The sequence below is a fragment of the Arabidopsis thaliana genome, chromosome 4 (genome assembly GCF_000001735.4).
Source record: "Arabidopsis thaliana chromosome 4, partial sequence".
In the NCBI taxonomy this organism is placed as follows: domain Eukaryota; kingdom Viridiplantae; phylum Streptophyta; class Magnoliopsida; order Brassicales; family Brassicaceae; genus Arabidopsis; species Arabidopsis thaliana.
The window spans coordinates 11,634,550-12,099,643 of record NC_003075.7 but is presented as its reverse complement, the minus strand read 5'-3'; the positions used below and the strand labels follow the sequence as shown (position 1 = coordinate 12,099,643).

The following is a 465,094-nucleotide window of genomic DNA, read 5'->3' as shown; positions in this document are numbered from 1 at the left end:
GGCAAATTGTCATTTGTGAAACCGAAGTTCACAGCCCACCCAACTTACCAAGAAGACACTTCCTCTTCAACGTGATAAGTTATTTCTTTCTAAATGAATATGAAATTTTATTCAATTAAAACAAAAAAAAAAACGTTTTTACAACCAAGTGTTACTGTTGGTTTGAAGTTTCATAATTACATGTTTGGACCCGCATGCTTAAGGCCTAGTTTAACATCACTAGTGACAACAAAATCACATAAACTTATATTACTCAGACAATATCAAAATCACACAATTTCATCGAACACAAAACTTAATATTTCATTGGTTTTATTAGTTAGTTTTCTTACAAATCGATCCCATTAAATGAGCATTATTACAACCACACACATGCTAAAGTGCATGTAGACTATTGAGCATATTCGTGTAAGATATGACCTCAAATAATGGGGTAGTGAAATGAAACTTGACTTTGGACTATAAGCTCAACCAGAAACAAAATTAAGTCTAAGTTCTAAAAAAATTCTAAAGTACTTAACAGTGTTATATCTAAATAAAAAAAAGTTTAGATTTTTGTAAGATAAAAAAATTAGGTAATGTGTAGTGGAATTTCCTAAAGATGATGATATAAGAAATACAATATTTTCTAAACTTGGAACATATAAAGAGTTCTTCTTTCTTCCTCTTTCTAACCAAGTCAAACAAGTTAAATAAAAATATATGAGGATGTTCTTTAAATTTCTCTTAAATTTCTTTTTCTATTATTTTTTTTTCATACTAAGAAATTTATTCTCTTGCTTTCTTCTGATCATGTTCAGACATTACAATTTTATAATAATGGTAAGCACTATGGAAGTTTAATTACACTTGGGGCCTCCATAAACAATAAGATGTCCTACATTTCTCCAAGAATCTTGCATATATATTGTATCTCCCACTTTATAACAACCGTCTGAATATCTCTCTGTGTTTTTCACAAAATTGTCGGCATTATAATTTTCGTCCCAAGTCGTGATCAAACGGACATATGAGTCTAGTCTGGGGGTCCCCTTCGGATAATGGCTATTACCCATCGGAGGACTTGGGGACGAAGGGCTATGGACTTCACCACCCCATTCGATCTCTGTACCAAAACTTTCTTTGAACCTCTTTGCTGGCCAGACACCAATTTTTTCCCATAATATGCCAGTACCCATCAACAACCACCAATTTCCGTTGTCTTTGTCCTGTACTCAACAAAATCCACATTAAATAAAAAAGACTAAAATTATAGACAAAAGCTTGGCATGCCTACGTTTACCGATTCACATAATTAAAACATGCAATTACTGTTTCTAACAATTCTTATCAATGTTTGGATACTCAAATTTTAAATATCAGCAAAAACAACTTGGGAATACCAATACCTGATCTCATTTTTAAAACTATAATTGACAAAAATCTTTATTGAATTCAATTTTTGAACTATCTTTATACAAACTAAGAGAAATTTAAAGAAAAAATCAAAAATATTTTTAAAATCTAATATGAAAAAAAATCCTAACACTAATTTTCAGTACCCATATCGATATTTCATCTCCATGCATCTACATATTACTACTTGTTCCATACTCAAACGTTCTTGAATACCTAAAACATGAAGAGTTATGTCTATAATAGTTGGAAAGGAACTTACCTTGATTATGGCAAAGTTTAAATCTCTGTGCTCGGTAAGTCGTCCAGGAATAAGATCTTGACCTACTAGTATCATTCCGAATCCATCCGGACATAAGGTATTATAACACGCACGTCCTCCTGCCTAAATAAAACCATATAACATGTGACAATAAATCATATGGTATAAAAACGTAAAACAAGATCTATCCCGCTCACATTTGTATATACGAATAGCCGAGAGTTAAAGTCGTGGTATAATGCCGGGTGTACCTAAAATGAATAGAAAATATGATTCAGATATATTAATCAAAGAAAATGATACACCATAATACATCGAGTATATAAAAAAATAGCGGATCTAATTAATTGACTTACAGTCCAACCAACTTGGATGAATTCATTTCCAATTTGAAAATGCATCCGAGTAGAGCTGAACTGCGTAGGTCCAACCAAAGGATTGAATGCATTAGTATTCATATACGCTCCATTGTAACGCCTTGTTTTTTCTTTAAGAGTCCGCAACACAGCAAACTGAATACAATGGTTGAGAAAACTAACATTAGTAGCCCACTAATCTCATTATTGTGACATTTTATTATATGTAATAAATCTCTATAAATTAATAATATCGAGACAACAAAATAAAATTTATAAATATATTAATGTATCATCAGTTCATAATTTATAGAGAGGTTTGGCTAATTTTATAAACTTTTAAAACTTTTATGTCAAAAAAAAGCTTTTTCTTTATAACCAATATATTTGTAGAACTAATTACAATTTAAAAAAAAAACAATTACTATGTCTAGAAAACAACACAACACGTTTTTGATGGAGTAAAAATATTAGAAATAAACTTTACTAAGAATAAATGCAAGTTTTATTTTAAAAACAATAGTAGAGTCATATTTCACCAAATTTTCTTACATAATATATATATTAAGAATTTCATACAATTATTAATAATATTAATGAGATAATATATTTAAATATGATTTCAAAAAAAAAACTCGAGGCTATAAAAATTATTTAATATATAGTTATTATTATTTTATCAAATATTAATTTAGAAAGGTTTTTTGTATGTTTGACATTTCTTACTTAAAAATAAAATGATAAAAGAAAACACTTACATGATGACGTCCATTAGAAGACGTAGATTTATATGTTTTGCTCCACGAACTTTGCGGATTATAATTATCGCCATTTAAAGATTTCATTTTCAAAAGAGTGTCTTTGGTGACTTGAAGTATAGGAACTGTACCAATAGGACAACCTACACTATTCTTCCAAAAGTGGCTAAATGTTTTGTTACTATGTGTCTGTCTCTTAATTTGTAATCCTTCCGGATATGACATCAAGCGCATCTACACATAATTAGAATCCATATAAATTAATAAATTAGTCAAAACAACATTGAATTTTCTTGATTTTAATAAATTAAACGTACTTTTCTTAAAGTAACCTACTAGAAAAAATAAATAAAAAATTGAACTCACATGTAAGTGTTTGATATATCACCGTCATTCTAATCAAAATACCATTTAGGATTTAGTTAAACATCATATTAAGAATAAAAAGAAAAAATTGCCATTATATGTGTATCTAACATCAATTTTTGTTAAAATTAAGGTATTAAGTTATTAGAGTAAAATTTACCGAATGGCACAATGGAATATTGTAGTCAAGAAAGTGGCAACCATTGGATATATTATCATATTAAAACTTACGAGAAACTTGATTTCTTAATGTAACATGTTATTTTGTTATATAGAGGTCTAATTTTTCACATGGTATGTGATATTATTCAATAAAATGTTATTTGATCATGTAGATGCCTAACTGATCATATTACTATTTAGCAAAACTAAATCCGCAACTTATCTCATTACAATTGATGAAACAATAAAATAATGGAAACAAAAATTTCAGTTGTCAGTTTCTCAATTACCATCTTTTTTTATATACATAGAGTATAAATACTCGTAACTCTCAAGAAAATTTATATTATTACTGCAATACCTTAGGGTGAAATGTGTGGTTCTTCATGGATGAGTGGTCAAGTCCTGGTTGTTTGTAGAAATCCACGCAACGATACCTTTCACCACTAATAGACTATAGATTCATAAATAAAAAAATCTATTATTATGTTTTCATGATCTTTAGGAAATGTATCACACATGATTTTCATAACTTTTATCGTGTTTATATTTATAGAGATCCAAGAATACTTAGGATATGGATTCTAATGTTAGAAATATTTAGTAAACACATTCAATTATTCTATAACATGGTGAGAGGGTAAACCTTTATGATTTTAACCGCAGATTTGTTGATAAGCTTAAATTTTTGCTCTATTTTAAGATCTTCTTTACTTTTTAATGTCTTTGCTTCCTCTACAACGCCATAGCAATGTCCCACCAGAAGGCTATAACATATAATATAGCATGTCAAAATCATGCACATCAGTGGAAGGACACACCCTAATTTCATTTTCATCAACCTGCAAACTAGAGATATAAGATCATTAGTTTTTCTTATATGTATACAATTATTATTGAGATAAAGTATTTGGAGAAAGATCTGAAAAAAATCATTTGGGATAATCATGATAATCACCTTCTCCCTATAAATGTAATATTTTTGAATCATTAGAGTAGAATATATATACACCTAGCTAGGGATTAGACAAAAAAAAAAAATAGATACTTTGGTATAATAGTAAATATATCTTTGAACCATACACAAGTCAAACAAAATTTCTTCTTAAATTAAGTTTTCTTAAATCACTTCTAACATAAATACTTTGGTATAATAGTATGTATATCTTTGAACCATGCACAAGTCAAACAAATTTTCTTCTTAAATTAACTAATTTGCATTATTAGATTTAAGAGATTTGTTGTTATCTTTAACGCTAATTAACTTTAACCGGTAAAGGATGGCATAGTTATTTGTGGACCATACACAAGTCAAACATAATTTCTTCTTAAATGAAGTAATTTCATCGATACATTTATTCATATCTTCGACGCTAACTTTTTTACACGAGCGTGACATATTATTTCTACATTTTCTGAAAAGGAAATCTGAAGATGATAATTTTAGTGAAGAATCTACATATATATTGTTTGAGGAAGATTTTGGGTCAAAAATCTTTAAAGTAAATAATATTTAGTTTTTAATTCCTACAAAATTTATTTCAAAAAAATATTATTTTAGATTTATATTATTAATTTAATTTTATCTTTATTGAATTACATTCAATTAATTGCTAATTTTTTAAAATCTCTCTGTCTACATTAAATATAAATATATAATTTTTTCTTTCACTTTTATTTGTTTTTATATCTAATTTGTTTTGCTAATAAAATATTAGTTTTTTTCTACATATGATATAGTTCAGTTTTTAAACTGAGATCTGCCAATTTCCATTTGGAAAAGCCAGAAAGCTATTTGATCGAAGTACTTGGTGATGGTAAGTATATCTTGTTAGTGTTCCTTATTGATATGTTATTTGATGATTGTACTTAAATGTTTTAATTTCTTATGTCATTTGATGATGATTCTTAATGTTTTAATTTCTAGAGGGCGAAGTATCTTTGTGTTCACTTTTCAAAGAGAAAGGATGGGCAACCTCTCTAACTGCCAAACTTGGTGATACTGGATCATTAGGTTGTCTATTTGTCATATTTTTAGATTTCACAAACTCTGGACTAAAAATGGTACAAAATAAAAAATATCTGGTTTTTTTTCCTCAAATGTTAACTAATTCTTTAGTTTAAATATGAATTAGAATTTTAATGGTGTAAGTGAAAATGAGAAAATTGTACAAAATATATTATTTGAATCATTTCATTGGATTGCTTTTCATCTCGATTAGATTGATTATTTGCTACGGCATTACTCTTGATCGCATATATTTCTTATCATCCTAATATACTTAATCATTGTAAGGAAAGAAAAGTCTGCAACGCAACAACAAGTGATGCCTTTCTGATAGGGATATCATAAGATACACTCCAGAGATAAGCCAATATTATCTTTAAGACCAATGCATTGCTGCTGTAACAACAACTCTGATGAGCCAATCAGAAATGAACCCTCCAGCTAGAATAGGAACCACTCCTCCAACTATTACCCATGGGAGTGAATTGAGCCCTTTGAGTAAGGTTGGTTTGACTTCTACACCTTTGTCCAGTACAGTTAAAACAAAATAAAATTCAGAGTTAACATTAGCAACACTAACTATTACTAGTAAATTCTATAAAACCATTTATAGAGAAACTCTTTACCGTTGATAACCGGGAAACTATGTTGACATTCTCGTTCGTGCAAGTTACCACAAAGGCCGTGATAGAGACGAGAGTCCCCATAAACACTCCAAGTTCGTCTCCAGAGATGTGTCCTTTGGGAGCCACTAATGGCCTCATCCAAAGGGGGAAGGCTCTCTGCAAACTTGTGTAGAGGTGGCCCTATTGTGAGTTTGTCATGTGAACAGTCAAGGAGGAGATTCTGAAAAATATAAGAGAAATTATGAGATACTGAATTTCTCTGCCAAACGCAAATAGTGTTTAACATTGTGCATATCTACCTTCTTAAGGAGTGTATGGTATTCTTTTTAATTTTGTTATTTTTAATTTATTGCATGTTTTTAATTAAATGAATATTGTTATTTGTTAGTATATATATATATATATATATATATATATATGCGTTCTTACAAATATATTAAAGTGTTATTATACCTCAGCGGTAGAGAGTCCCTAAATTTGGCATCAAGTCTTTAGTTCAAAACCTAATCAATGCATTTTTCCCTCATTTTTTCTAACAAAACGACGTCGTTTTAGAGCTCATAAATACGACGTTGTTTACGAAAATTTCACGGCATGCCCGAAATAGTCTAGTCAACAAAATTTGACCATTTTATCAAAAAAATTTTAAAAAAAAAAATGATTTAAATGACATTTCGAAAGTTCATATTTTTTTCGTACAAAATTTGAAAATTTGCGTTTTTATTCACATTTTTCTTTTAAAATAATACTAGACTCTCTCTCTCTTTCTCTTTTTGTGGGACCGTCAGATTTTGTGGGTCTCATTTTGCTTCTTTTGTCTTTCAAACATTATAATGGCTTTGGATAGAGATATTTTTTTTTATTTTTTGGTTGTTTTATTTCAGTTTTGCTTATTCTTACTATCGTAGCACAGTTTCTCCTAATCTAGTTGGATTGACATATCTTGGATCATCTCCGATATATGCGTGTCTTCATCCATCATATATATTTCCAAATTCCCTATAAATTCTTGAGATATAACATGTGAGAAATCATTCAGCCTATATACAATAAATTTAATCAGTACCTTGGTTCATATAATCATTAAGCATATATATAACTAACTATTCACCTAGAATTCAACACTACATCTACATGGACTGATTGTACAATCTTCTTAAATCATTTACTAGGGAACATAACAATGCTTCTTAAATCAATTTTAACTTTTAGCTAAAATTAACCATAAACCAAAAAAAAAACTTGATTCACAAAACCATTCTATAGTACTAATTTACTCTTATACAATTATTTAAGTATTAACTTTCGAATTTCTTCGGGTTTTTGTTTTACATATTAAAGACAAGAAAAATAAAACAAAACCAAAAAAACAAAAAATTGCCGTTGACTCGTTTCAATTATAAAAAAAAACTCTTGACAGCAAATATCTCTCTGTTCACAGTTACGTTACCTGTCTCATCTGGTTTGCAAGTTATTATTTGAAGTCTTCTATTCAAAAACTGTATAGCACAATTCAACATGTTTCCAAATTCTGATACCAAACAAGAAGAAGAGAAAAAACAATCAAAATTCTTGAGATAATTCACAGAGATTTCGATTGCATATTAAAGCTCTATAATAGCTAGACTGTGAAATGCTTTCCACAGCAGCAGAGGAAGATCCTGAAGGAGGAAGCAGAGAAACTAATAATGGCGGCGAGACGACACCGGACATGCAATGGAGATCGTGGATTATCCCAATAGTAGTGATTGCTAACGTCGTCGTTTTCGTTGTTGTAATGTACTATAATGATTGTCCTCACAAAAGCCATCGATGTCTTGCAAAGTTCCTCGGACGATTCTCTTTTGAGTCTTTCAAGTCTAATCCTCTTCTTGGTCCTTCTTCCTCTACGTGAGTCATTATCTCTCGATCACAACATTGTAGCAATTTGATTTCCTTTTAAAAGTTTTAATTTTTATGATCTGGGTTTGAGATTTTAGGACTGTAAAATTCAGATTTTAGTCAAAGTCCCAATTTTTGTCAAAACAAAGATTGTAATTTCAGAGACAAAATTTCTGAGTTTGCATTAGGTTTGGTTTTGAATTGATCTATGAATTGAGTAGGTTGGAGAAAATGGGAGCTTTGGCGTGGGGGAAAATAGTTCACAAGCGTCAAGTTTGGAGACTATTAACATGTATGTGGTTGCACGCTGGCGTTATTCATTTGTTAGCAAACATGTGTTGTGTTGCCTACATTGGAGTTCGTCTCGAGCAGCAGTTTGGTTTTGTTCGAGTCGGGACGATCTACCTTGTATCGGGTTTCTGTGGGAGCATATTATCTTGTTTGTTTCTTGAGGATGCTATATCTGTTGGTGCCTCTAGTGCTTTGTTTGGACTCTTAGGAGCAATGTTATCTGAATTGTTAATCAACTGGACAACCTATGACAACAAGGTATGAGCTGAAAACCCGCAATGAATCAATCTATATTTAGCAACTTGACTATTGTTTTGGTTCGTTGATTCTGTTTTTTTTTTATCTCTTGTTTTGTAGGGTGTGGCTATAGTAATGCTTTTGGTGATTGTTGGTGTTAACTTAGGATTAGGAACACTTCCTCCTGTTGATAATTTTGCTCATATTGGAGGTTTCTTTGGTGGTTTTCTACTCGGTTTTCTTCTCTTGATTCATCCGCAGTTCGAATGGGAAGAAAACCAAGTTTCTCTTATGCCTGGTACCATTGTTAAACCCAAGTACAACACTTGCCAACTCGTGCTTTGCATAGTTGCATCGATCGTCTTTGTCGCAGGGTAAGCTTCAGAACTTTCTTGATCCTTCATGATACTAACTACCATTTCTTCTTCTCATGTTGGTTAAGCTTCAGAACATTTGATTGTGTTACTAAACCGGACTTCGGTTTTGATGGATGTTATACCAATGTGCAGGTTTACTTCTGGATTGGTGATACTATTCAGAGGAGATAGCTTGAACAGATATTGTAAGTGGTGCCATAAACTAAGCTACTCCTCTAAATCCCAATGGACATGACATTTTCTTGTCAATTTTTTTAGTGTTAGACGTTTTTGTTATTACACCAAATATATCTGTTATAGCTCTTGGTTTCCTTCATATTCATAAAATTTTTGATAACAACTAAAGTCTAGGCAAATGACAATGCTTTATAGAGATGCAAACATTTTGATTAAGCAAGTTCTATTTGCATTTTAGATTAAATCCACTTAGCTCCAAACTACAAACAAAGAAAATTAGAAGCAAAGCTCAATCCACTGATCTACAACAAAACCAGGTTAAAGGGTCCAACAACGTTCTCAGTACCTATACCCAATTGGCATCCCGAGACGGTCCAACCGACCTGAACCGGGATAAGCCTTGTTCATAAAACTAGTATGCAGAGCAGAGCCTTTCTGGGGACCGGACTTTGTATCACCACAGTACGGCAAATCAACAAATCCAAACCGTTTTGATGAAGGCCGCTCGTAAAATAACTGTGGTCGAGACTTCGGGGCACTAGCGGACCTAGCCTTAGCCCTAGAGGACTCTGTACAAGCCATGTAGCTTGGATGGTCACCATCACAGCAGCTTTTTGTGCAATCGCTCGGTGCTATAGAACTAGCGGTGAAAGCACTGCGTTTGCTTCTAGAAGTAGCTGAGTATAACTGAGGACTGTTCTCTGCAGTGCAAAACTGGCTTGTAATCTCTTCATGCGACGAGGACGGGCTAAAAGGCGTGGCGAAAACTGGTTCAGACAGGCCAGCATTGTCTAGGATGAGGTGGGATGAGTAGAACATGTCTGGTCTGTTGCGTCTTGTGTAAGAACTGATGTGTTTCCTGTCGATTTGAAGAATCTTTTCTTCTTCGTCTGTGGCTGAGAATGTCTCCCTGTGAGCAGGGTACAGTCTGTTGTTGTCGCTTGCCTTCGAACCATTCCTCTGAAAATTTAATCCAATCTCTTAGTTTAAATGGAATGTGAAATGGATAAGTCTAACAAAGGAACAATGAGAAGCCTATAAACCAATTCTTGAGATTGGATTTGTTTTGAACATAAAGCAATGTCAGTAACTTGTATAGTCTCTGAAATTTTGAACTAATGGGACCACAAGCAACAAAAACAGAAGAAACAAACAGCAACTGAAAATGTAATACCTTGAAAAGATGAGAATGAGCGAGTTTGGAGCTGCGAGAAGAGATCGAATGCTCGAGTTTTTCCGGAGTTGGTGGACCCTTAAAGAAAAACAGAGGAGTTGTTAAAAAGGGACCTTGAACGAAAAGACATGTTTTAGGTTAAAAGGAACAATCATAGGGAATTTTACAAGGCTTACAGGGTTTTGGAAGTGAGAAGATTTGGTATTGTTGGATTGAGAAGAAGAAGATTCAGGCGTGACAATAACCCGAGTGGCACGCACACGAGCCTGAGCTCGAACCAAAGCGTGCATCCTGCGCAGATGGACTGACATTCTCTTTCTTTCGATATGGCCTCTAACTATCGCTTGAAGCCTAACCAAACCCTTGAGTGCCCTTAACGCTCTCTTTGCCTACAATTAAAATAATCAAACAATAACAAATTGCCTTAGAAATGGAGATAAGCCAGCCAATAATCACAAGATCATATTCTAAGTATCAACTCTTAAAAAAACATTAAGAGTCTTGACTAGCTCAAGCTCTCATTATGGACAGGACCACAAAAGCATATTGAAATTTGAAAAAGCATTACTTTTGATATAAGTTGGCGCCAAAAGAAAGGGAAAAAGAAAGAAAACATATTGACCTTTTAAAGAAATTGAACTTTTGAAATATTCACGAGGAATTCAACAAAATTAAATAGAGGGACATATATAAAAAAAACATTTACATGTATAGTCACTCTCTACGAGAGAAAAGATGAATCGACTATTAATGAACAATGCGACTTATGTCGATGAGTACACATTTGGGTGTGAATTGTCTTACACACTATTATCTTAAAACCCCTCCAAAATTTTTTTTTTGTAAGATTCGCCATAAGCTATAAAGTATAAAGTTTCAATAGGCATGCATCGAAACATTAATAGACATAGTATATTCACTACATAGAGACTATAACATATAGAGAATGAACTGAAATATAGACTAATTATAGCAGCCAGCATTCACCATGTTATTTATACAGTGGTCCAGTGAATAACATTCACTAACCAATAGAACAAGAGTACGACCACTTCTTCGTATTGGTTGATGTTAACTGATTTTCCACTAAGTATTTTTATACAAATCTTTCATTTACTCGTAACCAAATGGGGAAACTAAAAGAAAAAAAAAAAAGAAAACAACTTAGCATTAAACTTGTTGAGGATCGAATTAATTGGAAGAATGGATATAATATTAAACTTAGCATTAAACTTGTTGAGAATCATCTATACTGTTCGGACCGGAATCAATTTTTGAGTCGGTTAAATTGAAAAACAAATTTCTAACCAGTGAATATAAAATTAAGGAAAAAGCAAATACAATTTGATTTGGTATTCACAAAGCAAATTACTTTACAAAGAATATTCAAGTGCTCTGCTAAGATATTAAAATAATTAAATGAGAATATGGAAGGTTAATTGTCCTATCACTCGTCTAGGGAAGTGGTAGCAGCAGAAGGTTTACGACATCGAAAAATGTTATCTGGACGATAATCCCCGTGAATGTTTAACAAATCTATAACCATTTTATACTTTTCTAATCCTAATTAAAAATATAATTATGCAAAATCGTGTAAATGATGAACACAAATGTATTCATTCAGCTTTCGTTTAATCAAAAATTATAAACTTTTGACTAAAAAAATGCAATTCATGTATATTTCTATTTTTGGCTTCATAAAGTAATTTATAAAACGAGTGAAATAAATTTTAGAGAAAGAAAATTACCAAGTATCCGCGAAATATAGATTGTATCTTAATCACCGCAAGTTCACAACTGTCACGGCCGTGTCCATAAAACTTGCTACCATGCGCCACCACGTCGTCGAATCCGTCGCTAAACCGTGCCTTAACAGGACTTCGAGTCGACCTCCCACTTGTGCTCGTCAGCCTGACGACCGCAGCAGCAGCATTAGCGGCGGCGACTGCAGCTTCAGCAACCGCAGCAGTCGCGGCAGCCACCGCAATAGCATGCTTGTCCGAATCTTCACTTCCCTCATCCTCCCACATCGGCTTTTGTTTTCTCCGTCGTCTCGGCGACGATTGGTGGTGAGACGGCGGTGGAGGCGTCGAATTCGGTAGCGATGGAGTATGAGGAACTTGATTAATCGGTGTACTTTCTTTTTCTCGTTTGGATTTGACGAAACTCCATCGGCGTTTGAGATTAGAGGAAGTTGACCGAGAAGGCGTCTCGACGGATAGATCCGGATAACCCGGGTCGGGTTTCTTAACTCCGAATAGACTCCTAAACCACCGTGACGCTTTTCCCATTGCTGATGAAGACTTTGATACGAATGAAACGACAACGTTCTCTTCTCGCCGGAGTTTTGCAGAGAGAGCAAGAGAGAGACAACAAAAAGAGAGCTTTGTAATAAGAGTTAAGTAGTCGCAGCAGTATCATCAAACAGTGTTCTATTTACTACCACACGCATCACTCGCGCGTGTGTCTCACTCTCTATCTCTCTTTTCCCGGGAAATTTCGTTATTCTTCACATTGTTTATTTTCGTCGTGTAATTTCCGTGTCACTAGTGTAGTATGTAGTATCATACATTATGATGAGGCTAATTCAATTCCTCTGAATCTAAATCTAAATGTAAAGATTTTATTTGGAAAATGGTTACATGATTTGGTCATGTGAATCTGAGGAAGTAAAATTTGTGACGAGTCCTAAAGAACAGAGAGATGACAAAAAGCGTCAATACTTTTTAGAGGACCACACTACGGACCCCATAACGGATGACGTCAGTTTTATGGGTCCATCGCCGTAATCCAATGTCTATCGTTAATAATCCATCCATGATCACGTTTTTTTGTTGGTCCCTACTCCGTTTTTCGTCTCTTAACGTAATAGCTAGCGCCGTCCGTTGCTACGTCGTTTTGTGTAATGGGAAATCGAAGTCGGAATCCAATTCTTTCACTATTTTGACATTTGTGGGTTCTTGTTTTTGTTCTTCTCTTGTCTTTCAAACATAAATGTATTATGTATGTTATAGGACAAAGAGAAAAAATTGTTTGTTGTTACTATCAGATTTATATGGAGGTTAATATTTTGGACTGTATAGTGAGATATTATTGCATAACAAATAGAATATTTTCTGACTATTTATTTCGTCGAATACGATTGGTTATATAGTTGTACGAATGAAAACTACGTAGTTTATCTACTTATATACTAATTCACAAAACAACATGACCACAAAAATATCAAAACAATACACGAGAAATTTGTCCAAAATACAAGAATATTTTCCGAGGAGAGAGATGCGACTCAACTTATCGAAGATATACTTTATAGCATAAGTCAGAATCAGAAATCTTGAGAAGTATATAAGCTAATTAACCAAAAAGAACTTAGTTACGAACTTAGGATTAATAAGTCGAGTGATAAATTTGCATATGTTTCAAATGTATAACCAGAATTAAGAAATGAACAAACACTACTAACAAAGGTTTTATGTAATCATAAACGAATCCTATGGTTCACGTGTACTACTTTAGAGAATCTAACTCGAAGTCAGTAGTAAAAAGGAAAAAAGAAATGGACCGACAATTAATCCACTGGAATCTTCGGTATGTCTCATGCAATGAGAAAAAGACAGGACAAAGACTCGGAGAGACGAAGAGACATCAGTCTAAACGGCCGTTACGATCTAGCCACGTGTCATACAAGTACAAAAACTTGAGCCTGCATGAATCTTAGTTAGTCGTATATAGTAGACTGCGAGTGGACGGTGGTTCTTTAGCTTTTTACAGGTTTGTTGACTCTGGTCAACTGCTTCTCGTGTATGAACTCGTTCGTACGTGTCTCCTTGCATTCTATCTCTAATTTTTTAATTCAGTCAAAATTACCAGCGGAATTGTTGTTTCCCCCACAACTAACATTCGTTGGCAAAGTATTTATGGTACAGTAATAATGCAAGTTGATCAATCATAGAGTTGAAGCATGAAATCTGGATAGGAGCATAACTAATCAAAGAAGATTATAATTTATTAACAAGATTAGGTGCACCTAATAAAAAATCTTATGGTTAATTAGAAGCATCCAAATTTTGGTTTCACTTTTTGAAATGAGATTGCAAAAAAAAATATGAAACTCATTTGTACGATTAATATCGTTAGTTGTTGGCTCAAACTTTCACGCCATGGAAATAAAAAATTGTTTAGATTACTATAGATCCACCAACACAAGCGATTATGGTGTACGTAGATAGGACAATGCAATAGATTATGGTTATTAAACCCTTTCATACAATTCGTAGATATGAGGACAAGATAAAATCTTGAGATAATAGAAATTAAGAATATATGAGTAGGAACTAGGAATGAACTGAAAAACTCTATCTTGGAATAATTTGATATAATATATATATATATATATATATATATTCTATTTGTTATTAAAAATATTGTTCGATTTATTATTTCTTGTTTTCGTTTGGTTTTGGGATTAGATTTTTTAGTCGTAAGGAAAATTTAGAAACCAACTAACTAAACTAAACCAGAATAAATATGCCTAAAAATAAAATAAAAAAACCTACTGACCTATAAAAAAGCATTTCAAGCATAACAAATTAGTAGTTCAACACTGACATTATTTCGTATCATGAGCCTCAATCATACCTAATCAATATCTTACAAGAAAAAAGTGAAAGTATCCATCTTCGAAACTTTAATCTGCTCTACTTCTGACAAAATAAATTTTATAATGTTCGGAAGAAAATATCATAGAAATTACTTTTCCATCCTACAATGACTTTATATTATTTTAAATTAAATATGCTGTCACTGTATTACGGTGACGGAGTATCCCTTTACAAGATTCCGCTTGGGTAATCGACACGGTCAATCAATCAATCACACATAAATAACACAAGAGCAAACACATGGTAAAGAAATTGGCATCAAAAAAGAAAATAATATGGTAAAGATGTTTCAATTGAAATATAGTTACATATAAATTGAAATACTACGAAATACATGCAAGGCAAAACAGCGAAAACTGTTAAAAAGTTTATTTGTCTAGAGGTCACAACCATGTGTTGTAAACGAAATATTACTATGCAGCTCGATGTGATTTGTTCTGACCTAACCAGACAAACAGACAAATATTTTCAATCCCCCAAAATTTCTCCTTTTTCAATACTTCTATAAGAGAAGTTCCCTTCACCCACGTCACATGCATGCACAATACATACTCGGTATAATAGACCCATCTTTGTATCCTTTTTTTTTTAATTATGCTTTTGTGACTGCGTCAATTTCAAGATGCTGTAATGTGGAATTACGAATAAGGATTGAAAAAAAAGTTTTATTTAGGGTTCTGACTCTCTCTTATAATTAGGTGCTGAGAAGCTACAGACGACGCAGTGATGGGAAGCTGTAATAAGAGAATATTAAAGCAAAAGAAGCAATGCCTACGAATTGTCACTCCTCCTTCTCTTACCCCATCAAACCAAAACCAACTACATTACAATTCACTACAAGACACCATCAATCTCACAGTTTTTCTCGTATTTCTCTTTTTCACCCTTTTACTTCTTAAATTACATCTGAGTCCTCCTCTGGCCTCTGCGCCTCTGCCTTTTTAGATCCCATTTTACAACTTAGCTCATAAACCGACAACAGTTTATATAATGCATAGTTTAACTAAACTAACCTAAGATTCTACTGTATATTACTTTGATTTAGCTATTTTTGCTTTCTTTCTTTCAATGAAAACATAAATAGTAGTTTGGTATAACACAATGAAACATTTGTATAGTAAGTGATCAGGACGATGCTTTCGTTTTCTTTTCACGTCCTTTGCTTTGTGAACTATCCTTTAACCATGTACTGTTTACCTTCTCAATCGTCTTCTTCTTGCGCACCTGACCCTGGTTTGCGGAACAGGCTCATCATCTGACTAATTAATTCCTCGAACGACGGTCGTTTTGCTGGATCACTGTTTCAACAATTTAGAACAAAGAATATAAGAAAAATCGCCCCTAAGTTTGTAGGGTGTATTTGATGAAACAATTTACAGATGCGTCTTCTTACGTTTGCCAACAATCCTGTATTATGGATGCGATCCGGGGATTTAATCCTTCAGGTAAGTCTAATCGTCGATCCATGAAACCAACAACTCCAACAACCTAATTTAAAGTTGCTAAGATTACTACAATCTTATGATCAAGCTATAATCTCATAAGAACAGAATTTGAGAGGTACCTGAATAGAGTTCAAACGGTCCCATGGTACTAACGTAGTCATTAGCTCCCATAAGATGACTCCAAAGCTGAACACATCACACCTATTACAACGAAAGCATTGAGCTTTTAGTCCAAAAAAATGTTCAAGTTATTGAATAATGTCTTCGAAAAGAGAACAAAAAAGGGTTAATATTATATCCAACGTACTTCTCATTCGAAGGTTCACTTCTGAGAACTTCAGGAGCCATCCACTGCGGCTGCACATAGAAAAAAGTTGAACAATGTTTAGTAACAGAAATCCAAGACTGTTTTGTGGATTAAAAGAATCAGAAATGGCTTTTGTTAAACATTACAGTTCCTTTCCCGGATTTAGTACTCAAGAAGGTTGCGTTCTTCCACTTTGATAACCCAAAGTCTCCAACCTAGGGAAGAAAGAGTTGAAAGTCCATGCAATAGTAAACTCATTTTACAAGTCTTCATAAATGTAACTTGAGAAAACTGTTTGTACCTTGACATTCCAGTTCTTGTCCACGAGTAGATTGGAAGATTTCAAGTCTCTATGTACAATTGGCGGATTTCTGCGGTGTAAGTAATTCATTCCCCTAGCCTGCAACAACAACAGAGAACCCGAATATAATCAGCCTTTCATATTTTTTTCTTTCATTGTGAGGGAGGTTTTTGGAAGATCAGAGTCTTACAACATCAAGGGCCATTCTTAAACGGCGTTTCTTGTCCAATGGCTGATTCGTATTATGAAGTATTTTGAAGAGACTCCCTCTAATCATCAAAACCGTATAGAAATAACTTAGCACAGAGTATTCATCTGCAATTTCTTGCAGCATAATATAACACACTCGATAAGGAGTAACACTACTTCCAGATCCATACGTCAATAATCTCACCTTGGCATATATTCCATGATTATGGCAGATTTTTCTTCTGTACATACTGCTCCCATAAATAGTAGCACATTCGGATGTCTCAGTTTCTTCATAATGTTGATCTGAAGATATTATTGATCAAAACTGATTTATTTTGTCTGGTACGAGTAACTTCTAGAAACAATTCATAACAGAGAGAACTAATTATACATACCTCCTTTTTGCACTCCGTCAAAGTCATCGCATTGTAATCACCATCGAAGTAAACCTTAATAGCAACATCCTGGTCCAAATAGATTGGACTAGTTAGTTATCCATGTGCAACTAATACTAGAATCATCCTTATTTTATCTTAAATTACAGAAAACTCACCGATCCATTCCAAACTCCACGATGAACCGCAGCAAATGAACCTGTGAGAAAATGTAACGCATCAGAAATACTTGTAATCTGATTTAAACAGCAATGACACAGATCTGAATTGAATTTGCATATCTAAAACGTGAAAACGAGTGTAAGACTTTGGTAAATGAAATACACCTCTTCCGACCTCCTCCCCAAGTTGTAGATCTTCCCATCGTATCTCACATGACGAATCAGTAACTAATCTATTATTCCTTTGGTTGACAGGACTTTGTTGCCTACCGCTGTTGACTCCTAGAATTGGCAAGGGATCAACACTAAGACGAGTATTCCAAGCATCTTCTATCTCACCATTTAGGTCCGACATTTTTGTTCCCCGCATGCCAGACACCAAACCACTCTCTAGTCCTCTGGGAGGTTTACTTTGTCCCAGGTTCCCAATATACTGAAAGCGATCTCCATTATGTATCAAACCCTCAGCTCCATTTCCATAGACATCTGAAATTCTAACTTCAGCCCTTTTTGGTTTTCCATTGCCATTGTCTCTGAAAGCCGTGCAGGTAACTGCATTAGAAGCCTTAGAACTACCTCCACTGCCACATGCTGACTTATTGATACCGTTTCTTAAGATAGGCTCATTATCTTCGGTTCCTTGGCTGCCAGTAATCTTCCTTTGCAGCTTCCCCAAAAACTTATCCGCCTACACTAGTGTATATGCAGATTTAGCTTATAACATGAGACAATAATCGTTCTAAGAAATGTCAATGAGAAGTGTCTTGTTTAAGGAGCCAACGAAGACTTACCAGTGAGCCATACTTCTCGAAAGTTGTGGAGGCAACAACCGGAACATTTTCATCTCGGCTCCTCGAATTATGATTTCCATTGAAGGAATCATCTCCATTTCTCTGTGGTAGAAGCTTCGACGCCTTCTTGGTTTGTGCAGAAAACAGCAAAACAAACAATCATTCATGTTGCACACGAATTATTATATAAAAAAAAGTACTGAGAAACTTCGAACATTCATGATGTGAGATCTACCAGGTTTGAAGCAACAGCTGATGAATATTGTGGGACAACTGGAACCTGTGATGCTGCAGCGATCTGAGGCCTCGGGAGGTGCCACTGATGTTTTCTCAAGTTTGATTCATGTCTATTATTACTACGAGCTTGTTGTTGATGCTCATTACTTAGTGGATGCATCCTATTGAAAAGGGTTGCATCGCTCGAGACAGTAACAACACCAACCAGCTCACCGTTTTCATACACAGGGCTTTTAGTCACCAAAGCCATAAATAGTTCACCAGTTTTCTTCTGAAACGGAAACTGACCAGTCCAAGTCTCTCCACGGCACACCCTATTCCTGATACCAGTAAGGGAATTACGGTATTCTTCGGTTACAAGCACATCAATAGTTCTGTAGCCAACAACTTCCTCAGCATACCAATGGTACAGATTCTCAGCAGAACGACTCCTGAATAATAATAAAAGAATCTCTCCACTCAGAAACAAATAGTAAATGTCCACTTGCATATACAATGAATCGCTATATATAACTTTGTTTAACTACTTAAACACACAATTCAATGAAACAGTACTTAGAAGAACTATAAGCTCCTGATCTACAAACACCATAGATGAAGAAGAAGAACTTATCAAGCTCACCAGAATGTAATTTCTCCAGACGCAGCTGATGTTACATGAATCGCGTGTCCCATTGAATCCATCAAAGTCCGATACGCACTATCAGCGAAATAGAATCCTGAAACAGCTCTCTCCCAAGTCGCCGTCGGATTATCCCAGGAATCCGCCGCCTCCGCTTCCACCTCTACCTCAGCCTCTTTCTCCGTGTCCGTCTCCAATCCCGTCGCCGATTCCTTACCGGTTCGACTCTCCTCCTGAAGCAATAAGTCATCAACATCCTCCCTTAGTCTCGCTTGACTCGTCTCCATCCTCTGACACCACTCCACCAAAACCTGGTAGAGACTCGATTCCGAGTTGTTTCCGGCCATCGTAATCGCCGGTGACTCTGTTTGAGCAGTCGCATCAAGATCCGACTCTGATGAAAATTCACAAATTAAAAATATAATTTAAAACGTTGGCATTCCCTCATTGTTTATTATTTTTCAGCTGCTTCTTAAATCACTCGTGACGCCATAATTAACAAACCCCAGCTATTATAAACACTACGACGCATTAGCTTACGCCACGTGTGTTTGTTACTAATAGGATGCTGCCACTTGTAGAATTGCCGATGTAATTGAAGGTTGAAGAAGATTGAGAGATAATAGACGAATTTGTCACGATTTAAAAGTGGTGATTGACGAAATTAACCTCAATATAATACCCATTCTTGTTGCCGCCATTGCCAAATGGGCCTGAGTTTGATGGTGTTTTTATACCTCCAACGGTATTTGTCAAGAAGAAAATAAAATACACGTCTCTTCAATGTTCACATTCACATTCCTCTAAAAGTAATGTGCCCAATAAACTCAAAGTTCAAGTTGATTGAAGAACAATAACAATAAATTATAGTTGAATTTAAATGTAATCAATTATTAGTAGTATACTTCAAATCATTGTAGAATAATACTCTCCATAAGGTTTCTTAGAGGAAGCAAAGTTTAATTGGAGTCACAAAGCTAGTTTTGTTTCAATTTATCTAAAGATTTACTTTGTTTCTGGGACACAAACTGAAAGCCAACCCTTTTTTTTGGACAAAAACGACAATTCTTATATTACAAACGGCCGAAAGAGAACATGACAGCTCCTTTAAAGGCACTATATAGAGGGAAGATTGGGATGATCATAAAGTGAGGATATCTTTGGATATTTTAGTTTTGGGTTTGGTTTTGGTTTTTCGTTGTTGGACCGAAAAGCCTTTACATTTTAAGGCTTATTTCCATATTTACTGTCAAATTGACAAATAAAATATGTAATTGGTGTGAAAAAAAATAAATTATGTAACTTTTTTTTTGTACATTAAAAATTATCTAACTTTTAATGTATATACACTATAACAATTAATATCATGTTAAAAAAAAAGGTCAAAAAGTTCTTGGCTAGTAAAAACTAAAAAGATAAGTTTAATCCACTCTGAATTTGACTCGAATTCCAGTTTATAAAATATAAAGACTCTGAAAAAAAAAATCCAATTTCAACTGAATAATTATTTATTTAGTTATTCAGATTAGGACACTCCATATATTATCTCAAGTTCTCTGAAAATAATATCTTGAATATCACCGAAAATATACAAAAAGAATAAAGAAAATAAAGTTTAAGAAAATCCACACCAAATAAAAAAGGAGAATTAAAAAAAATGGAAAAGAAGAAAGACCCTAAAAAAGGCTTTAAAAATCTTAAGAGTCACCGATCCAATTCCTTTCTTCACTGCAATTTTTGTGATTTACAACATATATTAATTCTTGCCTCCTCCTTCACTCCAGCTCCAAACACAAATCTCCGACGAAAAACTTCTCTCAAGCTTTCTCTTTTCTAATGGCGACACCTACTCAGGAAGCTATTGACACCTTCATGACCATCACCGGCTCTTCCAATGCCGTCGCCGTTCGTAAGCTCGAGGTGATTCAATTACACTTCCCTGGGTTTTTTCCGTCTTCCTTCTATTGTTTAGATGTTATTTTGTTTTTGATTGAAGTATTTTTGGAAGTTTCTCGAATCGCTCAAGTGGTTGTTCGTTGGATCATCGAATTATATCTCCTCTACGCTTTTGTTATATCGTTGTTAAGCTCATCTTGATGCGTTTAGGTCGCAATTGGAGTTAATTGTGTTGAATTTTAGTTTATCCGATTATCTGATTGAGTTTTTATGTGGACTTCTTACAGAATTCTCATGCTTATTGGTTTTGTTAATTGTTCATTGATATCTAAACGAGTTTATACCTGCTCATTGTGAAATTAGTTGTGAAAAGTTTTGTTCTTTTTTGGATTTTGGTCTGGATTTTTGGTATTTTAGAGATATTCATGTGGGGTTTAAGTTAGTTATTGAAGTCAATGAATTTTTTTTCAGAACTCATCTTGTGTACAATTTTAGTTTGGGTTTAGAGAACTTTTTATTGTGTCCTTTGTGCATTCTTATCTTTTAGTCATTATTCTATTGTCTCAGCATCATTATAACTTGTAAGTTTTTTTTTTGTGTGTGGCTGGTGTTCCTCGTGTTTGCCAAAACTTACATGCTATCATTATTGCAGGAGTATCGTGGGAACCTCAATAGAGCTGTGAATGCATACTTTACTCATGGAGATCAAAATTCATATGATGCAATGGATATAGATGATGGTGTGACTCCAGTCCTCTCTGAAGCTAGAACAACGGACCCGTTCCCGCTTCGTGATCCAAACTTTGGGAGAAGTCTATTTGATAATGATCCTGTTATGTCGCGTCCCCCATTTGTTAGTCATCCAAGGGAGGCCAGGGAGATACCTATAGAGGTTAAAGACAGCAATGGGCCATCAGGTCAATCTAATGATGCTCCTACTATTGAGGATGTGACCGAGACAGCTCAAGCTCACGGTCCAGCTGCCCAAGAGGCGGTCATTATAGATGAAGTAAGTGATGATGATAATCAGTCTGCTCCAACCGGACAAAGTAGGCATGCTGTACCTGTTGGTTCTGCAGAAAATAATATGCAACATTACAATGATATAGAAGAACAAATTATTCGAGCTGCTATTGAGGCCTCCAAAATGGAGACTGGTGATGACGTAACAAAATCTGTCACAGTGCAGTCAGCTGAGCGAGAAGTGTTGCGCAGTGAAGGTTGGAAGGCTTCATCCTCAGAAAGAGAAGCTTCTGAAATGGTTTCTATTCCAGTACAGCAGGGTTCCCGAGCCTCAAATGGAAGGTTAGTTTGTTCTGTTTTGTAGTCTATCAGTTTGTCTTCTGTGTTTCCTAGACAATGTCCCAAGAAATTGTTTTTATATGTGTAGATTCGCAGCACCTAGCTCACTGTCTGAGGATGATGATGATGATGATGACGATGACCCTGATTATGTTGAGGAGGAAGAGGAACCCCTTGTTAGCCACAGACCAAGACGTGCGGTTTCTGGATCTCGGAGCTCACTTAATGATGATCTTCCCCGGAGCCCTGAAGCAGAAGATGCAACTATTCATTCACCGGGTGCTGGCAATGGTTTTCCTTCTGAGGTAGCAAAAGATATATGTTTGTTTCCTATATGAGAACGATCAGATTACCTGTATAATTGTATTACTTTTAAGTAGGTATCCTAGAGTAGTTATTCCATTCCTGAGCTAATACTCTTATTACATTCTGGTATAAGTGGGGAGGCATTTCTTCTGAGGAACATGATGAAGCTATCATGCTAGAGGCTGCCATGTTTGGTGGCATTTCTGAGAGTGAATATGGTGTTCCTTATGCACATTATCCGCAAAGGACACAGCGTCCACCCTCACCGTCATTGACAGCTCAGAGGTTGATTCGAGAACAGCAGGTTAGGAACATTTTTTGTTTCTTTCCTCCCCAAGTTGATTGGAGAATACTCTTTACTGATCTATCCTTGTGACAAGAATAGAAGTAATGGGTAGAGAGTTTCACCCCCTTTAGGTCATCGAAGGATACTGATGATGATGAGTTTTTATTCTTGTTGAAATGTAAACTCGTGCAGGATGATGAGTATCTTGCATCGCTGGAAGCTGACAGGGTAAAAGCTGAGGCTCGTCGATTGGAGGAAGAAGCTGCTAGAGTGGAAGCTATTGAAGAAGCAAAGAGAAAGGAGGAAGAAGCTCGCAGGAAGGTCGAAGAGGAACAGGTGTGCTTCTGGTTATACATGAGTCACTCTAATCCCGTGTGTGAACTAGTTAGGACTAGCATCGCTACTAGGTTTAAAGTATCATAGATACTAAGCTGTATGCAGTACTTGGATGAGTTTCCTCAAATTCTTGAAAGTTATCTCGCGTGTAAGCCAATTTATTTTTCTTACTAGGAGCTGGAGAGGCAATTAGTTTCAAAGGAAGCATCTCTGCCTCAAGAGCCACCAGCCGGGGAAGAGAACGCCATTACACTTCAAGTCAGGCTGCCAGATGGCACCCGTCATGGCCGCCGGTTCTTTAAATCCGACAAACTCCAAGTAAATATCCCAAAACCAGCTTCAATTATCCTCAAATATATGAAAAACCTTAATAACCACTAATCATGTCTTCTTCTTATTTGCAGTCACTTTTCGACTTTATAGACATCTGTAGAGTTGTGAAGCCCAACACTTATAGGCTGGTAAGTGGTTTATGCCATAAAATGCTAAATAAAAATTTTCATTTGAGACATCTTTTAGTTGATTTGATAAACTCTTGTGTGATCAAAAACAGGTAAGGCCATATCCTCGGCGTGCTTTTGGAGATGGAGAATGCTCATCGACTCTAAACGATATCGGTTTAACGAGCAAACAAGAAGCATTGTTCTTGGAGCTGATCTAGAATTGGTATTATTCTATTGGGGTTACATAATTTATTCTTTTATATGTCTTCTTCTTTTTCTTCGTAGAATTTGTTACTCCCTAAACATTTATTGGTCTATTTAATCCAAGGCTGGCTTTTGAAAGTAATTTTTTTTTCTCCACCGATATACATCTTGGTTTGTTGGATGTGCTATTCCTTCTTCACGCATCTCATATGATAGTACTGTGATCGTGGATATCAAATTTACCAGATTTGCAAAATGATATGATATTCTCATCATATTCAAAGTTAAAAGTTTGGGTATAGAAGTTCAAATTTGGTTTCTAAATCATTATAGTGTCATTCAGTTGTGTTAAAAATCTAAATGTAGACAATAATTGAAGGGAGAGTATAAAGAGGAAGTGAGGTGATGGAGAATGAAGGACATTAGAAGCTAATGTTATATAAAAGCAAGTTGGGACAGTTGAGGAAAATAGCTTTGATTTTAGTGGCAAATTCATAACTAATTCTCCTTTCTTCATGTTTCACCTTATGGGCCTTTTTTGTTCCTTGCCACCACACCATGAAGTTTGTTACATTTTTAATAGTCTATAATGCAAAATATCATATTCTTATAATAAGTTATAACCAAGTGGACACAATTTTGTTATTCAGATTTGAACTCTAATTTGGTATTTTGTCACCTCATGTGAATTTAACACCCCAAAGAAAAACATACACTGAAACGGGTCGGGTTAGTGGAAGAAAAGAGAGTAAACGAAGAAGACGACAAAGAGACCGGGTCATTCACGGCGTCGGCTGTCACAAACGACGACCTTGACGGAGACATTAGTATTTTCTCGCCGTCGTCAAAGTTTCACAACTCTTTCCGTTACGTTACTTACACGCGCCTTAAACGTCACGCGCCTATGGAGGACCACTAAACATGGTGTTTAATAATTATTTTTATTTTCTTGTTGCATAAGAATTTCCCGGCAACGAAACCAACTTCTATCTTGTCCTTTAATTGCTTAACCAGATTCATATATATTACACTCGAACCACTTGAAAAGGATAGTTTTATGTTTACACATTCAATTTCTAAAGTCATTCTCATGACAACAAATCACTCCCATGATATTTTTTTTGAAATGACATGAGGTTTAATACTAATAAAGTATATTTTTACAATCAAATCAAATCAACAACATTACATTTTAAAAAAAATCCAATATATATCTCACAACATAAATTTGAAAATCCAACAATCAAATGTTTCCTCCTAGAATAATGAATTAGAAGAGTGTACAATGAAACGAATCTCGTTAGTGCCAATAAATCAAAACTAGAAGACAAGATTTTCTTCTATATCCAAAGAATCCAATAAAAACGGTGTATTACCATCATCTTCATCACCATCACATGATCTAGTCATGAGTTCTTTTGCTCTATGAACCTCAACTTCCCAATCAGTCCTAGCCAACACGACCAGCATCGAAATCAGGCACGAGCCTTGTGCTGCAAATAGACCGAGCCATAGTCCTTTGAAGTCAAACCCGCTAAAGAAACTTAACCATACAGCCACTGGCATTCCCACAAAGTAGAAACAACACAAGTTTATGTTTGCTCCTAACTTAGGTCTCGCACTTCCTCTCAACACTCCACACAATGTGGTCTGAGGACAGTTTCCTAGCTCGCAAAGCCCGATGATCGGTAAAACCATTGAAGTCAACTTCACAATCTCTTCCTCATCTGTGAACAATCTTGCCCAGCAATTCCTCACCATCAAAGCGAAAAACATTGCCAATAAACCTAAACCAAGGCTTAAACTAAGTCCGGTTCTCGCAGCTATCCTCGCTTTATCAGGCTGATTCGCACCTAATTCATTCCCGACACGTGTCGATACGCTGATACTCAGAGAGGAAGGGAAAATGTAGATCAAAGCGGTGGTTTGGATCAAGATTCCCATAGATGCCACGGTTGCTTGCGGGTTAAGTAACAATCCACATAGAAGAATCATGATTTCATACCACCACCACTCTAAACAAACCGAGACGCAGCTAGGGATGGCTAGTTTCATTAGAGATCTCCATCCTTTAAAGCAATCCATTGAGAATCCTCCCCAAGTCTTCTGGTAAACACCGGAAAACACTATGTAGATGATTAGAAACCCTAGGAGATTGACATTAGTCCAGATTGCTCCCAAGGCGACTCCTTTAAGGCCGAGACCGAGAGAAGAAACGAGAAGGTAGTTAATCGGAATGTGGAGTAATACTGCGAAGAAAGCAGAGTAGGTTAGAGGAAGAGTGATCGATTGAGATCGGAGGTAGATACGGATAGGATGTAAAAAAGATTGGAGGATCAGATCAGGGAGAGAGAAGAGGATAAAGATCTCAGCTTGGTTTGAGATTTCTTCGTCTTGTCCGAAGAAGAGAAGGATCTTCTTGATGTTGAGCCAGAGGATAGATATGGGAAGAGAACAGAGGAGAAGCAAAAGTGTGGTTCTTTGCAAAGCAAGGCCTAAAAGTTTGAATCTTTTGGCGCCAAAGGCTTGAACGCAGATGGGTTCCATGCCGATAGAGAGACCGGAGAGGAGAGAGTAACCCGTGATGTTAGCGAAGCCGAGGGCGAGTGAGCCACCGGAAAGAGCAGAGAGATCGTTGAGACGGCCGAGGAAGAGCATTGAGATCATTGAGCGAGAGTAGAGAAGTAAACCGGTTAAGATCAGTGGGAGAGATATTTTGGCGATTGATTTGGCTTCTTGGATCGAAGAGGAAAGGTGGGTCGGGTTCGGATTCGGATCTTGTCGGTGATCTGTTTGGTTCTTGATGATCATCAACAAAGGAGCTGCCATGATTACAGGTTTGAGAGAGAAGAGAGAGACAGAGACAGAGAAAGGAGATGATGAAGAAGGTGTTGTTGATGTGTGAAAGGTGTGTTATAAGTTTGAGATTAAGTCACTAGTTAAGGTTAATAGTGATTAAGGCCCTTAAGGGAACAAGAGAAGTTTTTTGACTCAGAAATTAGTCTTAATTATAACAGAACAATTTTGGCGGTTTATTTGACCGGCCATTATGTCATTTGTTACGACTCCGTCTTAATTCAGAGACACTATTTTATTCTATTTTCATTTGTGGAAAACCAATAAAAAAAGTTTAAAGAAAATATGATTTTTGGATGTCTATTTGGAATCATTTTACTTTCTTCATGTTGATTTGGATTTTTTATATATATAATAGTATTGTTTTTCTTTGGATGTTTATGCAACTCTTTTCTTTTAATCATGGTTACGTTTATTAGGATTTTTGTTTCCATTTGGAGATAAGTTTCCAAGAAAATATTGATATTTGGATGTTTATTAAGAATTTTTTTTATTCACGATTAATTTATTGTCTGTATTTCGTTTAATTTATAGTTAGATACTTAGATACATACATACAATACAACTCAGCATAGAAAGAGTTGAAACTTGAGACGTTTTTGGGATTTCTATTCTTTAAATAATAAACCAGTGTAACAAATTGACTCATGTCGTTTCTTCCTCACTTTTAATAGTATTGAATTTGACCATTATGGGTAATTTTCATGTGCCAAAAAAAAAAAACGAAATGGATTCTTTACAAAATCAAATAAGTAACTGCTCGAAGTAGTAGTAAAGTAGTAAGCTAGTAGGGATGGACACAGATCATATACCAGAAAATTAAGCAGCTATACAGAGAGGTTGGTATCAAGTTGTTACGAAATACTAAGATTTAAAATTTTATGGACCATTTTATATAAAACTTGGGACGATGTTGATGCTTGCAATAAAGTGAGAAGAATTATATAGAATATTATACCTACTTAATGCTTATTTCTAAACTTCAAAACAATTTATTGGACCACTCTATTGATCATATAATCGAGGGGAAAATTATAGTTTGGCAAAAAAAAAGGCTTGCTTTCATAATTAGTTTCAAGAGAACTTAACAGAAAATAATAATTAGTTTAAAGAGAATATTTTTTATTAGTGTTTATTAATTTTGGGATAAGAATTTATTGTTTGTGCATAGATATAATACGATGTCACATGCTTCACCTCTATAGAATGTGGACCATTAATATAGCTTAAGGATGATGGGGAACAAAAATAACATTATCTTATCACGAGCTATGTCGATCGTTTATTATATTATAACAAAAAAAAAAATTAACAACTGTAAATAGAAAAAAATATATATATATAAACTATATGAAATAAAAATAAATACAAATGTAAATATAGAAGTAACAAACAAATATAAATAACATGATAAAAAAATTATAATTTACGTATTTCAGAGATTTTATATTTATATTTTTAGAAATGATTAGGGTTTCCAAGTCAAATTTTCGATCAATTTTCTAAGTTACAACTTACTGTTACTTTGTATATGAACGAAAGAGAATTGATTTCCTTTTGGACTAAAATTGTTGTCAAGTGTTTATTATGTTTTGATTATGTTTTATTTATGTGAAATTTCAGAGTATTTTTTCATTGTATCTTGAATATCAAATATCATTAACAAATTATGTGAAAATTAATTTACGTCGACTTAAAATTAGGTTAAGGTAATCTTGACAAGGAAAAAGGGCAAGGTTATCGAGGAATCTAATAGTGTTTTGGTTAAAATTAACAAATTTTTTTCATTAACACAATTGTGTTCCTAATTCTCATCACACTGTCTATAACGTATTTTCCTATAATCAGTATTACCGCATATACTTAATGGTTGTTCATCCATATGCATTCTAGAAACAATATCTTCATATGATCAAAGTAATTAAACAACAATATCTTGTGAGACAAAAGATGTCATATAGTCAAAAATGTTCAAAAATCTATAATATCCTTGGCATAGAATGAATCAACCCCATAAAGATCCTAAGTAATAGGAGGAATCCTAATAGTCTAATTTATTCATTCTCATGCATGTAACTTTAACTAAACAAACCTTTGTGTCCTGTCGCTTGATAACTTCTGTTTATATGAGATTAACCATTATCCGATAAGCTAAGAGTAAATAAAGTACTCTATACTATTCAATAGCTTAATTTAATACACTTAACGTCTATATATGTATATAGAACCTGTCGTGGGATCTAAGACAGTAAGACATCAATCATCGTATTATCTTATAAAAAAATTACTTAAATGCTCGTGCTTCATTTGGTATATCTTTTAAGTCTTAAGTTTGCAAACATTGAAACAATCATCTGTGTGGATGCTATTTGGTTTGGAATATATTTAACATAAACCCAAAAAAGGCTTACATGCCTTTTGAATCATTTGATAGGATTCTAATGACTTTCTTTAGTCTTAAGCCGAGTTCTTAAGGGCAAAAATTCGTTTATAGATTATTGTCTTGAGAACAAAAAAAATCCATAACCAACTTTTTGTACTTCATATCAATGATTTTGAAAGAACTCTGTAATATTCATATCAAATGATATGCATAGGAACATGAAGGAATTGTCAGACTTGTTAGTCTTATGGAAAGCGGCATGGTGGAAATTGGAAGACATTTTATCGTTTAAATACAATTGGTTTTTCAATAAGTAATAAATATCAGATACTGGTGACAAAAAAGGTCAAAACATTTTTACCATATTTTATTTCGTTGTATTAAATTGTGTTGGTAGTAATTGGGAAAAGATAAGATAAAATGACAAAAAGAAAGCTCCAAAACACTCAAAACAAACCATTAATCAATAATCATGCAGAAAAATAAAGCACAACATAAGATGGGCTTGGTCAATGGATGAGTCTTGCCAATAAAAGAGATAACGTTCTTTTGCCTAGCAAGGCTAATAATATAGAGCCCAATTTTGATAGCTAGCCCAACAGATATCTTCCACTAATTTCAGCGTTATAATCAATCATTTTTTGTAGTGATCGAACCTGTTAAAGATCTAGAACTGAAAGTAGTATTACTTAAATAATAAAAATTACATTATTCGATTTCAAATAGCAAATTTATTTCTTTTGAAAAGTACAATTAAATCTGAAAGACGTGCACACGTGGTGGTAGTGTTAATGATGATTAGGCAAAATCTGCATGGAAGCCGCAAGAATCTCTCGTCCACTTTCTTATTTACAAGGTCAACTCGAGGTCTTTATTCCCCCCGTTTTGAACCCATAAACAAAGCTAACTGTTTCTTATTTGTAAACTTTTAGTTTTTCATTTTGCAGTTTATCTTAAATTTATGACACCATTATTGACATTTTATGTGGAGACCAAAACTGTGTTTTTTAAATAAAAAAAAAAATCTTTTCAAACACAGCATTCAATGATGCACATTCAAATCCAACATGATTTACTCGGCTTCTTCTCTGTCGGTTTAATTTTTGAAATTCCATATTGATGATTTAAAAAGAATATCTATGACCTAAAAAAAAAAAAACTAGAACTAGAAGGCATAAAAAGGTGAAAGCCGTGAGTTATTATTATGAAGTAACTATTAGGCAATCATACCTTTAGTCCCTTGGTACTAACTCGGGTTTGAAAAAGCATCTACTAGTTAAGAAAGCATATTGAAAATTTTGAAATGCATGTGATTCTTAATTAATATTTGTCTTGTTAATACCTTTATGTTGCATGTATTTCAATAATTTTGTAATTATTAGACTTGTGAAAACATTTTCCCCATACGGAACACCTCATACCAAATCGATAATGTGTGTTATCTCAAGGATAGTAATCAATCATTTGGATTCTATTTAATCTTTATGAAACTCATAATAACTGATCCTCTTGTCACGTCGCTACCACACCTTCTTCTTCTTTTTTGTCTATATTTTGTATTTTACTTATAAACATTGATACAATTATAACTTTAATTTCCTATAGCTTGTATATAGTATATATCAATTTAACTTTCTCATTACTTCATTTTTGTTGTTGTTGTGTATATTTATTATTTAGTAATAGTCTATCCTCGCAAATTTTAAAAATTCAATAGGAGTATATGACCTCTGTCACCTATTCAAAATCCATCGAACCTCCGAATAAAATAATAATTAACAAACGTAATTCAAATCCAAAAGATTAAGGAACTAAATATAATATGATCACTAATTATTACAGCCATATAGAACCTTCTTCTTCCTAACTCTTCTTATATACGTACTAAACGTAACACTCTCTCTATATCTCTATCTCTCAATATATCTCACACATCAGACATCACTCATATCTTTAGATTCACATTAATGCTTTTCAACTAAATCCTCTTCGTTTGATTCTCCGATGACGTCCATCAGTTCCTCCGATCACCCCCTTCCGGTGAGCAAGAAACGATTAAAGCCATTGATATTACGAGATTTCCTTCTCGATGATCTCAGCTCTTGCTCATCCAACGGCTTCAAATCTTTCCCTCGTCTCCTCAACGCTGAGATCCAACGGTCAGGAATGTTCCACCACAATCGCCGTATTACCTGCGGATTAGCGTTTAGTCACGCCGTTCATAAAGCTTCGACGGCGTTACTCACCGCCGTTAAACTCTTGCCCTTCCCTTCCTCCGTTAAATCTCAGTCTCGTGATAGAGATAACAAGAAAGGACTTTTCTCAAGAAGCTTCTGGAAGAAACTTTCCCGACGTGAACTTAACGTCGACGTCGGAGAGAAGGAACGGAGAACGGATGATCGTGAAGAGGAGATCCAACGGTGTAGATCATTCGCGGAGTTTCTTCAAGAGAGTCAAGATCAACTGTCTGATCAGATTTATTATATTTCTCCGACGGATTTATTTTCCGGTGAAGCAACATTGTCAAAGGACGCCGTCGGTGACTCGTCGAGTTTTAGTAGCGAGGACTCGGAAGTGACTCAGTCATCAAGCGGAGTAATAGTAGTTATGATGAGTGGGGATTGTGTAGGGTCACATGTTAGTGACGGATCGTCTCTCAACGACAACACAGAGGTTAGTAAATTACTTAACAAACTTTCAATGTTTCGATATCTTTCGTGCTCGTCCAAATCCAGTGATCATCCGACACGTCAATTTCTCAATGCACCACCAACCATTAATATCACAAGTTATTACAACAGCGAACCATTAGGTGAACTAATACTAGAAATTAACGTGTAAATTGATATGATGTTGGTTTAAGACTTAAGTTGAGTGGAGTTGGAATTTTTTTGAAAGTTGTCGGTTCGTGCGTGCGAGTCACGTGTGTGTGTGGTAGGGAATTAGATTTTAGAATGTGAATAAAATACTTAATGAGTGATGAAATCGAGGGCTCAGATTTTTCTTCGTGGCTTCGAAAGCGGATTCTACGGACAATATCACTCACTTCCCAACGTCAATTTGGTCCATTTAAAATTCGTAATCTATTTAATCTCTCACACATATTATACAAGTTTTGGAACTAATATAAATATGTAAAGGTGTGGAGAGATGTATAATGTTATTGTCATAAAGTAGGTTGACTTGGCCAACTCACTCTATTTCCTCACTCTAGAGATAATCTCTCGTTTTACGTATAAAATTTTCCCATTTACTATTGTTTTATTTGAAGCACTGTAAATTGTAGGAATGCGAGAACGAAGAAAAAGAACAACTCAGTCCAATATCGATATTAGATTGCCCATTCCAAGATGATGCAATTAGTCCTCCATCGCATCACAAGGGTAAAGTCACTGATTATATATCCTTATGTTCTTGAATATTCGCTAATCGATGGTCATTACTTGTTATCACATAGGTTTTACGTTTACAAGTTTCATTGTTGTGAGAAAACCCTTTGACAAAGATTTTATCTATTCAACGCAAATTCAAGCATAGATATAGTTGCATTAACAATTAGGTTTATAAACATATGAACTAATCTTTTATAAATTGACATTTACAGAAACATATGAGAAGAAACAGATGAGAAAAAGAAGAAGATTAGAGAGTTTGGTACGGCTTGAGCCAGTGGATTTAGAGAAACGCATAGAGAAATATGAGGAAAGACAAGATTACAAATCTCACATTATAGAAATTGAAGAAGATCAATCCGAAATCCGAGCAAACCGTTTGTTTGCTCTAGTGAAGTCTAGAATAATCGAGGAACAAAACCAATTACTGGCATCTCATGTAGTAGACAATGTGTTGCTAGATTTTTTCAAAGAAAACAATAATAATGAGACAAGAGACGAGGATAAGTTGGTGGAGATAGTTGAAGAATGGGTGATGAGGAGACAAGACGATGAATATAATATGTTCATGAGTTGGAAAGTGAGCGAGAAAAGAGAGATTTATGTGAAGGAAATGAAATGGGGTTGTATCAATGGGGATGAGAAAGAGTATGTGGTCGAAGAGTTGGGGAATGGTTTCCTCACTTCCTTGGTTGACGAACTTATCCATGATATATCCTTGTGAAACTGTTTTCTTTGCCACATATGTATGTATTATACTATATGCATTACTAAATTTATGATATATAGTGCTATTATCTTTGTAAATGGTATGACATATATTGTCTGAATGTTTAATGAGTAATGAGAGATTGATGAAACAAACAAAAACTTCTAAACTTTGAACTTGATTACGGTAAAATCTCAGCGACAGAAGGTTGATAGAATCTCACATTAAAAGTAAACTAGTACAAATCTAATGACAACATCTACTGTATCATCTAAATTCATGAAAAATAAGTCTAAAAAGGATAATAATAAATTACCACGTTAATGTTGAGCGGTTTCAAGCATAATGAACGGCCGTTAAGTGAAATGGGCCCTAAACTATAGTTTTTTTTGGGCTTCAACTAATCTGAGCTGGATTAACTTTAACGTAGGAGTGGTAAAGTTAATACATATAGAACTAATCAGTTTAAAGTTAACCATGACTTGAGTCACTAGAGATCTCATGCATCCTCCTAATTTTATATTTAATGAAAATTGTAACAAATTTCTCTTACAATTTTTTTTAAAAGCAAAACCTAATTTCTGTGCATAAATATATCTAACCTCGAATCCCAAAAATTGAATTATTGTTTCAGTAAGAAAAGAAACCCATAATTTAGGAAATAAACCGAATTCCCCTATGTAATAGAATTACGTACCAAATCATTGTTGCTGAGAGAGAGACGCTTGAACGCATGGAGACAATTTCGATATTTGAAAACTTGTTTACTAATATATTGTTAGATTTTAATAATTTGCATTTGTTGCACTAACCAAAAATTGCGACATATTACCTATAGTTTGTTTTTTTTGGGGGCAAATTACCTATAGGCTATATCACTGCATTTTGTAATCACACGTAGTCACATAGGACATATATATTGTATAGTTCTGTTTATTGTATACAAGAAAGTCATACTCGTGCTATGTTCAGTTATATGCCTTAATATTAATAAGCCAAATTTAACGATATAAATATAATTTACTAAGTTTTAGGACTTGTATATAAGTTGTACAGTAGTACTACTTGTTTAAAATTATACGTATAAGTGTATAATTTTTTTTTCTTTTCTTTTAAAAATTTAGTTTTATAATATTTTAAAAATATTCCTAGCAAAGAAAGAATAATTCATATATGCTGACTATCACGTCTAGTTGTAGTAGTAGCTACACAAATACTTGAATTTGAATTAATAAGTATATAGATAAATTGTACAAGTATCACCTATTATAAGTTTGCCAACCCTGTTTTGCGCATGATAATACGGCAGTAACAGTGTCCATAATCAATAATAACACAAAATCTTATTAAAAATTCGTATTTTATTTAGAAGAAAAAAACTAATTCATCTATGAAAATTAGAAGGAGACGTAACCGCTAACTAGTGTAACTGGACCTGCCTTCGGTGTTTGGTAAGATTCCGGTACTCTGTACAAAATGGCTGAAGCTAAGGCCCACACTATTTGACCGTACGTCACTGGATTGTTTCTCTAACGACTTTGATTCTTTTACTCGCTTGAGTTTGAATGTAAATGTCTGATTTTTTTTTAACAAAAAAGAATAAAATATATATCTACATAAATCTATAGTTTTCTAGCAATAATATTGTTGTCAATTTGTGAAATGTGATGGGTTGCTTGCATATGCAAAAGTCTCTCGATCGAAGTCTTCCGTTTATTATGAACCACACAAATGGTTTTAAGCAAGAAAAATATCTACGAGTAAGATCAATTTTGTTATGTGTAGAGATTATCATTTGTAACTTTATGTATTAATACAATTGCACGTAAAGCTTGACCTTCTAATAGAAATAAATTTGATAGGAAAAAATCTCTAATACCAATTGCAATTTTTTTGTTGTTGTAATATTGCAGTAAGCTCTCTCATTTAAGCCTTTGAACAAAAAATAAAATAAATATCAGATTTATTGTTGAGTTTCGCGTTGGTATTTCAAGAAAAGAATATGGTCTTTGGCTTTTGACCAAAAAAAAAAAAAGAATATGGTCTTTGGCTCTTTGCGACGCCTATATGCATATATGATATTTGTATGACTATAGACTCATAGTTAATTTATTTTCTATTCCATTTTAACTTATCAGTGTCACTAATCAAAGCTATTATTAAACGGTCTATTTTAAAACAAACCATTTTGTCTATATGCTATTTCATATACGACGATTATAATCGCTTCTTTAGAACTAATAGCCAATAATAATGTATATTTCGACTGTTCACCATACACCGCCACCTAATTCTTCTAAAACATTTCAATTCATTGACTAAATATCGTCATTATTTTGCTTACACATTTTGTATATGTTCCTCCAAATTTGTTCACTAGAGTTTTCAACTAGAACAAAACAACTACTCTGTTGGTGAAAGAATGAATATGCATGTGTGAAGTTTATTGCTCAATATGGATATAGAAGATGAAAAGAAAAAGAGTAAATTGATTTCTTTACCAAAACGTGTCCAGATGTTATGTCAATATGTAATTCTGACATGACCAGAACTTCTGTAACGCATTTAACAATCACTTCCGAAAATAACAAAAACAAAATTCAGGAAAGATGATGAAATTGTAAAAGACAGACTGTAATGGCGTCTATTGAGACAATGACTCAATCTGTCTTAAACCGGAAAGTTGACTCGTAAGCCATATTGATTATCTTTATTAAATTTTCCTTTTTATTCTCTTATTCTCTCGAAGTAGTAACTTTCTTTTGCATCAAATAAAGAAAATATGAAAACGCACCCCTAAAGTTTATCTTATTTTTTTTATTAGTGCCTCTAGTTTTCTAATGTGTAGAGTCAGTGACACACTTTCTTTTTACTTTATATCAAGATTTGATGATATCATATGATTTTAGACTTCTAATTAAGGTTTTTGTAAAAATTGTCACACTACTTTTTTGAATTCTTTCACTTTTTTTAACAAATGTTATTTAGAAAACATAGTCAATATACAGATCCTAAATGTAGATAAAAATTTACAATTTTGACTAGCAAGATCTGATTTGATATGTTTCTTATATATCAATTTTTACCCTTATTTGTTCCATTTTACTTTGATACTTTTTTTTATAGACAAATTTAGATAATTTTATTTGATAAGTCATAGCATTTATTTTTCTTATTTTTATACCAAAATTTATTATAAATACATTTTTCAAACAACACATATACAACACAAACTGTCATTAAAACCCAAATTTTATATATATATATATACCAAGCTGGTAATAATATGATATGATCGTAATTAGCAAACATGAGATCATGCAATAAAAGACTTAAGACAAAAAAATGTGCCACGCTGGTAATGCAAATTTTGTCGTGGTGTGTAGATAAACAAAAGTTTCAGACTTAAATCAAACATACATAAACGTTAAGGGTCTTACTTGCAAATTTGAGTTTTACCGGTAAAAAAAAGAGTAACAGGAAACGTAAAAAGAAGAAGAAGAACGCTCAATGGAGAAAAAACGTGTCCCGAAGTGGCAAATCACGCGACGAGTCTCTTCTTCTTCTTCTTCTTCATGCGTTTTCTCCTTCCTTCTTAAAAGCTCTCTTCTTCCTCCTCCTCTTTTACCAATACATCTATTAACTCTCTCTTCCCTCTTCATCAAGTTTCTCGAGGAGAGTGAAGAATTTGGTTTTAATTATTCTTTGATTACCCTTTTTGTGGTGTGGTTTTCGTTATTTCGAGGAGTGATAATAATACCGTTATGAGTCATCACTTTACATGTGTTTGATCAATTACTCTTAATTCACTTTCTGGGTTTCTTCCTTTGAATCTCTCCTCAAAGAAAAGAAAAGAAAAATGAAGGAGGAACAAACAAGATCTCTGTTTGGAATCTCTTTGTCTGATAAACCAACTTGGCAACAGTTTCTCATTTGCACTTCTGGTTTCTTTTTTGGTTATCTCGTTAACGGTGTTTGCGAGGTTCGTTTCTCTCTTTTTTGCAATTTGATTCGAGAATTTTGATACATAATCAATCAACGTTAATGTTTTTGTTTGTTCTTTGTCATAATTCCACATACCCAGCTCCTGAATCTCGTAAATTTATAATTTTTTTGCATTTTCAATCTCTTGCATGCTAAGTGTTTGATGTTTTGTTTCTGAGAGAAAAAAAAACAGAGGAAGAAGAAAAAATTGCATGACGAACTAAACTCTCTCCAAACTTGTGAGAGATCACAAAAAATCTGTGATCTTTGTAAAGAAAACAGATTTTAGAGAATGTGATTGGATCTACAAGTACTCATATATGATCATTGACTTGATTTATTTTTCTTTGGTTTTGCAGGAATATGTTTATAATCGTCTTCAATTTAGGTAAAAGTCAACTTTTGATTACTCTTTTAAGTTTTAGATTTGAACAAAAGTTAACAATGGGATTTTGCTCTGTCTTTGTAGCTTTGGGTGGTATTTCACGTTTATACAAGGATTTGTCTACTTGTTTCTAATCTACCTTCAAGGCTTTACCACAAAGCATATAGTTAATCCGATGAGAACTTATGTCAAACTCTCTGCTGTTCTCATGGGTTCACATGGTTTAACCAAAGGATCTTTGGCTTATCTCAATTATCCAGCTCAAATCATGTTCAAATCCACCAAGGTAATAGATCCACATTTCCCAATTACAGTCTCAATGAGTTTAAATTGAGTTTAAAGAATGATCGGAATGACCATCTTTCGGATGTTTTAGGTGTTACCGGTGATGATAATGGGAGCGTTTATACCCGGTCTTAGAAGAAAATACCCAGTCCATGAATACATTTCAGCGTTCTTGCTTGTTCTTGGTTTGATCCTATTCACATTAGCCGATGCGCAAATGTCTCCAAATTTCAGTATGATTGGGATTATGATGATAACCGGTGCATTGATCATGGATGCTTTCTTGGGTAATCTGCAAGAAGCTATCTTCACAATGAATCCTGAGACAACTCAGGCAAGGAAACTAAAGAAAACACGGTTCTTTCGGTTTTCCTTTACCGGTCTGTTTTGTTTCGTTTCTGAGATTAACTCTTGTTATGTGTGTTGTGCAGATGGAGATGCTTTTCTGCTCAACAGTTGTTGGATTACCGTTCTTGTTCGTTCCCATGGTTTTAACCGGAGAGGTTTTTCGTGCGTGGACTGCGTGTGCACAAGTAAGTAAACAACCTCTGTTCTCTTTTTTCTGGTTTGACTTTTGGTCAACCTTTAACCAAACCAAGTTAACCTTATGAGATAGTCGTCCATTTTAAGTGAAAGTGACAAAGAGTGGAACCTTTTATTTGGCTTTGAAAGTACTTCTATAGATTTGACTCGGTTTATGATTCAAACCGGAGTTGGACTCAGTTTAGAGAAAAAGTCAAAATTTGTAGGATTCTTGGTACCACGAAATGAGAGAGATCATTGACCGACGACGTGCCTCTGAATCTGCCAAACTTTTTAAAAGCCAAATTGTCTCTTTTAAATTCATTGATTCCATAACTTAAGTACCAACGTGGAATATTTTATAGTCAAACGGTTTAATGATTCATTGGTTGACATATTTAAAACCAATTGTGCTTTGTTTATATTTGCAGCATCCGTATGTGTATGGAGTGCTTGTATTTGAAGCCATGGCCACATTTATCGGTCAAGTCTCCGTTCTCTCGCTTATTGCTCTCTTTGGAGCCGCCACAACTGCCTTGGTAAATATCTAATCTTATCTTTGAATACTCATTTGTATTTTAATTGACTCAATGGTCTAAAATCACATTTCGTTGTGTGTAGATAACAACGGCTAGGAAAGGGGTTACATTGTTGCTGTCGTATTTGATATTCACAAAGCCGTTAACGGAACAGCACGGATCAGGCTTGCTGTTGATAGCAATGGGGATTGTATTGAAGATGGTTCCAATGGATAGTAAAGCTCCGGCCAAGATTCCGGCGAGACCAGCGGTTAGGATCGCAGGAGGCGATGGTGATAGAGAAGAGGACGAAGAAAGGAAGTCATTGGTTTGAGAATGTGCCATGTATTTATATATATTTTATCTCACAAATTCAAAGGGTTTATAGAATAATGTTGGATGAAGGAGACACAAAATAGAGTTAAAGTTGTGTCAGAGACTTGTTATTAGATTCTAAAGTGAAATTGCAAAAGATTGAGCTGTTAAATTGTTAACTATGATATGAATTATTTTTGTCATCACTCTCAGAAGAAAGCATTATTCGTCTCAAAGCCTATTCATAAAGCGGGAAACGCTAATGACTACATTCTAAACGACAGGATCAGTGAAGAACCTGATTCTATCTAAGATCCTCCAGTTTCTTTCTCTGATCTATGAATAACAAACTTATCGACAATCTTTACGGTGTTGACAGGATCCTGCTGCAATGTTGTTGCACACCATTTGCTTGGAAACCTTCTGTGATGACTCATTTTCACAGTCGATCTCGGCTCTGCATCCCAGTCCTTGTCCAGCTTCCATTCCTTTGGCACCTGTACTCATTCATCACATACACTCCTCTGTTTAATTCTATAATCACAAACTTTTTCTTTTGTCATTTCGAGAGTTGTTTTTCTCACCTTGTCTACTCCGAGAGTGAAGACTTCAAGGTCTCCATCAGGTTTGATGTTGGAAACGGGTGAATGATTTGTTAATTGGCGATCCGAAGTGAAGAAAATGCTTCATCAAAGTGTATGTGAAGCCAGTTGATGGATATATATAAGTAACTTCCAAAAACCAAAGATACAACAGGGGTTGAGAAGAACCCAAAAGTAGAGGAACACAGAAGCATAATAGATGGCTTGCTCCGCTTCGAGAAAGTGACTCCCATTCCTTTCTCGACAGATGTTAGTCCGTGTAACCGCCATCACCTATGTCAAATACTTTACTTTCGGCTGAAAAATAGTTTTCTATTTCAGCTAAAACGAAGGCTAAGTTGACGATTTTACCTCGGGAATATCAAATGCTGACATAAGATACTTGATGCAGGCAGGATATAATCCGAACGTCCACTGCTCAATACGGTCTCGGAGGCCAGTAGGGTCCGGAAAATGTTCATTTTCTACTGATTTGTACCACTGATACAATGTATGATACCCTGTGTAGCAAAAAGTTTGAAAATCTCAAAATCCATTAAGGTTTGATCACAGATACAAAAAAATATCAATTAAAGTAGGATCACATATTTTTTGTCCACTTGTGTCAATGACATTGTAATGAGGAAAGCCACAACATTCTATGGAAAGGAAACTGACCGGAGTTTGCAAGGAGCTTATGCTGAATACAGATTTCTATGCCGAGTTCCAACAGCAACATAAGAATCAAAGCAGCCATCAGGTGTGCAGAAACATGAAGAATTCCAATTAACAGTCGTTTCCTCCGAGATATTTTTGAGGGAACAAACATAATTGCAGTTATTAGCAACATAAGAACCCCGGTGAAAGACACATATGACTGCTCTGTTACATACACAAAGGAGCTCCAAACTGTGCCAAAGAAACTCCCCAAGTGGCCAGAAAATGAATCGCCTCGTAAGATATGGCCTAGCTCACACTGAAACCAACAAGGAATGAAGATAAAAACTTTCTCGTGAGTGCAAGTGAGCATAAAAATTTCTTCGCACAGGAAAAACACTACTACAGATATGCAAGGCCTGTCTCAGTTTGACCATTTAATAGTGGATGCTGACAATGTGTACCATTTTAACAAAAAAGTCTTAATGACCAAGTCAGGCTGCATTGCTGAGAAAATAAATATAAAATGGAGAAACAAGAAACAGTTCATATGAAAAAGAGTTTGATAAAGTCAAAGATGTGTAAAACCGCACCTGAGGGAACAAGGAAAAGACCAAGAGAAAGTATATGATGCCACCAATGAAATCAAATTGCCAGTTCTTTTTCCTGAACTTTAAAATATTTCCCAGAGCAATCTGCAAATAACAGCAAACAACATAAAATATCAGAATGCAAAGAAAAGAAGGCGAATCAGTAACCGTGGATAAGAGGTTCAAGAAACAAGAAAAAGTTTACCCTGCTTGAATCTTCAAATGAAGGATAGGCAGATTTACTTTCATAAGAAGCACCATAAAACTTTGAAAAGCAGCGGAACACATGGGTGGGATGCAAAAAAGCCCCTCCACAGCCATTAACAAGGAGATGTGGGACATGAACAGGTCCATCTGATTGAGTACATGAATGACGCATATAATGATGCAAATCTCCTGCCATTCTAAGTTTACACCTTCCTTTCAAAAATTCGAATATCAGGTGTCGCATGTTCTTTCCAGTATCGTCTTTCCAATACCAATCAAGAAGCCAGTTCGGCTCATGTGTGATAATGATCACTGCATCATTCTCCCCAACCTAAATGAAAAGATAAAAACATTGATCAAAGCAACAAAATTAGAATTCAATAGTATCAAACAGAAGACACCAACTCTAATATTGTCGTTTCACAAACCAAAGAAAAACCCAAAACCAATATCACAGAACATCATAAGTTGTGAACAAAAGAAGAAAAGAGCTCGAGTTGATGGGAATATATTTTGTATAGCATCCGCAAAGTCTATTTAGCCTGAGAAAGAAAGATGATGTTGAATCTACCTTCTCCTTCACTAATTTAGAAAAGAAATTGAACTGGTACACATCAATATCACCATGAAGCGCTAGATCCAAACCAAACACCCACCATCCTTTAGGTAGCTGCAGGGCAAAATAGCTTTTCTTTTGGGGCATAAACCAGCCACCCAACCAGCTTTTATGGCATACATACCTCATGAAAGTATTTAGTCCATCGAACCAGTCTAAAAAGTTCAGTAATAACATTACAATTAGAAGCAATACCAAGACACACCAAGTATGCATGTAATTATGTGAAACATATCACTAGAAAGAGAAATGAAGTTTAAAGCTGAAACCCACCATGGTTTCCTGGGATAAGAAAACATTGAGGACCGTCATAATGCTTTAGATCAGACACCCCATCAGGTAATTCAGGCTTGTTAACAGAAATTGAGTCCGTTTTATACCAATGGGGAGGTTGGAGCGCATATTCAAAAGGACAAAATAGACGTTTTTCATATGTAAACGCTGATGGATTGGGGTATCTGCAATATCAGAGAAAGACATCTATTCTGTTACATTCAGACCTGACAAAAAAACAGAGAATATGGAAATCACAGGTAATAAAATCTTACGCAAGATCTCCCCCAATAAGCAGTATGTTACCCCTTTCTAGAGATATAGAATCATTATCTAGCGGAACATTGATAAAAGGCTGAGCTAGAAGTTTCGCGACAGAATATGATGAATTCCCACCATCACCCGTATCCGCCATGAAGTCAAACCAGAAGTCAGTCTTATCAGCAAAATGATCATATAAAAGTTCCTTGCTCTTGTTTCCATCACAATCTTTGTTCATTGCAGCCTACACATTTAAAAATGGGGAAAGTTACAAAAAAGCAATATAATAAGCAAATCAGGAAAGATAAAAGGATCAGATCCTATCACATCAGTATAAGAAATAGTATACCTGCATCATTCGCATGTCAAAGCGGCCAAGAAAGACAGTCACTGATACGAGGAGGTCAAACACAGTTTTAAACAAATCAGCTGAAGTTCTGAAATAGAAAATCAGACAGATCAGCCCAAGTATCCTACTTTAAAGAAGACATTGGTAGATGCTAAAATATGTAAAAAGAAAAAAGATCAGTTGGCATAGACGTACCCTGAATACCAAGGAACCATATCTAAGAAATTAGGTTTCATTTGTTGTCTCTTCAACTTCTCATAATTTTCGACAGACAGAGGGTGTGCCAGTGCCCACCTAACCGTACAACGAAAACGTACATTATCATTGTAAAAACAGTAATCATTTTATTTACAACATTCATTTAACAAAAAACTATGCCCAAGCTGACAGCTTGACACTTACCCTGTTGATCTCTCCACTACATAATTAGCAATGTAAAGGCCAATAAACGTTGCCCACAACGAGTATATAGGAGAAATTTCATCAGATGAATCAGGACAAGACCCATTGCATGCCAACTGTAGATTAAAAGGTAGGAATACAACAGAGAGTGGTCAAATAAGAACGTACACAACAAATTAGAATGTTATAACAGAAGCCAGACCCTGACCTCCCCATAGATGACCCATTTGGACAATAATGGATAATCACGTGCAGATCCAACAGGAGCAAACCATGATGAGCAGACTTGGTCTCTTAGCTCATCAATGTGAGTAAATTTCGCAAGCCAAGTACTGTTGCCATCTTCTCCTTTCCATAATGAAAAACGGCTAGAATGCCTTTTCTCGAGGGGTGTTTGTCTCTGAAAAGCACGATTACCACAATGGCTGTAGAAAATACAGCACGATATGCTAAGAACCTACACAAGATAAAGGACACTGAAATTTGATTTTTCTTTAAGAATAATGTTTTTGAGCAAGTAACCTTGATCTACAAGATTGGGGATAGCATACTTACAGCACAACTTTGAAGAATGGTTAAGATCTCTGGGCGTCTTCCAGCCACACGAGAAACAAGACCAATATACCAAAGCCCAAGAAAAATAATGTGGAAGACAAGTAGGAAAACTATGGATGATATGTAAATTGTTAGAAACAAGGACAAATTCATCCTCAAATCCAAACCCATTGACTGAAAACTTGGGAGATGGTACAAAGCTGCAACTAAAATCCAAGCAATGTACCTACACAACAAAACCTTTTAAGTGTTAAATCTTTTTTGATATAGACCCCATGGAAGACAGAATAAAAGATATTCACTTACCACCGACTGAAGGTTGAGTAGCTTGGTCGGATAGTCTTTTTGATGAAAGGAGATGAAAAGAAATAGAAAAACCCAAGCAAGCAGGCATACATGGACCACCACTTGAAATTATTGTCCAACTTCTCTACGAGGCTGTGCATGTTCTCCGACGAAATAAAGAACATGCAACCCAAAACCACAGCAATCATAGCATGACGTGAATGCTCATGCGGGTACGGGTAAGTATGGGTTAAAATCGTTCTGACCCTCTCCATCTTGAGGTTATGTAGAAAACGAGCAGAATTTTTATCAGAGCCCATAGCTCGAGGTTCCTGTAGTCCTTAGAACTCTTGAAGACAGTCCAAAGCTTGACAGCACTAAGAATGGTTAGCAGAATAACTTCAACATCCCAGTTTCAGCAGACAAAACCTTGTGCCTAGAGAAAGAACAAAGCAAGAAAGGAATACATTCAGCACAGTGTGGTCTAATAGTGGAACAACATTTATAATCATGATTCCTCTACTATCTGCCATTCCAACTATTTGATTCACCAGTAATATGAAAGTTCACCACTTTTGAAAAAAATCATCAACAACACACACTAACATATATAAGTGCTATTGATATTTCCTCACAATTCTTAAATGCCAACAAAAATCTTCTTGCATCTTCACACTCACACAGGCCCTACCTAAACTTTGTCAACTGTCAAAATATCTCTGAACTGCTCAATAAACCAAAAAACAAATCTTATAGCGATCAAACAATAGTTATTTTCATATCATATATAAATAAGAACTGATTCAATCACTAATCATATCATTAATCATACTAATGTCAATCAATTACGTTGAGGATATATAAGAAATAGTACGAAACTTCGAAATCGCACCTTCGAAAACCGCAAAAGCTCGGTATATATAGGATTGGAATTCTCCGATCGATTCAGTCGGAAAAAATGGTAAATGATCATTCCCAGAAATCGCCGTAACACTAGAAGAAATACATTTTGAAAGATTGGATTCGAAAAATGGTAATCGTTGGTTGATTTGGTGGTGAGTCAAAGCGGATAATGTGGTTTTGAAATGAGAAGCACCAATTTTTTCGGAGATGGATATGAGCAGATAGCTAATCACCATTTTTCTAAAATCAAAAGTGGGAGAGAAAGGAATCAATCTCCTGATTCCAGAATCTTTTTTATTCTCCTCGACTCCATTTCAGATTTTTTGTGTTACAATATAGCAACTTTCAAACTTAAAAATTAAATTAATTTAATACTGTTCATTAATTACATTAGTTTACAAAAAGTCATCGACTAAAAGTTACCAACAGTAATTAAAAACGATTTTGTTTATTTTTCTTCTTTTAATTTAATACCGTTAATTTCTTTGCGTAAACAAATGTAATAAAAAGTCTAGTTCAGTTTGGTTCGAAATTGTTTTGGTCTCTGCAAAAATATCATTACAACTAGTTTTTACACACTGACTATTGTATACTTCCAAACATATCACATATGCTTAATTATAGTTCTACATAACACAAATGGTTTCCGACAGTCTTATTAGGTCCCCTAAATTTATTGGAAAGCCGAAAGCGAACGTATAGAGTGATGATATGTTTTACTCATTGGATGGTCACGTTAGCAAATTGTCCACGTGATGATATAATAGGGGCTACTGTGTGAGATACTTTACTAAAACTGTTGTATTATTGTATTATTTTCTCGCCTAATTTAGAAATAAGAGATTTTCAACTAAACTTTATAATTGAGGACCCACTAAAATCTTTCAAAGGTGGTTTATGAAACCAAATAGTTTACATATATGAATTTATTTAATTATGTACCTCGGCACCACTGGCCAGTAACTACATTAATTGGAGTAGGACCGTTGTTATACGAGCCAGAGAAGTTAATTGTATCACATTTTATTCTGTCAGACGCGTTTGATCACATCATTTTTCGAATTCAAATCCAATATTATACGTGTGAATTCTTGAGAAAATGTAAATCAACTCAAACACACATATGCATATATGTCTTCAGGGTTGTGAAATTAATGCCATACATGTATGTTTTGCTCTATAATTAGTTTTGCTCTTGTATTTCGTACTACTTTATATGGACAGGAAAGTTCGTGTGAAAATCACATAAAGTATTTGACACTTGTTGCATGCACAAGAGAACTTGATTTTTGAGGTTTATAGATCATCATCCTTAGTTTTACATAATGCCATAATGGAGGCACGGCCCGTGCCGCACGGGACCACGTTTCCCATTCATGCACCCTGGTGCATACAAGACCGACCACGTGAAAACCAATGGCACATATAATTCTTATAAATTGTAAAAAAAAAAAAAAAAGAGTAGTAACCAGAGATGTTCTTCTTTCTTTTCTGCCACTTATAATAAAATAAAAGAGATGTCTAAGAATGACGACATGACAACAAGAAAGTAAGAAACTCATGGACCATATGGTCATGAATTGATGTCTATATTTGTTGGGATTAGAAAGGTATATATGCTTGAAACGATTATTTTTCAAAAATGAATGGACCAAAAACAAAATGAAAATACTTTTTAGAGAATAAAACATTTATTATAGAATTCATTTTGATATATAAATCAATATTGGTCTTCTTAAGAACTTGAGAAAAACTCAAGCATAAGTTATGAGCTTCCACACCATAGAGCGTTGGGCTCGCTATAAAGATCGTTTATTAAAACCGCAAATCTTTCATGAGACACGGTTCACTAAATCTTTCTATTTGTTTTGACCAAAATTAATAAAATTAGTCGTATGGTCTAAATCATATTTGAACGTCTGGAAAATCTTCAAAGTGACACACCCTAATTGTCTTGAAGATGCTCTGATTCGTTTACTCATGTCATAACACATGCTCAATCCGACAAATAATGTGAAGAAAGAAGAATACGTCTCCCGTGAAATCCCATGCCATAACCTCGGTTTCATCTATATTCCCATCAGACAATTAGTAAATGGACGAGCTAGCAACACACGATTATGTAGATTAGATTCTTTTTTTTTCTCATAAGTATTACCCTTTTAATTAAAAACAGCAGTTGTAAACGATACAACAGTGGAAGAACATCCACTTTCAAAGTTTGACACACACTTTTACCACTTACAAGATTAGATTATCTAACTAGAGAGTCATCTAAGTTGTAAAACAAAAGAGTAGAGTAAGGGTAATTAGAGTAAAGCATTACACCACATGACATTACGCTTCAGGTATGCCAAAACCAAAAAGGGATACTAGGCCATACCATCTTCTTCAGATTGTAGATTAGATTCTATACTAGGAAAGGAGACAAATCATGTAAAAACATTTACTTATGTTTTACATTTAGAAAAGAAAGATTGAAAAATATTGAAAAAGAAACAAAATTATTTAATAACTTTGCATAATACTTATATCTATCTTTTTTCTTTTCTTTTTCGTGAAGCTAATATTCAAACTTGTCTATCTTCTTCAATATGTGATACTACACCTCTTGATGCCAAATTCAGTTTTATTATTCTGTAATATATAGAGAATGAGATTTTCTGAATTTATTTTGCCGTCATGAAAATCATATTTAACAGAATGTACACTATTACCAAGATAATTCATTATCTCAATAACCAGAAGAAAGGGTCCGACAAATGAAGATAGACCCCACAATGCACAGTGATGCAGCAAACTCTTATCTTCCACCTCCTTCCTTTATAAACCGTATATAAAAATCTTCGAACGTGATTACACAGAGCCACTCTCTGATTCTTCTTCTTTCCTTTTTTGGTTTCTTCTCCAATTTTGTTTCCTTTCTCACCGTATCCCAATTCAACTCTCATTAAAATAATATTTCTAATGTATCTGCTGAGCTTAGAGAAAGCGGCCCCAAAAATTTACAATTTTGCGACATAGAAATATCTGGGCTACCTCTCTTTCTCTCTGAGAACTTTAGAGGTAATATTCTCTAGATTTTTCTCGTCTCTTGTTCACAGAGGTTGTTAAAGTTTCAATCTTTAATTCATTTGTGGGGTTTTCTTCAAATTAAGAAGATTTTTCTCTGTTCTCTTTGATGTTTACGATTGCGATTTCGCTCATTTCGATTTTGTCGTGTTTTTGCTTTTTACTTAGCTGGATTGAACAGAATCTGAATTCATCAAGAACTAGGAGAAGAACGCAACGACGAAGATAAGAGGTTCATACATTTATCAGAATGTTCTAACTTTTCAATTAAGTAAATGTTTTGTGTAGTTTTGACTTCTCCTTTCTCTCATTGTGTGAATTATTTTGACTCTTTAGCTGAAACCGAGAATCTGGTTGACCAAATCAACACATAACACTCTTGAATCATGAATATTGATATATCTCGAAACACATCAATCAATCTCGAATCTTTTTTTTCTTGTAGCAACATGTCTCAGTGTAAACTTTAGTGTCACTGCATAGTTCATTGATATAGAAAGGTGGAAGACTTTTTCTGGTAGTCCTTTCTACAAAAAGTTTTGTGTATGTGATCATTCTTTTATCTCTGATTCTTCTCTGTGACTTTCTTTCAGTGTAGAAGATGGTAGCCTTCGGGAAAAAACTCAAGGAACGGAGCATTCAAGAATGGCAAGGGTAATTTCTCGATAAACTTTTCGAAAAACTCGTAAAAATGTTTGTCCTAATGTTAATCATGATCGCTTGTAGATATTATATCAATTACAAATTGATGAAGAAGAAAGTGAAGCAATATAGTCGCCAATTAGAAGGAGGCAATCTTGAGCGCCGTCATGTTCTTAAAGATTTCTCAAGGATGCTTGATAATCAGGTAACAACAACCTTTAGTGTCTGTGAAGATAAAAGTGTGGAGCTTTATAAAAAGCTAATTTTGAAAATGAATGCATACTAGATCGAGAAAATCGCTCTTTTCATGTTGGAGCAACAAGGGTTGCTTGCAAGCAGGCTACAGACACTAAGGGGATCACACGATGCTCTCCAGGAGCAGCCAGACATATCCCACATGTCTTATCTAAAGGAAGAGTATAGAGCTGTTGGGCAAGATCTTCTCAAGCTTTTGTTTTTCGTTGAGATGAATGCTATTGGTATCCGTAAGATACTGAAGAAATTTGACAAACGGTTTGGTTATCGATTCACAAACTATTATGTCAAGACTAGAGCTAACCATCCTTACTCTGAACTCCAGCAAGTCTTTAGACATGTGGTAAGTTAAGTCTTAAGATGAAACAAATGACTATGTATCCTTCTTTTTCCAAGCCTAACGTTGAGTTATAGGGCCTTGGAGCTGTTGTTGGAGCCGTATCTCGCAACCTTCATGAGCTTCAAAACAATCAAGGAAGCTACTTATCGATTTATGATCAACCAGTTCTTCCTCTTCAAGATCCTGTAGTGGACTCAATTAGAGCGGCAGTGGATAGGCTAACGCGGTCAACAAACTTTCTACACTTCATGGCTCAGCACGCGCTTATAATGCAAGAAGAGTTACCAAGTCCACAAGATGAGGAAGGGGAAGAAGAAGATGGGAGATATCACTTCATGTCTCTCTTGTTGAATTTGGTCAACACGTTTCTCTATATGGTCAATACCTATATCATTGTCCCTACAGCAGATGACTATTCAATGAGCCTCGGTGCAGCAGCAACGGTGTGTGGTGTTGTGATTGGTGCTATGGCTGTAGCTCAGCTCTTCTCTTCGGTTTACTTCAGTGCCTGGTCCAATAGATCCTACTTCAAACCACTCATATTCAGTAGCATTGTTCTCTTCATTGGGAACTTGTTATATGCATTAGCTTTTGACTTCAATTCAATAGCGGTTCTCTTGATCGGGCGGCTTTTCTGTGGGTAAGTCTCTTTAGACTTCAAAATGCTCATAGTATCACTTCTTGATGGATTACTTATATTCTTATCATACTGTTTTTTTCAGATTGGGATCGGCGAGAGCAGTGAACCGGAGATATATAAGCGACTGTGTACCGTTAAAGATCAGGATGCAAGCTTCTGCGGGTTTTGTTAGTGCAAGTGCTCTAGGAATGGCGTGTGGTCCTGCGCTTGCTGGTCTATTGCAAATTAGATTCAAGATCTATAAACTTACATTTAACCAAGATACATTGCCTGGTTGGGTTATGGCTGTAGCTTGGCTTATATACTTGGTCTGGTTAGCTATATCGTTTCGTGAGCCTGCACGTGAGCCTGAGGAGATTCCTAAGACTTCAGAAGAGTCTAATCACTCTGGTATGTCTATGTCCTGAATCCTTCTCTTTGGTAGATCGGTAGAAGTTATCGATATCTAATTGTAGCGGTGTGTGTTTGGTTTGAGTGATAGAAGCTGTTCAAGATGTGAATCTGGAGAAAGGTATGAAACAACCACTTCTGCTTACATCAGAAGAGATAGAAGAACAGGGTGAAGATGAATGTGATGGAAGCGAAGAAGCTTCCGAGGATTCTCGTACACCTGCAAACTCCATTTTAGCTGCTTATAGATTACTGACACCTTCAGTAAAAGTAAATAGAGACTCAAAATTTACTTCTGAGAAACTGAAAACGTAAGTTTGCAATTTTGATGATTGATTTGATTGTTTTTTTCAGGTTCAACTATTGATATACTTCATGCTCAAGTATGCAATGGAGATTCTTCTCTCTGAATCTAGTGTCATCACCACTTACTACTTTGGTTGGTCAACGAGCTCTGTTGCGATCTTCTTGTTTTGTCTCGGTCTCACGGTTCTTCCAGTTAACCTCGTCGTTGGAAGCTATATAAGCAACATGTTCGAAGACCGGTAAGTTTCTCTGTTTTTTTTACTGATCTCTTCTCCTCAAAGTTTCCCTAAAGTCATAAACTTTATTGTGTCACAGGCAAATCCTGTTGGTCTCGGAGATTATGGTCTGTGTAGGAATACTTCTGAGCTTCCATGTCGTTGTTCCCTACACTGTGCCACAATACGTTTGCTCAGGACTCATCATGTTTGTTTCTGCAGAAGTTCTTGAAGGTTAACAAAAGATTCACATTACATAAATTGACCAAAACTTCTATTTCTTTTAATTTAACCACAAGATCGGAATGTTTTTTTGTAGGTGTCAATCTATCGTTACTCTCGAGAGTCATGTCGTCGAGGCTATCGAGAGGAACTTATAACGGAGGTTTGCTTTCGACGGAGGCTGGCACGATCGCACGTGTGATTGCTGACGCGACGATTACCGTCGCCGGTTTCTTTGGACGGAATATGCTTTTGAATGTTACACTGCTTCCGTCTCTAGTCATTTGTGTTTTGTCCATCGTAGCTACTTGTTTTACTTATAACTCCTTGTATTAGTACTCTTGTTACAAATTTTACCCCATAATAAATCAAATCTATGCAATTACCCTAACGATTTTGACCGTTAATCTCCCGCGTTAATAGTTTTGTTTATGTCCTGATATAAATTCATAAAGCTCTTTTATGTCATGTAAATGTTTATTATGTGGTAATCATAGTCAACGAGGTTGATATAAAACCCAAATTGAATATATATTCTAAAAATCATCAACATAACTTTTTTTATTTTTTACTTGTTTTCTTTTCAACTACTTACTTATTTTCTATTGTAGTGTTTTTTTTTTTGTCAGAGGAAATTTCAGACTTTAGTTTTTGCGAGTTCATTAAATAAGTTAACAAAATCAACACAATTGATTCAGAATTGAGCCAAACGAAACGGTGTAGCTAATATTCATGCACTAAGCACTACAAAAGAAAATTAGAACCAAAAGGTAGATGTCAATTATAAAATAAATAGGGTAGCTTGACTAAAAACTTTAGTGTCACACATCAAAAAGGACAATTTGCCTGCTCTTTAGGCAAACTTAATACAAAATCGATCACGTGAGAGGACAATATTGCGTAATGGACCTCAGCTCTTACTTTTCCTCGCACTCTAAATCGGTCAAAATTAGTTTATTTTGTCTTTGATATTTCATCACATCAGCTGATTTTAGTATTTTGATGGTTTTTTCTAAGAAATATCATATTTCGAAATGTAACAAAACTGTATTTTTTTTTCCTGAAATTTCTTCGCTTTCTACTTTTTTTCTTGGTTTTTCTGTTTATTTTGTTGTGATCATAGTGGATACCACACGGATAATAATAACGCCAAAAAAACATAAAAATCATAATAAACTTGTGATTTGGTTCGTTGAAAATGAAACTCTCCACTAGCAAATGTTCCATGTGTTTCTTTATCACTTTTTCTTATTTTCTTATAAAGATATACTACTTTATAGTATCCACACGAATTTGTCTCATGATTCATAATTTTAAGTCTCCATGTACTCCATACATATATGCATACATAGTTGACCAAAAATATACATATATATGTCTACGTAACAATTATTAAGGATATAGCTAGCGTGTGTTGTTTCAGATTGATTGTTCAAACCTGATTAAGATAACGATCACATCCTCAGAATGGCTGGTGATCTCCTCCTTCGTAAACTGTTAATAAATGTCTCTGGGAATTATGTAACCAGGAGTTTCAAATTAAAGTTTTGTTATTCGAACGAACAAGTTGGTTTAATTAGTTAAGAAACATATATATCAATTGTACAATCTTTTAGTAGATTCAGAATTTCATAAACTTGATTTATTATTATGCAACCATAAATCTTGATATATTGATGATGTGATATATTTTGCTTTAAAGATGTGACATATTTGTTCATTATCGTAAAATATTTGTTTCCCTAAGTCACTTTTTGATTCTTATCAATAATATGCAATTTATAATGAAAACTAAATTATGTTATACCAAATGAAAATACGAAACACTTACACAAACCACTAGTATACAGTTTGATCTTTTCAATAATTAATCAAACACTATATCTATTCTATTAAAAAAAAAGCAATTTGTACCACCCAACATCGACACACCCATGGTAGTGGAGTCAGGAGTGGATGATATATATGTGGACACGTAAAATATGCATAAACGCACACACATACATTAGATGTGTGATTGTGATAAGTGTAAAGAACATTAATGATTAAAGTGTAATGTAAACACAAGAATGAGAAAGATATTGACCAAGTCCAAGGCGCGTCGCCCTCGAGGTTCTACGTCTACGTGCATGAAAAATGCCATCCACTTTCATCAACATATATAGCCCCATTTGACATAAACAAATAGAACTTTCTGTTATTAGAGATTGTATCTCAATCATCGTTTCCTGGTTATTCATATTTAAATGTATTATTAATACGGTAAACGAGCATAAATTTGACTGCGTGTTGTAACTAAATTTGAATCACTCAGATATCATAAACAAATGGGACAAGAAAGAGAGAAAAATTAGGGCAAGCACTTTTATCTTCTTCTCCGGTGGACCCTTTTAGTGGCCATTGGTCAATAAACATCTGGCCGTTTAAAATTCATAAACCAATATTGATTTTTTTTTATAACAACACTTAATAGCAACATATTTTACAATTCTCATTACGACTACTACTCAAATCGAAATAATATATGTAAGACCCATAAAATAGAGAAGTCAACTCTGTTTAATCATCAACGTAAGTGAGCCTATAATATTCTTTTCATACATTATTGTTATTTATTTATTTTGATTGATTGACTAATGACTACTATTCAATATTCACAACGAAATTGAAGTCTAAAACAAAATTGATTCAACTATTGAAGAGAAGCAAAATTTGGTATGAGTTCCCTTTCCTCCTAAAAACAACAACTTTTCTTTTGATTGACCATTCATTTATATTACAACAACAATACTTTTTTTAAGGACCCAAATATTCACTTTTTTAATCTCATTGACTTCATATGTCCACACAACTCACAAGTCTTACCTTTTCTCCAGACAAAACACAGAGGAATAGGAGAGAGAGAGAGAGGTAGAGAAAAAGATGAATTCACACTTCATACAAGAAGCTTCAGAAGCTTGCTTCAATGGCTGCTGTTCATCACCATTCTCATCCCATTCCATGTCTGAGAAACCAGAAGAGCTCGAGTTCTCAGTAACCACAACAGGAACTTCTTTCCTGACCAGAAACACCAAATTCACCAGCCAAGAATCTCTCCCTCGTCTCCGTACATCTTTCTACGATCTCATCACAGCTTTTCCAGATTACTTGCAGACGAATCAAGCCGATCATCTCCGTTCTACAGAGTACCAAAACCTCTCATCATCCTCTCACGTCTTTGGTCAACAACAACCCTTGTTCTCTTACTCTCAGTTTCGAGAAATATCCGAATCAGAATCCGATTTGAATCATTCTCTCTTAACCTTGTCTTGCAAGCAAGTAAGCTCTGGTAAAGAACTGTTATCATTCGAAGAAGAATCTCGGTTTCAGTCAAGGATAAGGAAAAGAATCACGAGTTTTATGAATCTCGAAGAATCTGAATATCACATGATTCTAACTCAAGACCGTTCCTCTGCTTTCAAGATTGTAGCAGAACTTTACTCTTTCAAAACAAATCCCAATCTTCTCACAGTGTACAACTACGAAGACGAAGCAGTTGAAGAAATGATCAGAATCTCAGAGAAAAAGGGTATAAAACCCCAATCAGCCGAGTTTTCATGGCCGAGCACTGAGATTCTATCGGAGAAACTGAAGAGGAGAATCACTAGAAGTAAGAGAAGAGGTAAAAGAGGACTCTTTGTGTTTCCACTTCAATCTCTGGTCACAGGAGCTTCGTATTCTTACTCATGGATGAGTTTAGCTCGCGAAAGCGAATGGCACGTGTTGCTTGATACCTCTGCTTTAGGTTCTAAAGACATGGAAACTTTAGGGCTTTCTCTGTTCCAACCAGATTTCCTCATCTGTTCTTTTACAGAGGTTTTAGGTCAAGATGATCCTTCTGGTTTCGGTTGCTTGTTCGTTAAGAAATCTAGCTCTACAGCTTTGTCAGAGGAACCAACGAATCCGGAGAATCTCACGGCAGTAAAAGCAGAGCCATCTTGGAAATGGAAAACAGAGTATCAAGCAGGATATAACGAGATTACCCCTGTGGACCACGAGGACCACAAGGCAGCTTCTACTTCTAGCTCTGAGATAGTTGAAATCGAATCATCGGTTAAACAAGATAAAGCAATGATTGAGTTTCAAGGATTAGATCACGCAGATTCTCTAGGACTAATACTAATCAGTAGAAGGTCAAAGTCGTTGACTTTATGGTTACTACGAGCCTTGAGGACTCTGCAACATCCAGGCTATCATCAAACAGAGATGCCTCTGGTCAAACTCTACGGACCAAAGACAAAACCAAGCCGAGGACCGTCGATTTCTTTCAACATTTTCGATTGGCAAGGCGAAAAAGTCGATCCTTTGATGGTGGAGAGGCTTGCAGAGAGGGAAAAGATTGGTTTACGATGCGCTTATTTGCATAAGTTTAGGATTGGAAACAAGAGAAGAAGTGATGAAGCTGTGAGCTTGAGATTGTCAGTGGTGACTGTTAGGTTAGGAGGGTTTATGACGAATTTTGAGGATGTTTTTAAGGTTTGGGAGTTTGTGTCGAGGTTTTTGGATGCTGATTTTGTTGAGAAAGAGAAGTGGAGAATGAAAGCTCTTGACAAAAACAAATGATTGGTGTTAATTTGTGAACCATATAATCTCAATCCGCATTGGTTCAGTTTTTTTTACCATTTTCGGATTTTGATTCGGTTTAGTTCGGTTAGTTTTACATTGTGGTTCGATTTTAGGCAGTAGCTAAATTATTCTTTGCTGTAAACCTGCTTAAACAAAAACGGGCCTTTTTCAAAAACATAATGGGCTTTTAAAATCATACACGAGCCCAGTGGATACCGCGAAAGAACATCTCTAGAGGGTTTAGGATTCTTCACTACGATTCTGCAAATGGTAACTACAGTCTACAAGTAAAGTGTGAATCAACGAATGAGATTTTGAAATTAGAAGTGACTGAAACTGTGTAAGACCTAGAAAATGTGCATCTTCAATTAGCGGGAACTCTCAAAATTTCGAAATCAATGGCGTCCTCTGGCGACGACCTCCGTCTTCTCTCTCTCATCGACGTCGGCGATAATGTCTTCTCTTCCTTCTCCGATTACCTTAAACCTTTCTCTACTCTATCCACTTCCCGGAAAAAACAAGACCGAGCAACCACGATTCGAGCCCTAGCTAAGCAATTCCTTCCTTTCCTCAACAAATCGATCTCTCTCCTACCGAAACGTCTCTCCGTCGCGAATTCTGATAAGGAAGCTCGTGAATCAGCATTAGATCTGTTCCGTGCTTATGAACTTTGTTTGGACTGTTTAGAATTGGTCTCTGCTCAATTAGCTTGTAAGCCTCACACTGTTCAATCTCAGAGGCTAAGGATGATTCATTGTCTCGATGTTTGGGGTTTGTATGAGAATGTGTATACTGAAGCGTTTAAGGTTCTGGAGAAGCTAAGAGGCTCTGATAGCAAATCCCGGAAGTCCCGGTTGTTGCCGGAGGTTCAGGATGGAGATGCGGAGATGGCTTTAGTTGTTGTTGATGCTGTGGCGGCCATCTTTAGGGCTGTGGCAATGAGTCAGCAGTTAGATGATAAGCGGTATCGGAAAGTTCTTCTTTTGCTTGAGGAAGTCGGAGGCTGGTTAAGGTCAGTGTAGTGTAGGGTTTATTAACTTTCTTCTATGATTTATAGTAGTAGACCAATGCTGCTTCAATTTTGGTACTGTGCAGGGTCTTAGATGCTAAGGTGTATGAAAAGTTGCACAGAGCGATGGTGACAAGTATGGGTAAATGTGCTGTTTCTCTCGTTAGAGAAGCTGAGCGTTTCAATGGGGATTTAGTGATTTCTTTCTGCGACTTAACTGTGAAGGAACATTATAAATCTGCATTATCAAAAGATCGAGTTTATAAGGTGACCCTTGTCCTTTGATGTCTTCCCTTCTTGCGGCTGCTTTTCTTTTACATGCTGTCATCTAATAGATAATAAAATCTAATGCCCAATTTCCAGTTTGCTCGCGAGGTGCTTTCTGTTCTGTTTGGATTTAAGGATAGAAAAATGTCAGTGACCATTGACATTTCAATGTCTGTGTTGCGCAGCTTATCTTGCCAATTTGAGGTTTGCACAAATCTCTTGCATCTTAATTATCTATCGTCTTGTGTACATCGAGTAACAATTTCCACAGACTGCTCCTTTATCTTTTGCTAGATTGGATGACTTTAGGTTTCTGCTAGCCTCTCAGTTGATGTTTTACTGCAAACTTCCAATGCCTTATAACAGTGTTCCTTTTTCAGGATGAAAGTAATGAGAATTTAATGGAGTTTTTTGACCTAGTCGATTATTGCGCTCACAAGTTTCGAGCAGCAGGAGACATGTACTGTGCAAAAGTTTCAAAAAAATTGAATGAGATGGCAGCTATTTTCGTAGAGGTAGTTTTACTCTCCTTGGCATGTAAACTTGCCTCAACTTAGTCATGAATTATCTTGGTGTATGAGTTAATTTATAATTGACTGGTTGGCAGGCAATACCCCAACTTAATTTGGTTCTTAGACTGTATTCGACCGGGCTGTCCATCACGGTTTGCAATTCCAAGCTCGGAGAAATTAAGCTAGAAGATTCAACAGATGATTGGAAGATTCAAGCTATGTTTGATGATGATGCTAGATGGCAAAGCTTAGTTTCTTTACTCGGCATGGTTGATAGTTACTCAGGTGATGAGGGCAATCAGACTGGTTCATCATCGATTGGTGGGCATAGGAACTACAACAATAAAACACATGATAGCTGTAAAGACAGGAACAAGATTACTTGTTGGCCACAATACGTAGATGCCTTGAAATTCTTGTGCCAACCGCTTGCAGACTTTATATATTCTGTGAAAAGAAAGATTGTGCTGGAGACAGAAATGTCATGCGCCTCTGCTCATCTAATTACTATTCACGATGCCTTTCTCCAGTTTTGTGATGGCTGTCTCTTCCTTCAGAGGTAAGGTGATCATTATCTGTCCCTTATGCTATAATCTGTAGCTTCTAGTTCTACGTCGTGCTCTTCATCGGACGATTGTTTTGCTTGTCGCATAGTGAAAATAACTTAAATATATTTGGGAGGATTTCAGAAGATAGTTCTTTTAAGTTGTTGGTTTTATGCAGCTTTAAATACATCATTTTGCTACCAGTTTTTTCCAATCTATATATATATTTATATATCATGGTAATACGCAAATCATTGGCAGGTGGGATGATGTCTAAATTTTCAGTGCACTTAGAGAGAGGAAACAATATAAATTCTGTTGTGAAAATCTTGTTTTGTGGGTTGAATGCATTTCTCACATCTCTTGTGCCCTCTTCTTAGGTGCACGTCTGACAAGGGAGATAGAGAAATTGCCAATAACAAAGCTTTCTTAAACGCGGCTATGGGTGCTTTCATTGTCTCATTGAGAACCCAACTTAAATTGGAGGTATGGTATTTATATGCAATGCATACAAATCAATGGCAAATTTACTGTTCAAGTTCCTGAACATGTGATCGATCATAAATGTAACTTAGTAATCAAACATCTTCCTTTTCAGATAAGTGCCCATCTAGTTGAGGATGTAATTGGAAGCCCATGGATCCAATCTCAAGAACTCAAGTATCTAATTGCGACGCTGTACAATATTGGTATCGTTTTGTACAGAAATAAGGAGCTAAACAAGGTAGAGTACATGCTTTTTGGCGTCTTATAGATTTTCTGTGCAAATAAGATTTTAAAAAATCTGCTTCTGCTTTACTTGTGTGGACCATGCATCTAAATGATATATTCTTCTTCTTCTTTTCCTCATAGTACATTTTATAGAGTAAGTGTTCTACTTTGCAGGCTTGTGAGGCGCTTAAGCTGTGCTCCAAGGTATCATGGAGATGTGTTGAACTACATTGTCATATGTTTGTAAATCAGTCTAGTTCATCTGATAATGACTTGTCAGAAGATGCCATTATGGATTTTGTGGGCGAAGCATGTAATAGGTGTGCATTCTACCTGGATATACTCCAGAAATGTAGCAGACGTAAGATTAGACAGAATATTGTTCATATTCTAGAAAATTGGTTGTCAGCTGAACATCTGATTAGACGGTTACCAGGCCCTGAGGCAATTGTAAAGCAATGGGTTAAGGTAATTTTTTTGATAAAGTACCTTTAGGAAAAAATTGAACTACAAGTATCTGAGTGTGGGCTATCAACAGATAGAGCGGGAATGTCACACGGATCTGGATGCGGCAGGTTCTTGTACAACTTTGTACTCATTGTTATCATCTTCTCAAAAAAAGTCAAAGCGGGGTATCGGAAAAATCCTTGAGCAGGTTGGGATCTGAACAACCTTTCAGTTAATGTTTGAATAAAAGTTTACGCAGGTCCTAAATTGCAGGGCCACACTACTAGAAATTCCCTTTTTTTTATCGGTGGATGTACTTTCCTATATGTAAAATTGGTGATACTGTTTGTTTTTTCATTTCTCTTTTCTGTAAATGTTTGCAGGAGCTTCTTGCCTATGACAGAGTGTTACCTTTAAGGTCAAATCTAGGTCAACAAACGCGAATCAAGATAGCAGATATCCTCTTGAAGGATGTTTATGTCACTGAGGATATGCATATAGAGAGAGCAAGAATTTTGATATGGAAAGCACGAATGACAAGGACATCTGGAACTGAACATATAACCGAGTGCATTTGTTTTCTGTCTGAAGCAATCTCTATATTGGTATATGTCTTAGTACCTTCAGAATTAATAGCCCATTAATTGCTTGTATATTTTCTGACCAAATTTCGTATGTATGAAAGCAGGGTGAGTTACATCATGGGCCAAATGAAGAGGGTTCTCCATCTTCTCACATGTTACCTATTGCGTATTGCTTGAGAGCTTTTTGTACCCAGGAAGCTGACCCAAACTCGAAGGTACAAATGCGTATTACATAGCTGGTGAACTGTGGTTCACTGTTTAATTTATCTTTCTTGAAACATTTTGCCTCGTCTCTTTTGTGCAGAAAGTCTTTCAAGATATTAGCACTTCACTAAATCTCTGGCTAAGGATTCTTAGCCTAGATGATAGTGGAGACAGTCTACCAACAGAGAATATAATTCCGTTACTGTATAATATGATTGATTTGATGTCAGTGAAGGTATCTCTTTTCCTTTTATCTACCTGGACTATGTTTTTTGAGTGGCACACTTTGTAGTGCGTGCTTCATATCTATCTGGCCCTTGATACTTTTTTTCCATCTCCAGGGATGTACAGAGCTCCATCATCATATATACCAACTGATTTTCAGATTGTTTAAATGGAAGAATGTCAAATTGGAGGTCTGCCTTGCAATGCTGTGGGAATGTAGAAGGCTTAGTCATGCCTTATGCCCTTCCCCCATAAGTGATGCCTTTATCCAGACCTTATCAGAGAATTGTGCTGACAAATCCACATGCATTGATTTCTGGATGGATTGCCTGAAAGATTCAAAAGCAAAGTTAATTGGGTTCCAGCAGAACTTCCATGATTTACATAATAAGGATGAAGGTCCCTTTCAATCAGACATCACAATTGACGATATTAAAGATGCAGCATCAGAACTCATCTCCAGTGTAAGAAATTTAAGTTATATAGAGGTTTTTCCTCGCAAAAGAATATCTACGGTGATTATCCAATTTTGCTAATGAATGTCATTGCAGGCATCACTCTCTGGTAATTCATCTTTTGCAGCTGCATATCTCTATTATGATCTCTGTGAAAGGCTCATATCATTTGGAAAACTTTCTGAGGTAAAATAGTTATACATATCATCTATTTCCACAAAAGTTTTGTTGTGAATTACTTCCAGTTTCATTGTTATAATCTCTTGGGTTGATTGTTCAAGCCTTTTCTTTTGCAGGCTCTTTCATATGCAAAAGAAGCCTATAGGATAAGGACTCTTATATTTCAAGATAAATTTAAGTATACAGCTGAGAAGCATATCGAAAAACACAATGAAGATGGGAAAATATCAGAAATACGGACTTTTAGCATAAAAAATTTCCAAGTCTACAGATTGTTAGCAACTGATTTTTGGCCATGTGGAAATTTTCTCTGGGACATCAATCGCTGCTACCTAAGTCCTTGGAGTGTACTCCAATGTTATTTGGAAAGCACCCTTCAGGTTCTGTTTCTGTTCAGAATTTCTAGTCTAGTGGGGTTCCATCACTTTTCTGTTTCTCAATTTGGTGTCAAATTTGCAGGTTGGAATTCTGAATGAGCTCATAGGGAATGGACTGGAGGCAGAAACCATTCTATCATGGGGGAAAGCCTTTTCATGCTCGCAAAGTCTATTCCCTTTTGTAGTTGCATTTTCTTCTGCCTTAGGTATGAACCTACTCCTTAATTCAACAGTACAGTCTCTTCTTGTAGGTTTTCTTATTCCTTTTGTTAATAAGCTGCTTGATCTTTGTTCTTCTTCTTTAATCTCACAAGGAAATCTATACCACAAAAAGCAGTGTCTGGATCTGGCAGAAAAGGAACTCCAAAATGCAAAAGAGATATTAATTGCTAATCAGCGAGATTTTTCTTGCGTAAAGTGCAAACTGAAGTTGGAAGTTACATTGGATAAACAACTTGGAGACATATCTCGGAAACAAATTGATAGAGTTTCACAGACAGATGGATTCTTGCATGCTGAAAGCTTGTTTAGTGCTGCCCTGGGAAAATTCTGTTGCTCAGCATGGAAAAGCTGCATTAGATCACATGGGGAAGAAATTGCTGAGGAGATAGTGATTGATAGAAATGGAGGGGAAGGTTTAGGACATAATTCAAGTAAAACAAAGCTCAGTATAAAGGAGCCACCAGGAAACAGAGGCTCCAGGAGGGGTGGAAGAGCTAACAAAACTTGTTTGTCAAAGGATCAGGATTTGATATCTGAGCCAACATCAAGGTTGACTCGATCTATGCGTCACTCACTTAGAGAGCAATGCCAAAACCGTTCTAATGTGCCTGAAGTTGTTTCAAAGAAGCCTAATTTATGTGATAGATCTGTTGGTTCTAGGGGTGAAAGGGTTTTGTTGGACACGAGTAATGCACTCCCTGGCTTTTGTATTTGCTACAAAGAAAAACGTCAGCAGTGCCTCTCGGAAGAAGTAACAGAATCTGGGTCTCTCAACAATTTAGTAAGTTTGAAATGGGAACTCTGCCATAGGAAGCTTGCGTCCTCAATACTTGTTAGCCTTGGTATGATCTAATTCCTTATGCATTTTCTCACTCAAATGCGCATGCATGCATATGAAGTTGGCTTTTTGACATTTTCCTGTTGGAACAATCTAATAGCTTAATAGTTTAGATGAGAGCTGAGACCCAGTAACCATTAAAGTCGTCCATTGTTGATAAAACAAAAGTAATGGGTATGAAAGACCTGGAGTGAGTTTTGAGGCCAATGAGTTTGTTCTTATTCTCCATTTCCATGCTTTTCTTTTGTATTCTGACCATTTATTCTCGTAAAAACACACACATGGTATATATTCACGTCTCACTTACGATTACGAAGCATTGCTAGAAGATGAGTATCTCTGCTTACAGTTTAGCTTTCCAATTCAGGAAAATGTTTGGGAGACTCTGGTAGAATTCATCTAGCTCATGAGGCTTTACTGCATAGTATCTCTGTTTTATTCAAAAGCACCTGGTCCAGCCACAACCAGCCTTCTGTCAGTCAGTTGCTGGAATTTATCGGGAAAGAAGTTACAAGAGATGTATTTGCCGTTGATCGTGCAATAATATTATACAACTTGTGCTGGTTGAATTTGCGGAATTACCACTGCAGGAAGAGTAGGTATGTGAGACATATTGTTTGTATAACACTTGCCATTAGCTTTTGTCCTCCCTGATGCAAAACATCATATGCTAAATTGATCAAGTATGCTCTTTAGAAATGTGTACCTATCATCCTTCTTAACCTCTTGATTGTTACCTTCAACAGGTCTATCTGCTGTGATCTGTTTCATATCCCTTTCACAAAACTAGTGTCATGGTTAATGTTAGCATTTGTACTCAGCGGAGAGGTTCCAATATTATTTCAAAAGGTAAAAGCTTGGGATGTTCGACGGTAACCTGTCGTTGCCTGTTTTGTTTTTATTTTAACTATTGTTGGGTATAAGACTGTTTTTTGTTCCCGACAGGTTTCAAGATTGCTTGCCTCTTTATATCTGCTTTCTTCCTCAAATTCTGAATTCACATTCGAATCTGATGGAAATGAGCTGTCAGCAAGTCATTGGGTCTCATTTTTCCATCAAGCCTCGCTTGGTACCCATCTCAGTTACCATTTCATTTCAAATTTGAGCCAAAAACACAAATCACAGTGCCTCTCAGATAAAGAGGTAAGATAGGTTTTTCCAGCTTTCTATCTGATGATATTTTGACGTATTTATTGATTGCTTTTACAAAGTATGTGTTTCATCTTCTATCTGACGGCTTTTATTTTCAGTGCACAGAGGCTACTTGCTCGAGTTGCATGGTTCCTGAGGATTTGGACTTACCCAGGTATGAGATAATTTAACTTAAGCAACCAGACATGCTTTTGTAATTTTCTGTTGGCTGACTCTGTTTTCTCTTACTCGCCATTGCAGGCTTGCTCCTGACCGTACTCAAGATCTTGTACAATTCGCTAAAGAATTTTTCATCAATCTTCCAAGCTCAACAATCATCTGCATTAGTTTGCTTGGAGGTGCTTTAAACCAATTGTTACAGGAGCTAATGCATATTCGTTCACCTGTTTGTGCCTGGGTGCTCATATCACGCCTAAACCCAGAAAGTCAACCGGTTGCCACACTTTTACCTGTAGATTCGATTGTAGAAGGTAAATATGAACTGCATACTGGTTGATCAATGGTGTTTCCTCTTTGTACTCATGATCTCACTGATTCACTAGACATGTCAGATGACAGTGCAAATCTTAGCTCTACCGAAGCGACTCAAGTCAAGAGTTTAAAGGGGCCCTGGCTTTGTCCATGGGGTACCACCGTGGTTGATGAGGTAGCTCCAGCATTTAAATCAATATTGGAGGAAAGCCACTCATCTTCTTCTACTACTGAAGAAGACACAATAGAGAGTAGGGGCCTGTGGTGGAAAAAGAGAAAGAAACTTAATCATCGTCTGGGAATATTCCTAAGGTATGCTGGCTCTCTTTCTATAACACGTGCACATGTCTGTCTATATTACATTTACAGGACTGTGTTTTGATCCATCTTCTGAATTGACAACTGCGTACGAGCCTGCATGTTTGTAAACAACATTGGATAACCATTCTTTTATTCTAGGAATCTAGAAGCTTCCTGGCTGGGTCCCTGGAGGTGTCTGCTTCTCGGAGAATGGTCGAACTACAAATTGCCTGACTCAGCGCAGAAAAAGCTGGTAAATGATCTCAAGTCCAAGTGCAAAATGGAAGTAAATGAGATGCTTTTGAAGGTTATTCTTGGAGGTGGGACGGATAACTTTAAAGGAGAAGCATGCGTTGCTCAGCTTTCTTTAAGAAATGGTTGCTATGTAGGTAGAGGGGGATATCTTTATGAAGAAGATAGCTGTAAAACTCCTACTGCTGCGTCTAATATATCTGAAAGTAGGCATGAATTGGCCTTAAAACTGATACATGACGCAGCAAGCAAACTAGGGCAACAAGATGGACATGAAAATAGAGAACCTATCATTCTTGTGTTAGATCCCGAGGTTCAGGTTCGTCAATTATATCCTTATCACTTTCCTGCACATGTATTAGAAAGTTCGACTGTCATCGAGAAGTTCTGCTTAGTTTATCTGTTGCTATTCTTAGCTTACTAACTTGCTGATTTTGATTAGATGCTTCCTTGGGAGAATATTCCAATACTAAGGAAACAGGAGGTGTACCGCATGCCTTCCGTAGGTTGCATATCTGCCGTGCTAAAGAAGCGCAGTCTTCAAGGAGAGCCAGCAAAATCTCATGTTGCTTCCTTCCCTCTTATTGATCCGCTAGATTCATTTTACTTGTTGAATCCTGGTGGTGATCTCACCGATACACAAGTCACGTTTGAGAGTTGGTTCAGAGATCAAAACTTTGAGGTAACATATAGCAAAAGCATACTTATATTAAACCTTATTGTGATCCTTTATCTCCAAACTTCCATTATTGCGTATACTTCAGGGTAAAGCTGGGTCAGAACCAAGTGCTATAGAGTTGACAGAAGCATTAGAAACTCATGATCTCTTTCTATACTTTGGTCATGGAAGCGGTATGATTCCTCTAACACTTGAATTCTGAACCGTTTAATCGTTAATCTGTCTCTGGTTGTTTACATGAGATTGATTTAAAAAAAAATCCTTTACTGTTTATGATACGACAGGAGCACAGTATATACCTAGGCGTGAAATAGAGAAGCTAGATAACTGTTCTGCAACTTTCTTAATGGGATGCAGTAGTGGTTCACTATGGCTAAAAGGCTGCTACATCCCACAAGGTGTACCACTTTCTTATCTCCTAGGTGGATCTCCAGCCATTGTGGCGACTCTATGGGACGTAACAGACCGAGACATTGATCGGTTTGGGAAAGCGTTGTTGGAAGCATGGTTGCAAGAGAGGTCAGATTCTTCTTCAGAGGGTGGCTGCAGCCAATGTGAGTCATTAGCTAATGACCTTGCAGCAATGACTCTAAAAGGCACCAAGAGGTCAAGGAAACCATCATCGCGTAACAAGCCAGCTCAATCAGATGTGGATGGGTCAGGGAAGATTGAGTGCAACCACAAGCATAGACGTAAAATCGGTTCATTCATAGCCGCGGCTCGAGATGCGTGCAACTTGCAATACTTGATTGGGGCTGCGCCTGTCTGTTATGGTGTGCCAACTGGTATCACTAGGAAAAAAGGAATTGATGCTCTTCTTCCTTCTTCATCTCGTTAGTAGGTTAGAGCATCTCTTAAAATCCTCATTGTTTGGTCGTATAACAATTTTGAGGGAGCAAATAAATTTAGGAGTTAGGACTTCAGATCAGAGATTTTATGACAACAACGCAAGAGAAGAGAAAAAAGGAGACTCTAGTCTAGAGATATATATTCATCCCTGTTTTTTTATATAACAAAATTGTAAAAAAAAATATCACATGATGTATTGTCCTCGAATTCTATGTTATAAAAGTGTTAGTAATATATGATCCATTTTTGTGTATTTCAGACTTGACTTGTTCATGTTTTCAATCCTTTTACGTAAGGGAAAGAGGGCATTTCAAACTGTTAACAGAACTGATTCAACCTCACTTGTGATTTCACAGTAAAAAGTATTCTCAAACATGTACAATTAAATTGTACACAGTGATAATGTTTCTATTTCAATTGAAATGATTTATATCTGGAACATATGACCAAAACAGTATGGCAAAAGCCAATAAGCTCTGTTTGCTGGTTGCTCTAAAACTTTTTGTAAAGCCAAAAAAAAAAAAACTAACTTTATTAAGAAGATGAAAGAAGAAAGACAAACACATCAGTGGTAAGGGACATGCTTTCATGATGATTGTTCATTTTGCCATATTAGGAATTCTTTCAGTTCTTGTAATGAAGAAGATATGTGCTTGTAGCTTATTATTGGTACCTGAAAAGATGTAACACACAGTTTTAACACATCCCATGAATGGTATTCATTGTTCAAACTTTCACTTAATTCGATACAGTTTCAATTGTAAGAAAAAAATGCACAGTCATTTTGTGAAATACACAGTTTCAATTCGATACAGTTTCATGAATGGAAATACATGAAAGTGTGCATGTACTAAAGGACTAACAGAGTATATATGAAAATGAGTTATGTTTCTATGTTTACTCTACACCATTTTTACGACGGTTTTAAATTCTGAGAGGATGGTATCAGTACTTAAAATCACCAGTATACCTCTGATCCAGTTTCTCCAGCCCAGTCATTTTGCTCCAACTCCAACGCCAATAGACGATCGAACCTGCCATAAAAACCAAAAAAAAAGAGAACGAATCTTAAAAATGTTATAGATTTAGAAACAAAGGGGGGGAAAAATAGCCTAAACAGATGGAAATATTAAGTTCTCATAGATCCAGATATTTACTCAGTAGTATCCATGTTTTCACTCTTGATTCTGGAGATAGAATTCTGAGAAAGACAAAAAGAGATTTTAGTTTAGTAACAGCCAGGTAAGTTTCTACATGAATAATAAAAGCAGGAGGAGTTCTTACCTCAGTTTTACTAATTGCGTGCTGTTGATCCTTGAAGATGAATTTCGTGAAGTAACCAGTAAAGAAGGCAGAATCGCCATCAATCTGAAAGTATTAAAACCAAACCATAGCAATCAAAGAGACTTTGAAATATAGCAAAATTCATCTTCTCTTTACAAGGACAACTAATACATAATTCGTAAATACCTTGTTGAATCTTTCCCAAACCAAGTCTTGCTGCATCTGATAGCCTTCATAGGTAACCAAAGTATAGAGTCTTTCTTCATGCTGCAAAAGAAAACAGAATTAACCTTCTAGAATGTTATGTATAAACTGTTGAAATCGCTTCAAAAACACTTCCTGATTATCGATTTAAGTGACTGGGAACCAAAAAAAGAAACACAACAGCTTTACATAATATAAGTAAATAACCTGCAGCATGGTAGCGAAGTGATTGTTGCGGAACAGGACACAAAGTTCCCATTCTTTAAGGTCATCTTCCAAGGTAAAGAGCCTGGAGGAAATGATAATCAGTAACTAGAAAAGATAAAACCAATGTAGCCAATCACAGAAATCTTCCTTAGCAAACAATAAGATCACGCACCCATGCCAAGTTAGTTGAGTGACACTTTCTTCAAAGAATCCTTTGATCAATTCACCTGAAACTCAGAAGAAAAAAAAGAATGGAGTTATCTTTATCCACAACAGATATAATGCGTAGATATGTAAGAATGGATGTGTAAGAATTTACCCTCTTCTTGCGTGAGCCCTTTTGTACCCTTCCCTTCCGGAGAGCTTTGTCCAAGAAGAGACTGGACTTCATAAACTGACTGGGAGACATCATCATCCTGGGATTTTTCACTAAGATCTGGAGATGCAATGAGGTGATTTTAGTAAGAAAATTTAACATATCTCCAGATGCAAGTTCATGCAGAGATACCCATGAGTCTACCTGCATTAACCAAAGTTATAGCTTCAGAAATGATATCATTTTTGGTCGACTCCAGATTAGTCTTCTCCACAGAGATCAGCACATCAGTCATTTTGCTGCTATTCTCAGTCTCAACATTACCAAAAGTCTCATCTCCCAATTCCGTTGAAGATACCTCTTCACCTACATTGGTCTTATTCCCAACATCACAATCTTCTGATTCCGTAGAAGAAAACTGATCATCAAATTTGGACAGCTGACAGATATTACTGCCAAGGGTGGTAGCACAACCAGCTTCAATGTCCACAGAAGTTACCAATGTGTCATCCTCAGAGATCTGATTTACATCTAACGACCCAGACACAACTCTCTGAGTATCAAAACTTCCCTTTAACGATGCTTCCATTTCAGATAATGCCAAGGCCTTTGACACCATTTCATCTTCTTCAATATCTCCCTTTCCCAATCCAAGATGCTCTGCAGACGCAGCAAAATCAACAGAACTAACAGTCTGTGTGTCTAAAGTAGTAAGCGCAATCTCTAACTCATCACGAGATCTGCCTCCGATTGCAGCAACAATTTCCACATCCTGGAGGAAAAACAATAAATATTGAAACTTTTCTATTACTACAAATTGAAGCAAGAAAGAAACACAATCAAAATGATGTACCGTGGGATCAACTAGCCATCCATGATACAAAGGAATCTTAAGTGAACGAAATATATCTAGCTCAGGTGTTAACTCAAAATCCGTAATCCTGCAAGCAAGTAAAACATTTCCGGTCATTACGATAAGATATTTTCTATGTAACATATCAAAAGGTTTAACATATTGATAACAAAAAGATTGACCTCTCGAATTTCAAATCGACATTTATCCCACAAGCAAGTTTTCTGATGAGCCCAATATCAATGTACTCGTCTGTATCATCCAGTACATCGATCACAAGATTCACCAAATCCTCTTCAGATACTTGAGAATTGTAAGTGTCTAGATTAATTCCGTGTTTCAAGATAAGAACATTACCTGTAACAAACACATTTCAATAGTCTTGATACATCTGAATCGATGAAAACGAACGAACGAATCTAATCCCCAATTTCACAATGTATCATCATCATCAACACCAAAAGAGCTAAAAGATCTCAAGATACTAACACATACATTTCCCTAATTTCGTTCGCTAATCGAAGTTCACAAACCATAGCGAGAGTAAAATCGGGAGGAGAATAGAAGATGTACGTACAAATGGCGATGAGAGGACATGGTCCATTCTTATCCTGGAGAATGATATTGCACCTTTGTCCACGATACAAAATCTTCTTCGTCTTGTAAAAGATTTCGTCCGGAGGAGGACGAGAGTTATCGATCGCCATTAAAGAAGAAGGTTCACGACGATGAGAATCGCTTGTTGAGATCTAACCGTCTGCGAAATCGGAGAAGACACACTTTGCTGAAATTTCTCAAGAAGTGTGTCAAGGAAGCAAGAAAAGTGAGCATGGGACTGGCTTTTATAAGCAGCATTGAGTGACGAGAAACAAAATTGATTTTGACGAAACCGTAATTAGTATGGTTTTAGTAAACCGGGTTTGTTATGACGGTCAAAGCTGGTCCCGTATTGGTGGCTCTATTCAAGCGTGTAAATAAAATTCAACATTTGACCCTTATGTTACGCCTACCCTTATGTAGGCGAATCTTTCAACTGTTAGTGAATAAAAACTCTAATCATGGATTTTAGAGACCAATCAAATATTTATCAGCGGAGCTCATGTACCATAATATTATAATAGAATAAAACTTTTATGACATATATAAACGGTAATAGTAAATTAGTTAAAACGTTATGCTAAAGATCATATAACATCGAAAAAGCAGTATAGCAAGATCGTTTGAAGTTTTATCTATAAGAAAAGATCGATGGAATTATTTTAAGATTTTAGTTCAGATGTTTCACGCAGAATTTATTTGTATTGGGTAGTGACTTCACAAATAGCATAAAGGAACCAGCTTACGTAAGAGAATATTTTGGTTTGAATTTTCAAATTACATATAGGTAGAAATATTCAAATATATGAAGACGACCATTGATAGATTTTGGATATTAGATAATTGGATGTAAATAACTACTCCTTTTAGGCTAACCTACACTTGCTTTTTCGTCAACTATGGGAAGATGTTATAGTATATCATTACATTGATTCTCACGTAGGTTTTTTTTTCTATATTTTTGTAGGGAAATGCAAATTAACAAAGCATTTTAGTACGTTCATTTAGTGAAAGGGATGTGGTCCTCTCCTAGCGTGCGACACCTGTTCCAAGATATGTAAGAATAAACAAATGTTATTGTAACGTATTATTGTGAAAAGCATCCAATAGTGGATAACCACTTGCTTATGCCAAAGATTATAAGATATTTAAATCGAGGAAACGAATAAAGTAAAAAAGCTAGAAGGTGGTGGTTATAAATTACAAGAAACGTATCAAACAAGAGGCGAAGATGACATATATTGACATGTGAAATTGAAAACATATACAAGTACGTGTTACTGTTTTATTTGTGCGAAGGTCGTTGTTATAATAAATTTTTATTGTACGGACGGGTTATTTATCACACGATTAAAGTTCTCTTCTTTTATTTATCGCATAAAGTTCTGCTTCTTCTGTGGAAAATATAAAACGAGTTTTGTTTCAACTTCTTCTCTAAATCAAGAGACTATTATAAGAAGTAAAACAGCAATTGTTAATATTGTATCTCCTGATCAGATATATATAGACTTAAATATGCACATAAGTGACTGAAATAAATTTGTATCCATTTTTGTGTCGAAGTCTTTTAATTTCTTAAAATAGATAACAAGATCGGATGGTGCACGTTTGAAGAGAAGCGAAGATCGGACGGTGTGTCCTAACTACTTATTTTGTCCGATATGAGCTGGCAACGGACAAGGATGCTTGATGTCCTCAGGTGGCACTAGTGAAACCCACTTTGACGGACACCGGATCTGTAGGTTGTCGGTTAATATGGACACGTGCCAAGATCTCCCCCATTACCTACATAATATATATCTCCTTCACTTAATTATGTTTAAGATGTAAGTTTGCATTTACTCCAACAATATAAATTAATTAACCCATACCTAGACTAGATATACCAAAAATATCATGTAAAATTAAGAAAAATATGATACGAATATATATATATATATATATATTTTTTCTTACGATTGTACAAAGTTAGATAAATTATGGGTTTATTGGTTATAGGCTTTTAGAGTAACATATAATATTTTAAAAAAAAACTGATTATGCAATTAAATTCGAAAACGAAATAATATATAGCATGATTCTTTTCCTTGTCACACTTCATTATAGATTATTCTTCCCCCGTCAACAATTATTGCACTTACATATTTTATTACTATTATAGATTGGCCTTGAATTTGCATTAGAATTTTTACCAAAAGAAGAAAGAAATTACGTAATGCAATTTCTAAAAATAAAAGTGATGTACTACTAGGCAGGTCTAGGTTTATATAGACTATCCGTAGCCATAAGAGAAAATGGCAAATTTAATATATAATGCAAAAAAGAATAAGGCTATGATGTCAAATTATCAATCAAAAACACTTAGTTTTTTTCTTTCTTTCTTTCTCTCCCCTCCTTCATCATAAATCTAGGGCTTTCCAAGAATCTCTATCACACCCTCTTCCCAAAATCTCGCCTATTTTTCCTCTCTCCACTCACTTATAGAAGATAGATTATACACATAGAGAGACACATCAATCCAAAGCTCATACTTACAAATAGGGTAAATCTCGAATTCCATCTTCTGTTTGTGGTTGATCCATATTCTATTTACAGAGAAAAATAAATTCAAATCCATATCTTCTTTTATGTTCTTGGTCACTTTTGTAGTTGGAGTATGTCTCTTCTTTTATGTTCTTGATCTGAACCATTATCCATATATATAGTTCTAATTTCTGGTTACTATTCGTTTTATTTGGTTGAATAAATACTTGTCTCTTGTGTGATTTTACACAGAATATTTATATAAAGAATAAACTAGAAGTAAAGGATGGTGAGGGGCAAAACGGAGATGAAGAGGATAGAGAACGCAACAAGCAGGCAAGTGACGTTTTCGAAGAGAAGAAATGGACTCTTGAAGAAAGCCTTCGAATTATCGGTCCTTTGTGATGCTGAAGTTGCTTTGGTTATCTTCTCTCCAAGATCCAAACTCTATGAGTTCTCTAGCTCTAGGTATGTCCCTTTTTTGTTTATTTACTTGTGAAAAAACGATTTGCACTGATCAATTTTTGGATCCGATTCGACTAGAGGGGCTAATCGGGTCCAATTTTCACCGTAATAAGTAGATTCATTGGATTTTTTGGTTATATGATTATCAAGATCTGATAAGAGAGTTATATAATGGTGATTTTGTTTTCATATAAAAGTAGATCGGAGTAAGAAATTAGACTACTTTTATAGGACTGACACTAATGATACTTTTTGTAGTTGTAGTCATCAGATTTTTATGGCACTACAACCTATGAAACGTGTGTGTATATCAAGTATATGTATACTTGTTATGAGCCATCCATTTTTCGCTGTAGATGAGTTGATCTTTCTGACTTTCTCTATTTACTGAGATATTTTGAAATGCAAACAACTTTTATTTTGAGATACTTGATGTTTATCCGTTTGTAAGAAAGATGAGTTTGACACCAGTGCTACTGCTAGGCTATGTGTATGTAACAATATCTATGACTTAATTTTGAGTATATAAAGTGTCCTTATATTGTTCAAATTAGGACTGTACATACTATCAACATGTTTATAAATTTAGAAAATAGTCATTTTCAGGATTAACAATAAATTTCCTTATTTGGATATATATGTCCACATGTATCTCGCCCTGCTGTAATACAAATGCATATACAGTGTGTGTGTCAGTAGAAATATATCATATATGATGATGACAGATATATCTACATAATGCTAGGGATGAGACGAAGCATTGTAGTAAATAATGCTAGTTTTGATCATGGTTTGCATTATACATATCAATAAATATATTTGCACATGTTTAAATCAGACATGATGAGTTCATGATATAACACATTCTCATTCATGCGAGTTTACAAAATTACAGATGCTTCTTTTGTATATGTGTATGTGGATGTATATATATGGGAAACTTTATATGTATGCATGAATATGTAAAATTTAGCAACAAATTAAGAGGTACTATTTTGCTTAATTTTAACACACACCGTGATTTAATTGAGCATTAACTGTAGAGAAGTCATCGCATGTGTGTAGATCAGAATTATTTTAATTCTTTCTACGTTTTCTCTTATTTTATTCTTTGGGATATAATTTATGCTGAATAAATATAGATTTGATTATAAAGGATTAAGCACTTAACAATTAACTATGAAATGTCTTTTGAGCAAACTCAAGAGAGGTTAATCACAATTAACTAGGTATTCTTAACCACATAATCCTTGTTGTTATCGCACTGCTTAATGATACTCTAAAGGTTTAGCTTATTAATTTCAATATTTCGATTTGAGCGTGTCCATGTGCATCTATATATACTTGTCTCTTTATATGTATATTGGCGTAGCCATGTAAAATATTGATGCATGATTTGAATCATAAATCTTAAATACAATATATTTGATATTTTCTGCATTTTGAAGTAAAGAGGAACACTCTTTTGTTTTCATATAACCTATTATTTTGTTTAGAAAATAAACATGTATATATTATATATGGTCCTCGAAACATGAGATCATATCCTAACTTTTGGGAACAATGCAACTAAGCCATATCTGCATGATTCTCTGTGATTCTCTTCGTTCACAGTTCAGTTTCAATATTTAACGGTCATAAATCATGATGATATATATTCTAAATGTCAATAAATAAATGGAATTTATTTATTTAGTCACATAAGTATATACTTTTCACACATATATGCATATATAGCTTCAATTGGTTTTGACTCCACATTTTCGTTTCTTTTATTTTCATTTGATTCATTTCAGTATAGCAGCAACAATTGAACGCTATCAGAGACGAATAAAAGAAATTGGGAATAATCATAAGAGAAATGATAATTCTCAGGTAAATTCTCATTCATATTTCGGGTTTTACATATTGTAAACGTACGATATTTTTTATAAATATTTTTTTTGTGTGTTCCAAATATTTAACCGACTATACTACTTTTACTTGACAGCAAGCGAGAGACGAAACATCTGGATTGACAAAAAAGATTGAACAGCTAGAGATATCTAAACGGTTTTGAAACTCAAAATTTCTTATGAGAAACGTTTATATAAAATTATAAACGAACTATAAGATACTTTGATTGTTGAATAATTGCAGAAAATTGCTTGGAGAAGGCATTGATGCATGTTCCATCGAGGAGCTGCAACAGTTAGAGAATCAGTTGGACCGAAGCTTGAGCAGGATAAGAGCCAAGAAGGTATTATTTATACTCATTTCCAGTGATAATGGAAATTAGGATTAAGATACTATAATCGTTTTTCCGCAATTTTAGAATATTAAGATTTGATGAGAAAATTTTATGTTTACTTAATATGATGGAAGTTATTATACATGTGTTTGGCTCTTTGCGTTTACAAAAATAATTTTACCATACTAATCTAGTGATCTACACAAGTAATTAAAAGATATAGTTAAAACCTAGATTCAATTCATTTAGCAAAAAAAAATTCATCATTTTTAGTTATTATTATATATGCAATACCGTTAACAATTGAATGGTTTGCATGGTCTCGCTAATCATGCATGCATGCGTTCTTTATTTAATGTCTATGTGAAATTGTGAATGGTTTGCATGGCCTCACTAATCATATCATCAGCCTCATTGAGGCCATGCAACATTGAGTAATTTTATTGATGATTCCTCAATATAACATTGAAACAATGAGTATCAACAACGCACTTAGTGTTAGGATACTTAGTTGAAAGATTCCTTGGAATATACATGCAAATGTCTTCATAATCTATTAATAATGTGGAAATTTGCTTATAGATTGTTCGTATATTCAATTATTTTCAGTACCAATTACTCCGTGAAGAAATTGAGAAGTTGAAGGCAGAGGTAAAACACAATTCATACTTAAACTTTTTTTTGCTTTCTCTAAATGTAATTACATATATATAGAGTCATCCTGTATCTCGTTATTAATACTTCATATAACTGTTCCTTGTCAAAATCTTACTAGGAGAGGAATCTCGTTAAGGAAAATAAAGATCTGAAGGAGAAGGTACAGTTTTAGCATCTTATAAAAGGTATTATTTTTATGATATGTTAATATGTTGCTGAGTAGAAGAGTTTTTTCGGTGAAATTGTGAAAATAAAAGTGGCTTGGAATGGGAACAGCAACAATAGCATCATCACAATCAACGTTATCATCATCAGAAGTGAACATAGATGACAATATGGAAGTGGAGACTGGTTTGTTCATTGGACCTCCTGAGACAAGACAATCCAAAAAATTCCCTCCTCAAAATTAATCTTACAACTTCTTCAAAAAGAATGTTTTAACTATATGATGTAAGAACTTTTTATCTTTATATATTTTCGTCCAAAAAAATTGAGATGTAATAATTAATATGTTCTTAATCAAAGAGTTAAACTTAAAAATTTACCTGTAACTTACAGTTCCATTACTTGTATCTATTAGGACTTGAACAAACCGAACTAAACTGAATCGGTTTAAGTATTTAGTTACGTAACATACAGAGAGAATAAAAATGATTAGGGACATAAGCCTTTAGGAGTGGGGTCTCTGTAACGAATAAGTTGGATTGCGTACTGTCGCTTTCCGGCGAATTCAATTCTGTTCAGACATTTCTTTTTCACTTTTATTGTATAGTTTGCGTTTGTGTATTGCACTTTCGATATTCTCTCTCTAATTTCATCATCATATTCATTCACAATGTATCTCTTTGTAATACATTCAGTGCCGTGGCTTTCAAGCTTTTGGTCAATATGGGTTGTATCATTTCTTATCGGAGGAATAAACCGGCGGCACCAACAGGATTGCCGGAAAACCGTCCTCGTTTCCATACTCTTCCATCAGAAAGAAGAATAGCAAATGATCAAGCCCAAAAGGTGACAGAATTGTTGAAGATGAGTGATAAATTAGGTCCAAAGGAGCTGAAGAGAGAAGAAAGTATTCTCGTTGTTAATGTTCATCCTCGCTCATCGGAATTAGCTGCCTCTGGTTGGCCACCGTGGCTTATTTCTGTAGCTGGTGAAGCCCTTGTTGGTTGGACCCCTGGTCGTGAATCTCACTTTGAGAAGCAAGAACAAGTCTCTCGCTCTTTCTCTTCCTTTCTTTATTGATTCTCATATGATAAAGAGACTTATTCTCTGTATTTGCAACAGATTGGGGGAGGAACATTCAGTAAGGTGTTCAAAGCTAGAGATCTTCTTCGTAACAAGACCGTGGCTTTGAAGAGAATCCGGTTCGATATCAACAACTCAGAAAGCATCAAATGTATAGCCAGAGAGATCATAATCCTGCGCAAGTTGGATCATCCCAATGTCATCAAATTAGAAGGGTTAATGCTTGTAGACCACGATTCCTCTACCCTTTACCTGATCTTTGAGTACATGGAACATGACCTCTTGGGACTCTCTTCATTACTCGGTGTACATTTCTCAGAACCTCAGGTATTCTTTATCGCTTCTATTCACACTCTCTTCATTACTTGGTGTCAAATTCTCAGGTACTCTCTTCTTCTTCTTCTTCTCTGTTCAGGTTAAATGCTACATGAGGCAGCTCTTAAGAGGGCTTGATCATTGTCACACTAATCATGTACTCCATCGGGATATGAAAAGCTCGAACCTTCTGATCAACGGTGATGGAGTCCTCAAGATTGCAGATTTTGGGTTAGCTACGTTCTTCGATCCTCATAACAGTGTTCCTTTGACAACCCATGTTGCAACTCTATGGTATCGACCTCCTGAGCTTTTGCTTGGAGCTTCTCATTACGGTATTGGAGTTGACTTGTGGAGCACAGGCTGCGTAATAGGTGAATTATATGCCGGAAAGCCTATTCTTCCAGGAAAAAATGAGGTAAGCAATTAGATTCCTATCACTCTTGTTCTTACCAGATAAGCAAAGCTTCAGATTTTTGTTCTCTGTATTCTCATGTTAAGACAGACCAACTGCACAAGATATTCAAGTTGTGTGGATCGCCTTCAGATGATTATTGGACAAAACTAAAGCTACAGCTTTCAACTCCACTGAGACCCATCTATCCATATGGATCACATATAGCAGAGACATTTAAACAGTTTCCAGCTTCAGTTATTTCGCTCTTAGAAACTTTGCTCTCAATAGATCCAGATTTCCGAGGCACTGCAGCTAGTGCTCTCAAGAGTAAAGTAAGTTTGGACTTTACGTATTCCTCTGACAAAAATGTTGTTCTTGTGACTTCAACTGATTATACTCTTCACTGTGAAACAGTACTTCAAAACTGAGCCATTGGCTTGTGATCCATCTTGTCTACCAAAATACCCTTCAAGTAAGGAAATCAACATCAAGATGCGCGATAACACTAGAAAACAAGCTTCACAAATAAGAAGAACAGACGAAGCTCAAGCTGTTCAGCCAATTCTAGCAGATTCGTCTCCCACAAAGCCGATGCAGGTATCTCTCTACTCTTACGGTTTCTTGGTTTCTTGAGTGTTTTGGCAGAAATATCCGAAATAAAAGTTTATGCATATGCAGAGAAAGTCCTCAAATTCCAAGAGCAGAGACAGTTCACTTACAAAGTCTTACGAGGAAGACAAGACTTCCAGTTTACCGGACCATTCTGCTGGGAAAATGCAAACATCTACAGACATGATAACTGAAGATGAAACTAACGCGAAAGTCTCTTACATGGACCCATCTACAGAAGAACCGAATCTAGGCGGATCAGTGAATATGGAGGAACGCATACCTTGGCCAATGAGTCCATCTACACTTCACCCAACAGCATTTCTGCCTAGCCTTTACGAGAATGGAACATCTTCGTCGGGAGGACTAGGAATCAGACCCACACTGATTGAGAATTATACTGTCATTTAGATTCAATATAGAGAAAATAGACAGATTCAAACACAAAATAAACATTATTGGTCAGTATCTTGCTTTTATTCCTCAAAAAATGCAGGGCATAACTCAGCCGTAAGAAAATTCAATCCAAAAGGTACACGAGTTCACTTATTTGGGAGAAAAAATTTGACAACTTCAAATCACCACATTATTTCAACGGTTGCCATTGAAGGGTTTCTCCAGCAAACATAGGGACGATCTCTCCGAATGGGAAGTTGAAAACGTCTGGAACCTTCCAAGGAGATTTCTTCAGTGTGATCTTTGACGAGTTTCTCGGAAGGCCATAGAAATCAGGTCCATTGAAACTGGTGAAAGCTTCCAACTTGTCCAGCGCACCCGCCTGAATGTTAAAGAAGTTAAAGTTATGAACATAAGGAATCACAAACCGGGAAAGTAAACTGTTTGAAGTTACACAGTTTACCTCATCAAAGACCTTGGCGTATAGGGACAAGGCAATGGGAGCGCTGTAAATACCAGCACATCCGCAGGATGATTCTTTTCTACTCCGTTCATGTGGAGCACTATCTGTGCCGAGGAAGAACTTCTTGCTTCCACTAGTTACAGCTTTGACAATGGCTTCTCCTGTACAATGAAGTAAAAGCAATGATCTTCCGAAAGCTGCTGAAAAAATGAAATATTAATGTTCAAAAGGAAAGTGAAGAACATACTATGTATTTCTCTTTTGAGAACGGGAAGACAGTAGTTGTGAGGTTGTAATCCACCTTGGAAAAGGGCGTTCCTGTTGAGAAGGAGATGTTGTGGTGTGACTGTTGCACCCACAGACCCTATAATCAACAAAATGTTATGAGCTATGCAGATTAACAAAAACCAAAAGACAAGAAATGAAAATAAGATAGTAACAAAACCTTCTTTGCAAGATTCAACAAAATTCACAGCATCCATGGTTGTGATGTGTTCCATCACTACTTTCAGCTGCGGAAGGCGTTGGATTAGAGGCTGCAGAACTGTCTCAATGAAGATTTTCTCGCGGTCAAAGACATCGATACTCGGATCTGTGACCTCCCCATGAACCTAATCAAAACATTCCTCAGACAAGACAAAGACAAAAATACAAGTCTATGTGGTGTATGATTTATTTACCAGCAAAGGCATGTTTTGTTTGACCATCTCTTCTAGTACCGGTAAGCATTTTCCAAAGAGATCCGTGACACCATCTTGAGAGTTGGTTGTTGCTCCGGCAGGGTACAGCTTCACCGCATAAACCACACCACTTTCCCCTAATAACAAGATCATATATGCATAAACTGAACATTAGCAAGTAGAATCTCAATCAGAAAGATGAAAATGTATCTGATTAGTTTGCAACAAGATGGAGAAAGCACAGGTACTTACTTGCAAGCCTGATCTCTTCAGGTAGAGTTTTGTCAGTCAAATAAAGTGTCATAAGTGGATCAAAGCTACTCTCAGATGGCAAAGCTTTCATGATAAATTTCCGGTAAATAATGGCAGCTGCAGTGGAGGTGACAGGAGGCTTCAGATTCGGCATCACAATCGCTCTCTTAAAATTACTCGCACTGCACATAATTACATACACCATTAACCATCATGTACAGCACAAGCATCAACGCCAGCACAAGATTGTGATTGAGGAATTCATACATAACAAACAATGGTTCCACAAGAAACACCAATAGCAAACAAAAAAGTGGCTGCAAAACAAAGTAAAGCAAGGAAAGAAAAGAAAGATTGCAGGATGTTTATAAGACCTGTGGGGAACAACAGCATGAAGAAGATCACCGTCACGGAGATGAAGATGCCAATCATCAGGTTGAGTGATTGTGAGCTCCATTCTTACTGCTCTCGTCTTCACTTTCTCAGAAGATCTGTCAAACTTCAACTTCTGAGATCCAAATCCCTACATAAAGAATAAAATAGTTGACTTTAACAGACGCATAGGAGGAATTAAATAAAATTAAAACTGGATCACGTGGATTGAACTAAACAAGAATAAGACTCAAAGAGTGGTGGAGGTAGAGTACATACACTATAAGGAGAGACCAAAGTCTTTATCATCTGAAAGCTGCTCAAGGCTTTGCAAGAATTCACCTGTTCCAAAGCAAATGACAAGTAGACTCAGATTCTATAACATGACCTTAAAAAATTGACTCTGTTCTAAAGTATTAGCAGGCACTAAAACTATTCAATCATCATCAAAAGATTTCGCATTCCTTTGGTTCAATGTTTCTCCAAACGAAATTTAGTATCCAGATTAATCAAATTTCTATACACACAAATGGGTATCAGCAAAATCCAAAGAAATCAAATTATCCAAACAATAAACCACAAAATGGCGAAACTGGTAAACACCTAGAAACCAAAATCGAAAACTTGAACTTGTTTAGGTAAGCAATACGAACCTGGATAAACGAAATGCACAACAGGGATGCTTACAACACAAACAAAACGAACCCCAAAAAGAGTGATTTGAGGAAGAGATTGAAGGAGAAAGAAGAAGAAAAAACAGTACTCGTGTTTTGTTGTTTACAAGATACGACGTCGCTTAACGTAAAAGAAGAAGAAAAAAATAAAAGCTCTGTAACAGGCCAGCCCAATTTTAGCCCGATATTTTTAATGGACCTGGACCTGATCACAAATTTCAGCCCTTTTTAACATCCTTATGGATCAACATGGGACTCTCTGACTCCTCCGGTTCCATCAATACCTGCGTTTGTTGTCCTTGTTCACGACGATTCAAGCGAAGAAGCCTCTCGAGTTTCACAGGTCTAATAACTAAACCGAGTAATCGAGTCGAATGACATTAAATTGAACCGAAACTAAACCGTATTGCTTTAGGTTCGACTGACAACTACAGTACGTGAGTTAGGTTCGGTTAGAGCCGAATCTGTGTCTCTTTGTCGCAACGAGATGGCTAAAGTTATCCAAAAAGACGGTTAGAGCCAGTTGTTAGCCCCACCATGACGACACATGGGGAAGCTCATGCAAAGATTAGAGAACACGTGGCACTCTCTCGTGTTCAGAAAAATTCCAAAAGAGTGTTCAGATTTGGGCACGGAAGTGTGAAACGTGAAGCAACAATCCCTTTTAAACACAAGAACCAACTCAATACGCATCACAAAGAACCCTAAATTCCTGGAAGATCTCAAAAGGAAAATTCAAAACCAAAGCTTCAAGCAATCATCAAGCAAAGGAAAAGCTCAAATTTTGGGTCTTTTATATATTTATTTCTTAAAGTTACAATCTTTTTGATTGTGGTTTCAGTGTACGAACACGCAAGAACTCGCGTGAAAAAATTGTATCCAAGCTTCGTGAAAGGAGTCTCTCTGTATTTAGTGGCGTTTTGTTCTGTTGTTATTTCTGAAATATTGAAGCTTTTGATTTGGGTTTCAAGAGAGCAGAGATGTGTAGTTTGTCGGCGATTATGTTGTTACCAACGAAGCTGAAACCAGCTTATTCAGACAAACGGAGTAACAGTAGCAGCAGCAGCTCACTCTTCTTCAACAATAGAAGATCCAAGAAGAAGAACCAATCGATTGTTCCCGTAAGGATTTGTTCTCTTAATCATTTTGACATATCTTTGTTTTATGTGTCTCAGTTATGGATATATCTATGCCTCTGTCTTTATTGATGGAACTTGAAACTTTTGGGATCGGTGCAGGTTGCAAGGTTGTTTGGACCGGCGATTTTCGAATCATCCAAATTGAAAGTACTCTTCTTAGGGGTTGATGAGAAGAAGCATCCTTCAACGCTCCCTAGGACTTACACACTCACTCACAGTGACATTACAGCTAAACTAACCTTAGCTATTTCTCAATCCATAAACAACTCTCAGGTAAAAACACCTCTCTCTCTGGTCTTAACATATCTACATGGCTCTGTTTATAGGAGTAGAATGTTTATGTATTTGATTATTTGGAGCAAATATTAGAGGCTTATGTATGATTGTTTTAACCTATGTATGTGTCTATATTCACCAGAATCTCTTAACACTTTAGAGGCTGATATGTATAGAAATGTTTTTTATAGTTGCAAGGATGGGCAAATAGGCTATACCGGGATGAAGTTGTGGCAGAATGGAAGAAAGTGAAAGGGAAAATGTCGCTTCACGTTCATTGTCACATAAGCGGTGGCCATTTCCTTTTAGATCTCTTTGCAAAGTTTCGATATTTCATCTTTTGCAAAGAACTACCTGTGGTAAGTTCCCAAATTCATAAGAAACTTTTTATTGGTTTCATGTAAAACAAAATGTTTATTGTTTTGATATATACAGGTGTTGAAGGCTTTTGTGCATGGAGATGGGAACTTGTTGAACAACTATCCTGAGCTACAAGAAGCTCTTGTTTGGGTCTATTTCCATTCTAATGTCAATGAGTTCAACAAAGTCGAGTGTTGGGGTCCGCTTTGGGAAGCTGTTTCGCCTGATGGTCACAAGACTGAGACTCTTCCCGAGGCTCGGTGTGCGGACGAGTGTAGTTGTTGTTTTCCAACCGTTAGCTCGATTCCATGGTCTCATAGTCTTAGTAATGAAGGTGTAAATGGTTACTCTGGGACTCAGACTGAGGGAATTGCTACTCCAAATCCGGAGAAACTCTAGTGACTAAATATCAAATTACAAGTTTTTCTTTTGGTAGTTTGTACAAAGTGAAAAGGAAATGGCAGGACTTTCCTTTTGGTGGATCTAAATATTGGTTTGGTTTGGTGTACATAATGTGGTATAGGAAAATAATGATTATTTGTAGGTTAAATACAGATTTTAAAGTTTCAAATGGTATTTTGTGTCTACTCTGAAGTCTTTATCATAGTTGTATACTTGTATTGTATCTCATCCACAAGATCAAAATGTAAATTTCTTACAGATTAGCTAATATTAAAGGTGACAGACTGGTATAGTACTACTGCAATGCAAACATAAAGATGAATAAATTGTTGTTTAATGAACATATATATTTTAATATATCAAAACATTCATGAGAATCATCACCAATTTAAAGTTATACTAATATCCCAAATAAGAATAGTTTAGAAATATGAAGATATTCATGAGAATCATCACCAAAGTAACAATAGACGTATATTAAGGACCGAATTCGTCGGTGTAACGGTGAGAAACTAAGGAGAAACGTGAAGGTAAAGAGATGGCAAAAGACTTTGTCTCTCTGGTGGTTTTGCAAAGCGTATCAGCCACTTCTTGCTCCTAATGATTCCAAATTATTTTCTTGGATTTATTTGGTCTCTTTCTTCAATATCTTTTTCATTTTATAACCAAATCAAGATGACTTTTTTTCTCTGACCCCATTCGTCTATCTAATTTACGACCAAATACACCAAATACAGAAAGAGAAGAAGAACAAGTAATATAAGAGAATGGTAACGAATTATTGCATTATTATCATGGGCTTATTTTATAAAATGTTGTGTTCGTAAGTAAATAAATACAAAAGAAACTATATTTTGATATATGAAGAAAAATTGAATAAAGATATACACTTTGGAAAATTTTGGGGGAAAATGTTGTGCATCTTGATGGAAACCCAAAGATCGTGATTAAATCAAAAGGGTTAGATCTTGTTGCATCCGTGTGTAAAAGAATTTAATGACTCTCTGCTCCCGTGTGAAAAAAGTTGGTTGAGACGACCAACTCAAGCTGGCTGCTGCTGAAGAAATCAAGAATTTATGACTTTTTCTGTGTGTTTTGAAAGTAACTTCTCACCGAATTGTTGTTCTACCAAAGAAAGACGACCCGATTTCACTATCCGTGTTCTGAAACACAGCCAAAAACATCGAATCAGCTCTTCTGAGAAATAGCATTTTTGTGATCATTAAGTAATTACACAAGTAGAGTTAGTTGGTTTTTACCTGAGATTTTGGGGAAGGGAAAACATTCCAGAACCTTAAGGTTTCATCTCCTGCTCCTGTTACAATCGTCTGTCCATCGGGTGAAACCGCAAGGTATAAGACTCGGTATGTGTGACCGGTTAGAGTAGCAATCTGAACAAACGAAAAAACACAGATTAAATAACTGATGATGCTCAATGATGGAAAGTAATATAAGGTCAGAGAGATTCATACTTTGGACATGGTTGGGTATTTCCAGACAATGATTTGGTTCTGAGAGTATCCGTGTGTGCTAACAAGCTCGTTTACGTTCTTAGACCAAGCTAGATTGCATACCTGTAATATATAAGAACAAAGATGAATATTAACCATGAAATGTTGGTTATCTTTTGTGAGTCATGCATGTCAAGTTAAGAAATTTACCTGACTGCAAGTATCTATGGAACTTAAATGAGTATTCGTGGTTGTATTCCAAAAACGTATGCATCTATCAGCAGTACCACCACCAGAAGCAAGAAGCCCATGAACATGAGGAGACCAAGCAATGGCTTTAACAGCTGCAGTGTGTTCACTATATTTCAAAACCGGTTGTGTTGAATGTTGGTTCCATACAAAAAGCTGCAAATATTTATAACCATTTTAGCTATGTTGGGGGTTTAACAAGAAGACTAATGTAACCGCAAATCAATTGATCGTACATACCCTATTGTCGTTTCCACCAGATGCTAGCTCTCTGTTGTCATAAGACCACTTGAGTCCGCATACCTCAGATTTATGACCTGCCAATTTACTGACATGATCTTCTTGACACCTTATGTCTCTCTGAAGAATACTCTTGTCTCTGCTACCAGATGACAGAACCGATGAACCCCATGCCAGGGCTCCAACTCTTAGACGATGACCTTCCATTGTTCTTGTTCTCTTGCAGCGTGACGCATCCCATATCTACAAAAACACAACTAAAGTGAATATGCCATAGAAAGAACATCATAAATTCTTCAGATATATGAAAATCTTATCCGCCAAGGTTTTATATGCAGATACTTTCCATCTTAACCACAAAGGATTTAGCTTCATTCAGGGCACTTTCCAAATACTTACAAGCCCTTGATAATGCTTTAATCGAGCATATCTTCTCGATAAAGAAAAACTCTTTGTAATAATCATACCACTAATGATCAAGATCATACCAGTAAAAGATATGGCAAGAATCCTACAGTCCACGATAAGGTCTAAATCTAATCATGTTGTAACTATAAATAGTTTACTTTAAAATATGTTTTCTAAATTCAGAAAGTTGCAAAGTAACGTAAATTCTTAGTAACAGGACAAAAACAAAGAGTAAATGAGATCTAACCTGAACTTTCCCGGTACTAGTTCCAACAGCCAGATGAGTTCCACGTAACGCCCAACCCACTGAGCAAACACTATCCTCAGCTCCGAGATCACATAACTTAGTAACCTGTTGGATTTTGAAGGAAGAAATCAAACACCAAAACAAAATTTGAAACTACTGTGATTTATTAGAAATTTGCAAGTGACAAAAAAAACTCACCTTGCTGCTACAAGCATTCCATAAATACACACAGTTCCCTAGTCCCACTGCTAGAACATTTTGTGCAGACCAATCCACAAGATTCAGATAAAAATCATCTTGCAAGGCCGGTGCATCCAATACCTAAACAACAGAAAGAAGCCTCTGTTATCATCTGTAGCAACATTGCCTATAAACAAAATATCCAAAATCCAATAACAACATCAGGCTTTGCACATTTACAACCACACTAAAAACTATCGAAAAACAGTAAACAACAAACATTCTTCATCATCTAGATCACTCTACACTAGTAAAGACTACTCAAAACCTCTGTTATCAGATGTAGCAACATTGCCCACAAACAAATTACCCAAACCCAGTAACAAGATTTAACCTTTTCTAAATATACAACAACACTAAGAACAGTAAAACAACAAGCATTCTTCAATAATAGTTTCATCTAAGATCACATAACCTCAGACTCAAATTCTAGACCCTCAGAGACCAAAACATCACAAAGATCACAAATTGTTTCATGCATTATCGAAACCAAAGATCTAAAGTCAACGAGATCAAGAATCTAAGCTCCCCAACCCCCAAATCTACAGACATTACACAAAAACCCATCGAAGAAAAAAACAATCAATTCCACACAATGCACACAACCCACTTAAAAAACACAAGACATGATCCAGATTCAATGATCAAAACACCAAAATCTAAACAATGTATCAACCCCAGAATCAAAAATCGTCACCTTATACGGCGATCGCGGCACTTTCCTGGGAGCTTTAACAGGACCACTATGAGAAACACCAGGAGAATCATCATCAACACCAAAAGGAGAAAACGAATTCAAAGACCGATGAGTCTCCGTCTTAAACCTAAAAATATTCCTGGAAGAAGAAAACCCAGTAATATCTCTCTTCTCCGGCGTCTCAGGACCAAACATCGCCGCACGCAACAGAGTAGCGTAAGAGCCAGCTCCATCTTCCTTACCATCTTTACTAGGAGAAGGAGATAGATCGAAAAGAGCGAAATTGGATCCGGATCTACTGGGGATAAATCTATCAGAGTATATAGACCTTGATAGTGATGATGGTGATGGTGATTGAGATTGATTAGCATTGATTAATCGATTGATTCGTGACTCAAGTGAAACCACCGGAGTATTCATCGCCGGCGATAGGTTTCTCATAGATGAAGAATTCGAATTCGTTATCACATTGCTTGCTGTAGGATCTTCTTCTTCCATTGGTTTTTTTTTTTTGTTGACTCTTTTTTTTTCTTCAGATTGAACAAAAGGCTTTTTTGTTGAAGTGTTGTTGAAACATCTCTTTGTCCTTTTTATTGTAGTTTGGTTTTTTTAACTTAACTTTTTTACCTTTTTGCCAATTTTTTTTAATTATTTCCTTTTTCCCGGGAAATCTAAGGAAAAACAGAAAACGACATGTGAAGTTAAGCGGTGTGATTCAGGTGAGGACCGTGAGGTTTAAGCTTCTGATTCAATCTTAATCGTTGGATTAAGAGGAAAAGGTTTAATGGGCTTGAAGATGGGCCTAAATAGTTATGGATTAATGTCTGTTTTTGGCATTTTTTACTAAAAGCAGTTAAAACACTCTAGTGATCTTGTAGAAGAATCTTAGATGGCAGGCGTTGACAATATATAAAAATAGTTGATAAATGTTATAGATCTATGGACAAATCAAGCCAAAACATGCTGATTTTATATATTAAAAATTAGATCTGATTTGTATTTAATTGGTTTTTTAATTTCATATCTAAGAGAATTGTGAGACACAAAAGTACAGACCTAAAAACTTAAATAATAAAGATGTTCTAGAAATTTTTCCAAAAAGATATATACTAGTCAAAAATGGTTCAATGAAATTTTAGAAAAATACACTTATACAGTTATAAGAAATTAATTTTAATTTTCTTAATAAGCTAAAGTCTAAAATCTTAGAAAAAAAAAAATCTTAGTTTCATATCTTACAGAATTGAGATACAAAGTATAAACCAAAACTTAAATATCAAAGATATAAAAGAAAATTTACCAAAAAAATATTCAAAAAATAATCCAATCAAATATAACAAAAGACAATAGTTATAAGATTTTTTTTCTGTCAACTATAAGAAATTGATCAAATTATATCTATATTTTATTTTATTTTTTCTTAAACTAAATCACAAAAAACTGAAAGAAAAAGAAAAACAAAACCTTACTAAAATGAGTAAAAATTGATTGCAAGTTGCAATGAAGGTGGTGATTTGTTTATATTTCCGTACTTCGCATTAACAATAGCTTACTGGAGAAGATGCTTGTTGATGTGTAGGTGGAAAATTCTGTTAACTAGTCACAATACTGATAAAAGTATATTTTCTTCACTAAATCAGAAATATACATTTAATTAAAAAGTTGGAAAAAGAGATTAATAAATCAAAATGAAAAGAAAAAAATAAAGCTTACAGTATGAAAGTTGGGGGGACTCTCTGATTTTTTTAAATTTTTTTGCATAATTTCACTGACCATTTTATAGAAAATAAAAAAGAGAAAATTCTCCATTCTGTAAAAGTCTTTACTTTTAGTAAAAAGAAAACTAACGATTATAGCCGTTTAACCAAAAACTAAAAAAAAATGGATGAAATTTCATTTTGAAGCCATTGAAACTATTTCTACAAAACTATTTATCTTAAGATACTCAATTAACACAAAAAGAAGAAAAATCAGAAAACAAATGATAATTATGGATAATTACTATTCAAATGAGTGTTTTTATTATACCTATCATCGGAAATTCTAGGAAGAGTTCTAGTTCCAGGAGCAGTAGGAGCTCTAACATGACCCACCATTGACACCTGAAGAGCTTCTTCTTCATAAGCTCTTCTCTCCATTTCTTCTCTCATTGCTTTCTTCTTCCCCTTCACCAACATCGCCACCACTAACATTCCCAGCAGAATTGCTCCAATCCCTGACCCTATCACACTCCCCACCGCCACTTTCCAACGGCTCAACTTTCCTCCTCCGTTGCCACCATTCACCTCCGTCGATGATGCCACCACTCCACCACTACTACCACCACCTTCATGATCATCTTTTTGAGCTTCTGTCTTCATCACGAGAGCGTAATGCCCTTGTCTTGTACCTTTACACACATACGGCGAGACTTGCTCGCTAAACGTTGTGTTACTGTTGCTTGTAAAACACGCACACAAGACTGACGAGTTCTTCTTCGTAGGGTTAGGGCTAGTGTTATTAGTTGCCTTGTTGATCAAGAAATCGATTAAGATTGGGTTTTGATCGGTACCTACAACATTAACCTCGTAAGGGTTCCTGGCCACACCGTCAGGGTTAGCATTATAAGCCAACAAACCAAGAACCGGTGACACGAGCTTGTAATTGTAACCGGATAAGTTATAACCAGTAGAGTAGATTGAAGACCAATTCGAACCAAAGTTTTGTCTAATTAGCATGACTCTCTCCGGACATGGCTCCACCGTAAGGCCTGAACCGATGTGAAACTCTCCAATTTTTGCGCCATATCTTCTCAAACTCCCACACCTTAACTTGACCGTGTCAATATCGATACCAGAGAAATTAGAAGGGAGATAGATTTTCTGAGTGACGCCTGTGTTGAAATTGAGCTTAAAGTTTCTAATGGTGTAATCTCTGATCATGAGATCAAGAAGATGTGTAGATTGAATCAATTGAGACTTAGATTGGTGGAATGATAAGAGAAGTATCATGATGATGATACAAAAAGAGAATGAATCCATAAGAGGAACAAGAGAATCTAGGGTTTACAAGAGGAAGTGAAGATAAGAGGAAAGAAAGAAAGTTTTGATGGTGTTTTTACTTTTGTGGGGGATGTGTGTTTTGGGACACAAACATTATAAACACTTACACTTCATTTGTCAGATTTCTCTTTTACCTTTATAGAAGACATGATCTAATTGTTAAATAAGCATATGACCGTTCTAACGTAGAGGTTTTAAAATTTTTAAATCAACGTAAAAGCAATTAATAGGTTCAGTAGTGGAGGAGAAAATTGGATCAATGATGATAGAGGCATGGGAAGATGATGATCATGATTACACTTTCTGTGTTAATTAAAATTCATAAAAAAAAATTGTAATCAATTTTTAGACTAAAAAAGAGAGAGACATTGGCGTGCTAATGTTTGTGTGACTTTATCCTCTTTTGTGCAATGTTGTTACCTTTGTCTGTCCTTTCATTATATATGTTCTTGACTTTAGTTCTCTTCTCAATCAATCTCTTTATGTTCCACACCATTTCATAAAATTTACATCCAAATTAACACCATGCATTTCTCATAGTTTCTTGCCTCGGTAAGCAAATGTATATAATCGTGTATGCTTTTCGTTTTCTTGACTTAAAATCATTTTTTAAGGTCGTTTTAGATACAAATCATAATAGTATTAGAAATGTACCAAAGTTAATTTGAAATTGTAAAGTTATCGAAATAAACATTTTAAATTCGAATTTGGTCTTTCATGTATACAATTTGATTTAACTATAGTAATGATTATATTTTTATCTACAAAGGTAGATGAAGAAGTGCTCATATTATATATCTCTTATTGCTTACACACAATACTTACAAATCAGAAAACATGTGAAGGAGAGAGAGCTAACATGGAAGATCTTACATATACATTTAACTTCGAATCTATTTTGCTTCTGACAAAACCCATTCTTCTTTTCCCATCTTCATCTAGCTGGAAAAAGCAAATTTTACTATCTCTGACTTCCATGTGATCTAAAGAATTTACTATAAATGAGATGTGTACCTCACAGGGTTTAAGCTTGGCTTCCTTCTGGCAATGTGATCAACCTAGAACCCGAGTCATACACCATCGCGGTTCCGCAGCTAAAAACAGAGATAATCAAAGAATCAGATAGTAATATGTTACACTTTTGAAACCATATTCGAAGGTAAAATCTTACTTGGTGCATTTGACAGTGTTGGTTTTGCCGCCGCTGGAGATTGACAGAATTGTTCCAAAGAAGGAGGTGTTTTCCGTTCCACAATTCGGACAAGGACCCTGTGAAACAAGAAACATTCATAAAAAGGCTCTTTGATGTTTTTCTTTTGCAATCTTGAGTAATGGTAATGGTTCTTACCTTCAAGATCAAGAAGTCCTTGATGATCAATTTGGTGATTGATAAAGCCAGATATACAATCACAGGCACAGCAGCGAACCAAGTGAATATGAAACTGTATGGTTCTGGAAGCTCCATGATGTATGTGATCTCAAAACCTGTAATGTCGTCCAGGAAGAAAAAGCTGCAAGTACAGAATTGAATGAATAAACAAAGACGAAATATGGGTTTCATATGATTTGGATGTTTGAATAGAAAACTCGGTATAGAGACTCACAGTCCGAGAGCAACAACGGTTGCTGGAACATTCAACAATAACATTTTGAAATAATCTACAGCGAGATCACTATACACCTACATTTGAGGAAGTTCATAAAGACTGAAAATTAGTATCTATCTATAATCTAATATTAACAATGAATCTTATGTTCTATTTACCTTTTTACTACGGAGACTGCATCTTGGACCCTCGCTCACAATGTCGCTACCATCAATCTACATGGATACAGAAAGAATCATAAACTTGAAGCTTAAACCAATCTTATAAGGGTATGTCTATTTTCACTGAAGCATAAAAAGTGAATGGAAACCTTTAGTTTGAGTTTGAGCTTATCATATTCTTCATCATTCAAGATTGGATTTCCAGAAACATAAGCCATGGAAGCTTCCAAGAATCTTTGTTCATCGGAACCTGTGTTTCATATTACCAATAAAAGATTTAGGACTTTGCACCAAAGAAACCAAAACAAAGAAATGAAATTTAGTCCCATAGTTGATGATTACTTAGCATCACAACACTGCTTCCTTCCCACATTAACTCTTCTTTAAGGTTATCAAACTCTTCATTAGACATGATCGCTTTGCCATCATAATAGAAAGACTGTAATCAAAAGACAAAAGCAATTCTCAGGCTCTTGAAGATTAGATATATATCATGTTTTGGCAACTATAAAAAAAATGGTTTATTGTAGCGTTTACTTGCAACGCTTGGAGAAACTCTTGTTCCATTTCACCAATTGTTTTCTTCTCAGCCTTGTTGATGCTACAATAGGGCAAAACATTGCTATCGACGTTGTCTCCTCCTACTGGACCTTAAGGAAGACAAAAAGACTGTAATTGAGAACTTCATAGCAAATCTAAAGTTGATACCTTACTTATGCAACCTAATAGTTACACAACTTCTGACATTGCAAAACTTTAGTACAGAGTTAACCACTAAATAGTCAACAAAGTCCAATACAAACAAATATACTATACCAAAGTTATAGCCATTGAATCAATCAAACCCTTCAAAGAATTGAACTTTAACAGGATTCGAGTCTGGATACTACAAGTTAGTGACTTAAAAACATAAATTTTCAGAGCTAGAGACGTTGAATTAAAATAATATATCCTAAATTTCAAAAGGCTCAAACTTTGGAAACCCAATTGTGAACAAATTCGAATCCAAATGGCTTTGTAAACAGAAAACTAAGGCGGAGTGTTCGAAATCGAGACTAAAGTGGCCAAATCAAGACCTGATTGCTCTGTTGTGGCTTTAGCAGGCAACAAGAAGACTCTTCTTCTCAAAGAAATCGATTTTCCAGGGCTGAGCTGAGTCCATTGAGTCCTCGAAGACGGCGACGGAGGAGAAGGAGAGAAAGAAGAGGAAGGTTTGCGAGAAACGGCGGAGAAAAGTCGAGGACTTGTCAAACTAAACAACATCTTGCTACCCATTTTCCCTTAGAGATAGAAAAGGGAGCTCCTTTTTTTCCTCTGTTTTTTTCAGTAAGTATGAACCTGTGGTTGAAGATGTGTTTACTGTGAGCTTCTCAGGTTTCTTCTGATTTTTTTTTTTTTTTTTTTTTTTGGTTTTATTATAAATTTGGAGGGAAGAAATTAGGAGATAAGAGAAGTGTGGAGATAAATTCCTAGGCAGATTTCTCTTATTTTTTCCTTCCTCTCATCCTCATAATCAGAATATCCACGTCAGCATTAAATATCCGGTTTTCTTAAACAAAACAAAAACTTAAAATAGAGAAAAGACATAATTTTAGGCTTTGATTATACAATAAAAAAAATACTGTGAGATGAGTAAGAAGATTTTTTTTTCGAAACATGGTGATTTTTTAAAAAAATTTGACATGTAGTATGTGTAGTTGAATTCAGCTGATAATATACTTTAGTACAAACCATTAAAATAAAAATGAGTTCCAAATTTTAAAAAACAAACAAGATAAATAATTTAGTTTTCCAAAAGAATTATTGATCCACATACAATTGTCTATTTGAAATTGAAAACCAGTCAAATTGTTTTTTTAGTAATTGATTTCCAAACTACAAAAAGAAAATGTGGTTAGTAGAAGAACTAGTAGAGGTGAACACGTGGAGACACGCTTAAAGCACGCGACGAAGAACACGTTGATAGCGATTATGGGTTTAATTCTATTGGGCCTTTTCTGGGAGTCTAGACCCAAGCCCATATAGTAGTAATCTTTTTGACCAATCAGTCAACCCAACCATCCTCTCCCGTTGACCGTGAAGTGAGTCACGCACTTACCTCACAACAATAGCACTAACCACCGGTAGCTCTACAATGTCTCTTAGTTCGGTAACAAACTCTTCTAACTAAAAGTATAGTAAAAACTTTGCTATATAAGAAAGAGTCTTTGCACATTTCATTTACTTGCAACCAATTACAAAAAAGAGTGTAAGAAGAAAAACAAAACAAATCCATTTTTTTTATTACTCTGTTTTTTCCCCTGTTTTTAAGTTTATTTACTTCTTACTCTGTTTTCTGCTCTGTTTTAGCTTTAAACAGAAGACTAAAGAAGATGGTTGCGGTTGAAAGAGTTGAGAGTCTAGCAAAAAGCGGAATCATATCGATTCCAAAAGAATATATTCGTCCAAAAGAAGAGCTCGAGAGCATCAACGATGTTTTCCTAGAAGAGAAGAAAGAAGACGGTCCTCAAGTTCCCACAATCGATCTAAAGAACATCGAGTCAGACGATGAAAAGATCCGTGAGAATTGTATTGAGGAGCTGAAAAAGGCATCTTTGGATTGGGGAGTGATGCATTTGATCAACCATGGAATACCAGCTGATCTAATGGAGCGTGTCAAGAAAGCCGGAGAAGAGTTTTTCAGTTTGTCTGTGGAAGAGAAGGAGAAGTATGCAAACGATCAAGCCACTGGAAAGATTCAAGGCTATGGAAGTAAATTGGCTAACAACGCGAGTGGACAATTGGAATGGGAAGATTACTTCTTTCATCTTGCGTATCCTGAAGAGAAGAGAGATCTATCAATTTGGCCTAAGACACCAAGTGATTACATGTAAGCTTTGAATTGTTTTACTAAAGAAAACAAAATCTTGTTTTGGTTTTAGAATCTTTTATTAACGTTTTTCGATGATTGTAGAGAAGCAACGAGTGAGTACGCGAAGTGTCTTCGTTTGCTAGCGACTAAAGTCTTCAAGGCTCTCTCTGTCGGTCTAGGTTTAGAGCCTGACCGTCTAGAGAAAGAAGTTGGTGGTTTAGAAGAGCTTCTTCTACAAATGAAGATAAATTACTATCCAAAATGTCCTCAGCCTGAGCTAGCACTCGGTGTGGAAGCTCACACCGATGTAAGCGCTTTAACTTTCATTCTACACAACATGGTTCCGGGTTTGCAGCTTTTCTACGAGGGCAAATGGGTCACTGCAAAATGTGTTCCTGATTCGATTGTGATGCACATTGGGGATACTTTGGAGATTCTTAGTAATGGGAAGTATAAGAGTATACTTCATCGTGGGTTGGTGAATAAGGAGAAGGTTAGGATTTCTTGGGCTGTGTTTTGTGAACCCCCAAAGGATAAGATTGTTCTTAAGCCGTTGCCGGAGATGGTGAGTGTTGAGTCTCCGGCTAAGTTTCCTCCACGGACTTTTGCTCAACATATTGAGCATAAGTTGTTTGGGAAGGAACAAGAGGAATTGGTATCCGAGAAAAATGATTAAGTTTCTGTGTTTACTCTTATTTTTGAAACTCTATGTGCGAGTTTCTTTTATAATGTGTTTGTGTCTTTCTCATGAATTTGATGTGTTTGTGCCTTTTATAGTGAATATTGCGGAGCTTAACAAGCAAACTTTAATTTAAAGAAACAAAGTTCTAAAATAAAATATAAAAATAAAACCCAAACAAACTACATGCAAACCAAACTTTGATTCCCCTGAATTAGTTAACTTTTGTATCTACGAAAGCATTAGTGTGCCTTCTTTCAAAGCAGTCACTGAACTCAACAAATGGTATGGCCAAATTGATTGTGTGCTATTGGTATGGATCAACTTCGGAATCGATTGTTTACTAATGGTATGGCCTTTTTAACCCAATTATATATTTGGGCTTAACTCCACTACTTAATGGTATGGCTCAATCTCCTTCTTCTCTCCTGTCTAAACAAGTAAACAACCATCTACCACATCCAACATGATAAATTATATTTTTAGTATAATTATCCAAATAATAATCTACAGAAAAAACGCAAGTATCAAAATGGTTGAAAATTTGTTAGTAATTTGGTACTGTACATTGTTCATGTTCTTGAAAATTTGGTTTAATTTGGTATGATTAATTGGCTGTATACCTTTCACGTTCAAAGCAATATAAATAGATATGCGAACTAAACTTATCACAAATTTTATTTCCTCGGAAAAGGTACATATGCAATTCTTTTTTTTGTTTGGAATTTTTTAAATAACTTGTATGTATATGTATCTTTATCTGATTTTATTTGTTTTGTTTTATTGGGTTAATTGGTGGGACACATACATAATATATATATAGTAAAACCTCTATAAATTAATACTCGATAAATTAATTATTTTTATAAATTAATAAGTTTTTCCGGTCCCGAGTTGGGATCAATATAAAAATTAATACAAATTGATAAATTAATAAATAAATAAAAATAATTGAAAATCTTATATAAATATGTGGTTCCATCAATAGCATAAAATAATAATTTTATAAATTTACTAATATATATTATAAATATCATATGTAAAATATGACTGTAGTATTTTTTTCTTCAATTTTTATTAATTCTTTGTAATGTTCAATTCTAATATTTTACAACATAAAAAAAATTGTATTGTTTTTTAAACTTAATAATTGCTTGCTACTTATAATTACTATTGATTATAAAGAAAAAACTACATTCTATATCAAAAAAATTCAAGAATTTATAAAAGATGTACAATTTTATTAATTTATCTATAAATTAATATCTCTCTAAATTAATTAATTTTCTTGATCCAATGTACATATTTATCTCTATAAGAATATTACACGTGAAATTAATTTTAGTAATTAGTTTTCATCAATAAATATCAACACATAATGACGACTTTATGCTTATATTTATCCTTTTAATTAGTTTTTACCATAAATTCAATTTTAGTTTCTACCATATCAAAATCATATTGACGAGAAGTAAATGTAGAAAATGACTAAGCCAAATATTGTATATATTTGAAAAACATATAATGTTTACATTTCTAGTTGTAATTCTATACTCTTTAAGTACATTGCAATTTTATTTTTTCTAATGAAACTAATATATAAAATATCTATGTTTTGTCAAACAAATATCTATGCTTAGCATTCGTTTTCTCACGTGTAATTTTATATTGACCGTAAGCTATGAGAATTAGAATAATATGCTTTCTCTTGTTGTGGATGCTAATGCTCTCATGGCATGGACAAGATACAAATGATGTCGTCACGATTAGCCTGATCAGAAGAATCAAAATAAACAGGGGGAGTGTTCAGTTGAACTCGACCATATTTGAAACATCAAACAATCGAATCAGGTTTGATAGACAATTTTCTACGCTTTATTATGGTGCTATCTCCATCGGTCAACCATCCAAAAACTTTGTAGTAGCCTTTGATACAGGAAGTGCGGAGTTTGTAGGTATCCAATAAAAATTGGGCTTATGAGGGTCTGTCCAAATATGATTCTAGCCAATCCCTATCCTATATAAAGAACGGTATGACTCATTTGATATGCTTATTTCTTCTCTCATTAATAATTAGTTTTAACCTAATTTCGATATTACATGTCAATATCCACACAAATCAATTATGATACATCTATTATTAGAGGTTTCCTTAGCCAAGATGATGTGATAGTAGGTGACATGACGGTAGAGAAACATGTAAGCGTAACTATATAAACAATTAATCTTACTTTAATAATAAATATAATATTTCATATACCATAACTAGTTAATGCTTTTCTTTTTGTAGACTTTCGTAGAGGATACCAAGGAAATACATAAGAGGAATGAATTTGAAAGATGTAAATTTAGATGGTTTGTTCGGGTTAGCATTCCAAGAGTATTCTATGAGGAATTTAGAACCCATTTGGTAAATATTCATTTTCCCAAACATTCTTTATATGTTAACTAAGTAAATACTAAAAACTAACATTAAATCTTCTATTTTAATATTCAAATTGTAATATCAATTTAACAAACGAAAAATACTTGAAAAACATGTTATTGTTTTAAAAAAAAATATAAAATTCTAAATATTACAATTTGAATTGATTCATTTTTCATGACAGTAAAATCTATTTTTTAGTTTGTTGTAAAACATAACATATTGATCCTTAAGAGACTCTGGTGCTTCACAACATGGTTCCGGGTTTGCAGCTATTCTACGAGGGCAAATGGGTCACTGCAAAATGTGTTCCTAATTCGATTGTGATGCACATTGGAGATACTTTGGAGATTCTTAGTAATGGGAAGTATAAGAGTATACTTCATCGTGGGTTGGTGAATAAGGAGAAGGTTAGGATTTCTTGGGCTGTGTTTTGTGAGCCACCAAAGGATAAGATTGTTCTTAAGCCGTTGCCTGATATGGTGAGTGTTGAGTCTCCGGCTAAGTTTCCTCCAAGGACATTTGCTCAACATATTGAGCATAAGTTGTTTGGAAAGGAACAAGAGGAATTGGTGTCTGAGAAAAAGGATTAAGTTTCTGTGTTTACTCTTATATTTGTTCGTGTCTTTACTATGATTTTGATGTGTGTATCTTATTGAAGATGTGAAGACATCATTATACAATGGTGTCACTAACGTGATACGTAAGAATAATAAAAAAACAAATTTCATCTTCGTTTGCATTTTCTAAACTGTTTTCAGTCTCTTGGAAGGAATCTAGTCACTATAGACCGAGATTTGTAACCGAGATCAGCAAGAGACAAACAAGTAACCAAGAGAGAGATATGTAGATCTATGAACCACATGTTGTATTGAGAACTTGAAAGTATTTCTGATTTACATTTTCTGTTTATCCGTTTTATGATACTAAATGTAAGAAAACAGATACCGAAGAAAGCAAAAGAGAGAGGGAGATGCAATACATGGCTAATATAATGAGAAACTGAAGAATGTGGTTTGCTTTTGCTTTCTCCTTTCTTCCCTTGTCCTCAAGATGAATTGTTCTGCTTCTTTTGGATTTCAAAATGTTAGCTTTGCGTTGGAGGAGTTATACCACATGATCAGACTGAGAAGAGAACCAAATCTGAATGTACATAAGGACATGAATCCAGATACTACAAATGCGTTTTGATCCATCAGCGAATGCCTAAGTTCCTGCAAAATTAGAAACAACATTGACACCAAAAGATATAAGTACACATGTTGTTCCTGATTTGATCAGATGCATATTTCATAAGTTCGTGGTTGCAGACTTGACTTTATTATATTAGCTTACCTCCTAGCTGTCCATTGCTGGTTTGTTTCAGGAGTTATTCCACTATTACCAAATTGCATTTGTTGTCCAGCTGAAGAGACTGGTTTTGCCGCTGCCATTCTTGTTACCTGTAATGGATCGGGGTATCGGATTAAGGAATTAAGAAACCTCCGGTATAAGGGGTTGCAAACTCCTTTATATTCAAGTTTAGAGTTTTACCTCATTCCTTGCTTGGAAAGAGTTTATTCTATTTTCCTTTGAGACCTGATACCAAAAAAAAGATTGCAACTCAATGATTAGACTTGGGAATGGAAGAAAACAAGTCAAGTGAAATTGAGTTTTACAAGCTGCACCTTTGGTTGAAATAATCTTGTGCGAGATCCATCGTTTGGCTGTATCTCGGATTTTATGGAGAGCTGTAAGTTAATAAAACCAGGTCAAAAACTAGGAGAATATTTCAGTAACTAGAGTGCGTTTTAGAAAGATCATACGTCAACTCATGAGCTGTACCTTGCTGAAAAGGTCTGTCGGTAAATCTGGTTGAACTCTCTTTTCCGAATGAAAACTAAACTCCTGTGTTGCATTTCAGAAAACAGTTTATGTACTCATTAGGAAACTCCATTCATGAACATACCAGAAGATCAAGTGCAAAGAATAATTGGTAAGACTGCCATACCAAAGGTACTGTTGTTTCTCGCTTGCTATTTTTGAAAATGCCCATGTCTCCTCTGCTTGAAAGTATCTGTTTAGCAGGAGCGGAAACCTATATTAGGTGTGAAATACTATAATGCAAGCAAATGAGACTCGAGAATGGATAGTACCTTCTTGTTCAGAGGACGAGCTTTAAAAACGTGACTTCCTTCTGAGACATCATGCTTAGATATATCCATACCGCTTGGTCTGCAAGAAAAATTCAACTTTTAACTTTACATTCACATCAAAGGCAAGTTGAAGTCAGAAATCAAGCAATCCTTCATATTTTTCTCTGTGATTAGTGACTTTATAATAAGTCATACCTCCTACTTTCTCTGTTATCACCGTCAAGCATATCAGTTATAATAGATTTGTCTGACTCCTGTCACAAAGAATTTTTTATTACTTTAGAGGCAGCGCTTTGGCAAGGATCAAGTTATTTAGATGGGAGACCTTGGTAAGATCACAGGACACAGGATAAACTAATATAAAGAAATATCGATGCTACCTTATACGCATGAGACCGTGTTGTTACTGCTGATGAATGTTGCATAGCCCTTTCTGAAGTCTTCAAATGAAATTCCTGATAAGAAATGGAAATAATTTAATCTAAAGCCTTAAACCAGGATATGATGGAATCACTATAGCAGCTGAGAAGAATTCATTTGTGAGGCTTACTTGGAATTCTGGTAGTTTCGGAGTGCTCTTTTTCCGGATGGGCAATGAAGGAGCATCAAATATCTACAGATCACAAACACGAGATTGAGCTTTTGGCTATGTAAATGAATATCATTTCTATCACACATTTCTAAGTAGCAGATGCAAAGTTACAAACCTTTCGGTTAAATGGACGTGCTTTGAATCTATATACAGCTGGTTGCTCTTGTTCTAACTTCGCATCATTCTTGTGCCTGAAATAATCATTAGCAAAACAGCCGGTGAGATGTGACCTTTCCTGTAACTATTCACTTTCAGCAAACATTTAGCTGCTAACCGTATCCTGTGAGCCCTCTGTGATGTAGCAAAATCAGGCTCCTGTGGGATAGTAATCTTTGTCCTGGCATGTTGAGCGTTTTTATCAAGAGTTGTATCCTGCAAAACCATTTAGGAATAATTAAATGATTTACATTTCATTGTAAAACTCTATAAACAAGATCAAGAGTATTCAAGCAATAGAAAGCAAACCTTCTTGGGGATCTTGTGGACAAAACTCATTTCCTGCTTTGTATCAGCAACCTGAAACAGAGAACAAATGTCTTTTATTGCCACTACTTTCAGCACCTAAATTCAGATTATCAGATATATATACCTAGTACATAGTTAAAAAGAAGTATACACTACTCAACTCAGTGTACCATGACAGTCACCCTATTTGAAAAGTCTGCAAAATACTCTACCTTACGAAGAAGACCTCCATCAAGCTTCTGTCTTTTAGACGCTTGAACTTCAGTCCCAGATGTCCCACAACTTCCTTTATCATGACTTTGATCCACTTGCATATGGAATTTACTATAAACCAGCAAAAGAAGCCACGTATTAGGTGAATAAAATCAAGTTGACAAGAAGATAAAGCACCTAGATTTACATGCTCCAAAAGTCACCTGGCATTATTTTGTTTTGCTAATTGGCTAGCAGTAGGTCTCATTAATGTTGAGCTCCTTGGAGTTGGTCTGATGCTTGACTTAGCTCGGAATTTTGGTTTATCAGTGTGTTTGTGATTGCTAACCGTCGGCCCTAATAGAAGTAGAGAAAGTGACACCATTAGCAATGATGAAGACAGTAGTACATATGTATTTTTAAGGGGGCAACAAGTTTGATCAATAAAGTATATACCAAAGATGGTCAGAAGTAAGATGGACCACATTTGAAGGCAAAAGAAAAATGTAATTGATGATACAAAAATATAAAGAGCCAAAATGTAATTGAACTACATGCATGGTCATGTTGCTATTATAGCAAAATAATCACCTTTCCATATGGGCTGATTTGGAACTTTCTTCAAATTACAACCTTGTTGTTGTTGGGAGGAAAAAATCCCAGAACGCATTCTACTTCCTGAAAAGGCAAAGATCATTTGAAGAATCTAAAACATATCTTGTAGTCTTCTTCAACATTATGCTTTTATTTCTACCTCAGTTATCCAATCTCACAACCATAATCAAACTGGTAAACTACTTAAGAGATTATAAATTCACCTGTCTTATTAAAATCTGTGGCTAAATGATTTGGTTGCTGAAAGGTTCCTTTATACTTATCACAAACATCTGCAACGACTTCCTCATCCTCTGATCTCGTAGATGCCTCCGTCTTGTCATCATAAACCTCCTCTCTTAGTAACAGTTTTGTTACAAAAGCTGAAACACACAAAGAATCATCAACAAATACACCTTTATCCTAAAAAGTTCACACAATGCTGACAAAAAGGAGCTAAGATTTAGAGACATCAATTACAAAATTGAAAATGTAGGATTCAAAATATAATTGTGAATTGTAATCAAAGCAGAACCATGAGTCAACGAAAATGAAAACTTGAGGCCGAGAGAGTGTGATTAAAACTCACGAGAAGGAGCGTACGACGGAGCAGAGTGAAACCAGAACTCAGCGGCTTGAGACTCCTCCGGTAACTCTTCCCGAGTAAAATCGTACCACCTCGCCGCATCAAATTCGTACTCCAGATCGATCTCTTTAACCTCAAACACCATTGGCTCGATTTCCATATCTTCATCCATCTCCATTTTCGCTCGCTCTCTCTAAAACCTCCACAATCTCTTTCTCTCTTTTCTTTCTTGGGGAAATGCAACTAACCGAAGAAAATCACTGATCGGTTTTGCAAAATACCTGAAGTTTACCAAATGAAATTGAGGAGACAAAACCCTAATTTTCTCAGAAGAATCTCTGATTCATTGGGTCTGATGAAGAGGAAGCAGAAGCAGAAACAGAAGCACAAGGCAGGAAAGGAAAAAAACGGCACAAATTTCGCTGTTTCAGAGATTTTTTTGTTTATGCGACAAAATGGAATATATATTATTATTTAATATCATCCGCTCTCAAACGACACCGTATTCAAAACGTACTCGAAGCACAAAAGCATGGGACGCTCCGGTTTTTGTAACGACTCGAAATTTTGAATTCTAATTAGACTTTGAAAAAGACGATATTAACCTTAGCTGTGAGAGAGCGTGAGGATGGTTTCGTCAATTTACATGGAGAGCTTCGAGGCGCGTCTGGGACTGCGAGCTTTATTGGCTTTCGACGACACTGAAATTCCGGCGGGTTCAATTTTTACCCTTTGGATACGTATTTATTTACAAATCTGCCACTAACGGTTGTATTGCTTTGAGCCTTTGACTTGTATGACCTGACAATTTATACTTTCTCAGTATAAAAATTGAATTTTTTTATATGTGAACAATCTTATTGTAAGGTGTATGTATGTGTATTGCAATAAGATTATTATCTTGTAACGTAACGTAATAGTTTATTGCATTGCTATGGAGACGACGATAGAAGCTTTCTCCACCACAAATGAAAGTTTTCTTATTGAAGTAACATTTTCAAAATGACATTATAAGTAATATTTATATCTTTTGAAATCAGTTCTTATGAAAATGAGAAGTGGACACACCAGCATGACGTTGACTGTGAATTTAATAATTTTATCCATCATTTTTTAAGCAAAACTTGACATTTAATACGTTCAATGTGGGTACACAAAGACCCAAATTTGTGTTAAAGAAAAGGACAAATTATAAATTTTGTGGGTTCTTGGGGTAAGACAAAATTTCAAAATCTTTATGTATGTTTTTTAGGCATAAGTTTTGTTCAAAGGGTTTTTGGGTTTTGTACCAAAGCTACTTTTGGAGGTACAAAGATACATTTATTTGGGGTGGTGTTGGTTGAACCATTTTAGAGGTAGTAAAGGAAATTTTAACTAAAAATAGTAAAAGTAATTTTAATAAACCATACATATGCAACATTTTCATACAATTGTATTATTTGGTGTATGTTTTTCATTTAATTGGACTCACATGATCCACATGACAATTCTTTCCATAATCATAGCTAAAGTTTTCTGCTTCTTCTTTTCTTCTATCCATCATTTAATATGTTCAGAAGAATCTAAGTTACATTCAAAATATTAAACGTTACTCTCTGACAAGCTTTAAATAACATTGTTTTGATTGGACAGACACGAAAAAGTAAACATTAGTATCACCACAGAGTAAAAACACAAAGATATACGAATATTCTTCTCAGTTCTCTCATTCATGCCAAACATAAAACTTGACTACAATAATTACAAAAAAAAAGTAATGTGTTAGATTTTTCCTTGTTAACCATTTTTCTCTTCTCAAATTTTAAGGCTGTTAATAAATGAGATTAAAAGAAGCAAGGACAAAAAAACCAGAGCTCTTTCACATCTAGGAACAGACCTGAGACCTGTACTGTGTAAGAAGACAAGGGGTGTTTCAGATAAAGTAGCAGAGAGACAAAAGCAGCTCAGAGTTTGTCACGTGGTTTTACAGTTTTACTGCAACAATGCTTCGTCCTCTTTCTTCATCGTCTCCAGCTGTCTTTTCGCATACTTTGTGATGAGAATCGTTGTAGCCACTGTTGCTAAAAAGCCGAGAATGTTGAGAATCACCTGTGTTACCGAGAGACCCTGTTCTTCTGCAGAAGATGCTTCTGCTAATGTCCTTACAAGTATCCCTCTGCAACACAGAAACGAGACATTTGACTCATCCGTGAAAAGGGCTTTTTACTTAGGCTTCTAGAAGCTAAAATAAAAGCTAGACACAAGCTAAAACTGTTCTACAGTAGTGGAATAGTGTAATGTGAGGATTTACTAAGTATTCTTATTATGGGATGTTTTCTGCTGAGTAGGTGCAATGAGCATTGATGTAAACAGTATTGGACCTAACAAAATGTTTTGGAATTGAAAAGAAGAGATAGAAAGCTGACTTACGTGTAGATTGCGACAAAAACCTCAGGCACCATGCCTAAGAGAGAGCCCGTGATGTAAGGACCATACTTAACACGAGTTGCTACAGAACAGTAGTTATAAAGAATGTAAGGGAATGGAGAAATCCGGATTAAGGTTACTAATAGAAATTGGTGAAGCCAATTCCCTTCACCAGCAGCTCTTAATACGGCTGCTTGATCAGGATATCTTTCTAGCCATCCCTATAGAATAACAAGAAAAAAGAGACAAACACAATTCAGTAAAATGACATTTCACACAGTTACATTCACAAATGCAACTACATTATAACATCATTTGAGGAAACCAAAACAATGTTAATCCTAGTTCAAACCAAGATAACCAAGCTTTAGAGTCATGTATTGAGCAGCTTCGTATTTTCTAAACCTACCTCAGAACTTTCAATCATGATTAAAACTTGGATACTCTGACAAATTCAAGCGAAAAGGAAGCAGCTTTAGGGAGCTAACACATACTTGAATTTTGTGGCAGAAGAGTTGTCCAATAAAGTAAGGTAGCGAAACACCAACAGCTGCAGCTGAGATAATAAGTAGAAAGCCATAGCCATAACCAAAAGTCATCCCAGCAATCCACATTGATGGTGTAGATGGAAGAAGTATAGTTGGAAATATCGCCACTGATGCAAAAACAAGAAGACCACACACAGGATGTGTAAAAGTTCGTATCTCCCATTGTATAAGCGGTATAAGCTCCTGCAGAACCAGGCAAGTAGATAATTCCCCTTGTTAGTGAAGATTGTAAAAGACATTACACATACAACAAGCTCAAATGCAAGAACTCTTTGATCATACATGAATACTAATAGATACATTAAGCATCAACATCAAATCTAGTCAGACTACAAGCATGCAGACTATACGCAACTAGATCAGCCTCATTCCTCAAGACTACTTAGAATCTTCCACAAGAGTGAATAATCATGAGTTAAAGAATTCAATCAGACAAAGAATTAAACTTTTTGAGACACATGCAAGAGCAAATAAAGCTAAAACTGAATCTGATGATGGAAGTTAAAATCAAACCTTATCCATGATCAATGGACCGATCCAAATGTAACCCACAACAGCCAATGCAGCAAGAAAGGCGAATAAAAGAGAAAGCTTGACCCAAAACCAAAACCGCGACGAATCAGTCTTTTCTTCTTCCTTCTCCTGCTCTGATTCTTGACCTTTCTCTAAAACCTCACTCAATTTCACATAAGGCCCTTTCTCATCGTCGTCTTCAACTCTCACCAGCAGCTCAAGAACCGGTTTTTCGTCCTCCGTAACAGTCATCGAATCCAATCCAAAAAGATAACACTGGGTAAAATCTAATCCACTGGATTTTCCGGTTAAACGGGAAAATCCAGTGATCGGGAATTCGAAAAAGAAGAATGCAATCGAAAGAATCACAAAACAAATTGGTGTGTAGGAAAGAAAGAGAGACAATTTGTGGAAGTTTTCTCCTTGATTTGTGTCTTTGCTTTGTAGTCTTGTACCGATTTTTTTATTACCCTAACTTAAGTATATTAATTGCGTCTTTCTCACTACACAACACATTATATTCCAAATATCAGTTTTAAAATAAGAAAATCATAATTTGAAATATACATTATCTTAAAGCCCAGTGGGCCATTTCCAGAAACTTAAACTCTAACTGGGTCGGGTCGGGTTTTGTTAGGTTGATGATGCGACAGATTCTCGGGTCCCAGATTCTCTGAATCTCTCCCTCTTTCTTCCATTTCCCAGAACTCTCAGAGTTTCGCCACTTCTTCTGAAGAATCTGAAAGATCACAAAGTCCAAAGAAAAAAAATGAGCGTGATCACAACTCCAATAGAGACCCTGCACCTAAAGTCAACACTTCGTCTTCTACCACGAGCTGTTTATCGCAGTCAACGGATTCAAGTTTTCCCGCCCAACATCTTCTCGAACACTTCTCTGAGTTCTCCACTTCGCATCGACCCAATCTCTCAAGGTTTGTTCATCTTACTCTCATCGATCCTCAGGCGTTTATGCTTGTTGGGTACCTGCAAAATTTACACTTTCTTCTCTCATGGTTTTCTTCAACCTACTATATACACAGTTGGCGGATCGAGGAATTTGTGGCGTAGATATGCATCTGATAATTTCTCGGAGATGGGTTTGGATCCTGGAGCTGATCCATTCAAGGTGTGCGCTATGGGATCTTTCCTTTTCCATTCTATGTTATGTTGGGTTTGAATAGTCTTCTCAAAATGTGTCATCTTTAATGTCAAAATGTGATTTTGCACTATTGAAGACTTGTTAATTATCCTACTTTTGAATCTGATTAGCTAAAAATCATCCCTGGATCACAGTTTTGCTACTTTGTTCTTCGTTTGCTGATGATTTCAGTTGTTAAGAATTTTATGTTACTTCCGAGAACCAACATGAATCTAGTAAGTGGCTTGCAGGTTATTGAGAAGCCTTCTATAGTGGATAGAATGAAGAAAGCAAACTCAATTCTTCCTCATGTAGTGTTGGCGAGTACAATATTAGCTCTTATCTATCCTCCTTCTTTCACTTGGTTTACGTCGAGGTTCTTCCCATTGGAACAAGGTCAAATTGATCTAAGACTTTGAATTGTAGACATGAGGTTTGCTAAAAAGCTCTTCTTTACTCTCCTGTTATTTTAGGTACTTTGTGCCCGCTTTAGGTTTTTTGATGTTTGCGGTTGGTATCAATTCAAACGAGAAAGACTTTCTTGAAGCTTTCAAAAGACCAAAAGCTATCCTCCTCGGTTATGTTGGACAATATCTCGTAAAGCCTGTCCTAGGTTTCATCTTTGGCCTAGCTGCTGTTTCTCTTTTCCAACTCCCAACTCCAATTGGTAAAAGCTCCCTGTCTCTCATCATTCAAGACTCTTAACCTATCTCTCACATTAACCAATCTTTCTCAATCTCTCAGGTGCTGGAATCATGTTGGTATCATGTGTTAGTGGAGCTCAGTTGTCAAACTATGCGACATTCCTAACTGATCCAGCATTGGCACCTCTTAGCATCGTCATGACATCTCTATCAACCGCTACTGCGGTTCTTGTCACACCGATGCTATCACTCCTGCTCATTGGGAAGAAACTACCCGTTGATGTAAAAGGAATGATATCCAGCATTCTTCAGGTTGTAATCGCACCAATCGCTGCAGGATTGCTACTAAACAAGTGAGAGATATAGCTACAAGCCTACAACTAGAAATAACCACAAGTTGTTTCTCTAAGTATAACCATTTTTATCTCCTTTTTGTTTCTTCTTTTACAGGTTGTTCCCAAAAGTATCAAATGCAATCCGACCATTTCTCCCGATTCTATCGGTTCTCGACACAGCTTGCTGCGTTGGAGCACCACTCGCATTGAACATAAACTCGGTCATGTCTCCATTTGGAGCCACCATATTGTTACTAGTAACAATGTTTCATCTCTCAGCTTTCCTCGCTGGATACTTCCTTACCGGTTCTGTCTTTAGAAACGCTCCAGACGCTAAAGCCATGCAAAGAACATTGTCCTATGAAACTGGTACTAACTCTTTATGGTATTGGAAAATCTTATCAAGAAAGTACAATTTGGTTTAAAGATTTGAGAAGAGAAATGTGTTTGTGAATATATCAGGAATGCAGAGTAGCCTTTTGGCTCTAGCGCTTGCTACTAAGTTCTTTCAAGATCCTCTTGTGGGGATTCCTCCTGCTATATCTGTAAGTCTCATATCCTTTTGACATAGCATAATCTTTTATTGATGATGATTATAGAGATTTTTGTTTTGTTTTGCAGACGGTGGTAATGTCATTGATGGGGTTCACTCTCGTTTTGATCTGGTCTAAGGAAAAGAGTAACACATTTTAACATTTTGATTTTGTTTCACTCCACATTTTGATTATACATATATATATGTACTACAAATAATTGGAAAATTCTTCTTGTAATATAAATAATTCAATACAGAATTTGAGATTTTTAATGTACTAATCTCCATTTTGTCTTTATATTTTTCTCTTCAACTTCAAAGATGGGAAGTAATTAGAAAAACCAGAATTTGTTAATAAACCGATTAGTTTAATTTTGTTTGTGAAAATGATAAAAGACGGTTCAACAGCAAACCGGTTTAAAATTAAACCAGAACTTGGGAATTGGAAATTGGAGAAAAATCTCAGCCATGGCGATTGCTTCAACAGCCACCGTTCTTTTCTGCTGCGCCAAACCCAATTTCCGGCGAATTCATTCTGAGAGCCGTCCAGCTTCTTCTCTCACCACCTCTAACGAACCTGTAATTCGGATCCGAAGCCGCAGTTTAATTCATGACCCGGTTGCGCTGTCGGGTCTTATCGGAACCAGTTTGGTTGCGGCTGCTTTCATCACGGCGGGACCAGATGCTACTGCTTTGGCGGCGGTGGTGGATTCTCTTCAGCTAAGCGAACCGTCCAATGCGTTGTCTTTACCCACTTGGGCCGTTCATGTTTCCAGCGTTGTCGAATGGTTCTCTTCTTCTTCCTTTGCTTTATTGATTGAAATTCTCACTTAGAAAACATTTGACATTTGATCTATAGTGACACAAGAGAGTATTTGATGTTGTGGGTTTTTCGAGTTTTTGATATCATTATGAGAGAAGCTTCATCTACATATAAAGTCTCGATCTTTCACTCACAATGTAGATTAAGCTTCTCTCATTATGGTTTGAAATGCAGTTGGAGCTAACAAACAAGAAAAATGTAATGTCTTTCTAATTCTGGTGTTGTTTTTACTAAAGGATTACGGCGATGGCATTGGTATGGAAGTATGGAGAAAGAAAGGGTTATGAGTCTTGGAAAGGTCTCTCATGGGGAATGGTGAGAAAGCTCTAAGCCGTTTTCCTAGATTACATGATTTCATTTTTCTGAGCTTTTTGGTTGTTCTTAATCAGGTACCTTTGCTTGGTGGAGCTCTCTGTGCATGCACATGGCATTTCTTCTACAACGATGAATCTCTTGAGGTCAAGAAACTCTTGACTCCAACTTTTAGCTATAAGTCTGTGATATGTTTCGTTTGCTTCTTCACTCCTACTTAATGGTGTAATTGTTGGACTGCATTATCAGGTGTTGGTCGCTCTTCAGGCAGCACTAACGGTGTTTGGTAATATCACTCTCTGCATTGCTGCCTTTCGGATCAACAAGTTGTCATCCAAAATTGAAGTCTCTGAAAAGCCATGATGGCTAAACCGATCAATATGAGCAAAGTATAATTGAATTATTAATTGGAGGATCACTAAGATTCTTTTCCCCTTTGAAAAGTTCTATGAGATTCTATGTCAACGATTTAAGTATATTATATAGTCTTTATATGAGGAAGATCCATGTGCATTCAACCTATATCAGTAACCCAAGTTACACAGATTTAGTCTTATCCAGAATCTAGAGTTTGAATTAAATTATAAATTTTGGTTACGTGATCATAAGAACTTCTCCATTTTTGTATAAATGAGATCAAGAAAACAGAAGAAAGAAAGTGCCAAAACTGATAACGTTTTTCCCAGTGTGGCAAGTTTGGCTAAAATTATAAATAAAAGTAGACATCAAAATGCAGATATTGAGATTATCTTAACTCAAAATGCAGATATTGAACGTTTAACATTATCTGAACTAATTATCTTGTTTTGTTATATCATCTTAAATCGAGACCATATATAGTAAAACATGCCAACAAACTCAATCTAGTTAGTTGAAGAAAATCATTGTGTATAACTTACATCTGTCACACACAAAATTGAATCTTTACGTGGGACAGTACGACAATTTTTTTTTTTTTTAAATCCGAATCTCTTGAAGTTAAAAACTATAAGCAAAAATGTGGGGTGGTTGAGCTATTTCTGGTTAGGATCTTAATAAGAAGAAAAAAAATGAACGTAAGTACATAAGTTTAAAATAATAAAATTTTCGAATTATTAAAATAAGATACCAAGTTCCACTTAAATCTTGACAACGCGTTAATCGTGTTTAGACCAAGCCAGGGCGTGATGAAGAAGGCATATCTTATCTTTATCTTCCCCAAAAGTCCACCAATAATACCATCTTAATCATTACTTAAACAACCCCAAAGGCCATTTATACATTTAAATTTGTTAATTTTACCTATTAGTTTGTACTCCTATTATGGGAAAAAAAAACCTACATCATTTTTTTTTGGATCAAACTGGATAAAAAATGTCAATTAATAAAAAAATGGAAAGTCAGAATTCAAAAATAAAGGAAATATACACGTCAGCTACGAAAGTACAGTTCTGACTTCATAACTTTGGAAATTTTACAAAACAGTGCCATTATTATTCCGTTTAGCTGCTCGATGATAAATTATAACCGTCAGATTAGGTCAGCCAAAAGAATCGCACGGTTAAGATTACGAAAGTGTACAATAAGGAGGTGTAGAAGAACACAACTTAAAAAAAGTGAAAACCGTAGCGTGACTCATACCATATAAATATATACACATGTATGTTCCTCCATAGTTACGTGTTTCTGTTTTTCTCTAATTTTTCTCTTGTTGTTCTCGATTAACGAAAAAGACTTGTCGTTCTCAATTCTTATCGATTTAAGAACAAATCATCTAACGAAGATTACTTCCGAAGATCAGAAACAAACACAAACTGTGAATCGTTGTTTGTTAATTCTCTTTAAAATCGCCAGAAGAAAGAGATCTCCGTTTTCTACAGGTAAAAATTCCCAATCTCCTTTGTCTTGTGTATTTTTGATTGATTGATTGATTTAGTTGATTCTGTGTCTTGTCCGATCTGAATTAGATTCTTGTGTTATCTTAGTATTTGTGTTTCGGAAACTCAGATCTACTTTTTTAATTGCATAATTTGATGACGAAATTGTTGTTATCGTAGCTAAAACAAAATCGATCTGTGTCAATAATATAGTTGTACTTTTGTTATGGATCTAATCCTCAAAAACCCGACAACCTTAAAAGATCCTCTGACATTGAGGAATCTTTGGTCTGACTAATCTCATCTATTGTCTTCTTGTCGTGTATATTGTCAATAATCGCAGTGGTAAAATTTTAATTTGAATTTATGTGGTGTAACAGAAGAAAAGCAAGAGAGTAAGAATGGGATCGGAACAAAACGATAGCACAAGCTTCACGCAATCGCAAGCTTCAGAGCCAAAGCTATGTGTTAAAGGATGTGGTTTCTTTGGATCACCATCAAACATGGATCTCTGTTCTAAATGTTACAGAGGCATTTGTGCTGAGGAAGCTCAAACAGCAGTTGCTAAAGCTGCTGTTGAAAAATCTTTCAAGCCTTCTCCTCCTCGTAGTCTCTTCATAGCAGAACCTCCTGCTGTTGTTGTGGAACCCAAACCCGAAAAGGCGGCAGTTGTTGTTGTCTCGGCCGAGCCATCTTCCTCGGCGGTTCCTGAGGCGAACGAGCCATCGAGACCTGCACGAACCAACCGGTGTTTGTGTTGTAACAAGAAGGTTGGGATCATGGGGTTTAAGTGCAAATGCGGGAGCACTTTCTGCGGCGAACATCGGTACCCGGAGACTCATGATTGCAGCTTTGATTTCAAAGAAGTTGGACGTGGAGAGATTGCCAAAGCTAATCCTGTGGTTAAGGCTGATAAAATTCAAAGGTTCTGAAATATGGAAGTTTTTTCTAAGTATTTTGGTGGTAATTACTCATTTGTATTTGAACCGATTTGGGGGTTGTCTTGGATGGTTTTAATGGATTGTTTCCAAAGGGATAGAGGATGATGAATTTGGTTCCGTAATAAAGTGAATCGATGAAGTTTGTTCTTAAACTAAATTGCCAATGAGTTTGACTCATCTCACTTTTACAAAAAAAATTTGGTCATGTTTACAATTTCAATATAGACATCATAAACAAAATAAGTAATCTTACCAATAGACCTTTGACGAAAGAAGGGATAGTGTTAAGTGTTAACCATGGCAAGGCAACCATCGACCCACTATTCAGTTCGCTTTCCCCCTAAGTGTCTTTCCCATTTTAAACTCTCAGTAACAAATCCGCGTAATATACACGCAAAACCTACCACTGGGAGTTTAAAATGAGAGAGATACTCATCGTCCTCCCTATTTTGAAGATGGGAGCATTGTGAAATTTTATAACACTTCAAAATTATACAGACATTCATAACAATAAAGATATACATGAACCAACGATAACACTCGGCCTTTTATCTTCGAAAAAAAGTCATGTTTCCTAAGTGAGCTAACTAATTTATGTCTTGGTATAACATACCAATGTTACATGAATATATAAATTTGAACTTGGCATATATATTAGAGTTTTATCTTATTTGATCAACATGATAGCATATTGGGCCCCATATCGGCCTAAATATATAAATATATTTTTGGGCCTGGAATTTGGTCTGTACATGTAAAGCCCACATGTAAGATTGAGGATATATAAAACTCGATTCTATTAAATAATACTATACAGTATTTGCTAGATGCTGAAGTAGTATACAAATTACAAAGGATAATATATTAACTTTATACATTTATAAAAATGTTGGCAACACCTTGAAAATTCATGAATTTAATTCAAAAGTCAAAACAATTAACATTGATGGAATGATGTTTGTCTCTCTTGAAACTCTGTGAGATCCTAACAAATGAATTCGAGGTAATCACTCTATTGATTATCATTGATCGATTAAATGATTTGAATCTCATCTTTTTTGGATTAACCTTATTGAACTCTGATGCCATACAAAAAAAAAAGTTATTAGTTTTCATTCAAAACATAAATCGATAATGAATGAGTGATCATGTCTTTTATATACTATTGGTGATTTTTACATTTTCCAAATGAGATTGTATAAGTCGCGCGTAGTCACGAAAAGAACATGGTACTCACGAGCAAGCTCACGTGTAAGGCAGCAGTTGAACAAGTGTATTGTCTCCTTATCCACATATCCATACGAATTTGAACATTTATGAAGACATACACACACAAGACTTGCGTATGTAAAGAAAACATGCACATAAAGCCCCCATACCTCTTTCTTTATTTATTTTCTCGTAAATTGTTAGCCTCTCCCGTTTAAGCCGCCGATATTGCAGCTTTTCTTTTATGCTTACTCACACAATTAAAATAAATATGTGAAGAGCGTTACGTATATAATTTCCGATTACTGTTTGATGTATATCGTCTTTATTTACATATGTGCGATTTTAAATCACCATCAGCCATATGTATATACTATATACACTCCGAGCAAACGACATGTTCTATTATTATCATGTAATAGCCAATTATTAGGGTAATCATTATCCACATTGACCTATTGATTGAACTTTGGGTCTCTGTATTAAGGACGAGATAAAATGATTTTACTTATAAGAAAAAATAATGTTTTCATGTTCCCCGTTAATGTAGCTACCAACACAAGTTCCTTTCTAATTTTGGAAAGTAACTTTTTAGTCACTTCAATAGAAGTACATACATAACATATGATGAAAGTTGATATAGATAACAGTAATTAATCATCATCAGAAGTTATCTAAAGTAATGTGCGATATAGTCATATATAACTATAGTGTAAAGATACTTATGGGTAGAAAATTCTGAATCTACTTAAACTTTATGACTAGTAATATATGTGAAAGTCTTGTCGAAACCTCAAAGTGGGAAAAATGACTTAAGCATGTCACATAAATTAGTTGTTGTATATCCAAGTAGTTTCATATTTAGTGTGCTACGACATATATGAATTGTCGAAAAAAACACCTTGAAATGTTGATAAGAAAAACCATACTTAGAGCCAACCACACACAAAAATCAAATGCAAACTAGCAATGAGAATTCATCAAAGAAAAACCAAGACAAACAGAAAAATGTTACTAAAATCAACATAAAAAGATCTACGAGCTAAAAACGAACCAAAATAAAAATTTGAGAAAAAAGAACCTGGTTCATCTTATGAACGTTGACCCAAACATAATGAAGCTCGATAGAATCCAAACTCTTATTAATGTTCATAAGCTAACCTCTTTTAATCATATATATATCCACTAAACTCATGATTCATCGTTAGCTAGCTAGCAACGATTATGAGTGTGTGTGTATATTTGATCAATACGGTGGTCGTCCCGTTGACCAATAAGACTGATCATGTTGCTGCTGCAACTGAACCGAACCAAGAAGATTAGGTGGTAACCCTTGATGACCTGACATAGCTTGTTGCTGATGTTGCAGTTGTTGTCCCATCATTGGCGGCGACTCCAATGATCCTCCTCCTCCTCCGCCATGAACCGGCGTCTGCATCTCATCTTCCTCTAAAGGCAACCTTTCGTACGCCGCATTGCTAAAAGACGCAGCCATGACAACGACAGGACCAGCACATAACAACGGACCAACTACGCTTCCTCCAACCACCTGTCCTTGTCCTCCAGCGAGGTAAACACTCAATCCGGTGGCTGTAGGAGGAGCCGGAGGAGGGAGAAAAGATCCTGAGAGAGATAGAATCTCGAACCTTCCGTGAAGACTAACTACCGAGCCAGGAGAAGGATGAGATCCAGGCTGACGTATAGTGACGTTAGTAACATTTCCAGTACCGCTCATAACGCAAACGCCGCGTTGGCGTCTTCGTGCAAAAGTGGCAACGCTTTCGACTAAGTCGCAGCCATCTCCGATCTCCATCACGTGGGTTCTAAGCGCGTTTGCGCTGTCCCGTGTGATGATAATCGGTGGTTTTGGTTTGTTCTTGGATCCCGCTGGTCTTCCTCTTGGTCTTCTTGTCATCTGATGATCTCCTCCGGAGCCACCACCTCCTTCTCCTGAACCACCGTGTATATCTATGTCTTTACCTTCACTACCGCTGTTGTTAGCTATGTTGTCTATGTTGTCGCTTGTCTCTTCACGATCCATCTTGATTTGTCGGTTTCCTCCTGATCCTCCTTGTTGGTCACCATCGGTTTGGTTTCTTTGTTGCTGGTGATGGTGGAGGAAGAACTCTTGTTGCTGTTGTTGAAGATGTAATTGAAAGTCTCTTGCGTGGAAAGGAGGAGGTAGAGAGCTTTGTGATCCATGAGATTGTACTGGATCCATGATCTATGATTCAATGGTGGAATTGGATCAAAAAAAGAAGAAGAGAGTGATCTAAGAACAGATCTTTTTTAGTTGACCTTTTTTTTGCTTCTTATTTTGCTGTCAAAACTAGCTAGCTAGAAGAAGAAAGAGAGTAGTAATGATGAACAACGAAATCCAAGCTGGATCTTCTTCATCTTCGTCTCTTCTTCCTTTTGATTTTGTAGGGTTTCTCTCTCTATACCTAGTTTTGGTGTATAGCTATAGCTTCTGATCTCTTTCTTTGAGTTGGAGGAAGTGAAATTTGGAAAGTGAAAAAGGAGGTTTTGGTGGGGTTTTATTTAAACTAATATTGAGATGTGTATGTGGGTCTAACTTTGGTTTGTGATTGGTAAACTAGGGTTAAGTAAAGAAAGGGACAAGATAAGAAGCCAAGTTATGGGATTATTTGTTATTGTGCTTATGAATTTTTGACTGTGACTTTCCTCCTATGTATGGGCGGTGTTTCTGGTCCCCCTCTTACTCTTCGCCCTTAAACCTTATAATTTCGTCACACGTTAGTAAGTCACTATCCAACCATCAAAATTTGATAAGACAAAAGAAACCAAACATGTATTGTGTTGGAACTTGAATTTCCCTTGTAAATAACCTTGTGAGCCCTCGAGTTATATAATGAATCATTAGATCAACAGAAAAACTAGTAGCTAGTAATTGTAATTCTTCAACACATATGAATTCGAGTCTCATCGGCTATTAATACATGAGTCATTACAGGTGTTATATGGAAATGGTTACATGGATTCAAACTTTTTAATCATCAGAAAAAGACGCAAAGTTGATATCAATATTTCATCTATAAGATACATTTTTCTATTAAATAATAAATTATTCCATGTTTGACAAAAGAAAAAATGATTGCATGTACGTAGTATTAGCTATAGAATTATTACGAAGATCTGATTAGTATATATACCAACATAACAAACCTACAACTCATCCAATGATAAGTACAAGAAATATCAATCACCTATGGTTATATGTAGAATAAATCTTTTACATACGATGGCTTTGTATTGTTGATGATGAATTTTATTTTATTGCTTTAAATCTTTGAATAAAACAACCACATCATTAATGTTATTTTGTACTTGTCATCACGGTTATAGTAAGATATAGTGTTGTGCGTTGAATAGACACTGGTTGGTCTATATTTATATTAATGTAGCCTTTACTTAATTAGTTGATAGTCAAACGATCCATTTGTCAAAATCATCTAGATCTAAAGGTGTTTCTTTGTAAAATAGTATGTTCATACACACATATGTGTATATAGGGAGAGACTAGGCATTGGAGAGAGTACTGTTAACAAGAAAGCGCGAAGATGTCGCTGACAATTCCAAAACCACGAGTGAGAGAGAAAGAGAGGGTAAAAGAAATGAACAAGAAGATAAGAGAGGCAGAGGCATCGCATGAACTGTTGGGAGAGATAAACACAAACTCCGATGAGTTAAAGAGATGCTCTTTGTCGGCTCTCTCATGATCTTCACCCCCTCTCTCCACGTGCCCTTCTCCTCCCACTCCTTTTTTCTTCTTACATCGATAAATTTTTCCGATCTATTCCAACCAATAAAATTAAGCAAGAGGTTATATCGAATCTACGTATAGTGGCATGGTGGTGATAGATCTAGGGCTAATAAGGGTGTAAAGTTATTCTAGGTTCATGTTTGATTCTAGTTGTATACATGTATGTATGTTCTTTTTTTCATCTGATGTTTTGTTTTTCTTAATTAAACGAATTTCAAATTATATTTGTAATGTTAGAGTGTGCTACTAAATACTAATGCTGCAGTAACCAATGTTGACATTAATAAGCGTTTGCGCCAATATATTGTTCTTCTAAACTGTTGACGTCACACACACGAAAAGGTATTCCTCATCGTTGACTTACATTTGATTCATTTAAAACGGAAAACATGAAACCTTATGTACGTCCTATTGCAGATTATGCTTAAAAAGAATGTGAACGTGTTACATGTACCAAAAAAAAAAAAAAGAATACATATGTACGTTCAATTGAAGATAATGATGCTTCTTTCTAACTTTAATAGTCTTACAATAATTGCTATGCAATTTTGTGCTTGATTATTCATTTTCAACCTACTATAATATTTTCTTTTTTTCAAAGAAGTGTTTATAGATTATTGCTTTGCATTTTCCAATAATTAGTTGGTTAGTTAATGATTCTTGATCCCATTACCAAAATCAATAAAATTATTGGGAAATGAGGTCACCCGAATTATTTTATCTTAAATACGAAAGGCATGAAACTTATCGAACAAAAGTATGTGAGTTCACGAGCTCTTAAAAAGAGAAAAGGACAGCTTGCTTTCAATCCCGAATTCTACGGATAATTAGTTGATTGGCGGATTTAATTATTTTGGCTTTCATTACTTTATAATGTAAGTAATCGAGGCATGGATATTGTTAAACACATTTTGATGTCATACTTCTATATAGATGATTTGGTAGTACTGTAGTTTGTTTTGCTAAAATTATTCGCATTTAACATTTAACCACTTTTTATTTCTTGGTTTTGAAAACCACCGATAAAAAAAAGGTACCATAAACGTTTATTCTATGAAATACTAAATGAAAGTTATGGTATAAAGAAATTGTTTCAATTAGTGTACCAAACTAGCAACCAAATCTTATGGAATTCATATCTATAACAAAAGTTTATGATATGTTTCGAAAATTTTGGAAAAAAAACACTATTTTTCTTTCAATATGATTTTGTTGTAGTAATTACAAATTAAGTTAAAGTTGGTAAATTAAGCTAATTAACAAAATCTAAATGTAAGACCCACGTGGAAGACACCTAATTTGCGTCAAACCTTGTCGTGCTTCTGCTTTTCTCACGAACCCAATTAATGGTCCCCTCCCCACCATATGTAATAAATAATTATGTATATAAATGTTGAGATGAATTTCTTAACTCTATATCAAGTGAATGTTAAATAATTTCTAACTTAATCTAATCTATAAGCGGTGTAAATATATCAGCTACCTTGTATTGTCAAAAGTAGGAATATGGTTCTTTTCATTTAAAAAAAAAAAAAAACTGTGTATCGAGATAGAAAGAGAGTTGAAGACTAATGTCAAACTTGGAGGGAGAGGCATGTGGGTTAATTAAATGATTTAAGTGGGTGCTTTAAAGGCCATTAAGACGGCATAATTGGAGACAAATTAAGCTAACGACAAACTAAAGCTTAAAGAAACCTCACATGATTTAAGGGTTCTTTTGATTATGAATCTCATTGTCATTATTACACATTGATATAATCACACTCAGTTTAGAAACATGGTTTCACCACTAACAAAGAAAAATCTGTCACTGTGATCTTAGATATGGTTGGATATGACTCCAAACATGGGCAATTTTGAATGTATTAAAGTAATTGTATTCTAAAAAAAGTGATCAAATATATTTATCCACAAAAGGGAGACTACTTATACTGTTTTAAAGAATCTGTTTGTTTTGAGGTGATAAGTTTAAGACTGTTATGTTGTATATATACAAAAATGTTTGTGTTGAGGAAAGTATTTCTAGACATGTTTCATATAGATTTTTGTTTGGATCAGTTTTTGACTTTTTGGTTTTGGAATTACAGTGATCGAAGTGAAACTGAATCTAAACTATAGTTTCTGTAGTGTATTTTCGTTTGGGTTCAGTTTCTAATATCATTAATCTCTAAATAGTTTTCCCTTTTTGGTTCAGCTTGGATTTTAATCTTGCTTTTATGATATAAAACAAAAAAACACTCATTATATAACTAAATGTTGAACATTGTCTGAAATGGAATCTTGCATGATAAACAATAATGGGCTTCTGAAATTAAAACAATAAAAACTTATTGGTATATGCAATAATTATAAGTTAATCGTCCAACTTTTCAGGAGCTCGTCAAGGGTCAAATTTCAATTAAAAAATATACTGAACGCTAATCTCTCTTTTGTCTATTGGCTCACCAGTATGTTTCCGAACAGCACTTGTCTTAGTTCTGCCAAACAGCAATTTTTTAGTTAATTATCTCTTCTTAAGAATAATTACTATAATACTTAAACCACAAGATAAACTAAAATATACGAACTCATGAGTTTTTCTAATCAGGTTTTGCTTTCCCAGCCAGATATGGCAGTTGTCCGAAGATATATGGAATATAAGATTCGCTCGCTATGGCTGGAAAAAAATTAAACCTAATATTAGGGTATTTCAACAAAAGATTCCTTTAAAGTTTGGAAAAAAAAAAAAAAAAAAGTGTCGTTCTCTCAGCAGAAATGACTAACAAATATTGTAGCAAAAACGTGTATTTCATGATGACCTAATTATTGAAGAGTTCATCATTAGTTTAATGATCATTTAGCAATAAATATCGAGAAGAATTTTTACCAAATATAAATCGAGAAGAATAGCTATTTTTTCACAGAAGTTTTTGTGGATTACTCTGGATTGTGACGTTAGATTTGGTTATATATTGCCAATATCGTAGAAAGGTGCAAACCTCCCGCTTTTGTAAAATTTATCGCAAACAACAGTTTACATTACTTGCTGCAGAAAAAAGTTTGCATTAATAAATGTTTTAGTCATACTTTAACTTTCTCGTGTTTATAATTTTCAGATGATAGGCATTGACAAAGAAAAACATTGACATGGATTATCTAATTTTTTTCTGGTCAAGGTTATATAATTGTTTAGAAGCTTTTTAGATTTTATTGGAGAAGGATTTTTGTTTTTTTGGAAGTTTAACGTCCATTAGAGAAATTAGGCAACAAAACATGTAAATCAATAATTTTATTATATAAAGTATGGTTTTTAAAGTTGCTAACTCATAAGATTGTGCCACGTGTCAGGTCAAACGATCAGATGTTTACATGTGTCATTCAAAATTTAACTTTTTTATTCTCTAAAAAAATAGAGAATCTTAAAAAGTAAACAAATTTACATATAGTAATTTATATGTCTATATATTTATAAACAATTAACATTTATTCAACAAAAGGAAAATTAACAAATTTGTCTTTAACTCATGTAATCATAAGTGAAAAATAGAACATTTTGAGAAAAATAGCTTAGCTTATAGGATTTAACTTTTCAATTATTTTTATTTGTTAATTTTAACTCATTTAATATTAATTTGCATGATGTAAAATTAACTCATTTACGGTATATGTAGAAAATATATTTTCAACAATGTTTGGTTTCTAAATATTTTTGTGGATTTCTTTTTTTATATTAATTATTAGCTCTAGGCGTTTGGGTATTCGGGTCGGGTATTTCGGGTTCGGGTTTTCAGGTTTAGAAGTTTAGAACCCGTTCGGGTAATTTAAGATTTTGGGTCGGGTTCGGTTTGGGTTCGGGTTCGGGTTCGAGTTTATTTATATATTGAAATATCAAATTTTGTGTGCAAATCTATTAAATTACTTGAAAATTTCAAAAAAATTCAAAACAACACGAGTAGTTTTGCTTGAATATATCTAAAAATACACAAAAATAACTAAAATATCCAAAAAAATTCTAATATTTTCTATATATAAGTATAAATATAACTAATATATACTTATATTTGAGATATGTTTGGATACCTATTCGGGTTCGGGTTTTGAAGTTTAGACCCGTTCGAGTATTTACAAATTTCGAGTACACCCGCCTAAATAGGCGGGCTTTATCTAGTGTAGTAGTAAATCAATACTACTAGTTAGTTAGTAATTTACATGTTTTGTTTCTTAATCTGTAATGGACCGGGATAGAAATGGGCCATGTATTTGGACCCGAATAAGTTTCTCAAAATATTGAATTAACTAGTTAAAGACTTACGGTATGGGCTATATATAAAGTATAAACGAATAATAAACTTTTCCGATCCGAAATCATACTTATTTCTTATCATCCTTCTGAATAAATGTTTCAGTAAAGTTGCAACTGATTATATGTAAAGAACAAAATGATTCGACGTAAGAATATATGTTGAATGCTAAATTCCTAATACCATATTCCATTTCACATTCTTTTCATTCTTTAATGTAGTCTCATTAACTATTTCAAGAATATGATCATTTCTGTTAAATAAAAAATTATAGCTAAAGTGATTCGCATAAAAAGGGAAGTAGCACTTTACAAGGTAAAATTAGCCGTATGGGTCGAATATGGTTCGGGTATAGGATGGAGTACCAAATTATTCATTTGAGTAATATTTAATTATCCAACTTATTCGAATCTTCAATCTTGTAGGTGATACTAAGTCGAATTGATGAGAAGTTAGATAGTGAATTAGATGTTCGGACCGACCCATTATCCGAATTTTTTCTTATCTCATATTTTATTGGATTATCGATTCCAATTCTCAAAGTGGACAAACCTAAATTTTGTTATCTGCTTTTTTCTTCTTAAGGTTCTGTCCAACTACCACTTTTTATCCCTAATTCCGGAATAGTGAAAATCCCCAAATCTTTATCATCTCATGAAAATTTACCAATCGTGCCTTTTATTTTTGTTCTGGGGTCCTCTTCCTTTTTAAGAAGCAACAAAAATAAAAGTTGAAATATCTCCAATCATCCTATAAAAAGTTGGTATTTTATATTCATAATATTTTCATTAGAAAATGATGCATTATGCAATTATTTGTTGCTTTTTGGAAAGAAAAATAGAAAGCCAAGGTCACGTATCTTTTTCAAACACATTTTTTCTTTTGTCTATGCTATTTGTGTGTTCAACTATCTCTTAGTTTTTTAGGATACTTAATTCTAATTTTATTATATTCTATTTCTGTCAGTATTAGCTAGTGAGAAGAAAATTCTGATTATATTATGATTTACCAACTGCCTATTTACTATTATAAGCAAGCTTTGTTTTCCACCATTGTTTTATTTTTCTTACAGAAAGACTATATAACTTCGTTTACAAAAAAATTACTTAAGTGAAATCCTAAATATGATGAGGGTGGAAGTTATTTATGTTAAATGCAATAACACACTTCCCCTTTAGACAAAAGGAAAAAAAGAAGAAGAGATTAAGGTCCCATTGAGGTGTTTGAAAACCCTTTAGACTTGTTATCGAAAAATGGCAACCACACACAAATTTGGTATATTGAATGATGTCAAACTTTTCTTGCATGAAAGTTTATCGTTTGCTTTCCCCTATTTCGCTCCTCAACCAAATATCCGATGTTTTACACGAAAGCTTATGTGCATACTCTGGTTCTCTGTAACGAAAGTCCATTTTATATTTAAATAGTTTTTTACAAGCATTTTTTTCCAATGTTAAATTTTGTAATATCAACTTTTTTTAATTTAATATTAGCTTAGTTTCAGAAAAAAAAATATGTAAGAATTTTAGCCAAAAAAGATAAGAAAATAATATTAATGTAAAAATATATATTCGTTAATTGCACATTTTCAAAAATAAAATAAAATTACTGTATTAAAAGTGGGAAATGGGAATGATATGGATTCATCATCACTAATGCACTTAAGGGTATAGAAACCCACCAACTTGTTAATCCTCTGCTTTTATTGGCCGTTACAAAAGCTTCCTCGAGAAAATTGATTCAACATTTATATTATTTAGCTCATCACTCTCTCACGGAACTCATGCTTTTAATCTACCTACTTATAAAATCCTCCACGCAAACAACAAAACCATTTTCCACTTACAATTTTTTTTGTCATCTTTATCAACAAACAAACAACTATCTCTGCAAATTTGGCTGAAACCTCTTAAAAGTTCTTTGCTCTGTTCCAAATTATCCATATTTTCTACTAACAATAATGTCAGAAACATCAAAGTCAGAGTCTTTAGATCCAGAAGTCTCTGAAGGGCTTTGTTCAAAGACCTTGATGCAGAGCATTGTTCATGAGCTGAAGCTGCAGATGAGAATTGGTTTGCCATTGGTGGTTATGAATTTGTTGTGGTTCGGTAAGATGACCACCACATCTGTGTTTCTTGGCCGTCAAGGTGAGCTTAACCTAGCCGGAGGTTCATTAGGGTTTTCCTTTGCAAACGTTACTGGCTTTTCTGTTTTGTATGGTATTTCTGCTGCAATGGAGCCTATTTGTGGCCAAGCTTTCGGAGCCAAGAACTTTAAGCTTCTTCATAAAACCCTTTTTATGGCAGTGCTCTTGCTACTCTTGATTTCGGTACCAATTTCTTTCTTGTGGCTCAATGTTCACAAGATCCTTACTGGTTTTGGTCAAAGAGAAGATATTTCCTTCATAGCCAAGAAATATCTTCTCTACCTTCTTCCAGAGTTGCCAATCCTCTCTTTTCTTTGTCCACTTAAGGCTTATTTAAGCTCACAAGGTGTTACTCTTCCCATCATGTTCACAACAGCTGCAGCCACTTCTCTTCATATCCCCATCAACATAGTCCTCTCTAAAGCAAGAGGAATTGAAGGAGTTGCAATGGCGGTTTGGATAACTGATTTTATTGTTGTGATTCTTCTAACTGGATATGTGATAGTCGTAGAGCGAATGAAAGAGAACAAATGGAAACAAGGTGGCTGGTTAAACCAAAGTGCTCAAGACTGGCTCACACTGATCAAGCTTAGTGGACCATGTTGTCTCACCGTGTGCCTTGAATGGTGGTGCTACGAGATCTTGGTCCTTTTAACCGGGAGGTTACCAAACCCGGTGCAAGCTGTATCAATCTTGATTATAGTTTTCAACTTCGACTACTTGCTTTACGCGGTGATGCTCTCTTTAGGCACGTGTGTGGCAACAAGAGTGTCCAATGAGCTCGGCGCAAATAATCCTAAGGGAGCTTATAGAGCAGCTTACACTACACTCATTGTGGGTATTATTTCAGGCTGCATTGGAGCATTAGTGATGATAGCATTTAGAGGTTTTTGGGGGTCTTTGTATACTCACCATGACCAACTCATCTTAAACGGTGTGAAGAAGATGATGCTGATAATGGCGGTTATCGAAGTTGTAAACTTCCCATTAATGGTTTGTGGAGAGATAGTCCGCGGAACAGCGAAACCGTCTCTTGGAATGTATGCAAATCTTAGTGGATTCTATCTATTGGCTTTGCCTTTAGGGGCAACTTTGGCGTTCAAGGCTAAACAAGGGCTTCAAGGGTTCTTGATCGGGTTATTTGTTGGTATATCTCTCTGTCTCTCGATATTGCTCATCTTTATTGCGAGGATAGATTGGGAGAAAGAAGCTGGGAAAGCACAGATTCTGACATGTAACACAGAGGACGAACAAACTTCACAAGGTTCAGGACAAGATAGCCACTCATAGAAAGTACTCACTGAGGTATCTTCTAGCTAGAGATGTAGTCAAATTTACCTTGTGAGAGTATTTATCTTCTTGATGTAACTGTAACTATGAATTGAGGATCCAAACTTTGTATTATTGTGTATAAAAGAAAACGCCCACCATGTAACTCGAACCAATGACCACAAGTCCACAAAGTTAAGAGCCTTGCGCTCTACCAACTGAGCTAGACGATGTCGTTGCGTAGGTAATTGAGATTTGAAGAGGCCCATTATTTTACATGTGTAAGTTACACAAAACCTTACCGGGCCTTAACGAATTAACTTTTGATATTTGAAATTATTGGCAAAGTATTTCAAAAAATGTTTTAGTTGATTGTTCTATATACCAAACGAAAATAAATATCTTAACCAATACAGCAAAATTATTGGAGTACAACCATTTTGTTCTTGGTGTTTTGGTAGACAAAGAACCTAAAAACATTGATTGTGTCTTGTGAGTGCCATGTGAATCGGAAACACATATCCGAGGAGAAGTGTGGGGCACTCAAATCTCCACTTAGGGTTAAAGCTTGACATTAATTAAGGTTGATTTGTATTTAATTTTCTTTGATAAATTTTGTGTTTTTTTTTTTCCGGGAATTTAATTGGTGAAATTACTTAGTCTTAAACGTACGACCACGTTTATCGTTTTTTAGATACGCACTCGGTTTGGAATTATTTTATGTTTTGTCAACGTTTATTAATTATTTATAGCGTTGAGTTTTTTTGTTAAGACTGTCATGCACTATTATTATGCGATATGTCAAAAGCCGGTTTTTGAATTAGACTCTTTCTTGTGATGAACATTCGTCGCATATATTATCAATCGGATAATTAGCTTTCTTTGGAGGCCGATTCTCTTAATTCTGATTGTTTCAAGTTTCATGGTTAAGTTGATCAGGATTCAGGAGAATTTGTATAATCCGTGTGTAGACTTGTATTTTGTTTCCTATAATGGATTTAAACTTTTGCTTGTATATACAAACATTCTAGTTTTCTGTTTTTTTGGAGTCAAACTTACAACATTCTAGTTATTCATGAGAAAATGAGATAGACTCATAAATTTTGGTATATGCGGAGAGGAGCATGAAGTCGTTCAACATCCCATGTGATGCATCATGCATGACCTTGTGATGATGTTCCTTCTATGCATAACACTATTTATATCTCTTCCATTATTATTTAATAAACATATTGTAATTTAATTAGGAAAAGGTGAAAAGTTGCATGATTAAATGACTTTATTATTAAACTGATTTTCTTAAACATAACTAGAAAACTAGAAAGTAGAAATCGAAGAATACATTTTCTTTAATTTTAATTAAAATAGCTGAAAATTCACTAACTCATGATTTCTTTGATGTTTTTTTAATAGCTCACGATCTTTTTCTATAAATGAATAGTCGAGAAAAAATCACATCATACTTTACTAATATGTTGATCATCAATCAAACGTGAATAAGAGAATCTCGTTAATTATCTGGAGCTTCCCTACAAGATTGGGAAATCTTAAGAATAAGTAATAACTTCTCATAATGAAACTATTTACAAAATTGAAAACTAGAGAAAATCTATAAATTGACAATTAAAGGTAGTTGTTGCACCTATTTTTTTTTTTTTTTTGAACAATTTAACTCAAATTTTTTGAATAAAAACACAACAACTATACTCCTAATTTTGGTATATGATCGTGATCAGGCAGTTAGTTGTCGCTGTAATCATCGAATTGTAAGGTTTATTTAAATCATAAAAATTCATCTTCTACATATCCTAAAAATATTGGCTACAGCTGTAATGTAAGAACGATATAAACGTATTATATTGATAAAAGTGATTAGAAGATGTCACTATCTTATAAATGTGTGAGTCAAATATTAAGAAAAGTGAATTATAAGAAATTGGCCGGTTCAAATGTCTGAACTTACAAGCCAAATAATAGTCCCACGCCACACTCTTCTCTTTGAAATGTCTTTGACAATTACTAATTTTTTAATTCATACTCTTCTTAATTGCGACTTTCACTTTAAATAAATTATCTCACTCATTAGTATCAGATGTGAATGGGAATTATATAAAGATAATGGAAGCATATTATTTTAATTTTTATTACTGTAATTCTGACAAGTGAGAAGTGAGAACTGTTGCATGCAGTGACTACATGTTCTGTCTTTGACCAAATCCTAATCCTCTCTATCTGTTCTCTAATATCCTCAAGATTTTTTAAAAGAATCTAACTCGACCTATATCGACGGCTCAGATCTGACACTATAAATAAAAAGATCCATACAACTAAGTGCGTTCCCACTTTCGTGGTTTCACCACTTACTGCGACGATTGCGGATATTTTTATCCTATAAGAAACCATATATTAAAGTTAAAAGTGAGTTTGACATCGAAGGAAAATATAGTTGATTACCTTCCAAACAAATGGATCCAATAAGAAGTATGAGTACTTATTAGAAAAAAAAAAAACTATGAAGTATCCGTATTAATTCTTCTAATTGTACATCCACTTATACAATAATTTAAACCTAAAGCTATGCTTTCGTCACGTACATATCATATTTTCTTGTGACAACAATAATCATACGCTAAAATCCATGTTCGATCCCGGATTCAAGTATAGATAAACGCATTATTATGTATAAGAAAATATTAAAACAGGCGTGACTCCATAAAAAGACGAAAACGCATCGGTGCTACAAGCACTCAAGAAGACACGAATCATGTCTTTCCATTTAAATAAGTCTCGAACCTTCACTATATTTTCACACATGACACTCTAAGAAATTTCAAGTTTATTTCTGAGAGTTTTTTTTGCTTTATTGCCGTTACTTAATCATTATAGAAATAATGATAAGAATTTAATGTTATAACAGAACGACGGTTACGAATTATCATCATTTAAGAGTAACATTGACGGTGAATATTTATGAAATATGTTTGTGTATCTTATGTAAAATTTTAAATAAATAAACGAGCTACACCGACCAAAGTCGCTCACATGTCGAATGGTACACGTAGGACCAACTTCTTCGACGCGCCTTCAACTACTTTTAAAGGTCGTTTCTTCTTGAACACATGATTTTTTTCCAGAAGTTTTCTTCATTTGTTCAACGCGTTTTAAAAATTTCATATCACCGAAGACTTTTATTTTCTCTTCTCGATTTCACCATTAACAAAATATTGTGAGAGTAAACTAATAAACACAATATGTTATGCTAAGAATTCAAAATCCTGTGTACATATGACATAAATTTTATATCTACCCTTTAGGTTTCATATCTTTGATTATTATCACAAGTGAAGTTGAAAATTGAATTGCTATTGAAATGTTTTTATCAAAACAACAAGCATGTACATGTGAGTGAAGGTCAAAAAAACATTCTTACATGTGAAATCAAATGTTTGTAACCAAAAATATCTGAGTGAGAACGTGAAATTTGGCGGGAAGACAACCGACATTCCGCGGGAACCGAAGTTATCAACGGCTGTTTGTTTGTTACTACGCAAATCCCGTATAGATCCTAACGGCGTTAATTCTTTTAACTCTTAACGGCGTTAAATTTACGGTTGACAAATCGCGCGTAAAAATCTTACAACTCTCACATGTGATCTGCCACGTAGGATCCTCCGACCAAAGTGTTGTTCCCTTTGCTTTGTTGTATTGTACGGCCAAACTCAATTGTTTTTTTTTTTTTTTGTGTAAAAAAAAAGGGAAGGTGGGTAAGAATCCAGGAGACAAGAACGGAAAGTCTATGAAGAAAGATTTGTTTTTGAAAATTCTAATGGTTTAGATTTTTCTTTCTATGGGAGGAGCCCAGAGTTTTCCAAAGCAGGAACAGGTCAGCGTCTGTTTATTTTTATTTTATTCTTTTCCCCTAACGCCTACTTGATATTTTAATTAGGAATACTATTTATATATATTACCATTTATTTCTTATCCTATTAAATTCTCTTATAGACAGACTTGGAAGTAACTCTGCCCCTGGAGAAAAATAAAGAGAGAGAAATAGAGAGAGAGACTCTGTAGAAGAAGCACATGAATTGTTCTGGTTTTATGATAGCTTTCTCTTAAGAAGAAGAAGAAGAAAGATAAATTAAAAGGGTGGTTCTGAGTTTTAAGGATTATTGTTTGAAACAAGAAGCAAGAAGAAGAAGAATTGAAGAATAAAAAAGATGGAGTTATCTGATTGCTCTAATGAATATGAGAAGCTCGTTGTTCGGATGAACATGCCCAGGTATTTTTCCTTAAAATATTTTTATTTCTTTTTATCTTATAATTTTTTGTATGTAAACGATTATCATCTTCTATGAACAACAAACAAAATCTTGATCCGAATCATCAGATTTTTGTTTTTCTTGTAATAATCGTCAAAACATGATTTTTGATAATATTTTCAAAACATGGGTTCTCTTCAAAGAAAATTTTATGCCTTTTTTCTTTGTTTGTTTTATGTTTAACCAAATTAATTTTTCACGAAATTGAAATTTAATCATCATAAGATGGGTTTGCTATAACAGTTAAGGTTTTAAAGAATTTTCTTGAATAAAAATAAAATCTCCAATTTTTATGGAAGGAATCGTCATATGATATCCTGGCTTTACCGTCATCTAATAGTATAATAAACAGTAAAAATCACAAGTCAATTTTATTGACAATTTCAATCGATTTATTTTTAAATTTATTTGATTTGGTTGTTTGATTCATACACACACAACACAAGAGTGAGTTTTAAAAGGATCACTGTCTGTTTGGTCACTTGCAGGGTCGTAATTGACAATGGAGTTTGCCCTAATTCAACTGTCGTCAAGGTTTTTACCCTCACGCAACCTTCCTCTGTTTTTCTTCGTCTTTTCTCTCTTTCCTTTTTATTTGAAAATGATTTTTATCATCTTTTTTCTTGTTTTTTTGTCCTTTTTTCAAAAAGATTGATAGTGCAAGAAGCCCAGGAATATTGCTTGAATCTGTACAACTTCTCACTGATATGAATCTCTGGATCAAAAAAGCTTACATTTCCTCTGATGGAAAATGGAATATGGATGGTAATTAATTATCCCTAATCTTACGCTAATTATGGTACTACTAATTAAGGAATTAGTAATATTTACTTGTTTGATTTTTTTCCTTTGCAGTTTTTCATGTGAGCGATCTTAACGGAGACAAATTAACCGACGAGAACCTAATCCGTTACATTGAAAAGGTAAATTAGTTAATCCTTAATTATGCAATTAAATTTGTGAATCTTATCGGAAAATTAAAGACTAGTTTTTTGAAAATTTTACAGTCTATTGAAACGTCTCATTACTGTAAAACGGAAGGGTATACGGGTTTAACCGCTCTAGAGTTAACCGGAACAGACAGAGTCGGTTTACTCTCAGAGGTTTTCGCGGTTCTAGCTGATCTTGAATGTGATGTTGTTGAGGCTAAGGCATGGACGCATAACGGCAGGATTGCGTCGATGATTTATGTTAAAGACGGTAACTCCGGGACACCGATCGACGGAGATTCCGACCGTGTCCAACGTGTAGAAGGACAACTACGAAATCTACTAAAGGCCGACGATGGTTACCAAAACGACACGAGGACATGTGTGTCTTATGGTGGCAATACACATATGGAGAGAAGGTTGCACCAAAGGATGTTTATGGACCGTGACTATGAGAAGAAGTTTGATATCGAGAAATCTCCTATCGTTTCGGTACAAAATCTTCCGAAACGTGGTTACTCTGTTGTGAACTTGCAGTGTAAAGATCGAATGAAGCTTTTGTTTGACGTTGTTTGCACGTTGACGGATATGGCTTACATTGTGTTCCACGCCGCGATTCGAACGGTTGGAGAAACGGCGTTTTTGGAATTCTATGTTAGACATAGTGATGGACATCCGGTTAGTTCAGAACCGGAGAGACAACGTTTGATCCAATGTTTACAAGCTGCAATTGAAAGAAGAACGGTTAAGGTATAAAACTATGATGAACAACTCTCATTTGGTTAACAGAACTTAAAACCGGTTGGTTTAGTAGCTTACTTACTAGTTATTACTCTTATGCAGGGTGTGAGATTGGAGTTATGCACAGCGGATAGACCGGGATTGTTAGCGGAAGTAACACGAATATTGAGGGAGAACGGTTTAAACATTGCTAGAGCCGAGATATCGACTAAAGATAGTATAGCGAGGAATGTGTTCTATGTGACGGATGCAAATGGTAACCTTATAGATCCCGAGATAATCAAATCGATTAGGGAGAAGATCGGTATCGATGATCTCAGTGTTAAAGAACCGTTCCCGATTAGTTGCCGAGAAGCGGTTGAGAAGGAACAACATATAGAACCGCAAGATCACCAAGGACGGTATGGAGGAGGGACAGTGTTGGTGTCACTTGGGAGTCTAGTGATGAGGAATCTATACCATTTGGGTTTGATCAAATCATATTTTTAACCGGGGTAACTAACCGGTCCATGTAGACCAATTCAATCGTGTTTGTCAACAACCCACGCGGTTGAATTGGTGTATCTGGAGCAGATAGTGAACCGGTTATGGATTTGGTTTGTGGGCAAATTTAATTTTATGTATATAAAATGTGGGAAGTTAGTTAAGAATTTGGTGGTCGGTCTTTCATGTTGGACCAATAGGTAGTAGAAGGATGTTAGGTAGAATCTTGGTAACATTTATTTTTTTCTCTGTACATATTTATGATATAACCTATCGTTGTTAGAAGATTAGTTTTGTCAATAGTAAATCAGTGTGTTGTATGTAAAATTAAATTAAATTATGGGGTTAGTGTAACGCAAAGGAGACAAGTGGGTCCTACATGTGTGAATCTTATTGATTCGTTTTTTTATTATATAATCTTTATCTAAGCATGCTTATAAAAAGACAACTACATTTCTTCAAGATGAAGATAACATGTGACCGATAGACAAAAGATTAAGAATTATGGTTAAGGATAATATAATATATTTAAAGTTTACACAAAACTATTGGCCATGGACATGTCGTCTCTATGACGTAAAAGCTACGTATTATTATGACAACTATGCTCATGACTCATGAGTCATTAACTTATGGACAAAATTGAAGTGGTTTAGTCATGTATGAAACTGAATTTTAATTGTTTGTATATCAATAATATTAATTTTTAGAAATGAAGGCAGCATTATTGTTCAAAATTGAATGAAGTCAAACAAACATTTGAAATTGGAAAAAATCGTACCTGTACTTGTATGCTGTGTACAGTTCTTTGTGAACTAATTTAGAAGAACAATCCAATTAGAAGTTAAGAGAATCTAACTTTACTGTTGGCTTTAAAAGGCAGAGTTGCAAACAGCTAAGGCATTATTGACCAATAAAAACCAAACACGAGACTTCTGACTTTGAATTTTGCACCAAACCGGTTCTTCTGACATGTTGCCATATACCGCCGGTTAAAGTTGGGTTCGCATCATATAGGGGTTATAGTATAGTTGACAAAAAAAAGTTAAGTAAATTAATAGTGTAAGTGGACTTTTATATAGGGCTTATGAGACCCAAATTTATAATATTGGGCCGTTTGCATTAGCTCATGGATGTTTAAAACTATATCGATTCTTGCATGTTGCACAGCTAATCATATTTTATCTATCGATGTTTAAGTTGTTACTCTTTGACATAATTTTATGACTCTGAAATAAGACACATTATATAACATGTAATTCAGATTTTGAGATGAGTTTTATCGTTTGTAACTATGTATTTAGTTTTATGTTTTGAGTTTAAGATTAAATTTTGAAATTATGAAATATATCTAAAGACACAATTCAAAGTAGAGTTTTAAATAGACATGATTTGCTGATGTAGATTTTAAAAAGGTGTACTGTGAATTTCTAACCAACATAAAACTTTGGAGGAAATGCACTTCGAGTTATAATTTTTGTTTAAAAAGCAAACGTATTCTTTATAAGCCCAAACAAATAGATTACTACTACTAAAATGCTTTTTCTTATCTAATCTTTATTTTCTTAATTAATTTTCTTTGTTTTCTTGGAAAGTTATAGTATGTATTAATCGCTACGAGTCAATGCTTTGTGGTCCCGATTTATATTATTTTTAAAAATTATGATTCATGATTACTTACCCTTTGTAAATTATTCAAACAAATTAAAAGGTAGACCAAACCTTGGAAAATACATTTCTTTGTATTATTAAATTGTAGTTTATGTGTAGATTAGCATATAATGTGATAAAATATTATTGTTGACAGAGGAAATGATACGATATCTTTTTCTTTTCTTTTTTTTTGTTCTCAAAATAAGACAAGTTGCTCTATAATTCAAAATGACATTAACTAGTTTGGTAGATATCATATCCTCGTGAGCTAAACTTGAGAAACAAAATGAAAAAAGGATATAACAGGAGATTACTCCTTCCCTTTCGCAAAGATTATATATCGTTTTAAGATCAATTCCATGACATAGCTTCAACAAATATCGTCTATTGTTAAACAAGCCTACTTGAATTTATTTTCATTTTAAATATACATCTTCATTCATACATAACACTGGAAAACAAACATTGAGAAGATTAACATCCCAAAATACTGATGAAATATCGACATCTCCTTGCGTTGTGGACCGTGGTCACATTATTAAACTATCATCTGGTTGTATGCTTCGACAATATATCAAAGTGTAGTCACTTATTCTGCTGAAACAAATCGCATTAGTAATAGTAGGAATAGGATCTGTCTTAGCTTGAGGATGGTTTAAGATATATATATATATATATATATATATATATATATATTATTTTTTTCTTTTAGTTAGCTTAGAAGTGAAATTACTTGCTTAGAAGCCGATATTTACATAAGTTGTATCGTCGAGATTTACGTTACTTTTTTGCAAAAATCATTTTCTATATATTTCCAAAACAACAATGATATAAAAACACCTTAAAAGAATGACAGAAAAAAAAAACAAGTCTTATCTGCAGGCCACATTTGTCTTTTAAAAAACAGAAAAAACTAAAAGTAATAATAATTTAAAACAAAAAAATTAGTATCACCCACTTTCCGTTTTTTTTTTTACTTTCTATTTATTATTTATTCTTCTCTTTTAAATTATTAATTTTCCCCATCGGATTCCAGCAAAAACACGAATTCCCATTTCTATAATATGACAAAAAGATATTATTTTCTCCAAATTAAAATATAAAATTGTGAGTTGTATTATAACGCCCCATTAAATACATTTCCTTTTCACGAAAACAATACATTTTCTTTTTCGTATTAATTTATTCAATATTAAATTTAAACGGACAGACAAGGAAAAAGTTAGGAAGGAAATGAACTAAAAGCCTGAAATAAATATTAAAATAATATATAGAAAACGCTTTATTTTCCAAATTTCAAAATCAAAAATATTCATTGCCGTCAAAAAAATATTTATTTTCTTATTTCATCTAAAACTACACAGCATAAATAAATCTAATTTTCCTCACTTTCCTCTCAAACATTTCCTAATTCCATCCTAATAATTTTCAAAGCTTTAATTCTAAGAAATAATATCTACAAGAAAATATTATCTCATGTATTTCTTCTTCCTCCTTGATTTTTAATCTGATTTTTAACCTTTGGATTTGGAAAATTATATCTTCTTCTGTCCCAAATCTATTTTTAGGTTTGTCAAAACGATTATTTTGTTTAATAATCGTAATAGGTATGGAGACTACCGGAGAAGTTGTTAAAACAACCACCGGGAGCGACGGAGGCGTTACGGTGGTGAGATCCAACGCGCCGTCAGACTTCCACATGGCTCCGAGGTCAGAAACTTCAAACACACCTCCCAACTCCGTCGCTCCTCCTCCTCCTCCACCGCCGCAAAACTCCTTTACTCCGTCGGCGGCTATGGATGGTTTCTCAAGCGGACCGATAAAGAAGAGACGTGGGCGCCCTAGGAAGTACGGACACGACGGAGCAGCGGTGACGCTATCTCCGAATCCGATATCATCAGCCGCACCAACGACTTCTCACGTCATCGATTTCTCGACGACATCGGAGAAACGTGGCAAAATGAAACCAGCAACTCCAACTCCAAGCTCATTCATCAGGCCAAAGTACCAGGTCGAGAATTTAGGTAACTATAGATTTTTAAATTTTTTGCTAATCTTGTGTCTAAATCTATGTTTTGTTTAGAACTGAATCTTGAGTTCTCGTGACTTCAAAAGTGTTTAAAAGAGATTTTTTGGGATCTTTCTGGGTCTTAAGTTGAAACATGCAAAGAAAGAAAGCTTCTACTTCAAGTGGTGGGACCTCTTATTACAACTTTTTGTCCGTACATATACGGTCATATATACATGTATATATACGGTATAATAATAATTGCATGTTTATTGAAGAGATTTTTGGTGATGTTGTTTTGTGCTTGTGAAGGTGAATGGTCTCCTTCCTCTGCCGCCGCTAATTTCACGCCGCATATTATTACGGTGAATGCAGGCGAGGTAATTATGACAAAATAAATATAGATTAAGAATGTGTTTATTTTTAGAGTAGTTGATGATTTAGTGGGTAATTTGGTTTTATAGGACGTTACGAAGAGGATAATATCATTTTCTCAACAAGGGTCTCTAGCTATTTGCGTTTTATGCGCAAACGGTGTCGTTTCGAGCGTTACACTTCGTCAGCCTGATTCATCTGGTGGTACATTGACCTATGAGGTACGGTTTCCATCTTAATCACTATTTGCATAGATGAAAAACACTGTTACCAAACTGTATTAATAAACCATCAATGTAAACAACCGAACCGGAATATAAAACCGAGTTGCCTATCCCTTGCTTTTGGTTTTCATGTAATTCTTGTTGATCATGACGAGTGCTTATGCTTTTTAAAGGGTCGGTTTGAGATATTGTCACTATCTGGAACATTCATGCCTAGTGACTCAGACGGGACACGAAGCAGAACAGGCGGGATGAGCGTGTCGCTTGCTAGCCCTGATGGACGTGTAGTAGGTGGTGGTGTTGCTGGCTTGCTGGTTGCAGCCACTCCTATTCAAGTGGTTGTAGGAACTTTCTTAGGTGGAACAAACCAGCAAGAACAGACACCGAAGCCGCATAACCACAACTTCATGTCTTCTCCATTAATGCCAACTTCTTCGAATGTAGCTGATCATCGAACCATCCGTCCCATGACATCTAGTCTCCCGATCAGTACATGGACACCGTCTTTTCCTTCTGATTCACGACACAAGCATTCTCATGACTTTAATATCACTTTGACGTGATTTCTTCCTTGAAGAACTCGTAGATCCTCTGTATTTTGGTTTCCAGTTTAGGGCTCTACATGTTAGACTCTCAAAGTCTAGGTGTTATGTTGGTCTGTCACTTAGGATTGTCACTTAGGATTGTTAGACCATCTCCATCAATGGTTTCTCATTGAGAAACTGTTCAATATAAAAATAAAATATAATCAAAAAGTATGAGAGAGAGTATAATTAGTCTCTCAAGTGAGAAACTCTAAGACACCTACAAAAACACTTGTATATCATCTATTGGTCATATATTATTTTATTGTTAAAATTTAATTATATAACTAATATTTATTAAAATACTAATATCTTTTTTTTTTGAGAAACCAAGAAGATATCTCACTGATGGAAATGCCTTTATTCCAACTTTCTATTCGGTTTATTCCGCTCTTGGATGTAGAAATTGAAACTTGCTCCCAATCTCTTAACCGGCTACACATTCTGATTTATCCAAACCAGGAAGGATTTTTTCAAACCAATGGTGATTGATTAGCAAGATGCGAAAGATAACACATAAAACCACATTTATCACCGCCCATGCTTTGCGTGGGCGTAACACTAAAATTGTATATTTTGCATGTTCTTGAAAATTTGGTATGAATTAGCTAAGCCATTAAGTAAACTCTGAAAGCAATATAAATAGATGAAAGCAAACGAAACTGATAACAAATAATTATTTTTATCTCCAAAAAGGGTCCATTTGATATATATTTTAAAATGTATACATAAAGTTTACCTTTGTTGATGAAAAATATAAAATTCTTTTTGATCAATTTGGTTTGCTTAACACGGCCTTAAAACTAATATAGTACTTTTTATCTTCTTGAAAATTTGTTACTAATTTGGAATGAATTAGCTAAATGGCTAAGCTAATTTATACCAAATTAATAGCAAAGTTTGAAGAACATGAACAATGTACAATACTAGTGTTAAAGCCTATGCAAAGCATGAGCCGTGATAAATGCATTTTTGTATGTTCAGTTATTATTTTAATTTGTACACAATCGAACCACCATTTTGTCTTTCTTTTTCAACATAAGGTACTGTTTTCCAGTTTACATGCTGCAATGTGGTTGCCGGTTGGCATTGGAGACACCTTTTGATTCTGCTGCTTCGGTCTATGATCTTGCTGCCGGCTAAAAAACTACCTACAGCTGCAACCAGCAGGCCAGCGACACCACTGCTTACTACACGTCCATCAGGGCTAGCCAATGACACGCTAATCATGTCTTCTCCAAGGCCAACCTCTTCGAATGTTGTTGATCATCCAACCATCCGTCCCACACCGTCTTCTCTCCCAATCAGTACATGCCACATGGACACCGTCTTTACCTTCTGATCCACGACACAAGCCCTCTCATGACATCAACCTGATTTCTTCCTCATAAAATCCTCTGTTTAATCACTCTCTCAAAGTTTAGGTCTGATGTAGGTTGGTAACTTAGGGTTGTTTTTCCAACTTCTTCTTCAGTTTCTTCCACTCTTGGATGTAGAAGTTGATCCCTAATCTCTCACATTCGGTTTGATGATCCTAACCGAAACCGAAATCTGTATTCCCCGACATCTCAATGATATGAACCCTCAACCCAGCTACACCCAAGTGTCTTACACAGTTTCTTCTCTTTTATACTGTCTCTAACAGTCCTGGCATCGTCCCATCTACCAACAGACGAATATATCATAGCAAGATGCGAAAGATAACCTGTAGGATCTGTCTCGAGTTTAACGCAGTGACTGCACGCAATCTCTCCAAATTCAACGTTGTTGTGTAACCCACTGGCTAAAAGCAAAGCTCCCCAAACTCCAGCATTTGGCTGCATCGGCATACTCTTGATCAGCTCATATGCTTCTTCTAGCCTCCCGGCTCGTCCCAACATATCCACCATTATCCCATAATGATCAGCGGAGGGTTCCAAGTTGTGGTCTTTCATGGAGTTAAAGCATTTGTAGCCTTCTTGAACAAGACCTGAATGGCTATACGCTGATAATAGTCCTGTGAATGTTACTACATTTGGAGGGATCTTCTTTTCAATCATAGCTGTAAACAAACTGTTTGCTTCTGTGGCCATGCCGTTTATCCCGCAGCCCATGATCATAGCAGAGTAAGAAACTGTGTCCTTTTTGTTTAGATTGCTGAACATTTTGAATGCCTTGGCAAAGTCTCCGCCTTTCATGTAAAGATCAATTAGAGAGGTACTTAAGAGATCATCGATCTTGATTCCATGTTCGGTTATATATGACTCAACCCATGTACCAAAACTGGTATTACCCAACTGTGAATTAGCTGATACAACACTTGAGAGTGTGATCTCATCCGGCTGAATATATGAATTCCTTTCAAGCATCTGAGCGAATAGCTTCAGAGCATCCTTTGGCTTGCCGTTTTGAGTATAACAAGCTATCATGGCATCATAGACGAGTTTGTCTTTCTTAGACATCAGTCTAAAGAGCTCCTCAGCAGACTGAACATCTCCCAATTTTGTGTACCCTGAAATCATTGTAATCCAAGAGACACCATTCTTCTGGGGCATTGCATCGAAGTAGGTTCTTGCTAGTTTCATTTCCCTGCAATTCACATACCCGCCTATCAATATATTCCAAGAAGCCGGACTTTTCAAAGGCATTGCTGAAAACAAAGAGCATGCATTGCCCATGTCACCTTTTTTTGCATAGCTCGAGATAATCAGATTCCATGACACAGCATCTTTCTCAGGGATCTTGTCAAAGACTCTGCGAGCCTCATCTAGTTCCCCGCTTTCCAGATACCCGTGTAATAGCGAGTTCCACGAAACTGTGTTCTTCTCAGCAATATCATCAAACGCCTTCTTTGCCAGCTCAATGTAACCAAGTCTAGAATACAAACCCACCAGACCTGTCTGAACATAAACACAACCACACAATCCATTTTTCAGAGCCTGAGCATGAATCGGTTTACCATCAACCATATTCTCCATTTTACCACAGGCTCTTAACACTGAGGTTACAGCATGTGAACTTGGAGGAATCCCAGAGTTATGCATATCAATATACACGTCAACCGTTTCTTTAAACTTCCTATGCTGGCTTAAGAACCGAACTAAACACCCCCAGGAGAAAGAATCATGACCATTAAACCCCTTGAGGATTCTTTTAACATAGGTTACAATATTCCTAGAGAACTCTTTAGTGAAGTGAAGAGTTTGGTGAACCAAGATGGGTTCAAGATGGTTATAGCGGTTCACTACTAACTGTGCATGAACTTGCTTCGCCTGTTCAAGCACTACACATCTTTGAAGGAAGAATCTCAGCTTAGAATCCAACATTTGTGAAACAAACTCTAAAACCAACACAAGAACCAATCTACCAAAGACCTTCCACTATCAAAACAATCGTCATACATTACATTGATGCCTCAGTTCCTAATTTCAGCTCTTTTCTAGAGAAAGTCCAATAAGTTTGTGCTTGATGCACCGAGTCAAAATTTTAATTTCGAATCTAAAACTTTACGGTTTATATCCTGAATAATATAAGAAAGGCTTCCTAAAATAGAATGAGAGCAATTTTACCCGAAAGAGAGAGTATGAGGACTACAGTGATCGCCGAGTAGTGGTGGAGGCGTCGGCGATAGCGACGGCAACTTCTCTCTGTTATAAACCTGTTTGGGTTTTGCAATTCGCAGAAGAAGAAGATACTTCCTAAAGACTCTGACTCAAACAGAAGGTTTGATCTCTCATTTTTCTCACAATTATAATTCAAAAGTCAATTTTCTGTTATTTTCTCGAAGTGTGTATGAATTTTTTCCTCATAAATCAATAATTTCGTAGAACCATATCCATCTATCGTCACAAATATATACACACTTATAATACAATTTCATAAAGTACAAGGTTCCCTTATTTGATGAGAGTGGAGCAAAACACAAACTAAAAAATATTATGTGCCACGCTCAAAAGTGTATACTTTGGTCTATCTCATTGCACACATACCAATATGTTCCATATCCTTCTTGTTCTCCTCATGATTTTCCCAATCAACTGAGCGATGCACGATCCGATCAAATTCGACGACGGAATTAGGCTCGTTCTCGCTGGAGAAATCCCGGCGAACGAACCTCCGGTTTCAGGAGCTTTCTTTCTCATGTAGAAGCTTCTACTGCCTAATTCTCCAATTATTTCTCTTTTCTCCAAACCTGAAAATTACATTACATCAAACTTAAGTATATTTTGATTGTCTTAACCATTCAATTATGTGACAAAAAAGAGAGGTAAATCGTTAGGTTTAGTCACCATTTTCTTTATTATAGGTTATATAACTCAAGAATTATGTGATGTTTCTATGTTCACATGAGCCATGAGTAGTTTTGATATTTTCCATAACCGTTGGTGATTAAAGCAAAACTAGATATCATGGAGTATAGATATTTAATCCAATCAATCTACGTCAAACTGAAAACAACTGATTCAAAATTTCAACCAAAACATCATTTGTGCTTTTATTTTATTAATTCTATATGTAAAAACAATTATTATTTTTGGATAATTAATATATCTTACACTGGATGCTGAAATGTGACTGATGCAATTCAAAGGCAGAATCTCGATCGAGTTTTGGAGTTCTTCCTTCTTTACAGTACTTGTCAACGACAATTTTGATCGTTTCTTCGACGTTGCAACTCAGTTTAACCATTGCTCTTACCGGTCCAGGACTTCCTTCTACTGCTACACTGATTATTACTTTTGGTGCTTCTTTTGTATTACCCTGTTTCGAAAAATAATAACAAAATGAGGTTCTCTGATTTTAGAAATTTAATAGAAATGTCAATTTTTGGTATATTTATCACGATCTGATAACATGAACTGGAGAACTGACTCTAGAATTTGCAGCTGAACTTAAAACTCTTTGTTCAGCCTATATAATGGTTATATTGAAATATTTTATAATATTAGGCTTAAACTGTAAACTTTTAAATCTTTGTGGACTAAATGATGAATTCTCTTACAGAGTTGAAATCATGAATTTGTTGATTTGAAAAAATAGAAGCAAACGACTCTGACCTCTTGATTGATCGGAGATGAAGACGAGGGCGAATATAAGTTCAACAACGACGGAGACGAAGCGAAAACCTCAGAGCGAATCCTAGGCAAGTAAACGATCGGTTTTGTTTCTTCTTCCATCGGTAAACCTCTCATCGGCGATGGTCGCCGCAAGTGATTACTCTGTCCGTCGCGGTGGCGATTAAGACTCGGCTCTGAGAAGCTTCTCTCGAAAACCTTATTACTCGATTTAGAGCGATTATTCTTGTCGGAAACATATCTGAAAGCTGTTCGTCTTGTTCTGGAGCTCCGACCTCCATTTCCTACAGGATTCGAAACTTTTCTCCGGTGAATCGAATCAGACATTTCGTGAATGATGATCTTTGCTTAAGGAGGAGGAAGAAGAAAAAACAATTGAGAGGTTTTGGTGGTTTGCTTGGCAAAGAAGCGAATTAAGAGTTATTCTCTGCTTTTGCTTTGCTTTACTCTTTTATTATCTTCTTTTCTTTCATTTGTATTTTTCAAATGTTTTTCCAAATCAAATTGTTTTTTTTTTTCTTTTTAACATAAGTGTGGATTTTAACATTTAAATTCAAACCGACCAAAAAAAATACACGATTAAAGGTAGTAATATAGACGTGGTTCTTGTAATATAGTATTTATATTTCCTGTCGACGATCGATTCTTTTATAGTATGATATCTTGTGCTGATTCTTACGTACTTGTGTTTATTATAGTAAAATAGAAATGCGTTGAATTGTAGCACTGTATTAGATTAAAACTTCTATGTAATTATGGAGCTAAAATGTTTTCTGGTTAGCATACGGAGTATTTTTTAAAAAATCTATCCTTATTATGGATAAAATGTGTTGGAAAAAGGCAATAATATACTTGTACAAATGAATATAAATTTCTTGATGCATTGTTTTAGAAGATTACTTGGGAGACTCACAATCCTATAAAGTGTAAAGGAAACAAAACTATTGGATTTGTAGAAAAGTTGACACGTTAAACAAGAAAACGAGAAACCCAAACAAGTTTCGTAAAACACAAAAAATCTAAGGTGATAGTGAGAAGCACATAAACAAATGAAAAAAAACACATAAACAATTAGAGAGGAGGGAGACTCAACTAGTATCATCAATTCATTAAATTTTACGAAAGTGCTGAGTAATGGAAGTAATATAAAAAATTTATAACCAAAAACAAGAATTCATCAACGTCAAGAAAAAACAACATAAAATAAAAAGGAGAATTTGTGTGGCTGAGATTGGTCCGAGGTTTGTTTCCACTGTTAAAAGAAAGAACTTTTGGGCTTGATTTAAAGTCATTAATGGTGTGGTCGACTTCTCTTATGCCATACGCACTCATGTTCACGCGTAACGCACTTGTTTTCCACCAAGTATTTAACAACGATCGTTTGTGACCCTTTTTTATGTATACTTGAAACTTAAAAAATATGTATTATTACATTTAAATATCATTTATTGTCATGACGAAAAAATTGTAAGACTTTATAATTTCAAATGTAACGTCACTTTTCGTGATGATGTAATACCATTCTATTACTTAAATACAATTGGCCAACAGCCTCAATTTATTTCAACCTTTTGCTATCTCTATAGTATAATGGTGTCATAAAAATTCATAGACACATTCCACAAAACTCGTGTATGTATATCCGTGTCTTTATATATATGTGTATATCCAAGTGTATAATAAAGTTTTTTTTCTTAAAAAAAAAAACAGAAATTTGTATGCACCATTTAAACAATTAAAGAAAGAAAATTGGGCCTACTCCAAACACAACGCTACTGTGGAGTACATTTTATCCATTTTAATGGCCCAATAATTTATAATGGGCTTTTAGTATGGGCCATTTTGTCCCTCTTTTTTATGTTGTAAGCGAGATCTTGAGACAATGTTAGTAATTTTGGTTTAATCCGGTTCAACAAGTAAACATCACACTTGTAAACTAAACCGATAATGCCACGTCACTACTCCAAATATTCGCCAAATCATAACAGACAAAATCCAACAACAACGACGACACTCTCCTCTCTCACTCTCTCTCTCAATCTCAATCTCAATCTCACGTCAACGACCGTCGCCGTCACCGGAAGGAAACGATTTCATCATCTTCTACAATGATCCCATACGCAACAATCGAAGAAGCGTCGATCGCATTATCTCGAAACCTCACATGGCTAGAGACTCTCTGGTTCGATTACTCCGCCACCAAATCCGATTACTACCTCTACTGCCACAACATTCTCTTCCTCTTCCTCATCTTCTCTCTCGTTCCTCTCCCTCTCGTTTTCATCGAATCATCTCAATCCACCTCAGATTTGTTCAATCGCTACAAAATCCAACCAAAAGTGAAAAACTCATTCTCATCGATGTTCAAATGTTACAAAGACGTCATGAAGATGTTCATCCTCGTCGTTGGTCCATTACAACTCGTTTCTTATCCTTCGATTCAGGTTAATTTCTGGAATTTGGCTTCTAATTTCGGAATTGATGCGATTTAGGTTGATTTTGTTTTTCGTGTGTTGAAACAGATGATTGAGATACGAAGTGGATTACCATTACCATCATGTATGGAGATTGTAGCACAGTTAGTGGTTTACTTCTTGGTAGAGGATTATACTAATTACTGGGTTCATAGATTCTTTCATTGTAAATGGGGTTATGAGAAGTTTCATCATATTCATCATGAGTATACAGCTCCTATTGGTTATGCTGCTCCTTATGCTCATTGGGCTGAGGTTTTGCTTCTTGGCATTCCCACGTTTCTTGGACCTGCTATTGCTCCTGGTCATATGATTACCTTTTGGTTGTGGATTGCTTTACGACAGATTGAGGCTATCGAAACTCATAGCGGGTAAGGAAAAGGAATGGTTTTGAATTGTTTATCTTAGTTTATAATGCGTTGGGGCTATGTGGGAAGTTTCAATAGTGCGTTTACCTTTTGTTGGTGGGGCTAAGGTTAGGCACTAGCCTTTTCTGATGCTTTATTGACTGTAATTAGCTCTAGGTGATTGTTTAGAGACTGCTTAGTTAATCTTTTGTGGTCAACATGAGCAAGAAATCATTCTTGAGATGATAAGCATCTTGTCTTGTTCAAATAAGTATTTGGACAATATGATGATTGCTTGGTGCATGAAACTTGTTTCTCTGGAGATAAATTGACTTGTTTTTTTTATTTTTCGTTTTCTTTTGAAGATATGATTTCCCATGGTCTCTGACAAAGTACATTCCATTTTATGGTGGAGCTGAGTATCATGATTACCATCACTACGTTGGAGGACAAAGCCAGAGTAACTTTGCTTCAGTTTTTACTTACTGCGATTACATCTATGGAACTGATAAAGTGAGTAATGAAACTTCAGTTCTTTTCCGGTTAGCGTCTACTAATTCTGGATAAAAATTTGACAATGTGGGTATATGTTCTTATTTTCATCAGGGTTACCGATTCCAGAAGAAGCTTCTTCAGCAGGTAAATAAATACTCCATAAACTGAGACTAGCTTATCTCTCGGCATACCGCATACCCATAAACGCAGCCATCAAATTGCAAGCTCACATAACAGTATATGTGGTATCTAGTATCATCATATTGATGATATGTTTCTTGATGCTATATCTTATGAGTTGCAGATGAAGGAGAAGTCCAAGAAGAGCAACAAGCTGGTTAATGGAGGAGAGAAATTCGATTAGTAAATCTAAAACCCCTCGCGAGGTTGACTTACCGTAAGTTTCAAGCATTCTACAAATGTAGTCAATACTTAAAAATGAAAGGGTAGTTAGTTTTCTCTGTTCTGGTCTTCCCTGTGTCACATGAAAATGCTCGTGACGAGTTCCTATCTGAAGTTTTTTTTAAAACTCTTTTGGAATTGGTGTGTGTCAATAAATCCTTTTTGTATATTTTAAATGTTACATAGTGCATTCATTGGCTTGTAACAAGTTCCTACTCTGATAGTATTAAGTTAAGTTAAGTATAACTTAAGTATCTAACGTTAACAACAAGGCCCGTCTAGCTCAGTTGGTAGAGCGCAAGGCTCTTAACCTTGTGGTCGTGGGTTCGAGCCCCACGGTGGGCGTTTCTTTTCCTTTTTGTTGCATTTGAGTGGCATGATTTAAAAGGAAAATCCTTACCATAACGATAGTTGCATTGATGATGGGGGTCGATTTCACTCTCGGAAAACAAATCTAATCAAAGAAGGCTAAAACAAGCGAAACACATGCATTTACTAAAGCTGTCTCACCAAACTTGAAAACAACAGTTTTAAGTACAGTAGTAGGTACAATAACTTATTTAGTTGTTACCAACTAATTTATGACTTTAAAATCGAAACACTCTCTTCCTTCCTGTGTTTTTTCAACTAAACCTAACAACACACAGTTTTTCTTTAACACACATTTCCTTGTTCTCGTTGTCTTAGAATTACCATGGACACAGTGAATATGATAATAACTTCAAGAATGGGGTTGTAGCTGTGTGAGGCTATATTTTTTTTTTTGGTTTAATGAGGCTATATTGTAAACTACTTCAATAAGTTTTTACTCTTAAACCAATTCACGAAAGAGTTTTAATGAACTTGATATTAAGTTTTTGTCCACACATATTTTGTGTATCAACGAGTTTTTCTTTTCTAGACGTATGGATCATCACTCTTCGTTTCGTAGATTGTTAAACAATGAAGAAAGGCTTTAGCTATTCAAAATCATTTGGTGAAAAGAAATTACTCCTGATGATAGGTCTATAAATGAATTTGCAACAAATATTTCCGAACATACAATTTTAGATATCTTCTAACCTAAATAACTACTAAAAAATAACAACCTTAGTAACTTTGAATTTTCGTTTTATATTTTTAAAAAACGAAAATGTGACCCGTTCGTATCAAATATAGACGTAAAGAGATAAGATATGTTTTGTTGTGTTCTACTAAAAAGTCAAAAAACAAATACATTGAGGACCCAATTTGGCGGACTTCTCAAAGGGTAAATAATATACCAAAAATTGGAAAAATCAAAAAAAAAGAAAAATCACCGAAATTAATTAAGTAGGTACCATGTTTCGACATTTGTGCATCTTTATATAGTTTTTCAAGCATCCTCATCATACATTTTCCAAAACACATTCAAGACACGTTTTATGAGTCTATAACTCCAAAACAATGCTATAACATAAACCACACAAATTAATCCAGACACAACACTCTCACAATATGATCCCTTATCCAACCGTAGAAGATGCGTCCGTGGCGTTAGGACGAAACCTTACTTGGTTCGAGACGGTTTGGTTCGATTACTCAGCCACCAAATCCAATTTCCATGTATATTGCCACACCATTCTGGTTCTCTTCCTTGTCTTTTCACTAGCTCCTTTTCCTCTTGTGATTGTCGAATGGACCGGTTGGTTCGATCAGTTTAAGATTCAGAAGAAGGTTAAGTATTCGTTGTCTGATATGTTCCAATGTTATAAAGAAGTCATGAAGTTGTTCCTTCTCGTCGTCGGCACATTGCAAATCGTTTCTTATCCTTCCATCCAGGTTACTATTCATTTTAAATTTTCATTTATTCTTTAAAACAAACAACCAAATATTTTATGATATATGTATATTCCTTTTTTTAAGTGTTGTTTTTGCAACGTTTTTTGTGTGAGTGGGTTGTTATACAATTTTGTGCTTTTTTTTTTGGTTATTTAGAGAAAAATCCCATTAAAATATTAAATTGAAACGTTATATTATTGCATATATGTATATACCCTTCTTACAACACTTTTTTTTGTTAATTTGTGATGTTCTTGAGATATACTATATGTGTTAATTGACAGATGGTTGGGATTCGAAGTGGTTTGCCATTACCATCGTTAATGGAGATAGTAGCACAATTAGTGGTTTACTTCTTGATAGAAGATTACACTAACTACTGGATCCATAGATGGATGCATTGCAAATGGGGTTACGAGAAGATTCATCGAATCCATCATGAGTACACATCACCTATCGGATACGCATCGCCGTATGCGCATTGGGCCGAGATTTTGATTCTTGGGATTCCGACGTTTCTTGGACCGGCAATTGCTCCTGGCCATATAATGACGTTTTGGTTATGGATATCTTTACGACAATTCGAGGCGATTGAGACCCACAGCGGGTAAAACTACACTAAACAAACTTAAAATCATTATCCTGTTTAGCGTTTGTAAAAGAAAGATTGAGTGTTTAGTGATATCATTCGAAAATTCAAACGCTAAACACAAAAAAAGAATTTAGTAATATGCAAACATAGACATAAATAGTTACATATTGTTTGTAGATGCACTTGTTTACTTATTTTGTTTGCAGATATGATTTTCCATGGAGTGTGACAAAATTAATTCCATTTTACGGTGGACCTGAGTATCATGACTACCATCACTACGTTGGAGGACAAAGCCAGAGCAACTTTGCTTCGGTTTTCACTTACTGCGATTACATTTATGGAACTGATAAAGTGAGTTTTGATCAAACTTCAATCATATTACTTTGTCCGTTAGCGTTTTAAACTAATTACGTATTATAGAATATTGACCAGTGTTGACGTTGTTGTTATATTGTTTTCTGTCATTAGGGCTATCGAATCCATAAGAAGCTTCTTCATCATCAGGTTAATATTTTAAACTTCACATTATCAATGTTAGCTTAATAACTTCATATATATATATATCTGTCATGTGTGACATTATCTACATCTTACTTTTGTTTTTGTGGTTTATCTTATATGTTGTAGATTAAAGAGGAAGCTGAAGAGAAGAGAGTAAGGAAACACGATTAGCCTGTTAAAATTTTCAATTCATTGATAAGATAAGGGTTTGATTGGAGAAGTGGGAGTAAGTAACAATATGGAAAAAACGTTTTTTTTTGTTCATGTAAAAAAAACTGTCTGGAAAAATAATGGTAAGAGGAATAAATTGCTACTAATCCACTATTATGCTTCTACTATAATGATCCATATTTTAGTTAAGGGGGTTGTGTTGTGAAAATAATTAAATTAATGCGTGATCATATTTTTTTTTTTCGACACTTAATGCGTGATCATATATGCTACGTTGTTTGTGACTAAACTATAAGTAGTTCTGTAAATCTGTAATAATGTGACGTAAAATCATTCAAAGAAAAATTCTTCACTTGAATTATTTAATTTACCATGCGTGTAATTAGTAGTTATCGTATGGGGTAAATTTCATTTTGTAATTCTCCTGAAAAAATTATAATTCTTAAAATTATCACAAAGAAAAGTTATAATTCTTAAAATTTAACAGAGTATAATAAAAAGCCTCAGAAATAAATATATTAATTTTTGAACAAAGAAAAAAGGATAATTATCCATGAAAACAAAAAAATTGTCAGCTCGATTTCATCGAAATTTATAAACTTTATTCCTCAATTCAATTTGGGGTTTGCTTCATTTTTTTCTCCGACCAAACAAGTTCCGGGTGTTTTGAAAGAACCCCGACAATGGCGTGGAACGTGTTCAAGTTCTGCACAGCACTTCGCGCCTTGGGTTCGATCATGATCTTAATTGTTATCGGGATCATCGGATTCACATACTACGCCGTTGTCGTCGTTAATTACGGACCTGCTCTACTGATCGGTGGTGTCGATTCATTACTATCTGTTCTCGTCTTAGCGTTCTTCCACTTTCTGGTAAACTCAATTCTTCCTTCTAGGTCAATCTGAAATTTTTAATCTTTTTGTGACCCTTTTGAAATTTTTGCATTTGGTACCCTCTAGATCTCTGCTAATTACATGATACGCTGGTTTGGACTATGCTTTAGTTACTTACGAATTGTAATCTTTTGGGTTCTGTCAGATGCACCAACTTGATTTTGCTTTGATAATATTGAGTCAAAGCTTGTTGCTTTGTTGTGGTAGTGGGCTCAATCTAGCTTGGCGTGTGGATTTACATTTGTGTCTGTTGGATTTTAAGTAACAGCAAGATGAGATAGTGAATTAGGATAGTATAAGCTAAGTAAGCAATCAAGTATTCATCTTTTTTTTTTTGGTTTGATTTGGTTGTAGTGTAGAGTGTCTTTGTTTCTTTTAGTTTTAAAGCTGTTGGTTTCTTGTGTGTTTTAATAGATTATCAACATTTGAACTCCCTCGCATTGTAGAACTCACAGAGGAAAGAGTAAGGAAGCAAAGGACTCATTTTTTTTATGATTGTTGTTTTGTTTGCAGCTTATAATGCTACTGTGGAGTTATTTCTCTGTTGTTGTGACGGACCCTGGTGGTGTTCCAACGGGTTGGAGGCCAGAATTAGACATAGAGAAAAGCGAGGGAAACCAAGCTTTGATTGGAGAAGCTTCGGTTGGAGATTCCTCGTCTCATGGTGTAAGATATTGTAGAAAGTGCAATCAATATAAACCGCCTCGTTCTCACCATTGTTCAGTCTGTAAGTCTCTTCAATGAGTGATTCTTTTCTTTGAATCCGGTATATGTGTTTTTTAGTAGTGAAAAAGTTGTCATATTGGGTTTTCAGGTGGAAGATGCATACTAAAGATGGACCATCACTGTGTTTGGGTGGTGAATTGTGTTGGTGCAAATAACTACAAATCATTTCTCCTATTCTTGGTATGTCAACTTATCATAGCATCGCTGAACGAAGTTGTTTTTGATATGTTCTGTTCATTAATGTTGCCATGATCATAATCCATTCCCAATATCTCAAAAATGCAGTTTTACACATTTCTTGAGACAACGGTGGTTGCAGTATCACTATTGCCAATTTTCCTCGTATTCTTCAGCGATGGAGATGGTGATATAACCGTATCACCAGGAAGCCTAGCAGCCAGCTTTGTTGCATTTGGTGAGTTCAAAGATATAGAAATCTCAGTTTCCGTTTTTGTTTCAGAACACCTTAACGTTACCATCTGATTCAAAAACTTCACTCTCTTGCTTTCCAGTATTGAACATAGCATTTGCCCTAAGTGTCCTAGGCTTCCTAATAATGCACATAATGTTGGTCGCTCGTAACACCACAACTATTGAGGTAAAGCAACAACTCTCACTTGGTTTTGCTCTTAACTTGGGTTCTCTCAGGAATCTCCATGTCAATAAACTCACTGACCAAACTAATGGTTTCTTTAATCTCAGGCGTATGAGAAGCATACAGTGAACTGGCCATACAACGTTGGTCGTAAGACAAACTTTGAACAGGTTCGCTCTCCATCTTCTTTGTTTCACTCGTTCTTCAGTGACTGATTCGTTTCCCCGCTACTTAGATAATATCTTTGACATCGAACACAATGAAAGCTTTAAAAAGTTTGGTCTCTATTCCTTTGTTGAATCAGGTTTTTGGAAGTGATAAAATGTATTGGTTCGTGCCATTGTACACGGAAGACGATAAGAAGAAGTTGCCAGCACTTGGAGGGTTAGACTTTACGAGCAGGTCGGAGTCCGAGACAGAGCCGCTTCAGTCTCTATGACCTTACAAACTTGAAATTTTTGGAAGTGTGTCTTCTGCTTTGTGTATGTATCAATCAAATATTATATCAAACATTGTCTTGTGTATTATAAAGATTAGTGCCTATTGTGGAATTTGTATCTTTTTATTTCGTGAAAAGAAATTTCTCAAACTTCTTAAATATACCATTTTCACATTTGCTTAAATATACCATTTTCATTTTTTCACTATTGATAATAATAACATGTTATTTATCATAAAAAATAAAAAAATCACGACACGTGAATGATGTACTGTAACTATCAAAGATTTGACGTACCACATACTTTCTGTATGTTTTTGATCGAATCAAAAATAATTATTTTTGTCCTTTTTTGTTTTATTGTTATTTTATAATGTAATACTTTTACTAAAATAATTTTTTTTAAAAACTAAATTTCTGGTCTATATAATTTTGGCCAAATATGTACATATTTAAAATCCAGAGTCAACCATTTAACAAACACTTGGAAATTTAATTAATTATTATGCCCTGTTTAGTAGAAAATCCATTAAAAATTACAGAAATGGTCTGCGTGTCGCATTGAACCAATCATATCTCGACATCTGTAAATACAGTTGGAGAAGATTTTTTCTTCTTCTGCTGGCCAAAAAAAAACATTGCATTAAAAAGGGTTCAAAGAAAAATTCTCAAATTCTCTAACAAAGAGCTCTGAGATTTTTGGAAATCTGAATCGTTGTTCGAGGTATGAACTTTTGGATCACTCTCCTTGAATCTGCTCTTTGATTCGATTTCGTACTTGAATTTCGCAATTTTGGAGTTTTCTCTCGCTTCGTTATACTGATCGTTTAGGGCTTGAAATTGAAGGTTTAATGTTACCATTTCCGGCAATGAACTTGAAGAAGTCTCGATCGGAAAACTCATCAGTTGCTTCATCTGGAAGTAAGATTGAGGAGCAGACTGAGAAATCAGCTGAACCAACAACCATTAAGGTAAACCTCACTAAACCTAAACCCGGTTTCAATTTTGCTTTGTGGTCTCTCTTTACCACACAGATCTTATCATTGAATTCTATCTCTTAATTAGGGTTTTAGTTGAGAATCTTAAGGTTTTTTTTCAACCAGTTTCGAAGACTTAGTTACTAGTGTTATTTGACGAACTGATGCAGACATAAAGGTTATAACTTTATTTCTCGTTGTGTCTTTGGCTGATCAGTTATGTATAAAATTTAATCAATATTTATGCTATTTAAGGTTTCGCAGTGACCCTTTTCTTCAAATTTGGTTTTTGATTCTGCATGTTCTCAGTATCACTCTTTTGGTGGTGTCCCTGTTTTGACTTTTGTGTTTCTCTACGCATGTTTTCTCATCTTGCTATATATTAAACGATTTGTAGTATGATTCTGTTGATCCAAGTAGCTTGTGAGTGACTGTTCTTCTTTTCACCGAGATTCCATATTTGTATTGTGCAGGTGCAGAAAAAAGCCGGTACTCCAGGGAGGTCGATAGATGTCTTTGCTGTGCAGTGTGAGAAGTGCATGAAGTGGAGGAAGATTGATACTCAAGATGAGTATGAAGATATCAGAAGTAGAGTACAAGAGGACCCGTTTTTTTGCAAGACGAAAGAAGGTGTGTCCTGTGAAGATGTTGGAGATCTAAACTATGATTCCTCCAGAACATGGGTCATCGACAAGCCTGGCTTGCCGAGGACACCAAGAGGGTTCAAAAGGAGCTTAATTCTGAGAAAGGATTACTCGAAAATGGATGCGTACTACATAACTCCTACTGGGAAGAAGCTCAAGTCTCGTAATGAAATCGCAGCCTTCATCGATGCCAATCAGGATTACAAGTATGCACTGCTTGGAGATTTCAATTTCACAGTCCCAAAGGTGATGGAAGAGACGGTTCCTAGTGGGATATTATCTGACAGGACCCCCAAGCCATCAAGGAAAGTTACAATTGATTGAGCTACATAGCGCTTCCCAGCTTCTTATGGTGTTGAAGTTGTTATTGGAGTCAGTTTTAGGTTTCTATCTGGTTTAGTCTTTTAAGGGTGTCGGACTTCTTACTGTAGAATGTTTCTTAAACTCATCTCTTTGACTCTGATTGGATCTTTATTTTCTAATGAAGGATTATCTTTTCTTCTCTTTTTGTTATGTCACAAGTCACAACTACATGAATCGCTCTGGTTTTCACTCAGTGTGTACAAACAAACACGACAAAGTATATTCAAGCAGCATGTGTACAACTTCTTCTACTCCAAGCGCACCCTCTGCTATAGCGTGCGGTGTGCAAGTCCTCGCTTATGGGCTATTTATCCCATTCAACATTGAGTATTGGTCATAACCTCTTGGGACTGAGAGCTTTATGAAAAGAAGCCTTAAACAATGATTGCATATTTGGGATTTTCAAAAAGAAGACTCACAACATAACTTTATGTATGTTTCCGCTCTTGGGTTTTCTGACCAGCCCTTGAAGCTAGTCCTTTCTCAAGGTTTTGTGTATGTTTCATTAGTTTTTGTTTGTATCTGGAGTCTACCGTTTATTAGAAGTTTAGGTTGCTCCTTCCACCGTCCTTACTCCTTGGTTTAGTTGAATAAGCAGTTTTCTCATGTGGTCTTACTTGGTATGTAAAGGCTAACCTTTTGTGGGCATGCAAAGTTCTAAATTTAGACTCTTTAGGATGAAGATTACATGGCTACAATTTTTGATTCTTATATGTGATTTTTTCTTCTTGTTATTCGTCGTATTTGGGGTCCTTTTTCGCGATTTACATTTGCCTCGAAGACTGCTTGTGAGCTTTTGTAGTTCTGCATCTACTGTTCTTTCCGCGCTTTCTGTTGACTGCGAGTGTGGTTTTCACATTATTTTGTTTGGTGGTAGCATTTTTTCTTAAACTTCGGTGGTTATTTTAAGTTATGTTCAAAGTTTTGTTTGTAATTTCGTGGTTCCGAATGAGTAGCGGCTTGATTATCCGTATTACTTTTGGGTTTGATTTTTCGAATCACTCTCGAGCTTTGTTCCTAATTTATGCAGTTTGTGTTCAACTTGTAACTTTTTTTGTATATGCAATCTAAGATTAATGTTTATAGAATTCATCTTAGATTGCCTAACGATATTTTGAATATGGCTTAAATCTAAGATTTAAAACGTACAAAATCATGCGGAAACTCATTTTGAACGGAAAAAACTCGATTCAACTAATGAACATATAAATTATAGAATAGATAAAATAAAATGGATTTAGAAAAACAGTAGAAAATATTTATAATTTTGCCATGTTTAGAAGAAAATCCATGAGTTTAAGACAATGAGCAAGAGAAAATTACAGAAACGGTGTCGAAGTTAACCCATCAGCCAATCAAACTGCGACTCCTGTAGAAACACAGTTCGAGAAGATTCTTAAATTCTCTTGCTGCATAAAATGGCTTAAGAGAAAATTTCTCAATTCCAACAAATATCTCTCAGATTGTTGGGAGTCCGAATCGTTGTTCGAGGTATGAACTTCAAATTCGATTACGGTGAATTTTAATGTTTGATTTTGATTTCTGATTGAATTTCAATTTCGGGTTCTTCGTTAGGTCTAGTTCGCTTCAGGTCTCTGGTTTTTTCTTCATGATATTTACGTTCCTGAGTTGTTTGTGACTTGATTGTGATCGATTCATGTAATCTTCCTGATTTACTGTTGAAATTGCTTTGCAGTTAGAGAATTGTTATCTTGCTAGAGATTGTGTTGAATTGCAAATTTCAGATTTGTGTTTGATGATAGCGTTTTATGAATTCTGTTTTTGTTTTTGTATACTTTAGTTTTTATCAGGGAAGATGCAAGGAGGTGGTGGTAGAGATCCTTTTGGTGGTGGTTTTGGGGGTCCTTTTGGTGGTTTTGGAGGTGGCTCTTTTGGTGGTTTTGGAAGAGGTTCCTTTGGTGGATTTGGTGGCCCTAATGGTCCTCCGAGTCTCATGTCTAATTTTTTCGGAGGAAGAGATCCATTTGACGACCCTTTCTTCACTCAGCCTTTTGGTGGTGGCATGTTTCAATCCAACTTCTTTGGTCCCAGCATGAATCCTTTTGCAGAAATGCATCGTCTGCCACAGGGTTTTATTGAGAATAATCAGCCTCCAGGACCGAGTAGATCACGCGGACCGGTTATTGAAGAGATTGATTCAGATGATGAGAAAGAAGGAGAAGGTGATAAAGAGAAGAAAGGAAGTCTAGGGAAACATGGCAGGTCAAGCAGTGAGGCTGAAACTGAAGATGCTAGAGTGCGAGGTGATACCTTTTTTCTATTTCTACCTTGGTTTTAAAGTGGAATGAAATCGTTCTTTTCTATGGAACTGATTGTGTTTTATGTTCGCTGCAGAGAGAAGAAACCGGCAAATGCAAAGCATGAATGTAAATGCAGAGAGAAGGAACCGAGAAATGCAGAACATGAATGTGAATGCAGAGAGAAGGAACCCACAAATGCAGAACATGAATGTGAATGCTATGGTGAACAATGGACAGTGGCAACCTCAAACCGGTAGTTATAGTTTTCAGAGCTCGACTGTTACATACGGTGGTCAGAACGGCAACTACTATACTTCCTCAAAGACCAGAAGGACAGGAAGTGATGGGGTGAGTTACATTAGTAATGTAATTGCGTGTGTGTGAAAGTAAGAATGTTAGCTGATACTTTTTACTAAAACCGGTCTTACTGTGAAACAGTTAACTCTTGAAGAAAGCAGAGAAGCCAACACTGCAACGCGGGAAGCAGCGCATATGATTTCAAGAGGCCTTCATAACAAGGTACATATATACATACCTTGAGGATAATAAAATCTGTATCTTTTGTTGTTGGATCAGTTATAAGTTATGTTCTTATGCTTGCAGGGCCACACAGTTGCGCGTAAACTTAACTCAGATGGCCGTGTTGATACAACTCAGACCTTGCACAATTTGAATGAAGGTAACTAATACAATTCTCGTTAAGCTTCATAAATGTTCTATTGTGGATGAAATATCCTTATATACCGTTTGCTTTCAATTGCAAAATTCTGCAGATGAATTGGCTGGTTTTGAACAGTCTTGGAGTGGAAATGCTAGAAGGCAAATGCAGTTACCCAGTCGCTCTGGTTCATTTGGAAGTAAGCAGTCCTATTACACGGTCAAGTTTTCGTGTTGTACGTTTCTTTGTGAACAAAGATAAATCATCTCTTTGATGTTCTTGCAGGTGGTCTTGTGAACAGAGAGCAACCAATGTTACTTCCCTCGACTGATCCAAGTCCTTCTCATGCACGAGCAGAATCATCCCGAAGACCGAAAGCTGCAATGAATGTAAGAGGACATGGTACAAACTAATCTCCGCCTATATGTATGGTTTCGAAAATCTTTAGTGAATGTAACCAAAGACTAATTACTTTACTTAGGTTGCATCATCATTACTGTAACTGTATGATGACATGATTTGAGGGTTTTAAACACTGCTCCTTGATGATTATTATATATGTATCTTTTGTTACATTAATCAGTTCTTCGTTGCTTATAATCATATAGCTAACTGATTAAAGCTTCAATTCTCAGCTACAAATCTAAATAAAATATAAACCGGACCCGGTTCTTACTGGAGAGAACTAAAACAAACAAAACCAATTGGTGGGACACAGCTAACCGGAGAATCATACTTGCACAAAGATACTAATTAAAAAGCAGAGTCATTCACTCTTCATACAGTTTATATTCTCAAGCAATGTCTCTATATTAGGCCTATTGTTTGGTATCTCCTGTGTACAGCTTATCCCAATCCTCGCCATTGCAGTCGCCTCTGGTTTATCAAACTCTTCACGAAGATCTTCATCGATGAACCCGTTATGTTCTCCATTTTCAGCTGCATTTCTCAGTGAACTTGTAAGCATGAGCTTACCAGAGAGTATCTGGAGAATGATGACTCCAAAGGCGAAAATATCGGTTTTCTCGGTGAATTTTCCGGTTGTGACGTATTCCGGAGCTAAATATCCCATTGCTGCACTTGTTTTGAGTGCTGAGAAGACCATATCGTCTGCTAGAAGGTTGTGAAGACCCGAATCAGCGATTAACGGGTTAAATTGTTCATCAAGTAGGATTTTTTCGACAGAGATGTTTCGATGAACTATTGTAGGCTTCTTCTGTTGATCACTTCCATGTAAGTAAGCAATACCTGCAAGAAATTTGTGTATTAAATACATTTTGTTCCTTGAACTCAAAGAAGTGATATTTCAAATACTTAACCTTTTGCAATCCCTTTGATGATGGAGATTCTTGCAGACCAAGCAAGGACCAGATTAGTTTCGCGTTCTTGTAAGTCAAGAAAATTTGAAAGCTTTCCTTTTGAAGCAAAATCATAGATGAGGAAACACTCTCCTCTGCCTCTAGAACAGCAGAATCCACGTAGCTTCACTAAGTTTTCGTGTGACAACGAAGATAAAAGCTTTAAACCGTTCATGAATTCGACTTCTTCGTTCTTGCAACTGCTTATGTTGATGCTTCTGATAGCTACCGGAGAACCATCTCTGAGGACTCCTTTGAACACTGAGGTGAAGCTGTTTCTGCTCAATAGATTAGCTTCTGAGAAGCATTGGGTTGCTGATTCAATGTCTTCTAAGTTAAACCTGAAGCTACTATTTACAACAAAGAGATGAGGCTCTTGTGAAAACTCAGCTCCGTTTCTGCTATCACCTAGCGGATCCCATTCTTTAGTGTAGGCAAGACTCACTAAAGGCGATGCACGGAACTCTTTTTGTTGATCTGTGCTTAGTCTTCCCTCGGAAAACTCAGGTGTGTTACTGATCTTTTGCTTCCTTCTTCTGTAGCGAAAGAAGGTCAATATACCAGCACCAATCAATGTTATAGTGACGGTAATCACGCTTGAAATCAAAGCAACTTGTGGGAGTTTCGATGAGGATTTCTTGCAATGTGTTTGGTTGCAATGCTTTTGGAGATATACAGACTCGGGAATGTTGTGAAGAGCTGATTTATCAGTGTCTATTTCACCAGGAGGCTGCTTAAATTGTTCGATATTATTCGCATTATCGAAAGCAGAACAAGCTCTCAAAGAAGGAAAATCGATACCACATAACCCGGTGTTGTTCTCAAACTGGAAGCTCCCATTCAACTTCTTAAGACCTTTGAAGAAACATAACGAAGAAAAAACCGAGTCAAGAAACAGAGAGATAAGCTCTTACAAAGACGTTTCAAGAATCATTAACTCACCAGGAGGAACAAAGCCAGAGAGAGTATTGTTGCGCAAGTCAAGAGTGTCCAACTGAGGAATGTTGGCTAGGGTTTTTGGGATTAAACCTAACAGATTGTTGAAGCTTAAATCAAGCCTGCTTAACATACTCAAGTTTCCTAAAGTCCAAGGAACCTCTCCGGTTAGTTTGTTGTGTTGCAGAGACAACACATTAAGTTTCTTCAAGGATCCAATGTTCTTTGGTATCTTCCCTGTTAAACTGTTGCAACAAAGATCCATAACTGCAACAAAAGACACCACAAAACATTCAAATGGAAGATCGAGTAAACATTCAAGTGAAAGATCTGTGAAACATTATAAGATGCTAACCTTGCAAGCCAGCCATGGAGCCGATATCTGCCGGAATCTCACCAGAGAAGTTATTAACATTGAGATAAAGATCTGATAATTCAGTAAGATTTGTGATCTCTTGAGGTATCTCTCCAGAGAGACTATTGTAATGTAAGTAAAGACCTGACAAACATTTGAGCTCTGCAACCGCCGGAGACAATTTTCCGACCAAACGTTTCCCTTGTAATGATATGTTTGCGACTTTTAGATGCTGGTTACATGCAATTCCTTCGAAAGATCCGTCGCATGGATCGCCGTTAAACGTCCATGAACGGAGAAGCTTGTTTTCAGGGTCAAGCGACGATTTCAGCTCCATTAAAGCCTTCAGCTCTGCATTTCCTCGAACATTCGACGGAGTTGCAAGAAAGATTGAGAGAAGGATCAGTAACGTGGCACATAAGGTAACCATTCTTGAATTTTCTTGTCTCTCTGTTTAGAAATTACTGAGCTTTAGCTCATTTATCTATCTCTCTTATAGAGCAGAATAATCTGTTTTATAGAGCAGAGTAATAAAGGAACGAAATTTATAGAGCAGAGTACTCTGTTTTGTACTGGATTGGGAGCTATCTCTTTGTTAAACGAAGATAGTAACTTTTAGAGAGGGACCAATTTTGTGTCTGTTTCTCGGATTTGGAAAACTGTAACCTTCCACTCTCGTGAATGAAAAGTTATTCTGCAGAATTTTCTTGTTTTGGAGAGAAGAAGAGAAAGAAGCAGAACCTCAGCTGGTGAAAAGTGGGAAGACAACACAACGCATTGAATACACTGTCTGTGTGAGACAGAGACGTATACTGCTTTTGAAAAGGAAAGCCAAATCTTGATGACTTTTTTGGTGATTTTTAACAGTTAATGTTCACATTTGTTAGTGGGGATGTGATGTTATTAGGTGTTTGTTTATTTATTATGTCTATTGCTCGAGATCTTGGTTTATTTCACTTTCTTTGCATTGGTTTATGATTTAGACAGACTTTAAAACATTTTTAGTATATTTCTTCTATATCACAAATTCTATATAAAACAAAAATATGCTTTTTGGATAACCATTTTAGAAACAAACAGAACTCGGGCAAATCGCAAAATCATTTAGCTATTTGATCATAACTTAAGTTTACGAATAAAATCCATAGAACTTAATATCTATGTGTGGTGGTTATTATAAATGGTAAAATGGGTAAAAGTGTAGAGCGGCTTTAATGTGAGAAAACGATCTAACGAGTGAAGTTTATTTAAGTTCATGTTTGGCGATTGAGCACTTTGGCTTATAGTTCATAACTTTTGGAATCATTTCGAAACTTGGATCATCCTCTTCTTCTTTGTCAACACTCCACCTTCCCATTCCCTGCATGTGCCACGTGCACGTGTCTACTCCTGCATACACATACACATACACATATTCATATTTAGTCTCTTAAAACAAGTCTTTGGATGAGAATAGTACTGATTAAAGAATGTTTTTTTTAGATCCATATTTCTAATAGTGGTCTAATATGATTAGTTGATTATATATACTATAAAATATAGTATACTATAAAATATAGTATATATGGTCTAAATATAGTATTTAGTTAATGATGATATCGAGATTTAGAGGACAATTATTCCACTAACTCTCTTTTCTTTTCCTCTAATTATTTGTAGGCTATAAAGTAAATTGATAAAAGATTAGTTATAGAAATGCTATTTGTTGGTACATGTATTCTAACCTAATTGGGTTTAAGAACAAGACAGTTTGACTATAAGCAGAATCCAATGTGGACTGAAACATTCATCTTAATTAGATATTCTTAGATATACTCTTTGATTATATACAAACTTTTATCATATGTCCTATTATACTGATGAATCTTACTATGTGGACAAAACTTAATTCACACAATGAATAAAATTGGTGAAAATGATAACAAAAAACAAATTAGTGAAGTAATTAAGCACGTTAAAACTAAAAAACGAGACTAGTAGATTTGACGACGACGATCGAGTTCAATGTGAAAGCATAAAACCTTATCAACGGCTATAATTCAGATCTTGATTACTTCAAGGTTTTTTAGATGTATACAATAGTTTTAACAAAAAAAAAGATGTATACAATAGCAATCAGACAACTTTGATTTATCTTCAATCATTCGTCTTTTATTTTTTGGCATTTCAAGATGGAAGGAAGACTTTTGAAATACTTTTATCTTTTCGTTAACTACTTTGACCTTTTACTTGATTGTTTTACTAATAACTTTTGTCATTTTCTCCTTTTTCCCACGTCTTTTTGAATCTATATGATGTCTTTTAAAACTTTTGAAAATTTTATATTTAGTATGCATGCTTACTTACATAGTTACATGTATGAATGTTTTATCTAGAACTCTAGTCTCTAGAAGGATATCCACATTATGCTACAAAAGTAATATAAATATCGACCAAAATTTGTGTAGCCTATGTGTCAAGGTTCTGATTTACACTTGAAAATACGCAAATGAGTTCTAGATGATGGAAAAATGATACACTATATCTCGAATGTTTTTACAAAATTATTAGATAGAATTTATCTCTACGTCAAATTGAAATTTTTGACAACTTGTTGTTGCCTTTACAATTTTTATTAGCAAGATCAAGATTAGATCATTATGTATAAATTCTATTTACTCACTTTTCGTTTAATACGCAATGCCATAGAAGTGTCTTGTGATTAATTGAACCATCTCATACGTTCTACATTAAAAAGTTCTTACTTTTTACTTTTTAGTAGTGCTGTATTTTCACAGTTGTTTTTGTATGATTAAGGAAGACTAATGCACTAATCTCTCCACCATTCTCGGTAGAAATGTCGACTTTGAGATATCATATTTTTATTAAAGCAATAAAACAAATAGCGAAATGCAACACAAGAAACATTTGAACTTTTTACAAAGCTCACTTTGAAATTTGAAAGTGTTATTACATTCAAACCAAAAGATATCAATCATATAATTTGGCTAATAAAACACATTTAAAAGTCTTAACTACTTAGCAAAAACCAATTTATCGAGTAGAGAGAGATTCAATCTCAAATTTGATGAAAAATGAACAAAAATGGGGACAGACTCAATTCGCTGCAACTTTCTTATCCCCAAGTAGTACAGCTTCTTTCTCTCGCCACACCGCATGAACCTCGTCTGTGCGAAATCGTTGTGTAAAGGTAGAGTCTTCGATCGGTGTTTCAATACCATTAACAAACGCGAGTAGACCTGTGTAAGCGATCATAGCTCCATTATCGATGCAGTAACGGTCATCTGTTGCAAACAGCTTACCATCACGTTCTGAGCACATAGTCCTCATCATTTCCTGCAAACGCTCGTTACACCCAACACCGCCAACTATCAAAACGTCTTTCTTGTCACAATGCGCCATCGCTCTTTCTGTGATCTCAACCAACATCGCAAACACCGTCTCCTGCAAGATCAACAAACATGAATTCATGATATTACTCTTAAACAGTCCAAAATTTGCATTCATGTGACAAAATTCATCAGTTAAGAACCAAGTGATAGCCTTACTTGAAGGGAATAACACAAGTCTGCTGGTGTACACTCGTTATTCTTGAGCTTCTCCTCTGCAGTAGTTTCGATATAACTCAAGATTCCGCTGAACGATACATCCATACCTTTAACAGCATACGGAAGATCAATAAAGTTTTCTCCTTTCTTAGCAAGCTAGTAACAACACCAAAAACCGTGTTAACATTGTTCTTGAATCTTTCAAGAATTCAAATTTACTTTACTTTCAAATGAAATCTACCTGTTCAATGTTATAACCAGGGCTTGGATCATTAGAAAGCTTCAAGACTCTAGCAAACCGATCCAAACAATTACCAACAGCAATATCAATAGTCTCACCAAAAATCCGGTACCTACCTTCACTATAAGCAATCACCTGAGTGTTACCACCACTCACATACAACACAACAGGATCATCAGCTCCAGTAACTACTCTCCCCATCTCAATGTGAGCCACACAATGATTCACAGCAACAATTGGCTTTTTCCAAAGCTGTGACAATACTCTAACAACAATGGCTGAAACCTGCAACGGCGCTCCCATCCCGGGACCTTTCGTATAACAAATACAGTCGATTTCTTCAGGAGTAACTTGAGAAGTCTCTAAAGCTGATTTGACTAAAGGAAGAACATGGTCAAGATGGTGATGTGCAGTCTCTCTAGGAAGAAAACCATGACCAGGTGGTGTTATATACGTATGCCGAGGATTTGCTAAGATAGTACCGTCTAAAGTCACAATTCCAACTCCAATCTTGTTAGCTGATCCTTCGAAACCAATGGCTATCATCTTCTTCTTCATTTCTTTGATTTAAAAACAGAAACTTTCTACACAGAGAACAACAAATTCAGGACTAGGTGAAGTAAAAATCCAAACTTTATTCTGAATCAATTTGAACTAACACAAATTATAGCCTTAGACGTTGAAGATGATGAACAAAATTAATCCTTTCGTTGATTGGTATTGGTATTGAGAGAGACCCAACAAAGAGATTCGTATAACCTAGGTTTCGTTTCCTTAGATGAAAGAGCCCTAAACCCTAATCTAAACACAGAAACCAATTCCATTCGAGACACAACACACTGAACCCATGTACTGTTGTTTGATTTAAATCAAAAACTAACCTGAAGCTGCGTGATGGCCGGAATCAGAAGTAGCTCACAAGCTCAAAGCAAAACGAAATTAGCCAGAGAGTTTAAAGAAGAAAAAGACGGCGATAAAGTCGCCGGGAGAGAAACGACGATGTTGAGTTTCTAGACTGTGTAAACGGCGTCGTTTATAAATGGGCCTAGCCCAATAACGCATATTTTGCCGCTAAGAAGGACTCATTTAGTGTGACGTGAAGTATTTGTGATATAATTATACATTAATTAATTTAAATAATTACAATTTTAATTTGTAACCTTCATACTAATTTGTAATTTGTTGACCCAAGAATTTTAATCGACTTGCCAAAAATATAACTACAATATAGTTTTATAGCTTTGGCATCGACTATTAGGCGTTATTATTGTAAGTAAAACTTTGTTATATTAAATGTTATCAAAAATGTAACTTGACACATCTTTTATACAAAGCATCAAAACTCCAGACACAGATAAAGAAAAGTAAACTTTAAACAAGAAAACTCAATTCAACATCCTTCTTACTTAAGCTGTGTAGAGTTTTGGATCGGACAACCTTGGAACAGGAATAGCCACAAGTGGAGACTTCAACTTAAGAACAAGACCAAACTTCTCTTCAACCTCAAACTTCTGTCCTTGAGGAGCTTTCCAATCAAAAGAGTGAAGAAGTGAAGCAATGTTGAACAGAACAAGTCTCTCAGCCATGTTTATCGCCGCACAAATCCTCCTTCCTGACCCAAAAGGCAAATACTTAAAATCACCTCCATTGAAATCAAGCGAATTCTCCAAAAACCTCTCAGGTTTGAACTCGTTTGGTTCATCCCAATTCTTAGGATCTCTATGAATCGCCCAAACGTTGATGAAAATCTTGGAGTCTTTAGGCACAGTGTATCCCGCAACCACCGAGGTTTCGCTGTTTCTGTGAGGAACAAGAAGAGGAAGCGTAGGGTGAAGCCTAAGAGTCTCTTTCATAACCGCTTGTAGGTAAGGAAGCTTAGGTAAATGTGATTCCTCAACGATGTTGTCTTTGCCAACAACTTGGTCAAGTTCTAGTCGGATCTTGTTTAACACTTCCGGTCTGCTCACAATCTCTGCCATGGCGAATTCGGATGCGTTAACCGATGTGTCGACACCACCAAGAACCATATCCATGAGGAGAGACTTGACATGAGTCATGGACAGAGGAGCTTTCTCATCATCATCTTTAACTCTAAGTAAGTATTGCAAGAAATCTTCTTCTTCTTCGCTCTTCTTTCCCACCATTTTGACGTGACTCTCCATAACTCTATCGAACAAGAGATCAAGCTTCTTCACATGGCCTTTCATCTGCTTAACCAATCCTTGGAAATCGAATCTTGAGAACAACGGAAAGAAATCTGAGTAGTTTTGAATCCCTTCTATGTCGGAGATATCAGATATTAGGGTTTTGAGCTCGTTTCCTAAGCTCGTTCTCTCGTCTCCTTCAACAGTGGCGCCCCACATCATTCTTGTCACGACGTTGAAAATGGAAAGAAATATTTGCTCTCCGAGGTTGACTGGTGATCCTTCACGAGCCATTTCCGACATGTGGACAATGGTTTGTCGGGTTTCTTCCCGGCGAGTGGAGTAGGAAGCTTCGAGACTTGGGGTAGTGAACATCTTCATGACGCAGAGCTTACGAAGTCTCCTCCAATGGGTACCGTAAGGAGACCAGAGGATGTCTTCACCACCGTAAGTGTTGATCTTTCCGACTTCAGGGAGATCGTGGTTGGCGAAAGTGATGTCGTGGGTTTTGAGAACCTCGCGAGCCATGTCAGGGGAAGAGACGACGATCGCAAGTTTGGAACCGAGGTGGATCTTCATGAGAGGGCCATATTTTAGGGTTAGGGCTTGGAATTGCGTGTGGAGGACGTCAGAGTTTAGGAACGGGAGGTTTCCGACGATAGGAAGTGGCCAAGGTCCCGGAGGCAGTGGAGGTTCCTTTTTGGACTTGGACTTCCCCTGAATCCATAAGTAGCATACAACGGCCAAGAGAGCAGCGACGGCCAGCATCACGGAGCTGTACGGCTCCTCAGTGTTGAGGACCTGCGAGAGGTTGATGTTAGACTTAGACGACGCTGTTCCCATTTTTGTCTTCTGAGAAAGATCTCACTGTGGTTCTTGGGTTGGATTTTTTGTGTTGTGTTGTGTTGTGTTGGAGATAGAACAAGGGAGTGTGAACATTTATATTGTAGGCTTAAGGAATGACTGCATTAATTTATTCTTTTTTCTTGCTTAATTTTTAAGATCAACTTGTATGAAATTTCCTAAGTTCCTTCATAATCTGTTTTTTTGGGTCAACAGGTTCCTCTATATTCAAAATCAAAAGTGAAAAATTTGACGGCTTTGAAAATGATTACTATATATATCAAAGACCACGCGGACAATAAAAAAAATATATATATGTTTTAGTGCAGACAAAAGAAGTTAACATGAAAGAGATATGAAACTAAAACCAAATGAAATTATAACTTTGAATGACGATAACTCTCAAAGTTCATAAGTGAAATATATATATAAAAAATATAATTATTGACAAATTCTACTGGGTCGTAATTCGTAAAGAAGGAGTTGTTGAATATAATAAATACTCTTAATTTTCATTGTACTAATAAGTAATAGTATAATTTATATGATAATCTCTGATAGAATTATTGGAGAAAACGAATGATAATAACATATATAATTTGATAGGAAATACAACGCCAATATTGACCAAGTCGCCCCCAGTGTTGAAGTCCCATTCAAATATTGTCTAAAGAGAAAAGAAAAAATAAAAATAAAAAATGAGCCAAAAGCTTTTTGTGTATGGACGACAGAGCACTCCTCGTCGGACTGTCGGAGAATTGTATTTCTTCTCATATCCAATTTTTAAACAGTAGAAAAACATGATGTTTTTAAGTGTTACAAACTTTAGAATTATTTCGGAGTTACCAATCAAGAATATACAAACATCTTCAAATCCTATAATATAGATTACTATTTGCAAAAAACTATGGAAATTAAATATGGAAATGCTGTTAATAAATCTTTATAAACTGGTCAAATTATGTTTTTTTTTTCTTAAAAACTTTGTGATATATTAAACTTAAGACATTACAAACTGTAGAATTATAAAAAGGAAAAACAGAGAAGAGAAACACAGAATTATTATGGAGACTCGAGTTTAAAAGAAATTCACGGAAAAGACATAATTAAAATTATTTTTGGTTTTGATTTTCAGAAAATGGAAGTATCTCTTCAATATCACTTACCAGCAGATGTTGATGCACCATCAGCTCTATGCCCATCTTTCAGGTTTTTATCTTCCATCTTCCCAAATATGCTATTCATTATCATTGGTGCATTATCAGCAGCAGTTGGGAGTTGCATAAGTTGATTCTTTTGAACTTCGTTTAAACTCTTAATTTTTGCAATAAAAGAATCTAAAGAGACTGGTGTCATGAGGAAATCATCTGGCATTGGAAGATCATAAAATTTTGGTACTTGATCGTGTCCCACATAGGTTCCAAGCTCATTCACCGCGGATTCAATATCTTGTTCAACATTATTGAGAATATTCTTGTATTGTAGAATCATGTCATGACAACCAGAAATAGGATTACGTATACGAGCCTCAGCAGCATAACGTAAACAGTTGGCAGCAATCTCTCGTTGTTCTGGAAATTCAAGATTATCAAGGATATTGCAAACATTCACGGCTCCAAAAATCTGAATAATAACTTTGAAACTTGCATCGTTTGATGGAAAATGTGGTGCATAAATGCACATTGGAGCACAAGTTTCATTCAAAATTTTGCAGACAGCACAACGGTTGGAAGCCATTCTTCTTTGTTTTATTTTCTCTCTTAACCCCTAAATAAAAAAATTGTATGAGAAAAAAAAATTATCAATACACTTTTAAATATATGCATATTTGATTTATATTAACAAAATTAAGAAAAATATCTTCAAGATATATAAAAATTTCTACATATTTAAATTATATATCATAAATAATACCACTAAAATTTATATTTTCACCATTGCTTGTGATGAGTAAAAAATCTACGTAAAACTACATAGATATATATATAATTTAAATATTCAATAAATCTTCCTAACTTAAGCGATTAGAAGTTCTTATAGAAATCGTACAAACATAACAATATCATATCAATGTAACATAAGAGAACAAATTCTCACGAAAGATCTCATAGTCGAATATTTATAAAATCATTTTTTGTTTTTTATGTAGCAATGAAAAGTGTATAAAATGGATGTAATAAAACATGAGTGGTATATATGAAAAACTATTATAAGTTAATGACAAATAAAAAAAACTTCATTTTAAACGTTAGATCAAGATGGTGAGATCATGCAATACCTTGCTCCAATGTAAGAAAATGTAGTAAATATAAATGATGCATAGAATAACAAAATGAGTCATAGTTTTATAGGCATGTCTCAAAACATATTTAAATTGCCATATCAATAATTTTAGGTAAGATAGCAATGTTCAATAAATATCGAAAATTTGACTTATTTATTTATGATGAAGAGTTATTGTTTGACTGCGCAATACTTGTTTAGGAAAGATAATAACATTATTTACTATAATTATTATTTTCCCAAATTATCATGACTAATGTCTAATAAAGGGGTGTTATTCGTTTATGATTTCAAAAGAATTTAAGTGATTTAAACTGTTATGTAAAATTTGTTGTTATTTAATCAAGACTTTTTAAAAGTATGTTAAAATTTTGTGTTATTCATTTAAGATTTGTAAAAAATAATTTAAAATCTTCATAAATTTTGGGTTATTAGATTTATACACTTATAAAGTCATTAAAAGTTTTGTGTTATTCAATTAAAACAAAAGAATCTTTGATTGTTAATAATTTAAATTATTATGTTATTGGTTCATGACTTTCTACATTTTTCTTCTTAAAATGAAGTCATGAAAAATCATTGAAAAGTATTATCAAAATAGAGAGATTGTTTGAAAAACTTTACAAAATTATGAAAAACTAATCAACAAGATTATAAAAAAGTCTCTAACAATCGTTTAAAATCTTTCATTTTTTTACTTTCTAGTATTTGATTGAAGTCATCAAAATTCCTTATAAATTAGGAACCAATTACACCCCCTAAATATCAAAAATTTGACTTATTTATTTACAGATAGATGAAAGTAAATAACTGTTTAAGTGTACACAGTATTTATATTTTTTGTAATGTATAATAGCGTCTTTTACGGTATTTTTTTTTTTCCAATTACCATGCATTAGATATGTCAAATTCTGAAGTTTTGAGTACCAGTTGATCGTTAATGTTTACATATCCAAAACTTCTGTGGTTCTTAAGCCCATACACTGTATGTGTAATTTTGTTGCCAAGAATTTTATAGCTTATGGTATCGACTTTGGACACCAAAATAATGCGTTATTATATATTGTGACTAAAACTTTATTTTATTATATATAAGAAAATTAAATTTAACTTGACACATCTTTTTTTACAAAGCATCAAACTCCAAACACGAATAAAGAAAAATAAACTTTAAACAAGAAAACTCAATTCAACTTCCTCTCATAAGCTCAAACCAAATTTCCTTCTTACTTACTTAAGCTGTATAGAGTTTTGGATCGGACAACCTTGGAACAGGAATAGCCACAAGTGGAGACTTCAACTTAAGAACAAGACCAAACTTCTCTTCAACCTCAAACTTCTGTCCTTGAGGTGCTTTCCAATCAAAAGAGTGAAGAAGTGAAGCAATGTTGAACAGAACAAGTCTCTCAGCCATGTTAATCGCCGCACAAATCCTCCTTCCTGACCCAAAAGGCAAGTACTTAAAATCACCTCCATTGAAATCAAGCGAATTCTCCAAAAACCTCTCAGGTTTGAACTCGTTTGGTTCATCCCAATTCTTAGGATCTCTATGAATCGCCCAAACGTTGATGAAAATCTTGGAGTCTTTAGGCACAGTGTATCCCGCAACCACCGAGGTTTCGCTGTTTCTGTGAGGAACAAGAAGAGGAAGCGTAGGGTGAAGCCTAAGAGTCTCTTTCATAACCGCTTGTAGGTAAGGAAGCTTAGGTAAATGTGATTCCTCAACGATGTTGTCTTTGCCAACAACTTGGTCAAGTTCTAGTCGGATCTTGTTTAACACTTCCGGTCTGCTCACAATCTCTGCCATGGCGAATTCGGATGCGTTAACCGATGTGTCGACACCACCAAGAACCATATCCATGAGGAGAGACTTGACATGAGTCATGGACAGAGGAGCTTTCTCATCATCATCTTTAACTCTAAGTAAGTATTGCAAGAAATCTTCTTCTTCTTCGCTCTTCTTTCCCACCATTTTGACGTGACTCTCCATAACTCTATCGAACAAGAGATCAAGCTTCTTCACATGGCCTTTCATCTGCTTAACCAATCCTTGGAAATCGAATCTTGAGAACAACGGAAAGAAATCTGAGTAGTTTTGAATCCCTTCTATGTCGGAGATATCAGATATTAGGGTTTTGAGCTCGTTTCCTAAGCTCGTTCTCTCGTCTCCTTCAACAGTGGCGCCCCACATCATTCTTGTCACGACGTTGAAAATGGAAAGAAATATTTGCTCTCCGAGGTTGACTGGTGATCCTTCACGAGCCATTTCCGACATGTGGACAATGGTTTGTCGGGTTTCTTCCCGGCGAGTGGAGTAGGAAGCTTCGAGAGTTGGGGTAGTGAACATCTTCATGACGCAGAGCTTACGAAGTCTCCTCCAATGGGTACCGTAAGGAGACCAGAGGATGTCTTCACCACCGTAAGTGTTGATCTTTCCGACTTCAGGGAGATCGTGGTTGGCGAAAGTGATGTCGTGGGTTTTGAGAACCTCGCGAGCCATGTCAGGGGAAGAGACGACGATCGCAAGTTTGGAACCGAGGTGGATCTTCATGAGAGGGCCATGTTTTAGGGTTAGGGCTTGGAATTGCGTGTGGAGGACGTCAGAGTTTAGGAACGGGAGGTTGCCGACGATCGGAAGTGGCCAAGGTCCCGGAGGCAACGGTGGTCCGTTCTTGGATTTGGACTTCCCCTGTATCCAGAAATAGCAAACAACGGCCAAGAGAGCGGCGACACCGAGCATTACGGAGCTGTAGGGTTCCTCAATATTGAGGATCTGCGAGAGAGAGAAATTAGAAGACGCCGTTTCCATCTTTGGCTTCAGAGAGAAATATCTCACTGTGTTCTGATTATTGGTTTGGAGGTTTTGTGTTGTGTGGTGGTGAAGAGAGAACAAAGGGAGTGTGGACATTTATATTGTAGGCTCAGAGAGAATCATTACACTATTTTATTTTTGTTATATTTTAGATCACCTTATATGAAATTTCTTAGGTACTTCATATTGCAATCCAAAAAAAAAGAGTGAAAGATTTGAGACGGCGTTGAAAGTGGTAGTAGTTACAAACTTATACAAAAGACATGCAGAAAAAATAGTATTTACTTTATCTTCTAATCACAAAAAAAAATAAAGTTCATAAGGTAAAGAAAAATGATTGTATTGCGTTATAAGAATAATTTATTTAAGATTCTCTCTTTCTAAATAATAGATTTTGTAAAAAAATACGGACCTTTAAAAAAAAAATCTATAATTCTAAACTAAAAATATTCAAAAAAAAGTTTATAATATATGAATAATAATTAATAAATATTGCATAAAAAACCTTAAAAACTCAATTTTAAAAATAATTTTTTTTCTAAAAAATCTAATTTTAAAACAGAAAGAGTAATAGATAATCACTTTTTTGTACAGTACTATATACTATCATAAATATGTAATAACATTATTGGACAAAAAATTATGATGATACAACGCCAATCTTGACCAAGTCGCCACCAGTGTTGAAGTCTAATTCAATCAATTATCTATACGCAGCCGCGAAAACAGTGTACTATCGCATCACTCCACTTGTCGATATTCAAAACCTTATTATCCATTAATCATTGTTCAATAGTAATTTACTACAAAAAAACAAAAAAAATACTTCAATATAGTAGTAGTAGTAAAAGGTTGAATTTGACTTATTTTATTGCATGCGCGCTGATTTTATACGTTTACCTTAAACATTTTTAAAATAAAGAAAATAACAACAACACTTTACAATATTTTCAACTATTTTGTCCAAATTTTTTATTTTATTTATGTGTCGGTTGTTGACTTGTTGTTACCTGTGAAGACTGGCGGCTAGACAATCGGATCTAGCTCAATTTCATTCCAACGTAAAAACTATCTTAAATTACAAGCTCTACAAAACACCATTAGACCATCCTCGTTACACAATTTTTGAAAAATGTCTTTAGCATAAATTAGTAATGAAATTAAAATCATCTCTTTTTTTTTATGTTTCAAATGTTTTCTTAAAACCACAAATTTAAAACTAAAAACACCTACCATTTTTTATTGATTATTCTTATATTTACAGACACCGACAAATAAATAACCGATGTGGGTACTCTTATGCAACTAACTTTAGCAGATGATGTAATATGAATTAGGGGTCGACATTTCAATTAAGTTTCTAGTATGATACGGATTTGGTTTTGGTTAGATTCGAGTTTTCGTAAAATTTGTGTCATTATAAAATTTAATTCAATTTTGTTAGAGATCGGTTTGGTTGTGTCTTACTTAAAATAGTATGGTTAGATAGATGAATGTTTAAGATTGAATGCATAAAGTTAACACAAATGCTAAAAAGCCTATCTACGAGCTCTCATCATGCCAGGGCATTTTGGTTAGTTTAAGCCAAATTGTGAAATCTCTACATAATTACGAAAATGCACTTCTGAACGTAGTGTAGTTAACTCTTGCGACAATTACGTGTGAGCGACCATAAACATGATTATGAAAGTGAGACCAAGAACATGAAACTTTCACGGACACATTTCTGATCATTCATTACTTCTCCTCCTATTTCAATTATTTCTTTTGTTATAACTTATATCTATTATTAACTTAGTGTATGACGGTCATGGGCTTGATTGCACTTAGTGAGACTATTCTGGGCCTAAATATTGTTTCATAACAATTTGGCCCTCACATATTTGATCACAACAAGACCCAACCCATTGGATAACATTTTCTTTTGTAGTCCCGGTTAGATATTTAAATCATTTTGATTCAAATGGTATTCTTTTTTTTTGGACAATTTTTTTTTCAAATGGTATAAGTAATAGAATAGTTTGGTTTGATATTATTCATTCAGTAAAAATATAACCAACAAAACTTTCTCATCAATGTGTTTTGATTCAATTCTCTAAAACTTAGGTACTTGCTAAAATATAGGAAATCTAATTGTTTCAACATTTAGAAAGCCAATTAATTAAGAAAAAAATAAAATACTCTTATAACAAACCTCTTTATGTCTTGATTTTCTTTATAACCGGTCCGGTGTTTTATTTACACAAAACTAGACTAATAGTTTGACCATGCAACATCTCTCATGTAACCTATGCAGTAAGAAAGGATATTATTTGTTCAACATAAGTCAATAGTACCATATATTAGATATCTATCAGTACCATGTAACATAGGTAAAATTTAATATAGTTTTTATGTGAATATGAACCATTGATAATCATATCAAACAGACAAACAGTATAACATTTTTTCAGAATAATACTCTGAATATATTATGGTCTTAGTTACTTAGAAATTGAATAAATAAATATATAGTCTACAATAAAGGGGACAAAAAATAATAAAAATAAATAAATAAAGGGGACAAAAGTGACTTGACTAACAATAGTGCCACATCTTTATATTTACAGTTCCATACATACACAGTTACACACCCACATGAATTTACTATATATATGCATGCATAATATAATGACGATGGCATTACTCCTAAGTTACGTAAGTGGTGACTTGAAAATGGGATTAAAGCAAGAAGTCGATTTTAAACTTTTGATTAAGGGAACAAGCGATGATTAAGAGTCTTGAATCTTAATTAATTAATTATTAGCAAATGAGAGTTGTAGAGAAATACAAGAAAGTGGTGGGGTGTTGAAATGTCACTTTTATAATTGTGTTTATTGAGTTTTAGAGACTTAATCATATATACACACAATATATTCGCATTTTCGAGACTTTTTACTTGTGCTAATGAGGGATCTCCAACTCCCATAGTCCCTTTTTACATATAACATAAAAATTCTTGAGAAAAAAACTTATTCAAAAAAAAATGGTTTTACATTAAACACTGATATGTACTTTACATAGACATATATTCTTGATCAAATAGTGAAAATATTTTTCTCCTATTTAATTTGCTCTTTCTTTCTGCCTTAATCACACGGAAACAGACACTTCCGACAATTGTGTATATAACATTTTGTCTGGGGGCCATGATTATCAAAGAAGACAAGAGACACAACTCACAAGTTGTTCGAAGAAATTGTAACTTCAAAAATAGATTCCATGAAACAAAGATTCACATATTTTCACACATATATAGTAAATTAAACGACCACATTCTAAGAATTTTTAATATATATTACTTAGTGAATAATGATTCAGCCAGCAAAAGAAGATAGCAGTGACTCATTGGAAAAATTTCGTGGGCAAGAACAAGAAGTGGGAACATCTATATTTGGTGTGGACAAATCGTAACTAGAAAAAAAAAATATTTGTTTATATTAGTTTGAGCAGTAGAGTAGTAGTAGTACTAAACACAAGTCAAAGAAATCGGAATCAAGAAAAAGAATGCTAAAGCATTAATTACCCGTTGAAGCGAAATTCATCATTGAGCAGAAAAACAAAACACTTCTGACTTAATACCATATGAACATAGGTTTTAAAAGAAATAATAGTGTAAATAATTATCGAATTGGATTATCAGAATCCATTCGAAAATTATAGTCAACAAACCTAGCTTCTTTTATAATAAAAAATGGCATTGCTCTTATGTGCCCCAAATTAAGTTATAAATGCAACATATAAACTCCCAAAACCTATAAATGTGTACTCATTTAGAAATTAGAATCAGGTTACATCCCTTATTTCGGTACGCCAAAGACTTTCTCGCTTATATATCCGCCTACTTCATCATTTAGGATATATCAACACTTCCAATAACATTTACCAGGATTACTATCATATCTTAGCATACAATCTTTAATTTTTCATGGAAGATTTTTAAAACATTTCCGATCCGATTAAACAAAGAAGCGAGCGAGCCACATTCTGACAATAATTAAGTAGACACTATGATACGACGAAGAATATTAATTTAATATTGAAAGATAGATCAATTTGTAGCAAAACCATGAAGCCAAAATTGCAAGTCACCCACAAGTCGCAAAGATTAGAAACATATATTGATACAGTGATCTATACGTGTACACCATGTGTCAAATGGATATTCGTCTATACTTATTTTTCGTATCGGCGACAAAGTATTTTGTGCGGCAATTCATTATTGAAGCTTTTAAGTTTCTTCTATGTTATGTAAAAAACAAATCTTACCAAAATTAGAGACTCGTATATAATATACTTAATAGGTTTGTTAGGGTTGCCAAAAAAAATGGTTTATCGCAATGGACTAAAGATCTCAATTCTCAAAACTTATCGGATTTTGCCATAGTTGAACCGGACCAAGCCAATTATTTGAGATTCTGAAAAGAGTATTATTATGGGCAAATTCTGAATATTTTATGTAAAATCGGTTTTGTAAAGACTGGATCATATTTTTATTCGTGTTTATTTCACAGCTGATAGCGACAACAATGAAAAATTCATTTTTTTTGTGTGTGTCATCAACTATTAGAGTCGGTGATTTATATACAGTTTTGGTGACAGAATAAGTGCCTACAACTTAAAACTACACTAGTTTTAGTTATCAAGATCCTTAGTACTTAATGTTGAAATTAATACATTTTTTAATAAATAAATACAAAGTATATATTTATTTGAAACTTGAGCAAGTATTTGAGTAAAAAAGGTATGAATCGCACGTGTGATTGCGTACATTCGCACGCATCCTATCCTTTCACATTAGTTCCAAAGTCATTTTCACCAACCAAATGCGACATCTCCAATACTCCTTTCTATGATCCTACTAGCAACAGATTTGACAAAGTAAGACAAATTATATTTCTTAACCTTAATCATTTCTGACCAAAAAAAACCTGAATCATTATTTATTAGAATAATCTTATTTTATCAGAATTCGTAATTCTTTAGCTGACTAACTCCTAATTAAAATGAACCATTCAATATAAAAATATAAACGAACGTATTATGTATAAAGTCAGATACAGAAGATCTTCTTTGAAACTGTTGTAATTTCCCCATCATGACACCTGTATATACATACGTACCTTAAAAAAATTCTGATCTATATGTACTTTTGTATGAACGAGTAATGCATAATTCTTATTTAGATTAGACATTCTTTAATGATAAAATAGTGAAGACGGGTATTATACATATATTAAGTCACTATTAGGGTGATTAATTGTATTTATATACCAAGAAATCTCTAAGTGACAACATTATGAGGGTGATTAGTAGTCCGTACTGTTTTTCATTCTAACCAATCACATAAAAGAATACTAAAAGCGACAAAAAAAACTATTATCAGCTTTTTATACCATTTTATATGTTCGTTATTTATACCGTTTTTAATTATTTATATGTTATCAATTACTTTTTTCATATCGACAAAAGATTTTATAATTTTTTGTGTTACCAATCGAACCATGTATATATATATAACCGTTACTAGTTAAAATGCTTTGCCATAATGCCACTAGAATTTTTAATAAAAGTTACTAAAACAATTTCGAAAATATTAAGATGTAAAGTTATTTTTTCCTGAAACCAATTGTGGGGGAAAGGTGTGAGAAGGTTATATATAGGTGGGTGAGCTTTGGTAAGCTTTTGACATAACTTGCAAGCTGTTGAGATTTTCCATCCTCGATAACTTTATTCTTCCATATCTCTTCCATTTCGCTCTCTATTTCACATCCCCATATAACATAATATACAATCACACATATCATTTCTATATAGTATTTAATGGGGAGACAGCCATGCTGTGACAAGCTAGGGGTGAAGAAAGGGCCGTGGACGGTGGAGGAAGATAAGAAGCTTATAAACTTCATACTAACCAATGGCCATTGTTGCTGGCGTGCTTTGCCGAAGCTGGCCGGTCTCCGTCGCTGTGGAAAGAGCTGCCGCCTCCGGTGGACTAACTATCTCCGGCCTGACTTAAAACGAGGCCTTCTCTCGCATGATGAAGAACAACTTGTCATAGATCTTCATGCTAATCTCGGCAATAAGTAAGCCTAATAATCATATATTAATTCCACATTTTTTTTGAATTCTTACTTAATGATTTGTGTCATATAATATCAACGGAGGCTTAAAATTTTCAAATTTATATTAAAAATTCAAATTTTACGTTGTAACAAAAACTAGAGACTTAAGATAAACATTGGTTTGATCATCATAAAATATAAAGTCAATTGCATGTGATCCAACATGTTTAGTGTATTAATGTGTGTTGTGTAAATTATGCCAAATGGTTCCAAATAAGTTGGTCAAATAAGTAGAATAAGTTTTGATTTGCATTGATTTTTCGTTGAAATCAACTTCAAGCTACTTCAAGACAAAGTAACGTCCTTCTCTTCCAGAGATAATGTTAACTTATTTTGTCAATCTTCTTGTTTTTCTATACCAAGATTGTAACATATATATCCACCAACACTTTATAAAATATTATTTATTCTTGTAATTAATTTGTTATTTAAAACCATTGGTTGTATTATAGGTGGTCTAAGATAGCTTCAAGATTACCTGGAAGAACAGATAACGAAATAAAAAACCATTGGAATACTCATATCAAGAAGAAACTTCTTAAGATGGGAATCGATCCTATGACCCATCAACCCCTAAATCAAGAACCTTCTAATATCGATAATTCCAAAACCATTCCGTCCAATCCAGACGATGTCTCAGTGGAACCAAAGACAACTAACACGAAATACGTGGAGATAAGTGTCACGACAACAGAAGAAGAAAGTAGTAGCACGGTTACTGATCAAAACAGTTCGATGGATAATGAAAATCATCTAATTGACAACATTTATGATGATGATGAATTGTTTAGTTACTTATGGTCCGACGAAACTACTAAAGATGAGGCCTCTTGGAGTGATAGTAACTTTGGTGTTGGTGGAACATTATATGACCACAATATCTCCGGCGCCGATGCAGATTTTCCGATATGGTCACCGGAAAGAATCAATGACGAGAAGATGTTTTTGGATTATTGTCAAGACTTTGGTGTTCATGATTTTGGGTTTTGACTGTTCACCATTGACATATTGGCAACTCTATGGAGATGAACACAAGCATTGAGTTGTCATGTTTATACATACGTGGCATATACATATATATATATATGTACATTATATGTAAACATATACACGCATACAAATCATAAACATGTAAGGATAATAAATCCATGTAAAGCAGTAAGGGTGCACCATGGTTTTCAAGTATTATTAATTAGGGTTTGGTAGGATTTCGTCAAAGTCAAGAATACAGATTGAAGTTTACTTTCTTTGTTTTGTATAAATTATTCACATATTCACAAACCGAGGAATATATATTATGAAAATAAGATGAATGTATGTTTCAGTATTAGGGTCCAACTTTACGTTTAAACAAAACTTAAAAAATTGAGACACTAGTTCTCTCCTGCATATCTTTGTATCCTTATCTTTATGTTATAAAATATTTGTATAATTGTGCTAAACAAATATTAAGAAAATTATTAGTATAAAACTAATAAACATCACATTATTTTGAGTTTTTTGTTAACAAGATTAATTACTCCAAAATATTTAGTTATTGTTATCTTTAGACTTTAATCATGAATTTATATTTAATACTCCTTAATAAATTATTAACACACTTTTTACATAATACCTTGAAATTTCATCATAAGTTACATAATTAATTCTGTAAATTTTAAAAACTCGTTACAGTAATAACTAATAACATTTGACTTTATTCCACAAACAAGACCAGGATACAAAAAAACTGTCGTAGGTTTAGTTCTGTCTTCAACACCGAACCATGTCACTTCTGAATTTGGACGATTCGGAAATCTAAGATTTGCTATCAACGTTTGAATCTTCTAACTTAGAGATGTGTGGCTCCTTTTAATTTTGGTTTTTTTTCATCATTGACCATGTATGATGTATCTATTATTTTCATCTTTATAGAATTGTATATATTGGTTTTCAAAGACACTATGATTTTGATCAATTAAACTTCGTATGAGAATAGTATGTGGTTTGCCAAAAAAGAAGAAATAGTATGTGGAGAGTTTCCAATGTACATCCACATCACAATCCTTTCCTCTGTGGAATTAGTTGTCGCACCACTAACATTAATTTTTGGTAACGAGAACCAATAAAGTTTGTTTAATTTAAACTAAAAGTGAAACCATTTCTCATTGTGGAGATCACACACATAACTTCGAAATCTTTGGCATGGTCTCAAACATTCTAGTGAGTGGTTAATTAGTTCTTTTCAAAATTTTGTGAGTGTTATTTTTGTTGATAATTTAAATGTGCTATATGTATGAGGGAAGTCCGGATGAGATAGTCACAACCTAATTTATTTTTGTGAGTGTTATTTTTGTTAATAATTAGTTTGAAATTGCATTTTTCACATCGTTTTCACAATATATATTTTCACACTCACGAAATTTCAAAAAGAACTAATAAACAACTGGCTAGAATACAGGAGATAAAATTTACTTACTAACCACATAATTCCTTAAAATTAAAATCTATGTATTTTCTACCCTGATGATATCAAACCAGTCAAATAGTATATTAATTATTTGTAGAATCCACTTCAAAGTTTTATCAAATACTTAGGTCAAAACATTTGAAACGAGATGATACGACAAAGTTAAATGTGAATGTAACAAACCCGTCAACACTGGACTTGAATATTATTTGGTCTCCTACATGTTTTGTCAACGAACTAAACGAAGAGATCCTTTGCTTCTTCTTCTTCACACTAAAAATGGCCCTTTAAGTCCACCCATAGATATTTTTCTGTGATTGCTGTGTCTGTCAGATTCACAAATAAATTACATATTCTTCTCTTATATGGTATGGATTGATGTGTCTGACAGACACAATTCGTCTGCATGAGGACAATGTACGCATAAAAACAATGTTGGAAGTGTTATACTTATACGAATCTTTCAATATAAATCTTCTAACTCAGGAAGTGAAAAACGAGAAGAGGGTAGATTACTAACGAAGAGAAAAGAGTTTTGTTCCTGTTAAAGTTCCTCTGCAACGACAACATAAAAGAAAACAAAAGTTCTCCAACATATCTCTTATCTCACGCAATTAAACACAGAAATTGGCAAAGAAAAGCAAGCTTCTTGTTTTGTTTACTGAGGTCCTGCAAATTTGCCCATCATCTTTGCAATCACGGGAGCCACCTTCGGATTCGCCTGATGCTTCGCTAGATTCGCAGGGTTCTTCATCACTGTTATAGCATTCAAACAACATTCAAGACTCGAAAAATATTCAAAAAACATTAATAAACTGCAACTTTAAACTGAGTCATCATACCATCTTGAAGAGCAGCCATGACTTCAGGGTCGCTAAATGCCGTCATTAGCTCAGGATCCTGCTCACAAATATCAAACCAATCTCACAATGTCAATTTAACTTCAAAAACTCTGGATATTGGTAATTCACAAATAGTCGCTCTTACATTCAATATTTTGCTGAAGTCCATACCACCAGGCATACCGCCACCACCAGGCATACCACCGCCTGCACCTGGCATACCGCCACCACCCATTCCAGCAGGCATACCACCGCCCATTCCGGGCATACCACCGCCCATTCCTGCAGGCATACCACCGCCCATTCCTCCTGGGAATCCACCGGGCATACCGCCCATACCACCCATTCCTCCCGGGAATCCGCCGGGCATGCCTCCCATTCCTCCTGGGAATCCACCGGGCATACCTCCTGGGAAACCACCGGGCATACCTCCTGGGAAACCGCCTCCTGATGGTCTGCTAGATGATGACTGTTCTTCTTTCTTAGCTTTATCATAGGCAGCCTACAGAAAAAGAGATATGGATAAGCCCAACATTATATAAACAAAACCCATGTCTATAGCTAAGTGATAAGGTCAATACAAAACTGACTAATGTTATCAAAATATTATTCTGATTGATTTCATGGTCTATGAAGCTACCTGTGCTTCAGCACGGCGACGTAATCTATCCCGTTCAGCCTTTTTGTCCTCTCTTTCCTTACGTAATCTGTCATACTTTCTACGGTGCTCCTCAAGCTTATGTGCATTAGGTTCAACCTACAAATTTCAAAAAAATGTTTGTATAAGAATCACGCTTATGCATTGTTAATGAATCAAAAGTGATTAAACATATAGACAAACACATGCATACCTTTTTGAGAACAGCACTAATTTCCTCATCATAGTCTATCGTAGATGCAAGGTGAAGGTCTTTTGCAGCCTCTGCCCATTCTCCAAGCATGGCACGAGCCATACCTCGTGACTTGTATCCCTTGGCAGAATCAGGGTTAATCTGTGATCATAAACACAAAACGATTGAATATCATCACCATAAAACAAAATTCTCAAGGAAAATTGTAGACCACTGTACCTCCAATGCTGCGTTTGCATCTCGAATAGCAGCGTTTGGCTTCTTCAACTTAATGTAGACACTAGCTGAAACACAAATGTAGACACTTAGGCAAAGAAACCCATCTGATGGAAGTTAAAATAAACAAAATCAACTTGTACTGACCTCTGTTTCCATACATAATAGCTGAAGTCGGGTTCAACGTTATTGCCCGAGTTAAATGCTCAATTGCTTCATCAAAGTTTCCTTCAGAAAGGGCCTCCATGGCTTTGCCCTTAGCTTCTTGAGCAGCTTCACGATTCTCATCAGTCACCTCCACTGATGAATCCCCCATCTGTATCGAAACCAAGAGAGTCAGAAACACACAATCAGACAGAAATTAGTAAAATCAAAAGCTAAGGTTTTGCTTAGTCATCATGGTACCTTCTGAGGAGGATCATTATCAGGCTCAACAGTGTCTCCTTCAAGCTCTACATCAGATTCAACAATCTCATCCTCTTCTTCTTCTTCCTCCACTTTCGGTTTTACTTCTTCAGTTTCATCCATATCATCATCACTCTCTTCCACTACGAAACTCCTCTGTTAAACAGAAACAATCAAATCAAAAACAAACTCTTCTGCAAAACACACAAACGAATTCAATTGAACCAAACAAAAAAATATATACCGGCTTAGTGTCTTTGTCTTCTTCATGGACACCAGTAGGTATCTTAGCACCAAGACTGAAATCATAAAAAATCCCAAAACTCATCAGAAACCACAGAATAGCCTCACAGAGATCAAAGGTACAAGGGTTTATCAATTCCATAATAGATTTCAGCTAGAGATCAGAGCAATACACTTTACACAAACAGAGACTCAAAGATCAATACTTTACTAAACTAAAACATCACAGACACAAATTCTAAGAACCCAAAACCAAAGACAGGAACTTTCATCCACAAGAGAGTAAAGGGTTTATCAATTCCACAACAGATTTTCGCTAGAGATCAGGGCAATACACTTTACACAAACATAGACTCAAAGATCAATACTTTACTAACTCTTAACCACCACAGACACAAACTAAGCATAGAGATTAGATCGAAAGTACCTCTCGAGATAGTCACGGAAGAAGGAGAGTGAAGGAGTAGTGAGAAGGGAAGGGTCAGACTTGCATTGATCGATGAAGACCTTTAGCTCACTAAGCTTCGTTGAATCCATCCTTTTGAGAAAAATCTGCTTCCGATCGGCGAGAGAGAGATAGAAAGAGGAAGAGTGTTGGTTTAGGTCTGAGTGTTAAAAGTCTCGTCTTTTTCGTTTTAAGTCGTGTTTCGATTTCGAGAATTTGGGGAACAAAAGGAAGTGAATAAGGCTTTTGTTCTAGTACCTTCTCATTTCTAAACGGATAAGCATCGCCGGTTTTGGACCGGCTTCGTGCTTTTTTATTTGCGGAAAATCGAATTGAACAAAAACCAAAATGTTGAAATTGGAATAAAATTAGTTTACAAACCGGCTTATTTTGTTGGCGAGTTTTTCCGTGGGCCACTATAAGCCCGTTAATAAGGCCCAATAAAGTTAAAACACCCTAAAATAATGCAGATAAAATGTTATAGACTCAAAAACGTACGTAATTGTTTTGGGTTCACGGATTTTCTTTCAAGGAAAAAGGAAGAAGAAGAAGAAAAAAATTACATAAAATTTGGTATGAATACAAATAACTAAATTAAAACATTACGAAGACGAGACTTGCAAGCAAACCAAACATAGCCATTGATGCAGCAACCGAGTTCGCTCTTCCTCCATTTCCCTCACTCTTGCCATTGTCTTTACCATTGCTACTGCTGCTTCCTCCTTTCTTTTCTTCTCCTCCTTCACCACACAAAACCAAAATCCATTAATTACCATGAACGCACCATTCTTGTTTGAAATTACTATAACATGAAAGAGTTGGTAACGTACCTTTACTAGTACCGTCACAAGAGTATTTGTCGAAAACGCCACATTTAGTTGTGATTGCTTTGGAGTAAGGTCCGGTGATGTTTGAAACGGCGGGGTTTGCTATGTAGTTATCACAAAGACAAGTCACTTGCGTTGAGGTTGCGGATTTTAGATCGGTGCAGCAATCTTCTGTTGGCGTCACACTACCGGTTGCAAAACACTTTTCGAGCAGGTCAGGCATAACCGTGGCACATTCAGGAGTCATCTCTGGAAACATCGTTGACTGTGGCTCAGCTAATAGCGGAGCAATCGCAACCGCTAGAAACACAACCGCTGAAATTTGGTTAGTGTAAGCCATTTGATCGTCTAAAAACGTTGGCAAAAATATGGATTTTTTTTTTGGATTATTATCTCACTTTCTTTTTCGTATGTGACTTCTTAAACACTGCATTAACTTATATAGGAGTCTTGGCATGTAGATTGTTGATTACTATTTATTAAATATGTTTTACATAGTTGACCTAAAAACTTACAGCTTTCTTCCGCCAGTACCCATGTTCTTCGCATTTTGAGAATGAATATTTTATGTGGCATGTTCATGTATATATATGGAAGCCAATTTAAAATAAAACCATTAATACATAAAATGGAATGTTTTGCGAAGAAGTTGTTAAGGACAGAATGTCGAAAATCAATATAAGCTGGACGGCCCTGACAATTCAAAGATATGTGTCATTAATATAATCCAGATCATATCTTTATTAGGATTATAACAAAACTAAATATTCATTGATATGGATTCGACAGTTCATTCATTCTAATCATATATGAAGAAAGGCGAATACTAATACAATTTCAATGCCGTTGACGTGTATATGTATAACTAATGGTCTGTTTCATTAAATGATTAAATCAGTTGTAATTCAAATGTATTTTACTGGACATTTCAGACCTAAGAAGAAAATAGGTATATTTATTCCAAACTCTTTTCGGTGTCAAAATAGGTATATAATGAAATGAAATTTATGGTGGAGCATTTGTGTATAAGACGTGAGAATCACATTGTTGAATTGAACCTTTATTTAGGGAACAAAATCGTTCACCTATGTTACCTTTCTCTCTTCATGTCTTGCACCTTATTGGATCCAAGTGAACAAAATATATACTGATTAATTAATGGGGCCAATATTTCGGAATTTCACAAAAGCCCATATTTTAACAAAGCAAACCATGAAATTCCGAGATCTATTCGGTTTATAAAATCTTTTGTTAGAGATATCTCCTCACTCAAATAATTATTTGTTGATAAGAGAACTCTCTCTATATATCTCAAATATTGTCGTTTTCATGGAGAAGAACCAAAACCCTAATACCTGGTCGGATCTTCCTCTAGATCTCTTGAACTTAGTTTTCAAACGCCTCAGCTTTGCTAATTTTCGACAAGCCAAATCGGTGTGTTCGTCTTGGTACTCTGCTTCGAAACAATCCGTGCCCAAAAATCAGATCCCTTGGCTGATGCTCTTCCCCAAAGACAAAAACAACAACAAAAACAGTTCATGCACGATTTTTTTCAATCCCGAGGACAAAGACCAACTTTACCAAACGCAAGATCTTGGTGTTGAATTTGCAAAGAGTGTTTGTCTAGCAACCTATGGAAGTTGGCTCCTGATGCAAGATTCAAAGTATAATCTATACATTTTGAATCCATTCACCTACGAGAAGATCGGTCTTCCCGCTATTGAATCACAACAAGTTGGCATGGTAAAGGTTGACCAAACCATAGATGATGATTTTCTAACTTTCGACGATCACAACCACGTTAAGTTATTCAAAGGTAATAATACCGTACGTACCCCTGTGTTTTGGATTGACGAGAAAACCAAAGAGTACATAGCTCTGTGGGGGCTTGGATATTGGTGTGTGGTTTATGCCAAGAACGGAGATAAGTTGTGGAATCAAATTCCAGAAATTATTTTAGATTCTCTTGACATGGTTTACAAGGATCACAAGCTTTACTCATTTAGCTACAGAAATCTTTTCACAATCCTAGATTTTTCTGGAGAGATTCCTCGAAAAGCCTTTCAATGTTTTATGCATGTCTATAGATCTGAGTGGTTAAGTCCTCGTAGTCGTCAATTAAGTAATTCATGGTGCGTTGCTGAGACAAAACTTGTAGTCACAGTAACCGGAGATGTCCTCTTGGTTGAAAGAATGTTAAGACATTGGTCTAGAATCCAGTCATTCAACGTCTACAAGTTTTATTCGTCAGGGACATTTCTTGATAAATATGAACTTGCTGATTCTTTGGGCGACGAGGCAATGCTTTTGGATCTAGGCATCACCGTGCTCGCCAATGAAGTTGAGGGACTCCATAGAAATACTATATATTTCAGTGATAGCCATGACACGACCACAAAAGATCTCTTTCTGTTCAATTACGAGACACGGGAGATGGAGCCACTGCACAAATTTGATTTCGATTGTTCGTTACTTGAACTCTCTGCTCGATGGTTCTTACCAAGCTTTTCGCATACATGATGATTTCAACTTGCTTCTTCAATTTCTTGCTGTTAGCTAATGAATAATGATGATGCGTTTTTTTTTTTTCCTTGTTTATGAAACAATTCTTGTTTTTTCTTAAGAACATTTGTGAATGGTCAAATTACAACTTCATCGCAAACCAAAATATATTTCAGCTTGCTTCTTCAGTATGTTGTTTTTGCTAGTATAGTTATCTACTAATAAAATATCTCACTGCCTTTGACCTGAATGTATGTACTTTGGTATGTTTCATTAAATCCACTGTAATTCAAATTAAATGTATATAACTGGACATCTTAATTAGACCTACTAAAAATTGATAAGAATATTGAAACCCTTGTAGTAACAAATATGTTTAAATGATCTGCATCTGCGTACGGCTTACCATAATATATATTGAAATGAAATTTCGGGTGGGGCATTTGTATGAAGACGTGATAATCACATTAACCAATGCAAACCTAAAAAATAATCTATACACATCTGTCAAATTACGCAGACCAGGTTTTAATACCAACATTGACGAAGCGGAATTATTAAAGTTAAGGTTTGTTGATTCGATAAATGTTCGAGTAGTCAGATTTGAAAACAAACAAAAATGATGAGAAGAACAATTACACAGAATTTTGTAGAGTTGAATTAAAAGAACAGACTTGCAACCACACCAAAAAGGCCCATTGATGCAACAATCTTTTTCGTTGCTCCTCCATTAGAGTTGCCTGCTTTGCCACACAAAACCGAAATCAATTAGATACCATAAATAAGTCTTGTTTAAAACTGCACTAGTTAGCTAATTATCTTTGACAAAAGATTGCACTAATTAATATGGTACGGTAAGATACTGTACTATTTTTTAAGATATTTGCAAAACCGCGGAATATATTAATGGATTTTTAATTTAATTTACTTTTTATGGATCTTGTATAACAGCGATGATGATCATGTCATAATTAGTGTAAACAATAGTAAAAGTAGGTGCAACTACATAACAACATGCAAAAATCAATCACAAGATTAAAACTATAACTTCTGATAAACCACAAAAGATCCAAAAGGAAAACCAAAGAAAAAGTACCGTCGCATGCGTATTTGTCAAGAACGCCACATGCCTTGTTGACTTGGTTGGTGTTGGTGTAAAGAGGATCTGGATGTGCAATGACATTGTTGCAGAGACAAGTCACCTCTCTCTTGCTTGCCGTTTTGAGATCCTTGCAGCATTCTTTTGATGGAAACGCATTTAACGTTGCGTAGCAATTTTGGACGATTCCAGGGATTGATAACGGGCACATTGTACGTCTGTCTCTACCCGATGTACCCGATGTATCCGATGTATCCGACGGTCGTGGTGGTTTTTTTGTCTCTGTCCACTGAGGAGCGATCACAACCGCTAGAAACAGCACCGCTGTAACCGCAACCGCCATTATGTTGTAAGCCATATATGATTAGTATCTGACTCCGACAAACCCAAAAATAGTAGGGTTTTAGTTTGAATGACTATTAGCCCACTTATTTTTTTTTCTTCCCTATGTGACTTATCAAAAATCAAAAGTACATTATCATATATATTGAAGTACTTGGACGTACATTATTGATACTATTAATAAAAAAAAAAAGCAAATAATTTTTGTCACAAGTGAATGGTCTGTGTCCATTACCTCACCATTCATTTTGACGCATTCAGAATAAAATTCCAGCCAGCAAAAATACTGAGTCAAGCATGGTTTGACCTTGAACCCACTAGTACATATTCAACCTTATGTACGGCTAGTGGAAGCATTTTGCCCTGTAGGTCTTCGCTAGCTAGTAGTAGAAGGGGTCTCTCATACGATTGACAAATGATACAAAACTGCTAAATTACTAATGTATTTTGAATTGATCAAGTACTCTTATTTATTTTTCTCTTTATTTAATTTGAGTTGATCAAGTAGTTTCTAAGAGATATATAAATCTATGTTTAATAACATATATTACTTTGTGAGGGTGCACAAAATATTAACACTAAAAAATTATATCTAATTTTTTTTTTTTAATTTGTATATTTGTTATATGATAAATTCATGACTGGTATGTCACCTATTTTTATTTTTTTTGTATATTTGTTAAAAACATTCCTGACCGGTATGTTAGCTAATTAACAAAATAATCGAATTAAAGAATAGTTGTTAGTGGAACGAACTAAACTAGATTTTTTTAAGAAAAATAATTGTAAAACGCCGGAAAGCCAGCTAGTTTGATTAGATTATCACCATTTTCTTTTCTTTAATTTATATTTTTAACACACTAGTGGTAAATAGCAAAATCACATTCCAAAACATGAAAACATGATGAATATTTTGAATGGTACAAAACAGCGGAATCATGTTATCAAAACATGAAAACTGAAAACGTAAACAAGTGGTATATACTATGTATATCATTCATATATGATTACATTGTCTGAACAATTCCTTTTATACCATAATTCTTATATATATATCGGGGATATCTTAGAATTACATAGAATTTGGAAGGCCAAATTGAAATAAATTAAAAGAACAGACTTGCAACCAAACCAAGTAGAACCATTGATGCAGCAATCTTGTTCGTTGATCCTCCGCTGGCGTCTCCTCCTTTACCACACACAAAACCAAAATCAATTAATCACCATAATAATACAACAACTTTTGTTTCATGTTGCATTAAGAATCTACAAAACCTATGGATTTACAATCTCATCTTACTTTTATCCCCTATTCTAATATATTTTTTAATTAACATTCAACATATTTCGTCTATACATTTTTCAAATTTGGCACATTCAACATATTTATGAATTAAATGCATTATTTAATACACTAACATGCATTTTTATGAAACTTTTTTAAAAAATTATGTCGGAATCAGTAACGGTACTATATCTCTAATTTTTTGTTCTATTGAAAACATAATGTAGTTTGAACAAAATACTAAGGGACAAGCCATGAAAATGTTTAAAAGATACCTTTACATGCGAATTTGTCGGCAACACCACAGGCGCTGTTGACCAGGTCGTAGCGAGCTTGCGAGATATTGCCATTGGAAGGATGTGCAATGAAATTGTCACAGAGACAATTCACTTGTATCGTGCTCGACGATTTGAGATCATTGCAGCACTCTTCAGATGGCGTCAAATCCAAGTTAAAGTAGCAAAGTTGGACGATGTTTGGGAGATCCGCCAACGCGCACACAGGATTAAACTTTGGCATTGGTGGCATTGACTGTGCATCCACGATCGTAACCGCCAGAAACAGCATCATTGTCGCAACCGCGGCTGATATCGTAACTTTGTTTGTGTAAGCCATGATCGCCAGCAAAAACAGAGGTTTAATATTTTCTTATATATTTTTGAACGACCAGTGGTTCGCTCTTATTTAATTTTGTATGTGACTTCTCCAAAATACATTATCATTTATATAGAGTCTTGGTATGTACCGTGTTGGTATAACTAATCAAAATAATAACCTAGTCGCATTGACTTTGCTTCACAATGTTGACCAAATGTGTACGACTTTCTATATGGCATTTGATTTGTTCTGAGAATATATATCTACAAGAAAACAAACTTAATTTCGGGGGAGGCATTTGTGTATATGACGTGAGGACCTCTTTTTGTAACACCGATGCAAAACAAGCATCAAATGGCCATTTTATTTTATTGTAACAATAGAAATTCTGAATTCTTTTTTGCCTATATTTTAGTCCATTCGAATTTAACATATGTTCGTTAGTTCGTTAGCATCCACATTGATAACAATGACGTGCATAGTGATTCAGACGTTGTTTAATTATGAGAGGCGCAATGCTAGTGGGTTTTAAATTTTGGAAGATTTATAAGCAAGAGAGGTGGAAATCATGGTTTTGCCTAAACTTTTGAGTGCTCGAGACGTTTTAGAACATATTGCACATTTTTATAATTCATATCATAAATTTTAAATTATATAATAATACATAACTGCGAAATGGCGAAGAAAATGAATACAAGAAAAAGGAAGAAAAAAAAATCATGTCGTACTCATTAAATTTTGGTCTCTGAAACTAAAAGAAGAAAACTCTAAAATGCAACATGATCATTTTTAATGAAAAAAGCCCTAAGTCTAAATATTTAATTTAGTCATAACTTGACATTAATTCACACAATTAATAGAGTTGTGTCACATCTTTCTTGACTTTCTCAGAATCATTCAGTTTTTCAAAGTTGTTTGGGTTCCTTAATGCTCTGTAAAAGCTTTCAGGAAAGTTTCAATGACAAGGTACAATTTTGTATTAGTTTGATTACAAATTGAATTTAGTCACGGCTTTGATAAGTTATCACCATTAAGAAATATAGTTATATCAGCTTCGTTCTTGACTTTCGTAGAATCATCCAATGTCGTCAAAATTGCATACTAGGTATCATTGCTTTGTAAAAGCTTTGCTGAAAGTTTCAATGGAAAAAAAAAAAAAGTTTCAATGGCAAGGTACAAAGTTTTGTATTAAAATGATTAAGAACCAAAGAAAGAAAGAAGTCAGATGCAAGGAAAAAAAAAGATTCATGCGTAAGAGCAAATTGCGTTTTATCATTTTTTTTTTTTTAAAACAAAATTTAAAAATAACAAATCGCTAGAGAGAGGGGTCGAACCTCTGACCTTGTGGTTAACAGCCACACGCTCTAACCAACTGAGCTACTCCAGCTAATTGTTAATATTACCGATAAACTAACCAAGAAATGACCCGAAATTAGATCTTGGTCTATTTGAGTAACTGTTTTATATTATAACTGTTTTGTATTTATTTGTTCTGACTCCGATTAATCCCACATGATAAATAAATCATAACTAACCCCATAACCCATGTCACAAACAAATAAAACAAATCCTTGGATTCGATTTCTCATGTTGTTGCTTGACAACTATTAACTTAAGATATGATTATTCAAATACAAACGGATAACACAGTAAAAGAAACGTGTTTGTTTTAGCGTTTACAAGGGGATAAAATGAAAGTTCACATAGAATAGGTCGGTCCAAAATTGAAATTAAAACATAACAAAAAGCAGAATCGCAACCAAACCAAAAGCACTCATAGATGTAGCAACCTTGTTCTTTCCTCCTACACTGGTATTGGTAATGCTGTTGTCGCAGGTAGTAGTACTGTTTCTCCCTCCCTTTGCTTCTCCTTCATTACAAAACAAAAACCAAAATATATTATAAGTTACCATATATGCATGATTAAATCACAAGACAGAAAAGAAAAGGTTGCGTTACCTCTATTCTTAGCAGCCTGGCACATGTATTTGTGAGAAACGTCACACTTCTTCAAAACTCCAGCGGAGAAAGTTCTCGAAAGGTCAGAGAAACTGAGACTTTCGAGGAAGTTGTCACAAAGACAATCAACCTGCGTCATAGTCGCATTTTTGAGATCGTTGCAGCAGTCTTCCGTAGGTTTTAGTCTATCGTGGGTGAAACATTCTTCCAGAATGTCAGGGATCATCATCACACATAAACGATCCAATTTTGGATACGTTTGTGCCTCTGTCCACCGCGGATTCATCACAACCGCGAGAAACACCACCGCTGCTCCAACCGCAACCGCTACTTTGTTTGTGTAAGCCATGATCTCAACTTCTGCATATAGGATTCTTCGGGATGTACGGTATTAATAGAGAGTACAGAAACTTAAAAATCTCCCACTATGATTTAAGAAAAAATTCCTATGATTTATATTTTAGAATTTTAGTATCCTAATTATTTCTTTAATGAATATTTAGCATTAGGATGATAGGGTATCAGAAACTATGTTTAAAACATCATAGTATTTAATAATCATATGTCACTTATGTCATAATAATGCCATAACTATGTCATGAGAAGAATACGTCAGTAACAACGTGATGCAGCGTAAAAAGTTTATGAACAAGTACAACGTGCGGCCTGCGGAGCATTTGTGTCTAAAACGTGAGGCCACACCTACAGAACCTGTTTATAACCGATCTATCCACACAAATACAAAGCCGGTACTAGCTCAAATAAACTAATAAACCAATCGAACCAAAACAAATTAGATCGGTTTAATCTGATTTCACGTTGACCATTCCAAAGAACTCATATCATTCTTTATAGAATATTTCCATTTTCATATGAATAAAACAACTTGCTTAGATTTTAAAACAATTTCGGTTTACCTGAATAAATTGACCGTACAGATGTTTCCTCCGTACGGCTGTTTTGTTGCTTTGTTGAAGAGGTCGACACTCTTGTTGGGTAGCTGGGCTTCGAATTTGCATTTCTGTTGGGCTTAAAATATCTTTGTATGAACCCAACCATGATTCGTTTGTTGCTTACTCAAAAGTAAAAACCAGCAGCATCCGAGAATACGATATGGAGCACCATTTTATTCTGAACTTCGATCAATTTCACATGTTAATAACTTTAAAATGATTCCGAGATAAGTTTATAACTAAACCCCCCCATGTTGCAAAGAAAATCTTGACCTACTTATGTTGGTATGCAATATTTGATACGTGATAGATATTAGACATCAAACCATTTATACCAAAATCACTTTTTGTGTCTAATAATAAAACAAAGAAGACATAAAAAATAAAAATTATCTCAAATATGTAAGGTCTTTGCATCATTGCATGATGATATATAAAATAAATAAATTGATGAAATAAATGTTCTCTCATTACAAATCTGTGTTTGAATAACATAGAAAATGTATGGGTAATGTGTATAACTTATAAAACTGATATTCACACAAACTATAGGAAATTTCTCATTTTTCTAATTTGACATTTGCTCTCTTTTTTTTATGGAAAAAAAAAGCTAAAACTTAAATTATATATATTTAAAAATGAGAGTGAAATTAGAGAATCTTAAAAGTGCTCTTTCGTCGGCAGTGGTCCCATGCAGCGATCCTCATCTGAACCTTCTCAAAATCCGAAACCCGACAAGGTATCATAATCCGACCCGGTTGTTCAAACCCGTAAACCCGCTCTGCCTGTTCCAACAACTCTCCGAACAGAGGATGGTTAAAATAAATCACCGGGACCACCACACGTCGCGTATCCTCACCGGATTCACCGACATGAACCACTAAATGCCCTCTTGGAACTGTCGGCGTCTTCGGTTCGTTACCAAGCCGGGTCTGACCCGGTTTCATTCCTCCGCACAGTCTATTAGCTCCACGACGGAGACACCGCCGTGCTAAAGAGTAGATTTTTGTAACCGGGTTGAGAATTCCGGTCAGGCATTGGCGTTTCCCGGTTTGGTTTCTTCTACTTCGGATTATCCATTTGAAGATCTTGACGAATCTGTGTCCGATCTTAAAACCTCGGAGCCTCTTCATAGTTGTTTAGGTTCCAAGAAAACAGAGACCCAGAAAACAAAATGAAACCTTTTGGAGAAATTATGAAACGGGTTTGTCTGAAATTACGTTTTCAAAAATATGTCTCTCTCTCTGTGTTTTGTGTTACAGTTCAAGATGAAGAAGAAGAGTACTGATTTGAATTTGATGCTGAGAATAGAACAAAGCAACCTCTTTTTATAGCCTCTGAGGTGTGACCGTTGAATGTGTGTGTTCGTGCGTGTATACATGTGCATGATGTATAGTTCTCCAAATTTAACATGTCACTAATACAAAAATATTTTTTGTTTTTTTACTCTCTCTTTCTTTTAAGTTCATTTTCGTTTTTAGAAATATTTTATTGATTATCCAGCATTAGGCTTTTACCTTTTAAAAAAAAAGAAAACGTTTTTACTTCTTCGTATGATCACGAGATATTTGTGTTTCGATTCTTCGATTGATGTTTTATGCCACGAGGCTACGTTGTGTCAAGACCAAACTCTTTATTCAAGAATATTTGTCAAATCGTTGAAAACAAATATAACATGTTATTCCCGATTTTATCACAGTTTGAGAACAAAAATTTGACATTCCGATGTTGAAAAAACATAAGGGAGATGTTCTGAATCGAGAGTCTATAGACCGGTGCTGGTTAGTACTCAACCAAGCTTAATAAATTAACTTTAAGTTTTTAGTGACCGGACCTTTTCGTGTGGGTTCTTTCATTGTTGAATAGTCAAACTCAATTAATGAGCAAAACGTTTGAACAAAATCAATCTCAACTATGTACATTCGTACGGTAATATGCAATTTAAGAGTTGACCTACAAGTTTCGTTGTAGTATTTTCTTTTCTTTTTCTCTGTCACAAGTTCGTTGTAATTTAAAATGCAAACTTGAGATAGGTCGACGAAAACTCTTTGGTTTTCCGATCGAAAGTACTTGACATGTCATATATATGTGTGTTCATTATTCCTTAACATGACAAAATAAAAACAGTAGCTACACTCAAACTTTTCTGATCGTTATGAGTAAAAAATATGCTTCTTGTTGTAGTTGCATCTAAAAGATCCGATTGTCGTGTATTGTTATTAACAAATACTCATTTCATCATTTTTATGTGCAATATGTCGTTTAGTGTACATGCACATATGGGTGTGTCTATCAGTCTATGTATATGGACTAATTAAGTCTTAGTCCAAATTTAAAAATATGTGTTTTGATAAGAGATGTCGATCTATAATATATAGAAGATAAAAGATAACACAAAGGGCCATGTTTAAAGATATAGCTTAGATATGGAGATCAAATGAAAACTTTTCACAATATTATGAGAATTTATTTTTAAAAATAATCGGATAATGAGGATGACAAAAGCCAAGCATGTGTGTTGGAGAGACATGGAGTGAGGATTTGGTCGGCAGTCGGCACGGCGCCTGCGATCTGCGTAACATGTTTCGGTTCACAGAAAGTGCCTTCTTCTTTCTTTTTTCCTTTTCTTGTTTTCTCTTCATATATTATAATATTTATTTCATTCATATGAATAAGACATATTTTTATTACGTGTCTGAGATTTTTTTGGCCGGAATTCCACTAGTTACAGAATTTTTAAGTGATTTAATATTGTTCAGGAATTATGTTTTAAAATTGTAAATTATAATTTATAAATTTAACAGAAAGTCATAAACATATTTACCACCTTTTTTAGAAGAAACAATTAATTACAAAATTATTTAGAAGAAAACTGTATCTGTTTGGCAAAAAGAAAAAATGGAAAGAAAGAAATTGGGAGGCTTTATCGATGGGAAGAATTGAAAGTAACAAATTTATGTACTTTTGTGTACCTAATTTTGAAGAATTTGGTACAATACATCCGTCATGGATGTCTCTTATACTTTTGTAAAATATTTATGACAATGTCATATAGCTAACGTGCACAATCTAGTTTTTATTTGGATAAATCATAGTTGAGTTGTTGCATACTTGATACTTACAGTTGAAAAACCTCTTAAATTATGAACTAATGCCTGCGAGTAGTTTTGAAAGAAAAAAATCTAAACTCAATGATTATTGTAAGAAATTTACATGAATAAGTGTATTGGTTTTGACTATCTTTCTAACGTAACTTACTCAGTAGTCTTAAATTCTTAATCCAAGAAACTGATACATTATGGATCATATATATGAATAATGGACAACAGCAAAAATCCAACCCAAATTAGCATTCTATCCACCAACAAAGGAATAAAGATCTTGGGATATAACCAAATAATCCAGGAGGAATATTTAGATAACTAGTTCGAAAAAGCTTCACATGATAGTTAATAATTATATGTCTTCACTAGCTATGATAACTCAATAATAAAGATGTTACTTTTGATGATAAGATGGACTTCTTAACTAAAACATGACTTTATTATTTGTAATTCATATATATATAGCGTCAGCTAATTATTCCTCTTAATAACTAATACTCCTACTAATTAGACCACATGAATCCTCCGGACCCGACCGAAAAAGGAATCGAATATCTAGAGGGGACATTGCAAGGAAAAACTAATAACAGCAGTTCTATAAAAAAACATTGAGGTTGTTTTGTAAAAACTTATCTTATTTTAATGATGGAAAAAGATTTTCAAAATATCTAGTGATGTTAATTAACTTTCAAATGTAAAACCAATACATGCAATCGTTTCAATATTTAGCTAAACATTTGTGTATGCAACGAATTTTCAAAGACTATATCTGATATCGCCTTCGAAATCCAATATTAGATACTGCATTTAAAAAAATTCGAGATGTGACAATATCAAAGAAACGCTTGTGAAAATGCATCATCTAGACGAGAAGTCACTATTTTGTGTCCAAACATATATTCATCAAGCCGTTACAGATTCAACCAAAGAGTGTACTTAAGAGGATATAAATAGTTGCGATGGTGTTGTGCCGTGTGGTTTGATCGGAATCTTCGTTTCTATGTCTAGGGATTGAGCCAAGGTCAAACGACCCGAATAAGAATGACAATGTGGCAGTCAACACTGTAACAGTTGAACTAAATGCACAAACAAAATACAAACAGCGAGAGACTAAGGTAAGTAAAACGTCAGATATGTTTGGGGACAAGAAGACAATCTGATCAATTAAAAATAAAAAATGAGATGCGATTTTTATGAAATTTTATTAACTTTGTTGGTAATCCACCAATCACGGATCGGATCTCAATATTTTGCTGCTAAATCTATAACCATGTTCTTATCCTTTTGATCTTTTGTGAAAAGAATTTTATAACCAATAGAATCCAACACCAAAGTAGTTAAGAATTCTTCATCAAATAGTATTCGTATAGTAAGATTCACTTACGAAAGAAAAAAAAGATTAACTTATGTAATCATATATTTATTTTAGTGATCTTGCTTTGTCCAAAATAAAAAAATAAAAAAAAATATTGATCTTGGCATCTTGCAATATATGTATGGTCGAACTATTCACTTACTTGATTTCAGGAAATGAACAAATGAAAATATTTCTTTGCCAACTAAATGCGAATAATGATTATTAGAATAAACTTTTATCATGGCTACATAAATACAGTAGGTTAGTTCTAGTCTAGCATATCGGTTTCTCAATATGCACCACTATTTTTTCATAAATTATTATAAGTGAAGTTTATGTGTTGGAATTATTAGAAAATACGAATCTCAAGATCTTCTTGTAGATTTGGGTGCCTCTGCCTGGTTATGTTACGGATTAAACTTCTTTAAGTCTCTTCTTATTACTTTGGTTTGATGCTAATAAAGTGTGGTTAGGAGTATCTTTGATAATGTTTTTGGTGATGGTTCTGTTTTCTTATAGCTTTTGAGGGAGAGTAAACAAATTCTAATGGCACTAAGTACAAAAATACTTGGGAAATGGTCCTTTTGTTTTTGTCAAATTCTCAATCACCTGGACTTGATGAGATTGTTCTGCATTTGAATTAACATTGCAATAAGGGTACTCCGTTTTCAGTTCAAAATTTTCAGTTTTTATGAACTTCTAAGTGGATAAACTATAGAAACAGAATAAAAAACCAAGTACCGTTTGATTCCTATTCGAATTTGTGTTTTTGTGAATCTTGCATTCTTGTTATTGAATATGTTAAATCAGAATGGGTATTTAATCACGTACCCTAAGTTCGACCCGTATATGCATTATGTGGCCCAAGAAGAACCCAATTAGACCTGTAAATAGCCTCTTTTTGTCAAAGAGCTAGGATCAAGAGTCTAAATATAAAATAGAAAAGGGTAACCATCATAGTTTGAAGTCATCTTAAACGTGTCGTACAATACAATATAGCTTACAAGAGAAACTCATTGAAACAATTTGATTAATCCTTTTGAAACGCTTAAATGGCTTCGGCTAACCATACGGGCAACTTAAAATCTTCAACAAATATTTTAAAAACAAATAAAGATTTGACAATAACGTCGGCGTCGACCAACTAATTAAGTATAGTACTAAAAATAAACGTGGGAGTTAAATTAAATTAATTGGGTGTTATGTGTACAACTGATAGAGACATATATCAACCATTTTGAAATCACCAGATATTCATTCGATTTATAATATTAAATATGGCCTGGCCAACTGCTCATATATTATAACTTGTTATATACACGAAATAGTTTCGAGGATTTGTTTAATCTATATAGTGCTTACGTCTTTCCATTTCTTTAACGAGCAATATGTTTCATTAACTTATTGTTAGAAATTATGTTCACATGAAATAATACTATCTTATAATCGGTAAGTTATAAGAGCAATTTAAGTAGTCCGAAATTTCATGGTGACTTTTCACATTGTTTTGAGAAGATATAACGCGTGCTCGCTACATGTAGGACCAAAACTTACTTTAGTTTATTAACTATATGTATAATTATTGTAGTGGACTTTTAATTAGACGTTAGATAATTGTTAATCATATTCTATAATCTATAGTAAGCAACTAAACTTTCTAAAAGACTATAAATCCAAGCCCTCACCTCCAAAACTAATTACTCAACATTTCTCTCCAAACACAAAATAAAAAAAAATTGATTCAAAAGCTTAATTAGCAGTTTTAAAACATGGCTTCAAAGAACACTACAGCTTTCTTCCTCACCATCAACCTCATCTTATTTGGCTTCACCGTGGCCCAACCTCCGACATGTCCAAGGGACATCGAAGCTTGTAGCAACGTGTTTGGCCTGGGCAGGATTCTCAACTATCAAACAGTGAGGCCATGTTGCACTCTCGTGGATGGGCTTGACGCCTATGTGGCATCTGTCTGCATCTGCGATTCCATTAAAATATATGGCATCAGTTATCCATTCACTGTGGGACTTGTTCAAGTTCTTAGCCTTTGCGGAGCGGACTATCCCCCACCTGGTTTCAGATGCAGAGAGAACGAAATTTCCGTATTATCATATAATAATGGTGCAAGTATGGCTCTCTAATATATGTGTAGCATGATCGTAGTTGTTGCTGAAATATAATAAAGTGAAAACATTCGTACTATTACAACAATTGCTACAACAACTGCTCCAACTCATAATCTGGTTTCATGCTTATCGCTTTGGTTTGGAAATTTCCAATAGTTGGGCCTATTTCTAAAAAGCAGTGCTCCCTATAAGGAAAGTAATGTGTCTCTATGTAACACTCTTAGTTTCAGATGACATAGTAAAATACTCTTTACCTTGTGTTTGTTCTATTTTTGTTATTTCAAGAGGTTTTCAATGCTATTAGGTCAGCTTGAAACCGAATGGACTATATAGTTCTGTCTTTTCTATTGTGCTAGGTTATGAGGCCCTTAGCCCATTTACATATTGTTAATGTTGTATAGATCAATTAGGTCTAAGCTATCTTGTATATAAAGGTATTGTCTTCTACCGTAATCAATAAGAGTCTTCTTTCACAACTTCTATAGATTCTTGACATGGTATCAAGAGCCTAAACCTAACTACTAAAGGGTTTTGTGTTCGATCTTACAATCTCTGCTTCAGCTATAGGAGATTGTCTTCTCTGTTCTTAATCTAAAAAGAAAAAAAGAAAAACCTTCACCAAAACTTCTTTTCACCATGAGTACCGAACTAGCACTGCTGCACAAGCTCGTGTTGAAACAAGACGTACTATTTCTCCAAATAAACATTCCTAATGTTTTCACATGTTTGTAGTTGTGTTCTTCAAGTTAACCTTTCGTATGTTGTGATTAAAAAAAAAAAAAAAAAAACTCTTTACCAATTTTATGTTTTCACTTTATTTCAACAAAAAAACAAAAACAAATTATGTTAGTTCTATTTTTGTTAATTCCAATATTTATTTCAATTATCTGTAAGAATTAAGATCCATCTTCATCCAATGGTAGAGAGAGCCTATAAAATACCACGGTTCAAGAAAAAGCCCATTTAGACAAGGGCTTGTTAATTGGTATATTTATGGTCATTAAACCAACTAAATTGAATTTAGGAGATTCGGTTTGGTTTCACTTAAACCGATAACAATGATCGTAAAATGTGAAAAACAGATTAAAACCTCACGAAAAGCTTTCAGAAATCCTCGATCCTCGTGTCTTCTTCACTCTCCAAGAAAATGCCTTTCTCTTTCTTCTCCCGCAAGAAACCATCTCGTCGATTCAATGATTTCTACGAAGACTGGTCAAAAACCCTAACCGAAAACTGCCTCCCTCTCCTCCGTCAATCACTTTCCTCCGCCGCTTCCGCTTCCGTCCTCTCCTCCAACGTAGACCTCGTCCTCCGTCACCTAGTCTTATACTACGAAACCCTAGATCTTGCTGCCGATCACAACACCATTCCTTACCTTCTCTTCCCTTCATGGCGTAACTCTCTCGAGACTCCGTTTCTTTTCCTCGGCGATATCCATCCTTACCTCCTCACCAATCTCCTCCGTTCTTTCATCGACCGTGAGAATCAAGATTCCGACGACGAAGACGAGGAAACTTCTCTTGATCTTGTGAATCAACCGTTAAAGATGACGATGGCGTGGAAAGATCCTTCTGATGAGTTGGTTAAAAGAATCGATCAGATTGAGTGTACAATGAGACTTATGGTTCCTGGTTTAATGGATCGTATGAGGAAAACACAGAGAAGTTTCGTGGCTCGAGTTTCTGAGAGTTGGGTCTCGTCGTATCAAGTTGGGAAGAAGAAGAAGCTTACTGCGACGGTTGCGACGGCTTCAACGTCGGTGGATGAAGCAGCAAAGATTGAGATGGAAGAGCTTGTGAGTATTTTCGTTGATGCGAATCGTTTGAGGAAGAGTGTGATTATGGACATTGTTGGAGCTACAAGTGAGCATCAAGCGGCTCTGTTTCTTGAGGGTTTATGTCAGTTTCTTGCTGGGTTTAAAGATCAGATTCTTCTTCAAGATTTTGAGATTCTTTCTTTGCCCAATTAAAATCTCTCTTTTGTCAGATTAGGGTTTTGTTGGAGGTTGTAGAAAATAAGAATTTGTGTGTATTTTGACAGATTATGTTACGGATTAAACTTCTTTACGTTCAGTTACTTCTTGTTGTTACTTTGGTTTGATGCTTATAAAGTGTGGTGAAGAGTGTCTTTGATAATGTTTTTGGGTTTGGGGCCTTTTGGCGATTTTTCTATTGCTCTTGTCTTGAGTGAGAGGAAAACAAATTCTAATGTTCCTTTTAAAATAGGCAATAAGAACAAAAATACTTCAAAAATGATCATTGTGTTTATGTCAAATTCTTTTTTTTTTTTTTTTTTTTTTTGTCAAAGGTTTATGTCAAATTCTTAATCACCTGAAGTAATGAAGTTGAGATTGTTGCATTTGAGTTAACTTTACTATTAGGGTAAATCCGTTTTCAGTTCAAACTTTTCATTACATTTTTTTATGAATTTCTAAGTTCATAAACTACAAAAACCAAATAATAACCAATTTAATACCATTTCGAAATTAAAGTTTATAATTAGTTGTGAATCTTGCATTCTTGTGATTAAATATGCTAAACCAAAATGGATATTTAATTACAGTTTCACCCATCGATAGGCCCAAAAATGCCATATCTAAGAAGCATTATGCGGCCCAAGAAAAATCCCAGATAGTCTTTGTATTGAAGTCTCTCCTTTTGTCAAAGACGATCTTAAGAGTCAAAATAATGGGATTGTTTCGAATTTTTTAAATGGCTTAGCTAAATCATACGGTAAAACAACTAATAATCTTCAACAACTATTTTAAAAACAAATAAAGATTTGAAAATAACGTCCGCGTCGACCAACTAAGTATAGTAACACCTAAAAATAAACGAGGGAGCTAATTAATTGGGTAAATAGAGACATACCAACCATTTTGGAAATCATCGAAAATACTCATGCAATTTATAATATTATACATGGCCTGACCAACTGGTCACATATTATATAACAAGATACACGACTTATTCTCAATGCTTTGTTGGTATCTATTATTTATTCAGTAGACTTAGTGCTTATCACTTCTTCCCATTTCGTTAACGAGAGTAATATGCTTCCTCAATTCAATCGTTGTTGGCTGCCATGTTGTACATGTGTATATAAATAGAAATGGTTACATTCAATATGATATTAGAATAGAAATGTTATTCACATGAAATAATATTATTTATTCGGTAGATTAATAACTAATCGTTTTTTGGTGACCAAGAAAAAACAAAACTAATCATTTTTATAGGGTTACTAACCATTTGCAAAATATAAAATTAAAAACTCAATAATAGTCACGTTACATGTGGTATACTATGAGTTATATATATATATATATATATCTATTTTGGATCTTTAATATTGGATCTTGTAATCAGAGTCCATGGTCATACAATCAAATTACATTTGTTATAATGAAGTGGTTTTTGTGTACTGCTTTCATCTTATGTCGCATGATTTCTATTTGGTAGACACTTCAATATCTTATATGGTGGTTACAAGCTTTATCACTATTCAAAATTAATTTCCGAGAGACGACCATATATATGCTGTAATATACTAATATACATACATATTCTTATGGTAGATTTATGCATGATTTGTCACTAGTTATAAATCGCAGTTAGTTGTTTGCATAACTAAATTAGCAACAATAATTTTCACTCACAAAATTTGTTGCATTATTCATGTTGACAAGTTTTTTTTTATTATTTTACAAAACTTGTCGCGTAGTTTAGTAGCCGGATCATGTAATTTGAGACACATATGATATAATAATACGATGTATGCTTGACTGAAGATACGTGGAGACACATATGCAGATGACTTATAACATTATACATATAATGATGTCTTATCATTATCACTCTGATAACATGTGGACATTGACAAAATGAGCTTAGAGTTAGTGGTCGGCACACATGTTTTTTTTCCATTATTGAATCAATGTTTTCTTCACATCAAGCTGTCTTCACAGCAAAACAGTTTTTTTTTTCTATAAAACAAAAATGGTTAACTAGTACAGGCTGTTTTTCTGCGTTATCATAATATTGCAAGGACTATAAAGAGAGGAGAAAAATGACTGTGGTTGTCTTTTTAACCGTAGAATTACATTAGTATGTGGTAGGTTTATTAAATTTGAACTTTGGAATGAGTAACTAGTAAGGAGGCCAAGTATCTGAAACTGTCACCACTGAATCCATGTTTGTCCTGTTTCATAATTCATATATTCACATATGTTTAACAGTTGTCAGAAAAAATGAGTTAACAAAAAAAAAAATTGTAATCAAATGGAGACTCGAGAAGGTATGAGATTGAACTAGCTGTCAAAATACTCAAATGTTCTTTTTCCTTGGAACCTTGTCAAAAATCTGAAATCATGAATTCGTCCTTTATTGTAAAGTAAAGCTGTGTCATCATTGCGTCAGCTTATTGTTGCGACTCGTCAATCGTCAGCGTAGGATACACGTGGTGAACCTTCCAAAGCCGGTGCACAGACAAAACCAAAATCTACTTATATGCGATTTTCTCCCTTTGGGGAAAAAGAATTATATTTAGCTACATTGAAAATATGGTTAAAATTGATTAATTATATTATGCTTTTTTGTTAACTCCACCACGAAAAAGGCAACAAGCATGCACTGCTAAACAAAAGTGATCACGGAGAGCTAATCACAACCGTTTATTCAGCATTGAGGTCCACTTGCAAGTTACAACTTAAAACTTTGGTTGGTCACTAAATTATTATGGGTCCTGTGATTATGACTCTTCATCATCTAAACTCCGTTAATAAACGTTACCTTTAAACCCAATTAGCGTCAGGACCACGTCATTCTGTCATCTTATTTGTCCTTTGATATTTTGCAGTAGAATAAATATCTTAATTTGGTTGAATGTCAAGCCAACATTGTAATTGTAACCAAAGGCAATGAGAATCAAACGATGATGTGAGTATGTGACATGGGAACTAGAAAAGCAAGTTCCTCCTTTATGGGCCCATTAAGGCCCAACTAACACGTGGTTACGTCACCATTATTAGTTGAACACGTGGATCCTACGATTTTTACACTTCTCTTGACTCGTAGCCACGTGTACGTTAATGAATCAGCTAACAACTAACGTCCGCCTCACGGTTTTGTTTTGTTTCTTTTTATTAAGGTTTTGGTTTTTGTGAACACGGTTTCTAAATTTGTCGTTAATTTTTTTTTTTCTTTCTATATAATTATTCTAGAAAAAGTGGGAATGTAGAGCCGTTATGACGGCTGCTTCACGCCGTTTAAGACACATTAGTTAACGACCCATTCGTTTGGTCAAGCAAGAAATTATTTTTCTACAAATTAAGTATATAACACCAAAGATTTGAAACGTAAATAATACTACTTGTTCAAAGATTCCACAAAACAAAAAAAAAACAAGTAAGAAAACAACCGAATATTATGACTAATGACGAACTCGCTAAATACAATAATAAGAAAGTTTATAATGTGGTCTTGGTCGTCTGATGGCAAAGTTGGTAAATAAATCAAACATGAGAGGTATTTTCGGGATTCAATAAAAACAGCCTGATATCCTTGTTAACCACGTCTCTCTCTGTGTCTCCTTGAGAAACGGACAATTTAATTTTAATTGTGCTTTATTTTGTAATGTATTTTTGAGAGAATCGGACTCTATAAATACGAAAGCCCATCTCCTTCATTTTCTCTCTTCTCCTCCTCTTTCCAAATTCCGGATTTTTAGTGAGCTCTTTGCAATTTTTAGGGTTTTCTTCGAATAAAGAAAAAAAAAATCCCTGATCTTCCTCTTAGTGATTTCTCCTTTCGAGATCCCTGAGATTCCGAGAAAATCTGCATTTTTTTCTCGTGATTCTCTAGCTCTGTTTTGTGTTTTACACAGCTCTTTTGAATCAGGTACGTTTTCTCTCAAATCATTTAGTGTTCTGTTTCACATTTTTAAGTTTCTGATCTGTTTTTAGGTTTTATCATTGAGATTTCTAGATCTCTCTGTCGTTTTATTTTGTTTGCCTCATCAAAATGATGTTTTTGTTTTATTTATTGAATCCTGCTCTGTTCTTTCGTACCTTTGAGCATTGGTTTAGGCAAAACTCATTGTATAAGAAGTTAAACAGACTTGAATTGAAAATAGGAACTAATTGGACATGTTTAGAATTGGTTGATTTGTTAAAACGCGTGATGTGGTCAAATATTGAGTGAGTATGCTACAAGTTTTTTTGTCGGTAGGCACTTTAATAAATAAATAGTTAGATGTCCTATAGACGAAGGCAGTTTGAAAATTTCGGTACTTGTCAAAATCAGTGGCTCCCTCCTTTTTCTTTATATCATTAAACTACAAGATGGGTAACACATGACTTTCTTTTTGACTTTTTATGTTCTGTTCTGCTTTAAAGACATGTCAAGTTTCTTAAAAAAGCCTTTGTTATGAAACCCCAAAAGTTACTAAATCTTGTATTTTGTGTGGTCATTTTGGTCGTATATACAGGTTTGTGTGTGATAGCGTTGTTGTGGTAAAAGCTTTGTACATTTGAAGATTTAGAGATGATAAGGTAATGTAAACAGCTTTTTGGTTTTGCGGTCACTTTTAAGTTCTCATGAAAAAAGCTTTTCAAATTTGCTGAATGTTCTGTTTTGTGGTCATCTTTCAGTTTTCAGGTAACCTACTTTTAATGGACAGTTCAACAACAAGCAGTGATAAGAAAACACTAAAGAGGTGGTTTTTCATTGACAAAAGAGTTGGATAAAGTGTGTTTAGAAGAAGCCGTCGAATTTCTTAGTTTGAAGCATTTTATTGTTTGGAGAGTTCGATGGATTTGAATATAAACAAGACGACCCCTGTTCTTAGTGACCCTACTACACCAGTAAGTAAAACAAGACTTGGATCATCCTTCCCTTCAGGGAGATTCATGATGAATTCTAGAAAGAAGATTCCTAAACTCGATGATGTTCGATCTAACGGTTGGTTGGACGCGATGATATCTTCGTCTCCACCGCGTAAAAGGCTTGTCAAGGATTTCAATATTGAGATTGCTCCTGAAGATGATTTTTCTCAACGGGCCTGGATGGTATGTTAATAATATCTAATGGTTTCATTCACAAATGTTTTGATCTCTCTTTTGTTTTCTTAGTCCTACTCATTTCATTCTTTAATCTTGACAGCTCAAGTATCCTTCAGCGATTACCTCGTTTGCGCATATTGCAGCTCAAGCAAAGAACAAGAAGATAGCTGTGTTTCTAGATTATGATGGAACACTTTCTCCAATAGTCGATGACCCTGATCGCGCCATCATGTCTGATGCGGTAAAGAACTAAAATCTCTGTTTTGTTAGTTTTGCTCTCTGATCTCAAAACGTAAATGGCTAAGTTTGTTTTCTATATCTCTCTTAGATGCGTGCTGCTGTGAAAGATGTCGCCAAGTACTTCCCAACAGCAATAATTAGTGGTAGAAGCCGTGACAAGGTAAGACTTCTGAACAATTAACCATAACATTGTATCAGTACAAGCCAACCAATAGTCAAAACACTAATACATTTTGAGTTTGTTAATGCAGGTTTACCAATTGGTAGGGCTAACCGAACTCTATTACGCGGGTAGTCACGGGATGGACATTATGACTCCTGTAAATCCAAATGGATCCCCTGAAGACCCTAATTGTATAAAAACCACTGACCAACAGGTGAGAGATCATGACCTCATTTTGTCTTAAAAACAGTATATGAATCAACTTTTGTAAATGCTAATCTTTTCTTTATGAATAGGGTGAGGAGGTAAACCTCTTTCAGCCTGCTAAAGAGTTCATACCCGTCATTGAAGAGGTTTATAATAACCTCGTTGAGATAACTAAATGTATCAAAGGTGCAAAAGTAGAGAACCATAAGTTTTGTACTTCTGTACATTACCGTAATGTTGACGAGAAGGACTGGCCACTTGTTGCTCAACGCGTTCATGACCACCTGAAACGATACCCTCGTTTGCGTATAACTCACGGTAGAAAGGTACTTGTGGAATAAACATCACTCTGGTTTCTCATATTAGATCCAAATACCTTAACATAGTTTTGTTGATATGATCAGGTTTTAGAGGTGCGTCCTGTGATTGAGTGGAACAAAGGAAAAGCAGTAGAGTTTCTGTTAGAGTCTCTCGGATTAAGCAACAACGATGAGTTCCTCCCAATCTTCATCGGAGATGACAAGACCGATGAAGATGCATTCAAGGTACTGAGGGAAGGGAACAGAGGATTTGGAATATTGGTATCGTCTGTACCAAAAGAAAGCAATGCATTTTACTCTCTTAGAGACCCTTCCGAGGTACAAATTTTATATTATCTAAGTCATCATCTATGCTATGTTATATATGTAAATTTGTAATGTATGAGTTTGGTCGGTAACACCGTAATGGTGTTTCAGGTGAAGAAGTTTCTCAAGACTTTGGTGAAATGGGGGAAGATGGAAAGTTCAAAAACAAGTTTTTGATGATTGTGTAGGAGAATCAGAAGCTTCATTCTGCACTGCTTTTTAATTTCTTATTTTTTTTCCTTTTTTAAAGTTTGTACTTCTATATATTATCATTTTTCCATATTATCCATTAAGCAAACGGGAAAAACAAGAATATAACGATTGTCTTGACATTTTACACATCGATGTTCACAATTGTAGACAAACGAATCAGATAGTTTTCGTTAACAATATCATACATTCGAAAAAGTGGATACAAACACAAAGCCATGTGGCTTACGGCATCAAACTAGAGATACTACATTATATGAATTATTTTTTGGCCTTTTACGTTTAAAATGTAGGTATATTTTATAAATTTATTTTTGTTTGGCTTTTTTTCACCATATTTCGCGAGTTTTATAAAACGTTAATTAAGTTGTTCATGAATTTTGGGGTTTAAAAAAAAAGAAAGTAAACAAAATCAAAAACTTGATTACGAGATCAAAAGTTGAAGAACGTTCTAATGTATGGTGTTTAGATTTGATTACAAAATCAAAAACTTTGCTTTGATTAATCAGGTAAACGGGTTAGCTTTGCTATCCAATAAGACAATTATGGTTGAAACACTCGATTACATGAGAAAGAGGGAGAGTGATTGAAATGATGCTTAAATAGTTTGTGTATAGAAGACATGAAGCTTAAATGGAGAAGACAATGAGACAATTTTGGTTAGTAATATAGACTCTAGTTGTTACATTAGTAATAATGAATGTATTATGGGTTTGGAAATTTCTGTAATCTATATGGTTTATTATTTGGATAATTTTAAGTCTTCGTAATGATTAGTGATTAGTGTAGTAAGAATATCTTCTAGTTTGTGTTTTATCACTAGAGAACTTTGTATACTGTTTTCTTGGTCTTGCTTGAATCTATTTTGGTTTGTGATAAAGCTGTAATTAATTTGATCATTCACATATGTTCTTTAGAAATTGTTAGATAGATAAAAAAAAAATAGAAATATGTGTAAAGAATGATTAAAGAGAGTTATAAAATAAGACAGAAATAATATATCAGGAGATAACAACAGTATATAGTGTGTAGTTATTAGTAAAATCTTTGTTTACATTATACTTAGATTGTACATCTCAATTAGCTAGCTATCAACTTCGTTCTACTTTGTGTTCAGGGTTCAGTTTGTTGGTTTTGATTAAAAACTTCTATTTGGTTTTGAGGTTGAATTTAAATTTTTGAAAATGTATTTTATGAAAGAATAAATATATGCATAAAGAAAAGGTAGGATATATCAAAATTTAAATAGGTCGCTCATCAACTTGGTTCTACTTTGTGCTCACAATTTGTTGTTCCGATTAAAAACTACTGTGTTTATTTATTTTTGACGGGATTGAATTTTGATTTCTAAAATCTAGGTTTGATATATAGAACTTATGAAGGAATAAATAGTATATGCATATATATATATATATATAAATAAGAGTACGTACGATATATCAAAATTTAAAAGTCATGTGCAAACGGAAAAAACAAATGTAATGATTGTGTTTAACGTTTTACATATCCATGTTCACTAGCTCCATCATACCTTCTTGTGCTGCTTCATCCATTGCCACCGAAGCTGTTGTATCCGTCACCATCTTCTGGTTTCCTCCGTCCTAAGCATAGTTGGACTTTATCCACTCACCGACGACCCCACTCACTAAAACCATATGTGCTTGACCTAATCGATAATGTAGAGAGAGGACCGACTACTGCATCTCCTGCTCGATCTCTTCCAATGTGTTAAGCAACGCCTCGTATGGATCTTTCCACGACCTAGTTTTAGTCCACGAATGATCAAGATCTGTAAAACCCAACTTAGAGGGATTGACATCGACATCAAGATTTTCTTGAACAATAAGGGATCAGACGAGATTGGTGAGTATATAAGGATGGTTATCGCCCAAGAAAAGAAATGGCTTCTCGAACGAGTTCCGCCAGGAAGAGAAAAGGAGGTGCGAGATCGTTTTGATATCAGCGGTATTGTTTAGTACGAAGTAGCGGAGAACAAGGCTATGGAAGTAACTTGGGAAGTAAGACAACGGACCAAGCCCGTGAAACCAATATCAAAAAATATTTTAGATATCCATTACGATAATGATTAAAAGATTTAGAATATTTACTTATTCATATTTATCTATTTCCATTTCTAATTAGATTAAATCTAAATTAGGTTCTATATATATTGTATTAATACTATTGAAATCAAGAACACAATAATAAAGAGTTTTCCCCGACCCTTTTTTTAGTTTCTACAAAAGCTAACATCGGTGGTCTAGAAGAAGCTCCGACCATGTATTAGGGTTTATGTTCTTCTCCATGACGGCAGTAAATAAATATTTGATAAATCTCTAACAAAAGTTTTATGTATAATGGACCGAAGCTTGGGATTTTCCATTTTTTTGCTTTGCTAAATATGAGCTTTTTCTACCCAGTCCGTCTTCATAAATCAGTGTTTTATCTTTTCTCTGTCTTTTGGAGAGAAGGCCTTATAATGAAATCGGTTTAGTTAGTGGAAACCAAAACCATATCTTTCGTAAATTCAATTCGGTTAAGTGAAATAAAAGAGCCATACCAGTTTAAACCCAATGTCCTTTTATAATTTGTTTTCTTATTTTAGAATTGGAAAACTAATTATTGAACACACAAATGGAAAATGGGATTGATCTTCCCCGCGTCCACGAGTACACTCACACGATCACCGACTTTATTGTGTTCAAAATTGCACAAGCACCGTTAGATTCTCCTCTCTAGTCACTAGATATCAAAATCAACTTTTATGTTTTTAGCCAAGAAGAGATCCAACGTTCAGTTATTGCCTCAAATTCACCAATTTTGACTCTTTAACAGGGTTTGTATTCCTGTTAATAAATAATAAAGGCAACATTAAAATATACATATACATTTAAGGATCTATATGCAATTACCAAAAACTTTCCTACCATTAATAAACAGAGAGAAAAAAAACTACCACTCTCACTCCGACAACATCCATAACAATGGCTTCCAAATCCACCGTCACAACATTGACCATCTTCTTCTTCTTCTTCTTCTTCTTCATCGAGCCTAAGGTTCAGTCTCAGCAAATCTCAGCCGTTGATTCAGAATGCACCAACCGTTGGATTCACATCCGAACACTCCCATCACGATTCAATCTCGATCTTCTCTCAACTTGTAATCGTTACCCAATCACCGACGATCTTTGCCCTTACTTAGCCAATCACGGACTCGGCCCAAAAACCCATACCCGTACCCGAAGCTGGTATCGAACCGACCCGTTACTTCTCGAACTCATTTTCCACCGTCGGATTCTCGAATATCCATGTCTCACACCCGACCCGAATCTCGCCTCCGCAATCTACCTCCCTTACTACGCCGGCATCGATTCTCTCCGTTATCTCTACGGACCCGATTTAAACTCAAGCGCTGATCACGGGTCGGATCTTCTCGAGTTTTTGACCCGTGATCAACCCGAGATCTGGTCTCGTCGCTCCGGTCATGATCATTTCCTCGTTATGGCTCGACCCGCTTGGGATTTCTCTCAGCCGTTGACCGTTGACCCTCCGATTTGGGGAACGTCGTTTCTAGAACGCCGTGAGTTTTTCAATCTAACGGCGTTAACTCTCGAATCTCGTTACTGGCCGTGGCAAGAACAAGCCGTTCCTTATCCGACGTCGTTTCATCCACACAGCTTGCCGTTTTTGGAATCGTGGATCCGTCGTGTCCGTCGCTCACGGCGAACTTCTCTTATGCTATTCGCCGGCGGTGGTGGTACCTCCTCTTCTCCTAACATCCGTCGTAGTATCCGCTTAGAGTGCACTAGCATAAACGCAACACAATCGGATAATAAAATCTGCGATTTCGTCGATTGTTCTAACGGAATCTGTGAGCATGATCCGATTAGATTCATGAGACCGATGTTACAATCATCGTTTTGTTTACAACCACCGGGAGATACACCAACAAGGAAAGCTACATTCGACGGAATCATCGCCGGATGTATACCGGTGTTTTTCGAGGATCAAACGGCGAAAATGCAGTACAAATGGCATTTACCGGAGTCCGAATTCGCGGAGTTTTCGGTTACGATTCCGAAGGAAGATGTAGTGTTTAGAGGAGTTAGAATACAAGATGTGTTGATGAGTATACCTAAAGAAGAAGTTACTAGAATGAGAGAAAGAGTTATAGAGATGATGCCTAGAGTTATGTATAGAAGACATGGAGCTTCAATGGGATTGATGAATAAGAAAGATGCTGTTGATATTGCTATTGATGGAGTTTTGGACAGGATTATATCTAGAGTTTGATTCTTACTAACAACAGTTTTAAACAGGTATGTATTATGTTGTTGTTTGTTTAAATTGTTATACTTCAAAATTCATTTTTGATTGTTCATGTTTGCCAAATCTCATTGAGATTTTTTGGTTAGTAATATACTACTATAGTGGTTACATTAATAATGAATGTTAAGGTTTAGGTGAGATTTGTGTAATGATATGGTTATTTGTATCATTGTAAGTCATGGTAATGATTAGTGATTATTGTAATGTTTTTGCTTGTCTTCTATGAAGATTTTCTTTATTTGTGTGTTTATCTGTTAAGAAGAGCCATTGGAATTTCAATACAACCACAAATCGACTCTTTTAGGTAAGTAATACAGTTTCTAAGAATGCATCAAAGTTAGTATTACACGTTTGAAAATTTCCTATATTCGGAACAGAATAGCTTTGTCAATAACACTAATAAAATTAAGATATTACTCTCCAGACTCCAATCTCCAATCTCCATGATTGGTTGTTCAATCCGGATGAAAAAAAAAAATTACAATAACAACATCTATCATGGGACAATTACAAAAATCAATTTCTTGCGTTTGCATGCATCTACATGTAGAAATGCATTCATGAAGAGACAACATGAAGTGCAAACTAAAGTTTTTTTTTTTTTTTTTGGTTTGTGTGTTGTGCATTTGCGTTTAGACTGAGTTAGCAGCAAAGAAGAACGAATTGTTCAATTACTTGAGACTAGAGATTCATTTTTTTAAAATGCAAACGCATACAAAATTTGAGGCCCAAGTCATCGTCCTTATGCTTAAACCCATTTTTGTTAAACATATGAAACATTCTTGAGGTTTTCGGTAAAAGCCAAGTAAGCCGAAGACTATTAGGTAACACTAAATCCACTATTCGAACACTGAACCCATTCACATATTTGGGCCTGTTATGTTTACGTTTACGTTGCCAATCTTTTTCATTTTTTCTTACAGTTTTGTCTAAGTACTTTAGTGTGAAAAAGTATATTTTTAAATTTCTTCTATTTAATAATTTAAATCACATATCATCTAGTATAAACATATATTTCATTTTCTACAGTTTTTATTTTGTAAAATTTTTTTTATCACTGTTATAAACTTGAGTTTATGGGGATTCCGTAGAGAAAAAACAAGTACCTGACAAATATATTAACTAGTCATTAATTTTACAGAGAAATTGATTTGTTTTATCAAATTAAATAAATCATATGGCAGAAATTGACAGAACAGAGGAATACAACAGGAAAAATATTAAGGAAAATGACTTTTTTGGTAAGGAAAAAGACTTTAAAGATGTGAAAAGGAGAGGAGCAAAAAAAAAATGAGTTAGTGGGAAGAAAAATGGTTAATGGAGCACAACTAACACTCGTCCACAAAATATTATGAGATAAATCCAATTGATTCGACCGATTATAGTACACTCCACAATCTATTACTATCAGTTTTACTACTTTCTTTTTGTCCCTTCTTTAATTAATCGATACCTTATTTTCTTTAACCTCATTTCCAATAATTTAATGGATTTTTTTTCCTCAAAAATTAACATTTTTAAAAAATTTTACTTGCTAATAATATTTAACCTTTTATTCTAGAAATAACAAGAAAATGTATAAGTGATTTGTTGTCCATAAAAGTATTAAAATTTGTTAGTTTTTTTTCCTTTAAATGTTAGGTTATGATTTTTTTTATTTTAAAGTGATGTTTTACCAAATTACCTTTTGCTTTTAACTAAAGAATTTTAATATCAGGCCATTTTAAAAGCAACAAAATCAGTTTTTTGTGAACTTCAATTTTCTACTGCTAAAAAGTCGATTTCAGAACTTAATGTGTTCATTTCAATCTTTCGTTTCTTACATATGTAAATAGCTAGACTAGCTTAATAATAGAAATAACAAATATACCATTTTAGTACAAAAGTAAAAGTGGAGTCACAATATGCTTACCAAAAGTGGTCATATGAAATCTAGACATCATCTAAAACACGGAATAAAAGAGATTCGCCTACTTTTGCAGCAATAACATTGTTGATGCTACTCGTATATATATATATATATATATAATTGTTGATTATATTGATGTTATATACTATAACCGATATATTGTAGTATAATGGGATTCTAGGTTATGAAGATACCATTAAATGTATGTAAGACGAATCACGCTAAGTATTGGACACCTTTGTCCCAAGTTAGATTTTGAGCGATTTAGTGCAATAATTGAAGAAATAGACAGAATAAAAAACGAAAAGACCGGTGGAAGGTTAAATAGGTAAGATGCAAATTCCAATTGAAGAGTGGCCTATCAAAATTCAAAAGGTGGTGAACTTTTATCTTATTCTAGGCCATGGACAGGTCTAATTAAAAGCTCCATAAAAATATAAAATAGATAAAATAAAATCTAAAATAGTAAAGAAAGAAACATCGCTTTCATTTTCTATGAGTTTTCGTTACATATATTTTGAATATTTTTTTATCTTTTTAGAAATAAAAAAATGTTCCAAAAACACAATCTATAACCAGAGATTTGCCACACTCAAAATCCCACTCGGACTTTGTGCAGTAAAGTGAGTTTTAGATACGAGAGTTAGGCCAAATCTAGAGGGTCTTGGTCTTGGTCTTGCTCAAACTAGTTGATGATATTAGTTTAGATTTTATGTTTGACGATAATATCATTGATTTTCTAAAAAGACAATCATTTAAGCCAGTATTTTTTGTATAACAAATGAATGACGGGAACCTAATTCGAGTTTGGTGTTGAAATATCTATCACCGGGTTTGGATATGGGTTCACATTTTTTGATTCGTTGATTTAATAGCTATAATTAAGTAGAACTATCTCCCACCTTTGCATGTTAAGGTAATATACACGAAAAAGCAGGGTCGTTTACATATATTGTGTAAAAACACATAGCATGCAATACATATAATCAAATAGTATAAGTTAGAATTTACTAAGGTAAATGTTATCGAAAGTTGTAAAGCTTAAAATCGCACTTATTCATTCTCCAACTTGGGTTTGTTGACTATTTCTTTCCAAATAATCGGAGAAACTCTAACCACATGTTTACTTTTTAATAATTATAAGGACAAACTGAAACAACAAATAAAGAAAAAGGAGTTCAAGCTTATTCTAAATTTCTAATCTACAAGATAAGATAATGAAACAGACCACTTGTCTCTCTGCAATGCTATAGCTCTCATAATTTAACGAGGACACTTCTTCTTTTAAGCTTTTTGTATTTATTTTAATTAACATGAGAATTATTTGGGGATACAAAAAATCGAGATAATCCAATGTTTGAACGACACGTTTAACAGCTTTGATCATGTCTTTTAATGAGACATAGATTAGATATGTCTTGTACTAGTCATCAAAAAAAAATTATCTTAAATTTTATTATGTTGCTCTTTTTTTTGTTAACGTTTTTTAATAATTGATATTATTCTATTTTTAACTACTATTATGTGTTACTCGATTTGATAATTTGAATTTATATGAGATCTTTGAAATGTGTTGTACGATTAAATATTTAAATTACTCCATTACATTTTTTATACGTTGAAAATTTTTAAACTACTCTATTAGATTTTCATGCATAAACTATGAAAAGCAAATCATCCAAAAGATTATGAAACCCACCAAAAAAAATCATAATGGTTATAGTATTGAACATTTATATAAAGTATCATAAATAATATAAAACCTATTCTAAGTTATGAAACTTATACAAATTATTTTAATGGCCCCCTTATAAAACCTATTCTAATTATATACTTTTTGGATTTTGGAAGATTTTGTTGGACGACATATTTATAGAAGTTTATTTATTATTTATTACTAATTATCTTATTGAACTTTACAGTTGTACAGAGAGATTTTTAACACATTTTAAAGCACACTACATTTTAAAGAACAGAGAATCTAACCAATTTTTTTCTTTTCTTTTAAAGATATAAATAGTGGTAAGAGTAGTATGACTGCTTCACTTTCTCTTTCTCTTTTGTTCAAGTAGTTTGGGAGAGAGAAGAGAAGAAGAAGACACCCTTTAAGCAAAACAGAGGATTTTCATTCTCTGTTCTGTTTGAATTATTACTAATCTATCATCTTGTTGTTCTCTTCGTCGACAATGTCGGGAAACAAAGAAGAAGAGGATCCTCGTATCCATGGAATCAAAACTAAGATCCGTGTCGTTCCAGATTTTCCCAAGAAAGGTAACTTTTTTTCTTCCTTCTTCTGGAATTGTCATTATGGAAGTGCTTTTTTTTTGTGTGTTCTTCGTTACATACTCTGTTTCGTCACGTAGAAAATGTTGTTTGTCTAAAGAACAAGTACTTTCTAAGAAAATGCTGATTTTTTCATCTGAATCTTTTGCCGACAATAATATTTCGGTTAAAGGATTTTTTTTTACAGTTTTGTCTTGGTCTTGAATCTGTGTTGGTTTGCTATGAAGTGGTAATTTGACATTCAGAGATTTTTCTTGAAAAAAACAAGAATTGTTAGTTTGTTACATAGAGAGGGTGCTAAAAACAAGGTTAAAATTGCAGGAATAATGTTTCAAGACATAACAACAGTGTTGTTGGATCCGAAAGCCTTCAAAGACACAATTGATCTGTTTGTGGAGAGGTACAGAGACAAGAACATCTCAGTGGTTGCAGGTAAATATTATCTCTCATTGCAATTCATAATGTTAATTAATTTTCTATACATAGTGTTATTTCGATGGGATTACTATTCAAAAGATTCGACTTATTTCAGTGAACTCGATTTTTTAATTGTTTTGATGATTTTCCGGGGAAATAAGTGGGTAGGTCATGTTTTTAGTGACGTTTAGTTTTCTTTTTATATAGGAAAAAAAATCCATTACCGAAATTCCGTATAGGCTAATTTCTGAACCCTAAATAGTTGATTTGTTGGTGTGTGGTAATTAGTGGAGTCTTTAAAAAAAAATGTCAAATGGTAATTAGTGGAATATAGATTTATTTTGTACATTATACTTTCATGGAAATTACTTGATAATTTGGATTTGTTTTTAAAATTTTTTTTAACTTTGTTATCATTGGTTGTTTTAATAAAAGAAGGAAAGAACTATTTTCTTTGTTTTTTTCTGTGATTTTTTTTTTTGCATTTATATAAAGATTATTGAAAAAACTTGTTTTAATTGAACGAATAAATTTATGTGTACAAAAACAATTAATATGATGTATCCAAATTTGAAGTTCATATGCAAATATGTATTGTTTAGTGTTTGACGTTAACAATATACACACGTACACTTTGTAGAAAAAAAGATTCGAATCGAATCGTTTCGTTATTGTCATATATTCGATAAAAATTTGGTTGAGACAAGACTCTCTCTTATCTCTGAAACCCAATCTTTCTTTGTGACTGAGTGATTGAATGAGATTGATTGCCAGGATCATTCTTCCTCCCAAATCATATAAGAAAAAGTTTTTTTTTTTTGCTTTCTATATTCTTTTACTTTTTAAAAGCTTATAATTGTTGATCTTATTACTTATGTGAAAAGTGTTTGTGTGTGTGTGTATGTGTGGTGGGTAATGTTTGGATAGATGAGTAGTTGAGTGATGGATGTAACCTTTTAAAAAGAGTTGGCCCCAAAAAAAAACTTGATTTGGGTTTTCTTTCTTTTTCTATCATCATTGTTTTGGCCAATTCTTTTCTTCCCACTTTTTCTGTATGTCTCTCTTCTTCTATGTAATGAAGTACAAAGACTTTGTAACTTTGTTACTGTTGCAGGATAAAGTATGGTGAAGTACATCATTTCTTTTTTACTTTTTCAAATCTGTATACTTTTTCAGTTGCCTTTTCAAATTAATAGAATCTTTTCTAGACAGATTTAAAAGAAAACCAATCATCAAAACCATACAAACTCATTTGATATATTTACCATACTTGATAGGTATCTGCCAAAACCCATTAAAACTCGATGAAAAGCTGTTGTTAAAACATTTGAATCACGAGTTTATTCTATTTTTGATATTTTTGTAAAGCCCGTGTTTAAGGAAGAGTTTATATGTGCATAGCACATGGTACATAACAAAATTTATATATTTTATGGTTGTACAAAAAAAAAAGTGCGTAAGAGAAAATATTTAATAGACTTCATATTATTAAGCCCATACACAATACAATTCTACTACTTGTAGCACCGAAACCGTATCTTTAGTGCTGCTCTAGAATCTGTCTATTGGGTTCGTTGTTGGGACAGAGAATCGTTCTTTAGCTTTTCTTCCATACCAGTGAATTCTTATTTGGACTCTTGTAATAATAACAACATACATAATTGATAATTGTGTACGTTCATACAAAGAATCTTTTAAAATGTTGTGATTTACGCTACTTAACTAGACTTTATTCCCTAATTGACATAACCATGAAACAATGCGTTGGCTATCATTTCAGGAATAGAGGCTCGTGGTTTCCTATTCGGTCCACCGATCGCGCTAGCCATTGGAGCAAAATTTGTTCCTCTGCGCAAACCCAAGAAACTACCTGGTTCTTATACTTGCATACCTTTCATATGATTTATTTTTGAAGTAGTACTAACACTAAATCCAACTAGGTGAAACAATATTTGAGGAATACGAGTTGGAATATGGAAATGACCGCCTAGAGATGCACATAGGAGCCGTCGAGGCTGGCGATCGAGCTTTGGTCGTTGATGATCTTATCGCGACTGGTGGTACTCTCTGCGCTGCCATTAACTTGCTCGGTAAAATCCCTAACCTATATGAAAATCCAATTGAGTTTTAAATTTCCAACCTAACCGATACAAGATATTTATTGCCCTTTTTGAATGGTTTTTGGACCATGTTAGAGAGGGTTGGAGCAGAAGTTGTGGAATGTGCATGTGTGATCGAGTTACCCGAATTAAAGGTTCGTTGTCGTGGAATTTAATTCAATACAGTAGTAATATTCGAAAACAATAAATTGAGATCGTTTTGTATTGGTGTGACATTTAATATTTTTGAGGTGGGAAATTTAATTTTTTGCAGGGAAGGCAGAGACTTAAGGGGAAGCCACTATGTATGCTTGTGGAGTACCGATGATGATTTTAGCTTTACTTATTTGGATAAAATTATTCGGTTAATTAATTTATGCTCCGAAAATTCGGATTATGCAGACTTCTTATTATTGGATTCTACAATATTTTGATTTAAATTCTAGCGGATTAGCTGGAACAAATAATCCAAAGTTCTTTGCTGTTTAAAAGCAGTACTAGTTACCGGTATACTAATCAGCTAAAATTAGTTAAACAATTATCAATTTTAGAGTATACTTCGAAGGTAAGATCAATGTGAATCATAACACTATCGGTATATACCCATCATTACACTATGGGTTCGAGAATCTATGGGTTGGTGGACTACATATTTTCAAAATACATTTGAGAATAAGTGTTGTCTGAAAAACAGAAGTTATCGACATAGTATGTGAACTAGCAAACAACCAAAAAACACACAAAATTTTGACAGGCACTTTTAGTTTTCATTCAACCATAAAATGTGAAAAAGGAGTATTTAGCCGATATAATACCTCTAAAAGATAGTATTACTCTCATGTTCATGTACCTAACTTTCTTTGAACAAACATTAACATTGAGCATTAGTATTTGTTTACGCCGAGTTCTACATTCATGCATCATCTGATCATATAATTAAGAAACATAATTACAAGAGACAAATAAAATATTTTCTTAGGCCAAGAAGACAAGAACCATGATTAGGATCTCCATTGATATCGTAATTATATATCATCATATTTAGTCTTCCACCAGATTGCGTTTGCCATGATTATGTTTTCCCGATCACATTTTTCTGAAGTCAAACTAAAACATATATATCAATCCCACAAAAAGAAATAGAGTAAAAAATTGGCCCGACGCGTATAAAGACCTAAATGTTGCACTATTTTAACCAAGTAAAAACTTAAGACATGAGTGGCTACATATTTACATAAGTTAATTATGTAAAAACCACTTTACAATTTTAAAGTTACTGTGAAAACATAATTTTTTCAAAGCACATATAGCTTAAATTTACCAGGGTAATCAAATCGCGACACCTAAACATGACATCATCATATTTGAAGAGGCCAATCAAATTGGTCTAACCTCCCAAACCCTTCACGCCTTGAAACGTGGTAAGCTACCACGCGAGAAGAGTTATGGAGGCCATAATATCAGTTTGACTCCTCCAGAAAGCTTTAGTGAACATATATCCAAGTCCCATGAACATGAGTCTAGCTCATGAACTCTTTCAATTCTCAACGTCAACGATGTCCATAACATATGTTGCTTACTTTTCATGAATTTTATTTTCTTCAATCCAATAATTCAAAATTTAATATAAAAATTGTCTAAAAGTGAATAGAAGAAATATATATTTTACAATCTAAAAATGATTAAGAAACAAGGCAACACCGCACGTGTATCAAAGACAAACAACTCGCCGTCACGACCAGCTACCGAGTCCGACCCGAACCCGATTACATCATCAACCCGACCCGCTATCACTCTACAAATCATCATCGCCTTCCTTCCTCCGCCACCTCCACTACTCACGTACGCTTCACCACTACCCGAAAACGTACACACAGCCTGACCTTTCCCACCGGCAAAAACACACGCGCCACCGTTAAACCCATCAAGAACCGGATAAAACCTCATCATCTCATTACCATCAGCCAAACACCGTGCATCCTCTTCTTCACACGTGCCTCCGTTAAAACCCGCACGTGACTTCACAACCTCTCTATACTCCTCGAACCGGGTTACAGTCCTTGACCCGTGTTCCACTTTGAAAATCATCTCGATCCGACCCGGAAACTCGTCGGAGCTCCAGCTTGAATGAAATATAATCTCCACTACGTTTCTTGACGGGTGACCATCGGGCAGCTCGGTCAGTGCGTCTGATGTTCGGGCAGATTTGCTTCGTCGGGTCCGGTTTGGCGGGTTAAGTAACTCTGTTTCGGTTCGACAAGACTTGAAACGCCTTAGATTCGGGTCGGGTTTCTGGTTTTTCTTGCTTAACCGGGTATCGATCACGTCTTTGACGCAATGTGAGCTCTTTCGACTACAATTGTAACTCGACGACGACATTAGTGATTTACTGTTGAAATTGTAGACATCATCGAACGCTTTTGATTTGCATTGCAATGATTTGATCCACCCATTTGGCATGTTCGGGTTCTTGGATCCGGATCTTTATTGTTCTTGTCTCTCTTTCTCTCTTCAACAAGTTATGTATATGTATGTTATGAACAAAAAAAATACCCGCGAGCGTTTTATCATATGATCATTCATATTACGATTTTACCCTCTAATTTTTCTCCTGGGCCTGGCCCATATGGTTTACATAATCAATACCTAGAAAAATATGATACTTATTTGGTTTGATGTGGTGACTCAAATTGTATAATAGATTGATTATAAGTTTCTAAACAAATATTTTATGAAATCCAAACTTATTATTCGTATCTGATTTTTTTTTTTGTGTGTGTGTGTATTCAAGCGACTGATTTTGTTGATAAGGATTTTTATTTATTCTTTCTTGAAACTAAAGTTATTGAAGAATGAATTTATGATTAAAACAGGCAGAGTGATAAGAGAGAAGTTAGGTGAAGAAAGCAAGAATTTTCTTTACATTTAATGAGGAAAGCAAATTGACGCAGTGTTTCCTTTTAACATATCAAGAATTGAATGATTTAAGTGTTGTGTCGGGTTTTATTTATTGAGATATTGACAATCATAAATAGGAATCCGAGTAACTTTACTGTAGTGTAACAATAAGGTAAGGGAATCAGTAGGACCGATTCTTAAGTTTTATTTGAACATACAAACTAAAAAAACACCCCCATTATTGTCAAAAGAAAAGGTAGAGAAAAAGGAAAAAAACTTGTATTAAGATGTCATATTGTACACTTTTACAAGTATGAAAAACATCGGAATGAAGCATATAGTAACAAATTAGGGATATTGATTGCAACAACTAGAGTAACCAACGATTAAGTTATGTTTGTTTTGCAGTTGCTAGCGACAATGATCAATAATTATATTGTGTTGGTTGGTTTTGTGGTCGCTAACGAATAGTAATATTATATTGATGATGAAAATTTAAAACGTTAAAACATGTATTTGTTGGCAAAGTGGTATAAATGAACTAACAAGAACAAAAATAACAAGATTTAGTCGCTTTTACTGGTCACTAATAACTACGAAACGAAGTGGACCTTAAAAATCTAAGGTGGTTATGTTAGCGAGGAAAGTGACTGATCTTTTCTCTTTATGGGCTTAATAAAAAAGGCCCAAGATGCACATATTTTTCTAATGGATTAGTGTTCTTCTCTTAGAAAGCGACGTCGTTTTGTTAGACTCAACTTCACAATTAATTTTTTTTTCTTTGACTACCGTCCCTTTAAACGACGACGGTTTTGTTTTTGACAGAGATCTGTTACGACAGTTATGTCTCCGTCGACGACGACGATTTTCATCGGTCCCATCTTAGCGGTGGACGCCGCCGTATCTCACGCGATTCACACGGCGGCGAAACCATTCCTCCCACCATTTGTCCTCCTCCTCCTCGAAATCTCAGCTGATTTCCGATTCTCCTTCCCCGTATCCCTTTCCTTCCTCCTCTCCCCTCCATTACGCTCTTTCCTCGTCCCTTTCCTCCTCGGCCTCCTCTTCGATCTAATCTTCGTCGGAATCGTAAAATTAATCTTCCGTCGTGCTCGTCCCGCTTACAATCACCCTTCAATGTCCGCCGCTGTATCAGCTGATCACTACTCGTTCCCCTCAGGTCACGCTTCTCGCGTTTTCTTCGTTGCTGCATCTGTTCACTTCTTCTCTGCTGCTGCTGAAGCTTCCATGACTGGTCCAAGCTACTCCTTCTTAGATGGATGGATCAGAGATCATAACGATGGCGATGTGAAGGTAGAAGTTGTGGTCGTTGTATGGATCTGGGCAACAGTGACTGCAATTTCAAGGATTCTTTTAGGAAGACATTACGTTCTCGATGTAGCTGCTGGTGCTTTTTTAGGGATTGTAGAAGCTCTCTTTGCTCTTCGATTTCTGAGATTTGATGAAATGATCTTTGGGAGGTAACAAATGTATCCAAATTGTTGTTGTTTTTAACAAATTGTTCTGTAATTTTTGTTTCGATTACATTGAGAAGAAGAATTGTATTGTTCATGAATCAAAGATTGTTCCTTTTGTTTCACTACAAGGCTCTTGTTGTATTACATAATCGTTAGTGTGAATAATGAGAGATCTTATTCACTTGCATCGTAATCGAGCTAGGCTTGAAAACTGAAAGGCTAAACCTTTCACATTGATGTCATTGTTACCTGAGGTTGAGATCATCTGTGAGCAATCTAATTGTTTGAAACAGTGAACTTGTGGTTGTGGATGAATGTAATCTACTAATCTTCTTACCTTACTTTGTAGTTTCTAGATCTTTTACCATGTTCTTTCTATGTAACTTCTCTACGTTGTTTGGAGCTTCGAAAAGATAAGGAATAAACACTGGCATGTGGAATGTTGGGAATGAGACCTTGACTGATTGATTAGATGTTTTTCGTTACTGTGAACATGCTATGCTTGCCAATATCTGTGGTTCCTCTGCGTTTGGGAATATTTCGTACCTGTAACTAGGTTTCTATATCTTTGCTCTCTTTCTTAGTGTAGCCAGCATGTTCTGTACTATGTTATAGAGTCCTTTGTTGTCAGAGAAGATAACCGTTGCTGAAATTGCCAGAATCAAATGATTGATTCATCCAATGCCTTGAATATACTTTTGCAAGCTTGGTTACAGGTTTTCACTCGAATCTCTGTCTCTTTATGTTGCCTTTGGTTTGCTAATCTCATCTTTTTTCTAAGGTTATGCATCTGCTAGGCATAGGTTTATATTTATAGGTATTAGTTTCAACATGTAATCCAAGTACATCAAAGGTTCAGTAGTAACTTAGAATGTTTAAGGTTGCAGGAGATGCTGTGAAACTGGACCCACATCTGCAATTTGTAAGAGACTGTCTTCTACACTCGTGGAGCTACCTTGTTGAGAGATAGTATTTATAAAACAGCTATAATTGAAGCTTGAGTGAGAAAGGTCCATGATTGTTTCTTTCTTGATTTATCTTTTTTCACCTTCTACATATGAAGTTGTGTATTATTGTGATTGATTGATTGTGACATCATAAACTTGCTCAATTATCGCTGACAGAATTTGTTATGTGTCAGCTGTTTCTACAGCAGTTCCTGCAGAAAACTCTGTTGATTAGACTGAGAAAACACAGTCAAGCTTAGATGGCCAAGGAGGTGTAAAGTCCCTATCTCAAAATTCAGTTGACATGTCCTTCTCACGGTAATAATCTCTCTTTTAAATGTTTCCATCCACCATATTGTTCCCGGTTCTTGGTGTTAACCAAATAAACCAGATACCAGAACCAACCGGTTATGAGTTTGTGTCATGAATTATGGGATTGGTAAGTGTTGTCATTGTTGGATTGGTTCTTAGGCATCATTTATGAGAATTATGGGATTGGTATGTGTTGTTTTCTTTGGTGTAATGTATGCTGCAAAAGTAGAGGCACACAGAGTAGGATGGTACATGAAGAACAATGCCCACCATTGGAAAACTTTTATATTATGAGAGTTCACATGGTTATCTCCTGTAGATCAAACAAGGACATACCTTGTTTCAACCTTAATGATCACACTTAGTTTTCTGTGGCTACCAAACAAACCCTCTTTTCATATGTTAGTGTCTCCTCATCAGACCCTACCACCATTTAGAGCACGAGGCGTCGTAGATTTTTGACGAGAGCACCAGTTTTTGTGATTAGCAAAAGAGAGTGATTAGAGAACACTAATAAAATCACACAGTTATAATATAAAAAAAGGGATTGAGATTTGAGTTGAGAGGTGGTGATGGAACTTAGTGGCAGTGTGAATCTTCTTTAACATCTGAGAGTGGCAGAGAGTTGAAAGAGGTATGGTATGGTCATCTCTTTGTTACCATATTTGAGGTGAATTATTGTTGTACTAGAGTTTCTTATTTTTGCCCTAAATTTTGCAAGTCCTGTGACTGTGACCTAACTCAGGTAAAAAGTGGATCTGAAGCTATAGAGAGAGAGGGTCTGATGCTGTTTCTGAGTTCATCATTATCATGTCCTGCACTAACATCCCAAAAAAGGAAGAATTTTTGTTTGAAAAGAAAATTTGATTTACACACATGTGAGTTCTTTTTTTTTTTTTTAGAAATTCTGAAAGAATAGAAGAGGATAGTACCAAACAGCACACTCCTAAAAGAAAATAACTTTGTTTTGGTCTTTTTTTCTTTTGGGTCTTTGTCTGATATTCTTTTGTGAAAGTTGATTTTTTACTTCTTAGATTTAAATCGAATTTCTTTAAAGCTTTTAACAGCAGGAAATGGATTCAAATACTGGTACATTTGGTAACATATCATAAAACTGAAATGTCTTTATTTTTTTTGGTGGTATTTGTGGGTTGTCCTCCACTTTCTAGTTTCTATGGCACTAGTGTTCTCATAAACTGTGTATATTGTTAATAAAGGACCACTGAGAGAGAGATTGGATTTTACAATAGCAAAGAGAACCTGATGCACAGAAAAAAGGTCAGATAAGATGACAGACATATACATTTCTCTTTAACTTTAATTTCTTGTTATATCTTTGCCAAATTATAACAATATTTCATCTATAAGTTGTGAATGAATGAACTTTACTATAAGTGTGGTCGATTAATTGGAGAATAAGAAAATGTAGTAATTATAGTTTTGGGATTCAAAAGCATATTCTTCAATATATTCGAGTACATATTATATAATTTCATATTTGAATATTGGAAAATGTAACGTATTTCTTAAGAAAAGTGCTCTGGAGAACTTTAAAGGTTATCGTTTTTTGAAATGTTAATCATATTTTTTAAGAAAAGGGTTACTACAAAACAATTTCTTACTCATGGGTCAGTTTTATCTTCTTCTTCAAAGGCACGCAAGTGGCAATCCGTACGTGAACATTGAATATGAGAATCTTTTTTTTGCTCTCCTAACGTTTTACATAGTAATAAAAGACAGTGTTTATTTTTAAATTCTTAAATAAATTCGAAATTGGATTAATTGGTAGACGATTTGAACATATTCTTTTCTTTTTTTTTGGTTGCTTCAACAAAATAAATTTAATTAAAACGGTTCACAAATTCAAATACTTCATCTGGTATTTTAATATACCATTCAGTGGCAATCTAATTTATTGAGGGTTGGGAAGTTAAATATATAGTAAAAAACTAAATAAGCAACATTATAAAAGCAGATTTTAGCATCCCACGTTAGACAAATAATTTTAAAATTTTAAATTAGGTATAATTGTATGAACATGTAAATCTGTTTTCATGATGTTGCTTATATATATACTCATACAAAAATTAATTGTGATAATAATATATAACCAATTTACGCATGATACTAATGGACTTGTAAAAGATTAATATCAGAAAGCGAAAGATTAATATATAACCAATTCCCAAATGTAGTAGTATTATATGCATGAGTGAATTAAGAAAATTAAAACGAAGGTAAAGAACTTTTGAATGAAAAATGAAGCAAAGGCTTCACGTGAAGCTTTCGCGAGTTGTAAAAAAATAAGAAATAAAAATGGTCTCTACTGCTTTGTTGTAACTTCTTAACTATTTTAGTAGTTTATTTATAAGATTATATATTTCTCATGTCTATCATATAATATTACATCTTGGAAGTTGTAATTCACAACGAAAATAGGATGGTAGAACATTACATTGGAGAAAAGAACTCATAACGCGCATGATTTAAAAAGAATAATAAACTATTTTGAAAACAATTATGTGTATATTATTGCAACAATATGCTGTTCACAACTTGGAGGTTATTGAATTTTTATTAGATAATTGAGTGGGGGTGGATGAGTGTGTAATGTTGAGTACTTATGAAACATGGATTTGATTTGCAAGCTTTCTTTGTATATCATTTTCTTCTCTTGACCCACGTTTTTGCTTATTATTTATTTCAGTAATCTCTTCCTCCCATTGTAACTTTCTCATAAAATTTCACATTTTAATTCATATATACTCTTCATTGGATTCCTTTTTTTTTTTTTTTCAGATTCAAATTCTATGACACTTTAGTCATTCCATGTCTTGCTTTGGACTTCACTTACATCATACAATATATTTTCATATACAGTTATTATGTAGCTAGGTCTTACTAAAAAGTTTCCTCCAATTCTCATAATAAATGAGAAACCAAATACGAGTTAACGGATGTGAGCTTGCATGTCTATGACGATTTTAAGTTATACATTTTGTTATTAGACTTTTAAAGTACCTAACAAATTTACTTTTATAATATATGTTCAGTAAAAATTAGCAGTTTTTCGCTTTATGCATAACTACCATAAGTAAACATTTGTCTTTCTGAAGTGTTTTTATTTTGTTGAAATTTTTATAGTGAAATGATAATTTTGCCTAAGTGATGGTCATTTAATGTGAAACTAACATATTTTCACATTTTTAATATATAATATACAAGTCAGACATTTTATTTCAGATTTTATTAATTATCGTTGAAAAATTATCGAAACTAGAGTATTTTGTTTTTATCATAAATTATGAACTTTGTTAGATTTAATGTTTTTCTAAATTGTTTAAGGCTTAAGCTTTTCGTTTCTCAAAAATTATAAATTCAAGGTGATATTTACACATTTCATTTTAGTCGTTAAGATGGGGTCCTAATTCTTATAGATCACCGTTATTTTCCAACATAGTTTGGCAATTAGATGGAAGTATGGTTGGACGTTTGGTCAAAGGCTTTTCTGGATACAATTATTGAAAGCAATAATATATATTAGACATTTATCTTCTAATATAAAGTTGGATAGTACTTAAAATTAAAAATATCTTAACCTTCACATCAAAAAAGTTAAGAGGATATATATTATTGTTATTTCCTTGGTTTGGAAAATTTAATGTCTTTAACTCTATTTTTAGTAGTTTTGTTAGTTCGAAGATTATAAAATTTCATCTTTCTAAACATTGTTTGGACCATTTAACATATGCACATATTATTAATTATATAATTTTTTCTAATTTTATATTTTTTGATTAATTATATAATTGGATCTTATAAAAACATATTGCATTGTGATGACAAAATATTGTGTTTAACACATTTAGAATAAACGACAGATCAACTTACCACCAAAATTAATATAAATAAATGTTATTATATGCTAATGCATCACATAGCAAAGTCTAATGCAATCAAATTATAGCCTTTTGTCATTTTGGTTAGGATAATGCACATGGCAACTAATTACCACATATACATATATATACTGTATGTGGATTCCCACATTAAATCGAGTCCATCACTTTCCATGGAAAAAGCACCTCTCCCAAAAGAAAGCTTCATATCAATGATTCAATATTAACGTGACGTTGATTCCTACTTAATTTTCTCTATTTACATTCGTACATCAAAAGAACTGAAACGTTAAACTGTCTAAATAGTTCGTTAATATAAAAATGTAATTTTGTTACTACAAAAATCATAGAACTGATATAAAAATTGAAGATTAGTCTTATTACCACATCCATTTACTAAAATGTACAACTCTAGCTACATTCTTTTGCACTTCCAAATATGACATATCAGATTTATGAAAGTTAGGAGTACCTAATAACAATTCATAGGCATGTATCTTAATTAGTAGAGTAGGAAGAGTCGTGCAGAGATGATAAATGTTTGTGATATCTATGACCAACTGCAGCGGTAATTTGTTTTAGGAGAAACACATATAATTAAAATAATAATATTTTTATACGTTTTTTTTTTTTTTTTATATGAAAGTAAAATATTAATACTTTTTGTTTTTTTAAAAACTATATGAATCGTATATATTGGAGGTGCTCTAAGATACCATAATTTATGTCCTGGCCCCTACATACTTTAGGAGTTCATTAAAATATAATATCGTAATTTAGAAGTTAGGAAATTTTATGTAGATTTTCGTACGTTAAAGTTTCTACTAGTCGCAAAAAAAAGGAGGGAAAGTTCTATTATTAAGGATATTTCGAGTAAAATGTTAAACCGACTAAGTCCAATATTTGTAAGATGCTTGATCAAAATAGAGTTGAAAATGACATAAACTGGTTTTAAAATGTTACTAAACATTATGTTACGTATATATTTAAATAATTACCAACCGTCCATTTTAAAAAATGCTTTAAAATTAGATATGATCATACTTTATATATTAACTAGATAAAGACCTGTCCGATGGACGGGTTTATTTTTTATAAATAAAATCAAATTTAATAAAAAATAATAATTAACAATATTGTAAGTATAAATTATCTTTTAAAAGTAATTTTTTTTTTTTAATGTTGTATTGTTTCTTCACCACTAAAATCATTGAATAAAAAATGATTTGAATGAAAAATATATCATATAGCAATTGCTCAAATTATTTGAATGAAAAGTATATCAAATAGCAATAACTTTTGATATACTTATATAAAAAACTAAAATTAAAATTATTCATCATAAAGTTAGCGAATGATTTCAAAATGGTTTTAAATTATACACGTTAAAAATATAGAGATAATCGATCAACGTTAACTAAATCCCTTTAAATCATGATATATCGTAAAATCTTTGATTGATAACTATTCATGATAATATTAATTACTAACTTTGAAAAACTAAAATATATCATACTAATTATATAATAAGATATATTTCCCTTATACTAATTTTTTCTGTCACCACTTTCGTAACCATGAACAATAACTATATATCGTCACCTGCATAACAATCATATGTTACTCCTATATTTTTTAGTATGACATGCTATTTTATTAAATGACATTGTTTAAATGATATTTTCATAATTATTTTGAATCAATTGTGAGTATTTATGAAGAAATTAGTTTATGTGGTGATCCACATAAGGCCGCCTATTTATACTATAATTTTATGGATGGAATCGTGGTTTTTTCTATTAGTATCATCTGAAATTTATGATCGGAGATCTTGTAATTCTTATTTCAACATATTGCACATGGAAGTTGCAAATTTCAATAAGGTTTCCTTCACATAATTGAGCTCCAAACTTTTCAATAAGATAATGATGGATAGAACCTTGAATTATTTTTTTCTGTTTTAAAAAAAGATTAATAAATTGGAGAATATTGAGGATTAAAGTATTAAAATTTACCTTTTCATCAAGTAGGAGAAAATTTATTATTATGAGTTCATTTTTTTTTTTCTTTGTTCCCACTTTCTTGAACTTGTGTTTTCATGTTATCTTTGATGATAGCTATTCTGACTTTTTTTTTAAAGAATTGAAGATAAGTAAATGTAAACAACAACGCTTAATAATTGTTTCTAAGGTAAGCATTATATAATATTCTAATAGCGTAAGAACAGTGTCAACTTAGAAAATAAATATAACAGATCTATACATATTATAGTCAACGTATAAGTAAATATTAACTAATTAACCGAGAAAAAAGTTTTTACGTACCAAGAAAAGCAACGAAGAATAATATTTTCTAAGGCAAGCATGATATAATAATACTCTAATAGCATAAGAACAGGGTAAACCTAGAAAATAAATATGATAAATGTACATGTATTATAGTCAACCATCCAGAAAAAAGTTTAATGTTTGACTTACCAAGGAAAAACAAAAAGCAAAACATTGAGGCAAAAATAGTAATTTTGAGGGTTTTTTTTGTGAAAAAATAAGAGATTATCTCTTTGTTTATATAGAGATGGATGTTTACATTTTTTTTTTTATAGAATTCTGTATATAATCCTAAACATTCTTTTTGTTTTGTAGAATTATGTATATAATCATTTTTCTTCTATAATTGATAAATAATTGTAAACTTTCCCTTTTTTTATTGGTTGGTAAATTTAATTAGAATTATATAGTAAGACAGCTTTTCTAATTTCTATTTTTATCTAATCAGATACATATAATTTTTTGTATAATTATCTTATTTAGTTTTTTTCTAATAAATTTCTATAATTATCTTTTAAGGAGAAATTAAAATAGTATTTTTTCCCATATTTCTTAAGAATTGGTAACTTACATTTGGCCTTTTTTGTCTTCAATTTCTATTTTTAACTTTAATAAAATACATATAGTTTTCTTATATTTCCATATAGTTTAAACTATAGTTTTTTCCATATAGTTTTTTCTATATATTTTGTTTGACACGTGTCAACATCTAAGATCGATAAAATTACCATGTGTGATGATCTCGCGAGTTAGTAATTTTCGAAACCGTACTTTATATAATAAGATGGTATACCAATGACAAATGTTTGTTACTAATTAGTTGCTGCACCTATATATTATACCCAAAACAGTGGGAAAAAATGTTAAAAGAGGAAATAAAATAAAATAATAATAATGTTAAAGAGATATTATATACGACTATATATACCCAAATGATATAGAGTCTATCTATATCCGCATATATGCAACCCAGACACAAAATATCATCATTTTTGAATGTTGATTACATTAAAACTCCATATAGTTTTAGCATTGTAACAACGGATCTATATATGATTTTTACTATCAATCGAGGTCATCTAATACTAAGAATTTAATTAGACTAGACGTGTGAGTGAGACTAACTACCTTAATAATTTATAAAGAGTGGACACACTATTTGGGAACAAGACCACATATAAGGAACACATTTTGTGATGTAATCTAAAGATCATTTTGGTCACAGACACAAAGACACGAATGGTTTACCATTATTATTTATTTTTTTGGGAGCTATTGGTTTCGTATTAGGATGACAATTTGTTCTTTGTATTTTCTTTTAACTTAATATATAAATATTCGTCCGTAATTTTGGATATCATCAATATTTCTGTAGATCAAAAAGGATTGTCGACAAACAAATCCTTGATATAATGACAATTATCTCAAATATAAAAGAAAAATCTATCTCGGATATTAATAAGTTCAAGCATTGTTGTGAAGATTGATATTCTTTTCTGGTAAGATGAATGTTACGATTGTGACAATGAAAACCTTTTTATATGTTTATTTTGAAAAATGCAAAATTAATGGGCAGTACATATATCTAGAGAAGACAAAAACATTTTAATTTTAATTTTTAACTAGTAGCTACGACATTGATTATAATAATGCGTTAAACAGGTCTTAGTTAAGAAAAAAATAAATTATCGTGGCGACTGACTGATAGACAGAGGCTCAAAGCTAGTGACAAAAACAAGAAAGCGTGGGGAGTGGAAAGCCGAGCCTCACAGAATTACATAGACCCAAGTGTACTTCTAAATATAGACTTCTTTGAACAATTACATTCATCATATAGTTTCACACTTTTTGTTTGTTTTTCAATACTTTCACAAACCTCTAAATATGGACATCTAAATTCTAGTGAATTTTATGAGTTTAGATTATTTTTTTTCAGAAATATCGTGTCTGGAATGAGCTTTTGAGGTAACATTCACTACCTGAAATAGATGACAAAAAAAATACACTACCTGAAATATATATCTGCATTTATGGAAAATGACAATATATTATAGTATAAGTTTTTGGTATTGACCAAATATTTTTAAAATGGACTGGTTTGTTTACTTTAATGTTAATTTTGTTTGATACGATACTTTAGGTTATGATAATCTTATTTAGATTTAATTTGTGATTTCTTATCATAACTATGAAAAGTGCATATATCAATTTGGTTACTAGACAAAATAATATCAATCATCTCTTGTAATTTAAGATTGAAATAATTATTGGCTATAGTTTTAGTAATTTATATTAAATTTTCAATAAATAGTATTAATTCTAATAATTATTTTTGAATGACAATAATGAAGCTGTAATAAAAAATCTAATTAGTAGTTTTAATATTACCGGAAACCAAACGAATCTAAGTTATGTTGGATAAGATTATATAATATTACAATGGTATCTAAGTTATGTTGGCTGCAAGAGAATAGAGAAAGAAAAAATTGAACTCTGGCCCGTGTGAGACAGTGGGACAACAAGCCAGTACCGGGTCCTCCACGCCACGCCACGCCGGTCCACTGCCTCAAACATCCCACGGTCCATGCTATTTTTGTAATAAATGAGAATAACAAACATTATGCTTTTATACATCTGACATCAAATTTATAATTTACTGTCTTATTACATTTTGTTGACTCCACAGCTTTTATTACTCTTTTCAAATCTATGGCTACTCTTTTCTTGTAAATAATGCGAAAAATATACTCACATTGACTAGACAAATTACTCGTACATTTAAACGATATATAGTTTGATGTTCGATCTGGTATGATACCAAATATAAAGAACTTTTCGAAATCCATTTGCACGATCTACAACTATTTCATATATGTTGTAGGAGACCGATTTTTGGTAAGATTGTTATTCTTTTTCTCGCTATTGGATATGACCTCATACCAATAAAGTTCACGAAAAACTTCAGAAACCAAAAACATTAATCTAATGACTTGTTAATTATTTGTTTTGCCATCTTAAAAATTCATTGGAGAGAACTATTAATAATTTGAATGAGTTACTAATCTAACATATTTGTTTGTTTTCGTCTATCACCAGAATAGTGGCATGTTATTCCAAAAACAAAAGTGGGCTTTTCCTTGATGTACGGTTTGTATTAACTATTTAACCTAGTGATTTATTTTTCCTCAATGATAAGTCATTTTCGTCAAACAAAATACGAGAAAAATGATTATAGTGTTCCTTTTTTAACTTGGAAAATCTGTCTCCCTGTTTAACCTATGGACCTACCAATTTTCTTCTAAGCTTACATATAAATATATTTGTTAACTTTTGATTAACTAGATAATTTGATATCATGTTATAATAGATTTATGCAAATGTTATAGTATTATAGTACCATCAGTTTAGATATCTAAACCAGTTTAATTTAATTCAAGGTTTAAAGTTTAGATTTGATTAATGAGTTTATGATTTTAAGGTTTAAGTTTACATTTGATGATTTGGATTTAAAATTTCAGATTTAAACTATTTCAATCTCATAATTTAAGATTTAAATATAGAAAGAATCAAAGTGAGCTATTAACAATGTTGCTGTGAAAAATAAGTAAATGAAATGTCTCGAAATTTAGAAATTTCTGAATCACATCACACTACTGATTGAATATTCATTTCTTTTAAGATTTTTTCGAAACATGAAATTTGTCTACACGTCAGAATAATTAGATAAGACTTTATATGCTGTAATCAATTCTCAATTTTTTTCACAAAGTGACAACCTAACATCTGAATCTAACTTGAACACGTCTTTACAACGAATCGACGTCAATTTGTAACAACCGGAAAAGTTTATGTAGTCTATAAACACTATTATCAATGCATATATAAAGTATAAACTATAGAAAACAAGAGACTACAACAACAAAAACACAGTCTAACAAGGTGATCACAACCTGATTTGCGTACTAACAAGAGTTTGAACAATGGCTAGAGATAATCAGATTCATCAATGATCTAATGTCTTGCCTTGATGCTGCTCCAGAGATTCAAGGAGTGATAGGAATGCTCAATGGATGTAAAAAAGAGCTTCTGTTTCGTAAAATCTTTAATTCTATGACAATAAGAGCTAGTATGTTATATAACTCTCAAATGAGCTTGAAAATCAAGCTATATAGTTAATTAATGTAGTGGACCTTTCTCTACTTAAAATAAACAAAAACAATCCTCTTTGTAAGAGTATCTAAATTAAGCACAAAATCAAAGATCACCACACATAATTCCATTTATAACCTCTTAAACATAACAAAATTACAATCAAAAGCCATCGTCTTAAATTTTCCCAACTTCGTTCCCAACCTCTTTCTGATTCACCATCACACAACTATATAATATATCACACATTACACATACAATGTATATATCTAAGTTTTTCCACATAAAGCCATTTACAAATATTCAAGCTTACTCAGTCTCACATTTAAGCAACCTCTCTCTCTCTGATTCTCTCTTTCTCTGAGAAAAATCTCAGTTTCTCAGAGCTCTCAGGTTCTTTTATTCTTCTTCTTCTTCGATTTCATCCCCCAAATCTGCATGCTCTGGATCTTACGAATGTTGCTTTGTAGTTTTATGATCTGAGATCAAATTTTAACAAATCCGTCACCGGAGACGAAAATGCGGGTTAAAGAGTTACATCCACTTTGTTGTATTACTTTGGAGAGTCCTCACGGGATTAATAGCCAGTCACCGGAAGAACCGGTGACAACGGCTTTAACTAGGTCAAGGAGTTTACCGGCGAAATCGTTGACCGGTGGATCGGAATCGGAGACTGTAGCTGGGATCTTATATAAATGGACTAATTTTGGTAAAGGATGGAGATCTAGATGGTTCTTACTCCGTAACGGAATCTTATCTTATTCTAAGATCCGGAGACCGGAGAATTTGAATCTACTTTCTCCGGATGATGATGTGAGGTTAATCGGAGATATTTCCGGTGAACGTCTTTCGAGAATGGATAGTTGTAGTGGTCGCCGGAAACAACAAAAAACCGTCGGCATTGTTCATCTTAAGGTATTTACAAAAAGTTTGATTTCTGAAATTTTTTGATTTTGGTTTTAGGGAGAAAAAAAAAAAAATTCACCTGAGATTATCAGTTTTTATGATTTATTGATTTCTGGTCTTGTTGATTCATTATTAAATTTTGACTATCATGGATACAGATTTGTTTCTGGGGAAATGAAACGCCTTTTATCACTCATAGTTAGAGGAAATAACCAGTGGTTTATAGATTTGTTTGTTGTGTTCTTGGTGAAAAAGATAAACCCTAAATGTGAAATTTACTCTCTTGTTTCGTTTCTATGAATGACCTTTCATCATCAGATTCATCACTTACTTTCTTCTTGACCACTTTGATTTTGGTCTTTGTGTAATAATAATACTATTAATCTTGCTGGTATTTTCCCAGCTTTTAACTTGCTGTGAATCTCTAGTGGGTCACATCAACAGGTGCTTGTTTGTTTTTCAAAATTTAAAATCTTTTGTGTGTTGGTTGCAACAATCTGGCTTCTTTTTGTAGGTTTAGGGTTTTGTTCAGTGGTCACATTGTTTTTTTTTTTTTCTTTCAAGTTGGTTTCTTAGTGTATTCAGTTTTTTAAAAAATATATTTTTCTATTGGTTTCAAGATTTAATACATTTGCCAATTGTCAAAAAAATTGGATTCTCTTAGTTTTTTTTTTCTTTGGGAGAAAAAGCCAAAGAAGGCTATAGATATGTCAATTTTTGGTTGCTAGAACTAAGAACTTTTTCAGTTGCATAACTAAAACAAGTCTTTTGAATTTTGGACACTTTTGACAATTTGTTCTTTGGTGATTCTTGCCTTTGCATGTGCTTGCTTTGATTTGTCTTGTTGGCAACGTAAGTGAATGGGTATACGCTTTTAACTTTTTCATTGTCATCTTTTACTTTGGATTTCTCTTTAGCTAAGAAGTCTAGCTAACTATATCTATATCTATAAGTGTTTTCACACAAATGGGCTTGTGTGTATAGTATTATTCTATGGATTCAATTATATAAGTTTTTTTTTGGATTTTGGACAAGTTTGGTGAGTAGAAGAATTAGTTTTGTTGGAAATAATGGAGGGGGTGGGGTCTTACCAATTATAAAAAGGACTTGTGTTGACATGCTTGACAATGAGAAAACGATGTTTTTACAAGCATAATTCTGTGTTGAACTTTCAAAATTACATTTGCTTAATCCCAAAATACACCAAAGCTGATCCAGACATAAACTTTAGATATTTTTTTGTTTTGCTTACAGATAATAAACTTTTGTCTTTCTCAACCTATAGATCTTACGTGCCTTATCCAGTCTTAAAGTTAAATCCTTCATGGGCCCAGCTTGATTTGTTCTAGTTCCAAATCTGCATCTCCAAACTTTTTTCCAAGTTCAGGATATTCTTTTGAGTTCTTAGGGTCCATTTTTGCTTTTTATAGCATGGAACTTTAGATCTTTGATCCAGAATCTGATTTCTGGTAAGTTTTCTTTTTCTAGTTTGATGATATTTGTGGTCACAACTTTCTTTTTTGCTTTTGTGGTTGAAAATGAAAACTTGCTGTTTTGATTAAGTACTTGAGCTTGTAACTATGTTTTTGTTTCAGCAGGTTTCTTCTTTCAGAGAAAGCAAGTCTGATGATAGAAAGTTCTATATATTCACAGCAACAAAGACCCTTCATTTGAGGACTGATTCTATAACTGATAGAGCAGCTTGGTTACAAGCATTAGCATCTACAAAATGTATCTTTCCTCTGCGGTCACTTAATGGGGATTTCTCCTTCATACCACCAAAGGATTTGTCCATATCAACTGAGAGACTAAAGAAACGGTTGCACGAAGAGGGTATGAATGAGAATCTCGTCAAAGAGTGCGAACAGATCATGCTCTCAGAATTTTCTGAAATGCACGGACAAGTTAAACTTTTACACGAAGAACGGACTAATTTGCTTGATGCATTGAGGCAGCTTGAGGTAAACTTACTTTATTTCCTTCATGCTTTTTCTTTTTTGGTTTGTTTGATCTTTTGATGCTGGCTCTTTCTTTCTTGTTAAACCCTTGTGCTATTGTTTGAGAGAGGTGGGCGGGTGAATTTGTATTATTGTTCAAGAATTTAATAGGAGTCCCTATTGTCCCCTTGGAAAGTCAGTAGTAGAAAACTCAAAACTGGTCATAGTCACATCACCTTGTATAACTATAGGTACACAGAGAAGGGATTACAAAAGTTGTGGACAAGTATGAGTTTGATGTCGAGTGTCTGTTTCACATTTCTTATGTCCATCTTTCACGTGGATGTGTGGACCATGGTGTTGACAAAACTATGAATTTGATACATCTCAATAAAAGCATAAAACGTGTTCATGTGTCATTTATCCATGTCTTGAATGTGAAAGTATGGACCATTGTGTGATATGCAATTGGAGTGACATCTCTCATGTCACTTGTCAGCAGTTTATCCATGTTGGATACTGATTGATGAGAGTATTCTTTTATTCAGGCAGCTAATCTCGAAGTTGGTGCATCAGGGAAGCATGAGTTTTCAAGCCTAGGACGTGGAAAGTATAGTGGTACATAGTCTTAACGCTCAAGAATTGCTTTGCTTTGAAATGTTTTCTTAATCAGGATTTGTGTGTTTGGTTGACATTATTTGGTTTCTAGAATGCAGCACAACTGCTTCATCTGATGGTAAACAAGAGTTTGAGGATGTGTCTGAGGAAGATGAACCTTCCTTCCACGACACAAAGGAGTTCTTTAACGAACCTAACATTGGTTCTGAATCAAATTTAGCTATTTCTGGACACACGGATATCAAGAGAAGAACAAAACTTCCTGATCCAGCTGAAAAAGAGAAAGGTGTTAGTCTTTGGTCTATGATCAAAGACAACGTTGGAAAGGATCTCACCCGAGTTTGCCTCCCTGTGTATTTCAATGAACCAATATCATCCCTCCAAAAATGTTTTGAAGACTTGGAGTATTCGTATCTTTTGGACCGAGCATATGAACATGGAAAATCTGTAAGTGACACCAAAGTCTCTTACTTATCTTGTACATTACTACATTCTGTTTATCTTATATTGACTTAAAGCCTATTGGATAATCAGGGGAATGGTCTCTTAAGAGCCTTAAATGTTGCTGCTTTTGCGGTCTCTGGATATGCTTCCACTGAAGGCAGGCATTGTAAGCCCTTCAATCCTTTGCTTGGAGAAACCTATGAAGCCGACTTTCCTGAAAAGGGAATCCGTTTCTTCTCTGAGAAGGTATGTCACACAAATTTTAACTCAAATTTAGAATGTGATGAACATAATTGTTAGAATCTTTACCAAGACTAGAGAATATCATTCTTTTGGTTATAATAGGTCAGTCACCATCCAACTGTTATCGCCTGCCACTGTGAAGGTAAAGGGTGGAAGTTTTGGGGTGACACTAACCTCAGGTCAAAGTTTTGGGGGAGGTCGATTCAAGTCGAACCTGTTGGAGTTTTGACTCTGGAGTTCGATGATGGAGAAGTATTTCAGTGGAGCAAGGTATATACAAAGTATTAACTACTGCTTTCAAGTTACTTTTGCAGATTTTTCATTTGTCCCTGAAGTAACTTTATACTTCATCTTTGTTCTTAGGTAACATCAACTATATACAATATCATACTAGGTAAACTCTACTGTGATCATCATGGTGTGATGCAAATCCGTGGGAACCGCCAATATTCTTGTACGCTCAAGTTTAAGGAGCAATCCATTCTTGAGAGAAATCCCCACCAGGTGAGTCACATAGAAATGCTCTGTATATGTAAAAATGAATTTTATACTTTTGAATGTATGTGGAAACTGAATACTTGAAATAAAACATGATCAAATATACATATAGGTAAACGGTTTTGTAGAAGACGTAGCAGGGCAAAAAGCAGCAACAATATTTGGTAAATGGGATGATAGCCTTTACTATGTTGCTGGTGATGGAATCAACAAGTCGAAAGTCAGTGATCCTGCATCAAATGCCTCGTTACTGTGGAAAAGGACCAAGCCACCGCCTAATGTAACTAGATACAACTTAACCTCATTTGCCATTACTCTGAACGAGCTAACACCTGGGTTACAGGTATGTTCAGATGGTTTAATCTTGTTTTTATTCTGTTTATGGATTGCTATACTATCTTTTCATATAGACTTGTCTGATCTTGTGTTAACTTGATGATGGATGTAGGAGATACTTCCTCCCACAGACTCTAGGCTCAGACCAGATCAACGGCATCTTGAGAATGGTGAATATGAGAAGGCGAACTTAGAGAAACAACGGTTAGAAAGAAGGCAAAGAATGGTACGTCACCTATACATTTCACTGGTCCATGCATATGTAAGCCCTGAATGAATTAACTTTCAGAGAACATGAGGACTAATACATAGAATGAGCTTCTGTCTAGAATTTTGCATGATTTGATCTCTGGCATATTCGTTTATCGCTTTTGTGGTACTATAATCATTAGGCTGATCTTCTACCTTGAACTACTGTTGTTAGTCTGTTACATTTTTGAAAAATTTTTGATGGTTATGTGGTGAAGTTATGTTCTAAGAACTACAATTGCTCGGTTTCTCTGCAGTCGCGGCAACTTCAAGAAAGCGGTTGGAGACCGAGATGGTTTGAGAGACAAGGTGAAAGCGACACCTTCAAGTACACGGGTGGTTATTGGGAAGCACGAGGGCATAGGAACTGGGATGATTGCCCCGACATCTTCGGGGAGTTCACAGAAGAGCTAGCGGACGCCGCTTAGAAAGCTTCTTGACTTCATTCCAGGTAATATAACTCATCCTACCAGCTCTCGTACCAGCAAAATAATAAATTGCCCCTTGAATGTTACAATAGAAAACCCGAACCACCCAAATTATCTTGGTTTCGAAAAAAAAAAAATCAATTTTTTATATTAAGTATTTCGTTTCTTGCATCGAATCTGCCTAACAGAAGATCTTCATTCGGACCATATTGGAGTTGTTTACACGGCAGCACCCATCTTTCGACCATGGTTTCAGTTTTCTGCTTGAAAGAGGGCATAGAACAAATATCAGAAGGAGGCTTTGGTTCTATCTCCTAAAAGACGTCCTCCTTTTGAGTCTTAGAGTGTCACTGTAAAGTCTTATATCCTTCTCTTCAATTCTCTATCTCCCTCGTCAAATAGTTGAGATTAATGTAGTAGGTTGGTCTTACATTGGACAAGTTCCTTGTAATCCATTTGTATTTAATTATTAAAAAAATATATGTCAGCAATAAAAATAAATCCCGACAAAGACTCTTTCACATTACTCCTCTTGCAATAAAATTTAGCATCTTTGATTAACAACCATCCAAAAAAATACTATTTCTCCATGTACGTATACTCGTATAGAGTGAGTTAGTTATACTGACATATACTAAATCAAAACAAAATAGATTTAAACCGAAACAAAATCCAAAACCAATTTTAGCTGACCAAAAAACCCGTCAAAGTCAACGAGGAAATAGCAAAATCGGATTTCGCAATCTGTCGTCACTCGTCACTCTCCTCTATTATTAAAGCTCACCAGAATTCGAAACCAATTTGATCAGAAATTTGAATCGAAGAAGCAAATCACAAAAATGTCAGGAGTTTACGATAGTCAAGCTGATATCTACTTAGACGCACGACCTACTTATCCCGCCGATTGGTACTCCAAGCTCGCCGCTCTCTCCCACCGTCACAATCTCGCTTGGGACGCCGGAACCGGAAACGGCCAAGCTGCCATCGGAGTATGTATTTTCTCCTCCCTCTCTTTCTTCTTTCTTACATTTCCCGATCTGAAATCTCGTAACGCGAATCTCTGATTTTTTACGACTTGTTGCTTAGATCGCGGAACACTACGAAAGAGTCGTTGCGACGGACGTTAGCGAGACGATGTTGAATCTCGGAAAACCGCATCCGAAAGTAACGTACCACCACACGCCCTCGTCGATGACGGAAGATGAAATGGTAGATCTTATTGGAGGAGAGAACTCTGTGGATTTGATAACGGTGGCTACCGCCGTACACTGGTTCGATCTCCCGAGATTCTACGCGATCGCGAATCGTCTCCTCCGTAAACCAGGAGGAATCATCGCCGTGTGGAGCTACAACACTGACATGGTGGTGAATCCCGAGTTCGACTCGGTGATGACTCGGTTCATCGCTGAAACGTTGCCGTATTGTAAATTCCCAGAGAGTCAGTATTTTTTGGACGGATATAAGACGTTGCCGTTTCCGTTTGAGAGCGTGGGTTTGGGCTCAGAGGGAAAGCCCATGGAACTGGAGATGAAGAAAACGGTGTCGTTTGAAGGATTCTTGCGGATGCTAAGATCGTGGTCTGCCGTTGGTGCTGCTAAAGAAAAAGGAGTAGACTTATTGTCGGACAATGTAGTCAAAGAGCTCGAGACGGCTTGGGGTGGTTATGAGCTGGTTCGAACCATTGTTTACAAGACGTTTATGCTCGCAGGAACCGTTCCTTAGAAACTAGCTTCTTTTTAATTTGGTATGGCTAAGTCTGAAACTTGATATCTTAAGGGTATTTGAAACCTCATGAAATAACAAAAACAGGATAAACATAAAAAGTTTATTTTACCTTTTCATCGAACATCAAAACGAACATGTGAAAACGTTTGTAATGTTTTCGCTTTATTTCAACAAACATAGATTGTGATAAAGACGCATATGATTATTAGAGAAACATACTTTGCACCGATATATATTACTGAACTGGTTTGCTTATTTAGTCTTATGAGAAGATTAAGGGCATCTGAAACCAAGTGGGGGAATTATACGGCAGAGTCTAAGAACTTGGTTAACTCTCACATTGATAGTCAAGAAATTAAAGATTGTGATTCTAACGGCATTGCAGATGCAGGCAGATGCCGTAGCAGCGTCAAGCCCAGTCACTAGAGTGCAACATGGCAATACTGATTGATTGTTGATGAGGATTAAGCTGAGGTTAAGCACGTTAGTACAAGATAGGAATTGGGTCGAGTCTCTGGGACACACCGGAGCTTGAGGTGGAGGAGCTTGGGCCTTTGTGAAGACAAGGAAGACGAGGTTAATGGTGAGGAAGAGAGCTATAGCGTTTTTCATCATGTTCTTTGAAGCCATGTTTTGAAAATGTTAATTATGCTCTCTCTCTTTTGTTTAGTTCTGAGAGGAGTATTGAGTATTTAGTTTGGGAGGTGAGAGTTTGTATTTATAGTTGTTAGAACATTTGGTTAGATTACTGTTTGATATTTCTTTTGGATGAAAGTTTACAAAAATAAAAAATAATGCCAACTTTTCGGAAAATTAATTTGAATTTCGCATTTTAGCCAAAAGTAAAAAAAGAAGAAGAAGATACTATATAATCAACTCTCAAGATATTTAAACCTTATCTACTCATCTAGAGAAGAGGTTAGGCAAGGAACAATTTGTCAATGCCCAAAACAATACAAACTCTATCAAAGTTGTTATTCTTGCTGAACGCACACTATTAGTATTAATTTAACAAATGTCTTACAATAGAGTTTTGGTGACCAAGGTGTAATTTGAAAATTTGCCAAGTCTACGAATAAAAGGTTTGGCGATGAAATTAATGTAAAACGTCTACCCAAATAAAGTCAAATTCCACATTCCATAACGTACTTAATCGGTCATCAAAATTTGCAATAGAATTAGTGATTTACTCATATTCATATCCAAAGTTCTATTGAATATGAATAAATTTACTCATATGAGTCATATCCAAAGTCCCATTTAGTCGATAATTTAGTAAATTTCTATAATATATATGGATGAACATCTCAGTATTATTATTTTTAATTCTGATTAGTTAAAAATTGTTATAGATGCTAACTGTCTACTCTTATTGTGATTGAACAAAATAAACAATTAACACTGGCCAACGTCAATTCTTCTTCCTTTGTTTTTTTTCATAACTCAGGGTTTTGTTGACGAATGAGTTTTGTTGAATTAAAACATTTATTCCCTACGATACTACCCCTAATCAGGACTTTATAAAGGATACAATTTACATTCATCTCTTTAAAATCTTTGTTGAACTCATTGCTGTAAATCTGCTAAAAAAAGCTCTTAGCATGGGATTATTCAGTTTCTTACTTACATTTAATGTGGGAAGCAATCTCTAGGAAGAGGTATATGTTCTAATTGATATTACCAATCAAAATTGCTCCAGAGACAACCTAGTGGAAACATGTATTTTTTGCCTTTTCCACTTCTCTCATTGCTCCAGAGAATGTAATTCTCGGTGACTAGCTTTTTGAGCTCATTAATTATGACACTTGGTAGATGCTAGCATGTAGAGCAATTTTCGACGTTCGGCTGGTACAGTGATGTTTGTTTGTGGTAGGCATTTGGTTCAATCAAACATGAAAAAGATAGTAATAGCTAGAACAGCCGAGCATGTGAAACACAATCCAAGATTCATTTATTTCAAACATAACATAAAGACATAATTACTTTTTTTTTTAAACACATATAGTTGCACCATGAACCGATATTACGGAACTTGTATACTTATTTTAGTGATCTTATTACATATAAGATTCTGCATATTGTTTACTTATAAAAGGCAGTTGAAACCAGGTTGTACCGGCAAACGACAGAGACCAAGGAGCCCATTAAGCCTCAAATTGAGGTTGACGGTGATGCCGAGAAGGTTAAGAATATTGAGTCTTACAGCCTCGCATGCACATACAGACACAAGAGGAGTATTATTAAGACCAGCTAAGATAGAACAACATCGGGCCACGTTGCTGGTGGTGAGGGAGATGAGACCAAGTACGTTGACGCAAATCCCCAAGTCAGACCGGTTAAGAGGACACACAGGTTGGGCTGAGGTGAAACCCAAGAAGACGAGGTTGAAGGTGAGGAAGAGAGCCATGATTGTTGTCATATTCTTTGAAGCCATATTGTGTAAATGCTAAATAAGAATTTGATGATTATTGTAGTTGGAGAGATTGAGATGTGTGAGTTATATTAGTCTTGGAGGTGAGGGTTTGTATTTATACTGTTTAGAAGCTTTAGTTGGTTTACGTAGAATATTGTGACTATTATAAGTTCTCTAACGTAAAGTCATTTTTTTTTTTTTTGATAAATTCTAACAAAAAGTTAATTGACATAATTGCAAGTACGGTTCAAACGTAGAATAGCGAAATCGTGGAAAATGAGGCACACCAAAAGAGATATTTCTCAAAAATTCTCAAAAAACATTTGGTTACAGATCGTATTTATTTTTTACTTATACAGGATTGTGAAATTGATTAATTAATGAAAAATATGAATTAATAAAAATTGTGATCAGAAAAAAAGACATGCGGAATCACAAATTCATTCATTCTGTTAATTGAGTCAGATTGATACGAAATGTTTGCTCGCATCATTAAATTTACTAGCCGAACCTTTTCCTCTAGAATGTCTGAAACTGCAACTTGGGCCACATGTATGTAGAGGGACCAAAAGCTACAACTGTGGCTAGGTATATCATTATTTATATATGCTTAGGTCTACAAAATTATCAATATATCCGGTTCCTTGAACTAGAATCCGCATTAGTTGTTCATTCTTTTTGGTTAAGGGTGATCCTTATAGAGCCAATATATCTGGTTCAGCTAAATTTTGGTTTGGTTTTAGATCAACTTTTGTTTTGTTTCTGGTTCGTTCGTTCTGAAATGCAAATTATCTCTAACCAACACTGTTATTGATATGATAAAATATTACTGACATATTTTTAAACTCTAAAGAATATCTTATATTCTTTTTTTTTTTACCGAAAACCAAAATTTATTTCTAGGTTTGTTTTGATGAAATTCAGTTTTACTTTAATAATTTCAACTAACTCTACTTATGTTCTAATGCATCTTCATGTTCGAGTAGTTTCTAAGAAATCTACATGTTTTCATTCTCTTTCTCATTTTAACTGAGTTCGACATCTCAAGCTACATGCAAAAGTACTAAATTATACACCAACAAACAAATACGTGCATCCTAGTTGCCGAATATGAAACAAAGCACATGCACGACATAAAAGGTTTATTCCCTACATTACTTCCCCAAAAGGACATGAGTGTCTATGCCTTTTTCACTGCTCTCATCAGCAATGTAATTCTCGCGGAGACTAGCTTTTTCAGCTCATTATTTTCTCTGAAATTCCATCACTTAGTAGATGAGACAGGATAGTAATTTGTTTACATTCGTCGGGATATTAGCAATTTGTTGGACTTAATCATATAAAAAACTGTCAACTCATAAGGGGTCTATGAGCTAGGTTATTATATTGGTGTTCTTTTGTGTGGTGGGCATTTAGTTCAGCAAAACTTGAAGAACATAGTACTGGAACAGCCGAAGAGGTAGTGAAACAACATCCAAGTTTTATTTATTTCAAACATAAGATAAAGACATGATTACTTTAAAAACCACATAGTTGCACCATGAACCGATACTACGGAACGTGTTTGCTTATTTAAGTGATCCTAATACATATAAAGATTCTGCATGTTGTTTACTTATAAAAGGCAGTTGAAGCCAGGTTGTACCGGCAAACGACAGAGACCAAGGAGCCCATTAAGCCTCAAATTGAGGTTGACGGTGATACCGAGAAGATTAAGAATATTGAGTCTTACGGCCTCGCATGCACATACAGACACAAGAGAAACATTATTAAGACCAGCTAAGATAGAACAACATTGGGCCGCGTTGCTGGTGGTTATGGAGATGAGACCAAGTACGTTGACGCAAATCCCCAATTCAGACTGGTTAAGAGGACACACAGGTTGGGCTGAGGTGAAGCCCAAGAAGACGAGGTTGAAGGTGAGGAAGAGAGCCATGATTGTTGTCATGTTCTTTGAAGCCATATTGTGAAAATGCTAAATAAGCTTTTGATGATTGTAGTAAATTAAGGAGTGTGAGTTGTATTAGGGTTGGAGGTGAAGCTTTGTATTTATAGTGTTTAGAAGCTTTAATTAGTTTGGTATACGTAGAATATTGCGACTATAACGTAAAGACCTTCTTTTTTTTTTTTTGATAAAGTCTAACAAAAAGTTAATTGACACAATTTCAAGTTCAGAACCATGTGGAAAATGAAATAATTTTGAAGAATGTAAGAGCACCTCCATTGGTGATATTAATTTGTCTTTACTATTTTTTTAATATAAATTTGAGACACTTGTGAAAAGAGAGAAGAGGAAAATGTCTTCAGGAAGACACAAAGACATCTCTTAAAGATACATTCTACCTACATGTTACCTTCTTATTGGATTTCATACTTTTTCAATTTATCAATTAAATTTTTATTCTAACTAAAGACATTTCACTTTGATATGCAATGCAGATGCTCTAATAAGTGAGAATTGTTTTTTTGTTTAATTGAATTGTATCTGCAAAAATTTGGCCGCAGTGTTATATATATAGTTTTACAGAATTATTGGTTAATGAAAAAAATGATTCAACTAAAAACTCTTATCAGAAACAGACTAATCCATTCACAAATTCTGTAAATTCATTGAGACCTAAACATATATTAATGATATACGTAGCCACAATTGTAGCTTTTGGTCCCTCTAAGTTGCATTTCAGTTATTCTAGATCAGGAGAATGTTTGGCAAGTAAATTTAGAGATGCATGCCAATAAACATTTCGTGAAGCCCCAAAACTCTATTATAAAGTTTTTTTTTTTGGTGTAACTATTATAAAGTTGACATCTCATATTAAAAGAATATGATATTAATACAATCAAAATACATAATATACTGATTTGTGTTGATGATGTCGTTGTATCACCGATTCACCGTACACGTATAAAGATTGCATATTGCATTTTGGTGTTTGAATTTGTTTTTCACATTAATGCATCACTAGTTGAATATATGGAATTTCTTATCCTAGAAAAAGACACATTATTATTTTAATATTTTAAATTATTTCTACTAACTTAACATTTCTAAAAGAAAACTAAACATTTCTAATAACTTAAGATTGCCAATTTGCCATACTTCTTTCTTGTTTTATTTTTTCCATTTCCCAAAACTTTATTAGGGTTTTGGTGTAAATTTAAAGTAAAATATCCAGAAATAAATTAATTTATAGTTAATACCGATGAAAATAATCAATGGAATCATATTATTCACTAAAAAATAAAAATATAGACAGAGAATTGGGGTATTTTTGGTTGAACCAACCAATTTGCCTATTTAAGACTTTCGTTCAATGTCAAATGGTTAATATTTGGTCTACTTCGGTTTAAATGGTCCCTCCAATTGTAAATTTTATCAGCAAATGAATGTACAAAATGACACCAAAGGTTTTCTTGACCATACCAGACCAATCTATATCTTGCATTGCTAACCAAGGAATTGCATTGCTATATTCTTGCATGCCCACTTACGGTTTTATGAAAAGACAGTTTTAAGACTTTGGTCTCCATTATGCTTTATTCTACTAGATCATGAAACTTAAAATCGTCTATCAAACGTGTACACAATACAAAAAGTAATATAGGCATGTAAATGGAATCAAAAGAAGAAGAAAGAATTAGGAGGCCATTAATCAAAAGACTTGACGATCAAGGTTATTACTTATTACGTAGAGTGAATCCCACCTTTAAGCCTAAAATGGAGAAGTTTGGCAATGGAACATGTGGTACAAAACCATCGTAGTGAACATCTTAAAATCCTATAAATTATCCACAAACCTCACTTCATTTCAGTTCACCAGTATCCGTACAATATAGTCCTTCTTTAAGGACATATATATATAACCTCGGACAAAATGAATCCAAAATGTTCAAAAACAACCCTAGCCCTCTTCTTCGCATTCACCATCCTCCTCATTGGCCACGCTGAATCTAATAGCCGTCCCCGCCCTAGAACACCACCTCCACCACGAACCCCAAGAACTCCATCACCTCCTCCACCACGAACCCCAAAAACTCCACCACCTCCTCCACCACGAACCCCAAGAACTCCACCACCTCCTCCACCACGAACCCCAAGAACTCCACCACCTCCTCCACCAAGGACCCCAAGAACTCCACCAACAGCTCCTCCACGTACGCCACCAGTTTCTCCGCGGATACCACCAATTCTTCCTCCAAAGACTCCACCAACCGCTCCCCCACAAACACCACCGGTTTCTCCACCAAAGAGTCCCCCAAATTCTCCTCCGCGTGCACCACCACTTTCTCCACCAAGAACTCCACCAACATCTCCTCCGCGTGTACCACCACTATCTCCTCCAAGAACTCCACCAACTTCTCCTCCACGTGCACCACCAATTCCTCCTCCAAGAACTCCATCGACTTCTCCTCCCCGTGCACCACCACTATCCCCGCCAAGAACTCCACCAACTTCTCCTCCACGTGCACCACCGGTTCCTCCTCCTAATACTCCACCGACTTCTCCTCCTCGTGCACCACCACTATCCCCGCCAAGAACTCCACCAAATTCTCCTCCAAGAACTCCACCAACTTCTCCTCCACGAGCACCACCAGTTCCTCCTCCAAGAATTTCACCGACAGCTCCTCCACGTGCCCCACCACTATCCCCGCCAAGAACTCCACCAACTTCTCCTCCACGTACACCACCGCTATCTCCCCCTATAACTCCACCAACTTCTCCTCCGCGTGCACCACCTCTATCCCCGCCAAGAACTCCACCAACTTCTCCTCCGCGTGCACCACCAATATCTCCCCCAAGAACTCCACCGAGTTCTCCTCCTCGTGCACCACCAATGCCCCCACCAAGAACTCCACCAACTTCTCCCCCGCTTTCACCTCTATCTCCTCCGCCAAGAAGTCCACCAATGCCTCCTACACGTACACCCCCTGTGTCCCCACCAACTTCTCCTTCACGGACACCACCAGTTACTCCTCCAAGGGCTCCACCAACCGCTCCCCCACAAACACCACCGGTATCTCCGCCAATAGTTCCCCCAAATTCTCCTCCAAAGAGACCACCGATGTCTCCTCCCATAACTCCACCAACTTCTCCTCCACGTGCACCACCACAATCACCGCCAATAACTCCACCAATTTCTCCCCCACGTGCACCACCAACGCCCCCAGGGACACCTTCAGTACCACCGCCGCCGAGGACTCCACCACCGCCTCCCCCGAGTGGTAGATGCCCTAGGAATGGTATCCCACTACAAATATGTAGCACTATCCTAAATATGTTCGATGGTTTCCTAGGATTAGGAACGGCGCAACCATGTTGTTCTCTCATTCGTGGTCTTTCTGATGCTGACGCACTTGCCTGCCTTTGTGAATCAGTGAGAGCACCAAGTCGCAGTCTTCCTCGTAATATCATCAACCTCTTTATGACTTGTGGTCGTAGCATTCCCCCAGGCTTCACTTGCCCATGACCACCTCCTTTCCCCACAATAAACTAAAAAACCTACTTACTATACACTTAACCGTGATTTTCTTTTGTTTCTAAATATATACTTTGTTCCAATAATGTAATAAAAAATAAAATAAAGTTTGTACGGGAGTGTTGATTGTCTTTATTTTAGATTTTGAATCACGTTGGAGTTTACAAATATTACTGGAAAAAAAAGTAATTGAAGAACTTACATACGTAAATTCAAATCTCAAACAAAATGATTGCATTCTGTTTGATCCCCGCTTCGGTAAACCTCAAGTATATTCATTCTTAGACAATGAAAGAACCCTCAGTAATCAAAGATTTTCCTTCTAAAACTAGATCATGCATGGCATCGGTTTCTATAAGTAGAACATAGAATTTCAATTGACACATCAAGTTATTGTTCCATACAAAGACGGGGATGGAGATTTTAGAAGTTTTCATTTCGTTAGATTACGAAGACATAGAATTTTATTGGAGGCTGAATGTGGAAGATAAATTTTAATTATTTAGAAGACATGAAATCCGGGAAATAAAATTAGTATTGAAGACGCACTTGTGAAAAATTATTTATTAATGTTTATTGTGTGTATTGTGTTCCTTGTAACATCTATATCAATTGATGGTCTATATCTACTTCTGTAAATATGTAATTTCAAGTTGGTTCATATATCAAGTGTTAAAAAAACCAAAATTACATCCATTCAATTCATAAAAAAATGCATACATTCATGACCTTAGATTTAAACCGTATATACTGGTTATAATTTGTGTTGAACTCTTGAATATATGAAAGAAAGAAAAAACAAATCTGAAAACAAAAGAAAAAACTCCTTGGAAGCCAAACTAGACATTTTGAGCGTAAAGTTGTACATAAGAGAGAGAACCAACAACTTGCCTAAATCTCTAAAACCTCATTAATTAAAAAAGAGTAATGTTAGGCAAAAAAAATAAATGATACACAAGTGTTTGTGATTCCAAGGCATCTCTTGGCTCTATAAATACATACTACACAACATCATCGAAAGCATCCACACTTTCATATCCACAAAATAAAATAAAAAAATGGCCTCAAAGAGCTCAACCACCATTTCCCTCATCATCATCCTCCTCATCAGCCTCGCAGAAGCAAACCTCTTAAGCTCGCCTACACCGACCAACAACTTTGGCTCATGTCCCAGAAACCCATTGCAACTAGGCGTATGTGCCAACGTCCTTGGCCTAGCCAATGTTACAGCTGGCGACCCCAGAGCACGACAGTGTTGCACTGCCCTCAATGGCCTCACTAATGTTCAAGTAACCGATTGTCTCTGCTTTATCTTCAGGCCGATTCCGTTGGTTTTCGGTATTGATGTGGCCGTTAGAGAAATCTTTTTTGCTTGCAATAGGGTTTTTCCTATCGGTTTCCAGTGTCCACCACCACAGTAACTACTACTTAATTCCCCTAAATAAGAGCCCTATCCGGTGTTTCCTTGCACTATAAGTTTGCTGGTACCAAAAGTATGGGTTTATCTATTAATGTTTTACAGTGTTGGTGTGTGTTTCGTTGTTGATTAGAACGTAATTATAAGGACTATCGATGCTTACTAAAAAGTTGTTAAGCATATCTATTAATGTCTATGAAGAATAATATTAAATAAAGTATAACACTTTGTGTCTCTTCCTGTCTCCCATATGATATGTTGAAATGAAAAAGAAAATTGCGAAATATGATCCAAACATATATACATTTTCGACAACGTATTATTTTATTAATTTACAGGTTTATTCGACATAAAAATCATCAAAACTAACAAAAACTATTACTTAATAACAAAATTAAAACATTTTTACAAATAATAACCCAATAAAAAGATCAATATATAGAAGTGTTATCCAAAATCTATATATAGTTAATTAATTATACATATTTATTGTTTATATGAGGTTACTCGTCATTGTCTTGTAAAGTGATGGTCAGAAGTATGTGATTCCATACTCTGAATTCATTCATAAAAAACTTGGTTTTACTTCAATTTTTCGGGGTCCAGTGACCACTAGCTCAAAACCAGCAGAAGCCACTATAGGCATCATGGTGTTTAGTTCTATTTTCCAAAAATAATAAAAGAAGTATTCATTTCATAAAGTAAATGCATCTGGTCCAAAAAAAAAAAAAAGAAGAAAGATAATGATATCTATTTTCAGTGCATGGTCCGATTTGCAGTGCATATTCAATCTTGTGATTATTTGAAAACCCTACAAGCTTAACAAGTACGTTTTTTTAACCAGGCCTAACTTAGGCTCTATGAAAATATGGCGATTTGACGTGTGTAGCTCTTATAACCCATGCCATATGACCACGTTTTTGGTTTTTGGCTTGATGTCATGGTTTTTTTTTTTGTTCTGTAGCAAATCCGTTGCTAAAGAGCCATGGATTAGCTAAAAAATTTGTAATGGAGCTAAAGATCACCATTTAAAACTGTTTTCATGTGGCCACAAAATTTATATGGCCCATTTTGAAGGGTTCTCTATAACGTCTAACTAGAGATAGTTGATAATTACATATATGTTCAATATAGAGCCTAACTTTAGAGACGTAGTTGCCAAGGTAACTTAGATTGTCTCAATCGGATATCCTTAAACATCTATATGACTAATTCACGGAACATTTCCCACCCATTTACCCATGCTACAAGACCCTTGACTTCAGGCGGTCGTTTTACTTGTACATGTATTATATTCATCTAATCGAAATCGGTAGTTTTTTTACCAAAGATGATAAAGTCACTTGTAAATATAAGTACAATATCTTAAAGCGCTTCAAACTTTTTTACTTTCTTCCAATACTAATGAAACAAAACATCATCAATGATTTTTTTTTTTTTTTGGTAAAAAAATCATCAATGAAGTTGATGGTGGTGATAACTTCATCAATGACATCAAAGGCTAAATTTATACATTTTCACTTTTATATACAAATTTTGATGGTGGTGATGATTTTAAATATGTTAATGCAGTTTCAACTGGTTTCATTTCAAGTATTATGATCTGGATGTTATAGAATTTAATAAGATTTAGTATTTTTCTTTATTTTATTTATTGTAATATTAAATTAGATTTATAAGTAACATAGTACAACTAGTATAACGTTTACGGTTTATCTTAAAAAATCTTAAAAAAAAAAAAAAATCTTCCTTAGCTTATCACTCTTGATTCAAACCAAGCTTGGAGTCCCTTGTAGTAACTCTGATCTCCACTTATTTAGATTGCCGAAAGTTGGTTTCGCATGTGTCTATCAATCCAATCGATGAGGCGGTTTGGTGGGTTTGGAACTTTGTCATGTTTGCCCCCGTTTTGCTCTCTCCAAATAGAGTAAACCGAGACTTGCAGGACGTATCGAGCGAGAAAGCCTTCGAGGCGATTGTGCCAGTGATTTGATGCGTGGTTGAGGATAGTTAATTTGCCAGACTGTGGAGTAACTCGATTTGTATATGTTTTTCGCCAGAGATGCCCAAACTTCTTTAGCTTAATCACATGAGAAGAAAATGTGGTCGCTCATATTTGTACAAGACACACGTTGCATTCACTCCCATGTCCAATTGAAGCATTATGTCTACAGTTGAGAGCCGATTTTGGACTGCTACTCACATGCAAAAAGCATATTTTGGTGTGGCTTGTACGAACCAGACCCCTTTGTACCAATCAACTTTGTTAGATATTGTGCGCGTGTGATTCCAAGTGTTTTTAGTAGAGAAAGTTGTCCGAAACACATCATTTTCGCATTTTAGTTATCTTGAATTAGTAAAAGGAAATGGTATCGGTTGATGATATGTTTTTAAAAACATTGACGTATGAACGTCTATAATTTCTATTGTCCCGAAAAACAAATGCTTATCCTACAATTAATGATGCTTAAGCTCAGCCGAACTTTTAAATAAGTATGGAAAAATAAACCCAGAGTGGACTCGATTATAAAAAATATGTGGAGTTTTATGGATTCCAATTTAATTGCTTGTACCTAACAAGTACAACAACAAAATGGTCAAACTATGTTTAGCCTAACTATTAGAGACTTGAAGGCCAAGGTAACTTAGAATGCCCTCACGCCTAACCCTAAAACCAATTAATTTGAAGAAAGTTTTGGAAGATGAAATTAATGAAGTATGCCCACTCATTTACTCAAGCAACCAAACCAACAGATTACTTAATCGATCACAAATATTGTATAAAATTGAACGTTACAAAACAAAACTAACAGTAACCGAACAAATTTTCTGGAATGAACGTAACTTGGCTAAAGATTTTCTACAAATCAGACCACAATAAGTCATCGAATAGACCAAACTGATTTGTTAACATAAAATCAAAAAGGGTTATCAAAATTTGATTTTTTTTTTTATGTTTTTTTTATTGGTTAAATGAAGAACCAATAAACAAATTATTTAGTCCAAAATAAGCCTGTTAATTCATGGGAATGCTAGTTCAACTCGACATTGTCACTTTAGATAACAACTGTAATTATTGACTCTGATACATATCAACCAACGTAAGTTGCAAATTAAAACATGCGGTGTGTTCTAATATAGTCCTAAATATTAAATCAGCTAATATGTTATCACAATATTATAAAATGATAGTAGTGATATTTAAGTAAAAATTGTAGCGCCTAACCACAGACTAGCTTCAGCCTAAGCACCGAAACTTTTTGAGCTGTGAATCGAAGGGAAACTACCTCTGAGACTTGACTGGGAAAATAGGTTTGGCAATGTACGTAAACATATGGCAATTTACATATCTAGTAAATCTCCAAAAGGCCATATAAATACCCATAGTTCCACTACACCTCAATTCACAAGTTTCCGTACAGTTTCTCTTTTGTGAGGACAAAGATTGCCTAAGAACAAAATGGCCCCAAAGGGTTCAACAAAAACCTTAGCTCTCTTCCTTACACTGATCAGCATTCTTCTCCTCGGCCAAACCCAAGCCCAAAACCGTCCCTATCTCCGCCCACCTCCACCACGCATTCCTCCGCCACCATGTCCAGTATGTACTTGTCCAGAACCATCGCCACCGCCTCCACCAACTGTGACCCCACAGATTCCACCAACACTGCCTCCAACCATACCACCGGAGACTCCACCGACGGGTCCACCAGCCACACCACCTACGGAAGTTTTACCAACAGGTCCACCAACCCTACCACCACAGACACCTCCGACCATACCACCGGAAATACCTCCTAACACACCACCACAGACTCCACCAACGCTTCCACCAAACACGCCACCGGAGACACCTCCAACAACACCACCAGAAACTCCACCAAACACGCCCCCAGAAAGTCCTCCAAACACTCCACCGGAAATACCTCCAAACACACCACCGGGAACTCCTCCAAACACACCACCGGAGACACCTCCAACCACACCACCGGAGACACCTCCAACCACACCACCAGAAACTTCTCCAAACACACCACCGGAAACTTCTCCAACCACACCACCGGAAATTCCACCAAACACACCCCCACAAAGTCCTCCAAATACTCCACCAGAAACACCTCCAAACACACCACCGGGAACTCCTCCAAACACACCACCGGAGACACTTCCAAACACACCACCAGGAACTCCTCCAAACACACCACCGGAGACACCTCCAACAACACCACCAGAAACTCCTCCAATCACACCACCAGAAACTCCACCAAACACCCCCCCACAAAGTCCTCCAAATACTCCACCAGAAACACCTCCAAACACACCACCGGGAACTCCTCCAAACACACCACCAGAGACACTTCCAAACACACCACCAGGAACTCCTCCAAACACACCACCGGAGACACCTCCAACCACACCACCAGAAACTCCTCCAATCACACCACCAGAAACTCCACCAAACACCCCCCCACAAAGTCCTCCAAATACTCCACCAGAAACACCTCCAAACACACCACCGGGAACTCCTCCAAACACACCAAAGACACCTCCAACCACACCACCAGAAACTCCTCCAAACACACCCCCGGAAACTCCTCCAACCACACAACCGGAAACTCCACCAAACACACCCCCACAAAGTCCTCCAAACACTCCACCGGAAACGCCTCCAAACACACCACCGGAGACACTTCCAAACACACCACCGGGAACTCCTCCAAACCAATCACCACAGATTCCACCAACGCTTCCACCAAACACACCACCGGAGACACCACCGCAAACTCCTCCAAACTCACCACCAGAGACTCTACCAACGCTTCCACCAAACACACCACCGGAAGCTCTTCCAAACACACCACCACAATCTCCACCAACGCTTCCACCAAACACACCACCACAAATTCCACCAACGCTTCCACCAAACACACCTCCACAGACACCTCCAAACACACCACCGGAAACTCCTCCAAACACACCACCACAAACTCCACCAACGGTTCCACCAAACACACCACCCGTGACTCCACCAGTGCGTCCTCCAACTACACCACCGTCGCCTCCACCAACAACAACACTGCCGCCTTCTTCACCAACATCTCCACCGAACAACTCACCATCACCCCCTCCTCCGAAATCCCAACCACCACCCCCTCCTCCGAGATTCCAACCACCACCTCCTCCACGTGGCACATGTCCCAGGAATGCCAACCAAATAAGGACATGTTCCAATGTCCTAAGATTTTTTGGCAACTTCTTAGATTTTAGACTGGCACAGCCCTGCTGTACGCTCATTCGCAATCTATCTGACGCGGAAGCAGCTGCTTGCTTATGTGATTTGGTGAGAGCACGACGTTCCACTCTTTCTCCCAATATCATCATCCTCTGTAGGGCTTGTGGCCGCAGGATTCCCAGAGGTTTTACCTGCCCATAATCATTTCCCTGTTCCCTTTCTAAAACTTACTTGCCACCTAAACGACAACTTAAGTCTAATATATGACGTTTTTACTTTCCACCAATAATAATGTAACCAAACATCAATAAATTTTGTGTAACTTTTACATTGTGTCTTTATTATTTTTGTTTCTAAGCACACTAGATAAACCATATATATTGGAAATTTCTACGTCTGAAATTGTCCCAAAAAATATGGAACACAAAAATATGTAATCGTTACAAATGAAAATACCACATATGTTATAATTTAATATATACTTTTTAGCTTTCTTCTACATCATTATTTTATGTTTATGTTTTTTTAAGCTTTTGGTGACTTTGGTAAATAAAGCAATTATAATAGAAGACTCTTTTCAAGTAATTGTTTCAGAATTCAAACGTTAATCAACGAAAAACAAAACTCGTCGTCCTATCGCTCCCACTTCATCGGCTTGTCGATCTTAATTAAAATGCTTCAATATCTCACTTTACATATTTTTTCTTTACTTCGTTAGTTGGTTGGTTAATAATTTTGTTTCTTTAAGTTAATTGCTAGCTATTCGCAAGTGCATGTTCTTGTATGATTTTACTTTTCCTTAGTTTTTATGTTTTATGATTAGACACTTGAAAACAATAAAGAAAATCTATCTCAATCCGTCTTAGAAAAGTTTAATACTAAATCTTAAGTTTGTAGCAATTAGTCCGTGTGCACCTTGAAAATTAGTTTAAAAAAAACAAATTAAGCGGAACACACGGCAGAGTCTGAGGAACAGATCAACCCTTAAGGTTTGTATTTATTAAGTTGATAGTGTTTTGGGATAAATTTATGCTTAGTTAAGCACAAATATATATCCTCACCAAAAACAAAATCACCAAATTTATATGATTAAGATTTCTCTTACTTCTAACTAATAAAGTGAGTAATATATTTATGTAATGTGTAATTAATAATGAATCACCAAACTATTTGTTAACTTTTTGGTCCCTCTACATTTAGCTACCCAAATATATAAACTCTTAACGATATCCAAACCTCGCGCGTCTAGAGAAAAAGAGGGTTAGCAAAGAAATTAATTATATGTACGAACATTTTTTTAATCCCCAAAAACACTATACTATCGTTGACATCTCGTGATAGCAAGACAACGTACTATTAATTAACAACACTTCACTATTTAATCGACGACAGCTTCACTCAATTGTGGGAAGTTAGAGCTCAAGCTTTCGAAATCCCTCTCTCAAGCTATGGGCTTTGGGTGCTGATGAAATCGAGCCATGCTCTTTTCCCCTCCCAGAAATCAGTTTCATCTGTGAACTGTGATATATGGTTTGTTGCATGTTGTGGTCAAATTTATAGTTATAAAAATTACCTCTCTTCCCTATTGTCAAGCTTGACAAGAAGAAAGAAAACAAATTAAAGACGCTTGCAATGTTGATCACAATCAAAATTTGGCGGCGTTTGGAGAAGCTTGCAAAGTTGACTTCTGTATTTATAATGGATTGACTCTTTGCAGAAGAACAAAATTAAGAGCAATAGTAGTAAATAATCATAGTTTAGTTTTTTATTTGTAAAATTAATTTTCTAAAATATAATGATTTACTTATCGTACATCTTTGTTATGGATTTTAATGTATATTTTTTAGTCACGTTATTTTTATTCAGTGACCCATAATTTATATAATATTTATTTTTTCCTAAGAACTATACATATATAAACTACCAAATGTGATCCATAAGTCACGGTAATAAACTCTGCAAACACATTTATAAGTGATTACATAATAATAATATAACTTATTTGTATAAGTGATATGTAAATAGTGTTCTTCAGCATTTGTTTGTTTTAGTCAATCTAATATAAATATCGCCAAAAAAGATTGATTTTTGGTTTTGAAAAAGTTTCCCTAATTGTTCATATTATTTTATCCGATCCTAATTACTTTGAAAAGCAAATTAGTATCTTGAACTTCTCCTTGACAATATTGAAATTCGAATAAGACCAGTTTACTGCCACAGTGCCATTCGTACTATATGATATTTGAGTTTATTGTGAATCGATTTTTGATGTTGCACAATAAAAAAAAAAATAGTAGTCAAAATTTAGTCAGAAATAATTGCCAAAAAAGAGTTTAACATTAGACTTTAAAAATGATCATGTAATATGTATGTATTAGATACTATAATATATGGTGTTAGTAGTCAATTTATCAATCAAATTAATATACTTTTTACGTATTGGAACAACCATTAATATTTTGTGCGTATTGGAACAACCATTAATATTTTGTGATTATGGAAATAAATAATTAGAAATTTGGCAATATATGTAAATATCTAAATTATATTATTTTTTTGTATTTTAGTTAATTTTATGACTACAAAAGTCAAAGAGTTAAAGAGTCAAAGAGTGATGAATGAGCAAAGATGAGATGCACATGGAACAAAAAGCCAAGAGATTAGAGCTGGAAAAAATATGAGGCTCTTTGTTCATTGGTTTAAATAACGGATCATATTATTAGAACGCGCGAAAATTGGTACTCGTAATTGCTTTGGTTACACGGTAAAACTCGAAATGAGTTAAATGCTTTTTTTTTTTTTTGGTCGGACGAAATGAGTGTTAAAATTTAAAAAGACCTTTATTCTTAGATTTCAGATTTGCGTAGTTCTTCTTTGTTTCAACTTAAGATTTGCCTTCTCGTGATCACAAAATGCAAAAGATCTTCGAATTCTGAAACAACACGTGATGACGTGAACCCGAATATAGATAATGATTCTCTCCATGCGTGCTTGGACTGATTAGTAAACTACAAAATATGATTGACATTTTCATTTCATAAAAATATCATAAATCATAGTCAACACGGCGAAACCAAACCCTATTGAAACCAAAACTCCAAGCTTCAATCTAAACGCAAGATTTACGCAAACATTTTTGTCAACACGTTCTCCTACTATGAAGCTACCAACTTGATAACTCTAACTTCATCCTCAAATCCATCGTTCATAAATAGTCCAAATTTCGCAAATGCAAAACCAAACAAAAAAATATGCAATCAAGAATGGCCTCAACTACTATAATCCTTTTCCTCTCATTCAGCATCATTCCATTACTCACCATCGTTAGAGCAGATAACCATTCCGTTTACTGCCCTCCACCACCACCTTGTATTTGTATTTGTAATCCGGGACCACCTCCGCCGCAACCCGATCCCCAACCGCCAACTCCACCAACATTTCAACCAGCACCGCCAGCCAATGACCAACCACCGCCTCCACCACAGAGCACATCACCACCTCCAGTAGCGACCACACCACCAGCACTTCCTCCAAAACCCTTACCGCCACCGTTGTCTCCTCCGCAAACCACACCACCTCCTCCACCAGCTATTACACCACCACCTCCACCAGCTATTACACCTCCACTATCACCTCCTCCACCAGCTATTACACCACCACCTCCACTAGCGACCACACCACCGGCACTTCCTCCAAAACCCTTACCGCCACCGTTGTCTCCTCCACAAACCACGCCACCTCCTCCACCAGCAATCACACCACCACTATCACCTCCTCTGGTTGGAATATGTTCCAAGAATGATACCGAACTAAAGATATGTGCCGGAATTCTAGCAATTAGTGACGGTCTTCTAACCACTGGAAGAGCAGAACCATGTTGTTCCATCATCCGAAATGTGTCTGATCTTGATGCAGTTACTTGTTTTTGTAAATCGGTAGGAGCACCACGTTTTTCCCTCTCTCCCAATTTCGGCATCTTCTTTAAAGTTTGTGGTCGTAGGATTCCACAAGGCTTTAGCTGTCCCGGTCCATCACCAACAATCTCACCACCACCACTTCCTCCACAAACTTTAAAACCGCCTCCGCCACAAACAACACCACCTCCTCCACCAGCTATTACACCACCACTATCACCTCCTCTAGTTGGCATATGCTCCAAGAATGATACCGAACTAAAGATATGTGCCGGAATTCTAGCAATTAGTGACGGCCTTCTAACCACTGGTAGGGCAGAGCCATGTTGTTCCATCGTACGTAATGTGTCTGATCTTGATGCAGTTACTTGTTTTTGTAAGTCGGTAGGAGCAAGACGTTTTTCCCTCTCTCCCAATTTTGGCATCTTCTTTAAGGTTTGTGGTCGCAGGATTCCACAAGGCTTTAGCTGCCCATGATGACCATTTTCTTGCACCACACACATTCTCCTCATTCTCTCTAGTCTTAAATATACAAAGACAGCCTTGTGATTTTTTTTGGGTTCCAACAATGTAATAAATTACCAATGAAATTATATTGTACCTTTGTATCAATTTTCCTTATCTTACAAATAAACCATGTGAGTAACCTTTGCATGCTCTATACTAGACCGTAACCCAACATCAAGAACCGCCGTAAATCAGAAATCCGATAGGACAATGACTCATGATAAGCAAATGAAATTAATTATTGTACATCATAAACTAATACAGTCTATGTACTTACTAGATGGAAGTTTGTAACAAGTCATAAATGTATAAATATATGAATAAAATGAATGAGTATATATCTTCTTATACCGATGAGATTTTTGATCAAAATAAATTTTTTAATAGTTTAATACAAACAAAGAAGATGTATAAAATTACCAGTTAAATACAATTAACAAAAAAACTCAATTTTAGTATAACAACTATATACTTAGTTCCAAACATATGCCTATCGCCAGCTAAATTCCCTAGGACTAGAACGTGGTCGGTCCAAGTAAATATTTAGAAAAGCCACTATTATTAATCGAATCATTTAGCTTGCATATTAATATATATCATCTAATTTTCTACCCAAGCTATATTCCCTTAACACTCGTGTTACTTTTCTCCACCACAACTCTCTACGATCTTCTCAACTTTAAAGAGTTTCTTTAGGGCTTTGTTTGTGTTCCCTCAAAAATCAATGGCTCTTAAAGACTCTCTTGCGCTCCTCCTTCTCTTCAACATCCTTTTCTTCACTCTCACTACTGCCACTCGCAGTACCAATTGTCCTCCTCCACCAGGAAAACACAACAAACAAAAACCTAGCCCAACACCCACTACCGGGACTTGTCCTAAAGATGCCTTAAAGGTCGGTGTTTGTGTTAACGCACTCAACTTGTTAAACGGTTTGACCCCCGGAACTCCTCCTGTGACTCCATGTTGCAGCCTTATCGAGGGTTTGGTAGATCTTGAAGCTGCGATTTGTCTTTGCACTGCTCTCAAGGCTAGTGTTCTTGGCATCAACCTTACCCTTCCCATCAACCTCAGCTTGCTTCTCAATATTTGCAACAGAGAGGCATCACGTGACTTCCAATTCCCTTAAAATCAATACGTTGATATATAAGTTACGTACCATGAAAAATCTTGAATGTTTTATCCTTATACGTTTTCTTTTGTGCTCGTTTAATTGAATTGGTCAATTTCATGAAGAACATCAATGGGTTTGTGTTGTTTACTTTTTGTTGTATCGCAAATAATTTGTTCATTTCTCCTATTGAATAAAATATCGATGATTTGTTTTTTTTTTCTCAACATAACTTTTATTTAGTTATCAGTCTATTATAAATTTAGAACTTTCCTCGATTTAGTATTATAAGATAAGATAATTAATTCATCTTTTAATAATAAAAAAATGAATAACAAATTAATTCATATGTTTGGCCCGTGAGTATATATGTATTGTTGTTGCACACTCTCGGATTTAATGAAAATATAAGAAGAATTATTCCGTAATAAGAAGAATTACTACCTAATAGTAATACGTACATGTGAAATTAAGAAACATAAACTTGGGCAAAATTTATTACGAGATAAATATTATTATCAACGATTTAGGCCCTGTTTGTTTGATCATTTGGAATTTGCATCCAAATAATCCATTTGAATGATTCATCTTAATGATGTTTTTTTTATCATTTGCTAATCTTTTGCTAATTCATCTAAATGCATTATTTAGATGAAGCTTTATTTGTTTGATCATTTGGATGAATCAATCACATTCTCATATATATATAAATGACAAAAATGCCCTCTGTTAAGTAACAAATAATCAAAGTAGAGTCTTAAAAAGAGAGTTCTCTGTTTCCATTTTCTAAGTTCCTTCTTATGCTCTGCAGTTCCCTAGCCCGAATGAGTACTCAGCATTTATGGGAGACTTCTCAACCTGCACGGGTGTTGCAACATTCACAATGATGCTACAATATCAATGATAAAGAAGACACAGTAAATGGTTGTAAACGCATCTAGATTCTACCTGTAAACCTGTAAACGCATTTCAGATTACTAAACCTGTAAAGAAGAGCAATAAAAGCAATAACCTGAATCATCACCAATTCTCCAATAAGAGCAAGCATGCATATTGGCTAGTACTTACCTAACGATTCAACCATGACACATTCTCAAAAGTGATTCAATCGTGACACAAACTAGAATCAGAAACCAAAGAATGGTCTTATGCATATTACCAAACCACAACACTAAAGCAAACAACATCAAGAGACACTAGAATTGCAGCTGCTCAAGAATACAACAACTAGATTGAGAGAGAGACTATTCAACAATGAGCTAAAACCAGAAACATAGACCACTCAGCTGTCATTATGTCAAGCTATTCAATTGAATCAAGTCTAATCCAAACTAATGAACACTATGTTCAACGAATTACTTGTCAGCTGTCACTACTAGTCACAAAATTTAAAACGTGTGTAATCAACCAACTTATGTAGTGACGTGACCATTCAGCTGTCACTACTAGTCACAAAATTTAAAACCAAGACAGAGACAGACAATAGCATAAGACAGAGACAGTCAATAGCATAAGACAGAGAGATGGAACCTGTTAATATGGGAGTCTTGTTCCTTTGGCCATCTCTGTAGTGATGGAATCTCGTATATTCTCCATTACTCTGTCACCAGTAGGCACATATGGAACATGCGCATCATTTTCATCACCATGTTGCTCATATGATTCAACTATTTCCCAATGCCTAAAATCACTATCTTCTTGTTGTGAATCTCGTATATAATTATGTAAAGCCATCGTTGATGTCACAATCTTAATCCACTTCTTCACTTCATACTTTGGGTGCTTCCTATCAAGTATTCTCCATTTAGCTTTCCACACACCAAATGTTCTTTCGATTACAGATCTCAAACTAGAATGTCTACGATTAAACAATTCTCTGCTGTTTGTCGGAGGACCTCCTCTATTAAACAGCATTAAAGAAACATTCTATAGTACTAATTTCTCAAGCAAATAAAGCTTATAGATTCCATTAATCAATCTGAAACTAAAATACAGTGACAACCAAAACCAAACACGAAGTAGAAATCTGTGATAAAGCTTATAGATTCCATTAATCAGAAATGTACAAGCTATAGATCTCAGAAATGTACCTCTTGAAGCACAACTGACTGTGAAGTTGATTGCTTTGAAGAATCTAAATCAGCCTGAAACAAATAAAAAACTCAAATCAGATGATATACTAAAATGATACAATCAGAAGCATAACAAGGAAATGATAAACTTACAATACCGACAAGAATCTTGTTTTCACCTCACACTCCTCTGACCTAAGCAGACCTGAGCAACAGAACATATACAAGATAAAAAACTTGTTTCTCATACACAAGATAATAGAAAGCAGCCAATTTTATTCTCACTCTAAAAAAAACTTGTTTCTCATACACAAGATGATAACAGACAATAGAGTTCATAAAAACCATTGAAATACAAGAATTCTTAAGAACAACAATGCAAGACACTGTCTTCTTTCTCATGCATTCCTGCTTACACCAGTTTCAAACTCCAAGTAGAGAACCTTGTTCTCATCATCTTCATAAAACAAGAATGTCTGACGATTGGTGATATCTTTCTTAAGATGTTGAATTGCTGCTTTGTATAAGGGAGACCACACCCTTATAGCAGGCAGCGAGTGTAGAATCTGCATGGCTCGAAGCTGACAGCAACTAAACTTAGGGTGCATCTCTATTAGTTGGTTCTTGTGGGAAAGAATTTTATCCCGTGACTTGATACTATCCTTAATCACCTCTGCTACACCTTGTTCATCTTGTACAGACCTTGATCTTTTCTTACTACTCTTTGACTTACTTGAATATGAGGGACCATTGCCAACATTGCTCTGAGTAGGAAGGATATGCGTTGCTTCATCATCATCTAGATTTAGAGGGATCTGCCTTGATTCACCATCATCATCTTGAGTTATAGGGATCTGCGTTGAATCACCATCATCATCTTGATGCATTGAGTCTAATTTCTCTTCACCTTGTTTAGGAGCCCAGCCCTCGGCTCCACTGATATGCACTGTACCAAATACCTTTTCCATCAAATCCACATTTGCCACTGGCTTATCTTTAAATTTCCGAGCTCCACGCAATTCCTAACAAACAATGAGAATAAACAAACAATGAGAACTTGATCTAGAACAAACAAAGGACAGAAGAAGTTTAAGAATCTATATACCTTACACCGTTCATTCCACCAATCATCAGACATTCTTATGCTCCCATTTGGATAGTAACCAAGACCGGTTCTGTTGTGAGTCAGCTTCTTAAAACCTTCATACTGCTTCTTACAAGTAGTAAACTTGACCCCAAATTTTCTCCATGTATGTCTTTCCCCATAAACCTCATAAAATCTATCTATAATAGTCTGTCTCCCAACATCATTGACATTCTGATTCCTAATATTTCCTTTAAGCTTCTCCTCAATTCTTAGTTCAAGGTAGAAACGAGTTTGCTCATCATTCCACACAAGATTCTTAGTTGATCATGTGTTTTTGTACAAAATCAGTCTAAATTACAGAAAATGTTATAGTAAATCTAAGTTTAGAGGAGAATATACTCACATCGGTACCATTGATAGTTGTCATCTGTAGCACACAATGAAAACAAACGTTTTGTAGTTGTGTTAGAACAAGATCAAAGATACCAAACAAATAAAACAAAGATCAGAGATAACAAAGCAAACAATACACAACTTATGATAACAAAGCAAAGCAAATAAAACGTGTACAAAGATCAGAGATAACAAAGCAAAGCAAAGAAAAACTATTTGATATTGAACAATCATGAGATATTATTCTTGACTATTTCTACAGTATTTGAACTCAAACCTTAGACGAACTCATGCTACTACTACAGAAAGCCAAATGCAACCACTAATTAATACTATTGAATATCGAAAGCAATATATTTATAGAGGACATACCTGAGAAACCAAAGCTTTCTTACTTGGAGACAAAACTTGCTGAAACAAGGACTGAAGAGAAAAAATCTTTTATAAGATGAAATTCTCCCTTATAAATAAGCAGTTATAAGCTATACACGAGTCACAACATCATCAATCAACAAAACTCAGAGCCAAACTTGTTCTTCGAGACTAAATAGAGACTAATGCAAAGTTTTTCATCAATGAGCTATACACGAGTCACAACATCATCAATCATTGTATCTCAAAACAAATCAGATAACACAATCTGGATCCTAGCTTTCTGCATCAAAAATACAAAAGACCTATAAACACAAAAACAATTCCACTTTGGATGCAATTGAACACGTCAAGGAGGCAGCTGAGGTTTGTAACTATGGATGGTCAATCTAAAGAGGGCTAAAGTGCAGATGCTAAAGTCGCAGCACCAAATGGTTCTGTTGCTCCTAATGTAGAGACAACAAAGCCTCTTAAGAGCAAATCGAAGACTCAAAAGCAACACAAAGCAAGCAAAGCAACACAAAGCAATATAAGGAACACAAGCCGTAAACTAAAGCTAATCGAAGAATCAAAAGCAACACAAAGCAAAGTAAAGCAAACCCACAATTAAACAATGTAACCATGGTGGATCAAACCCAAGAACAAGTGATTGCAACAAGGATACAAAGAGAAACAACGAGAGAGACATGGAGCGAGAGAGAGGAAGCAAGAGAGGGAGAGAGAGAGAGAGAGAAACACAAACCTGCTACACTCCGGCGATGGATCCGACGAGTCTCCAGTGAAGAATCGGCGACGGCGAGATCACCGGCGAAGAATCAGCATCATTGACGGCTATGAATCTCAATTTTGAGTGTTTTGTGTCGAGGAGAGGGTGAAGAAGAGATGTGGTTTTTGGGTGTAATTCCATATATTAGATTAGGGTATTATTGACATTTTATAATTTTGGCTAAATCAGCTTCAGCAGAATGAACAAATCAAACTCAGTCAGATTTTTTTTATTTTTTGGATGAGTTTAGATAAAAGCATTCAACTGAATCATTCAAATGATCTATTAAAACATGAAAAACAAACAACAATTTTCATTTTCATTGAGATGGTTCATCCAAATGGACAAACAAACAGGACCTTAATTTGGATTTCCAAGTTTGGAGTTTGTCTCAAAATGAACGTACTCTCTCAATTCTGATCTCCAAAACATTTTGTTTCTGCTTTCTAACTGATAGACCCATTACCCAACAGAAATATCATACTATCATTTTACATCATGCACTAGTACAGTGAAATTTTACATCATTCTTGCGATGAACTGTCATTAGCTTGTTATAATTCTTTCTTGTTAGCAGATAATCCCTAGTTAATCAATTGTTTTGTAGTAATTCAGATTTGAATTGATGTGAATGTGGTAGTTATATAGTAAATCATTCACATCAATATAGTTTAATTTGTTTTTTTTAATTGTCACGTAAACTATATACATACATGTGCATGGTCCCGTGAACTCAATTTGGCATTTTCAAGTGAACTGATTCGCTAGAAGTAGAAACTTTTTTTTTTTTTTCTTTGCTAGAAGTAGAACTTAAATGAGTTAAATATTTCATATCTATAAATAAAAAAAATCAGAATTTTAAACGTCGGATCCAGATTTTAAAAATGTTTTCAAACCTAGCACAGGGACAAATGCTAATTTCTCAATTTTTTCTTCGTCTTATAAAAATTTGATAGTTAAAATTAAATTAAAATCAAATTAAAATAAATTTCTTTATTACATTTACTTTCGAAATAAGGATCTTCATTTTATTTTTTTATTTTGAAAAATATCTTAACTATATTTATGTCTGCTAGGCCAGCACAGTTCCCATATAGAAATCCAAACATTCTTATCATCAAAATTCCAAATTGTTAAAAGGCTATTATTGTATACCATCTTTGTCTTCTTTCTTTGCATTTTCAGTCATTACATGTTTCAAAATTAGTTATTATATTTTATTTAATTTGGCTAAAGACTAATAAATTGGTTATCAGTGTAGGAAAAAAAGAACTTAAATGATTGTACTAATGTTCACATATTAGCCATGACATGCAAAAAGAAGTTTATGGCAATAAAAACAGATATGAGTAAGCATACGATCAACTAGAATGACAATTCCTTCGTGTCCTAATGAAGAAGATGATTGTACTAAAAGTGTATCGAAACCAAAGAGTGTAGAGTCGTTTGATTTTATGAGAAAATATATGTCCAGACTAGTGGAGAGCGCATACATTCTATGATGGATTTGATAAGAACGATGACGTTATCATCTGATTTTGGCAAACGGTAGATGAAATGGACAATGAAGAAAGGCTCAGATTACTAGACTTTTGGACTACGGTGTGTACTTGTCAAGGGACGATTTCAAAGATTTGTCTGATACACTTACCATCTGCAAGACAACCAAGGCTGCTGTAAATTCTCTCCCAAAATAAAGCACTTGCTCCTTGCGACTGACTTACCATTGTACCTACCTATGAAACCAAAAAACGTAAGGTTCTCTATGTTGTTGATAAAGATGTGAGTTCTAGTTTTGGTCGACTTTAGAGGTACATTTAGTGATATTAATTCTTACATATCATCACTGACAAGTGTAGAAAGGATATAAGAAACACACATCTAGTTTTCATATAGTGTAGACAAGTGTTAGTTTTTAGTACATTAGACATGTTCATGTCTCACTTTTGCGCTTTGTTCTTTTGTTCTTTTGTTATGTTTGACATTATGTTTGACATTATGTTTGACATTATGTAAATAAATTGCTATCTCTGCAGTTTTATGATTAACACATAAATAAATAAACTCAGAAACACACAAAGATTGTTATATATATATATATATATATATATATATATATAAATAAATAAGATGATATTTCTTGTGTTGTCATAAGATCTCTGATTTGAAGCCCCAAACTCCTAAAAACTTTTGACAATATATATCCCTCAAAATTGTTATTAAGAAATACGATGCTCTAACCAAACTAACAAGAAGAAGAAAGATGGACGAAGAGCATCAATGCCAGTTGGTACACAATAACAGACCGGGGCAGCCCCAATCAAATGTGGCAAGGTACACTCTTCTCGAGTCGTGGCTACAAGCCTAGAAACAAAACATCAATGATAGTGGTTTGCACTCAATCTTCTATAACCTATCAGCATTTGCTTGAGCTGGACAAAAGGTACTTTCGTTGACCTCTTCATGGTGTTGCTGTCTTTTAGATTCATGAGCGCAAAGTTCATTAGCTAGTGACTCACACTGGCTGCAACCACCCTCTATAGAAGAATCTGACCTCTCTTACAACCATGCTTCCAACAAAGCTTTCCCAAACCGGTCAATGCTAAGAATATGCAAAGAATCCTTATGTGTTATCAACAGTTTACAAGGGTTAGATAAATCCGAGTTTTCACATGTATAGATCACACTCAAATCAAAGGACTTTGAAAAACAAAACTTCACTTACAGTAGGTAGGTCCTAGTACCTTAATCCACTGTTTTACAATTGCCACATGACCTGGTAACCTTCTAATCATATATATGCTCTGCTGAAAACCAATTCTCTTGAATCTGCATCGTAGTTTGTCTGGTCTTACAATTGCTACATTTGTGGAGTATATTAGCATGCACACCTATTACATGCTTTGCCCACAAAATCTATAATGGCATCTTCTGACCGGTGAACTAGATTGATTTAGAAACATCTAAGAATGTAATTCAACACATCTCCATGATGCCTTGGACCACAACTTGAGCGTCTCACAAGCCTGCAAAATAGAAATACTTTAAATAAAATGTAATATGAGGAAAAGAAGACTAACATTTCATATGGATATATGAGTCCACACAAATAAAGTAGGAGCAGGTTTTTATCCAGTCTTCATACTTGAGTTCTTGACAATTTGCAAATGCAATTGTACAAAACGCTTTAAATAGCTTCTATTCAATCAATGGCTTCTTGCACAAGACAAGGATCTTGTCCTCTCAGGACATTCCTCAAATGCAATGATATAAAAATCAGGCTTGGACCAAGATCAAATAGCAAAAGTATTTTAGACTCCGAAAATTTTATATGAATTCGACAAACAATCTATACACATATAGGTGGCGACCAATAAGGAGAGAAACGACTCACCTTTCTTTGGTGTCGGAGAATATCGCTTGAGCTTAGAGACGAAGTAACGGATAATTCCAATAAGAACCATCACGAAGAAGAGAGGAATCTAAACCCAATCTCTGATCGCCATGTAGAGCACCAACCATTGATAAGTAAGTTTCTCTCTACTTCCTCTTTGAGCTTCATCGATCCGTTGAAGAAATTACAATCAACTAACTCAAATTGGACCAATATAACCGAACTAAACCCGAGATAACCGAATACGAAAGAAAATATAATCGAATTTATAAAAACCGACCGGCTATGTGATTTCGGTTCCAATCCAATTCGAAATTAAACATTTTTTTTAGTTCGGAATCGTAGCTATGTATCAATATTTTAAAGATACTGAGATTCTCGATATAATATAAGAATGAGACGAAGAGAAAATATCAAAAAATATTACTCACAAGAAAAAGATAATGGTTCACAAAAATGGTATGATGTGTCATTATGAGAAGCTTTTGAGAACCTTGAACTACACACACTAGTTAACTATAAACTACAAAAACTAAACATTTACTATTCTATTCCATTTTATAAGATTTTCTATTTAAAAATAAGGAATTTTATTTTTCTAACATAAAATATATTATTTAGCATTTATTTTAAAAAACTACCCAATAAAAATAAATTGTAGAATATAAATGATCATAACAGAGTAAACAAATATAAATTATTCATAATGTTTTAGAAAATCAAATAAAATGTAACAAGTGAGAATTTCTAAAATATCTAATAATATGGAATATAAGGAGTAGATGTTAAAAGAAAAAAAAATGGAATATAGTGGGAGTATAAGAAAGCCTTGGATAAAATGTGGACACATTAATGGTTATATTACTTTATTTATGTGTCAAATATTTCCGAAAAGTGCTCACTTTATTAACTAATACGCCACTATTCCATAAAATCTCGATACATGTCTAATATATTAATTAACTAATTGATTATTTTTAAAGATGACAAAAAAAAATTGATTATTTTTAACATATCAAATAACCAAAGTGTTCCAATATGTGGTGATAGATATCTATTTCTAAAATTAATAATATCTATTTAATAAATGATGTTTTAGGTAATACTTTGAACTAGGAATGCATCTTATAATGAAATAAAAATATACTATTTCACTTAAACTTTTTTTTGCTAACATATTCCTATACCGAAACTTTTTTGCTAACATTTTGACGAAGGTGTTCTTGTTAACTAATACTCCATTATTCCAGAAAACCTCCACATATCCTTTATATTATTAATTAACAAAGAATATATTTATGGAGTTACTATCTCACTTTCAGAAATTCTGCTAACATATTCATATATCTTTTCTGAAATGGAACATCGACTAAAATTTTTTGTTAAAGTCAAATATCCAGTTGTCTCTTAAATATATGAAATTCAAGTACAAAATTAGTTCAAGTTGATCAATGATTAGATCTCGCATTTTTTATGGTTTCAAAAATTTTCTCATCTTTGTTACTTTTGACTTCATATATAGACAATATTGTGATCAATCGTATGCATTGCTATGAGTCGGAAAAAGTGTTTCCTTAGACGACATCAAACACACGGATGAGAGAGATTACAACAGTTACGTTGTTTGAACGTATTAAAATTGAGTCGAGCAGAATTCGATGAAGCTGACCTTGGTCTGACTTTTAGTGTAGACTATGAGGACGTACTTGGAAGAGAAATTGAGATAATTATGCGAAGAATGTGCATATATGGCAGTTACCTTTGAGAACCGAGAGAGTTACATCAATATGAGAATAGAGAATCTCTATGTGACAGCTATAAAAGATCAAGTGTCAGTTTATTCAAGGCTTCCAAGAGATAATATCGGTTCCTCACGACGTTTATTTTAAAGTTGTTTATTCAAGGTCTTCCAAGAGATGGCCCATCTTTTGTGATATTTGGCGTCAGAAAGCTAATATTCAATTTAAAAATGTGCGATACAATATAACAAATGCAACGATACAAAATCAGGCTTGGGCCAAGATCAGAATGCAAAATGTTGGATGATTCAAGGAAGTCTAAAAGTATTAAGAAACCAAAAAAAATCATGAATCCATTCCATGCTATAGAAAACAAAAATAAAGAATTACTATAGATATTAAGATATAATTTTTACTTTTACAATTCTAATTACTATTTTTCTTCATCTTTATTCTTCATTCTTTACTACAAGAGAAAGTAGTGAAGTTGTATCTATCATCTCAACTTCGGGAGGACGAGGCACTGATTGCATCCACCTTGAGAGCACCCATTGTTGTAAGATGATAGGACCTTCATACTCTGAAACCGAGTATGGTCTAGAAATCTTATACATATGTTTCTCACAAGTACGATGGTTGATATAGCAATCATGATGTTTTGACTCATCTCCGAAGATTTTGTAGTTTTGTGTCTGCAAGTTAAATGACATTAAATAACAGTTATCATGGCTCCATAAATAGACAATATTGCGATCAAACGGATGCATTGACATGGGTGCATAACATCCAATAAATGGGATGCTGACTTCCCACATAAGTTGCCAAGCTGAATCATCAATCAACCTCCAAACCTTCAAAAGATTACCTCCCGGTTGAGCTAATGTTTTGATATACATGACAAAACCGCTGGATGTAGCCAAACATGTTTTGTTGCGATTCAAAGCATGATCGGGGAGCGGTATAAAGTGACAATCTTTGGGTTTACCATAGAAATCGAGAACCATAAGTCCTGGCCTACGATTATAAGAATCCCCCCGTTGCGAAAAATAAAGCGTCCCATTCAAACTAATAGGGTCATAGAAGTTGGGTAAGCGAACAGGGCATACAACTTCTTTGTGAATCCAAAAGCCTGTCTCAGACGAATACACATATAAAGGCATATACATTTCACCTTTATTAAGAAACATATTACCACTCTTAACCACTTTGAAGCTCAAAACAACACCCACCTCGTCAACACCCGTCACCACACCACAAAAGAAAGTATATGAACCTGGACAGGCAGGGATTTCAACCCACTGTTGTAATACTGGATTACCCACATAATTTTTCCAAGTACCCAACTTTCTATGCATCAAAATCAATCCATTGGAACCGGAAAACCACATATATTCGAATTTACCGTCTAGTTCCATACATTGAATATAAGAACCTAACGACTTTGGGAGACCCCATGTCCCGCATCCATGGAAGTCTATGAATTCTTCTTTTCGGAGCAGTAGTGACCAACTTGAAGAGGTGTTTTGGTGCAGAGACACAAAGAGACGTCGGAAATACACAGATTCTATTGCCGATTTCCATGTTTGACTCACTGATTTGAATCTGGAGATGCTTCTCAATGGTAACCTCACTAGTATCTCCGTCACTATCCCCTCTAAAACATCTGTGATGGTGTTGTTTGGTTTTTCCATTGGAAATTGGGTTATGGAGAGTGTAACGAGAGATACAAACATATATATATTGAACAGAGACGTAAAACAAATTTATCAAAAGTGGCTTTTCAAAAATATAATATCTATATTTATTTACTTCTCATAATAGTTTTCACTAGTTTTAGAGATAAAATCTTGTGAAAATTAAAAGCCAAACTTGAATTCATGAATTGCGACATATATATTACAAACTACCTTAGTATTAATTGTTTTAACTATTATTGTACTAAATTAAATTATTAAATTACCCTGTAGATTTTCTGTCAAATCTTATCAGTTTAAGAAAAAAAAATTAATATGAAAGAATGATTAGAAACAAAAATGATGTTTAAGGAAAAGATAGAAGAAGAAAATCTGAAATTGTATGAAGAAAGAGACAATCAAATATGAAGTGGCACAATATCACAACTTGTATATATTAAATCTAATTAAAATAATGAAAGATTTAATAGGTACATTTGTCAATATACTAAAACTATAAAGGTTTTTTTTGTTTGTGATCCTATTTAATTAATTCAAAGTGTATTGGATCACGAGAATCGGATATAACCGGAGCTAAACCAAAAGTAAGTCAAGACCTCTACAAATCATATAAATTACAGACTAAACCAAATCATGAAGATGCAGATTCCAACAACCAGCTGATGGACATCATCAAGCAGTGGTGGAGGCAGTGGCGGACCCAGAATTGTTTTTTACCTGGTCAATGATTTTTTAAAACATATAAAATTACTAAAATTACTAAAAAAAGTGTCACTGAGTAGGCTCGAAACCAAGTTATCAAGAATTTGACCAACTGAACTAGTATCTCTTCAAACACCTCATATGCATTAAAAGTTATTTGTATATTTAACCTGAGTCAACTGAACCACCTCTCTTCTTAATAGGTCCGCCACTGGGTGGAGGGAGTGTATAATCATGGGGTCAATTGACCCCATGGATTTTAGAAAATTAGTTTAGGTTTTGTTAATTTTTACAAATTGACCCCTTTCCCAAAATTTTATTGACCCCCATCAAATATATATTCTAATATAATCCAACAAAAAATATTAAATCTACAACAAGTTAACCCAATTAATTTTATAAATAAAAATTTACAGCTAAAGACTTCTCATGTCTCAACACTCAAGAGCTGGAGTCGAAAATTCATCTCTCAAATCCTCTGAAACCCTAATTCCTCTCTCTGTCAATTTTCTTCCGGAAAACAGAAATGGCGGAATGTCCGACGGATCTCATCAACGAAATGTTTCTCCGTCTTAGAGCAACTACGCTCAAAAAGTGTCGCGTCCTCTCAAAGCCTTGCTTCTCTTTGATCGACAGTCCCGAGTTCGTCTCATCTCATCTCCGTCGCAGACTCGAAACGGGAGAACATCTCATGATCTTACTCCGAGGACCTCGTTTTCTACGTACGGTGGAGCTAGACTCGCCTGAGAACGTCTCCGACATCCCTCATCCTTTACAAGCCGGAGGTTTTGCAGAGGTTTTTGGTTCATTTAACGGTGTCATAGGAAGAGAGTGATTGAACGGTCTGATTCGCCACCTCCACCACTGGGTTTCAACAATCATCTTCTGCCGTTGGCTAATGCGTACGATGATGATGATGAGGAAGAGGGGAACGAGCTGAAGAAATCGCAAGCTCGTCGTAATGGAGTTGCGAAAGGAGAGGGAAATGGTAACAAAGTGAACGGAGAAGCTCAAGAAGAGGTCGATGACGAAGAAGATGATGATGATGATGCTTCCAAGGGGAGAGGAAAGCATTCACGCCATGTTGAAGTTCGTCGTGATTGTCCTTATCTTGACACTGTTAATCGTCAGGTAATCATCATTGACCAATTTCTTATGTTTGGTACTTGTAATCTAATCGTTGGTGGATCTTTAAGCTTCTGCTAGGTTCATTATGTTACTGGTTTGGGATTATGATAGGCTAAGGGTTCCACTAGCTACTATGAGAAAGAGAATGAGAACTGGCGGAAGAAAAGCTAAAGCTATGGAGAAGTATTTGAAAAAGGTCTTGAAGAAAAGTGGCTAAGAGACGAAGGAAAGAAGAAGGCATAGAAAGACTCTTGTTCATCTAGAGTCTTTCACCATCTCTCTATCTTTTATTAAACTCAGCGTTTTGTCTATTTCGAGTTGTATTTAAAGGTCTTTGCCTCTTTAGGGCAACCTTACCAAAAACAATCATCAAAACTTATAACATTAAAGTTATTAATTCTCTTCTCATCTTGTTCTCCGTCAAAAACGGCGCAATAGAATTAGTTTACTCTGTTTTTACTCTTGTTCTTAGTATCCGTTGAGTCCATATCTATCATTGGTGCTTTCATTTTGATGAGTGCGATGGCTCCTCCGGTAAACCAAGCCGCCGCAAACGATTCTCTACCAGAGTCGGCCGAACTCAGTGACGCGATAGCTCCGCCGTTGCCAGAACCTCCTTCGGTGACTTCCTTGGCGACGCGAATGACAGCTGCTGAGAAAGAGATGCTCTATCTGCGTGACGCAGTCACCCAGATCCTCCGAAACCAGATCTTCGGCGTTCCTCGTGAAGGCCACAACACTCCGATGGGTTTTTCATCCCCTGTTCCGGGAGTACAGTTTCCTGCTTCTCAAACTCCAAGTCACGACATTCAAAACCGCGACTTTATGTGTGTGGGTCAAAACCCAGAGACACACCTCCGGCTGCGCGAAACTCGTTTTCGTCCTCCACCCTTAGACCAACCGCGATTTCAGGCTTCTCCTTCGGAGCCTCTCCGCTTTCAGGCGTCTTCTTCGGAACCACCGGCCTTCTCAACACCCCCGTTTCAACATCAACCAGGCTTGCAGACCGGACTACAGTTCCAGTAACCTGTTCCCTTCCAGACACCTCCGTTACAACAGCAGTGTCCTTCACCACGTCTTCGAACAGAGACACCACAAAGGACGGTGGAGTTGCCTGCTTATGAGGGTGGTAACGCAGAAGATTGGCTCTTTCGTTTGGAGCAGTGTTTCCTTTCCAATCAGACCCTAGAGGAGGACAAGTTAGAAAAGGCCATATCTTGTTTGACAGGAGCAGCAGTGACTTGGTGGAGATGCTCAAAGGAGCGAGAACAGATCTATACTTGGAGAGATTTTCAGGAGAAATTCAGAGTGCGTTTCAGACCAAGTAGAGGCAGTTCGGCTATTGATCACCTATTGAACATAAGGCAGACAGGGAGTGTCGATGAGTATCGTGAAAGATTTGAAGAGCTTGTGGTAGACTTACCTCATGTGACAGCTGATATCTTGGAATCTGCCTTCTTGAATGGGTTGAGGAGAAGCCTCAAGGACCAAGTTGTCCGTTGCAGACCTGTAAACCTCACCGATATTGTGGAGATCGCAAGACTCATTGAGGCACAGGAGGGTAACAACCCGAGCTACCAGGTGAGGACTCAACCGCGAGTCACCTTGCCTCCTAACCCAACCACTGCAGTGGCAAGGCCGTTTGAAAGAGCACAATCTAGACCATCTTTTGTGCCTACTAAAGACACAAACAAAGCTTCGGGTAGCGGTACTTCTGGAGGCAATAGTAACCCATGTCGTCATTGTGGTGACCGATGGTTTACAGGGCATCGCTGCAAGCAGCAAAGACTCAAGAGCCTAGAGGTTACAGAAGAGGAACAAGAGGAAAGTCCCCTCATTGAAGAGCTCAATGAGCCATTAACAGAAGAAAAAGGTGAACCTGAAGAAGGTTTTCAGGTAATGTCATTAGGTTGCCTGACTGAAAAAAGAAAAAGAACACTCCATGAGAATGAGAGGCTACATAGGCAGAACTAAAGTAGTGATACTTATTGATTCTCGCGCCACTTGTAACTTCATTAGCGAAGATTTGGTGAGAGCTAGAGACTGGATAATCACTCCTACCCGTAGTTTTGGTGTGCGAGCGGGAGGTGGCAGGATAATTAGAAGTAGTGGCAAATGTGTGGATGTCAGACTAGAGGTCCAGGGCATCGAATTCAGAGAAGATTTCTACTTGTTTGATTTGGGGGAGTTAGATGTAGTACTTGGGTTCTCTTGGTTAGCAAAGTTGGGAGAAACAAGAGCCAATTGGGGATAGTTGAGGCTCAGCTGGCAGATAGGCAGAACATGGGTTTCGCTGTATGGAGATCCGGATTTGAGTACTCATCAGGTTTCGATGAGAGCCATGAAACGAGTGGTGAAGTATACAGGAGTTGCTTATCTTCTTGAGCTAGCTTCCCTGTTTGATAACCAAGCGCAAGAGGAACAGACTTCCATCACTCCTATGATTCAACAAATCTTGGACCACTATCAACATGTATTTCAGATGCCACAGGCCTTGCCTCCTACACGTAACAAGGAACACGCAATCACGTTAAAGGAAGGTACCTCTCCGGTTAATCTCAGGCCATACAGGTATTCCTTTGACCAAAAGGATGAGATTGAGAAGCTTGTCACTGAGATGCTGAGAAGTCAAGTGATCAGACCTAGTGTCAGCCCTTTTTCAAGTCCAGTGTTGTTGGTTAAGAAGAAGGATGGGGGCTGGACGTTTTGCGTAGATTACAGGGCGCTGAATGAAGCAACCATACCAGACAGATACCCAATTCCGGTAATAGAAGAGCTTCTAGATGAGCTAAAGGGAGCCACAGTTTTCTCCAAATTGGATTTGAAATCTGGATATCACCAAATCAGAATGAAGATGAGTGACGTGGAGAAAACAGCTTTCAAGACTCATCAAGGGCATTATGAATTCTTGGTAATGCCCTTTGGATTAACCAATGCCCCCTCTACCTTTCATAGTGTTATGAATGACCTCTTTAGGCCATACTTAAGGAAGTTCGTGTTAGTTTTCTTCGACGACATTCTTGTCTATAGCCCGGATATGGAGTCTCACCTGAAACATTTAGAGATAGTTCTGCAACTGCTTAAACTCCACCGACTCTACGCAAACTTGAAGAAATGCTCTTTTGGCAGTACACAGATCGCATACTTAGGCCATATAATCTCAGCTGAAGGTGTCTCTGCTGATCCTGAAAAGGTGGAGGCAATGTTGTGTTGGCCATTGCCTAAATCAGTCACAGAGTTGCGTGGATTTCTAGGCCTTACAGGCTACTATCGTCGGTTTGTCAAGAACTACGGGCAGATAGCAAGGCCACTAACGGATCAGCTTAAGAAGAGCGGGTTCCAATGGAATGAGGCAGCCACAAAAGCGTTTCAGGCACTGAAGGAAGCAGTCACGAATCTGCCAGTATTGGTCTTACCTGACTTTAATCAAGAGTTTACAGTGGAGACGGACGCTTCTGGGGTTGGAATAGGGGCTGTGTTGTCCCAAAACAGAAGGCCTATAGCGTTCTTGAGCCAGGCATTTTCAAGTCAAGGTCGGATTAAATCTGTGTATGAAAGAGAATTGTTGGCGATTGTGAGAGCAATGACTAAGTGGAAACATTATCTGTCCAGCAAGGAGTTTGTTATTAAGACAGATCAGAGAAGTCTAAGGCATCTCTTGGAACAAAAGTCTGTATCAACTATTCAACAACGTTGGGCTTCTAAGCTAAGTGGGTTGAAGTATCGCATAGAATACAAACCTGGAGTCGACAACAAAGTGGCCGATGCTCTCTCTAGGAAACCACCGCAGGAAAGGTTTGCTCAGTTCACCTTAACGGCTCCACAAACAATAGATATTGGCGCTTTAAAAGAAGAAATCATGGCTGATAAAGAGTTGCGTCAGTTGGTTGATACTTGGCAACAAGGGCAGAGTACAGAATCTGAATTTTCAGTGAAAGCTGGGTTGGTTTACAGGAAGGGAGCCTTGGTTATCCCTACAGGATCTCCCTTCATTCCAAAGCTACTAGAGAAGTTTCACACTAGTGCAATGGGTGGCCACGAAGGAGCGTTGAAGACTTTCAAGAGACTCACTAGTGAGGTCTATTGGAAGGGCATGCGAAAAGATACAGTGGAATACATTCGAGGATGCCAAATCTGTCAAGAGAACAAGTACTCCACCTTGTCACCCGCGGGTTTGCTCTCCCCATTCCCCATTCCACAACAGATTTGGAGCGATATTAGCTTGGATTTTGTACAAGGATTACCGTCTTCGAAAGGATTCAACTGCATCTTGGTGGTCGTGGATAGGCTAAGCAAATACAGTCACTTTATTCCGTTGAAGCACCCGTTTACTGCAAAGGTGGTAGCAGAGGCCTTTATAAGAGATGTTGTTAAGTTGCATGGGTTTCCAACTACAATGGTGTCTGATAGAGACAAGGTCTTCCTCAGCACCTTCTGGTCTGAATTATTCAAGATACACGGCACTGAATTGAGAAAGAGTACTGCCTACCACCCCCAAACGGATGGGCAGACAGAAGTTGTTAATAGGTGCTTGGAGTCATTTTTGAGATGCTTTGCAGGCCGACGACCCTCTTCTTGGATGCAATGGCTACCTTGGGCCGAGTACTGGTATAACACCTCTTATCACACTGCAACAAAGACGACCCCATTCATGGCGGTTTATGGAAGAGAGCCCCCAGCAATTCTCAGATATGGGGACACACCTACAGCAAATGCAGTCGTCGAAGAATTACTCAAGGACAGAGATGGGTTGTTGCTAGAGCTGAGAGAAAACTTGGAGCTAGCTCAGAAACAAATGAAGAAAGTCGCGGACAAACACAGGAGAGATGTTGAGTTCAAGGAGGGCGATTTGGTCTACTTAAAACTGAGGCCGTATCGACAAGGGTCGTTGGTACACAGAAAAAACGAGAAGCTCTCGCAGCGATACTATGGACCCTACCAGGTGATTAGCAAGATTGGTAAGGTCGCATACAAACTCAGGCTACCGGATTACAGTCAAATTCATCCGGTGTTCCATGTGTCCCAGCTGAAACCAGCGGTTCCTCCCTCTTTCACTGCTCAAGAACTGCCCAAGATTGTGACTCCTTCTTTAGAGTGGGCGACGGAGCCAGAAAAGCTTCTGGATATCAGACAGAGTAGAACAACAGACGGTGCCGACGTCTTGGTTCAATGGAGTGGCATGTCAGCTTTGGAGGCAACGTGGGAGCCATTAGTGACTCTAGTGAAGCAATTCCCGAGCTTCGATCTTGAGGACAAGATCGGTCTTCTGCGAGGGAGCATTGATAGGCTAAGGGTTCCACTAGCTACTATGAGAAAGAGAATGAGAACTGGCGGGAGAAAAGCTAAAGCTATGGAGAAGTATTTGAAAAAGGTCTTGAAGAAAAGTGGCTAAGAGACGAAGGAAAGAAGAAGGCATAGAAAGACTCTTGTTCATCTAGAGTCTTTCACCATCTCTCTATCTTTTATTAAACTCAGCATTTTGTCTATTTCGAGTTGTATTTAAAGGTCTTTGCCTCTTTAGGGCAACCTTACCAAAAACAATCATCAAAACTTATAACATTAAAGTTATTAATTCTCTTCTCATCTTGTTCTCCGTCAAAAACGGCGCAATAGAATTAGTTTACTCTGTTTTTACTCTTGTTCTTAGTATCCGTTGAGTCCATATCTATCAGATTAGCGTTTAAACTCATATCTTATGGTTGAATTTCAGGTGTTGGATTTTCATTTTGAGAGGTTTTGCTCTGTGTCCTTGTCCAATCTGAATGTATATGCATGCCTTGTTTGTGGAAAGTACTTCCAAGGAAGAAGCCAGAAGTCTCATGCTTATACGCATAGCTTAGAAGCAGGACACCACGTTTACATCAATCTTCTGACAGAGAAGGTTTATTGTCTTCCTGATAGTTACGAGATCAATGACCCTTCTTTGGATGACATTCGCCATGTTTTAAACCCAAGGTATATTAGATCTTGTGACTAACTACATCATAGTTCTTACTGCATTTTGGGTATTGATTTGTGAACATGTGAGCCTTTGCACGTAGTTAAAAACAACAAAATTGCTTTGACTATAATCTCAATCAGTTTCTTCTTGCTAGTTCTCTATATCATCTACCATCTATTTATATTTTTTCATATTACTCTTCTTTCATGTTTTCTCAATTTTTCTTTGATTTTTCAGTTCCTTTTTATGAAGGCTTCGGTGCTATCCATTTACAGGTTTAGTAGAGCACAAGTAAACGAGCTTGACAAGAATAGGCAGTGGTCTAGGGCTCTTGATGGCTCCGACTATCTTCCAGGAATGGTAATCCTTTCTCTTTGATTACACTTGATCTTTAAATTAATTTGTCTCCTAACGGTTTAGCTTGTAAATATGTAGGTGGGGTTGAACAACATACAAAAGACAGAGTTTGTGAATGTTACAATCCAGTCGTTGATGAGAGTTACTCCTTTAAGGAATTTCTTCCACATTCCTGAAAATTATCAGCACTGCAAGTCTCCTCTTGTTCACTGTTTTGGGGAACTAACTCGCAAGATTTGGCATGCTCGAAACTTTAAAGGACAGGTCTGACTCAATTTTGCCTCTTACTTTTTTAGTTTTTGTTATGCTCTCACCTATTGAAGACCTCACTAATTTAAGTTACCTTGCATCAACAGGTGAGTCCACATGAGTTCTTGCAAGCTGTCATGAAAGCCAGCAAGAAACGCTTTCGGATTGGCCAACAATCAGATCCAGTAGAGTTTATGTCGTGGCTCCTCAACACTTTGCACATGGATCTTAGAACTTCAAAGGACGCCAGCAGTATCATCCACAAGTGCTTCCAGGTATGTGTCAGTCCTTTGACATGTCAACCTAAATGCAGTTTGATATAATTGCTTACAAAAAGCTGCATCTTCATGTAACCTTCTAACCATTATAGGGTGAGTTGGAGGTTGTGAAAGAGTTTCAAGGCAATGAAAACAAAGAAATCTCCAGGATGTCTTTTCTGATGCTCGGTCTAGATTTGCCACCGCCTCCTCTTTTCAAAGATGTCATGGAGAAAAACATTATTCCGCAGGTATATGGCTATTTCAAATCTTGAACGTCTTGCTACTCTGTGCCATTTGAAAAATGCATTTCAGTAAGGGGAACATTTTGATCAATAAGATAACGTGAAGTGCTAGAAAACTTATAATTCTCAATATAATAATGTCACATTTGGTTGAGATACAATAAAGGGATTCTTAAATAGTGCCATTGCAAATTTACTGTCCTGGAGTAAACTGTCTTTTTCGAATCTAGTTTATGACTTGGGAAAGTGTAGAATTCTCTGAGTCCTTGGTTGTTTGGAGCTCCTGTAGCCTTTATTGGCTTGCTACCTCGTATATGCGTCTTAGAGTGTTTAGTTTGCAAAGTGAGGTTAGCAGAAACTAATTTCTTTGATGTTTGGGTCAGGTTGCTCTATTTGATTTATTGAAGAAGTTTGATGGAGAAACTGTGACAGAGGTGGTTCGGCCTAAGCTGGCCAGAATGAGATACCGTGTAATCAAATCTCCTCGTTACTTGATGTTCCATATGGTTCGGTTCAAGAAGAATAACTTCTTCAAAGAGAAGAACCCTACATTGGGTGAGTCTGTTTGAAATTTTTGTGACGTTAATGTTGTAGATGGATTCCCTAATGCCTGGTTAATTTGACCCAATTTCTTTTTCTATGCCACAGTTAACTTCCCAGTGAAGGACATGGAGCTTAGGGATTACATACCATCATTGCCTAGAGCACCAGAAGGGGAGAAGGTGTGTTCTTCTTTGTTTGTCTATTAGATTTTAACGTAAAAATAAATTAATAAAAGATCAGCATTTTTATTAACAAAGTAAAGTAGAGTTATTACATAAACCAGAATAAGTAGAGTTTGCAACAAAATAATAAAATAGTAAATACCACAAATCTTAAACTTACACAAAGTAAAAGGATACTTAAACGAAGAAATAATTAACTAGTCATGAGGTAGATATATATACTTATAAAGAGAAGAACATCAGGCTAAGGGCGAACCTCAACCCAAACTCCGTCAATAATGTGATCAGAAGCCCTAGGATCATCATCATCAGATTGATCACCTATAATCTTGTTGCGCACTCTCGTGCGATCAGTTGAAGTGCCGATAATTATGGCTAGAGTAGAGGGATTTTCTGGTAACTGAAGTCGATGTTTCACATGATATAAAGATTGGTCGTGGAAAGGATCCCATTGGATAGGATCCACTGGAATAAAGTTTGAGACATTCCACTCTTGGGTTTGGAAGGTGAAGTCATAACGTTTGGGCCATATTTCAATTGATATTTTGTCCGGAGATGGGGAGATGGACTCTATATACCAAGTATCGAAAATGCCAACGACTAGCATAGAAGCCACGGACCAATTCTGCTCCCATCGTCCGCTCGTCTTGGCTACATAGTAAATTAGTAGCGTATAAGTATCCCTCCGATTACCAATTTCGTGCAAGTAATCTGTTATGAGGCAAGCATAAGTGTTGTTGTCACTTGGATTTCCGGTGAGTACACCGTAACGGAGTACACCCGTGGGATATGGGCTATCAAGGGTGAGTTCGGGTAGTTGCTGCAGTTCTGAAATGAACGGGTTGTACAGGAAAGTTTGGTGGGTTTTGCGTGGGTTTAAGTCCAAGGACTCGGACATAACAAGCCAACCCAATGTTGATCCCAAGAATCTTGCATCTGCAAGACGTGGGTCGTTCCCACGATGTACCCTCTCTCTCACAGGGTCAAAGAAACGGGTCTCTCCGGAACCCCTTTCACGGTAAAGCAACCAAGGCCTTTCCTCTCTGTAAGCTCCCTTACGGAAAGAAGGTAACGCTAGCTTCCAGTTCTTGTTGAGGGTTCTTAGTCTCTGACCTTCGGCAAAGTTCAAGTCCATCAAATCTGTACATTTTCTGATGAGATCTGCAGGCAAATTTCCCAATGGATCCCTGCAAGAGAAACAAATTTGAGACAAGTGAGATGACAGCATAAATTAAAAGAATTAACAAATAAAAAAATGGAAGATTGTTTTTTTTGTTGCTAGCTACATTTTTAAAAAGAAAATCCTTGCAAGAAATGAGTTAGTGAAATGATAGCGAGAATATAATTAACATTGTGAGAGGAATCACAGTGATAACACAAACTATGATAGAAAAAGAATGGAAGAGGGTAGTTGGTTTAGATACATACATTTTGAAGAGATCGAGCAGTCCTCTTTTAGTGATTGATTTTTGTTTGAAGAGAGAAATTTCGTTTGATAAATATAATAAATGAGTGTTGTGTGGGAAGATCGAATGAAGAGAATCCATGTTTTATAGAAGAACTAAACAATAACTTCAAGTTAGAGGTTAGCCTAGTGAATTATTTTCGTCAGAAATACATTAACACACACTTTACTAAAATTAAATTAACAAAAAAAACTAGAAAGAAAAAATATGATTATGATTTCGTGCTTTTTATCTCATTCACCATGGTGACGCGCTCTCCCGCCACCATATTTCCAAGTAATCCTGTATTAAGTAACAAACTTTAATAATTAAGACTTTATCATAGCCGTCAATTTTTAAGTTTGTTACACTTTCTCTTCTTTTTCCACGTACCCTATAGTCCATGCTCGTCACGTTATCAAGTTACCAAAGACGGTAATAATTTTTTGGAGACGTAAGGACACAAAAGTAAAGGTTGAATTGGGAAATTTGGAATAACATACCTTCACAAGTTAAGTTTTGTTTGACACTCACATTTATATCTGCTTTACTCTATCTACAAAAACATTTCGTATGAATTCTTCTGATAGTCTAGTCAACATATCTCTTGCACATACAAGTATACAACAAACCCTTGGTGGATGGGAAATATCTCATTCAACAACAAAACAAACATAAGATTAATGTTGATGATGCATGCCAGTTAAGTAACAGATCTAGTACTACTTTTCTCTTAAATGTACGTAAAGAGAGATTAAGGAGTTGTTATTAGATTGAGGTTTTTAATGGACTTGAATTGGCTTGATAATATGTGGGTTTGATTTTAAAGTTCAATGTTTTACGTACATTTTGAAATACTTGATAAAATGTTTGGATTGTTTTTTCATCTTTTATGAATAAAAATACATTCAAATCCTATAAGATTTTGATTATTTTTAATTAGAAAAAAATTAAACCCTAAGAGAAAATAAGGAACCCAAGCAACAATTTATAAAAATTTTTAGTTCTAGTTTGTAAGTTTAACGAAATTATTAATAATAATGGTGTGATTCGAGGGAAGATGTTTGTGAAGTTGATGTAGACAAAGAAATAAGATGTGAGAGGTGAAAGATAAAAAGTAGTCGGAGAAGATCGCATGAGCTTAGAAACGAAGTCTCGGAGAATTCCTATAAGAACCACACGACGGAGAGAGGGATCAAAACCCAGTCTCAGATCGCCGTGTCAAGCACCAGATCTCCCGCCATTGATAAGTCTCTTTTAACGGTCTCTTACCTCAATCCAATATCAAATCGAGACACAACCAAATTGGACCAAAAGAACCGAACTTAAACCGAAGAATCAGAATTCGATAGAAATAAACCGAATTAATTTCGGTTCGGATCAATTTTATCAACCCGAACCAACAAAAACCCGGAAACATTTACAGCTAAAGACTTCTCATGTCTCAACACTCGAGAGCTGGACTCGAAAATTCATCTCTCAAATCCTCTGAAACCCTAATTCCTCTCTAACGTCAATTTTCTTCCGGAGAACAGAAATGGCGGAATGTCCGACGGATCTCATCAACGAAATGTTTCTCCGTCTCAGAGCAACTACGCTCGTAAAGTGTCGCGTCCTCTCAAAGCCTTGCTTCTCTTTGATCGACAGTCCCGAGTTCGTCTCATCTCATCTCCGTCGCAGACTCGAAACGGGAGAACATCTCATGATCTTACTCCGAGGACCTCGTCTTCTACGCACGGTGGAGCTAGACTCGCCTGAGAACGTCTCCGACATCCCTCATCCTTTACAAGCCGGAGGTTTTACAGAGGTTTTTGGTTCATTTAACGGTGTCATAGGGTTATGTAACTCTCCTGTTGATCTAGCGATCTTTAATCCTTCGACTAGGAAGATTCACCGTTTACCAATTGAGCCAATTGATTTCCCAGAACGTGACATCACTCGTGAGTATGTGTTTTACGGTTTGGGTTATGATTCTGTGGGCGATGACTTTAAAGTTGTGAGGATTGTTCAGTGTAAGCTTAAAGAAGGTAAAAAGAAATTTCCTTGCCCTGTTGAAGTCAAAGTTTTCAGCTTGAAGAAGAATTCGTGGAAGAGAGTGTGTCTTATGTTCGAGTTTCAGATTCTTTGGATTTCGTACTATTACCATCTCTTGCCTCGTCGTGGCTATGGTGTGGTTGTTAACAACCATCTTCACTGGATTTTGCCTCGAAGGCAGGGAGTCATTGCCTTTAACGCGATAATCAAATATGATCTTGCCTCTGATGACATTGGAGTCCTCAGTTTCCCACAGGAGCTTTACATTGAAGATAACATGGATATTGGTGTGTTAGATGGCTGCGTTTGTTTGATGTGTTACGACGAGTATAGCCATGTTGATGTTTGGGTTTTGAAAGAGTATGAGGATTATAAATCTTGGACTAAGCTGTATAGGGTGCCGAAACCAGAGAGTGTTGAATCGGTTGAGTTCATTAGACCTCTGATCTGTTCCAAGGACAGGAGCAAGATTTTGCTGGAGATTAACAATGCGGCGAATCTCATGTGGTTTGATTTGGAAAGTCAGAGTCTTACAACTGCCGGAATAGAGTGTGATAGTTCATTTACCGCAGACATCCTCGTGAGTAGCCTTGTTTTGGGATGTAAAGGAGATCCTACTCAAGCTCAGCGCAGTAAAGATCAGAAGATGATGCCAAAGAGTACTAAAAGGTGGTATGCCCTTCTCTAGTTAGTGTTTTCTTACGCAGTTTGTTTCCATGAAGAATTGTAGAAAGGGTTTAACCGTATCAACATGCTTAAACATCTTGTGTTACATTCTCAGGGATGGTTTTCTGTCCAAGGGATTCAAGCTGAAGCTATGAGCAAAGCAAGGGAAACTTCTGAGCCCAAACATTAGATTAAGGTAAGTGAAATGGATCTAAAGATCTTGAGTATTTCCTTAAGTTGGCATCTTCTTTTCTTTCGATGTGAGATTTCCAATCTTATCATAGTTTAACATAAACAAGCTTAGGAGCTTTATCTAAAATCTGACTATTTCAAGTGTTTTTGAGTTTGAAACATGTAGAAGAAAATCTTGATCTGTGTTTGATTTCAGGTACAGTAACAGTAGCAGTGGCAGGGGGAAAGGATATGGCAAAATCCTAAACCCATGTGAGATCTTAGTACTAATAAGCTTAACCCTATGTACGTAGTATGATGTCGTAAGGAAATAATAAGATAGTGTTCTTCTATATGTAATCGACTGAAATTTATATGTAAAACTCTTATCAGTATGGTCTTTTGCAATTTGATATGACTTGAAACTATCAATCTCAATCAAAAGTAAATCTAGTCGCAAATATTGTTGATGAAGAGGATCTACTAGAGTTTAGAGAACGCAATGTTATGAACGTAAATCGTCTATAGCTAAACCTAAACACAACATCGTTTATTTAAAAGAGATGTCAAATAGTCCAAATTGGACAAACATAAACCGAACTAAACCGAAATAATTGAAATAAGACAGAAATAACCGACATCAAAGGTCGGTTTGGTCCCAGATTCACCAATCCGAAGCGAAACCCGAAAACCCGACCCGAGTCATGTTTCTATATATATACCTTCTTCTTTTTTTGGGTTAAGGACAGATTTGTAAACATTCTCAAATCCTTCAAAAACCCTAATTTCTTTCTGTGAGCTTATTGAGAACGAAGAAGATGACGGGAGAGGTAGTGAACCCTAAGGCGTATCCGTTAGCAGATTCTCAGCTTTCGATAACAATAATGGATCTTGTTCAACAAGCTACTAACTACAAGCAGCTTAAGAAGGGAGCTAATGAAGCTACCAAAACATTGAACCGTGGAATCTCTGAGTTCGTTGTTATGGCTGCTGATGCTGAACCACTTGAGATTCTTCTTCATCTTCCTTTGCTTGCCGAAGATAAGGTTACCATCTCTTTCTCTCTCTCGATGATTTGGTTGCAATTTTAATTCAACTCGTGTAGAATAGAGAGCTATTAGGTTGCAATTTTTGAGGCTGTGTATCGTTAGGTTAGTGTTTCTCAGATTTTGGTGGTTGTTAGAAGCTTAAGAAGCCATTCTTAGCTTTATGCAATTTTGTGTTGAACATACTTTTCTCTGTTGAGTTCTTTCAGGAAACTTTCTCTGTTTACTCTGTTTTGGTCTTCAATTGAATCATTGTATCTATGTAATTATTGGTGTATGCTTCAAATTTACTCTTGAGGAAGACATGATTCATCATAGCTATAGTTTCTCCTAGTTTATGTTTAAAAATTGTAGCTTTGAGTTCACTCTTGAGGAAGACATGATTCATCATAGCTATAGTTTATCCTATTTGAACAAGCTTCATTACTATACAAGCAATTATTACGTGGTCTGATTTTGAACTAACGCTTTTTTGTACTCTCCATCTAAATGCAGAATGTGCCATATGTGTTTGTACCTTCGAAACAAGCATTGGGAAGAGCATGTGGAGTAACAAGACCTGTTATTGCTTGTTCAGTGACATCGAATGAGGCAAGCCAGTTGAAATCGCAGATTCAGCATCTCAAGGATGCAATTGAGAAGCTCCTGATCTAAGGATTTCTGCTCAGTATGAAGAGTCTCTGCAATGTGGAATGGCTCTGACTGAAGTTAGTTTGTGTGATTTACCTATTTGAAGAATGTATTGTGACTGGTGTTAATGCTTAGTATGTGGATCATCATCGCTCATTTGTACAATTGAGTTTCTTAGATTTTTATTTTGGTGCTTGCCAAGCACTGCTTGGTTTGTATTGAGACATAACAGGTAAAGAGCCGTCATGGTTCTTTAACTGTCTATTTATTACACTAACGATCTATCCTTAAGTCCCATTACGAAAAAATCGAAAATTATTCTTATCTTCCAACACTTGCTACATTTTTCATCGCTTTGCTTTGTCCACAAACAAACACATTCTTTTATTCGTTTGTTCCAGACTTCACTTATACAAATGAAAATCTATGTTCTTCACAAAGCTTTTTATAAAGTATTGCAATCTTATGTAGTCAGCAAAACCATCCTCCATTTTACAAGCAATGGCATCCTCATATATGTCAATTACGCAAACAATGTTTTCATCTAAACTATGTTCAGGGATAAATAGCTTTAGCTCATGCTCAATTTACACGAAGAATTCTCGCGTGTCAATTCGAAAGGGTTCTACCAATACGAGTTTTCATCTGGATCTATCACACTCACATCGAAGCACTTTGAAGCATTACACAAGGGTAAGAAAATCGGAATCAGATTGGGAAGAGAGCATAGATGAAGAGAAATCAGATCAGGAAGAGAGCGAAGATGAAGAGAATGACGATAAGAAGGAAGACTATCGAGCGAAGGAGACAATTCTAAAACTATACACTGATATCAAGGACCGAAACATCATGGAGAAAGACTATCGGGCGGAGGAGACAGTTCTAAAACTATATTCCGATATCAAGGACCGAAACATCGAAGGAATTTCAGAAGTTATTGGAGATGAATGCCAATTCTTTTCCAACTTTTTATCTAAGTATCGACTCTTGCAAGGGAAGAAGGTTAGCATATGTTGTAATGGTAACAATAACTTTTCTTTCACAAATCTTTATTTTTGAAATCCTTATGTTATAAGGGTAAATATGGTTTTATACATGCAGCAAGTTATGGCTTTCTTCTACTGGTTGATCATGAAGCTGGGAAAGGATATCAAGATTATTGTTAAACCAACGTTCAAAGATGGCATGACCGTTGGAGTTCAATGGCAACTCGGTTAGTCCCCTAGTCCCTATATCCTAATCCGAATAACTGATAACCTTATACGCAACCGATCCTATTTGGGTCAGTCAAGGAAACCGGAAAGTCAAAACCTTCAAACACTCCAGAATACCAAACCGGAATAAGCCTTCCTTTCACCAGACCAGGATCAAGACCAAATAAAAATTGACAAATCCAATTGAAATGATTGTTCTCATGACGGTTTACCTGTAATGTGCAGAATGTGACAAGTCACACATCCAATTGGGGAAGGGATTCAGTTTCCACATTTGCCATATGTACCAGGGAAAGCTATTGATAAAGTCAGTATTCGTTCCACTCTAAATTCAGTTATCATAACAATTATAACCCGTGAATCATGACCATATTTAAACCAAACAATGCAGGAATGTGGAGATGTTCATGGAACCAATTTTCCACATAGAGCACCTAAGACTAGTGAGTCTGTCATGTTCATAAGATTTATGTCATCATGTGATTCACTTACTTACCTATTGTGGTTTCTCATTTGTCTTCTGATGCAGAGAACTATGGCGTTTGCAGTGAGTATTGCTGAGAAGATAGTCACTTTCTTGAGACAAGCAGAAAACACAAGGAGACAAGCAATGGCACTCCTGCTACTTGTTCTTCTGCTGCTTGCTGCAGCCGCTTTCTACGTCACACGTCTGAGATTCTGATAAAAACACAGCAAATAACATGGAAGATAGCAGGAAAAAAAACCATAGCATAGGGAATAAGATTTTTCTATCAGTAGGATGCAAATATTTCCAACAGGGAAAACATAGTTAAACACATGAGTTTTTTTTTCCTAAGACATTCATGGGTGAATGGCGTTTAATACAAAACATCTGCGCCGTTTCACCCTTAACACTAGAGTTTCGGTACAATACTAAATACAACATCAACCTAAGCATGTCGATACACAACCAACTAAAACAAAGAACCCAACGGAAGATTAAAATAGCATTAAAGGAAGTTAAAAGTGAAAAGGATCTTTTCTTCCCTATCAGAGTTCTACAGCAAGGAGTCATAAGTAGGTTCCCTAGATACACACCTGCAAGAGAGTTGTGATACAGAAGTCAATTACCATATTTGGACAATGCTGATATATAAGTATCATAATCTGTTAAATCAAACTTCACTTACACTAGTAGTTCCTAGTTAATTAAGTCAGACCAGAAGATATCACGACTGCTTGTACATATGGCGCCTCAGCATCTCATTTATCCCCACAGCTGAAATGCTTTCACATCCAAGAAGATCTCGGAGCTTTTCATCACACTGAATAGCCATTGGATTTACTGGGTCCTGAAAGAAAATTGAAAAGCAGAATAAACAAATCTTAATTTTCTTGTTTATGGCCATTCACTATGCTCTATAACATAAAGTTATGTGAAATCCTATACTGTAAATTATCTTATAGAGTAAACCACAATACCAGCTTTAGTTAGCAGCAAACAGGAAAAAAATTCGAAGCAATAAGGAGAAACCAGAGGATTTCAAGATTAAAATCATTACCTCTAAATTGTTGAGTTTTATGTATTCCCAAACACGGCGAATAATCTCTTCGTCTGCCATCTCCGTCTCACCAGTGCCAAAGAACTTACCAAGTGGCTCAGATAATGTAACAGTTGAACTAATAGCAGTTGAACTAATAGGCTCGGTGGTCTCAGTCTTAGTCTCCACCTCAGTTTTTGCCTTTTTTGCTTGACCAGAGTCCTCTGCCAAAAGTGACTCAAACAGTCAGTAACCTTGAACAAACCAAGCACAGTTGGAACTCAGCAAAAAACGCTTGTGTTTAACCATTACTTGATGGATCAAGCGGGAGAATATGCTTAGCAAGCAACTTATTCATCTTGAACATGTCAGTGCAATCAGTCTCAAAAACCACACGCAACGCATCATCACAGATGATCTTCCGCTTGTTACTCGGGTCTTGAAGGTTATTCTTCCTTATATAAGCCCACAATTGCCTCACAATCTAAAACCAAAAGCCAAACACAGCAACACATAAATAACAACCACAATTGCTTATACACATTATAATCATAAATGAAAGACAATGATAACCTCAGTTCTAGGAAGAGCAGGTTCACCAACAACTACTTCAAGTTCTGGAGAAACCCTACAGACTTTGTTTAGTCCTCCAGGACCACCCTTTCTTTTAGTTCCAGCCGGAGCACTGCAAAGGAAAAGTTGACAAATTTCGTTGATGTGCCAAATTTAGGTAGATCAGAAAGAAATAATCACACTATAATAGAACGTTGTATGAATCAATGTGCTAAAAATATCACAGGATGATAATTCTAAACATGAGCATGTAAAACCTAAAAACCCGTAAATGAACAAAATTGACAAAAGATTTAGACATTCCTAAAATGGAAAATCATGTTTTCCATGAAAGTAGCAAAAGCCCTAAATTACTGAAATTGGAACAACCTTGAGCAAAATTACGTACCAACATTTGAAATATGTTGCAAACCCTACCTTTCTTTTGGGGCTTGATTAACAGATAGAGAAGCATTCCCGCCATGTGAGAGCATCACAGAGGATTGTTGTTGTCGCGGAGACTGCTGCTGATGCTGGTGCTGTTGCGGCGGCATGTAAACCGGATAAGGCTGCCGGAAATTTAGGTCATAAGAGTGATAAGGAGGCTGAAGAGCGAAATGTGAAGGATATTGTTGTGATTGAGAAGAAACAGAGAATTGCGAAGGATGGCTAAGTGTGAAATGCCCTTTCGCCATCGGAGGAACATTGACGCCGGAATGCAAATTCTGCTGCTGGTGAGAAGACGGCGGAGGAGGAGGGTGAGATTGTTGTACGGATGAAGCGGAGGCGACGGAGGCAGAAGGGTTTTGGTGAGCACGGAGGAGGATATTGATCTGATCTCTGATGAAAGTCGTCTTCTCCGTGAGGTCTAACCCTAACTTAGCTTCAAGCTGCTGAACAATACTGCTTAACGATGTGAGAGAGCTAGGGTCGGATTGTCGAAGCAAAGTCTCGACTCCTTTCGCTAGATCCTGGTCCGACACCATTGTCGAGAGAGAATTTCAAAGCTTTTTTTTTCATACACACAAAAAAAAAAACTTTTTAAGGAGAAAAAAAAAAACAAATACCCCACAAAAGAAAAAGAAAAAAAGACAACAAATTCTCTATATCTTTCTCTCTCTTATCCTCTTCTCTAATCTTGTCTCTTTCTCTCTCTCCTTCTTCGTCTCTGTCTCTTTATAACTATTTGGAAAGACGAATATGCCCTTCAGGGTTGGTTAGATTTATCAAATGATGACAAATGTCGGTGTTGCCCTTATGAGTCATGGTATCTATGGCTTGTAGGTAGAGGGTGTTGTCGTATTTTGGCTAATCTATTTGCTTTTTTACTTCTTCGCCAGCTGGCTTTAACTTCAGAACTCATCTCTTTACTCGTGGAATGTCGAATACGTCCTTGTAGATTTTCACGCGTTTATAGTTTGCTTCGAGAAGCTTGAGGGTATTAATGGTTATTCGATAAGTATCGGATCGTGAATACAGATCAATTACTGAATACTGCTGACAGAAGTAATATAAATGGAACAGATTGTTATTGGGCTATAACAGTGTGGCCCAATAATAAATATTCGGCCTTTTAACCGAGTTAATCAATCTGGGTGAGACTTGAGTCGGCTCTTGAAGCTTTAATAGGTTGTTTGTTTAACGTCTGCGTTGTGGCGGATTTTGAAGTTTCTCGAGAAAATTGGGAACGAGAGATAAGTTCGAGTAGATTCGCGACTGTCGACGCTTCTGATTTGAAGTATTTGGCGTTTTTTGGAAGAGTTCATTGCTTCTTTGGTTGAGGATTCTTCGTGAATCGCTGGGATTTTGTGTTCTAAGGTTTTTGAAGCAAGCTTTAGCTTAGGGAAAATTTTGAGAATGAAAGGTGAAAGAGAAGTGAAGAATGGTGTTTCTGAGGAAGAGAGAGAGGTGAAGAGGAAGAGAGTGATGGAACGGTCTGATTCGCCACCTCCACCACTAGGTTTCAACAATCCTCTTTTGCCGTTTGCTAATGCTTACGATGATGATAATAACCAGCAGAATAAATCGCAAACTCGTTGTAATGTAGTTGCGAAAGGAGAGGGAAATGGTAACAAAGTGAAAGGAGAAGCTCAAGTAGAGGTCGATGACGACGAAGATGATGATGATGATGCTTCGAAGGGGAGAGGAAAGCATTCACGCCATGTTGAAGTTCGTCGTGATTGTCCTTATCTTGATACTGTTAATCGTCAGGTATATCATTGACCAATTTCTTGTGTTTGGTACTTGTAATGTATCTAATCTATGGTGGATCTTTAAGCTTCTGCTAGGTTCATTATATTGCTGGTTTGAGATTAGCGTTTAAACTCATATCTTATGGTTGATTTCAGGTGTTGGATTTTGATTTCGAGAGGTTTTGCTCTGTCTCATTGTCAAATCTGAATGTGTATGCGTGTCTTGTTTGTGGGAAGTACTTTCAAGGAAGAAGCCAGAAGTCTCATGCTTATACACATAGCTTGGAAGCAGGACACCACGTTTACATCAATCTTCTGACAGAGAAGGTTTATTGTCTTCCTGATAGTTACGAGATCAATGACCCTTCTTTGGATGACATTCGCCATGTTTTAAACCCAAGGTATATTAGATCTTGTGACTAACTACATCATAGTTCTTACTGCATTTTGGGTATTGATTTGTGAACATGTGAGCCTTTGCACGTAGTTAACAACAACAAAATTGCTTTGACTATTATCTCAATCAGTTTCTTCTTACTAGTTCTCTGTATCATCTACCATCTATTTATATTTTTTTGCATGATAGCTTGAACATATTACTCTTCTTTCATGTTTTGTCAATTTTTCTTTGATTTTTCAGTTCCTTTGTATGAAGGCTTCGGTGCTATCCATTTACAGGTTTAGTAGAGCACAAGTAAACGAGCTTGACAAGAATAGGCAGTGGTCTAGGGCTCTTGATGGCTCCGACTATCTTCCAGGAATGGTAATCCTTTCTCTTTGATTACACTTGATCTTGAAATTAATGTCTCCTAAAGGTTAAGCTTGTAAATATGTAGGTGGGGTTGAACAACATACAAAAGACAGAGTTTGTGAATGTTACAATCCAGTCGTTGATGAGAGTTACTCCTCTAAGGAATTTCTTCCTCATTCCTGAAAATTATCAGCACTGCAAGTCTCCTCTTGGTCACCGTTTTGGGGAACTAACTCGCAAGATTTGGCATGCTCGAAACTTTAAAGGACAAGTCTGACTCAATTTATGCCTCTCACTTTTTTAGTTTTTGTTATGCACTCACCTATTGAGGACCTCGCTAATTTAAGTTACCTTGCATCAACAGGTGAGTCCACATGAGTTCTTGCAAGCTGTCATGAAAGCCAGCAAGAAACGCTTTAGGATTGGCCAACAATCAGATCCAGTAGAGTTTATGTCGTGGCTCCTCAACACTTTGCACATGGATCTTAGAACTTCAAAGGACGCTAGCAGTATCATCCACAAGTGCTTCCAGGTATGTGTCCGTCCTTTGAAATGTCAACATAATGCAGTTTGATATAATTTCTTACAAAAAAGCTGTATCTCATGTAACCTGTTAACCATTACAGGGTGAGTTGGAGGTTGTGAAAGAGTATCAAGGCAATGAAAACAAAGAAATCTCCAGGATGCCGTTTCTGATGCTTGGGCTAGATTTGCCACCGCCTCCTCTTTTCAAAGATGTCATGGAGAAAAACATTATTCCGCAGGTATATGGCTATTTCAAATCTTGAAAGTCTTGCTACTTTGTGCCATTAAAAAAATGCATTTCAGAAAAATGATAACGTGGAGTGCTAGAAAACTTATGATTCTCAATATACAGCTACATAAATAATGTCACATTTGGTTGAGATACAATTAAGGGATTCTTAAATAGTGCCATTGCCAATTTAATGTCCTGGAGTAAACTTTCTTTTTCGAATCTAGTTCATGACTTGCGAAAGTGTAGAATTCTCTGACTCATTGGTTGTTTGGAGCTCCTGTAGCCTTTATGGCTTGCTACCTCGTATATGCGTCTTAGAGTGTTTAGTTTGCAAAGTGAGGTTAGTGGAATCTAATTTCTTTGATTTTTGGGTCAGGTTGCTCTATTCGATTTATTGAAGAAGTTTGATGGAGAAACGGTGACAGAGGTGGTTCGGCCTAAGCTGGCCAGAATGAGATACCGTGTAATCAAATCTCCTCGTTACTTGATGTTCCATATGGTTCGGTTCAAGAAGAATAACTTCTTCAAAGAGAAGAACCCTACATTGGGTGAGTCTGTTTGAAATTTTTGTGACGTTAATGCTGTATAAGGATCCCCTAATACCTGGTTAATTTGATACAATTTCTTTTTCTATGCCACAGTTAACTTCCCAGTGAAGGACATGGAGCTGAGGGATTACATACCATCATTGCCTAGAGCACCAGAAGGGGAGAATGTGTGTTCAAAGTATAATCTAATCGCTAACATTGTACATGATGGTAAGCCTGAGGACGGGTACTTCAGAGTCTTTGTGCAGCGCAAGTCACAAGAACTATGGTAAGCTTTCTCAATCATTAACTATTATTGTGTTTCATGTTCACAAATGCATGATCTAGATCTGTGCATAAGAAAGATATAAATTCATTTGGGGGATAATGTCCATTGCAGGTACGAGATGCAGGATCTTCATGTTGCAGAGACACTTCCCCAGATGGTAGAACTATCGGAAGCATACATGCAGATATATGAGCAGCAGGAAGAATAGAGCCCTGGAAAGAAACTGACTTCATTTGGTTTAAGAGTAAAAGTGACCAGTTTTATCTTGGAATGAGATTAGAGATTTGTTTCACAACTCTTTTGGAAAAAGATTTTTGGACCCCTTTAAAGGATAGAGAGCCTGTTGTATCATAGTGAAAAACCTTTGGTAAAAAAACACATATATGAGTTTTGGGAAGAGCTTTTGGTAAAAACTAAAAACGCATATTGAAAGAAAGCGACCTCTTCAAATTCTCAAACTTTTGAAATTTTGTAGTAAAAAACACATGTGAGTTCCCTTAATATAGAAGTGGCTGTTTTTCGAATTTATTTGTAACAATGAAAGAGGAATAGAATCTAATTCACTATCTCTACTTTTGGCGATTCTATTCTATTCCATCGTCCAAAAAAAGAATTGATTCTTTTTTTGTTTTCATTAACCAATTCTGGAAGATTATGAGCATTGAACATAACAAGGTAACAATTTGCAACTTTGTAGAAAAGAGTTCATAATATTCTCGAATTTTTAATTGTCATTTCAAGTTAATATAGAGGAGGACCTTTACCTTTAATTAAAATATTATATCCCTTTATTAATTGTGGCTTCTAGAATCAAAAGTTAAAAGATTCGAGAAATAAGGAGAATCATTTTCGTCTTCTACTTAGTTTTCTTCAACTCGATTTCTCTGCTCCATCTTCTTCCTCGTCTTCTCATTCTCTCTCGCTCTGGCACAGTAGAAACTGAGCTCACGAAAGCAGGTTTCACGTCTCTTCCTTATTTACCTCATTCCTGAATCATATGTACATAGTTTTGTTTAGATATGTGTTTCGTCTCCTCAATCCTCAGATCTCCACGAGAAACTAGTATTGGTTCCTCTTTGTTATTCTCCTTAGCTCGTGTGATTACTGACACCATTAGTGAAGATTTCCAGTATTTCCATAAGTATTTCGGCTGCTTAAATTTGGGTTTTATTCCCGATTTTACTCGTATTTGTCCCATTTTTCCTGTTTAATTGTATTTCTCTGTGAATCACTTATGTTCATTGCTTTAGATTCAATAAAATTTTGAGTGAAAAATCCTACTGAGAGCGTTTACTTATGGGGAATTTATCAAGTTCAAGTTTGAATTGTTGTATATTGAGTGTTATTAAAGAGTTTCAATGAATCAATTGGATGGTTTTTTGTTTGGGTTGCTCAACTACCTATGAGAGTACAAGCTTCAAATTGTTTAGAATGCTGGTGATTTTGTTTCCGTGTTTTAATAAAAGCATTTATTGGTGAGAGAGTTTGGAGTACATGTTATTGATATAAGTACATGTCATTGATTGATTCAGATGAGTTTTCTACTTATATTTGCAAATTGATTCTAAATTTACTCGACTTTTTTTTTGGCTTATCAATGATTTTTAGTTGCCAGAGTCTTTCTATCTTTTTTTTGTATTCTGACGTTAGACTAAGGTGATGCTAGATGTACTCAAGTTCAATTTTAAATTTTCACAGGTAGTCAGTGTTTTTGTTTCGAACTCTTCCAACATGCAGAAGGAAATTGCTGGTGATGCTCCATCAGCACCAACCACTCGTGTTCGGCATCGGAAGCGAAACAGCGATGTATGTTTGCCATTATTCAATATTTTAGCTGTCAAATTAAATCGGAATTCACATTGTTTTTGGCTTAGTTAAGTTGCTTTTGTTGTATAAGGATTTATTTGGTCCTTTTCTACTTATGTGATGTAGAAGCTATTCTAAGAGTACATAAGCTACTTATTTGCTTCATTTTGGTTGTAAATTCAATCAAATTTCTGGCTTTTTAGGTTGGTGCAGGGGCAGGCAAACCAAATGGAAACCATTTACTTGTCAATGACAGCAAAAAATACAAATCGTTTCTCATTCGAGCATACTCCACTTTCTGGATGATAGGTGGTTTTGCTCTTATAGTTTACCTGGGTCATCTCTACATTACAGCCATGGTGGTTGTTATTCAGATATTCATGGCACGAGAACTTTTTAATTTGCTGAGAAAAACTCATGAAGATAAACAGCTCCCTGGTTTTAGATTACTGAATTGGTAATTATACTGTCTCACTTCTCTCAACATTCTGAGTTATTTTTTGTTTTGCTTTTATGTGAATTATGCTGAAATGGTATCATATTCTTAGTACTTTTCTATTTGTTGAAACGATTTTGCATTTGACTACTGATTTTGTTTCTGCAGGCACTTCTTTTTTACAGCAATGCTCTTTGTATATGGTCGAATACTTAGTCAACGGCTAGTCAACACTGTGACTCCAGACAAAGTCCTATATCGACTGGTCACAAGCCTCATCAAATACCACATGGCAATCTGTTACTCCTTGTATATTTCTGGTTAGTTGTTATATGACCTTTTGGGTTTACTGATTACTGTGAGGAGAGCAATGATTTTTGTTCACTAGTTTTACTTAACATAATCTCTCCTTTTTTTGCTGTGGAATTGTAGGCTTTGTTTGGTTTATTCTCACGCTGAAAAAGAAGATGTACAAATATCAGTTTAGCCAATATGCATGGACACATATGATATTAATTGTGGTGTTTACTCAGTCCTCATTCACTGTCGCCAACATCTTTGAAGGAATCTTCTGGTAGTCACCTATTCCTTTTAACGCTTCTTACTTGTTTGCTCCGTGTTTAGTTCTTGTGTTATTTTCTCTTGTATCTTGGTTATGACCTGACTAAAAGTCTATTTACTATACTGGTTGCTGGTGCAGGTTTCTTCTTCCTGCATCACTTATCGTCATCAATGACATATTTGCATATATCTGTGGTTTCTTCTTTGGAAGAACACCGTTGATCAAGTTATCACCAAAGAAAACATGGGAGGGTTTCATTGGAGCTTCTATTACCACAGTGATTTCTGCATTCCTGGTAAGCTTGTTTTATGGGCTAATAAGTATATGTTTTTTGACGAGTAGTAATTGATTAATAATCTTGCTTGTTTTTGTAGCTTGCAAATATAATGGGTCGTTTCCTGTGGCTGACATGTCCCAGAGAGGTACTTGAAAGTTTAAGTCATGTCCTGCCTTTTTTCATACAAGAACCTTTACAATTATTTACTAACCATTATGTTATTGGGGTTATGAATACAGGATCTATCGACAGGCTGGCTCCTCTGTGACCCTGGTCCACTGTTCAAGCAAGAGACACATGCTTTACCAGGATGGATTTCTGATTGGGTAAAGTCTAGAATTGAATTGTACAATACTAAACAATTACTCGAGCAACTTTATTGCTTCTTAACGTGAGGCGTTTACTTTACAGCTCCCTTGGAAGGAAATTTCGATTCTACCAGTCCAGTGGCATGCTCTATGTCTTGGATTGTTCGCCTCTATAATAGCTCCTTTTGGTGGCTTCTTTGCCAGTGGTTTCAAAAGAGCATTCAAAATCAAGGTGGGTTTCAGATGATATTCAGTATAAAACCACAATATCTATGCAACATTGATTCACTGTTAAATGTTCTCCAACCTTGCAGGACTTTGGTGATAGTATTCCCGGACATGGCGGAATTACAGATAGAATGGATTGTCAGGTATATAGGCGCATTGACTTCAATACATTCTTATTACTTTCTTAAAGACTTTCAAACATCACTATGGTTTAGAACTGTATTAGATCTGATATGATATGTCTTTTGGGTTTCTAGATGGTGATGGCTGTTTTTGCCTATATATATCATCAATCGTTTGTTGTACCTGAAGTCCTCTCTGTGGATAAGCTCTTAGACCAGGTAAAAGTTTACTAGTAGAAGAACCAACACAATGTACATTAAGTAAGATCTCTTATTTGACTTGTAGTGATTTATACTCATTACAGATAATCACAAGCCTGACATTGGAAGAACAACAAGCGCTACTCGTGAAGCTTGGCCAAATGTTGCAGGAAAAGGTTATTGGATCTTAGATCATCACAACCCGTCATTGTATACCATATTACTCTGCTTCCGTGTTACGTCTGAAAATTATTCAAAAGAAAGAGAAAAGAAAAAAAAAAGTAGATTTATAAGTTTTTTTGTTTTTCTCATTGTGGAATTCCTCTGTATAGTACTGGTACATGCTTTATGAAAGAAAAGAAGCTCACTACAATTCTCTTACAATGGAACCTATTCTCTTAAGGTGTTATCAAAACCAAGATCTTGAATCAAAAAGTTTTAGACCTGATTAAGCTGTAAACAGTGTTAAGAGAAATAGAAGAATGGCATTAAGTATTATGGTACACGAGTTATAGTTGAAGAAATGATGTCACACACCAAACACAGGAAAACCAAAAGGTACAAGAGCTTTTTTAGCAAGTTAAAAATCAATTCTTCTTAAGAGCATTCCCAATAGCTAATACAGAGATGAGAAAAAAAAAAAAAAATCTAGACTGTATCTAGAGAGTTTCACTTTCAAAAAATAAAATTAAGAAAAAAACCATGTCGAGATTCTGACAAAACGATGAACAAAAACTATATTTATGATCTTCTTCTTCTTCATCTGGGCTTTTTTATCCCCAATTTTCTTCTCATTGTGTTTTTGGCTTCTCGATCTTGACATAAGGGAGAACTCCCAGAAAGTATTTTACCTTTGGGTTCCATCCACGTTGCTGAGCTCTGCAGAACATCAAGAATGTGTTTGCGCAGTAAGAGTTGAAACTCATGAACACATGCCACAGAGCATGTCCCTGAGGATTCACAGGCCACTGAGATATCGTCTTGCAGAAGACACGGTCACAGAACCAGCATATGCTTCCCACTAAGATCGTAGCAACATACCATTTCGCAATCCTTTTGGCTGCTGTGTCCTCTGTGTGAATGTAGTACTTGTACATCCGAGGGATGCATAGAAGGCAAAGTATCACGTAGTGGACCTTGAAACCAATTCCAAACCTGAGGTAAGCATGGACTATGGCAAAGGCAGCACCGTAGAGGAAGAGAAAAGTGGGCATTGTACTTCGGTAATGCCAATCTGGTGAGTAAAGGATGTACATGTATAGAAGTATCTCCCACACCATTGGGGTCTCATCACTCTGTTGTTGCCTGATTGAAATCAAGAAACCGAGAGTTTTAATCCGAAATTTAGACCAGAATACTAATAACAATTTGAAAAGTTCTATGCATCAATCAAACAACTACATATAAGTCATGATGAATTCAACATGCCTGTAAAAATCAAAATAGGAAGAATAGCAGCAGAAACTGACAGGTACTTATACTTGTTGCAAATTATAATCCGAAATTTGGATCAGTATGCTAACAGTCTAGAAACATATATGCATGAATCAAACAAGTACATATAAGTCAAGATAGCAATTAAGTGGAAGCTGACTGGTACTTACACGTGTTGCAAAGTGGCATGGTAGAGCATGCTGCCGATAGCAAGTATCATATTCGAAATGTGAAGAATGCTAAACCTCTTCTCAAACCGTTGCCTTAATGCATTGACAAGACCAATGAGAGCCAATAGGATTCCAGGGACATTGGATATAGTGTTGTAGAACTCAGCAATGTAGGATGAGTAGGCGTAGTTCATCTCACAACACTCTATAGTAGAAGTCACAGGACCCCAAAAGCTCGATATCCCATCTGCCATTTCTATCCTCTCTCCGTATGAATCAACTCTTCAGTAACAGCCTCTAGACACTAGAGATCCAAAATAAAAGCCACAAAACAGTCAAAAACCATCTGAGAAGACCAAACAGAAGAGGGAAAGACAACACTAACATCTGATTTATTCATGAAATGAAATAACGCAAAAGAAAGAACAAGATTATCTCTGCTAATTGACTTTATTAACTGATTGTTTCTCAAGGCTCCAACAGTAACCAATAAGAGTTAAGTTGCAGAAACAAGCAACATACCATAATAAGTATATAAAGTAGTGATTTAACAAACCAACACGCTAATGGTAGCAGTTAAGATTCCAAACTTTTCCCATAACACAGTGATTGATTAATCAAGACACTGGAAACTTGAAAACATCTTTACAACAATGCACATGAACAATGAATATCTTCAAATCATCACGTTGATCAATCATCACCAAAAACCAGAGAAATCGAATAAATCGATTAGTGAAACACCAAATTCCACATCTAAAACAACGAATCTAGGTCATAAGAACATGAAGTCCTCACAAACGCTTGCTCAGGTCAAAACTAGGGAGATCCAATAGAAAAATCAGATCCATTACGAAACTAGTCGATCCCGAAACCAAAAAACTAATGGAATCTAGCACGAAAACAAAAATCCGATCCACATGAACAGCAAGAGAACGAAAAACAAACCGTTTATTTTTTATTATTATCGCGACGGAAAAAGAGATCTATCTCCTTCCTCCCTCTCCTTCGCCGCGTCTGTGAAACTTCTTAGCGTTAGAAAAGCCGAGACATGGCAGATCGGAGGAATCAGATGAGAACAAATATTCTGCGAGTGAGAATGGGTGATGACCTTTCTCTCTCTCTATCTCTGACGATCGTTTCGTCTTCTTCTCTCTCTTGGTCCTTTTCTGAATTTCGCCAATTGAGGGGTATTCCCGTCTTATCACCTGCCGGAATTTTGGATATTGTAAAAGAATATTAAAATTGAAATTAAAAACCTAAGAGCGGCGCACACTTCCGTCGACATGGGATTCGGTAAAATTTGGTGAATCAGTAATTTCTGTTTAAGGTCATCCTTCTTTGTTCCTGTTTTTACTTAATGTGGATTAATAATATAACTAGAAAACTCGTGTAAATCCACTTTACTTTAATGGTTTTTGGTACTTATTAGAGTCAGAGACATAAAAGTTCGCACGGATTTAGGGAATGAACTTTACCAACCAATCATTTACTATGACTAGATGTATTTAACATGAGACTGTTTCTTAACGAAAGAGAAGAAACCATATTCAGACAGTTAACCTTAACTGTACATTGTTAGATAGTGATAGTACTATATTCGTTTTTCTTTTTTTTTATTGATGATTACTAATGTATATTGCTAAACAAGTTATATGTATGAAGGATTGTTTGACTATTTTGGGGATGATTAACAAACATTGAGCACTCTTCCGAGCATGTTAGATCTTCATTGGTGGTACAAAGAAGAAACACATTATGAGCAAATGCGTTTACAGTTGGAATTTTCACGACCAAGTGGCCCGGTAAAACAATTTATTGGAAAATTTGAGACTTGAGTGTTTTTATTAGTGAAGTAAGATGCTGTATCATGGATTATAACAAAAGCGGATGGACCTTTTGGACATTAAGATTTTTTTTAGGTCTGGGCATAATATCCGAACCCGAAGAATCGAACCGAATCCGACCCGAAATACCCGAACCCATTCTACTTCGGTTCCGGCTAATTACCCGATCGGGTTCTGTTTTCAAATAACCAAGGGTATCGGGTATTACCCGAACCGAACGCGATACTCGTGGGTATTTTTTACTACCCGAACATATATATACATATGATGGTATATATGCATTAATAGCTTGAATTTGTGACTTGTCTAATGATATGAGTTATGGAATAAGCTCAAAATAAGGTTTATTTCTTGTTTTATATTATTCTCTTAAGGAAAAACTTGTTATAATTGCGGTTTTTTCGGGTTTTATGAATACTTTTATGTATTTTTGGGTATATTTAAATAAAGTTTGGGTAAGTAGTACTCAAACCCGAGATAGTTTTGGTTACTTATGGGCAATACCCGAATTATCCGGACCCGAAGTGAACCCGGATAGAACCCGACCCGAAATTGTTGATATAACCATACGGGTCCAAAATTTCAAAACCCGAAAAATCCGAACCCGAAAGGACCCGACCCGACCCGACCCGAATACCCACATGCCCAGGGCTAATTTTTCTTTTGACGATTGAACACATTCCAATGCGCAAAGGTTATGGCGGCTTTTGAGATTGGGTATAACCAACCTAAGGAATGGTCAATTGTGTGAACTCTATATAATTGTGTAGTACATAAACTGAAATTGTTTTCCCTTACTATGGATTTTCATTTTTCAGCTTTGCAAGATGAGAACGCTTTTAAATTTGTGTTTTCAAATTCAAATCTTGTTTGCTTGGGACTTGATTGCAGTGTATTAGAAGGTTTACTCTACCAGATCTAAATACTTAGTTTGGTTTACAAGATCTAACGTTTCATCGAGAACAAACACTTCTCTAATTTTTGGGGGTAATATACATATCTTGTTTTATGAATTCTAATATACAACAAGAGGTCCATTCAGTCTAATTTCTGGAGCTGAAAATGGTTATTGTTCACATCTACTATTTCAAACCAATATCACAAACTCATTCCCAGGCTTCTCGTTTTCTTAATTCATTTGCAAGTACTCTGTTTCATATGCGACAGCGACAATTAACGATTAGTTTCGGTCAAAACAAAACTAACATTTTCCTTTGAGTTGGTTCAATTCAAATATATTTCTTTTGATTAGGTCCAAATGACAAATGTTTATTCCTTTGATTAGGTCCAAAACAATTCAATCTTCATTATGACAATTCAATGGAACAATTTTTTGGTCGAATTAAATCACATAAGTTATTCAGGGCCATACTAAATCACTTTCATCTTTATCGACTGTTATACTTTTGGTTAAATGCGATCAATGTAAAAAAAATACATATGTAGGTACCAATAAGACACAACTGTTCATGAAGAGAGCACAGAACGCCTGGAAAGGAACCCTAAGTTTAATACACGAGAAAGAACTATCGAAAATGGTATTTTAAAATCTGCTATTCCCTATTCACTATATCCAATCATTCAATAAAACGAATCAAAAGATGTTAAGAAAATCAAAAAGAAAATGTAAGAAACTCGGTAAGCAGATGAATCGACCGGAGAGATCTAAATCCCTCTCGCGACCACCGGCCAGATAGCTTCTTATTCAATCTAGCTACAGCCGTTTTTTTGGCAAATTCAAGAGTAAAGGTATCGAAATCGAGCCCTTCTCTCGGTACAATGTAGCCCCAATTTAAAAAAAAAAAAACTAATCTGATTCAAAAAAATTGATGTTGAAAACCCTAAACCTAGGCGTCGTAATGAAAGAGATGATGTAGCTGAAAGGTTGAAGCGATGTTTATATAGGAGAGAACTTCAGGGGTATCAGAGTCTTTTCCACTAAACTCTCTATGATGACGCTACTAGGTCAAAACGATTAGCCGAGACCCTCTGGTTTAGACAGAGTCTTTCTCTTTCTCAAACAAAAGCAATTATTGTTAAGTATAATTAGATTAGCCTATAACTATCACACACGTGTCAATAGTCAAACCTTCTTGCTCAACAAGAGTCTTCTACTTGAAGCAAAAACCAATAAAATTGGTCGCTTCGCAAAAACTGAGATCTGAGTTCTTCCTTCGGTGGAAAGAGCAAATTTTACTTTTAAGAAATTTGAAAACAAAGTTTCATTAAACAGATTGGTGGGATTTTAAATTTGAATTTTGATCAGTGAATCAACGATAAACGATTCGTCGTTATGGAAGGAGTTGGTGCACGGTTAGGTAGGTCCTCGACACGGTACGGACCGGCAACGGTTTTCACCGGACCGGTGAGGAAGTGGAAGAAGAAGTGGGTACACGTCTCTCCTTCCTCTAAGAAAGACAATAATAATAGCTCCTCCGGTTCCGCCGCTGCTGCAGCTTCCGTCGTTAACGGTGGTTCGAATTCTGACGGTAGTAATGGATCGCATTTGTTGCTGTATAAGTGGGCACCATTGTCTCAGAATGGTAACGGCAATGAAGATGGTAAAAGTGAGAGTAATTCTCCGAGCGAGGATACGGTGGCAACGGTGGCAGAAGATCCTCCACGGCGGAGATTCAAATACGTTCCGGTTAGTTTTTGGTTTTTGGTTCAATGTTCTTGTTGCATTGGATTGAGCTATAAGGTTTTTGCTAGAAGTTTGATTAGGTGATTGTTACAGTGATTAGGGATTTAATCACCGTATTAATATTGACAAAAAAAGGGTCAGTTTTGAGCATTGTTGAAGGAGTGCTTATGTCTCTGTTTTGCCATTTTGATTCCTTGGAGTAACTGGACTGGATTAGTGTTTTTAGTAGCTGTGATTTGGGAATGATTTGTAAGATGGAATCATAAGGTTTATCACTGGTTGAAGTAGATGATCTTTGCTTAAGAAGCTGTTTTCAGTATCATTGAATCGTGTTGGATTATAAATTTGGAATTTGAAACTTTGTATATCTAGTTTAGTTTTGATTATTAGTGATTCATTTGAAGTGAAGTGTGATTAAAATGGTGCAGATAGCAGTACTTGAGGAACAGAAGAAGGAAATTACAGAAATTGAGGAAGATGATAAGATTGAGGAGGATGACAAGATTGATGAGGATAATAAGGTTGAGCAGGAAGACAAGGTTGATGAGGACAAAACTGTAGAGGAGTCGAGCGAGAAGAAAGCGGAAGTGGAAGTGGAGGAAAAGCCTGACATCAATGATGTTCCGATGGAAGATATTCAGGTAAAGCATTCAACATGTACTATTATCTGCTTCATCAATGTTTCTGTTGATAACTCCATTGTTCATTCATGGATTCCTGACTTATTACTTGGAGCCTAGCTGCGTTTCTTTTGGTAGGATTTTCAAAAACTGATACTTTATCATAGCATCATGCGTACTTGAATTTGTGGTTTCTAGACTTTGTTCTAATGCCAGCTATAATTTGCAATCTTGCATAATTTCCCTTGTCATTGTGTTGAATTGCCTCCAATTTGAATAAAGAATGCTTTGTGATCTTTTGTTACTACGAAAAGTAAATACTGAACCTCTCATCTGTTCTTATATAGCAGGTTGAAGAAAAAATAGTACAGGATGATGAAGAAAAAGTAGTGCGACAAGATTTGAACGAAAGCACTGTGGATTTAGGACTGAACTTAAATGCAAACGATGCTGATGCAGAAAACGACCCGAAAGAGGACAAGCCATTAGAAGAATGATAAACTGGGTGCATTGTTTTGGTTCCTCACCCTCAACTCTCAATATCAATTAGGAAGAAAGACATTACAGAAAGAACAAAGCAGTCATTAGATATGGACGCAGATCCTTGATTTGGTCTGTAACCCCATGGCTTATTCCTTTTGATGTTAATGGAAATGACTCATTGATTCAGACTGATCATTCAATTCATAGGAGATTCTTGTCTTTTTGTCTGAATTTTATTTTGATTCAACATTCAGAACATTTAATTTGTCTGTGGAGTACTTGATGATTTACTTTAAAAGCAGCATATGAAGGGAACTTTTTGACCTCCTTTATCATTTGAACAAATGTCAAACAGGAATACTTAAAAAACCTTGGAAATGATAATCGTGATCCGATCAGAAGATCTTGGAATTTAAAGAAAATCATATATCTTGAGACTAGATTTTCAAACAGAAGCAAGATGATATCCAGTTTCCTTTAGAAATCTCAGCTTCGTCATCATAATCATTCGCTCGCAACGGCAGGCTCAGCTTCGGTTGCATAATCGTGTCTGTAGATCAAAGCAAGTGTATCAGTTTGGCAAGGGAGAAAACTTCAACTAATCAACCAAATGCTTATTTGACTAAGTCGTGTCTTAAGATGTACATAACATGTAAAAGTAAGAAGAAAATCAGATGTTCTCTCGATCTTACTTTATTTTACGAGCAAGCTGGTATATGCCTGTCCCTGCCATAGCAACATTAACACTGAAGAGGTTCCAGTTTTTCTGTAAACAAGAGTCGGAATCAAAGAAGTCAGATCAACCATGAATACAATCACTAACATCTCATCGCAAACGCAAGGGAGAAGATCATGATAAGAGAGTCTTACAATACTAAAAATAGATTGAATTTTGAAAGGGAATGTAAGGAAACTTACCGGATTGATTACCATGCTGTAACGAGACCAAATAACACCAGTGCATGTAACCGCTGATGCAAGAAATATCAGAGAATATTTGAAAGTACATTGAAGGCAGTGCAACACAATGAAACTGATCAAGGAACAATGACAACTATGGGGAATATGATAAGCCTATAAAAGTCCACAATTCAAAACAGAGGAGTAACCTTCTGCAGATTAAGAAGATGATAGAATAATACATACCGATTTGTTGAGGATAGGAAAGTTTCTCTGGAGGTTTGGCAAAGTCTGCAATGTTGGCAATGCTAATACCCCACTTGAACGTTGGTGCCCAGAAATGAACTGAGAAAACACAAAATGAGAGTCTTATTGTTTGATGTTCTGAGACACGAGTGACGTGAATTGGTAACGGAATCTATCACTTATGAAACCCATTATAAAGCAAAGAGTGATTCTCCTGGACCATAAGCAACAAATCAATCCATCCTCGAGAACTAATCGAAAGTCAAAATTCATCAAAAAGTGTTTGTTTTTTTTTTAGTAGAAACAAATCAGGATTCACCAGAAAAATCGAAAAGACGAGAAAGTGGAACTTATAAAAGACAAAACTAACAACAGATTCCAAGGAGATGTAGATTGCTCAATTATCCATAATTGAATCGTCAATTTTACATGAACCAACAAAAAAAAAATGAATCATCGAAATCGATGAGGAAAGCTAATCATCGTGGAATTGACTCACTGGTTTTAGGTCCGGCAGGGTGATTCCAAATAGCTTGAAGCTTCGAAGTCGCCATCGAAAAGTTTACCCAATTCCCAAAAATGCTCTAAATTTCACCAACCAATAATCGTCCCTTTCTGTCTCTCGCGAGATTCTTCTCCCTTCTCTCTCCCTGTCTGGCTTAAAACACTAACAAAAAAGGGCTGCAGCTATGTACGATGTCGTTTCGGACATAAAACGACAACCGAGGGTATTTTGGTACTTTTCACTCTTGTCCTAGTGGACTTTGTAGTTTCTACTTTGAAAGTCGTCGCGAAGACTTTGAGAGACAAAATCGCCATTGAAATGGCAAAGTTTCAGGCGATTTTAACATGCGAAGGAATACACAGACGAAGCCTATCGATAGTGAGCACTTTTCATCTTCTTTATCTTTCTTTCTTCTTCTTCACGGAACTCAAGCACGATGGCTCGAACTTTCATCTTGTGGCTTCACGGGTTGGGAGATTCTGGACCTGCTAATGAACCCATCCAAACTCAATTCAAATCCTCGGAGTTAAGTAACGCTAGTTGGCTCTTCCCTTCTGCTCCATTCAATCCGGTTACCTGCAACAGTACGTTCTTCCTTTTCTATTTTCGATTTGCATTCATTGATTTCGTTGTTCATGGTTTATGGTTTGATTTGGGCTACAGGGTTCGGTCTCCACTTCATGCCATTTTGATTTAGCGTTATTATTTGCCTCTGTGATGTGAAGGAGATTTGTCACATTCTGTTAATTTGAAAGACATTTAGTCAAATGTACACAATTTGATTATCTTTGATTTCTCTGTGGTATCTGTTGGTGTCATGTCTCTTAATCCATATGTGTCTGAAAAAAGCTTATGTCTTTCTATACTTTCTTGTGCAGATGGTGCGGTGATGCGTTCTTGGTTTGACGTTCCTGAACTTCCTTTTAAAGTGGTATTACTTCACTTCACTCTTGATCTATCTAACGCCTCTTATAGTATGAATTGGCAAATAGTTAATGGGCTGGTAGCTCCAAGTTAGCACCTTTTGGTTTGTTAAACCTTATGACGCATTATCTAGAATCAACACTTGTTCAGCAGATTGTGTAAAGAGCAGAGCACTCTTGCATTTTCAAGAGATTTTATGAAATCACAATAAGTGTGCAACTTTTATGTATGTTAGGGCTCTCCAATTGATGAAAGCAGCGTGCTTGAAGCAGTTAAGAATGTTCATGCCATTATAGACCAGGAGATTGCAGAAGGAACTAATCCAGAAAACGTGTTTATCTGTGGATTAAGCCAAGGAGGTTGTTTCTCTTTTCATGAATTCTTTGTCTTTTCAATATTCTTTGTAGAGAGACCTTTTTATATCGGTCTGAATCCACTTATGTCTTAAGAACCTTGCATTGTGGCGCCTAATAAGAATTTTCTTGTAGGAGCATTAACCTTGGCTAGTGTTCTGCTTTACCCAAAAACTCTTGGAGGAGGTGCCGTCCTAAGTGGATGGGTTCCATTCACTTCTTCAATCATCAGTCAGTTTCCCGAAGAGGCTAAGAAGGTTCCTCACTTATGTTTTCTTATAAACGTTGATCAATGTTTTTGTGTTTCTGAGTCTTCAGACTTTGCAATATGCAGACACCAATCTTGTGGTCTCATGGCACTGATGACAGAATGGTACTCTTTGAAGCTGGTCAAGCTGCTCTTCCTTTTCTCAAAGAAGCCGGTGTTACCTGTGAATTCAAGGTATATTCAAATCAAAACTCTTTTTCGAGACAAATGCATGATAGAACTCCAATGTACAATTATTTATACTTCTAAGGTGATTTGTTTATCTGCAGGCATATCCTGGTCTCGGGCACTCGATCAGCAATAAGGAGCTGAAGTATATAGAGTCATGGATCAAGAGACGGTTGAAAGGTTCGTCGTCTACTTGTCTCCAACTTAATTGTCTTAAAGAAATGTTCCACTGAAGGTAATAATAATACCTACATGTCGTCTATGAAGACAAGAAGAAGAAGATTGACAATTCTAAGCTCCTCGTATGGTTTTGTTTGCTGTGTCCTTCTAGTATGATTGTATCGATTTGAATTATGTATATGCAAGCATTGGAATACATTTGCAATCTTGAGTGTGAACATGAGAACATAAAACATAGCCAACAAATTTGATAATCTTTTAACATTGAGGGCATTTTAGTCATTTAGACATTCTCCAAAACAAAACATTTTTTGAGAGATCGATCTCGAGAGAAAATGGTGAAGGCATGCGAACAAGTAGACTGAAGAAGCCGATTGTTCTTCTCACTATCGCACTATTGAGCTCTGTCTTCTTCTTCGCATTCTTCTTCCTAAACAAATCTGACGTATCATCTACCTCTGCTTTACGGAACCGAGACTCCATGGCTCGAACCTTCATCTTATGGCTTCACGGGCTAGGTGATTCCGGACCTGCCAACGAACCCATCAAAACACTTTTCAGGTCCCAGGAGTTTAGAAACACTAAGTGGCTCTTCCCTTCTGCTCCACCAAATCCAGTCTCTTGCAATTGTATGATTGCCCTTTACTTTCTGATTTTGGTGTTGTTCGTTTCTTTCTTCTCTAGGCGTTGACTTTGATCATCGTTTTTGAATTGATTGAGCTGAACAAATTTGCATTCTCCTAAATAATTCGAACTTTTAGGTCTAGTCCTTACTATAGGAATGATACTAGTGTGTCTTTCTTTTGGATTTAGTGCTTTGATGTGTGATTCATTTATCAAATTATGGCTTAGTCATCTAAATCCTCCCTCATTGGTAAATGCAGTGGACAAAATTGAGTAAAGATTCATACTTTTTCATGAGAAATCTTATGTACTTGCTAAATATTGTGCCTTTGCCTCTTAATTTGTCTTGTGCAGATGGTGCAGTGATGCCTTCTTGGTTTGACATCCCTGAGCTTCCTCTTACTGCGGTAACACTTCTTGTTCAATACTTTCTAAATTTGTAGCTTCAGATTTTCTAATATAGTTTGGGGTCATCAGTACTTGTTTAGTAGATTTTAAGGTTTATAATGTACAAAGAACAGGCTGCTTTAGCTTATTAAGGAGTTTGTTCTGTTCTAGAGATATTTTAAGTCATCAAGTAAGTAAGTTTTTATGTGTTAGGGATCTCCGAAAGATGAAAGCAGTTTGCTTAAAGCAGTTAAGAACGTTCATGCCATTATAGATAAGGAGATTGCAGGAGGAATCAATCCAGAAAATGTGTATATCTGTGGATTTAGCCAAGGAGGTGATTTCTCTTAGCACCCTCCATAGTTACCCATTTTCATGGATTTACACCTTCCAATTTTTCTTTAAACTGCAAAGCTACAATGTGTTGATTTATTTGTATTGCGACTCCTGAATAAGATTTTCTGCAGGTGCATTAACCTTGGCGAGTGTTCTTCTTTACCCTAAAACTATTGGAGGAGGTGCAGTCTTTAGCGGATGGATTCCATTCAATTCTTCGATCACCAATCAGTTTACCGAAGATGCTAAAAAGGTTGTTCATTCGTTTTTCGGTTTCTTGTAAAGGGTAAATGTTGATTTTCCTGTCACTGTTTTTTGGGTATCTGAGTCTCTAAATTTTGCATATGCAGACACCAATCTTGTGGTCTCATGGCATTGATGACAAGACTGTACTATTCGAAGCTGGTCAAGCAGCTCTTCCTTTTCTTCAACAAGCGGGTGTGACTTGTGAATTCAAGGTATAACAATAAGAACTCAAATCAAACACTCATATATTTGCTCATATAACAGAGCAGTCAATACTGATCACATGGAAAGATCTTAGAAACCGATTCTTGGAAATGTATATCTAAAGAGAGTTCGTTTATCTGCAGGCTTATCCGGGTCTTGGACACTCAATCAGTAATGAGGAGCTGCAGTATCTGGAGTCATGGTTAAAACAACGGATGCAGAGCTCTTCTTCTTCTTCATAAAATGGTTTTTAAAGGCAACTTTGTACTCAAGGTAACAACATCCTAGTACCTATCAAGATTAGAAGAAAAATGATAACATCAGCTCATCTCTGGTCCAAGTTTCTCTATCATGAAAACCGGTTCTGGTTGAACCAATCTTGTTTGGTTATGTAAACCGTTACTTTTGTTAACTACAACATTTTGCGTACTTTGCATTGATTTGAAAAATTATATGTCAACACTAGAATTCTTTTATTTAGTCAACAAATCAAGTGACTACATAACTCGAATTGTGTTCAAAATGCAAAATCTGACCAAAACAAAACCTGCATATGTTCACTCAAATTTACAGTTTTTGTCGGGTAAATAGTTACCAATGACAATTGTTTACAAATTTTTGTGAAATGGTGTTTCCGTAACTATAAAAATTCAATTATTTATCGTAGAAAAGAAGACAAAGAATCATATCATAATAAGTCACCATATACAAACAACGATCTGAGATTCTGAATAATGAAGTTTTAGCATATATATGGTCGACATCTAAGTTTGAAACCATATAAATAGTTAAATATTATTAGATCCGACCAAAAAAATCCAAATGAGTTTGCATGGTCTGTTGATAGTACAGGGTTATTTTCGTCAAAACACATAATTTCCCATTTGCGCCCATATTATCTCTTTGGATTCTCTCCCCAAGCACCCACCGACTATAAGTGATTTTCAAGAATTACCCTTTCACCATCTCAAATATTACAGAATCTTGACACTATAGTGACAGCTAGAAATAAAGAATCTGAGTCCAAAGAAATATTCAAATTTGATTTGATCTAGCCCGCTAATATTTGTACTGTACTGTATATTTTTATAGTGCTTTCAATTAGTGCAATCATTAGGAATTTGATTATATAGATCACGTGTAATGTAAATTAAAATTTGCAATTTTAGACAATATAGTAACAAGGGAAAGATAAATAACAATTATACGTGCATGAACTTGTTATGATTATTGAAATGCTGGCATTGGGCCGTTGGTGATGGTCCTACCAAAGAGAAGTCTATTACTTTGTTAATATCAATCGAATCTATCAATTCTTGTGACTCCAACAACAAAACTCTAATCATCTTCTTTTGAAACAAACCAAATACTAACAAAAATTTCGATCTTTCAATTTGAAGTCCAAGGTTGTATTGTAACAAGGGTCAAAGTTTAACTTTCTCGTGACAATTATCGAGGCAAAGATATTGGATATTGATACTCTTTTTTGAAATATATACAAAGACCATAGTCCAAAATAGTAATTCTTAAAATATCACATGTGATGGTTTTTTTCTTCTTGCATTGGTCAAATTGAAATCATTATATTTGGATTGCAGTCTGTGCATGAACAGTTTTCAGTTGTGTTATATAATACATAGTTTTTATTCATACTACTGTATAAAATTTTCAGAATAAATTTGAAGTAAATTAGTTTCAAATCGAAAATTAAAACAAAACAAAAGTATAAGGGTAATTTAGCAAATTCTTGAAACAAACAGGAAAAAACTGTAAAATAAAAAAGCGCCAAGTAGGCGATTACTGTTACAAATGAACCAATCAAAGACCAAAACCTCTAACTAACTTGGCTACTTCAAAGATTACGCAATCGCCTGTTTTTAGGACACAGTGGCACACTCGTAATAACGTAGTCCAGAGTGATCTCTTTCGTCATTTCACATCCTTCGTCTTTCTTCTTCTCTCCACCTTCACTGCCACTCACACCTACACGCGCGACTTCTCTCTCTTCTGAAGCACTCAAAGAGTAAAGTTTCTCTGCATTTCAGCTTCTCTCTCTCTTCTCTCTGTAGAAATGGCGGGTCGGATCCAATCCCACCAGCTACCAAATGGACTCTACGTATCGGGAAAGCTTGAGCAACCAAAAGAGCGACCACCGACAATGGCGGCTCGAGCTGTGCCTTACACCGGAGGCGACATCAAGAAATCCGGCGAGCTCGGAAGGATGTTCGACATCTCCGTCGTCGATTCAGCTTCTTTTCAAGGACCACCGCCGTTAATCGTCGGTGGTAATAGCAGCGGAGGTACGTCAAGGCTTCAGGCGCCGCCACGTGTCTCCGGTTCTTCTTCAAACCCTAACAGTGGATCCGTTCGATCTGGTCCCAACTCTGGTTCGGTTAAGAAATTCTCAGGTCCACTCTCTCAGCTTCAGCCAACCGGTTTAATTACCTCCGGTTCTCTTGGTTCTTCGGGTCCAATTTTGTCCGGGTCTAGAAGGTCGGGTCAATTGGATCACCAATTGAGTAATCTAGCGTCGAGCAAGCCTAAATACGGGTCGTCGGTGACGAGTCTTAACGTAGACCCGGTTCGGGTCGGGTTTAAAGTACCAAAAGCAATGGTTTGGGCGGTTTTGATAGTGGCGGCGATGGGATTGCTTGTGGGAGCTTTTCTTACTGTGGCGGTGAAGAAACCGGTGGTGATTGCTGCGGTTTTAGCAGCAGTTTGTCCTGCAATCGTGGTTTTGGTTTGGAATTGCGTTTGGAGAAGAAAAGGGTTGTTGAGTTTTATCAAAAAGTATCCAGATGCTGAGCTTAGAGGTGCCATTGATGGACAATTCGTTAAGGTTACAGGGGTAAGTTAAAACCTAATTTTCAGATGTTAATATTTCCAGTTTTAGTAAGTAACTTTAATTGTTCTGATTAAAGTAAATTGCTTCCATATTTAGCTTTTGATCATTTTCAACTTTGGTGAAGTTAGAATGTCATTATCATCATTGGCTTTTCTTATGGATGTTATACTCTTGGATCTCTCTGTTTTAGTGTTAATTAACTTCATTTAGTTTTGCTTCATTATGTTTCTGGGTGCTTTATGATGATTTTTGCTTTTGTCTGTCTTTGACATTTTATATTATCTCACCAAACTAAAGTTTGCTGCTTGTGTTTAGTATAGATTTTATAAGAGTCTTTAGTGAAATTAGACCATTTATAATTCGACAAATTGGAGTCACGGGTATTTTTGTATTGTCGATTGGATTACAGTCGTCAACAGCTAGCTTAATGCGTTGGACAGACCATTTATATTGTCTGAATTAACAATGTTGATGTAGATATGGTAGTGTGGTCACTGGTGTGTCTTTTATTTGCTGGAAATGTTAAAACTTTTGTTATGTTTTTGTAGGTTGTGACATGTGGAAGCATTCCTTTGGAATCTTCGTTCCAAAGAACACCAAGATGCGTTTATGTATCCACGGAGTTGTATGAATACAAAGGTTTTGGTGGGAAATCCGCAAACCCAAAACATCGATGCTTTTCTTGGGGATCTAGACATGCAGAGGTTAGTTTCTTTTTCTCCTCTTGCAAAAGGACCATTTGTCTCAGTGATTTGGTCAAAGTTTTCAGATCTTATATGACAAGAAAAGATGGTGAAGTTTGATGATTCTTGTTGTGGTTATATTTCTTTGGCAGAAATATGTGTCGGATTTTTACATCTCGGATTTCCAATCTGGATTGCGAGCACTAGTAAAAGCAGGATATGGATCAAAAGTTTCTCCTTTTGTCAAACCGGCGACAGTGGCTAATGTAACAACGCAGAACAAAGATTTATCTCCCAGCTTCTTAAAGTGGCTGTCAGATCGCAACCTCTCAGCTGATGACCGTGTTATGCGTCTCAAAGAAGGGTATGTTATATTCAACACGCATCTTAAACTGTTCTTCGGGTTGCACGAAGTATCTTAGCCAAAATCTAAAAATAACGTTATTAGAGTCACTATCCAAACCTTGGATCCTTATTTTACCCAAATTACAACCTTTTAAACCCTGATTTCTTTAGTAGAATGGGAAGTATTAAACTGTTGATGTAGGCGTTTACTTTGACTGGTACCGTTGGTTATTCTTCCACATTAAAAGTCACAGTAATGGAAAAAGATGTGATGAGACATGTATTGTAGGAAGAAATCCAGCAACTATTGTCAACGTTAACGGCTTAAACATCTCACATCAGTGCATGATAAGTCTGAAGTTAAAGGGCTTAGAAGTTTGAATTAAGTCTAAAGCTAATGAGACCCAAAAGTCACCGTTTCTAGTACAAATGATCGTTTTTAGTACACAAGAAAGCTCATTGGTTTCACTTTTGCTGTCAAAGAGAATCCCTTTGTTACTGATTTAAAATCATATTTGATTGTGTGTGATGCAACAGATACATAAAAGAAGGAAGCACAGTGAGCGTGATGGGGATGGTAAGAAGGCACGACAACGTTCTGATGATAGTTCCTCCGGCAGAAGCAGTCTCCAGTGGGTGCCGGTGGTGGCACTGCCTCTTCCCAACCTACGCAGATGGCTTAATCATAACCTGCGACGATAATCAAAACGCTGATGTCATTCCTGTCTGAAACCAATATGTATGTAATGCTTCTTTTGCCCGATATTCAAATATAAAAATGCTTAAACAGTTAGGCTCACGAGACTGAAGGAAGGAAGAGAAGAGAAGAGAAGAGAGGGAATGAGAGGACAGCCAAATTGGTTCAAAAAGAAAACCAAATAGGCTTTGCCTTTTACCTTATTAGCTTTTGTTTTTCTTTCTTAATTCTGTTTTTTTTTTTTGCCCCTTGTATGGGGTTTATGTTTGTGTACATAGAGCCCCAAAGTGTAAATGCTCTTTTCTGTTAAAATAATTATTATGTCCTATCCACTATTCTTATCCACCAAGGAAACCTTAGGCATCTCTGCAATAGGTGCATGCAATGTTGTGCTAGTAAACAAGTAAGCATGAAAGCCGCAGAGAAGCTGATGACAACAAAGCCCATGTAGAAGCCTTTGATTGGTTTCCATAGTGGAAACTTAAAACTTAAAGCCCAAATGTGGAAAATAAAAGACAGCCCAAAACTTACCCATTTAATTTACGGTCTCTCACTCTGCTTGTGAATAGCGAAAACACAAAACCCCAAACTCTCTCTACGAAGGCGGATGCACGCTTCTCTGTCTCCCTCCACTCTCGAGTCTCGTCCCCTCTGGTCAGTTTTATGCTCACCGTATGACCGATTAATATCGATTATTGGTTGATCTCATCCCCCTTATAGGCTCACATGTTTTGATAGTAATGAATTGAATTATCAATTATGGGTTTGGGATTGAATTCTTTGTTTTTTTAGTAAAGCACAACACTTTATGTTAGATTCTCTATCTGCTTTCATTGATGTTAGCTGATGGGTTTGTCCAAATTTCACTCTTTTTTTGTTATGTAATGAAATTGAGAATTATGGTTCTGAGCTAGGATCCATCCTTTCTTTGTAAAGGAGTGTACTTTATCTTAGATTCTGCATTGATTTCAGCTGGTTGGTTTGTCCAAGTTTCATTCTTTTTCTGATGGAAGTATCTTTTCAGTTTTACTCATGTTTACTTATCTCACAGTGGCTTTTTTGTTTTGTTTGCAGTGTGTGATTATCTTCTTTGGTGTTGTTGATGCTGGAGATCTCTTATTCAGATTGATCACGCCTGAAAGGTTTATTAGGATTTGGCAAAAGGATGGATAGAATCAACGGTCTATCAGATCTCTTCTGATTTGAATTCTAGGGCGTTTGTTTGGAAGAATCATTGCTTCTTTGGTTGAGGATCTTTGTGAAACGCTGGGATTTTGTGTTCTAGACTTCTAGGGTTTTTGAAGCAAGCTGTAGCATAAGGAAAATTTTGAGAATGAAAGGTGAAAGAGAAGTTAAGAATGGTGTTTCTGAGGAAGAGAGAGAAGTGAAGAGGAAGAGAGTGATGGAACGGTCTGATTCACCACCTCCACCACTAGGTTTCAACAATCCTCTTCTGCCGTTGGCTAATACTTACGATGATGATGATGAGGAAGAGGAGAACGAGCAGAAGAAATCGCAAGCTCGTGGTAATGGAGTTGCGAAAGGGGAGGGAAATGGTAACAAAGTGAAAGGAGAAGCTCAAGAAGAGGTCGATGACGACGAAGATGATGATGTCTCGAAGGGTAAGGGAAAGCATTCACGCCATGTTGAAGTTCGCCGTGATTGTCCTTATCTTGATACCGTTAATCGTCAGGTAATTAATTTCTTGATTGTAATCTTTGATCAATGGTTATGTTTCTGCTGTCTTCATTGTATAATCGTTTTTGGTGTTGAGTATCTAAACTCATGTTGTATGTTGAATTTCAGGTGTTGGATTTTGATTTTGAGAGGTTTTGCTCTGTGTCCTTGTCAAATCTGAATGTGTATGCGTGTCTTGTTTGTGGGAAGTACTTCCAAGGAAGAAGCCAGAAGTCTCATGCTTATACACATAGCTTGGAAGCAGGACACCACGTTTACATCAATCTTCTGACAGAGAAGGTTTATTGTCTTCCTGATAGTTACGAGATCAATGACCCTTCTTTGGATGACATTCGCCATGTTTTAAACCCAAGGTATATTAGATCTTGTGACTACTACTTCATAGTTCTTACTGCATTTTGTGTATTGATTTGTGAACATGTGAGCCTTTGCACGTAGTTAACAACAACAAAATTGCTTTGACTATTATCTCAATCAGTTTCTTCTTGCTAGTTCTCTGTATCATCTACCATCTATTTATATTTTTATTCTTGATAGCTTGAACATATTACTCTTCTTTCATGTCTTGTCAAATTTTCTTTGATTTTACAGTTCCTTTTTATGAAGGCTTCGGTGTTATCCATTTACAGGTTTAGTAGAGCACAAGTAAACGAGCTTGACAAGAATAGGCAGTGGTCTAGGGCTCTTGATGGCTCCGACTATCTTCCAGGAATGGTAATCCTTTCTCTTTGATTACACTTGATCTTGAAATTAATGTCTCCTAAAGGTTAAGCTTGTAAATATGTAGGTGGGGTTGAACAACATACAAAAGACAGAGTTTGTGAATGTTACAATCCAGTCGTTGATGAGAGTTACTCCTCTAAGGAATTTCTTCCTCATTCCTGAAAATTATCAGCACTGCAAGTCTCCTCTTGTTCACCGTTTTGGGGAACTAACTCGCAAGATTTGGCATGCTCGAAACTTTAAAGGACAAGTCTGACTCAATTTATGCCTCTCACTTTTAGTTTTTGTTATGCCCTCACCTGTTGAGGACCTCGCTAATTTAAGTCACCTTGCATCAACAGGTGAGTCCACATGAATTCTTGCAAGCTGTCATGAAAGCCAGCAAGAAACGGTTTAGGATTGGCCAACAATCAGATCCAGTAGAGTTTATGTCGTGGCTCCTCAACACTTTGCACATGGATCTTAGAACTTCAAAGGACGCCAGCAGTATCATCCACAAGTGCTTCCAGGTATGTGTCAGTCCTTTGACATGTCAACCTAAATGCAGTTTGATATAATTGCTTACAAAAAGCTGCATCTTCATGTAACCTTCTAACCATTATAGGGTGAGTTGGAGGTTGTGAAAGAGTTTCAAGGCAATGAAAACAAAGAAATCTCCAGGATGTCTTTTCTGATGCTCGGTCTAGATTTGCCACCGCCTCCTCTTTTCAAAGATGTCATGGAGAAAAACATTATTCCGCAGGTATATGGCTATTTCAAATCTTGAACGTCTTGCTACTCTGTGCCATTTGAAAAATGCATTTCAGTAAGGGGAACATTTTGATCAATAAGATAACGTGAAGTGCTAGAAAACTTATAATTCTCAATATAATAATGTCACATTTGGTTGAGATACAATAAAGGGATTCTTAAATAGTGCCATTGCAAATTTACTGTCCTGGAGTAAACTGTCTTTTTCGAATCTAGTTTATGACTTGGGAAAGTGTAGAATTCTCTGAGTCCTTGGTTGTTTGGAGCTCCTGTAGCCTTTATGGCTTGCTACCTCGTATATGCGTCTTAGAGTGTTTAGTTTGCAAAGTGAGGTTAGCAGAAACTAATTTCTTTGATGTTTGGGTCAGGTTGCTCTATTTGATTTATTGAAGAAGTTTGATGGAGAAACTGTGACAGAGGTGGTTCGGCCTAAGCTGGCCAGAATGAGATACCGTGTAATCAAATCTCCTCGTTACTTGATGTTCCATATGGTTCGGTTCAAGAAGAATAACTTCTTCAAAGAGAAGAACCCTACCTTGGGTGAGTCTATTTGGAATTTTTGTGACGTTCATGTTGTATAAGGATCCCTAATGCCAATTTTTTCCTATGCCACAGTTAACTTCCCAGTGAAGGACATGGAGCTGAGGGATTACATACCATCATTGCCTAGAGCACCAGAAGGCGAGAATGTGTGTTCAAAGTATAATCTAATCGCTAACATTGTACATGATGGTAAGCCTGAGGACGGATACTTCAGAGTCTTTGTGCAGCGCAAGTCACAAGAACTATGGTAAGCTTTCTCAATCATTAACTATTATTGTGTTTCATGTTCACAAATGCATGATCTAGATCTGTGCATAAGAAAGACATAAATTCATTTGGGGGATAATGTCCATTGCAGGTACGAGATGCAGGATCTTCATGTTGCAGAGACACTTCCCCAGATGGTAGAACTATCGGAAGCATACATGCAGATATATGAGCAGGAGGAGGAATAGAGCACTGGAAACAAACTGACTCCATCTGGTTTTAAGAGTAAAAGTGACCAGTTTAATCTTGGATTGAGGAGGAATGAGATTAGAACTCAAAAAGGGGATTCTTGAACCTCTTTTTTAAGGATAGAGAGAGAGCCTGTTGTTGCTAGTGATTCATCATAATGAAAAACCTTGGTAAAAAAACGCATATTGTATGAGTTTTGGGAAGAGCTTTTGGTAAAAAGTCTTCAAATTCTGCAACTTTTGAAATTTTGTAGTAAAATACACATTTGACTTTTGAGTTTCCATTTCCAAAAAATATCTTAAAAAGAAGTGTGTGTTTTTCTAATTTATTTGTATCTTAATACACAACCTCTCAGCCGATGACCGTGTCATGCGTCTCAAAGAAGGGTATGCTATATTCAACACGCATCTTAAACTGTTATTCGGGTTGCACCAAGTATCTTAGCCAAAATCTAAAAAGAACCTTCTATTAGAGTCACTATCCAAACCTTGGATCATTATTTTACCCAAATTAGATACTATCTTTAATAGTATATAGACTGGTTTATGTATACACTATCAATCTTTAAACCCTGAGTACTTCAGTAGAATGGGAAGTATTAGACTGTTGATGTAGGCGTTTATTTTGACTGGTATCATTGGATTTTCTTCCACAGTAATGGAAAAGGATGTGATGACTGATGAGACATGTATTGTGGGAAGAAATCCAGCAACTATTGTCAACGTTAACGGCTTAAATATCTCACATCAGTGCATGATAAGTCTGAAGTTAAAGGTGCAATGTTGTGCTAGTAAACAACAAAGCCCATGTAGAAGCCTTTGATTGGTTTCCATAGTGGAAACTTAAATCTTAAAGCCCAAAAGTGGAAAATAAAAGACAGCCCAAAACTTACCCATTTAATGTGAAAAGTGAAAACACAAAACCCCAAACTCTCTCTACGAAGGCGGATGCACGCTTCTCTGTCTCCCTCCACTCTCGAGTCTCGTCCCCTCTGGTCAGTTTTATGCTCACCGTATGACTGATATGGTTGGTGTTTGCATTGAATTATCAAGTATTGGTTGATCTCATCCCCCTTATAGGCTCACATGTTTTGATAGTAGTGAATTGAATTATCAATTATGGGTTTGGGAGAGAATTCTTTGGTTTTTTAGTAAAGCTCAACACATTATTTTAGATTCTGCATCTGCTTCCATTGATGTTAGCTGATGTGTTTGTCCAAATTTCACTCTTTTTTTTTTTACTGTAATGAATTGAGAATTATGGTTCTGAGCTAGGATCCATCCTTTCTTTGTAAAGGAGTGTACTTTATCTTAGATTCTGCATTGATTTCAGCTGGTTGGTTTGTCCAAGTTTCATTCTTTTTCTGATGGCAGTATCTTTTCAGTTTTACTCATGTTTACTTATCTCACAGTGGCTTTTTTGTTTTGTTTTGTTTTGTTTTGTTTTGTTTGCAGTGTGTGATTATCTTCTTTGGTGTTGTTGATGCTGGAGATCTCTTATTCAGATTGATCACGCCTGAAAGGTTTATTAGGATTTGGCAAAGGATGGATAGGATCAACGGTCTATCAGATGATATTATTTGCCACATTCTATCTCTCCTTTCGTTCAAAGAGGCCACCTCTACATCTGTCCTCTCAATGCGATGGCGTTATTTGTTTGCCTTCAGACCAAATCTCTGTTTAGATGATCAAGAAGTGGGTGGAGGAGACAGTTTCATCGATTTTGTGGACAGAGTATTGGTTGTGACAGGTAATTTCCCCATAAGGAGAATCTCAATAAAATGTCGTATGAGTATCGACACCGGTCATGTCACCCGCTGGATGGTTGACGTGCTGGAACATGGTGTCTCATATCTTGATATTGACATAATTTCCGAAGACGACATCGGTTTCGTGCCTCTTGAGATCTTCACTTGCAAGACATTGGTTGAGCTGAAACTCGCAAGAGGATTTTATGCCATGGTTCCTGATTATGTTTCTCTTCCATCGCTTAAGACTCTCTTTCTTAGTTCCATTTGGTTCTGTAACAGGGATTGTTGCCCTTTGGGAAGGCTTCTTTCTGCTTGCCCTGTGCTTGAGGAATTAACCATTATTGGTGGGTGCTGGCAACATATAGAATTTTGTCGCACCGTCTCCTCTTCGACCCTTAAGAAACTTACTATTACGTCTTCTTTTCACTATGAATATTGGGGCATCACTATCGATACACCGAGTCTTGCCTACTTAGAATACTCTGATCTAGTTCCAAGACACTTTCCGTTTGTGAATCTTGAATCCCTTGTCGAAGCTAAGCTCGCTCTTGATCTATGTTCTGATAGCAATCCAACAAATCTGATTAAGGGGTTAAGAAATGTTGAGGTCTTGGAGTTATCATCTGGTTATACTAGTCAGGTAAAGATTGATCTCCCCTCTTTTTCTTTCTCTGTAAGATAATCGAAGAGCTTGGAGACGAATTTTAGGAACCCTGTCTTGAGGTTTTTGGATCCAAATATTGCAAATTGTTTGATGACTATGTATATTGACTAGTTAATTTTTGTTGCAGATATTATATGATTTCCGTGAAGCAATCCCAGTGTTGAGCAAGTTGTTTCGTTTATCTATTAAAAGTAATTCAAGACACTACTACATTTGGAATCTTCTGCCAATACTTCTAGAAAAGTCTCCAAAACTAGAGACTCTCGTCATCAAGGTATAACTGAAACTCCTGAAGTTTATTGGACAATCTAAAATTTCTAATCGTCCCTCTTGTTTCAGGGTCCATTGTCCGCTGATAGATATGAACGAGAATATGGATTGTCATGTCCTGTGAAAGTATTGGAGATAACTGAGTATGGAGGAAAATATGAAGAGCTAGAGCAAATGGAACATTTCTTAAAGAAACTGCCATGTCTTGAGCTTGTCAAAGTTCGTGCTTCTGCAATAAACGACAAGGAAAAGTCTCGTATCACCAAAGATCTGCTAATGGTTCCTAGATCGTCCAATTGCAATATCAAGCTCAAGTTTTGTTAGATTACCAAGTAAATTCACTATACTCTAAATATACTTTGGTTTGTATTAATTCTACACTAATAAACATTACATATTTCATATCGTACATCTTTATATCTATATATTAACCAAAAATAGTTGTTGTATCTCAACATTTGTAACTAAACAAGTAAGTGGAGAGAGACATATATCATCACCACCGTGAAAAATCTCCTCTACTGTTCTTCATCATATCTTGGAGAGAAACATCATGCCAAAACAATTCATATATTACAAAGAACCAAGTGTTTGTTCATGGTATATTCACTGTCACACAACCAAAGACAAACAATACAAAGGTTAAAAAATAGCCAAAAGAAGTTCCTTTTGGAAACAAGAGAAACCGGTTTTAAGCCAATATACCGATTGTTTTATTGAGCAACCATAGTAGAAGAGCGAGCTCAATCCCGAAAATCGTATTCAACCATGATCTATCTACAAGGAATCCATACACAGTGATCCCAGCTTTGTTGTTCTCTAGATACGTCACTGCGAAAAAAGAACAACAAATCCATAAATATCGATTTTTGTGGTCTATATCAAATTAGCCATGGAAATGTTATTTTACCTAGAGCTTGACGTTTTTGGTAAGAAATTGTATTGGCATAGATGGGATGTATCTTGGTATTATCGAGATCATCGTCTCCTTCTCCTTCTTCATCATCAGACGTCTCTATCGCATTGCCGCGTAGGGAAACTTGAGATTCAATAATGGAACCAGTAGGAGTTTCGCCATCAAGATGATCAAACGAGTCAACTGTTGCGCAAACGTTCCATTTAGCTGCAAGGCTGGTTACAGATTGAGCTTTGTGAGTTATCTTCGTTGCACTTCTCAAACATATGAATACTCCTGTAACCAAACTCAACGAACATAACTGTATAGACCAAAACAAAAAACATTTAGTGATGAGTTCAATCCGAATAAACAGAGCAAAACAAAACAGAACCGGTAAGAACTCTTACCGCGAGTTCGCCAACTTCATAGATATTAACAGCAACACTAGCTCTCGTAGTAGTAAGCAAAGCCATGAACTGAGTAGCAGTAACAAGAATCAAAGACAAAAGAATAAATCTCCTGAATCGATGACTAACAATCCTCAAATTACGACGAATCTTTTGATGCTCGCCGAGAGCTGATCTAACGTCAGTGATCTCAGAAGCGAAGCAACGAGCGAAGTCATCAAGACGAAGAGTTTGTAGATGACATGTGATTTTGTAGAGAATGCAGACAATGATGAATAAGGAGTTACGGTAAAGCCAAGAAGAGAGCTGGAGAGTGCAAGCGACGACGTGGCTAAGAATAGGATTGATGATGTAAGGAATCTGGTTGAAGCCAGAGATGTACCACCAGATTCTGTAGGTTGCTTCGAGTGTTAGTGATGGGAGGACGAAGATCATTAGCCGTTTTAGTGATCTCTGTATCAATCAAGAAAACAGAGCAAAACAGTTTTAGTAATTATAGTTAACTTCTAGCAGAAGTAAACAACATCCGACCTTAGCTCAGTTGGTAGAGCGGAAGACTGTAGTCTTTGACAGATAATCTTTAGGTCGCTGGTTCGATTCCGGCAGGTCGGATTTTTTCTTTTGTTTAATTAAAAAAAAAAATCACAACAGAAAATGTCGGCCAGAAATTAAAAAATTGTTAACTGTTGACTGATTATTTTTAAATACTTACTGAATATTTCAAAAATTTCAAGCCTATTTAAAAGTATTTTATTATTGGATTTAAATTGTTTAATTAACAAACAAATGAATGTTAAAAGAAGAAAATTTCACTATCTAAAACAAAAAAAATTGTCGGTCAGAAATAAAAAATTGGTAACTGTTGAGTGACGTTTTTTCAGATACTTATTGATTATTTCAATAACTTCAAGCCTTTTTTTAAAGAAATAATAACAAAGATTGCTAATGTTGATAGTTTCAAGTCCTTTTTAAAAAATAATTTATTTATCAACTGAAATTAGTAAGGAGTAATTAATATAGACCAAAACTTTTGAAAATAAAATTAGTAAATGATTATTATTGGGTTTACTAAATTCTGGAATAAAAAACGAGACTCAGAAATTAATTAACTAATATTTTGTCAGTTTGTCGTCTTTGTCACATAAATGGTTTGGTAAAGTTTCTGTTTTTTTTTTTTTTTTGAATTTTACGTTTGCAATATCTCTTTAACCTCAAATCAAGAAATTTTTTGATAATCAATTTGTAATTAATAGAGACGCTGACCTGAATTTCAGCTTCGTATTCGATTCTAACTTTGTCGCTAACATCCCAAAGCTTATCAAGGAACAAAAACCGTCGCATCCCAAATTTTCTCGACCAAATCGATAAGCTAACGAACGAGATTCCTGCGAAAATCGATAACGAAAGCTGCACAATAACGTCGTACGGACGTCGGTGATGGAAATCGCAGTCGGAGCAAACGAGCAAGAAGTGAGAGATCAAAGGAACGATGACGACGAGAAGGAAGAAAACGGACCACGAAAGCAGAGCCGTACCGAAATTTGACTGGTCGAACCAGAGCACGAGGGACATGAACGTGAATCGTGATGCAGGAAACTCCGGTTGTTGTTTGTTGATGATCGCGCTTGGTCTTGTCGTCTCCGGGAGAAGATGCTCCGACGATCCGTTCGTCGCCATGAGAGGGGTAATTTTGGGAATTAGGAGAATTTTGAGAGATTCAAAAGAGGGAAAAAGGCAAAAGTAATGTCGCGTTGATTGGTTTTGTAAGCTAAACCTGTAATCTTGTTTAAATACTAAAGTTTTGCGTAATTTTATATGTTTAATTTAAAAACACACACGTATTAACATAGGACTTTATATAATTTGTTATTTTATTAGTTTTCAGATATTATGTGGTTGCATCTTTTTTGGTAGGTGTAAAGTTTTTTTTTTTCAGTTTCTGTTTAATATCTAAAATAATGATTAAAAAGGATGCAGTAGAGTGTCATGGTCAAAAACTCAAAATGGTTTAAGAAAATACAATGATTTAATGAGTAATGACTGATTTATTAGGTGTTTAATGTTTTAGGAATTTGTCTCTGTATGACTTTGAGCTTCCAGCTAAATTTGTAACCCTAAAAATATTTAAAAAACCAGATCAACAGAAAAGACAGATGATACAGTATGGTTCCAAAATTTTATTACTATTTTTGAGTTTTTTTTTTAAATAAGTCAATTTAAACAAATAATCAAATTGAGTTGAATTCGCTAATTAATTGTCATATTTTTTTTTTCACATTCTTAATCATTTTTTTTTTTGAAACTATACACGTCATTGAATTCACGGGATTATATATCAATCAGTTTCCAAGTCAGAAATGTTAGCAATTTTCACGGGCTAGAAAATCAGTTGATAGTTTTAATTTCGAACTATTTCATACAAGATGGCGCCATGTTCAGGGCCTTTTAGCACATAAGCTATTATTCTAAGCCCAATAAGTTAACCCGGGTCGGATCATTTGACTTAATCGGATCCTAATTTTGGTAGGAAATTTCTCCGGCCGTGATTTGTTGGACGCGTCGACGTCGATGGGGATGAGAAGTAGTGGAGAATCCGCTCACATTGGGATTCGTCATTCTTCTTCTAAAACCCGCAAAATTTCTCCATTTCTACCAAAAATATCCAACTTTTACTTTTCTTTCCTGTGAAATTATCTGCTCAAATCTTTGGTTCCTGACGGAGATGGCGGCGATTTCAGGCATCTCCTCTGGTACGTTGACGATTTCACGGCCTTTGGTTACTCTTCGACGCTCTAGAGCCGCCGTTTCGTACAGCTCCTCTCACCGATTGCTTCATCATCTTCCTCTCTCTTCTCGTCGTCTGCTATTAAGGTGTGCCTAGCTACAGCTAATATTTAATTGATTTGTTCACACGTGATTATGAAAAGGATTTGAATTTTGCTGTACTTTTGTTTCGTCCATTTCTAGTTTGCTGAAAATTGGAACTTTTTTGAAAACTTCAGGAACAATCATCGAGTCCAAGCAACGATTTTGCAAGACGATGAAGAGAAAGTGGTGGTGGAGGAATCGTTTAAAGCCGAGACTTCTACTGGTACAGAACCACTTGAGGAGCCAAATATGAGTTCTTCTTCAACTAGTGCTTTTGAGACATGGATCATCAAGCTTGAGCAAGGAGTGAATGTTTTCCTTACAGTAAGGTTTTATAACTCTTTTATTTACCTGAAACGTTATGTCTTACTAGAAATATAGATTTTTTGGTTGTGTTATTTTACCGGAAGTTATTTCATGTCTTCTGATTGTTGTCTTGTTTTCGTTTTCTCCGCAGGACTCGGTTATTAAGATACTTGACACTTTGTATCGTGACCGAACATATGCAAGGTTCTTTGTTCTTGAGACAATTGCTAGAGTGCCTTATTTTGGTAAGTGCATCTATTTGTAATTGTAGTTTCAGTTCGTTATAATATTTGCAAGAAACATTGAGCAGAGCATTAAGAGCTAGTCATTAGGTTTTGTATTCTTCAGAAGACAGTAAGATTGTGAACATCACTTGAGATGTGTGCAGAAGAAGAACAATGACGAAATAGTTGTGTTTGAGGAATATGTACTCTTTCTTATCTCATTAGAAGCATAGTTCAACTCTTAACAACAAAAGGCGATTCAGTCATCGAGATATTGGATTTGTTGAGAATCGAATCTTGTTTTTTTTAGTGTGTTTATCACTAATTATGGATCTGGATACCAAATGAAAAGTTGTTCCGAGGCTAGAACATAATGTTTGTTTCTTCTATATGCTCCTTGCAGCGTTTATGTCTGTGCTACATATGTATGAGACCTTTGGTTGGTGGAGGAGAGCAGATTATTTGAAAGTACACTTTGCTGAGAGCTGGAATGAAATGCATCACTTGCTCATAATGGAAGTAAGAACCAAAATGTTACTTCTCTACAAGTTTCATACTCTTTACTCACATAGTTAGTAATAGTAAAACAAATGTTTCTAATCACAGGAATTGGGTGGAAATTCTTGGTGGTTTGATCGTTTTCTGGCTCAGCACATAGCAACCTTCTACTACTTCATGACAGTGTTCTTGTATATCTTAAGCCCTAGAATGGCATGTAAGTTTCCTTTCCGCGTAACTTCTAGAAAGTAGCTGAATAAATTGCTTCTGGTCTACATGACTTCGTTAACCTTGTGTCACCTATGCAGATCACTTTTCGGAATGTGTGGAGAGTCATGCATATGAGACTTATGATAAATTTCTCAAGGCCAGTGGAGGTTGGTTACCAATGGTTTTTTCTTCTTTCTCCACCATTCTGTGTACCATTTACATTAGAACTAAAGTTGTTAATGGAGTTATTGCTTTGAAATATTACACAAAATTCTTCAACGATCTTTACATTCTGAATTGTTGTGCTTCATTTTTTTTTGGTTTCCCTAAACAGAGGAGTTGAAGAATATGCCTGCACCGGATATCGCAGTAAAATACTATACGGGAGGTGACTTGTACTTATTTGGTGAGTTTGTCTTTCCAGGAATTATCAATATCCTCCAGAGTTGTAGAGATGTTTTTACCTATGATTAGTAGTCTTTTAAACTGGCCCTGTATTGTCTGCAGATGAGTTCCAAACATCAAGAACTCCCAATACTCGAAGACCAGTAATAGGTAGCAAATCTATTTCATATCCGTTTAGTTCTTTCCATCTCTGATTCCGTCGAACCACAAAATGCTAAAAAAAAGTTTATGATTTATCCATGGTTATGATTCTGCGCTCTATAAATGACTGAGATTCTGTCTTATGTTTGTATGGAGGAAGCATTATTCACAGTTTGTGACTTACTTTGATGTTAAAATAAGAATCTATATAACGTTTTTGTTGTTTTGTGATTACGGTTGGGCAGAAAATCTATACGATGTGTTTGTGAACATAAGAGATGATGAAGCAGAACACTGCAAGACAATGAGAGCTTGTCAGACTCTAGGCAGTCTGCGTTCTCCACACTCCATTTTAGAAGATGATGATACTGAAGAAGAATCAGGGTGTGTTGTTCCTGAGGAGGCTCATTGCGAAGGTATTGTAGACTGCCTCAAGAAATCCATTACAAGTTAATAAATTAGAAAGTAAACTAAAAAAGATTATTTGTATCAGCTCATGAACAATAGATATAATCCCATATACTTGGGAATAAAGGAATAATGTGAAATTCCCATCGTTGTGCTAGTGTGTGAGAGAATCAAATACCCTAATGATGTAAATGTACTTTGATGAGCTTAAGTCGTTGTAGACCATTTTATCCATACTACTAGCCTTTGTGGTTGCATTGTCGGTTTCTTCAATTCTTATTTCACAGGAGTAAAAAAAATGTTTAAAAGTACAAAATCATTGAATGTATCATTCTCTCAAAAAGCATATTGGTATTAGCGTTTAGAATCTCTATATCCCACACTTTTATTTTTATTGGTTTTGTTGGGGAGAGTGTGGCGCAAAGACGACGTCGTCTATGCGAACATTTCACGTGGGAAAAGCCTTGATTCATGCGCCTTCTTTAATTTTTCTTCTTTTTTTTTTTTTTTTTTTGTCTCTTCTTTGCCTTTCACTTTTTAAAATGATTTTCCGCGGGTTTAATAACAAAAATGTTTTCCCGCCAGAAAGGTTTTACCAAAAAACCATGTTCCGGTTATAGCACAGGTAAGAGAATTCATCAGTCTAGTATAATTAGCAGTAATCAAATTCGAATACTTTGATCGTCGCTTTTATTTCAGAGTTAGCGTTACATTAATAGTACCTTTATTCGATTGATGATTTGTTTAATCTTTAATAGGGTTTGAACTCCGATGGAGGACCTTTTTTGTTGGTAATATTCCCTTCGTTTCACAATATAAGTTGTTTTAACTAAAAATACGTATATTAAGAATATTTATTTTTAAAATGTTCAACCAATTATAAAAAAAACTGTAGAATATAAATAATCATAAAGTATTAAAATAATATATAATTTGCATAGAAACTTGAAAACAACTTATATTATAAAACAAAAAATTTGGTATAAAACAACTTATATTATGAAACGGAGGGAGTATAAACTTAAGTACTAATTCGATTTTGTTTCTATTCGAGACCTTGAAGACTTTTTTATTTAATTTTAAAACTAAGTCGTACAGTTACAGAAACAGCATTAAATTTTTCCTCTTAAGTAAATTTATTTTTTCTCTTTCTATCAGAAATTCAGAAGAACTAACATTATAGTTGCCCCCATTGCGTACACTGTACATCATTTCTCGGTAAATTACACATAATTATAAGTTGATTAACCTTTTAAGTTTTAAACAATGATGTAAGTAACTTATTAAAAATTGGTTTTTAAAAATTGAAAGTTATATACTCAAGTTGGAAAAATATTTTACAAATATACTCGATTCCACTACTACTGTAATTTTGTGTGGAATACCAGTCAAACAGAATCGTTATAACTGTTAAAAATTAGTAAAACTGTATAAAGTAATTTTAATTCGCGGGAAATCAATATTCGGAAGCAACTTTAACAAAAAAAATAAAGAAATGTGAAGAGAAAAAAAAAACTCTGAAAACTTCCTTTATAATGTCATCATCACTGCGAGACCCAAAGATCTAAACAGTTTCTCTCTCTCCCTCACAGGGCTCTCTCATGGCGGAGCTAATCTGTCTATTTCACTGGTGATTCTGTTTCACTATCTGAGAATTTGTTTAGAGTTTCCGTTACCGAGTCGATGATGAGTGAACTCGATCTCGGAACGAGTCAGAGGATGACGGAAACACACCGCACGACGACGACGTTTCTTGATTTGCTCCGACGACAGATGAGCGGTCACGATCTCACCAGAAGGAAACGGACGTTAAAAGAACGGTTGAGATTCAAATGCATCGGATGCTGTGGTCCAACCTGGAATCTCCGTCTAACTAACAACACCACTCTTCACAGTCCAACCTCAAGAGACGACGAAATCGAAGAGTTACAAATTGAAACCGGACTCGTTCTCGAATCGGATCATGGATCGGGTACGGGTATGAATCTCGCGACAGCGTTAGAAGCGGAGAGGTATAACCGTGGAGAATCGACGGAGGCGGAGGCAGATATGACGCCGAGGAGAGTTTCGTTGATGAGATTGTTGGAAGAGACGGCGGAGAAAATCGTTGATGACGACGGGAAAGAAACGGAGATATTAACGGCGTCTATTGGGACGTTAACGGGTAATGATTCGGTGTGTTGCGTGTGTATGGGAAGAAAGAAAGGCGCTGCGTTTATTCCATGTGGTCATACTTTTTGCAGAGTGTGCTCTAGAGAATTGTGGCTGAACCGTGGATCGTGTCCTCTTTGTAACCGTCCGATCATTGAGATACTCGATATTTTCTGAAAACGATCGGACGGCTAAAAGTTCTCGATCCACGTGAGTAAGTGAGGTGATCCCTAGATACGTTTCCAAAGTTTTAACTACGGTTTGTGTACTTTGTACGTTTCTTTTGGTTATTGAAGAAGATGATGTAAATGCAAAAAAGAATACAAGAGGTTTTTTGTTCACGAGGCCCATTTAGTCTATTCAAGCCCAGTAAACCGTTATTTTGGATTTTATCTAGCCTAAACAATGCTCGCCTCACACCGTCGAGTGGATTCTTGGCCGTTGATCTTGTCTCTCACGTGGCAGTATCGTAGTCGAATGTACATGATCTATGTGGAATAGTCGATATTATCCCTCTTGGTGTGAGTTTGGTAGTTGATGAAAGCAAAACATTTACGTAACAATGTCTATAAAATCAGTACAGGTCTATTCTTGTTCACTAGCTTCGAAATTTTAGTCGAAGAAACAAAAAAAAATGGCGACGGTACAATTGTCCACCCAATTTAGCTGCCAAACCAGAGTTTCAATCTCACCGAACTCTAAATCTATCTCCAAGCCTCCGTTTCTGGTACCGGTGACCTCAATTATTCACCGCCCGATGATCTCCACCGGAGGAATCGCTGTTTCCCCCCGTAGAGTTTTCAAAGTCCGAGCCACAGATACGGGAGAGATAGGATCAGCTCTATTGGCGGCGGAGGAAGCAATTGAAGACGTGGAAGAGACGGAGCGGCTAAAGAGATCGCTCGTGGATTCGTTGTACGGAACAGATCGAGGTTTAAGCGCATCGAGCGAAACCAGAGCTGAAATCGGAGATCTAATCACACAGCTCGAGTCTAAGAACCCTACTCCAGCTCCGACGGAAGCTCTTTTCCTTCTCAACGGCAAATGGATCCTCGCGTAAGTTTTTTTCCGGTGAAAACTTTCTCTTGTAGTCCTGTAGATAGCATCATTCGTAGGATTCTGGATTCAAATGGTAGATCTCGTGCTGCTTTTGATTTGGTTAAACCTCTTTTGCAGCTACACATCGTTCGTGAATTTGTTCCCGTTGCTATCACGAGGAATCGTACCGTTAATAAAAGTCGATGAGATCTCTCAAACCATTGATTCAGATAACTTCACCGTCCAGAACTCTGTTCGTTTCGCTGGTCCTTTAGGTACAAACTCGATTAGCACCAACGCTAAATTCGAAATCCGAAGCCCTAAACGCGTCCAGGTAAATTGACCATTCATCGACCATGATCTGATATCAACATCTTGAAACGTTTTCAGTAATGTTTTGGATTTCATTTTTCTTGCAGATTAAGTTTGAGCAAGGCGTAATTGGGACGCCTCAGCTAACGGATTCTATTGAGATACCGGAATATGTAGAGGTTCTTGGTCAAAAGATTGATCTTAACCCGATCAGAGGGTTACTTACCTCGGTGCAAGACACAGCCTCGTCTGTGGCTAGAACCATATCAAGCCAACCACCGTTGAAATTCTCTTTGCCGGCGGACAATGCGCAGTCTTGGCTACTCACGACTTATCTAGACAAAGACATTCGGATCTCTAGAGGAGACGGTGGAAGTGTCTTTGTGCTTATCAAAGAAGGAAGCCCTCTCTTGAATCCTTGAACTTGGTCAAAATATATGTCTCTCTCTTGTCGTTGTGTTAAGTGAGACAAATATATAGTGTGGTTGTAGGTTTACTTCTTAATCGTTGTTATTAACTCGATGATAAGGAATATAATGTTTTTAACTACTACAGAACATCTCGTCTATGGCCTATGAAATGTGTCTCAGATTTTCACAAAATTCAAGTGTTTTAGAATTTCATTCTCTTCTGTTTGATTTAGAAAGTAAACTATGTACCGATGCAAGAGTTACATGAGAATTATCCCGGCAACGTCGGGTCTTTCGATAAGAATCGAGATGATGACTGTCATTTTGTTGTCTAATTGGTTCACTCTGTGCTTGATGCCTATCATTTTTTTTTTGAGGGACTCAGTCACTGGAAATGGTTCTATTAGTATGGTATGGGATACTTGTTAGTATAGTACTCGAGGTTTCTAGCATATGCCATAGAGTTTCTCAATATCTGAAGCCCTATTTTGAATGTGTTTGTTCTTTCTGTAATTTATTTAGAGACCATCAGGTAAAGGAAAAACTCAATTCAGACAAGAACATAAGAAACCTAAATTGACCAAATTTCTCATATAACTGAAAGTTTGAAACTGTGTTTTGTTATGTACAGTTTGGTGGAGGGTTTGATGCGGAGAGCATGAATCAGAGCCAAAACTGAAAGTGGAGGAGACAATAATAATGATAACAATGAAGAATAATCTGTAAACTGAGTTTTATTACTTTCTTTTTCTTCTATGTCTCTCTTTATCATTGTAGCACATATTTGCTATATAGGATTTGAATGGTTGCAACGGTTAAGGCGGACAAATTCGTTTGCGGTTTGAACTGTTTTTTATTTATCATTCATATTTGTATAGGTGCGAATTTAAAAAAGAAAAAAAAAACCACTGCAGATTAACTACGGACTGTTTTTACATACAAATATAATTAGTTCGTAACGGTTTATTGCCCATTTTAAAAATAGAGCGGACTAAATCGCTGACGTATTTGTCCGCTCTAACTACCGTTAGTAATAATATAGTTTGTTGTCAAAAATACATTCTTTTGTTTAGGTTTGCAGATGATTTTTTTTATTTTCTATTACTATATTTTAGTCTTTTAGATGATAAATTCGCAATAAATTTGTAATCTGCCAAACTACTGAAAAAAGAGAAAATAATTGTGGTTTGTCTTAAAAGTCACTTGTTTTAAGACATATCATGTGCAGCCATGCAAAGTGTATCTCCCGAATCTTCTTCACTCATTAATGTTTTACAGTATTTTTATAAATTTTATCATGTTAAGTACAAAATAAAAATAAGAATGGTCCATTAGAATTACAGCATATAACAACAAGGACTAGTTCTCTTTTGTAATTTTGTAATTTTATGCAAACGTATAAAAGAAAAATAATCGTGTTTTATTTTTGGAAAGGAATTAAGTATTTCTGCCACCACCTAACAAACAGGGTCCATTTCTTGGGTCTAAAACTTTTCACGGTCAAACAAGATATACATTGATTACTATTATTGTATTCGTATTATCTAAAACACTATCATAATAATAGTAACTTTCATCATCCGACCTTCTTCGTATAATAATTTAAATAAATTTATGGATCTAAGACTAAGATGACAACCACTAAAAAAAGCAACTATAGTCCATATATATCAGACTACTTTTGGCATTTTATCAGTATATGACACCTAAAAATTACAAAAATTATAACGAACACAAACGTAACACAATACATGTCTACATCATTACGTATTTGTGTTTGAATTTTTTTTTATAAAAAAAAAACTGAAAAAGTTTAAAGTGAAGGAACAAAGAAACAAAACAACGACACAATTTAGACAGCTAGTTTTATTGCAAAAGCCAAAGCTTTATTTTGATACCCCCAAAGTAGAAGGCAAACACTCAAACATGGATGTGAGATGAAATCATAAACATGCAAATAGCAAAACACACAGACACACAAATTAAGTGACGTCGTTTTCTATCATCTGCAATCACATGCTTTCCTTTTCAGCACCGCTCTTTGCAGCATCATAATCACGGCAGCACCAACATATCCCTTGACCACCACCAACATTTAAGCATTCGCCTCCATGATACTTGCTGTCCACTGCCCTGCATGGTACATCGCAAGTAGAGATCGTGTCCGCGAGTCTACATAAACCCTTTCGTAAGTCACACTTTCCCCATCCATTCACTTCTGTATGATCCATACAAAGAGACAATATTTCATAAACATGTATTTATTTTAGATCTTTGGATCAAAATATTTTGGTCTTTTTTACGTACCTATAGGAGATATGAGGAGGATGGAGAGACAAACGACTATTGCAAATGTGCTCAGCTTTAAGCTCCCCATTACTTGCTGATCTCTTAGTTCTTCTTAGCTTCTTTCTTTTTTAGCAATAGTTAGTTGGGAGAGAGCTTAACCAAACATGCAATTTTATTGTATTCTATATGTAAACTCGCACGCTAGCAACTGCGACCCGTAATATACGGTTAGCGACTTCGATCAGATTTTACTATATATTGTTCGTTTTACTATTGCTGTAACTGGTCGTCGTTTAGGTTGTTCGTTTTACTGTCGTGTGACTAGCTGTTACGACTTCATTGACATATGTTTTCTTAAATCAAATTCTTAAAATTTATATATAGTTGTAAATTGTATAACTAATTTCACTCCGATCCGGTTCCCGAGAAGATTTTCAAATCTCAGATCTGGATGCATGGAGGAGATATTTTAAAAATAGTTGGATTATTATACTTCTTTGTAAGTCGTTCCATTCACTATTTCCTTTTAGATGCGATCAGATATTTATTATACCAACTCGAATTGTATATTACTATATTATGACAGCTAAAAAAACGTTAAACACGTATTTTGTTTAGTCAACTTTTAGATAGTAATCAACAATGCCAAAAAAAGTGGTAAATGCTAAATAAAATCAATTAGCTAAATAGAAAAACTATAGTTAATAAACTAGCTAACTACATCTACATATTGTTCTAAATTGGTGAATAAGTGTCTATACCGACGGACAAGTGTGTTTTCTCAACACATCTATTAAACTTTGTTAGGAACAAGTATTTATCAGTTTCTCCCTTAATTCAATTCTTATTTGTATAAATCATAAGACGGATAATTTAACATTTGCAAGAATTAATGTACTCGTATAAAATTCTTTTTGTTGATTTTTTCCCCTCCGATTTAGATTTCAATTAGACAAAAATAAAAAAAATAAAAAAATATGATGAATAGGTCAGGTCATAATCGGAAAACAATCCAACTTTATTTAAGACTTGACAATTCAAAACAAACAGATCTGTAGAAGGCAAACACTCAAATATAGATTTTGAGCTGAAATCATTAACATGCAAATCGCAAAACACAGACACAAAGTGACGTCGTTTTGTATCATTTGCAAATCACATGCTTTCCTTTTCAGCACCACGCTGTACATCACGGCAGCAAACACATAACCCCATACCAGTAATACCACCAACAGGTATGCATCGGCCTCCAATAAACTTGCTGTCCAATTGCTTGCATGGTTCAATACAAGTAGAGCTCTTCTCATAACTATTACATTCACCTTTATCGTAGTCACACACTTGCCTCCCATCTACTTCTGTCCAATCAATAGGAAGATACTACATTTTATAAACATGTTTTATTTTAGATCTTGGGATCAAAGACTTTGGTTTTTTTTACGTACCTGTAGGAGATATGAGGAGAATGGAGAGACAAACGACTACTGCAATAGCGACTGTGCTCAACCTTAAGCTCCCCATTAATTGCTTATTAGTTCTTAGCTTCTTTCTTTCTATTTTGTTTCCCTCTCTCTCTTTGTGATTGATTCATTTAGGCAAAAGGCGAGTTTTTAATTTATAGCTAGCACTGGACAAGTCGTTGGGATTAAAATGACGTAAGATATATGATTTTAAGACAAATCATTTTAAATAGTTAACTGAATACACCCCCGACTCTTATTGTAGATGATCAATACTATTGTATTGTGTAGATAAAGATAGATATTTAGAATCTTTCGTTTGATTTCTTCATTAAATTAGTCAACTTTTAGATACTAATCAACAATGCCAAAGAAAGTGGTAGATGCTAAATCAACGGAGACCAAGCGCTCATCATCATCATTGATTCATTTTTCCTTCAATCATATTTGTTTGTTTGTTTTTGCTTTTTATTAGTATATCTGAAACCTTTGTCCAAAAAAAAATATTATATCTGAAACCAATTGCATGCATAATGAAACTTAAATTTTTGTTTGTTTCTCGGTACCACATGTTTCACGGTATAGATGCATAATGAACTCGTGTCTTAAAATAACTTTATATTTACGAATCTATATGTACTACTTTAAAAAATACATATTAATATATTTTAAAATCCATATTTCTCAATCCTCAACTTAATTTGCTATCTAACTCGCTTCACGAGAAGCTTTCCAAATCTCAGATCTATTACTTGATCTTGCTTCCAATCCGTTCCGGTGGTGCCGTCTAAAAATAACAGACAAATATATTTGTTAATGTTGCAAAACGACTTTTCAAATGATCAAGATCAACCATTAACCAAATATATGTTTACCATAGGACAATGCACAGTCGTAGATGGCTCCTCACAACTTATCTAGACGAAGACATTCGCCTATAATGTTGTTATAGCCTATAACTTATAGGTTTAATTGTTATGATTAACTATACGTTAATGAATTAAGGTTAATTTTAAATAGACTGTTTCATCACTTGAAATTTGAGAACTTTCTATACACATACTAAATCATCATGACTATTGTTTGCGTAAAAGAAGTATGTTCCGATTCAATTGTAAACTTGAAAAGTACGATTTATGAGCGATAGGTCTTATAAACTATAACATTTGAAGGATATCAAAAATATAATTGAAAAGAAAAAGTCAACTTATCAAAATCTCAATCTAAAGTTTAGGTTAGCGTCTCAAGTTAGCTAATACTAAAAGAAAAAATCAAAGGAAAAAAAGAAAAGAAAAAAGAAATAGCAAATATCTCAGAACCATCTAAACCGTCCACGTGTCCCCTCGCTTATCTCTCTGTCTGAAACCAAACCGACTTCTTCTCACAACCCTTAAAGGAAAAGTCCGATCTCATTTCTCATTACCAAAATCAGCGGAGCAAAAGTTACTTCCGAAACCCTAAAAAAAACACGATGATGCTCAAGCAAGCTGCGAAGAAGGCCCTAGGGCTTACGTCACGTCAATCAACACCGTGGTCTGTTGGTATCCTCCGAACCTACCATGAGAACGTCATCGACCACTACGATAATCCCCGCAACGTTGGGTCTTTCGATAAGAATGATCCCAACGTTGGTACGGGACTCGTAGGAGCTCCCGCTTGTGGTGATGTGATGAAGCTTCAAATCAAGGTCGATGAGAAGACTGGTCAAATCGTTGATGCTCGCTTTAAGACTTTTGGTTGTGGTTCAGCCATCGCTTCTTCATCTGTTGGTATGTTTATATTCTAATTTCGTGTTTTGTTCGATTGAGGATTGAATTAGAGAAATTAAATGATTTCAATTAGGGATTTTGATTAGTCTTTCTCAAATGGAGAAATTAGGTTTTAAATTGATGGGTTCGTGTAGAGATTCGGTGTTCAAATTTGGGATTGGTGTCGTTAATGACAAATTAGTGCATGATTTGGTCAGTTGAGACGTTTTTATTGGTGATTCAATGCTGAATTTGTAATACTCCTAGTCTCCTAATGTTATTGAGAAAGATTTCATCTTTTTGATGCGATGTCGTCAGTTTCTGGCTTAGCTTCTATGTGGGAGCTATCTTCTCTCTGGGGATTTGTTGCTGTTATCTAATGTATGATTCATTTTTACGTTTTTTTCAGCCACTGAATGGGTGAAAGGCAAAGCTATGGAGGATGTTCTGACCATCAAAAACACGTAAGTACCGTCTGTTTCTATTCATTTTATGCAGATATTAACATAATCTGTTGTGAGTTGTTGTGTTATGCCAATCAGTGTTGTCTAATTGGTTAAACTCATTAAATGTTGATATACCAGTTACTGTGTTTCATGACTGTTATTTTGTTTTGAGGAACTTGGTCACTGGACTTTGTCTGTTGGTACAATATTGGTTGCTGGTTAGTATGCCCTGTGTTCCTATTCATGTTTTGCAGATTTTTAACATAAATATGAACACTCGTGTTATCTAATTGCTGCACTCATTGAATGTTGACATACCTGAGACGAAGTAATGTGATTATTTTGTTTAGATGAACTTAGTTACTGGATTTTGGTCAATTGGTCTGAGATTGGTTACTGGTTTGGTTTGTATGGTATTTAAGGTTTTCCAGCCTATAATGATGCAGACCTCTTGACTTCTTTTTCTTAGACAAAGTAAACATTGTGATTTCTGTCATGGAGTTTCTCAATATCTGAAGACTTACTCTGAATGTGTGCTTCTCTTTCTGTGATTTATTTTGCCAGCGAAATCGCAAAGCATCTTTCTCTCCCACCAGTCAAGCTCCACTGCAGTATGTTGGCGGAGGACGCTATCAAGGCAGCTGTGAAAGACTACAAGGAGAAGCGTGTGAAGACAAATGGTGCTGCAGCAGCAGGAGAAACCACACAGGCTTGATTCCTTTTACTAGTGTGTATACCATAATGTGTATATGATGGTGAAAACAGGGGAGAAGTAGAAGAGGATGATACATACAACCTATGGTATGTTGTAATGTTCAAGACTTAAGGAGTATTTTAGAATAAACTCTGTTCACAGAAACGTGTAAGAATGATTTTGCTTCGGCCCTGTAGTTTTTGCTGTTTTATGCACCGATGTGATGTAATGTTTTCTCTCTTCTTTGGGAGGTTTATAAATTACAACTTTGACAGACAAATTTTCAATTTTCAATTTTGACATTATAATTTTCTCTGCATGGAACTATGTGGGTGTAGCTTGACTTATCATCTCTCTGTTCCTGAATTGTCACAAAACATCCAACCTTTATTCGAAACGTTATCTCTGTTATTGGATTAAGCAGAGTACAACAAACAAAAGCAAAGCAGAGTAGAACAAAGCGATGTCGATTATATGGTTTCGGAATCACATGTTTTCTTATTGAGCACCGATACTATCATAATAGCAGCAGAAACAAGCCGTCCACACGCTCGGCCTATCCCTTGGACGGCACTTGCCATCAAAAAAAGTCTGTCCAGCCCTCGTTTTGAACTTGATGCAACTCTCCTTGCAATCACGGAAAGGAGTACAAGCACCTAATGGGAAGTCACAGCTTCCATCCACTTCTGTCGACACGAACAGCCACATACATTTATAACAAAAACTTGTGTATCTATGTAGTTAGAGATCTTGATTTTACGTACCGGTGGGAGATAGGAGGACCGATAGACAAACGACTATTGTAGCAACAACAACTGTTCTCAACCTCAAGCTCCTCATTGCTGATCTCTCTTTGTGATTTTATCAGCAAAAGGCTTTCAATTTATACGTCTCAACCAAACACATTTTCTCTTCACTACTTCTACATTATTAATATCTAATTAAGAGTCTCCACGATGTGATCCACCTCGCCTATAATTATATTTTCTAGACACAAATCAAACATTATCCATCTCGTCTACAATACTTTTTAAGTTTTAACGTGAAATATGCTCGCTATATGTCCATAACTACAGTACATATAATAAGATTATGTAACAAGACGTACCGGCATGTCACACATAGAATTTCTCACGTGTATTGAGAACCTAACTGTATAGTTAGGTTTTCATGCTTTTTCTTCTATTTCGCTTTGCGTTGAGACGATTATGAGGGATGATGTTGAAGGAACTACTTTTCCGCGACAAGTCCGTAATTAATTTATTTTTAGATTCTTATTAACAAAATCCGAAGATTTTTTCTGGGGAATTCACCAAAAAAGAATTCTAAATAATATAAATTCACAACAATATATTTTATTCAAAGTTCATATGTATAATTTTACATTGAGTTCTTTATATTAAAAAAAACATTAATTATTACTTTTAGTTCCATGTGACATACTAACTCCAAGATCAATAAAGGGTGATGAAAATGTCTTCTATAAGAATCAGGGTCAAAATTAAAAATATCTAAAAATAAAAGGTTTAGATAGCAAAGTTTTCCTGGTTCGGTCTGTTCTCTGTTCCTTTTTATCTTCTTGGCGCTTTTGAAAAATAGAAACCCGCCACTAAAGCGTCAATCTTCCACGTGTCCCACTCCAGTGCTCTGTTTCATATCTTCGGAGACGTCAATCTGACTTAGGGATGCTTCAAGTCTACCATGTGATTTATTTTTACGAAGTAAAATTGCTTACCAATGGCTGTTTCTCTTATTAACTTAAACAATTGTTCCAACATATTTGGGAAGAATGAATGTATAGAAGGTTCCCATTTCTTTCTCTCCCACCAGTCAAGCTCCATTTCAGTATGTTGGCGGAGGACGCCATCAAGGCAGCTGTGAAAGACTACAAGGAGAAGTGTGTGAAAACAAACGGTTATGCAACAGCCGGATAAACCACACAGGCTTGATTTTCTTTTAACCAATGAGTAAACCATAACGTGTATATGACGGTGAAAACAGGGGAGAAGTAGAAGAGGATACATACAACCTATGGTTTGTAATGAAACTCTGTTGACAAAAATATCCAAGAATGATTTGCTTTTGCCCTCTAGTTGTCTAATGTTCTATTGTGTTGGAATGGTTTCTCTTTCTTTTTTGGAAGATGTATAGAGATGTTAATAATGGGTTAAAACCCATTGGGTACCCAAAACCCACATAAACTTTTTGTGGGAAAAAAACATAGGCTTAAAATGGGCTGGGTATCCAAATAAATAAAGCCCATATGGGTTTATCTCATTGAGTTATGGGTACCAACAGGTTTTTTTTGGTCTTTTTTCGAGTGAATCAATATTTTCTCGTCAATTTTTTTCACATTCTTCCGCCAAAAACGAAATCCAACATTTTCCCACCAAAAAACGCGATTCAACAGTTTCTCGCCAAAACGCAATTTAACATTTTCCCGCCAAAACGACATTCAACAATTTTCCCGCCAAAAATGCGATTCGACATTTTCCCGCCAAAAACGCGATTCGACATTTTCCCCCAAAAAACGCGATTCAACATTTTTCCGCCAAAAACGTGATTCAACATTTTCCCACCAAATATATACAATATAGAATACAGAAAATAAATACAATTTAAAATATATTTGTATAACATTTGGGTACCCACGGGTAGTTCTGGATTATATGGGTTTTTCTGGGTTTTACCCACAAGTACTAAAACCCATTCGAGTTTTTTTAAATTGGAATTTTTATGGGCGGTTTTTTTATGGGTTTGGGCTGGGTTAGGTTTTTTTACCCACCACAACATCCCTAGAGATGTATCATTTTTAAAGACAAGTCTACAATTTTCAGTTTTGGTGTTTTCACATTATAACTTGCTCTCTGTTTCGATTAAGTAAATGACTAGTGTGGAATAAATACTCTTTTGAGGTCGTTGCTATTTCAAAGAGTTGAATTTGACACCCACTTGGTGTTTGATGTTCTTATTAGTTTTTAGAAAGGAAGAAAAGAATAGGAAATCTAAATTTTGAGAGTTTTACCAAATTCTTTAACAAAAATCTAAAAACCCACATTTATGAACTTTTTGAGAAACCAAAAACCAAAAATCGAAAACTCAAATCTATAATCCGAAAACCACTTAAAACCCTCAAAACTTTCATTTTTTACGTATGCGCAAGATAACACTAATTAGTTCATTAATTGTAGATAGAAAAACTTGCACGGTTAATAAATAACTTGGTAGTTGGTTGGTACACAAAATAGAAGCAATACACTCTAATATTATGGGAGAAAATCCAACTTTATTTGAAACTTGATCAATGAGGAAAAACGAGTACATACAGAAGCAAAACACTCAAATATAGATGTCGGATGTCACCAGCAATGCACACTCACACATAACAGACTAACAAACACGCACACAAAGTGTGTGTTTTTGAAATCACATGCTTTCTATTTCAGGAATCAGGATGATGCCTGCTTTTTTATATCCCGAATGCAGCAGTTGCAAGCCCCATGGATAAAGAATCCAGTTCCTCTAACAATAGGCGTGCAAAAACCACCATAATAACGGTATCTTGCTCCCGATGGGCTGTTATTTTGTTTTTGACAGGTCTCTTCGCATCTTTTAGTGGAATCATACCAAGGCCATAAATACCACAGACACATACCGATTTGCAAATTGTCACATACTTCCAGTTTCCCCTCCACTGCTTCTATTTCAGGAGGGCTGACTTTTTCCCGAACGCAGCAGTTGCAAGTCGCCGTGAGAGACACTCCCCCAGGTGGACCATTAGGCGTGCAAAAACCACCATAATATTCGGATGTTTCTGACTTAAACCTCTTACATTTCTCCTTGCAAAGTTCCTCGGATCTCGGATTGAATAACCAAAACGGACAGAAACCATATGGGACATTCTCACATTCTTCTTTCAGTTTCCCCTCCACTGCTTCTGTCCAATCCATACAAAGAGACAAACGTTTTCATAAACATGTATTCATTTTAGCTCTTTGATCAAAGATTTTTGGTATTTTTTTACGTACCTGTAGGAGATATGAGGAGGATGGAGAGACAAACGACTAGTGCAGTAACAACAACTGTGCTCAACTTTAAGCTCCCCATGACTTATCTCTCAGTTCTTCTTTTGTTGTTTCTTTTTTTTTTGTGAGTGATTGAACTAGCAAAAAAGTCTTAATTTATAGCACTCGAAGGGAAGGAGAGAAATAGCTCGAAGACGTAATTTACTTTATTTTATTTTACATTTACTATCCACTACTCCATATTTTGCATATCTAGATGTTATTTGTTTATCTATTCATTTGATGCTCTCCTTACATCACTATATATTTTTTTAAGCAAAAGAGATCATGTAACTTGATGTCAAATATCTTTATAATAATTAACAAATTTATTTTAAAAATTAACATTAATCGTGTTAGAAAGTAATGATTACTAAAAATCTCCACCAGCTCACCTATTATTATATGTTCTAGAATACTAGAACCATGAAACATTAGTTTACAGTTGGTTATTAATTTGTGTATATGGTTGAAAATTGCTAAATAAGCTCATCATATTTCCATAGCATAAATAAATATAACTTTAATATCTAAACTGAATTTTTACAATATTGAAAACAGATTTTGTATTTTTTTTCAAGAAAAAATGTTTTATACATATTCAAAAAATAAGAGACCAGGCAGCATTTACTGCTATTAGTGAAAGAAACTAAAATCACATAACTCTTAAAATCTAAACAAATTCAAAACTCAAAAAACAGAGATAGGTATTCGCACAACAAACCGCAATTATGATTATTATTATTGATAAAAATAAAACACTCTTAAATAAAATAAATTAGCTAAATACAACAAGAATAATAAAAAAATCATTTGTTAAAAACACACTCCAACTTTATTTGATACTTGACAACGCAAAACAAACAGAAGCACAACAACAAAGTACAAAGGCAAACACTCAAAACATAGGATGTGAAATGAAAGCATAAACATGCGATTAGCAAAAAACACACACATACGCACACAAAGCGGCGTCGTTTTCTATCATCTGCAATCACATGCTTTCCATTTCAGCACTGCTCCCTACATAATGGCAGCAATAACATATACTTAAACCAGGAAAGCTTGAATCTGCACATTCGCCTCCACTATAATTGCCGCCCCATGTATTGCATTGGTCATTGCAAGTAGAGCTCGAGGTACATGTACCCGCTGGAGTGTCACACACTAAACGCCCATCTACTTCTGTCCAATCCATAGAAAGATGGCAACATTTCATTAACTTGTATTTATTCTAGATCTTCTTTTCATTAAATTTGTTTTAGTTTAGATCTTGGGATATCAAAGATTTTGGTTGTTTAAGTACCTGTAGGAGATATGAGGAGGATGGAGAGACAAGCCACTACTGCAATAACAACTGTGCTCACCCTTAAGCTTCCCATTGCTGATCAGTTCGTCTTTCTTTCTCGCTTTGTGATTTATTTAGGGAAGGAGTCTGAATTTATAGCACTCCAAGGGAAAGGGCATCTAGATGTTACTCTTTTTTTTTTGTAAGAAAAAACCACTATGCAATTTTATATATTGGAATGGGTACATAGATCAAAATACTTTATGTCAAATTGTCAATATCTTTACAATAAAATGATTATCCAAGTTTACCTTTTTTAGTAATTTAAAACTTTCCACGCGTAAGAGAATAATAATTGTTAAAATATTTCCACTAATCCAGGCATCCACTCACCTACCTATTATTTGGTCTATAGTATTGAAATATACTCACTAACTGTATGTCGATAGCATCAATAAAATATTTTTATTATATAATATATGTAACGAGACCTGCATTTGATCTAAAATAATGTAATATACTCACCATCACATGTCGATAGCATCAATAAAATATTTTTATTATATAATATATGTAACGAGACCCTCATGTTAAATATTTCAATAATACATTTATTTACCAAAAGTAAAAATACTATATGGGATTCAAGAAAATACTACATAAACCAATATTTTTAAACCTGATTCGAGCGTTAAGTTGGACTATCTTCTAAATCACCAGATCATTGGGTCAACCTGATTCAACCACGATTAAAATCTTCGATGAACAAGTGACCCTTAGCTATCTGTTTCCTCGTCACTCCCTTCATCTTGACAGGGCTTATTACTCCTGTGGGGCTTACTACCTTTTTGGTCTCTACTAGTTGGGCTTCTAACCGTCTTTTGTGAATTTGTGGGTTTTGTTTCTAGAGTGGACATTTGTAAGACTTTAGTTAGCTTACTAGTAACCTTTTTAACTTTTGTTGTATGTTCAAACAAGTAACCCCTTTTTAACTAATATGCATCAAACTTTATGAAAACAAAAACATGTACATTAGTGTTTAACACAAAGAAAAAGAGAAAAAAAAATCTAAAAACATTGGTTAGCTAAATACAACAAGAACTAACAAAAACGTTTGTCAACGGAAACACTCCAACTTTATTGGAGACTTGACAACGCAAAACAAACAGAAGCACAACAGAGTACAAGGCAAAACACTCAAAACATATGATGTGATGAAATGAAAGCATAAACATGCAAATAGCAAAACACACACACTCACACACACAAAGCGACGTCGTTTTCTAGCATCTGCAATCACATGCTTTCCATTTCAGCACTGCTCTCTACATTATGGCAGCAATAACAGACACTTAAACCAGGAAAACGAGCATCTGAGCATTCGCCTCCAGTAAAATTGCGGCCCAATGAATTGCATTGTGTATTGCAAGAGAACAACATACTACATAAACCCGCTGCGCTGTCACACACTCTACGCCCATCTACTTGTGTCCAGTCCATATATAGAAAGATGCAACATTTCATTAACATGTATTTATTCTAAATCTTCTTTTAACTAAATTTACGTACCTGTAGGAGACATGAGGAGGATGGAGAGACATACAACTACTGCAACAGCAAATGTGCTCACTCTTAAGCTCCCCATTGCTGATTTCTCAGTTCTTTTTTTTTTAAAACACTAGATATCTCTCAATTCTTCTTTCTTTTTTCCGCTTTGTGATTTATTTAGCGAAGGAGTCTGAATTTATAGCACTGAAGGGAAAATGAGAGGCTCAAACATGTAACTTTATTTTATTTTATTTATTTATGTTATTTGTATTTATTTTTAAAGAAAACATCACTATGCAATTTTATATTGGAACTAGGATTTAACCCGTGGTATACCACGGAGCAAATATTTTATTTATATATATAATAATCTTAAATTTTAAGGTTTTAAATTTTTAGTATTAAAATTATATAATTTTATATTAATATTGTAAAAAAAAAATTAGTGATGATAGAATAATAAATAAAGATTTAACCCGCGTTATATCAATGCAAACCCGTCCCACTATATAACTCGTCTCATAATATTTTAATATCTTTTTATAAGGATAAATATTAATAATGTTTTATAAAGTTAAAATATATCAATAATAATATACCATTAATGCTAATAGATCTCTTTAAAAAAGAATATTAGTGTGTAGTACATTTTAGATTTGGAAAGATTTAAATGATTGTTGTGATATATTTATTTTAATTCTAAATTTTAGTAACAAAATTGATTTATATTTGGATTTGAGAAGAAATTTGTTAAAATATTAAATGCTAATGGCATTGGATGGTAAATAAATCTCAACTTGAGGATTTATTTCATAAAAGTGCTGCAAAAATGTATATGTAGATGAGTAAATAGATCAAATAACTTTCAGTCAACATATTTACAATAAAATGATTCTCCAATATTGAAAATCACATCTGTCATTAGCATCAATAAAATCGAATTTTATTATATAGTATACGTAACGAGACACACATTGAGTCTAAAATATTGAAAATACTCACTATCACATATGTCAACGATAACACTAATTTTTTTTTTTGTATAATATACGTAACGAGACCTGCATTAGATCTAATTTTTAATCGATTAGAGCTTAAATGACATCGTTTTGGTTTGACTAAGAGAATCGTTAAAAATGTTAGAAAATCTGTTAAAGCTTAATAACTGTTTGTTTGTTTTTTTTCTTTCTTTTTTTGTCAATCGAAAATTAGACTATTAAATGACAATTTTCCGTTTAAAATGGCAAGTCCTAGATTTGAAAAGGTCTTTTGAAATCTTTTTAAGAGAATTAAGGGTGAATTAAATATATTCAGAAATTAAAGGGTCGAATTGCAAACTTTCTTGGTTCATACTTGGTCTGCCTTTGTCCCTTTCTTATCTTCTTCGCGCGCTTTTGAAAAAAATAGAAACCCGCCACTGAACGTCAGTCTTCCACGTGTCCTCTCCTGTGCTCTGTTTCCGATCGTCGGAGACATCAATTTGCCTGCTTGTAGGGTGATTCGTCAAATCTATTATCAGGTTTTAAATATACTCGAATTGACTTCCAAATTCTTAGTCTCTAGTGTAATGATTTTGAGAATCACTTAACTCCAAAAATATAATCCACGATCCCGTGTTAATTATTGAAGAATCAATCGTTTTTAATTTCTCACCAATAGATGTTGCTCTTATTACTTAAAACAAATTGTTTAGACAAATGTAGCAAGTGTGATACTTAGTGGGATCTTAAAGACGATTTCTCCTATAACAGAGGACAAACAGGTCGGTCAATTACAATGTCATCCCTCTTTACCCTGTCTTTTTTTTTCTTCTTAAAACCTAACCATTTGATTGTTTCTAAAGGTATTTCAAGAATATATGATCAATCTAGATGAATACTATACCGACGATGACTACACACACAAGGAAATATATATATCAGCTTTCTTTTCACCTAAAAGTGGTCCCGGTTTAGAATCTAATTCCTTTATCTCTCATTTTCTTCTGCTTCACATTCCCGCTAGTCAAATGTTAATAAGTGCACACAACGTTTTCTCGAAGCATTAGAATGTCCTCCTCTTAATTAATCTCCTTCTGATTAGATTCTCAATAGAGTTTAAATTTGTTAATGGAGAGATATATTGGGACCCTCAAGGCTTCTAATTATACCACGTTTGGCATAATTCTCTATCGTTTGGGGCCACATCTTTCACACTTCATTACCTTATCACCAAAACATAAAATCAATCAACTTTTTTTTGCCTTATTGATTGTGTTGGATCCCTCCAAAATTAAAACTTGTGTTCCCCACAAAAGCTTACCCAATTTCACTTCAATCTTAACAAATAGGACCACCACTACCACGTACGGTTTGCATCATACAAACCACAAACTCCTTCTTCATTACAATTATTATATCATCTACTAAAACCTCTTTCTCCCTCTCTCTTTCTTGTTCTTAGTGCTAAATTTTCTTTGTTCAGGAGAAATATAATGGACCTCAAGTATTCAGCATCTCATTGCAACTTATCCTCAGACATGAAGCTCAGGCGTTTTCATCAGCATCGAGGAAAAGGAAGAGAAGAAGAGTATGATGCTTCTTCTCTCAGCTTGAACAATCTGTCAAAACTTATTCTTCCTCCACTTGGTGTTGCTAGCTATAACCAGAATCACATCAGGTCTAGTGGATGGATCATCTCACCTATGGACTCAAGATACAGGTACCATCCATATTGATGAAACAGAGTACCTGAAAAATACATTCTTTATATCTCAGTGACATAAAAGAATGCTTGAATTAGTGATAACGTAAAGAAGTTAAATGGTTGATTCAGGTGCTGGGAATTTTATATGGTGCTTTTAGTGGCATACTCTGCGTGGGTTTACCCTTTTGAAGTTGCATTTCTGAATTCATCACCAAAGAGAAACCTTTGTATCGCGGACAACATCGTAGACTTGTTCTTCGCGGTTGACATTGTCTTGACGTTTTTCGTTGCTTACATAGACGAAAGAACACAGCTTCTTGTCCGTGAACCTAAACAGATTGCAGTGAGGTCAGTGATTGTTATTCATGATCTTAGTTTCACCTTTTTTATTTGATCTGATATCTTTAGCTAAGTGGAAGAAGACAAGGTTTAGGTGACTGTTGAGCCCACACCATGTGATTCTTTTATTTTCATAATCAGTTAGATAGATTTCTGTTTTTGGAATAAACAGAAAGATTCTACTTATATATATTAGGTGAAAAGAAAGCTTTTTAAATAAATGTGTTAGTTCTTGCTTAATGCTATTTTAATATCTCATTAAAGGTACCTATCAACATGGTTCTTGATGGATGTTGCATCAACTATACCATTTGACGCTATTGGATACTTAATCACTGGCACATCCACGTTAAATATCACTTGTAATCTCTTGGGATTACTTAGATTTTGGCGACTTCGAAGAGTTAAACACCTCTTCACTAGGTACACTAATTCCCTATGACTCTATGTCATGTCTCTGATCAAGAAGGTAACAAAATGATTCTATTTTTGGTGTTGTTTTAGGCTCGAGAAGGACATAAGATATAGCTATTTCTGGATTCGCTGCTTTCGACTTCTATCAGTGAGTAAATAACTTATAAGTGAAGGAACAAGATCACATTTCTTTAGATTTTGTAGTTGCAGTACATGATGAGGTTTGAGTGTTTTACAGGTGACATTGTTTCTAGTGCACTGTGCTGGATGCAGTTATTACCTAATAGCAGACAGATATCCACACCAAGGAAAGACATGGACTGATGCGATCCCTAATTTCACAGAGACAAGTCTTTCCATCAGATACATTGCAGCTATATATTGGTCTATCACTACAATGACCACAGTGGGATATGGAGATCTTCATGCAAGCAACACTATTGAAATGGTATTCATAACAGTCTACATGTTATTCAATCTTGGCCTCACTGCTTACCTTATTGGTAACATGACTAATTTGGTCGTGGAAGGGACTCGTCGTACCATGGAATTTGTGAGTCTCACGCTCTATACAAGATTAAGTCTTTTCTGTTTGTATAGTTTGCTCAAGGAAGATCTTATGTTGTTGTTGTGGTGGTGCAGAGGAATAGCATTGAAGCAGCGTCAAACTTTGTTAACAGAAACAGATTGCCTCCTAGATTAAAAGACCAGATATTAGCTTACATGTGTTTAAGGTTTAAAGCAGAGAGCTTAAATCAGCAACATCTTATTGACCAGCTCCCAAAATCTATCTACAAAAGCATTTGTCAACATCTTTTTCTTCCATCTGTTGAAAAAGTTTACCTCTTCAAAGGCGTCTCAAGAGAAATACTTCTTCTTCTGGTGAGTTAATTTTCTGACATGATTGGTTGAGTTTTGGCTTGCTGGATAAGTTTTCTAAACAGAGGTTTTGGTGATTAGGTTTCAAAAATGAAGGCTGAGTATATACCACCAAGAGAGGATGTCATTATGCAGAACGAAGCGCCGGATGATGTTTACATAATTGTGTCAGGAGAAGTTGAGATCATTGATTCAGAGATGGAGAGAGAGTCTGTTTTAGGCACTCTACGTTGTGGAGACATATTTGGAGAAGTTGGAGCACTTTGTTGCAGACCACAAAGCTACACTTTTCAAACTAAGTCTTTATCACAGCTTCTCCGACTCAAAACATCTTTCCTTATTGAGACAATGCAGATTAAACAACAAGACAATGCCACAATGCTCAAGAACTTCTTGCAGCATCACAAAAAGCTGAGTAATTTAGACATTGGTGATCTAAAGGCACAACAAAATGGCGAAAACACCGATGTTGTTCCTCCTAACATTGCCTCAAATCTCATCGCTGTGGTGACTACAGGCAATGCAGCTCTTCTTGATGAGCTACTTAAGGCTAAGTTAAGCCCTGACATTACAGATTCCAAAGGAAAAACTCCATTGGTAACGTTTTGCTTTCACCATAAGCCATTTAAAACCCTTACTCATAATCATCATCACAGCCGTTAATTCGTCGTCTTATATTCATGTTTCAGCATGTAGCAGCTTCTAGAGGATATGAAGATTGTGTTTTAGTACTCTTAAAGCACGGTTGCAACATCCACATAAGAGGTAAACACATCATACTTAAGAACCGTTATGTTTTATGTTCTACTGATATGTTTTAAGAACAAGATTTTATCATAATCTTGCAGATGTGAATGGTAATAGTGCTCTATGGGAAGCAATAATATCGAAGCATTACGAGATATTCAGAATCCTTTATCATTTCGCAGCCATATCGGATCCACACATAGCTGGAGATCTTCTATGTGAAGCAGCGAAACAGAACAATGTAGAAGTCATGAAGGCTCTTTTAAAACAGGGGCTTAACGTCGACACAGAGGATCACCATGGCGTCACAGCTTTACAGGTCGCTATGGCGGAGGATCAGATGGACATGGTGAATCTCCTGGCGACGAACGGTGCAGATGTAGTTTGTGTGAATACACATAATGAATTCACACCATTGGAGAAGTTAAGAGTTGTGGAAGAAGAAGAAGAAGAAGAACGAGGAAGAGTGAGTATTTACAGAGGACATCCATTGGAGAGGAGAGAAAGAAGTTGCAATGAAGCTGGGAAGCTTATTCTTCTTCCTCCTTCACTTGATGACCTCAAGAAAATTGCAGGTAAAGATACAAATTACACAAGTGACTAGAGTTTAAACACCAAATTACGGTTTAGGTTATATGGTGTTAAACCGGTTCAAATTGGTTTTGGTTTATTGAGCTAACCGGGTTTTGGTGTGCATGTGCTAAAAACAGGAGAGAAGTTTGGGTTTGATGGAAGTGAGACGATGGTGACGAATGAAGATGGAGCTGAGATTGACAGTATTGAAGTGATTAGAGATAATGACAAACTCTACTTTGTCGTAAACAAGATAATTTAGAAGTTGAAAAATTATAACGAAATGAAGTTTGAGATAAGAGAGAGCGTGACAAAAAAATGAAAAACAAATTGTAATATTTATATGCGTCCATCAAAGTGAGATGTAACACATATTTGGGTAAGAAACGTTCCAAATAATAAATTTAAATTTACTAAAATAATAAAATCCAAAATGAGTTCAAATTTATTAGAAACCTAATCTACTGTACAAACTTTTCAACTAGGTATATAGTTTCTACATATATGAAAATGTGACGTGACTGTCGTAGTATCAGTATCACATGCTATGCTACGGTTCGAATTTAGCTGAATTATTGAGTTTTTTTCGTATTTTATTTTGGAACATAATTTTTGAGGTTGTACACGTTGTTTTGTTTGCAAGGGAAAAACTTTATTCTTTGGTATTATGGAATAGTCGTCGAGTTGAAGAGAATGATCCACGTGACCTTCACGTGAATAGTAGTTCTATGATATTTCTTTGTCAATGAATCCATAAAATGATGCGACTTTTTTTTGTACCACTTGAAGTTTAGACACACTCCAAACCCTACCTCACATTTCTAGTTTTTGTGGAGTTGATTCTTTCTGAATTAGTATGATGTAAGAAATATGAATGTAACTAATAATAAAGTATTGTGGAGATAATCATATAAAAAATGGACAAGAACATAGAACCAAAATAACATTCAAACTATATCCTTAGATTTGTGATTAGTTTGAAAAATATAATTCGTTGACGAGAAAAATACGCAAAGAACCATATGTATGCTGTCTAAGGACCTACAAAGAAACTCCGTTAACAATTATGGACTGTCGTCGTCCATTACCAAATTTTAGTTCGTGTAGCATTTATCAACTATCCAAATATAAACAACTTTTGAGTATCAGAAAATGCGTTGGCTAAAAGGAACTCGAGCCTAAAACTTCGTTAACCAACATATATAAAACTATTGTTTCAATATTACTATTTTAAAATCAGTTTAGAATGATTTGTATTATTAAAAATTGTGTCATTGAAAGCTAATTAAAAATTTGTAAGTCGTAACATGGGGTGTACGGATGGGGAAATGTGAAAACCTAAAATACCAAATCTATGTAACGTCGAAGTTGCGTGCAGAGAGAAAGGGTTGGGTTATTTACGACATTTCACAATCACGACCCTACGACATTAAATGAGTGTGAGATAATGCTATCCATCACATGGCCTTACATTATCTATGTCTGTTTCCAAACACAAACCAACCAACAAATCTTTTTGCTATTTTTGTATTAATTTTTTCCCATTTGATGATCATTTATATAGAAAAAAATAGATTTATGAGATCTTTTTTATATTTCTGCTAGCTTACATATTTTTTCTTAGTATTTTTAAAAATTTCTTGAACTAGTTAAAATCACAGCCAGTCACTGGTGGTGAACCCGTAATGCTACAGCAGAAAAAGCTAAACAATACGATAAAAAGCGTTTAATACGTGTAGGTCCTATTAAAATCACGTTTCATTCTTTTAACTATTTGTTTCCTTCTGTTTAATGGGCCTCATTCTTGGCCCGTTTACCCCTTCTGGCTGTCTTTTATCGCTAATAATAATGTACTTTGGGACTACATTTGTTTTTTGTTTTTTTTTTGTTTTGACAGCCAACATTTGTCTATTAAGTGTATTGGTGTCGTAAACATAACATAACTTGGTAAGGAATTTGGCAAGACAAAAAAACATAGCAGAACAAAAGAATGAAATTATTCGTGAATGTAGAGAAAAATATCAAACATTAATGATAAGATTCATTCGTTAGACACTCAATTTTAAAAATGGTGGAGATATTAAATAGAATTAAATAATAAAGTGTACTGTATTTATAGATTTTCTCATTGTTGATCACTCATTTTCTATGTTCCGCCAACCTATTGTGATTAATTTTTCCTAATAAAACCACCACTTTATGAAACAATTTGACTATTTCGTAAATTAATCATCAAAAAGTCAATACATTGATTTTGTCGTTTTTATTTGGCACAAACGAGTGAAACTTGATACTAACAAAACAAAGGCTTGTACATAAGTATAGGACTAGGAATATCGAATATGTATAGCATGCGTGTACGTCGGTGGCTTGGTGGTTGTATCTACAATTAAACAAAACTCTAAGTATTCATTTTTCATTAGTTATGAAGTAAAATCCCTAAGTATGTGCTATTCTTATTTTCCATGAAATGCGGTCGAGGAATGTGGTTCGTTCGTCTAATTATTATAGTCAAATTAAAGTAATGATTGAAAAATCACATGATGGATAAATAATTAAACTTTTGAAGTTTTGAAAGTTGATATCACCAACATCACAATGACATCATATTTGAATAAAACGTAAATAATTTTGTGTGTTTTAGAAGACAAAATAAGAGGAAAATGTAAAATGGAAATGACTTTTGGGTTCAGAGGGTAATGATAATTGCAGAAGATTTTAAACATGAAAAAGGGTCAACTTCGATTTAGAGATTTTATTCTTGTAAACCATAAAGTTTAACTTACTTTCGCTATTTTCTCGGGAAACATTCACCAAGAAATCGAAAAATTATCAAGTTCCGAGGGGTCCAGGAATAAGGTTGAGTGGAATTTATATTCTTCATCTCATTTTTATGCCTCCCACCTATATGTAATTGTTTAAATAAACTGTGTAAGAGAAGCGAAAACAATACGAATGATTAACTTGACAAAAAAAAAACACTACTAAGGAGTATGTTGTAAAAATGTAACAAATGAATCTTACCTAGGGTTGACAAAAAGAAAAAAAGAATCTTACCTATAAATTTTCAAATAACCTATTATTAGCATAATTTTGCTAGAAGAGTCTTATCATGGAGTTGGTATTTGATTAGGATTTGGCAATTTACGTCTTAAGACCTATAATTTGGTTAGCTTGTCCCTTGAAATGTAGAAACGATTCATATATTTATTTGCTAAAAATTCAAGTTTGGTGAGGAGAGTTAATGAGTTGGGTGGTATATAGATAGTGAGGAGACATAAAGCTTCTACGGTGTTGAGAATATATATCATTAATGGTAAATTTAACATCAAATAAAATCTACACTATGTCTTCTTTTTAATTTTTGGCTGAAGTATAAAAATAAATTTTGTTGTGACAAAAAAAAAAAAACAAATGTGTAATGATTTTACAGTAGGAAATATAAGATATTGTGTATCAAAAAGTTAAGTAGCCAAGAGATTAGAAACATTAGTACATATATTTCCACGTTACGTATTATATACACGTCTAAGATATTTTGATTTTCACAATCATAAACAACATCCCTTAATTTTCCAATTATAAATAACCAAACAAGCAATCGAAAAAAAAAAAAAAATTAGTATGACAAAAAAAAAGGGTACATAATTTATGCGTCATTTATGTGTTATGTACCACAAACTCTGCATATATGGTCACACTGCACCTGCTCATCATCTTTTCTCTCTCTAACGAATTCATTAATTTATTATCTTCTTCTTCTTCTTCGACCTTCCAAAACTCTCTCTCTCTCTCTGTCGTCAACAATGGATAGTCCGACGAGCATACGTAGTAAACCACTACCGGAGACTCTTTCTCCATGCGGTAGTCAACGACGGAGAAGCAGCTGCGACTCTAACCCACCTGAGTTCGAGTTCTGGCGTTTAACTAACTCTTCATTTCCTCAAGCTGATTCAGATCTCCTCTCCGCCGACGAGCTTTTTCACGACGGTGTTCTTCTCCCTCTTGACCTCCTCTCCGTTAAATCAGAGCTTCAGTCCGACCCGAATATCGCAGAATGCGACCCGGATCCATCTCCTTCGACTGGTAGTTTGATTACAGAGCAAAAAAGTGATCTTGAACCCGGTTTAGGATCCGAGTTGACCCGAGAAACAACGGTTTCGAAGCGGTGGAGAGATATTTTCAGGAAGAGCGAAACCAAACCGCCGGGGAAGAAAGAGAAGGTGAAAGAGAATAAGAAGGAGAAGAAGAAAACCGGGTCGGGTCCAAGTTCGGGTTCGGGTTCAGGAGCGGAGCTGAATATCAACATTTGGCCGTTTTCAAGAAGTAGATCCGCTGGTAACAACGTGACCCGACCGAGAATGTCGTTTGGAGCTCCGACGACCCGGAAAGTAAGCAGTGCGCCGTGTTCACGTAGCAACTCCACCGGAGAATCCAAATCGAGGAAGTGGCCGAGTAGTCCCAGTCGTAACGGCGTGCATCTTGGTCGGAATAGTCCGGTTTGGCAAGTCCGGCGTGGAGGAGGAGCTCCGGTTGGGAAAACGATACCGGAACCGATGGGTCGGGTTGTGGGTAAAAGGGAGATTCCCGAGACGCGTAAGGGTAAAACAGTAATTGAGAGCAATAAAGCAAAAGTCTTGAACTTGAACGTGCCTATGTGCATCGGTTATCGGAGCCGGTTAAGCTGCAGAACCGAAGAGAGTAGTGGTGGTGGTAATAGTAACATTGGGAGTGACAACAATAATAATAATAACGCCAACGCTAATAATCCTAATCCTAATGGTTTATTTGGCTTTCGTAATCTCTTCATTAAGAAAGTGTATTGACTTTATTTGTTTTGTTTTCTTTTGTATTATAGTAATCTTGTATAAGTGTTCATTTTATCGAAAGACCCTCTTATTATATAATCTCGAGGGTACCTTTTTATTGTTCTTAATTTCGTTTTTTTTTTTAATTGCTGCTTTTGGTGTTAGTACGATGTGTGGATTTAGGTAGTATATCGTATTTGCTTATATATATCATGTAATTAAGAACTCGATGCTTATTAATATGTAACTACTTAGATTGTTTTCACATTGTTTAGAAGGATCACAAGCTTTTACTTCTTAAGCTACTTCGCTAGTTTCAAAGATCGTATCCTTCTGAAAATATTGGAGTTAGGTCCTATTTCGTTTTCAACAAGTAATTCATTGCGCGTTCTAGCGAAAAAACTTGTAATCACAAAAACAGAATTCAGAAGATGTTCTCACGGTTGAACGAGTGTTAATACCTAGCTATAGAATCTGTTCCTTCTAGGTCTACAAAGTTTATTCATGGGTTCTTTAAGAAATTTGAAACAAATTGATTCTTAATTTGGGAGACAAGATAGTGTTTTTGGATATGGGCATTGATATGTTCTTCAATAGATTTCATTGGTAGGCATGAGAATAGCACAGGTGATATCTTTATTTTCAGTTAGACTCCACAACAAAAGCTCACTTAAGCATATATTTTGTACCCCATTTGCTAGTTAACGTGTAGTTAAACCTTTGTGCATAAAACTTGGTAAGAACTAAACAAAACTTCAAACAAAAAAAGAACGTCACCATCATCATTAGTTAGATAAAAACACATATGAAAGAGGAAAACCCAAATAGTTGACATGTCTGCGTGAAACTTGGTAAGAACTAAGAACCATCAAGCTCTAGAGAATCAAACGGATGAGCAATCATATTTGTGCAGTTTCTCCAACTTCTCTGTCTCGAGATCGAAGATTAAAATACCATTTGTCTTCCTACATTTGGAATTTCCATTGAGTCCATCAATTTCACTGGAGGGCACAGTGATGCCTAGATCCAAAAGCATTGCCTCGTCTCCCAAAGAATCAACTTTTTCATATATCATCAAGTTCCCTGATGATGAATAAATGTTGTAGACGTCGAAGGACCATATGTATTCAGACCTATGCTGTTTCATAATGACCCTTAGGACATCTCCTCTTACTGTTACTACAAGTTTTGGATCGAAAAAAAACCAATAATCACTTGGTAGACGACGACAGCGACCAAACGCATTCTGTCGTTTCCAACTAGGAGAAGGACTAGGAGGACTTTTCTTCAGAAACGTACCACATTTGAAGATTTGTTGTGGAATCTCACCAGAAAAATCTAAGATTTTAAACCACCAGACTTGGTTAGGAAGTAAAGCTTGTGATCCTTGTACACCATGTCACGACAATTTGAAGTTTTGGGAATTTGATTCCACGAGGTATACCCTTTCTTGGCAGAAACCACACACCAATCTCTAAGTCCCCAAAAAACTATATAATCTTTGGTTTTCTCGTCAATCCAAAACACAGGGGATCCTATACTCATATATTTGGACTCGCTTCCGATGTGATAGTGTGAAATGCGAAATCTATCATCTATGATTCGTCTAACCTTTACCTTGCCACGTTGTGACTCCACAGGAGGAAGGTTGATCCTCTCGCGGGTGAATGGATTCAAAATGTTTAGATTACACTTTGAATCTTGCATAAGGAGCCAACTTCCATAGGTTGCTATACAAACACACTTCGCAAATTCCACACCAAGATCTTGCGTTTTGTAACGTTTGTGTTTTTCCTCGGGATTGAGGAGCGTGAATGAATTGTTTTTTTCGCTTTTGGGGAATAGAATCAGCCAAGGGATCTTAGTTTTGGTCACGCATTGTCTCGAAGCAGAGTACCAAGACGAACACACAGATTTGGCTCGTTGGAAATTAGCAAAATTGAGGCGTTGGAACACTAAATCCAAGAGATCTAGAGGAAGCTCCGACCAGGAATGGGATGAATCTCGTCTGAGACGCTTTTGAGAATTAGGGTTATGCTTACTTGAAATGTTTTGTCGTAGCACAGAAGTTACGTATTTATATTACAAGAGTCAAGGTCTGAACCTAAAACCTAGGATTGCATTTGTAATGTGACCCATTGGGTTTTATTTCATAAGAAATCAGGTCGTTTCTATGGGCTTCATCGGCCCAATTAACCAGTCGTTCTTTTGACAAAAAAATTTCATCAATCTTTACAATTATCATTTTGTTAATTTATAATAACTAAAACACCAAACACGTCATCATTATTCATTAGAGAAAATCAGAAAAATAACATATGAAGAAGAAAGTTGAAATCAATCAAGTTTGTGTGAACTTGGTAAGAACCATCGAGCACTAGAGAGTTGAGCTGATGAACAATCAAACTTGTGCACTGGATCCATCTTCTGTGTCTCGAGACTGAAGATAAATGTATCGTTAATGACCTTCGACTTTGTATGAGTACCACTGAAATAAATGGAATTTCCTAGGAGTCCCACAGTGTCATTGGCGAGCATAGTGATACCTAGATCCAAAAGAATTGCCTCGTCCCCCAAAGATTCAACTTTTTCATATTTCTTATAGGACCCCGATGAATAAACCTTGTAGACGTAAAAAAATCTGCAGATTCTAGTCTCTTTCTCCACTATTCTGTCAACCTTAAGGACATCTCCAGTTACTGTGACAACAAGTTTTGTATCAATAGTAGCAAAGGGATAACCTGGTTGACCACGATGACGATTTAATGTAAGTCCTTGCATAATGACATAGCCTTGAAAGATTTGTTGAGGAATCTCTCTAGAGAAATCAAAGATTCTGAATTCATATTTGTAGGTAGACGTAGAGAAGTAAAGCTTGTGATCCTTGTAAACCATGTGATGACAATTTGAAGTTTCTGGAATTTGATTCCAACATTTATCTCCTTTCTTGGAATAAACCACACATGAACTTCCAAGTCCCCATATAACTACGTAATCTTTTGTTTTCTCATCGATCCAAAACACAGTGGATAGTATTCTAATACGTTTGTGGTACTCCTTACCGTTGTAATGGAGTGTAGAGTGAAACCAATCATATATGGTTCGTTCAATCTTTACCATGCCAAGTTGTGACTCGAAAGGAGGTAGATTTACCCTCTCGTGGGTGAATAGATTCAAAATATAGAGATTATACAGTGGATCTCGCATAAGGAGCCAGCTTCCGTAGGTTGCAGTACAAACACTCTTTGAAAATTCAACACCAAGATCTTTCATTTTGTAAACTTGGCCTTTTTCCTCGGGATTGAACAACGTGCATGAATTGTTGTTGTCGTATTCCGGGAAGAGAATCAGCCAAGGGATCTGTATGGGAACGGATTGTCTCGATCCGGAGTGCCAAGACGAACAGACGGATTTAGCTCGTTGGAAATTTGCATAGCTGAGGCGTTCGAACACTGCAGTCAAGAGATCTAGAGGAAGCTCCGACCAGGAATTGGGTGTATCTCCTCTGAGACGCTTAGGAGAACTAGGGTTATGCCACTTTTCCATGGAAAATTGAAAGCGAGATCCAGATGATTGAATGTTTTGTTGCTTAAGAAGTTATGTCTTATTTTAACCTAAACCTAGGATTTCATTGCAACATAAGTTTGATTATATGGGCTTCATCGGCCAAGTCTTTTGTCTTAGGCATGTGAGTTTAAAATTCCAAATAATATTTCTAATTGGTTTTTGCGTAAAAATAGTAAAAAAGAGGAAAAATAAGTTTGGTTCAAGAATGGACAGAGAATTTGAAATCCATTACTCATTAGCCAAAAACAACATATTTGAAGAAGAAAGTAGAAATCATCATGTATGCGTTAAACTTGGTAAGAACCATCGAGCTCTAGAGAGTTGATGAGCTGACGAACCATCAAGTTTTTGTAGCAACTCCATATTTTTTCTCTCGATATTAAAGATTAAGATCTGATTTGTCTTCTCTCCATGAATACCACTGAAATAGATGGAATTTCTACGTAGTCCCTCAACTTCATTGGCGGACACAGTGATTCCTAGATCCAAAAGCATTGCCTCGTCTCCCAAAGAATTAACTTCTTCATATTTGGGGAAAACCTTGCAGACGCGAAATGACTGGATTCCAGACCAAGGTCTTAACATCCTTTGAACCCTAAGGATATTTCCTGTTACTGTGACTACAAGTTTTGTCTCATCAACAACCCACGAATCACTTAGCCGATAAAAACGATGACCAAACACAAGGTACTTGCACGTGTCTGCAAATACTTGCACGTGATGCTCATTAACTAGAGTAAACTAACATGTTGATTGAAACCAAAAAACAAAAACATATTGAAGAAAAAAAACATAGTTGAGATCAACATCATGTAAGCGTGAAACTAGGTACGAACCAATGAGCTCTAGAGAATTGAAATGAAGAACTATCAAATGTGTGTAGTGGCTCCGTCTTCTGTGTCTCAAGATTGAAGATAAACATGTCGTAAGTGTGCTTTTCAATGTTTTCACAATCATTATTGAAATAGATGGAATTTCTAATGAATCCATTAGTGTCATTGGCGAGCACAGTGATGCCTTGTTCCAAAAGAATTGACTCATCTCCCAGAGAATGAATCCGTCTTCCTGATGAACAAACCTCGAAAACCGTGAAAGAGCAGTCCATCATTTTTTCAACGTTGAGGACTTTTCCTGTGAGTGTGACTACAAGTGTGGAATAAAGGACCCAACGACGAAAGTGACAATGGTCCACAAAAACAAGCGAGTCAAAGGTTTGTTGTGGAATCTCTCCAGAAAGATCGAAGATTTTGAAACTAGAGAAGTAGCCTTGGAAGTAAAGCTTGTGATCCTTGTAACGCAAACGGTAACAATCTGGAGTTTGGGGGATTTGATTCCAGGAGGTATCTCCTTTCTTGGAATAAAATACACACCAATCTCTAAGTCCCCAAAGAACAACATAATCTTTGGTTATCTCGTCAATCCAAAACACAGGAGATCGTACGTTCCCACCTCTCGACTTCATTCGGTTGCGACTTGAAACGCCTAACTCGTAATCTTTCCACAGTAACTCCACGGGATGTAGATTGATTCTCTCGCGGGTAAAGAGATTCAAAATATAGAGATTAAACAGAGGATCTACCATTAGGAACCAACTTCCATAGGTTGCCCTACAAACACTCTTTGCAAATTCCTCATCAAGATGTTGCGTTTTGTAAAGTTTGTCTTTTTCATCGGGATTGAACAACGTGCATGAACTGTTGTTCTTGTTGTTGTTGTCTTCAGGGAAGAGAATCAGCCAATGGATCTGATTTTTGGGCACCGATTGTCTCGAAGCAGAGTACCAAGACGAACACACGGACCTGGCTCGGTTGAAATTAGCAAAGCTGAGGCGTTCGAACACCAAGTTCAAGAGATCGTGAGGAAGATCAGACCAGGAATTAGGGTTATGTTTCCTCTCCATGACAAATTGGAGAAACAGGGGAAATATCTGAATTATATTTGATAAAATCTTTAAGTTTAGAGTTTATATTTGGTAACGAGTATTGAGGTCATTTAGGCTGTTATATATCGGCTTCTTCGGCCCAGTGTACGAATTACTAAGTCTTTGTAGGAATATATGATAAGATACACATGGATTTTCGTAGTTATTTTAGCAAACTAAATAGTGATGAATAAAAGGGCCTTTGGGTTTAATATAAATGCCTTGCTTAGACTAATGCGTGAGGCATTGGATCGTGAGAGACAATTCCAAATTGTGTGATGTTACTACATGTAATCAAGTAGGGTACCTGTTGTCGGCTTGTAGTGATCCTTTACATGCTATGTTGATTTTTGTGTTGCTATGTAAGTAGGAAAGTATCATATCAATTGGCATATTTTTTATTTATTTTCTGGTATGAATGTAAAACTATATTCATCAAAAAAAGACTGTGTTACAAAAAATACATCTTGAAAAATTTAAAGAAAGTAAACTTGCTTTTACAAGTTGAAAGTGATATATGCCTAAATAATACTGAGGTTATTATCATCGAAAAAAAAGAAATCTCTTTTAAGTGTCTAATGAAGAATTGCAACGTCTCGGACTCTCGGTAGAGGGTACTAACTTTGGTGATCATCGACATTTTTCTTTTCTTCTCACAAAAGTTCTTTAAAAGCATCATTATTGATAGTATTGTAGGTTAGTCTTACGTTAGTTCTTAGGATTTTTTTATAATTGATTTTAAAGTTTTTGAAAGGAAAGTTAAGAAAATCTCATTTTGTCTGTTATATAAGAGACTCTCTTAACAATTATATGATTAAAAGCATTTAATTTATAATCAAAATTTTCTAAGAATCAACCTAAACAACTACCAATAATGGTGCTCTAACTCTATAAAAAACATGTCTCATTAAACATGTGCTAATTTTTAATCTTCTCTATATCAAATTCGCTAAAAAAACAACTTTCTGAAATAATTCAAAGATGTCCCTTCCATAGATCAAATACTAGATAGATTCCACAAGTAAAGCTCACTTAAACATATCATTTTCAGTACCCATTTGTATTTTTATCCTTTGTGTGTATACTCACGTTTATCTTAAAAACTAGCATACGTCATGATTATTAATAGTGTAAAACAGCATATTGAGTAGTAAAACCGAAGAAAAGGAAAAAGAAACAACATAATGAAGAGGAAAACAAAGCTAAGATCAATCATGTGTGAGTCAAACTTGGTAAGAACCATCGAGATCTATAGAGTTGAAGGGACGAACAATCAAATTTGTGCAGTAGCTCCATCTTCTGTGTCTCGAGATTGAAAAGAAATAAATCACTTGCGTTAGTTTCATAACCACCACTAGGTCTACAACTGAAATAGATGGAATTTCTTTTGAATCCCTCAACGTCACTGGCGAGCACAGTGATGCCTAGATCCAAAAGCAATGCCTCATCACCCAAAGAATCAAGTTTTTCATATCCTGATGAAGAAATCTTGAAAACCCGAAAGGACCATGTTCTATATGTAGGTCTCCACATTTTTGCAACCTTGAGGGCTTTTCCTGTTACCGTGACTACAAGTTTTCTATCTAACAAGCATACCACCTTGGAAGTTTTGTTGTCCATCTCTTCAGAAAAATCTAAGATTTGGAAAGTACCAGTACTGCTTAAGAAGTAAAGCTTGTGATCCTTGTAAACCATGTCATAAAAATATGAAGTTTGGGGGATTTGATTCCACGAGGTATCTCCTTTCTTGGCATAAACCACACAATAAACTCCAAGTCCCCACATAACTATATAATCTTTGGATTCCTCGTCAATCCAAAACACAGGGGAACTTAGCGAAAAGCTATAGTGACCGTGTGAAAAGTGAAACCAATCATATATGGTTCGTTCAATCTTTACCATGCCAAGTTGTGACTCCACAGGAGGAAGATTGATCCTCTTGCGAGTGAATATATTCAAAATGTATAGATGATACTTTGAATCTTGCATCAGGAGCCAACTTCCATAAGTTGCCCTACAAACACTCTTTGCAAATTCCACACCAAGATCTTGCATCTTGTAAAGTTTGTCTTTTTCGTCGGGATTGAACAACTTACAAGTACTGTTATCGGTGTTGTCTTCTTTGGGGAAGAGAATCAGCAAAGCGATCTGACGTTCGGGCACGCATTGTCTCGAAACAGAGTACCGAGTGGAGCATACGGATTTAGCTCGTTGGAAATTAACTAAGCTGAGGCGTTTGAAAACTAAGTTCAAGAGATCTAGAGGAAGCTCCGACCATGTATTAGGGTTATGGTTCTTCTCCATGGCAATACAGTATTGGGGAGAAAGGAGAAATCTCCGAAAGGTTTTGTAAATCAAACGATAGAATACAACTAGGGTTTTATATGATTTTAGTTGTTCGTTTTTTCATCGTTAATATGAGCCTTTTTGGCCTAATCTTGATAGCCCATTTATCAACAACTGTAACAAACCATTTTTGTCATTTATTTACATAATTGACCCAATTCTTTTTTTTTCTCAAACTTTTGCATCATACACTGAATGAGTGAATGGATTTAGGAGAACCATAACTTTTGAGTGTCTTACTGGAAAGTTCATAAAAGTTACTCACTGAAATTCGTAGACATCTTTTATTCAACAAATCACAACACAGCTTGTATTCGTAGAATTATTCATTAGAGGTTGAACAAAAGACTGAAAGAGTAAATAACATGATACAGTTGGGCCTTCTGACTTTGGCTTTTGTATTTTTCAGGTCAATGAGTTCCAAAAAATCAGGTTAAGTTGGAGTAATCCCAACAAAGCTATACTCTTTTCCCTACATTCATTAAAGAATTTTTATTCGTTAGATTGTTAAAAAGTGCATATATAGTTGTTCCACCATTATGCAAATATATATAATCAACACAAAATTTCATTATGCAAGTTTTCATTCGGTAACTTATATCATTGTAGTTCTGCAATGTTACCAAATACCAATCCAAACCAATGTTTTTCTATACCGGTGAGGGGGTTTTGACTTTACCTTGTAGAGGACTCGAGTTCTTCAACGTCTGATCTCTTCCTCTTCCTCTGTGCCTGATAAATCTTATGTTCTCCGACGGGTAACGACGACATCGCTTGCAAATGAGTCTGAAGCACCATCTGAGTCAAGTCGACTTCCATTTCCAACCTTCTCTTCTCAGCTTCCAACCTCGCTGCTTCACGAGCCTTGATCATCTCCATCTCCGCGAGTTCCGTTCGAAGCAGAGAATCAGACAAGACTCGTATCATCGCCGACACTCCTGCCGAAGTTGTAGAGTCAGAGCTCATGTTCGACTCGGTCCCGGAGCTCGAGTTTGATTCAGTCTCTGAGTCGGATCTGTAAGGATCATCGGAGCTATCTTTACCCAACAAGACATTCTCCGGCGATGAGGTCTGGCTCCGGCGAAGTCTTGCCGACTTGCCCATGAAGTGTAAATTTGGGCAGAGAGAGATATAGAGAGAGACAGTGGAACATGGGTTTTGTTGTTTTGGTTTTGATTCTTTCAACTTTAAAAACTGATTAGACTAAAGTGGTTCCACTTTCGATTAAAAGCAACTTTTTCACGTATACGAAAGTTGTTCATTAATTCCGTAAAAAAAAATCAATTTTCTCTTCTTAATCTATTAAATTCGCTAAAAGATTATTCGGAAATAATTCTCCATCAGATCACATTTTCTCAAACATCATGAAAAAGAAAAATCCTCTGATAATCTCAAACGATTACAGTATAACATAAAGCATATTAACAATTTAATAATTAAAAAAAAAAAAAAAAAAAAAAAAAAAAAAAAAAAATTTAATAATTAATGCTAGTTTTGTTTCTGGCTAAGCACACGCGCATAAGAGAACACGCTTTAGAATTAACAAGGAGTGTATTACACGCGCTTGGTTTTCGCGTAAAAGCCTTGTTTAGCGTATTATTATTTCATAAGTTCGATTTCCTAATTCCTAATCCGTTTCCTTTTTATTCCGATCAAAGCAGCGAAAAAAGCATCGGAGATATGTCGTCTAAGGACAAGAAACTATCGAAGCCAACAAGTGGTCGTACTGGTGGTATCCGTACACTTTCCGATCTGAACCGAAGATCAGAACCTGATTCCGATAGTGACTCCGATGGACCTCAAGAATACTTCACCGGTGGCGAAAAAAGGTTCGTACTTAAAAAACCCTTAAATCACTAGTTTTACTATGATCTGCTTAATTATGATGTGTTAACTAAAGTTTTTGATGATTCAACTATAATGGTCTTAGGCCAATTAAGTGTTTTAATCAAAATCATTACTTTTTGAGATTTGTGTAGTTTAGTGAGTAATTTATTAATCATCAATTATCTATTTGATGATTAGTATGGTTGGTAAATTGTTGGATCTTTGTTTTGTGTTTTATGTGTGAAGTGGTATGCTTGTTCAAGATCCTACAAAAGAACCAAAACACGATGATGTTGATGAGATATTTAATCAAGCAAGACAGCTAGGAGCTGTGGAAGGACCTCTTGAGCATCCTTCGAGTTCTAGAAGCTTTACAGGAACAGGAAGATTGCTTTCTGGAGAAAGTGTGCCAACGGCTCTTCAACAGCCTGAGCCTGTGATTCACAATATTATTTTCTGGTCTAATGGATTCACTGTAGATGATGGACCTTTGAGGAAGTTGGATGATCCAGAGAATGCTTCTTTTCTTGATGTGAGTGTGAATTTTATTTTGGTTAATGCTTATGAATTGGCTTATGAATATTGTGTTGAACTGTCTTGTATTTTCGTGTATTGCAGAGCATTCGAAAGTCTGAATGTCCGAAAGAGCTTGAGCCTGTTGATAAAAGAGCTCCTGTACATGTTAATCTTATGAGAAGAGATGAGAAGTGCCCTGTAAGTTCCTATTGGGATACACTAACTTGTGCTTGATCCATCTTATGACTATGGTACCAACACTTATAACATCTTTGTTTCTTCTTCTTTTGTAGGAGAAAGAAAAGCTTAAGGTTTCATTTCAAGGAGTTGGAAGGACTCTAGGTGGTGCAAGCTCATCAACAGCTTCAAGCCAAAGTAACCTAACTGATGTAGCAGCGGTTCAATCACCGTTACAGAGCCTTGTAGTAGATGAAACTCTTCCATCCACATCGATCCAGCTTAGACTCGCGGATGGGACACGCATGGTAGCAAAGTTCAACAACCATCACACGGTTAACGACATTCGTGGTTTCATTGAGTTTTCTCGACCAGGGAATCCAAACAACTATACCCTTCAGGTCATGGGGTTCCCACCAAAGCCACTTACTGACCCTTCTCAGACCATTGAACAAGCCGGTCTAGCAAGTTCTGTAGTCATTCAGAAATTCTAGAAAAGTTTCGTTTCTCTTTTTTTGTACTAGAGAGAGATTTCAACAACTTGGAATTGTACTGAAAATATTCAATCGGCTTATTGTTGTGGCAAGAGAAATAAAAACATCATATGGTTTCTATCTTGTTTCGTTTCAATGTGTTTACTTTCATACTTGTTACCTATATGAGAGTGAAAAGTTTGAGTTCTAACATTACTTCAAATTTCACATGAACAATTATTTGATTTTCTTTGTTTTATTAAAGTTCAATCTAAACAATTAGTGTATGACAGTTTGGTAATATCAAAATATCATTGAACTTTTGATTAAATATTCATGTTATTGCTGTGCCAAACTGGCTATTTTGGACGTACGTATATCCATGATTAATTTAGTTTCATTCACTAATGTTTTGATTAGTTTCATCAAATACCAAAACTAGTGATTATTGTATCAAACAATTAGTAATTTTCATTAGCCGAAAGATTAAACACGCGTGCTACCATTCTAGATTTAAATATAAACATTGATCTTGCCAGTAAATGGCTCAAATACATGATAACATAAATAAAAAAAAAACTTGAATAACCATGAAAATTATTGTACTGTTTCACCTATAAACTTTTACTTTTACTTGCTCAAAATATTCAATCAAAGTTCAAAACGACAGTAAAAATTTGAAATTCGAGCCACTTTTTTTTCCCATTTTACGGTAAATGTGGCAGGAAAAAGTAACAATATTTCCAAAATTGTTATAAGAGAAATAAAATAAAAGCAAAGGGCAAAAAAATGAATTGGGCTTTGTGAACAGTAAAACTCCCAAATTTGCAAATGACTCATCTTCTTCACCTGGAGAGAATCTAGGGTTCCAGATTTACTCTTCGTCTTCCTCTCTTCGCTTCTTCCCCACTGGGATTTTCCTTTTCTTCTCCTTTTTTCTCTACCCATCGATCTACACATCCTGATCTTCTTAGAAGCCCCAATCCTTATACATTCCGGGAACAAAAAACCTAGCTTTTTTTTTATTCCGGCTTAACCAGTTTTCGAAAAACCCTAGCTTCCATGGCGAAAACTCGACCTGGTGTCGCCTCCAAAATTAAGACGGGAAGGAAGGAGCTGGACTCTTATACCATCAAGGGCACCAACAAAGTTGTGAGAGGTAGTGCTTATATTATCATTTGTTATCGTCACTTGTCAAATTTAGACATTTCTCTGCATGATTTTGGGCATTTGAGTGTTGAGTAATGGTTTATAAAGGAAGGGATTGCTTGAAAGCTTGGTTATGGAGTCAATGTCTGCTTAGGTCTTTTAGATTCACTCTTGTTTTTGGTCTTTTTGTTCTGGTGTTGTGTAGCTAGCTGCTAAGGGTATGTCACTGCTCCGTAGGGTGTTCTAGTGTATGAAATGGCACAAAATGTGATATTTGGTAGCTCTCTTGTTGTTAGAACTGAGATTTCTTGCAGTGAATTGTTTTGATTTGGGCTTTTTAGTGTAAATTTCCTTGCTTTTTTGGTTTCTATAAATGAAGTTTGTGTTTGGCTGGTTGGTTAAATGTGAAACATGAATTCATTGTATCTCTATCATCTGCATTGTAGCTTGTTATGCTTGTTGACGCAAAATGTGTGCTTTCACATGTTAAGTGTCTGCGTATACCTAGAATTCTGGGTTTTTCCTTCTGGTGAATAGGTGCATAAGAGTTATGGTCTAGGCATTTTTCGTTGAAGGGAGTGATCTTTAAAAGCTTGAACACTGTTTTTTAAAATTTGCAACCCATACTTTTGTTCATTTAAAGCTTATACCTTTTTTAGATGTTAGAATTTTAGTGTTGGGCATTTATATCACTTTACTAATGTGCATGATAAGCTCTGAACTAATCTTTGAGGTTATTTTCTGCAGCGGGAGATTGTGTGTTGATGCGCCCATCAGATGCTGGTAAACCACCATATGTGGCCCGTGTTGAGAAGATTGAAGCTGATGCGAGGAACAATGTGAAGGTGCACTGTCGATGGTATTACCGCCCTGAGGAGTCACTTGGTGGTAGGAGACAATTTCATGGAGCCAAAGAGCTTTTCTTGTCTGACCATTTTGATGTTCAAAGTGCACACACCATTGAGGGAAAATGCATTGTTCACACCTTCAAAAACTACACGAGGCTTGAAAACGTTGGGGCAGAGGATTATTATTGTAGATTCGAGTACAAGGCTGCTACTGGCGCATTTACCCCTGATCGAGTTGCTGTGTAAGTAGATAAATAGTAATCAGATCAGAACTACGCCTTCTTATTACCTGGAATTTCCATGATTTTTTATCTGTTGTGGGTTGTTGTTGGTTCTGAAGGTACTGCAAATGTGAAATGCCTTACAATCCAGACGATCTCATGGTGCAGTGTGAAGGCTGCAAAGACTGGTAAATGTTGATATTTGTCTTTTTTATTAACTTCCTTACTTGTGTTTCAACAGAAAAGAGACTATATGTCTGTTTTTAAACTTACGTATTCTTTTCCAGGAATTATTGATAATAAGCATTAATTCGCTGTTGTAGGTATCATCCTGCGTGTGTTGGCATGACGATTGAAGAAGCAAAGAAGCTTGATCACTTTGTATGTGCTGAATGCAGTTCTGATGACGATGTCAAAAAATCGCAGAATGGGTTTACTTCATCTCCAGCTGATGATGTTAAGGTCCGTTTGTCTCTCTTTAGTCATCTCCTATATAGATGTTCTATCACTTATTTATAACTTTAGTCTCTGCCCCTCTGTGTGCACCTGTGTCATTGAGATCTGGGAAAAGTTACTAAAACAAAATTATGCACTGGCTTAATGGTGCTTGATGAATGGTGGATGACCAGAAAGATACAATTTATGGTTATTGGTCCTGTAAGGATCTTATCTTTACTTAAGATTCCTCCAGGTCTTGCTGCAAAACAATCTGTCTGTTAAGGTTATCATCAAAGATCAATTTTTTTAATGCTTCTACTTCCATACACTTAAGCATTCTGTAGATATCAGATTAGAAATCTCTGTGACTGTTACGGGAGAGAACCTGATTTTTAAAAGCTTTTGTTCCTTACCTTCTGAAATGTCTGGCACTCTAAGGAACCCGTTTTTTCCTTCCTATTTTGTGCCCAAAGTCTTGTCACCGATATTAACAAGGCTGAAATGTTTTCATCATCAGGTGGAAACGAAGCGCAGAAAAAGGTAATCGCGAGTTCTTGGGGATAAAAGCCACAAGAGATGATAAGTTATATAACTTGGGAAGCTCTTTGGTGCAGATTTTAGTAAGTTAGGGTTTATCTTTGTCGGTCTTTGTCGTCTATGGTTGTGATGTCTGTATGGTGCGTTCCAAAACTTAGAGAAATGTGAAAAAGAGGAGAGATCAGAGAGATGATGAAGAAAACTATGTTGGCAGAATCAGTTGTATAGACTTCCGTGGGGTTTAAGTTAACTTTAGGTTTGTTTATTGTTATGGTCTGTTGTTATTTTGTGGCTGATGAGAACAGATGAACATGAACAACGCTTTTGACTTGGGTCATCTCAACAAAAATTAACATCAGATCTATCTTTCTTCTTAATCATGCTTCACTTTTCTTAAAGAATCAAACTGGCTTCTACGAAATTATTCAACAACAAAGAAGAGCTCTTAAATAGGCAAAATTTCAAATGTTATTTTGATGCAGCAACAAGTCTCATACTTGATTATTCAACAGGTGAAGAGAAAATGGTACAAGAAAGATGATTGAAACATGGTTATGTACTCTAATTTTACTCTTACAAAAATACACAAACATATATTTTCTTACACTTTTGGTATGAACCAAGATGCTTCTTTACTTCTCTGTAGTCCTTTGGATCAGATTCTCTTATGCATTGAGCAAAACTCTCTCTTCCTTTTGAGTTTTCAAGCTGCATTTTAGCTTCGAATGACAGAAAAGACCCGATTTTGGAGTAGTTTTGGATCATTACTCAGAATGAGATATCGACGTGCTCGTGTTCAGGTGTCCTGTATGAAAATCCAGTGTCATCACTTGATCTTCGTTTGACAACACTTGCCCTTTGAACTAATCTTACTAGCTGTTGCACCACCTCTGACATTGGAGGCCTGAACTCTGGTTCCGGCTAAATTAACAAAGAAAGATAGAGAGATATGGTTACTTTACAAAACAATTTCGGTTTTGTTCAATTAGGACATTCTCCAGAGTTTGGATGGTATTTTACCTGAATACAGAGAGCAATGATGTCCGCAAAACGAGACAGTGACTTAGCTGGATACATGCCATTAAGAGAAGGATCAACCATTTTAGACAAAGCATCTATATCGTGAAGCTGCGGTGTTGCCCATCTCACTAGTGATTGCTCTGCTCTCGTCCTCGAGCTACACATACACAAAGCACATTTTACATAAGGAAACTCAAATCAGGCTTTTGCTCACATTGGCTATTGCTCAACATTGGCTACTAAAAATATGAAAAGAAACCTGTCAAGAGGCTTCCGACCAGTTAAGAGCTCAAGCATGACTACTCCAAAAGTGTATACATCACTTTTCACTGTGTAAATTCCCGACAGTGCAAACTCTGGAGCGCTGTATCCAAATGAACCTACCACTTGAGTTGAAACCTGTTGACATGCATAAACCATGAAAGACTCAGAAAATGTTTCAATTAGATTAAATCTGATTCTTTCCATTGTTATTACCTGTCTCTCAGTGTTAGGTGTCAAAGCAGCTAAACCACTGTCTGATAGGTGAGGATTAAGTTCTTCGTCTAGCAATATATTCGCTGATTTGAAGTTTCTATGGACAATTGAAGGCAAGCAAACTTCGTGCAAGTACCTAGAAAAACAAAATCAGAAAACTTTGGTTTAAGATGAATGTTGTTCATTAAAGAGGCTAGAAATAATCATAACAATTTGCACATACTCTAAAGCCTTGGCAGTTCCAAGAGCCACTTTAACACGCGCATTCCAAGTCAGATTCATGCTTCTATCATCATTCGTGTGAAGCGTATCATCTAGATTCCCATTTCCTACATATTCATACACTAGAAGACGTTGACCATGCTCGGTGCAGTATCCAGCCAAGGGAACAATGTTTGGATGCCTCAACCGCGACATATTTGAAACGGCTTCTAAGAAATTATCTTCTTCTTGTAATGAAAGTGCTGCATTATCAATCTTCTTAATCGCCATTATCTAGAATTATGTTACACAGAAAAATTTAGTTCAAAGAAAGAATATTAGCTTTGCTTAGTGTAGAAAGCTGTCAACTTTTGAGTTACCTTTCCATTGGGGAACTCTGCTCTATAGACACGGCCTAGAGAACCTTCACCAATGATGTTTTCTTGACTAAAGCTGTTTGTTGCAACTTGCAGAGAGGAAACAGTGTATTGTGAAGCAGTGATAGGAGATCTTATTCTACTTATAGAGCCGTTCTTCATAACGCGATCAACCGTTACTTTTTCTGCAGGTGAAGACTTCAAGTCTGCAACGGATGCTACACTTTTTACCCTCTGCTCCTGCACCTCAGGTGTTCCACTAAGCGGAAGACTTCTTTGGGAAGCTCTTGTACTTCCTCTAACTTTCCGTTTTTTCTTGTGAAGGCACAAGTAAAGAACAAGTGCTATAATACCAGCAACAAATAGAGAACCGAACACTATACCAGTGACTACTCCACCAGACAAACCCTTGCCAGAGTCTGAAGATTTCTCTTCAGAACCAATTTTGGGTTTCTTAGAACCAGAAGGTGTCTCTTTTTTGCCAGGTCTTTCTGGCTGAGGAGAGGCAGGGACGTTATCAAAGGAATTACCATCATATCTGTTTCATTTAGGAATGTCAAAGACATAAACTTACAGTTTAAATTGAAATTAACAGATTGTTATTGAAAACTTACATTAAGGTCTGAATAGAACTAAGCTCCTTAGGTATGGATCCATTGAAATGATTGTTTGCAACATTTCTGCCAAGAAAACATAGACGGTAAGTGTGATGGAGGAATATATACATTCGTTTCTTTTTCTACTTGCAATGAAACTTACAAAGTTTTCAAAGGCAACCCCGAGAGAACATCGATGGAACCTGTCAATTGATTGTTCTGAACATAACTGTCACAAATGAAGATAATCAGATATTATCATGGAATTTCCTTTCGCACTTCTTAAGTATTGTTCCACTAAAGATTGTTTGAAAGCACTTACAGAACGGAAAGTGTGGACACTGTGCTTAAGGAACTAGGAAGATCGCCACTGAAGTTGTTATGAGAAAGGTCCCTGAATAAAGAAACAATAGATCAATGGAAACTGGAAGTGATATGACTATGCTAAAGTGATAGGTAAGCGATCTTACAAGGTTGCCAGTGACTTATGATCAGCAAAGATATCTCCTATTGACATTGTAAGTGAATTACCACTTACATTCCTACACAATAACATTTCAAACTATAATACATAAGAAAACTAAACATGCTAATCTCACAGTGTATGGTTCTAGAAAGGCAAACTCACATATACGAAAGAGAACCCATGGCGGATATGGAGTATGGAAGGTTACCACTTAGGTTGTTTCTCGCAAGATTTCTGCATTACATTTTCTTTAAACTGTTAGTTTCAAATTGAAAACTGAGAGTAAATACTATAACAACAAAGCTAAGCAAACACAGCATTACAGGCTTGTGAGATTCGGTGGCAACTGATATGGAAGTGTATCATGGATGCTGTTACCACTAACATCCCTGTAACCAAAACGAAAGAGACCAAAGTTATTGAACCAAAATCCAAAGAGCAGAAAGATCAAACAAACAAAAACAGAAGGAAAATTCCAAAAACAATACAATTTTCTGAGTGACTTAAGGTCTGAGAGCAAGTATCCAAGAGTGCCAGAGACTCCTAAATCCGATATATCTCTGTTACAATCATAACAACAGAAAACAACAACATTATAAGACAATCACAAATCAATGCAAGTGGAAAGAACAAAAATAATACTCAAAATCTGATTCTTTACATAGTGACAACTGCAGAGCCCTCACAAGTAATCCCTTTCCATGACTCTCCACATGGATCACCACCACCATTTTTCCAATTGGTTAGCTGTGAAGGACTATTTAGTGAAGTATACAAAACTTGAAGGGCTTGAACTGCAATAATACCAGAAAGAAGAAAACAGCTCACAAGTCAGAAAAACACATCAAAGGATCTATCAAGAAAGAAGAAAAATCTTTCATAAAGTTTACAACTTTCCTTTTTGAGCTAAAAAAGTAAGTAAAGCAGAAATATTATTTTCCGGCGGGTTCTCAGGAAAACAGACGGTGTCAAAAATCATCAAATCTACATTAATGCAAAAGGGTTTCATCTTCTAAATCTAAAGTAATCAACTTTTAAAAACCCTTCACTCTCAAATCACATAGATGATCAATCAAAACAATGAGGTTAAAAGCAGAGAAGAAGAAAACTCATAAAGCTGAATACTTTACCATCAGATGGATCAGTAACACAACGAACAACAGAGAATCCAGAGATCGAAGCAATGAATAGAAGCAAAACAGTAAACATAGCTCTATCTCCAATAGCCATTAGCGTGTCGGTGTTGGTGATCACGAGCTTGGACTTCCATTGCAGAGAAACATAGCCATGAAAGGTCCAAAAGAGAGAATAGACAGTGACAGAGAAGAAGAAGAAGAGTAACAGTGTGTGTTGGGGATAGTAGTAGTTAGAGACATCGCCATTAAAGAAAAGGATAGGTAGTGAGAGAGTGAGAGATTGAGAGATTGATTCCAAGCTTGCTCTGAGTTATGAAGAGAGAGAAACTATTTTTTAGTATATAATATTTTAATTCAGGTTTATTTTATGATTATTATACTAAAAACCTCTGTTTCTCCGTAGATTCATTCACATTAATTGGTAAAACGTATTTAAGACTTCATTTAACTCATAAGACAAGATTGTTAATAGTAGTTAATATCACTGATTCAATCATTTATATAAGTCTTTTTATACTTTATCTTGTGTGATTGATATGAGATTGTTGAATTTCTTGACCATATTTGATAATTGAATCTGACTTACTGACTTGTGTGTTTGTGTTGGTGTCGGTGGGAGTTTGGAATTTGCTTTCATTTTATTTTTTCAACATATTTTAATGTTTTGGAGAACAATTTTCTATGTATATTTAGAGTGATTTTAATATGAGAGTAAAAAAATAGTAAATTTTGGGAGGCAACATTTGACTCGCGTTCTTTTTGGGCTATTTGGCTTTCGCTATCAGTTTTGTTTTGCTTTTTCCAAAGCCTTTTCTTCTTTTGTTAATCCTCTACTTGTGTTCTTAAATTCCTTATAGTACACCTTCTCTGCCACGTCTTCGAGTTAAATTCTACCCATTTGGTTATCAATTATTTGTACTTGCTACTGTAAAAGCTCTTTCTATATATCATCATCTTTACGAATTCTGAATCTATCATTTATTGACCAGCCAACTCTAAAACATTTTGTAGGACATACTTACATTGAAGACACTATGCATGAGTTTTTTTCATAATAGTAAAAGTATTTTGTAAATTATAGTTGAATATTGAGTGAGTATATAAGAACCAAATTGGCTTATTGTTGGTGAGAAAGTAAGTTGGCTGACTTTTTTCTGAAAAATGATTTGACGATTAGAAACACTCGGCTTAATTAGTTGGCTAGTAAATTCAACTACACAAAACAAATTGAGGTTTTATAAAACAGAGTTACAATTTAGAACACACAAAAGAATACGTGAAGGTTGTATTTTGCAAAAAAAAATGTAAATTTTGAGAGAATTCTAAAAAATGATATAGCAGCAAAAAGGAAAACGACAGGATATAGATGGACAAAAGAAATGTGGGATAGTTTCGTGAAAACGACTAATAATAGACTACATAGAGTAAAAGATAGTATTGTCCACTCATGAAATCCACGAGCATAATGTTACCTTTTGGCCTGTTCTCATGTTATATACTTTATTTTTTTGTACTCTTATGAAAACTATTATTCCTCTCATGTTAATCAATGAGTAAAATACACATTTAAAAGAGACTCTACTTAAAGCTCAAAGTGAAATCATGTGTGGATCCAATCTGGCTAATAGCTTATACGCCCGCTTGTTCTTGACAGAGAATAGAACATCAATGATATATTAAATCAACTTTTTTCCCCCATTTTATTCATCTTTTCATTATATCTTTGATACAAAAAAAGTTTAGAACGAGATTTTTCTTGGTTTTTCATTCTATATGTTTTTATACAAAGTTTAGAACGATATTTGAATTTGAATGGTAGAATCATATAATTTGTCTCTTACGTCTTACCAATAAATGAATTCGCCGGACACTGGAAACCATAAATTCGTGTAGTTTTATGTTACTTTGTCACATTCATGTAGTTTCATTCGTTTACATTTTATATATCGTATAATTTCTTATCTTTTGTATTGTATAGGTGAACTAAAAAAAAACACATGAACTCAATGTGGGGTAAATGAGGGTTATTAGGAAGAATCAGTATTGCTTTTTTAATGTATTGAAAGAGAGACTTTATTCCATGGAATGAAATCCCGTGACCTTGTATTGGATTATTTTAAATAACGTATATCTATTTTATAATTGAGCATTATATAGAAAAAAAACTTCAGTGTGTTGGTTACTGTTGTAAGTTTTAACTATTTATGTATATATATTTTCATGAAATCTTAACTTCTTTGGAACAAGACTTGTTATAAATCACATGGAAAACTTAAATTTTGATGAGTAGTTGAGCTAATCAAGTCAGACAGTTATACGTAGCAAAAAAGATTAAATTAACGTTACAAGTTTTCAATTATGTAAATCCTAACGATTTTTTGTAGGTTGATGCATCAAAATCACTGAAAGATAAGAGAAGGACAAACGAAAGATGCGATTGAATTTTCTATACTCTGTATAATGTATATCTTCCAATTCAGTTTAATTAGTAGCTCCAAATGAATTCTATCTCAAACCATAGTTTTATGTTTTCTTTTCGATAAATACACAACACAACTGATGACAACTTATGACTGTGACATAAATTTTACAAGTCACAACATCAAATCAAGTGAGCACATGCCAAAGTCATTGTCGAGGAAATGCAAATGAGACTATAGAAATCAACTACGAAAACAATACAAAGTTCATTGAATGAAAAAAAAACTCATCGGACCAATTGCTTCAAATGTGATGAATTTGTGTAGCCTGGTCCATAAAGCTGAAGACTATTTGAAAAGGGCCTTATTGTGTAGAGTTCAGCCCATAATTTTATTGCTTCTACAGTTTCTTGAACATCTTTCCTCATTTCCATACATTTACCACGTCCGGAAAAACAAAAATCGAAAAAACATGAGAACTTTCCACACAAAACAAATTCGGATTAACGTTAAAAAAAACACAAATTCAGATTGAAGCTTGAAAAATATTCGTGAATTATGGATCAATTTATTTTAACAAACATCGAAACCTTGATTTTCTCGTGGTGTATATGCTTAGTTGTAATGCTTGAATCTCTTGATATCATTTTCTATATATATATAGTGAGTAGTGACCGAATCAAACTGGTCTTTACATTAGTAGCATATTAGTGGGCTCCAGATTCGGAATCGAAATAATCCATGAACGTATAATATGGTCGTGGCCACTCATAAGGTGAACGTATATATAGAAGCTGCGAAAATCTAATCTCCAAAGTTCAATAATTCAACAACTTCCTTTTTATTTCGTTGTATAAATGACTCAATTAATATTCTGATTTAGTGGAGTATGAAAGAAACACCGCATCTTGCATGATTATTAACATAAAGTTCACACAGTATAGCCCAAAATAATTACTCATTTTAAGTATTGTTTATTTGCTTTAAGAAGCACCACTCACACGCTCCGCGAGTGCACTCATTATTAACCTGTGTCCCCACGATAAGGGCATGTCTCACCAATCGTTACGCTAGAATCTCTACAAAAGTTTGTACGTGCACTACACAAGCTTTAGTTTGTGCGTGATCTGAAATGTCACAACATTTTCTGCCCGTTACAAAGTTCATGTTCCAACTAACCGTTACGATACTAATACCTAGCTACCACTCAATAAATTCTCATTATTAAAATACTATAGTTAACAGTCGCAAGGAAGAAGAACAACAACATACACATACTCAAGAAAGGATCATCAATGGTCCATTATTTAATTTGAAAATTCGATAAAAGGAAAACACTTACTACAAAGAAAATGATTTTTGCGTCAAGATCACAATTGATTAAAAGCTAAAAACAAAGGAAGATTCGGAAAATACTAAATTAATTCTTATAGAATTATATAATCAACCGACCAATGTTCTTTGTTTTAGGTGAACAAATTTCACAAAAGAACCAACGGCACTAAGAATAAAATATTCGAAAATCGAATTATTAAAAAAACATGATAAATATTAAATAAATACTTTTGATAAGCCAATGAGCGTAATAATAACCAAAAATAAAAACCTCAGCTCGTCTTCGTTCTTCTTTTTCTTCCTTGCGACTGTACGATCTCCTGATCTCCTTCACCGCCTACTCTCTTAAATCTTAACCCTTCGTCCGTAACTGCTTCTCTTGTCAGTTTCTATAGCAACATTATCTCAAATAGTTCTATTGATAAATTTTATATCAAAAACCTTAAAAAGTTTCATTGGTTTACAAATTTTACCTTTTTTCGTTTGTGTGTTGCGTGTGTTACTAAATCACTGAAGAGGGTAAAGAGAAAAACAAAACAAAAAGTTCTTAGCTTTGGATGAATCTGGAAGTGATCCAAAACACTGGCTTATTCCACTCCTCTTCTCTAGGGTTTCTCTCTAATTCTGAACTTGCTTTCTCTGAATCTCATTATTTCGGTGGAGTAAATTTGGGGTTAGCTCACATTTTATGGTCTGAGTTGTTTTATGTCTCTGTAAAAGATTCGAACTTGTTTTTGGAATTTAGATTGTGTGGGGTTTTGTTCCTAAAGTTTTCACCTTTATGGATTTTTTCATGTTCTGTATATAATTAGCAGGGGTTTCACTTAGATTCCAACTTGAATCACTTCAAAGATCACAAAGCTTCAATTTTTAACAAAATTTGGTTGCTTCTTTGTGTGATTAACAGGTTGAATTGTTAGTTAATAGATGGCGACACTTCAGGATATTGGTGTATCAGCTGGGATAAACATTCTCAGTGCCTTTGTTTTCTTCATAATCTTTGCGGTTTTGAGGCTTCAGCCTTTCAATGATAGAGTTTACTTCTCAAAATGGTATCTCAAGGGGTTAAGAAGCAGCCCTGCTCGTGGTGGCGCCTTTGCGCAGAGGTTTGTGAACCTGGACTTCAGGTCTTATATGAAGTTCTTGAATTGGATGCCAGAGGCTCTGAAGATGCCTGAGCCTGAGCTTATTGATCATGCTGGTTTGGATTCAGTTGTTTATCTCCGGATTTACTGGCTGGGGTAAAGTTTTGAACTTTGTAGATTATTTGGTTTATGGGTTTGTGTGTGTATTGGTTGATTTAGTCTTAGTTGAATCTAATTGACAAAAAAACAAAAGGGTCAGTATGTTATTTGCTATTTTTGGAAGTAGGAAGGGTCAACATAAGTTTAGCTCAGGGCCACTTTTTGTTGTCTCCTTATTGATTTTGATAAACATATCTCTTTTGTTGTCTTTGTATGCGCAGGCTTAAGATCTTTACTCCAATAGCAGTGCTTGCTTGGGCAGTTCTTGTGCCAGTCAACTGGACTAATAACACATTGGAGATGGCTAAGCAGTTAAGGAATGTAACTTCGAGCGACATTGACAAACTCTCTGTTTCAAATATTCCAGAGTATTCAATGAGGTGTGTTAGACCTTACCATCTTGAGTCTTTTATGTTTCCATCTGTCACAAATGGTGTAGCAGGTAAAGATTTGAGCTACATTTTATGTTTTGCCAGGTTTTGGACTCATATAGTAATGGCTTATGCCTTTACCATCTGGACTTGTTATGTGCTGATGAAAGAATATGAGACAATTGCTAACATGAGGCTCCAGTTTGTTGCATCAGAAGCTCGTCGACCTGACCAGTTCACTGTAAGACTCCTTTCTTCCCCTTGGTTTAAACTTTAAAGACTGAACAGCTGTGGCCAACGATCTAATACGTCGGGATTTGTGATAGGTCCTTGTTAGGAATGTACCTCCGGACGCAGATGAATCTGTAAGTGAACTGGTAGAGCATTTTTTCCTGGTCAATCATCCTGATCACTACCTAACACATCAGGCAAGTTCCTTAGAAGTTTTAAATTTGAAACCGTTTAGTTTTCTTTAAAATTATGCTCTTCTTGAGATGTAAGAACAACATAAACATTGTGAGACGATATGTAGGTTGTATGCAATGCAAACAAGCTGGCCGATTTGGTGAAAAAGAAGAAAAAGCTGCAGAATTGGCTTGATTACTACCAGCTCAAATACGCTAGGAATAACTCTCAGAGAATTATGGTGAAGGTACTTCAGTTTAAATCTCAAACTTTGTTTTTTTTTGTGTTCTGTTAAACTGACCCGTTCCATGCTTTCCTCCACCAACCAGCTTGGCTTTCTTGGGCTATGGGGACAAAAAGTCGATGCCATTGAACATTACATTGCTGAAATTGACAAAATATCAAAAGAGATCAGTAAAGAAAGAGAGGAAGTGGTGAATGATCCTAAGGCCATTATGCCAGCAGCGTTTGTCTCCTTTAAAACACGATGGGCTGCTGCGGTTTGTGCTCAGACTCAACAGACCCGAAACCCAACCCAATGGCTGACCGAATGGGCTCCAGAACCGCGTGATGTGTTTTGGTCAAATCTTGCTATTCCATATGTTTCTCTGACAGTAAGGAGGTTGATCATGCATGTTGCCTTCTTCTTCCTAACCTTCTTCTTCATTGTCCCCATCGCGTTTGTTCAATCTCTTGCTACCATTGAAGGGATTGTGAAAGCTGCTCCGTTCTTGAAGTTTATTGTAGATGAGTGAGTTTTTCTTCTTTACTCTCTCTCTTCTTGACATCAGATAACCTGAAAAAATTACTAATGATGGACTGACTTGTTTGGTTTAATGCAGTAAATTCATGAAATCGGTGATACAAGGTTTCCTTCCGGGTATTGCACTGAAGCTTTTCCTCGCCTTTCTGCCATCCATTTTGATGATCATGTCCAAATTTGAAGGCTTCACATCGATCTCATCTTTAGAGAGACGAGCAGCGTTTCGATATTACATCTTCAACTTAGTGAACGTCTTTCTTGCTAGCGTTATCGCTGGAGCTGCGTTTGAACAGCTTAACTCTTTCCTCAATCAATCCGCAAACCAAATCCCCAAAACCATTGGTGTGGCGATACCGATGAAAGCAACTTTCTTCATCACGTATATAATGGTTGATGGTTGGGCAGGAGTTGCAGGAGAGATTCTAATGCTGAAACCATTGATTATGTTCCATCTCAAAAACGCCTTCTTGGTTAAGACTGATAAAGACAGAGAGGAAGCAATGGACCCGGGAAGCATTGGTTTTAACACGGGTGAGCCTCGGATACAGCTCTACTTTCTTCTCGGTCTTGTCTACGCTCCTGTGACACCGATGCTTCTTCCTTTTATCTTGGTCTTCTTCGCCCTTGCTTACATTGTATATCGCCACCAAGTAAGTTTCTTCTTCTTTCCTTAATAGGGTCGAATTTGTTTTAAAGCAGTTTCTTAAACAAATTTTTGTTTCTGTCAGATCATTAACGTATACAATCAAGAATACGAGAGTGCTGCAGCGTTTTGGCCAGACGTTCATGGACGAGTCATAGCAGCATTGGTAATATCACAGTTGCTTCTGATGGGTCTATTGGGAACAAAGCACGCTGCATTAGCTGCACCGTTTCTCATTGCTTTGCCTGTGCTTACCATTGGTTTCCACCACTTCTGCAAAGGTCGTTATGAGCCAGCTTTCATCAGATACCCTTTACAGGTTTGTCGTTTCTTCTAACAACCATTTAACATTTTAGATTCCACAATCATACCAAACACGAATCATTCTTGTATTTGTTTACTCGTGTTACAGGAAGCTATGATGAAAGATACATTAGAAACCGCAAGAGAACCAAACCTGAACCTTAAAGGCTACTTGCAAAATGCTTACGTTCATCCGGTTTTCAAAGGCGATGAAGACGATTATGACATTGATGACAAGCTCGGGAAGTTTGAGGATGAAGCCATTATTGTTCCCACCAAACGTCAGTCGAGGAGAAATACTCCGGCTCCTAGCATAATCAGTGGGGACGATTCGCCGTCTTTGCCCTTTAGTGGTAAACTAGTCTAAGAGAAGCTTCACTCATGGTCAAAAGAAAGTATATATACATATGCTACTTTCAATGTATACAGAGAGTAAGAGAAGCTACCAAAGTGAGAAAATTTGACTAAGATTTGTTGATGTTGATATTTTATAAGGTTTCTGGGTTGTGAATGGTGAATCCTAAATTTCGGGGTCGTTTTATAAGAAATTGATTTTATTGTGGTTTTAATCATAATTTTAGCTCAGTTGTCCTAACTCTATGGTTCAAATGTATGATTCAAATTTGGTTTAGATTTTTGGTTCGGTTAGTTAATTTGGATTTCATTTGGAAACTGTGCTCCTAAGGCACCTATATCTTTTATCTTTTCAGCAATTAAATAGCAAAGCCTAATTAAGGAAAGGGTATCATATTCTATCATTGAATAAAATGTTAAATACAAATCTGTAAGTTTCTAAAATCTCTTAGATTTTGATTAACTTTATCAATAAATTTTGTATAGAACTAATCAATCATAGACTAGTGGATCATATATAATTTGACCAAATCAATATACATTTTTCAAAATTAAATTAAAGATTACCTTCCAAAACTAATTAAAGATACCTTGTTTGGAAAAAAAGAGATTAAATTATCTTCCATAATTAAGTAATATGTAGAGAAAAAGATTCAAGTAAGTAATTTATGGCTACCAAAACTTTTTGTTGAATATGTGTATATATAAGTTGACAAGAAAATAATATGTATATCGTCCATTGAATCGAGGAAGGAGGAACAAGGGTGAAAGAAGATAAATTTTCAGTAGCACAAAAGAGTGAAATATACACAACAAGAATCATGAGATCTGCTACTTTATTGTTGGTTTCTTGTGTTCTTTTGTCTTTCATTTTGGGCAATGTTAAAGGTAAAATCTTAAAAAAAAAACCTCAATTTCTATCAACTGCGAAATTGTATGTTCTTTTCATAAACAATGGTTTGTATACCATGGTCTAATTATAATCTTCTTGCATGATCAATGACTAAGATCTTTAATATTTAACAATTCTTTTGGTTGATATAAAATAACAGAAGTGGAAGCTGTGTTGAAGCCAATGGACCAATGCGGCCGGAAGGATATATTTTTGGGAGGATGCGGCAGCAACGGAAGCAAAACATGCATAAACGACTTTGTTAAGAAAGGAGGTGTAGCCGCTAAGCCTAGTAGTTGCGAGTGTGATGACTTTGGGGAAGAACATTTATGTAGATGTTATGTTCCTTGCTAGTTTTTGTTATAGTTCTACAAATAAAATTTACAATGAATTATATAATATAACGTTAACGAAACCAGTTTATTGTGATGTGAAATTTTGAATCTTCTTAGATGTTGGCAATATTGTAATGAATAACAGTCGCAAAACTTATAATACCTCAATAAAAAGTTTCGTTTCCGTAAGACTACTCTACTTGACTCTTAGGTTTGAATCTCTTCTCAAAACAACCATTTCCATTATTTCGTTTTTTGATCTTCATGAGTATCTTCACGTGGTTCTTCTTGAAGCAAAGATGTTATTTCTTTGTATCCAATGGTTTAATTTGGTCTTACTTACCAGGAACCATATGAATGTAAGAATGTTGCCATCTCAAAAAAAATAAAAAATAAAGCGTTAGTTAGTTGGAATTTAATCAAAATTAAAATACAAGATACTGTATTTATTAGTTGGCTTTGTCTTAATTCACCAACCACGATCTCGAGCTGTGCTTTCCATTAATACAATATGTCAACAGTTTCATATTCTTAAGATTCAGTAGAAAAAATTGACCACAAGACAAAATATAGGTAGGACGTTTCAATCTTTACACCTATTTTGATAATAAATTAGAGACGAGCTTAATTATATAATCAGTCAACTAGAAATGATTATTATAAAATTACAGTGTTGATTAAAAAAATTAAAAAACTATGTAATTGTTAATTTGCATGCAGATACAACTATACAGAAAGAGAAGATAGGATGAACAAGTGAGTCTCTTCTCTCTCTCAAATCCACTCCGTAATAAGTTCATAATCTATCATCCACCATGGAGAAAACATCAATGTTCTCCATTCACGAAGGAAAGCCGATTCGATGCAAAGCAGCAGTATCTAGAAAACCAGGAGAAGCATTGGTGATAGAAGAGATCCATGTGGATCCACCTCAAGCTTATGAAGTTAGGATAAAGATCATATGTACATCTTTATGTCATACCGATGTTTCTTTCTCGAAAATAGACAGTGTAAGTTTTACACTTATCAATACATAATATATCTCTCAAAACTCGATTTCTTTTCACTAATTAGCCTTTCCAAATTTCCAGGGACCGCTTGCAAGGTTTCCTAGGATTCTAGGACACGAAGCAGTCGGGTAAGAATCTTCTTTATTTACTTGTTTTACTTTCTTTTTTCAAGAATTTTTAATAATATCTTGATCTTGTTGTAATCTAGTGTGATCGAGAGCATTGGTGAACATGTGAATGGATTTCAACAAGGTGACGTCGTTTTGCCAGTGTTTCACCCTCACTGTGAAGAATGTAGAGATTGCAAATCCTCAAAGAGCAACTGGTGCGCAAGATTTGCCGACGATTTCTTATCAAACACGAGACGATATGGAATGACTTCACGATTCAAAGACTCCTTTGGAGAAGATATTTACCATTTTCTCTTTGTCTCGAGTTTTTCTGAATATACGGTCGTCGACATCGCACATCTTGTCAAAATCTCTCCTGATATTCCGGTTGATAAAGCAGCATTGCTTAGCTGCGGTGTTTCCACAGGTTACTTCAATATTTGTTGCGTAGAGAAAGATCAGGAGTGAAAACATATTTTCAAATATTTTTGGGGGTTAAAGCATAAAAAGAAGTAGAAATCAGGAGTTAGGATGGTAATTTTAAAATATCACGTGGATCAGGAATTGGAGCAGCTTGGAAAGTGGCTAACGTGGAAAAAGGCTCCACCGTTGCAGTTTTTGGCCTTGGTGCTGTTGGACTTGCGGTATCAATATTTTGTGTCCTTCAAATGAATGAATTTTGTATACGTTAGTTGATTTTGCTAGTAAGATTAGTTAAATGATTTGGTAACAGGTTGGAGAAGGAGCCAGGCTGCGTGGAGCCGGCAAGATCATTGGTGTTGATCTCAATCCAGAAAAATTCGAGCTAGGTAAAGTTGTGTTGTATTTCAATTGAATATTTTTGTCTTTTAAAGTCAATTTTTTTTTCTGGCTTATTGTGATCACGTTAGGTTTGGTATTATATCTTACAAAACACTAAAAACTACTAGTTTGTAGTTGGTGATGTTCCGTCCGGTCCAGGTTGTATTATTTATTTGTCAAAATAACCAAATCCGAATGTCGTAGTTATTTAGTCTTTTGTTTTGTTATAACTTATAGATTATATTCCCATTGAATACACATGGTTGCAAATATCTTATATTTTATATATTCTATAACATGATTAAGAGAATAAAACAAAACCCAAGATATATAAATATATATAAATATATATAACCTAATAATGTTTGTGTTCTAGGACCGTTGTTGCGTCACCATTTAGTTTCCAATCTATATGTAATAAAATATCATTTGAAAGAAAAATTTAGATAAACAAATGATATTTTTGCATTGAAAAGCTACATTATTTAATTTAACATAAAATATTGCAGATTAACTAATACTTAATAGAAAGCGAAAAATAATATTCATCATGTAATACATTGAATAGGCAAGAAATTTGGTTTCACGGATTTCATCAATTCTACCTTGTGTGGAGAAAATAAGATTAGCGAGGTATGTTATTTAATATCTTACACTCTATCTCATATATAATTCTTAGATTTACATGAGAATAATGTAAATTTTGGTTGTAATTGATCACTAATCTATCCCAAACGAATTTAATTTATTTTTTTGGCTAATTTTGAAAAGGTGATTAAAGAAATGACTGGAGGAGGAGTTGACTATAGTTTCGAATGCGTTGGTTTACCTTCTTTATTGACCGAAGCTTTCTCCAGCACTCGCACGGTACACTTATATATATACTCGATCTTTTTGGTTGTAGAATTATTCAAATTTCCAATATGTTAAAACCAAAATTGATTAAATATGTCTTTAAAACTTTACATAAAAAAAAACTTATGTCTTTAAGACTTTAACAATTAAATAATTAACACAGGGTTCAGGAAAAACGGTAGTGTTGGGGATAGATAAGCATCTAACGCCAGTAAGTTTGGGTAGCTTTGATCTTCTCAGAGGCAGACATGTTTGTGGAAGCTTGTTTGGTGGTCTTAAACCCAAACTAGATATTCCGATTCTGGTTGATCATTACTTAAAAAAGGTATATACACAAATCTATCCAGTTTGATTACAGTTTTTGGTTATTAAAAAGTATTTTACTTATATATATCTAACTTGCATATTATGTTATCATGTGATTCACTATTTTGTTTAAAACTGCAGGAGCTTAATTTGGATAGTTTTATTACACATGAATTGAAATTTGAGGAAATCAACAAAGCTTTCGATTTATTAGTGCAAGGAAAGTCTCTCCGCTGCATTCTTTGGATGAACAAGTGAAGTGATTAATTATGTTGAAACTATATATGTTGAAAAATTGATTAAATTTCTTTATCAAAAAGAAAAGAATTAATTATTACTCTTTCTATTTTTCGATGTTTGAACGTGTTTTTGTTTATTTTAATAATATCAAATGTGTTCGTCTGTTTTATGCTAGCTATGCATGAGAATTATGAATACCTTTTCATGTTTTGAAAATCTCATCAAATTAATACAAGAAATTTTATATATGAATTTATTTAACATCATGTATAGAATATTAAAAGTACATTAAAGAAAAAATGTACTCCGTTTTTTCTAAAACACATATAATTCACACCATAAAACGTGGCATACTAGGGTTTAGTGGATGGCGATATGAATTTCATGTGCATGACCGTTTTGACACGCATTTAGGTCAATCTAGTGATAAATTTTGGTGATGAGAATCCGTGATATCTGCAAGTTTCCATAATCTCTTATAATTAAAAATATTAACTAATTCATCACAAGCTGTTTAAATCATCTATATTTGACCAATAATATATATTATTATTATTTGTTTTGACAGCTTTGACCAGCAAGCAATACTTTTCAGAAAATTTAAAGATTACCTTTCCAAAACTAATTTAAATTAGCCATTAATTTTGTTTACGTTACAAATCGTTGAATAAGAATTAATAGGTCATTAAGTGAGTACTCTGTACATACTTTCTAATCGCGTTCATATATATAAGTCCTTTAACAAAAAAAGGTAAAAAAATCGTGGTCATATATACACACACATACATCAACTTGTATCATCAGCCAATAATAAGAAACAAGAGAAGAACTATGAGATCTGCTACTTTTTTCTTGGTTTCCTGTGTTCTCATGTCTTTCGTTTTGAGCCATGTTAAAGGTATAATACGTTTTTTCTTTTTTTTTTGCTTTGAACCAAAAAAAACTTGTTGATATGAATTATGAATAACTAGAATCTTTCGTTCAAACTTTAACAATTCTTGTGGTTGATATAAAACAATATATAGAAGTGGAAGCTGGATTGGATCCCATGGCGGCTAACCTACGCGTCCGGAAGGATATATTTATCGGAGGATGCGGCCGGGACGGAAACAAGACATGCATGAAAGACTTTGTTAAGAAAGGAGGTGTGATGAATAAGCCCATTAGTTGCGAGTGTGATAACCTTGGATACGAACATTTATGCCGGTGTAATTTTTCTTGATGTAATTTTCTTCATATCCTTTATTAAAATCTCTAAGAAAAACATAGAAGAAACTAGTTTTATTGTGGTATAATAATAATCTTTAAAGGCCTTAAAAGGCTCATTTCCTTTTAACATTTGTACAAGTTCCTTTCCATATCTATGATTATCAGTGTTTGTCGGTGTGTGTTTCTTTTGAGTCCACGATGACTAATTGTGACACAGACAAGTGTTTCTATTCTCTCGTGAGTCGACAAGTTATTTCCAAAAAATCATGGAACAAAACAGAGAGGGAAAAACAGAGAAATGGAACTGACTTTGTCTCTGTTAACCATTTTTCTGCTTTTCTTTGCATTGTCTGGGAGATGCAGCGACAAGAACGACTTCCCCGAGGGCTTCATTTTTGGATCCGCCACTTCTGCTTATCAGGTTCTTCGGAATTTGATTTTTCAACTTCTAGGGTTATGTCTTTCATTTTTCTGAAGAAGAAATGTTTGGCTTTTGAAAGTGGGAAGGAGCTTTTGATGAAGATGGAAGAAAACCTAGCGTCTGGGATACTTTCCTTCACACTCGTAATTACAAGCTTTTCTTTTGTGTTATGATTTTTAGTTAAATGATAATTAAGCGTCTAGTCTTAGTAAAATTGGTGTTTAACCAATATGCTGTCTTAATTTGACAGGTAACCTAAGTAACGGAGACATAACAAGTGATGGGTACCATAAGTACAAGGTTAGCTTATTCACCAAGCAAACTCTTGAATAGTTAATTACAGAAACATTGGCTTTGTTATTGCACATCAGAGATTCTGCTTTTGCATGTGCAGGAGGATGTGAAGCTCATGGTGGAAACTGGCTTAGATGCCTTCAGATTCTCCATTTCTTGGTCTAGGCTTATACCGAGTAAGAAGTCTTCTTAAACACGCTTAATGTTTTCACGCCGGAACTTTACTTGATGAGCACTTATCTCATTTAGATGGAAGAGGTCCTGTTAATCCCAAGGGTCTACAGTTCTATAAGAACTTCATTCAAGAACTTGTAAGCCATGGTGAGACTACTCATGGATACCAAAAACTTCTGTTGTGTTGAGTTTGGACTTAAAGTAAACTTTTACAGGAATCGAACCACATGTGACACTGTTCCACTACGATCATCCTCAGTATCTTGAAGATGAATATGGAGGATGGATCAACCGCAGAATCATGTAAGGCTAAATAACCTCATTTTAGTAACTTAGTTTTCTTTTCATGCTTCGCAATGTAAAAAAAGAATGGTTGATATAATTCTTGTCATTGCAGCCAAGACTTTACAGCTTATGCAAATGTTTGCTTCAGAGAGTTTGGGCATCACGTCAAATTCTGGACCACGATCAACGAGGCTAATATATTCACTATTGGAGGATACAATGATGGGATCACACCGCCTGGTCGTTGCTCCTCACCGGGTAGAAACTGCTCATCAGGGAACTCTTCAACTGAACCATATATCGTAGGCCATAACTTGCTTCTTGCGCACGCCTCTGCTTCAAGACTGTATAAGCAAAAGTACAAGGTATACATGCTTACACATTTTTATATATTTTACATAATCCTCTCTTGAATGTGTGAGTTACGAGCAACATGCAGGATATGCAAGGAGGTTCTGTGGGATTTAGCTTATTCTCCCTAGGGTTTACACCTTCTACAAGCTCCAAGGATGATGACATTGCAGTTCAAAGAGCCAAAGATTTCTACTTCGGCTGGTGAGTTAGGCAGAAACATAACTTCCAAATTGTAAAACAGATCCAAGGTTCTTAGCTGAAAACAGAACACTCTGTTCTTAAAAATCAGGATGCTTGAGCCTTTTATATTCGGTGACTATCCCGATGAAATGAAAAGAACTGTTGGATCAAGACTGCCAGTTTTCTCAAAGGAAGAATCAGAACAAGTTAAAGGCTCATCTGATTTCATAGGAATCATTCACTATCTTGCAGCTTCGGTCACAAGCATCAAGATCAAACCTTCTATTTCAGGAAACCCGGATTTTTATTCAGACATGGGTGTATCTATGACATGTAGGATCATCAAACTCTATCTTTTGAATAACAAATACAAAGTCTCTGCTTCTTTATTTTTTTTTCTTGATTTTCTTTTGTTGCTAATCATCTCTTCTTTGTTTTACTGCTTTGGAGGGACAGTCCTTGGGAATTTTTCAGCTTTCGAGGTAAGAGTTTCAAGGCTACCAAATTCAGATGCAAAACTTCTCAATCTATATTTCTTAGTTGTTTTGTTCTTGTTTGGAAAAGTATGCTGTTGCTCCATGGGCTATGGAAAGTGTCCTTGAGTATATAAAGCAAAGCTATGGCAATCCTCCTATCTACATTCTTGAAAATGGTCTCTCCTTCTCACTCTTCCTGATCTCTATCTCTTGTTTGTATCTTAGTCTGTTTAATTCTCTTGCCAATGCAAACGAATAGGTACACCGATGAAGCAAGATTTGCAGCTGCAACAAAAGGACACACCAAGGATTGAGTATTTACATGCTTATATTGCTGCTGTTCTCAAATCTATTAGGTAAGTAAAGTTTCTTATTGTATTTTCTTCTTCTCTTCTCTTGTCGATGTACTAAAGATTAAAGATTTTACTACGTGTAGGAATGGATCAGACACGAGAGGTTACTTCATATGGTCATTTATGGATTTATACGAGTTAGTGAAGGGATATGAGTTTAGTTTTGGATTATACTCTGTGAATTTCAGTGATCCTCATCGTACGAGATCTCCAAAACTCTCTGCTCATTGGTACTCTGCTTTTCTCAAGGGCAACACCACTTTTCTTGGTTCTCAAGGCATCATGCAAATGCAGAGCAACTTTTCTTCTTCAGCTTCTTCGTAGTAGTAATGTTGCATTTACTTAATTCTCACGAATATGTTCTAGCGAAAAACATCAGGCCTCTGTTTTACTGTGTTTGAACTGCTTGCCCTTTTAAAGTCTATACGAATTTTATTTTTCCTAAAAACGGCATGCTTTCCTTAGGCCCATGTAATAGTGGGATTATTTTTTACACTGTGACATTAATAATGAGTTCCGTATTTCGTTTCAGCACACCACTCGCTCATATAAAATTATTTGTAATTCGGTTTAATTTCAGCATACCACTCGCTCTTTTTATTTATTTTATTGTCTCATAAAAAATATCAAATATTTGGAAAACAACACATAAATAAATAAAAATATTAAAGAGAAACAAATTACCATAACTATGAATCGCCAAAGTTATGAAAAGAGACCAATTTCTTTAAATATTAATTTTTACCTTTTTAAGGTAACTTCAGTTTGGTTAATTGGAAAACAAAAATTTAGGGGGCGGGGGGGGGGGGGGGGTAAGCAGGGATTTTTTGTCGGGGGAAATAAAATTGATTCCTTAAAACTCTTCAAAGATTTGAAAAAATTAAGGGTGGCAGCTGCCTCATCTTAACTAAGGTAGATCCGCGCCTAGATATCGGCTTGGTTTTTGTTTAGAAGAAAATTCAAAAATATCGAACATATCACAAATGGAGTGTTTGAAGTAAAAGAAACAATAAAAAAAAAATCGTAATGGATTGGTACACGTACGTGAAACACCCCCACCATATAAACATTGTACTAATTAATGTGATACAACTAATCAAACAAAATCTAGAATTTGGATTTTTCCATCGAAGCAAGTCGGCTTGAGAAATGTTCGTGAGAAATGTACATGCAGATGCAGGGGACGGACCCAATAATATTGTTAAATTTGCTAGTGAGATAAAAGACGACACATAATTAATTTTCTGTAAAATTTTAATAAAATTGTATTTTTAAAATCAAAATACAAAAAGGATTTTTAAAAATTTGGAAAACTAAAAAATAAATAAGATAACTAGAAACAAAATAAATTAAATAATGAATGCAAAGAAACTGATCATAGAAGAAAAAGGAAACAAATGAAATAGAGGGTTAGATTTAATTGCTATAACTAATGACTGATTTCATAATTTTAGGGGCTAAACATGGGCCCGCCGTTGAGTATATATATGATCTTGTGCAACAACACCAAAGTCTCACGTCTCACCAATACAAGTTTACCACACCTTCTAATCTGTCCGACACAATATCTCATCTAACACTCCCTTAAGTATACTTGCCGATCTTTTCTCTTTTCTTAGTATCCCTACTCAAACCTTAAACCCATCGGACCATGACTCATTTCACCGTTTCGTGCCTCCTCGTGGCACTATTCTTATGTCAGTCCTTGGTCCATGCCGCATATAACGGTTATTACGGGTATAGCCCCGCGGCTGCACCCTACCCCGCCGAAGAACCTCAGAACATCATGAATCCGGTGGACTCCTGTTGGCGGCTCAAGTCTGACTGGGATGTCAATCGTGAAGACCTAGCAGATTGCGCGGTTGGGTTTGGTTCATCTACCTTGGGTGGCAAGAAAGGTAATATATATGTTGTCACAAACCCTTACGACAATGCACAAAACCCCCACCCAGGTTCTTTGCGGTACGGCGTGATCCAAGCCAAGCCATTGTGGATTACTTTCGCTAAGGATATGGTCATAACCCTAGCGAATGAGCTCATGGTCAATAGCTATAAGACCATAGATGGGCGAGGGGCAAAAGTAGAAATTGCATACGGACCATGCATCACGATACAAGACGTGACGAACGTCATTGTGCATGGGATCAGTATCCACGACTGCAAACCAGGGAAATCTGGAAAGGTGAGGAGCAGCCCGACGCATGTCGGTCACCGTAAGGGATCGGACGGTGATGCCATCACTATTTTTGGTTCGTCGAATGTTTGGATCGATCATTGTTACCTAGCGAGTTGTACGGACGGACTCATCGATGTAATCCATGCTTCCACGGCAATCACTATTTCCAACAACTATTTCACTCAGCATGACAAAGTCAGTTTCAGTTTTTCAAAATCATTAACATAGCTATTTAATGTCTTGGGAAGTTAATATCACATTTTGATATGGGTTGTTATATATGTATAGGTGATGTTGCTCGGACACAACGATAATTTTGTGAAAGATGTGAAAATGAAAGTGACCGTGGCATTCAATCATTTTGGACCAGGACTTGTGGAGAGAATGCCAAGGTAATTACTATTTAATTTTCCTTTCTTTTTTCATCTAAAAAACTAAAATTATTTGCCCAAAAATATTAGAATAACTATTAAGAATTTTTAGAGCAGAATTAGAAATGTAATGATGAGCATACCAAAAAGACATGTAATGATGTAAAATTGTGTGGTGGGTGCAGGGTAAGACGAGGCTACGCTCATGTGGCAAACAATAGATACGATAAATGGATAATGTATGCAATTGGTGGTAGCGCCGATCCCACCATTTTCAGTGAAGGCAACTATTTCATTGCTTCTGATAAATCTTACAGCAAAGAGGTAATTTAATTTTATCCTCCTAATCCAATATTATAATTACATATTTACCCCTCGGATCTGAACATGTAGGCTAGTGATGGATATTATTGCTGTTATTGTATCACCATCTATATATTCAACAAACCAGCATATTGCAAGTTTTAACGAAGAAAAAAAGATAGATTCGAAACTCGACTATTAATACTATTTTGACCTACAAAAAAAAGAGTCATGTTGGTCTTTTTAGCCGAAAGTATTTTTGGACATTTTGGTCCCAATTTCATATTATAGATTAATTCCTAAATTGTTTATGAAAAAGAATGAATTTAGCTCAAAAACAAGAAAGGTAAGTAGACTTTAATTACAATTTTCTTATCCTTTTTTATATATTTTAATATCGGTTTCTAAGGACTGAATAACTGCTTGACCATTATTATTCCACCACCAAAATTTAATCCGCTGATTTTTCCAAATAAATGACGGTAGCTAAGCTAACCATCGGACTGCCTACTTATCTAAACTTCTAGTTTTGGTTATGTAATGATTAATGTCTAAAGATCATTATGCACTTATGATTAATTCATGAAAATAAAATGCTAAGCATAACTAAAATAAACAGGTGACGAAGAGAGAAGTAAAAGGAGGATGGAACAATTGGAGATGGAGAACCTCAAACGATGTTTTCAAGAACGGAGCTTTCTTCGTACCTTCTGGTTATGGCAGCATTCCGCTACCGTACAGTTCTGCTCAGCGATTCACAGTCGCTCCCGGAAACTTGGTTCCTTCTTTAACCGCAGACGCTGGCCCTCTAAACTGCAACCGCAACGGTCCTTGTTATTAGTATTCAATACTCTTTTCACGAGATGCATCTAATTATTTTCTAGTATAGCACGTTACTTTTCGTTTTTAACTTAGTTGATCTATATATGTTGTGGTCTGGATTTGCTACACATGTAGCACTGGTGTACTAGTTATGAAAGATGATAAACGTCAAGAGTTTAATTTGTAAGAAATAAATTTTGTGTATCTATTTGCGTTTTCTCTCGAACCTGATTTATTGACGGTTTTGGTTCAGTCCGGATTTTTTGATCATATAAATACTGCAATATATGATTGAGTACAGCGGACAACAAATATTAAAACGTATGATCGTTAAAGTTTATATTGGTGCTGTGCTCAAATCCGTTAAAATTTCTTATTTTATCATCTTCTTCTCTTCTACGTGTACTAAGAAAAAAGATTTTACTACGTCCGTCTGTAGGAATGGATCAGACACGAGAGGTTACTTCGTATGGTCATTTATGGATTTATACGAGATAGTAAAGGGATACGAGTTTAGTTTTGGATTATACTCTGCGAATTTCAGTGATTTTCATCGTAAGAGAACTCCCAAACTCTCTGCTCATTGTTACTCTGCTTTTCTCAGTGGCAACATCACTTTTCTTGGTTCTCAAGGCATCACGCAATTGCAGAGGAACTTCTCTTCTTCATCTTCTTCGTAGTAATCTTTTGAATTTAGTTTATTCTCATGAATCTGATTCCTTCAGATTTAGCGAAAACCATGTGAATTGTGCCGAACGAAATCTCATCTTTTAGGGAGAACCCTCAGACCTCTCTGTTTTACTGTGTTTGAATTGCTTGCCGTTTTAAAGTCTATCATCCTAATTTTGTTTTTCCTTAAAACGGTATGCTTTCCTTGATCTCACGTAATAGTGGGATTTCTTTTTTCTTTTTTCACACTGTGACCCTAATGTATTACATAATTTTCAACACACCACTCGCTCATATAAAATTATTTGTAATTCTGTTTAATTTAGGTTTGGTATGATTCCATTTTTGGCTTGATACCGGTTCGGTTTTTGCTTAAAAGAAAACTAAAAAAAAAAAAAAAAGCAAACATAAGAAATGGAGTGTTTGAAGTAAAAGAAACAAAAAATAGTAATGGATTGGTACACGTACATAAAACACCCCATCAGATAAACATTATACTAATTAATGTAATGTAATACAATTAACTAAACAAAATACATTAAGACTTTGGAATTTTCCATCCAACAAGTCGGCTTGAGAAATGTTCGTGGGGAAGCACGAACATGTGATCTTGTGCAACAACACCAAAGTCTCACCAATACAACTTTGATCTTTAGGCCAATATTAGGAAAAGATCGTGTTTACCACACCTTCTAATCTTTCCGACACAATCTCTCATCTAAACACTTCCTTAAGTACTTGCCCATCTTTTCTCTTTTCTTAGTATCGATCCCTACTCAAACCATAAACCCACCCAACCATGACTCTTTTCACCGTTTCGTGCCTCCTCGTGGTACTATTCTTATGTCATTCCTTGGTCCATGCCGAAAATAATGGTTATTACGGGTATACCCCCACGGTTGCCAACTACCTCCCCGAGAAACCGCAGAACATCATGAATCCGGTGGACTCCTGTTGGCGGCTCAAGTCTGACTGGGCTGCCAATCGTAAAGACCTAGCGGATTGCGTGGTTGGATTCGGTTCATCTACCTTGGGCGGAAAGAAAGGTAATTTATACGTTGTCACAAACCCTTACGACAATGCACAGAATCCTCAACCAGGTTCTTTGCGGTACGGCGTGATCCAAGCCAAACCATTGTGGATCACTTTCGCTAAGGATATGGTCATAACCCTAGAAAATGAGCTCATGGTCAATAGCTATAAAACCATTGATGGGAGAGGGGCAAAAGTAGAAATCGCATACGGACCATGCATCACGATACAAGACGTGACGAACGTAATCGTGCACGGGATCAGCATCCACGACTGCAAACCGGGGAAGTACGGTATGGTGAGGAGTAGCCCGACGCATGTTGGTCACCGTAAGGGATCGGACGGTGATGCGATCGCTATTTTCGGTTCATCGAATATTTGGATCGATCATTGTTACCTAGCGAGTTGTACGGACGGGCTCATCGATGTGATCCATGCTTCCACGGGAATCACTATTTCCAACAACTATTTCACTCAGCATGACAAAGTCAGTTTCAGTTTATAAAATCATTAGTAATATAGCTAATTAATGTCTCGAGCAATATATATCACATTTTTATATTGGTTGCTATTTATGTATATATAGGTGATGTTACTTGGGCACAACGATGATTTTGTGCAAGATGTGAAAATGAAAGTGACCGTGGCATTCAATCATTTTGGACCAGGACTTGTGGAGAGAATGCCAAGGTAATTAGAAAATAAAATAATTATTAAGAATTTTTAATGCAGAATTAGACATGTAATAATGTAAAAAAAGTTTGGTGGGTGCAGAGTAAGACGAGGGTACGCTCATGTGGCAAACAATAGATACGATAAATGGATAATGTATGCAATTGGTGGTAGCGCCGATCCAACCATTTTTAGTGAAGGCAACTATTTCATTGCTTCTGATAAATCTAACAGCAAAGAGGTAATTAAATTTTATCCTCTTAACTCAATATTATAATTACATATATACGCATCGGATCTAAACATGTAGGCTAGTGATGGATATTATTGCTGTTATTGTATCACATCTATATTCAACAAATCAGCATATTGCATCTTTTGACAAAGAAAAAAATAACGATTCGAAATTTCGACTATCAATACTATTTGACCTAGAAAAAAAGAGAGTCATATATGTTGGTCTTTTAGGCCGAAAGTATTTTTTTTTTTTTAAATGAGGTTAGCTGAAAAACAAGAAAGGTAAGTAGAAATACTCTAGTCTGAATTAGGTTGAGTTGGACCGATTGATATTCTATATTTTGGTTACACGTCTAACCAATTTTTGGTTATATATAATGATTAATGTCTAAAGACCATGATTCACCTATGATTAATTCATGAAAATAAAATGCTAAGCATAATTAAAATAAACAGGTGACGAAGAGAGAAGTAAAAGGAGGATGGAACAATTGGAGATGGAGAACCTCAAAAGATGTTTTCAAGAACGGAGCTTACTTCGTACCTTCTGGTTATGGCAGCATTTCGCTACCTTACAGTTCTGCTCAGCGATTCACAGTAGCTCCGGGAAACTTGGTTCCTTCTTTAACTGCAGACGCTGGCCCTCTAAACTGCAACCGCAACGGCCCTTGTTATTAGTATTCATACTCTTTTCACGAGATGCATCTAATTTCTGGTATAGCACGTTAATTTTCTTTTTTTACTTAGTTGAACTATATATGTTTTGGTCTGGACTTGCTACATGTAGCACTGGTTATGAAAGATGAGAAACGTCAAGAGTTTGTAAGAAAAGAATGAAAATTTTATTTATTTTGTGTATACATAATTACATATACATATGAGATTTTTTTTTTTTATAATCCAGTCTAGATAACTTGATATTTTGTTTTTCTTTGCAAGAAAAGTAAAATCCCTTATCAATTGGACTGACCCGACTCTTATGTACTTACCAACAACTTACCAGCTTTATTTTTTGGTAAAAACAAAGTGTTTCTGAGCAGCTTGTTTTGCTATGGGGTATTTAGAGCACCTCCAATGGGAGGCTGTAATGCAATTTTTGTGAGGCTCTCTTGATATTTTCGATGAAAAATTAATCAAAACTAAATTAAAATGAGAGAGGCGGACACGTGTCCAAAGCAAACAAATTCTCAATATTTCGTTTTTCACTTTTTCAATGGCGTTAATACATGGTTCGATTCCTGGTACGTCTGCGGTTCGATTGGGTTTTTCAACCTCAGTGTCACCGAGAATATTTCTCAATGTTCCGGTGGTGAAGCAGGGTTGGAGGGATTCGTGTCGGAGAGAGGTTTTAAGAGCAATGGTGCAGGAGACAGTTCGGGTTGTTTGTTTTTTCTGTTGAAGGGGAGAGAGATGATGTGTACCGTATATGGGACTTGTGCAAGATCACAAAGAGAAGAACAATGAAGGATTTTGACATGGTCAAACTCGACATGGTCCGTGGCTACTTATGTGTGTGACTTGAGTTCTCCATGTTTTGCAATTAAGAACCGTTGGTGACAAATGGATTAGAGGCACTCAGTTTTGGCACCACAAGTAGTACATCTTGTTTCAAACATAAAGTCTTGTACTATATTGAAAGATACTTCATTTTGAATGTCTTGTATCAAACATAACCATATATTGAATGATTGTACATCTTGTTTCAAACAAAACCTCTTCTTCTTGTTTTATACAGAGACACAAACAACACTTCTACACAACACTTCTTGTTTTACAAAGACACAACCAACATTTATTCTTGTTTTTACAAAGACAAAACACTTCTTGTTTTACAAAGACACAAACAACACTAGTTCTTGTTTTTACAGAGACAAAACATATTTTTTAATTTCCACATCTTTTAAATAATATTTTTACTTATGTATGTTTAATGTTTAATATTTTATGAATTACAATAATTATTAAATTTTATGAAATAAAATAATTTTAAAATAATATTTTTTTTTCAGAGAACCTCTATAAGAGAGACTACCATTGAAGTATGAAAACCTAGAAAAAATAATCAAAAGCTCTTTTATAATTTTTCAAAAAGTTTTAATCATAAAAAATGGAGAGAGCCCCTCCATAAGGTCTCTCCATTGGAGATGCTTTTAGTTCTTGCCATAAAACTTACATCTATTTGTGAATATTTTAGTTTAAAAAACTTATATTATTTGTGAATATTTTATTTCGGATATCGATAGACTTTGACTTTGGTTGATTATGATTTATGAACTATGGACTATTAACATGACAAACAAAAACTGAAGACTTTTAAGTGTTCTCTTTAAATAATCTAAATTTTGCAAGCTCTATCCTGCCCATCCTTTATGTTTCTGTCTAATTTATTAGTGTTTTTACAATTAAACTTTCCTACATATTAGAAAACTAAAATTTTATAATTTGTGAATTCATGTTAGCTACTTAGCTCTAACTTTATTTATACTCAAATTAAGTATCGTTCCAAATTCTCCATGTTTATTATCATATAAATTCTGCCTAAGTGCTTCAGTTTTCTATTTGCCACAGTCAATTAAAACTTCAACTAAATGATGAAATTCAATTTTTTGAAATTTGAAGTGTTATTCTTTTCACAATAAAGATCGGCATTTTTTTCTTGTTTTATATCAACAAAACCGGCACTTTTTTCTTTTTTCAAGACTGGCAATTATAACGGGGGTATAAAATTGAACAAATTATAGACTCTAAATTATTTCATATGTATATTTTCAGTTTAGGCACTCGGTTGACTAAGACTTGTATCCCAAGATGCACGTTAGCTTATTGCATCCTAGCTGACGTATAAGCTAGAGAATCAAACACACATTGGTCAATGCAGCTGCACTAATTTAATAAAAAATCTGTGTAATGTAGTTCGATTTGTTCCGTTATGTGTGATACATTTTATATTCTCTGATTTTTTTTTTTCTTTTCTCTTTTGGATAATTCAAAGTACATAACATGAATTTTGACATATTCTGTCAGTAACTAAAAGTTAGCGGTGATGAAAATCACTATTTACTGCAGTTCTATCTATGACCATGATGTCTTGAACCATGTAATGAATGACACAACTTAGTTCTTGATTAGACATTAATTATATTATTTTTTGGTTTCTTGCCACAAGATAGTTCTTGAATAGTTTTTAATTTTCTTTTTATATATGCAGTCTACAGATATAGCTGTATAGTAGTGGAATAGGGCACACATGTTATAAATATGGCCATTTGAGGTGTCAAACATTGGTAAGACGATGAAAAAGAACTGAGAGTGTTTTGTTTTTTTGGAGAGAACCGTCAGTTCATTGATTTCACCTTCGAAATGATCATTGCAAAAGATTTCAACATCCTTTTGAATTTCACTTTGTACTTAATAAAATTGTTTTAAGAATGTCAACTTGTAAGCTATACTAGTTATAATGACTTAAAAACAAGTTATGGACGGGTTGGTTTTCTATCAAAATTTGGACTATTTCTCAACTGTGTATGTCATATTGACACTTTCTGAATTTTAGTTAATTATATTGGATATATCAAAGAGACTGAATGGGTTGATTTTCACTCAATTCAACTTCTCATTTAAAAACTAAAAAGTTGGTACGCCATTATTGTAAGATAGCGAAACATGCATTTAGACTACAAGAAATTCGTAATATTGTATAGCAGCAAAAGAAGACTTGGAACCTCTGATATCGTTGAGTAATATGGGTTGTATGAATTCTTTTTGAAGTCAGTGTTAGTAATTAACTTTGTAATGTTTCCTTTGATATCGTGTTAAACATATAAAGAAGAAAACTCACAAATCATCTCTCTAATTACTATATATGTATAGTTAGAAAATATATATTTTAGCAACTTCATGTAATTAAAATATATGTTTTGTGCTCCAAGAGAGGACTAATTAGTATTAAATTGATGGTATTGATACTTAATGATTGCCTCTATCTCTTATTTTATGTTTTAAATCCTCAATACCTATGATGAATCCCTATTGACAAATGCTTGTTTAATTTGATTTTTAAGTATATAAACCGTCTCGTTTCTCTTTAGGGCATATTTGATTAGGTTTTTTAGTTAATCATCATGTATTTTATTTGCAATTACAAGTTTCTTGGTTCGCTATTAATTATTTTAATTATTTTTTGTTTAACCTTTGTAAAAATCTAAAATCTATATTACCCATCTTAGATTAGAAGGATTCATTTCCCGTATCTTTAGCATGTGAGAACTAGTCCTTATGGTTCACTACTATATATAATGTTTACACTTCACGGTGCACTTGCATATTAGTAAAACTCGATCAGATCAATACGGGAAATGTAAAATTAAACGCACTCCAAAACAGTAATTTATTTTTAATAAACATGAATCAGTACTGGTTATACTTATTACCCAAGATAGTCTGACTACTACTTGAATCTTCAAGCCAAATGATTACCAAAGAGAACAGAGAACAAAACGCTGAAATCTTTCTTTAAGTAGTCATTGGTCTAGGAACTGTTTATGTTTTCTCTTCTTTTTTTCTTTCAGTAATTTAATATTCCAAGAAATTGAAGATAATCAATCACTCGATACAAATTATTTATACAAAACTAAGAAAAGAAAGTCAAAGGAAGTGATCGGGTTCTACGGTATGAATGTCAACAAATCATATATATGAAAGTTAGTAAATTTTTTTTATATGATTGACACATCATCATTTTAACATTTGTCATATGTTTATTAAATAATTAATGTAATGAATTATTAATTATAGGTTAGTGATACATTTATTATTCAATTTTATATATTATTTTATTATATATTCAATATACTATTACTGAATTTATTTTAATATTAAAAGATTTTTCAATAAAATCATTTTAATAGTTTTTTTATACTTAAAGATTTTTTTGTAATCCAAACTCAAAGTATGATTATATAATAATCGTGGATTAGCTAATGATTTGAGTAGGTTATTCTCTTAAATTGATATTTATATAATAAATCACTAAGAGTGCATAATACGTACGAAGCTCCATCATCAAATTCTTAGGATTGTAGAATCGAACACTACCCTCTGCTAGATGAACGTTGTTTAAACCGCGACGTAGCGCGGATGATCACCTAGTATAAGTTAATTCTTGGAACTACTTTGAGGGACACAGTGGGGAAGCCTATTAGGCACTCTTACCTGTAAACGAAGCCAACCTCATTTTGTTGATTTTGACTTTATATGTTTTCTTTTATTTTTATTATTTTTCTTATGTTAAAATATATCAAAAAAGTTACGCAGTTAAAACAATTAATTTCTTATTTTAGCAAGACAAGAAATTAACATACGTTAAGAAAAAATAGCGATATACTTAAAATTTTCTCTAAACTATAGTTTCTGCATATAGTGAGACATTATCCAATATATATATTTATATATATAATATGATCGGGACTTTATATTCTTCTATATATTTTAAACATTATGAAATTTCCCCAAAAATAGTACTATTCATTAGATGTTTGTGCATATAACAAAGTGAAACCAACAATGGTTACATATTTTTGTGTTAATATCTTTTATTTTTTTTGTGCGTTTATACTTGTTAGTTTTAGTACATGACTTCTTATAATAATCACGAAAATCCTTTTAAAGTGCCATTTATGAGATATGCTTCTATGATAAATCGGAAGGATGAGATTCTTTATGTGAAAGTTCAAACTCTTATTTTCTTTCTTACCGAAATCTACAAAACCTGAACAATGGAATATATGATAGGATGAGAAGGTACTTGTTTGAAATACCTAGTTATTCAATATTACTTGTTTAGGGTTCACTTTCTAATTAGTTTGCTCGACGTACGTCGGTTTAAAGTTTATTTCCTCCAAACTAAAAGGTTTCACACACACGAACACAACTATATGCACATGTGCGTACGGCTTACGTTATGTATCAATACATACTAGTTAAAAAAAAAAAACTAGTAATGCACTGTACCGTCTATTAAACGAGTCTCAACAAAATTAAGAATTGGTTGTAAGAATATTCTTTTGCCATAAAAACGTATTTTTAATCACGTGAAAGGTGCCGATCTAGTTGCTAGCGGTGTCTTTTTTTTCCAATCCTTTGATCTAATATTAGAAATAGTCAAAAATATTTCTTAAAATGAGGAAAAACTAAACCTGAATAAGATCCATTAATAACTGATTTCCAATTTGTATAAAAATAGCTTTTCTAGAAATCACCTACTTTTCGCCGCATTTCAATTTCTTTGTGTGTATATTGACATGTTCAATGAGATTTTCAAATTTAGTTAAGAAAATCCAAAAACATTCATAAATATTTTCTTAAGAAGAGAAATTTGACTTTTTAATATCTTAAGAAAATTATCTAGATATATTAGTGTAATGGATTTGATTTATCTAAAATCACACACGTCTATGAGTTCCGTACCAATATAGCTAAAACTTAATTAAATCAATAGACATAGAGCATGGAGTTGAAATATATAAAACAAAAGCAATATGGAGTCTTTTAGTTTTCATTTGAAACACCACGCAGTTTTATCATTACTCGAATCATAAAACAGCAGCATGTTTGTTAAGACAATAGAAAGACCAAATGTAAACGTGCAATATGTCTATTAGATTATGGGACCCATGTTCCTCCTATAATGTCAGGTGGCAGACACATGACGCAGACTCTGACGCTTTTTAACAAAACCAAAAGTCTCCACGAAACTTCCTACAAGATTCTTCTATCTTAAACCTAAATATACATTTATATAATCTATATAATTGATAAATGATAAAATACAATTTGGAGAGATATTTGAGTCGACGCCAAAACCCTTTTTGTAGGCGAATCATCTGGACCGGTAAGAGACTCTCTCATCGATAATAACCACATAATTTAATCAAACTCTTTCTCTCTCTTTCTAAGATCTTTTGCTTTGCTCTTTTCCTTTTTGATCTTCCTATATATGGAGAAGCACCAAAACGGTACTTACTATACGATACTGTACGGATCCATCAAACTGGATTAATTATCAAAACGTACATTTTTATCTTACCTGGCAAGTTACATTCCTAGGGTTTTGGAGAATCCAATCAACAACAAAGAAAATAATCATCGTTACAATAATCAGTATCACGCACAGACTTAGATGTTCCGGTTTCCAGTGAGTCTAGGCGGTTCACGTGACGAAGACCGTCACGATCAGATCACACCGTTGGATGACCATCGTGTGGTGGTTGATGAGGTTGACTTCTTCTCAGAGAAGAGAGATAGGGTTTCACGTGAGAACATCAACGACGACGACGACGAAGGCAATAAGGTTCTCATCAAAATGGAGGGTTCACGAGTTGAAGAAAACGATCGTTCCAGAGATGTCAATGTAAGTATAGTTGATTTTCTCCTAATTTTTGCTATCGATATTAAATGATTTATTTTATTTCTTATATGTGTTGAAATATATTTCTTTGGTTGGTGAGATGTGATGTGAATGCTCATAACACTAGCAACAATTATTTTGCAAACAGTTAATTTTATTATTTTTACATTACTACACAGATAAACTGAATCTGGTTAATGTATTAATACTGTGTAAATATATATATAGATCGGTCTGAATCTTCTGACCGCGAATACGGGAAGCGATGAGTCAACGGTGGATGATGGACTATCAATGGATATGGAAGATAAACGTGCAAAGATTGAGGTACCTTTTTTTTTTTTTTTTTACTCGTTTTCCATTTTAATCTGTAACTAATTTATCCACGAACACAAAATACTACATCCTTCTAACTCCACTGAATGCTGTTTGGTTCGAGAGCAGTAAAATTAATTGAAAAGACCTAAAAGCACAAATTTTCAATAGATTACTGTTCAAAATTTGGGAGACGTTTAGTTTTTTTTTCTCGTTCTAATATGTATATGTCTTTGGTTGTAATAAATGAAATGAAGAACGCACAACTACAAGAAGAGCTCAAGAAGATGAAAATAGAGAATCAAAGGCTAAGAGATATGTTGAGCCAAGCGACGACCAACTTCAATGCCTTACAAATGCAACTTGTTGCCGTCATGAGGCAACAAGAACAACGTAACTCTTCACAAGATCATCTCCTGGTAATGTTACAATAATTTACTTTTTTACTTAGATCTAAATCTTTATCCCTCTAAAATATACATATATTTTATATATGTATCCGTTAAATCGTGTCAGTAAAAAATATATAGATCGATCTCCAAACCGTATTCATTGAATCCTCTATAGCTTTTTGGCATACTACTACTACATGAACTATGTGGACAATCCAAAAGGTTGTATAGTTGATCAATGGTTGTGTTCGTTGTTAAAAAATATATTTCTTACCAACTCTATGTATTTTTGGTCGTAATAAACGTTATAAATTTGAAATTTTTGATCTTAAGTAAAGTAACGTCGGCGCATGAGATTTATATATCTAGAAAACGAAGTGTTTTCGATAATCGGTACATACACACAAATCCAAACACGTAATCCATTGACTAAATTATTTCATGATCTTTCTGAAAAGTATCATTCTTATTTAACTATAAAAAAAACAAATCCTCAGTCGCTTTGTATTTTATTTGTTTAGCTAAGTATTAGTTATAAATAATGCAGAAAGAGTAATATGCACTTCTATATATTAACTTAACTTAGGCTCAGGAGAGCAAAGCAGAAGGAAGGAAACGGCAGGAACTGCAAATCATGGTGCCAAGGCAGTTCATGGACCTTGGGCCGTCGTCTGGAGCAGCAGAGCATGGAGCCGAAGTGTCATCTGAAGAGAGGACAACGGTTCGTTCAGGTTCTCCTCCTTCGCTTCTAGAAAGTTCCAATCCCCGAGAGAACGGAAAGAGGTTGCTTGGAAGAGAAGAAAGCTCAGAGGAATCAGAGTCTAACGCCTGGGGAAACCCTAACAAAGTCCCCAAACATAATCCATCCTCTAGCAATAGCAATGGAAACAGAAACGGAAATGTTATTGATCAGTCGGCCGCAGAAGCCACCATGCGGAAAGCCCGTGTCTCAGTTCGTGCCCGATCTGAAGCTGCCATGGTAACCTAAATCCCTCTAATGGTAGCTAGGCATAGGCTTATATTTGATCATAAATTTTAACGGTTATATTTTAATGTTGTTAACTTGTTCTATAGATAAGCGATGGATGTCAATGGAGAAAGTACGGACAAAAAATGGCTAAAGGAAACCCGTGTCCGCGGGCTTATTATCGTTGCACAATGGCCGGTGGATGTCCAGTTCGCAAGCAAGTACGTATGCTTTTACATTTTACGTCGGCATGATTATATAAAAATATAATTAAGATCTACTATATAATTTGCGTTTGAAACAAAGGAAGCCGTAACCAATGATGTCTTAACAGGTGCAGCGTTGCGCAGAAGACAGATCTATTCTCATAACCACCTACGAAGGAAACCACAACCATCCACTCCCACCAGCCGCTACGGCCATGGCCTCAACAACCACCGCAGCTGCAAGCATGCTCCTCTCGGGCTCAATGTCGAGTCAAGACGGTTTAATGAACCCAACAAACCTCCTAGCTCGAGCTATCTTGCCTTGCTCCTCAAGCATGGCTACAATCTCAGCCTCCGCACCATTCCCAACCATCACATTGGACCTCACCAATTCACCCAACGGTAACAACCCTAATATGACCACTAATAACCCGTTGATGCAGTTCGCTCAACGGCCCGGTTTCAACCCGGCAGTTTTGCCTCAAGTGGTTGGTCAAGCTATGTACAATAACCAACAACAGTCCAAGTTTTCTGGTTTACAGTTACCGGCTCAGCCACTGCAGATCGCGGCCACTTCCTCGGTGGCCGAGAGCGTTAGTGCTGCCAGTGCAGCAATTGCGTCCGATCCAAACTTTGCGGCGGCTCTAGCGGCAGCGATCACGTCCATTATGAACGGTTCCAGTCATCAAAATAATAACACCAATAATAATAATGTGGCTACGAGCAACAATGACAGTAGGCAATAAGAGTTTTCATTTTGATGGTCGATTTTTTTTTTTTGGGTACTTTGTTTTGAGTTTCGGATGTGTAATTCTACGTATTTTGTTGGTTTAGCTTTTATCCGTGGACAACAAGCTAGGGTCTTAAGAACATGTCTTTTTTTCCTGTTCTTCATGTAAGATCAACGATTTTGTTTGGAAATTAAATCTCTATCTAAAATATATTTTCTTCTATATAAACTCACACATATTTATTTATGTAATATAGCATTTTGATATATTACTTTTAAAATAAAATGTTAATTCTTTTATTATTATTATTAGCTAGGAATTTTGGATAAAACGCCGTAAAGGTTAAAGGAACAAAAATGAAAGCAAAATACGCTTATCAAGTTTACATGTTCCAATTAAAGGTCACAAAATATATGGACTAGTCGACTTATAAAACAATTTGTCAGTTAATTGATCGGTTCACCGAAGAATTAGTTACCTATATTTCAACAGTTTAATTAGCCACATAGAGGAGAAATCCATAGATTATCTAGTTATAGGAATTGTTGATGAAGAAATTAGAACATGTTGTTTCTTTCAAGAAAGGAGACAACTCTAAGAAACAAATTCCTCAGATCTCAGGTATCGAGGAATGTTTTGACACTGTATACAATATCACAAGCTTTATTGTCTCAACTTTGATAAACTCAAATTTTTTGTTTTTTCTGGAGAAATTCAAGCAAAAGTTTTCAAAATAAGTGTACGTAGATGCATATAAATAGTATCCAGATTTTGTATGAGACTTCCTGGAAGTCCAAAGGACTCACTATAGGGATAATTTAGTTGTCACTGTAGGTGGAGATGTCGTAATTGTTAAGAGTCAACGTCCAAGTAAGTCACGAATATGGAACTTTGAAATCTACAAGATGGGTTCATCGAAGGGAAACAAATGGAAGAAAATAGTTTCTTTGGGAAACAAAGCAATTCTTTTGGATTTGGGTATATCACAGTTCTCGCCGAAGACAATATAGGATTTTTTAAAAAAAAATTGATCTACTTCAATGCCAATGATCTTGGAGGTCTCTATGACAAAAACAATGTTTTTATATCCAGTCTCGTTACAAAGAAGGCTGAACAACCGAATTACTTTGTTTCTTTGTCCGTTCCATGTTATGACGCGCGATGGTTCTTACCAATTTTCAAACGAGAATGATTGATCTGATACTTTGTATTTGCTTTTATAACATATATGTATTTTTGCATATTGCTACATCATTTAGTAATAGTTTTCAAGATTTTGATCCGTTTTGAGCATGTAAAGCTTTGGAATTTCAATACATATACATATAGGCCAAAACAGGGTTTCAACCAAACAAATCAATAGCTATAACATTCTGATCAAAAGCCTAATTGTGAAAAAAGAAAAAAGAAAGCTTGGATTTTACCATGTGTTCCAATCATGATCATTTATAATATAGCTGAATTTATTGAGTCCTAAGAACATCTCCAATGGGGTTCTCAACTAGTTATGTCTTTTGTGAGTGTGGTTTATATAGTTTCAAAGAAGATTAAGAACACAAAGATAAAAGAATAACTCTCTTTTATTAGCTTAGAAAAATATCTCAAAATCTAAACTCTCTTAATCTCTCAATACTTATAAGTTATGCAACACACTTGCATCTTCTTATATATAAAAAGAATTAGACATACATATAAGTTTTCCTAAAAAGATTAAGAAAACATATATATAAATATTTAGACAACTTCCTAAATACAAAGTCTAATTCTAATCCTATTCCTTTTTAGCTTATGATTCAAGCTTCCTTCAAATTTAAGTCAACATTCTTCTCTTTAAGCTTGAAGTCACATTTCACCACATCTTGAACTCCAACAATAATTCTCATCTCCTTGAACTTGATCCTCCCAAGAGCTTTTGGTAAAATGTAGGCCTTTTGCTCGTCTCCGGGAACATGTTCTACTTCCACTTGTTCATTCTCAACACACACTTGAATGAAATGATATCTCTTGTGAATATATTTACTTCATCCACGAAATATCAGGTTCTTTGTGATTGCAATTGCGGACTTGTTATCAATCAAGATTAACACCTTCTTGCATGGTTCTCCAATAATTTCCCCAAGAAGCTCTTGAAGCTATACCGATTGTTTTGATGCTTCTATGGCAGCCATGAGCTCAGCTTCACAAGATGTTTAGAGTATCATCATTTCCACTCTCGGAAGCACTCTCTTTCTTTCATCTCTACACAGTACTCACCAATAAAATCTCACCAAATGTTAAAGACGATATTAGAAAAAATGAAAATTGTACATTCAACAAATCCTTTCAATATTAAAAATTATAGGGATATGGATCAAATTGAAAACCAAAGGCCATAATGATTTCATGATGTGGTCTAAATTTGATGTTATTCCAATATAAGTTTTAAACATTATATTTTATATATATGATATGATATGTTTAATTTACTTTCACAGTTGCAAAAGAAAAGAGATACATATCCAATATAGATGTGTTTAGGTTTAGGGAATCAAACATAAAAAAAAAACATTGAAAAGATACAATAAAGTTGAGATCAATCATATATGTTTGAAATTTGGCACAAACCATCGTGCACCAGATATTTGAATGGACGAACAAATACTTTGATGTGGTCTTTCAACTTCTTGTGTGTCAAGATTGAAGACACAAATATCTTTTTCACTCCAAACATGATCGAATCTGAAATAATGAGGGCGATGATAACCACTGAAATATATTGAATTTCTATTGATTCCTTCGATGGTGTTGGCAAGTACAGTGATACCTAGATCCAAAAGTATTGCCTCGTCTCCCAAAGAAGTGAGTTTCTCCCAGTAAGTATTAGAAGAATTCAACTTGTAGATGCAGAAGGACCAAACGTCACTATTATCCCATATTTTGCTCTTAACTCTAAGGACATCTCCATTTAATGTGACTACAAGATGTTCCTTTTTATCATTCAACACATCATCAACGTCACTTCTGAATCCTTTTTCCATTAATATATCATAATTAACTTGCGTTTCAAAGATTTGTCGCGGAATATCTTCACAAAAATCCAAGACTTTGACATCACGAGTGTAACTATACAAGTACATCTTATGATCTTTGTATACTATGTTAACAGTCGATATATCAAGACTGCGGTAATTCCAAATATTATCTCCAGTTCTGCAATAAACCATATATGTGTATCCGCACTCGAATGACCACATAACCACATAATCTTTGGTCTTATCATCTATCCATAATATATGGTCACTAATATCGATCATGTGTCTTTTAGGATGGTAATCATATTCATCATCAACTTTTCTATAGAACAAATCATCGTTAATTTGTTCAATCTTTATCCTACCAAATTGAGACTCCACAGACGGAAGATTAATTCTCTCACGAGTAAACAAATTCATTATATAGAGCTTATATCTAGGATCTCTCATAAAGAGCCAACTTCCATAAATCGCCAAACAGTGACTATTTGCGAATTCAACACCAAGATTTTGAATCCTATATATCTTCTCTTTTTCTTCAGAATTAAACAAGAGACAAAAATCTTTACCTTTTTCTGGAAACATAATGAGCCAAGGGATCTGCTTGTTTGGCGCTGACATTCGTGAAGCATATAGCCAAGCTAGACACACTGATTTAGTTCGTTGAAAATCTACAAAACCAAGACGTTCGAAAACCATGATCAAGAGATCTAAAGGAAGCTTGGACCAGCTTGAGCCATCAGACATCAGAGAAGGGGGATCCATTTCAAATCTTTTTATCAAAACGAAATCTTCTCTCACTAATAGAGCAGAGACATTAGAAAGTAGCAAACTCCATCTATTTAAATAAGGGACCTAAACATCCCCTAAACGATAAATACAAAGTTGACCCTATTCCAATTAATTTAAAGAAAAAACATATATCTAACAATAACCAATTTATTTCTTTATATGATTTTTGAAAAGAAGAAATATGGATGCGTGTCAATAAAAGATATTTTCATAAAAATAAAAAGATATACATTAACACCAAAACTCTAAAAAGACATGTGTCCGACGACAGACAATTTCTTCTTTGTTGATAACTAATTTGTAGATAATTTCTTTATTTAACTTTTGAAAAAGAAGAATTGGATTCATGTCCATAATATATATAAGTTTGTAAACTTGGAAAGGTGAGTTGTATATCATCCTTATTAACACAAGAATCTCACACCTGGAAAATCTTTTTTTTTCTTATATAATTTAGACAAGAATATTGACGTTCATATTTAGACATGTAACAAATCTATAAATTTTCATAAACAATAAAAGGAATAAAACTTTGATATTTGGAGAAGGAAATATACCATAGATATAAAGTTAGGGGATGTTATTGGTTTATGATTTCAAAAGAGATTTAGTAACTTAAAGTGTCATGTAGAATCTGTTTGTTATTAAATCAAAAAAAAAAAAAGTTTATTAAAGTTTTGTGTTTATCATTTAATATTTGTAAAAATAATCTAAAATCTTTATAAATTTGGGGTTATTGGATTCATACTTATATAATGTCAGTAAAAGTTTTGTGTTTTTCAATTAAAACCAAAGAATTTCTAATTGTTAATGAATTAGATTATTATGTTATTGGTTCATGATTTTTTAACTTTTCTTCACAAAATAAAGTTATAACAAATCATGAAAAATATTATCAAAACAGAAAAATTATTAGAGAAACTTTACAAGATTATGAAATACTAATCAACAAGATTTTAAAAAACTCTCTAGCAATAGTTTAGAATCTTTCATTTATTTACTTTCTATGGATTGATTGAAGTCATCAAAATTCTTTGTAAACTAGGAACCAATAACACCCCTTATATTTGATAGATGTGAGATTGCTGTTCTCTAAATTTTTTTTTTTTCTGATAGAAGAACTTTCATTCACTTATTCAAAAGAGAGAAATTCCTAAAACTAAACTTGAGTTAATAAATGGAAAAGAAAGATAAGAGCTTTTGCTAGAATGCTCCATCGAAGAGAATGCTAGTGGAAACAGATTCCAAATACCGGACAAGGTTTGTCGAAATCGCCAAAGATAATAACACCAAAGGAACAATGGGAGACTAGATTGGTGTCGTTCAATCAAGTCACAACCACAAATCATTGATTCAAAAAAGGCTTGAGAAAGAGTGATATTGAAACTACCGAGGTGTGTTCTTCAATGACGTTTGAGAGAGTTGAGGCAAGTTTTTCAGTAAAGTTCGAGAGAGTTGAGATGCGTTGCTCCTCAAAAAACTTGAGGCATGATGATTCGGCTTGAATTCAGACATGTTTGAACTCAATCCGAAACGTTTCAAAATTAATCTTACAAGTTACAACATATACCAAACGAAGAAATTGATCCAGGTTTCGAGAATGATAATAACAAGTCCAATCAAAATCCATCGCTATTGTCTTAGGAAGGAGTCCTCTACCCTTCGTAAACAAGTATAAGACCTTCAGATTTGTACTTATCACGATGAAGAGATTTGTAAAAGGTATGTGAGCTTCTTAATTGTGCTTTGCTCAACTTCAGGCTTAATTACTTTTATGGGAGAGATTAATTTGATGTCGTATCAAACGAGTGGAGATTATTTGTAATTTGTAAATATCCTAAACTAAAGTCGCCATGTATTTTTGTTCTCATTCAGTTGATTGGTAGACATTTTATTGTTTTGAAGATATATATAACTCTATTCATCGAGATAATATTAGGCAAATATTAGAATATAAAGATCAATATATTTTGATTTGATAAAAGTTATGTTTTTCTTACTTTAGTGATCGTATTCATCTGATCACCTAAATCGATATATATCAGAAACATTCATTAAAACAATAACCCTTAGCTTTTGTGAAAAACTAATCAGTCGACTTAGCGAACCCAACTTTCACTGCAAGTGTGTTCTGGTAATCAAAAACAGTGTGAAAGACTCGCATGAATGGGATGCCCAATGTCCTGCAATCAAACCACACGCAGTCAAAAGATATTGTAATGTTATTTTCAACAGAAAAGAAATCTTTATAATGAATTGTGTTACTACCAGTCAAAAGATATTAAGATGAAAACAGAGTTCTTAGTTATTACGTACCAGTGGCTACGATTTGTTTTTCCCACGAATTTACTCGTGCATTGACTCCGCGAACGACGTATATACTAGGTACAAACAGAGAAAATAAGTTTTGAAAAAAAGACCAATATAATAATAAATAAGGAAAGTAAAAATGGAGGAAAGAAAATTGTACGTTCCACTTACATCAAGTGGTGTGAGGACGAAGGCCTTTCCGCCGATCGTAAAGGTGACATCAGGCAGCGTCTCAAAATTATTGCAGTTTGGTTCTACTCCGATATACCTATGGATCTCGTCAGCGGAATCCTAAATATTACAGTAAAATAAAGAAAGTTAACAAGTGCCTTGCGACAATTTATATCTTTACCAACAGATGTATTATTTACCATTGGAACATTAATATTTGAACTTCCGGAGTCAACAATAGCTTTGCAGCCACTGGAGCAAATGTTGGTGTTTTTTCCTCCGACCCAAATGTTGGACATTGCGAAGAAGTTTCCTGGCCCTTCCACGTCAACGTATGTATGGTCACCGGAGAAATGCGCTGGGATGATTCCTCCAAATACTACCTCTCCACCGTTGATTTCTCCAGAGTTAGAAAACCGTCTAAGCCAGATAGAGAACACATTTTTTGCAATTTTGCCTTGGAAAACCATAGAGTGCCAAACAGATGTACCGAAATTGAGCGGGTCCGTGAACCTGAGTCCCAATATACCATCAAACGGCATTTTCTTGAAAAACTCTTTGTAAGGAGTCTTAACGCCCTCTATGAAGGTCTGTGACGTGATGCTAATCCCACCAACCGTAACGGTGTCAACACTTAGGAAACCCGTGAGGGAACCCTTTCCATACTTGAGCTCTGCCTTTGTTCCTGTTTTACACACAGACTAGAGAGGTTAACACACTGAACATACACATACAATCTAAATAGATATATAATTCAGATTTTGACACACAGACCAAAATAAATTCACACCAAAATATATTTGTTTCAGCAAATTAGTTTGACCATACAAATAATCATCATGAATAAACTTTTTTGTAAACTGTGAAATGGGATGAAAGATAAAGACAACCATAAAATTTAGAAATTTTTTGATAAAACAAAACTATAATAACACAGTCGAAAACTTACCATTTTCTTTAAAGGTTCTTGAGGCACTGGATATGTAACGATTGCGAGGGTTTTCAGTTTTGGCCAGCCAATTTTCTGACGGGACCCAAAGGGAAGAACTTCCGGTATCAAACAGAACAGTGAAAGTTTGGCCTGGATTGCCAATTTGGATCTTCCCATAGTACAGAAAGTCCTTTACGTTCTTCAACTGAACTCCATCATTGTTTGTTGACAAGGCATGATCTATCTGCAACGGGATTCTCACAAGCGCTTCTGACACAGAAAGAAAGGAAAAGATGAAAAATATACTCGTATACATTGTTGAGATGTGAGGCTCAGTGATATTATCAGGTTGAGAATGTACGTTATATATAGTGATTACATAAGGGACATTAGAAATTAATTAATTACTAATCTAGCCTTTACTTGTATAAAGGATGTAATTATGTGTTGAAGTTTGTAAAGTTTCGCATCAACAAAAAGACAGAAATATTTTTGAATCTATCTTATGTTTTCTATTTTAAGATGGTTTTGCAATTAGGAATTTTCATTTTAATATCTGACCTCTACTTTTTATGATGTTGAATTCAAGTATTAATTTTTAGAATTTGTTTTATTTGAATAAATGTACCACCTAGAAATATTCTTCAATATCACGAAATGACAACAAGAGTAGGTATAATCAAATTCGACAATTCAATTTTTTTTTTCCTATTTGCTCTACTCAATTTGTAACTTCAACTTTAAAGTCTCATCAAAATTATCTTACAGAACATGCTAGGTTCATTGAACATGGTAATTGTTATGTTATACTTGAATCAAATTATTTACTTGTAAACAACCAAAACATACTACTAGTAAAAAAGAAGGTAGGCTCCACCTCCTTTTACTTGATGAAACGCAGAAGTCATACCTAATTATTCTTCTACCAGGCTGTGTAATGGCGATATTGACACAGTTGATGGTTCCATTGTCTTAAACTGGAAAGTTGAGTAATAATCCTATTAAAAAGCATTTTGACTATCGTTCTCTCTCTCACATAATTAACTTTCCTCTCTTCAAAAAAAAAGAAATATGAAAACGAGCCGTCAAGTTTATCTTATTTGTTTTAATTCATAGCGTTAAACCATGAGTCAATAATGATTATTAACATTTTTTGATGAAATCATGCATCTAAACTTCTAGTAAGGTTTTATTTTATGTTTACAAAGTATCTAAGGATCGTCGAAATATTCTATTTTTTAGTCACAACGTGTATTATTCTGATATCTATACTTTGATAAACAAATCAAATATTAAAACTATTTAACCGGTGCATGTGCAAACCGCAAGTGGGATACGATATTAATTGGCATGCATGAGATCATGCAATAGAGTCTTTAAGACAAAATTAGTGCCACGCATATAATGCAAATTTGTCGTAAGTGTGTAGACTTCGAAGAAAAATATGGAGTAGTCAAGTTTGTTGGGAATGTGTTAAAATCAGCTGTATTTTACTTTAGTTACCATGTACATTCTATGTTTTTATAATATTGATGATTCGGATTTTGAACTTATATTCTACGTACTCGAAAAATATCTATTGTTATATGATTAATCGGATTTTTGAGGAAAAATTAGCTCAAGGTGAAACAAAGGGATAAAAGTGAAAGAGGTACGATTTCACGAGAAATAAATGAAATATATTTTCTTACAATCTCAAGTAACATTTATACCTTTCGAAGTAGTTATTGATCCATTTTCCAAACTGAACGTTGAACTCTACAAACTAAGATTAGCTTTTTTCCTGTTCTTTTCTTCTTCTAATCATAATTATTCATTAAGTCATATGGAATCCATTCCTCTCGTCAATAACCAGTAAATATCATATTCTTGAAGAAAAATAACAACTCCACTTATTTATACTTATATGAGTATGTTTGATTTTTTCTTAATCATAACTACGGTATATTATAGTTTTATTTATTGATAGGTCGTTTGTGGAAATAGGTTAGAAACTCAAAAGAAATTACTCCCAAAAACTTTGATAAACTTCCCTTAAACAAAACATTATAAAAATTGTGAGGATGCAGATGTTCAAACATTATAAACATTATGCAAATTTTCAATCCAAGTATTCTTGGTCTTACATTTTGGGGTCATTCCAAAATTTTCATTTACTAAATATATCTGGCCTATAATCGCGACCAATCTTGACCCCTAAAACCAAGGCGGACCAATCTTGACGACCCCTAAGAAACGGACGGTAACATGTTATTGCTCTAATTTATTAAGGGAGTAGAATTTTGGTTTAAGGTATAAAGTTTATTAGATAATTTATACATCAACTTCAACAACAGCAACAAAAAGAAGAAGAAAAAGATAATTTACACGTCAACATTATGATAACATATCACATAACAAATTATTCATCTGTAAACAGTTGAATGAAAACAAATTGTATACTTCATCCAAAAAAAAATTGTATACAACAAAATTTCCTAATTAAAGTTCATCAATTTACATTTAACATAATTTCTCTTCCATTTTCAAAGTGTTATTTATTTTTAGTTAGCTAATCTCAAATTTGCAGGTTATACTGAAAACTATAGATCCAGAAAAACTCTACACTGATGGCTAGTAAAACAAAATATTTTTTCACTTTAAATAAGAACACAACATTTGATTTCGTCATAAAAATCAGATAGAAATCTCGAGTCAAGCTCCAACTTTTTCTTGTACCTACAGATACATACGACATACATATAATACATATTAATCAAATCATTTACTCGCAAACAATCATAACCATAGTAGTAAAAATGAAGGTAGGGTCCAGTATTAATTGGTTGGTATATTAAAAGTGTTGAAGCTATTGCTCGTCAATATTTTAGTTAGCTTAGTCAACAATATATATTTGTCCTGTTTAGTCATTTCCTTTGTGCAATACTTTAGGTTATATCTTTTGCTTTGTATAAGTAAGGTTTTAACGCCTCTTTAATAAGACAAGACAACATAAACCAAACTACATCTTGTCTTAAGTTTGTCATGGTATCAGAGCGCAATCTGGGTTTTTCGAATTGAGTATTTCAAGTGAGTTTTCTCTGAAGCTATGGCTGATGCTCCACCACCACCTCCATCTGTAATTGAGGTCCGACGCACAATTTTGCCGTACGACTTAACGGCAGCTGACAATTCGGGAGCTGTGATCTCCCATCCGATACTGAAGACAAATAACTATGAAGAGTGGGCATGTGGTTTCAAGACGGCGTTGCGGTCTAGGAAAAAGTTTGGTTTCCTTGATGGAACCATTCCTCAACCACTAGATGGTTCTCCAGATCTAGAAGATTGGTTAACGATTAATGCTTTGTTGGTCTCTTGGATGAAGATGACTATTGACTCAGAGCTGCTGACAAATATCTCTCACCGTGATGTGGCGAGAGACTTGTGGGAACAGATTCGGAAGCGTTTTTCTGTTTCTAATGGGCCAAAGAATCAGAAGATGAAGGCGGATCTCGCGACTTGCAAGCAAGAGGGTATGACAGTGGAAGGATATTATGGAAAACTCAACAAGATTTGGGATAATATCAACAGCTATCGCCCTCTTCGGATATGTAAATGTGGTAGGTGTATCTGCAATCTTGGAACAGACCAAGAAAAATATCGAGAAGATGACATGGTTCATCAATTTCTTTATGGACTGAATGAAACTAAATTTCACACCATACGGTCAAGTTTGACGTCTCGTGTTCCTCTCCCCGGGCTGGAAGAGGTTTACAACATTGTGCGACAAGAAGAAGATATGTTGAACAACAGATCGTCTAATGAAGAGAGAACCGATGTCACTGCTTTTGCTGTTCAAATGCGGCCACGTTCTGAGGTAATCTCAGAGAAGTTTGCAAATTTAGAGAAGCTTTAAAACAAGAAACTTTGTACTCATTGTAACCGTGGAGGTCATTCGCCGGAAAATTGCTTTGTGTTGATTGGATATCCAGAGTGGTGGGGAGATCGCCCAAGAGGAAAATCAAATTCAAATGGCTCAACAAGTCGTGGCAGAGGAAGATTTGGGCCTGGTTTTAATGGAGGACAACCTCGTCCAACGTATGTGAATGCCGTCATGACTGGACCGTTTCCATCTTCTGAACATGTGAACCGGGTTATCACTGATAGCGATCGTGATGCAGTCAGTGGGCTTACTGATGAGCAATGGCGTGGAGTTGTTAAGCATCTCAATGCTGGAAGAAGCGATAACAAGTCCAATGCTCATGAAACTCAATCAGGTACATGTTCTCTTTTCACTTCTTGGATACTCGACACAGGTGCTTCACACCATATGACTGGAAACCTGGAATTGTTGAGTGGTATGCGATCCATGTCTCCTGTTTTAATTATCTTAGCTGATGGAAATAAGAGAGTTGCTGTCAGTGAGGGAACAGTTAGATTAGGCTCGCATCTGATATTAAAATCAGTTTTCTATGTCAAGGAGTTGGAATCAGATTTGATCTCTGTTGGGCAAATGATGGATGAGAATCATTGTGTGGTTCAACTTGCTGATCACTTCCTTGTGATACAGGACCGCACTACGAGGATGGTGACTGGAATTGGTAAAAGAGAGAATGGAAGTTTTTGTTTTCGGGGAATGGAGAATGCTGCTGCTGTGCACACGAGTGTGAAGGCCCCTTTTGATCTATGGCATAGGCGTTTGGGACACGCATCAGACAAGATAGTTAATTTGTTGCCTAGAGAACTTTTGTCTAGTGGTAAAGAGATTTTGGAGAATGTATGTGATACATGTATGCGAGCTAAGCAAACCCGTGATACTTTTCCTCTAAGAGATAATAGAAGTATGGATAGTTTTCAGCTAATTCATTGTGATGTGTGGGGGCCTTATCGAACACCTTCTTACTCCGGTGCTCGATATTTCTTGACAATCGTTGACGATTATTCTCGTGGTGTGTGGGTTTATTTGATGACTGATAAAAGTGAAACTCAGAAACATTTGAAAGATTTCATGGCTTTAGTTGAACGACAATTTGACACTGAGATCAAAACAGTAAGAAGTGATAATGGGACTGAGTTTCTATGTATGCGTGAGTATTTTCTACACAAAGGCATTGCTCATGAAACTTCATGTGTTGGGACTCCGCATCAAAATGGAAGGGTTGAGAGGAAGCATCGACATATTTTGAATATCGCGAGAGCCTTGCGATTTCAATCGTATTTGCCAATTCAGTTCTGGGGAGAGTGTATCTTATCTGCGGCTTACCTTATCAACCGCACTCCCTCGATGCTTCTTCAAGGTAAATCTCCATATGAGATGTTATATAAAACGGCTCCGAAATACTCTCATCTTCGTGTATTTGGTTCCTTGTGTTATGCACATAACCAAAATCATAAAGGAGATAAGTTTGCGGCACGATCAAGACGATGTGTATTTGTTGGGTATCCACATGGACAAAAAGGGTGGAGGCTGTTTGATTTAGAAGAACAAAAATTTTTCGTGTCTAGAGATGTGATTTTCCAGGAAACAGAGTTTCCATACTCCAAGATGTCGTGCAATGAGGAAGATGAACGTGTATTGGTGGATTGCCACCTTTTATTGAAGAAGCTATTGGGCCAAGAACTATTATTGGACAAAATATTGGTGAAGCTACAGTTGGGCCAAATGTTGCAACTGGCCCAATAATACCTGAAATCAATCAAGAATCTTCAAGTCCAAGTGAGTTTGTCTCTCTCTCCTCTCTCGATCCTTTTTTAGCATCAAGCATCGTACAGACAGCAGATCTTCCACTGTCATCTACAACACCGGCGCCAATACAACTTAGACGTAGTTCTCGCCAAACATAAAAACCGATGAAGTTGAAGAATTTTGTCACCAATACTGTGAGTGTTGAATCGATTTCCCCTGAGGCTTCTTCCTCCTCTCTGTATCCAATTGAGAAATACGTGGATTGCCATCGATTCACTTCGTCGCACAAGGCTTTTCTCGCAGCTGTTACTGCTGGAATGGAACCAACAACTTACAACGAGGCTATGGTTGACAAAGCTTGGAGAGAGGCTATGTCTGCTGAGATTGAATCTCTGCGAGTTAATCAAACCTTCTCGATTGTAAATTTGCCTCCAGGAAAGCGGGCTCTTGGCAACAAATGGGTATACAAAATCAAGTATCGATCGGATGGGGCGATAGAGCGATATAAAGCTCGTTTGGTAGTCTTGGGTAATTGTCAAAAAGAAGGCGTGGATTATGATGAAACTTTTGCTCCGGTTGCAAAAATGAGCACGGTGCGTTTGTTTTTGGGAGTGGCTGCGGCCCGTGATTGGCATGTACATCAAATGGATGTGCATAACGCTTTCCTTCACGGTGACTTAAAGGAGGAAGTGTATATGAAATTGCCTCAGGGATTTCAATGTGATGATCCTAGCAAGGTATGTCGTCTTCATAAATCTCTGTATGGTTTGAAACAAGCTCCAAGGTGTTGGTTTTCCAAGCTCTCTTCTGCTTTAAAACAATATGGGTTCACACAATCTTTGTCGGATTACTCTCTGTTCAGTTACAACAATGATGGTGTCTTTGTTCATGTCCTCGTATATGTCGATGACCTGATCATTTCGGGTAGCTGCCCTGATGCTGTTGCTCAATTTAAATCCTATCTAGAATCATGTTTTCACATGAAAGACCTTGGCTTGCTCAAATATTTTCTTGGCATTGAAGTGAGCCGCAATGCTCAAGGATTCTACCTGTCCCAAAGGAAGTATGTTCTTGATATTATTTCTGAAATGGGACTTTTGGGGGCTAGGCCGTCTGCGTTTCCGCTTGAACAGAATCATAAGCTCTCGTTGTCTACATCTCCTCTGCTTTCTGACTCTTCACGGTATCGTCGTCTAGTTGGGAGACTCATTTACTTGGCTGTAACACGTCCTGAGCTATCATATTCTGTTCACACTCTTGCACAGTTTATGCAGAATCCGCGTCAGGACCATTGGAACGCCGCCATTCGTGTTGTTCGCTATTTGAAATCTAACCCAGGACAAGGGATTTTACTCTCTAGCACCTCTACTCTGCAGATTAATGGTTGGTGTGATAGTGACTATGCTGCTTGCCCTCTCACTCGTCGCTCTCTCACAGGATACTTTGTACAGCTTGGTGATACTCCCATATCTTGGAAAACGAAAAAGCAGCCCACTATCAGTCGCTCTTCCGCGGAGGCTGAATATAGAGCTATGGCATTCCTTACTCAAGAACTCATGTGGCTCAAGCGGGTGCTTTATGATCTTGGTGTCTCTCACGTTCAGGCTATGCGCATCTTCTCTGACAGTAAATCTGCAATTGCTCTCAGTGTCAATCCAGTTCAGCATGAGCGCACCAAACATGTTGAAGTGGATTGTCATTTTATCCGCGATGCTATTCTTGATGGTATAATTGCGACTTCGTTTGTTCCCTCTCACAAGCAGCTTGCAGATATTCTAACTAAGGCTTTGGGTGAAAAGGAAGTTCGTTACTTTCTGCGCAAGTTGGGCATTCTCGATGTGCATGCTCCAACTTGAGGGAGGATGTTGAAGCTATTGCTCGTCAATATTTTAGTTAGCTTATTCAACAATATATATTTGTCCTGTTTAGTCATTTCCTTTGTGCAACACTTTAGATTATATCTTTTGCTTTGTATAAGTAAGGTTTTAACGCCTCTTTAATAAGACAAGACAACATAAACCAAACTACATCTTGTCTTAAGTTTGTCAAAAAGAGATCATGCAGTAAAGTCTTTCGGACTTCTGAGGAACAATATCGAAAATTAAGTTTAGAGGTTTTATTTGCAAAGTTGATTTTATCGGAAATGGAAAAGAAAGTTGGAAACGTAGAACGAAGAAGATTAAGAAAAAGCTTACCGAGAATAAACGTATCACTATCACATAGTGGCGAATAATGTAACTTTGTCGTTAGTGTGTAGACTTCAAAGAAATATATATAGATAGAGTAAGTTTAGGGTATGATAAAAAGAAGCAGAAGATGAAAAGCTTATCGAGAATAAACGTGTCACATGGCGAATCAGGATACGAATATTTCCAAAAAAAAATCAGCAACAGAAACAGAGGCAGGTATGACTTTATTTTATGACCGAAACAGACATATATTCCTTATGTAGTATTGACTTTTCTGCAACTTGAGGTTTCAGCGAGTAAATAGCTGGGGACGACTACCCTTTCTTGTATCTGTTTATCTGGTATATGTGAGATTTTTGTCCTTTTTAGGTTTGTATCTGCACTAGGTTTATCAGAGGGATAGTGAATTTTTAAGTGTGTAGACTTCAATGAAAATTGTAATACTGTACAATTAATCTTTCCAACAAGAAGCGAACAATAAAAATACACATGTGGATCAAAATGAAAACCAAGTGATTCATATTTGTCAAACGATGTGCCACATACAAGTAAATTTTCACGATATATATATATATATATATATACTAAAATTTGATATTATTCCAATATGATTTTACATTATATTTGTTTGATTTTACTTTCACATTAGCAAAAGAAAATATCAAAAGAGACACAAGTCCAACATAGATGTGTTTATGGCATTTCAAAAAAAAAAAAGGCATTGAAAAGATACAACAGACTTGAGAATCAATCATGTCCGTGTGATATTTGGCACAAACCATCGAGCATCACATGATTGAATGAACGAACTAATATTTCGATATGGTCTTTCAACCTTTTGTGTGTTGAGATTGAAGACACAAATATCCTTTTCACTGCTAACATAACCATATTGAAATTGAACACCACTAAAATATATTGAATTTCTATTAACTCCTTCAATGGCGTTGGCAAGCACGGTGATGCCTTGATCCAGGAGTATTGCTTCATCTCCCAAAGAAGTAAGTTTCTCCCACTTGCTATTTGATGAATCCATTTGGTAGATGCAAAAGGACCAAACATCAGAATCACTCCTTATTATGCTATCAACTCTGAGGGTTTCTCCGGTCATTGTGACTACAAGATGTGTATTCTTGATATGAAACACATTACCAAGCTCTGGACGAACGCGGCGTACTCCATTAGCCAACACATCATAGTTAACTTGCGTTTCAAAGATTTGTCGCGGAATATCTCCAAAAAATCCTATCAAAAAGAATATCTCCAAAAAATTCCAACACTTTGACATCACTAGTTGTACTATACAAGTAAATCTTATGATCTTTGTATACCATGTCAACAATGCCTACCATATCAAAACTACAGTAAGTAGCATGTTTCAACCAATTATCTCCTTTCCTATAATAAACTAGATATTGGTATTGGCGGTATTGGATTGACCATATAACCACGTAATGTTTGGTTATATCGTCTATCCATAATAAAGGGAAGTCAATATTGATGTGTCTTTCAGGATATTCAACATCATATTCGTCATCGATTTTTATATAGAACAAATCATCGATAGTTCGTTCAATCTTTATCCTACCAAATTGTGACTCCACAGATGGAAAATTAATCCTCTCGCGAGTAAATAGATTCATAACATAGAGATTATATCTAGAATCTCGCATAAAGAGCCAACTTCCATATATCGCCAAACAATGACTATTTGCGAATTCAACACCAAGATCTTTAATTCTATAGGCTTTCTCCTTTTCTTCAGAATTAAACAAGAGACAATAGTCTTTACCTTTTTCTGGAAACATGATCAGCCAAGGGATCTGATTTTTTGACGCTGATTGTCTTGAAGCATCTAGCCAAGATGGACAAACGGATTTAGCTCGTTGAAAATCTGCAAACCCAAGACGTTCAAAAACCATATTCAGAAGATCTGAAGGAAGCTTGGACCAGCTTGATCCATCAAACCTTGGAGAGGGATAGTTCATCAAAAGTATTTCTCAAAGAATATTATTTATTTTTGTTAAAGTTCTCAAATAAATCTTCTCTTTATATAACATGTAATTCTTTCTTTCTTTATATGAGTTTTGGAAAACAATAATAGGGTTCATGTCCATAATCTATATGTATGTGTATAGTAATTTTTGGATATGTTACCTATTTATAAAAGATTAAAAATAAACAAATTTCATAAATATAAGAATCGGTATTGTTAAATTTGTTATCTATTTTATAATTATAAATAAATTTTCATCAACACAAAAATCAGTATTTACTATTTGTAGAAATTTATAAATCAAGATATACGTACACAAGATACATGCATAAAGTAATTCATTATTATATTAGTTACACAAAAAACGTCATATGTCAATATTTCTGGAATACATCCAATTTTGAATAATAAGATAATATCAGAGCATAATGGATTATAGATTTGTTACATAACTTACATGTCTAAATATTAACCGTGTATATACAAAACTTTTGTTTTAGCTTTGTATGATCTGCACTAGGTTATCACAGGGAGAGTAAAAGCGTAATATATTAAAAGATAAGTAACCAAAACTAATTTGCATAGTTATATTCAGGTTTGTATAGAAATTCAAAAATCATCTATCATTTTCTCTATACACAAAAATAATTAATGAATATCAATTTGTATGTAGACTAATTAAAAGAGCTTGCTTGCGCATTCATCTATGGCTGATCCTTGTAACCTAGACAAGCTAGATCTTCTGGCCAGATCTCTCAATTCAGACAAGCTTCTCCCAAGTTTCAACGCTACTTTGGTCTCGAAAACTTGTCCATTCTCTCGTCTCTCTGTTTTGATCGTATCTTCCATAAGAGAGAAGAATCCGGCGGAGTTTCTATACATCTCAACCACCATCCCTACTTGACCTCCGTGCTCTAACGTGTTCACTACGGCAGCCAATGAAGCACACGTTGTTGCTACTACTCCAGCTAAACCTGAACCGTGACCTATAAAACCGGAACTTACGGCAGCAATTCCGGTCAACACTGGTCCAGAGATTGCCAAAACCCGGTTTAACTTCAAGGCCACGTTACCTAACTTCTCGTACTCCTCTGCATCTCTACTCTTAATTACCTCAACCACCTCTCTCATCTCCATCTCTAGCTCCGAGTTCCACCCGTTAGCTTCCGTTCTGGAATGAGTGGGTTCGGGTTTTGTTTCAGGCCACCAAGTCGCTGGCTTGAATTCTTGAGGGAACTTCTCGAGCATGGTGCCAACTAGAGGAAGTGGGTAAGCTTTGTCCAAACAGAGCACTCTCTTTATCGCTTCTTTCACGTCTTCTTCACTGATTCCATCTTCACTTTTCTCCCTCAGAACCATCTCGATTCTGTTTCTTAGCTGCTTGAACAGCCTCGTTGCGTTCCTCTGCTCCTCCACAAGCTGTGAAGGCTGAATCTTGTTCATCAAGGCAGCCAAACCTGTAGCAGAAGCCAGCAACACCGTAGAAGCTATACTCACCGCGGAAACGGAATCTATTCCACTGGCGTTCATAGAGGCTATTCCGGCCATCAAAGCGGCAGTGAGAGTGATCATATTGACGGAATTGAGCAAGAGAGAGTTCCAGTTATTGCGTTGCTCTCCAATGTTCTTGTGCATCTCCACTCTATCTATAACTTCTTCAAGAACCGCCATGAGCCGCGACCTTTGCAAAACCTGATCATCGCACCCTCTCTTCTTTTGCCTTTGTCTCTCTGACAACGAAAGATCAAGATCTTCAGCAAACCCATCCAACCGAAGAATCGGTTCTTCGACTCTGAAATTCCGGTTCTTGATCGGTATTTGCGGAATCGAGACATTAAATTTTGGTAACTTTGGGATTGAGATTGCGGATCTTGTTCTTGTGCAAGAAGAACAAGAAGTAGTAAGCATAAATCTTGAAGCCTGTAATGACGCCATCTGATATATATAGAGGAGACAACACCGGTTTAAATCGATCTAGTTGCTGGAGAATTTTGTTTTCTGGTTTTGTTGATTATGATTGTGTTTATTTCTGGTGTTCCTTGTTTTGTTTGTTGAACCTAAAGAGCAGAAGATCTAATGTATATATAGTTTGTGAGATGTACCGGTGAACAATAGAGGAATAGAAAATGTTTGACCAATAGGAAGAGACTCTTGACCAATGACCAGTTCGTAGTTGTTGGATTCTCCTGTGGCGATTTTGGTCAACCAATTAGAATCAGTAAAATCTCTAAATCCTCAAAAGTATAAATTATGGTTCACTTGTTGTTGCCTCCTTAGAACGAGTCTTGCTTTTAACATTGAATAGTTTGTATTCACAATCAAATTGTCTACTGAATATGTATATATAAACCTTAACAAAATTAATATAAAATCTACTAGAGTCTGTTTTATATAACAAAATTGTGGGGGCAATAACATTGTGTTTCCATCATAAGACTAACAAATCAGATCGAAGAATGAAACCTGCTGCTTCCTTTAGAGTCTTTCTGGCGCGGCAATAAACACCACAAAACATTTGTATGCAGAGTGGCTTCAGGGTAAGCCTAAATTTGAGTTCTGTGAAACAAAAACTTACCTTGTTCTCCATTGAGTAGTAACTTGCAACAGCAGAATCATATAACTTTCGGACATTAGTGAGACAGTCTTTATCGCCTAGTGGTGCAAGGTTGCTCTCTGTTTCAATGCAATCTTTGTATCGAATAAGACTAGGACGAGGAAGAGCTAAGAACCTGCAATGTTAAGGAAAAAGAGTTGTGATTTGACCTCTTGTATTGACTCAAGCTTGGTGTCACAATCTCCAGGAAACGCTTCCTCAACTCAAAACTAGAAGGAAAGAGCCTCAATAGCTGATAGCTCCACAATATATAGTCTGAAGAACATTCGACCCTGTTTCTTGAAAGACATCAACTTTCTCACTAGCATCCTCAACATTAGAGTCTTCATTTCCTTCTTTCTCATCTAACAACATAAACAGCTGTTTGTTCTCATCTTTCCATTACAACATCAACCTCGGCGGCTATCTTCATCAAGAGCACCTCTACTCGCTTTCAGCTTATGTAAAACACTGAGTTCCATTTGAAGATACTCCACCTACAAGTACATTCTCAAACCATTCAACATAAGAGCACGAGCTGCAGCAACATTCAAGTTTCAATCTAATTCCGAAGGCGAAGCATGTATATATACACACTCTAGCAACTTTAGGGTGAAACTCAATCACTTGAGCTAAAGCCTACACATCTAATTGCAGCCAAATCAATACAATCAAAACATCGTAAAATACCCAACAAGAAAGCTGATAACTTGTACCCACGCCGGAAAAATCAGAAACCGATTTCTTCTTTACCTTATAGCCACGCGCCGCCATGGAATGAAGAGAGGTCCGGCGAGAAGAATGTACAATTGGGTCTAATTTGGGTTTTAAATAAAGCCCATTTAAAGAACTTATTGGGCCATTGGTATATAGTATTGTATTAAGCATTTCATATTTCGCGGGATCGAAACGGTCGATTATGTTTTCGGTTGGTATATTCATAGACTTGTGCAGATTCATACACAAGCTAAAAACCATTTATGTAACTAATCTAATTTGGCTAACATCACAATATTTTTTAAACGACAAAACCAAATTTTCAAAACGTTATGTTATGTTGCTACTTGGTGAGTTTCTAAATTTTATTTTGTGGTTTTAGTTGCAGTAAAAAAAAAAAAATACAAAAACGTATTGTAATTTTATTCATTATGGAAAACGAATTCGTACATGATTTTATCGATAAGATTTATCAAATAGAATAACTAGATATCAAAATTTGAAACAAAATCCTTATTAAATGGAGTTGACAAATAAGATATGTATGGAGTAAGTCCCTACTCACTAGGGAGAATTTTTATCACCGGTAAGATTGGTTTGATAAGTGGTACCACCACCACTTCCTCCTCCAATGCCAATACCAAATCCAATGCCCATTCCAAAACCCACTCCCCCTCCTCCTCCATTGCCTGTTCCGGCTCCTCCTCCCATTCCATATCCTTCTCCACTTCCACTTCCGCTTCCGTTGCCTCCACCGCTACCTCCACCACCACCACCACCACCGCCACCACTACCACTACCTTTTCCCATACCAGAACCGTAACCACTACCACTTCCATAACCAGATCCATTTCCACCACCGCCTCCACCTCCACCTCCTCCACCACCACCACCTCCTCCTCCACTATTTCCAAAGCCAACTCCACCACCAAAACCACTACCATGACCATATCCTCCACCGACTTTACTACCACCGCTACCACCACCTCCTCCTCCTCCTCCTCCTCCACCTGCTGCTCCACTAACTCCACCACCAGCACCGGATCCGCTTCCATGACCTGATCCTCCATTGGCACCACCGCCTTCTCCACCACCGCCTCCTCCCCCTCCTCCTACTCCACCAGCTGCTCCTCCAACTCCAGCACCAGCACCAGCCCCACTTCCATGACCTGAACCTCCATTCGCACCACCGCCTTCTCCGCCACCACCTCCTCCACCTCCCCCAGCTCCCCCAGATGATCCACCAACTCCAGCACCAGCTCCAGCTCCAGAACCACTCCCATGACCTGATCCTCCACTTGAACCACCTCCTTCTCCGCCACCGCCACCGCCTCCTCCACCTCCTCCTACTCCACCAGTTGTTCCACCAACACCAGCACCAGCACCGGATCCACTTCCATGCCCAGAACCTCCATTTGCACTACTGCCACCACCTTCTCCGCCGCCTCTTCCTCCACCTCCTCCAACACCACCATAGCCACTCATACCAGCTCCAGCACCATATCCTTCTCCATGGCCATACCCATCACCTCCTTCACCACCACCTCCTCCACCGCCACCTCCTCCTCCGCCTCCACCGCCATATCTTTTAGCACCTTTTCCGTAGAAACTACCACAACCACGCCAACTCCGGGAAGAACAATCATCATCGTCATTGTTATTCTCCACACTATCTCCACAACTACCCCCAAGCAATGCAAAAACAATGCATGAAAGAAGAAGAAGCACGTATATAAACCTTGAATGAGTAGCCATTGAAGTACTCTTTTTGGTTTTCAAAGAACTAGAAAACTGCTTTGGTTTGATTCCTTTTCTGCTTGGTTCTGCTCTCTATTTATAGCACCAATCGAAGTGGAATATCGATTATTTTGACTAAAAAAAAAGTTATTAGTTCAATAGTCAGACCAGTGTGGTCCATACATACATGTAGACTTGAGTTTCCAAGGTACTTAGGTACGTGACCTATTATTATTAGGCGCGAAATTTTGTATTTAAAAATATTTTTTGAGAATTGAGAAAAGAGTTCTAATTTAAGTCAATGCAAAAGTTCTACAAAGTCAACTGATTGGGTAGACAACCACACTAAAAGACAAAATAAAATAAAATTTGGTAACGATAATTGTGTACGTGACAATTTGGTAATTTCAAATTATCTTTACGTTATACCATATGTTTCTATCGCTAAAAATTTGAAATTGTAGAATATTTTTGTGTTATCAATTTATCAATCGCTTATTAACGATAGAATTTTCCGGTTAATGATACCTTTGAATTAGTCATCAAAACTAGTACTAATGCTCATATACGTATATATAATTAAGAAATTGTCAACCTGGCTCGGTAAGTTATCACTAATCAAAACGTCTAATTATTATATTATTTCACGGTATTGGATCTGCCACTGTTTTCAGATAAAGCATTGAAATTTCTAGCCTCCTCCGGAAAGATAATCCCGTTGTATGATATATAACTATTTGTTTGGTATAGCCGATCGATTAGATTATTTTAGCTGTAAATATTACACATTGTAGCGTTTGAGTGGCTGCACATATTTTTTTAAGAAAGTTATAAGATAGTATGAATTTTTCAAACACGAGGAAGAAAGAAAAAAATGTTACTTTCCACATAAAGGAAACGGAAAGCAACATATCCCATGAACAAAAAAAAAAAACAAAAAAACAACACGAAACAAGAGAGTTTTGTTTAATTATGAAGACCATTACTAACTTATAGATTCGACCAAAAATATATTAGTTTAAGGTGTGTTTTTTTCAACTGTTAGTTAAAGTTTTATTAGTCTAGTTTTTGCCTTTTAGGTTGGAGACACAGTTTGGATAATAAATAGATAAGCTATAGCAACATCTTTGATTTGGTGTGATAACATATTAACATGATATGAAGATCTCTGACCTATACATTTACATTCGTATATATATCTCATAAGAAATAATTTATTCTTAGAGAAACCATGGGACAAATCACAAATGGATTTGGTGTTCGATATTTTGTAGATAGGTGTAGTTCATAACTTCGTATGTGGTCTCCTAAAGAAAATTCAAAGATACAGCTGAGTGCCAATGACTTAGCAAAATCTTATCCTCGTATATATATTTTTTTTGTTTTGACAGCATTTTATCAACTATTAGTTTTTCCTGTTCTTTTTCTTCTTCTAATCATTTCTTACTTCAATTCAACGACTAGTCATTAGTTCATGTTGATTCCATTCCTCTCGTCGTCATTCTGATTCATCAGTAAATATCATATTCTCGAGGAAAATTAACAACTCCACTTACTCATACTTATACGACCCGTTTAAAATATTTTTATTGATAGGTCGCTTGTGGAAATTGGTTTGAAACTCAAACAAATTAAATGACTCTAAAATTTGATAAGCTTCCAATTAAAAAAAAAACATGTTAGAAATATGGTGATACCAATGTTCAATAAGTATCTAAACAGTCCAGGTCAAAACCTTGACATTAATATGCTAACAATTAGTGGAAGGAACACTGCAAAACAAATTAACATTTCTAAATATATATGCACATGTAGCTTTGGATGAGTATGGTCTGTATGGAGGACATTGTACGATCTTCGAAGATACGTATAAGGATTTTGGGGTTTAGCGTTGAAGAAAGTAGTAGATGGGAGAAGTCTAGTCTTAGATTGGTACTCAATAGTTTCAGTGGAAGCAGCTTCAGAACTATGGAATAAAGTTAATACTATGTGTGAACGCACGACTAAATATGCAACATTTTGTTTTACTGCGTTTTAGATCGTCTAGCGACTTTAGCTACGTCAATTTTTCAATGCAAGTATTCTTGGTCTTACATTTTGGGGGCATTCCAAATTTTTCATTTAGTAAATGTATCTGGCTTATAATCGCGACCAATCTTGACCCCTAAAAACAAGGCGGACCAATCTTGACGACCCCTAAGAAACTGACGGTAAAATGTTATTGCTTTGTGTACTGTCAAATTTATTTTTAAAAAATTGCGAGTTTGGAATTCTAATTCAAGGTATAAAGTTTATTTGATAATTTATACGTCAAGTTTAACAACAACAAAAAAAAGATTATTTATACGTCAACATTATGATAACATATAAGATAACAAATTATTCGTTTGTAAACAGTTGAATGATAAATAAATGGTATACAACAAAATTTCCTAATTAGAAGTCCCAATTACCTTTTACTTCATTTTTCTCCATTTTTGACGAGTTTCAAGAATATTATTTATTTTTAACTAGCTAATCTCAAACTTTGCAGGTAATATAGTGAATGAAAATTATAGATCCACTGATGGCTAGTAAAACAAAATAATTTGATTATTTAAAATAAGAACACAACATTTGATTTCGTCATAAAAACTAAGTTGAAAGCTCAAGTCAAGCTCCAAATTTTTCTTGTTCCTAATTTTTGTGCCGTAGTGAATAAATCCACGAAGCTCACATCTCTTTGCCACCCTCTCGTGACAATACTAAACATTTCAAATCATTCAATCTAAAAAAACAAAGAAAAAAAAAACAGTTGAGCCGTTGCGTCCAATATCCCTTTTAGAATGGCCTAGTGTGGCGGCCTTTAGCTCGTCCGCACATAAGAGCGTTCTTTGGTGGTGGATATTCATCTCGGTACGAAGTAGAGGAAGTGTAAACTCGAAGATAGAATTGTTGCCCCAAATACTGTCTTGCCCAATTCTCCGACCTTATGTTCCACATCCCAACATTATCCAACGCTATGTAGATCGCTGTCCATGCCCTCGGATATACTTGAACGGTGGACCGTGAAACCGCGTCCCGCAGGTTGTACTTTGCTCGGCTTCCGGGAGTCCATTGTCCTCCATCCATACTGTTATCCAAGAAAATATGAAATACATCAAACATAATTCTAATATCAAAGTTCATTAATGGATCTAAACTTTATAAATTAAAATCATATAAGTAACATCATTAGTATTAGTTGAAATGATTTGTTTATAGAGAATTGTCTTCTTACCCGACGACGAAGAAAGAGTAACCGGAGACGTGCCAAGACTGGACTGAATTTTCCCAGTTTTGGAAAACAACCTCGATGAATTCTCTAAAGTTAGCGGCCATAACAGAGCTTTGAAGATACCCTCCGTTTCCACCAGAGGGACTCGTTGGGATGCTTCCGAGGTTAAAAACTCCGGGAATCTTGAAGTAATCGGCGAGCTTCAATGGTGTGTCAGGCGCAACAAACGAGGCACCGTTCACGGCGTACCTTTGCTTGCCGTTGATCCAAGGAGCTGAGTTGGCGAGTATGATCGTACGGCCTGGTTTGATCAAACCGTAATGATACGAGCCTTGCGGATTCGGTCTCGGACCACTCGCTGTAAGATTTCTCCTATATATTATCACATGAATACACAAACATCATAAAAAATCAAATCTCAACGAAAATCCCCTGTTTTTTTGGCGGTAACTTGTAAGTCAAGAAACATGTTTTTACCGGATAGTTCGAGCTTGGTAGAGTGAAGATGCGATGTCCAAAGTAGGACCATTTGGAACAGGGCCAGATACGCCTTTTCTCGAGTTACTGTAATGGAGAATCGAAGTCGTTGTAAGGACTTTCCGCGTGAACCTCGAGGAGATGACGATGTAATAGTCTTGAGGAGCTTGGTTAGCCGTCACAAGAACAGAGTAAGACTGTCCTAAATGAATGTCAAGTGAAGTGTAGATGTTTTGAACAGTGTGAGAGCCTTCTACTTCAACGAGCTTCATCGTGTGTCCTTGGATTCTGAAGTTTAATGAAGTCGCGACCCCAACGTTTGATATTCTGAATCTATAGGTCTTACCGGGTTGAACGGTGAAGGTATTGCCTCCCCAGCCGCGACCATTGATGAGAACTCCATCAGGATTCGGTAGATTCCTTCCGGCTTCTAGTAGACGTCTCAAAACCTTAAAATAACAAAACAATGAGATTTTGCCAAAACCCCAAAACTTTCGTTCCTTTTCTTGCAGTTCAAGTCAGTGGCATTAGGGCAATAAGGAGTGTACTTACATAGTGATTGGTTTTGTACCAATCTCCGGCGAGAAGCCAGAAATCACCGTCAGGGGGAGAGAACGGGACAGGGATGCGAGGACGACTCCAGACACGGATGGCTCCAAATGCACCAGCGGCTTTGTGGAAGGCAAGAGAAGGGAAATAGTAGAAGCTACCAATTTGATCTTTGACTTGAATTACATAAGTGAAGTTTTTGCCTGGTGGAATCGGACATGTTGTCCCTACGACTCCATCTTGCCATGAGTTCTTCCTCTGTTGCACTCCGTTCCTAAGAAGAAAAAGTCTTTAAAGATTAGGGGTATGTTTGATCGAATTAAGAGTATGGGGTTAACTACGGATATTCAAATAGATCCGGGACGTAAAAGTTAATTTGAATGACTGCCTTTTGTTTCCCACTGACACTTAAAGCTCACATGTGTCATCGCATGTGACTAGTTTGGATGGATCAAGTGGAATATTTTAATTTTCTTATGGCATATCTATATTATGATATTATGTATTGTATGTTTGACAGCCAATCATGTCGGGTGTAAGAAAAAGCTTTTATGGCTCTCAATGAGAAAAAGAAATTGACATTCTCAAATGAAATAAAACAAGAAAATTATTTTTCATTTTTTTGTAACAAAATCTATTTTACTTGAAACACTAGAATGCTAGATTTTCTGATTTTAAGTCCCAAATGACAAAATAAAAGTTACTTAATCCCTACAGAGTAAAAACTATTTTTGTTCGTTTGAGTTGAGACCTTTTCATTGTTATAAGTTTACTATACTTTTTATTAGCTAACTACAAACAAAATAAAATTGTTGTTAATTAATGAAGTACTTTAGTTGCTTTAAATCTTCTATTAAACAAGCAAATATTACGTTTTGAATAGCATTACAATCAACGAGAAAAGTTAACGATCTCAATTTTTGTTTTATTCATGAAAAAGTATTGTTCTTTGGAAGAGATGTATCATTTCTTTCTCTTGTAGACTAATACATAAATATGCAAGTATTGATAATGTGTGAGATGAGATTTACTCAAAGCACATTTGTCCGAAAGCTGCATTCTTTTGGACAACAAAAAACAAAAACAAAATTCACAAAAATTAAAAGTTAAGATCTTATCCTAATCTTCAATCTTTATTGCTTTCTATCCAAGAATATTCAACTTCTCGGCAACACATAATACGGCAAAAAAAGTAAAGATATGTGAAAGAACTTACCAAGAAATGAGAAAAGGCTCTTTCAAGTAATTGAAAACACTGATAATGATATTATCATTTGTGATTGCGTCAATGTGAGGTCCAGGAAACTGCCCATTTATCAATATTCCCTGCAGTACTCAAAACCCAACCCAAGATAATGTTATCACAAGATTTCTCGAGAGAACAAACAGAGAAAATGTGACAAACCTAGAAAGAAAGAAGAAGAAACAGTTGAAATACCTGTTGTTTAACACCAAGGGGATAAATGTCGCCATAAGTAATTTTCCAGGTGAAGAATCTATAAGGGTTATCTCCAAGCACACCATTGATTAAAACCAGAAGAAGAACTATAGAGACTTTGCAAGAACCTCTCATTTTTTAAACTCTCTTCTCTGGTTTTCTTTTTTTTGGGGTTTGGATTATTGATTTGAGTATGAGACTGAGGAGAGGTGTAGATCCATATACAGAGGATTTTGGAATGGAGAATCTATTAATGATGCCCTCTTAAATATTAGTGGCAGTGGCACCGACGTAATTAATATGTTTTTTTTTTTGTATTGAAGAAATAATTTTAAGAAAATACGTAAATGTAGTAACATATATCCTCGAATGTTATCAAAATCATCAAATTTATTTGGTTATATTATTTTCAAGTAATTTACACTTATAAACTTTTGGTTGAATTTCGAGCTTGATTTGCATTATTAACAATATGTTTTAACTAAAACTGAAGAGACTTTTTCCTAAAGTCAACGTCATTTTTAAATCCTTTCACACTTTAGAATATTGTTTGGGAAATTTCGTTTACATGTACCAAATTTTTTTTCAAATATTCAAGTAAACATAATGATATTTTTATTTATCCTAACGAAATACATTTTTCTTATTAGCTCTAGCTATTAGATTGAGCAAGCTAGTATTTAGTTATTTACCGATTCGGTGTAACACCTTGGATTGCAAACTATGTCATAATAGTTGGTTATATACAATAGCAAAACAAATATTAAATTTATCATAAGATTCTCTGTCTTTTTACTCTTTTTAGATCTCACTCATCAAAAAGTTTACAATTAATTTTATTTAAAGATGTTTGGGCCTTCTTTGGGTCAAGAGTACATCGACCATTGCTCCGTATTGTCCGCAAGTGAAGGTGTTTTGAAACGCGGCGTGTGAGCTGTCAGGAGGTAAGAATCACATGCTTCTGTTAAATCTTGAATTGAATAGTTGGACCGCCGGATTAAATATTGAGCTGAAGTCAATGCTATTGGACGGTGGAGATCACAGATCGGAGTTATGAAGGTGAGGGTGTACCGTGGAAATGAAGCGGATGATACGAGTTTCTGCGTTTTCACGTGCTTGAGTACCATTCTGCACCATTAGCAAAGATTGAAGAAAAAGACAAACAAGAAAAAGTCTGTTATTTGAAGTGTGATATTATATATCATAATGGAAATAACCAAAACTCATGTATGTGTGAATGTATAATGTGTCATGTTTTGTAATCATAGGTACATTCGACAAAAGCAAGTCTGGTTATGTCATCAATGAGTTCCGATAATTTCGGTAGAAGGAAGTCAGTCCTTTGAAAAGTTTGTGATTTATGGGTTTTAAGCTTAATTAGTTGTAATGGTGATTATTGGTTTTTTCTTTAAGAATATGACACCAACCGAAACATTTTGTTAAAAAATAATTATAATAATACTAACAATTTTTGAAATTATTTTAGTTTCTTTTTTTCACAACTCATGAATGAACATTTATCCAACATTTTGGACTAACTAGGAATATTATTGTATATTCGTTACGTGTAGGAAAGTTCCTCATTCCTCAATGAATATTAATAATATACATATTGCCATGCACCGCTTTAGTTATTACGACGGAATCGACGGGATCTTCGTTACTAAATGCAATTTTAGATCTCAATCAATGCTATCTACTTACGTGTTTCTTTTCCAACATCATCATTCTAACATGATTTGATGAATCCGTCATATGACACCAAAAACACATGTAATGATCATCAACTGCTTAATTTCTAAGGATGTTAGCGTTTGTTTGGGTGAGTTGGCAACTTTTCCTATGGATAAATCGTGATTTGTCGGAATAAAAAAGTGGCAAAACATGTAAAAGTTATTCTAGAATTTGCTATTTGGGGGGCTTAGCACTTAGCAATGTAGTAGTAATGTATAAGAATGAACGAAACATTCTTTGGAATGGGCCAATTGATTACCTAATATATAAGGCCACAATTCACAAAGAGGCCATGAAGGCCAGTAATACTCTTTTTTTGTCTCTCTCCACCTATTCCTAATAATGTATCCTTTGGTTCTGTAGTAGCCCAAATGCAATACAAACTTACTTATGGATGAAATAAGTTATCAGATTTACAGTGATTTACTGTATTAGTGATCTATTAAAAATTAACCATTTATCGTGACCCGTCTAGAAAAAAGAAAGTTGGTTATTTTTCAATTTCGTTTAAGATAATACTTTAGACTATGCAATCACAATACTATATACACAATGGACGGTCCTATTTGTAATTAAGCTTATTAATTTATATATATTTACATTTTTTCAAAAACTCAAATATGTAATTTAATGATTTTACGCTATATCTAGCATAGTATATATAAGTTATTTCAGTAAAAGTTTAAGGCGTGGTAAATACATTGCATTTGTATATTAAAAAATCAAAATCAAAATTAAGCAAAAAAAATTTTGAAGATGGAATTGTATAAATTAAATATAAATACTACACTAGTTTAGAATTGTATAGTGAGAATGTGAGAGTAACCTGTACTATTTATACTTTTTTTGTCTTCTGAATTTTATTTGGAAATATACATGATTTTTAAAATATTTATACTAAGTAATTACAAATAATTTGGGTGAGAAAACAAAAAAGAAATAGGAAAAGGGTTTACTAACGCCAAAAAACCCAACCCTTGTCTGCGTTCTTCATCAGCGCCGCGTTCTCAAAGTTGCTCTCACAGTCTCCGATCTCCAATTTTATGTAAGTTCTTTCTCTCATTCCGATTCCAAGTTTCGTATCGATCTCTAAGTAGATTCGTATTAAGCTATAAGAGATTGATGAACCTAGTTGCTCCCGTACTCGAGAGGCTTAGATTTGGAATCGAAATCGATTGTGATGATGTTTAGTTAACGAAACCCAGTCACTAAATCCTTGCGTTGAGCTTATCAAACCCTAATTTTAGAGGATTTAGATCCATTTGCATCACATTTCTGCGTAGTAAATCAAGAATTAGTCTCCAAAGACTCTTCTTTTAACAACATTTCAACCAATCTGCGTTTGATTTGTAAGAAATGTTGTGTCAAGTTCACTCTCACTATGATCTCTCTTTGGATTCAAAGTTTGTATCTTTTTGCTTCTATGCATCACCAAATCTCTCTTTGGATTCAAAGTTTGTATCTTTTTGCTTCTATGCATCACTATCATATAATACCTTCCTTCAATTGATCTCCTCTGCTTTTAGCTAGCAAGTTTATAGGTTTCTTAACTTATTGTGAGCTAATTGGATTACAATGAGATATTATCATCTTTAAAGAATTGTGGTTTTGGGCATATGCAGAAGTTATGGCTGGAAAAGCTGCAGAAGCTGTGGCAAAGACAGTGACAGGGTTTCAACATCCATGGAGGGCGAAACTCGATAAGTACAGAACCGAGTTGACGAAAGGTGTGTGGGGTTATTGGGAGATGGGAGCATGGAAACCGTTAGGGATAAGTGCACGAAGGAGGGCTATGCTGAGGAAAGAAGTGTTGACTAATGGAGAAGATTGGCCTTATGATCCAGAGAGGAAAGCTATGAGGACAAAGAGGAAAGGGCATAAATGTGATAGAATTTCAGCTGAGAAAAGAGAGAACACTGCGAAGCTTATGTTGAAGATGCCTCAGATGTTGCTTGATTATAAGAAGAGAAGGTGGGAAAAGAAGATGAAGGAAGAAGAGAAAGCTAAAGAAGACAAGTAATTGATTTGTTGAGATCATGATTACTATAGACTTGGTTGATGAATAAGAATAATTTAGTTTGTTGATCTTATGAAATCTTGGAAGGTTTAAGATCACAAGTTTGCTTCTGATATACTTTTGTATGATGTTTTTTTATGTTTGTTTTTAACAGAACCCAAAAGTGTTTGTGGTTAGGATCGGAATTTGTTTTTCAACCAAGACTAATTTTGACTGTAAAATATGGTTTATGAAATATCGGTTCGTGCAATTTCTAGAAGAAATGAAGAGATCGATAGGTTTTGTAGATAAATTGATAAGTTAAACTAAATGATAGAATCGTAACAAACGAAAAATAATCTCAGTGAAAGAAAATCTCAACTGTTTTTATTTAGTTAATTCTATAAATATGATCGTTTTTTCGGATTTTTAAGGAAAGAATACACGAGAAAGTATTTATCTAAAATTAATAATCAAACATATCACCATGTTTATATTTTACAAATTAGATTAATTTATTATTAGATTATTTTTGTTAGCTCTAAAATAAAATTAAGCGTGTAAAATGTTTTTGAGATAAGTGTATGTTACATTAATAGAAAAAAAAAGAATTCTTGGACCAAAGTTGACTAGTTTTCTCTGCCACACGACCAAAGTGACGCAAGCAATGATATATAGAAAAGCAAATGCCGCCACCTAAAAAAAGACGTCTAGGTTCAATGAACCTAAATTTCAGCTGCTTCTTTTATAATCCCATTTCTCTCAACAAATCTTAAGAGAACACAAAATTAGAAAAAACACAACACAAAAATAAAAAAAACTTAAGAACATTGTTTCGAGAGATTTGGTTTGGAGTGAAAATGGCACTAGCAATCAACGTTTCTTCATCTTCTTCTTCTGCGATCTCAAGCTCTAGCTTCCCTTCTTCAGATCTCAAAGGTAATTTATTTCATTTTCAATACCAAATTCGTGGAGAATCTTAGAAATGCCTTGATTGGTCATTGTGTTTTGGTTTTAAATTCGTTCAAATTCGATCAATGTCGAATCTTATTCAATTTGTTTGTTTGATTCTTCAATACAGTAACAAAAATCGGATCATTGAGGTTATTGAATCGTACCAATGTCTCTGCGGCTTCTCTGAGTTTGTCCGGGAAGAGATCCTCCGTGAAAGCTCTTAATGTGCAATCAATTACAAAGGAATCCATTGTTGCTTCTGGTAAGTTCTGGTTTGATTTTTCAATTGATCATTGGTTAATTTGATTAAGGTTTATGCTAATGATCTTGTGCTTCATTACAAAACAGAGGTTACAGAGAAGCTAGATGTGGTGGAAGTTGAAGACTTTGAGGAACTAGCAAAGAGATTAGAGAATGCTTCTCCTCTTGAGATCATGGATAAAGCTCTTGAGAAGTTTGGGAATGACATTGCTATTGCCTTTAGGTAATGAATTGAATCATGAGAATACAATAAAGGAATGTTTTTGTTTTCCTTTAGTTTGCTGATTTGTTGTTTTGTTTGGTTTCAGTGGAGCTGAAGATGTTGCTCTGATTGAGTATGCTCATTTAACTGGAAGACCTTATAGGGTATTCAGTTTGGATACAGGGAGATTGAATCCAGAAACATATAGACTCTTCGATACCGTGGAGAAACATTACGGTATTCGGATTGAGTATATGTTTCCTGATGCTGTTGAGGTTCAAGCTTTAGTTAGGAACAAGGGTTTGTTCTCTTTCTATGAAGATGGTCACCAGGAGTGTTGCCGTATTAGAAAGGTGAGACCTTTGAGGCGTGCGTTGAAGGGTTTACGTGCTTGGATCACTGGTCAGAGGAAAGATCAATCACCCGGGACAAGATCGGAGATTCCTGTTGTTCAGGTTGATCCAGTGTTTGAAGGATTAGATGGTGGAGTTGGTAGTTTGGTGAAGTGGAATCCGGTTGCTAATGTTGAAGGGAATGATGTTTGGAATTTCTTGAGGACGATGGATGTTCCTGTCAACACGCTTCACGCTGCGGGTTATGTTTCAATCGGATGTGAGCCATGCACGAGAGCGGTTTTGCCGGGTCAGCATGAGAGAGAAGGGAGATGGTGGTGGGAAGATGCTAAGGCTAAAGAGTGTGGCCTTCACAAAGGGAATATCAAGGAGAATACCAATGGAAACGCAACCGCTAATGTCAACGGGACAGCCTCAGTCGCGGATATCTTCAATAGCGAGAATGTTGTGAACTTGAGCAGGCAAGGGATTGAGAATTTGATGAAGTTAGAGAACCGGAAAGAGGCTTGGATCGTTGTGCTTTATGCACCGTGGTGCCCGTTTTGTCAGGCAATGGAAGCTTCATTCGATGAATTGGCGGATAAGCTGGGAGGAAGTGGTGTGAAGGTTGCTAAGTTTAGAGCTGATGGTGACCAGAAGGACTTTGCCAAAAAGGAGTTGCAGCTTGGAAGCTTTCCAACAATACTTGTGTTCCCAAAGAACTCTTCAAGACCAATCAAGTATCCATCAGAGAAGAGAGATGTTGATTCTTTGACATCTTTCTTGAATCTTGTTCGGTAAATCCGCAATAAAATCCGCCGACTCTACGATGACGAAGAGATCAATAATAGACCATCCAGTCTCGTTCCAGATTGCTAGAACAGATGAAGAAGGTGAAGATGAGAATCTCTATTTGGAGCTTTAGCCTTTTGTATAGCTGTGGTTAAAAATAATTACGCCAAGGTTTTGCCTTTTGTGAGTTTATTTTTACCAATTTTCAGTGTATTACTCCTTTTTTGCCTTTGTGATGGATATGAACAAGTTTGATATGAAAGTGACTCATTACTCATTAGCCCCAAAATCAATGTTATTTAAGTAAAAGCAAAAGAGGAAAGTAAGAAAAGGAGAAGTTTCTGACGATTAATAAACCCAAAGGGAAAGATATCCAAACATCCAAAGCAAAGTTAAAAGCCAGAGAAAAGAAGGAAGCAATGTACATCTTTATCTTCCTGATTTATGTATGTACATCAAAGTCATCCAAAGATCGATTTTTATTCAAGCAACGGTAAGAGATCCAAAAGTGTTCTCTCCACTGTAAGTCATGTAGAGGAACCCATCCTCATCTTTGTGTTCTTCATAGATCGCAGACATCAATGCAGCTGTTAAGAAACAAAAGTGAAACCAAAGTTAGTGGTAAAGAAAGAAACTTTGATCCTGAATGGTGTTAAAGAGTTTAAGAACTCTTACCAGTTGGAGGCAATGTGTTCTTAACAAAGACAAAAATAGCTTTCTCAGCTCCAAGCTTGATTCTTTTACGAACCACGTATACAAATTGTCCCACTGTTAGATCAGCTGGTACAAGATACCTAAAAGAAAGTGGAAGAAACATAAGTTATCAAGATTATGATATAGAAAAAGAGTAAATAAAGCAAACCCATTACTCACTTCTTCTTGTCAATGTCAGGAACATCACTTTGTCCAGCCTTCTCCACAATCACCTACATACAATCCAAGATTCTAAATTAGACTAAATTTAGTGAAAAGAAGTTAATCAACTCATGAATTTGTAAGCTTACGGGAATTCTGTCAGGGTACTTCTCTCTGATTCGAGAAGATTCACTCATCCTTGCCTCTGATTAACAAAACATAACCACAAGATTAATGACAAGTACATCATTAAACAGAGATATCTATAAAATCTCACAGCTTGGCTTAGAAACAAAAACAGAGAAACGAACAACAAAGGAAGAATCAAAAGCGTATGCAGAGATTAAATCTGATCCCAAAACCAATCAAAATTGAGTTCCAAAATCAAAACCATACACGATCTAAAGCAAGTTTTAACAGAATTCAGAAACTCAACAAAAAATCAAGTAATTGAAAATTCGATGAGAAAGGGATTTGAAGAAACAAACCGAGAGGGTTAGAGATCTTGAAGGAACTCTTAGCCATTGCGATTCGATTAGTCTCTGCGAATTTCAAGCAAGCAAAGATCATAATTAATAAACTCGATCGTCTGCTAGATCGGGGGAGAAACAAACCCAGAAAACCCTAAAAGATCTCGAATTTATTGGTGAGAAGAAACATACCCGAAGAAGAAACTGAATCCGATTTGTTGGAAATTAGGGTTCGTTGAGAAGAAATTGAGTTTGATTGAAACTGGAGAAGAAGAATCGAGAGAGAGAAGTCAATGTCAAGAGAAAGGGATTATAAAAGAAATTAATAATGGAATTTAGTTAGGGTTTTCCTAATGGTTGCCTACACGGAACTGTTTCTGGAATAAGTAAACCACTTGGAATTCGTTTATTATTATTTGTTGATTGGATTACAAGAAATCTCTTACACTTGTCTTACGTCACCACCATCTGTTTATTTCTTCACACATTTTTGTGTCGTTTTGGGCTAATTGGGCCTTTATATAGGCTTTGGTTAGCAAAAGTTTACAAAGTAACAAAAAAATTTTTTTTTTTTTTTTGTCATCAGGTGTTATTTATGACTCAAACGAGCCAATTTTGAAGAAAATTATTTACAAAAATGATATGTAGCGGTTCCGCACGAATTTTTCGTGCCAAATAATCCGCTTTGACAAAGTAACAAATTTGTTGTCGTTGTATTTTTATATAAAATTGAATTGCATTTTTGTGGCACCTCTGTACAAGATTTTTTTTTAGTTGAAACTGTAATTTTACTACAATTTTTTATTTCGAAAAAGTAAATTGTAAAAAGAAAGAATGATTATCATGAACCGTTGCTAGGGCCAAGGAAAGATGAGTAAATTTCGTTTATAGTGTGATTGGTACTATTTATATATTGAGTAGATCCAAACAAAATAAAAAATCCAACCGAACTTGACATTTTTTTTGTTTGTCGGCAATTCAAATTTAGTACGGGTGAGATAGTACCGACGTGAATAAAACTGAAAATTATCGAAACAAGTATTTTTATTTATACAACTTCATTCTTGAAAATATATCTTACCATAGTAAATTAACTAATATATTTATTATGTATATCTTGAAATGGATATTTAGCAACGAAACGAATTAATCCAAATTCAAATACAACTTTTTCAGTTGCAGATTGGTTCAAGAATACACGAAGTAAAAAATTAAATCAACACACCGAAATAGATAACAGATACATATACCCCATTCCCCTAGTAACACCATGTCTAGTTGCTATATAACATTGAAAAGTGAAAGGTAGTGAGCAATATGGAACGAGCCCCTTAACCTTGTGTCGGACCAAAAATGTTAACATTATTCGCTACATTTTTCTCTCTTGGTCGAGGCCAAAATGGTGAAGAGATCGAGAGTGCTTTCAAATTTCTCACATTCAAAGGTTCCAAAGTATATGCCATTTTGTTTTGCTAAACTATAATTTAAGCTCACTAAGCACTGCTAAAGAGTTAAAAGACCATTGAGAACTACAAACATAACATGAGAAAAATGGTATGGGCCCATGCATGGGATTGACAAGTCATCCTCATCGTCATCATACTTATCTAAAAAAATCCAAAAACCTAACAACAACAACAACAACAACAACAAAAAAAAAAAAAGAGAACTCAACCATATTGGTAGTGTCATGATTCCCTACATGGTGATAACGACAATAACATTGATATTTAATAAAAATCATGTGGATACCATAAGGTTTTAGGTTTTTTTTTCATGATAATGATATGGTATGGTGCTAAAAAGGGTTTTGTGTGAATGTGATATTGATCATCCAGCCATGCTCCATGCCATGCCAAAACTATGGTGGTGATGTTGTTGATGAAGATGTGATATTCGATTCCAAGAAACCAGTTCTTGTTAAGACAGCGTTTCTTGTTTTGCTGAGATCTCTTCCTTTGAGCGTTCTTCCGATTCCTTCGCACATAGAGAATGATGAGATCTGCGTTCTTGCAAGTCTTTTTGCTACTAACTCATGTGGAGGAACCATTGAGCCTTCATCATCATCGTCAATGGCCCATGAATGCAAGTGGCTGCTTGTGTTCTTCTTTGAATACCCATAAACCTTGGACCAGTCAGGAATATTCATTGGAGCAGATGACTGTTTTGCCCCTCCAGAGACCTCGTTGCCTTTAGGAATGTACCTCGCAGAAGATGAGGAAGAGGCTGAGAAGAGATTGTTACTTTTGGACATTTTCATTTCAGGACCTTGAGTTTCACTTTCTCTCAAAACTGACCACACTTCTTCTTCTTGAAACTCTTCTCCCCCTTCCATTGCCTCTCAACAAAACCCTTTAAATGTGTGCTTCAACTGAATGATCTTCTTCCTCCTGAATCCATGAAATTATTATTCCATCATTTTATCTAAAACCCAATAAAGAGAAGAGACAGAGTGATGGGAGAGAAAAGAGAGAATTAAATTACCTGAGAGACGCAGAGGAAGATTCAGTGAAAATGTGATATTGTATAAAAATGTGAACCATAAACAACATTAAACAATCTCTCTTTGCTGGCAAATGAGAGACAGAGAGGTCATTGATTGCTTCAAAGGAATCAAAAGCCTCCACAATAGGCAGAGGTTTCAGAAACCTCCAAAACTGTAATAATTTCGTACTTTTTTTTGGGGTGCCATAACTATGAATTAAATTTTGTGAAAAATAAATAATAATTAAAAGGGTTAGATAGAGGAGTGGTAGCCTTTGGTACTATTTCTACTAAGACCTGCCAAAATTATTGATAGAGTCTGATTCATGCTAGAAGACAAAAAACTATGTACTATATGAAAAGACTTGCTTTATCTTAAATTATGCTTTTGCCTAAGCCATTTTCAAATTACACTTTCTAATCTTTTTTGGCTATAGTTATAGATATTGTTAAAGTTTGAAGAGGACAATGTTAATTTACTCGAAAAGGCTTGTGATATTATTGTCCTTCATAAGAAATTACGAATCTTGCTTGATCAAATTTTTTTTTTTTTTTGAAAACCAACGATATATATATATATATATATATAATATGTAGTTATAGGGTTTTTCTTTTTCTATTGCTATATGAATAATTATTGATCTTCTGCGAGAATAAGTATAGTAATAAATATGTATTTATCACGCAAAAAAAATCTGAATCCAGTGTCCGTACACACATAAATACATGAGACTTTGTGGTGGGGTAAGAATCAAATCGATTTTGTAATTTGTTAGGCTATATATCCAATCCAACGTTTCATGGGTCTCGTCGCAAGGGTCCAGGGACGTTATTCCAAAGCACGATGCATTAAGATCTGTAACATTTATACAAGACCTCTAATTTTCAGATTTTCTTATTTGACCCCTCGAAGTTTATAAAATACAAATACATACATACCCTGAAATGTAAAGAATTAATTGTTGTAATAATTGTAAAGAGCCTCAAAATTGTCAGTCCAGCTTAGAAAAAAAGATCTTAATTATTATCTTGTTTAATTATTAAAAAACCTACACAGCTTCTTCAACATGCTGAAAGTACAACAATTGTTGGAACAAGAACGATGTCTATAAGCGGAATGGAATTAATCGTTCGATATATGACCAAGGGGTGACTTTTGCAGTATGATATTGATATCTTTAAAAATCAGTTGAAAATGAGAGGATCAAAGTGCATAAGATGTTGGGATAAGAGATGATATGGTGTAAGATAGGCGGATTAAATATAAATTAGATATTTACAAAAGATTCAATCATAAAAATTGGAGATGGAGAGATGTTTTGGAAACGATTTTTTTTTTTTTTTTTGTAACTCGTTAAAGATAGGAAGGTACATTTCATAGCTATGGGTACGAGGAAAGTATGTGTTAGGGGTAACTGAAATATAAAAAGAGCCTATGAAAAAAAAAAAATATAGATACAAAGAAAATGATTTTATAGTTTGGTCTCTTTAAGCGAACAAGCTAACCAAGTTCATTAATTATAACACAGGTATAGTGTACTACTGTGGAGTTGGTTGTAACTTCTAAGACTTTATGTAGTTAAAACTTAAAAGTAAGTCAGTGTGGAACTAAGCATTGTCTTAGTGTTGAGTCATTATGATTGTCTTAGTGTTGAGTTATTATGATTGAGTGTAGTCTGTCAAATGCCTTAATATTTTAATACAAATATTTGAGACATGAGGTTGCCAAATCCCAAATGTTATGGACTTTGTGTGCGTTAATCGCTATATATCTTTATTTCGAAAGATATATCTAGTAATAGTGGATACCACGATATGTGCAACTTCACTTCTTCCTAATTAATTACAGTTTCTTACGAAAAATAATGAAAATTTGACTGATTCATTGTATGCACGAAATTATTTTAAAAGAGTCTCAATTATTCACTTTTTCGTAGACCTTGTAACAACAAGTAACTCTGAATCTATCAGGGCAACAAGATAATCTCATGCATTTCAAGAATCTCTCATGTGTTCTTAATTAACTTTACGTCGTCATATAAAACTCTGTTCAGATCATAGTTATCGAGAATCTCAGTACATGGTCCTGACAAACTGCAAAATCGGTGAGAGATCAGTTGTTTGTGTCCGAGCCGCTTTTTCTTGCAAGTTTTAATTTCCCTTCTTTAGTCGTTAACCTAAGCAATTGGTCCCCTGGAATTTCCATCGATGTCACAGATCTCTCTCCTTTAGAGTGAGTGAGGAGATAACGTGTGAGCCACGGGATCCGAATTAACCACAAAAGACACAAACCTTGTACCACAAAAGAAAAGCCCCACTTTGTCTTTAATCGGTTTCTGTTACATGATATGTAACTTACATCCAGAACATTGGCTCACTGGATATTTGTGATGGGCTTCATTGGGCCTTTCAGGCCCATAGTTATTACTCAAATTGGGTATGATTTTGTTGGTTAATGTTGAGATTTGTGTGTTTGGGTGGTTTTGTCTCATATCTCTCTTAAGAGGGAAGTGTAACCTACTAACCTCCTCAGACAATCCACACAGTATCTATTGATTAAATGATGGCTTTAAATCTACTGAAAGTAAAAAAAATGGTTGCTAAATTAACTTTACAAAGAGATGAAATAAAGCTGTCACATCTATAACTAAAGAGAAATGTGTTATCCGATCAAATCTTGTTCTTATAATGCTTAAATCCTTCAACTAGCTCATATCACATGGAATTTATACGGTCCTTGGAACCTTCTTTGCTATATATAGCGGTTGCTACTTTTAAAGAAGGGAACTAGAAGACATGGCAACTACTTCAGAGTTCATATTCTTCACTATATCAGTATATCTGGAAACTAAGAATTTGAGCCTAGATTGCTTTAAAAGTCTGGTGAGAGAAATATATTAGTTAACGTTTTTTTTGTCTTGGTATTGAATCTTGCAGGCCCCATTGTGAATGCAACGTTGAGGACACGGATGAGTACAGTGTCCATTTGTCAGATGAAAGATCCATGATTAACTACTAACTTGTCTTAATTCAATTTTGATAACCGGGTTTGTTTGGTTTCCTATACACTGGAACTTAACCGGTTATCATCACCATGAACACAACAGTTTTACATGTTACACGTCAATTTTTAGTTAGAACTTGCTAATCAGTATTTAGTGTTTAGCACTCGTGGAGCCACTGAGCTAGAGAGTGACATCACTAGAAGGTCCCCAGAGACTCATTTGGCGACACTTGGATAAGGAAACAAAGTGTCGGTGGTCACAGTTCATTCATTTTTAATTGAAAAAATCAAATTTGTTCATTTAAAAAAAAAATTGGAAAATCCAAATATCCAAATTTGAAGTGAATTTGAATCTGCAGATTCAATGTGATCTTGGTAAAAGCACCGATACTTCCCCCAGATGAAAAAAAAAAATAAAAAAAATTCTAGGATTAAGAAAAGAAGAAGAATCGAATTAGTAGTAATGTCCTCTCATTTTATAGCTCTGTTACATATTTATTTAGTTTTAATCATTCTAAACAAAATTAGTCCTTTGTTACTGAAACGAGAAACATAATAGTTCCGCAACAAATAATAGTGGAGCCTTTAGCTTTTAATTAGATATCTAGTTTACCTCTATGAAAATTAGTTAAGAATATGAAAGATAACATAATTTCAGATTTTTCTTAATTTTGCAGGGACATATTAGTATACCTATTTACCTTCTTAGTTTATGTGAAAAATATCAAAACAACGTTTATGTTAAAACATAGGAAAAGTTCAAAATGTACTCTAAACTAAATTCAATATTTAACTTCAACCCACAAACAGATAAAGTATAGGGAACACTCAAGAGTGAAGAGTGGTGAACGTGTTTTATTACATCACATGGATCAAGATTCATTCAATATTTGAGAAGACTTTACGATACGAATCTACTGACAATTACTACAATAAGTAAAATAGTTGGATATATAAATAACTACAGAACAAAAAGTAATTGAATATGTACAAATGGAATTATATCTTGAACTAAATAATCGAAATGTACTTGAAAAAATAAGAATCCACCTTGAGTTCATCGAAAAGAAAGATTCCATAACCTAAAAGGAGCGGTTTATCCGTTGTATTAAAAATTTAACAATAACAAATGTTTCAGGTAATTGCAAATCGACCCATGAATATATTTTGACTTTAGCTATTCCACCCCATAAATATTATTTGTTATAGCCGCCCCCTTTGTGTGTATTATTAACAAAAGAAGCATAAGTTTTTTTTGTAAGATTCTTTTTAGTCATAGGGGCCACTGATGCCACTCAATGAGACCAAAATCCAAAACTTAGTGATTGGTTTTTTGTTTGACAAAAAAATGTGAATTGTTTAGTTAACCAAAATACTCTTCTAAATGAGGTAAACTATCTAACAAGCCATCCACATTAATATCTCCAACCTAAACTTATTTATTTTCTCATAGCACTGTGTAGGACTCTAACTAGCATGATCTATGGTCACTCACCCGTCCTTCGAAATAGTAACAAAGTTGGGTTTTAGATTTCTTACCGAAATTAAATTTCCAGTAGAACGTCTAGCATACATTTGAGTAATTTCAATGAAACTCCACAAATTAATTTTTATCAGTTTGGAAAATATATGTTTTGGCAACAGTCCATATGAAAGTTCATACATTAAAAAAAAAAAACGTAGAAAAACTTTGTTATTTTTTCTCAAATTCAAACTTACACTAATTTAGCTGTCGCATCAATTAAGTATGATTTTTTTTTCTGTTTAAAGCTTATAATGTGTCTGCAATTTGATAAATAATAAAAAAAATTACATAAGTTTCTTATAATAAGTCTACGCTTTTCAATTTTCATTGAATATAGATTCTTAATCACGACTGAACGGAACATACAATTATTGTAGTCTTATAATAATATTGTTGGTTTCTCAAAGTGAAAATGAATAAAGCTTAATGATATATGATCTGTCACGTACTTAAACATATAGAAACAGTAGCAAATTCACCAACTTGCCTTTAATTTACTATAACCTTCAAATTAAGCTTCTTTTATTTTATGAAAAATAAATAAAGAAAACTCCATTTCCCTTTATTTAAGGAGGCTGCATTGCTTGCTCACTGACTCAACTCAAGAGTGGTGTAGTGAGAGAAGAAAGATAGAGAAAAAAAATGGGAGGCAAAGGTGTGATGATGGTGGCGATACTTTGCCTTTGGGCACTCTCTGCAACATCTGAAGCAGTAACAGAGGCTGAGCCAGGTTTGATGATGAACTTCTACAAGGACACGTGTCCTCAGGCCGAAGACATCGTCCGTGAACAAGTCAAACTCCTCTACAAACGCCACAAGAACACCGCTTTCTCTTGGCTCCGTAACATCTTCCATGACTGCGCCGTTGAGGTCCGAAAACTCTCTCTCTTACAATGATCTTTCATATGTTTGCATGATGGGTTTTGATATTTTACCTAAAACAGATCTAAAGATTTTACTCTGTTTTGCTCTGTTTTTTTGGGTTAAACAGTCATGTGATGCGTCGCTTTTGCTGGATTCGACAAGAAGAGAGCTAGGAGAGAAAGAACACGACAGGAGCTTCGGACTTAGAAACTTTAGGTACATCGAGGAGATCAAGGAAGCTCTCGAGAGGGAGTGTCCTGGTGTTGTCTCATGTTCTGACATTCTCGTCTTGTCCGCAAGAGAAGGCATCGAAGCAGTAAGTTTAAAGGATAATAATCGTGCCGTTTTCTCTGTCTGGTGACAAAACTGCATGCTGTTTTTTTCCTTTTTTGACAAAACTGTGTGGGGTTGGTGTAGGTAGGAGGACCTTATATTCCTTTGAAGACAGGAAGGAGAGATGGACTTAAAAGCAGGACGGATATGCTCGAGTCATATCTTCCCGACCACAACGAGAGTATCTCCGTCGTTCTTGAAAAGTTCAAATCCATCGGTATCGACACTCCCGGCCTCGTCGCCCTCCTAGGTACCTTTTATCTTTCTCATCCTTGATTATTTGTCACTAGGCTCCGGAAAAAACGTAACGCTTGAAATTAAAAACTCTTGACCAACCGAGATATTTTGTTGCTGCTGCCTTAGATTAAGGGTATTTCAGTCAATTTACTCATGCATGAAACACTCTTATGACTAATGAACCACTACTAAAGCTAACTTTATTGAATCACAAAAGGAGTGTATGCGATCTGAGTTGAACTTTGAAAGTTATCCTTATCCGATCTATCACTAGTACTAACAAATAAGACAGGATAATCCTTGTTTATGCCCCGGTACAATAGCCTAGCACAAGGTTATTTTGGTCAATAAACTCATGCATGCTTAAACATACTAATCAAACTAATTGACTTTACTCTTATGGGATCTGAATTTAGGCGATTGGAATTTAAGTTTCTTGTTAGATTTTTAAGTTCGATACTGAAAGATTTTGACTTTTTTTTTTTATGACACGTGCAGGGTCACACAGCGTGGGAAGAACTCACTGTGTCAAGCTGGTCCATCGTTTGTACCCTGAGGTGGACCCGTCCTTAAACCCGGACCACGTCCCTCACATGCTACACAAGTGTCCTGACTCGATCCCTGACCCAAAGGCGGTCCAGTACGTGCGTAACGACCGTGGCACCCCCATGGTGCTAGACAACAATTACTACCGTAACATCCTAGACAACAAGGGTTTGCTCCTTGTGGACCATCAGCTCGCACACGACAAACGAACCAGACCAATCGTTAAGAAGATGGCTAAGGACCAGGCCTACTTCTTCAAGGAGTTCACTAGGGCAATCCAGATCTTATCCGAGAACAACCCCTTGACTGGCTCTAAGGGTGAGATCAGGAAGCAATGTAATCTCGCAAACAAGAACCATTGAAGTTGGAAAAAGTGAGAAAGACAGGGGCTCTGGTGTGTTGAGTTCTCTGCTTGGTACGAACCAAGATGAATAAAAAAATCTTTTAAGTTAAATCAAAGAAAGGGTGATGATGAATACATCATGGTAGTGACCACCTCCTTCTTTTGTGTGTTCAGCCTTAATGCTTTAATTATGATGTTAGTGGCTTTGAGTTATTTAATCTAAATGTTGGCTCTTCGTTGATTTTGGGTTTGTGGTGGGGGTGATATAATGATAATGGAAAGGATGTATGATATGATGGATGGTGTTGGGTATCATGTATGACGATGTAATGATAAGTAAACATGTCCGAATCTTTTGATAATTTGTTCAACATGCATGGTATACATAAGTACTGTGTATGGGTGATATCGATCTATTTTACTGATCTCACCAAAGATTTTAAAAATTTGTAGTAAATGACATGAATAATTGAATATGATATGACTCATGAAAAAGATTCCAAAAATAATAATTCAAAATAAGAGAAACGGGCCACAAGCTAAAGAGTAAAGCCAAAAGTCGCAAGCAAAAAGAAACAAAGGCGTAGTAATATTTAATCACATGACCCGCATTGAATTGTAAAGGACAGAGACATGTTATATATAGAGAAAAAAAATATCTAACGGATGAGATTCTCTTCGAGGGTATATAGACTATAGTCTGTACTTAAACACTTCAATTAGAAAATACATAGAAAACGTTAGGTAGACTTTAACTTTTCTTAAAACTAGACGTGAGAGACAATAATGGTGGTGGCGTGTAGACAACAAATGCAGTGATCTATGGTTTAAGATATTTGCAGTTTCAAATCCGAAAATTTATTTAAACATCCACAGATACACTTGGAGCAGCATTAACGTATTATGTAGAGTGTCAGCGAGTTTCATTTGTTTTCTACAAAATAATTGGGATAGAAAATTATAAGTTGCATCAACTTGTTAGCTTCTGTATTTATTCATTTTGTCGACATTTGTTAGCTTGTGGCCTTGTGTATTAGATTCTATTTCTAGCTGTCGATTTTGAATCCATTTTATTTTTCAGCATATGTTTCAAAAGGACTAAACGGATCGGTTCTTTTGGAGTCTATTTATTTTATAACTTACCAAACGGGCTACATTTAGTTTTAAATGATAGGTAACATAGTTCAGGCCCATGACAACAACCCTAATAGCTTTTATGACTTATACACCAAGCAAAGCAAAATGCTCATCTTTTACTTTAATCCTTGTTTCGTTTAATGTTCAATCAGTGAAAAAGCTTCAACAACTTTAATTAATTTGATCTATGTTACACGGAAATGCATCAACACTGAAATTTTAGAGTTCCCTGGAACATTCAAGAAAAAAGAAAGGAATAATGTCACTCCATCTTTAGTTAGAGACGGAAAAAAAGAACTCATTTTTTCTTGATGATCATCTTCATGCTAATTAAAGCGGAAATTGTATAAAATCAAACGAAACTAAACTAAATTAATTCCATAATATTTATAATGGTAATGATGTTTATATGATAATTGTTTTATCGTTGACAAAAAACAAATTATGTTTTTATGATTTAATACAAACTTTTAATGATGGACCAAGCCAGTAAGGCGTACCTAGGTCATACGTTACTACATTTGGGTTCAATATTTTGACTTTGTCCATGAGATTTAATGTGTCTTTGCCAACGGAATGAAGCCGATCGAAGATAAAACTTTGATCTCCTTGCTGTAAAATTGCATGTATGAACTCATTAATTTTGATGTTGCGACATTTACTTTGATCACCACTTCCATGAAAGTGATTTATCTTCCTTGTTTATTTCTTTAGAAGAAAATTGATATAGCGATTGTTCCCAGTCTCATGATCATAAAGAGTGGTGGAGCCATAAATGACTTTTCAACTACATGACAAACACTGATAGTTACAGTGATCTATTTTCAATGAGACAAAACTTCCACGAAGCTCTCTTGCTAGGATCAACGTTCTCAGTCAATATATAGAGTCAACGTTTTGTGTCATCCGAGAATGTATCCTTATTACCGTAAGCGTGCATTGACACATCCCCCCTACAACCTAGATCCATGAGCTCTGAGTTGATCTTCTCTTTAACTAAACAAGGATCCAGACCATTAGGGATGGGTAACTCCCCATGTCCCAAAAGATGCATGCGTCAGCATCTGCCAGGTTTCATTATAATTACGAGACGGAATTGAAAAAAAAGCAGATCCATTATAATTAAGGGATTTACTAAGGCAGATCGACGGTTAGATATACGCTGGTTAACTAATGACGGATCGATCAGATGAAAGCTAATCGAGATCATAGACAAACAATTTCGACAAAGAGAGAAAGATCTTACTTGAATATTCTTCGACCGGATCATAGGACATGGTTTCGTCCGCAGCGGATGAGATACTTTGTGAATTTAGGGTTTAGTATCTATAAATTTTATGTAAATCGAACAGTTAACCTTATGTGTATATGAGCATTTTCTTATTTTCAATAGATTTTTTTTTTTATAACTTTCCATAAGTACTAGGGTTTTGTATAACGTAAAGTATGGTTCAAAAAGTTATAAATAGACTAGGAAAATATGATCACACATGAGTAGTTTGGTCTTTTGCCCACTTAGATCATATAAACATGGAGCCAAAATTCCAACCGACCAAAAAACTTCATGCAGTTAGCGAGTTTTGGTTGAAACATGACGAAATCTCTTTAGTTTTCCCCAAAGAGGGACACCTTGGGAATGTGAGAATCGACGGTTACGTTGTTAATAAATTGCCGAAAGAATTTTTTTTGGGAGGCTTATGGGGATCACGGTATCACAATTCATTTGGATCCAGAAGGTGAATTCTTTTTCTTAAAACCCACTTTTCTCTTTATACATACATTTATATATGTATATAATCTACATCTCTGAAATATTTTCCAAGTGATGAAAGTATGAGATATAACATGATGTTACTACTATACTACAACTTCTTTATTGGGCACACATGTATAACTCCGAAAGTAATTTGCTGGTACTCTAAAGTAACCAAAACTTTGGACAAGACATATCAGATAAGAGAAAGAAATTAAAGGCCACTTGTTTTTATTGGACAACACAACTAGTATCTAGTTTAAGTCAGCAACTCTTTTGCACGGCTGTAAAAAATGTTGGATATCTAATTAATTTTTAAGTTCCTCTATCAAGGCTTCTCGATTTATCTATCAGTCATTGGACTGGAAGAATTTTCCCTTGTTGTGGCAGTGTGATACCACTTCTCATCATCGCACAAAATTCTTCATAGTTTATTCTTCCATCCTGCAAAAGAGACCCATTAATCTCAATCTTGGCTTAAGACTTGTTCATAACCTTTTTGATGCTGTGTAGAGGGAAAACAAAACTTACGTTATCTGTATCGACTTCCGCTATGACTTCTTTGATGCTAGCTTCATCTCCCATACCATACTCTTTCATGGCTGACTCCAACTCATCCATTGTGATAAACCTGTGTTAAGAAAAATCCAAATTTGTTTCTTAAAGTAGCGTCAAGTCTATATTTACCTTGTTCCTCAAGGGACTAAACTTACCCGCTGTTGTCTTTGTCGAAGTATTGGAAGGCTTTGAATACGTGTTCATCTCGATCAAATCTGTATCTATGCATCGTTGCTGAGATAAATTCGATGTAGTCAATTGTTCCATTACCATCTACATCAGCCTGAAACATATATAAAATAAAAGTCTTTTGTTAGAATAATAAGTAACATAAGAAGCAGAGCAAATAGGATGGCAATACTTACGGCTTCCATGAGTTGCTTCACTTCAGCTTCAGTGAGTTTAGAGCCAAGTTTAGCTAGCCCGTTTTTCAGTTCTTCATAAGTGATTGTGCCGCTTTTGTCAGTATCCATATTCGCAAACATGGTTTTAAGACCTTTAATTTCCTCTTCCGAGAGACTCTCTGCAATAACCTGCAAAACAGATCAGAAACAGAACCAATGATCAGGGAATATAGAAGAAAATGCTACTTCTAGATAGAAATTTGTTTTTACCTTTAGAGCTAGCTTTTTAAGCTTATTCATTGCTCGGAATTGCTTCATCCGAGATAAAACAGCACTATCAATAGGCTTGTCCGGTGCTTCTCCTCCTCTGATCCAAGGATGTTCTGAAAAAACAACACCACAAGGATCACTACAGATTAGTAAAGCACTGAAAAGTACGTCAACTACAAAACCGCACTTAGAGAGACCAATGTGACTTTACCAAGAGCTTGTGCCGCTGAGATTCGTTGCTTAGGGTCCTTAGTAAGCAACTTCCTCACAAGATCTTTAGCACTCTCAGATATAGAAGGCCATGGTTGGCTATCAAAATCAATTTCTCCCTTTATAATCTCATTAAATATCCCCTTCTCAGTTTCTACAATGTAACCACAACAACAACACAAATAAACAACATAATTAAAAGGATAAACCAAATCAAAGAATTGGTCAGATTTTATTACCAGACCAAAAAGGAGGCACACCACAAAGCAAGATGTATAGAATAATCCCTGCACTCCAAATATCGATTTCTTTTCCATAACTTCTTCTTAATACTTCAGGAGCAACATAGTAAGCACTTCCTACTATATCCCTATAAACTTTCCCTGCAATTTTTGTTTTACGGTTTAGAAACAAAACACATTAAGCATATGAACACAAGATCATCAACTAACTAACTAAACTGACATAATTTGACAATAAGGAAAGGAAAAGAACACACAAGTTCTATAATAATCCATTGACACACATTCTCAAGTTCACACAAAACTAGCAAAACCTCTGATTTCAAGCTTACCACTATCTACTAAATCACTAAATGAAACAAGATTCTTAAGATACAGACTATTCTTAACAAAATCTATATCCACAATATAACTCCAACATTCATCAGAATCTTAAGATATCTAAAACATTCGCATATATATACTAAAAAGCAGAACAAGAGATATGATCACACAAACTCACCTTCTTCAATGAACACAGACAATCCAAAATCAGTAGCTTTAAGCATAGCATTCTCATCAGTACTAGCGAGCAGAAAATTCTCAGGCTTGAGATCACGATGAATCACTCCCATGAAATGACAAATCTGAACAACATTCAAAACCGATCTAATAACACCAGCAGCTGCTTTCTCAGAGTAATGTCCTTGAGCTATAATCCTATCGAACAATTCACTACCACCACACAACTCCATCACCAAATGTATCGATTGTCTATCTTCATAAGCACCTTTGATCTCAACAATGTTCTCTTGTCCAGACAAATACTGCATTATCTGAATCTCTCTCTTCACATCATCTATGTCTTGCTTTCTCGTTAGTTTCCTCTTGAGTATTGATTTGCAAGCGTATGTGTTGCCTGTTGAATTCTCTTTGCAAGTGTAGGTTATACCAAATTGGCCTCGACCTAATTCTTTACCTAACGTGTAAAGTTTCCTTATTTCTTCAAAGGGTTTGCCTAGAATTGTCTCTGTTTCTCTAAAAACGATTGGTTTCAATGGTTGTGTTAGAACGTGCTTCTTTTCGATTTGCTGATTAACGGGTTTGGATTCTTGTTGGTGATGATGATTTGATTGGGTTGTTGTCGGAATTTGAGGAGAAGGAGGTTTCTGAGGCTTGAGAACATCACGAGAGACATGGTTTTCAGGTTGATTTGTCGGAATTGAGCTCTGTACGCTGCCATTGATGATATCACTCTCTGTGTTTCGGTGTTTGCTGCTAAAGCAACCCATTTTTAGGTTTTTTTTAATAGAATTTCTTGTGTTCTCGGTTAGAGGAGAAGTAAGTCCGATTGGGAAATTTATGTTTTCTCACGAGTTTTTTTTTATTACCATTTATGTCCCGCCGACATTAACGGTTTTAATTTAATTTTTACACGGAAATATTCCATTTTCAGCTATCTTAAATTCTTGATTATTCTAATCAAAGCTAGAGTTTAAGAGAAAGACCGTTGAATTAATTTTTTTGATATTGAATTTGGTTGATCAATGTTAAATTACATGTAGAATAGACGAGTGATTTTAAATAAATGATGATTACACTAGTTATTGTATAGTGCTTAATTAATTACTTCAACTCTATGGACAAATCATATACTACAATCAAATATTAATGATCAAATTAATTACGTAAAATTAACCATAAAACCCGGTTTGGCTCCACACGGCGTCTCTGACCCGTCTCATGTCACGTCCTTTTAACGTTCTTCCCACGCCCAAAAACACGGACGAACCACCGTCACCGTTACGGCTACGCGCGGCCACGTATTCATGAGGCGGTACCATCGCACTCTCCCAATCACAATCCGCCACGTCAGCATTATCATTATCGTTATTATTATTATGCATTGACTTGACGGACTCCACCTTTAGGATCTTGCTCCAGTCAGGAACTTTCACCGGCGCAGAAGTCGCCACGTGTCTCTTCCTCTGTCCATCACTCGGAACGGTCAGGTCACTCACGCGTCCTCCCTTCCGTCTCCATTCACTGCCACTGGCCTCGAGAGAGCGTGCGTTCCACGCACCTAGTTCCTTTGGTTCGTCAGGCTCGACCACCGACCAGACATCCTCTTCCATGAGCTCCAGCTCAAAGGTAGTTTCTCCGTCCACATGATGGTCATCGGACTGCTGATGGCTCCCAAGAAACCTCTCGCTTCGACTAATCGGTAAGCTCCGACCTTTGCCCATATCTCTCTTGGTTACCTAAGAAAATTGTATACCCGCTGTGATTTAAATCGTAAATTACGTTTATTCACCTAGTTATCAAAATTAATACTTTTTCGTTGGGTTTTTCAAAATATATTTGGAAGTGAAGGTGGGGGATGAGGATGAGCATGTGTGTGTGTGAATATATATACACTAAAGGTGAATAGGTATTGCTTTTTGTGTGTGGTTTTACTCAGTTATGTTCGGTAAGATCAGAAGAAGATGTCATAGTCCACGTAAAAGAACCATTTAGATAACGACGCACTACTATTTTGTATTTCTTTCAGCATTTTAGACGAGAGCTAGTAACTTCAGACTTATTTTTTCCCATTCTAAAAGTAATTTCAATCATATACAATGTGATGTCTTACTTGCCGACGTACCATCATGCATTCTAACAACATTTCTACAGTAGCTTCAATATAGATTTGTGAGACACACGATGATTAATTTTGATAAGTAAGGAATTTTATATCAAATCTATATTAATCCATATAGTCCGTGAAACTTCTGATATTCTTGTCATTTAAAACCCTCATTCACAGTATTGAAGTATAACTAAAATCATGGTACCATTTAGAGATTTGTGCACGTCCTAGTATGTACAATAGTCGTTAAGCTTAGCCAAGCATACGTGAAATATATGAATGGCAAATGCTTTGAGTTTACATGAAAAAAAGATTTGAAATGAGAAACTATAGTTTATTCCCCCGAATTTAGTTTTTGGTATTTTTGTATGTATCCGAAAGAGATGGTGCAGATTCGACAAAATTACATAAACATATAATTGGCTTATTTCATTCTCTGTAGCTGAAGGTGGGGTCTATATATATCTCCGCATGGGAAAGCACACAAGATATGTCGCAGTTCAGCTGTTCGACACGTGTTCACTCATTGCAAGCAGGTCCAACTAATTTTGTCTATTAACGTTGACACGTGGTCTAATCTGAACCCATCAATAGGCAGATTGAGACCGGACTCGACGAGGGTGTTGTTGGATTGGAGAGTGAATGGCTAACGATGGAGACCGACGAACTAAACTAGCAAAGTCTACATGTGGTCCATGATTGTTCTGTCCTTTCCTTCTTTTTAACTTTGCCTCAATTATTAGTGTTTTTATTAATCAATTGATTACTCAAACTCTTATCGTTTTTCCACTATTCATATTCGAATTCATTACATAATCTTATACCATAAACACGTGACATGCATGTCCCATACTCCATTGTCCAAGTGATTGATATGTAATAATTTATTAAGCCATTAACAAATGAAATATGATTGATTGGATTTTATCAGTTCATGTGTGTCAAATCTCTCATATATTAAGACGAACTTTCTCAAAAAAAATATTTCAAATTTTAAGAAAACCATGTGTCAACTAACTTGTCATGAGAAGATAAATAAATTTCGGTAAATCTAGTTCTAATCCTATAAGATGTAAAGAAAGTATAAAAATTAGTCAAATTTTGATTGTCTATTAGTGAGATAGAAAATATTATGAGCAAAATCTGCATGTATACACGGATAGTTTATCTAGTATTAGAATTTAAAAATACTCAATTCCTTTTGTAAGCATGAAGTCCTGAACAGTTTATTGACTTATTCTTATTTGTTTAGTTCATTTTTTTCCTGGTCGATTCGTATTTGTTTAGTTCAATGTTTGGTATATAACGATTTTTTCTCTTTGGGGGAAACGGGCTCCCCAACGATACACTACTTTAACTGTGAATCAGGCCTATTTCAGTTACTCAATATGGGCCTATAAAAGAAATGACATAATGCCTATAAAAGAAATGACATAATGCCATATAGAATTAGTTATACTGTACGTAATTCTTGCTATTGGTATTTGAATGTATATCTAATGGATGAAAATAATGGACGAGAAAAATGAAAATACTTGACCGTATTCTATTTTTTTCTTGGTGGAAATTTGCAATACGTAGTTTTGACCTGGTTCTGTTCATACGCAGAGCAACTAAGTACGATGACCAAAATTTCAATATACTGTACAATATTGTACACGTGAATTTGGAGGAAGAAGAGAAAGAGATTATATAAGTGAAAAAGGAATCAGTAAGACAAGAAAAAGTCAAAAAGCGATGCCCTTCCCATGCAAATAGATAAGCTGACAGTGTGACACTTCACACGTTCCTTCTTTTATAATCAAAAATATATTTCGAGTCAAAAAAAGAAACAAAAATAATTATTCCTTTTTTAACCAAAATTTTTACCCATAGATTAGACGCCATTTCATACTTTTATTTCTTTTATCACGTGAAAAAGTACTACATATTTTCCATACAAAATAATTAGACTATTTTTGGCGTAACCCTCCATGAAAAAATTGATTCAGGTATTGATACACAATTTTGTTACCATGGTGTTGAACCACGCAGAAATATATTATTTAACTATCTTGTAAGAGATTCGAAGTCACTATCTTTTGACGATGCCATCATGTCCCAACCTCGTAATATAACGTTAGTGAATAAAGTTACTAAATTACCAAAATGGTTATCAAAAAAAATACTAATATTTCCAACAACTAATATTTTGTTAATTAGAATATAAAACAACTAAAATCATTGTTGTAAGTTGCAAGTCTTTGGAAGGGCACGGCCGACATAATAGACAATTATTTGAACTAAGCAACTTTTAAGTCCACTCCCATCAACTTCCATCAGTTAACTGATATTTTCCCCTTATATTTTTTTTCTTTCCAAAGTTATAATTAATTATTAAATTATATATTACCAAAAAGCTAGTGGACACTAAATTTTTGTGGTACATCTCTGAATATACTCTTATACGGTCCTCATTAATTCACTAAGTCAAATATTAGGGATAAAGTTTGAAGGTTTTTTTTTTTGGTCATAGGATAGGTTGCTCGTTGACAACAAAAAAAAATCTAATTTGTTTTTACTTTTTACATCATTTTTTCAAGACGAATTTATACTGTATTATCTAACTTTAGAGTTCAATTTTCGTATCTTATCACTTTTTCACGTAATCTCAAAAATGAGTTCGGATAAGATTATCAAACGAAAAATAAAATGTTATCCAATATCTTAATATAGAAGTTGTACGTAAGATGCAATTTACTTGAAGTAATTCATGTCGACAATTTTTTTTTTTTGTGTTCTGTTTTGGAAGTAAATCAGTTACAAGAAGTGGATGAGGATGAAACAGCTTTGGTCAACTAATTACAACGTAACTTTGAAAAACAAGACCTTCTACGTAAAGACTAATCAACCTTTGTATTCTCTCCCAACATGGCCGTACAAATCTAATCTTTTTCCCTCGAGCCTTATATCCATTTTTTAATATTAACAATCAAACATTTAAGCTATAAATACTTATCTCAACAAACTCAATCATCAAATAAACACAACAAAATGGGAAACTGCATATGCGTAACGGAAAAAACGACGACGTCGTGGTCAGGAGACGATAATGGATCATATAACAAGAGAAGGAGAAGAAGAAGATCCACCGTGGTTCACGACGACAACGACGACGGAGAGAAGCTGCTCGGAGAAACAAGCAACGTTACGTCAACAAGTTCGTCATCGTCTTCTGAGAGAAGAGAGATTAAGATAAGGATAACGAAAAAGGAACTTGAAGATCTCATGAGAAACATTGGTTTGAAGAGTTTAACGGCGGAAGAGATTCTTTCTAAGTTAATTTTCGAAGGTGGAGACCAAATCGGATTCTCTGCGGTCGATGTGACGAATCACCACCAACCATGGAAACCGGTGTTGCAAAGCATACCGGAGATGGATTAGTGTTATTTTTTTATTTTTCTTATAAAAAAATAGATAAAAAAATCTGAGTGATGCGTGTGTCTAAACTTGACCCTCTCGACAGGTGATTTTAGCTTTAAAAAAGTATGTACATGTTTGGTTTTGTAATTAATTTTTTTATTGAAATTGTTTGTTTTATTGTCTTCGCCATTTATCAGACCTAAAAGCTAGATGTTGATTGATGTTTAGAAAAAAAAGAAAGAAAAAAGAAATGTGAAATAAATGTGAAATTCGTAAACATCAATTAAAATTATTATGTATAAATATACATAAACATTGTTTTGCGAAATGTTAAATGACGTATAGTCGCATCTAAAAATGATGGTAGTGCATAACTGCATATAGGTCCACGACATGATAATTAAATTTCTTGCGGTCACCATAAATTATCAATCAGTTCCAATTATAGACATAAATGTCATACAAACTTTTTTGTTAACATGATTTTTTTTTTTTTTTTTTTTGCTTTCATAAGCCATTGTGGATTGTGTACTTAATCTTACGTTTTTTTTTCTTAAATAAGGAATGCTCATTTGGATAAATTACAAAGAAATAAAACTAACAATTTGGTTAAGTTAAACAAAAAAAACAATTTGGCTAAATGATTTTTTTTTCTGAAAATAAACGAATGGGGACCAAATTCTTCAAAATTAAAATGTTACACTATTCAAATTGAAACCAAAACGGTGTATCTAACGTACCGATTTAAACCATATGCACATAATTTTGTATTTTGTAAACCCATGCCTTCTGCATGCATGTCATTCAATCGGTTCGAGGATGTCATTCAATCATAATTTTGAAACTAGTTTTAGTGACTAATTAAGGAAAGGATGTATACGTATGGTTAATGGTTTCACATGTTGGCATCAAATTGTCAACGTTTCACATTCAAATCCTACAAAAAAGAAAAAACTAATTTGAAAACGTTATATCATATAAAATATTCTGTTATATTCTTTTATTTTAAATTAGTTGTTATTTAAGGATTTTATAGCCATTAAAAAAACATTTATTTTTTTATTTTATTCTTAATTAATATATTATTTTATTTGATATTATTAATAATAAGTTTAAAAATAGGAATAAAATTAGAAAATCTGTAAAACATTTGCATTAAAAACTAAAAACAATAACTAATTTAAAACAAAACTTAAATTTTACAACGACAACTAATACGAAACGGATAGAATAACACGTTAGGATAGAATACCTTTATTTATTTTTGTTGACAGATAAAATACCTTAAAGCAAGAAGAAATTATAATTAAATTATAATTTTTCATTATTAATTGGAATGTTGGCAAGTAAAGACGCATTTTGAATTATAATTTATCGCATACCATTTTTCAAAGATTTCAAAATTTAATATTCTCCGTGAAGTTTGATGTTTTGGATTTTATTTTTTGTTTCATGAAGATTGATGTTGTAGGTTAATATTATTATTATTTTTATTAGTAACTAATATAAAAACTTATATTATTAAATTAACAGAAAAATAATAAAAATAATATTA

General features: G+C 35.3%; 135 protein-coding genes, 13 long non-coding RNA genes, 6 other non-coding genes and 9 pseudogenes across 246 annotated transcripts, besides 1 other annotated feature; 85 read left to right on the top strand and 78 right to left on the bottom strand.

Moving 5' to 3' along the window:
* Window positions 1-755: 755 nt before the first annotated feature.
* AT4G23080 (transmembrane protein, putative (DUF239)) lies at window positions 756-4,150 on the bottom strand. Its single transcript, NM_001341574.1, has 7 exons — window positions 3,946-4,150; window positions 3,661-3,753; window positions 2,772-3,005; window positions 2,014-2,169; window positions 1,855-1,908; window positions 1,658-1,780; window positions 756-1,208 (listed from the first exon to the last, which is right to left on the bottom strand). Exons 1-7 carry the CDS (start codon window positions 4,135-4,137, stop codon window positions 840-842), a joined length of 1,221 nt encoding a protein of 406 aa, NP_001320038.1. The 5' UTR covers window positions 4,138-4,150; the 3' UTR covers window positions 756-839.
* Window positions 4,151-7,426: 3,276 nt separating this feature from the next.
* Window positions 7,427-8,954, top strand: RBL7 (RHOMBOID-like protein 7; the record flags this gene model as incomplete). Its single annotated transcript, NM_118436.2, has 4 exons — window positions 7,427-7,823; window positions 8,036-8,363; window positions 8,463-8,716; window positions 8,852-8,954. Exons 1-4 carry the CDS (start codon window positions 7,567-7,569, stop codon window positions 8,952-8,954), a joined length of 942 nt encoding a protein of 313 aa, NP_194038.1. The 5' UTR covers window positions 7,427-7,566.
* IQD22 (IQ-domain 22) lies at window positions 8,930-12,746 on the bottom strand. Its single transcript, NM_118435.5, has 4 exons — window positions 11,819-12,746; window positions 10,247-10,459; window positions 10,071-10,148; window positions 8,930-9,856 (listed from the first exon to the last, which is right to left on the bottom strand). The coding sequence occupies exons 1-4, from the start codon at window positions 12,359-12,361 to the stop codon at window positions 9,236-9,238; spliced, it is 1,455 nt and encodes a 484-aa protein (NP_194037.2). The 5' UTR covers window positions 12,362-12,746; the 3' UTR covers window positions 8,930-9,235.
* An 881-nt stretch (window positions 12,747-13,627) lies between these two features.
* On the top strand, window positions 13,628-13,915 carry AT4G07110. Its single transcript, NR_142095.1, has one exon. It is a non-coding gene; the product is annotated as an other RNA (long non-coding RNA).
* A 1,366-nt stretch (window positions 13,916-15,281) lies between these two features.
* AT4G23050 (PAS domain-containing protein tyrosine kinase family protein) lies at window positions 15,282-19,785 on the bottom strand. Of its 2 annotated transcripts, none has more exons than NM_118434.2 (14): window positions 19,186-19,785; window positions 18,562-18,994; window positions 18,327-18,449; window positions 17,701-18,223; window positions 17,533-17,573; window positions 17,375-17,443; window positions 17,182-17,282; window positions 16,978-17,056; window positions 16,788-16,886; window positions 16,633-16,701; window positions 16,487-16,536; window positions 16,299-16,380; window positions 16,128-16,222; window positions 15,282-16,032 (listed from the first exon to the last, which is right to left on the bottom strand). In NM_118434.2, exons 1-14 carry the CDS (start codon window positions 19,530-19,532, stop codon window positions 15,936-15,938), a joined length of 2,208 nt encoding a protein of 735 aa, NP_567676.1. In that variant the 5' UTR covers window positions 19,533-19,785; the 3' UTR covers window positions 15,282-15,935. The 2 variants fall into 2 exon arrangements, with proteins under 2 accessions (NP_567676.1, NP_849424.1); NM_179093.1 differs by having other exon boundaries at window positions 15,388-16,032; window positions 18,327-18,452; window positions 19,186-19,584.
* Window positions 19,786-20,766: 981 nt separating this feature from the next.
* AT4G23040 (Ubiquitin-like superfamily protein) lies at window positions 20,767-24,187 on the top strand. The gene is made up of 8 exons (NM_118433.4): window positions 20,767-21,105; window positions 21,734-22,386; window positions 22,472-22,688; window positions 22,823-22,993; window positions 23,168-23,311; window positions 23,486-23,629; window positions 23,716-23,772; window positions 23,865-24,187. The coding sequence occupies exons 1-8, from the start codon at window positions 21,022-21,024 to the stop codon at window positions 23,970-23,972; spliced, it is 1,578 nt and encodes a 525-aa protein (NP_567675.1). The 5' UTR covers window positions 20,767-21,021; the 3' UTR covers window positions 23,973-24,187.
* An 876-nt stretch (window positions 24,188-25,063) lies between these two features.
* AT4G23030 (MATE efflux family protein) lies at window positions 25,064-26,884 on the bottom strand. Its single transcript, NM_118432.2, has one exon. It carries the CDS (start codon window positions 26,785-26,787, stop codon window positions 25,279-25,281), a length of 1,509 nt encoding a protein of 502 aa, NP_194034.1. The 5' UTR covers window positions 26,788-26,884; the 3' UTR covers window positions 25,064-25,278.
* Window positions 26,885-31,019: 4,135 nt separating this feature from the next.
* Window positions 31,020-33,471, top strand: TRM11 (uncharacterized protein). 2 transcript variants are annotated; one of them, NM_001203878.1, is made up of 4 exons: window positions 31,106-31,870; window positions 32,195-32,275; window positions 32,484-32,580; window positions 32,802-33,471. In NM_001203878.1, exons 1-4 carry the CDS (start codon window positions 31,202-31,204, stop codon window positions 33,311-33,313), a joined length of 1,359 nt encoding a protein of 452 aa, NP_001190807.1. In that variant the 5' UTR covers window positions 31,106-31,201; the 3' UTR covers window positions 33,314-33,471. The 2 variants fall into 2 exon arrangements, with proteins under 2 accessions (NP_194033.4, NP_001190807.1); NM_118431.5 differs by lacking the exon at window positions 32,195-32,275 and having other exon boundaries at window positions 31,020-31,870; window positions 32,802-33,450.
* Window positions 33,472-36,785: 3,314 nt separating this feature from the next.
* On the top strand, window positions 36,786-39,513 carry UTR2 (UDP-galactose transporter 2). 3 transcript variants are annotated; one of them, NM_001203877.1, is made up of 8 exons: window positions 36,786-37,280; window positions 37,642-37,670; window positions 37,752-37,953; window positions 38,044-38,286; window positions 38,384-38,485; window positions 38,569-38,709; window positions 38,906-39,013; window positions 39,096-39,460. In NM_001203877.1, exons 1-8 carry the CDS (start codon window positions 37,158-37,160, stop codon window positions 39,324-39,326), a joined length of 1,179 nt encoding a protein of 392 aa, NP_001190806.1. In that variant the 5' UTR covers window positions 36,786-37,157; the 3' UTR covers window positions 39,327-39,460. The 3 variants fall into 3 exon arrangements, with proteins under 3 accessions (NP_001190806.1, NP_194032.2, NP_001078433.1); NM_118430.5 differs by lacking the exon at window positions 38,569-38,709 and having other exon boundaries at window positions 36,807-37,280; window positions 39,096-39,513; NM_001084964.1 differs by lacking the exon at window positions 38,569-38,709 and having other exon boundaries at window positions 36,887-37,280; window positions 38,044-38,309; window positions 38,356-38,485; window positions 39,096-39,513.
* AT4G23015 (uncharacterized protein) lies at window positions 39,062-39,337 on the bottom strand (the record flags this gene model as incomplete). Its single annotated transcript, NM_001341573.1, has 1 exon — window positions 39,062-39,337. The coding sequence occupies one exon, from the start codon at window positions 39,335-39,337 to the stop codon at window positions 39,062-39,064; it is 276 nt and encodes a 91-aa protein (NP_001329228.1).
* On the bottom strand, window positions 39,474-45,280 carry AT4G23000 (Calcineurin-like metallo-phosphoesterase superfamily protein). 2 transcript variants are annotated; one of them, NM_001341572.1, is made up of 16 exons: window positions 44,976-45,280; window positions 44,105-44,519; window positions 43,799-44,024; window positions 43,452-43,700; window positions 43,244-43,359; window positions 43,037-43,135; window positions 42,842-42,929; window positions 42,507-42,736; window positions 42,232-42,416; window positions 41,914-42,113; window positions 41,341-41,673; window positions 41,139-41,240; window positions 40,567-40,864; window positions 40,261-40,409; window positions 39,892-40,182; window positions 39,474-39,804 (listed from the first exon to the last, which is right to left on the bottom strand). In NM_001341572.1, exons 2-15 carry the CDS (start codon window positions 44,401-44,403, stop codon window positions 39,997-39,999), a joined length of 2,760 nt encoding a protein of 919 aa, NP_001328245.1. In that variant the 5' UTR covers window positions 44,404-44,519; window positions 44,976-45,280; the 3' UTR covers window positions 39,474-39,804; window positions 39,892-39,996.
* A 2,472-nt stretch (window positions 45,281-47,752) lies between these two features.
* On the top strand, window positions 47,753-51,484 carry AT4G22990 (Major Facilitator Superfamily with SPX (SYG1/Pho81/XPR1) domain-containing protein). Of its 3 annotated transcripts, none has more exons than NM_001203876.2 (11): window positions 47,753-48,052; window positions 48,227-48,290; window positions 48,652-48,712; window positions 48,785-48,905; window positions 48,987-49,298; window positions 49,370-49,935; window positions 50,018-50,325; window positions 50,417-50,595; window positions 50,680-50,870; window positions 50,947-51,080; window positions 51,166-51,484. In NM_001203876.2, exons 3-11 carry the CDS (start codon window positions 48,660-48,662, stop codon window positions 51,402-51,404), a joined length of 2,103 nt encoding a protein of 700 aa, NP_001190805.1. In that variant the 5' UTR covers window positions 47,753-48,052; window positions 48,227-48,290; window positions 48,652-48,659; the 3' UTR covers window positions 51,405-51,484. The 3 variants fall into 3 exon arrangements, with proteins under 3 accessions (NP_001190805.1, NP_001328313.1, NP_567674.1); NM_001341571.1 differs by having other exon boundaries at window positions 48,504-48,712; NM_118428.3 differs by having other exon boundaries at window positions 47,848-48,052; window positions 50,420-50,595; window positions 51,166-51,458.
* Window positions 51,485-53,803: 2,319 nt separating this feature from the next.
* Window positions 53,804-55,775, top strand: AT4G22980 (molybdenum cofactor sulfurase-like protein). Its single transcript, NM_118427.3, has one exon. The coding sequence runs from the start codon at window positions 53,991-53,993 to the stop codon at window positions 55,668-55,670; it is 1,680 nt and encodes a 559-aa protein (NP_194029.1). The 5' UTR covers window positions 53,804-53,990; the 3' UTR covers window positions 55,671-55,775.
* Window positions 55,776-55,915: 140 nt separating this feature from the next.
* On the top strand, window positions 55,916-66,207 carry ESP (separase; the record flags this gene model as incomplete). 3 transcript variants are annotated; one of them, NM_001203875.2, is made up of 27 exons in its annotated part: window positions 55,916-56,685; window positions 56,769-56,949; window positions 57,046-57,153; window positions 57,330-57,464; window positions 57,557-58,020; window positions 58,387-58,492; window positions 58,605-58,730; window positions 58,892-59,185; window positions 59,256-59,372; window positions 59,548-59,769; window positions 59,853-59,963; window positions 60,053-60,187; window positions 60,294-60,641; window positions 60,729-60,818; window positions 60,929-61,192; window positions 61,272-61,395; window positions 61,504-62,253; window positions 62,617-62,848; window positions 62,996-63,098; window positions 63,195-63,392; window positions 63,500-63,555; window positions 63,642-63,871; window positions 63,953-64,184; window positions 64,332-64,743; window positions 64,867-65,106; window positions 65,189-65,276; window positions 65,388-66,205. In NM_001203875.2, the coding sequence occupies 27 exons, from the start codon at window positions 56,072-56,074 to the stop codon at window positions 65,939-65,941; spliced, it is 6,534 nt and encodes a 2,177-aa protein (NP_001190804.1). In that variant the 3' UTR covers window positions 65,942-66,205. The 3 variants fall into 3 exon arrangements, with proteins under 3 accessions (NP_001190804.1, NP_194028.2, NP_001328112.1); NM_118426.4 differs by having other exon boundaries at window positions 55,974-56,685; window positions 63,944-64,184; window positions 65,388-66,207; NM_001341570.1 differs by having other exon boundaries at window positions 56,072-56,685; window positions 59,850-59,963; window positions 63,944-64,184; window positions 65,388-66,207.
* Window positions 66,208-66,263: 56 nt separating this feature from the next.
* AT4G22960 (FAM63A-like protein (DUF544)) lies at window positions 66,264-69,624 on the bottom strand. The gene is made up of 12 exons (NM_118425.3): window positions 69,394-69,624; window positions 68,999-69,173; window positions 68,817-68,904; window positions 68,168-68,735; window positions 67,967-68,083; window positions 67,820-67,874; window positions 67,648-67,729; window positions 67,423-67,503; window positions 67,237-67,320; window positions 67,110-67,153; window positions 66,923-66,986; window positions 66,264-66,625 (listed from the first exon to the last, which is right to left on the bottom strand). Exons 1-12 carry the CDS (start codon window positions 69,521-69,523, stop codon window positions 66,539-66,541), a joined length of 1,575 nt encoding a protein of 524 aa, NP_194027.2. The 5' UTR covers window positions 69,524-69,624; the 3' UTR covers window positions 66,264-66,538.
* Window positions 69,625-71,639: 2,015 nt separating this feature from the next.
* On the top strand, window positions 71,640-75,820 carry AGL19 (AGAMOUS-like 19; the record flags this gene model as incomplete). Of its 3 annotated transcripts, NM_001341568.1 has the most annotated exons (8): window positions 71,640-71,955; window positions 72,189-72,404; window positions 74,198-74,276; window positions 74,392-74,453; window positions 74,541-74,640; window positions 75,241-75,282; window positions 75,407-75,448; window positions 75,546-75,820. In NM_001341568.1, 7 exons carry the CDS (start codon window positions 72,223-72,225, stop codon window positions 75,696-75,698), a joined length of 660 nt encoding a protein of 219 aa, NP_001320037.1. In that variant the 3' UTR covers window positions 75,699-75,820. The 3 variants fall into 3 exon arrangements, with proteins under 3 accessions (NP_001320037.1, NP_001328192.1, NP_194026.1); NM_001341569.1 differs by having other exon boundaries at window positions 75,407-75,820; NM_118424.2 differs by lacking the exon at window positions 71,640-71,955 and having other exon boundaries at window positions 72,223-72,404; window positions 75,546-75,729.
* A 260-nt stretch (window positions 75,821-76,080) lies between these two features.
* On the top strand, window positions 76,081-78,300 carry AT4G22940 (Protein kinase superfamily protein; the record flags this gene model as incomplete). 2 transcript variants are annotated; one of them, NM_001341567.1, is made up of 6 exons in its annotated part: window positions 76,081-76,500; window positions 76,576-76,863; window positions 76,952-77,269; window positions 77,353-77,580; window positions 77,663-77,845; window positions 77,927-78,300. In NM_001341567.1, 6 exons carry the CDS (start codon window positions 76,177-76,179, stop codon window positions 78,266-78,268), a joined length of 1,683 nt encoding a protein of 560 aa, NP_001329229.1. In that variant the 3' UTR covers window positions 78,269-78,300. The 2 variants fall into 2 exon arrangements, with proteins under 2 accessions (NP_001329229.1, NP_194025.1); NM_118423.2 differs by lacking the exon at window positions 77,927-78,300 and having other exon boundaries at window positions 76,177-76,500; window positions 77,663-77,907.
* Window positions 77,862-80,815, bottom strand: PYR4 (pyrimidin 4). 2 transcript variants are annotated; one of them, NM_001341566.1, is made up of 10 exons: window positions 80,674-80,815; window positions 80,300-80,362; window positions 80,023-80,171; window positions 79,649-79,830; window positions 79,397-79,533; window positions 79,162-79,327; window positions 78,964-79,080; window positions 78,717-78,877; window positions 78,141-78,635; window positions 77,862-78,032 (listed from the first exon to the last, which is right to left on the bottom strand). In NM_001341566.1, exons 2-9 carry the CDS (start codon window positions 80,327-80,329, stop codon window positions 78,444-78,446), a joined length of 1,134 nt encoding a protein of 377 aa, NP_001327985.1. In that variant the 5' UTR covers window positions 80,330-80,362; window positions 80,674-80,815; the 3' UTR covers window positions 77,862-78,032; window positions 78,141-78,443. The 2 variants fall into 2 exon arrangements, with proteins under 2 accessions (NP_001327985.1, NP_194024.1); NM_118422.4 differs by having other exon boundaries at window positions 77,862-78,635.
* Window positions 80,816-81,000: 185 nt separating this feature from the next.
* NYE1 (non-yellowing 1) lies at window positions 81,001-83,224 on the top strand. 2 transcript variants are annotated; one of them, NM_001341565.1, is made up of 5 exons: window positions 81,001-81,037; window positions 81,110-81,815; window positions 81,933-82,106; window positions 82,301-82,468; window positions 82,545-83,181. In NM_001341565.1, exons 2-5 carry the CDS (start codon window positions 81,675-81,677, stop codon window positions 82,866-82,868), a joined length of 807 nt encoding a protein of 268 aa, NP_001328989.1. In that variant the 5' UTR covers window positions 81,001-81,037; window positions 81,110-81,674; the 3' UTR covers window positions 82,869-83,181. The 2 variants fall into 2 exon arrangements, with proteins under 2 accessions (NP_001328989.1, NP_567673.1); NM_118421.4 differs by lacking the exon at window positions 81,001-81,037 and having other exon boundaries at window positions 81,152-81,815; window positions 82,545-83,224.
* Window positions 83,225-83,631: 407 nt separating this feature from the next.
* On the bottom strand, window positions 83,632-87,236 carry FZR2 (FIZZY-related 2). Its single transcript, NM_118420.5, has 8 exons — window positions 86,404-87,236; window positions 85,665-85,787; window positions 85,467-85,571; window positions 84,812-85,054; window positions 84,533-84,727; window positions 84,344-84,445; window positions 84,131-84,262; window positions 83,632-84,034 (listed from the first exon to the last, which is right to left on the bottom strand). Exons 1-8 carry the CDS (start codon window positions 86,899-86,901, stop codon window positions 83,981-83,983), a joined length of 1,452 nt encoding a protein of 483 aa, NP_194022.3. The 5' UTR covers window positions 86,902-87,236; the 3' UTR covers window positions 83,632-83,980.
* Window positions 87,237-88,015: 779 nt separating this feature from the next.
* AT4G22900 (transmembrane protein, putative (DUF1191)) lies at window positions 88,016-89,564 on the bottom strand. Its single transcript, NM_118419.3, has one exon. It carries the CDS (start codon window positions 89,421-89,423, stop codon window positions 88,392-88,394), a length of 1,032 nt encoding a protein of 343 aa, NP_194021.2. The 5' UTR covers window positions 89,424-89,564; the 3' UTR covers window positions 88,016-88,391.
* Window positions 89,565-90,107: 543 nt separating this feature from the next.
* Window positions 90,108-92,658, bottom strand: PGR5-LIKE A (PGR5-LIKE A). 5 transcript variants are annotated; one of them, NM_118418.4, is made up of 10 exons: window positions 92,289-92,658; window positions 91,750-91,862; window positions 91,555-91,651; window positions 91,362-91,462; window positions 91,210-91,266; window positions 91,049-91,125; window positions 90,793-90,955; window positions 90,616-90,713; window positions 90,459-90,538; window positions 90,108-90,386 (listed from the first exon to the last, which is right to left on the bottom strand). In NM_118418.4, exons 1-9 carry the CDS (start codon window positions 92,485-92,487, stop codon window positions 90,469-90,471), a joined length of 975 nt encoding a protein of 324 aa, NP_567672.1. In that variant the 5' UTR covers window positions 92,488-92,658; the 3' UTR covers window positions 90,108-90,386; window positions 90,459-90,468. The 5 variants fall into 5 exon arrangements, with proteins under 5 accessions (NP_567672.1, NP_001078432.1, NP_001078431.1 ...); NM_001084963.1 differs by having other exon boundaries at window positions 90,124-90,386; window positions 91,750-91,856; NM_001084962.1 differs by having other exon boundaries at window positions 90,124-90,386; window positions 91,750-91,853.
* Window positions 92,659-93,434: 776 nt separating this feature from the next.
* On the top strand, window positions 93,435-94,918 carry LDOX (leucoanthocyanidin dioxygenase). Of its 3 annotated transcripts, none has more exons than NM_118417.2 (3): window positions 93,435-93,460; window positions 93,562-94,081; window positions 94,166-94,879. In NM_118417.2, exons 2-3 carry the CDS (start codon window positions 93,585-93,587, stop codon window positions 94,737-94,739), a joined length of 1,071 nt encoding a protein of 356 aa, NP_194019.1. In that variant the 5' UTR covers window positions 93,435-93,460; window positions 93,562-93,584; the 3' UTR covers window positions 94,740-94,879. The 3 variants fall into 3 exon arrangements, with proteins under 3 accessions (NP_194019.1, NP_001031700.1, NP_001320035.1); NM_001036623.1 differs by having other exon boundaries at window positions 93,572-94,081; window positions 94,166-94,876; NM_001341563.1 differs by having other exon boundaries at window positions 93,435-94,081; window positions 94,166-94,918.
* Window positions 94,919-96,842: 1,924 nt separating this feature from the next.
* AT4G22870 (2-oxoglutarate (2OG) and Fe(II)-dependent oxygenase superfamily protein) lies at window positions 96,843-97,808 on the top strand (the record flags this gene model as incomplete). 2 transcript variants are annotated; one of them, NM_001160794.1, is made up of 3 exons in its annotated part: window positions 96,843-96,941; window positions 97,043-97,084; window positions 97,440-97,760. In NM_001160794.1, 3 exons carry the CDS (start codon window positions 96,843-96,845, stop codon window positions 97,758-97,760), a joined length of 462 nt encoding a protein of 153 aa, NP_001154266.1. The 2 variants fall into 2 exon arrangements, with proteins under 2 accessions (NP_001154266.1, NP_194018.1); NM_118416.2 differs by lacking the exons at window positions 96,843-96,941; window positions 97,043-97,084 and having other exon boundaries at window positions 97,422-97,808.
* Window positions 97,809-98,012: 204 nt separating this feature from the next.
* Window positions 98,013-102,363, bottom strand: AT4G22860 (Cell cycle regulated microtubule associated protein). Of its 3 annotated transcripts, none has more exons than NM_118415.6 (18): window positions 101,735-102,363; window positions 101,370-101,528; window positions 101,143-101,229; window positions 100,776-100,908; window positions 100,572-100,683; window positions 100,360-100,410; window positions 100,169-100,266; window positions 100,010-100,085; window positions 99,853-99,915; window positions 99,683-99,757; window positions 99,498-99,556; window positions 99,303-99,381; window positions 99,158-99,223; window positions 98,992-99,054; window positions 98,835-98,897; window positions 98,701-98,745; window positions 98,503-98,609; window positions 98,013-98,381 (listed from the first exon to the last, which is right to left on the bottom strand). In NM_118415.6, exons 1-18 carry the CDS (start codon window positions 101,907-101,909, stop codon window positions 98,363-98,365), a joined length of 1,530 nt encoding a protein of 509 aa, NP_194017.3. In that variant the 5' UTR covers window positions 101,910-102,363; the 3' UTR covers window positions 98,013-98,362. The 3 variants fall into 3 exon arrangements, with proteins under 3 accessions (NP_194017.3, NP_001078430.1, NP_001329325.1); NM_001084961.1 differs by having other exon boundaries at window positions 98,019-98,381; window positions 101,749-102,251; NM_001341562.1 differs by lacking the exons at window positions 98,013-98,381; window positions 98,503-98,609; window positions 98,701-98,745; ... (2 more) ...; window positions 99,158-99,223; window positions 99,303-99,381 and having other exon boundaries at window positions 99,459-99,556; window positions 101,735-102,251.
* Window positions 102,364-103,308: 945 nt separating this feature from the next.
* Window positions 103,309-105,689, bottom strand: AT4G22850 (SNARE associated Golgi protein family). Of its 2 annotated transcripts, NM_001160793.1 has the most exons (6): window positions 105,199-105,630; window positions 104,632-104,868; window positions 104,141-104,358; window positions 103,829-103,886; window positions 103,699-103,748; window positions 103,415-103,614 (listed from the first exon to the last, which is right to left on the bottom strand). In NM_001160793.1, the coding sequence occupies exons 1-6, from the start codon at window positions 105,448-105,450 to the stop codon at window positions 103,596-103,598; spliced, it is 834 nt and encodes a 277-aa protein (NP_001154265.1). In that variant the 5' UTR covers window positions 105,451-105,630; the 3' UTR covers window positions 103,415-103,595. The 2 variants fall into 2 exon arrangements, with proteins under 2 accessions (NP_194016.2, NP_001154265.1); NM_118414.4 differs by having other exon boundaries at window positions 103,309-103,886; window positions 105,199-105,689.
* A 145-nt stretch (window positions 105,690-105,834) lies between these two features.
* Window positions 105,835-108,147, top strand: AT4G22840 (Sodium Bile acid symporter family). Its single transcript, NM_118413.3, has 8 exons — window positions 105,835-106,130; window positions 106,239-106,324; window positions 106,588-106,712; window positions 106,810-107,003; window positions 107,081-107,333; window positions 107,431-107,684; window positions 107,778-107,860; window positions 107,937-108,147. Exons 1-8 carry the CDS (start codon window positions 105,968-105,970, stop codon window positions 108,006-108,008), a joined length of 1,230 nt encoding a protein of 409 aa, NP_567671.1. The 5' UTR covers window positions 105,835-105,967; the 3' UTR covers window positions 108,009-108,147.
* Window positions 108,148-108,152: 5 nt separating this feature from the next.
* AT4G22830 (YCF49-like protein) lies at window positions 108,153-109,616 on the top strand. Of its 2 annotated transcripts, NM_001203874.1 has the most exons (5): window positions 108,216-108,342; window positions 108,401-108,638; window positions 108,910-108,988; window positions 109,063-109,131; window positions 109,235-109,580. In NM_001203874.1, the coding sequence occupies exons 1-5, from the start codon at window positions 108,237-108,239 to the stop codon at window positions 109,346-109,348; spliced, it is 606 nt and encodes a 201-aa protein (NP_001190803.1). In that variant the 5' UTR covers window positions 108,216-108,236; the 3' UTR covers window positions 109,349-109,580. The 2 variants fall into 2 exon arrangements, with proteins under 2 accessions (NP_194014.2, NP_001190803.1); NM_118412.4 differs by having other exon boundaries at window positions 108,153-108,638; window positions 109,235-109,616.
* A 940-nt stretch (window positions 109,617-110,556) lies between these two features.
* Window positions 110,557-111,995, top strand: AT4G22820 (A20/AN1-like zinc finger family protein). Of its 2 annotated transcripts, NM_118411.4 has the most exons (2): window positions 110,557-110,844; window positions 111,222-111,995. In NM_118411.4, exon 2 carries the CDS (start codon window positions 111,243-111,245, stop codon window positions 111,771-111,773), a length of 531 nt encoding a protein of 176 aa, NP_194013.1. In that variant the 5' UTR covers window positions 110,557-110,844; window positions 111,222-111,242; the 3' UTR covers window positions 111,774-111,995. The 2 variants fall into 2 exon arrangements, with proteins under 2 accessions (NP_194013.1, NP_974594.1); NM_202865.1 differs by having other exon boundaries at window positions 110,695-111,935.
* A 915-nt stretch (window positions 111,996-112,910) lies between these two features.
* On the top strand, window positions 112,911-113,204 carry AT4G07105. Its single transcript, NR_142094.1, has one exon. It is a non-coding gene; the product is annotated as an other RNA (long non-coding RNA).
* Window positions 113,205-113,627: 423 nt separating this feature from the next.
* On the bottom strand, window positions 113,628-115,670 carry AT4G22810 (Putative AT-hook DNA-binding family protein). The gene has a single exon (NM_118410.3). The coding sequence runs from the start codon at window positions 115,210-115,212 to the stop codon at window positions 114,238-114,240; it is 975 nt and encodes a 324-aa protein (NP_194012.1). The 5' UTR covers window positions 115,213-115,670; the 3' UTR covers window positions 113,628-114,237.
* Window positions 115,671-122,794: 7,124 nt separating this feature from the next.
* On the top strand, window positions 122,795-124,613 carry AT4G22790 (MATE efflux family protein). Its single transcript, NM_118408.2, has one exon — window positions 122,896-124,613. It carries the CDS (start codon window positions 123,016-123,018, stop codon window positions 124,489-124,491), a length of 1,476 nt encoding a protein of 491 aa, NP_194010.1. The 5' UTR covers window positions 122,896-123,015; the 3' UTR covers window positions 124,492-124,613.
* A 12-nt stretch (window positions 124,614-124,625) lies between these two features.
* AT4G22785 lies at window positions 124,626-124,703 on the bottom strand (annotated as a pseudogene).
* A 3,583-nt stretch (window positions 124,704-128,286) lies between these two features.
* On the top strand, window positions 128,287-131,372 carry ACR7 (ACT domain repeat 7). 2 transcript variants are annotated; one of them, NM_001341561.1, is made up of 7 exons: window positions 128,287-128,353; window positions 128,473-128,749; window positions 129,278-129,323; window positions 129,440-129,554; window positions 129,645-129,712; window positions 129,797-130,468; window positions 130,562-131,368. In NM_001341561.1, the coding sequence occupies exons 2-7, from the start codon at window positions 128,688-128,690 to the stop codon at window positions 130,946-130,948; spliced, it is 1,350 nt and encodes a 449-aa protein (NP_001328982.1). In that variant the 5' UTR covers window positions 128,287-128,353; window positions 128,473-128,687; the 3' UTR covers window positions 130,949-131,368. The 2 variants fall into 2 exon arrangements, with proteins under 2 accessions (NP_001328982.1, NP_194009.2); NM_118407.5 differs by lacking the exon at window positions 128,287-128,353 and having other exon boundaries at window positions 128,441-128,749; window positions 130,562-131,372.
* Window positions 131,373-133,874: 2,502 nt separating this feature from the next.
* Window positions 133,875-136,065, top strand: AT4G22770 (AT hook motif DNA-binding family protein). 2 transcript variants are annotated; one of them, NM_001341560.1, is made up of 5 exons: window positions 133,960-134,073; window positions 134,203-134,619; window positions 134,916-134,983; window positions 135,068-135,199; window positions 135,376-136,031. In NM_001341560.1, the coding sequence occupies exons 2-5, from the start codon at window positions 134,205-134,207 to the stop codon at window positions 135,763-135,765; spliced, it is 1,005 nt and encodes a 334-aa protein (NP_001328181.1). In that variant the 5' UTR covers window positions 133,960-134,073; window positions 134,203-134,204; the 3' UTR covers window positions 135,766-136,031. The 2 variants fall into 2 exon arrangements, with proteins under 2 accessions (NP_194008.1, NP_001328181.1); NM_118406.4 differs by having other exon boundaries at window positions 133,875-134,619; window positions 135,376-136,065.
* A 416-nt stretch (window positions 136,066-136,481) lies between these two features.
* On the bottom strand, window positions 136,482-139,415 carry AT4G22760 (Tetratricopeptide repeat (TPR)-like superfamily protein). Its single transcript, NM_118405.3, has one exon. It carries the CDS (start codon window positions 139,089-139,091, stop codon window positions 137,355-137,357), a length of 1,737 nt encoding a protein of 578 aa, NP_194007.2. The 5' UTR covers window positions 139,092-139,415; the 3' UTR covers window positions 136,482-137,354.
* Window positions 136,566-136,743, top strand: MIR5017. The gene has a single exon (NR_142093.1). It is a non-coding gene; the product is annotated as a microRNA ath-MIR5017 precursor (primary transcript).
* Window positions 139,416-139,572: 157 nt separating the features above from the next.
* AT4G22758 (PPR containing protein) lies at window positions 139,573-141,516 on the bottom strand. 2 transcript variants are annotated; one of them, NM_001203873.2, is made up of 3 exons: window positions 140,823-141,516; window positions 140,322-140,526; window positions 139,574-139,957 (listed from the first exon to the last, which is right to left on the bottom strand). In NM_001203873.2, exons 1-3 carry the CDS (start codon window positions 141,165-141,167, stop codon window positions 139,740-139,742), a joined length of 768 nt encoding a protein of 255 aa, NP_001190802.1. In that variant the 5' UTR covers window positions 141,168-141,516; the 3' UTR covers window positions 139,574-139,739. The 2 variants fall into 2 exon arrangements, with proteins under 2 accessions (NP_001328093.1, NP_001190802.1); NM_001341559.1 differs by having other exon boundaries at window positions 139,573-140,526; window positions 140,823-141,355.
* Window positions 141,517-142,725: 1,209 nt separating this feature from the next.
* On the top strand, window positions 142,726-144,804 carry SMO1-2 (sterol C4-methyl oxidase 1-2). Its single transcript, NM_118404.5, has 5 exons — window positions 142,726-143,284; window positions 143,363-143,685; window positions 144,027-144,174; window positions 144,268-144,300; window positions 144,461-144,804. Exons 1-5 carry the CDS (start codon window positions 142,949-142,951, stop codon window positions 144,518-144,520), a joined length of 900 nt encoding a protein of 299 aa, NP_567670.1. The 5' UTR covers window positions 142,726-142,948; the 3' UTR covers window positions 144,521-144,804.
* Window positions 144,805-144,830: 26 nt separating this feature from the next.
* Window positions 144,831-144,903, top strand: AT4G22754. The gene has a single exon. It is a non-coding gene; the product is annotated as a tRNA-Lys (tRNA).
* A 1,009-nt stretch (window positions 144,904-145,912) lies between these two features.
* AT4G22755 (methylsterol monooxygenase 1-3) lies at window positions 145,913-147,814 on the top strand. Its single transcript, NM_118403.2, has 5 exons — window positions 145,913-146,358; window positions 146,643-146,965; window positions 147,157-147,304; window positions 147,422-147,457; window positions 147,581-147,814. The coding sequence occupies exons 1-5, from the start codon at window positions 146,035-146,037 to the stop codon at window positions 147,623-147,625; spliced, it is 876 nt and encodes a 291-aa protein (NP_567669.1). The 5' UTR covers window positions 145,913-146,034; the 3' UTR covers window positions 147,626-147,814.
* A 405-nt stretch (window positions 147,815-148,219) lies between these two features.
* AT4G22750 (DHHC-type zinc finger protein) lies at window positions 148,220-150,464 on the top strand. Its single transcript, NM_118402.3, has 7 exons — window positions 148,220-148,497; window positions 149,032-149,245; window positions 149,333-149,424; window positions 149,530-149,659; window positions 149,757-149,842; window positions 149,947-150,009; window positions 150,144-150,464. Exons 1-7 carry the CDS (start codon window positions 148,309-148,311, stop codon window positions 150,276-150,278), a joined length of 909 nt encoding a protein of 302 aa, NP_567668.1. The 5' UTR covers window positions 148,220-148,308; the 3' UTR covers window positions 150,279-150,464.
* A 375-nt stretch (window positions 150,465-150,839) lies between these two features.
* MBD1 (methyl-CPG-binding domain 1) lies at window positions 150,840-152,434 on the top strand. The gene is made up of 3 exons (NM_118401.6): window positions 150,840-151,002; window positions 151,125-151,249; window positions 151,729-152,434. Exons 2-3 carry the CDS (start codon window positions 151,130-151,132, stop codon window positions 152,221-152,223), a joined length of 615 nt encoding a protein of 204 aa, NP_567667.2. The 5' UTR covers window positions 150,840-151,002; window positions 151,125-151,129; the 3' UTR covers window positions 152,224-152,434.
* A 1,070-nt stretch (window positions 152,435-153,504) lies between these two features.
* On the top strand, window positions 153,505-155,795 carry AT4G22740 (glycine-rich protein). Of its 2 annotated transcripts, none has more exons than NM_179090.4 (7): window positions 153,505-153,753; window positions 154,064-154,526; window positions 154,618-154,871; window positions 154,962-155,042; window positions 155,127-155,202; window positions 155,297-155,380; window positions 155,467-155,795. In NM_179090.4, exons 2-7 carry the CDS (start codon window positions 154,079-154,081, stop codon window positions 155,592-155,594), a joined length of 1,071 nt encoding a protein of 356 aa, NP_849421.1. In that variant the 5' UTR covers window positions 153,505-153,753; window positions 154,064-154,078; the 3' UTR covers window positions 155,595-155,795. The 2 variants fall into 2 exon arrangements, with proteins under 2 accessions (NP_849421.1, NP_567666.1); NM_118400.4 differs by having other exon boundaries at window positions 153,747-153,777.
* On the bottom strand, window positions 155,759-158,643 carry AT4G22730 (Leucine-rich repeat protein kinase family protein; the record flags this gene model as incomplete). Of its 2 annotated transcripts, NM_118399.4 has the most annotated exons (4): window positions 157,831-158,643; window positions 157,482-157,742; window positions 156,501-157,394; window positions 155,759-156,429 (listed from the first exon to the last, which is right to left on the bottom strand). In NM_118399.4, exons 1-4 carry the CDS (start codon window positions 158,258-158,260, stop codon window positions 155,948-155,950), a joined length of 2,067 nt encoding a protein of 688 aa, NP_194004.1. In that variant the 5' UTR covers window positions 158,261-158,643. The 2 variants fall into 2 exon arrangements, with proteins under 2 accessions (NP_194004.1, NP_001328301.1); NM_001341558.1 differs by lacking the exon at window positions 155,759-156,429 and having other exon boundaries at window positions 156,496-157,394.
* AT4G07095 lies at window positions 156,617-157,537 on the top strand. Its single transcript, NR_142092.1, has 4 exons — window positions 156,617-156,873; window positions 156,974-157,046; window positions 157,082-157,160; window positions 157,266-157,537. It is a non-coding gene; the product is annotated as an other RNA (long non-coding RNA).
* A 2,031-nt stretch (window positions 158,644-160,674) lies between the features above and the next one.
* On the bottom strand, window positions 160,675-162,702 carry AT4G22720 (Actin-like ATPase superfamily protein). Of its 2 annotated transcripts, none has more exons than NM_118398.5 (4): window positions 162,501-162,702; window positions 161,620-162,203; window positions 161,379-161,534; window positions 160,675-161,274 (listed from the first exon to the last, which is right to left on the bottom strand). In NM_118398.5, exons 2-4 carry the CDS (start codon window positions 162,175-162,177, stop codon window positions 160,927-160,929), a joined length of 1,062 nt encoding a protein of 353 aa, NP_194003.1. In that variant the 5' UTR covers window positions 162,178-162,203; window positions 162,501-162,702; the 3' UTR covers window positions 160,675-160,926. The 2 variants fall into 2 exon arrangements, with proteins under 2 accessions (NP_194003.1, NP_974593.1); NM_202864.1 differs by having other exon boundaries at window positions 160,678-161,274; window positions 161,620-162,199; window positions 162,501-162,580.
* A 118-nt stretch (window positions 162,703-162,820) lies between these two features.
* On the bottom strand, window positions 162,821-164,675 carry CYP706A2 (cytochrome P450, family 706, subfamily A, polypeptide 2). The gene has a single exon (NM_118397.4). It carries the CDS (start codon window positions 164,604-164,606, stop codon window positions 163,026-163,028), a length of 1,581 nt encoding a protein of 526 aa, NP_194002.1. The 5' UTR covers window positions 164,607-164,675; the 3' UTR covers window positions 162,821-163,025.
* A 1,082-nt stretch (window positions 164,676-165,757) lies between these two features.
* LBD32 (LOB domain-containing protein 32) lies at window positions 165,758-166,347 on the bottom strand. The gene has a single exon (NM_118396.4). It carries the CDS (start codon window positions 166,341-166,343, stop codon window positions 165,765-165,767), a length of 579 nt encoding a protein of 192 aa, NP_194001.1. The 5' UTR covers window positions 166,344-166,347; the 3' UTR covers window positions 165,758-165,764.
* Window positions 166,348-167,893: 1,546 nt separating this feature from the next.
* On the bottom strand, window positions 167,894-170,285 carry CYP706A1 (cytochrome P450, family 706, subfamily A, polypeptide 1). Its single transcript, NM_118395.3, has one exon. It carries the CDS (start codon window positions 169,795-169,797, stop codon window positions 168,124-168,126), a length of 1,674 nt encoding a protein of 557 aa, NP_567665.2. The 5' UTR covers window positions 169,798-170,285; the 3' UTR covers window positions 167,894-168,123.
* Window positions 170,286-175,413: 5,128 nt separating this feature from the next.
* MYB85 (myb domain protein 85) lies at window positions 175,414-177,304 on the top strand. Its single transcript, NM_118394.3, has 2 exons — window positions 175,414-175,826; window positions 176,318-177,304. Exons 1-2 carry the CDS (start codon window positions 175,564-175,566, stop codon window positions 176,853-176,855), a joined length of 801 nt encoding a protein of 266 aa, NP_567664.1. The 5' UTR covers window positions 175,414-175,563; the 3' UTR covers window positions 176,856-177,304.
* Window positions 177,305-178,672: 1,368 nt separating this feature from the next.
* HIP1 (HSP70-interacting protein 1) lies at window positions 178,673-181,657 on the bottom strand. Its single transcript, NM_118393.3, has 10 exons — window positions 181,299-181,657; window positions 180,873-180,927; window positions 180,629-180,784; window positions 180,371-180,539; window positions 180,227-180,291; window positions 180,008-180,148; window positions 179,797-179,913; window positions 179,302-179,658; window positions 179,157-179,214; window positions 178,673-179,070 (listed from the first exon to the last, which is right to left on the bottom strand). The coding sequence occupies exons 1-10, from the start codon at window positions 181,406-181,408 to the stop codon at window positions 178,973-178,975; spliced, it is 1,326 nt and encodes a 441-aa protein (NP_567663.1). The 5' UTR covers window positions 181,409-181,657; the 3' UTR covers window positions 178,673-178,972.
* A 27-nt stretch (window positions 181,658-181,684) lies between these two features.
* On the bottom strand, window positions 181,685-182,587 carry AT4G22666 (Bifunctional inhibitor/lipid-transfer protein/seed storage 2S albumin superfamily protein). 2 transcript variants are annotated; one of them, NM_001036622.4, is made up of 2 exons: window positions 182,147-182,587; window positions 181,685-182,056 (listed from the first exon to the last, which is right to left on the bottom strand). In NM_001036622.4, the coding sequence occupies exons 1-2, from the start codon at window positions 182,481-182,483 to the stop codon at window positions 181,911-181,913; spliced, it is 483 nt and encodes a 160-aa protein (NP_001031699.1). In that variant the 5' UTR covers window positions 182,484-182,587; the 3' UTR covers window positions 181,685-181,910. The 2 variants fall into 2 exon arrangements, with proteins under 2 accessions (NP_001031699.1, NP_001119032.1); NM_001125560.1 differs by having other exon boundaries at window positions 181,826-182,053.
* Window positions 182,588-183,472: 885 nt separating this feature from the next.
* Window positions 183,473-184,663, top strand: AT4G22660 (F-box protein (DUF295); the record flags this gene model as incomplete). The annotated part of the gene is made up of 1 exon (NM_118392.1): window positions 183,473-184,663. The coding sequence occupies one exon, from the start codon at window positions 183,473-183,475 to the stop codon at window positions 184,661-184,663; it is 1,191 nt and encodes a 396-aa protein (NP_193997.1).
* A 953-nt stretch (window positions 184,664-185,616) lies between these two features.
* AT4G22650 (lipid transfer protein) lies at window positions 185,617-186,087 on the bottom strand (the record flags this gene model as incomplete). Its single annotated transcript, NM_118391.1, has 1 exon — window positions 185,617-186,087. The coding sequence occupies one exon, from the start codon at window positions 186,085-186,087 to the stop codon at window positions 185,617-185,619; it is 471 nt and encodes a 156-aa protein (NP_193996.1).
* An 891-nt stretch (window positions 186,088-186,978) lies between these two features.
* AT4G22640 (Bifunctional inhibitor/lipid-transfer protein/seed storage 2S albumin superfamily protein) lies at window positions 186,979-188,069 on the bottom strand. 2 transcript variants are annotated; one of them, NM_001341557.1, is made up of 2 exons: window positions 187,647-188,069; window positions 186,979-187,275 (listed from the first exon to the last, which is right to left on the bottom strand). In NM_001341557.1, exons 1-2 carry the CDS (start codon window positions 187,984-187,986, stop codon window positions 187,193-187,195), a joined length of 423 nt encoding a protein of 140 aa, NP_001328070.1. In that variant the 5' UTR covers window positions 187,987-188,069; the 3' UTR covers window positions 186,979-187,192. The 2 variants fall into 2 exon arrangements, with proteins under 2 accessions (NP_001328070.1, NP_193995.1); NM_118390.3 differs by lacking the exon at window positions 186,979-187,275 and having other exon boundaries at window positions 187,537-188,044.
* Window positions 188,070-189,281: 1,212 nt separating this feature from the next.
* AT4G22635 lies at window positions 189,282-189,355 on the bottom strand. The gene has a single exon. It is a non-coding gene; the product is annotated as a tRNA-Asn (tRNA).
* A 275-nt stretch (window positions 189,356-189,630) lies between these two features.
* On the bottom strand, window positions 189,631-190,971 carry AT4G22630 (Bifunctional inhibitor/lipid-transfer protein/seed storage 2S albumin superfamily protein). Of its 2 annotated transcripts, none has more exons than NM_001341556.1 (3): window positions 190,845-190,971; window positions 189,928-190,301; window positions 189,631-189,838 (listed from the first exon to the last, which is right to left on the bottom strand). In NM_001341556.1, the coding sequence occupies exons 2-3, from the start codon at window positions 190,274-190,276 to the stop codon at window positions 189,699-189,701; spliced, it is 489 nt and encodes a 162-aa protein (NP_001329779.1). In that variant the 5' UTR covers window positions 190,277-190,301; window positions 190,845-190,971; the 3' UTR covers window positions 189,631-189,698. The 2 variants fall into 2 exon arrangements, with proteins under 2 accessions (NP_001329779.1, NP_001320034.1); NM_001341555.1 differs by having other exon boundaries at window positions 189,928-190,287.
* Window positions 190,972-191,286: 315 nt separating this feature from the next.
* AT4G22620 (SAUR-like auxin-responsive protein family) lies at window positions 191,287-192,289 on the bottom strand. The gene has a single exon (NM_118388.2). It carries the CDS (start codon window positions 192,011-192,013, stop codon window positions 191,531-191,533), a length of 483 nt encoding a protein of 160 aa, NP_193993.1. The 5' UTR covers window positions 192,014-192,289; the 3' UTR covers window positions 191,287-191,530.
* Window positions 192,290-197,001: 4,712 nt separating this feature from the next.
* AT4G22610 (Bifunctional inhibitor/lipid-transfer protein/seed storage 2S albumin superfamily protein) lies at window positions 197,002-197,941 on the top strand. The gene has a single exon (NM_118387.3). The coding sequence runs from the start codon at window positions 197,111-197,113 to the stop codon at window positions 197,477-197,479; it is 369 nt and encodes a 122-aa protein (NP_193992.1). The 5' UTR covers window positions 197,002-197,110; the 3' UTR covers window positions 197,480-197,941.
* Window positions 197,942-198,611: 670 nt separating this feature from the next.
* INP1 (transcription factor) lies at window positions 198,612-199,433 on the top strand (the record flags this gene model as incomplete). Its single annotated transcript, NM_118386.1, has 1 exon — window positions 198,612-199,433. One exon carries the CDS (start codon window positions 198,612-198,614, stop codon window positions 199,431-199,433), a length of 822 nt encoding a protein of 273 aa, NP_193991.1.
* A 3,730-nt stretch (window positions 199,434-203,163) lies between these two features.
* Window positions 203,164-206,145, top strand: TPPG (Haloacid dehalogenase-like hydrolase (HAD) superfamily protein). Its single transcript, NM_118385.4, has 9 exons — window positions 203,164-203,361; window positions 203,951-204,014; window positions 204,114-204,530; window positions 204,625-204,765; window positions 204,853-204,924; window positions 205,016-205,141; window positions 205,224-205,460; window positions 205,539-205,772; window positions 205,872-206,145. The coding sequence occupies exons 3-9, from the start codon at window positions 204,273-204,275 to the stop codon at window positions 205,935-205,937; spliced, it is 1,134 nt and encodes a 377-aa protein (NP_193990.1). The 5' UTR covers window positions 203,164-203,361; window positions 203,951-204,014; window positions 204,114-204,272; the 3' UTR covers window positions 205,938-206,145.
* Window positions 204,135-204,209: a sequence feature (AT4G22590.uORF1).
* Window positions 206,146-207,465: 1,320 nt separating the features above from the next.
* Window positions 207,466-207,913, bottom strand: AT4G07090. Its single transcript, NR_142091.1, has one exon. It is a non-coding gene; the product is annotated as an other RNA (long non-coding RNA).
* Window positions 207,914-208,835: 922 nt separating this feature from the next.
* On the top strand, window positions 208,836-210,546 carry AT4G22580 (Exostosin family protein). The gene has a single exon (NM_118384.5). It carries the CDS (start codon window positions 208,955-208,957, stop codon window positions 210,260-210,262), a length of 1,308 nt encoding a protein of 435 aa, NP_193989.1. The 5' UTR covers window positions 208,836-208,954; the 3' UTR covers window positions 210,263-210,546.
* Window positions 210,547-214,110: 3,564 nt separating this feature from the next.
* APT3 (adenine phosphoribosyl transferase 3) lies at window positions 214,111-217,578 on the top strand. Of its 2 annotated transcripts, NM_118383.4 has the most exons (6): window positions 214,111-214,478; window positions 214,812-214,922; window positions 216,688-216,780; window positions 216,848-216,997; window positions 217,103-217,161; window positions 217,281-217,578. In NM_118383.4, exons 1-6 carry the CDS (start codon window positions 214,394-214,396, stop codon window positions 217,332-217,334), a joined length of 552 nt encoding a protein of 183 aa, NP_193988.1. In that variant the 5' UTR covers window positions 214,111-214,393; the 3' UTR covers window positions 217,335-217,578. The 2 variants fall into 2 exon arrangements, with proteins under 2 accessions (NP_193988.1, NP_001329095.1); NM_001341554.1 differs by having other exon boundaries at window positions 216,688-216,997.
* A 977-nt stretch (window positions 217,579-218,555) lies between these two features.
* AT4G22560 (sulfated surface-like glycoprotein) lies at window positions 218,556-219,564 on the bottom strand. Its single transcript, NM_118382.3, has one exon. The coding sequence runs from the start codon at window positions 219,464-219,466 to the stop codon at window positions 218,672-218,674; it is 795 nt and encodes a 264-aa protein (NP_193987.1). The 5' UTR covers window positions 219,467-219,564; the 3' UTR covers window positions 218,556-218,671.
* A 1,058-nt stretch (window positions 219,565-220,622) lies between these two features.
* Window positions 220,623-221,695, top strand: LPPbeta (Phosphatidic acid phosphatase (PAP2) family protein). Its single transcript, NM_118381.4, has one exon. It carries the CDS (start codon window positions 220,748-220,750, stop codon window positions 221,387-221,389), a length of 642 nt encoding a protein of 213 aa, NP_193986.1. The 5' UTR covers window positions 220,623-220,747; the 3' UTR covers window positions 221,390-221,695.
* Window positions 221,696-221,789: 94 nt separating this feature from the next.
* AT4G22545 lies at window positions 221,790-224,195 on the top strand (annotated as a pseudogene). 4 transcript variants are annotated; one of them is made up of 4 exons: window positions 221,790-222,098; window positions 222,263-222,392; window positions 222,524-222,647; window positions 223,859-224,095. The 4 variants fall into 4 exon arrangements; another variant differs by having other exon boundaries at window positions 221,893-222,098; window positions 222,536-223,519; window positions 223,859-224,195; another variant differs by having other exon boundaries at window positions 221,901-222,098; window positions 222,270-222,392; window positions 222,524-223,275; window positions 223,387-224,195.
* Window positions 224,196-233,168: 8,973 nt separating this feature from the next.
* On the top strand, window positions 233,169-239,235 carry ORP2A (OSBP(oxysterol binding protein)-related protein 2A). 6 transcript variants are annotated; one of them, NM_118380.3, is made up of 11 exons: window positions 233,169-233,931; window positions 235,521-235,883; window positions 236,408-236,477; window positions 236,569-236,924; window positions 237,012-237,167; window positions 237,267-237,434; window positions 237,528-237,668; window positions 237,775-238,005; window positions 238,111-238,224; window positions 238,505-238,698; window positions 238,864-239,235. In NM_118380.3, the coding sequence occupies exons 1-10, from the start codon at window positions 233,536-233,538 to the stop codon at window positions 238,673-238,675; spliced, it is 2,166 nt and encodes a 721-aa protein (NP_567662.1). In that variant the 5' UTR covers window positions 233,169-233,535; the 3' UTR covers window positions 238,676-238,698; window positions 238,864-239,235. The 6 variants fall into 6 exon arrangements, with proteins under 6 accessions (NP_567662.1, NP_001328217.1, NP_001328218.1 ...); NM_001341553.1 differs by lacking the exon at window positions 233,169-233,931 and adding an exon at window positions 234,852-235,391 and having other exon boundaries at window positions 238,864-239,200; NM_001203871.1 differs by lacking the exon at window positions 233,169-233,931 and adding an exon at window positions 235,266-235,391 and having other exon boundaries at window positions 238,906-239,200.
* On the top strand, window positions 239,218-241,200 carry AT4G22530 (S-adenosyl-L-methionine-dependent methyltransferases superfamily protein). Of its 2 annotated transcripts, NM_001341551.1 has the most exons (3): window positions 239,218-239,664; window positions 239,762-240,419; window positions 240,786-241,200. In NM_001341551.1, exons 1-2 carry the CDS (start codon window positions 239,515-239,517, stop codon window positions 240,395-240,397), a joined length of 786 nt encoding a protein of 261 aa, NP_001329270.1. In that variant the 5' UTR covers window positions 239,218-239,514; the 3' UTR covers window positions 240,398-240,419; window positions 240,786-241,200. The 2 variants fall into 2 exon arrangements, with proteins under 2 accessions (NP_001329270.1, NP_193984.1); NM_118379.5 differs by having other exon boundaries at window positions 239,762-241,200.
* Window positions 240,674-241,030, bottom strand: AT4G22520 (Bifunctional inhibitor/lipid-transfer protein/seed storage 2S albumin superfamily protein; the record flags this gene model as incomplete). The annotated part of the gene is made up of 1 exon (NM_118378.1): window positions 240,674-241,030. One exon carries the CDS (start codon window positions 241,028-241,030, stop codon window positions 240,674-240,676), a length of 357 nt encoding a protein of 118 aa, NP_193983.1.
* Window positions 241,201-242,226: 1,026 nt separating the features above from the next.
* Window positions 242,227-244,848, top strand: AT4G22510 (uncharacterized protein). Of its 2 annotated transcripts, none has more exons than NM_001341550.1 (2): window positions 242,227-242,561; window positions 244,504-244,848. In NM_001341550.1, exons 1-2 carry the CDS (start codon window positions 242,413-242,415, stop codon window positions 244,781-244,783), a joined length of 429 nt encoding a protein of 142 aa, NP_001328263.1. In that variant the 5' UTR covers window positions 242,227-242,412; the 3' UTR covers window positions 244,784-244,848. The 2 variants fall into 2 exon arrangements, with proteins under 2 accessions (NP_001328263.1, NP_001320033.1); NM_001341549.1 differs by having other exon boundaries at window positions 242,331-242,509; window positions 244,452-244,835.
* On the bottom strand, window positions 242,282-242,901 carry AT4G22517 (Bifunctional inhibitor/lipid-transfer protein/seed storage 2S albumin superfamily protein). The gene has a single exon (NM_001084960.3). It carries the CDS (start codon window positions 242,832-242,834, stop codon window positions 242,487-242,489), a length of 348 nt encoding a protein of 115 aa, NP_001078429.1. The 5' UTR covers window positions 242,835-242,901; the 3' UTR covers window positions 242,282-242,486.
* Window positions 244,205-244,835, bottom strand: AT4G22513 (Bifunctional inhibitor/lipid-transfer protein/seed storage 2S albumin superfamily protein). The gene has a single exon (NM_001084959.3). It carries the CDS (start codon window positions 244,774-244,776, stop codon window positions 244,429-244,431), a length of 348 nt encoding a protein of 115 aa, NP_001078428.1. The 5' UTR covers window positions 244,777-244,835; the 3' UTR covers window positions 244,205-244,428.
* Window positions 244,849-246,617: 1,769 nt separating the features above from the next.
* AT4G22495 (uncharacterized protein) lies at window positions 246,618-248,500 on the bottom strand. The gene is made up of 3 exons (NM_001341548.1): window positions 247,599-248,500; window positions 247,359-247,550; window positions 246,618-247,262 (listed from the first exon to the last, which is right to left on the bottom strand). Exons 1-3 carry the CDS (start codon window positions 248,254-248,256, stop codon window positions 246,658-246,660), a joined length of 1,455 nt encoding a protein of 484 aa, NP_001329224.1. The 5' UTR covers window positions 248,257-248,500; the 3' UTR covers window positions 246,618-246,657.
* AT4G22505 (Bifunctional inhibitor/lipid-transfer protein/seed storage 2S albumin superfamily protein) lies at window positions 246,626-248,489 on the top strand. The gene has a single exon (NM_001160791.2). It carries the CDS (start codon window positions 246,689-246,691, stop codon window positions 248,279-248,281), a length of 1,593 nt encoding a protein of 530 aa, NP_001154263.1. The 5' UTR covers window positions 246,626-246,688; the 3' UTR covers window positions 248,282-248,489.
* Window positions 248,501-249,207: 707 nt separating the features above from the next.
* On the top strand, window positions 249,208-249,991 carry AT4G22490 (Bifunctional inhibitor/lipid-transfer protein/seed storage 2S albumin superfamily protein). The gene has a single exon (NM_118375.3). It carries the CDS (start codon window positions 249,349-249,351, stop codon window positions 249,709-249,711), a length of 363 nt encoding a protein of 120 aa, NP_193980.1. The 5' UTR covers window positions 249,208-249,348; the 3' UTR covers window positions 249,712-249,991.
* A 3,022-nt stretch (window positions 249,992-253,013) lies between these two features.
* AT4G22475 (uncharacterized protein) lies at window positions 253,014-255,402 on the bottom strand. Of its 2 annotated transcripts, NM_001341546.1 has the most exons (3): window positions 254,372-255,402; window positions 253,919-254,230; window positions 253,014-253,558 (listed from the first exon to the last, which is right to left on the bottom strand). In NM_001341546.1, exons 1-3 carry the CDS (start codon window positions 255,084-255,086, stop codon window positions 253,260-253,262), a joined length of 1,326 nt encoding a protein of 441 aa, NP_001328841.1. In that variant the 5' UTR covers window positions 255,087-255,402; the 3' UTR covers window positions 253,014-253,259. The 2 variants fall into 2 exon arrangements, with proteins under 2 accessions (NP_001328841.1, NP_001328842.1); NM_001341547.1 differs by having other exon boundaries at window positions 253,171-254,242; window positions 254,384-255,401.
* AT4G22485 (Bifunctional inhibitor/lipid-transfer protein/seed storage 2S albumin superfamily protein) lies at window positions 253,168-255,138 on the top strand (the record flags this gene model as incomplete). Its single annotated transcript, NM_001084958.5, has 1 exon — window positions 253,168-255,138. One exon carries the CDS (start codon window positions 253,168-253,170, stop codon window positions 255,136-255,138), a length of 1,971 nt encoding a protein of 656 aa, NP_001078427.2.
* A 2,724-nt stretch (window positions 255,403-258,126) lies between the features above and the next one.
* On the bottom strand, window positions 258,127-259,525 carry AT4G22467 (uncharacterized protein). Its single transcript, NM_001341545.1, has 2 exons — window positions 258,637-259,525; window positions 258,127-258,474 (listed from the first exon to the last, which is right to left on the bottom strand). The coding sequence occupies exons 1-2, from the start codon at window positions 259,361-259,363 to the stop codon at window positions 258,377-258,379; spliced, it is 825 nt and encodes a 274-aa protein (NP_001329811.1). The 5' UTR covers window positions 259,364-259,525; the 3' UTR covers window positions 258,127-258,376.
* AT4G22470 (protease inhibitor/seed storage/lipid transfer protein (LTP) family protein) lies at window positions 258,194-259,510 on the top strand. The gene has a single exon (NM_118373.3). The coding sequence runs from the start codon at window positions 258,201-258,203 to the stop codon at window positions 259,326-259,328; it is 1,128 nt and encodes a 375-aa protein (NP_193978.2). The 5' UTR covers window positions 258,194-258,200; the 3' UTR covers window positions 259,329-259,510.
* A 459-nt stretch (window positions 259,526-259,984) lies between the features above and the next one.
* On the top strand, window positions 259,985-260,684 carry AT4G22460 (Bifunctional inhibitor/lipid-transfer protein/seed storage 2S albumin superfamily protein). Its single transcript, NM_118372.2, has one exon. It carries the CDS (start codon window positions 260,083-260,085, stop codon window positions 260,482-260,484), a length of 402 nt encoding a protein of 133 aa, NP_193977.1. The 5' UTR covers window positions 259,985-260,082; the 3' UTR covers window positions 260,485-260,684.
* Window positions 260,073-260,647, bottom strand: AT4G22463 (uncharacterized protein; the record flags this gene model as incomplete). Its single annotated transcript, NM_001341544.1, has 2 exons — window positions 260,073-260,479; window positions 260,515-260,647. The coding sequence occupies 2 exons, from the start codon at window positions 260,645-260,647 to the stop codon at window positions 260,073-260,075; spliced, it is 540 nt and encodes a 179-aa protein (NP_001329812.1).
* Window positions 260,685-261,999: 1,315 nt separating the features above from the next.
* On the bottom strand, window positions 262,000-264,052 carry AT4G22450 (annotated as a pseudogene; the record flags this gene model as incomplete). The annotated part of the gene is made up of 5 exons: window positions 262,000-262,392; window positions 262,557-262,610; window positions 262,955-263,560; window positions 263,644-263,940; window positions 264,029-264,052.
* A 3,323-nt stretch (window positions 264,053-267,375) lies between these two features.
* AT4G22440 (uncharacterized protein) lies at window positions 267,376-268,620 on the bottom strand (the record flags this gene model as incomplete). Its single annotated transcript, NM_118370.1, has 3 exons — window positions 267,376-267,520; window positions 268,048-268,099; window positions 268,551-268,620. 3 exons carry the CDS (start codon window positions 268,618-268,620, stop codon window positions 267,376-267,378), a joined length of 267 nt encoding a protein of 88 aa, NP_193975.1.
* Window positions 268,621-270,604: 1,984 nt separating this feature from the next.
* On the bottom strand, window positions 270,605-271,985 carry AT4G22430 (LOW protein: F-box/kelch-repeat protein). The gene has a single exon (NM_118369.3). It carries the CDS (start codon window positions 271,978-271,980, stop codon window positions 270,739-270,741), a length of 1,242 nt encoding a protein of 413 aa, NP_193974.3. The 5' UTR covers window positions 271,981-271,985; the 3' UTR covers window positions 270,605-270,738.
* A 1,515-nt stretch (window positions 271,986-273,500) lies between these two features.
* AT4G22410 (U4/U6.U5 tri-snRNP-associated-like protein) lies at window positions 273,501-281,611 on the top strand (the record flags this gene model as incomplete). 2 transcript variants are annotated; one of them, NM_001341543.1, is made up of 9 exons in its annotated part: window positions 273,501-273,553; window positions 273,653-273,816; window positions 279,524-279,768; window positions 280,030-280,114; window positions 280,190-280,375; window positions 280,468-280,635; window positions 280,731-280,868; window positions 281,246-281,417; window positions 281,511-281,611. In NM_001341543.1, 6 exons carry the CDS (start codon window positions 280,112-280,114, stop codon window positions 281,609-281,611), a joined length of 768 nt encoding a protein of 255 aa, NP_001329946.1. The 2 variants fall into 2 exon arrangements, with proteins under 2 accessions (NP_001329946.1, NP_001320032.1); NM_001341542.1 differs by lacking the exons at window positions 273,501-273,553; window positions 273,653-273,816 and having other exon boundaries at window positions 279,509-279,768.
* AT4G22415 lies at window positions 274,460-279,319 on the top strand (annotated as a pseudogene; the record flags this gene model as incomplete). Its single annotated transcript has 1 exon — window positions 274,460-279,319.
* A 120-nt stretch (window positions 281,612-281,731) lies between the features above and the next one.
* On the bottom strand, window positions 281,732-282,915 carry AT4G22400 (uncharacterized protein). Its single transcript, NM_118366.2, has one exon. It carries the CDS (start codon window positions 282,813-282,815, stop codon window positions 281,832-281,834), a length of 984 nt encoding a protein of 327 aa, NP_193971.1. The 5' UTR covers window positions 282,816-282,915; the 3' UTR covers window positions 281,732-281,831.
* A 1,564-nt stretch (window positions 282,916-284,479) lies between these two features.
* AT4G22390 (F-box associated ubiquitination effector family protein) lies at window positions 284,480-286,331 on the top strand. Of its 2 annotated transcripts, none has more exons than NM_001341541.1 (3): window positions 284,480-285,735; window positions 285,848-285,928; window positions 286,121-286,331. In NM_001341541.1, exons 1-2 carry the CDS (start codon window positions 284,570-284,572, stop codon window positions 285,885-285,887), a joined length of 1,206 nt encoding a protein of 401 aa, NP_001328662.1. In that variant the 5' UTR covers window positions 284,480-284,569; the 3' UTR covers window positions 285,888-285,928; window positions 286,121-286,331. The 2 variants fall into 2 exon arrangements, with proteins under 2 accessions (NP_001328662.1, NP_193970.2); NM_118365.6 differs by having other exon boundaries at window positions 284,511-285,738; window positions 286,121-286,219.
* A 312-nt stretch (window positions 286,332-286,643) lies between these two features.
* AT4G22380 (Ribosomal protein L7Ae/L30e/S12e/Gadd45 family protein) lies at window positions 286,644-287,913 on the top strand. Its single transcript, NM_118364.3, has 2 exons — window positions 286,644-286,949; window positions 287,445-287,913. Exons 1-2 carry the CDS (start codon window positions 286,722-286,724, stop codon window positions 287,601-287,603), a joined length of 387 nt encoding a protein of 128 aa, NP_193969.1. The 5' UTR covers window positions 286,644-286,721; the 3' UTR covers window positions 287,604-287,913.
* Window positions 287,914-288,041: 128 nt separating this feature from the next.
* Window positions 288,042-289,475, top strand: AT4G22370 (uncharacterized protein; the record flags this gene model as incomplete). 3 transcript variants are annotated; one of them, NM_001341539.1, is made up of 5 exons in its annotated part: window positions 288,042-288,581; window positions 288,681-288,792; window positions 289,019-289,100; window positions 289,185-289,236; window positions 289,323-289,475. In NM_001341539.1, exons 1-5 carry the CDS (start codon window positions 288,081-288,083, stop codon window positions 289,473-289,475), a joined length of 900 nt encoding a protein of 299 aa, NP_001328582.1. In that variant the 5' UTR covers window positions 288,042-288,080. The 3 variants fall into 3 exon arrangements, with proteins under 3 accessions (NP_001328582.1, NP_001328581.1, NP_001320031.1); NM_001341540.1 differs by having other exon boundaries at window positions 288,231-288,581; NM_001341538.1 differs by lacking the exon at window positions 288,042-288,581 and having other exon boundaries at window positions 288,622-288,792.
* Window positions 288,769-289,346, bottom strand: AT4G07085. The gene is made up of 2 exons (NR_142090.1): window positions 289,290-289,346; window positions 288,769-289,005 (listed from the first exon to the last, which is right to left on the bottom strand). It is a non-coding gene; the product is annotated as an other RNA (long non-coding RNA).
* Window positions 289,476-289,526: 51 nt separating the features above from the next.
* On the bottom strand, window positions 289,527-292,387 carry AT4G22360 (SWIB complex BAF60b domain-containing protein). The gene is made up of 6 exons (NM_118362.4): window positions 291,286-292,387; window positions 290,869-290,980; window positions 290,608-290,779; window positions 290,317-290,519; window positions 289,945-290,106; window positions 289,527-289,852 (listed from the first exon to the last, which is right to left on the bottom strand). Exons 1-5 carry the CDS (start codon window positions 291,831-291,833, stop codon window positions 289,984-289,986), a joined length of 1,158 nt encoding a protein of 385 aa, NP_567661.1. The 5' UTR covers window positions 291,834-292,387; the 3' UTR covers window positions 289,527-289,852; window positions 289,945-289,983.
* AT4G22350 (Ubiquitin C-terminal hydrolases superfamily protein) lies at window positions 292,227-295,876 on the top strand. 4 transcript variants are annotated; one of them, NM_118361.4, is made up of 10 exons: window positions 292,444-292,807; window positions 292,895-293,058; window positions 293,196-293,440; window positions 293,718-293,802; window positions 293,876-294,061; window positions 294,155-294,322; window positions 294,417-294,554; window positions 294,924-295,095; window positions 295,189-295,363; window positions 295,475-295,876. In NM_118361.4, exons 1-10 carry the CDS (start codon window positions 292,705-292,707, stop codon window positions 295,569-295,571), a joined length of 1,533 nt encoding a protein of 510 aa, NP_193966.2. In that variant the 5' UTR covers window positions 292,444-292,704; the 3' UTR covers window positions 295,572-295,876. The 4 variants fall into 4 exon arrangements, with proteins under 4 accessions (NP_001190799.1, NP_001328531.1, NP_001328532.1 ...); NM_001203870.2 differs by having other exon boundaries at window positions 292,227-293,058; window positions 295,475-295,813; NM_001341537.1 differs by having other exon boundaries at window positions 292,386-293,058; window positions 294,417-295,095; window positions 295,475-295,815.
* A 245-nt stretch (window positions 295,877-296,121) lies between these two features.
* CDS2 (cytidinediphosphate diacylglycerol synthase 2) lies at window positions 296,122-299,792 on the top strand. 3 transcript variants are annotated; one of them, NM_118360.3, is made up of 12 exons: window positions 296,122-296,320; window positions 297,062-297,169; window positions 297,373-297,626; window positions 297,774-297,925; window positions 298,038-298,179; window positions 298,306-298,462; window positions 298,542-298,589; window positions 298,684-298,770; window positions 298,856-298,984; window positions 299,067-299,123; window positions 299,238-299,321; window positions 299,408-299,792. In NM_118360.3, exons 2-12 carry the CDS (start codon window positions 297,095-297,097, stop codon window positions 299,492-299,494), a joined length of 1,272 nt encoding a protein of 423 aa, NP_193965.1. In that variant the 5' UTR covers window positions 296,122-296,320; window positions 297,062-297,094; the 3' UTR covers window positions 299,495-299,792. The 3 variants fall into 3 exon arrangements, with proteins under 3 accessions (NP_193965.1, NP_974591.1, NP_001031697.1); NM_202862.2 differs by having other exon boundaries at window positions 296,238-296,320; window positions 297,101-297,169; window positions 299,408-299,685; NM_001036620.2 differs by lacking the exon at window positions 296,122-296,320 and having other exon boundaries at window positions 296,755-297,169; window positions 299,408-299,685.
* ATCES1 (Alkaline phytoceramidase (aPHC)) lies at window positions 299,698-302,096 on the bottom strand. The gene is made up of 3 exons (NM_118359.4): window positions 301,856-302,096; window positions 300,908-301,211; window positions 299,698-300,608 (listed from the first exon to the last, which is right to left on the bottom strand). Exons 2-3 carry the CDS (start codon window positions 301,159-301,161, stop codon window positions 300,095-300,097), a joined length of 768 nt encoding a protein of 255 aa, NP_567660.1. The 5' UTR covers window positions 301,162-301,211; window positions 301,856-302,096; the 3' UTR covers window positions 299,698-300,094.
* Window positions 302,097-304,116: 2,020 nt separating this feature from the next.
* AT4G07070 lies at window positions 304,117-304,548 on the bottom strand. Its single transcript, NR_142087.1, has 2 exons — window positions 304,389-304,548; window positions 304,117-304,240 (listed from the first exon to the last, which is right to left on the bottom strand). It is a non-coding gene; the product is annotated as an other RNA (long non-coding RNA).
* Window positions 304,369-304,467, bottom strand: MIR8176. The gene has a single exon (NR_142089.1). It is a non-coding gene; the product is annotated as a microRNA ath-MIR8176 precursor (primary transcript).
* Window positions 304,377-304,477, bottom strand: AT4G07075. Its single transcript, NR_142088.1, has one exon. It is a non-coding gene; the product is annotated as an other RNA (small nucleolar RNA).
* Window positions 304,549-304,865: 317 nt separating the features above from the next.
* AT4G22320 (golgin family A protein) lies at window positions 304,866-306,831 on the top strand. Of its 2 annotated transcripts, none has more exons than NM_001203869.2 (3): window positions 304,866-305,401; window positions 305,827-306,039; window positions 306,369-306,831. In NM_001203869.2, the coding sequence occupies exons 1-3, from the start codon at window positions 305,048-305,050 to the stop codon at window positions 306,513-306,515; spliced, it is 714 nt and encodes a 237-aa protein (NP_001190798.1). In that variant the 5' UTR covers window positions 304,866-305,047; the 3' UTR covers window positions 306,516-306,831. The 2 variants fall into 2 exon arrangements, with proteins under 2 accessions (NP_001190798.1, NP_193963.2); NM_118358.3 differs by having other exon boundaries at window positions 304,918-305,401; window positions 306,366-306,720.
* AT4G22310 (Uncharacterized protein family (UPF0041)) lies at window positions 306,507-308,323 on the bottom strand. Its single transcript, NM_118357.6, has 5 exons — window positions 308,147-308,323; window positions 307,648-307,746; window positions 307,420-307,472; window positions 307,194-307,267; window positions 306,507-307,051 (listed from the first exon to the last, which is right to left on the bottom strand). Exons 1-5 carry the CDS (start codon window positions 308,199-308,201, stop codon window positions 307,006-307,008), a joined length of 327 nt encoding a protein of 108 aa, NP_193962.1. The 5' UTR covers window positions 308,202-308,323; the 3' UTR covers window positions 306,507-307,005.
* A 113-nt stretch (window positions 308,324-308,436) lies between these two features.
* On the top strand, window positions 308,437-310,317 carry AT4G22305 (alpha/beta-Hydrolases superfamily protein). Of its 2 annotated transcripts, NM_001203868.2 has the most exons (6): window positions 308,437-308,736; window positions 309,031-309,083; window positions 309,312-309,435; window positions 309,565-309,686; window positions 309,764-309,871; window positions 309,967-310,312. In NM_001203868.2, exons 1-6 carry the CDS (start codon window positions 308,589-308,591, stop codon window positions 310,096-310,098), a joined length of 687 nt encoding a protein of 228 aa, NP_001190797.1. In that variant the 5' UTR covers window positions 308,437-308,588; the 3' UTR covers window positions 310,099-310,312. The 2 variants fall into 2 exon arrangements, with proteins under 2 accessions (NP_001190797.1, NP_001329457.1); NM_001341535.1 differs by having other exon boundaries at window positions 308,453-308,736; window positions 309,565-309,871; window positions 309,967-310,317.
* A 14-nt stretch (window positions 310,318-310,331) lies between these two features.
* SOBER1 (carboxylesterase) lies at window positions 310,332-312,345 on the top strand. The gene is made up of 6 exons (NM_118356.4): window positions 310,332-310,674; window positions 311,024-311,076; window positions 311,270-311,393; window positions 311,524-311,645; window positions 311,743-311,850; window positions 311,986-312,345. The coding sequence occupies exons 1-6, from the start codon at window positions 310,392-310,394 to the stop codon at window positions 312,082-312,084; spliced, it is 789 nt and encodes a 262-aa protein (NP_193961.3). The 5' UTR covers window positions 310,332-310,391; the 3' UTR covers window positions 312,085-312,345.
* Window positions 312,346-313,706: 1,361 nt separating this feature from the next.
* Window positions 313,707-316,804, top strand: AT4G22290 (Ubiquitin-specific protease family C19-related protein). The gene is made up of 4 exons (NM_118355.3): window positions 313,707-314,690; window positions 315,236-315,391; window positions 315,523-315,734; window positions 316,253-316,804. Exons 1-4 carry the CDS (start codon window positions 313,914-313,916, stop codon window positions 316,443-316,445), a joined length of 1,338 nt encoding a protein of 445 aa, NP_193960.2. The 5' UTR covers window positions 313,707-313,913; the 3' UTR covers window positions 316,446-316,804.
* A 144-nt stretch (window positions 316,805-316,948) lies between these two features.
* AT4G22285 (Ubiquitin C-terminal hydrolases superfamily protein) lies at window positions 316,949-320,895 on the top strand. Of its 2 annotated transcripts, NM_001341534.1 has the most exons (11): window positions 316,949-317,066; window positions 317,487-317,848; window positions 317,948-318,105; window positions 318,219-318,463; window positions 318,740-318,824; window positions 318,898-319,083; window positions 319,175-319,342; window positions 319,438-319,575; window positions 319,952-320,123; window positions 320,199-320,373; window positions 320,485-320,895. In NM_001341534.1, exons 2-11 carry the CDS (start codon window positions 317,746-317,748, stop codon window positions 320,579-320,581), a joined length of 1,527 nt encoding a protein of 508 aa, NP_001329808.1. In that variant the 5' UTR covers window positions 316,949-317,066; window positions 317,487-317,745; the 3' UTR covers window positions 320,582-320,895. The 2 variants fall into 2 exon arrangements, with proteins under 2 accessions (NP_001329808.1, NP_001078426.1); NM_001084957.2 differs by having other exon boundaries at window positions 317,487-318,105.
* Window positions 320,896-321,492: 597 nt separating this feature from the next.
* AT4G22280 (F-box/RNI-like superfamily protein) lies at window positions 321,493-323,675 on the top strand. Of its 2 annotated transcripts, NM_118354.4 has the most exons (4): window positions 321,493-321,576; window positions 322,037-322,972; window positions 323,124-323,270; window positions 323,336-323,675. In NM_118354.4, the coding sequence occupies exons 2-4, from the start codon at window positions 322,127-322,129 to the stop codon at window positions 323,588-323,590; spliced, it is 1,248 nt and encodes a 415-aa protein (NP_193959.2). In that variant the 5' UTR covers window positions 321,493-321,576; window positions 322,037-322,126; the 3' UTR covers window positions 323,591-323,675. The 2 variants fall into 2 exon arrangements, with proteins under 2 accessions (NP_193959.2, NP_974590.1); NM_202861.1 differs by having other exon boundaries at window positions 321,525-321,576; window positions 323,124-323,631.
* On the bottom strand, window positions 321,554-321,795 carry AT4G07065. The gene has a single exon (NR_142086.1). It is a non-coding gene; the product is annotated as an other RNA (long non-coding RNA).
* Window positions 323,605-326,423, bottom strand: MRB1 (transmembrane protein, putative (DUF3537); the record flags this gene model as incomplete). Of its 2 annotated transcripts, NM_118353.3 has the most annotated exons (5): window positions 325,835-326,423; window positions 324,572-325,024; window positions 324,177-324,483; window positions 323,972-324,097; window positions 323,605-323,875 (listed from the first exon to the last, which is right to left on the bottom strand). In NM_118353.3, the coding sequence occupies exons 1-5, from the start codon at window positions 326,246-326,248 to the stop codon at window positions 323,862-323,864; spliced, it is 1,314 nt and encodes a 437-aa protein (NP_567659.1). In that variant the 5' UTR covers window positions 326,249-326,423. The 2 variants fall into 2 exon arrangements, with proteins under 2 accessions (NP_567659.1, NP_001329910.1); NM_001341533.1 differs by lacking the exon at window positions 323,605-323,875 and having other exon boundaries at window positions 323,958-324,097.
* AT4G22265 lies at window positions 325,098-325,183 on the top strand. Its single transcript is given in 2 exon segments — window positions 325,098-325,134; window positions 325,147-325,183. It is a non-coding gene; the product is annotated as a tRNA-Tyr (tRNA).
* Window positions 326,424-327,044: 621 nt separating the features above from the next.
* IM (Alternative oxidase family protein) lies at window positions 327,045-329,976 on the top strand. The gene is made up of 9 exons (NM_118352.4): window positions 327,045-327,442; window positions 327,574-327,763; window positions 327,897-327,990; window positions 328,373-328,488; window positions 328,576-328,684; window positions 328,776-328,844; window positions 329,012-329,083; window positions 329,185-329,232; window positions 329,469-329,976. Exons 1-9 carry the CDS (start codon window positions 327,294-327,296, stop codon window positions 329,675-329,677), a joined length of 1,056 nt encoding a protein of 351 aa, NP_567658.1. The 5' UTR covers window positions 327,045-327,293; the 3' UTR covers window positions 329,678-329,976.
* Window positions 329,977-331,080: 1,104 nt separating this feature from the next.
* Window positions 331,081-332,189, top strand: AT4G22250 (RING/U-box superfamily protein). The gene has a single exon (NM_118351.3). The coding sequence runs from the start codon at window positions 331,315-331,317 to the stop codon at window positions 331,957-331,959; it is 645 nt and encodes a 214-aa protein (NP_193956.2). The 5' UTR covers window positions 331,081-331,314; the 3' UTR covers window positions 331,960-332,189.
* Window positions 332,190-332,221: 32 nt separating this feature from the next.
* AT4G22240 (Plastid-lipid associated protein PAP / fibrillin family protein) lies at window positions 332,222-333,841 on the top strand. Its single transcript, NM_118350.3, has 3 exons — window positions 332,222-332,838; window positions 332,959-333,154; window positions 333,240-333,841. Exons 1-3 carry the CDS (start codon window positions 332,417-332,419, stop codon window positions 333,552-333,554), a joined length of 933 nt encoding a protein of 310 aa, NP_193955.1. The 5' UTR covers window positions 332,222-332,416; the 3' UTR covers window positions 333,555-333,841.
* Window positions 333,842-335,315: 1,474 nt separating this feature from the next.
* Window positions 335,316-336,019, bottom strand: AT4G22235 (defensin-like protein). 2 transcript variants are annotated; one of them, NM_118349.3, is made up of 2 exons: window positions 335,850-336,019; window positions 335,316-335,760 (listed from the first exon to the last, which is right to left on the bottom strand). In NM_118349.3, the coding sequence occupies exons 1-2, from the start codon at window positions 335,917-335,919 to the stop codon at window positions 335,555-335,557; spliced, it is 276 nt and encodes a 91-aa protein (NP_567657.1). In that variant the 5' UTR covers window positions 335,920-336,019; the 3' UTR covers window positions 335,316-335,554. The 2 variants fall into 2 exon arrangements, with proteins under 2 accessions (NP_567657.1, NP_001031696.1); NM_001036619.1 differs by having other exon boundaries at window positions 335,338-335,757; window positions 335,850-335,990.
* Window positions 335,394-336,415, top strand: AT4G22233. 2 transcript variants are annotated; one of them, NR_142343.1, is made up of 2 exons: window positions 335,394-335,730; window positions 335,856-336,415. It is a non-coding gene; the product is annotated as an other RNA (long non-coding RNA). The 2 variants fall into 2 exon arrangements; NR_142344.1 differs by having other exon boundaries at window positions 335,406-336,322.
* A 496-nt stretch (window positions 336,416-336,911) lies between these two features.
* Window positions 336,912-337,411, bottom strand: AT4G22230 (defensin-like protein; the record flags this gene model as incomplete). 2 transcript variants are annotated; one of them, NM_179089.2, is made up of 2 exons in its annotated part: window positions 336,912-337,186; window positions 337,277-337,352. In NM_179089.2, the coding sequence occupies 2 exons, from the start codon at window positions 337,350-337,352 to the stop codon at window positions 336,987-336,989; spliced, it is 276 nt and encodes a 91-aa protein (NP_849420.1). In that variant the 3' UTR covers window positions 336,912-336,986. The 2 variants fall into 2 exon arrangements, with proteins under 2 accessions (NP_849420.1, NP_567656.1); NM_118348.3 differs by having other exon boundaries at window positions 336,956-337,189; window positions 337,277-337,411.
* A 1,175-nt stretch (window positions 337,412-338,586) lies between these two features.
* Window positions 338,587-340,541, top strand: ISU1 (SufE/NifU family protein). The gene is made up of 3 exons (NM_118347.3): window positions 338,587-339,060; window positions 339,449-339,503; window positions 340,050-340,541. The coding sequence occupies exons 1-3, from the start codon at window positions 338,763-338,765 to the stop codon at window positions 340,198-340,200; spliced, it is 504 nt and encodes a 167-aa protein (NP_193953.1). The 5' UTR covers window positions 338,587-338,762; the 3' UTR covers window positions 340,201-340,541.
* Window positions 340,542-340,545: 4 nt separating this feature from the next.
* Window positions 340,546-341,066, bottom strand: AT4G22217 (defensin-like protein). The gene is made up of 2 exons (NM_118346.3): window positions 340,944-341,066; window positions 340,546-340,865 (listed from the first exon to the last, which is right to left on the bottom strand). Exons 1-2 carry the CDS (start codon window positions 341,017-341,019, stop codon window positions 340,678-340,680), a joined length of 264 nt encoding a protein of 87 aa, NP_567655.1. The 5' UTR covers window positions 341,020-341,066; the 3' UTR covers window positions 340,546-340,677.
* Window positions 341,067-341,720: 654 nt separating this feature from the next.
* On the top strand, window positions 341,721-342,274 carry AT4G07055. The gene has a single exon (NR_142084.1). It is a non-coding gene; the product is annotated as an other RNA (long non-coding RNA).
* AT4G07060 lies at window positions 341,970-342,204 on the bottom strand. The gene has a single exon (NR_142085.1). It is a non-coding gene; the product is annotated as an other RNA (long non-coding RNA).
* A 1,099-nt stretch (window positions 342,275-343,373) lies between the features above and the next one.
* AT4G22214 (Defensin-like (DEFL) family protein) lies at window positions 343,374-344,732 on the bottom strand. The gene is made up of 2 exons (NM_118345.4): window positions 344,208-344,732; window positions 343,374-344,116 (listed from the first exon to the last, which is right to left on the bottom strand). Exons 1-2 carry the CDS (start codon window positions 344,284-344,286, stop codon window positions 343,629-343,631), a joined length of 567 nt encoding a protein of 188 aa, NP_567654.1. The 5' UTR covers window positions 344,287-344,732; the 3' UTR covers window positions 343,374-343,628.
* Window positions 344,733-344,891: 159 nt separating this feature from the next.
* Window positions 344,892-345,802, bottom strand: AT4G22212 (defensin-like protein). The gene is made up of 2 exons (NM_118344.3): window positions 345,550-345,802; window positions 344,892-345,428 (listed from the first exon to the last, which is right to left on the bottom strand). Exons 1-2 carry the CDS (start codon window positions 345,623-345,625, stop codon window positions 345,238-345,240), a joined length of 267 nt encoding a protein of 88 aa, NP_567653.1. The 5' UTR covers window positions 345,626-345,802; the 3' UTR covers window positions 344,892-345,237.
* Window positions 345,803-346,827: 1,025 nt separating this feature from the next.
* Window positions 346,828-347,249, bottom strand: LCR85 (low-molecular-weight cysteine-rich 85; the record flags this gene model as incomplete). 2 transcript variants are annotated; one of them, NM_118343.2, is made up of 2 exons in its annotated part: window positions 347,101-347,249; window positions 346,828-347,012 (listed from the first exon to the last, which is right to left on the bottom strand). In NM_118343.2, the coding sequence occupies exons 1-2, from the start codon at window positions 347,174-347,176 to the stop codon at window positions 346,828-346,830; spliced, it is 261 nt and encodes an 86-aa protein (NP_567652.1). In that variant the 5' UTR covers window positions 347,177-347,249. The 2 variants fall into 2 exon arrangements, with proteins under 2 accessions (NP_567652.1, NP_001329122.1); NM_001341532.1 differs by having other exon boundaries at window positions 346,828-347,015; window positions 347,101-347,230.
* Window positions 347,250-348,945: 1,696 nt separating this feature from the next.
* On the top strand, window positions 348,946-353,154 carry KT2/3 (potassium transport 2/3). 2 transcript variants are annotated; one of them, NM_118342.3, is made up of 10 exons: window positions 348,946-349,779; window positions 349,894-350,112; window positions 350,368-350,526; window positions 350,608-350,665; window positions 350,756-351,070; window positions 351,160-351,399; window positions 351,478-351,993; window positions 352,086-352,161; window positions 352,245-352,718; window positions 352,854-353,154. In NM_118342.3, exons 1-10 carry the CDS (start codon window positions 349,553-349,555, stop codon window positions 352,976-352,978), a joined length of 2,409 nt encoding a protein of 802 aa, NP_567651.1. In that variant the 5' UTR covers window positions 348,946-349,552; the 3' UTR covers window positions 352,979-353,154. The 2 variants fall into 2 exon arrangements, with proteins under 2 accessions (NP_567651.1, NP_001328922.1); NM_001341531.1 differs by having other exon boundaries at window positions 351,478-352,161; window positions 352,854-353,131.
* Window positions 353,155-356,325: 3,171 nt separating this feature from the next.
* AT4G22190 (serine/arginine repetitive matrix-like protein) lies at window positions 356,326-357,864 on the top strand. The gene has a single exon (NM_118341.3). The coding sequence runs from the start codon at window positions 356,379-356,381 to the stop codon at window positions 357,540-357,542; it is 1,164 nt and encodes a 387-aa protein (NP_567650.2). The 5' UTR covers window positions 356,326-356,378; the 3' UTR covers window positions 357,543-357,864.
* A 545-nt stretch (window positions 357,865-358,409) lies between these two features.
* AT4G22185 lies at window positions 358,410-359,591 on the bottom strand (annotated as a pseudogene). Its single transcript has one exon.
* Window positions 359,592-359,861: 270 nt separating this feature from the next.
* On the bottom strand, window positions 359,862-361,133 carry AT4G22180 (F-box protein (DUF295); the record flags this gene model as incomplete). The annotated part of the gene is made up of 1 exon (NM_118340.2): window positions 359,862-361,133. The coding sequence occupies exon 1, from the start codon at window positions 361,068-361,070 to the stop codon at window positions 359,862-359,864; it is 1,209 nt and encodes a 402-aa protein (NP_567649.1). The 5' UTR covers window positions 361,071-361,133.
* A 743-nt stretch (window positions 361,134-361,876) lies between these two features.
* On the bottom strand, window positions 361,877-363,172 carry AT4G22170 (F-box protein (DUF295)). The gene has a single exon (NM_118339.2). The coding sequence runs from the start codon at window positions 362,989-362,991 to the stop codon at window positions 361,900-361,902; it is 1,092 nt and encodes a 363-aa protein (NP_567648.1). The 5' UTR covers window positions 362,992-363,172; the 3' UTR covers window positions 361,877-361,899.
* A 1,052-nt stretch (window positions 363,173-364,224) lies between these two features.
* Window positions 364,225-365,316, bottom strand: AT4G22165 (F-box protein (DUF295); the record flags this gene model as incomplete). Its single annotated transcript, NM_118338.1, has 1 exon — window positions 364,225-365,316. One exon carries the CDS (start codon window positions 365,314-365,316, stop codon window positions 364,225-364,227), a length of 1,092 nt encoding a protein of 363 aa, NP_567647.1.
* A 181-nt stretch (window positions 365,317-365,497) lies between these two features.
* AT4G22160 (uncharacterized protein) lies at window positions 365,498-366,612 on the bottom strand. Of its 2 annotated transcripts, NM_118337.3 has the most exons (2): window positions 366,038-366,606; window positions 365,498-365,830 (listed from the first exon to the last, which is right to left on the bottom strand). In NM_118337.3, the coding sequence occupies exons 1-2, from the start codon at window positions 366,460-366,462 to the stop codon at window positions 365,764-365,766; spliced, it is 492 nt and encodes a 163-aa protein (NP_567646.1). In that variant the 5' UTR covers window positions 366,463-366,606; the 3' UTR covers window positions 365,498-365,763. The 2 variants fall into 2 exon arrangements, with proteins under 2 accessions (NP_567646.1, NP_849419.1); NM_179088.2 differs by having other exon boundaries at window positions 365,810-366,612.
* A 357-nt stretch (window positions 366,613-366,969) lies between these two features.
* On the top strand, window positions 366,970-368,495 carry PUX3 (UBA/UBX domain protein). The gene is made up of 4 exons (NM_118336.5): window positions 366,970-367,187; window positions 367,432-367,717; window positions 367,804-367,899; window positions 367,995-368,495. The coding sequence occupies exons 1-4, from the start codon at window positions 367,039-367,041 to the stop codon at window positions 368,370-368,372; spliced, it is 909 nt and encodes a 302-aa protein (NP_193946.3). The 5' UTR covers window positions 366,970-367,038; the 3' UTR covers window positions 368,373-368,495.
* A 639-nt stretch (window positions 368,496-369,134) lies between these two features.
* On the top strand, window positions 369,135-371,938 carry EBS (PHD finger family protein / bromo-adjacent homology (BAH) domain-containing protein). Of its 3 annotated transcripts, none has more exons than NM_001036618.3 (5): window positions 369,135-369,510; window positions 370,248-370,590; window positions 370,689-370,757; window positions 370,893-371,031; window positions 371,525-371,938. In NM_001036618.3, the coding sequence occupies exons 1-5, from the start codon at window positions 369,414-369,416 to the stop codon at window positions 371,549-371,551; spliced, it is 675 nt and encodes a 224-aa protein (NP_001031695.1). In that variant the 5' UTR covers window positions 369,135-369,413; the 3' UTR covers window positions 371,552-371,938. The 3 variants fall into 3 exon arrangements, with proteins under 3 accessions (NP_001031695.1, NP_001320030.1, NP_193945.2); NM_001341530.1 differs by having other exon boundaries at window positions 370,893-371,290; window positions 371,525-371,540; NM_118335.5 differs by having other exon boundaries at window positions 370,893-371,545.
* A 12-nt stretch (window positions 371,939-371,950) lies between these two features.
* SRF8 (STRUBBELIG-receptor family 8) lies at window positions 371,951-376,256 on the bottom strand. Of its 2 annotated transcripts, NM_118334.5 has the most exons (15): window positions 375,812-376,256; window positions 375,343-375,475; window positions 375,170-375,241; window positions 375,005-375,070; window positions 374,844-374,915; window positions 374,686-374,757; window positions 374,538-374,609; window positions 374,379-374,444; window positions 374,234-374,299; window positions 373,623-374,157; window positions 373,265-373,536; window positions 373,042-373,177; window positions 372,824-372,963; window positions 372,565-372,721; window positions 371,951-372,465 (listed from the first exon to the last, which is right to left on the bottom strand). In NM_118334.5, exons 1-15 carry the CDS (start codon window positions 375,909-375,911, stop codon window positions 372,313-372,315), a joined length of 2,112 nt encoding a protein of 703 aa, NP_193944.2. In that variant the 5' UTR covers window positions 375,912-376,256; the 3' UTR covers window positions 371,951-372,312. The 2 variants fall into 2 exon arrangements, with proteins under 2 accessions (NP_193944.2, NP_001119030.1); NM_001125558.1 differs by lacking the exons at window positions 375,005-375,070; window positions 375,170-375,241; window positions 375,343-375,475; window positions 375,812-376,256 and having other exon boundaries at window positions 371,971-372,465; window positions 374,844-374,938.
* Window positions 376,257-379,770: 3,514 nt separating this feature from the next.
* On the top strand, window positions 379,771-384,037 carry AT4G22120 (ERD (early-responsive to dehydration stress) family protein). 6 transcript variants are annotated; one of them, NM_001125556.2, is made up of 10 exons: window positions 379,771-379,953; window positions 380,480-380,813; window positions 381,038-381,196; window positions 381,293-381,428; window positions 381,514-381,615; window positions 381,720-381,839; window positions 381,922-382,343; window positions 382,435-383,005; window positions 383,084-383,317; window positions 383,411-383,887. In NM_001125556.2, the coding sequence occupies exons 2-10, from the start codon at window positions 380,500-380,502 to the stop codon at window positions 383,666-383,668; spliced, it is 2,316 nt and encodes a 771-aa protein (NP_001119028.1). In that variant the 5' UTR covers window positions 379,771-379,953; window positions 380,480-380,499; the 3' UTR covers window positions 383,669-383,887. The 6 variants fall into 6 exon arrangements, with proteins under 6 accessions (NP_001119028.1, NP_001119029.1, NP_001119027.1 ...); NM_001125557.1 differs by having other exon boundaries at window positions 379,816-379,934; window positions 383,411-383,815; NM_001125555.2 differs by having other exon boundaries at window positions 379,831-380,263; window positions 383,411-383,909.
* A 363-nt stretch (window positions 384,038-384,400) lies between these two features.
* On the top strand, window positions 384,401-384,901 carry SCRL14 (SCR-like 14; the record flags this gene model as incomplete). Its single annotated transcript, NM_001036617.2, has 2 exons — window positions 384,401-384,543; window positions 384,708-384,901. The coding sequence occupies exons 1-2, from the start codon at window positions 384,477-384,479 to the stop codon at window positions 384,899-384,901; spliced, it is 261 nt and encodes an 86-aa protein (NP_001031694.1). The 5' UTR covers window positions 384,401-384,476.
* A 514-nt stretch (window positions 384,902-385,415) lies between these two features.
* Window positions 385,416-388,330, top strand: AT4G22110 (GroES-like zinc-binding dehydrogenase family protein). Of its 3 annotated transcripts, NM_118332.2 has the most exons (10): window positions 385,416-385,455; window positions 385,603-385,892; window positions 385,974-386,020; window positions 386,101-386,429; window positions 386,564-386,646; window positions 386,736-386,811; window positions 387,372-387,436; window positions 387,575-387,670; window positions 387,822-387,983; window positions 388,106-388,327. In NM_118332.2, the coding sequence occupies exons 2-10, from the start codon at window positions 385,698-385,700 to the stop codon at window positions 388,220-388,222; spliced, it is 1,170 nt and encodes a 389-aa protein (NP_567645.1). In that variant the 5' UTR covers window positions 385,416-385,455; window positions 385,603-385,697; the 3' UTR covers window positions 388,223-388,327. The 3 variants fall into 3 exon arrangements, with proteins under 3 accessions (NP_567645.1, NP_001328577.1, NP_974589.1); NM_001341529.1 differs by having other exon boundaries at window positions 387,372-387,670; NM_202860.1 differs by lacking the exon at window positions 385,416-385,455 and having other exon boundaries at window positions 385,562-385,892; window positions 388,106-388,330.
* Window positions 388,331-388,992: 662 nt separating this feature from the next.
* Window positions 388,993-389,590, top strand: SCRL26 (SCR-like 26). The gene is made up of 2 exons (NM_001036616.2): window positions 388,993-389,102; window positions 389,230-389,590. The coding sequence occupies exons 1-2, from the start codon at window positions 389,036-389,038 to the stop codon at window positions 389,424-389,426; spliced, it is 264 nt and encodes an 87-aa protein (NP_001031693.1). The 5' UTR covers window positions 388,993-389,035; the 3' UTR covers window positions 389,427-389,590.
* A 121-nt stretch (window positions 389,591-389,711) lies between these two features.
* BGLU3 (beta glucosidase 2) lies at window positions 389,712-392,274 on the top strand (the record flags this gene model as incomplete). The annotated part of the gene is made up of 13 exons (NM_118331.2): window positions 389,712-389,834; window positions 389,914-389,977; window positions 390,085-390,134; window positions 390,229-390,304; window positions 390,378-390,449; window positions 390,518-390,605; window positions 390,700-390,952; window positions 391,027-391,142; window positions 391,231-391,454; window positions 391,572-391,603; window positions 391,686-391,773; window positions 391,857-391,953; window positions 392,034-392,274. The coding sequence occupies 13 exons, from the start codon at window positions 389,712-389,714 to the stop codon at window positions 392,272-392,274; spliced, it is 1,524 nt and encodes a 507-aa protein (NP_193941.2).
* Window positions 392,275-393,601: 1,327 nt separating this feature from the next.
* AT4G22090 (Pectin lyase-like superfamily protein) lies at window positions 393,602-395,641 on the top strand (the record flags this gene model as incomplete). The annotated part of the gene is made up of 4 exons (NM_118330.1): window positions 393,602-394,321; window positions 394,415-394,518; window positions 394,683-394,821; window positions 395,420-395,641. 4 exons carry the CDS (start codon window positions 393,602-393,604, stop codon window positions 395,639-395,641), a joined length of 1,185 nt encoding a protein of 394 aa, NP_193940.1.
* Window positions 395,642-396,858: 1,217 nt separating this feature from the next.
* Window positions 396,859-399,089, top strand: RHS14 (root hair specific 14). The gene is made up of 4 exons (NM_118329.4): window positions 396,859-397,810; window positions 397,910-398,013; window positions 398,098-398,236; window positions 398,689-399,089. The coding sequence occupies exons 1-4, from the start codon at window positions 397,091-397,093 to the stop codon at window positions 398,908-398,910; spliced, it is 1,185 nt and encodes a 394-aa protein (NP_193939.1). The 5' UTR covers window positions 396,859-397,090; the 3' UTR covers window positions 398,911-399,089.
* Window positions 399,090-399,216: 127 nt separating this feature from the next.
* On the bottom strand, window positions 399,217-399,823 carry AT4G07050. Its single transcript, NR_142083.1, has one exon. It is a non-coding gene; the product is annotated as an other RNA (long non-coding RNA).
* On the top strand, window positions 399,545-399,823 carry AT4G07045. Its single transcript, NR_142082.1, has one exon. It is a non-coding gene; the product is annotated as an other RNA (long non-coding RNA).
* A 5,230-nt stretch (window positions 399,824-405,053) lies between these two features.
* Window positions 405,054-408,472, top strand: WRKY31 (WRKY DNA-binding protein 31). Of its 4 annotated transcripts, NM_001341528.1 has the most exons (8): window positions 405,074-405,121; window positions 405,236-405,245; window positions 405,337-405,640; window positions 405,866-405,964; window positions 406,210-406,371; window positions 406,931-407,323; window positions 407,419-407,532; window positions 407,646-408,385. In NM_001341528.1, exons 3-8 carry the CDS (start codon window positions 405,410-405,412, stop codon window positions 408,261-408,263), a joined length of 1,617 nt encoding a protein of 538 aa, NP_001328882.1. In that variant the 5' UTR covers window positions 405,074-405,121; window positions 405,236-405,245; window positions 405,337-405,409; the 3' UTR covers window positions 408,264-408,385. The 4 variants fall into 4 exon arrangements, with proteins under 4 accessions (NP_001328880.1, NP_567644.1, NP_001328882.1 ...); NM_001341526.1 differs by lacking the exon at window positions 405,236-405,245 and having other exon boundaries at window positions 405,054-405,121; window positions 407,646-408,458; NM_001341527.1 differs by having other exon boundaries at window positions 405,080-405,245; window positions 407,646-408,449.
* A 284-nt stretch (window positions 408,473-408,756) lies between these two features.
* On the top strand, window positions 408,757-409,437 carry AT4G22066 (annotated as a pseudogene). The gene is made up of 2 exons: window positions 408,757-408,869; window positions 409,083-409,437.
* A 606-nt stretch (window positions 409,438-410,043) lies between these two features.
* AT4G22065 lies at window positions 410,044-410,457 on the bottom strand (annotated as a pseudogene; the record flags this gene model as incomplete). Its single annotated transcript has 1 exon — window positions 410,044-410,457.
* A 165-nt stretch (window positions 410,458-410,622) lies between these two features.
* Window positions 410,623-412,049, bottom strand: AT4G22060 (F-box protein (DUF295)). The gene has a single exon (NM_118327.3). It carries the CDS (start codon window positions 412,022-412,024, stop codon window positions 410,825-410,827), a length of 1,200 nt encoding a protein of 399 aa, NP_193937.2. The 5' UTR covers window positions 412,025-412,049; the 3' UTR covers window positions 410,623-410,824.
* A 1,382-nt stretch (window positions 412,050-413,431) lies between these two features.
* AT4G07040 lies at window positions 413,432-413,871 on the bottom strand. The gene has a single exon (NR_142081.1). It is a non-coding gene; the product is annotated as an other RNA (long non-coding RNA).
* A 128-nt stretch (window positions 413,872-413,999) lies between these two features.
* On the bottom strand, window positions 414,000-415,829 carry AT4G22050 (Eukaryotic aspartyl protease family protein). Its single transcript, NM_118326.3, has 5 exons — window positions 415,482-415,829; window positions 414,733-415,217; window positions 414,533-414,652; window positions 414,368-414,432; window positions 414,000-414,234 (listed from the first exon to the last, which is right to left on the bottom strand). Exons 1-5 carry the CDS (start codon window positions 415,777-415,779, stop codon window positions 414,138-414,140), a joined length of 1,065 nt encoding a protein of 354 aa, NP_193936.2. The 5' UTR covers window positions 415,780-415,829; the 3' UTR covers window positions 414,000-414,137.
* Window positions 415,830-418,551: 2,722 nt separating this feature from the next.
* AT4G22040 lies at window positions 418,552-422,984 on the top strand (annotated as a pseudogene; the record flags this gene model as incomplete). Its single annotated transcript has 1 exon — window positions 418,552-422,984.
* Window positions 422,985-424,180: 1,196 nt separating this feature from the next.
* AT4G22035 (F-box only protein) lies at window positions 424,181-425,311 on the bottom strand. The gene is made up of 2 exons (NM_001341525.1): window positions 424,906-425,311; window positions 424,181-424,860 (listed from the first exon to the last, which is right to left on the bottom strand). Exons 1-2 carry the CDS (start codon window positions 425,303-425,305, stop codon window positions 424,529-424,531), a joined length of 732 nt encoding a protein of 243 aa, NP_001328279.1. The 5' UTR covers window positions 425,306-425,311; the 3' UTR covers window positions 424,181-424,528.
* Window positions 425,312-425,895: 584 nt separating this feature from the next.
* AT4G22030 (F-box protein with a domain protein) lies at window positions 425,896-427,295 on the bottom strand. Its single transcript, NM_118324.2, has one exon. The coding sequence runs from the start codon at window positions 427,246-427,248 to the stop codon at window positions 425,992-425,994; it is 1,257 nt and encodes a 418-aa protein (NP_193934.2). The 5' UTR covers window positions 427,249-427,295; the 3' UTR covers window positions 425,896-425,991.
* A 1,892-nt stretch (window positions 427,296-429,187) lies between these two features.
* Window positions 429,188-430,378, bottom strand: AT4G22020 (annotated as a pseudogene). The gene has a single exon.
* A 2,549-nt stretch (window positions 430,379-432,927) lies between these two features.
* Window positions 432,928-436,458, bottom strand: sks4 (SKU5 similar 4). Its single transcript, NM_118322.4, has 6 exons — window positions 436,081-436,458; window positions 435,859-435,968; window positions 434,646-434,916; window positions 434,094-434,542; window positions 433,620-433,988; window positions 432,928-433,472 (listed from the first exon to the last, which is right to left on the bottom strand). Exons 1-6 carry the CDS (start codon window positions 436,213-436,215, stop codon window positions 433,181-433,183), a joined length of 1,626 nt encoding a protein of 541 aa, NP_193932.1. The 5' UTR covers window positions 436,216-436,458; the 3' UTR covers window positions 432,928-433,180.
* Window positions 436,459-438,724: 2,266 nt separating this feature from the next.
* AT4G22000 (tyrosine sulfotransferase-like protein) lies at window positions 438,725-440,081 on the top strand. The gene is made up of 2 exons (NM_118321.4): window positions 438,725-438,859; window positions 439,437-440,081. The coding sequence occupies exon 2, from the start codon at window positions 439,442-439,444 to the stop codon at window positions 439,832-439,834; it is 393 nt and encodes a 130-aa protein (NP_567643.1). The 5' UTR covers window positions 438,725-438,859; window positions 439,437-439,441; the 3' UTR covers window positions 439,835-440,081.
* Window positions 440,082-440,476: 395 nt separating this feature from the next.
* On the top strand, window positions 440,477-442,636 carry APR3 (APS reductase 3). 2 transcript variants are annotated; one of them, NM_001203866.1, is made up of 6 exons: window positions 440,477-440,518; window positions 440,588-440,749; window positions 440,892-441,026; window positions 441,113-441,248; window positions 441,334-441,894; window positions 442,047-442,636. In NM_001203866.1, exons 1-6 carry the CDS (start codon window positions 440,497-440,499, stop codon window positions 442,051-442,053), a joined length of 1,023 nt encoding a protein of 340 aa, NP_001190795.1. In that variant the 5' UTR covers window positions 440,477-440,496; the 3' UTR covers window positions 442,054-442,636. The 2 variants fall into 2 exon arrangements, with proteins under 2 accessions (NP_001190795.1, NP_193930.1); NM_118320.3 differs by lacking the exon at window positions 440,477-440,518 and having other exon boundaries at window positions 440,539-440,749; window positions 441,334-442,636.
* APG8A (Ubiquitin-like superfamily protein) lies at window positions 442,610-444,082 on the bottom strand. 2 transcript variants are annotated; one of them, NM_118319.4, is made up of 6 exons: window positions 443,869-444,082; window positions 443,695-443,748; window positions 443,356-443,411; window positions 443,225-443,277; window positions 443,027-443,145; window positions 442,610-442,938 (listed from the first exon to the last, which is right to left on the bottom strand). In NM_118319.4, exons 2-6 carry the CDS (start codon window positions 443,729-443,731, stop codon window positions 442,835-442,837), a joined length of 369 nt encoding a protein of 122 aa, NP_567642.1. In that variant the 5' UTR covers window positions 443,732-443,748; window positions 443,869-444,082; the 3' UTR covers window positions 442,610-442,834. The 2 variants fall into 2 exon arrangements, with proteins under 2 accessions (NP_567642.1, NP_001078424.1); NM_001084955.1 differs by having other exon boundaries at window positions 443,695-444,031.
* A 1,099-nt stretch (window positions 444,083-445,181) lies between these two features.
* AT4G21970 (senescence regulator (Protein of unknown function, DUF584)) lies at window positions 445,182-446,410 on the bottom strand. Its single transcript, NM_118318.3, has 2 exons — window positions 446,161-446,410; window positions 445,182-446,066 (listed from the first exon to the last, which is right to left on the bottom strand). Exon 2 carries the CDS (start codon window positions 446,009-446,011, stop codon window positions 445,538-445,540), a length of 474 nt encoding a protein of 157 aa, NP_193928.2. The 5' UTR covers window positions 446,012-446,066; window positions 446,161-446,410; the 3' UTR covers window positions 445,182-445,537.
* Window positions 446,411-450,999: 4,589 nt separating this feature from the next.
* On the top strand, window positions 451,000-453,535 carry PRXR1 (Peroxidase superfamily protein). Its single transcript, NM_118317.4, has 4 exons — window positions 451,000-451,559; window positions 451,681-451,869; window positions 451,971-452,136; window positions 452,622-453,535. The coding sequence occupies exons 1-4, from the start codon at window positions 451,332-451,334 to the stop codon at window positions 453,029-453,031; spliced, it is 993 nt and encodes a 330-aa protein (NP_567641.1). The 5' UTR covers window positions 451,000-451,331; the 3' UTR covers window positions 453,032-453,535.
* Window positions 453,536-454,988: 1,453 nt separating this feature from the next.
* AT4G21950 (uncharacterized protein) lies at window positions 454,989-455,522 on the bottom strand. The gene is made up of 2 exons (NM_001341524.1): window positions 455,396-455,522; window positions 454,989-455,213 (listed from the first exon to the last, which is right to left on the bottom strand). Exon 2 carries the CDS (start codon window positions 455,201-455,203, stop codon window positions 455,039-455,041), a length of 165 nt encoding a protein of 54 aa, NP_001320029.1. The 5' UTR covers window positions 455,204-455,213; window positions 455,396-455,522; the 3' UTR covers window positions 454,989-455,038.
* A 359-nt stretch (window positions 455,523-455,881) lies between these two features.
* On the bottom strand, window positions 455,882-458,909 carry CPK15 (calcium-dependent protein kinase 15). 3 transcript variants are annotated; one of them, NM_001203865.1, is made up of 9 exons: window positions 458,029-458,842; window positions 457,524-457,667; window positions 457,286-457,438; window positions 457,075-457,187; window positions 456,826-456,993; window positions 456,616-456,743; window positions 456,434-456,533; window positions 456,266-456,346; window positions 455,882-456,186 (listed from the first exon to the last, which is right to left on the bottom strand). In NM_001203865.1, exons 1-9 carry the CDS (start codon window positions 458,795-458,797, stop codon window positions 456,157-456,159), a joined length of 1,686 nt encoding a protein of 561 aa, NP_001190794.1. In that variant the 5' UTR covers window positions 458,798-458,842; the 3' UTR covers window positions 455,882-456,156. The 3 variants fall into 3 exon arrangements, with proteins under 3 accessions (NP_001190794.1, NP_001329845.1, NP_193925.1); NM_118315.2 differs by having other exon boundaries at window positions 455,996-456,346; window positions 458,029-458,909; NM_001341523.1 differs by having other exon boundaries at window positions 455,882-456,346; window positions 456,434-456,743; window positions 458,029-458,909.
* A 151-nt stretch (window positions 458,910-459,060) lies between these two features.
* Window positions 459,061-459,887, bottom strand: AT4G21930 (senescence regulator (Protein of unknown function, DUF584)). The gene has a single exon (NM_118314.3). It carries the CDS (start codon window positions 459,749-459,751, stop codon window positions 459,200-459,202), a length of 552 nt encoding a protein of 183 aa, NP_193924.2. The 5' UTR covers window positions 459,752-459,887; the 3' UTR covers window positions 459,061-459,199.
* AT4G21926 (uncharacterized protein) lies at window positions 459,480-460,986 on the top strand. Its single transcript, NM_001125554.2, has 3 exons — window positions 459,480-459,729; window positions 459,879-459,928; window positions 460,580-460,986. Exons 1-3 carry the CDS (start codon window positions 459,674-459,676, stop codon window positions 460,681-460,683), a joined length of 210 nt encoding a protein of 69 aa, NP_001119026.1. The 5' UTR covers window positions 459,480-459,673; the 3' UTR covers window positions 460,684-460,986.
* A 1,937-nt stretch (window positions 460,987-462,923) lies between these two features.
* AT4G21920 (uncharacterized protein) lies at window positions 462,924-463,767 on the top strand. The gene has a single exon (NM_118313.2). The coding sequence runs from the start codon at window positions 463,171-463,173 to the stop codon at window positions 463,558-463,560; it is 390 nt and encodes a 129-aa protein (NP_193923.1). The 5' UTR covers window positions 462,924-463,170; the 3' UTR covers window positions 463,561-463,767.
* Window positions 463,768-465,094: the final 1,327 nt, after the last annotated feature.

What these genes read in the sequence shown, in the direction of transcription:
- AT4G22305 (NM_001203868.2), top strand. Translation starts at nt 308,589, where the DNA reads ATGGCTCGAACTTTCATCTTGTGGCTTCACGGGTTGGGAGATTCTGGA. An exon ending in CTGTGGATTAAGCCAAGGAG is followed by an intron (nt 309,436 to 309,564) that starts GTTGTTTCTCTT and finishes ATTTTCTTGTAG; the next exon opens with GAGCATTAACCTTGGCTAGT. An exon ending in GTGTTACCTGTGAATTCAAG is followed by an intron (nt 309,872 to 309,966) that starts GTATATTCAAAT and finishes GTTTATCTGCAG; the next exon opens with GCATATCCTGGTCTCGGGCA.
- AT4G22820 (NM_118411.4), top strand. Translation starts at nt 111,243, where the DNA reads ATGGGATCGGAACAAAACGATAGCACAAGCTTCACGCAATCGCAAGCT.
- AT4G22060 (NM_118327.3), bottom strand. Translation starts at nt 412,024, where the DNA reads ATGGATCCCCCTTCTCTGATGTCTGATGGCTCAAGCTGGTCCAAGCTT.
- AT4G22840 (NM_118413.3), top strand. Translation starts at nt 105,968, where the DNA reads ATGAGCGTGATCACAACTCCAATAGAGACCCTGCACCTAAAGTCAACA. An exon ending in GCAGGATTGCTACTAAACAA is followed by an intron (nt 107,334 to 107,430) that starts GTGAGAGATATA and finishes CTTCTTTTACAG; the next exon opens with GTTGTTCCCAAAAGTATCAA. An exon ending in GGATTCCTCCTGCTATATCT is followed by an intron (nt 107,861 to 107,936) that starts GTAAGTCTCATA and finishes TTTGTTTTGCAG; the next exon opens with ACGGTGGTAATGTCATTGAT.
- CPK15 (NM_001203865.1), bottom strand. Translation starts at nt 458,797, where the DNA reads ATGGGTTGCTTTAGCAGCAAACACCGAAACACAGAGAGTGATATCATC. An exon ending in TTAAAAAGCTAGCTCTAAAG is followed by an intron (nt 456,994 to 457,074) that starts GTAAAAACAAAT and finishes TCTGTTTTGCAG; the next exon opens with GTTATTGCAGAGAGTCTCTC. An exon ending in CGGAAGTCGATACAGATAAC is followed by an intron (nt 456,347 to 456,433) that starts GTAAGTTTTGTT and finishes TCTCTTTTGCAG; the next exon opens with GATGGAAGAATAAACTATGA.
- AT4G22666 (NM_001036622.4), bottom strand. Translation starts at nt 182,483, where the DNA reads ATGGCTTACACTAACCAAATTTCAGCGGTTGTGTTTCTAGCGGTTGCG. An exon ending in TTGTGACGGTACTAGTAAAG is followed by an intron (nt 182,057 to 182,146) that starts GTACGTTACCAA and finishes TGTGTGGTGAAG; the next exon opens with GAGGAGAAGAAAAGAAAGGA.
- sks4 (NM_118322.4), bottom strand. Translation starts at nt 436,215, where the DNA reads ATGAGAGGTTCTTGCAAAGTCTCTATAGTTCTTCTTCTGGTTTTAATC. An exon ending in GAGCCTTTTCTCATTTCTTG is followed by an intron (nt 434,917 to 435,858) that starts GTAAGTTCTTTC and finishes TTTTCTTCTTAG; the next exon opens with GAACGGAGTGCAACAGAGGA. An exon ending in TACCAAGCTCGAACTATCCG is followed by an intron (nt 433,989 to 434,093) that starts GTAAAAACATGT and finishes GATAATATATAG; the next exon opens with GAGAAATCTTACAGCGAGTG.
- AT4G22170 (NM_118339.2), bottom strand. Translation starts at nt 362,991, where the DNA reads ATGGAGAGGAAACATAACCCTAATTCCTGGTCTGATCTTCCTCACGAT.
- AT4G22755 (NM_118403.2), top strand. Translation starts at nt 146,035, where the DNA reads ATGATCCCTTATCCAACCGTAGAAGATGCGTCCGTGGCGTTAGGACGA. An exon ending in GCGATTGAGACCCACAGCGG is followed by an intron (nt 146,966 to 147,156) that starts GTAAAACTACAC and finishes TTTTGTTTGCAG; the next exon opens with ATATGATTTTCCATGGAGTG. An exon ending in AGAAGCTTCTTCATCATCAG is followed by an intron (nt 147,458 to 147,580) that starts GTTAATATTTTA and finishes TATATGTTGTAG; the next exon opens with ATTAAAGAGGAAGCTGAAGA.
- AT4G21930 (NM_118314.3), bottom strand. Translation starts at nt 459,751, where the DNA reads ATGGGCAAAGGTCGGAGCTTACCGATTAGTCGAAGCGAGAGGTTTCTT.
- AT4G22250 (NM_118351.3), top strand. Translation starts at nt 331,315, where the DNA reads ATGATGAGTGAACTCGATCTCGGAACGAGTCAGAGGATGACGGAAACA.
- AT4G22960 (NM_118425.3), bottom strand. Translation starts at nt 69,523, where the DNA reads ATGGCGATCGATAACTCTCGTCCTCCTCCGGACGAAATCTTTTACAAG. An exon ending in TTTGGGAAAGATTCAACAAG is followed by an intron (nt 67,321 to 67,422) that starts GTATTTACGAAT and finishes TAATACTTTCAG; the next exon opens with ATTGATGGCGATTCTGCCTT. An exon ending in GAAAACATGGATACTACTGA is followed by an intron (nt 66,987 to 67,109) that starts GTAAATATCTGG and finishes TTTTTATGGCAG; the next exon opens with GTTCGATCGTCTATTGGCGT.
- AT4G22720 (NM_118398.5), bottom strand. Translation starts at nt 162,177, where the DNA reads ATGAAGAAGAAGATGATAGCCATTGGTTTCGAAGGATCAGCTAACAAG. An exon ending in CTGGTTATAACATTGAACAG is followed by an intron (nt 161,535 to 161,619) that starts GTAGATTTCATT and finishes TGTTGTTACTAG; the next exon opens with CTTGCTAAGAAAGGAGAAAA. An exon ending in ACTTGTGTTATTCCCTTCAA is followed by an intron (nt 161,275 to 161,378) that starts GTAAGGCTATCA and finishes TTGATCTTGCAG; the next exon opens with GAGACGGTGTTTGCGATGTT.
- AT4G22580 (NM_118384.5), top strand. Translation starts at nt 208,955, where the DNA reads ATGGCTTCCAAATCCACCGTCACAACATTGACCATCTTCTTCTTCTTC.
- AT4G22360 (NM_118362.4), bottom strand. Translation starts at nt 291,833, where the DNA reads ATGGTGTCGGACCAGGATCTAGCGAAAGGAGTCGAGACTTTGCTTCGA. An exon ending in TCTCCCGCTTGATCCATCAA is followed by an intron (nt 290,520 to 290,607) that starts GTAATGGTTAAA and finishes CACTTTTGGCAG; the next exon opens with AGGACTCTGGTCAAGCAAAA. An exon ending in TAAAACTCAACAATTTAGAG is followed by an intron (nt 290,107 to 290,316) that starts GTAATGATTTTA and finishes ATTTTCTTTCAG; the next exon opens with GACCCAGTAAATCCAATGGC.
- AT4G22320 (NM_118358.3), top strand. Translation starts at nt 305,048, where the DNA reads ATGGAAGGAGTTGGTGCACGGTTAGGTAGGTCCTCGACACGGTACGGA. An exon ending in GGAGATTCAAATACGTTCCG is followed by an intron (nt 305,402 to 305,826) that starts GTTAGTTTTTGG and finishes AAAATGGTGCAG; the next exon opens with ATAGCAGTACTTGAGGAACA. An exon ending in TTCCGATGGAAGATATTCAG is followed by an intron (nt 306,040 to 306,365) that starts GTAAAGCATTCA and finishes GTTCTTATATAG; the next exon opens with CAGGTTGAAGAAAAAATAGT.
- AT4G22830 (NM_001203874.1), top strand. Translation starts at nt 108,237, where the DNA reads ATGATAAAAGACGGTTCAACAGCAAACCGGTTTAAAATTAAACCAGAA. An exon ending in AAGGTCTCTCATGGGGAATG is followed by an intron (nt 108,989 to 109,062) that starts GTGAGAAAGCTC and finishes GTTCTTAATCAG; the next exon opens with GTACCTTTGCTTGGTGGAGC. An exon ending in ACAACGATGAATCTCTTGAG is followed by an intron (nt 109,132 to 109,234) that starts GTCAAGAAACTC and finishes CTGCATTATCAG; the next exon opens with GTGTTGGTCGCTCTTCAGGC.
- AT4G22758 (NM_001203873.2), bottom strand. Translation starts at nt 141,167, where the DNA reads ATGTCTGATTCGATTCACCGGAGAAAAGTTTCGAATCCTGTAGGAAAT. An exon ending in CATCTCCGATCAATCAAGAG is followed by an intron (nt 140,527 to 140,822) that starts GTCAGAGTCGTT and finishes TTTTCGAAACAG; the next exon opens with GGTAATACAAAAGAAGCACC. An exon ending in GTCACATTTCAGCATCCAGT is followed by an intron (nt 139,958 to 140,321) that starts GTAAGATATATT and finishes TGTAATTTTCAG; the next exon opens with GTTTGGAGAAAAGAGAAATA.
- AT4G22740 (NM_179090.4), top strand. Translation starts at nt 154,079, where the DNA reads ATGCAAGGAGGTGGTGGTAGAGATCCTTTTGGTGGTGGTTTTGGGGGT. An exon ending in GAAGGACAGGAAGTGATGGG is followed by an intron (nt 154,872 to 154,961) that starts GTGAGTTACATT and finishes ACTGTGAAACAG; the next exon opens with TTAACTCTTGAAGAAAGCAG. An exon ending in CTTGCACAATTTGAATGAAG is followed by an intron (nt 155,203 to 155,296) that starts GTAACTAATACA and finishes AAAATTCTGCAG; the next exon opens with ATGAATTGGCTGGTTTTGAA.
- AT4G22467 (NM_001341545.1), bottom strand. Translation starts at nt 259,363, where the DNA reads ATGAGGAGAATGTGTGTGGTGCAAGAAAATGGTCATCATGGGCAGCTA. An exon ending in AGACAACGGTGGCGGTAAGG is followed by an intron (nt 258,475 to 258,636) that starts GTTTTGGAGGAA and finishes GTGGCGGTAAGG; the next exon opens with GTTTTGGAGGAAGTGCTGGT.
- AT4G22214 (NM_118345.4), bottom strand. Translation starts at nt 344,286, where the DNA reads ATGGGGAGCTTAAAGTTGAGCACAGTTGTTGTTACTGCACTAGTCGTT. An exon ending in CCTCCTCATATCTCCTACAG is followed by an intron (nt 344,117 to 344,207) that starts GTACGTAAAAAA and finishes TGGATTGGACAG; the next exon opens with AAGCAGTGGAGGGGAAACTG.
- APT3 (NM_118383.4), top strand. Translation starts at nt 214,394, where the DNA reads ATGTCGGGAAACAAAGAAGAAGAGGATCCTCGTATCCATGGAATCAAA. An exon ending in CGCTGCCATTAACTTGCTCG is followed by an intron (nt 216,998 to 217,102) that starts GTAAAATCCCTA and finishes GGACCATGTTAG; the next exon opens with AGAGGGTTGGAGCAGAAGTT. An exon ending in TCGAGTTACCCGAATTAAAG is followed by an intron (nt 217,162 to 217,280) that starts GTTCGTTGTCGT and finishes AATTTTTTGCAG; the next exon opens with GGAAGGCAGAGACTTAAGGG.
- AT4G22560 (NM_118382.3), bottom strand. Translation starts at nt 219,466, where the DNA reads ATGCCAAATGGGTGGATCAAATCATTGCAATGCAAATCAAAAGCGTTC.
- AT4G22860 (NM_118415.6), bottom strand. Translation starts at nt 101,909, where the DNA reads ATGGAGATGGATGAAGATATGGAAATCGAGCCAATGGTGTTTGAGGTT. An exon ending in TCCACAAGATCCCCAAGAAG is followed by an intron (nt 100,267 to 100,359) that starts GTTTGCTTTCTA and finishes ATGGTTTTGCAG; the next exon opens with GATACAACTCTTGATAAAAA. An exon ending in CAAGATTATTTCAACCAAAG is followed by an intron (nt 98,746 to 98,834) that starts GTGCAGCTTGTA and finishes TTTTGGTATCAG; the next exon opens with GTCTCAAAGGAAAATAGAAT.
- SOBER1 (NM_118356.4), top strand. Translation starts at nt 310,392, where the DNA reads ATGCGAACAAGTAGACTGAAGAAGCCGATTGTTCTTCTCACTATCGCA. An exon ending in CTGTGGATTTAGCCAAGGAG is followed by an intron (nt 311,394 to 311,523) that starts GTGATTTCTCTT and finishes GATTTTCTGCAG; the next exon opens with GTGCATTAACCTTGGCGAGT. An exon ending in GTGTGACTTGTGAATTCAAG is followed by an intron (nt 311,851 to 311,985) that starts GTATAACAATAA and finishes GTTTATCTGCAG; the next exon opens with GCTTATCCGGGTCTTGGACA.
- AT4G22310 (NM_118357.6), bottom strand. Translation starts at nt 308,201, where the DNA reads ATGGCGACTTCGAAGCTTCAAGCTATTTGGAATCACCCTGCCGGACCT. An exon ending in TTCCTATCCTCAACAAATCG is followed by an intron (nt 307,473 to 307,647) that starts GTATGTATTATT and finishes TTCTTGCATCAG; the next exon opens with CGGTTACATGCACTGGTGTT. An exon ending in CAGCTTGCTCGTAAAATAAA is followed by an intron (nt 307,052 to 307,193) that starts GTAAGATCGAGA and finishes TTTGATCTACAG; the next exon opens with ACACGATTATGCAACCGAAG.
- AT4G22120 (NM_118333.5), top strand. Translation starts at nt 380,500, where the DNA reads ATGGCGACACTTCAGGATATTGGTGTATCAGCTGGGATAAACATTCTC. An exon ending in GTCGACCTGACCAGTTCACT is followed by an intron (nt 381,429 to 381,513) that starts GTAAGACTCCTT and finishes GATTTGTGATAG; the next exon opens with GTCCTTGTTAGGAATGTACC. An exon ending in TCATCAGATACCCTTTACAG is followed by an intron (nt 383,318 to 383,410) that starts GTTTGTCGTTTC and finishes CTCGTGTTACAG; the next exon opens with GAAGCTATGATGAAAGATAC.
- EBS (NM_118335.5), top strand. Translation starts at nt 369,414, where the DNA reads ATGGCGAAAACTCGACCTGGTGTCGCCTCCAAAATTAAGACGGGAAGG. An exon ending in CACCAACAAAGTTGTGAGAG is followed by an intron (nt 369,511 to 370,247) that starts GTAGTGCTTATA and finishes TATTTTCTGCAG; the next exon opens with CGGGAGATTGTGTGTTGATG. An exon ending in TGTGAAGGCTGCAAAGACTG is followed by an intron (nt 370,758 to 370,892) that starts GTAAATGTTGAT and finishes TCGCTGTTGTAG; the next exon opens with GTATCATCCTGCGTGTGTTG.
- AT4G22285 (NM_001084957.2), top strand. Translation starts at nt 317,746, where the DNA reads ATGAAAGGTGAAAGAGAAGTTAAGAATGGTGTTTCTGAGGAAGAGAGA. An exon ending in CTCGAAACTTTAAAGGACAA is followed by an intron (nt 319,084 to 319,174) that starts GTCTGACTCAAT and finishes TTGCATCAACAG; the next exon opens with GTGAGTCCACATGAATTCTT. An exon ending in AGAAAAACATTATTCCGCAG is followed by an intron (nt 319,576 to 319,951) that starts GTATATGGCTAT and finishes TGTTTGGGTCAG; the next exon opens with GTTGCTCTATTTGATTTATT.
- AT4G22475 (NM_001341547.1), bottom strand. Translation starts at nt 255,086, where the DNA reads ATGATGATATTGGGAGAAAGAGTGGAACGTCGTGCTCTCACCAAATCA. An exon ending in GTTTGGAAGTGTCTCCGGTG is followed by an intron (nt 254,243 to 254,383) that starts GTGTGTTTGGAG and finishes GAGGTGTCTTTG; the next exon opens with GTGTGTTTGGAGGAGTTCCC.
- AT4G22190 (NM_118341.3), top strand. Translation starts at nt 356,379, where the DNA reads ATGTGTTATGTACCACAAACTCTGCATATATGGTCACACTGCACCTGC.
- AT4G22400 (NM_118366.2), bottom strand. Translation starts at nt 282,815, where the DNA reads ATGCTGTCATCTCACTTGTCTCAAATTTGTTTCTCTTGCAGGGATCCA.
- AT4G22980 (NM_118427.3), top strand. Translation starts at nt 53,991, where the DNA reads ATGAATTCACACTTCATACAAGAAGCTTCAGAAGCTTGCTTCAATGGC.
- AT4G23040 (NM_118433.4), top strand. Translation starts at nt 21,022, where the DNA reads ATGGCGACACCTACTCAGGAAGCTATTGACACCTTCATGACCATCACC. An exon ending in TCGCCGTTCGTAAGCTCGAG is followed by an intron (nt 21,106 to 21,733) that starts GTGATTCAATTA and finishes TCATTATTGCAG; the next exon opens with GAGTATCGTGGGAACCTCAA. An exon ending in GCAATGGTTTTCCTTCTGAG is followed by an intron (nt 22,689 to 22,822) that starts GTAGCAAAAGAT and finishes TTCTGGTATAAG; the next exon opens with TGGGGAGGCATTTCTTCTGA.
- ATCES1 (NM_118359.4), bottom strand. Translation starts at nt 301,161, where the DNA reads ATGGCAGATGGGATATCGAGCTTTTGGGGTCCTGTGACTTCTACTATA. An exon ending in CATGCCACTTTGCAACACGT is followed by an intron (nt 300,609 to 300,907) that starts GTAAGTACCAGT and finishes GATTTCAATCAG; the next exon opens with GCAACAACAGAGTGATGAGA.
- AT4G22160 (NM_118337.3), bottom strand. Translation starts at nt 366,462, where the DNA reads ATGGGCAAGTCGGCAAGACTTCGCCGGAGCCAGACCTCATCGCCGGAG. An exon ending in GAACTCGAGTCCTCTACAAG is followed by an intron (nt 365,831 to 366,037) that starts GTAAAGTCAAAA and finishes TAATGAATGTAG; the next exon opens with GGAAAAGAGTATAGCTTTGT.
- AT4G22790 (NM_118408.2), top strand. Translation starts at nt 123,016, where the DNA reads ATGTCAGAAACATCAAAGTCAGAGTCTTTAGATCCAGAAGTCTCTGAA.
- AT4G21970 (NM_118318.3), bottom strand. Translation starts at nt 446,011, where the DNA reads ATGGAAGGGGGAGAAGAGTTTCAAGAAGAAGAAGTGTGGTCAGTTTTG.
- IQD22 (NM_118435.5), bottom strand. Translation starts at nt 12,361, where the DNA reads ATGGGAAAAGCGTCACGGTGGTTTAGGAGTCTATTCGGAGTTAAGAAA. An exon ending in CTATATTTCGCGGATACTTG is followed by an intron (nt 10,460 to 11,818) that starts GTAATTTTCTTT and finishes TTTTAATTGTAG; the next exon opens with GCAAAGAGAGCGTTAAGGGC. An exon ending in CTTCTCACTTCCAAAACCCT is followed by an intron (nt 10,149 to 10,246) that starts GTAAGCCTTGTA and finishes TTTTTCTTTAAG; the next exon opens with GGTCCACCAACTCCGGAAAA.
- CYP706A2 (NM_118397.4), bottom strand. Translation starts at nt 164,606, where the DNA reads ATGGGAACAGCGTCGTCTAAGTCTAACATCAACCTCTCGCAGGTCCTC.
- FZR2 (NM_118420.5), bottom strand. Translation starts at nt 86,901, where the DNA reads ATGGAAGAAGAAGATCCTACAGCAAGCAATGTGATAACGAATTCGAAT. An exon ending in CTGGTGGAAACGACAATAGG is followed by an intron (nt 84,728 to 84,811) that starts GTATGTACGATC and finishes AAATATTTGCAG; the next exon opens with CTTTTTGTATGGAACCAACA. An exon ending in TCCCTTCCCCAAAATCTCAG is followed by an intron (nt 84,035 to 84,130) that starts GTAAAAACCAAC and finishes GCTGTGTTTCAG; the next exon opens with AACACGGATAGTGAAATCGG.
- AT4G22035 (NM_001341525.1), bottom strand. Translation starts at nt 425,305, where the DNA reads ATGAACTATCCCTCTCCAAGGTTTGATGGATCAAGCTGGTCCAAGCTT. An exon ending in ATCTGTGGAGTCACAATTTG is followed by an intron (nt 424,861 to 424,905) that starts GTAGGATAAAGA and finishes TGTTCTATATAA; the next exon opens with AAATCGATGACGAATATGAT.
- AT4G21950 (NM_001341524.1), bottom strand. Translation starts at nt 455,203, where the DNA reads ATGCATCTTTTGGGACATGGGGAGTTACCCATCCCTAATGGTCTGGAT.
- TRM11 (NM_001203878.1), top strand. Translation starts at nt 31,202, where the DNA reads ATGACGTCCATCAGTTCCTCCGATCACCCCCTTCCGGTGAGCAAGAAA. An exon ending in ATTTGGTCCATTTAAAATTC is followed by an intron (nt 32,276 to 32,483) that starts GTAATCTATTTA and finishes TGTAAATTGTAG; the next exon opens with GAATGCGAGAACGAAGAAAA. An exon ending in TCCTCCATCGCATCACAAGG is followed by an intron (nt 32,581 to 32,801) that starts GTAAAGTCACTG and finishes TGACATTTACAG; the next exon opens with AAACATATGAGAAGAAACAG.
- AT4G22350 (NM_001203870.2), top strand. Translation starts at nt 292,705, where the DNA reads ATGAAAGGTGAAAGAGAAGTGAAGAATGGTGTTTCTGAGGAAGAGAGA. An exon ending in TTGATACTGTTAATCGTCAG is followed by an intron (nt 293,059 to 293,195) that starts GTATATCATTGA and finishes GGTTGATTTCAG; the next exon opens with GTGTTGGATTTTGATTTCGA. An exon ending in CTCGAAACTTTAAAGGACAA is followed by an intron (nt 294,062 to 294,154) that starts GTCTGACTCAAT and finishes TTGCATCAACAG; the next exon opens with GTGAGTCCACATGAGTTCTT.
- AT4G22217 (NM_118346.3), bottom strand. Translation starts at nt 341,019, where the DNA reads ATGAGGAGCTTGAGGTTGAGAACAGTTGTTGTTGCTACAATAGTCGTT. An exon ending in GGTCCTCCTATCTCCCACCG is followed by an intron (nt 340,866 to 340,943) that starts GTACGTAAAATC and finishes TCGTGTCGACAG; the next exon opens with AAGTGGATGGAAGCTGTGAC.
- ACR7 (NM_118407.5), top strand. Translation starts at nt 128,688, where the DNA reads ATGGAGTTATCTGATTGCTCTAATGAATATGAGAAGCTCGTTGTTCGG. An exon ending in TGGAAAATGGAATATGGATG is followed by an intron (nt 129,555 to 129,644) that starts GTAATTAATTAT and finishes TTTCCTTTGCAG; the next exon opens with TTTTTCATGTGAGCGATCTT. An exon ending in TAATCCGTTACATTGAAAAG is followed by an intron (nt 129,713 to 129,796) that starts GTAAATTAGTTA and finishes AAAATTTTACAG; the next exon opens with TCTATTGAAACGTCTCATTA.
- IM (NM_118352.4), top strand. Translation starts at nt 327,294, where the DNA reads ATGGCGGCGATTTCAGGCATCTCCTCTGGTACGTTGACGATTTCACGG. An exon ending in ATCACTTGCTCATAATGGAA is followed by an intron (nt 328,489 to 328,575) that starts GTAAGAACCAAA and finishes TTCTAATCACAG; the next exon opens with GAATTGGGTGGAAATTCTTG. An exon ending in AGGTGACTTGTACTTATTTG is followed by an intron (nt 329,084 to 329,184) that starts GTGAGTTTGTCT and finishes TATTGTCTGCAG; the next exon opens with ATGAGTTCCAAACATCAAGA.
- AT4G22510 (NM_001341550.1), top strand. Translation starts at nt 242,413, where the DNA reads ATGAACCGATATTACGGAACTTGTATACTTATTTTAGTGATCTTATTA. An exon ending in CCATTAAGCCTCAAATTGAG is followed by an intron (nt 242,562 to 244,503) that starts GTTGACGGTGAT and finishes CCTCAAATTGAG; the next exon opens with GTTGACGGTGATACCGAGAA.
- AT4G22380 (NM_118364.3), top strand. Translation starts at nt 286,722, where the DNA reads ATGACGGGAGAGGTAGTGAACCCTAAGGCGTATCCGTTAGCAGATTCT. An exon ending in CTTTGCTTGCCGAAGATAAG is followed by an intron (nt 286,950 to 287,444) that starts GTTACCATCTCT and finishes ATCTAAATGCAG; the next exon opens with AATGTGCCATATGTGTTTGT.
- AT4G22280 (NM_118354.4), top strand. Translation starts at nt 322,127, where the DNA reads ATGGATAGGATCAACGGTCTATCAGATGATATTATTTGCCACATTCTA. An exon ending in CATCTGGTTATACTAGTCAG is followed by an intron (nt 322,973 to 323,123) that starts GTAAAGATTGAT and finishes TTTTTGTTGCAG; the next exon opens with ATATTATATGATTTCCGTGA. An exon ending in TAGAGACTCTCGTCATCAAG is followed by an intron (nt 323,271 to 323,335) that starts GTATAACTGAAA and finishes CTCTTGTTTCAG; the next exon opens with GGTCCATTGTCCGCTGATAG.
- AT4G23050 (NM_179093.1), bottom strand. Translation starts at nt 19,532, where the DNA reads ATGGCCGGAAACAACTCGGAATCGAGTCTCTACCAGGTTTTGGTGGAG. An exon ending in TCTGGAGAAATTACATTCTG is followed by an intron (nt 18,995 to 19,185) that starts GTGAGCTTGATA and finishes ATTATTATTCAG; the next exon opens with GAGTCGTTCTGCTGAGAATC. An exon ending in TAAGAATGGCCCTTGATGTT is followed by an intron (nt 16,887 to 16,977) that starts GTAAGACTCTGA and finishes TTGTTGTTGCAG; the next exon opens with GCTAGGGGAATGAATTACTT.
- NYE1 (NM_118421.4), top strand. Translation starts at nt 81,675, where the DNA reads ATGTGTAGTTTGTCGGCGATTATGTTGTTACCAACGAAGCTGAAACCA. An exon ending in AATCCATAAACAACTCTCAG is followed by an intron (nt 82,107 to 82,300) that starts GTAAAAACACCT and finishes TGTTTTTTATAG; the next exon opens with TTGCAAGGATGGGCAAATAG. An exon ending in TTTGCAAAGAACTACCTGTG is followed by an intron (nt 82,469 to 82,544) that starts GTAAGTTCCCAA and finishes TGATATATACAG; the next exon opens with GTGTTGAAGGCTTTTGTGCA.
- AT4G23080 (NM_001341574.1), bottom strand. Translation starts at nt 4,137, where the DNA reads ATGAAAATGAAATTAGGGTGTGTCCTTCCACTGATGTGCATGATTTTG. An exon ending in CTTCTAATGGACGTCATCAT is followed by an intron (nt 2,170 to 2,771) that starts GTAAGTGTTTTC and finishes CATTGTATTCAG; the next exon opens with TTTGCTGTGTTGCGGACTCT. An exon ending in TCATCCAAGTTGGTTGGACT is followed by an intron (nt 1,909 to 2,013) that starts GTAAGTCAATTA and finishes TATTCATTTTAG; the next exon opens with GTACACCCGGCATTATACCA.
- AT4G21926 (NM_001125554.2), top strand. Translation starts at nt 459,674, where the DNA reads ATGATGGTCATCGGACTGCTGATGGCTCCCAAGAAACCTCTCGCTTCG. An exon ending in CCTCTCGCTTCGACTAATCG is followed by an intron (nt 459,730 to 459,878) that starts GTAAGCTCCGAC and finishes TTGGAAGTGAAG; the next exon opens with GTGGGGGATGAGGATGAGCA. An exon ending in TGAATATATATACACTAAAG is followed by an intron (nt 459,929 to 460,579) that starts GTGAATAGGTAT and finishes CATTCTCTGTAG; the next exon opens with CTGAAGGTGGGGTCTATATA.
- AT4G22530 (NM_001341551.1), top strand. Translation starts at nt 239,515, where the DNA reads ATGTCAGGAGTTTACGATAGTCAAGCTGATATCTACTTAGACGCACGA. An exon ending in ACGGCCAAGCTGCCATCGGA is followed by an intron (nt 239,665 to 239,761) that starts GTATGTATTTTC and finishes CTTGTTGCTTAG; the next exon opens with ATCGCGGAACACTACGAAAG.
- AT4G22517 (NM_001084960.3), bottom strand. Translation starts at nt 242,834, where the DNA reads ATGGCTTCAAAGAATATGACAACAATCATGGCTCTCTTCCTCACCTTC.
- AT4G22990 (NM_001203876.2), top strand. Translation starts at nt 48,660, where the DNA reads ATGGTAGCCTTCGGGAAAAAACTCAAGGAACGGAGCATTCAAGAATGG. An exon ending in AGAAGAGTCTAATCACTCTG is followed by an intron (nt 50,326 to 50,416) that starts GTATGTCTATGT and finishes TTTGAGTGATAG; the next exon opens with AAGCTGTTCAAGATGTGAAT. An exon ending in TACTGACACCTTCAGTAAAA is followed by an intron (nt 50,596 to 50,679) that starts GTAAATAGAGAC and finishes TGTTTTTTTCAG; the next exon opens with GTTCAACTATTGATATACTT.
- ORP2A (NM_118380.3), top strand. Translation starts at nt 233,536, where the DNA reads ATGCGGGTTAAAGAGTTACATCCACTTTGTTGTATTACTTTGGAGAGT. An exon ending in TTGAGAGAAATCCCCACCAG is followed by an intron (nt 237,669 to 237,774) that starts GTGAGTCACATA and finishes ATATACATATAG; the next exon opens with GTAAACGGTTTTGTAGAAGA. An exon ending in AGCTAACACCTGGGTTACAG is followed by an intron (nt 238,006 to 238,110) that starts GTATGTTCAGAT and finishes TGATGGATGTAG; the next exon opens with GAGATACTTCCTCCCACAGA.
- SRF8 (NM_118334.5), bottom strand. Translation starts at nt 375,911, where the DNA reads ATGGCTATTGGAGATAGAGCTATGTTTACTGTTTTGCTTCTATTCATT. An exon ending in GGGTTGCCTTTGAAAACTTT is followed by an intron (nt 374,300 to 374,378) that starts GTAAGTTTCATT and finishes TTTTCTTGGCAG; the next exon opens with AAATGTTGCAAACAATCATT. An exon ending in GGAACTGCCAAGGCTTTAGA is followed by an intron (nt 373,178 to 373,264) that starts GTATGTGCAAAT and finishes TTGTTTTTCTAG; the next exon opens with GTACTTGCACGAAGTTTGCT.
- AT4G22030 (NM_118324.2), bottom strand. Translation starts at nt 427,248, where the DNA reads ATGGCGTCATTACAGGCTTCAAGATTTATGCTTACTACTTCTTGTTCT.
- PRXR1 (NM_118317.4), top strand. Translation starts at nt 451,332, where the DNA reads ATGGGAGGCAAAGGTGTGATGATGGTGGCGATACTTTGCCTTTGGGCA. An exon ending in CAAGAGAAGGCATCGAAGCA is followed by an intron (nt 451,870 to 451,970) that starts GTAAGTTTAAAG and finishes GGGTTGGTGTAG; the next exon opens with GTAGGAGGACCTTATATTCC. An exon ending in CGGCCTCGTCGCCCTCCTAG is followed by an intron (nt 452,137 to 452,621) that starts GTACCTTTTATC and finishes TGACACGTGCAG; the next exon opens with GGTCACACAGCGTGGGAAGA.
- AT4G22630 (NM_001341556.1), bottom strand. Translation starts at nt 190,276, where the DNA reads ATGGCTTACACAAACAAAGTAGCGGTTGCGGTTGGAGCAGCGGTGGTG. An exon ending in CCAGGCTGCTAAGAATAGAG is followed by an intron (nt 189,839 to 189,927) that starts GTAACGCAACCT and finishes TTTGTAATGAAG; the next exon opens with GAGAAGCAAAGGGAGGGAGA.
- AT4G22430 (NM_118369.3), bottom strand. Translation starts at nt 271,980, where the DNA reads ATGGAAAAACCAAACAACACCATCACAGATGTTTTAGAGGGGATAGTG.
- MBD1 (NM_118401.6), top strand. Translation starts at nt 151,130, where the DNA reads ATGTTACCATTTCCGGCAATGAACTTGAAGAAGTCTCGATCGGAAAAC. An exon ending in CTGAACCAACAACCATTAAG is followed by an intron (nt 151,250 to 151,728) that starts GTAAACCTCACT and finishes TGTATTGTGCAG; the next exon opens with GTGCAGAAAAAAGCCGGTAC.
- PYR4 (NM_118422.4), bottom strand. Translation starts at nt 80,329, where the DNA reads ATGATAAAGACTTTGGTCTCTCCTTATAGT. An exon ending in CTTTGGTCTCTCCTTATAGT is followed by an intron (nt 80,172 to 80,299) that starts GTATGTACTCTA and finishes TTCTTTATGTAG; the next exon opens with GGATTTGGATCTCAGAAGTT. An exon ending in AACAAAACATGCCTTTGCTG is followed by an intron (nt 79,328 to 79,396) that starts GTAAATAAATCA and finishes TGTTTTGATTAG; the next exon opens with GTTCATGGGGAGGTCACAGA.
- RHS14 (NM_118329.4), top strand. Translation starts at nt 397,091, where the DNA reads ATGACTCTTTTCACCGTTTCGTGCCTCCTCGTGGTACTATTCTTATGT. An exon ending in ATTTCACTCAGCATGACAAA is followed by an intron (nt 397,811 to 397,909) that starts GTCAGTTTCAGT and finishes ATGTATATATAG; the next exon opens with GTGATGTTACTTGGGCACAA. An exon ending in CTTGTGGAGAGAATGCCAAG is followed by an intron (nt 398,014 to 398,097) that starts GTAATTAGAAAA and finishes TGGTGGGTGCAG; the next exon opens with AGTAAGACGAGGGTACGCTC.
- PUX3 (NM_118336.5), top strand. Translation starts at nt 367,039, where the DNA reads ATGTCGTCTAAGGACAAGAAACTATCGAAGCCAACAAGTGGTCGTACT. An exon ending in TTCACCGGTGGCGAAAAAAG is followed by an intron (nt 367,188 to 367,431) that starts GTTCGTACTTAA and finishes TTATGTGTGAAG; the next exon opens with TGGTATGCTTGTTCAAGATC. An exon ending in AGAATGCTTCTTTTCTTGAT is followed by an intron (nt 367,718 to 367,803) that starts GTGAGTGTGAAT and finishes CGTGTATTGCAG; the next exon opens with AGCATTCGAAAGTCTGAATG.
- WRKY31 (NM_118328.4), top strand. Translation starts at nt 405,410, where the DNA reads ATGTTCCGGTTTCCAGTGAGTCTAGGCGGTTCACGTGACGAAGACCGT. An exon ending in CCCGATCTGAAGCTGCCATG is followed by an intron (nt 407,324 to 407,418) that starts GTAACCTAAATC and finishes CTTGTTCTATAG; the next exon opens with ATAAGCGATGGATGTCAATG. An exon ending in GATGTCCAGTTCGCAAGCAA is followed by an intron (nt 407,533 to 407,645) that starts GTACGTATGCTT and finishes ATGTCTTAACAG; the next exon opens with GTGCAGCGTTGCGCAGAAGA.
- AT4G22390 (NM_118365.6), top strand. Translation starts at nt 284,570, where the DNA reads ATGGCGGAATGTCCGACGGATCTCATCAACGAAATGTTTCTCCGTCTC. An exon ending in CCAAAGAGTACTAAAAGGTG is followed by an intron (nt 285,739 to 285,847) that starts GTATGCCCTTCT and finishes TTACATTCTCAG; the next exon opens with GGATGGTTTTCTGTCCAAGG.
- APR3 (NM_118320.3), top strand. Translation starts at nt 440,671, where the DNA reads ATGGCACTAGCAATCAACGTTTCTTCATCTTCTTCTTCTGCGATCTCA. An exon ending in CCCTTCTTCAGATCTCAAAG is followed by an intron (nt 440,750 to 440,891) that starts GTAATTTATTTC and finishes TCTTCAATACAG; the next exon opens with TAACAAAAATCGGATCATTG. An exon ending in GGAATCCATTGTTGCTTCTG is followed by an intron (nt 441,027 to 441,112) that starts GTAAGTTCTGGT and finishes ATTACAAAACAG; the next exon opens with AGGTTACAGAGAAGCTAGAT.
- AT4G22470 (NM_118373.3), top strand. Translation starts at nt 258,201, where the DNA reads ATGGCCTCAACTACTATAATCCTTTTCCTCTCATTCAGCATCATTCCA.
- SCRL26 (NM_001036616.2), top strand. Translation starts at nt 389,036, where the DNA reads ATGAGATCTGCTACTTTTTTCTTGGTTTCCTGTGTTCTCATGTCTTTC. An exon ending in CGTTTTGAGCCATGTTAAAG is followed by an intron (nt 389,103 to 389,229) that starts GTATAATACGTT and finishes AACAATATATAG; the next exon opens with AAGTGGAAGCTGGATTGGAT.
- LDOX (NM_001341563.1), top strand. Translation starts at nt 93,585, where the DNA reads ATGGTTGCGGTTGAAAGAGTTGAGAGTCTAGCAAAAAGCGGAATCATA. An exon ending in AAGACACCAAGTGATTACAT is followed by an intron (nt 94,082 to 94,165) that starts GTAAGCTTTGAA and finishes CGATGATTGTAG; the next exon opens with AGAAGCAACGAGTGAGTACG.
- AT4G22513 (NM_001084959.3), bottom strand. Translation starts at nt 244,776, where the DNA reads ATGGCTTCAAAGAACATGACAACAATCATGGCTCTCTTCCTCACCTTC.
- CYP706A1 (NM_118395.3), bottom strand. Translation starts at nt 169,797, where the DNA reads ATGTCCACACTCCCTTTGTTCTCTCTTCACCACCACACAACACAAAAC.
- AT4G22620 (NM_118388.2), bottom strand. Translation starts at nt 192,013, where the DNA reads ATGAAGAGGCTCCGAGGTTTTAAGATCGGACACAGATTCGTCAAGATC.
- AT4G22610 (NM_118387.3), top strand. Translation starts at nt 197,111, where the DNA reads ATGGCTTCAAAGAACACTACAGCTTTCTTCCTCACCATCAACCTCATC.
- LPPbeta (NM_118381.4), top strand. Translation starts at nt 220,748, where the DNA reads ATGTCTCCGTCGACGACGACGATTTTCATCGGTCCCATCTTAGCGGTG.
- AT4G22490 (NM_118375.3), top strand. Translation starts at nt 249,349, where the DNA reads ATGGCCTCAAAGAGCTCAACCACCATTTCCCTCATCATCATCCTCCTC.
- MYB85 (NM_118394.3), top strand. Translation starts at nt 175,564, where the DNA reads ATGGGGAGACAGCCATGCTGTGACAAGCTAGGGGTGAAGAAAGGGCCG. An exon ending in CATGCTAATCTCGGCAATAA is followed by an intron (nt 175,827 to 176,317) that starts GTAAGCCTAATA and finishes GTTGTATTATAG; the next exon opens with GTGGTCTAAGATAGCTTCAA.
- AT4G22460 (NM_118372.2), top strand. Translation starts at nt 260,083, where the DNA reads ATGGCTCTTAAAGACTCTCTTGCGCTCCTCCTTCTCTTCAACATCCTT.
- UTR2 (NM_001203877.1), top strand. Translation starts at nt 37,158, where the DNA reads ATGAAGGAGGAACAAACAAGATCTCTGTTTGGAATCTCTTTGTCTGAT. An exon ending in TCATGTTCAAATCCACCAAG is followed by an intron (nt 37,954 to 38,043) that starts GTAATAGATCCA and finishes CGGATGTTTTAG; the next exon opens with GTGTTACCGGTGATGATAAT. An exon ending in CGTGGACTGCGTGTGCACAA is followed by an intron (nt 38,486 to 38,568) that starts GTAAGTAAACAA and finishes CTTATGAGATAG; the next exon opens with TCGTCCATTTTAAGTGAAAG.
- AT4G22000 (NM_118321.4), top strand. Translation starts at nt 439,442, where the DNA reads ATGGCTGGAAAAGCTGCAGAAGCTGTGGCAAAGACAGTGACAGGGTTT.
- KT2/3 (NM_118342.3), top strand. Translation starts at nt 349,553, where the DNA reads ATGGACCTCAAGTATTCAGCATCTCATTGCAACTTATCCTCAGACATG. An exon ending in CCTAAACAGATTGCAGTGAG is followed by an intron (nt 350,113 to 350,367) that starts GTCAGTGATTGT and finishes ATCTCATTAAAG; the next exon opens with GTACCTATCAACATGGTTCT. An exon ending in GAGAAATACTTCTTCTTCTG is followed by an intron (nt 351,400 to 351,477) that starts GTGAGTTAATTT and finishes TTTGGTGATTAG; the next exon opens with GTTTCAAAAATGAAGGCTGA.
- AT4G22900 (NM_118419.3), bottom strand. Translation starts at nt 89,423, where the DNA reads ATGGATTCATTCTCTTTTTGTATCATCATCATGATACTTCTCTTATCA.
- TPPG (NM_118385.4), top strand. Translation starts at nt 204,273, where the DNA reads ATGGATTTGAATATAAACAAGACGACCCCTGTTCTTAGTGACCCTACT. An exon ending in GCGCCATCATGTCTGATGCG is followed by an intron (nt 204,766 to 204,852) that starts GTAAAGAACTAA and finishes TATCTCTCTTAG; the next exon opens with ATGCGTGCTGCTGTGAAAGA. An exon ending in TAAAAACCACTGACCAACAG is followed by an intron (nt 205,142 to 205,223) that starts GTGAGAGATCAT and finishes CTTTATGAATAG; the next exon opens with GGTGAGGAGGTAAACCTCTT.
- AT4G22495 (NM_001341548.1), bottom strand. Translation starts at nt 248,256, where the DNA reads ATGCTACGACCACAAGTCATAAAGAGGTTGATGATATTACGAGGAAGA. An exon ending in AGTTCTTGGGGGAGATATTG is followed by an intron (nt 247,551 to 247,598) that starts GTGGTGCACGCG and finishes GCGGGGATAGAG; the next exon opens with GTGGTGCACGCGGAGGAGAA. An exon ending in AGTTCTTGGAGGAGAATTTG is followed by an intron (nt 247,263 to 247,358) that starts GTGGAGTTCTTG and finishes GAGGAGAAGTTG; the next exon opens with GTGGAGTTCTTGGCGGGGAT.
- CDS2 (NM_001036620.2), top strand. Translation starts at nt 297,023, where the DNA reads ATGCTAGATGTACTCAAGTTCAATTTTAAATTTTCACAGGTAGTCAGT. An exon ending in ATCGGAAGCGAAACAGCGAT is followed by an intron (nt 297,170 to 297,372) that starts GTATGTTTGCCA and finishes CTGGCTTTTTAG; the next exon opens with GTTGGTGCAGGGGCAGGCAA. An exon ending in CAGGATGGATTTCTGATTGG is followed by an intron (nt 298,771 to 298,855) that starts GTAAAGTCTAGA and finishes TTTACTTTACAG; the next exon opens with CTCCCTTGGAAGGAAATTTC.
- AT4G22212 (NM_118344.3), bottom strand. Translation starts at nt 345,625, where the DNA reads ATGGGAAGCTTAAGGGTGAGCACAGTTGTTATTGCAGTAGTGGCTTGT. An exon ending in CCTCCTCATATCTCCTACAG is followed by an intron (nt 345,429 to 345,549) that starts GTACTTAAACAA and finishes TGGATTGGACAG; the next exon opens with AAGTAGATGGGCGTTTAGTG.
- APG8A (NM_001084955.1), bottom strand. Translation starts at nt 443,776, where the DNA reads ATGATCTTTGCTTGCTTGAAATTCGCAGAGACTAATCGAATCGCAATG. An exon ending in AGTACCCTGACAGAATTCCC is followed by an intron (nt 443,278 to 443,355) that starts GTAAGCTTACAA and finishes GATTGTATGTAG; the next exon opens with GTGATTGTGGAGAAGGCTGG. An exon ending in CCTGACATTGACAAGAAGAA is followed by an intron (nt 443,146 to 443,224) that starts GTGAGTAATGGG and finishes ACTTTCTTTTAG; the next exon opens with GTATCTTGTACCAGCTGATC.
- AT4G22810 (NM_118410.3), bottom strand. Translation starts at nt 115,212, where the DNA reads ATGGATCCAGTACAATCTCATGGATCACAAAGCTCTCTACCTCCTCCT.
- ISU1 (NM_118347.3), top strand. Translation starts at nt 338,763, where the DNA reads ATGATGCTCAAGCAAGCTGCGAAGAAGGCCCTAGGGCTTACGTCACGT. An exon ending in CATCGCTTCTTCATCTGTTG is followed by an intron (nt 339,061 to 339,448) that starts GTATGTTTATAT and finishes CGTTTTTTTCAG; the next exon opens with CCACTGAATGGGTGAAAGGC. An exon ending in GTTCTGACCATCAAAAACAC is followed by an intron (nt 339,504 to 340,049) that starts GTAAGTACCGTC and finishes TTATTTTGCCAG; the next exon opens with CGAAATCGCAAAGCATCTTT.
- AT4G22770 (NM_118406.4), top strand. Translation starts at nt 134,205, where the DNA reads ATGGAGACTACCGGAGAAGTTGTTAAAACAACCACCGGGAGCGACGGA. An exon ending in GTACCAGGTCGAGAATTTAG is followed by an intron (nt 134,620 to 134,915) that starts GTAACTATAGAT and finishes GTGCTTGTGAAG; the next exon opens with GTGAATGGTCTCCTTCCTCT. An exon ending in GTGGTACATTGACCTATGAG is followed by an intron (nt 135,200 to 135,375) that starts GTACGGTTTCCA and finishes TGCTTTTTAAAG; the next exon opens with GGTCGGTTTGAGATATTGTC.
- AT4G22750 (NM_118402.3), top strand. Translation starts at nt 148,309, where the DNA reads ATGGCGTGGAACGTGTTCAAGTTCTGCACAGCACTTCGCGCCTTGGGT. An exon ending in AATCATTTCTCCTATTCTTG is followed by an intron (nt 149,425 to 149,529) that starts GTATGTCAACTT and finishes TCAAAAATGCAG; the next exon opens with TTTTACACATTTCTTGAGAC. An exon ending in GTAAGACAAACTTTGAACAG is followed by an intron (nt 150,010 to 150,143) that starts GTTCGCTCTCCA and finishes TTGTTGAATCAG; the next exon opens with GTTTTTGGAAGTGATAAAAT.
- LBD32 (NM_118396.4), bottom strand. Translation starts at nt 166,343, where the DNA reads ATGGCTTCCAACCGTTGTGCTGTCTGCAAAATTTTGAATGAAACTTGT.
- HIP1 (NM_118393.3), bottom strand. Translation starts at nt 181,408, where the DNA reads ATGGATTCAACGAAGCTTAGTGAGCTAAAGGTCTTCATCGATCAATGC. An exon ending in GTCGCCGTGCTGAAGCACAG is followed by an intron (nt 179,659 to 179,796) that starts GTAGCTTCATAG and finishes CTTTTTCTGTAG; the next exon opens with GCTGCCTATGATAAAGCTAA. An exon ending in CATGGCTGCTCTTCAAGATG is followed by an intron (nt 179,071 to 179,156) that starts GTATGATGACTC and finishes ATGCTATAACAG; the next exon opens with TGATGAAGAACCCTGCGAAT.
- AT4G22505 (NM_001160791.2), top strand. Translation starts at nt 246,689, where the DNA reads ATGAATCCAAAATGTTCAAAAACAACCCTAGCCCTCTTCTTCGCATTC.
- AT4G22760 (NM_118405.3), bottom strand. Translation starts at nt 139,091, where the DNA reads ATGTTGGATTCTAAGCTGAGATTCTTCCTTCAAAGATGTGTAGTGCTT.
- AT4G21920 (NM_118313.2), top strand. Translation starts at nt 463,171, where the DNA reads ATGGGAAACTGCATATGCGTAACGGAAAAAACGACGACGTCGTGGTCA.
- AT4G23030 (NM_118432.2), bottom strand. Translation starts at nt 26,787, where the DNA reads ATGGCAGCTCCTTTGTTGATGATCATCAAGAACCAAACAGATCACCGA.
- SMO1-2 (NM_118404.5), top strand. Translation starts at nt 142,949, where the DNA reads ATGATCCCATACGCAACAATCGAAGAAGCGTCGATCGCATTATCTCGA. An exon ending in TTTCTTATCCTTCGATTCAG is followed by an intron (nt 143,285 to 143,362) that starts GTTAATTTCTGG and finishes GTGTTGAAACAG; the next exon opens with ATGATTGAGATACGAAGTGG. An exon ending in ACATCTATGGAACTGATAAA is followed by an intron (nt 144,175 to 144,267) that starts GTGAGTAATGAA and finishes TATTTTCATCAG; the next exon opens with GGTTACCGATTCCAGAAGAA.
- AT4G22850 (NM_118414.4), bottom strand. Translation starts at nt 105,450, where the DNA reads ATGACTGTTACGGAGGACGAAAAACCGGTTCTTGAGCTGCTGGTGAGA. An exon ending in GTCCATTGATCATGGATAAG is followed by an intron (nt 104,869 to 105,198) that starts GTTTGATTTTAA and finishes CTGGTTCTGCAG; the next exon opens with GAGCTTATACCGCTTATACA. An exon ending in TCTTCTGCCACAAAATTCAA is followed by an intron (nt 104,359 to 104,631) that starts GTATGTGTTAGC and finishes GTTATTCTATAG; the next exon opens with GGATGGCTAGAAAGATATCC.
- AT4G22290 (NM_118355.3), top strand. Translation starts at nt 313,914, where the DNA reads ATGGCGGGTCGGATCCAATCCCACCAGCTACCAAATGGACTCTACGTA. An exon ending in GGGGATCTAGACATGCAGAG is followed by an intron (nt 315,392 to 315,522) that starts GTTAGTTTCTTT and finishes TTTCTTTGGCAG; the next exon opens with AAATATGTGTCGGATTTTTA. An exon ending in GTTATGCGTCTCAAAGAAGG is followed by an intron (nt 315,735 to 316,252) that starts GTATGTTATATT and finishes GTGATGCAACAG; the next exon opens with ATACATAAAAGAAGGAAGCA.
- AT4G22050 (NM_118326.3), bottom strand. Translation starts at nt 415,779, where the DNA reads ATGTATACGAGTATATTTTTCATCTTTTCCTTTCTTTCTGTGTCAGAA. An exon ending in AAGAACCTTTAAAGAAAATG is followed by an intron (nt 415,218 to 415,481) that starts GTAAGTTTTCGA and finishes TGTGTAAAACAG; the next exon opens with GAACAAAGGCAGAGCTCAAG. An exon ending in TCGTCCTCACACCACTTGAT is followed by an intron (nt 414,433 to 414,532) that starts GTAAGTGGAACG and finishes GTTTGTACCTAG; the next exon opens with TATATACGTCGTTCGCGGAG.
- AT4G22640 (NM_001341557.1), bottom strand. Translation starts at nt 187,986, where the DNA reads ATGGCTTACACAAACAAAGTTACGATATCAGCCGCGGTTGCGACAATG. An exon ending in CGACAAATTCGCATGTAAAG is followed by an intron (nt 187,276 to 187,646) that starts GTATCTTTTAAA and finishes TGTGTGGTAAAG; the next exon opens with GAGGAGACGCCAGCGGAGGA.
- AT4G22235 (NM_118349.3), bottom strand. Translation starts at nt 335,919, where the DNA reads ATGGGGAGCTTAAAGCTGAGCACATTTGCAATAGTCGTTTGTCTCTCC. An exon ending in CCTCCTCATATCTCCTATAG is followed by an intron (nt 335,761 to 335,849) that starts GTACGTAAAAAA and finishes TGGATCATACAG; the next exon opens with AAGTGAATGGATGGGGAAAG.
- AT4G22240 (NM_118350.3), top strand. Translation starts at nt 332,417, where the DNA reads ATGGCGACGGTACAATTGTCCACCCAATTTAGCTGCCAAACCAGAGTT. An exon ending in AACGGCAAATGGATCCTCGC is followed by an intron (nt 332,839 to 332,958) that starts GTAAGTTTTTTT and finishes CCTCTTTTGCAG; the next exon opens with CTACACATCGTTCGTGAATT. An exon ending in GAAGCCCTAAACGCGTCCAG is followed by an intron (nt 333,155 to 333,239) that starts GTAAATTGACCA and finishes TTTTTCTTGCAG; the next exon opens with ATTAAGTTTGAGCAAGGCGT.
- AT4G22110 (NM_202860.1), top strand. Translation starts at nt 385,698, where the DNA reads ATGGAGAAAACATCAATGTTCTCCATTCACGAAGGAAAGCCGATTCGA. An exon ending in CTTTCTCGAAAATAGACAGT is followed by an intron (nt 385,893 to 385,973) that starts GTAAGTTTTACA and finishes CCAAATTTCCAG; the next exon opens with GGACCGCTTGCAAGGTTTCC. An exon ending in TCCAGAAAAATTCGAGCTAG is followed by an intron (nt 386,812 to 387,371) that starts GTAAAGTTGTGT and finishes TACATTGAATAG; the next exon opens with GCAAGAAATTTGGTTTCACG.
- AT4G23000 (NM_001341572.1), bottom strand. Translation starts at nt 44,403, where the DNA reads ATGGGCTCTGATAAAAATTCTGCTCGTTTTCTACATAACCTCAAGATG. An exon ending in CCATTCTTCAAAGTTGTGCT is followed by an intron (nt 43,701 to 43,798) that starts GTAAGTATGCTA and finishes TATCTTGTGTAG; the next exon opens with GTTCTTAGCATATCGTGCTG. An exon ending in ATGGTTCCTTGGTATTCAGG is followed by an intron (nt 42,930 to 43,036) that starts GTACGTCTATGC and finishes TTTCTATTTCAG; the next exon opens with AACTTCAGCTGATTTGTTTA.